This window comes from Leptinotarsa decemlineata, unplaced genomic scaffold, assembly GCF_025532065.1.
Source record: "Leptinotarsa decemlineata unplaced genomic scaffold, Ldec_3_MD MMD2_P_RNA_scaffold_5, whole genome shotgun sequence".
NCBI lineage: Eukaryota > Metazoa > Arthropoda > Insecta > Coleoptera > Chrysomelidae > Leptinotarsa > Leptinotarsa decemlineata.
Window position 1 is genome coordinate 9,574,992 of NW_027412532.1, and position 479,372 is coordinate 10,054,363.

Below are 479,372 nucleotides of genomic sequence, written 5' to 3' on the forward strand. Positions count from 1 at the left end.
TTCCTCGACTGAATGGACTGCCAAATGGAAGGCAGCTGCAAATCTCTGCGTATGGCTTCATTCCGCACGAACCAAGGAGCATTCACAATCATCCTAATCAACTTGTTTTGTAATATTTCCAAGATGGAGATGTTGGACGGAGCCGCTTGTCCCCAGACGCCTGAAGCATACATGATGACAGGCTTGAACATCGTATTGTAGTGGTAATTTTGTTTTTCAAACTCAATTTGGATCTTCTATTGATCAGAGGGTACAGACTAGCTATCCGACCCTCGATCTTTGATTTAACGCACATGATGTGCGGGTTCCAAGTGAGCCTACGGTCTATTAGAAGGCCGAGGTACTCAACTCGCGCTTGCTAGTCAATCTCCCTTTCAGAGATTCTCACTACCTCTTGTTTGTCTTTTTTTGCGGGCCGAACGCCTTTATGCAGGTACTTAAGGTATTTGTAATATTCTTTGTGTTGGATCGTCTCTAGGTTAACTTTTTCAAGGAGTGTGTATTGTTTTGTTTAATATATTGATTCTTAGGTCTTTTTGTGTTTTGATTTGTAATTGTTCCTCGATAAGTGAATCATGACTGTTGAATTCATTGATGTTTAAGATTTCCCAGATGTCCATACGGTTTCCCTTATCGAATTGTTTCATGAGTTTTATGTTCTCTGGTGGGGGAAATTATGTTTGTTTTGTATGGCATGATGTTGGACGGAGCCGCTTGTCCCCAGACGCCTGAAGCATACATGAAGACAGGCTTGAACATCGTATTGTAGTGGTAATTTTGTTTTTCAAACTCAATTTGGATCTTCTATTGATCAGAGGGTACAGACTAGCTATCCGACCCTCGATCTTTGATTTAACGCACATGATGTGCGGGTTCCAAGTGAGCATACAGTCTATTAGAAGGCCGAGGTACTTTACCTGCGCTTGCCAGTCAATATTCCTTCCAGAGATTCTCACTACCTCTTGTTTGTCTTTTTTGCGGGCCGAACGCCTTTATGCAGGTACTTAAGGTATTTGTAATATTCTTTGTGCTGGATCGTCTCTATAGGTTAACTTTTTCAAGGAGTGTGTATTGTTTTGTTTTAATATATTGAATGTTAGGTCTTTTTGTGTTTTGATTTGTGAATCATGACTGTTAAATTCATGGATGTTCAAGATTTCCCAGATGTCCATACGGTTTCCCTTATCGACTTGTTTCATGAGTTTTATGTTCTCTGGTGGGGGGAAATTGTGTTTGTTTTGAATGGCATGTGTTGCGAGGTTTGATTTATATATTATTGGGTTTATGTATGCCTTTTTGTGCTCGTCGTAACTTTGGATCAGTTTTTTCTTGGTTTGGCCGATTTAGAATTTGTTGCAGTTCGAGCATTGTATGCTGTACACCCCGTTTAGGTTTTTGTGTTCTTCTTTTTCATAGCTGTTTATGTTTGGTGTTATTTGCATGTTTGGCTTATAAATGATGTTGATGTTCGGGGGTTTGAAGATGTTTGCTAGTTTTTTGGTTTGGTGACCTACGTACGTAAATGCTGTCCATCGTTGTGTTGTTTTATCTGTTTTATTGGTTTGATACCTGTTCTGTAGTTTTTGTTTGATTCTGTTTTCTAATTTATCGATTGTCTTTTGGGTGTATCCATTCTCGTTCGCTATTTGGTATATGATTTTTCGTTCCTTGTTCCTGGCTTCCAGCTTCACCTACCATTTGTCTTACATAATATTCTACAAAATTCATACTGAATAGGTGAATTTTTTTCTTCCATGTTGGGTCAATGCTGGAACCCCCAGTATACCTTTTCAGTTGAATGTTCACCTTGAAATTCAAATTATAAACATTGTCGGTTTAGTTCCGAGAGGTGGAACTAGGTTTAAGTAAAGATTATGCTCTTCATCTTCTTTCCAGATTTCAGATATCTCAAATAGATTTTGAGATATTTGGTCTTGGAACTCAGATTATCAATTGTGAACCCGACTATTTATATTCTGAGCAAATGAAAAGACAACAAGAGACAGCATAACATGTCCAACGCTCAAACCATACATGTTCTCGGCTAGTTTGTCTGTTACATCAACAATCCATCCTTCATTAAACATTCTGATCTCCTCCCGAAGCTCTGCGCCAATCTCGCTCGTCTCCAGCGATACCTTTAATTATCCAATTACAACAAATTACTTAACGCACTCCGAATATAAACAAATACAAGTAAATACGCGTTCCCGTTATCGACATACTGCAAGTCAATTCACCGTGCCGCCAACAAGGAAACCGCGCCGAATAAACGAAGCCAACAGAAACGGAGAATCGGTTGGGTGGGAGTTCATACCTGTAGAGTTCACAGACAGCTTATTCCACAGCCGACTGCGAATGGACATATCGTAGAAGCCGCGCTTTTGAACCGTACGCGAGTTGATCAAAATGCGCGAATATAGTGAATATAGCAGGGCACTCTTCTGAGGATTTTTCGAGGAGTTGGTGACTGATGTCAACTTTGTCTTGTAGTGATTAGTGAAGTGGAAGTTACGAACTTCATTTTTGATAGGAGTTCTAGGAAGTTCCCGTTTTTTGAACCAGTTTTTGACAGACTCTCAACATGTATAAAGAAAGGTCAGTGTTAGATGGTTTGATCCCGAATTCAATTTTGCTAAACAAATAACTTGAGTTTGAAAGCAAAATTGGGAAAATTATAGGATTGCATGTTTCTTGATCGATTGTCTTTGGTGTATGAGAGAAATATTTTGAGATTATTTTTAGAAAAAAGAATTGAGAATATGAATTCAAAAATCCAAATTTTAAGATTTATGTTGAATACTCGTTGAAATACAGTACATTTCTTTAATGTCCCCCCTTTTATTTTTTGAACGGGTCAACTCAAAAAATTGAAATTTGAGATAATGAAATTAATGCATGAATACTTTATTTTGAAGTGAAATTCACAGACGAATCTTTCAATATGGCGACTGGGCGCCATCTGGGAAAAAAAATTAATGGAAAGGGGGGTCATGTGACACGTCTTTTTGAAGCTCCCGACGAATACTTCAAAACCATAGAAAATGAAGTCAATATCTTCACCTACTACAAAATGGCAAAACATTTCCTGAAGACAAACACATTAATATTGATATTTCTAGAAATATTTCTTTTTATCTGCCATATGGCAATTTCAACAACCCTGTAAGGTTTCTTAAGTTATTTTTTGTTTGCCGCTATTGGAGTGACACCAACCCTCACGTTTTCCGGGAAACACATACCCAATATCCAGACAAAATTAACGTTTGGGCAGGAATATTGAGAAACCATATTGTATTTCAACAAGATGAAGCACCACCACATTATTCCAGACGAGTAAGAAACTATTTGGCTACTACTTTTTCTGGTCGTTGGATTGGCCGTCGAGGTCCTACAGAATGGCCAGCCCGCTCGCCAGATTTGACACCGTTGGACATTTTTATAGGGTTATTTGAAGCAAAAGGTGTACGAAACTAAACCTGATATTGGATGTGCGGCAGAGAATAATAAATATTTGTAGAGATATTGACGTTACTGTGTTCGAAAATGTTCGGCGTGAAATATCGGATAGGCTGTTCATATGTCAAGAAGTTCAAAGCAACCATTTCGAGCATCTTTTGAACTGACCTCAAGCTTATTACCCATATTATGTAGTTAAATGTCAATGTATTCAGGCAATTAATAAAAGTCCCGTCATTTTGTAGTAGTTGAATATATTGACATTATATTCTAGGTTTGTGAAGCATTTGTCAGGAGCTCCGAAAATATGTGTCACAAAACCCCTTTTCCATTTAATTTTTTTCCCACATGGCGCCCAGTCGCCATCTTGAAAGTTTCACCTGTCAATTTCACTTCAAAATGAAGTATTCATGCATTAATTTCATTATCCCAAATTTCAATTTTTTAAGTTGACCCGTTCAAAAAATAAAAGGGTAGGGGACATTAAAAAAATTCACTGTATGTCAGAGTCATTGAATTACGAAAACTAGACTTAACTGACAAAAATATTGATGTTGACACCGATTCCATTTTAATCGGTTGAATACCGACCCTTCTAAAAACTCTGATCCTTCTAAAAACTCTGTAAAAGCTGTCCAGTCTTCAACTTTTTTCCGTTTTAATAATGATATTGTTCAACAAAAATGTTGAATACATGAATACTCTTCGAAAATCTGTAAATTCATTAACAAGTTTCAATTCAGATATAGAATTAATATAGATGAGAAATATTACCGGACCAATAATGAAGCTTTGAGCAGCATTAAAACTCATTTTTATTCTCATTGTCGTTTCGAGGTACATCAACTCGTACATCAACATCATGAAAAATGAGAATTAAATTTTATGTGTTTATAGTACTTGTATTTGAAACTAACGTTACCGTAGTTTCGTCCCACAAATACATTTTCAAAAGAAAACAATTTTGAAAATGTCCTTGTAGGATGAAACTCCAGTAACGTTAGTTACAAATACAAGTGGTATAAAAACATGATATCTTACCAAGTAGTTATGACTACATGCATCATTTTACTTAGATACTCAGTCATCAATATTGCTTGAATTCAATCGATCAAACTCACAGGAAGCTACACACTCTTTAAAATATTATCGATCGTTTTTAAAGAAATATATACCACGTTTGGAACATGTTCCTTCTTTGTCTTCCTACTTCTCCATTGAAACTTATATTGAAGATGAGCAATTTCAAAATGAAGACAAACATAAAATATATCAATGAAAATTCTTCAGGAAAACTAATACGGATATTGAATTTATCAAAAACACTTTTTTATCCCAACTATGTACGATGACAACTGTATATATGAAGATTTCTTCATCTACTTTGTAAATTATGTCAATTTTGTATTATGTGGATTTGGGAGCAATTTCAAAACTTCTAGGAAGTTTCTGCTTTTCAAACCAGTCTTGAAACAGATTCCTGATATGTATGAAGGAAGATCGGTGTTACATTTGTTGAACATCTACTCCTGTCATCTATAAAATTATTGTGTTCAATCAAGGATCAACATTTGATATATGACTTGAAAATTATGAATCGTTCACGTTGTTCATTGTTATGATAATTTGGTCACATACACGGGTATATTTTTCTTCTATTGATTGAGAAATAATCCACTTTGTCGAGGTAAATATTGTGTTGAATCACTTGCGGAAATTACCAGCTGTTCACCCTACCACAGATAAATAGTTGAAAAGCCAAATGTCCAGGTGTTTGTTTGTATACATTTTATTACTTAGCAACATCACCCACATTGATGTGAATGACCTCTCAAGTGAGTGGGCTAGTTGCGACATTTGCTGCCGTAAATGAATATGTTTCGATAGTTTGATCATTCTATGATAAAAGCAATACACCCTTTCCCGCAATTTTATGACACAAGTGATATTTGGAAAAGTTCAATTCGATACATATGAAATGAATAGTGGTTAACACCGGGGCTAGTACCATCAGAAATTGTAATAAAATTGTTGAGGGTTTCCCAGCCGAGGTTAACAGTGTCACTACTTTTCGGGTTTGAAGGCACCGTCGAAGAATATGTTGACCAGAGCATCTAGAGAAAGAACTGGAACATCTTCAAGTGACCTTGAGATCGAAAGGATACAATGTACCCGAAATCAACAAGTTCTGCATGGTTGAAACCGGAGAGGAGGCACAAATGATTGCACTTTCGTGTCTACTAGACATTCCTAGGGTCACAGACAGAATTGGAAAACTCTATCCCAAAAGATCCATGGAAACAAGGCTGAAGGAGCATAAAAGAAACCGCAGACTATGCCAAACACACATAGCAGAGAAGCCTACGATGCAAAATGGGGATTTACTCGAGCGTCATTGAGACTTATCAGGTTGCGAATCTTAGATGATAAGAAGAATAAAATGTTATGTAATATATACTTTTTCATCGGTGGGGGAAGCGGCTATAGATTTTTGAATATGTAAAAAAATACTGTTGCATGGACATACTCGAGCGCGTCAGATATTGATAGCATCAATGTACTACGTATTTTTAATAATGTTGGTATGTTAATCTGATCGTTTGCATGATGCGGGTGGTTATGAGTAAGGATCAAAAGTGAAAAGAAAAAAATTTATTCTAAGGGGGTGTTAAGTGCAACAAAAAAAGCTCTTATTCAACAATCTGACGATTTCGATCTGACGCAAACTCGCGGTCATTATTATAATGTGCAAAAATAATTCGCCATTTTGAAATACTCAAGCGCGTCAGATTGAGATATATATGGTTCATCTTTATGTTTTAGACATTCTGTATCATAATCTGACGATTATCTAGAGGGATTCGCTTAATATTACAAAAACAATATAAAAAAAAAATTCAATTCATTGAAATTAATTAATTGAAAAGCTCAGGAAATAGCATACAAATGAATAAGTGTATGTTTTTTACGTAGTATACTTGTATTTATAAGAAAATAATTTCAAAAAAATCCTCAAAAAATTATTTTTCATAATCAATTGATTAATTGATGAAGAAAAGAGAAATTAAACTTTCTATGTTTCTACCACTTTTATTTGTAAATAACGTTACTGCAGTTTCGTCCTATAAGGACATTTTCAAACATATATATTGTATAAGTTTGAAAATGTCCCAATATATTGTATAAGTTTGAAAATATCCTTATAGGACGAAACTGAAGTAACGTTAGTTACAAATAAAAGTGGTAAAAAACATAGAAAGTTTAATTTCTCTTTTCTTCATTATGATTTCCTACCACGCAGTAACGGCTACATCCATCAATTAATTGATTAATTGATCATCATCTTCATCTTCATCACGAACGAGTCTTTGTGATCAGCTGTGGCAACAGAATTCAGAGTGGGGACGGAGTCAGAGAGTAAGTGAGAGAAGAAGTGAATAGAGAATAGAGGAATAGAAACTCGAAGAGGGAAATATAGGTATCACACAGCTGCACGCATTAAACTTTATCGACGAATTTTTGTTATTTCGGCTTGCGAAAATCGTCAGATTATATATTTTTCGTTATCTTTGAATTTTGTCCTTCAAAATAAAAAAAATTAGCTACGCTCGAGAATGTCGAAATGACGTGATTTTTTTACAACTTTGCTGCCCTCCCCTTTCTTAACGTCACTCTCAAATTGTTAGATTACTGGAATATACACTTTTTAGCAGGTAATTAACTCACTCTACCGTATTCTGACGCGCTCGAGAATTTCTGATGATCATTTTTTTTTACTAATCTGATCCTTTATCCTTCACAGGCGGCCGTATATATTGGGCTCATATTTGGTGGAGGTACAGGTATAAGTACAGGTATAAGTACACCAAACCATCTGCGTCAACATAAATACGCATTACGCAACCGTAATTTCCAGTCATCGGAGATTAATTCAGGATGTATAAATCTGGTGGCACTGAATTCATTGGAAAACATTAGAAAAATGTTTGAAAAAATCAAACGTTGTTCACACTATGTAATAATTGTGATTCAAATTATATTGGAACAACTTCCAGAACATTAGAAGGCAGAATAACTTCACAGAAAAGTGATATGAGATTAATCAAAATTTCATGTGCACAAGCTCAACATTCTATTGAAATAGGACACAAAATCAAATTTGATCAAGCAAAAGCTTTATATTCAAAAAAATATGTCTAGAAGGCTTTTTCACGAAATGGTCCTGATCAACAAAAATCCTAACAATTATCAATTGTGGGTATTGTCCATTTTTTTCAGTTCTTATCTATTTTATTTCATATAAGCGACCTGACGAAGTCTATTTCCATAGTACAGTTCAATCAACTCAACCCTCTCTGCAGTTGTGTAAACCATTATTTCTTTAGCAACACTTTACGGCACTCACTACTAGTAATAATGTAGATATCACTTTCAACATACAAATGAGAAATAGAAACAGTATCTTTAACCATTTCTCAATTGTAATAGTCCTCTTATTATAGAAGAACTAAAAAATTCACAAGAAAGTAGCGTAAGAAACAAATGAAAGAGTTTCAAATACATTCCAATTGAGCAGTGGCGTAAAACAATTTGTTGCTGTTAACATTATTGAAAGAGTTGATTATCGGTCCAAGTTTAAAAAAATGCACACCATTGCTTAGAGAATTCCAAGATCTTTCAAACGATCTGTGAGTCCCTCCCAGCCCCCCCCCAAGTTCCCAGTTCATCCCTCTGCTCCGGGGTTGAAGTGACGACGCTGTAAGTGAGAAAAAAACTGTCTTCCTCTCAATAAAAATCGACCCGTCTGAGCGTTTTTTAGGATTTGCAAGATTAGTACCCAAAACCTCCATGTCAAGTTTTCGATGGCCCACCCTGTATATAGATGGACCACACGACCTCAGTCGTGTGGTCCAGTGTATTAATGGATTAAATTGGATTAAAAGTTGTTTTCTTAACTAATGGATCAAACACAGAATAAAACAAATGAAACTTTTCCAATTTGCACATCGAAAATTCGCACGACCAAAACTTCGAAAAATGCAGTAAATTTCGTTATTATCAAATCGCTTTGTATTCTGAACGGACTTTCTCTCTAGTATACTCTGGGGTAGGAATGGATGCGCCAAAAGTTTTCATACCTAAACCTACGAGATATGGGACGGGGAAAGCGAATTCTCAGAGATTGGCGCTCAAATGTTCTCTTAATTCCCAAAAGGCGACTTTGGAAACCGTTGGTAATGCAGGGTTGAGACCCGGGAAGAATAGTTAATAATGCTATACCGTTGCGTGAAAATTGAAGGTGGTTAACAATGTTTCGTCGTGCATTTCCTTAGTGGGGACTTCCATTGTCTAATATGATATGAATTGATTTTAAATCCCTGAAAGAATCTGTAACAAATAGATAGGCTGAAAAATAACAATTATATTAAGGAAGAATAAACCGAAATCACAATGAAATATAATGCAAGCAACAACCAAAACAAAAGTAAAAAAATTTAACTATTAACACGAGATGAAAATTCAAAAATTATCAACAAGAAACAAAAAATCAAAAGATTCCAAATCAAGTTACTTCAAGACGTTTCGATTGTTAGTGTCCAGTTATCACCCGAAGACGATTGTGGATACTAACAATCGAAACGTCGTGAAATTTTCAATTTTCATTTCTTGTTAGTTATTTTTTAATTTCCATCTCGTGTTATTAGTTCAATTTTTTTTGGTTGTTGCTTGTATTTTATTTCATTGAAATTTCAGTTTTTTTTGCTTGATATAATTGTTATTTTTCAGCTAATCTTTTTCAATTTGTTAAGGATTTTTTCAGGATTTCAAATCAATTCATATCATATTAGACAATGGAAGTCCGAATTAATGAAATGCATCTCTGACGTTAATACCTACTCACTGCGCTGGGATACAAATGAATTTATCTATAAGAAAACCAATAGCCAAAATTTTCACTCGTACGAGAAGTTTCAGGAGACTTTTATATTAGGTTGTTTACAAAGTTTTATCCATTTTCATGTGTCTAATTCTAACTATAATATCCCAGCGAATACCAATTCAATTCAATCGAAATAATCCGTTATCATTGCTCAGTGTGCTCGGGATTCGATGACGTCAAGAAAGGCCGTTTTGCCTGGTCTTGATTGGCGAAAGTTCTACCGGCAAAAATTTATCAAAGTGTTTGAAAAGATGGTAGTTGGTTGGCGAAAGATCTGGTAAGTATGGTGGGTGTGGCAGTTCTACTCCCAATTCTTTTTTTTTTTCGGAAGGTAATTTATGAAATGTGCGGATGGACGTTCTCGTGGAGCAGGATCCAACCTCTTCTGTTAACCATTGCCGGCTGCTGCTGACGTAATTTCATCAATTTCATAAGGACTCTGCTGTGATGGTTTAGCCCGGTTGCACAAATATATGGCGAATTTATTTATTTATACACTGTTCAGGTTACACCCAACTAAAGAACAGGGATATTAGTCAAATCACAATACAATACAATTACAATAAGTTGTAAGGCAAAACCAATACATATTGAATTAGCTGAAGTGAAAAGACCTAATCTCAGAGATGGAACAGTAAAAAATGTCGACTGACAACTTGCTGACTTCCATTTGATAAACATGTTATGCAGAGGTGAACGTTTCAGAATATTTGTACGTGGTGTTGGCAGATTAAAAGGATTAACCACTCGTGAGGTTTTTTTTTGTACCTTGGGAGCTGTCTGACTTGTCCATTTAGTCCAAGTCTCCAGAAAACACTGCAGCCTCTTGGGCTTATTGCGTTTATTATCCCATCTCCTCATGACACCCATTCTATCAGTCTCGTTACCTGTACTAGTTTGTACAGGTTCCGTGTTGGATGTTCGTCATATCCTTCTGGGCGTAATTTTGTACGTCCATATATTGCCTGCCTCCTGTGATTCAGTGCCTCACATTCGCATAATAATGATTTCAAGAACGAAGTTTTAATGATGAACGAGAACGGGCATGTTTCCTACTTATTCATCAAACTCAACCACCTGTTCATGCAGCTGCAGTTTCGTAAGAAGGTATCATCTTTCCCTCCAACCGATTTCCTGGAGAACGAGAGGATTGTTCCGAATTCTTGGGGTTCTTGTTGAATACTCTTCGTGAGCAAAACAATAGCAAAATCAATACTCCTGACCGCTCTGGACTGAATGATTCCGTACAACCCATCTCGTCTTGTGGTTGTAAACGTTTTGCTGGAAAAATCCTCACTTGTTTACTTTGTGGTAAATGTTCAAGAAGTACCGAAAACTTATGTGAATTTCTGGAACTTCATCTAGCTTTTCCTAATACGACTAATAACCAGTCCGTGCAAAGCTTATTGTTAAATCATCTGAAAATGGAACTTTTAACAGGTGATGATCGACTGTATTGTCAAACATGCGCCAAACTAATTGACTGTTATAAGGAAACAAGTATAGCTGAGGCTCCACTCAATCTAATAATAACACTGATGATTTTCAAACAAGACTCAACCTCTAACGGAAGCAAGAAACTCTTTGGAAGGTTCGAAATAGATGAACATTGCAACCTAGCAGACCACTATTATAATATTCATGCAGTGATTGTTCACTGTGGTTCCGGCGTTGAATTTGGTCATTATTACGCCTTGGTCAAAGAAGAAACGGACTGATTTAAGTTTGACGATAGTCGTGTCACGAACTGTACTGGCGATGCATTGAATTTATTGGAGCCTCTGGAGACACCCTACATTTTGTTTTATAAGAGAGGGGACATTGTTGAATCAAGATCTTCAGATGATGTGGAGCTGCAGGTTTTTCCGGGTTTTCTGCAGCTGAAAAAGCAAATGCGCCACTTGAATCAATGAAGTCGCCCCGGAGCGCCAATTAACTTTTATTGTTGTTTTTATTTTATTTTTATCGTTGTTTTAATAATAATGTATATCTTCAAACGGACAACATCTGTTCGTTACATCTGAGTATGAAACAGATTATATGATTATGTTAATTATTTTAGGATTCGCTGTATTTTTTTTTGTTGTCTGAATGTAAATTTGTGGCAGTAGTATTCTCAGTGGGCTAATAAGACGTGAGTCAGAAGAAAAATATCGAAAAACACGAAGTTTGTGAGTTTGAATCCTGCTTCTACCAGAACTTTTTCTCGCTATTTGAAGATGGATTTAATGAATGACGAAACAATGAATAGTCATAGTCTCGGTGAGTTGCCCAGAACACGAGGCCGATGACTCTATCAGTAACCGATACCGTTGACCTTGACCTTGAAGAAAACCTATCTTGGGAATATACAGGAAACACAGAAAAACGTATGTGAATGTCTAAGAGAAAACCGAAGAAATGCTTCAATAGAGCTGGGATTGGCTTCTAATGAGCACAAGATTGAAGCACATTTGAAAAAAATAGAACATTATAACTAAAAACTTAGCTGCAGATAAAGCAACAGGTGAAAAGCAATTTATGAACTATCAAAAGTAAGCCCAGAAACAATGTAATCGTTCAACGAAGTACCTGTTGAAACTAGTATAGGGAACAATGTGACATTAAAAGATGGGAGAAAAAAATTCAATAGGCCCATAAGGCTGTGAACGAAATGAGCAAGTAAGACGGCTCCCAAGAAGGGGGGAAAAAAGTGATATGACGTGATTCGGCAAAACAGACTGAATAAGTGAAAACTAATTTGACAGATGTGATTCAACAAGATGGCCGTTATCAACTGTTATCAGAGTTCCGAAGTCCCTGTTGGACGACCCTATATAGAACGTTCCAACGAAAATTTACCCCCCCCCCTTTGAGTCAGAAACATGTAATGTGTAATCGCATATTACAGCAGCTTTAGCACATTCACTATTTCAAGAAAAGGTTGCAACAATTCCTATTCTTTCTTCAGTAGAATGAACCATGTTGGAACACAGTGAACAAGGATGACTGAATAATAATTTGGCCAACTATCTACTTTTTGTTTAACAAAAACTACCAGCGCAAAAAAACTAACAGGGTCGTCCATTTCAAAACGTTTACTGCTTCTGAATTCTATAAATCCTACGACAGTGAATTGTTCGGGAATGCCGATTTCTGACTCCGGATATCTTTAATAAGGCAAGGAACGCTTTCGAAAGTGGACTGTATTATTGTATGGAACTAGATGGAGGTCATTTTCAACACTTTATCCGTTGACTGTGTTGCCATTGATTATATGTTGATTTCATGTTGATTTTCTCAATGAAATGAGCGACAGCGAGTTTTCTGTTTTTTCTTAAATTAAATTTCGGAAAAAATTACAGAAGTAATAGAAGGGCCTTTTGAATGATGTATCACTCGACTCCCCATGCCACTGAACAAAATAGGGGGGGGTAGTTGCTGGCCGCAGGGGGTGAAGTTTCGGGTAAGATTTCCATATCCCTCCCCCTAGAAATAAAAATTTACGTGTTTTTTGAAATTTTCGATTACACGTCCGTTTCTGAATTACAAGGGGGTCTAGTTTTTGTTGGAAAGCCCTGTATAAGTTTCTATTACATGGACAATGAACAACACTGATAGTTATCTGCAAGGCATGGCATTGCGTGTTTTTTCATAAAATATGTAATAACAATTATTGGAGTTTTCACTAGCAAAAAATCATAGAAATTTACATAGACGCCAACTACACAGCTTTGTCTGTGCGCGAACAATATTTCGTTTCGTAAATTCATCGACATATAATAATTTAAAATCCATCAGGATGCTCTTGGCATATTATTAATTCGTCAAACGCACATACTCGAATGTAATTTTGAAGCAAGAACAGCAATTATATTTGTAATTACATGCATTGCCTTTCTCTGAAATATGAAAATAATGACGAGCCACGAATAGTGAAAATTTTAATGAAAATATTCCATAGGTCGAATTTAATATAGAAAATTGGCGAGGGAACCTGATTTTTATGTGACTGACATCCACAATGTTTCATCATAGATTCGAATCTACCATTATCATGAAATTTATTCTAGAATGTTGTTCTTAAGTGTTAATTCATATGCATAATTTTGTTTTATACAGAAATATTTCCTCATCATTTTATAATTTTTTACATTCGATGTTCGTGAACCAATGTCTCGAATATCATAGCGAAACACATAAAATATTGATAATTTCCAATGGTATTATGGAAACACTTGTAGTGAAATTTCGGCAAATTTTTTGATATTCCATGTTCTGACAATTCTCTCAGGTTTACTTTTGATTCAACTATTTTCTTCAACTGTTGATTTCAGTAGAATTCACAAAAACACTGGGAGTTGGGCCATTCAATTTTATACCTTTCATCGTATTTTCTCTAAATTGTTGCCTCATCTGTTCTAAACCGTAACAATATTCTGTTCATTGAGTTAGTTTTCAATTTTGTCAGCAATTTTTCATTATTTGGTAAGATTGAACACATTGAATTATTTCTCGGCAAACATAGTGCCACTGTAGAATTTATGAATGTAGTTATTATTTAGGTTATCGATTATATCAACTTATTTTTTCTGTAACGGGAAAAAAGTTTGACATTTTATCTCTGATGACCGGTTACAAAATGTCACTTTTTATGAAATATATATATATATATATATATATATATATATATATATATATATATATATATATATATATATATATATATATATATATAGATAATCGCATTGCCGACTCTTCAGCCAAGGAAGCGGCTGGACTAAGAATTTTAGGACCCAGAGACACCTACGGCCTGATGACTTTGATAATTGCGGAACTAGACAAACGTCACACCTATGTTCAATCCCTAAAGAGATGGGATGGAATCAAAGGAAGCAGTCTTGGCAGGATCACCCTGGGCGACCCTAGGAAGCTGGGGCCGAAGAAATATCTGGGATGACCAGAAAAAACCTACGCTTAACACTAGGATTTCTGACTGGCCACTGTCAACTAAGGAAACACCTTCATATTATGGGACTAGTGGACACACCTCTATGCAGGATACATGAACAGGAAGATGAAACTGTCAGGCATGTCTTATGCGAGTGTCCGGAGTTATCGTCAATAAGATAGTGTGTGTTCGACGAGTCTTGGCCTACACGTGCCGATATAAAGGAGATGTCTCCTAGTAACCTGTCCATCTCCCTGAAAGGACAGAAAGGACGATTACCTAGGAGGAAAACTCCTCGGGAGGATGTACAATGGGTCACATGTGGCCTAAGTGCTGTGGGCTCACACTCATCCTCCCCACTATACAGATATAGATACCTATACATAACTTACATATCTTTGTTGAAATTAATTACCATAGTTATTTTCGTCCTTCTTTCTTTCTTTTTGTAAGTTTCCCACATTTTTTGTTCAGCCAGAAGACCTTTAATATCGTATTAGTGTAGCACGAAGTCTGGCCATACTAACATGGCCAGTGTTGCCTGTTCTTTTCATATTCAGCAGTAGATTTTGTGCCATGAAAACAATAGGTCGATACAAAAAACCGTTGAAAATATATTTCATAAATACATACCACATACCTGGTAGGTTCCACCATTCACACTCATTCAATAATAATTATTATAGAGCTTGAACTGAGTCAAATACTGGAACAGTAGTTCGGCAGATCTAATGTATAAACAGTCAACCTGGCAACACTGATCACGGCGCTCCTCACGTGCGATTTTTTTTCCGTCTGCGGCAGATTGATTCGCAATATTCTGCATTCTTATGCTTTATGGCTTTGCTGTGAAAAATCTGATTTCGTCGATCGCGGTATTGTAAATAACACTATGGAAAATATTGCTGATTTTGCTTTTAACAATCATTCATGCGCCCACAATGATAAATGTCATAACCTTAATTGTCTTTGCGCACCATGACTGTCATAACCCAAACGAAACATCGCCAAAGCGCTAAAAATTATTTTCTTCCGGAACTTCCTACTGGAATCACCATGTGTATGACAATTTTATGTTGAAATTTACTCACCAAGGGTGAATCCGAACGAATTATGAGAGATGTGCTTTCGAGGAAATCGACCTGTCGGAAATCCGCAGAGCCACGTAATAACATCAATTCATCAATGTTCACAAGTGAATGGTCAGCATTTCAAGCACCTGTCATGTCAGTATCAAATGTCAAATAATTGCGATGCTAGTTTCACAATATCATTTCTTGTTTTTTAGTGTAAAATTATTTTTGTTATCAATTTAATTTCATTCATGTATTGCATTTAATCTTCCTGAACTAATATAAAGTTATTATTCATCATTCGATGTGTTCAATAATACATTTTTCACCGAATTTTGTATTTGAAATGTTATATTTGTATCTCATAAACGGTCAGAGATAGGTATAGGACATAGTTGATCAAAGTTGTTCACATTAGTTGGCTGAATTATCAAATTGACTAACATACAGGGTGTTCCTTTTGAAAAAAATAGTTATGGTCGTTTATCAAAGATACAAATTGAGACTTATTTTTCAGACACTCTGTATAAAATAAGATTTGAGTTTTGTTCTTAAATAACAACCACCATACCTTATCTCAATGTTGCTGAAATTTGATTTCGGTGTATCAGTTAATTCGTGCGATATTAAATATTTAAAATATCATGTTTTCGCCAAAAAAAAATTACAAAATAATCAATATTTTAAAATCATTGAGAGATAGGTATAAAACATGGTTCATAAAAGTAATTTGGATTTTGATACAGAATTCAAAAATGATATAATATATAGGGTGTTCAATTTGAAATTTCCAATTCATGTCTGTTACATATAAATGTGGCAACAATACGATGATGAAAATACTTTCAAACGATAGATCACTGCCATCTACATCGGTAACCAAAATTTGAAACTATCATCTTTTTTCGTTCTCTAGATACGTCTAATAGACCATCGAATATGGAATACCCTGTATATTTAACATACGGCAGTTCCACCGATAATACAACTAAAATAATTCACCATTACCTTGCCAATTGCTTCTGAAAGGTATTGAAGGAACTTTCATTAACAGATATCCTTCAGTTTCAATTAAAATTTGTAAAACTACTATTCATCACTAAAGTTTCTGTCAGGTGCAATTTGCAGGTGATGGCAGTTACCGAGCTTCGATGTAGCAAAAGTTTTCCTGTTTCCGAATCGATTTTCCGCCTAATAGTGCCATCGGGAATTGACTGTAGAATTGATCTCGAACTTTCACGTTGCCCAATTCAAGTTGATATATCCATAAGTTTCACTATTTAAAGACTAATATAACAGTTTTTCGAAACGATTGGCTCATTCGTTCAGTATATTATTCTTCTGAGAATGAATATTACTGAGTTTTTTCCCAACATCAAACCGTTATTTCAACACCTCGACACGTGTTTCGAACATCAAGTGATCATCTTCAAGAAGAAGATAAAAGTGATCTTCGGTCAGGAGACATTTATCTTTTTAAAGAAAACCAATGCCTGGGTTTTTGTAGCATTGAATTGAATTTGGTTACTTTCACCCCAATTAGAAATCACCTCTAGATCCTCATTGAGATATGCAACCTTCTGCTGACGGTGAAGATGTGCAGTCCAAATGGAATGACGAGACAAGTGTGCTGTCATCAGCAAAGCAATATATTGGATTCTTGGTTTTTCCAATAAGTCGTTGATATACAAATAAATGAGAGATTTCTGACTTTTTTGATAATTAAGCAATGCATTTTGCAAAAATAAAACTTTTTTTAAAGAAATGAAATGAAATACGTGATAAATATCTATGATATTCATGAATGATGAAACTTGATGGTGGTATTTTTTTAAGAGATTCAAGATTTTCAAAATTCAAGAATTATTGATAGTTCATCATTTTTAAAGTTTACAGTTTGATTACCCTCAGTGTGAGGATGAATGCACCTCAATAACTAAAGTACTTGTATTGCGCTTTCCATCTATCACTCAGGGTATTCAATCACAACACAACAAAGTTTTTGTTTCGGGGTTGAAATTAGATGATTTTAATGTATTTCCACGTGTTAAAACCGAAAGTGACCATAAAAATTATATATTAGCTCTTGTTTTCAAGATATAGTATCTTTATATTATATATATATATATATATATATATATATATATATATATATATATATATATATATATATATATATATATATATATGTATATTGAGTTTTCAACAAATGAAATATTTCATCACCAACAGTTGGTACACATGTTTGTTTATATAACACCCCTCTCATCAGCTGTTCTTAAGTAGTAAACATAACCTATGTGAGTTTGTCAATTGTACGCACGTGGTTGCTATTGAAATTATCGTGTGAAGTTGATTTTTAAATTAATTTAAGTGCTGATCTGAAATGCCTCGAAAGTGTGTGAATTCTGTCGATAGCTTTTGCTATATATGTGGTGAAATAACATTTAAGGCTCAGAAACGTAAAATGACACCTATCGTTAAGACAGCCTATGAACATTATTTTGGTGTGAAAGTTGGGGACCAAGATAAATCATGGGCTCCTCATATATGTTGTAATTCTTGTTCCGTCATATTGCGAGAGTGGCTGAAAAATAAAAACCGGGCAATGGCTTTTGCAGTACCTATGGTTTGGCGTGAGCCTACCAATCATACAGACGACTGTTATTTCTGCTTAACTCCTCCCATTAAGCAAGGTTTATCTATGAAGAAAAGAGGAACGGTTAAATACCCTAATCTCCCATCTGCTCTTCGGCCTGTACCACACTCAGACAATTTGCCAGTCCCTTCTCCACCCCAAAACTATGAAATTTTAGAGGAAGGTGATGAAGACTATTTAGAAGGAGCAACCCATCCTTCTACATCCTATAACCCTGATTTTGAGGTAAGCGATAGGTCTAGTGATCCGCACAGAATTAGTCAAGCAGAGTTGAGTGACCTTATAAGAGATCTTCGCTTATCTAAGGAAAAGGCTGAGCTGTTAGGTTCAAGACTACAACAGTGGAATCTTCTAAAACATGATGTGAAAATATCTCAGTACAGACAGCGTCAAAAAGATTTGCTTCCTTAATTGAAATTTGGTGGTACAAACTTCTTTTATTTGTCAAAACACTAAGAATAATGTTTTTTTTTATTAATTTTGTACCTAAAATATTCTAAAAGAAACATAACAATATTGTTTTATGTACTTTCACTTTTCACTTATAGTATAACTACTCTTCAAGATTAAGTACTGTGTATCTCAAAAACCAGAGCTAATAAAAATTTTTCATTGTTATTTTCGTTTTTATCCAAAATTAGTAGAAATTAACTAATTTAGTGTAGGAAACATTCAAAAAATATTTTTTTGTTGTGTTGTGATATGTCGTTAGCTATCTTATATCTATATACATACATTTCGATTAATTAATTTAAAGAATTGATGAATATTGGGAATGCTGAAGAGCTTGCTGAACATCTTTTATGTTTAGCCGAATAAATCGGTATTGAACATAATGAATGTGTTGATTGATTTTTTGAATGTTTCGAGACAATAATTGTTTTCTATGCTAACTGGCAGAAGATTGAATAATTTTGGACCATGATGAAAAATACATCTCTGTGTGTGAATTTTATTAAATGTTTGTATGTTCATGGATGAACTAGTAACGAATCTTGTTTGTTTTTCTTTTTTTTATGACTTATGATGCACTGTTTGGAACCTTTGGTGTAGTAATGAATATTACTGGAGTTTTTTCCCAACACCAAATCGTTTCTTTTTTTCAGTTTTAATCTTCCTCTTTGAAGATGATCACTTGGTGAACGAAACACGTGTCGAGGTGTTAAAAATAATGATTTGGCGTTGGGGAAAAAACTCCAGTAATATTTATCGTTTTTCTTTGTTTGTTGATTGAAGTGTAAATTAATTTGTGTACAGGACACAGTTCTTCAGGTGTGTAATATATATACATTTGGTTGTTTAATACAAGTGATAAAGAAGAAACAGTTATATCGTGAAATGTTTTGAGAAGATATAAATGCAAAATTAATCTCTATTTTCTCTAAATTTACTCTTATTCTTTATCACTGATAACAAGTAATGTACCTACAATTACATAGTAAAATAGTTTGAAATATATTATTGTAACTTCTCTATAGCAGAAGTTGATTCCAATTACATGTTTAATTCAGCTTACGTTACGGTTGATATACGGTATATATAGTGTCAACACTATAAATACAAAAACAAACTCACGGCTCAAGCTGAAATATAATATTCTTAACTCCTTATCGTGATCCTTACTGTGGAGATAAACTTTGTGATAGTCTGGGGAGCACTACGAGTGATTCATGTTTACAGTTATGTTTATTCGTTTTCGAAGAGGGGAAAATACCGATGATTCAAATAGCAATAACAAGAAGAATAGCAACAAGAAAAGGGAATATGTCGAATTCAATATTCTCGAAAGTTGCTGGCTATTTTCTAATTGCTATCATGAAATTAATGAAATTGTCATATATGAATTGACAATATAGTTAGGTTAGTTCAAATTCATCATTTCGTATTATGCCTATTTGGCTAGTTTTTTCTCAGCATTTTTACGGACCATTATTAAAATATTGATGATGAGAAACAAATCAATTCTGTCATAAAATAGTAGAGAGGGATAAGGCAGAAAATTACTTGAAAATCAAAATTGAATTGTGTATAGTCATACATTCAAAATGAAGGAAAGAGTTGAGCAACTAATGGGTACAATCCTGAAAAGTCTAAATGATGAAATATCCTCATCGATAGGATACATAATTGATTTGATTATGAATTGAGATATTCCGTTGAAATCAGCCTTAATGTTCCTGGAACTGTAATAATCCAGATAACATTTCGTTGTGAGATTTCTTCAATACACACCTATAATAATAATAATAATAGAAATTTATTTCCTTAAGACAGTTACACACCATATGGAAAAAGTCAGTTTATAAAAACACTGTTCTGTCAAAAATGATTTTAAATTATGTTTGAATGATTGTTTTGTTATGCAGTTTCTCACATTTGAAGGAAGATAATTGTATATTTTAGGAGCCATATGACAGGGAGATTGGTGAGTTATTTTGAATTTTCTGAATGGAATTGAAAAATCATTCTTTTGTCTTGCATTGAAACTATGATTTTGTTTGTTCCTCACATAAATTTCATCATTATTGTCGAATACTAGCATACTCAGCTCTGATATGACTAGACATGGTAATGTTAATATTTTCAGTCTCTTGAATATATCTTTGCATGAATCAGTCTGTGAAAGCCCCGTCATTGATCGTAAAATTCGTTTCTGTGCCACGAAGATATCTTCTGCTAGGGTAGATAAACCCCAAAATATCATATATTATAAATAATTTTCATCAAGTCTCCTTCAATTCCATTAAATAAATTAGATGAATCAAATTACTTAGCAACTCGGTTTATTTCTTGTTATCAAATCTAATTGACATTAACAGAAAAACAAAAAAGTTTTCAATCATCATTATAATTCATTTCTGTCAAGACAAATATCAATATCATTTGCTAAACAGTCCGTGCAAGACAACTTACTATCAATATTTTTCGTACCGAATGCTTTCTTCAAAGTAAATATATTATTATGACACTTTCAACCTTTCAGGTGGATACAGTTTACCTCAAGAGTTCTACGATACTACAAAATAATAACAAGGTTGTCCGTGTTTGTTTTTATTCATCAACACTATCTTTTGCTTATCTGGTCCTTCTATTGGGTTTACAAACTAAGCAAATATCTGTCCTGGTGTGAATTTGATGAACGCATTTCATTTCATATCATGATAAAAGATTTCTGTGATCGAATGAAGTAAAATGAAAGAAGTTGAAGTCAGTATGATTAGTCGTACTATGCACCAAGGGAACCACAACTGCTGAGCTTGCAGCATATTCACAAAGAACCTATTATTATCATATTCCGATATGTCACTGTCAAATTAAATGATTTAGTATATTTTCGTTTTGTTTGGTCAAAAGGTAGCCTATTGGTCAAAAGGTAGCCTATTGGTCAGTGTGGGTTGTACTCATTTAATCAAACGGTACGTTAGTACGATTCCAACTGTGGGATTTTCAATTTTCACTGCGTATTGAAATCACTCGTCAAAAAGTGAGATCTCTTTAATCCTCAGTTTGCACAAGTTTCGGCTTCTGAGCAAGTGACTGCTTAGAAACATTTTTTCTCTGAAGGAGGTTCCTTCCGTTACGTATGTTGTATTTGAAACAAATATACAATGTGTCCAAGATAGAGAGGGTCAGCAAGCAGCAAGTAAGAATCAAAAATCGTGAGAGGTACAAAGTTGCTATTTCTAGAGCCTATTCAAGTAATGTTCTGAAATCTAGAAAATACCGATTATAAATGTCTTCGTCGCGTAAATGGTTGATTAAAAAACCGTTTGATATTTTTTTTCGGTTCATACAAAAAATGAATTTGATGATGGGTTCTGAGAGGCAAAACTTTGAATTGAAAATTGGTAAATGCTACTTGAAAAATTGCAGTTAAAAACTAGCCCGGATTTTGCTCTGTTCAATAGTCAAAAACTTTTTTAGTTTTCTTATATTTTCTTAAATTACGTTAGAAAACAATCAAAACGAATTTGGCGAATTTTGTTTCATCGGCACTCATTGGAAAATTTCTTGAATTCTGAAACATCTTTTAGATAACCTAAAATAGATAGATATTCCCATGCTGGCCTTCTTATCATGGACACAATGTATAGTTCAAATGAAATTAATAAAAAACACTTTCGTCTAAATACCACTGGTAAATTTTATTTATACGACCGGTTTCGGGTTTGACCCCATTATCAAATATAAAACTGAAATCTGAATTTTGAAACATCGATTTTATTTGAATTTTCAGGTATGCTGCAAGGACAGGTATTTGAGAGACAGGATGCCAACTTAAAATACCACCCTGAAAATTCTAGGGGATTTTGAACTCATAAATTCAAGAGAGGAGACCTGCATAAATCAAGTTGCTCGTTTAGGGGTATATGTTTCTGGTTTTTAATTGATGTGTTAATTTCCATGGCCTCTGACAGATTCATTTTTCTCCCTTCATTACGTAAATGTAGGATTTTGAGGTTATCTTCATTTATCTTGTGATTTGATTCTTGAAGATGTTCGTACATAGCAGATTTTTTGTCCAAACAGATATGTTCACGCAGTCTTATTTCAAAATTTCTACCGGTTTGGCCTGTATATACTGAAAGGCATTCACTACACTCTATTCTATATATACCTGATTTTTTCATTCTATCCCGTTTGGGTTTTGCATTTCTACCTAAATTATTATCACTTGTGACAGCTGTTGAAATTTTGTATTTAGAGAAATAATTTTTAATATTTTCTGAAAGTTTACCTGAGTAATGGGGAATGTTCCTCCTGACGTAAATTAAGTAGTTTTCATTGAAGAGCTCTGAAACAACGCATTTTAAACTTATCATTTCAACCTTTTTCTTTAGAAAATTATTTAAATACTAAAAAAAGAGGAATGAAAGAATGCATTCAACATTTAAAGGGATTCGTTTCTATTTCACCATTTGGCAACATTGGTTATAGCTAATAAAGGACAATGAATCTGTTACTTGCAAGAGACAAACAAAGATGACATATTTCAGAGGCGTGCTGTTCTGTTCACTTATGTTCCGAGTTCCGAGACATTCTGTGACATATGACATTTCGTGCACCTTACCTATTTTTCTCTATATAAATAAATAACAAAACAACTGTTGTTCATGTGGCTTGTGGAGGTGGTATTGAACTATAATTTATATTTTGCCTCAATTGTTGATTTATAAAGATAATTTTCCTTTCTTAAAGTAGAATATCTATGTACGTATAAATTATTTCAACTTGAAATAGGCGCTGTTGCCAATATGTGAATTAGAAACAAATCCCTTTAAAAATTAAAACCCAACATTTGAAACATCAATTTGAATACTTTTCGAAGTGAATTCGAAAAACTCTTGAATCAACCTCAACTTTATTTTGTTCAAACTTGCATTTGCTGTAATAACCCAAATTGAGGAATATTCCCCATTGATGCTACTGTACTTGACTATATTGTGTTCTCGGCAGTTTGTGTATAATTTACTCATAAGGGTTTTGTGAGTTTCACCTGATATTATTTTTTCTATTAGGGAAATTGGTAACTAATTGTTCACTGCAATTCGCCTAATTATTTTTAATTCATCTTGGAAATTCTTTTCCGGTAATGGTATTTTGATTTAGAACGAATTTGACGAGAAGGATAATCCAGGAAAAGGTGGAGCAAGTCAAATTCAACACTAAGTTTGATTAGATGAGTAGATCAATCAATTAGATGATTGAAATTCTGAAATTGTCAAAATTTGTCACTCACTCGGTATATAATAGTCTGCTTTAGGTCGGTCGCGGTAACCAGTCGGTTCGACGTGAGTGCTTTGTTCACCTACTCAATTGATCGCCATGTTAGTCGGTGGTTCAAACCGCAAGCTGAACGATCTATTTTCATATGCTATCCAACCCGTGTTAGGAATCACACGTTTAAAGGTAAGGCCTCGTTAGTTTCGCACAAAATTCTACTTCTGAGGGTTGTCCTTCGTAGGGGTCTGACAGCTGATTAATGTACTTTACTGACCCAAATTATGAAGAAATTTTGTTATGAGTCGGATATAGATGAATGAAGCCAACGATCAGTCTTTCTGGTGGATAGTGAACGTTTCAAAGATTGTTCACGAGCTTTCTGTTAGACGGTTTCAAACTGGTTCAGTTCAGAACATTAGCAAGCGTAAAATAAATTTAGTTATGAAAAGTTGTTGATTGGCCGTGTGCGACACTCATCGAAGAATTTTTGTGTTTTTTCTCTCATAACAGATATTTAATATTCAATACTACAAAAATCAAACATGCCAGTTACTGCCGAAAAGTATGATCATTTGTCTCCGCAATAAGATTTATGTTCAAAGCTATACATAAAATCCTTTCCGTGTAATGGTATGATTTGAAACTAGCGGTTTATTCAATTTTTTTCTTCGTCATATCACGGCACGATTTACCTACATTTTTAATTGATGGCGGCAACGGAACTGGGTTCTGATCGTTTTTAAGGATTAGGTTCTTACCGTAACGTTAGACGTCAACTCGAACTGTAATTACCACACTCATTTAAAAAATCACGTACATGCAACAAGCAAGGATTTGCTGAATGCAATTGCAGCTCTGTTTTTCAAACGAAAATAGAAAATTAAAGTGGAGCGGAATGATCCACATTTGAAATGAAATGTTCTGTATTTGAGAAACTGGATCTTACCAAAAAATCTGACTTGTTAGGTTTTATTCTGCGGTTGTTGATGCCTTCAATGTATGTGCCATCTTCTCTGAAATGATACAGTTTGGTGTATTCTGTCGATTACGAAACAGGCACATCATGATTTCATTTTACTCAATAGGAACATTGTCTAAGTAATTCCCTTGGAGATTCCTCCAAATTGTCTGGTTTCATTCAAAGTGGTCTGTTGAAGCTTATTCCACAGTTGAGTAGAACTTCAGATCTTTAGTTTGCCGTGTACTTCTGACCTTCATCTTTTTCGGTGGAATCAAGTGGGCTAAGTGTGTCGAACAAGTCTGCAAATTTTCTTCGATGATCCAGGCTTTCACGATTGCTTCTGATGGTTTGATTCTGGTAGAATTCATCAGCGTCGGAGTATGCTCAGAAGTCAGTTACTTGAAGTTATTGGAAATCTGTTTCTGGTATCCTATTAACATGATTGTAATCCCCAGCGAATCAGTCGATGTACTGACATTGTGGTTGGTTCTCCTAAAGTTACTTTCTGACTTCTACCCAATATTCCCATTTCTGTTCCAGATTTTCATTGACTCATTATGTTTCTTATTGGTGAAAGAATGCATTGACAACTTATCTTTGGACATCTATATGGAAAAATGTTTCTGGTGTTCTCCAAAAGGTCATCAATGTATAATACAAAATATTGGGGACAATACGCTTCACTGGAGACTACCACATTCATAGTGATGTTTCCAATAGAAGACTACCTGTAAGGAACGGTATATGAGAAAAAGCTTAGGAGTCATGACAACAGCAACAGTTGAAGACTGTTTTTTTCTCAGCTGCATAATGTAATGATGGCTGTCATGTGAAAGAATATTGGTTGCTGATCTTTGCCTGTTAGAAGTAGATGATCACTCAATAAAATCGAATTCCTATCTTTCAGTTAACTATTTTCCTTTCATTAATTTATTATTGCTCATTATGTTGATTTCCCAGAATGAAATCCAATGGTCACAAAAATCTTACGGACATAAATCAGATGACCTCTGAGAAACTGCTTTGTTCCTCTCCGACAGATCCATTTAACCTGCAAAAAATCATTCAAATACGGACAAAAAGCAAGTGCTCTTCTTGTTGAAATATAATCTGATCATCATTGTAACGGTCATTATAAGTATGGTCCGAAACTAACGAAATACTAACCGATACTGAACATGAATTTTGAAAGCGGTTACCTGAAAAAATATGGGTTAGTGGATATTTTTGGAACATATTCGATTATTAGATTAAATTAGATTGTCGGGGACCTGGCCCTGACCTGACTCACTGCTACATTTTTAAATCTATTGTGATGCCGTGACAGTGACCCCTTCATATAGCTAGCAACCTCTGGTTTCTCTTCCCCGCATCTTGCATGATTGTGAAATTTGTTTGAGACTTGTACTGCGGAACTGTGTTATCCATGGGCATTCCTAGCATTGGATCTGCCTTCAGTTCATTGTACAGTTTCAACTATTCTGCACCGTGTGACTGGTTGATTGGGGTTTGCCCCTGCATTAGCCTCTGTATCACCAGTCGAGCTTCTCTTTGTATGTAGATGTGCAATGGTGGAAATCCGAGTAGGAATTCAAGTGCTGCAGTTGGGGTCATTTTCATGGCTCTCGCAACACACATCTATAGAATTATTTGATTTATCATTTCTGCTCACTGAGTTTCATCTGCGAATGAATAGGGAATTTTCTGAAATGACATATCAGTCACTGTACTCTTTGTGCCACATTAAATTATTAACTCTTATTATATTCAATAAGACGATATTGCCGATTGGCATTTGACGACTGTACAACATAATGTCGTTGACTTGCTTGATATGTAGTTCACCGAATTTCAGAAAACCATGTTTCGAATGTAACCACTTTTTCATTAACATGGGGGGTTAATTTTGTGTCGCATCACCAGGATTTTGGTTAGTTTCGGATCACACTCAACGTTAAAGAGAGATCTGAATACAAGGTGATTCTATATGTGAAGGTTCATCATTCGATTCATCAAATATCTGTGATTGGGTGTCAAATTGCTAGAAAATGTGTGATTATTTTCAATCTACTGAATGACTATTAACAAACATACTTATCGGAATTCCAATATACTCTGATTTCCACGAGTTTCCAATATTCCGAAATAAATTTATTTCAAACCACCATATTTTTTTGTTGATGAGATCACTATAAATATGGTGAAAGATAAGGAAAATTGTCAACATTACTTTCTGGAATTAGATTAAAACGTTGCTCAAGTATCTAACTTATAATGAGTCAATTATGAATAACAAACTATGTAATATCACAAGGGAGGAGGTATATTACTGAAGTTTTTTCCCAAAATCAAACCGTTATTTCAACACCTCGACACGTGTTTCGATCACCAAGAGATCATCTTCCAGAGAAAGATCTAACTAATCATACTTACAAAGCTTTCCTTATTTATACCATACAAACCTGTTCTAGGAGCTGTGTTGGTGTTTTAAAATAAATTTACAATTTGCCTTATCTACTTGTCTTAAATCAATTTTACGATGTGTCGTTATCTAATAATCGAAATATTATAAGCTATATTAAATTAAATCCACATATTGGCTTATCTACTAGTCCTAAATTAATTTTACAATGTGTCCCTATGTAATATTTAGGTGAATCTTATGATTGAAATATTATCAGCTATATTAAATTTATTCCACATATTGCCTTATCTACTGGTCTTGAATTGATTTTACAATGTGTCCTCATGTAACAGGTGAATCTAATGATTGAGCTGTATAAAATTAATTTCTCATATTGCCTTATCTACTAGTCTTAAATTAATTTCACATTGTGTCCTTGTTAGGTGAATCTAATAATTAAAATATTATGAGCTATATAAAATTGATTCCACAATATTGCCCTAACTACTTGTCTCAAATTGATTTTACAATGTGTTCTTATGTAATAGTCAGGCAAATCTAATAAATAAAATATTATTTTAACAAGCTATAATGTATACTATAAGGTATTGGTCCACCATTTTTATTCATAATATTAATATGTTTACTTATTTCTACACTCTTATAGGTATTTAGATGCCTGTTGTTGTTGTCTAACTAATCTTAATGAAGTGAAGTCTATGAAATGGTTTTGTTGCATAATATGATGGGCGACTGCTGATTTTTCAGGTCTTCCATATTTCAAGTGTATTGAGTGTTCCTTATTTTTTATTTTAATAGATCTTTTTGTAATAGATCTAAGGCCGTCATACCTAGTTCCTTGAAAGTCTTTCCAAAGTTCTTCGTCTATTAGTGGTATGGAATTGAGATATATTTATCTTGGTTTCTGTACTTTCTGAAAGTCGAGATTTCATTTATTCTCAATCTAAACTTTTTCTCCCTTATTATGTCATCTACAATACCCCTTGAGAAACCGTTGGTGGCTGCTATTTCCTGTATTGTACGTTTTTCTTTTGAGAACCTCTCATGTGTTAGAGGAAAAGTCAAAAGACGATGCACTAGAAAATTCAACCCACCACGTTTGTGCTGTGTTGTGTTGTGGACTGTTAGGAATATACCTGTACGTGCTTGTTTCTTTTTTAAATACATCGTATTCTAAAGTTTTATAATACTCTTCCCAAAGAGTTTTGAAACTTCTCTTTATATAATTTTGAAAATAAATTGAAAATCTCACTTCAGTCACAAATAAGGTGAAAATATCTTCGGCAAATTCAGAAACCAATTAAATTTTTATACTTTTAAACTTCATAACTACACTAGTATACATTGTTCTGAAATAAGTAGATTACGTATTTTTATGTATTTTTGATTCTATATACGCTAATTCTCAAATTATGCTTCTATCGTTTTCTCTGATTTTTTTTGCAAGGTTAAGTTGAAAAGCAGCCTAGGTTGATACTTCACCTTTTCTTCGACACTAAATTATTGTTAAGAATTTTTGTATTTTATTCTCATTATGTTGATGAATGAAGACGAGTCTTATAAAAGTACAGCCTTCATATTCTTTGAGAAAAGTATAACCAGATAAATTTTAATGCAAACACAAATCATCTGCTACTGCGGGATCTGATTTGAAAAAATAGGTTTCTCGAAATATTTCGCCTAATTTTATCTTTTTTAATGGATTGTTAATGTGAAGTACAAAAAGGGTTGGACAACGTTTGGATCACAAATACTCGTATACTCATCTTGCATCTTGAATTTCCATCCAGCACAAGCGAAACAATAGGCTTGTTCAAAATTCATGTTCCTCTCTCCACGAACGCTGATGGCATCTTCAAGAAATTGAACCAGGCTGTTAATTCGTCTCTCCAAATCCGTTGTGTTCCTAATCAAATAAGATACATAAATTCTAAACGGAATCAATTCTTGTCACAGAGCCTTGGAACGTGTTTGAACTAGAATGAGTATGTTGTCTGAATGAATAAACACCCAGGATGACTAGGTAATGGTGAAGTAACATAATTCTTGAACAGTACGTATAGACTTCCGTCATTTAACGAGGCAGTTAGGCATACGTTTTTCGATATGAAACGTTAAAATACTTTAAATTCGTCAGTTTTTGCTGTTGAAGGGAAAACTTCAGCACAGTGCAACTTATAAAGTTCAACAGTTTTGTATTGTCAGAGAAAAATTAAATAATACAGTTGGGACGATGAAGGAATGCACATGCTTCATGAATTTGGGCATTCGATGTGAGTCTACAAAGTGACCTCAACCTCTTAACGTAGAATTGCTTCCATTCTTGAATTCACTAATGGCAAAAAGCCGCTTGTTACGATTTTTGGTCAATTTCATAAGGGTCGTCGACACTATATTGATTTTTCCGTATGAACATACTTTATATTCGAAATTTTTCTGACTTGATGAAGTAGACTTGTAACCTCTGGCGTAAAATGAATACACTATATGGACTGAAAAGTCTCGGGTCTAACAAATAGATGGCGCTTGTCTTATTGTATTCACCGCTTTTACAGTTAGTACTGACCTTCAGAAGAAAGCTATTGAAATTTTTTGATATCATACTCATAAATTTGTGAGTAATTGTGCTGAGAGTGACACTACTTTTGTTATTTTCAAAACGATGGAAAAAATACCGTTCAAGCGAACAATGCAGAACGCAGTGGACAACCAAATGGGACAGTAACACCAGAAAACATGAAAAAAAAACACAAAATCGTTTTGTATGATCGAAAAGTGAAATTGCGTGAGTAAGCTAACATCATAAATATATCAAAAGAACGTCTTTGCCTTATATGACATGAGCATTTGACTATTAAAAAGCTCTGTTCGAAGTGGGTACCACGTGAGCTCACTGTTGACCAAAAACAAAAACATTTTGATTATTCTGAGTAGTTTTGGCCATGTTTAAACATGAAAACCGGAATTTTTGCGTCGATATGTGACGGCTGAAAAATATATGGCCTTGGTATTTTGGGATGTGCGTTGTGTAGTTTTCAACGACTTTCAAAGAGAAAAATATCATCAACAGTGAATATTATAATATAGAAATGAATATTACATGGAAATGACATCTGACTTTATGCCTTCAACTGTCAACTACGAACTGCCTAATAAAGATCTATTCCCGAGTAGAGAGGACTAGATTCTCCGGGAAAAGGAAATATTAAGAGCAGCTAGTTGTTGGTTCACAGATGGATCAAAAACACCTTCCGGTTCTGGTGCAGGTGTTTCTAGTCGCAGACCCAGGACAGGGATATCTACCTGCTTAGGAACTTATGCGACTGTATTTCAAGCTATTGAATTGTGTGCGGAGAGATTGGATGAATCCAACCTCATACACAAGTCAATAAAAATATTCTCAGACAGTCAAGCTGCGTTGGCTCCTACCAAGTAATGTCTAAATTGGTAGCAAATTGCCAAAAATGACTCTCCTCGATAGGAAGACTCAACAAATTGTCTCTGGGCTGGATTTCTGGCCATACTGGCCTGGAAGGCAATGAGGCTGCTGCAAGCTGCTTCATCGGACTCTGTCATTGGCATCGCTTTAGTCTTTGAAAAGCAAACATTGAACTCATAGATAGCAAGAAGATTTGTGGACTTCTGGCAGAATCTTTCAGGATTGGCTCACTCCAAGGCGTTTATTCACCCTTCAAAGCTTGATACCAAATGGTTGTTGGATTACACTAGGGATGAACTACAATGTCTAACAGGCCTTCTTACAAGTCACTGCCATTTGAATCATCATATGCAGAGACTTATACTGTCGGAAGACAGTGTGTGTCGTCTATGTTTGGAAAATGATGAAACAACAGAGCATATACTTTGTGCCTGCCCCGCTGTGCCTGCCCCGCCCCACTGAATCAGGTTTTCAGAGTTCGGTAGAGCCGTACTCCTACCTTATGACCTGAAAGACCACTCACCATACAAACTAATCGGCTTCGTTAGATCAACTCACTTTAGACCTAACCTAACCTTCATAGCGTTATTGAAGCGTTTGAAGGCCGAAATTGCAAAGAAAGGACAATAGCAAAACAATGGCAAAACAAAATGAATTAAATTTCGAATTGCTCTCACATCCACCGTATTCGCCAAATTTAGCTCCCAGCGACTACTGACTGGTTGCAGACCTCAAAGGAATGCTCACCGGTGAGAAATTTTGCTCGAATGAAGAGATTATTTCTGAAACTGAGGCCTATTTTGAGGCAGAAGATAAATCGTTCTACAAAAGTGGTATTGAAGTGTTAGAGCAGCGCTGGAAGGATTATGTGACTCTTGATGGAGATTACGTTGATGAATAAAGGCAATTTTGAATAGAAAAACGCGTTTTCTTTCTTAGGCCCGGGTCTTTTCAGACCATGTGTTATTGAAAAAAAATTACTCACCAGAACAAAAACACCGTCTCTTGACGAGTGTTTCGCTAACCAAGTTAGCATCATCAGGAGATGAACGAAACCGATCAAGTTAACTTGGTTAGCAAAAACACATTGAGAGACAGCAGTTTTGTTCTAACAAGAGAACATTTCACGGTTGAAATTTATAAATACATTATGAAATTTACTCAAGATATGTTTCAAAAATAACCACGTTTTCACCGTTAACAACAGTAATTTTTTACAGCGGTTACCTGAAAAGCAGTTACTGTTGGTTACTTTTGAAATAAAATAGATGTAGCTGTTGTCAAACGTGTAATTGATACGCCAATAGCTAAATTTTTTTTCAAATCAAATATTAGGGGAGCCCAAACGGGGATTTCGGGATTTACTAAAGCGCGGCAGATCAATATACAGGGGGATACCTTGTATCCGGTTAAGTACCTGCACCAAATATGTGCCCCATATATAAGGCCGCCTGTGAGGGATAAATGATCAGATTAGCAAAGAAAAATTGATCATCAGAAATTCTCGAGCGTGTCAGATTAAAAAAGGGTGAGTTAATTACATGCTAAAAAGTGTATATTCCAGTAATCTGACAATTTGAGAGTGACGTAAAGAAAGGGGAGGGCAGCAAAGTTGTATAAAAATAACGTCATTTCGACATTCTCGAGCATAGCTAATTTTTTTTATTTTAAAGGAAATAATTCGAGGATAACAAAAAATATATAATCTGACGATTTCCGCAAGCCGAAATAACAAAAATTCGTCGATAAAGTTTAATGCGTGCAGCTGTGTGATACCTATATTTCCCTCTCCGAGTTTCTATTCCTCTATTTTTTATTCAACTTGTCTCTATATATTACTCTCTCACTCCGTCCCCACTCTGAATTCTGTTGCCATGACGCCATCACAGCTGACAGAGACTCGTTCATGATGAAGATGAAGATGATTAATTAATCAATTAATGAATGGATGTAGCCGTTGCTACGTGGTAGGAAATCATAATGAAGAAAAAATTATAGAATATATACGTTTGAAAATGTCCTTATAGGACGAAACTGCAGTAACGTTAGTTACAAATAAAAGTGATAAAAACATAGAAAGTTTCATTTCTCTTTTCTTTATTAATTAGTCAATTGATTATAATAAATTAAATTTTTTTGAGCATTTTAAAAATTTATTTTCTTATAAATACAAGTATTTTTCTTAAAAAGCATACACTCATTTATTTGCATGCTATTTCCTTAGCTTTCCAATTGATTGAGTTCAATGAATTAAAAAACAATTGTTGCTGTCAGATTGAGCGAATCCCTCCAGATAATCGTCAGATTATGAGACAGCACGTCTAAAACATAAAGATGAACCATATATATTTTAATATGACGCGCTTGAGTATTTCAAAATGTCGAATTTTTTTGCACATAATAAAAATGGCCGCGAGTTTGCGTCAGATCGAAATCGTCAAATTATAGAATGAGAGCTTTTTGTTGCATTTAACACCTCCTTAGAAAATATGACGCGCTCGAATAATTTTTTTTTATTTTCACTTTCAACCCTTACGTACAATCACCCACATCATGCAAACGATCAGATTAACATACCAACATTATTAAAAATACGTAGGACATTGATGCTATCAATATCTGACGCGCTCGAGTATGTCCATGCAACAGTATTTTTTTACATATTTAAAAATCTATAGCCGCCTCCCGCACCTATGAAAAGGTGTATATTATACCTTTTCTTTTTATCATCTAAGCTTTGCAACCTAATATGTCTTAATGACGCCCCATTCTGCATCGTGGGCTCCCCTGATAAAATAATCTCACAGTTAACTGCTTCTATCCAAGAGTTATTTTTGAGAATGAATGAGAAAAAATGAGACGGCTAGCAATGAAGAATTTCATAAACCAACCATAATTTTTTCAATATTCTCAGCTTCATTCGATAAAACGAATGAATGGCTGATTATGAAAAATGTCCCAAGTTATGTTCTCAGTTAAGTATACAATTTTGTGCTGTCATAGGATAGATGCATATTTCAGTGTTGAAAGTGCTTCATTGTAAGTATGTGTTTTCACAATTTTTTTAATGAAAGGGAAAAGGAATTTGGGCCTATTGGCCCATGATAGATAAAACTCAAGCTGAAGAGGAAAACTTAATTTAACAGTAACAAGTCTTCTTTTCAATGTAGTTGATTCCGAAATGTTTGTGTTGGTTTCACTAGATTTTTATGTCTTTCTTGACAATTGTCCAAACAAACCTATTTCAACATAAGTAGTTCATTATTTTCTTTAACCAAAATGAGCTAATTGATGATTACTTTCTAGTGTAACGTTGAAATGTATATATCTATAATCGTTGACAGTATACAAAGTTTCATTGAACATAAAGGATATCCGTTGAAATATCTGTAATTTTGAATAATATTCTTAAAGTAGACGTCGAATTCAAGGTCCCTCAAGATATATCTTGATGATCATATAATAAAAATTTCATTTTCTCCTGATACAGTTGAAAATATAACCTATAAGATAGAAGAGCTCCGTACTCCACTGCCTGAAAATATTCAGAAATTCGGAATCCAACAGTAAGGAAGTAATTCGATACGCGAATTATTCAATCAAAGGTAATTGATTCATGAAATTGTTTATTCAGTTATTCGTATACTTTCACTTGAAGTTTGAATTATCAATATTCATGAATTTTTGTATTTGAAATACCTGCCAACATTCACGAGAAATAAAATACTAATGATCAATAAGAACAAAAAAATGTCAGAAGATCTGAGGACAGAAGATATTAATAAGCAAGAATTAGAATCGATAATAAATCAAATTTTATTTTGATAATACCGACTCTTACACAATCCGTCAAAAGCAAAAACAATTTGCGTCCTACTCCACAGTCGACTTTTTTGAAAAAGGCTCCACCCACTATTCCCACACTAGAATCCACAATGCCGAAAATGATGGAGTGCTCGTCATCGTACCTAAAAAGTGCGCAATAAACTCGCACCAGTGTTTTCCAGACTTTTCAACATGTCTTATAAGAAAGGGGTTTCTCCTTCTTGGTGGAAGATTGCTCGCGTTCAGCCTATTCCCAAAAATCTTTCAAGTAACTATAGATCAGTCGCTTTGCTATCAGTGATATCAAAAATCATGGAGAAAGTCGTAAACCACCATATAATAATAATAATAATGATAATAATAATAATTTTTATTTGCATTCAATCACATGGTTCAATATAAACATAAAAATATTTCAGAAAGGATGACATAACAAAAAAAGTATATATATATATATATATATATATATATATATATATATATATATATATATATACTGTTATGAAAAGACTCGAAATACAACAGTGTATAGGAATTTTAAAAACATCACGAAGGAATTCAGATACCAAAATACAGCAAGGACACCCTGTACATATATCGAAACCCACAGCTTTGCCGGAAAACAAGCAAATAAGAGTGGGAAATTCAAATATAAAGATTCTTACATCAAAACGCATCGAAATACGAAACACTGATAACCGATATAGGTTAGAAAGAAATGTCAGATGAAATTAAAGTAACATCTGTGATGAAAAAGCGAAAAAGGGATGATAAAATAATTGTTATTATTTAGGAATGATGTAAAATTCAAAATGTTTATCAACAACGGGATTCTTCTTGAGGCAACGAAAGAGACGACATGCTAAATTTTTCTCTCCTTAAAATTTGAAATATATATTATATAAATTAAGAAGTAAACAGAATAGTAGTCAATACTGATTTGTAATAATAAATTCAGTGAAGAAACCTACCTGTCCAGCCAAGTCGAGTAAGATATCCATGATTTCCAGCTTCGCAACACACCAGCGTTGGAGGAAAGTAAGGTATTTACCTATCCCATTTCTAAATAATATATGCATATATTAATGAAAATACCCAAGAACTCAACACGACCATATAAATAGAAGTTTGAACCAAGTATATAAGTCTGCCGAATTACAGTGATCTGCAATTATAAACTGACATTAACCAAATTTGTTCAGTGTATTCACTTTGAATAGTTCGTTGTTCGTTGTAGATTTAAGACATTCTTAGAATTAAGGAATTTTCTTTTTTGACAATTGATAAATTTATATATTTTTTGAATTCCACATATTTTTACTCTTATAATTAAAACTATTATATATTTTTTAAGATCAATTGTGTCTTTTTCCAAAATTTTCACAGGTGAAATCTAATAGAAAAATCAAAGTTTGGTAAGTAATTGCCTGAATCCACCTGAGAGATTGAGAAAAATCTCTATACACTGGGATTTGAACTCAGCATAAGAGTCTTGCCGATTAAAATTTTCATAAAAAATAATAATAATAATAAAAATTGAAATTTTTTTAGATTTTTCAAAACCCAAATCAAATTTAAATCATTTAACAACAACATCATCATCTTATAATGATACATACATATATACATATAAAAATAATGAGAACAGGAATGCAAAATGGAGTTGAAACAATTTGAAAAAGTTCTAATTCAACCCCAGTTTATAAGTATGATATACTTATTATTATTCGTATGGAAATAATTTTTATTTTCATTTTAAAAATGTTGAAGTATAAATAAATATTGAATAAATATTATCTGTGGAAACATTGAGTTATTCATTCTTGGCCAAGAGACTGTCTCTCATTTTGTCCTCAAATATTTGGAATGCTTCAACATCTTGAGCGATCATCAATATGGCTTGCGAAAACAAATATCAACAGGAGACCATCTATCGTATGTCACCCATATTTGGAATAACGCAATCGAGAAACATGGAGAATCAAGAGCTGTTGCGCTTGATATTTCTAAGGCCTTTGACCGTGTGTGGCATGAGGGTTTTCTGGCCAAACTTTGGTGCTATGGATTGTCGGATCATTTTTGTGTATGTCTTTTCAGCTTTCTAAAAGCTGCTGCTTGTTGATGCAGCTTTCCTGCAGCTTTCGAAGCAGCTTTCCTGCAAGTGGCCGTCGATGGATATCTCTCGAATACTTTCACCATCAACGCTGGTGTTCCCCAGGGATCCATATTGTCTTCAACCCTCTTTTTATTGTCAATCAACGATTTATTGGAAAAAGAAAAATTCAATATAGTGCTTTGCTGAGGACAGCACACTTGTATAGTCATTCCATTTGGATTCCAGGCTACGGAGGCATATCTTCACCGGCAGCAGGAGGTTGCATATCTTAATGAGGATTGGGGTGAAAGTTACCAGGTTCAATTCAATGCCACAAAAACCCAGAAATCGGTTTTCTCCAAGAAGATGAATGTCTCCGAACCGGATATAATAATGTCAGGTCAGACAAAATGAATACCAATATGACTTTGCAAAATCATGTCGCTGGAATTGCAAAGGCTGCTTCACAAAACCTTGGAACAGTGTTACGAACCAGAAAACTGTACACACCTCAGCAACTTTTGCTGCTTTATAAAGCTCAGATCAGACCTTTGGAGTATTTTTCCTATGTATGGAGCTCTGCATCTAAACAGACTCTAAAGTTGCTGGATTCAATCCAGAAAAGAGTCATCCGTCTGATTGGAGACGCGAACATCACGTGCAATAGCCTGGAACATTTAAGAAGGGTTGGGGATTTGTCACTATTCCATACTTACTTCCACGGAAAGTGTTCAAGTAACTTGGCACATTTAATTCCACCAAGAGCGGTATATATCAGAAATACGCGACGGACTGTTGCTGCTCACCGTTTTGAGGTTCAACTCAGTACACCTCGAACTTCACTGTTTGAGAACTCTTTCATCTGGAGAACTGCGTTTATGTGGAATAAACTTCCTGAGAACGTTTTTCCAAATGGATTTAATCTCCAGCGATCAAATCCAATGTAAATCGCTACTTTCGCACAGGCACGGTTCTGAGAACACCTTCAGGATTTTCCTGTAGTGCTTGTGTTTTGTCCTTAAAAAACTTCGAGAAGTCAAGGAAAAGACAAACAATTATTATTGAAATACTCAGAAAAATGTTCGTACTGAAATGATAATTCCTAAATTGTAAAGAAAGATCAGAAGCAGAAAACTATCTGTGAATTTCCATTACGGAAGTTTCAAATTAAACATCCTTGAGGCTGAAGTTATTCGAAACAGGTATTTCAAAGTGCTAAATTAGTTCAAAACGCAATTATGCGGATCATGAAATTGAAGTTAATTTCCGCAACGGTATGATCAAAAGTAGATAGCCTGATTATATGTTTCGTGAAACTTTCATATACATATTCCAAAAAGAGGAATATTCTCGTTCATTATTTGCTTTTGTTTCACAGAATGCACATGTTGAAAATGTTCGTTGTGGTAAATTTTGTGTTATGTTTGATAGGCCCTCGTTTCAGCGTTGTAATGGAACTGATCACATTCAAAGTTATATATATGGAAGGAGTATTTGTATTAAGTGAGTTCTTTAACGTACGGAGTCTTTGTACTCCTGAAGAAACAATTCACTTGTACTAGCGAAACGTTGAAAAGATAACTGATGACAACCTGGAATAACCATCAACACAATGGAACTTGATCGAAAAATATTTCCAAAGTTTATCTGGAAATAACTTTCAAACAGAATTTGAAGGGAATTATTCTCTCAGAATGCATTAGTTACTCAAATGACACATGATAATTACAGGATTTTCAATTATTTATAACATTGGTTGTTACGCTTTCTTTTCAGGAAAAGGAAAAAAGTTGATAACATAGGAAACGGAACCAGTTTTGTCCCCGACGCCTTTTGGTCTTGTGGGCCTTCGAGTCAAAGAAAACGGGCGACCATGATGAGGAAATGGATGTTATATCTTTTGAGAATTGGTTTAGGAACCTAGTTCCGAAACTAGAAGAGAATTGTGTAATTGTTTCAGACAACGCTCCTGATGTTTTGAAAATATCCAAAGTGGTGCCCATACATAAAAAAAATCCTACACAGAGCCATCAAATTACAGAATAATCTCGATTATTCCAATTTTTGCCAGATTATTCAAAGTCATCTTAAAAATCCAAATGACATCTCATTTTGAATCAGAAAATCTCTTTGTTCAAAAACAATTCGGTTTCAGGAAAAATCATTCAACCACATCGGCTATTGATATAGACTGACAGAAATAGTGAACAAAGGTTTCCAAAACAATGATTTCATTTATTAATATTACCTGAACCTGACAAAGGTGAGTGACTGCGTTTTACATGATATTTTTCTCAAAAAACTTCAATTTCACAATACTCAAGAAGAAATTATCAACTTGATAAAATATTTGCTAGAGAACAGAGTCCAGTTCGTTTTTTTCCAAAATGAAGAATCATCTCTATCCACTATCAAAGTTTATACTTTTTGCTGATGACAGCATTCAGAAAAAAATTTAAGCCACCTGATTTTCATAGTTGCAACTGAAAAAAATGAATTAGAACGATGGTTCCTATCAAAAACAAAGAGTCAATAAATCGAAAACAGAAGATATGCTTTTCAGTATGAGAAATACTGGAGATATCAGACTCACATCCAAGTATACCAAATATTTAGAAGTTTACATTGACGAAAAACTGACCTGACAAAAACACTGAATTTTTAGGTAAGAGACTATCGATCTTTACTTTCTTACTACGAAGTTTTTCGAAAATCATGAGCTTGAGTACCTTACTCACAGCCTATCACGGCCTCATACAGTCTTCCATATCCTATGCTATTTTAGTATGGGGACATTTTAGCCATTGCTGGCAAATCTTCAGTATACAGAGGAGAGCATTAAGAGTTGTTTATGATCTAAAATACGGAGACGAATGTAGAGACAAATTCAAACAACATAAAGTATCAACGTTATACATAAAAGAAAACTTGCATGAATATATGAAGTGATCCCAAATTCATGATTTGAAACTGTCAAAAACACGCGATAGAATCTCCCATTTTATAGCACCCAAGCTATAAAATGCCCTTCCTGTGGAATCCAAGGAACTAGAACTCAATAATTTCAAATTAAAACTCAAACATTTTCTTTTACAATATGTCTTTTATGATGTCAGTGAGTTTTTCAATGATATTCTTACATTTCAGAACAACGCAATTATACAAATTTTGACCTAATTTTAATGCCCGTCAGAATTTTAATGCGACTTTTCATCTCCCTTTCTGAACTCTTTCGTGCCTACTATTTTTGTAATTGTTTTATGTATAACTTGAAATGACTTGTGTAAACACTCTTGTGTCCTAGCAGCAATAAAGAATTTGAATTTTGAATTTGAATGCCATTCCAGAAAAGCTGAAAAATGTCCTACTACAGCCACAGAAAAAACCGGAGTTAAAGACTAGAGTTTGAAAGGTATATTATTCGAAGATAACATGGTGAAAGCAAAACTTTTAGGGATAGTGAATGAAAATAAACCAAATATAATAAATACATTGTTGACGAAATTGCTAAAGCATATGATAGAATAGTATTCCGTCTTTGTCCTCACTACTGCGAGCTCAACCCAATAGAGTTTATTTGAGCGGACATAAAAAACTGTGTTGCCAAAAAAAATACTTCTGAATTTTGTGATCTTAAAACTACTTTATTATAATTTTTTCAATTTCTACGCTGAAACACTGAAATCAAAAACTGTACGTCCTATCCTGCTAAAATGAAATGACCTCATTTTTTGTAGTTCATATACTGTTAAATACAATAAATTGTTTTCTTGTTCGTCATGAGTTAAACTTTGAAAGATTTTCCCATACCCAGCCGCATATTATTAAAAAATAAATGAAATATTATTCGTCGTTCCTAAGTACGACTCTTTACAAGCAGCATCGTCTGTGAGATCACGTGCATTATACATGATAATGTTTCGGAGCACTCCGTTGCTTGGATGGACAGGATGGATGGTCATTTTCATCATTTTATTATATTCGTTTGATTCTATTTTCATTTCACGTTTCATCTCTTTTATGTAATTGATATGCCAGCTATTTATTCTGATTTTATTTGTTCTTTGAAAGATTTCGAATCATATGGAAGTCCGAATTAGTAAAATTCAATAATGATAATAATAAAACTGGTTTATATGAAATTTTTTTTCTTCATTGATATAGCCAAGAACGAATCATAACCAGCTCAAGCACTGACCTTGCACTGAAATTGGAGTAGCGTGTTATCTGAAGTTGTGGGAGGACCGCTTTTTAAACTTCCCATGGCAAAACAAAATAGCGAACTGCGAGATGATAAAAGTCTGATGGTTCTGGCAATCATCCAGAAAATCCCGGGAATTCGGGACTTGAGTGTTATCTACGGCTCTCCGCAACAATTCAGGGTGATAAACCGTCCAACTACGAAAGTAAACTCTTGAGAATGTGAAAACTGTTGCATGGAGATGGAAAATTAGAAATGTAAACAACTGAGCCAGATTTATTCCAACTTTCAAGTGAGGAAGTGAAACATTGCCAAAAGTTGGCTTACTGTCAGAGTAGACATTCGTGTTTCAGGAAAATCAATAATACATTTGAAATACAAACAATAAACAAAGAAACCTAAAATTTTACAGTAATCATCATATCTGTCTTGTGCGGTCTTGTGAGAGTTCGAAATATTGAGAAAACAAAAATAATGTTTACTTATCACCAAATTTATATAGCAAAATATTACGTAAAAATACTTCATTTGGCGAAAAAATAGCAGAAGATTACTAAAATTGAAGTCTCCAATTTTTTTTAAGAAAAAATTGTGTAGCTCTATGTTTTATTCGACGAGATAACTCCAAATTATTCATCGTTCATCATAAAATAGTGGAAGAACACTAAAATAATAAACATATTTCAATCTGAAATATTTTCCCAATCTAATGTCTGGAGTTTTTCAACTAGAACTAGTTAAGAAGAGTCCAAGTGTAAACTCCAGACACCACAAGAAGATGGCGAATGAGACTTTGCCGAAACGTTGTGGAAATAATCCTTGTGAGAATCAAAAACACAGAAAATGGAGTGAATCTCCTTTTCCAATCATTACCAAATTGATCTCAACTCAAGAGCCACCAGTAGTCAGCTGTTTCAGCTTATTGAGCATCATCAGTATCAGGCAGGCGGCCCGCGATTGAAGACAAAATGTGGAAAAACCTAGAAGGGTACTTACCTGTTTGCCTTCATTAATCTGCATGTGTTTTTTTCGGCCGTTACTTAATATAATAATAATAATAAAGATGAAACATCCAAATTCGACAAATCAGAACTATATAAAATGAAGTGTGGAACGTGTCCTAAGGTATACATTGGTCAAACTAGCAGTACATTCAGGAATCAAATCCAGGAACATCATTTGAGCTATGTAAATAAAAAAACAACTTCAACATATTCATGTTATCTTTCAGAAGAAAATCATATCTTCAACAAAGAGTTCCAAATTTCACATATAGAAAATAAAGGTTTGAAACTGAGTCATTTGGAAGCAATGGAAATTAATAAACTTCAAAATTCAAACATCCTAATGAATGACAAACTGGATTTGAATAGATCACCATTGTTGAACTTGTTTTCTCAAAAACCCAGAAATAATTATTATTGATGTAGAAGTAAGGTGATATGCTTCAAGTAATCATGATTGAAGAAGGTAGAGGTTCAGGTAATTTGTTGAAGGTAGTCTCAATTATGGTTAGCTATAGTATATAAATATTAGTGCAAGAAGCAACTTGAAGTATTCAAATCACTGTTGATAAAGCTATATGTCGTGATTTATTTTTCAAATGAAGTTTGTGGAGATTAAATCGTGAGGGTTAGTTAATGAAACCTTTGTGTGTTCTTAAATTAGTAGTTTACTCGATTACTCGAATTATTTAAAAACCAATTTTAAAATACTTATATATAATACTGAAAAAGTTCAGTAATAACAATAAATGTTATTGTCTGAACATTTCATAAAAAACAAACAAATTTTATCGAATTGCTGGATTTTATAGATCTTTCTGTATAGGAATCCTCATAAAAGGAAGTAACTTTATAGGATGAGAACGAGTAAAATTTCACGAACCAGCTCAATTGAAGTTTATATCCAATGACGTTCGTATTTTATAAAAATCTGAACATGAATTCACAGAAATTATATAGAAAATAGAATGTATTTATATTCATTTTATTTTTTCAGGTAAGACCAATGCTGTTGACCGAGTCGTTAAAAGGTAACTGAACAAATATTCACATTATGTATATATTTCAATAAGCTGCTACCCGCGATTTCGTCTCAGATGACTATACCATCATTTTAATTAGGAATATGGGTGTCGAAAAACAATATAGACGTTGTGATTCTGCTTCATCTAATGCAACGCAAAACTGCAAATATTTTTCCTTATTACAATATAAAGGGTGGAGTAGTTTATCCCTTCAGTTTTTTATTATTCACACATTTTTATTACTCCTTCCGAAGTCCTCGAATACAATTTTATTGTTAGTATATTATAATAATTGATATATTATGATGATAATTTGCAAAAGTGTTGAATAATAATAAAAAAAATATGTTCAAGTAACTACTGCCAGAATTCAAATGTGAATTTCAGTAAACAGTAAATATTTTCGATGAAGTGAAGTATAATAACTGGCAATAAGAATTCTGCGGGTCAATCAAATGAATATTTCAAAGCTATCCTCATTCAAAGAATGCATTGAAATAAGAACTATCATTTGAAAAAGCCAATATCTGAACAACTATTCAGGATAAGGATAGGGAATCCCAAAATGGAATGAAAGATAATTGTATTTTATACTGTTCAGACCAAAAAATAACAAAGATATCTTTGTCTGAAATTATAAAGGAGTGACGATGATTTTTGATCATTCTCTTCAATACTTGTGATGCACTGTTTGGAATCTTTGGTGTAGTAATGAATTACTGGAGTTTTTTCCCAACAACAAACCGTTATTTTAACACATCGACACGTGTTTCAATCACCAAGTGATCATCTTCAAGAGGAAGATCAAACTCTTCTCCTTCCTCTTGGAATTGAACCCTTCCTCTTGAGGAAGATCAAACTCTTCTCCTTCCTCTTGGAATTGATCACTTCCTCTTGAAGATGATCATTCAGTGATCGAAACATGTGTGGTAAAATAACGATTCGCTGTTGGAAAAAAACTCCAGTAATATTCATTCTGTTTAAATTGAGAAACGAAATCAATATTCCTTTTATGTTTGTTCAAAATTCGAAGGGATGAATTTCATGTTATTTAGTTTCCAATTGTACCTAGTATTTCCATAAAAATATCAATAACTCGAGAACGGTTATAATTAGGTACATAGTACCTTCCACGAGATTATATTATTCCTGACCTTTTCAAAAGTCTAACGAAACACAGTGTTTTCCATTTAAAAAAATACAATTTTAATATGTCGCAATTTTTTGAGCCACCCAGTAGGCACCAAAATAGTTTCCTCCCTAATCAATATGAATATATTGAAATGGACAAATTTCCGTGTCGTATAAGGTGTCCCACCCTGTATACGTAAATAATTTCCATTCTATCTATTTGATATTCATATTAGTAATATTGTTACTTTATATACTTCGATCCTACACATTTTGGTACCTATGTTTTGTTTTTCATTCAAAAAACCATTATTCCTCTTAGCTTTGTCAATAAGATCAACTCTTTACACAATAAAGCACATTCATTAATATTATTTAACTTCAGATGCTAAATTAGAATTTCACTTCATTTTATTATTCAACCATATATCATATAACAAAATAATCATATTAGTTCAACTTCTCTCTTGCTTGGATCCCTCACCAACATGATGATGATGAGGGAGGGTGTTGGCATCTGTATTCTATTTGTCACAGAAATTTGATTCTCTATCTGGTGCTGGTCATATGAACAAGCCCTATAATTTTATCGGTTAGATCTAATTGAAATCAGTCGATTTTCCCACAGTTAATGGGGAACCTCAACAATCAAGATATACGAGTATTAATTTCTAGCTGACTCAGAATGAATCTCGAATAATAATATGGCTCTTATAAGAATTGTTCCTGTTATTACAGTTCATCGAAATGGTTGATAGAATTCCAATTTAATAATATAAGTATGAGTAGAAATATACTTCAGGAGAAAAACTGTTCTTTCTTTCTATGAGTTTGGCATAGATAAAAGTCAACTGTTGTCGATACTAGTATTTAAGTAAATTTTTCAATTTCTACAAATAGATAAAATAGATGGAAATATTGGCACGTATAGAACGAATGAGAAGTTGGAATAAGCCTAATAAATTGAAACTATTTCTGGAAATCTGACGTGACATGTCGATTAAAAGTCGAAAGGTTTTTTTTAATGAAAATTCTCATTCAGCGCAATTCCAAATGCCTGAATATCATAAAATATCTGAATTACCAAAGCTTGCGATCTTTTTGAAATACCCCCGATTCTCATGTAAAATTCACCAAAGAAGCAGCAACTGTTCAGAAAGCTCCTCAAAAAGCGTAAGATGAAATTTCTTACATGGAATAGACATAGTTGTTTTACGAGTACAGCCAGTTTTATAAAACAATATAGAAAAAACTGTAAATTAACTTAAACTTGAATATTTAGAATCATGATATGGAGAGATTCACTCTGGATCAACATCTCCAAGATGGTTACTTGTGATTTTCGAAATTCCATATATTTTTCCTGCGAAAAGCCATCGCTAGCCCTTTTTCCAACTGGTGTTACAAAAAAATCTATCCATAGCGTACTACTCTTTCATCTTGAGTGCCAAACATCTGCGGTGAGAATACAACATGCTTGGCGTTCTGTTCCTACTACTCTACTCTTCTCAATTATTCAAGTGGACTAAGAAAAATTGTGCCAACTCAACGTAAAGACCCGTAAAATGATGCACACTCATAGAAGTTTGCATCTCATATTGTCCGTTCAATGGTGTTACATTCCACAACATCTGGGAGGTCATGGACTCTTGAGTTTGGGACGTCTTCATAACAGAATAGCTTTGAGCTGGAGCCTGTAGGGTCATCCGAAGTTCTGATCCTCTTCTATACATGGATCCGTGACCATAAAAAAATCAGTGATTGTAACAATTTTTCTTGAGCTGCCCAATCGACCTTTGAACTCAGCTTAGTTTTCGACAGTGGATGAAAGGAAGTTGGAAATCATTAACTGCAGAAATCAATCTGCTCCTGGGGCTTCATAAGGATGAATCATTGTATTGGGTGTCTTTAGCAACATTGAAGATCTCGGTTTATCAAAGCACTACACATTTGTTTTCTTTAAGCGGGTTGAAGTTGGAAAGACAGAGGTCCAACACAGCCTGACAGGGCGCTGTCACTAACTCCTCAGATGCAGGGCAAACCGCGACCCATCTGAGAACCTAATGCGCTTGATGTCCAGCATATAAAGTCTCAGTCTATATCTATCGACATTATGTGGTCTTAATTACCACCTACGCCAATTCAAAGATGACATGACACTAATGTTACCTCATGCGCCGGCGATATTGAAAACCTACGTGGGGAAAGAGAAGTGCGGATCTTCTCAGGTTGATACATGCAGATAAGACCCATACAGATTCGATCATGAGAGTAAGAAGATATTCTTAGTGAATTTTTTAGCCCCGAGTAAGACGAATATTGGCCAAAAAGTGGAAGAAAAACAGATGAAATATCAAAAGTTTCTCTTCAAACTCTACAGGCCATCCAGACGACTCTGTTAGGATGATTATTCTTATTATTGAAGCTCGAGGCATAAAAGCAGAAGTCTCAGCTGCAAGGTTGCAGAAGGTCGTCATTCTTGGATTGAATACTGGGACACATGATTATCGGTCCCAATGACTCACCTCACGGCGAATGGTTGGTCATTGGCTATTTTTGATGCTGGTGTGGCCTCCGTAGTATCAAAGTTTTGGAGAAATAATGGTAGTAATTCTGAATGAATTAACTATAATTGAATCACAAAGTGAGTTCAGGAGTGGCATTGAATAACTTTGATATTCAATTTGATATTCGATTCAGAAAATCTGAGGTGTTGAAAAGTCTTTGAACCTGATATTGACGTTGTGTGACTGAATGTAAATTTCTGTTAGGGTGATAAGGGATTTCATGTAATAGAATATTATGACAAAGATAAGCAGCATCCTATTATCTATGTTCAACCATTCAACTTCTTCGAGAGAGGTTTTCGAAAGGTTGTTTTCGTAAATTTGGTTTCTTGAATCACCTGTAACAGGAGTGAAGGCACCGAAGTAACTGGAAATCAAAACAATGAATACATAGTCTTGTGGTATGTTGGTATGTAGCAGAGAATTCGCACTTTAGCTCCAGACAAATTTCAAAAAATATAATTTCTATCATTTCAGCTTCATTAGAATTCTATTCATAGGCAAGTGAACGAGAAAGAGAATTGTTTTTTTTATTATGTACTAATGACAGATAAATTCAATAGATGTATTGCTAGGGGAAGCATTCATAACTGGCCAACAAAGTTACCAAATTTACCCAACATATATTTTTTCGTGGGGTAATGTGAAAACTGTGGTATATATTTCAGTCCACTTTCTCAGGATATGTAAAAAAAATGTGAACAGTTTCTAAACAATTACTCCGTCCAGTGATATTAGAAGATCATTCGAAAGCAGAGGGACAGATTACTTATATCTACAGAGGAAAATGGCGGTAATTTTTTTGAACATTTATTAGAGTTTTGGTATCCAATCATTGAAAATTAAGTAACGAATGAAATCGTTAGTTATTTGGATTTATTTCAAGGTGAATTAGTCAACTTATTCAAAAAACACTTTGTGAGATTTTCACTAAAAAATTTTACAAAAAAGCATTACGTTTTTCGCTACACAATGGCTTCTTCGGGCGTATCTTTACTAACTATATTCTACATATTCAATGCTCAATAGATCTAATTTTACAATTTGTGGTACCTACATTTCAAGTACCTGATTTTTACTTAAGTTTGTAATGAAATAAATTACCTGAGCTTATGTCCCAGGTTCCACATTTGACATAGTAACGGGGAGTTATACAATTTCAATTGATCATTCCTAATTCCAGAAACTATTGATTTCAAAACATTATAGAAGATTGAACCACTTCTCTTCTAAATGTAACACGTCGTATTCATGATTGATATCATTACCTTTTGCTGAAAGGTAATTTGCAAACGTGGAATCGGTCTTTCTAATTATGAAACTACTGCTATGCTCTTTAATTCTTTGGGAATATGTTCTTCCTGTTTAGCCAATATACAGTTTAGGACAAGAGCTCATATACTCCTGAATTAGTCATTTTCTCACTGTGACAAACCATCAATCTAATGAATTTATTACAATAAAACTGAAATATTTTGGAATCGACTGCATTCATGTATGGATAATCTTGATGAAAGTTCTTTTAGAGTTCATTGTAGAATTCAGAAATTGAGTAGAAAAGTAGGTGTTCCATCGAAAAAAAAATTATACCTAATTTTTCAGGGACAACCTATATAATTGGAAAGAATTGTAAAACATGGCTATCAGAGACTTTTTCGTTACTCGTAACTCACCAGGTTTGAGAATCATTGTAATGTTATGAGACTATTGATCCATCGATGGAAATTCCGAACAATAATAGAATAACGCATTCACCGATTTGCCTATTCCCCATTTCTATGGTGAAAGCTGAATTCTAATTTGTTTATGGCATTTGAAACAATTAACCGGGTTCTGACAGCGACGGACTCTGAATTATTTATAGGTTTCGGTAGCCATGTTCGGTGAAACTGAGTTATTTGTATATTGCGGTTGTCGCACAGTTTAATAATCAGAAACATTCTACATCTTCACTAATGTTTTGTGAAATATTTTCCGATTTTTCCGAGCTGTAACATTTCCATGCATGAAATTCGCATACATGTTAATTACAGAAAGTACATTCAATCAACTCATCCGGACGACGGTACTTTTTTCTTTGTCCAACGTGCGTTAAATGTTCAGATGTCTATGTGTTTATGAGAACATAGGTTTTTACAGTCGAAGTCGTGATTAAAGAAAACAAAATCCAGACTGATAGACCATGGTCGAATAAAACCTGAAACACTAAACGTTTCGTCTGCTACCTCGGCAGACATCCTACAAGGATGCAGGTCATACCTTACAGTCTTAGCAATGAGTTTGAGGAGTGCCAGATGATGACAGTACTACCAATTGTCGAAAGCGCTCGCAGATAATTAATAGAAGATATAAAGCTTCAAATCCTTTTTGTAGAATTTAATATTGAAATACTCAAAATAAAGGAAAATCAGTTGCATCAATCATATATATATATATATATATATATATATATATATATATATATATATATATATATATATATATATATATATATATATATATATTTTCAAATGACATTTTATGACATTTTATGTTATAAAAAAAATGTTTCTTTTGATAAACTCTCTTTAGTTGCAGCGCACGCATGCCGTGACAGCCGCGCGGAACCCTATTTTCAACGTCAAATTAAAATTATTAATAATGGAGATAAGAGTTTCCGGAGTCAAAACTTTTTTATCGGAAATGTCCTCCCCTTTAACGAGCTTTTTTCAAAATTGCTTAAATATCAATATTTTTTTAGTTATTAACGAAAAACTAAATACCATTTTTTTAAAATCTTATTTTGTTAATAACAATTGCAATTTTTCACCTGCACCAAAATCCTTCAAAAACATTTTTCTAGAAGTGATTCCGAATCGAATGAGCTATCGCTCATATTTTTAGGACCTTCATCTCTATTTTTCATGTTTTTGAACTTGTTGATTAGACTAACATAATTTTTTTTCATAATGAATGTCAATTAGGGTTGTACTCAATTTTAAATATTGATAGACTGACAGATCATAATCAACTCTACAAATACAATACTCCAGCAATATTCCAACAAACGTAGTATCATCCCCGCTAAAGATAGCAAGCAGTGGTTTGCTTTCGTCGTAAAATATGGCTTGCGGTAGAATCCTACCCGAGAAAGCGTATTTTCACTCTCAAATAGCAGATATTTTGCATAATGAGATTAAAACATAACTTATATGATGTGGTTTCTTTTGTAGAACATGCGAAACTTTGCACCACCGTAACTTTAGATTGAATAATGTAATCCTATTATATATGTACTTTTTCTAAAACATCGACTTCAGCTCATATAATCGTGAAATGAAACGTGCTGTGGTATTAACGGAAGTTAGGAATTGTTCGTGGCTGAAGTATGAGAAAAAACTTTCATGGTAGTTGGAATTTTAATCAGAGCGCTTGAAAAGAACTTTTGTCACTCAACAATGAACGTTTTCGTTACCTTCAACCATTATATCCCAAATACAGAATGACTGTATAGTTTGATTGAATGTATTCATCAAATTGAAAGCAAATTGTTTGCGTTTTTTACTGCAAAAACATTTTAATGGACAGGTATGGAACAAACTCATGTTATTGATCAAATATACTCTATGGGCGGAAAAGTCATTAGTGTGAAGTTACCCACAACTTTTCATCCACAGTTTATGACGAGGGACAATCGAACAGGGTTTAGAATGAGATTTGCGAACAGTGTTGCCAGATTGCAAATATTAAGAATTTTACCTGTATTTCGATGTTGAAAACACGATATATTATTGAAACATGTCGAATAAATGAGTCAGCATTCTACATAAACTCATTATATAAGCCAACTATCCCTATACAAGCATTAATACCGAAAAAAATGTAAAATAAGTGTATAATATTATTCAGGAAAAATTTATTTGTACCGAAATAGGTAGCGTATGGGAACTGGAAAATTGGTTTCTTGTAAGAAGTATGTCATTTGAAATATCATGCGTTGAACAATACCGAATGCCCAGGAAAGACTCATCCACAAAATAACAAATTTCTCACTTATCAAAAATAGTTTGTCGATGAAAATTTCAGAATATATTCTTCGAAAGTATATCTATCGACGTGTCTGAACAGATTTGCGTACCATACGTTCCTTCGGTGCGAAAAAAAATTGTTCCGTATATTCGGAACTGAATTACCCAAAAAAGTCAAATTTGTGACTATCAAAAATAGTTTGTCGATGAAAATTTCAGAATATATTCTTCGAAGGTATATCTATCGACGTGCCCAAACAGATTTGCGTACCATACGTTCCTTCGTTGATAAAAAAAAATAGTTCCGTATATTCGGAACTGAATTACTCAAAAAAGTCAAATTTGTGACTAACAAAAATAGTTTGTCGATGAAAACTTCAGAATATATTCTTCGAAAGTATATCTATCGACGTGCCCAAACAGATTTGCGTACCATACGTTCCTTCGTTGATAAAAAAAAATAGGTCCGTATATTCGGGATTGAATTACTCAAAAAAGTCAAATTTCTGACTTATGTACTCGGCGGTATTGGAAATTTTAATTTTCTGGTTCGATTGTCCCTCGTCATAAACTGTGGATGAAAAGTTGTGGGTAACTTCACACTAATGAAAAAGTCTCGGGTCTAACACACTGATGATGCTAGTCTACCTGCATTTACCGCTTTTTCAATTAGTACTAACCTTTAAAAGAATGCTGTTGAAATTTCATGATATTCTACTCATGAATTTGTGAGTTAGTGTGCTAAGAGTGACACTTCTTTTGGTATTTTCCAAACAATGGATCAAAAACAATGTCGTGTTTTAATTTATTTTACAGTGTTTCTTGATGGAATAAAATACCGTTCAAGCAAAGCGATGGCTTGAAAAGTGTTATAAGGATTCCGCCTCATCAAAAACAACAATTGAATGTTGGTCGTAGTCATAGAAACACCGATGATGCAAAATGCAGTGGACGTCCAAATGAGGCAGTAAACCAGAAAATATAAAAATCCACAAAATCATTTTGAATGATCGAAAAGTGAAGTTGCTCGAGTTAGCTGACATTGTAAAGATACCAAAAAAAGGTTGGCTTCATATTGCATGAGCAGTCCACCCTGAGAAAGCTCTGTTCAAAGTGAGTGCCGCGTGAGCTCACTGTTGACCAAAAACAAGAACGTCTTGATGATTCTGAGTAGTTTTTTACCATGTTTGAACATAACAAACCAAAATTTTTGCCTCAATATATGACAATGGATAAAACGTGGAATCATCACTTCATCCCGGAATCAAAAAGATCGTCATCTGAGTCGAGAGCAACTGGTGAATCTCGTCCAAGCGCTTGACAGCACAGCAGTTGACTGGAAAGGTTATGTCCTCGGTATTTTGGGATATGCGTGTTGTCATATCCATCGATTATCTTGAGAAGGGCAAAACCATCAACAGTATATGTTATATAGCGTTATTGGAGCGTTTGAAGGCCGAAATTGCGAAAAAACCACCACACTTGTAGAAAAAGAAAGTGCTGCTTCATCAAGACAATTCACAGTGTCACAAATCAATGAAAACGATGGCGAAATTGCATGAAATAGGCTTCAAATTGCTCACATATGTACGCCAGATTTAGCTCCCAGTGACTACTGGCTGTTCCTTGAGCCCAGAATTTTTTAGCAAAGGTGATAAATAAACTTCACTCTAATTTGCATTTGCTAATAAATTGCCAAATTGTTTTTCTGTCATTGACTGACAATATCTCAAACAAAACTTTCACTAGTTTAAACATTTCTAATAATGTCATACTTACTTTTTCAATAACAATCAGAAGTGATCTGAAAAGGTAGATCCGGAGACACAAGTAGTCAGTCGAAATTTCTCCTTCCATTGCTCAATTTAACTGAAACTGCTATCAAAAACATTGATACTGTATTATCTATCCAATGATTTTATAATTCAATATAACTTCAATCCGAAAGATAATTTAAAAACTAATACAGTACCTACCCTTGCTAAAACCATAGAAAAACTTATTGAACAAAGAATTTTGATGTTTGTGAAAAAGCATAATATTATTAGTAGCAATCACTTTGGGTTTCAGAGTTCGAAAAACACGGAAGATGCTATGTTTCATCTACTGGAAAACTTGTAACTCAATTTAAATAATCGGCAGTTTTATGCGATCTTTCAAAAGCTTTCGATTGCGTGGATCATGAAATTCTGCTGAAAAAACTAGAAGTGTATGGCTTTAGTAATATATCTTTGAAATGGTTCAGATCATACCTGTCAGAACGTACTCAGAAAGTCAAACTCCCGGACAACATATCCCATCTCCAGAAAGTTACTTGTGGTGTTCCACAAGGATCGATTCTAGGCCCAATTCTCTTCTTGTTATATATTAACGATCTAGCCAACATTAATATAACCGCAGAAATAACCCAATTCGCTGATGACACTACATTATTTTGGCATTGCAAGAATGAAAGGGAACTGCATAATTTGATCAGCATGGACATTACAAAAATAAAAGACTGGTGTGATGCTAATCTCTTGTCATTTAATATCTCAAAAACTAGCATCATCACCCTCAAGTGCTCCACACTAGATATCTACCTGGGTACTCAATTAATAGAAAACAAAATGTCAGCAAAATTTCTGGGATTACAAATTGATAAAAATTTGGATTTTGAAGGTCACATGAATAACTTATGTAAAAAAATTTCATTAGGATGCTTTGCAGTCAGAGTATCAGCAAATGAATTGGGCACTGATATGTCAAAAATGTGTACTTTACTCTCATCGATTTCCATCTGGGATACGGTATCTGTTTTTGGGGAACGTGTTGCCAATACATGTTTGATAGGGTGTTTGTACTACAAAAAAGAGGAATTAGAAATATGTGTAGAGTTGGATTCAGGGATTCCTGTCGACCTTTATTCAGAAAGCATAAAATTTTGACCTTGCCTTCCATACTTAGGTACCTATATTGGAAATGTTATGTCTGGTGCAAAAAAAATACAGCACGGAAATTTTCATTTCACCACGAAGAAATACCAGAAATAAGCTCAATATAGGCTTACCGATTCCAATATCATCAAAAATTGAGAGGTCTTTCATATATAATGAAAAAAAAAATTTTTAACCATTTGCCAATTGGGATCAAAGGCATAACATGTAGCACTAAATTTAGAAAGTCTGTAAAAAAGCTTCTGATTTCAGAGGCTTTTTATTCTTTAGACGAATTCTATTCAGACAGAAATTTAAATTATATAAACAATTAATTTTAATTATTGTGTTTCAGTACCTACTGGTATTTAAACTATGTGACTTTTTTAACTTTACATTTAGCTCTGAACATTTAGCTCTTGCATGAGAATATTCATTATAATTATTATTTATTTCAATATGTAGCATATATATTATTACTTTCTGACTACTTTTTCACCCCAAAATGCTGAAATTACCAAATATTCAAATATTACTTTCAATTTGTATAACTTATATTCTTTATAATAATAACAGTTTTGACAATAATATTTTATCTTCGACAATATCTTTTAAGTTGTGTATCTTATATTTCTTAGAATAGTAACACTTTGTCAATGAGATTTCATCTTCGACAATGAAGTACATTTTGATTTGATTTGATTTGATCCAGTTTGAATATGCGCACAGTATCGAAACAAATTTTTCTCTGTCAATTTATAATTAGATTAATGGCGATATTTTTGTGAACCCAGCTTTTCATGTTCGTGAAAATTCCCAAAAAATGTTTGCTTGGGTTCCAAGTTAACGAGCAATTTTTCAGCAGATATAGCACTAGTCCTGAAAAATCAGATTTTTTTCCAAAGTGAAATCGGATATGGACATTAAATACTGGATAAAGGGCGGCAAGTCTCAAAATAGTAATTTCAATATTTCCATCAGTACCAAGAAGTTTATTAATTTTCCTTTTTGTTTTGAAGGTTCTGAAATTCCCGATATTTTATTCAATTTTTCTTTAACCATGACCATAACTCACACCTTTGAACCAATCACTGTTGATCGGATTCACAACTCACTATCTCGAGGCCAATCGCAGATGAGTAAATTCATAACTTCACACCAGTGTTACAGGGTCAGTTTCAATTATTTTCATCTGAAGTTACATCTTGAAAATATCCTTCTTCAAAATATGTTCTAAAAACCTCAAACTTATTCATTGCAGTGACATTTTGTTTTAAAATATATAGTTTCTAACGAAATTAAAAATTGAAATCAAAAATGTAAAAACTAGTTTATGAAAAATTGTTTTTTTTTTCAAAAGTGCCTCGTTTATAACCAAATGAGAGAAATTGAAATTTCGAACCGCATTATATCACACTAACTTGTCAGCTCCTTCCTGAAGTGATTGTTAGAGTAATAGAGTTGACTGCCAGTGGTCCTATTTTCAAAATCGGGCCCGAGTCATTTCTAATTTTTTTCACTCAATTTTCAAAGTATTTGAAATTAAATAACAAAATTGAAAAATATTTTCAAGTGCTATTTCAAGTTGCATTCCTGTAAATGCTTACAATTAAATATTGCTTAATATTTCTATCAGTCTCACGCTATAAAATAACTATGTTTATAATTGAAAAAAATTACAGAAGAAAAATCAACCGTTGAAAATGAAATGAAGTGAAAATACTTTAGCGAAGTTATATGAACCAGTCTTTGACTTTAAAGTTCGACCATTTATATCCGCAGTTATCGACGTTTATCGATATCACGTACAAGGAAAGTGAATCAGTTTGTTACTAGGAAAGTGTTACACAATTGAATTCTTGTATCGACTTACCGCTGCAGCTTTCCAAATGAACACGCTGCATTCGGTGATCTGGAAAGTCGTGGTGTGACGGAAGATTATTTAATTAGGAAAGTAGTTACGTATTATACCAACGACAATACCTGTGAAATAAAATGCGAAATCAATCCCCAAATGTCTAAATGTCGACCAGTAGCCTCCAAGGGTAATAGAAGCATTGCGTTCGATCGATGCAAGGGTTTGAAAAAGGTATTACTGTGGACGAAACTTGTACGTTTTCACGATCCATAAACAAAGCAGCAACTGATGGAAAGTTCTCCAAAGCCTCAGAATCTTTGTTGTTCAAAAATATCATAAAATGTTTTGCAGTTTTTTGTGATTTCCAAGAAGTAATCATTATAGATTTTCAGGCAGAAAATGGAACAGAAAATTCAAAGGTTTTTATTCTGCATCTGCTATCTGTAGAATAGGGCCACACACTTAGGCCACATGTGACCCATTGTACATCCTCCCGAGTAGTTGTCCTCCTAAGTTATCGTCCAACCACCTGCGTAGGTTTTTCTTGGTCATCGCCAGATATTTCTTCGGGCGCCAGCTTCTCAGGGCTGCAGTCTTGCCAGGGTGATCCTGGCAAGACTGAATCCTTTGATTCCATCCCATCTCTTTAGAGATTGAGCATGGGTGTGACGCTTGTTTAGTTCCGCAATTCTAGAGGTCATTGTAGAGGTCACTGTGTCCTAAAATGCCTAGTCCAGCCGCTTCCTTGGCTAAAGAGTCGGCAATGCGATTACCTTCACTCCTCTCATGCCCTTTAACCTACCTCAGGATAATTTTATTATCTACCGAGGCTTTGGATGAATCTTGGTGGCACTCTAGTACTAGCCCCGAGGTAACACGTTGTCAGTTCAAGGCTAATAGAGCTTGTCTATTATCAGTGCAGATTGTTATGTTTTTGCCAGAAATTTCATTCCTGGTTATTTCCCTTGTGGCGATTGAGATACTAGCCAGTTCTGTTTGAACCACGCTGGTATTTTTCCCATTCCCCACTTAATCCTTAGGCTTAGTTACCTGGAGTAAACTTCACATCCTGAGCCTTCTATGGTTTTTTAGCTGTCTGCATATATGCTTATTGCATTTGTAGCATCTGAGTCTGTGTTCTGTTTTATTTGTATTCTGCAGTGTTCAGTAAACACAAACCAGGGCTCCAATGCATCACTGGCTGCCTGCAGCTGAGGTTGCGAAGTAAGCGCTTCTCGTCATAGGCTTAGCCTCAATTGGCCCATTAGTACTTCGAGGTTTAAACCAGCCGTGCAAAATCGTAACATGGCCATTAACGCAACCTCCTTAACATACAGGTCCAGAGTGGCAGACCAGTAATTAATTCCATTGCCGCGGTTGGTGTTCTCATGGCACCTGTGATGTTTAAACAAGCCAATCGCTAAAAGGTTTATATCAAGCAGTTACTTTTCGTTGGGAACTTTTCAATTTGACATTCATTTCACCCGTACAGATTATCTGTTAATTTATATTCATTAATATTTTGGATTTTGGAAGGTTAAGAATCCAAATACATCTAGGAACCATATAATATGTTCATATTTCGATGTAAGGTCTAACACCAATGTTCATAAAACAAATGATGTTTGTCCTACATACCATTTAGAATATTTCAGTTAGCTATCCCAACTGTTCTTGAATCAAAATAAAAAATGTTCAATGAAGGTTCAATTATTATCACAAAGACATTATTATAGAATGGAAATTTCTATGAAACAGAACAGGATAAATTAGGTTAGGTTCTCATTCAAAACTAGTTTTAAAAATATTACTTTCATGTATCCACTAATATAGAGTAATTTTGTTTAATATATAATACAATAATTAGTAGTTTTGCATATTTCCTGACAGGATATCGAAGTCCTTTGAAAAATGTTATGCACATTCTTGCACTCGAGAAAAATTATCCCCACCAGAATCGAATTCATGCAATCGTTTTTATGCCTCGTTTTATTCTAATAAGTGGACCAAAGTGAAAGTAATCCTGCAATGGTACCGCATTGAATACTGCCACACTGGAAATATCATTAAATCACAATGCAAGTTTCTGATATATTCACTTCCATTGTTTATAAATGTTGGGTAATGACTAGACTTGTTCTTGATTTTTGAAACATACTTGATTTGTTCTGGAGCTACGGTTAACCGGTCATTATGTAACTATTGTGTTGTTTGCTTGTTCCAATTAGGTTCAATATGATTTTATCCGTATTTGGCGATTGATTTTTTCAAATTCGTTGTATGATATGAATAATTTATGTATGAATTTAACAACAGTACGTTTCTTTTCAATTACACACGCAGATACAAGTCATAATTTCTCAGGGGAGGGTTAAAGCATCGGGGGGATGCTGAAAATATATCTAGATTATTAGAGATATTTGAGACCTTTTGAATGTATTGAATATGGTGTTGAACTTTCCACTTTTCACAGATTTATGAATGATTATCAAACACTTTTCAAAAAGTTCTTTCTAGAAACTGAAAAATGTTACTTTTCAATTAACACGCTTTTATTAGCTTCACCTGTATGTATGTATGTATGTTTGTTTGTAACTCTCAAGCTCGGGATCAGTATTTGACAGAATTATCGACATTATTGTTTGATCAATTCGCGGGCAGATGGCACTGTACGTAACCTCCTTGATATAATTCGAACTCACTTTACATGTATTTCTTCATTTGAAAGAAGTATTTATTTTTTTATTGAAACGCGCGCCTGCTGCCTTATTTGTATCCCTCCTTTGCGCGCCTGCTGCCTGGGGCTTGGGGGCTGATTTTAAGGCTCCCCATCCGAAATCGGAAAATTTTAATGGTCACTTTTCTAAACAATATATGGCTGATTGATCCCAAAGTTTAGATGAAATAAATATAGTTTGAAAAGACTAAAAAACACGCTTTTATATCATACGAAACTGAAAAATGAAAAATAAATATAGTTTAAAAAATACGCTTTTAAAGAACATCGAAATGAAAGTTAGAATTTTTTTTTAAATGGGCGCTTCTTGCCATGTTTTTTGTATAATCAAGCATCCGTCGCTTTTTTCACAATGATACTAGTATTTTTCGTTCGTTATTGTTTTGAGCTCATTTAAAAAAATTATTCTCAACTTTTTAGTTCGATGTTCTTTAAAAGCGTGTTTTTCATATTTATCAATACGTTTTTACTAGATTCACTTGTATGTTTGTTTGTAACCGACTCCTTTGTACTCAATTTTGACTAACTTTAAATGGATAGATGTATTTTAAACTTTGTACACTTACCGAGAATAATTTCATATGTTCATCTCATTATCCTGATTAGGATCGCCAGGATTGAATAATTTCCTCACACAGTCTTTGTGTGAGAGCAAGTGAGAAAACTACACTGTCTGGGTATATAATATAATTGTGTTCAACATTAATAATAAGTCCTATAGTTTGACGTAACTAATGATTTTTGGTTAGTCTGAAAACAGAATAAATCTATTTACAAAAAAAACAATTTTGTTGTTAAAAATCGTGGGATGCTAAATATCCATTGTTATAAATAATTGGTAGTTGTTTGCCAGATTTGAGCCATAATAAAAATATAATTTGAAGCATCCTACGCTTTTTTATAAAGAAATAAATTTTTTTCTAGATAGATTTATTCTGATTTCAGACTTATTGAAAATCATCAGTTACATCAAGTCATAGGACTTGTTGAACACAATATAATATTAGTTTAGTTTATGTTGCTATTTAAGAGTGTTTTTTTGGTTTTGTAAATTATTATTTATTATTATTAGAATAACGGCTATATAATAATTAAAATTACAGTAACAGGAATTGAAATTTTGAAAATCAATAGTAAATATCTGGAATTGAAACAAAACAAGTTCACGTAATTCGTAGTTTTTTATCAGACTTTCGTTTAATAAATAACGTAGTTACAAATAATCAACTCTGTTATATATTCGATTCTAGGGTCTTCCTTCCTGGATCTCATGTGGATAGGTATCATCCCAAATTTGTCAATTTTGTTTGTTCACGTACCCATTTATTCAGAAACGGTCCTCTTCGCTGAAAATGATATTTCGATGGAAATTGGGGTCAGTTGCCAACTGCTCCAGAGCCCATTCAGCGAGCACATGTCGTTTGTCTATGGTCGTTTACCTTCAGTTCCTGGGCCAATTGAATTTTGTACGGGTGCAGGCCTAAATTACGACGCAAAATGCGCCAAGCTGTGGTCTGCGGAAGGCCGAGTTCTTTTGAGCGACGCTAAATCGACTGCCTCGGATTTTGCTGCACACTCTCACAGACATCGGCAATGTTTTCGACAGATTTTACGTTGCGTCGACGTACGGGTGTTGGTTGATCGTGAACTCAAATTTATCCATCGCATTGCGAATAGATAGATAAAGATATAGATATAGACATAGATATAGATGTAGATATAGATACTTTAACACTTTAGCACTTTAACATATACAGGGCTTTTCATGATGAGCGTTAATTAGCCGTTTCTGACAAACTATCTAACGAATCAACCTGAAAATTTCACAGTATGCATGAATCAATATGACCTACACGCCTGAAATATTTCAAACGAAGCGGCGTTGTCGCTTCTACTATAAAGTAGCGGCTTCTTTGGTTTTTCAAATGGAACACCCCGTATATAATATCATATTATGATTCATTATCAGTTTGTCAACGAATTCATATACTATTTCCCTATACCTATCCATTACCGTTTAGAAGATATAATTTCGATATTTTTTTTACCAAACATGAACTTTTATAAATGCTGATAATCTTGAACTCTCTTGCACTAAAACGATCAAATTTGAAATGGAGTGGAGTGATACTATGAGGATCTTCACTCCGAGTCATAATTTTCATTTGCCTCATACAGAGTCTTCAAAAAATGCAGATACTTTGATCTCATGAAAAAATGAGTGGAACTCAATTTTTTCAAATGGAACATATTTCAATATTTTTGAGCTCTACATCCAATTTCAGATTAACTTTGTTCAAATAATACTATTTCTATTTTGAACCATTTTCGAGATAAACTGTTTCAAACGGAAACTGACGTGGTTTTCTTGCTCGTTTTTTTGAATTCATCACTTATTTTGGATATTCAACATTTTTTTATAGTTAGTAATATGTCTTTTTGATCCAGTTTTTTAACTGTCTCAGATCAGACAATTCGAAATTGGTATGTACCTACCTTAGAAAAAGTTACAATTTGTATACATTGAGGTATTGGTCTCTAACGTACAACAGTACACATTGATATTTTTCGATATTGTGCTTTGGAAAAATAAAAAAACCAATTATTCAACGTCAGACTTTCGTTGGTGGTTTTGACTGATTGTGATAGCTACCAATTATAATAGAATAATGTCAAGATTAGGTTACAGTAATGAAGATTTCTTGAATTTATTAATAATTTATGGTGAGTGCAATAGAATTGTAAGTAGAACATGCCGGGTATTTCATGAAAGATATCCACAACTTCCGAAGCTGAATAATAATGTGATAAATCGACTACTAAAATACTGTAGGTTGAATGGAACCTTCCGTCCAAAAATCATTCGTAAGAAGACTAAAGTGGATGATGATGACAATGGTATAACAGTTTTGGGATACTTTCATGAATTTCCAAATGCTTCTCTGCACGAGGCTAAAAGGGAGATAAGTATACCCTACGTGACAATTTGTCGAATTCTTAATAAGCATAAATGGCATCCCTATGAGTTCTACTGTGTCCAACATTTGAAAGAGACTGATTTACCTCGTAGAGTGGAATTCTTTGAATGGTTACTTGTCAAGACTCAAGAGAATGAACATTTCCTTGACAATATCATATGGACAGATGAGGCCAAGTTCACAAAAATTGGAGTTTTCAATAGACACAACAGTCATTATTGGGCGCCAGAAAATTCCCATGTTGTTCGCCAAAGGGGTTTTCAAGAAAGATGGCAATTCAATATATTTTGTGCCATAAAGAATGAGTCAATTTTTTATATCGAGTTTTATGATGATAATTTTAATGCATCAAAATATGAAGATTTACTGAGGAATGGAATTCAAATGATTTTAAATAATAGACCAGGAATAGAACGTGTATGTTACCAAATGGATGGTGCTTCACCCCATAATTCCCATTCAGTCAGCGAAAGTTTAACCGAAATCTTCGAAGACAGATGGATTGGTAAAAATGGACCTTTTCGTTGGCCTTCAGAACACCAGATGGCAATCCATTAGATTATTTCGTGTGGGGTTTCATTAAAAATATGGTTTTCTCTACTCCAATAACAACAATGGAAGATATGAAATCGAGAGTTACAACTGCTTTCAATATATGATGGGATCGGCCGATACTTGATGAAAATCCATAACTAACGTATTCCAAAAACACTTTATTGTGAGATTTTCTTTCAATAGTTTGACTAAAGACTTGATCAGAAGCGCTACACATTACAATCATTTGAAAAGATTACATGTTTGTTTAAGTAGAGGAGGAGATGTGTTTGAACATATTCTGATATACACTGACGATTAAATTAACTCATTAATTTATGGGTTTATTATTTTCAGTTCGTGTTTCAGCGTTAATAAAACTATTGTTTGAAGAGAAGTTTCATTCGATGGTTGGTGAGTATTTTAATAATTATTATTTCATTGTATTATCTGTGACTAATTGAGAAACATCAAACGAAATTGTTTTACAAAAATGAGTGATGAACAAAGAAACCATGTCAATTTCTGTTTGAAACAGTTTATCTCGAAAACGGTTCAAAATAGAAATAGTATTATCTGAACAAAGTTAATCTAAAATTGGATGTAGAGCTCAAAAATGTTGAAATATATAGGGTGTTCCATTTGAAAAAATTGAGTTCCACTCATTTTTTCATGAGATCAAAGTATCTACATTTTTTGAAGACCCTGTATGGGACAAATGAAAATATGACTCGTAGTGAAGATCCTCATAGTATCACTCCACTCCATTTCAAATTTGATCGTTTTAGTGCAAGAGAGGTCAAGATTATCAGCATTTATAAAAGTTCATGTTTGGTAAAAAAAATATCGAAATTAATTTATATCTTCTAAACGGTAATAGATAGGTATAGGGAAATAGTATATGAATTTGTTGACAAAGTGATAATGAATCATAATATGATAATATATACGGGGAGTTCCATTTGAAAAATCAAAGAAGCCGCTACTTTATAATAGAAGCGACAACGCCGCTTCGTCTAAAATATTTTAGACGTGTAGGTCATATTGACTTATGCATACTGTGGAATTTTCAGGTTGATCCGTTGAATAGTTTGCCAGAAACGGCTAATTAACGCTCATCATGAAAAGACCTGTATACATATACATATACACACATATTTTGCACATTTAAGAACATTTAAGAATTTAAACAAAACGACTCTGTTGAAAAAAAATTAGTGAACTCATCAATATTGTATGTACTTATATCTAACATAAGCACCTTGATATTATATTAAAAATCTTTCAACTTGATAAATCTTTTATTTTCATTAGGTAATATATTATACAGCCTAAGGTATTTGGTATGATTTTTGACACCATGCTGTACGATTTCTTGGAATATGTAGATCATTTTCTATTCTTGTATTGTAACGATGTACCGATTCATTCTTCATAAACTTGTCTAAATTTTTGTCTATATACCTACATCAATAGTTCAACGAAAAATAAACCATAAACCGTGAGAATATTATACTCTCGGTAGGACGATTATGACGACGGTAAAATGGGCGAAACGCGCGGTACGTTGCTCGAACAGAACACCCATTTTCATAAAAAAAAAACCATTATTTGCACGTGTTGTTCAATGCTATATCCGCTTATGTTGGTTTGGCAAAACAGACTGAATAAATGACAACTAATTTGTCAGATGTAGCTTCAACAAGATGGCCACAATCAATTGTCAAAGTTTAGAAGTCCCAGTCGCAAGACCCTTAATTTCTTCTATACTGTCTGGCCATAAATCAGAAGTGACAACAAACTACTTCAATTTTGAAAACAAACAAACTCAAACTTTCAACGCGTTTGTTGACGTTCATGATTTAGGGTATGTAGCAGGAAAGTTAAATTTCTTTCTTGAGGTAGTACGATGAAATAAACATCAACAGAGGGCAAGCACGATAAGCAAATATCTGGTCCACTTGAGGAATGTGGAATTCCTCCTTTCTGAGTTAAACAATCACAGGGATCTTCCCCAGTTGATTTCAATTAGCTTTGCGCTCAACTGTTCACACACGGTTCCGTACGATTATGAAAATCATGGCAGTGATTGATGCGTTTTCCCGTGAGGCAATTTCCATCAAATAACAGCCCAGTCAGACAAGACCTCATGACACACACATACACACGAGCCGGTTCATTTAATCCATAACTCGATACATCGTTGCACAAAGCCCCTGAGAGCCTTTATTGCCAATTAGTGAAGCGACCTTCATTTACCTTGCGCGGGACAAACAACCGAACAACATATGTCGAAACACAAATAAATGTTGAATTGATGATTCGGTTGGATTATTGAATATTGCCTCCTCTGATTCTTGTTGTTTTCAAAGTTTGGAATATATAATTCAAAGTTTAATTATTGAACTAATTCTGCTATACTGGCATCTGGAAAACAGAAAGTTGGCCAAATTATTTCCTTTTCGCTATACTGAAATCTAATAATAGTAAAAAAATATTCGTCAACAAACCAATACTTATAATTTCTGAAGAGAAAAACATTATTAACAACATTAAGATAGCAATAAAGGAAAGAAAATAGTGTACCTACTCATTACGGAAAAAGTAGTTTTTCATATCGACCTTTGTTGGGTATTCTTCCACAATCTGAAGAATATGAAATATTATGTGAAGTGAAATTCAACAACATCCAACTCAACAATTACTGACACATACACACATGAAAAACTCAACAAAACAGAAAAAAGACAAAAATTTCCAACTAGGTGATACCTTGTTCTTGTGGCATACTTGAAAACTGGCTGTAAATAAAATTAACTAAGAAAACAATTCGTTTACGCCAGTCCCAATCACCTACACTATAAGTTATTGACTATCACCTATCAGAAAACAACTACTCCCCAGGCTATTACCACGAAGGGCGTTGGATTATATCCGACAGGTGTCAGTACAGGATTCTTCACAGAAGTAATTCCTGCATAAGCTGCTGGCGAAATCGATTTTCAATTATTGGAAGACACTTGGAGACCGGTTTCGGGCTATTTGGCCACTCGTTAGTGCAAGTCATTGTTCATCATCAACATGAAGCAGATGATTTCCCATAATTGAGAATCCAATTTCTTTCAGAGTATCATTCCTCGAACTAGGGTGAAGTGAACGACAAACAACATATTCGTCATCGCTCCATCTGCCCGTGAACGAGGCAACCAACCGCATATCCGAATCGCTCAATTCCTCGTAGAAGGAAAAATACTTCAAATCTCTCTTTCTTCGGTGGTTTCCCATATTTTTCGAATGAATATGGAAAAGTTGAAAGCTTGAAACTTTTTTCAAAAACTAATCTCTCTTAAAAAAGTCATTATCTTTCAATTTGAAATACCCATGTTGTGAAAAGAGTTTTCTGTTTTGAAATTTACAATGGTGATTTTTTGTTGAATTATCTACTTTCAGATGGTGCAAAAGAATATTACGATTTGGATTACGAATTGAAATCCTTGAGAAGTATAACATGTAATGTTACAATATAGAATGAAGTAATCTTAAATCGTTGTAATATGAGATTTTGCAAACATCATGCAAAAATAATTAATTTTTGCATTTAAATTTCTGGAATCGATTGGAAAAAAATATATGAATTTGGATTCATTTTGAATTGAGAAAAAAATAAAGAAAGTAAGCTAGACAAACATCTTTATTCAAAAAATTTAACTGAAAAGTTTTTAATTGAATTCAATACTTTTGAAAATTATTAAATATCAAAGTTCCAAAGAATTCTCCCCCATTAACGTCTGACAAATTTTAACCTTTCCCTATTTTATCAAGTCCAAATTTTGAAAAACCCAAAGGAAGTGAATAAACAAGTTCAGAAAATATATAAATTGGAAATTTTCCAATTCGGGAAAATATTTTTCGTCGAGTTTTCCGTAATAATGTGAAATAATATTTCATTACACGTACGCGCTAAAGAGTAAAAATAAAATCAAGTAATTTATTTTTTGAAGAAACAAAACTTTTCTTTAGACCAGCCAACACTGTGTTTTCAAAGATCAAAAAGATATTGACATAACGCGCTTTCATCTTGCAAAATATTTGTGCATAGAATGGAACTATACAGTGGGGCAATTGAGATTTCAATCACTAAAAATTTATTAACTGAAACTGATATTTTGTACTACACAAGGAAAATTTTATGATCCCATTTCTGATTTTTGATTGGTTCAAATATTTCTCTTCTACTGAATTGGAAGTTGCCGAATAGGTTAGGTTAGGTTCGAAATGGGTGGGTCTATTCGCGCCTCCACCGCAACCCGCAAGGGTTTATTGTCGCTGACACCCATTCACATTTTACCAAATAAACCCAGCTTCTTAGCGAAGCCGATTAGTTTGTATGGTGAGTGGTGTTTCAGGACAGATGGTAAGATTACGGCTCTTCCGAACTCTAAAAACCTGATTCGGTCCCCAGCGGGGCAGGCACAAAGTATGTGCTCTGCTGTTTCATAATTTTCCAGAGGCGACAAACACTGTCTTAAGACAGTCCTCCGAGTCTCTGCATATGATGATTCAAATGACAGTGACCTGTGAGAAGGCCTGTCAGACATCGTAGTTAATCCTTACTGTGGTCCAACAACTGTTTGGTATCAAGCTTCGAAAGGCTTTGGAGTGTGCATATCCTGGAATATTGTGCCAGAAGTCCATAAATCTCCTTGCCATCCAGGTGTTCAATATTTGTTTGGCAAAACCGAAAGCGATGCCAATGAAAGGTTCTGGTCCGATGAAGCTACTTGCAGCACCCTCTTCTGCAAGGGAGTCAGCAGTCTCATTAACCTTCAGGCCAGTATGGCCAGGAATCCAGAGCAGAGACAATCTGTTAAGTTTTCCTATCGAGGAGAGTCGTTTTTGGCAATTTGCAACCACTTTAGACGTTGCTCGATAAGAGCCAAGAGCTTTCAACGCCGCTTGACTGTCCTAGAATTTTTTTACTGACTCGTCTATGAGGTTGGATTCTTCCAATCTCTCTGCACACAATTCAATAGCGTAAATTTCCGCTTGAAATACAGTCGCATAGGTTTCTAGGCAGGTTGATATCTCTGTTCTGGGTCTGCGACTGAAAACACCTGCACCAGAACCGGAAGGTGTTTTTGGTCCATCTATGAACCAACAACTATCTGCTCTTAATATCTTCTTCTCCCGGAGGATCCAGTCCTCTCTACTCGGGCAGTTCGTAGTTGACAGTTGGAGGCATAAAATCAGAGGTCATTTCCAGAATGCTTTGACTTCCAGAATCAGGAACAGTCTGTTACATTCTGCATTAAGATGATTTGTGCAACTGGCAATGTGCACAAGTCTATATGCAGTTCATTTAGCCCCTCCAGAAAAATGTGGAAAGAAGATAGATCTAGAAGTATCTCCATGACAGCTGACGGTGTGGTACTGATGGCACCACTCTTAGCCAGACAAGCCTGTCTCTGTAAGCCAGAGAGCTACGCCTGTGCCGTTTGGGACCTAAACCCCAAGTTTCACCATAAATCCTTTGACATGTCCATAGGGACAGTCTGGCTTTGTGCCGAATAGAAGACTAGATTGATTTTTTCAAATTATATTCAAGTGTTGATCGATGCCACACCTACCACCAATGAAATGAAACTAGAAACTCAAACTTTGCTTTGGGACAAATAGACCACTTCGTCCATCATATCATCTCCTTGGATAATGTGTACTTTAGTGCTAGATCACAGTAGCAGACCGCAGTAGTAGACGAAACGTAGGGCATAAAAAACTGCAGGGCATAGACAACGAACCAGGAAATAGCTCAGACACTGTATATTCGAATGTGTTATGAATCTGAATATGTTTGGTAATCAACATTTCTGCATTGCTCAACTCCAGTGACGCCTGTACCAACATCAATGTTCAACAAAATATAATAATATCAAAGTCTCTGTGAATTTTTAACAAAGCTTTCATATCTATTTCCATTACATTTCGAAGTAATACGTACAGATCAAAGCCAAGCCCAACAAATATATATTCCCATCCAAATAATTTCAGCCATGGCTTCGCCAACATAATTTCATAAGCGTACTTTCAAATTTCCGTTCAATCTACTGAAGGAAATTTGTTAAAACTTCCAAGCGAACGACTGAATGGGATATTAAATTATTTCTCTACACCGTAATTTTACTCTTGTTATTCGTAACGATAAACGAGGCGAAAACCAAATACGAGTACGTACTTTACTCGTCAAAAATGAAATATGTCTCTGGAAAATATTGAATGAAAAGAAATGTCGATGCTGTGAATTACCTATTGACTTCGTACTTACGATTCTCAAAATATAGCTAACTGAAGACAAATTTCGTCAGTTCGGACTTCCATTGTCTAATATATATAAATTTGAAATCTCTGAAAGAATCTGTAAGAAATTAAAAAAAGGTTAACCGAAAAATAACAATTCTATTATACAAAAAACTGAAATAATAACAAAGAAATAACATATAAAAAACAACCAAAACATTTCAAAAAAATAATACAAGCTAAAAATTGAAAATATAATTAACAAGAAATGAAAATTAAAAGATTCCAAACCAAGTTACGTCACGACGTTGTGGATACTAACAATCGGCTTCGGGTTATACCCTTTTTTTTGGTATTCTCTGTGCCTACTGTTAACAACTAAAAAATTAGAAGTTGAAATTATTTCTAGTAAAGTAAAGGGCGCCAATTAGTTTGAGCTCATACGTGAAAATTTAGACTACATATATACTTAATTAACTAATAAATCAATTATGATTAGAAATAGATGGAGTATCAAGAAAAGAAAGAATATTGTTGAGACTTATAATATCTTCAAATAAACATTTTACATATATACAATAAAAAAATTGTATCATGAATGATTTGCAAAGTATTACCAATTATAGTATTAATTTTTTACATATATAAATACACCTCAGAATAAATCAATAATAAGTAATTTCCATAGCACTCGCATACGTATGTTCAGGCTTTACACCATAAATACAGGGTGTCCCTGGACTTCCTCTTTTCCTCTCGGGAATGTATAGATGGGGTCAAAATATCACCAGTACTTCATATAACTTTTTTTCCTAAAATCCTTCGTTACCAAGTAACGGGCCCTCGAAGTTACAAAATGAAAAATGTTTTTCTTTGATAACTTTTCAAGTGAATATTCAAAATCATCCAAATTTTGGTAATTGACTAAACAAATGAATTCCGTCGATGAGCTTTCATGCAGGAGTCAGTTGTTTTGCTACAAAGTCAGAAACGGACTACCCCCGATGGTCCACACCCCAAAACTTTGAAATGACAGATATTTTTTAATATTCTTCAACAAAATAAGGTTACTTGGACAATTTTATGAATAAAAGTACTCGTGTGGAAAGTCGATCGGAGCAACGAGTCTTGATAAAAATGTAGTTCTACTCGACGACATCAAACCCGCTCGTCCACCATTATTTGAAATGAATAATTATCAAAGCAGAAATAATAATGATAACGTTAATTCAACAACATTCATAGATTCGTGGTGTTTTTAAACTAAGAAGCTACTCTACTATGAAATATCGAATTCATTCCATATTTTGTATGTACATAATACGTGTGGAATAATCACGTTTCGTGTTGATCAGTTATCTGAATCTCATGAAACTCAACATTCGAATGTTTCAAATTCTTCTTCACAGCTAAACTGTTGAGGAGTTTCACTGATAATTATAATTTTATGGGAGAAATTCTTTAACCCGAATCTAAATTTAGCTGAAAAAACGCACATCGGAAAAAATATTTACTATACTAATAAAAAGCAAACGAATGAACTACAAAAACGGCTGCACATGATCAGGTGAAAAATATCCAGGGAATAATTATGTTCCATTTCTTTCACAGATGTTGACAAAAAAAACTTTTAGAAAGTTTTGATAAAAAATGAGAAACTGGAATGCGATTTTGTTTTGTTGAGTGGTGCGTTGTCATATGACTATCATTGTATTGTCAATATTCTATAGGATATTTTGAATTTTTTTGATATGGCCGAACAGTTTACATTCAATGAATATGCAGATATGCATGTATTTTATGGACGAGCATTTTGTAATGCTGCAGAAGCTCGTCGTCTGTATTCCGAGCATTTTCCCAATCGAACGGTACCGTCAAGAGAAACATTCGAGCATGTCGATCGCAGCTTGAGGGAGACAGGTATGTAATAATTGATAATTAATTTGAGCACGTTGTTTTATTTCGATATTTTGTAGGTACAGTTTTGCCAAAACGAGGTGGTGAGGGCGCTCCTAGGACTGTACGTACCGTTGTATTGGAGGAAAATATTTTGGAAACCGTCGCTGATGATCCTTCAATGAGCATCAGAAATCTATCAGAACAGTTCCATACATCCAAGTCCACTATTCATAGAATAATTAGGGAACAACTGCTCCACCCATTTCACATCCAGAAGGTACATGCCATGACACCTCAAGATTTTCCAGCACGACTGGAATATGCCAATTGGTTCATGGATAAGCAAAGAGAGGATATGACTTTTATTAATCGAGTTTTATTCACTGATGAAGCAGGTTTCAGTTATCAACTCTCATAATCTCCATATATGGGCCGAAGAAAATCCCCATGGGATATTGCAAACCAAACACCAACGGAAATTCAACGTGAATGTTTGGGCTGGTATCATAGGAAACCATCTTATAGGACCATTCGTTCTACAGGCCCGATTGAATGGAGAACGTTATTTGGAGTTCATTCAGAACGATTTGAATGGACTTTTGGAACATGTTCCATTGCAAACCCGAAGAGATATGTGGTTTATGCATGATGGCGCTCCTCCTCATTTTAGTTTGATTGTGCGTGACTATCTGAACCATATTTTCCACAATAGATGGATTGGTAGAGGTGGGCCATATTCATGGCCATCGCGGTCTCCGGATTTAAATCCATTGGATTTCTTTCTGTGGGGGCATCTAAAAAGCCTTGTTTACGCTACACCTATTCACACAAGAGATGCATTGTTGAATAGAATAACATTACATTGTGAAGCCATACGAAACGACCCTGGAATGCTATTTCAAGTACAGAGAGGGTGTCTTCGCAGACTAAGAAAATGTATAGAGAGAGAAGGTGGTCATATCGAGCAGTTTCTGTAGCGGATTTTTCATTTCTGTTTGCTCTTGAGGCTCTTGAGTTTCGTTAGATAAACGTGTTTGCATTATAAAAATTCGTTATGAACATTTTACCTATCATTTCCATTTTCCTTAAAAACTAATATTTTCGAATAATGGTAGACATCTCAGGATAAATGTTGTTGAATTAACTTTATCATTATTATTTCTGCTTTGATAATTATTCATTTCAAATAATGGTGGACGAGCGGGTTTGATGTCGTCGAGTGAAACTACATTTTTATCAAGACTCGTTGCTCCGATCGACTTTCCACACGAGTACTTTTATTCATAAAATTGTCCAAGTAACCTTAATTTGTTGAAAAATATTGAAAAATATCTGTCATTTCAAAGTTTTGGGGTGTGGACCATCGGGGATAGTCCGTTCCTGACTTTGTAGCAAAACAACTGACTCCTGCATGAAAGCTCATCGAAGGAATTCATTTGTTTAGTCAATTACCAAAATTTGGATGATTTTGAATATTCACTTGAAAAGTTATCAAAGAAAAACTTTTTTCATTTTGTAACTTCGAGGGCCCGTTACTTGGTAACGAAGGATTTTAGGAAAAAAAGTTATATGAAGTACTGGTGATATTTTGACCCCATCTATACATTCCCGAGAGGAAAAGAGGAAGTCCAGGGACACCCTGTATATATATTTTAATGATAAATTATATATGGTCTTTTAGGCTTTGAATGTAACTTTTCAAGAAAATGGAAAACGAATGTCACACCTTGACAAAATCTTCTGCAACCCTGATAGTTGAAAAATTGAGGATTCCATCCATAAACCATGTCCTAGATATTGGTACTTCAACTTGGTGGTCCCAATAACTTTGATTACATAAATAATTTTTAACGGATCAATTCTCTATCCCAATATTTTCCACGAAGAATGTTGTGTGAAATAGGAACACAAGAAAAAGGGAAAAAAAAAGAGACCTGGAAGTGAAACGAGGATTCATAACAGATTGCTTTGAGTGAAACAAGGAAAGCTTATCTTGGATTTTGTGTGGCCTCAAAGTGAGATTTAATGTTTAACTTCCAAAATTGATCTGTTGAGAAACTTTGCATTTAACAAAACTCGTTGTTTTAATTTTTTCTCAAATCCATAAAATTTGTATCAAATTCAACAACTTGAAATCTCTTGTAAGCACTCAACAGTTTTTGATAATTCCTTCTTCGAATCTCGGAAAAAATTCTCCAGCAGAAACAATAGGTATGCAAAAACGCTATGGGTTTAAATAAAAAAAGATATACCAGTGAACCTTAATAGTTTGAATTGAATCATTACAAGGGTGGGTTATGATTAACTGAATTATTTTATTATTTGTCAAATGATTCGAAGAGATAGAGACTTCTGTTATGTGAAAAGTGGAAATGTGTCGCATAGTGAATATTCCTATCATCTATTGTTGATTTTGCTAAATGTAAAATTTTATAAACATCAAAACATTTCAATAGTCTCTGTATAAAGGAGTTATTCTAAATACGATGCTCACTTAGTGTCATACAGGCTGTCCTATTTGATCTTATTTTAATTATATCTTCAAGTAATTAACTGTAACAAATTGTTACAGGGTGATAACTGGACTATTTATAGGTCATTCGAGTGCTTTCACCTATCTCCTCTACCCTCTCTCCGCTTCATTGGTTTTATCGGGAGATGACCGTTTGGCGGGAGTTGGTCATTTTCCGCTTGAGTAGAGCGTATCTCTACGCTAGCTTGGCTAAATGCGTTATTGGACAACATATACGCGGCTTCTGAATTTTCTCCTAAACCAGTGTTCCTCCTTGTGGATGATTTCAGCTTGAGCCCACTTGATGTTATGTTGATGAGTCCAAACAAGCACTGCTATTTCGGGTTTGCTATTCCGGATTTGTCCAAATGGATTTATTCTTCAGCGATTCAAAGCTCCTCCAGGATTTTTCTGTAGTGCTTGTGGTTTGTCCTTAAAAAAAAGCTATCAAAACATTGTAAGACCGCTATAATAGTTGTATCACATACTCAGAAAACTGTGCGATTGCAAGCTTAGTTTGGGATCCCTGCATATAACCAACTCTGATTGTTTATTTCGTTTTCGAGTAACTTCTGAAAAAATCTTACTGAAAGTGACTAGCTGAGTACTAGAGCCCAAACACAACGCATATCCATTAACAAAATTGTTTTTCAATATGTATAAAGTAGACGTTCCTATCCTCTCGAAAATGTGCATTGGGTTTCTAGGAAGTTTGACTGTTGTTGAACTCGATTCAACGCATTCAGGGGGTAAAATAGAGAATGATTTGTCGTCTGATGAAGAAAACGGGATTGAGAACAGATTCAATTGTGGCAAAGTTGGTTGTTTCGGGGTAATATTGAATAATATTCAAAAATTAACTTTCTTTAGATCTGGAGATTTGAGGGAGAAGCAAAATTAATTGAGAATTTGTTCTTGGCTTGTATTTTTTTTAAATTGCAGAGATATGGGAAATCTTTGCTCCAGAAATTTTCAGTGAGGTATTGCACTTTCATATAATTTCTTTACAGGATGTCTTCCAACTTGGATCACCCTCAATACTTTTTGAAATTTCAAATATATTTTTGAGACAGTAATTTGATAGATGAATTGATGTTTTTTTCTTACGGCAATATAAGCAATACTAACGACTCTTTATATAACATATCTGATTGAAGGACAAATTTATATCACAATTCTTCGATATTTCTAGTGAGCTTCACCAAGTCTTAAATCCTTCAGAAGCTCAAAAAAGTGATGCTTCACATTCCCACATGTTGAGTTTCCTTGTTAATGAGAAAACGTAAAACCTGTTTCCAAAATGACCATGTCTAATTTTAGGTTTCCCTCATTTCGTAAATATTATTTTTAAATAAATGGTTTTACGTTCGAATCTATTTTTCAAATTGAAAGGGTTATATTTTTAGAAGAGAATAATTTTTGAGAAATAAAGTTTCTGCCTTTCTACTTCTCCTTCTTGATACAGAAAATTGTGGGAATTTTCATAGAAATTGAGGAAGCAATCAACTTCAAAAAAAGTAACCTCATACAAAGATGTGTAGATACATCATGCAAAGAATTAATTTTCAGACAGGAAATGGATGAAAAAACCTTTTCGAAACAAATACTTTCATATAAACATTGAATTACACGAAACTTTTATACAAAATACTTTTATATGAACACTGAATTAAACAAAAAACACTTTTCCCTATTCAGTTTGTATTTTGAACATTCGTTTTGGAATTGAATCAGATATCATTTACAGGACATTGTGTAAGTATCCTGTGAATGATATCTAATTCAATTCCATAATGAAAATTTGGAATACAAACTGAGTAGAAAAAAGTTTTTTTTTTCGTAATTCACTGCTTATATAAAACTATTTGTTTATATGAAAGTAGGTGTTTCGAGTGTCTATTTCGAGTTTGTGTCTGGAATTTACTTCTTTGCATGATCTACTCATCTTTGTGTAGAGGTACTTTCTTTCAAAATGATTGCTTTTTTCCTTTCTTCAAAAAATTTCCCGCATTTTTTGTATCAAGATGGAGAAGCAAAAAGCCAAAAACTTTCTTTCTCAAAAATCTATTTTTCATTTGGTCTCACGATGCCGGTGGTCTGAACACCTATGAATCTGAAATTTAACAATTTTTTTTAGGTTTTATTGATTTTCTAAATTTTGACAATTCGAAAAATATATTAATGTTTTCTTAAAATTCATTATTGCTCCACTGGGGATTTTTGTTCGATTAAAGTAATTAAGAGTCGAGTCTGATGACCTCTCAATACTGATTTTCATCACTCATTTTCCTGGTCTATAATGGAAATAACTCGAGAACTCGTCGAACCGTCCTTCAATTTTCCACAAAGCGCCGTAGACATAAAGAAACTTGAAAGGGATTTCGAAAGAGGAACATAAGCACTTTCGGAAAATTCGTGTCCCGGGGTTATGTACACAAAGAGCCGTAACGAAATGAGAATAATCTGTACAGAAGAATGTAACATTAATTGCGAAACATTTCGCAGATATAGCGGAATTGAATACATATTTTGTTGATTGTCACAAGTGTTTAACCGGTAGGTTGATATAATTAATTATCGTTAATATTACGTGAGTTAAAAAGTTCTTAGGGTAACACAGAGATGGCGCCACAAGAAATAAACCATATGATTATTAGTTAACCTTCAAAAGACACGTGTATCGCTGGTTGACACGCGAACTCACAATTGATCAAAATCAACAAAGAATTGATGATTATGATCTGTATTTGAAGCGGTTCCACTACAAAAAACCCGAATTTATGCATCGATTTGTGACAATGGATGAAACATGGCTCTATCATTTTACAATAGAATGAAAACGATCCTCTTATGGATATTCTGAATGGAAGAAAATCAAAATACATCCTGCATTAAAATGAATTTCCAGAATCATAAATGTGCGCCTGTCTCTTCATCTTATCAGTGGCTTTCCTCGAGACGTACCTAAACAATTCATCAAATTGCTAGCACCAGTTGTCCCATCAGACATCATTAATGTTTCATTCATAACACAATTGCAGACGGATTTCACTCAGATTCTACATAATTATTATTCCAACCGGCCATTATCCGATTAGAATCTGTATAGCTGTGAAGGCTTCAAAAGCATAATGGACAGCATAACCGAAAGACGAAGATAAATGGTGTGAGGCTCTAAAGCCTAGACCCTATGAACTCAAACTGACTTTGGCATCTTGATATCTGATTAACAAGGTCAAGTTGAGATTTGATGAGGATTGATAAAATATGTCTAGTAATTGGGACGATAGAAACATTAAAATTATGAGATCCTGGAGTTTTTCATTTTATTTTCCTGAAATTTGAATAATAAATTGTTGAATAGAGTACATGTGACAAGATCTCTCAGACACAATGGAAATATAAAACATCTTGAATTCGATTTCAATGCATTGACAGAACAGGTGTTAACACTGTTTTATCAATAATTTCAGAAAACATAAGTCATACCCAACCAGCAAAGTTGTTTTATAATTTCATAGTGCTGCAACAGTTTAATTTTATTGGTATTTTATAATTACTTCCAAAATGCTAATTGATTATATTAGACAAGCTGTGAACACAAGACAGTTGAAGACAATAAAAGTGTTTTATCAATTTGTCGTAGAAACGTTTATGAAATAAAATTGAAAAACCATCATGAAATAGTCACGAAATTATCACAGCAACGTTTTTACAACTGACTTATAAAACTTATTTTCTTATAAAAGTAAATTATTTTCTACCAGTTTCACAGCACTTTTCTGAGAGATTTTTATGATAGTTATAAAACTATTTCAAGCTCATTTTATGAATGTTTCCTGTAGCTCTAATGAGATTATTTTATCACAATGCTTTCAAACACCATTTTATTTTCATATTGTCACTTTAATTTCCCAACCATTTTATAGTATGGTATTTTTACTACAATTCGAAAACACTAATATAACTGTTATAAAATAAAATTGCTTTCGCGAATATATATTTGCTGTCGCCAAGAATAAAATGCAGTATTTAAGAACAACCAGCTGACATTGACGTTAGATGTCGTGTAATGAAAGTATATTAATTCATCAGTTTTATTTGATCAGCGTGTCAATAACTATCTCTATTAATGATGTGTAATATTGGTCATTGGAAAAAAATTAAGAAAAGTGGTTCGTTTAGACGAAGACTGAAAATATATTACGAAAATATGTTGTGCAGTGGTAGGGTTGATGTTCAAAAAGAATCAAAAAACAATATTGAGTTAAATCCAACGACAATAGGTGAAAGTACTTCTACTATGGCAAGTACCAGTTTATTATAATCTGAAAAAGAAACAGAAAAGGACAGATGCTAGATGTATAAGTAAAAATGAATAATAACTAAATGGTGGCCATTTTGAACATTCATTGGGGGATATAATAGCTTTAGACTCAGTTCGAGATGGGTCAAATAATATACGAAGAAATGACTGAGTATTCAATAAAAAAACTTTTTGGAAGCTTTTTGAGTCGTTCTGTATATTAGGAATACTAAAAAAATACTTTAAACTATCCCACGCCGTAACCTAGCAGTGCTTTAATTATTTCTTGAGAAAAACAAGAAAAGGTTATTATAATGGTTAAAACCCGTCGATAAACCTTTATAATCTGAAAGAAGCTTTTTTCTTAACAGTTTTATAGGGGTAGCATAGTAGGTAAACAACGAACGTTGAAATGGTTGCTACTGATACCAATTTATTTTACAGAACGACGCCATTTTGAATGATAGCAATCCGGAATGCTGAAATTATAGTCTATTTCAAAAGAGTGTAGAGTAATAAAATCTCATTAAGTATTCAAAAGCGCTACAGGGTGATCCGTCAATAAATTCTGTCACTTCCCTAGTCCGCATTGCAAAATTATGTCGTTTCATAAAGAGCAGGTAGGTATCACCCTGTTTTAAGGGATTTGTCCATTGTTATCGACGGATAAATACTGAGCCAGAGGCGCGCTAGTGGGATAATTGCCAAAAGAATATGCATTCATAAAAATTATATTAAAGGAAATAAAAATTTAATACAGCAGAACAGTGTTATTAAAAAAATATAAAATGTAACAATAAAATATATACGAACCGAAATCGGGAAATACTCACAAACACACACGAACGAACTTTACGTATTGAAACACTTGTGGGGACTTTAAATCAATTTATTCACAAAAACGACAAGAACTTTACTGGATACGTTATTACAATTTGACACTTGAACAATACTAAAACTGTGAACTTCCCTTAACGTTTAACAACACTCTATTTATACCCTAATTGAATGTTCTAGAGATTACTAGGTACAATTTTCGAGAACCTTCCGAGAAAATAATTATTCAGACTACCCTTAATTCTAAACCCTAACCTAAGCAAAAGTGTCACTGTCACTGATACACTGGTCTCTGTCCAGATTGCTTATCCCGCTACAGTATATTTACAATTCAATTAAATTATTCTACATCAGTATAGTCTTCATCCGAAGAACTGTCATCATCCCCTGGTGTTATAATTATAGGGTCAACCACCTGATCGACCAAGTTGTCCAGTTCCCACATTTTATCTTCCTCTTTTAAAACATGCTGGATTGCTTTTTGCCAGTTTTCTGATGTGATTTCCATAATGGCTTGATCAAACAATACCTTGACATCTTTCATTTTAAATGTGGTATTGTGCCTTGCAACATATCCTTTAACTTGTGCCCATATAAGTTCTATAGGATTTAATTCGCAATGATATGGCGGTAGGCGCAGCACAGTTACTTTATACTTTTCTGCTACATCTTCTACGGCATATTTCATGAAGCGAGATTTATGTTGTTTCACTATGGCTAGTAGTTCCTTCTTTACTGAATTCGTCACAAACTGAATACCTTTATTTGACAGCCAGTTAATAATTTCTTGCTTTCTCCAAGCTGAAGTTGGTACCTTCTCTAAGCGCCTTGAATGGTAGCTTGCATTATCCATAACCACGACCGAATCAGCTGAAAGAAATTTTAACATTTCCCCGAAGTAGTCTTCGAAAACATCCGAATTCATGTCCTCATGATAATCTCCCGTCCGGCACGACTCAAAGCTTAACAAACCTTCTTTTAAAAATCCGTCTTCGCTTCCAATGTGAGCAATTATAAGCCTCTTCCCTTTTCCCGAAGGCACTTTAATACCCGTCGAAAGGCCTTCTATGAAAGCTTGGCGAGAACTTGTTATATTTTTATCTTGCCACATTTTTTTGACTATATAACCTTCGTTTATCCACGTCTCATCAAGATAAAAAATTTTCTTTTGCTCTCTGCGGTACTGCTTTATAGTTGTCAAATATTTTCGTCTCCAGCAAACAATTTCATCACTTTCCAGTAATAGTGCCTTTCGATTGTGCTTTTCCCAGGCAAAATTCATACTTTTTAAAGTTTTCCATAAAAGTTTTCTGGATATCAAAGGAATATCGTTATCTTGGCTTATCTCGATAAATATTTTTTCAAGAGTGGGTATTTCCTTTTTAAAATAAAACGAATGAACTTTTCTTCGAATGTCACATTTGGTGTCTTCATCTAAGATTTTTATTGATCTTCCTGATTTTCTCTTGCATGGACTTACCTGGCCTGATATCTTTCTTTCTCGCAATAATTTAAAAATCGTGGACTGTCCAATTCCAGTCATTCGGGCACATCGCTCAACACTTTCTTGCACAGACAAACTAGGGTGATCGTGTTTTATGCAATCATATACATTTAAAATTATAACTTTTTCGCAAACAGATAGCGGATAATTTTTTACACTTCTTTTCTTTGGAGTAAATGTCCCCATTTTATAACTTTTTCACTATTTCTATATCACAATATCACTGTACGTTTAATTGGTGTAGTAACAATTACTATTATAACTCGAATGTTTAAGACACCATTACAATATATTTAAACCCTTTTTCTTAATTACCTGGGTTTAATAGGTATTGCATGATTGGTGGGCAGGGTCAAAAAGGGATTATTATAATGACATGGCACCTCGGAACTAAGTGTTAACCCTTTTTTGAGAAATCATGCTCAAGTATATGAACCCAAATTGCATATTAAATAAGTTTACAAGAACCACTAAAATTAATCTTAATCTTTTTTTAAGAAATTTTACTTACCTAAATACATGTAGGTACTTAGTTTTAGACCAAATTACTTCCCAAAAATGGCCTTTTATTATTATCTATGTCTGTAATTTTTAATTTACTTTAATTATTAAGTTTAATAATCCTAAGATTTGCCTACGCCCATGGACGACAACGAAATTCAGGCAAATTTTATGACACTTCATGATTTATTACTCTACACTCTTTTGAAATAGACTATAGATGAGTTTAAATTATGAAATACCGCACATATATTGATATTTACAGCTGAATAGTACATAGATATTAAAACATTACATTATTTAGAACAAATTGAGTTGAATTTGCGACTAGAAAATGAATACGTCGACAGAGTGGATTTTTGTTTAATGGATAATTTTTTCAAAAACATTAATAAATGAGTGGCGAGCTCAAATTTTGCTAATAATAGGCTATATATTTGTCAATTAAATTTCATTCGCAGTAAAAATATCATTTTTTGATGCACGAACAATGTCTCTAACGGTTTTAAAAATACAAAAGTGATACTATTAAAATGGCTTCAACCTTTCAATTTGTTAGTTTTCAGTTGGTGACATATCTATTATATTTTCCTATTGTCCAATACGAAATTACTTCTTGCGCCATCAAAAACACATTTTCAACACTTTTTTATTTTATTGTTATCGTTTTCGACTGTATTATATTTCATAACGCTTACTTGGAACTACTAAAAAACTCTTATGAAATTGTCTTCTGATTATTTTATAACTATCGCATTAATATATTGCAAAACTGTAGTAAGAGAAGTCTTCACAAAACTAATTTTTAAGAGTGGTAGAAAAAGTTTATAGTAACTGCCAAAATGTCTATAAAACTGTTTTATAGTGTTTGTAAAAAAGCTTACAAAATACTAATAAAGACTATAATGTTTTATAAAACGGTGCCAATTTCCTATTTATAGTTGTTTTATAAACACATTGAAAAAATTTCTGAGAGGAATACAGTTTTATATTGTTTCTCCGAAATGTTTTCGCAACTATTATAAAATACAAAATTGCTAGTTGGGTATAATTTGTTCGAAAGTAATAAATCTCAATTATGTATAGGTAACCTCCACAAATCAAAATAATTTGATAATATTATATCCTTCTACAAAAGTTGTGTGTATTAATAGTCAGGACATGTAGTAGCTAGTTCACTAAGAGGTTCTATAGTAGTAGGGATACTTCCTCCTGAGAACATTCGTCTCCAGTTTTTGTGTACTCCCCGATATTTGTTTTCAAATTATTTATTGAGAACCTTTCAATAGTTTGTTCAATTTCCTGGCATTCCATTCTCCTCCCCTTTTCCTTTCCTTGAACCCCCTCAGAGCTTTGTTGTATTCAGTCAGAAACCTGTTCGATCCTGGTTGACAATTGGACAATGTCTGCTCAGTTTGTTTTCAAAATGTTCGATGGAGGTATGAGACCCTTCGATTTCAACTTGATAATCTGAACAACTTTCCTCATCAGATATATTCCATTTCTGATGGTAGCTCCATCGCCTACAATCAAAATAACTAAGTGAATTGTTTGCCATAATGAATCATAATGAATGCTCACCTCCTTCATTACTGTCAATGCTTCCTCCATCTATGAGCTATTAGCTCGTCCACATATCTGGTTGAGGCGGTTCCTGACTATCGTAAAGGATAAACATTGATCCAGTGATAATTTCTTCATATCTTCAATTACTCAACGGCAAATGAGTAACCTTTCAAATAACGAGGCTTATTCTTGAGGTTTCATTGTAAATTAACACCCACCTCCGAATTTTCTCAATCCTATTATATCTTGCCTTCAGTCCCAGTTTCCTGGGACAGTTTCATAAGGAAGCATCATCGAACTTTTTCGTAACCTTCTCAGGGACCACCTAAGCCCCCTGATTTGGTTAGGTTAGAGGAATTGTTGCAAGGCTGAATACTCTGAAAGGTTGTCTGGTCGTTGGTAATACCTGATAAGGACCAGGCACCCTTGATCCTTCAGCTCGGGTCGCATAACTCCACTGGATTTAGCCCATTTTTTAGTTGCCTCTCGCAGAATGCGGACTTATTCTAACCCTTGGTGCCGCAGGGAGAGGTATCCTTCTTCGTCTGATTTTTTTCCCTCGACTCATCCAGCTTAAGAGGCACTACCAATAGTTGAGCTTTCATTGGTATGGCTCTCGGGTCCATAAAAGTAGGCAATCCTCACCAAAATGACAAAGTGGGGGTACGGTCTACTGGGATACTCAATTTTTTTCAATTTTTCATTTAGTTTGACCATTTTGGAAAATGAGCATCTGGTTCACTTTCATTAAAGCCAACAAGTTCAGAGGGAAAATGTTCAGGTAATTTCGGCATTAAACTAAAATCGATATAGCAAACAAGTTTCGAAAATGTAATGTTTCACACCACAGTGGGACGAAATCTCAATAGGTCGAGAGTATTAGAATAAAGTCATACAGAAGTATTTATTGTGTAACTCCATAACATTCAATGTTTTCTATCTGCTAAGAAATTGATTGTCTAGAGTTTCTCTTAATTCTACGACCATTTCAGTATGAACCACTGCATAAATTCATACCGAACAATCATATCACTAAAGGAAGTAATTTAAACTACATCAACAGAAGTCTTGGTGGTGAAACTATTGCAGTAACCATATTTACATTTTCTTTCAATGGAAAAGTTTGAACTAAACCAACTCAAACTAGAAGATTCATCGAACTATAAAATGTCTAGAATGTAGTGTGAGGGTAGAAATATATCTGCAATATAGACAATAAACATCTTCCTTTTAGATAATGCTGTATGGAATCCTGGAATGTGAAGAAACATTGATTTAGGACCTGAACAAATTGAAGGTATCAATATTTCTACAGATGGCTGGAAATGATATAAAAAACTGATAGAATAGGCGGGCAGAAACTGATCGTCACTATACAGGGTGTAACTAAATAAGTGTAAAACATGTAGGGAGGTGATTCCTCATCGAAAAAAAGATAGGATCTTTCATATAAAGAAATTGTTAAGATACAGCTCCTTGAAAGGGGTACATAAAATTTATATAACAATTTTTTTCACAAGCACTAACAATATTGAAATTAACCTGACGTTTTGTACTACCAAAAAGATACTTAGCCAGAAATTTATTTGGTTTATCCCATGGTTGTAAGGAAAACGCAACCCCTAAAATTTATTTTCAATGTAACTTTGCGTCTTGCGTAGTTGTTCGTAAAATAATTTTTTGCTGCGAACTGGTTTATTTTGGGCAAAAAACCCAAGAGACATTTTTTGTTTAGAATGAAACAAGCTATCGGAAATAATTTTTTAAATGGTAAACGAATAATAATAAGTTACATTGGAAATGAATTTTTGGGGTTGCGTTTTCCACCCCTTACAACCATGGGGTGAACCAAATGAATTTCTGGCTAAGTGTCTTTTTGGTAGTGTAAAACGTCAGGTTAATTTCAATATTGTAACTTCTTTAGTGCTTGTGAAAAAAATGTTATACAAATTTTATGTACCCCCTTTAAGGGGCTGTATCTTAACAAGGAATGCTTCAATGAAGTTTCTTTAAGATCTTTTTTTCGATGTGGAATCACCTCCTTAAATGTTTTACACTTATTCAGTTACACCCTGTATAAGGTGCTAGTACTGTTCGAAATCATAGGCAACTCAGGCAATGTGCCAGAAATCATCAGGTCTATATATAGGTCCAGAACTAGCAGTGGAGTACCAGGTCATTGGAACACGAGTTGATTTGAAAATTAATCAGTAGGAAACATAAAAAGCAACAGTTTGTCATGCTTCACACTTATGTGAAGCACTAAATAACAAGAAGAAAGATATACATAAACAACCAAAATTGAGTCATAAAAATTGTGACTCAAATCCATATATGGGCCTAGGACTAGCTGTGGGCTACCAAAAACATAGGTATTCCACCAAAACAGAAAATAAATCAATGGAAAACATACATAATACTGGAATAATATACCCACTGGACACTCTGTATTTGAATGCCAGTTGAATAAACAATTTATGTTTTAGCTGCAGACAATGCATCAACAGAAACAGCTCGTCTCACGCTAATGTGATGCAATATATCATAGAAGGAATCATGGACAACCAAAATTAAGGCAAGAAAACTGTGAAAAATATCTAACAGAAGGTTTGTAGAAGCTGCAAAAGACTGCATGGATTTCATGAAAACTGGAAAGAAACGAACAAGTCAAGCAGTTTTCAAGCATCAAAATAAAAGGACAGAAAACCTAACTCTCTGTGGTTTCTGAGTAGTATCTGACATCTCATATCCGTCTCTACATCCAGTTGTTTGTGGATTTTCTTCAAATGAGCATGGAGAGTCACGTACTTGATTTAATTCCACTAAACCTTAGTTCACTGCATGGCCCTGGCTAGGAGCAACTCGCTGTTATCTCGCAACCGATGTGCATCGGCCCACAAACCCATTTAGCGATATAGAGTATACTATAATTATTGTGTAGCATCATCAAAATTGAATTTCTCGACCATAATCAATTTGAATGTGAAACCGAACCGAAATTCCAACGCTTTTTGGAGCCCGACAATATATCACGTGCCTGCTTGAATATCCGCTGGGACACGTCGGATGAGATGAATTCGAAACAAACGAGATTATCCTCGATGCTGCGGAGTTCAATCAAACTTCGCACATGTTATGGTGTTGGGAGATCACACCAAAGGCCAGATATCGTTGATTCATCACCAAGCGGGAGTTGGTTTACAAAAAGGATGGAAATTCACACCGTACAGTGGAATCAAACAAAGAAATAATACAGGACAGGATTTTTGAATAATCTAATATTGAACAATACTGAACTAGGTATATTAAAGAGTCTGTTTGATTCATTTTCTCATCAACCATTCGAGGGCACTGTTTTCCTGGTTTGAAGGCCGCGAATTTTTGGCATTTTTTCTGATGTTTCATTGGTGCGAGCGACTAGCTTCTTCAGAAGTTTATATATTCTGAGTTAATATCCAATGACTGAATATTACGTCTTCGAAACGTGTATTTATGTTGACTGGGATAGTTTGGAGTGCTAGTACCTTTACCTGGATTAGGTAAATTTCGTAAAGCGTGTTTATGTTGACCCAAGTAGTCTGGTGTGATAGTACCTGTACCTGTAGTAGGTGAATTGTCAACTACTAGTTCACCCTAACAAAGGTAAACTAGTAGCTAAAACAAAAACGTATCAAATCAATTCGACCAGTGGTGTCAGAAAAACAATTTATTAATAAACTACTCGAAGACTGTTGCTATTCAATTTCACATATCGATTACGGGAAGAGTCATCAGTGAAAACCTGGATATAAACAGTTCATCAATCACATTTCAAAGTAGCTCCAAGTTTCACCTTCAATAAGCCCTTATTTGCATTGAGAAATTTAAAGAGCTGTTCAAATGAAGAAGGTCTCATGAGCGTTTACTATGCATTGGTATATTCTTCTATTAGTCATAATATTATAGTTTACGGTCCCGTTACTGGCAACAGCAGAGTCTTCATTGAACAGAAAAGAATCATACGATTGATATTTCACTTGGGTTTTCGAGAATCTTGCAGAGATGTTTTCAAAGAAAAGAGAATATTGATATTCACGAGTACCTATTCGTATAAATTATCAATATTTGCCTACATGTATAAAACCCATTTTATTCAGAATGTGGATGTCCACCACTACCCAACCCGTCAGATAAACCCATTCAGATTGGAAATTGTCAACTACTTTCGATTGAGGTTCACAACTTTTTCTTTTCTGTTGAAATTATCTATGTGTTTGTGGCTTTCTGTTGCCTCCCTTACCAGTCTGCTATGGTATCCTTGGTGAGTTCTGTGTTTTCAATGTGAATGCTGTGGTTTCCTTCATTGAGTGCATGTTACTGCCACAGCCTACTTTTCCGTTTGGCCTAGTCTCCAGTTTCTTTCATGATCCTTCAGTTGTGTTCTTATGAATCTGTTGATGATTCCGATGTATACCTTTCCACAAGTGCTAAGTATGCGATATACTCCTGCTGCTGATAGTGAGTCCCTTTTGTATTTAGACCTGAGGCTTTGTTGTATCACCTTGGTAGGTTTGAAAACCTTTTTCAATGTTGTGTTTTCTCAGGAGTTTTTCAATTCCGTCTGTAACCCTAGCGATATATGGTAGATACGCGCGTGCAACCATTCGAGCCTTCTACATGTTTTGCACCGTAGAACTCTTCAGTTTCATGGCTTTGTATATCTCGAATACACTGTATCTATTTGATCTCAAGGTCACTTGAAGATATCCCAGTTCTTTTTCTAGATACTCTAGTTCACACATTCTTTGAGCCCGTTCCGTTACACTGGAGATGACTCCTCCCTTTTGACAAGGATGGTGGTCGATCGTGCGTGCAGGTACCGTGTGAAAAGAATCAGCGGATAGCATTCCTAGATGTACTAATTGAAGGATTAGCGCTAGACTAACACCACAAAGTGTACCGAAAATGTAAAACCCCAGATTCATGGCTGTGTATGGTTTGGTATGGAGTCGGTTGTGTCTCAACAGAAACCGTCATATCACAGCCATTTCATAAACCTGTGGAGATCTACAATTCTAGCTTGGCCTTCATGATCTGTGTCTGTCTAAGTCTGGTGCACAGTGATTCTTTTCGCACTTCCTTCTACGCATCTCAGAGGCTAAGCTGAAATTTTCGATATTTTTTGTTTCATCATTGAAAAAAAAGTGTTTTCAAAGATAAACCGGATTGATAATTCAAAATTGAATGACCAAACCGTCAAGTAGGTAGTAAAAATATCGCATATGTACCTGCACGGTTGCTAGCAAATGATGAAATTGATAGTGTCACTATTCTGAGGGTTCGAAGGCCATGGATTTTCGGAATTTCTTCCTGACGTTTCGCTGGCACAAGTGGCTAGCATCCTCAGAGCTTTATGCATCCTGAGTTAATATCTCAGATGACTGGATATAACGGCTGCGTAACGCATATTTATGTTGGATCCTCAGGTAGTTCGGTGTATTAATACTTGCTCTCGATGTAACAATAATTTACCTGACTTTCTGTCAGTTCGGTTTTTCTCAGAAAACACAATATCAAGAACGTATTTTGTCAGTTTGTAATATCAATATGCTGTATATACCACATAAACATTCACTTTTCCAATGCTCTGACATACATTTCTCGGTGTGGGAGTTCGGGCAACTCGAAGCCTGAGAATATCAAGTTTCACAATGTACCCTTCATGACGTAATGGTAAACAATTGCATCCAATTTGGTTTATTGTCACAATAATATCTCACACGAGCAATTGTCTTAAAATATTTGAATTTCCCATCCGAATTGGCAAATCAACCGGTTACATAATACCGGTCAGTGTTGGCGAACAAGAGAAAAAAATGAAATCTCGCGACCTCTGACCTGTTTGTTCCTCAATGTCTTCGAAGAGCGACACTATGCCGTCAAAGAGAAAGTCGATCAAATATTTATTGTTGTTATTCGTTTCTAACAAAAGGTCGACATAGACGGAATTCATTTTTACAACCGAAGTGGGATGACGTCAGGAAGAACAATTCATTCTGAACGGAATGGGTGAGTTGGGATCCTTGAAGAAGAGTCATCCATTGAAAATAGTTCTGAAAACATCTGAGGTTTTTTTAGATAACTAAAACTACACAGACGATATACATAAAACGAATATCCAAATTGTATAATGATTATTTTCTTCATTCCAATAAAATGAAAATGTTAAAGACAAGGCCACCAAAACAGTTTCAAAACGATAACAATGTTTTCCCAACAGCCACAAAATATCTAGTTGCATCATTCGTGAATCATACGTGTCTCTTGAAGCTTAGTTATGTTCTCACAATTTCGATCACTGTCATTGTTCTTATCAAAATGAACCAATGGAGTTAAAGCATTTTGGCGCGTTAAGTGAGTCAAGGCACGATAGATTTCAACAATGAAATTCTGTTAATCAAAAATATAAGTGAAGTTATTCAGATACTCCGTTCACAATAATTGTACTTTCAAACAAGTGTTCTTTTTGAGATATATCGTTATCCAGGTAATGAAACTGATTGCATTTGAGAATTAATATCTTGTTCTCATATCCATGCATTCAGCTGGAATTAATCTTCACGAATACCATTCGATCTAAAAATGTTTCCAGATGAATGTCAGTTTTTCCAACTCAAACTTTGTTCGACCAACCAACAAAATATAAAACCACTCGTTCTACGGACTCGTGGTTTTATCGTACTAGTTTCTCTCATGGTTTCGATAATTACAAATGTTCTCGTTGAAAAATTGAAATGTATCATTGAAATTTTGAGATTTCGTGGTATGAATTGAAAGATCATTCAGATCGATCATCAAAGCAATACTTCAGTATAACCTTTTTTAGTTATGTGTTCAAATCAATTCAGTTTTCCACCTACTTGAGCAACCGATATCTAAGTTTCCAAAAATGATCTGGTTGGATATTTTCACTATCTGGTTTGGTAATCATATAGGTAAACTCTATAAAAAGTTCTAATAGAGTTGCTAGCAACAAACTTGAAAATAGTGTTCCCCAAGGCTTCACTTTCGGCCCACATCTTTTCACAACTTACCGAAGTTATATTACTAACCACGTAAAGAGTAACGAGTCTTCCTACTGTGATGAGATATAAATTTACTTTGAACTGTAATCACACCTCACTGGCTGCCCTGAACTCGTTTTCTCATTATTGCAGTGGTTTTTTTCTCTTTTTGAATACAGAGGAATGCGTCGTTCACACATCAGCAGAAATAATTCATGCCTTTTCTACCTAATTCAAGATAATCAATTTTATCGCGAGTCAACTTGGGAATTATCTGTATAAACATGCTAACTCTCTGATCTATCTCATTCGCAGAACTTTTCTACATACCTGTTTGAAAAATGAAATTGACTGCTCAAAAACATTTGAAATTTTGACAGTGGCATACGGTGATTGTACTCTGAGACAAAAAACAATTTACAAGTGGTACAAGCTTCTCAAGAATGTCGAGATGTGAGTGACGACTCTCGCCATGGACGCTCCAACGGAAAATTGTCGAATCTCTATTTGAGAAGTTGCTGAGAATGTCAGCATATCGATTGGCTCATGCCATGCTATTTTTCATGAATTTTGACCGAAAAAACCTTCGCATGAACAACTACGAACTGTTTTATAGAGTACTGTTCTTGAGTAGAGAGTACTGGATCCTGCGGGAAAAGGAAATATTAAGAGCAGAACGTTGTTGGTTCACAGATGGATCAAAAACACCAGAGATATGAACCTGCCTAGGAACCTCTGCGACTGTATTTTAAGTGGAAATTTACGTCAATAAAATATTCTCGGACAGTCAAGTGGCGTTGGAAGCTCTTGGCCCCTACCGAGCAACGTCTAAATTGGTAGCAAATTGCCAAAAACGACTCTCCTCGATAGGAAGACTTCCGTTCTGGATTCTTGGTCATAGTGGCCTAGAAGGCAATGAGGGTGCTGACTCCCTTGCAAAGGAGGGTGCTATAAACAGCTTCATCGGACCAGAACCTCTCATTGGCATCGCTTCAGGCTTTGCTAAACAAAGATTGAACACCTGGATGGCAAAAAGATTTATAAACTTCTGGCAGAATCTTCCAGGATTGGCTCATTCCAAGGCGTTCATTCACCCTTTGAAGCTTGATACCAAACTGTTGTTGGACTACAGTAGGGATCAACTACGATGTCTAACAGGCCTTCTTACAGATCATTGTCATTTGAATCATCATATGCAGAGATTCGGATTGTCAGAAGACATTGTGTATCGCCTCTGTTTGGAAAACGATAGAACAGCAAAGTACATACTTTGTGACTGCCCCGCTGGAGACCCAAACAGGTTTTCAGAGTTAGGCAGAGCCGTACTCTTACCATCTGACCTGAAAAACCACTCACCAAACAAACTTATCGGCTTAGTTAAGAACCTGGGTTCATTTGGTCTAGAGTAAATAGATGTAAGCCACAGTAAACCCTTGCGGTTGCGGTGGACCTAACCTTACCTAACTTAATCGGTCTCCACGTTACAGATATATCTGAGTACCCAACTTGCTCTGTGAATTACTCATAGTTATTGATGTAGAAGTACCGATCGTTTTTGCAGCAATCATGTGTTGATTTCTTCGAATTGTAAGGATTTTCTCTTATGTTCCATAGAAAAATATGAATTAATAGGCCTCACCACCAAATAATCCCATTATATTATTTCTCAAATCCCTGTCGACCCATCAATTATATCAACGAGATGCAGGGAACCAAAAGAATTGAAATATTTCAAAACAACTAGAGCACAAAGAGTGAGCTTTCCCAGAGGCTTTATTGATGCAAAAACCTCGAAACAGATTCGCTTTCCCACAGTAAATAACGAGCGTTTGTTGTCGCTGGATTAAAGGACATCGCTGAAGGCGAATTGGGTAAAAAAGGGTTTCCAGTTTTTCTTTTTATTTGAATTGGTGGATATCAATGTTATTTGTTGCTGGTTTCGTTGAAATAATTCTCTCTATATATAAAATATATAGTGCGGCCATTAAGCGGCGGTTACTATTATCACTAGTCATTATGATAATCCAGCAACTGAACGCGTACTGAAATTATCATTATACGAGGACGGACAGAGTCTTGGGCGAGAAGAACAGAAGAATCTGCGAGTTAACTTCAGTTGAGCAAAAGGGATTCCGTTCTGCTGTAGCAGAACACGCGTTCAGTGAAGGAGATCATACGATACTGTTTGAAGATGTGAAACTACTTGCACTCGATCATGGTTAACACAGTCGGCTTGTACGGGAAGCCATAGAAATCCATGAACATACGGAAAACTACAACAGAAAAGGAGGCGATCACACTTAACCGGATTTGGAATCCCATACTAAACGATGCTAAGGTGGCAACAGTGCAATGCAATGTAACGTCATCAACAGGATTGCACTTCGGCCAATAGCAACGCATCAACAAGAAAGACGGGCTACTTGAGTGAACAAAAATACAACTTACAAACTAGAAATCACGAGTCATCGGTGAACCATCAAGATGAATAAACCTCTGAGAAGGCCAGCCACTGGCGAAACGTTAGGATACAGTTCCAAACCACGACGGCATCCAAACCCGAATGAAGAAAATACTAATAATAATAATAATATTTATTTGCCATTCAATTTGAAATACACAATAATCTTAGTTAACGACAAATAAATATAGTTCCCACAGAAGGATAAACCTGTGCAATAGATTATAATGAATGAAATAAAAAATAAAGTTTCTTTCGGTATGAACAAAAAAAGTACTAGAAAAAGTGAATACAGATATTACATCGAAATCATATATAGTCAATATAAATAGAAACATTTAGCATGAACAAAAAAGCCCTAGAAAAATTTATATACAGATATCACATCAAAATTACATATAGTTAATATAAATAAAACATTCAGGTTATACCTATAATGAAACAATCGCAATAGGTAAACTACATCAAACATCACTCACACATCAATCAAACAAATACCCTATTTTTTTAAATGAAAAAAAAAACAAAAAAACCATGGAAAAGTTGACCTACAGATACATACATCTTCTACAGACATTTATACATTGTAGTAATATGTATTTTGCACATCAACATATTGGTATATCTGTACTCTAGGCAAACCTGAGATCCAAGCTTTAAGCTTATTTTTGAACATATTAATGGAAAGGGGGGTCTTGTGACACATCATTTTGAAGCTCCTAACGAATACTTCACAACCCTAGAATATAAAGTTAATATCTTCCACCTGCTACAAAATGACGGAACATTTAATAATTTCCTGAAGACAAACACATTAATATCGATATTTCTAGAAATATTCCTTTTTATTTGCCATATGGCAAATCCAACAATACGATTAGGTTTGTTAAGTTTTTTTTTTGTTTATAAAAACGTCAAAAAATGTCAGTACGAGAATAAACATCATCATTCAGTTAGAGTATTGTCATTTAGAAAGGTACCACGCCAACCATCTCTAAAATGGTCAATTCTCGTCCATTAGAAAAATAAATTGAAGCGATTTTTATTTCCGGTACGACGCGTAACTTTCTCGAGACCGAAAGGATTTTCAATGAACATTTTTCGAATTTTTCGTAGAAAATATTTGAGGTAGCTTGTATCCAAATTCACAACTTCCGATAGTAATAATAATAATTATGTTCATTCAGATTCAAATCACAAAAAGAAATAACTAAAGTAATACATACAACTGGAAAAAAATTGTGAAAACCACAGAAGCATCAGATGTTGCTTGTATGTGGTGAAAGGAAGCTCCAGAGAAAAAAAATGAATATATCAAAGTAAATATCAAAGTATGAGAATGAATTATATATAAAGGGGATTTGCATATGAAAATAAGAGTTATTTATGTATCAAGGGAATTAGGAGGGCCTTAATTACCGATGGCAAAGTTTGCGTCCCGAGGGCCTCTGGCCCGAGGGACAGCAATTGCCTGAGGTTATTAAGGCTCATTAATTCCCGTGGTACATAGATAATTTTATTTCTGACCGATTTCAATAAAATTTTGTTCATTTTTGAAACGGAAAAATGTACCAATTCATTACCTTTCCGGTATATTTGAATCAGGTACCGTTGATTATAGTAGAGTTTTCTTGTTGCTAGGTTGTTGCTATGTTACTTGTTTATAAACAGAACTTTGTTATCAAGCTGTGTTTGCGGTGAAAACGTGTTTTCTACCCCAAATATAATGGAGGATATTTTGAAAAAAGCTGAACAAGCAAGAGAATCATTAATTCCATCGAAAAGTGAAGCCGTATACCAAAAAGAATACAAGATATATCTGGACTGGCTGACACGGAAAAATGTTATGCCAAAAGATGTCACTGAAACTGTATTTCTGGCATATTTTCAAGAACTGGTAAGGAATTTTCTATGTTTTTCGGTAGATTTGGTAGTAATTGTGTTTATTCGTTTCAGTCAGAAACGTATAGTCCGAATTCTTTATGGACTAAATGGTCAATGCTAAAATCGATGGTGACTATACATGAGAAACGAGATATCACCAAGTTCAATGAACTACAGGCTTTTTTGAAACAAAAGAGTAAGAGTTATAAGCCGAAAAAGTCTGCTGTTTTATCTCCTAAAGATGTTATCAGATTCCTAAAGGACGCTCCTAATGATATTCATTTATTGCATAAGGTAATTTTTTTCTTATTTTCCTTTTTGTGTGTATTTATTTCCTTTTTTTGTTATAGGTTGTTTTGATTTTGGGTTATTTTGGAGGATGCAGAAGTCAGGAACTTTTGAATATGAAGATATTGGATATAGAGGACCGGGATTCCGTTATGGTAGTGAACGTACCGGAAAGTAAAACTGGTGTATCGAAGAAATTTACAGTTGTGGCTTTATTAAGACTTTATATGTCTTTGCGTCCTAAAGGTATTGAACGATTTTTTTTGAGCTTCCGACAAAATAAATGTACATCTCAGCCAATTGGAAAAAACATGTTTGGGAAAATCCCCAGCAAAATCGCAATGTATTTAGGATTGCCAAACTCATCTTCCTATACGGGACATTGCCTTCGTCGCACTTCTGCTACTGCTCTAGCCAATGCAGGAGCAACTATGACTAACTTAAAAAGACACGGAGGTTGGAAAAGTTCCACGGTGGCGGAGGGGTATTTGGAGGATAGCATCGAATTGAGAAATAAAACGGCGCGTATGTTGTCTACTTTGTCATCAGAAGAGGCAGGTACCTCGACTGTAGTGAACAGAAGCTCCAGCCATACAAAAGAAGAAATTGTTTCCAGTGGCTCGAAGTAATTTTCAGGGAACATTTCAAAATTGTACATTTATTATTTGTAAGGACGTGAATAAATAAAATATGGTTCAGTTTTCATTTCTATTTATTTTTACTTGTGAAAGGTAGAGGGAATTATAAAATCTATAATGTCCCAAGGGAGTTATGACCCTCTTTATTGATAGCGTAACTATGACGATATAAGCTTATAATATCCCGGTCAGAAATAAACTACTTAATATATGAAATTAAAAACACATTAGATAATATAAAATCACAAATATAAGTATAAATATAAAAAGTTGTCAGGTTTGACATATGATATTATTTGAATATAAAATCATACAAACATAAAACTAAATTGACAGCTGGGTATAAAATCACAATTGTAAAATACGCGTACTAGTAATAATATATAAAAACATGTTGAAAACGATATGGATATTGTTGTAAATGGATGTGATATATATTTACAAAACGATAGTGCCCATAAATACACATATATACATACATATATGAACACATATGAATTACAGAATTATAAGTGGACAATATAGTAAAGGTACGTATGGTTTTTTTTTCATCTACACAAATAGACGTAGAAGTTCAAGTCTCTGACTTTGAAGAATACGCTCTTTCAACTCTTTTTTGAAGCAATTGATATTTGAGATAGATTTTATTTTTTCAGGAATTCGGTTGTAGAGTTTGAGCCCAAAGTAATAAATGATCTTTGTGTAACGACCCTGACCATTAGGGGTGTAGTATACTGATCTCTTTGGCGGGTGTGATACTAATGTGAAGAAAGCGATGCCGTATGTCTATTTGTATGATATTTAATGCTAGAGCATAAAAAATACATTTGTCGTATGTCTAACAGACGAGTCTCGATATTCAATGCTCCTCCCCAAACTACTATTCCATGTTTTGAGATATTTTAGAGGTAGGAGTTCTTTAAGTTTCCTAAATTTGAATAGAATGGTCCTCAATTTATTGACGGTATATTTAATATGGAGGTCCCATTTCAAATTGGTGTCTAGAATTATTCCTAGGTATTTTATTTTCTTTTCAGGAAAGATGTATAAAGGAGTATCAGTTTTTATTGTTAATTGGTCGAACGGGGGTGCTCCAGCGACATTACAACAGAATGGTAGGTAATGCGTTTTGACAATATTCACCGTCAGTAGTTTCTTATCCAGCCAATATTTTATGGGGGAGAATTCTAATTCAAATTTTATTTTAATGGAATTCCACTATGTTTCAGTTGCCTAATGCGAAAACTCCGTTAATATATATTAAATAGTATTGGTCCCAGCACGGAACCTTGAGGTACTCCACAGTCGATCACCTTATCACTTCTCAATATATCATCGATTCTTACTGCTTGGCTCCTTCCTGTTAAATAACTTTCAAATAATTTCAATGAGTTACCCCGTATTCCGATATCTTCTAAAGACTGAAGAAATAGATGGTGACTGACGGTGTCAAATGCTTTCGAAAGGTCAATGAAGACAAACAAGACTGGTTTTGCTTTCATTCAAGGCCTCAGTTACTTTTGAAGTCAGAGTGAGTATAGCATATTGGGTTGACATTTTTTCTCTAAATCCGAATTAATTGTTGGGAATCAGATTGTTTTTATCAGGGAAAGAGATGAGCCTTTTTTTGATAATCTTTTATGTACATAAAAAAAGCCCCCAGATCATCCGTCCATCCATCGCGAATGTTTGTGATGTGTCTCCTTCTACTGTGTGGATACTTTTGAAGAGGAATAGGTTTCATCCATACAAAATTAAAATGGTACACCAATTAACTGAAGATGACCCTGATCGAAGAACAGAATTCTACGAAATCATGACGTTAACCATTGCAAGGCATCCTACCTATCTCCCCAATATTTGTTCTAGTGACGAATGTATATTTGTTCACAGACAAAATTGCCGTTATTGTAGTGACACCACCACCACGTTTTTCGGGAAATACATACCCAATATCTAGACAAAAATTAACTTTTGGACAGGAATATTAGGAAACCATATTGTGAGACCTCTATTTATTGATCAAAATTCAACAGGAGAACTGTATTTGAATATGCTGTAAACTACTGTTGTCGCTCTCATCACTGAAATCGTCGAAGCGAATCCTAATGAATTCGATATGGATATTGTATTCTAACAACATGGAGCACCACCACATTACTTCAGACAAGTGAGAAACTATTTGGGTACTACTTTTCCCTGTCGTTGGATTGGCCGTCGAGGTCTTACAGAATGGCCAGCCCGCCCGCCAGATTTGACACCTTTGGACTTTTTTATGGGGCTATCTGAAGCAAAAGGTGTACGAAACTGAGCCTGCTTCAATATCGGATATACGGCAGAGAATCATAAATATTTGTAGAGAAATTGACGGTACTCTGTTCGAAAATGTTCGGCGTGAAATGTCGGATAGGCTGTTTATATGTCAAGAAGTTCAAGGCAACCATTTCGAGCATCTTCTGAACTGACCTCGAGCTTATTACCTCATATCATGTAGTTAAATGTCAATATATTCAGGCAATTATTAAAAGTTCCGCCATTTTGTAGTAGTTGAAGATATTGACATTATATTCTAGGGTTGCAAAGCATTTGTCAGGAGCTTCAGAAAGATGTGTCACAGGACCCCCCTTTCCATTTAATTTTTTTAAGGCGCCCAGTCGCCATCTTGAAAGTTCCATCTGTCAATTTCACTTCAAAATAAAGTATTCATGCATTAATTTCATTATCTCAAATTTCAACTTTTTGAGTTGACCCGTTCAGAAAATAAAATGGGGGGGGCTTAAAGAAATGCACTATATATTTCCGAAACTGATATAACATCAGGCTTATTCAATTTACATTCCCCCGATGAATTTTCTCGTGCGAACAGATATTGCAAACCGGATTTAATTACTGCAACTGTTACATTTCAACAAGCGGACGAAATATCATCCACATCCCGATTTTTATTGCTCATTCGACCATTTATTAACTGCAATATATTTTTTCTTGGGAACAGGTGTCAAAACCATCTGTCGTCTAGTTTATGTAATCCCGCCGTAATACGTTATATCATACTGTTACCGACGCTACGTTATTTTTTCCAGACGAAACAATGGCTGACGATGTCGTGTTAGCGTGGTGTTTTTTGTTCGTAATTTCGCAGCACGAAGATGCACACACAACGGTCTGGTGGCTTTACAGTTTGATGAATGCATTATGCACGTTACGTCTAATGTAGAGGTATCACAAAATTTATAGACAGACGTAAATAAACTAGTGAAATCAACGTAGATGGTCCATCATTCTTTCATTTTATTCTGTATCGTCTTTTTTATGATGTTTCAATTTTTTTAAACTTTTTCTCTGGGGCCCTATGACTATTATATAGGACAACATATTGATAGACATGAATTAAGGAAAATAGAACACCTTTATGAAACTCGACACAAATATAATTCATATGTTTCGAGTTCAAGGAACAACATTTTTCGATTATATAATTTCGTCCTACATCATTTAAAAAATATCAGGAGTAACAATTCATTTAAAAATAAAGTCAAAACCTGAATCTTAGACTTGCCAAAGATACACCAGTACTTTGATATGAAAAATGTGTACTATCACAGTGACATGCGCAGAAACTGATTCACATGTTCATACAGAAAGTTTTAGGATATAACTAACTTAATATGTTTTGTATTTCATCAGTTCGGACTTTCTTTGTCTTATATAATATACATTGATTCGAAAACCCTGAAAAAACAATTTAAAAATCAATAAGATTAACCGAAAATAACAATTTTATTAAACAAAAAACTGAAATTACAAAGAAATAGCATACAAGCAACAACCAACCAAATAAAAAAATTGAAATATTAATAAAAGATGGTATGACTGAATAGGTATTTTCAATACCTTTCCAACGAGCTGTCACTTGCCATAGGGTCCCATTTAAAATTTTTGGTCACAATGGCCTTGTGACGTCATTTATGACTATTGCGTCACCTGTTATGACCAGTTAAGAAGCCTACATCCGTTTATTTCCACCCTCCAAATTTCATTATTATAAGTATACCCGTTCCAAAGATACGAGGGGGGGAGGGGACTTTTGACTAGCACTGTAGAATTTCTATATTCATTCGAAAATTGCCTGGTACAACTTGTGACAATGAAATATGTATATTTGCCAATAATTATTATTATTATTATAGTATATTACGTACCGAGTAGCACAAGAAGCCATTTACTCACGAGCGAAAAATTGTAAACACGAGGCGTTAGCCGAGTGCGATAATTTGCGAATGGACGTAATTGGCCTCATCTTCGAGGTGCTTACTGAACTTTTTCTACGATGGTTGCTAATTCTTCTGAATAAACTGAAAGAATGTTGTTGGAAAACGAAGTTATGCTTTTCTTCTCTCTCCGACCCATAACATTTGCGAAATTATACTCGTATTTTGCTGTCAGCAAATTATTCATCGCAATATTTTTCTGCTCGGTAATATCTGGTGAGGTAGCACAAATTTCTTGATCGTCATCACTCATTTTGAATGTCCACGAGATGCTGAATGATAGCTCATAATGTTTTAATTATATATTATATAATATATATAATATAACTATATTATATAACTATATATAACTATATTCATTACCAACCTACAAACTGTTGAACCATAAATCACCTGAAATTATGATTTTTATTTCGATTTTACAGAGAATATGGAGAGAAAAATTCACTGATTTTTGCTTTTAGACAATTTAATATATTCACGAGATCATATTTATCGTAGTGAATGGTACATATCTCATCATTTTTTCAAATTCCTTACGGAACTGGCCGCCATCAATTTAGAATACACGTGTATTCTACATGACCGTTACCTACCTGCTTTCAAACACGTAATGATTAGTTCAAAATAGATGGAGTAGAAAAAATGAATAAGAAAAGTCAAGGCATAAAATGGAGTCTGATCCCAAGTTCACAATCATCAATGACAACAGCATCTTGATCATTTGTGTGCTACTGATGATGAAGGGTTTACAAAACTTCGAGATCTATTAGTTGAAAATAGATCATTGCGTTCATAGAAATGAATTTCTAATGGTAAACACAAGTATTAGCTTTCGGAAATACAGCTTTTCCAACATCCAAAAGATTGAAATGCCGATTTTTTTTTCAGGGATTTAGTTGGGGCGATATAAACATTACTAAAATGCCCCTTTTTTTAACGATTGCATGCTACCGTTTGTATTCATCTAGTTCAAGTATTTTTATCAGTACAAAACTGAAATTTCATCGAAATAATGATAATAAACGTTATTATTGTTACTATTAACAACAATAACAAATATACAAAAATTCAGTAACAAATACCACAGTTCCCTTTTCTAGGTTATGAAAACGATAGAATAGCGCTTTTCCACGTAATTATATGTATAATGGGACCAGTTGCAGAATTAAGTCCCAAGAGATAAAAACAATGGAACATAAATAACATCACTGTGACACGAATGAATAAAACTTTATAATTGACACATGACAATAAAAATTCAACAAATGAAGTTGTCTTAAAGAACTACGTAAATTGTTTAGGGAACCTCAAGTCTGTATCTAGTCACAAGCCTAAATTTTTGGATTCATTTGTCAAATGAATTATATTGTCATTGATATGGATCGCTAAGGACACACAAACCTCATTTCTTTTACTTTCGCGACCAAATAACAAAACCTGAGAGTTTTTTGGATCGATGGTTGAGTTTTGTGCGTAAGATGCGTCATACAGTGAATGAAGACTTCTATCAATATCATCATTAACTTCTATGAGGTCTCTGAAATTGAATGAACAATACAGTTGTGTATCATCGGCTTAATGATGTGTTTCACTGTGATAGATAAATTTATGGAAGTTACTGATATACACTGCAAAAAGAGAGGCCTGAGAACAGAACCTTGCGGTACAACGAAATTTAAAAAAATTGAAGTTGAGAGGTTACCATTAGTTTGGGTCCTTTCGGTAAGATAGCTTTCCATCAGTGATAACGCTCTATGGTTGAAACCAACCCTTTCAAATTTCTTACACAGTATGGATGGATCCAAAGTGTCGAATGCTAGTAATGCAAGCATAGTGAGGCAAGTGAAATGGTCTGTTCTTTGATGAATAATTCAATGGCGTTCGAGATGTCAGGAACAATACTTATAGTGGTAAAAATCATCAGTCATCAGTAGAAAGAAGTAGTCAGAACCATTGGACAGAAGGCCTTTGACATTTTTTTGAGTGTTAAAGTGATGAATACTTCAGTTCATCAGCAAAAGTTAATTATTTTTGCGAAATCATAGAAAAAGCGGGAACGACACTGAAAAGTTTTCATGAATACAGATTGTGTCTGCCTTTCAACGCCCTTAATTTTTCGGGCGCTTGTCCACAGACAACTAAAGCTTTCTTCACAATATGAGATACATGCTTGGAAAAGCTGAGGGAAACATGGTAAATCTTTGGCTTCAGGGAAATTGATGGATAACTTCAAGTCTTGCAAGTCTTGCTGTTAGTTAGGAAAGCTATAGACTATGCTGTAGACGGCTCCTTCCGATATAGAAGGCCCCGACACTCTGTCAAATAAGGCCCTCATGTCCCCCATTAACAGATGAACAATATTTTCATCCAAAACACCCCAGCCAGGCAGGGGTTCACTGTGAAGGGCGCTACTGATGTCTGAGGACATTCATGCCGCCATCCCATGATCAGTTATGACCCATTTGTCCTTCTGACAAACGCCAGCCGTGAGGGTAAGGGAGCCAAGCTTCAACCTGTTCAAAATCAAGATAGAGTTGGTGATGTTACGTGTTTCATGTGCTTACAAATAACCTTTCTTGGTTGAGTACATATTCTAAAAACCAATCATTAATTCCCAATGCGTCAAAGTAATTCGCTTCATAGATATTAGAAATGACTTGAAAAATTTAAGTTATGTTACAAGAGATGTTTTTCTCATTGTCCAATATCTTCTACGTGTCCTCGTGGATGTGTAGTTAAAACATTTCACAAAAAAATTACAGTCTATATTAACCTAGGAGAAGGATGATTGTCTAACTGATTTTTACCCTCCTCGTCTTTTACTTCACAAGCAATTATTATATATCGTCGCCATTTATCGAAATGAAATTACTGAAAACGGCAACACTTATTATGTTCAACAATATATTTCAGCTCCCTATAAAAATTACTATTCCAATTATGATCATTTTCCATACTCAAATGATTTGTTTATCTATTCATCAATCTTTTGAAAACTTTCGACATTGTCAGTATCATTCCTCCCAATATCTTCTATTTTATTATAGGGTCAGATCTATTTTTCATTTTCTGTTATTTTATACATTACCAAATGTTTCTTCTTCTATCATATATTGGACTATTCCCACCTGATTGTGTAACTTTTAGATTCCTTCGAACTGAAATTACCACTTCAAATTTATTTCAGTTTCTTGAGACTACTAGTTTTTTCTCAATATTGACTTTGCTATAAATTGAGTTGAGGAGTTCTTTGGCTAGCTCATTCTTTAAACATTGAATTCCTTAATAGGATTACTTTCATTGCCGCTTCCAAACTTTCTGCCAGTTCAAAACTTCATTCTTTCGTGTCTGCCAGAAATGGCAAGGCAAAAACCTTGACCCATGCCTGCACAGAGAAATGACAGAATAAAAAAGACACGACAGGATATTTTAAAAATATTTAGTCAGAAGTCATTGAAAATTGTTAACGCTTCATTTCTCATTTAGGACCAATAAATTGAGCCTATTTTCATCCTAACCATGCTGAATTTCAATTGAGTTGCTCAATCTAATGCTTGCTCGTATTTAGACAATTATTATTCAAGGAAGAATATCTAATATCGATCTATTTGAAAACGTTTGAGGAAGGACAAAACAAGATCAAGTTAGTTGAAAATGAAACCAGTTACAGAATTGTGGAAAGTATTCAATCTGGTCGTTTAAGACATAATTCATTCAATGTTATAAACGCTCATTCATCAAGTAGATGTTTGAATTGTTTCCTGAGAATTTTAATCAGTCACACTCCTGTCTAGAAAGCTGCTTCACTTATCGAGGGTGAAGTATTTGTAAATTCGATAGTCACAAAAAGAATTCACACAAAGTGGTGTATCTGTAGAGTAGGGAGGGTGAGTGTTGACCCACAGCTCTTTGGCCACATGTGACCCATTCTACATCCTCCCGAGGAGTGGTCCTCCTAGGTCATCGTCCATTATGTCCTTCCAGGAAGGTGGACAGATCACTACGAGACATCCCCTTTATATCGGCAGGTAAAGACCAAGACTCGCCGAACATACATTCTCTTTGGCAACCTTGAGGTGTCTCACGGCGGCCTTCGTGAAGGTTTTGTAAGGTACAGCATCATTACCGTCGTTGCGCGGCTTCTTCAACCTTCTTGGAGTTCCCTCCAAGTAGTTGCTTGAGTAAGGGCGCTTTCCTGCAGGGGCAGCCGGTTCCTTGCCTTCATTCAAGGCGGAGCTTTTTACGCCCGTTGCAGAAAGTGCCATAGCTGTTGGAGGTGGAGTGGGGGAAGAGGAGGGTGCACTGCTGCCACTTCTGCCTCTATCGCTCTTTTCTCTTTTTGGTCTCAGCGCTGCAAATGCGCCTTGGCCTTTGTATTATATCATGAGGTGATCTACCATGTCCAGCCTTATTCCGAGCGGCAAATAAGCGGTGGACATTTCTGTTCATCCCCAGGCACTGCCATAGATTGAGGTGAGCATTTCTATCTAGCATCGGGATTGGGACCACCCGGTTCCCCAAAGGCGATCGTTCGTAATCGCATATCACGATTCCTTACAACTTAGCTTGGGTAGGCTGGTCCACGGTGGCATTTTTCGAAAAGACTTTTGGGGAGTTTTGGTTTCCCTCACCTTACTCATTTCTGCCACTGACCAGGAGCCCGGCGACCCCCTCCGTAAGGTAACATTGGCTTCCTGGACAGAGCTTCCAGTCCCATTGCCGTTCCCCTATCCGCCACCTGGGGACGCGCCCGATAGATAGCCCAACCCTCAGGACAAAGTAGTGTATTAATAAACTTACTACCAATAAATTTGTCAGAAATTCATGCATACATAATTATTGCAATATTTTTCCACATATCATTTCATGTAAAAGTCAATGATGATGTAATTTTTCGTCTTTGAGAGATGTTCAAGTTGTCCATTGTTTCCTGTTCTAGTTTGTACAGATCACTCACTGAAAGTTTCTCATATTCTGATAGACATATTTTGGGGTTTCCATAAATTGTTCGCTTCCTGTAAGTCAATGCCTCATATTCTCATGAAATGTAACTAGGTATCTTGTTGCATTATCTTCAACTGAGGTGTCAGTTGTAACACCCTATACCGTTCAGGTGTTCTTTCAATATATAATATCTGGACTGAAGAGTCCCGGGGATGAGAAAGAGAAAGCATTTTTTTGTAGAACGATTTATATTTTGCCTCAAAATATTCCTCGTTTCAACAATGACCTCTCCATTCGAACGGAATTTCTTACCGTTGTGCATTTTTTTGAGGTCTGCGAATAGCCAGTAGTCTCCGGGATCCAAATCTGGCAAATATTTTATATGCGGGTGTAATTTGAAGCCCATTTCACGCAATTCTGCCATCATTCATTTGTAACACTGTGCAGCATTTTCTTATGAGGTATTTTTTCCGCAATTTTGTCCTTCAAAAGCTCCAATAAAGCTATATAATATTCACTGTTGATGATATTTTCCTTCCCAAGATAATCAATGAATATTACATAACGCACATCCCAAAATACTAAGGCCATATTTTTCCAGTCGAGTGTTGTGCTTACTTGCGTTTTGGACGAGATTCATCAGTTGCTTCCCACTGAGATGACGATCTTTTTGATCCCGAAGTGTAGAGATGGATCTATGTTTCATCCATTGTCACATATCGACGCAAAAATTCCGGTTTCTTATGTTTCAACATGGCCAAATACTGCTCAGAATCATCAAGACGTTCTTGTTTTTGGTCAACAGTCAGCTTTCTCAGCGTCAAATGCTCATGCAATATGGAGCCAACACGTTCTTTTGATATCTTACAATATCAGCTAACTCTGGCAACTTCACTTTTTTATCATTCTAATCGATTTTGTGGATTTTTTAATGTTTTCTGGTGTAACTGCTCCATCCATGGACGTCCATGGATGGAGCGGAGTCCTTATGATAGTTTCAAGCCATCGCTTCGCTTTCGCATCAAGAAGTAGTGTGAAATCATAACACGAAATTGTTTATGATTCATTGTTTTGAAAATAACAAAAATAGTGTCATTCTTAGCATAAAAACTCACAAACTTATGAGTAGAATATCATGAAATTTCAACAGCTTTTTTTTGAAGGTTAGTACTAGCTGATAAACAGTGAAAGCAATAAGAATAGCGCCATCTATGTGTTAGGCCCGAGACTGTCGCCTGAGACTATGGTGCTCGTTCATTCACATTTGAAGTGAACAATCTGAACTGATCCTTCCTTGCTACCACCAACTATCATCACAAGAGATTCGAAATTGTGTCCAATACAGCTTCTGGTGTAGTTCCAGAACAGAACAGTTTCCATTGCTATCGTTATTGAACAACATTCATGTTTTTGGACGCCGCTTGATTTGTTTATAGCAGTCTATTGTTTCATTTTTGACCACCAGACTATAGATGTAAGTTATCATGGGTCTGGTTAGCCTCAAAGCTTTGATTTTCTTTCTACTCTTCAGAAATGTTGGTTTCAGGTGAACCTGGGATTGAGTATCACTCTCAGATATTTGAGCTCTATATATTTGAGCAATAGATGTGTTTCTACTTCGAAGTTCTAGAGGCTTTTTTGCTCTGTATTCAGCCCCTCTTTATAGGTCCATTTTGTTATAATATTAAGGGTTTGCTATATGCGTCTTTTGAATATATAGAAACCGATGATGGAGTCGACTGCACAGCTCATTACTTTGTCTTCATTATGGTCCAGGAGACATAGTAACTCGTCCATTACAACAGTGTGGACTAAGACCTTCCCCTAAGAACGACTTGCCACTCGTGTGTTGAAAAGGAATCGTCAACAGAAGCTGCAGGAAGGCAGGCTGCATACTCAGAGAAAGATTGGTATACATGAATATTGTGGGAGAAACAGTGAACTTTCATACTCGTTTATTCAGCCCCTCCACCTGAAATGAACGGTCACACAAATTATTAACTGCTTTTTTATTATTCAACAGCGTTTCCTTGCAGTATAAGTTTAAAATATTTTGTGACCATTCAGATTTCTTCAAAACTTTTTGGCTTATTCATTTCAAACTTGCTCTACGTTTCTGACGTGCGCTTTTTCCAATACCTTGCACCTAAAAATTGTTAAAAGCGAAATAATTTCCAAAAATTCAAGGGCATGTCTCTGACAGGAATGAACGTCGTTAACTTTGTTTTTTTTTCTTTCATTATTTCAATACTTAATTGCAACAATGGTGCCCGAGAAGCAGAAAAGCGAGTTAGAGTGTAGCTGTAAAGTCTCTCAATTCACACCAGTTCCATCTATAAATATCTCGTTTATCATTCCAATTAAAGATCAAACACCTTCATTACGTCCGATTACATAATGCAGTCTGAACCGAGTCGTTCACATCCTGTTAACGATTCTCATGTTAAGTCATCCAGTCGTCTACGGAATTCATCTTATTCTACTAATTGGATATAATAAAGGGAAGAAATTGTCTGCTGGATGAGCAAATACGGTGTTTTATTACTGAACATGATCCAACTGCGTTTTAAGTGTTTGAATTGTTTTAATGACTGTTCTTTGACTGGGAATAAAATTCGAATGGAAGACGTTTCGAAATTCCCCAATAAAAGAAAATTTATGTATATTCTATTTATTCGTATTATACCAACTGAAACAGAAATGACGTCAACGAATATTCCATTGTTACAGATAGTGGTTAATAATCGAGGCAATGTTTGATGTTGAAAAAGGTTACTAGAAACATATTGCATTTGGAGCATATTGTTTACTCAAAGTGAACAAAATTTCCAGAACAACATTTTTCACAGTGATGTTTCATTACGCAATATTTCAGTCATATATCATATTGGACAGAGGATTGAAACTTTTCGTAATAATGAGCCCTTTGATTTCACTACTCGTTTGAAATTCAGGAAATATAATAACAATTTTTGAAAATGTCTCTTTGAAAAATAAAATAATTGACGTCATTTGATTGTTCATATCATTTAAATATTAGATGTATTACAAAAAAAAATTCTAAAAATTCTCCTCAGAAAACCAACACAATTCTCATCGGGACCACTTTTCAAAGAATCAAAATTCAACTTAATTCCTAGGAACTGCTGTGGAACAACACAAAAAACGAACCAAACTGAACTATGTAGATCACAAGCATAATACAAGACTTAAAACCAATTGGCAAATGAACACGACATGCTCAACGAAAACAATCGTTCGGAGAAACTATATTCATCTTGCAAACCGGCTCTACTATTACTTACCTCTGAAAACCAGACTTGCACCGACAACTATTTTATTCAAAAAAGATGTCAAATGTCTCATTTCAGAAACAGATGGAATTTCTATACATCGATTAAATTGATCCCTCGAATGCATGAAATGCGACCATTTGCCTTACTATACATACCCAGAGAAAATTGGTCCATTTTCATATTCCTTATATTTCTGTATTTTTTTTCTTATGCTCCTTTAACCGCACACATTACTTAAGTGTTCCTTAAATGCTGCAAAAATGTGTATATGTCTCTGAGTCAAATACACTATTCAATGTCTAATGTCAGTACTCCACTCATTTTTTTTGATATTATACCTATAATTGTTCAATAACTATACACAACAGGCAAGGTAAGTATTCCTAAGTCCGCCAGGACTATACACATCCGTCTTTCAGGCGGAAGTGTATGCTATCTTGCAGTGTGAAAGGCTTTTTGAATTGAGACCTCAAAGAAATGAGCGGATCAATATTTTCACAGACAGCAAGAGCGCACTAGGGGCTCTGACAAACCCGAAGGTGACATCAAAACTGGTCTGGGAATGCCATGAAGAACTCAAAGAACTTGCTAACAGGAACAAATTGACTTTGTACTGGGTGCCAGGGCATTCAGGAATCACAGGTAATGATAAAGCTGATAAATGCGCTAGACGCGAATCATTAATTTCATATATAGGTCCTCTGGGGGTTCAAAAATCATTGGTACGAAACTAGAGCCGGACATGGACCAATAAGAAGCACAAAGAGTACGGGACAAAAGTACCTGGTAACAAACACAATAGAACCGTCATTAGGGAACCGTCCGAGAAAAGAACCGAAGAAATACTTCAATATAGTAGGGATCGGCTCAGAATAATTACAGGGTAACTAACCGGTCATTATCTTCTTAGAGAACACCTGTATAAAATGGGGCTGTACAACGGAGACCTCAGTTGCAGATTATGCAACGAAGGGATAGAAACAGCTCTACACATCTTATGCGAATGTGAAGCACTGAATCACAGGAGGCAGGCAATATAAGGATGTACAAGATTACGCCCAGAAGAATATGACGAACATCCAACATGGAACCTCTACAAACTAGTACAGGAACGATACTGATGGAATGGGTGTCATGAGAAGATGGGAGAATAAACACAACAAGCCCAAGAGGCTGTAGTGTTTTCTGGAGACTTAGACTGAAGGACATGTCAGGCAGCTCCCAAGGTACAAAAAAAATGTTACTCCATCACTGATATTATTTATATCACGTAAGAACACTGTTGAAACTACCTACTAAAATGGGAACTAGTAAAGTGGAGCATTTATTAGCCAAATATTAGTATACAATTCTTTCCATCATTATTATTGTAAAATCATGGGGAATAAGGGCACATTCTCACATCTTTACATTTTCATAACTTGAATTGTCAAATTCATTTTACTCTCACTGCTCTGATCTATTTGTGAATAATGTGAATAAAACAGTAAACAGTAACACCCATGCACAGGATGTCCTTTGTGGGTTTCCTGAATTTGTTCAGATCGTTCAAATTGTTATTGACTGATTCTTGTATTGAAAATTGAATAAATTCAATTAGGTGAATATGTTTTCCACTGTGTTGCGGAATATGCTGATTGATAGAGAATTTTGTACTCTGTACAATGATGCTGTTCATTTTTTCAAACTTTTATTTTTTTCCCCTTTTCAGCTCATTAGTATATGATATAGTTGAGCGAATTCAAATTGAACCAAAACTCCGCCGAAACATCCCGAAAAATTAACTAGGCATTTGGCAATGATAGTGCCGGAGATTTTAGCCTCGAATATGAGTCCCGAAGCGGTCGACCTACAATAATGCAAGACTGAGATTTGAGGTCCCATTGTGGAGACTGACCCATCACACGGTGTGTGGGATGGTGGTAGAACTGGGCGTCAGATCCCATGCAGTTTTTGATGGTTTAAAACGTATTGGAAACGTCAAAATGCTTGAAATGTGGGTGCTCAACGATATGAACTATCGACAAAAATTGTCAGGTTTCAGGGTATATTCTTTTTTGCTTGGTTACGTAATTGTCGGGGCTGGACGTGGGTAAGGAAAATATGTTTTTTTACAGTCGGAATAGATGGAATAAAAAAGTAAGCCCTGGGGCGCCAGTTGAACGGATTCAACAGGGAAGGGGATGGAGAAATAGCCAAAAAGTCAACAACGAAGCTCCAAGGTTGAAATTTATATCAATTTGATATATAGAATGAAATATTTACAAACTTCATTACCAACTGTGTAATAACTCAAAATTTGATTTTCATGTGTTATTTGCAACGAACTAATGAAAACATCAGGCAAATATATATAGATCAAGTTTAAAGAACCGATACTTAATACGAGAACAAACGTTTCCAGTAAAGATATCAATACGCCGCTATAGGCCGTTTTGATAACGATATTACTACTGGGGAACTCTTACCACGGAACAATATCGAAACTAAAGATTCGAGTATTGAACTGACACAGATAGATCATGACATACATTGAAAGAGAGGGAACAAATGAGTAATTAAAAGTTACTGCCTGAATCTTAATTTATCCAGAATCTATTTTTCGATCAATTACAATCAAACTCGATAATTATTACCCCCGTCAACAGCTGTCTTACTGCTCTCCGTTGGTACTTTCTAGAATGTCTCCTCATATCTCAAAGAACGACGTGTATGATGCAACTATAGCTTTTTCCAAGAATTTCTCCAATTACCAGATAAATATGCCTTGAAAGCTTTTTTTTCACCACAAAAAAAATGAATAAAAGGTCTGATAGTGCTCGACGTGAATCTTTCATAGGTGATCTTATTATTCTTGTCCAAAAAACCTGAAAACATGTATTATGAAATTCTCTACCAATATTCCACGAATATTAAATGGAATTATTGAATTGATTGATTTGACTGACCTTAGATGTTTTTAGGTTTTGGACAGTCCCTAGCTAGAGCCTTGCTTTCGTGTCATGGCTTTACGATAGATACTAATCTGAATCGTTTTTAAATCCTGACCGTGAAAATCTCCGCGGTCCTGCTCAATAGACAACCCACCTTCCCAGTAATATTATGATAAAATAACGAACCTACAGCGCCGCTCTACTGATTTTTCTGAATTCAGAAATTCACGTTACACGCAATCAAAACGATCCATTTTTCAGATCGGATCGTCACATGTGATGAAAAGTGCATCCTCTATAATAACAGGAGACCCACTAAAAGATGAGCCCCGAAGTGGTCGAGGATTTCAGGACTCTGGTGAAGACTGACCAAACGGATCGTGGAATGGTCGAAGGATTGAACGTCAGCTACCATGCTGGTTCAAAACGTTGAAGCTTGAAGAGTGGGTGTGTCTCACGATTTTACATGCAGGACAATGATAGGGCTCCGAAGAGCCACCAAGGACCTTTCTAAAGAAGGAAACCTAGCAAAAAAAGATCATGGTCACTGCATGGTGGTCAGCGCCCGGTGTTTTTCAGTATAACTTTCTGCATCCGGGCCAAACTATAACAGCAGGGCCATATTGTGAGAAAATCGACAAAATGTCGATAACTCTCTTACCGGTATAACCTTCGCCATTCATGACCAGGCGAAAACGGCCTTCGTCGACTTCATCGAATCCCAAGCATACGATATTTATGCTGACCAAATTATTTGACTAGTGTCAGGTTGCTAAAAGTGGCACATATATTAACTTACACTTATGAAAACGGACAAAACGAAACAACCTATTTGAAGCTGTACTTGATTTTTAACGAATGTGTGTCTCAACTTAACACGAATCTTCAGACTGTTTTGACTTCTGTAATAATTGTTATGGGGCTTTATGAACGTGATGAAGCTGATTCCACTTTATTCTCGAATGATGGTTGCTAATTGGTGGTGGAGCGTTGTTATTAATTTCCAAAAAAAATTGTCGGGTAACATAATCAATTGATTTGGAAAATAAAAACTATTAACGTGCCAACGTTTCGATTTCAAGTAAATTCGTCTTCAGAGCTCTGTAACAATGAATTCCCATAACATACCTTCACAAACTTCATAACTATCTGTAGTTTTGATCTCACATTGAAGTGTTACTTGGTTATGAGTTTTCATGAAGTATATAGATACATAATAAAATACTGTATTAACAAAGTATTCGAGACCAACAAACGCAAATGATTTGAAACAAACGAATGTCTCCATCTAATATTTTGATGAAGTGAAGCATATCTTTTTAATGATTCAATAAAGAACGCTGTTAGGAAGTTATTTCGGTATTTTATTGATTGAATTCAAAGTTTCAGTATTAATTCCTTAGGTATCCCTTCCAGTGTTGGCACTATCGTATTTGAGGACATCTATAATATCGCTCAAAAGTCTTTTGAATGAATTTGGTTGGACCTCCGACTATTCAAAATGAAAAATGTGTCTATGCTCTCTTTCATGTTCAAGTAGGTCTATGAGGTCCTCAATATTTAGTTTCTTAGAACACAAGTATTTCATTATCAACTCCAGGTGCATTTGAAATAGATGGTACATTATCAGAACACTGAATAATGTCCCTATATCATACGTATCATATGTCAAATATCAGTGTTACTAGTGTTCCAAAGACAGGAAGAAAGCCATCAAAACAGAGTAATACCTAATAGACTCCAAAAAGTTCTTCGTTTAACAAATTGTTCAGTTGGAATGGATGCCTTAACTTTTTTCATGACATTTTCAGTGAAAGTTGTGAATGGCATTCATTCGGAAACACATAAAGGCAATGCTGGCTTTAGGGAGTGAGCATGGGTGTGAAGTTAGGCTAGTTCCGCAATTGTCGAAGTCATCAAGCCGTAGGTGCTAGTGAGTCCTAAAATTCTTAGTCCAGCCGCTTCAACCCACCTTGGCTAAAGAGTCGACAATGCGATAACCTTGACTCCTGTCGTGGCCTTTAATCCACCTCAGGATAATGTTATTATCTACCGAGGCTTTGGCTAAATCTTGGTGGCACTCTAGTACTAGCCCTGAGGTAACACGTTGTCTGTTCAAGGCTAATAGGGCTTGTCAGTTATCAGTGCAGATTGTTATGTTTTTGTCAGAAATTCCTTTCCTGGTTATTTCTTTTGTGGCCATTGAGATACCAGCCAGATCTGTTTGCACCACTCTAGTCTCTCCGACGCTATATTCACTCTACACCAGCGACCTGCCTAGGTCCGAGCGAGTGAAGATATCCCTGTACGCCGATGACACGGCTCTTCTCTCATCCTCCATGGGTCGAGAGCTCGGCGTCGTCTACATGCAACGTGCATTGGACGACCTCGAGCGATGGTACCTCGATTGGAAGATCCGAGTAAACCCGGAAAAGACTCAGGCGATAACCATGGGAAGATTACTATCTTCTCCGGCCAGAAAAGTGAAAATCTTTGGAAGGGAGATTGACTGGCAAGCGCGGGTAAAGTACCTCGGCCTTCTAATAGACCGTAGGCTCACTTGGAACCCGCACATCATGTATGTTAAGTCTAAGATCGAGGGTCGGATAGCCAGTCTGTACCCTCTGATCAACAGAAAATCAAAAATGAGCACGAAGAACAAAATCATGATCTACAACACGATGTTCAAGCGTGTCATCATGTATGCTTCAGGCGTCTGGGGACAAGCGGCTCCGTCCAACATTTCCATTTTGGAAAGGTTGCAAAATAAGTTAATTAGGATGATTGTGAATACTCCTTGGTTCGTGCGGAATGAAGGCATCCGTAGAGATTTGCAGCTGCCTTCCATTCGGCAGTCCATCCAGTCGAGGAATGAGAGAGATTTTTAAAAAACGGAAACTCATAAAAACCCGTTAGTTAGGGAAGCCACAGATTATGCTGTAGACGACCCCTTCCGATATAGAAGGCCCCGACACTCTGTCGAATGAGGCTCCCATGTCCCCCGTCAACGGATGGGTTCTCATCTATCCCACCCCAGCCAGGTAGGGGTATCCCGTAAAGGGCGGCACTGATGTCTAAGGACTTCATGCCGTCATCAATCAGTCATGAACCCATTGGTCCTCCTCGAGACCAACAATCAGTCGAAAGGGTAGGGGAGCTGGTCTCCAAACCTGAAAGAATTCAAGATGACATTCTGGCATCACTCTAGTATTTATTCCCATTCCCCACTTAATCCTTATGCTTAGTGATCTGGAGTATACTCCACATCCTGAGCCTTTTTTGGTTTTTTTGAGCCTTCTGTGTATATGCGTATCACATTTGTACCATCTGACTCTGTTTTCTGTTTTATTTGTATTTTGTAGGGTTTATTAAACACAAACCTGGGTTCATTTGCATTACTGGTTGCCTGAGCAGATGTTGTATAGTAAGCGCTTCTCGCCATGGGCTCAGCCTCAATTGACCCATTCCTACTTCGAGGTTTACATCAGCCGGCAGCCGTGCGCAATTGTAACATGGCCACTAACGCAACCTCCTCAAAATATAGGTCCAAAGGGGTCAGACCATTGTTGAACGACATCTTTGGGTTATCAATGAATCGAAGCATCAACTCACTATCAACTAGAAATACAGAACTTGATTAAGGAAATTAGCATCAAAATAATTAAAAAATGTATTAGCACCAAAGTCTGTTTACCTAAAATGTTTAACAACAAATTATAAATTACTGATATTTTTAGAAGAAAGATAAATTGAGAATTAATTATTTATTCTAGAAAACCGAAAGAGCTGCCTGATACTATAAATTCTTCCAAAGAAAACAATTGTTATAAATGATATCGATTTGATTCAGAGGATAACTACTGAGAATTTTGTTTAATACCCATCAAACAATCAATTCTCGTGGGATCACTGTTTATAAACATAAGGAAACATATCAGTCTGAAACGAAATAGGTAGTTTTTCTAGTAGCTAGTAGCAATTTCAGAATGAAATGGTTAATAAATGTAGCAATTACTTATAAACACGGAGTATTGCAGGGGGGTATACAAATAATATTACTTTTTAATCTTGGCTTTCGATACGTATTTGGTAACTAGAAAAAATTATTATTTCTCATGGAAATCTGGTTTATGGTTTCTGTAACACATTTGAAAGAACATTTTCTAGAATTATTTATTTATTTTTTTCGAATTCTCATTGCATGTTTCTCAAATATGTTATCAAATAACTTTGTCATCATGGGTTTTCTTCAGAAGTATGACAATATATTAAGTAGGTTGTATCATAAGTTTTGTCCGTTTTTATGAGTCTACTTTGAACTGCAATGTCTCAGCGAATATCTATTTAATTGAATCGAAATAAGATACATTTGAATCAATGCACTTTCGCCAACGTAACACAAGTCGATCGATTCCGTCAGTATAAAAATTGCGTGCTCGGGAATCGATGAAGTTGACGAAGGCCGTTTTCACCTGGTCCTCAATTGCGCAGGTTCTACCGGTAAGAAAGTTTTGATTGGCGAATGTTCTACCGGTGAGAAAGTTATTGACGTGCTTGCCACGTTGGTAGTCGGTTGGCAAGAGGTCTGGGGAATATGGTGGGTGAGGCAGTTGCAGAAAGGTATAGTGAATCAAACCAGATGCTAACCATCATAGAGTAACTAACCATTTTTTATGGGTTTTCGCCGTTGAGAAGTACCTAAGTGGTTAATCGGTACCAACCATTGTCTTGAACGTCTCCTATTGTAGTTGAGGATCGACTTTTCTTCACACGTGACGATCCGATCCAAACAAGGATCGTTTTGGTTACGCATGAGCAATGAAGAACAGACTTCGAAATGTGACTATTTCTGTCGATCATTTAGATTGTGGGGTACCCACTTTTCGAGCTTGTTGACTTTTCCAACACATTTTCAACCATTTAAACACGTGAGAGCTGACGCTCAATTCATTCACCATCCCATCGCCATCTTCGAGGCTAAATCTACGGAACGAAATTTCGCAAAACAATTTCGAACAGTGTATTGAAAAACGAAACTTCAGATTACAAATTTGAATGTGTGTAATACTTCCATCGCCAATTCTGATTACAGTATTCAGGAAACGAACAGAAGAAATGAAAAATTTATGTGAGGAGCCAATTTTCTTCGTAAAAACGAGTTTTTGGAACGTCTTGATTGCACAAACAATCTTGCCATTGTTGAAAAGGAATGTGGAAAAAGGTGCCGAGAGAAATGAAAGAATGATTTAGGATTCTCCCGGGGGATAGAATCGATAATACATTTGTTTTCATCGTTCAAGGTAACGTTGGATCCGAAAACAAATATTTTTGTTTTTCGAAGTGGAATTCTATATCGAATGATTGAATAATGTACAAGTGATACAGGAAAGTTTCTCATTCGATGTGGTTCAGTCTGAAAAAGATTATAAATAGTATGAGGTTTTTTTCAGCAACATAAAAATTACATTCACCTACAATTGAAATTAACAAATATTGTGGGTTTGTAGCGACCTGGACTATCTGAAATATTCAAGAAAAATAGGGAATTTCTACTAGTTTCAGGAGATATCAAATATTACAATATTCACATTCGAACATAGGAAACATGAATTATTTGAGGCCAATTGGTTATTTTAGGAAGTGTTTGGCATGTTTTCAGTCTTGTTTTTGATTAGACAAAGTTTGACAGGGAATTTATATTTTCAGAGTAATACGTTTCCGAAGAAATTTTGTATGACTTGATAAGTAGAAAAAAGTTCCGCCACCAAATTTGCTTTGTGATATTTTTGTCACAAATGCAAATGACGTCTCTGGCTTATACCACGACGAACGATGAATTATATCTGACAGATATTTGTGGAACTTCTCTCACCAAGAAATTATTTTTTTTTGAGGACAAACCACAAGCACATGCGCCACAGATAGCACTGCCGTCTTGGTTATATCTGTCCTGCAGCGATGAGGAATAATACTGTGGATCCGGTCTGTGGGTGACCACTCGATTTTAGCGAGATCCTTCCGCTGAATCTTCTGAAATATCGTTAAATACTTTATGTATTGTATATCTCTTTCAATGTTTTTGGCATTTCAAAAGTGTCTAGAAAAAATAATGAAAGATATTTTTCATGATCGAAATGGTTATTGAGGTTAATAGCTAATATGGAAGTATTCATCTGGTAATTTGAATTTAATTAAGAAGTACAAGCGAATCACTAAAATTTTCAATAGCTATTGAATATACATGAACTAAGTACATACATTTTCACACTTTTATTGAATGAATTTGGTTTCAAAAACATCACAAAAAAACTTTTTCTAAGGAGAATAAATTTTGAAGAATATAATCGTGTTTCGAACAACACTTCAGAGTCTGGACATGGGATATAACAATGAGTAGAATTAGAGGAATCACAAATCACTGAGCATGATTCATTTCGTTAAAACCATAACGTCCGAGTGCCTGCTGCTCTCATAGACAGGGTCGGACTTTCGAGTAACTCTACGATCTTGTATCATACACCCTCATAGAAATATAAATTTGAATACCTCAAATCAAGAATTTGATGCATCAGAGTTCGCACAGTTGACGCACAGAAGTATTATTTGGATTCCTTTAGTGAACGAATACCATTCGACTACAGAATACGTGGAATATGTTTGAAAATGTTATAAGATTCAGTTTTTTTCGTCAACCAATCATGCAACTTGGTTAGCGAAACGCTTGTCAAGAGACAGCATTTCTGATGTGTTGTGAAAGAAGTATTCGACTCATCGATGGAATTCGTGAATTTGAACGCAAATCAGTTACGGGAAAACTCAAAAAATTTAAATGGCTCGCTTTGTGTAAAAGACAACATCATATGGCTTGCATGTTCCAACTACAATACATTCATGTTCCTCCCTGTTCAAAAACCAAATTCAGGACTGATGTACACAATCTGAACATTTGTCAACAAACAATGTCTAACATGGCATCCTATTAGAAAAGCTCCATAAATACAGGATACGTGGACCAGCTCTTCGACTCATTGAAACATTCATTAGGGTCAGACAACAATACATATTCTACAATAATGTGACCTCCAGGACCATACAATCAAACATGGTGTACCTCAGGGTTCAATCCTGAGGCCACTGTTGTTTATAATCTATATGAATGATCTGCCAACCTTCATAGACATCGCAGATGTATTTATGTGCGCAGATGACTCAACTTTTTTGATCAGAAGCAGGAATTTAGAAGAGATCGATAGAATGCCAAGTGAGACACTGTCACACAGTGAAGCTTACTTCAACGCAAATATTTTATCTTTGAATAAAAACAAAACTAAAGAAATAACTTTCTCAAAAAATACAGCAAATGATTCATCAGTCAAAATACTAGGATTTCACATAGATTCCAACCTGAACTGGAAAGAACACATTCAGGAATTGCAAAAAAAGTTGCCCAGAAGTCAATTTTTATTTAGAAACCTTAGAGAAATAGTATCAATTGAAGTGCTGAAACCTGTATATAACGGTATGGTTCACTGCCACTTTAAGGCTGGAACAAGGGAACATGCCAAACCATTGTTCATCAAAATGCAAATTTTAACACTTCCATGTATTTATATTACAGAAGCCATCTTGTGGATACACCAAAACAAAAATGCGAACACTACGGGGAGTGAAATTCATAGGTACAATACCCGCAATAAAGAACTGAATAGACTACCTCGAGTGAACTACACTAAACCAATGAAACATACTGACTATTTACCAATTAAACTCTATAACCTTATACTGGTGGATTGGAAGACATTCACTACAAAAAAATAAAACACTACTTGAAACAATCACTTCTTGTTAATCCACTTCATAATATTGAAGATGCCCATATATGGACTTAATATTTAGTACTGTCTATTCAAGGTACTACCTTACATAAAGCTTAGTTTCTAGGGTTATCTAATTTTTACAGTATTCACTACTTCTATTTCTACATAGCTTTACAAATTTTTTATACATTTTTATATCTACACGTCAGTCTTGACGTACCTACACAATTATGTTGTGAATTTATCTCTTAAACATTTTTGTAATTTTTAAACGTCAATAAATATCTCATCTTATCTTGTATCGATTATGTCTATAAATTTGACAGTTCACTTCAAAATTTCCCCAGATAAGCATTCAACCATAAATGCAAGGAATATTTTTGAGCATTCAATATATCCAACTTAGCCCCCGAAAGACTTTTTATTTTCATATTTTTCTCTGATTTGTTTCCATCTTTTGACTATTTACCACTATTCTTCTGTTCTATTGCTTCCTATTCCAATAAAATCTGTTCAGCTGAATTGTTTGTTATTCACAACTTTCTTGGAACCGGTGGAATAACAGAAACAGTGCACATCTGTTATCTGAACCGGATTGCCATTTATTTATCATGAACATTTTATGAATTATCTCATGTATCATCACCTTATATTATTTCCTCAGTTACAGCATTTGTGCAACATTCGTGATTTATGGTAAATAATAAAAAGGAGCATTATCAACCAACGACCACTCCCCACAACGTAGGGTAAGTGATCGTTGGGTACGTGAATCATGTGCCCTGAGCAAGCGCAGTGAGCCAAGTTCAACAACCTTCTGCATTTGTCAGGCTAAGATTTTTGCCTTAGTGCAACAAACCGGTATTATTTTGGGATTCGAGAGTGGAGAAAGCATCATTCCACCAAGAACTCCAATGATCAAAACAACCATCTTGACAACATTCTCTTTTTTGACGATATTCGTCTAGCGAGAAGCTGAAAACTCCTCAACAAATATGGTCTTGCACTGATGGTCGAGAAGGACTAGATCAGGCTTACTAACTTGTATGAGCCTGAGGCCGTGGAATAAAATGTTCTAATAAATATGACACATATCGTTCTTCACAACGGATTCAATATCCCCTGGAAGATAGGGCAACATCGGTGCCTCGTCAATATCGTAAAAGTGTCCTAGGTGGTAATAAAACACTCTTAGGGCCGCGTTTTGTTGATGGATATAGGCCGAGACCGCATATGCTGGACATGCTGCCAGCAAATGCATTAGAGTCTCAGAAGCCTCGCTGCAGGTCCTGCACCTTGTGTTAGGAATCCATCACACGACTGCCGTAGACTAAAGTGTTGAAGAAACCATCCTGGCAGGCCATGAAGAACCCCTCAGTTTCCGACTTCAACCTACTCGACCTGAGAAGAGTGAAGGTCAGGTGCTTCGATATGCCAATGTCCTCACTGTTGTTGAAAAAGACACCATGCATTGGCTTATCTTTGTGTTGCCGCAGGAGTGAAGAAATCTCTGCAGCATTTATATAAGCCTTTTGCTGAATGGGTTCCAAATCGGTGACAGAGTTGTGATCACTTCGTTCAGTGTCGAAAAGTAAACCGAATTCAACAGCTGTTCGGGCAGCTGCCCTGAAGAGGAATGATCCAATTTCTGCCCTCTCATTATCGCGGACCATCCAGAGAAGGAAATCCGATGTCCTGACAACTTTACAGGTTCCGTCCAGTATCATTCTGTCAAGTAGATACTCCAAACTCAAGAGTCCAAGGCCTCCCTATAGTCGGGGGAAGTACAACAGTGGAAGAGACGATTTGGGATGCAAACTCTCTGGTGGTGCATCATTTTTCGGGTCATTACGTCGCGTCGAGTAAAGCCGGAATTATATTATTGTGTCGTGGTGTGATGTGATGCTCTCTGACGTGACGGCGAGTGTGCAGACTATTCTGTCGTGTCGGGACGCGTTCTGACATTATTTCGAGTCAATACAGTGGTGGCCTTTGGAGTAAACGCATGCGAGCATCTACAATGTATTCTTTCGATTCGGATAGTGATATTGAAGAAAACGTTGCGTGTCTGCAAATGTAAAGTTTACTTGAAAAGAGGAGAGGAAACATTGGGTTCATCCAGTAAATTATCTGAGAGGTAGTCGAAGCTAATATCATTTACTAGTGATGAAGAAAAATTTCATCAATATTTCAGGATGTCAAAAAATCAATTTGAGATATTACATTCTATGGTAGAAAATGATATTTAAAAAAATGCAAACCCGTATTTTCTAACAAGTTAAATAAGTTCGTTCGACATCTTGTGCACAAATAAATGCAAACGACTATTCTATAGATAGTTAACGCGTCAGATTACGAACATACTAGTGTGGAGTGTTCTGTCGCGTCATAACCCCACCATAGTTCTGACGCCGATCGGGAATCGACCGATTGCTGTCACGACAGATCGCGTCCCGACACACTGCACCTTAGTAATATAATTCTAAACACAATAAATGTATTGATACGATATACTTGTGGCGCGTCGCGACACACCACGACACAATAATATAATTCCGGCTTAAGATTGGAACGGCAAGCATATTTGTTGCGGCAACTTTGTTCTTCCCCGACAGTTTCGATGACCAGATCTGTCAGAGTTTGTGCTGATACTTGCCTCTTGTGAGTGGTGTTGTTCCAACTCTTCCATCTACGAGCTGCACATCCTCTCCGTAGTCCCCGCATCGTCCTCTTCTGAGATGGACCATTGCACATTTGTCTATCCCGAATTTCATACCGATAGGATGCGTGTACTCTTCCACCACCCTCAAAAGTGGACAAATTCACACTTCCAAATCTAAATTTCCTCATAGTAGAAGATTTGTTCTCCATAATCAACGTATTATTTTCTGTTGTGATGAATAAGTGGAGAAAATGTATTTTTTCAAAAGTGTAGGTATTTATCCATCTTGAAAAAATCCATTCAATTAGCTAGGTAATAATTTTTTTTTGAATTGTCACTCTCCAGAAAACGAAGAAGAAAACAAATGAAAATATTCATCATATTTTATAATGGCAGATTTGTATATCATATTATGATAAATCACCGCGCAACTATTCAAAATTGACAATTTTTTGACAAGTACTCGTAATGTACTGTTTTTTTTTTAGATTGAACTTCAATTCAAAGCGTTAATTCACATGTTAGGGTTTGGTTTCAATGCTTTCTTCAATCGAATTGCCAATTCATGAATTCAATTTGTTATTCTTCAATTCAATCTATAAAATTGGTGAACTTATCTAAATCAGAGTTTGTTATACTAGCTTTCACATCTTTCTATATTGTGCAATGAAGTTATTGCTAATTCTAAAGAAATAAACTTTACAAGCCAGTCTCGAATATACCACAGTAGGTTAAATGGACTGACGCCTATCAGAAAACAACTACTTCCCTGGCTAATACCACGAAGGGCGTTGGATTATATCCGACAGGCGTCAGATCAGGAATCTTTACAGAAAATTTCCTACATATACAATTGGCAATACAACTGAAAGAGTCGACCCTCAATTTTGGAACGGGCACACTTGCAGACCAGTTTCGGGCTCATTAGCCACTCATCAGTGCAAGATAGTGACCATCTTCGACCTAAAGTCAATGATATTCCATAATTGAAAATCGGAATTCTTTCAGAGTATTTCATTTCTCTTCCTAAGTTGGAGTGAAACAACAAAATGTCACTCCATCTTGTGAGCGAGGTACTAATCAACTGCATATCCGTAATTTGCCCGATTCCTCTGAATAAGGGAGAAAAACTTTCTTATTAGTCAGTGGGCTATGCTTGAACGTTTAAAGTTCATTTATTTAGATTTGTTTATTGCCAGTCTTCAAGCTTAGCCCACTGACTAATAAGAAAGTTATTGTTATTGAAATGGTTCGAAATTGTAACAAGGATCCTGCACGATCCTGCACGAACACCGTGAGTCAAACACACAATAACAACGAGATGGTATTATGCAAGTTTCTAAATATCGTTTCATGCATCCTGAAACACAAAGGTCATTTATTGTCTAAAGTTCTCTCACGACGAGTCCACTCCGTAGCATAGAGCTGTGGGCTTCAAACCTTAACGGTATAACGAACGAGTTGAAATAAAGTTAATTTGAAGCTCAAACCTCATTAGTCTCGACTGCAACGGGCTGTAACACATCGAAATGTGGAAAGCATTTAATAGTCTAGTCAAAATACACCTTTTTGTTGAAAATCGGACCGCCTTCACCAAGAATTAGTTTCAAGGTGTTATTCAGTTGGAAATGAAAGTGAAACATTTTCAAATTTATAAACAATTCCTTAAAGAAAGATCCAATTTGTTGCGAATATATTGAAATGTTTCACAGTTATGAAAATTTTAAACAAATACTTGGAGAGAAGCAAATTTTCTCCAAAAAATGGGTGATTCGCTTGATCCGCTCCCATATATGAAATTTCATTTTCAGTCCGTTAAATATGTGTCCGTTGTGACACATCTTTTTGAAGCCCCCGACGAATACTTCACAACCCTAGAATATGAAGTCAATATCTTCACCTACTACAAAATGGCGGAACTTTTAATAATTGCCTGAATACATTAACATTTAACTACATAAAATGAGGTAATAAGCTTGAGGTCAGTTGAGAAAATGCTCGAAATGGTTGCCTTGAATTTCTTGACATATGAACAGCCTATCCGATATTTCACGCCGAACATTTTCGAACACAGTAACGTCAATATCTCTACAAATATTTATTATTCTCTGCCATATATCCAATAATGAAGCAGCTTTAGTTCCATACACCTTTTGCTTCGAATAGTCCTACAAAACAGTCCAAAAGTGTCAAATCTGGTGAACGGGCTGGCCATTTTGTAGGACCTCGACGGCCAATCCATCGACCGGGAAAAGTAGTATCCAAATAGTTTCTTACTTGTCTGGAGTAATGTGGTGGTGCTTCATCTTCTTGGAATACAATATCTATAACGAATTCATTAGTATTCGCTTCGATGATTTCAATCATGAGAGGGTCAACAATAGTTTCCAGCATATTCAAATACAGTTCCCGTGTTAAATTTTGATCAATAAATAGAGGTCCCACAATATGGTTTCCCAATATTGATAGATTATTGACGTCGTACCTTTCTACTAGTTAAATCGAAAACTTAATGAGAATATCCTAACTAAACAATGATGTTCATTGTCGTACTGACATTTTTTGTTGTTTTCATAAAATAAAAATGACATAACAAACCTTTTCGGGTTGTTGGAATTGCCATATGGCAAATAAAAAGGAATATGTTTAGAAATATCGATATTAATGTGTTTGTCTTCAGGAAATTATTAAATGTTCCTTCATTTTGTAGTAGGTGAAGATATTGACTTCATATTCTAGTGTTGTGAAGTATTCATCAGGAGCTTCAAAATGATGAGACCCCCCTTTCCAGATGGCGCCCAGTGGATATCTTGAAAGTTTCGTCTGTCAATTTCACTTCTAAATGAAGTAACCATGCATTAATTTCATTATCCCAAATTTCAATTTTTTGAGTTGACCCGTTCAAAAAATAAAAGAGGGGGGACATTGAAGAAATGCACTGTATACCTATTTTGAATTGTACATCTTTTATGAATCAGTTAACAATTTTTTGTAGCACAGAAACCATTTTTGTTTTATTATATCATATTAATTTTTTGTATCAAAGAAATACAGTATGAATATCCATTTTTATAAATTGTTCATCGAACGGAAAATGGGTAAAAGAATAATTTCCTTGTGTAAAAAAGGAATAGAAATGAAGTTTTCATTTTGAAAAATATCTTTTTTGAATTTTTCATACAGAAGAAACACCATCTACAAAATTGAGGTATACAAAAAAAAATATTTAAAACCCAAGTAGAATTGGAATCTCTGGCTTAGAAGCTGAAACTCATTAGGTGATGATCTAAAATCGAGCTCCTTTTTATGAGAACTTTTTTTTCATTTGATAAAAATATTCAGTAAATTCAGGTATTATTCAAAAACATAAATGAACAATCTTTATTTCTTTCTCTATTCATTCATGTAATTTTCATAATAAATCTGATAGAAATAATAATAAATAGAAGGTATAACATATATGATGATTATTTTTATTTGACTTTTTTATTAAAAAAAAATACATGACTATTCATTTGTTTCAATTATTCATCAAATTGAGAAACAATCAATCAAGAAATAATTTCCTGATATGGGAGGGAATAAGAAGTGACTTTTTGAATTGAAAAAAGACATATTTCAAATGATTTCTCCAACAGTTTTGAAAAATTTTGAGAAAAATGTAACAGTTGTATTGTTAATTCGTTTCTCTTGAATATATTATTACTGTTACAAAGTTGTTATAGTGATTTTGTTTGCATTTGAAAAATACGCAAAATTGTTTGTGAACAGCCGTAAATATTAAAAATTTTGTAGGCTGATGTGTTCACTTCAAAAAATCATTCATTTTTACTTTATTTTATGATCATTTCTTTTTTTTTTTTCGTTTTTTCATTGTACTTCAACTGGAAGTTCACCAAAATTTTTGTTTCAGGTAAAGCTGCACAATTCAAAAGGTGGTATGTATACAATGAAATCTGAACATTTGAAATAGAATATTCAAGATGTATGTTGTAGGCCAATCAATCTAGACATTAATTTTTGTAAAATTGATGATAATTGTAGAAGTTGTAAAACTGTAGTGATGCAAACGTTACTTTATGAGATTTTGGAATCATTTAACAGATAAAGAAGATCTACATACCGTAGAGGTTGAAGAAGGTAGCAACTGAAATTCCGCAATGAATTTGCAGTCATGTGAATAACATGCTGATTTTTGATTTATTAAAACTGGGCTTTTTGTTTGAACTTGTTCGCTTCTAGAAATACGTTTCTGAAATTTCACAAAGTTCTTTGTTGTGAATATAAATGTTTCTGCTGGGAATACCAGCAACTCATTACATCGATTAGGGCGGTATGATTAACTGCTTATAGTCTAACCAACAAGTTCAAAAACATGAAAAATAGAGATAAAGGTCCTAAACATATGAGCGATAGCTCATTCGATTCGGAATCACTTCTAGAATAATGTTTTTGAAAGATTTTGGTGCAGGTGAAAAACTGCAATTGTTATTGAAAAAATAAGATTAAAAAAAAATGTTATTTAGTTTTTCATTAATAACTCAAAAATTATTGATATTTGAGCAATTTTGAAAAATATCGTTAAAGAGGAGGAAATTTCCGATAAAATAGTCCCGACTCCAGAAACTCTATCTCCATTATTTATAATTTAAATTTGACGTTGAAAATAGGGTTCCGCGCGGCTGTTACGGCATGCGTGCGCTGCCGCTGAAGAGAGTTTATCAAAAGAAATAATGTTTTCATAACATAAAATGTCATTTTCAAATTTGAAAAGAATTTAGTATCTCCTTCACACTTGAATGAATCGAGTCCCGTAGAGAAAAAAAAATTATCACCATTTCTCAAAAAGTTATTCAATTGTTAACTAACAAATTTTTTCCCAATCTCCGTTGGCATAAATAATGGGATAAAAGGTATAAATAATTGGCCTATAAATTTTAAACTTCGTGGGGCCCTTTTGATATACACACATCGGAAAAGTCTAGGGATATTTTTATAACATGCATGAGGTCGTTTAATTTCGACCACTCGACCACTCTGTAGATTTCTATGGGTTGAACAAAGCCTGCAAAAACGGTAACTAATCTTTTATCAAGTTATTTACAAACTGTAGGTTTTCGGCTAAAATGAATAATCTGAAAGTGTCGAGTTTGTACATTCTATGCAGTTCTTGCTCAGCAATTAAACTGGAAATATTGTGCTTCAACATGGAACGCCATCACTTACCATTGGCTGAGATGAATAGAGCTGTAGGGCTTCTTGAAGGTAGCATGCGACAAAATGATGTAGATCTTCGTTTGGGGGTCTCCCAAAGTGTTATTAGTTGAATGTGGCGGCGTTTCCGTGAAACTGGCAGTCCAGCCGAACAACATCCAGGGCGAGAACGCGCTACAACTGCAGTTCAAGACCGCGATTTTTGGTCTCAACCGCAAGAAGACAACCGACAATCACAGCACCTGAGTTGGTTAACGTGTTGCAGCAGACGCACCAGGTAACCATTGGTCGTGATACTGTTAGAAATCGACTGCATGAAGCAGATCTCCACAACAGAAGGCCACTTAGATGTCCACCTTTGTCGAGAGGCAATCGCGGTAGAAGATTAGAGTGGTGTCAAGAACATCAAAACTGGGATGCAAATGATTGGGCCACAGTTTTGATTACAGACGAATCGAGATTTGGATTTCATCCAGATTCTCGTCGAGTAAGACTGTGGAGACGACCTGGTAAAGTAATGCTATGGGGCGGAATCATGATCGGCGGCAGAACCGATCTCGTTTTTCCAAATCGCTCCCTCACAGCTCGACAGTACCTCGACACCATTCTTCTACCTATCGTCCGTCCGTTTGCTGGTGCTGTTGGTGAAAATTTCTACCTAATGCACGATAATGCTCGTCCACATGTCGCGCGTCTAGTGACTGACTGGCTCACCAACGAAGGAGTTGATGTATTGCCATGGCCAGCACAATCACCCGACCTGAATCCCATCGAGAATGTGTGGGACATGCTTCGACGAAGAATTACTCCGCATATGGGGAACATTCACACAACGTTTCAATTGAGAGAGCTTTTAATCGCTGAATGGGCAAATGTACCTCAACAAGATATTGACAATCTCATTTTGTCGAAGCACGATAGATGAAGGGGCCGTAATAAACCAGCGTGGAGGCCATACTTTGTACTGATTCCCATTTTTTTTGTATTATGATTTTTTTTCGGGGTGCCAAAGAAGAGCCATATTTTTTTTTAGTTTTGCTTATATGCGCACTCAGTATTTTTGACCATTTAATAAATTTTGTTGTGAGTTACATTCGTTTTATAATCACCCGTCAACACAATTGGTCTCATCAGTGCTGTCATGAATGCATTGCTGGAGTCGAGTATTTGTAAAACAAACCTGAGTGAGTACAGGCGATGATATCTTCATATACGAACACGCCATATAGGGGATCGACAGATAACTCAATACTTGAATATCAAAAATGAACGAGGCTCCCGAAGGCGGCCCATTGTACCAAATCTTCATTGAGTAATTATATCTATCAGCAAAACTCTTCAATTTTCTGCGAAATCTATCTTTAGGAATTCTGCAATGCTGAGAGATTTGAAAAAAGTCTCAGTTATTAGACTCAGTTTATGATATAGAATTAGTAGAATTTTTTTTTTGCAAAGCTTCAGTAACTGTTATTGCTGGACTCAACTGTATTCGAAGGATAAGTCTCAGTTCACGACTATTAAAAATGAGTGAGGCTGTAAAGCTCTGTTGATTTGTTAATGTCAATTAGCAAAAAATTCTGATTAGATATAAACTAGTCTGTGAATTAGAAAATCTGTTGCCCTATTTCACTAGAGGATCGCTTTTATTTCCTGTGAAATATATCTCCCATGACATCAAAAATTTTTCAAAGCTTAGACATTTGAAAAAGTGCCCCTGTTTAGGGGTCATCTGTACATCTCAGTTTACGAAATATTGAATTAGGAGAGGTTTCTTTTAGAGCACTTTATCTTCCCAGATTGATTTTCTCTCGGAAATTATAAGTGATGCCATCATTTATTCACGTCTTCTACTCTTTTTTCTTTCCTTTGATAAGCTCTTGACGAATTTATGTGAATTTATACTCGAGGAAATGGAGTTCTTATCTTCGATCGTAATTTGAGTGCCATTTTGACGAATGAAGAGTTTTTAGGATGAAATTTCGGTTTATCAGTAGAGTTGATAAGAATTCGGACGATCTGAGAATGACGAGAAATTAGATTACATATTTCCCTGAAATGAAAATAAAATTGATTCTTTGAGATTCAATTCAATTTAATTCAATTCAATTTATTTTTCAAAACCATTTTACATACAATTTTACATTCATATCAAACACAATCAATAATGTGGAAATAAATAAAATAATGGGTACTGGATAGTTGTATGAGTTTTTTCAAATGACTCACTGAAGTAGACTCACGCTAGGCAAATGTAGCCTGTTTTGTGATGTCTAAATCAGCATAGCATTCGTACAATTGTATATCTTATGTAATTGTATTCAAATGAAGCTTTCTTACATCTTTTATGACTATATGACTTCCATAGTATATCTTTGTGAGACGTAAGTTAAATTTCCTTATAGTTTCACATACATTTAATAATAATAATAATAAATTCTTGATTTTAGTAGGGCATTTGACACTATAAACTATGACGTACTAATGTCAATTTTGCATCATATAGGAATATCTGCAGATAGTGTTGAATTCTTCAATAATTATTTGAGGGGAATATATCAGAGTGTGAAAGTAGCAGCCAATAAGTCTAATTTTCTAGAATTGAAGTCGGAAGTGCCACAAGGTTCAATCCTAGGTCCACTACTCTTTTCTATTTATACAAGCCAGCTCGTTAACTCCTTTGGACATTGTTCTTCTCATTTACACGCAGACGACACACAGATCCATATCTCTTTCAAACCTGAAGACGTAGATAAGGCTTGTGCACAAGTTAATAAAGACATCAATAATTTTGTTGAAACTGCAACTGATCATTGTCTAGTTAACAATCCAAAAAATTTAAATGTTTTGATATTTGGGCCAAAAAATGTCAGGGAGGAGATTGAAGACAAAATAAAAATAAAAATACTTGACAAGGACCTGTCCATTGTAGATCAAGCGAAAAGTCTGAGATTTATTCTAGAAAGTAATTTAAGATTCGAAACACACGTGAAAAAACTTATTCAAAAGGCTTATGGACCTCTCAAGATTATTTATGGAAACAGAAAATTTCTTACAAAAGCAACAAAAATAATGTTATGTAAGTTTAGTTTTGTCTACCCTGAATTTTGCTGATTCAGTGAACGGTCCCTGCTTAATGAAAGCATATGAGCAAAAACTCCAAAAGATTCAGAATTCATGTTTACGTCTCATTCATGGAGTTCGAAGGCGAGAAAGTATTTCCAATCAATTGGTTGAAACGGGTTGGTTGAATATGGCAATGCGTAGGCATTTGCATGCAGCGTGCTTATCTCACAGAATAATCATAACGAAGATTCCGATTTACTTATATGAAAAAATTTCATTTCGAACCGATGTTCATACAATCAATATTCGATTTAAAGGTATTTTAACATCACCAATTCACCATCATGAATTCTTTAAACGGTCCTTCAGTTACCAAATTGGCTACGTGTACAACTGTATTCCAAACGAAATCAAAACAATGAATGTGATTAGTTTTAAGTACAAATAATACATTTCAGATCCCTAAGTTGTTAAGAGTCCCTATTATGTTTTTTTTCAAATTCTGTATTATAGGCATATTCCATAATGTTAAGCTTGTGTGAGGAAGAACAAATTAGTAATTTTGAATTATTGATTTAAACTTCGCCTTTGACGTCAGCCCTAGGATCATTAATGTTCCAAATGTTGAAAAATCTATATGCATCCTAGATCGACAGAATAAAGACACATTATTATTATTATTATAAAGGCTGTTACAAAAATTAATGTGTATAAAAGTTTTATTGAAAATCAATGAATATATTCAGAATAAATAATCATGAATTCATGCCTTAAGAAAACGATGTTTCGATCTATCGAAGATCTCATCGGAAGTACTCAACTGGACTATGAATGAAACTTCTGAAGGCATTTGCTCAAATACGAGATGACGTATTATAAGTTTTTTTTTTCAACCAGGCAAGTGGATGGTATTATTTTATTGAGAAAACCTCCAGCATCATGGAGGTTTTCTCAATAAAATAATCCATCTCAAATCTTTCTACTGCTTGTTCCAAGTGGAGCAGAGCATAATCCTTCTCAAGAAACAAGAAACAATTTATTTGACATTCATTCAGAAAAATCAAATGTCTGTGGTAAAAAATAAATAATGGGGACTATCGAATATATTGCTTATCTTGTCATTCCATTTGGATACCAGGATGGACATCTTCACCGGCAGCAGGAGGTTGCATATATATTAATGTGGATCTAGAAGTGATTTCGAATTGGGGTGAAATTCAATGCCACAAAAACCCAGGTATCGCTTTTCTCAAAAAGATAAATTTCTCCGAACCGGAAATAATAATGTCAGGACAGAAAATTCCGCTTTCTCTTTCGATAAATGTGTTGGGGTTCAAATATGTCTTAGCATAATTGAATTGCAAAGGCTGCTTCTCAAAAACATGGAACATTGTTCTGAACCAGAAAACTGTACACACCTCAGCAACTTTTGATGCTTTATAAAGCTCAGATCGGACCTTCTTTGGAGTAATGTTCACATGTATGGAGCTCCGCCCCTAAGTCTACTTTGAAGCTGCTGGATTGCATCGAGAAAAGAGCCATTTGCCCATTTGGAGACGCGAACATCACGTGCAACCTTGACAATCTGGAACATCGGAGAAAAGTTGGGTATTTGTCCCTCTTTTATAGATACTTTCACGGGGGGTGTTCAAGTAACTTGGCACATTTGATTCCACCAAGAGCAATACATATCAGAAATACGCGATGGATTGTGACTGCTCATCGTTATGAGGTTCAACTCAGTACACCTCAAACTTTTCTGTTTCAGAACTGTTCCGTTTGGAGAACTGCGTTTATGTGGAATATAAAACCTTCCAGAGAATGTTTTTCCGAATGGATCTCCAGCGATTCAAATAAAAAGTGAATCGCTATTTTCGCACAGGCACCGCTTTTGGAGCGCTTTGAGGGTTTTCCTGTAGTACTTGTGTTTTGTCCTTGGAAAAACAAAGAAGCTAACAAGAAAAAGTGTAGGCATATGTTCGCCACCCGTGCAAAATCGTGTCAGGGGGCTATTCGAATATTATTATTGAAAAAATTGTACTTTCAGCGATATTACATGCAACTTGTCAAATATGGAAAGAGGTCTCTAAATTAACCCACTAGATGTGCATTCATTTCCATGTGGTGGGATGGTGGTTCGAACCTCGAAGCTGGACGATCGGTTTTCACTGCCTATCGACCAACCCGTACCAGGAATCGCACGTTTAAATATGAGGCCTCGGTAAGCCATAGCATGCATAAGTTTGATTCAACTTCTGAGGGTTTTGGTTCGTAGGGGAGCGACAGATTTTTAACTAAAAACATATTTTGAATAGATTTTTTCCCAATAAACTCGTAGGGTGGAGAACGAAATTTGTAGGGACTCTGAAGTATTTTCCTAGATTTGACAAGCTGTACATACGTGTGCAATTGAAAATACTTCTTTTGAAATATCTGTAACTTAATTCATTGAATTTGAATAATAATAAATAATTATAATAATTCATTTCAGAATATCAATACATATAATGAAACAAAATCACTATACCTATATAATGAAATAAATATGGTTGAACTCCACGAGGGTTTCCCCTGTATGTGGAGAAATTTCCACAAAATCAAATGAATACGAAAGTTTTGTACCACACACTGCATTTATTGGTTTGTTTATTGTTTATTCAACGTCAATAATGAAAGCATTATCAATCATAGGTTAGTAGTTGGCAATTACTGAAGTTAATTACGATGGATATGGGGTGTCAGTCCAAATCAAAATATAATATCGTTTTTCTACACCCGTACTCTAACAATACACTTATATGACCATAATCCGTTTCATAATGATATCCATTGTGATACAGATTTTTCATAACGATACAGATTATCAACCAATAGAAACCCATAATTTTTCAATCAAGAATCCTGTTCCTTTGTTTGTCCTAGATTCTAACCTAAGTAACGAATTGCTTTATTTGTCAAAATCAGTTTTCATATTACCTACCTATATTATCAAAATGTCTGAAAACAGCGATATAGAAGGAATACCATCGACTCCAATATTTTTAAAAGATCAGATTAATTATAGTTGTTATATTCAATATAAATATAATTAGAATCTTTATAGTTTTCATATATCCATGATAATACCATTAAGTTTGTGTTTTTTTTTAAATATGAGTTAATAACTGTAAATGTGTTCAATACAAATATAATATTTATAGTTTTTCATTATTTATCGGGTTTAGAAAAAATAGCGTATGCAACTCTCATGTAATGGTTATTAATACACTCGCATATACCATACAAAACTCGCCTTCGACTCGTTTCGTATCCCAGTTAATGCTCGTGTCTTAATAACCATCATTACATGATCGTTGCATAATATACTATTATAGTATCATTATTACTTTCCTGAAAAATGTATGAAGAATGTAGGTGTAAGTTAACTCCTATGGGTGATAGTTCAATTTAGCATTTTTTGTACGAACTTGGGCACATTATTAATAAGTTTCATGTGCTATTTTATTTCCGATTTGAATGTGTTTCAACAAAAAACTCAGCCTCAATATTCCAATTTTATCAATTTATTCAAGTACTGAATTCTTTGTTAGATTTTTACTAGACAGTTAACACAACCACAACCCGTGTTTCGCTATACAATAGATTCCTCAGGTATATTTTTTATTAACTATTAGTATGGAAGGCAAAAACTGCATTTCACTCGAAAGACAAAAAGGCCTCACTCGATTGTGTTTCTTCAATTTCTTCAATCTTGGAGACTGTAATAAATCCGATAACAAAAAGTGACCGGTGTTATCCATTTACAGGGGTCTGGCGGTACATATTTTCATTCAAAAAATAAATAATAACGTTCCCAGAATTTCAAACTCTGAGACAATTGAGTGTATTTTTCTTTGAACGAATTTTCAAACGATCATTATTTTTTATCAATGCATCAGTATCGATGTGGAAGAAATGGGCTTTTTTGCAATCAACTTCACGTTTTTTATGTGAAATTAGAAATGTTCTGAAAACGCTATTGGGAATCCGATATGTATGGGAGCTGATCGAATTTTAATAACCACGGTCGAGTATTTTTCGGGTCTTGTCAGTTTTCAGTATTTCCTGTTTCCTGTAAAATCGACTGCTCTTGTCACGGAAATGTAGCCCCATAAATTCGAACGAACAATAATTTCAACAGATTAACCCGGAATCATGGTAATTCAATCGTATACCAATGGGAGTAATTAATGAACCAGTTAGGTTATTTTTTCGTTTCGTATAGTAATTTTAAAGGAGCTGTGCAAAAAAGATGTTCAATCCACACAGCAGGTATTTCAATTTCCGAATATTTCTCGAAATATTGGGGAAACCTTCAATTCTGAAAAATCTTTTCATGTTTTCCTGGCTTGTGATGAAATATTCCGAAATGATTCGCACTTTTGAATTGCTTTTTTTTCGCTATATGATGGTACCATACTACGTTTCGTCAATCTCCACCATTAATAACCATATTTTCACTTATGATCACCATATCTGATTTTTACAGTTTTCAAAGGACTTTTTCCGTGAATTGAAGGGGTTATATTTTTAGGAGTGATTAATTTTTGGGAAATAAAGTTTTTGGCTTTCTACTACTCCATCTTGATACAAAAAAAGGATGAGGGAATCTTACAAAGAAAGGAAGTAATCAATTTGAAAATAAGTAACTCTATACATGGATGTGTAGATCATACAAAGAAGTAACTTTCAGACACAAACTGAAAAAAGTCCTCCTGAAACAGCTACTTTCATATGAACATTGAATTACACGAAAGAAAAAATCTTTCGAAACAAATACTTATCTTCTGTATAATTTAGTGTTCATATAGAAGTATTTGTTTCGAAAGAATTTTTTCTTTCGTGTAATTCAATGTTTATATGAAAGTAGCTGTTTCAGGAGGTCTTTCTTTCAGTTTGTATCTGAAAGTTACTTCTTTGTATGATCTACAGATCCGTGTATAGAGTTACCTATTTTCAAATTGATTACTTCCTTTCTTTGGAAGATTTCCTCATCCTTTTTTTGTATCAAGATGGAGTAGTAAAAAGCCAAAAAGCTTCTTTCCCAAAAATTAATCACTCCTGAAAATATAACCCCTTCAATTCAAATAAGATTCCTCTTGGCTGGGATTGAATCAAATAGGTGAATGAATGTAATTACGATGTCATCGATGACATAAGCAGATCAAGCTTATTCCGTGACATTCAAAATCGTAATTCATGAATGAATTGTGTGTATTTTCTATAATGTTATCCAATTTGGTACTGAAGAGCCTCAGGGCAAGTGTCTTAAGGCGAAACATCGATGTATATCAGAGAGGATGACAGTGTTCCGTGTAAGTGCAATTTGTTACCATTCATTTAAAGTAGAACTCATGTGAATGATATCTGATTTTTATTCTACAACGAATGTTCGAAATACAAACTGAGTAGAGAACAGTATCTTCTGTATAATTCAGTGTTCCTATAGAATTATTTGTTACGAAAGAATTTTTTCTTTCGTGTAATTCAATGTTTATATGAAAGTAGCTGTTTCAGGAGACTTTCTTTCAGTTTGTGTCTGAAAGTTACTTCTTTGTATGATCTACACATCCATGTATGGAGTTACTTATTTTCAAATTGATTATTTCCTTTCTTTGGAAGATTCCCTCATCCTTTTTTTGAATCAAGATGGAGTAGTAGAAAGCCAAAAACTTTCTTTCCCAACCTTTTTTTATATTTAACAAATACATTGTGAGATTTTCACTGAACTGTTTTTCAAAAACGCAACACGTGTTTAATAATAATAATAATCGGCTTTATTCATCGAATAATTACAAATTAAACACAGTGAAACAATCGATGAAAGGCGAAGTTCAGCTTATGCTGTTTTTCAACCTAGGTTAAGTTATGAAATTAAAGAAAAAACCTATGAAATAGCAAATAATATTAACAACTAACCATCAAATAATAAGCAAATCCAACAAACATACACATAACCATAAACACATAATCTAGCTCACATATACCTATACATATATAAACATATATATATATATATATATATATATATATATATATATATATATATATATATATATATAAATCGATTTAATTCGTGAGGTTGCAGTCACTAGCCGGGCTGTAAAGTAAAGTAAAAGCTCCAATTTTAAATAAACAAAAATCCAATTTAGTATACAAAATTTCTTGTATGGATTGTTCTAAAACATATATAGGACAAACATCTAGACCGACCTCTAAGTAGTCGCATCACTTCCCATAAGAGCGACTGTAGACGAAATGTTAATTCTTGTGCATAAACAGAACATGTTAATTCGAAGGATCATAAAATGAATTTTGAAAATCCAAATATTTTAGATAGAGAAACCAATACAACGAAAAGAATATTTTTGGAAATGATACATATTAATAACGAAGAACATTCAATGAATAAACGAACTGATATTGATAGTCTCAGCAAAATTTACACGTACCTACTGAAATATGATAAAGAAAATAAAAAATCTAGTAATTCGAGTATCATTCAGAATTTTCCCACTTGACATTGTCAGCCAAAATTTTTATTAACTGTCATTTATTAATGTTTTTCTATCTGTTTTTGAACCATTTTATATTTTATTCTCACGTTAGTAAGTTCTCCATATTTATATATTTTTTACAAGATATATAATCTTATTATTGTAGTTGTCCTGACGAAGGTGTGAAATATACCGAAAGCTTGACATATAACAAAGAGTTTTCTTTGTAACAGCCCAGCTATTGACTGCAACCTCACGAATTAAATCGATTTATAGTTAATCCAATCACTAATTATTCTGTTATATATATATATATATATATATATATATATATATATATATATATATATATATATATATATATATATATACATATATATATATATATATATATATATATATATATATATATATATTTTTATATATATGTATATATATACACATATATACAGGCTGAAATGTGTTTAGGGATGATGAATGTATCCCGATTTCTCGTTCTTGATTGACGGCACCCAAATGTGCTGTACCTTTTGAAAATATACGATGGTTTTTTCTCGGATAGGAATTTATGCGTAGCAATAAGGATATGAAGTTGCCAGATTTTATCGAGTTTAAGCCAACCTGATTCTTCGAATTTCAGTGAAATATGGTCAAATTTCCTCACGCCATATGACAATCGTATACAGTTATTTTGAATTTTCTGCAGGCGTTTCGCGTCAGATAGTTTCGCTATACATTGCCTTCGTGTGTGTCTTGAATAGACACGCCGGAAGAAACATACCGTTTTTCATATAGTTCAATACTCAGATTTTCAAAAGTATTGAAACGAAGTTGATTATTGAAATGTATTTCTCCTTGAGATTATGGAAGATGAAAATTACCAGAATATTCAATTGAAAAATTTAAAGTAATTGTTTCAAATGGACATTCTCTTCCAGTTTGTATCTGAAAAAAACTGTGGTGCATGAGCTTCACATTTTTGTAAGTATTTCATTCTGAACTTGATAAGTTCATTTCTTTCCGAAATTTGAATGAATAAGTTCATTTCTTTCTTTGAAAATTTCTACTTTTGTGTATGAAGATATGGAGGTGGAAAGCTGAAAAGATTTTCCCAGAAACTAATCTTTCTGTTGAAAAATACTTCCTTTCCAAATTAAACAAAATTTCTTTGACTGGGATTTACTCAATCAACGGGGTTAATGTTTTTTCGAACTGTCATTGTGACAAGAGTAGAACCATCTTATCTCTTGACATGTTTTGTCATAAGGGTTATTCCAAAAGTGCCTATGAAAAGTTCTTTCAAAGACAAAAGTGTTTTTGGACTGAAACTTCTAGAGGTATAGTACAAGAAAATGATATTTTGCACTCTTGAAGTTGGCGGCACTCTCAAAGGCCAAAAAACCAATACATAGAAATGAACCGGCAGCAAACTAGTCCACGTGTACTGTGGACTTGGCGGTTCGTATTGGATAATTTTTACTAACCGAGTTTTATGATTGGCTGAAGAATCATAAAATTGAATATTTGAAGTCATGTTACGGTGACCAATAGAAATCGGAAAATGTGGGGACGGTTATTGCCGTCGTGTTCAGCTCAGGAACTGATCGCTATTTGAGTGTTGAAATTCGATATTGGTGCAGTTATAATTACTCAAATTTTTTATTATCTGTTCAAAATGTGGCGTCCTTGGACAAGTAATAATAGTAATAACGAGTGTGATAACAACGCAGACTTTTTCCAGTGTAGTGATTTCAATAGCGAAAAAGAGATACCAGTGAATAAGACTCGGATGCATTTGAATACTGAAACACAGAGAGTATGTTTCAATATAAACTACTCAAAATGAATATAGAGACATGTCCTTAAAATGCGATAAGTGAAAAAATATGTATTATTTTGTCAATCATTTAAATTTATGAAATATTTCTCTGTTCGGTAATACGATTAAAAAGGAATACAAAAGAGTGTCAACTACAAATAAAATTTATTTCAGAAAAAAATTAATAAAATTGTACATTAATAGTGAGTACGTCCACCCCTGGCTCTAAGAAGTTCGGCACAACGACGAGGCATGTTTTGGTAACTGCTCGTAAATCGTCAAAAGAGCATCTGCAACTTGGTTCATATTTTGGAAGGGTTGATGATCCTTCAAACATCTTTCCAGTTCATCCCAGAGCTGCTCAATAGGATTTGAATCCGGGCTATTAGCTGACCATCTCATGACATTAATATTATGCTCCTGTAGGAAATTTCTCACCAATGAACCAAGCGCCCATATTTTGGGCAAATGGGACAACATGAGGTTCCAATATCTCCTCTATGTAATGGACAGCCGTTAAAATCCCTTCCCAAAATATCACAATGTCCGTGTGTCCTGCCAAAGTTATACCAGCCCATACCATTATGGATCCACCTCCAAATGGAACAATTTCTTGCACACAGTCATCCAAATAGCATTCACCTGGACGTCTCCATACCCGAACACGTCCGTTATTGTGGAATAACATGAATTTTTTCATCTGTAAACATTACATTGGCCCACTGCTCTAAATTCCAATTACGATACTCTTGATAAAAGTTACTGCGATTTCCTCGATGAGCTGGAGTTAATCTAGTCGATTTCGTATCGTTTGGTTCGAAATTCGCGTTCCCGTAGCTTCTATAAGGCGATTTTGCAGTGTTCTAGCAGAATCGGTGTGACTTCTAATTGCCCAAAGTCGTAACAAACGATCTTCGTTGCGGGTTGTTGCCCGCATTATTGCGAAAAGTACAAAAAGAAGTAAAAAAAAGTAAGAAAAGTAAACAACAACCGAAATTCCTTTCTCAACAGTACGTAAAATCTTCAGATGTTCATCTAATGAAATCATAGAAAAAAACAATATACGACTGCTACAAAAAAAACTGAACAACTGAAATCATAAGGAAGAAATTGAACACTTTCGGCCAAAACGTGAGCTGTTGTGACAAAACTTCTCAAAATTAGATAAAGAAACTAGGATTTACATTTAAAATAATAAAAAAATGTCAAGCAGTTATGGAAAGCACAAGAATAGTGGAATTGTGTAACAAATACTTAGAACAAATAACTAAATATAGACAAGAACAACGGCAAATTTTCTATTTGAACGAAACTTGGTACGACACACAGTCACGAAATGGTGGGGGCTGATGGTGGGCTGATGGTTCGAGCATGTGTTCGCCTAACATGCCTGCCAACAAAGGATCCCGACTAATCATTTAGCATTGCGGAGGAAGTAAAGGATGGGTTCCGAATTCTTTGAAATTATATGTGGAAAAGTTATTTTAGTAGAAAAGGACTATATGGAGATTGGACACTTCCATATTAATGGTGGAAGTAAATTCATTATTGATTTAAATGATGGCAGTGATGTTGAAACAAATAATATGAAAGAGGAATTATCAGAAGCTTTCGAAGAAAGTTAGTGAAGTGTTTTTGAAGCGATCGATTGTATATATTTGTGAGTGAGTAGTATTCAGATTTCAGATTTATTCATCTTCAAAAACATTAACATCACAATTTCAATACAATATTACCTTTTCAAAGCAGAAATAGTCACCTAAGCGCAGTATGGCTTGTTTTGTGCTCTATTCCTACTTCGTCATGGTATACATATTAGTTTTTATATAAGTTTTCCGACAGATCACAACAATACATTTGTGTTAGTATTTAAACAATTGATGATTAGTGTCTACAGGTTGACATATATTATTGGAGATTGGATATTTCGTTAGTAGTTATTTGTTTCGAAAAACTGAAGGGAAGACAAGTATTTACATGTTTTGCAATGAGTATATCATTAAGGAACTATTTGTTTCAATAAATTTCTTAACGAGAATTTTGTAATTTCTAAAAATTCGTGTTTGCTTTATATCTAGAGGTATTGCATTATATAGCTTGGGTCCAAAGTAGAAAAGTGTTCTTTGGGTATAGCTTTCTCTGAATAGAGGTATATTAATATTATGATTATCAACATTTCTTGCGTTTTTGTCTTATTGATGCTGAATGAAGACAGGTTGGAATACAGGTTCAGAAGTATTTTCAATTATCACTCTGTAATTTGAGTATATGTGCTTCTTATATAATCAGAAATGATTATTGAATAACGAAATTAGTCATTTTTATAATTATTTAACATCTTCAAAAAAACTTTCTTTTGAAGTTATCAGTTTTCTTCGTTTGGAAGTTCACACATTCTTTTATAATCCTGGAGAAATAGAAAGCCAAAAACCTATTTGCTGAATAATCAATTTTACATTCATTTTGTAAGTCGATTTCCACTCACATACAGAGAGTACAACACAGGACACAAAATAGAGCCCTGTGGAACCCTATATTCAATTTAACATGTTCCTGACATCTTCGACCACTAGTGGGCGATGGAAAATTTTATTTATCCGAATATTCACTGAAACACAACATTAACAAGAACACATCTCTTGTTTTGATCTTAAGTAGTTCGATGCTGAATTTCCGTTCAACTGTCACCACGATACAACATCCAAATTTCGCTTATAGCAATGCAAAACATCGTTATCTCATAAATCACATGAATGAAACACCTTTTTTCCTCCGAAACTTTCTCATTTCACGAGTTCGATTTGACATGTTTCCCCACATACAAAAAGCACAGACCGCGTTAGAAAACCCATTACTCAAGAGAGATGTTTTCTTTTACGATATGTCGGGAATTCTTTTTCCTATGCAAATTTCGAAAAAACCGGCTGAAATCGACAACTATATAATGTTGTTCGGATGTAAACTAGCCTGTTTCCGATGCAGATGTCTTTATTTGTGTATCATGTTTTATTTATTCAGGACATTTTTTTCACCTGAGAGCAGTTTCTTGTTCTCTCGACTTTATTTGGCTGCTTTTCTGTCTGGTTTGTTTGTAATGGTTTAAACACAGTTGTGTACTTTGAACAGAACCAACATTTCGGAGCGAAAATTTAATTACAGAGTTCGAGTTATTTAGTAGTTCGAATATTACTTTGTAGTTTTGTACGTTCAGGTAATGGCATACAAAAAAATCTCAAAAATCAAATCACGATTGTGGGACGAAAAAGCCAAACATTTTTTGTTCTAAATGTTTCGGAAATAGATCAGACTCAATGAATTCACTTTTCCAAACATGAATTTGTTTCAAATTGTTGACTACGAATTCGAAATAAAACAAATTTGAAATGATTCATAATTCATTCGACTCTAAGAGAACTAAATATTTTGCTTTTTCGTGCCGTAAACCTCGTAAAAAAAGAATCCAGCGTAGCCCGCGTTATGTAGGAGAAACAGTACAGAAGTTATCTGTCGTTCAGAAACAAAGAGTCTAGTGATATCCAAATTCCTTTCAACCTACCCATCACGCTTTTGTTGTTGATCCTACCTGTAATTATTTGGCGTGTAAGAAATTTGTAATCTTGTGAGAAATTCAAATTTTGTTTCAACAATGTCTAGTTGACTCCAGGTCCGGATCTAAGGGGGAAAGGCAAGCCGAGGCCTACGCCCCGGGCGGCAAGTTCGGAGGGCAGCCAAATTCACACTTCACAGAAGAATGGACTACTCTTTATTTCTCCATACGTGCAATAAGGGAAGAGAGATGAATATGTTGGAATCATTGGAAATAAATAAATTGTATAAATACTCCAATTTCAAAACCCTCAATGATCAACTAGAACTAGATATTGGACAATGTCTTGGCCAATCTTATAATGAGTCTAATATGGCCGGCACCTATGAAGGAGTACAAGCTAGCATTTTGCCTCATTATGCCAGGACGCTATTAACTTACTTGGACTGATTCAAAAACTATATTTATTTTTTTGTTCTCTCTTCTACTAGGTGGGACATTATGAAAAACTATGTTAAAACTGATTTAGAAGGAAGTGGTTACACTTCGGGTGGAGATCCAAGTCACGACGCAAAATTTGCCAAGTTGTAGTCGGCGAAATCAACTGCCTAGGATTCTCCTGCACACTCTCACAGACAGCGGCGATGTTTTTCGGAAGATCTTGCGTTTCCTTGACCTTCAGGTGTTGGTGGAGAGTTTACTGAACGAATGGATTCAAATTTATCCACCACCACCATTTATCCGTGTTAGGAATCACACGTTAAAAAGTAAGACCTCGTTAATCCTTAGCTCGCACAAGTTTCGACTTCTGAGGGTTGTCGTTCGTAGGGGTGCGACAGCTGGTTAACGGAAAAACAGATTTTGAACAGGTTTTAAACATTGTGAATAATCCTCTCGGTAGGACGGTAGGTATATATTATGCCGATCGTAAAATGGACGAAGCGCGCGGTACGTTGCCTGAACAGAACATCCATTTTGATAAAACAATATTATTATTAGCACGTGTTGTTGAATGCTATATCCATCATTGCTGATTTGGCTAAACAATCTGAATGAATGAGATTCAATTTGGCAGATGTAGCTCAAAGAAGATGGCCATTACCAATTGTTTAAATTCGGAAGTTCCCGTTGGAAGACTTGTTAGTTTGGAATCGAACAAAAACTTATTCAATTTTTTCTCAAGTTGTTCATCGTTATTATGTCAAAAATTACAGGGTTGTATTAATAACTGAGAGACCTTTCAACAAAACTCTCACTCTACTATTATTATCATTCGAAATTACTGATATGAGTGTTGTTGTGGGGAAGGTGTGGTTGAAAAGGTGTTGCTTTTTAGATAAAAATGTGTTCTGCAAATCGAAGTTGTCGTGTTTCACGATTTTTTCATAGTCTCAATATCAAATGATTCATTCAAGGCGGTAAGTTGTAACTGAAATGAACTGTATTTTTGTATCACTGAATTATAATTGTAAATAAGAGAGACGATATTTGCGTAAGTTGATAGACTCCGTTTCAATTGCAAGGATTTAACACGTTCAGCCCCGGGTTGCATCAATGTGATGTCTCACTAAACCGTACTCTTGGAACAGTGAGTCATCACTATAAGGCCACACTACAGTTTTGTATAAGGGACACCGTGGCATCAACTATAGCACACACAGCTATATAAATTACATTGTGAGTGGGACAGGGTGGTCCAATGAGCAAAATAATATTTCCTGATGTGAGACGGTTTTTACGAAAGATATGGAAATTATAAAACTTCATGAAAAAATGAATAATTTCATTCAGAATATGAAAAAATAATTATAATAATATAATATAATACCTCATTACTTTGAAACAGCATTATGTGTTGAGAAAAAACAAGAAACACAAAGTTTTTGCAGTCATTGTACAAAAATTTAGATCAAGAATACTTGTATTAAGCTTCTTTCCCCCCATTCATTTTTCATTCTGACATAGCAAACCTGCTACAAGCTCATAACTGACATTGGTGGAGATTTGTTTCAATAGCGCACATTTCACTCAGTAGTTCTCTAGCGTTTAGTATGTGTAACATGTGTATATACAATATGAGCATTCATCAAGGCACTACCAAACAATAATTCTGTGGCTAATTTCCTGTACTCTTCATTCCCTCGTCTCAATCAATATGAATACGCTATTTTCTGATCCCAGATATTAATAAAAGATTTTGAATCATTGTAATCAACAATAATTTTCGGCTTTTTAATTTCTTTGCCTTTACGTAGACGTTTCGACATTTCATCTCCGTGCCTTGTACTATCATTAAGCTATCCTTTTTGTCACACCATTTTAACATTACAACTCCGGAACTACTTTGTCGGGCAATTTTTTCTTTTTTTTTCAGTTGTTCCTTAACAACCTCGGGACAATTCATTTTTTTGTTTGGACGAACAGTGCCGACAAGGTGAGTTGTACAGATGAGCAGAGTGTGAGCAAGACGACCATCTAACAATCCTTCCATAAGTGATAGAACAACAGCTAAAGAGGCATCTTGACCACTCTGACTATCTTTTCTACATGTCATAAGTGTTGCTGTTTCCTAAGCAAAGCTTATATAATTTGATGCCAAATTACATGTTTTTTATTTTTGGTATATTGCTTGAATTTCAAGCGACCATGTTAAGGTACCATCGTCTCGTCAATAAAGACATTTTATCCTGGAGTAACAATTTGCTGAAATCTAGAAATAAGAATTTGAACCAACCAATTTGCTCAAAACGGTTTCTAGATATGTTTTGTCTCATATTGGTGAAAAATAGATAATTTCTGCTTCAACAATCGCGTAATTCTGTTGCTTTTAGCAATCCCATCCATATAGTTACCCCAAAGAATAATTCCGTTTCTTTTCTAGTAGTTGGTATCCGACGATTACATTTACATTTGGCTACAACAGGTCGGCCATTTATCTGTTGATCTGCGTATATTAATGATTTAGGACCCAGTGACACCTACGGCATGATGCCTTCCATAATTGCGGAAATAGCCAAACGTCACACCCGCTCAATTCCTAAAGAGATGGGATGAAATCAAAGGATGAAAGCTGGCGCCGAAGAAATATCCGGCGAAGACCAGGAAAAATCTACGCTTAACAGTAGGATTTCTGACTTACAACTAATGAAACACCTCCACAATATGGGGCTAATGGACACAATTCTATACAGGATATGTGAACAGGAAGATGAAACTGTCGGGCATGTCCTATGCGAATGTCCTAATGTCGTCAATAAGAGAGTATGTGTTCGGCGAATCTTGGCCTACACCTGTCGATATAAAGGAGATGTCTCCCATATACCTGTCCCCTTCATGGAAAGGACAGGATTGACGATGACCTAGGTGGACAACTTCTTGGGAGGATGTACAATAGGTCACATGTGGCCTAAGTGCTGTGGGCCTACAGTCACCCTCCCTACTCTGCAGATACAGATGAATAATTTAGTATATAACCTCAAATACTTCGGTGGCTTCATACAAGAATCAACAAGTTCGAGGCATCACGTAAATGCCACCCTGTCCAGACCTCAGAGTAACAAAAGACAATAGAGAGGCCTTTTGTATATTCAACTTGAAGGCAGCATTATTTGTTTGTCGGTTTGGTGTCTGTTTGTTTATATATTGTTGTGTTCATTTGTGATATTCAGAATTATCAAAATCCATTCTTTTTCCAAAGAAATAAGACTTCAAGCATAAGTGATAAGTGAAATTAGTGATATCTGAATTGGTTGAAATTTGTGAGGTTTGTGTACTCAAACAGCCCCCGGGATGTGACAACATTCCATAGGTAAGTTAGAACCATAACACATTCTGTTCCAACCCTAGTCGTCACAAGGATTTTTTGTAATGCTGTTTGAGTATGTTGATGAAGATACAAAGTCCCAGTTTTCTTCTAATATATGAATAATGGTCAATGAATATAGGTTTATGCAAAAATTTACTACCATCCAATATATTGGGCATTTCAGAAATTTAATATAAACACCAGACGTTGGACTTTTTTACGCCGAGAGTCAAACTAAACGAATCATGATAAATTATTGTTTTCCATAGAATTCCATCCAATGTGGTTGTTGCAGAAACGTGGTGTAATGCACTCATAATAAATAGGAACAACTTGAATGAAAAGTTTATGCTGCTTCTCGTATAATGCACCCAAATATTATTATCAACTACCCTGCGAATTTCGATCATACACCATCGTAAACTTTGAAAAAAGACTCAAGACTTATTTATCTCATTAGCCTCTTGCCCGTTCCCGACCTTGGCATTTCTAAAATGAATTTTCTAGAGTAAAGCAATAACTAAAATTTTTTGATATTGTTAACTCGACTTGTGTTCATATTATTTATCTATAGTTTCTCCCAGGTTGAGTTGAAAAACAGCCTTGGCTGATACTCCGCCTATTCACCATATACTGGAAGTTTTTTTTCTTGGTTTTTGTTATTGTTCCTGTATTCTGTTTTATTTTATTTTTGTCTATTCCATTTGTATTTTTATGGTGAATAAAGACGTATTATTATCATTATTTGTTTCTCCCATTTCTAGCTTTTGTCACTCTGAGGTCCAGACTAACAAATTTAGAGTGCTCGGACAGCGAGGCATCGATGCCTCAAAAATTTTGTGCGATAACTCGATTGTCAATTGTTTTTGAAAATATATCAGAAATGCATAAAAGCTTCCCTGACTCCCGTCTTATTTACAAAAAAAAATCTGACTAACAAGAAAAAACTATAACACCGGGTCTGAACGTGTTAAAATATCGAAGCATATTTATGAATGTGTTCAACCAGTGACACGTTCATGTCCCAACATTCATGAATAATCCAAGTCCAATTTTCCCCAAACATTTCTCACCCATATCCAAAGTAAGTGAAGTATTCCTCTAACCGGAGAATTAAGTATTCATTGCATACCTTGAGAACGGGAAACAAGCCGGGTTAATTGCCGCTCCGGGTGTCCAATAAAGCACGATTAAGCGCTTCCTTCCCGTCTCATTATCCTGTAAACCACGTGGAGTGAGCATCGGAGCAATATAAGGTGAAATATTGAGAAACCATTCGCCTTTTTCAGTTTTATAAGTGGTTCCGTGTTAAGATTCTATATATCACGCGGCGGGGTCTCGAACATGGTTTCAGCGAGGAATTCAAGACAAGGAAACATCAGTCGAACAGGGTTATTGATGAGTTCGATAAATATTGTAGATTTTATAGATTGTGTGAGAACACAGAATTTGAGGTATATCAGTAATTTCGAGTACACCCGAATTGAACTGAAGAAATAGATGGAATGATACTGATAATAATAATAATAACTAGACCACTCTGTTAGACTGGTTGTTCTATTTATTGGAGTCTGTTCCGTCTTCACCTCTCCTTTGAATCTAATCCATTATTTTTATTATTTCAATTTTTATCCACCAAGTGTTTTCTTGAACCATTTTTGTTTGTACTCGATGTTTCTGTATCTCTGAATCTGTAGAGTGAGGAGGGTGAGTGTAGGCCAGTGGTCGCCAACCTGTCGATCGCGAGCTACCGGTAGCTCGCGGAGGCAATTCTGGTATTCTGAAGTCCGAGGGTTAAATAGAGGACTTTGGCGAAGACATCGCTGCAACAGAAATGGAAGTCATTGAGTTTCAAAATGATTTAGCCTTAAAATCGTTAGTCTCAAGTACTGAATGTATCTGGCCTATTGTAAGTAAAGACAAATATTCAGTTCTATGCCGTGTTGCCTTGAAAGTGAAAGCATTATTCAGTTCAACCTATTTGTGTGAATCTTCTTCTTCCAATATGAAGTTTATTAAGAACAAATATCGCAATCGACTTACAGATGAACATTTGGATAATTGTATTCGAATGGCTGCATCAAATTATACTGCAAACATTAAAAAAAATATCGATGAGTCTGAGTGTCAGCCTTCTCATTGAACGTGCTTTTTTATTTTTCAATGTTTATATTCATGATAGTGCGTTACTTTTTTGTTGTTATTATTAACTATTTTTAAATCATACGTGACATGCCGTTGTGGCTGGATAAAAGTGTCCACTAACTCCATATTGTGGAGGTGTTTCCTCAGTTGACAGTCAGAAATCCTACTGTCAAGCGTAGATTTTTCCTGGTCATCGGCGCCAGCTTTCCAAGGTCGCCAAGGATCACCCTTGGTGTCCTAAAATTCTTAGTCCAGCCGCTTCTTCGACTAAAGATTTGGCAATGCGATTACCTTTACTCCTGTCGTGCCCTTTAACGTACCTCAGGATAATGTTACTATCTACCGAGGCTTTGGCTAAATCTAAATAGGGCTTGTCTGCTATCAGTGCAGATTGTTATATTTTTGCCAGAAATTTCTTTCCTGGTTATTTGAGATACCAGCCAGTTCTGTTTGAACCACGCTGGAATTTTCTCCCATTCCCCACTTAATCCTTAGGCTTAGTGATCTGGAGTACACTCCTCATCCTGAATCTTCTTCGGTTTTTGAGCCCCGTCTGTATATATGCGTATTTCATTTGTAGCATCTAACTCTGTGCTGTTTCATTTTTATTTTTGTAGGGTTTATCATACACAAACCTGGGTTCAATTGCATCACTGGTTGCCTACAGCAGAGGTTGCACAGTAAGCGCTTCTCGCCATAGGATCAGCCTCAATTGACCCATTCCTACTTCGAGGTTTACACCAGCCGTGCCCAATCGTAACATAGCCATTAAGGCAACCTTCTCAACGTACAGGTCCAGAGGGGTCAGACCAGTAATCAATTCCATTGCCGCGGTTGGAGTTGTTCTTATAGCTCCTGTGACGTATTCGATATAATTTTTGGATGGCCATTGCTTGTAGAACTTTCGGTCCCCATGCAATAACTCCATCCGATAATATAGGTCTTATTATTGCACTGTAGATCCAGATGACCACACGGGGTGAAGGAACTCATGCGCGTCCGTACTCGATGTTTATTATTCATACCGCGATATTACTGTGCTTGCTTGTGGCTATATCGCGCACACTACGTAAAGCATATTTCGTCAAAAATGGCTCCAATGCTGGACAAGCTGCCCAAGTGAGAGGATTGGTGTTGCTATGAAAACCTACATGATTCGAGACAAGTCGCTGAAATTATCAAGATCAGCACAGTTCGATTCAATTCAAAATATGTGCTCTCTCTATCAAAATTACGAAAAAGTACAACATTCAAATTCATATCACAGGAAATACAGTCCATCTCATTGATACTCAAAGTGGAATAGATGCCCTCTCCACTCTCGAATCACAAAATCATACCAGTTTTGACGGCAGAAATCTTGACCGGACAATGCAGAAGGCTATCAATCTTCGCTCATTGTGTCTGTTCAGAGCGGACCAATGATCACTCACCCCACGGTGTGGAAAGTGGTCACTGGTTGATACTGCTGGCTCGCTCTCACAAACTTGTTGTAGCTTTGGGAACAAGGCCCGACCAATTTACTCTTCGGAGAAAAAAAAATAACAATAATATCAATACAACCATTCTGATGTCGAAGAAAAAATTGAAGGAAGAGCGACAAATTCAGAAATAATTTTTTGACCGGCGAACTGTTCTCATCTCCAAAAACAGAGATTTGCCTATTCCAGAGAATTACAAACCGTATAAGGGTAACTGCATTATGGTCTGAATCGATTACCACAAGGCATTCAATACAAAGCACATGAACTCTTCTTGAAGTCGCTCAGATGCACTACGGTACCCAATGAAATAGTGAGGTGGGTGAAACAAGTGATACAACTTTGGATTACTTATTTCACGCTAGCAGCCAATCCTGTACTTTTCTGGATCTCACTATTGTCAATACTCGTTGTGCTCACAAAAACTCGAAAATATGACTGTGGTAGTCCCTGAAACCTACTAAGTTCATTATTTGTCACGACCGGTTTCGTTTTATTGGACCATTCAAAATGGTCCGAAACCGGTCGTAACAAACCGGTCGTGATAAATAATAAACTCAGTAGAAATTGGACAAAAGTCATTTTCCATATTCTATATCCATAAGGTAACCAATTCGTTTTATATGGATGGATACCCTTGAATGTTATGCCTCTCCATCCTTTTTGAGGTTGCTGGAAGAATATACGCATGCTATCGGTATGGAAGAATCCTGCTCCATATGTATGCCAGGAGGACGCATATTCGTCTCTGGGTTGAACAACACCACTTACAAGCGGTCATCTCTGTGAAAAACCCTCTCTCCGGTTGATATCAGCACAGGCAGTGGACGATATGATGATCGGAACTATTTGGGTTTTTCAAAAGATACCTGCTAGTTCATGCAGTCGTATCTATCACTTTGCGGGAGTTTCAATTGTGAAAGCTTATGACTTGCTGATAGTTATTTTCCGAAATCAATGACTTGAGTGAATATTACTGGAGTTTTTCCCAACACCAAACCGTTATTTTAACACCTCGACACGTGTTTCGATCACCAAGTGATCATCTATAAGAGGAAGATCAATCTTTTTTAAAATTTGCGAAACGTATTTCACAGAAAGTTTCAGAATTCCTGAAGTCGTATGGTTTTATTGGTCAGCTCCATTTAGAAACTCTGAAAGTATTGAATCTATGCACGTCCCAATTGGAATATGCTGTACAGTTCATTTTTCTACTTTTCATTTTATACTGTTCACGATGCAATCTGAATACAAATTTCAACTGATAGAAGACCCGGGAAAATTTTGCGGTGATTCAACAAATAGCCGAATCTCCATCTTTTGCACTCCAGGAGGTCCCACCAGTTTGTAGATCCAGACTGTTATGGGATGGACATGTTTCTATCTACATACATGATTGACGGTAGGGCAGTGAACTTGCAGCCAAAAGGTCTGCTTAATCAAAACATTCACTGTTATTTCAACACGATTTTGCAAGCCCTGATCGCATGTCCACCACACTACAACTTACTGAACAGTCTCAGTAAAAACATCTCTTCGAACGAGAGAATGTCATCTACCCCGGTTATTTTCGGAATGTGTCGTTTTGTGGAACAGTTTGTTCACCTACCTTCCTACATTTTGACGAAAGACGGGAGAGCAGATAGAAATTCCAAGAATGATCAAGAAGTTTACATCAACACTGGCGTCCCATTCGGTAAGACGTGGATTTATAAAATGTTGCATAACATGCGGACTGACTGGATCGATGGTAGACAACAAGATGCGGAAGAGTTCCTAGGTTTTCTTTTGAATGGACTCAATGTTCGAGCTGAATGAGTAGGTTGAATATTATATTGAAGATGAAAAACTTCTCGTTGACTCTGCTTTGAGCAATCGAAAAATAAGGGACATCCAACCAGAAGGAACGACTTCACCAGTACACCGATAAGTGACATCTTCGGGGGTCAACTAAAGTCGAGCATTCATCGCAATGGAGACATTATTGAGAATATCCAGTCTTTCCTCACCCTGCCACTCAACATTGAAAAAGTGAAAACCGTCAGAGCTGCGCTTAAGGTACTCGTCTCCAAGAACAGTTCAGAGGGGCTAACTTTTTTGAAAATAAACAAGAAGATCGAAGCGAGGGAGCAAATTATGTTCTGCAAGCTTCCCGTTACCCTCATCTTGCATCTGAAGTTTTTCGGATACAGCCACGATCGTTGTACGAAGATTATCAAGGCTTTGGATTTTGAATTCGACTTGAAGATTGATTCGAGTTTGGTATTGTCGGAAACACAGTGTCCAACAGAGCAGTAATACAAACTATTCGCCGTCGTTTACCACGAAGGCAAAAATGACAACATTGGACACTACGTGGCCGATGCCTTCCACGTCGGCTACAACTGCTGGATAAGGTACGGTACGATAAGGTTCAGGAAGAATACGTAGTGAAACCCCAGGAAACGCCAATCCCTTATTTGCTGTTCTACAGGAAAAGCGATATGATCCGATCTAAATAACTCCCCTCCTATGAGGTTGCTGGTTTTACGTAAAGTTCGGCGTCTGGAATCTTACGGAATTTCTTTTTTTAGTTTTTATTGAATATTTTGATATTGTTTTGATTTTAATGAATTTTTTATTCTTTCATTTTGTTGTAGTTCATGACATGATGCGATAATTGAATTTGTAAGTTTTTTATAATCTCACTTGTAGCTTGTGACATTCCAAATATTTGAATTTCTATATTCTCTGATCTGGAATTCTTCTAAGCAGTCTGCAGCAGTGCCTACTCCAAATAAATCACAATCAGAATGCTGACACCTATTAAAAGCCCATATTGTTTGTTTTGATCATTTTTATACATGTTACGGTTGAGTACTCAAATTGATATCAACAAGTACTCTCAGGACCGTCGCCATGGGGAAGGGGGATGAGGGGGAGCCTCCCCCCCTGCTTTTTTGACTTGGGAAAAAGTTGGGAAATTTCAGGCCGTGAAGATAGAAAAAAATAATAGTAAAAAAATGAAAAAAAAATTAGAGAAAAGAAAGGGAGAGGTGATAAGAAAAGGGAAAGAACCAGGAGAAGGTTGGGATTTCCCAACATGCAAAACTTGGAGTACCCATACTTTGAAAACTTCAAAAAAGTTCAATGTCTCCCAAGTAAGAGAAGAGTCGTGAAACGACCAAAATTTTTGAAGTGACAATTTTACAAAATTTCCATTTTTTCGCTGTTTTTTCGACTTGGAGTAGTCGGGCCGTGATTCCCCCCCCTGGTTTATCTTTTCGCTACGGCCCTGAGTACTCTTCTTCTTTTGTTCAGTCATAGACTTGTTTTTCACAGTAATTAAAGAAGAGTGAGAAGTGTGGTATGGACAGATATATCCAGTTTTAGTAATGCCATACTCAGAATCGGTGGGCGCCCGACAGGACCGTAATTTAAAATTGTTGTCACTGATGATAGTGGTTCTTTCAAATGAAACGCTATAAAAATATCAAATGTAATATACTCTTGGATTTTGAATTTATATCTTTATCAATATCTGTAATAAAAAAGACAGGTTTGTTTTTAAAAAAATAGTTGATGGTGGCCATGTCGCCACGAAACGTTTCATCCAATATTTATTATTTCATCGTCATAATACACTTTGAATACTATAACAATTTCCTTTTCCATTTTTTGATTTCTGAAATAACGATTCCATATTCGAAGAAAACAAAAACAGCATTTTTGGTTTTCCCCGTATAACTCAGGAAGGGCGAGAGTCTCCGTAATTTTTTTTCGGCCATTGTATTGTTCCCGATGACAGTAACCTTTTTTTCCCCTTAAGTCGTCTTCGTATCTGTTACGGTTTAGAATATAACAATGTTACCACATGATAAAAGAAACGACCTGTATAAAACCTCTTACCTGTCGAAATGTGAGCACAACTGTAATATTCCAGCTGTAAACCCCCAGTTATGCGTGAAGATCATCAGCAAATAATGAACTCGCAATTAGCAGAATAACGGCGACAAACGGCCCGTGGAGAATGCAATAACTCCCGGAACAATGGAAATAGTATGTGTCAAACCTTTTGCCTCAACCACGTATCAGACCAGGTGTAAATCAACGTCTGAGAGCAATTAGTCGGTTGCTGCATCTCGCATTCTCGTATCTAGTAGGCGAGATATATTTACTGTCTAGGGAAGAATGAAATGTGTTGGGTGGTGTACGGAGAGATTAAAACGGAATTTCCCTAATGAGAATTGCTAGTGTGATAAGGAAAGAGAATGGATGTAGTAGCGGCTAGGTTTCGTCAGTTTACAATACTCAATGTTATCGGATGTATCTTCCTTTTGTGTTGATTGTAACATTTCATTTTTCCACTTTTCATTTCATACTGTTTGAAGGCAACCTGAACACAAAGAATTATCAATAATTTCTTTTCGCAGATCTGGACTACTTCTAAGCAGTCTGCAGCGGTACTCCAAATGAATCACAATCAAAATGCTAACACCTATTCAATGTCCATATTGTTTCTTCCGATTATTTCAATTCACAGTTAGGTATACAAATAGATGTCAAAAAGAACTCTTCTTCTATCGTTCAGTCATAGAGTTGTTTCCCACAGTGAGTAACGTAGAGTAAAAAGTGTCTTACAGACATATACCTACTTTTATTAATGCGATACTCAAAATTGGTGGAAGCCATCTGTATATCTGTTTAAAGGGACTGATGGAACAGGTGGTTACATTGCTTGGGTTCAAAGCTGACACCGTTTCTATGTGTGAAAAAAAATCCTGACTTTACATGAAGAGCACATAGAGTTGATTCAATTAGGAATTGTGAGAACCATCCATCAGTATGAATTTCAACCTTTAAGGTACCAATAGATAAACATTTGAAAGCGGATTGTATAAAATAATATTTTGAATTTGTTGATTTCAACTAATCATAGAGTCGTCAGGATATTTCACAATAGTTTTTTCAAATTAAAGTTCTGCCGAGTGAAAGCATAAGAACTAGTATGATTATAAGGATCAGTATAATCATAAGAACTAGTAAAAGTATAAGAACCACTGAAAGCATAAAACCTGAATAAATTCAATAAATTGGACACAAAGAGGAGATCGCCCTTGGATGTGTCTGGTTGCACTGTAAAACCTAAGTCTTACGTGGTTACTGCGGGAGTTCTGGATCTCAAGAATCAGTGGTGTCTGATTGGAGTTTACATCAAAAGCCTTGAGTTTCCTTGATGTTTTCTGGCTGTGAGGTTTAGTGCATCAAACCCTAGGATAAGACCCTGTATTTCGTTACTCTTCCTATTGAACCAAATTGTGGAAAGTTTAAAACATTTCACGACTTTGACACTCAGGTTTTTTGATACAGCAATGGTTAAATTCATATCGAGTATTAGTTTTTTTTTCCTTCGTATATTTATACATTAGGGATACAAACCCTATTGAAACACTATATTTTTATTGGTATATTCGAAGTGTCTACTATCCCAGTGTAACTAAGTTGTTCTTCATTGACAAGATGGCGTTCGAATAACATCTTTTGATTTGATAATCATTCGCAGCATTTTTAATTGAATTTCTATAAAAAATTATGAACTGACATGCACCCTTGCCTACGCAAATCAAGATTTGAAGACTGGCTTCAATATAAATCGATTCTTATTCAATTGCAACTCCAACAATGAGTCGATTTTTGGGGTTGCAATGAAATAATCACGTTTGTGTATAAAACGTTTGTGTTAAGTCCAAAAGAGGGTTGACATTGAAATTCATCCATCATAAAATACAAATATAACAAAAACAGTTCACCCTGAAACAGACAATTAAGTAATTGAGGTACAGTATCTCACAAAGTTCAGAGTTATGTTTATTAGTTGAATAGTTTTTTTCTTCTGGAATCAAATTACTGAAAAAATCCAAGGTTTTTTGGTTAAGTCAATATTTGCAATTTTTGTCTTAACAAGTAGATGTATCTTCAGCATGAATTTCATATTCAAGAGGTAGAAGTTAAAAGAATATGTCTTTAATGAAAATTGTCAATGTGAAGGGCTCCAGTTTAGGTCTTTGTGATGCACCATTATCAATAGACTCTGAATTGAACGTTCCATTCCCTCTCAGATCGACATATCACTTTCAATATTGTAAAAATGATGTGATAAAGTAGAGAGCTATAAATACAAGATGGTGGAAAATGCCCTACTATCATTACTCGTGCAGTGACCCAAAATGATTTTACTAATTCTAAATATATGAAAAATTTGGACTTGGAAGTGATTCGAAGAGTACATAATGATTTGAGTGGAATTTTGGGAAACGATAAAGCCAAACTCCAGACAGATCGGGAGTATATCAGTGAATCTGTGGTGCTTGTCTCAAACTTTATATTGATCAAAAGAGCGGAAATCTTCCCAAAGGAAAAAAGTAGAAACAGTTCCTTTATGTGAGAATAAATCCCACATTTGCAAACTATCTTCTGCTATGAAGTCAATCATGACTAGGATATTTCAAATTTCAAAGAGTTCGGGTTGAAACTCTAGTCTGTTGAAATGTTCACAAAGCAATAGATTCGTAAATTTGGTATATACTCAATGACCATATAGTATTGGATGATCATTTTCTATTGAATTAATGGTAACGGAATGACGATTTTAAGTAGTGGTACGGGAACTCAGATACTTTTTGTTATATGTTCATTAAAAATTTTTTTGATTAGTGTTTCATGAAAATCTCACAACAAACTGTATCAAATACGTTCATAATGGATTTTTAACGAGTATCGACCATTTTTGCACACATCCTTCGATTTTTTTAATATACAGTGCATTCCATTTTAAACGAGCCACCTTGAATAACTTTTGAATACATTGATTTGCTGAAAAAATAAAAAAACAGGTCAACAATTATACAGGAGGCCACATTTTTGAATATTCGTTCAAGAGACAAATATGGAAGCAATAAATCAGAAAAAAAAATTGTTAATTCTTGACTGGACAATGAGAAAAAAAAAGTTCTATAGTGAATATTCAAAAACTTTTTCACAAACCTCCATACAATGGTACAAATGATTGAGAATCTCGTGAGTTATTTCTCTGCAATGCCTCATGATATTCTCTGTCAAATCTTCTAATGTTGATTCTATCTCATACACTTTAGACTCCAAATGATTCCATAGAGAGAAATATACAGGAGTGAGATCCGGAAACCTTGGTGGCCATTCTATAGGATCTCTTCTGCCAATCCAGCGACCAGGAAAATGATCATCCAAAAATTGTCGCACTTAAGCTGCATAATGAGAAGGTGCACCCTCCTGCTGAAAAACTATTTCGTTTTCGAATACATTTATATCCTCCTCAATTGCCCTATTGATGCGCGGTATTATTCAATTCCTAAACATATCCAAATATTCATCACTAGTCAAATTATCATCGATAAAAAAAGGTCATATGATGGTATAAATGAGGATTCGTATCACTACAATAGCGACAATTTTGTCGATTCACCTCTTCATTGAAACTAAACGTACATTCATCCAAAAAACAAATTTCATACAAGAAATTCTGATGCAAGTTGATCCGTTCAGTAAGATTTTCACAAAACTCAATACATCTATCGGAATCATTTTCGTTCAATTCATGAACTAGTCTAATCTTATATAAATGAAATTCGTACTCATGAAGGATCCTGAAAACATTTGTACGACTGATTCCTGATTCTCGAGATAACTTAGTAAGAGCTGCAGTACGAATAGCTTCATCGTTGACAACTCCTGAACGGTTATACTTTTCACTGTTAACAAATTTAGTTTCCATAAATTTGTTCAATAATTCCGAAACGTATTTGTGTCGTACATTTCTTCCTGGGGCAGAAGCTCTAGCACTGTTCTGGTAGTACAAACTCACTATTTCAATCCGTTCTCGAAGCGTATAAACCATTGCTTCTCAAGAATTCACAGAAACAGAAACACCAATTGTAACTTCACCTGGTAGGTAATCGTTATTGTAGAATGAGACAAATACAACATGAAGAGAATATCGAATTCAAACTTAAATAGGCAACATAAGACTTTTTTGCAGTATAGTTCACAAAAATACCTATTAAACCTAGGTAACAGATTGTAAAGAAGTTCATTCAGGGTGGCTCTATTTCAACTCAAATAGTTTTTCCAAACTATGAGCTTCAGATCATAATGTATTTTACTTTGTTGAAATCTGTCCATCATGGAACATCTGAAAATGCAAAAAAACAGATCCATTTGAAATAAAAACGTGCGATAGGGAAAGTTAGATCAAATGTAAATATTTCAAAATGTGTCTCCCTTTATACTATTGTTGAGGTGTTTTTATTTTCCTGAAATAGGATTATTTTCCGTTTTCAACTCAAATAATACGTAGCTCCCGAACCATAAGCTTCAGACCATATGTTTTATACTTTGTTGACATCTGCTCATCATAGACCATCTGATAATGCGAAACGATATAGGGTGATCCATTAAAAAAATTGGTGACATGCTCTGGGGGTGCGATAGGGAAAGAACCATCAAATGTGAATACGACAAAATGTGTCCCCCTGTATACTATGGTTGACGTATTTTTTTATTTCTCCTCCAAAAGTTATTCAGGGTGGCTTGTTTTAAATGGAATGCACTGTATATTATAAATGTCTTTCATGTAGTTATTCATTAACGTGTATTCATAATTCAGACTGTATGAAAATCAGAATCTCAAACACAAAAGTTTCTGAGCAATCAAATCTGTAAAAAGTTTTCAAGTTTTTGACATCTCAAACTATTCAATCATGTATCATCGTCATCACTCTCATAGAAAAGTCTTGACAAATTATAATCGGACTGAGCCATATACGATAATATTCTCCGTAATTATTTCAGGTCATTAGCTAGTGAATCCTAGATGTTTCACACAATTCTCACATTATTATATTCATTAAACTTGAGTTTAACGATTAGGGACATGAAATCAATCATTGCCGATTCAGTGAAAGTAACCGAAAGAGATTCTCATAGTGAATAAGGCGGTTGTGTTTCCATTTTCATGAATAAAGTTCGAAAACCGTGCATTCATTATCCCGCTAAAGTCAATTATTCACACGATGTTCTCTTTCTGGAAGTGAAATCGTTACTTCTTTCTCTTATGTGATCAGTAGTTGCACTACAGCGTGGTATTGTTGTTTGGTATTCATTTTGCTACTTATTAAGCACCATTCCATTTTTTTTCAAATTCAACGTCAGTAAACAACAGTCCTGGTCTGAAGATTCTATGAATGATAACCCGAAACAATGTGTGGACAAAATCTCTGCAGATAATAAACATCCAACTTATGAACATACATTTTCGAAAGTTTTTGATAGAAATCCCCAACATAATAAAAGTACTAGAGATTCATTCAATGTAAGAGTCAAAAAACATGGGTTCACTTTCTCTAACACTCTATCAGCTCAAGAAGAAAGCCCACCACCCTGGCTTGTGCAAATTCCTTCCTGTAATACTTCCCTCACAACCTTTCCTAAGTCCACCACCTCCAACCCCGAACTCCGTCAAAAATATTTCGAGATAGAAACTAACTACAGTTGGTTCAACATTCTCTACACTGATGCATCTAAGACACATAAAGATGAACGAGTTGGTGTATCAGTTATATTAAGGGCCAACATCTATGCCTCCAGAATGCTCAGTTTATACGGGAGAACTACATGACATAGCGAAAGCGATTAAACGCTCTACAAACCTCAACGCTAAAGATTCGGTAATATTCACTGCCCTTGCAGAGCATTACACAGCCCTGCCCAAAACATTCCATACTAAAGAATATCAAGACATAGTTATACGAGATGAGACTCCAAGGGAAAAATATCGAACTAGTGTGGATCCCCTCCCATATAGGCATTCCTGCTAGTCAGATATGGCTGCAACAGATGCCAGTGCAGATCCATCTGCCAAAATTACATAAAAACACCATATATAGACATGAAGGTTGTTGAAAAAACATATATATATATATATATATATATATATATATATATATATATATATATATATATATATATATATATATATATATATATATATATATATATATATATATATATATATATATATATATATATATATATATATATATATATATGTTTTTTCAACAACCTTCATGTCTATATATATAGACATGAAGGTTGTTGAAAAAACATATATATATATATATATATATATATATATATATATATATATATATATATATATGGAATAGTTGGCATGATAGATGGCTGTTGCGAATGAACCCGAATCTGAATCCCATCCAATACATTGGGTTGTGTAGAAGGTACCAAGGTACCACCAAGGTATCAAGGTACCACCAGACTCCGCACTGGTCATACCAGGCTAACATATCATCACCTCCTTCAACATCAAACAAACCTTGATGTAAACCACATTCTTTTGAATTGTCCTTCCTACCAAATACAGAGACGTGCATTCGGCCTTCCCGGTGACCTACGAGCAATCCTCACCCCACAGAACATTGATAGACTGGTTACTTTCCTGATGTGTGTTCCTATTGTGTGACATATAAAATTTATCGAACCCCGCTAATAACCCATATGGTTGATGCGGGTAAAATTGAGATAAAAAAAAAGTGTGGACAAAGAAGACAGAGGTTGAAATTAATATCAATCCAAAAATTGATTCATACAGATGCGAAAAACTGTTGAGCTTTCTACTTCTCAACCTTCTCAGCAAAAATGTGGGAAACCTCCGAAAGAAGAAAGAAAGCAATTAAGTTGAAAATAATATCTTCATGAAGATGTGCATAGATACTTTCAGATACAAACTGAATTTACACAAAAAAAGTACTTTCGAAACAAATACTTTCTAATCAACATTTAATTATACGAAACTCTTTTCACTGGTAGAGATATCATTAAATTTTTTATTTGTTTACGAGACCTATTGATGTCATTATGTGTGGAATATATCATCGTTCAAATGTCCGCCACATCAGATTCTCTGGGTGGAACGCATCCGAAACGTCGTTTTCCATGACTCTGGCGCATAAATCAGGTTGAATTTAACCGATGGCATGAGTTATGTTGGCTTTCAGTAACGCTGTGCTTTATGGCTTATTCGCATACACCTGCAACTTGAGAGGAAACCCCACAAGAAGAAGTCCAACAGGTTCAAACTACATGATCTATGGCCAGTTCACATCACCTCATCGTTGGATGACCATTTCATCAAATCGCTTGTGCAGACTATCCAATGTGGCATGAGCTGTGTGGCACGTAGCGTTGACACCACATATCTGATTCGGTACCCAGCGGGACAGGCACAAAGTATGTGCTCTGCTGTTTCATCGTTAATGAGGTAGTCGCATAGTCAAGGTGCAAGATTCCCACCCACCTTGATATCCGCGACATGCTTTCCATATGAGGGTTTTTGCACGTCAGCTACACTTGACGATGCTTTATATTCAACCGTGCAGGGCTTTTTCCCCCCTGGTTTTGGTGAATCATCACTTGAGCGCAAACATTTGCTAACTTGCTCATGGGGGGTTTGTTCCTCCACCTGAGGCAGATTATGCGTATGCCGCTCAAGAATTTGGCGAAAGACGGTTTTATAAGGTACTCCGCTTTCGAGGAGACTACTCAGTTGTTTCCTGGCTGCACCTCCAAACCTTTTGTTTAGGTTCAGTCATTGGATCAGGAGTTGGAGGAGGAGGAGTTTCTATCGTTCTATCTCAAAAAGAATTTCTGAGCATCTGTTTGAAATATCTTACTACCATATCCATTGTACTATTCTTTCAAATAAATCTATAATGTATTACGAAGTGAAATGCGAGTAACAAAACACACCATCGAGCCAATAGATTTACAATTTTATTGATGGAAGTAAACTGCGCCCATATTTGTGGGTGAAGAGCTAATAAATGTTTACTTCGAATCACATAAAAGGGAATGTTTTATGAATGAAGTGGATATATATTTTACCCGAACTGACATCAGCCTCCAACATAAAGTTGAGATTGGCTATGAAATTTCAAATGTGGACAGGATCGACATCTGTAGCATCATATATAAAACTTGTACGAATAGAGAACAGGAAAGTTCTGTAAAATTCAACAGTGCTTCATTTTCGAAAAGGTGACACTTCAAATGTTTGTTTGAAAGTGACTTGACAATTTTTCATGATGAATATCATTAGTTCAGACTTCCATTGTTTGATATTATATGAAATAATTTGAAATCCCTGAAAAAACTAATGAAAAAGGAAGAATTAAAAATGAATAGCTGAAAATAACAATAACATTAAGCAAAACAACCTGAAATGAAATAATACTGGAATGAAATGAAAGTAAAAATAGAACAATTGGGAAATAAAAAATAAAAAGTTAAGAGATTCCAAGTCAAGTTACTTCACTAGGTTTCGATTCGTGGATTCACGAATCCAACCACATCAATTGACTGAAAGAGGAATTATCAAGATTCTATTAGACCCTGCTTTCGGGCTCTGTAATACGAAGGAAGGTCTCGAGAAGGAACAAGACATCATCAAAAATTATATTCTTTAACGGAATAGCTACCTCATAGCGATGTTGGAATAGACTTTGGCTAAAAGACAGCAGGAGCCTCGCAAGGGAGAGAAGCCGTCACAATCAGTTCTTGTACTTTCCTACATCAGAGGATTATCGGAAGGGATAAGAAGGATTGGGTCCAAGTACAACATCAGGACCTGCTTCAGATCTGGGAACAATATCCGTAGCAGCCTCGCGAAAACCAGGCCAACAAACGCGAACTGCGATTCCAAGAATTGCATTTACCGGATACTCTGTGAGTGCGGAAAATCCTATATCGGTGAAACTAAGAGGTCATTGAATGTTCGCATTGCCGAGCACAAGAAACACACACAGCGAGGGGGAAACCAGCAAATCAGGAATAGCAGAGCAGAGCAGAGCTTGTTTGGACCCTTCAACATAACATCGAGTGGTCCCAAGCTGAGATCATACACAGGAAGGAATATTGGTTTAGGAGGAAATTCAAAGAAGCCGCATACAATGTGTCCAACAATGTACCCAGCTAGCGTAGAGAAACGCAATATGTGAAAACCCATAATCAAGCGAAAAATGGCCAACTCCCGCCAAACGGTCATCTCCCACTAAACCGGTGAAGCGGGAAAAGGAAAGCGGGGATAAGTGCAAGTTCTCGAATGAGCCAAAAATGGTCATCTCTCGGAGGAATTGGTTGATTCACCATCCGAAAACGATTGTGAATACTATCTGAAATGTCTTAAGTTTTTATTTTTCATTTCAATTTTGTGTTCAATTGTTCTATTTTTACTTGTATTTTATTTCACTCTTATTTCATTTCAGGTTGTTTTGCTTGAGATAATTTTTATTTTCATCAGCTTTGCATTTTCAATTCATCTTTTTCATTAGTGTTTTCAGGGAGATCAAATCATTTTATATGATATCAGACAATGGAAGTCCGAACTAATGAAATTCACTTCAAATATTATTATATCTTGTATTGGACACGTTAAGTAACTGGTTCAACTGGAAGATTCAACAGTTCAATCTTCCTCTTGAAGATGATTACTTGGTGATCAAAACACGTGTAGATGTGTTAAAATAACGGTTAGGTGTTGGAAAAAAACTCCAGTGAAATTCATCGTTATACATAATTATACGAAACACTTTCTCCTATTCAGTTTGTATTCCAAACATTCGTAATGGAATCGAATCAGATATCATTCAAAGGGTTGCTACAGAATATGGGATGGAAAGAGGTGAAATTTCACTTGCATGGAACATTTCCATCCTCAATGACGGACGTCCGATGTTTCAACCGTACTGATCTCTATTTTTTGAACTACAGGAGGTACGGTACAGGTAGAATTTAGGAAGGATTTGGGAAAATAAATTAATCTTTTCAGTGAACTTGATAAATTGGTATTTATCGTGGCATTTTTTGATGTTTCACGACTCATATCAATATTGAAAATTGAAAAAGCTTGCAATATACGTTAACTTTGCAGTCAAAAATATCAAAAGTTTATATTTTTTTAGCAACTGCAATTGATGAACGTTTAACTAAGCAGAAACATTAATTAGCTTCCTCTAATTTTGATAAAGGTCTAAAAACAGTTCAGAGGCAAAGATGAAGTTTCCAGTTTGACAGAAAAACAAATGAAAAATGATTTTATTTTCAAATAAATTACACTATTATAATAACTAACAGAGTATATCACTATATTGTTCTTTAAGCCAAAAGTGAAATAAACAGAAAATGTTGAAGACACTCTTTGTGTCTTCAACAGACACAAAGATAGACAGGTCGATTATTATTGAAAGAGGAAATTTTTTTCCCATTTCCCTCGGAGCAGAGGGGTGAACAACCCTTGGAATTTTAATAGGGAATAGAAGGCGAGTCGCACATCGTTTGAAAGATCTTGGAATTCTCTAAACATTTTTTTGAATTTGGACGTATTGAAAAGAGTTCTTTCCGATAATTAACTTTCTCAATATTGTTGTACGCCACTGCTCAGTTGGAATGTATTTGAAACTCTTTCATTAGTTTTTTACGCTACTTTTTTGTTAATTTTTTAGTTCTTTTCTGATAAGAGGACTATTACAATTGAGAAATGGTTAAAAATGCTATTTCTATGTCTCATTTTTTTGTTGAAAGTGATATCCACATTATTAGTAGTAGTAAGTGCCGTAAAGTGTTGCTAATGAAACAATTGTTCACACAACTACAGAGAGGGTTGAGTTGATGGAACTGTACTATGGAAATAGACGTTGTGCTGCGAGAGCCGCTGAACTGTTCAATCAACAACATGGAAAGAATGTGTCGCGACAGTATGTTTTCGATTCAATTGTAAAATTTCGCGCAACTGGATCTGTAGCAAATAGAAAACGGCAAATCGAACCACCAGTAACAAATGTGGTGACACAAGTGGCAATTCTGGGCTATGTTGAGCTTGACCATACTTTGAGCACAAAAAAGTTAGCATTTGTATAAATTAAAAAATGAGATTAAATTAACGCAAGAACTGAATGAAGGTGATTTCGATCGACGCTTGCAATTTTGCCAGTCGGTTAGTGAACGAGCGGTGGAAAATCCACATTTTGTTTTCAACATTTGCTTCAGTGATAAATGTTCTTTTTTTTTCTAAATGGCACAGTTAATCGCCATAATTGTCGCTATTGGGATGATTGAAATCCTCACATTTTTCTTGAAGTGCATATTCAACGTCCACAAAAATTAAATGATTGAATGTATGGGCTGGAATTTTTGGTGACCATATTGTTGACCCATTCTTTTTAGAAGGCAATTTAACCGGACAAATGTATCTGGAGCATCTGGAAGATACTATTAATCTCCTTCTCACTGATATTATTGAAAATGGCCAAAATAGTCGGGAGGATCTGTTAATATTTCAACAAACAAGATGGGGCTCCTCCGCACTACGCTCTGCCTGTTCGGCAGTATTTAGATCAGACTTTTCCGGATCACTGAATTGGGAATGGGGACACTATCGAATGGCCACCACGACCTTTCGCCGTTAGATTTCTTTCTGTGGGGTAATTTGAAAAGCAGAATTTACTGTACATACTCCTTCTGCATCACTCCAAGATTTACGGCAATGAATCACAAATGAATGTCACCAAATCACTCCAGAAATGCTCCACAATGTTTGAGAACGTTTCCAGCAGAATCTCAATTATTGCATGGAAGCTGGAGGTGTCCATTTTGAGCATATGCTAACATGAGAATGAAGTAAATAACTTCAACTCCAAATTCAATATGGTTCGTCCAAATAAAAAAAAATTTACACCGTTGTTTAAAAAATTCCAAGAACTTTTAAACGATGTGCGACTCGCTCTCAGTTCCCTATTGAAATTCCAAGGGTTGTTCACCCCTCTGCTCCGGGGTTGAAGTGACGACGCTGTAAATGGAGATAAAAACTGTATCCCTCTCAATAAAAATCGACCTGTCAGAGAGTTTTTCAGGATTTGCAAGATATGTACCCAAAACCTCCATGTCAAGTTTTCGATGGCCCACCCTGTATAATATCAAATACATGTGAATGTTATGAATTTAGACTCTCATTGTGCTTTGAAATATATGGAGGAACAAATAAAATGAAAATGTAAATGTTGAATTTTTTTATAATTCTAAAACAACAGTGTCAAACAAAACATCATCCATTTCAAATTCTCTACCAATATCTCCTACCACAGATTTTACACTCAACTTAATTTTTTCCAATGACAAGAAAAGTTTATTGATCATAGAAGCCAAGTGCGTCAATAAGAACCAAAAAATTTTATCACAACGAAATGTTGGGTTCATAATAAATGCAACGAAAAATAAACAATTCGATCCAGCAAATGATCGAAATTGAAATATCCCTCCTCAGATCATAATTAAGGGATATAGTCAATTAGATGAAAGAACGTCCTCTTAGAAAATCTGATATATATATATATATATATTTATACAATTTTGTTCTTCATCATGAAATGACTACCGAAAGTCTCAATAGTACTCATTTCATGGAGAACAAGCAACACTGGGTGCGTTCATTAATTTTATGAGCTTATAAAGTTTTTTTTCTAGATTAATCATGAATTTTGCATACTGTGTACCGTTCAAAATTCAACCGAAATTACGGTTAAAGAGCTGCAATCAGGTACAATGAAAAAAAATGCCTTCGCAGGCTTTTCCATCTTGGGATCAAAGTGTTGTGTTATAATCCCATTCCTTTTTCCAGTGACACATTTATATCCTCCAGTGTAATAACGCAAACTCTTCGAGATTAAATGATGTGAAGTTTGTATGGAGCGTCGGCGTCGGTATCCCGGCTTTATTTAATTTAACATTTTTCATGCGGCCTCGGCGAAGACGCTTTTGCGTTCTTTATTCTTCGGCTGCTTTGAATTATCTAAGGGACTCTTCCGGGAGAACGTTACCGATTTTCTGGGAAATTTTTAATGAATTCTCCTTTCAAGAAATATGATACTTTAATTATCCGGTTCAAAGGATGGTTATATACTGTGAAAGTTTTCTATTGGATTTTCGGCACCTACCTGAAAAATGCTAAAAATACTTTTTCTATACTCTGTTCCTTGACAGTATACAGCGTGACTCACGGTCGATGGTAGGTTAGACGTTTCTGGAAAACGCAAAGCATGATTTTTCTGAAAATTACACCTCTCACATTTCCTTACCTGTTCTATCGATCCAAAATATTTTCAGCGTTGCGGCGTTGCCACTTCTATCAAAAAGTCCTATCAATTATATTTTTTTTAAATGGAACACCCCGTATATTAATACATTTTTGGAATCACTCTAGTATTTTAATACCTTTTTGTCAATAATGTCCTATACTTATTCCTATCTGTTTTCGAGATAAAAAATAAATTGTGCTAAATATGGTCCAAAACATAGCCTTAATTGAAATTAAGTACATCAGTACTCTCAATTCATGAAAAGTTGATATTTTGATGATAGTTTGGAAAAACTCGAAATATTCAAATAACACCAAGAAATCGACTCCATATCATACAGGGCGTGCTAAAATTACTATTATTTCCATTGTGCATGAAAGTAGTGCATAAGTAGTTATTTTTTTCAAATGAAACCCCCTGTATATTACTCGATAAATTGAAAGGTGGTGAAAAATGCTTCAAGATGATATACATGTCCCCATACCTAAATCGTCAAGTTTTCTTAATAAAGTCGTTTTTGTGGAAAAATAGTTATTCACGTTTTACCTACAAGTGTTGAAAGTGACATTTTATTTTGTGAGTGGGGATTATTGCAAAACGAGCGTCAGCAAGTGGAGCAAACTCACGAGCAAAATAAAATCACTTTTAACAAATGTAGCATACAATTTTTTTTGTATAACGTTACTGCTGATAATAAAAAAAATTATAGGGTCCATGGGATTTGAACACACGATCTTTGGATTACAAGGCATATGTTACAACTACATACGCCAACTCACGTTATTTTAAGGAGGATTATTGGTTAGTCATGAAGAACTTTCTACAGTTGGACTGAATACTACTTCGTCATCGTCAGTAACTTCACAGGGATTTAATATTACCAATAGCACGAACTGCATGTGTGAACTTTTCTAAATGAGTTTTTGGTAGGTGTTCTGATTGAAGTATTTCTATCAAAGAGATTTTCAATAACAGTTGTACAAAAAATAATTTTTAAAGAATTTGATTTCTAAGTAGCCGTGGAAATATCAAGCTTATGACAGTTTGGTGACTTTTATAAGTAATTGATAAATGGTTATTGACGGTGTTTCAAAAAATCGCCAAAAATGAATGCAAATATTGATTATTCTAACGAAGTTCTTATGAAACTATTTATTATACACGGACAGTGTGATCAAATCATTGCCAGAACTTGTAGAAAATTCAACCAAATGTATCCTGAATTAACACCAATGAACGAGAGGCAGTTTGTAAGATAACAAAATAATTTCCTTAACTACGGCTCCTTGTTAAAAGCGCCTTCAACATTACCAAAACCTGTTACTTCAAATGAGGACAATACTGTTAACGTTTTGGCTCTGAAAGCAGAAGACTTCGAACGTAGAATGCATTTTTGTGAATCCCTTTTGATTCATACACAGGAAGATCGGGAATTTTTGTCAAAAATAATTTGGAGCGACGAATCAAAACTTACGAGGGACGGTATTTCCAATAGAAGGAATAAACATTTTTGGGCTGATTATAATCCTCATGTTACAAAAGAAATGGGTTTTCAAGAAAAATTTGACCTGAATGTTTTCTGTATTCTGAAGAACAATAAAGTTAGTTAGATATCTCCAAATATTAAGGACGACTGTAACCGATTTTCTTGAAAATTTGCCTTTAGAGGAATATAGGAATTCGTGGTTTCAACTGGACGGAGCGCCAGCTCATTCCACATAGGAAGTTTCCAGGAAACTTGACGAACTCTTCGACGATCGTTGGTTTATGCGTTTAGGGCCGTGGGATTGGCCACCGAGATCACCCGATCTCACGCCACTTGACTTTTTTCATGAGGTGTTTTAAAAGAAAGGGTATACAGTACTTCAGTACCAAAGAAGAATTGCGACGGCGAATAGTGCGGAGTATTGAAGATCTGGATCCCCAGGATATTGAAAAAGCAACCACGAGTCGCGTACAAAAAAACACTTTGAAGTGTTTAGAATGTAATGGACAACATTTTCAGCATTTATTGTGAAAATGTGATATTTTGTTTACAATTTTGTTATTTTGAATCATCCTATTCTGTTATTGTCTGTACTTTCACATGTTTTAGCCCACAAAATCTTACTTTTTACCTAGAAATGACTGAATTTTGGTACAGTGGTTCCCTGGAAACTTTGAGCCATAGTTGAAGAAATTATTTTGTAACCGTACAAACTTCCTCTCGTTCACTGGTGTTATTTCAGGATACATTTGGTTGAATTTTTTACACGTTCTGACAATGATTTGATCACTTTGTTCATGTATATAATAAATAATTTCATAAGAACTTCGTTTGAATAATCGATATTTGCATTCACTTTGGAAGATGATTCGAAACACCGTCGATAACCCTTTGTAAATTACTTATAAAAGTAACCGAACTGCAATAAGCTTGATAATTTTACTGCTACCTAAATCCAAATTTTAAAAAAAAATAATGTGTCTATTTTTTTTTTTAGAAGAAGCGACTTTATTGAGAAAACTTGATGATTTAAGTATAGGGACATGATATATCATCTTGAAGTATTTTTCACCATCTTTCAATTCACCGGGTAATATACAGGGAGTTCCATTTGAAAAAAATGAACTTTTGACTATTTTTATGCACAATGGAAATAATAGTAATTTTAGCACGATTTCTTGGTGTTATTTAAATATGTCGAGTTTGTCAAAACTATCATCAAAATATCAACTTTTCATGTACTGATGTACTTAATTTCAATTAAGGCTATGTTTTGGACCATATTTAGCATAATTTATTTTTTATCTCGCAAACAGATAGAGATAGGTATAGGACATTATCAACAAAAAAGTATTGAAATACCAGAACGATTCAAAAAATGTATTAATATACGGGGTGTTCCATTTAAAAAAAATAAAGTTGCTAGGAATTTTTGATGGAAGTGGCAACGCCGCAATGCTGAAAATATTTTAGATCGATAGAACAGGTAAGGAAATGTGAGAGGTGAAATTTTCCTACCTTCGACCGTGAGTCACGCTGTATATCACGCCAGGAGTAAAGGTAATCGCATTGCCAACTCTTTAGCAATGGAAGCGGCTGGACTAAGAATTTTACGACCTAATGACACCTACGGCCTGATGACTTCCAACAATTGCGGAACTGGCCAAACGTCACACACATGCTCAATCCCTAAAGAGATGGGATGAAATCAAAGGATGCAGTCTTGCCAGGATCACCCTTGGCGACCCTGGGAAGCTGGCGCCGAAGAAATATCTGGCGATGACTAGGAAGAACCTACGTTTAACAGTAGAATTTCTGACTGGCCATTGCCAACTAAGGAAACACCGCCATACAGCCATTACAGCAAAGTGAATAGTGCCATAATCTCCTTCTACAACTGTCAGCCATTTGCCAATAGGATCAAAGATGTTAATTGGGCTGGAAATTTGACCCCAAAATACTTCATAATCTAATATCCACTGTTTAACATTTTTATTAATAATGTGTGTTGCTTCTTGGCTAACTGCAACTACTTCTAAACTGAGCCTAGTATTGTATGCACTTTTTAAACTGTTCAAAATTGAAGACCAACGAGTTTTTACGGACAATTGTATAGCACCTGCATTTGGCTCTACATTTTTGCTTTCTGTTTGTTTTATCCGCAAAAGTTCATACAAAACTTGTTTATTCTTAATCTCTTTTGCAATATCTGTAACTTTATCAATCAGAGTCGATATAGTAATAATTTTAAGCAAATCATTACATAACAAATTAAGACCATGGGAAAAACAACCATTTGGAATAATTCCATATTTTTCCTTTAGTTTAATTCCAGCAAGTTGCATATTTTTTGCATTATCTGGTACGTATCCTAAGAATTTGTTTGATCCGTATTTTTCAATTATCTTACCCATTTCTTCAGCTATATACTATGCAGTATGTCTTTACAACTAGGTTGCAAACTAATGAATCTTTCATATTTGAAAATTCTTCTATTGTGAGTCTATGGCTTAATAAACATCAAATCCGAATTGTTTGTGACAAAAATTTAAAATTTCATTAAAATTTTTCAATGTTTCCAATATTTCCAAGGTACGTTCATAAATTTCCAATATTTCCGTTTCCATGGAAATATTTCCAACCTCACCACCATCTATTGCATATCTTTGATAAAAGATTCACTCCATTCTTATGGAAATTCATGACAGAGGCAGTAATATTATTTTCATAGGAATTTCACTTATTGCCTTCACTTTCTTAACCAGGTTATTATAGTCTATTTCAAAAGAGTGTAGAGTAATAAAATCTCATTAAGTATTCAAAAGCGCTACAGGGTGATCCGTCAATAAATTCTGTCACTTCCCTAGTCCGCATTGCAAAATTATGTCGTTTCATAAAGAGCAGGTAGGTATCACCCTGTTTTAAGGGATTTGTCCATTGTTATCGACGGATAAATACTGAGCCAGAGGCGCGCTAGTGGGATAATTGCCAAAATAATATGCATTCATAAAAATTATATTAAAGGAAATAAAAATTTAATACAGCAGAACAGTGTTATTAAAAAAATATAAAATGTAACAATAAAATATATACGAACCGAAATCGGGAAATACTCACAAACACACACGAACGAACTTTACGTATTGAAACACTTGTGGGGACTTTAAATCAATTTATTCACAAAAACGACAAGAACTTTACTGGATACGTTATTACAATTTGACACTTGAACAATACTAAAACTGTGAACTTCCCTTAACGTTTAACAACACTCTATTTATACCCTAATTGAATGTTCTAGAGATTACTAGGTACAATTTTCGAGAACCTTCCGAGAAAATAATTATTCAGACTACCCTTAATTCTAAACCCTAACCTAAGCAAAAGTGTCACTGTCACTGATACACTGGTCTCTGTCCAGATTGCTTATCCCGCTACAGTATATTTACAATTCAATTAAATTATTCTACATCAGTATAGTCTTCATCCGAAGAACTGTCATCATCCCCTGGTGTTATAATTATAGGGTCAACCACCTGATCGACCAAGTTGTCCAGTTCCCACATTTTATCTTCCTCTTTTAAAACATGCTGGATTGCTTTTTGCCAGTTTTCTGATGTGATTTCCATAATGGCTTGATCAAACAATACCGTGACATCTTTCATTTTAAATGTGGTATTGTGCCTTGCAACATATCCTTTAACTTGTGCCCATATAAGTTCTATAGGATTTAATTCGCAATGATATGGCGGTAGGCGCAGCACAGTTACTTTATACTTTTCTGCTACATCTTCTACGGCATATTTCATGAAGCGAGATTTATGTTGTTTTACTATGGCTAGTAGTTCCTTCTTTACTGAATTCGTCTCAAACTGAATACCTTTATTTGACAGCCAGTTGATAATTTCTTGCTTTCTCCAAGCTGAAGTTGGTACCTTCTCTAAGCGCCTTGAATGGTAGCTTGCATTATCCATAACCACGACCGAATCAGCTGAAAGAAATTTTAACATTTCCCCGAAGTAGTCTTCGAAGACATCCGAATTCATGTCCTCATGATAATCTCCCGTCCGGCACGACTCAAAGCTTAACAAACCTTCTTTTAAAAATCCGTCTTCGCTTCCAATGTGAGCAATTATAAGCCTCTTCCCTTTTCCCGAAGGCACTTTAATACCCGTCGAAAGGCCTTCTATGAAAGCTTGGCGAGAACTTGTTATATTTTTATCTTGCCACATTTTTTTGACTATATAACCTTCGTTTATCCACGTCTCATCAAGATAAAAAATTTTCTTTTGCTCTCTGCGGTACTGCTTTATAGTTGTCAAATATTTTCGTCTCCAGCAAACAATTTCATCACTTTCCAGTAATAGTGCCTTTCGATTGTGCTTTTCCCAGGCAAAATTCATACTTTTTAAAGTTTTCCATAAAAGTTTTCTGGATATCAAAGGAATATCGTTATCTTGGCTTATCTCGATAAATATTTTTTCAAGAGTGGGTATTTCCTTTTTAAAATAAAACGAATGAACTTTTCTTCGAATGTTACATTTGGTGTCTTCATCTAAGATTTTTATTGGTCTTCCTGATTTTCTCTTGCATGGACTTACCTGGCCTGATATCTTTCTTTCTCGCAATAATTTAAAAATCGTGGACTGTCCAATTCCAGTCATTCGGGCACATCGCTCAACACTTTCTTGCACAGACAAACTAGGGTGATCGTGTTTTATGCAATCATATACATTTAAAATTATAACTTTTTCGCAAACAGATAGCGGAGAATTTTTTTACACTTCTTTTCTTTGGAGTAAATGTCCCCATTTTATAACTTTTTCACTATTTCTATATCACAATATCACTGTACGTTTAATTGGTGTAGTAACAATTACTATTATAACTCGAATGTTTAAGACACCATTACAATATATTTAAACCCTTTTTCTTAATTACCTGGGTTTAATAGGTATTGCATGATTGGTGGACAGGGTCAAAAAGGGATTATTATATTGACATGGCACCTCGGAACTAAGTGTTAACCCTTTTTTGAGAAATCATGCTCAAGTATATGAACCCAAATTGCATATTAAATAAGTTTACAAGAACCACTAAAATTAATCTTAATCTTTTTTTAAGAAATTTTACTTACCTAAATACATGTAGGTACTTAGTTTTAGACCAAATTACTTCCCAAAAATGGCCTTTTATTATTATCTATGTCTGTAATTTTTAATTTACTTTAATTATTAAGTTTAATAATCCTAAGATTTGCCTACGCCCATGGACGACAACGAAATTCAGGCAAATTTTATGACACTTCATGATTTATTACTCTACACTCTTTTGAAATAGACTATAGTTCAGTTTTTGTTTTATCGAAACAAACGTACATACAATTTCAATGCACATCTGAAATAACATATTCCTCAATTCTCTGTAACAAAATTAAAACACTTTTATCGATAGCCATAAAAAATGTTGATATTGGTGAACTGCTATTTATGCCATATTATAAACCTCTGACGTAATTTCTCGGCCTATAAATCAACGAAAGCTCCGAACCAGGTGTCAATACAATATTGCGAAAAGTAATAGCCCGTATCACCCACTCTCAATTGAAACTTCATCGAAACGTTCCGCTCACTTGCTTATCGAGAAATACAAAAACCGGCCTGCAAAATTAATAGACTTATGTAATGGTCGAGTGGAAAACAATTACTCCATCCGGGCGCCATTGCAGACTATGACCAAATACTACAGTGAATTCGGGCTGAAAAAAGCCGACCAATCTTTTTGTATCGGGATTTATTCATTTATAAAACACGTCACTATAATTTCAGGTTCGAGTTTTCGGGGTCGGAGGTAGTGTTCCTTGGTCGTCATCTTCATATATAATACAATATTGTATTGTATAGTATGTACTGTACCTATATGTATTGTATGATGGGAACTGTTTATATTGCAGGGACTGGCAACACTAATGTCAATAGGTAAAATGTGGCAACATAATAATAAAATTTGACATTTTTTAGCAGAAATATTCTGACATCGTTTTGATGTATAAGTGCTATTTGTGTCGTTCACAGTGAGTTAAGAAAATAAATTTAACTGAAAAAAATTGATATTTCAAGAGAAAGTCTTCGTTGGATTATTTTTTACAACTTGGGATTATCCCAACAAGAATGTGTCGATGAACTTAGTTCTTTGTATGGCGATAAAGCACCATCAAAAAGCACAGTATATCGCTGGTATAGTGAATTCAATCGTAGTCGTAGTTCGGTCGCCGACGAATTCCGTGAAGGTCGTCCAAAATCGGTTGTTGTGCCAGATGTGTGATAATGCAAGATCATCTTGTAACAAATTGTAAGATAGAGAACGCACGGGTATTTTGTAAACTTTTTCTTTAAACATTCACCACAAATAAAAATCTAGTGGATTAAGATCGGGTGATCTCGCTGGCTAATTCCATGGTCCCAAGCGCCTCATCCACCGATCGTCAAATAGTCTATCCAGTTCCGCGCTCACTTCTCTTGTGCAATGTGCAGGAGCTCCGTCTAGTTGGTACCAACAGTTTCGATAATCTTCGTGTGGCAGATTATCCACGAAACTGTCTACAGTATTCTCCAAAATATTCAGGTAGCTTCTGGATGTTAATGACTCCTCGTATATCACGTACCTCAATTTGTTGTCCATCAACATGCAGAAGACATTAAAACTAAATTTTTCTTGAAATCCGGCTTCTTTTGTGACGTGAGGATTTTCACTGGACCAATAATGACGATTTTTTCTATTGAAAATCCCTTCTCTCGAAAATTTCGATTCATCAGTCCAAATAATTTTATTTAAAAAAGTGGATCTTCTTGAATGCGTGTCAACAACATTTCACAAAATTCTACTCTCTGTTGAGGATCTTGAGGCTTCATTGCTTGAATTTTGGTGAATTTATAATCATGCATTTTATGTCTTCGCAAGATTCTTTGAACCGATGAATATTTTATACCCAAATCTTCTTCAACACTTCTTATCGATGACTCGGGAAATGCGTGAAAATATGCTAAGACATTAATCTGGTTGTCTTCGAAAGTTACGGGTCGAGGCAAGTTTCTTGGTGCTTTAAAAGTTGATCCAAATGCATTGAAATTGTTCTGAATTCGTATAAATTTCTTGAGGTTCATTGACGGTAGATTCGGATACATTTCATTGAACTTTCTACATGTTCTGCTGATAATTTTGTCACACTGTCCAAAAATAATAAACAAATTCATAAGAACTTCGTTTGAATGATTTTGTTTCATCGTTTTGAAGGTATTTGCAACTTCTGAAGTGACGAAAATGTCGATATTATTAGGAGAATGTCACAACGCTACTGTCAAATAGTAATCATGGCCTGCTTACCAAATACCGAATGGAAATACCATTCTGAAGGGACATTTTCACAAATAAATGTTCATAAGTCCGAAACTTGACTAGTTAGGTATAGGTATGATATACATAGAAAGAAAGCAAATTTCAGCAGCTTTCCGAATTTTCAATAATATACAGGGTGTTCCATTTAAAATCATCAAATTTCAGCAACTTTTTCAAGCAAACGAAAAAACTGTATTTTTTTACCACCCTGTATTGAAGTAACGAAGATTAGGCTGACGTGTGGGAAGTGTCCAAGTATCACCTAACTCCAAACCAAATTTCGATATCATAGTACTTCTTAACTAAAAGATATCGTCATGATTTTCGAAGAAAAAAATTGAAATTAATTTTTATTTCGAAAACGGTAACAGATAGGTATAGGGAAATATCAAAAAAAGTTGTGGGGCAATTGTTGGAGATTCCAAAAATAATATTATATACAGAGTGTTCCATTTGAAAAATCAAAGTTGCTACTGCTTTCTAATAGAAGCGGCAACACCGCATTGTCGAAAATATTTTAGTTGGCTAGAGAATGTCTGAATATGCCCCTCATTAAATTTTCAAAGTGATCCGTTGTCTGGTTCACCAGAAACGTCTAATGTGCCATCCACCGCGAATCAGCCTGTATATCCTGCTGCAGGGTGCAGAAAGGTATGGTCAAAATTGATTATTAGATACGGTGTTGCACTCAAAATACGAAAATTGGTATTGGACACTGTTACATGACACTCCCAGCATAAAATGTTTTCAATAAATGAATTGGCAGCTAAAAATATCAATCTGAATATTCAAGCGAACAGTTATGATGCGGAACGATTGAAAAAATTACTTTCCATAGTAAATAGAGACTTTTGTAATAAACGCTATTCGTCGCTTGAATAGAAATCAGATTGAATTGATTTGATGGGGCATTTAATTGAAAGTTCCACGTAATATTTCCGCTTTTTATATAAATCGAATGGCATCATTCTCAAGGAGAATGACATTTCTAAAGCCTATGTAGAATATTAAGTATGAAAAAGCGATTCTTGATGGTAAGGCGATAATGATGCAGGAAATGTTACGGTCGAAAGAGTTCCTTAGTACAGGATGTACTCGCTATCATTTTCATTGTATTAACCATCGAAAACATACGATGGATTCTGAGACATAGTGGCGGATTAGGCTTCCATGAGGCCCGAAACTAAATCTATCAGGTGTCACAGAAAACTACAAATGGAGAAAACGAAAAAATTAAGTCCATAAGTTTCATTGTAAACCCAGTATATGAATGGGTATGTTTGAAAAAATATTGAACTTATTTCACATGTCTGTATTCCAGAAGTCTAAACCGAAAGGATATAAGATACTGAGTCCATTTAGCATCAAAAACAGAACCTTCAAGATACCGGGTTTCTTTCCGTGGTAAGCTTTGTCAAGATAATGCGAAACAAGCCCTATGTATCATGAAATGACCAAAAGTCAACTTATTGACCCTAGGTGTTCTCAGAAAAGAGGGATCCACAAATAATCACAGAGAAGATGGACGCCAAATAGCCGACGTTAATTGTCCTTCCTGCATTAAAGGATAACCTTCTCCACTAGTTGACAGGGAAAGACCTCAATTTTGTAATTGTTGCTAGGGGTCGAAGACTTGGGACCCAGAAGATAATCCAACGGTTCCTGCTCTCTTAGTACCTCAATGAGACTATCCAAAACATGTTGTACCAACGTTTGAATTGATTCCGAGATCTGGGCATTCTAACTCTCCACTCTTTCAGAAAATGAAATCAGCAAGAAATCAAGGCATTGAATTGTAGTAGGGTTTTTCAATAAATGGAGAAAACTCTAAATAGATCGTATCGAAGGGTAATTAATTTTTTTCAATCTATGAATCTTTATCACGTTCATGATCTTTCTCGTTAAAGCTGCATCTGTAAAATTAGTTGTCATCTATTCAGTCTTTTGTTTGAAGGTGATCGACAATGTTTCATGATGAATTTCACAAGTTCGGACTTCCATTGTCTACTATATAAAATGATTTGAAATCCCTGAAACAACCAAAAAAGAAGAATTAAAAATGAATAGCTGAAAATAACAATTATATTAGGCAAAATAAACCTGAAATTAAATAATAGTGAAATAAAATACAAGTAAAATAGAACAATTGAACAAAAATAAAGAAATGAAAAAAGAAGATAAAAATAAAAAGTTGAGGGATTCCAAGGCACGTTAAAAGAGGAAATATCAAGACTCTATTAGACCGTGCTTTCGGGCTCTTTAACACGAAGGAAGGTCTCGAAAAGGAACTAGACATCATCAAAAATTGTCTTCAACGGAATGGCTACTCCAAAGCGATGGTAGAAAAGACATTGGCTAAAAGACAGCAGGAGCCTCGCAAGGAAGAGAAGCCGTCACAACCAGTGCTTGCACTTCCCTACATCAGAGGATTATCGGAGAGGATAAGAAGAATTGGTTCCAAGTACAACATCAGAACCTGCTTCGTAGCAGCCTCACGAAAACCAGGCCACCAAACGCGGACTGCGATTCCAAGAATTGCATTTACCGGATACCCTGTGAGTGCGGAGAATCCTATATTGGTGAAACTAAGAGGCCATTGAATGTTCCCATTGCCGAGCACAAGAAACACACACAGCGAGGGGAAACCAGCAAATCAAGAATAGCAGACCATGTTTGGAACCATCAACACAACATTGAGTGGTCCCAAGCTGAGTCCTGCACAGAGAGGAACATTGGTTTAGGAGAAAATTCAAGGAAGCCGCTCACATGTTGTCCAACAACGTATTCAGCCAAGCCAGCGTAGAAATACGCAACATGGAAACCCATCATTAAGCGAAAAATGGCCAACTCCCTCCAAACGGTCATCTCCAACGGAACCGGTGAACCGGAAAATGAAAAGCGGGGATGAGTGAAAGTTCTCGAACGACCTATAAATAGTCATCTCTCGGGGAATCAGGTCATCACCCGAAGACGATTGTAGATACTAACAATCGAAACGTCGTGATCTAACGTGCCTTGGAATCTCTCAACTTTTTATTTTAATTTTCTTTTTTCATTCCTTCATTTTTATTTATTTTTGTTCAATTGTTCTATTTTACTAGTATTTTATTTCATTTCAGGTTTATTTTGCTTAATATAATTGTTATTTTCAGCTATTCATTTTTAATTATTCTTTTTTAGTTGTTTCAGGGATTTCAAATCATTTTATATAGTAGATAATGGAAGTCTGAACTAGTGAAATTCATCATGAAACATTGTCAATCACCTTCAAACAAACATTTAAATGATGTATTTCAAACGAATGAAAGTTTTCCATGATATGTCACACACACTTCGTTTTATTTAAAATCAAAAATAGAAATCACTCAATAGAAAATCCTATATATATGAAATGTTGAGTGTATCACAAAATCGGTTTTTGATGTCTTGTGTTTCCACATCAGGAGGTGAGAACAGTTTTTGAGGTTAGTGTCTTCAACAAATTGGCCCACTGACACCTCTTATATCTTTTAAATTTGCAACTTTCAAGGCTTACATCCTATTCACCATTTGAATTGAAAAGCATCCTCAACCAAAATTAAGAAATGCATCTGCATAATCATTGAGTCAGTCCTATAATTTCGACGAGTCCACAGTTGAATGATATAACGATTGAAAGAATAAAAAAATTATCATCACTATGTTGAATAAATAATGACAGATTTCAAAAAATACAACCCGGAAACATTTATATTATTGATTACCAGACTCATCTCAGAATAAAGAGACACATACTGATTCTGGTGACTGATCATTTGTTACAGAGTACTTTCATTTGTTATTGTCGCTAGTGAAAGATCAATCTACAGAAACCATCGGTTAACTGTTATTCAATAAATCTTACCTAACGATAGGTTCACTTCATGTGTTATTCTCCCGACATGGACTGCCCATTAACACTGATTAATATCCATTATGTCTTTTAAACGTATCGTCCATATTTCATTATTTTTATCGAGCGCCGGGATCAAAAATGACAGACACTATAAGTATGAACATTCGAACTACTCGAAATCATTCACTGTTTGCTGAAACAAAACACGGAATTGCACTTCATCATAACAATTAAGGTCAATTCGAATGAGATGTAGAAATCTTTTTCAGTCGTTTGCTTTCATATATATGATTTCGTTTTTTTCAGGTTCTTTTTGAAAATATAAGAATATAAAAATAAGTAATACAAATCATGGAATTATGGAACAACAAAAATTATTTGGCGCTCCGGGGCGACTTCATTGATTCCAGTGGCGCATTTGCTTTTCCAGCTGCAGGAAAATCTGGAAAAACCTACAGCACCACATCATCTGAAGATCTTGATCTAACAATGTCCTCTCTTCCGTGAAATAAAATGTAGGGTGTCTCCAGAGGCTCCAAATATCGCCAGAACACTTCGTGACACGACTATCGTCAAACTTAAACCAGTCCGTTTCTTTTTTGACCAATGCGTAACAATGACCAGATTCAACGACAGAACCACAGTGAACAATGACTGCATGAAGATAATAATAGTGGTCTGCTAGATTGAAGTGTTCATCTATTTTGAACCTCCGTGAGAGTTTGGTGCATCTGTCAGAGGTTGAGTAATGTTTGAAGATCATCAATATCATTATTAGATTGACTGGTGCCACAGTTTTATTTGTTTTTTTATAATAGTCAGTTACTTTGGCGCATGTTTGGCATGGTCAGTTAGTTTGGCGCCTGTTGAAAGTTCCAGTTTCAGATGATTTGACAATAAGCTTTGCACGGACTGGTTATCAGTCATATTAGAGAAGGCCAGTTGAAGTACCAGAGAATCACATACGTTTTTCTAAAGCAAATGAACTTCAAACATTCAAGTCAGTCTCGATATACCTACCACAGTAGGTTTAATGGACTGACGCCTGTTGGAAAACAACTACTCCTCTAGCTAACAGTCCCGATATACCTACTGTGTAGGTATACTGTACTGTACTGTAGGTATACTGTATATACTCGATATACCTACTGTGTAGGTATATCGTATGTATGTATGTATGTTTACAAAGTAAACAAGTGAGGATTTTTACAACAAAAGATCTACAAATACAAGACGAGATAGACTGTACGGAATCATTCAATCCAGAGCGATCAGGAGTATTGATCCTGCAATGTTTTTGCTCACGAAGAGTATTCAACAAGAACCCCAAGAATGCTGAGCAATCCTCTTGATGTCCTAAAATTTCGCACATTCTAAATTCTGAAAAAATTAAAAATTGTAAAACTCTATAAAGGTGTACTCGTAGTTCACCTCTATAACTTGCTGCGTAAATTGAATTGTCAGTAACTTGAATTTTATAATTTTGCCTATCAAGATATGATCTAAAAATTTCACAGATACAGCTTAACAAAAACAGGAAGATCTTCCCAAATTCGTCAGAATTCCCAAGCCTCTTCCTAGATTTGTCACGCTATTTTCATCTCAACAATTTGGAGGCCAAAATCTGCCTGTGCTTGGAACGAATTCCCGGCCATTAGAAATAGAATTTGCCAGTCATTTCTGTAACAATAATTCGATGTTATGTGTCAAACAACGATTTGAAACATTCTTCAAAACAAAGAGTCACCGATTCCCATTTGATTATTAAGTGAAGTGATATCACTATCAACTACTGTTTGAATGTAGCAGTCTCTTTGGATGTATATTCGATATATATTGCAGAAAAAATACAAAGAGATCTCAATGTGTTCGTAGAACTAATTCGCGATAATCTACGGAAATAATTCCAAAGAAAAAACCATTGCCCATGTTTCTCAAGGGAATTTCTTATCAAACAATGATTATCACAACTGCTTTTCTGGGTACTTCTTTCGTTGTTGAGTACATCGACTGACACCACACCAGTGGTATTTTTTCAACACCTTCATCAGAACCAGAGCAGTTTTTTATGACATAATGACATCAAATGACATTTCAAAATTTGAATTTGTTCAGCTGTTTGAATGTTCAAACTGGCCTTGAACAGACAACGTGCTACCTCAGGGCTAGTACTAGAGTGCCACCAAGATTCAGCAAAAGCCTCGGTAGATAATAACATTATCCTGAGGTAGGTTGAAGGGCACGACAGGAGAAAAGGTAATCGCTTTGCCGACTCTCAGCCAAGGAAGCGGCTGGACAAAGAAGTTTAGGACCCCGTGGCACCTAAGGCCTGATAACTTCGACAATTGCGGAACTAGCCAAACGTCACATCCATGCTCAATCCCCAAAGAGATGGGATGAAATCAAAGGAAGCAGTCTTGCCAGGATCACCCTGGGCGACCCTGAGAAGCTGGCGCCGAATATATATCTGCGATGATCAGGAAAAATCTACGCTGAACAGTAGGATTTCTGACTGGCCACTGTCAACTGAGGAAACACCTCCATAATATGGGGCTAGTGGACACACCTCTATGCATGATGTGTGAACAGGAAGATGAAACTGTCAGGAATGTTCTATGCAAGTGTCCGGAGTTATCGCTAATAAGAGAGTGTGTGTTCGGCCAGTCTTGGCCTACGCCTGCCGATATAAAGGAGATGTCTCCCAGTGACCCATTCAAGTATTTCAAGTATTGCATGTACAAAAAAAAATATTACAATTTTTTTACAAAATGGGGTTAGATTTGCTCTCTGAGTAAAACATATCTAAGCATAATTGCCTGTGTGTGTGTTTTATCCAGGGCTTCTCTAAAAAAAAACTGTTAGTATTGTACATAAAACATTCTTAAACATTTTGGCGGGCAAAGATTTACAAGATAAAAAAAATATAAATAAGGAAGGTAATTAACTCTTATGTAAAGCATAACTTCAAAACACCTGTATATTTAATGTGTGCACGTATTTTTACCAAAATTCTGAAAGATATTCGACAATTTGTGTAGGACAGGGATCTGTCTGTCTGTCTGTTTTTCCGTTAATCAGCTGTCACCCCCATACGAATGACAACTCTCAGAAGTTGAGAAACTTGTACGAGCTAAGGACTAACGAGGTCTTACCTTTTACCCTGTGATTCCTAACACGAGATAGCAGCAAATGGTGGGTGTATTCACTATCGTTGTATTTTATAAAAAGTTTCCTTGTTTTTCAGGATATAGTTCTTCATTTCAGTTTTGAAATTTCTTAGTTTGTCAATTTTTTTTAAATGTACTGGTATTTCATTGTAAAATTTTGGACCGAAAAATAGAAACTTTCTCTGGGTTATAGCTTTTCTAAATGTATGTATTGCTAATTCTTCATTACTAGTTTGTCTGGTTGGTTGGACAGATCTGCTTCGAAGTGAGTATTTAGTTGTGTGAACTCGAATTATACATTGATGAACATACAAAAGACTGATAGGTAGAATTTTTGTTTTTTCATATAGTAATTTTGTGGAATACTGTTTCTTTTTTCTGAATATGATTTTTATGATGGAATTTTGTATGATATATAGAGGACGTAAGTTGTTAACGAAGGCTCCTCCCCATATCATAATACTGTATCTTATAATGGATTCTACTAGAGAAGTATAAAGCATTAGTAGGTTTTTGCGTGAGAGGATATCTCTTAAAGTGTAAAATCTGTGCAGTAATGCTCTCAGTCGTTTATTTAAATTTGAGATGTGCTCGATCCAGCGAATGTGCTGATCCAGAGTCACTTCTAGGTATTTTATTGATGATACTCGATGTATTTCTGGACAGGTACATGTATTTGTGTCCGTGCCAGATGTTTTGTGAAGGTTTATAGAATAATCTGTAGTGGGTTGTGTATTAACCGTAGGTGTAAAAGGTATGAATTTAGTTTTAGAGACGTTTAGGGTGAGTAGGTTATGGTCCAGCCAAATTTGCAATTTTCTTAGATCTGCTTCTGCGGTTGATCTTCCACCTTCCTGGAAAGGACAGGATGGACGATGACCTAGTAGGACATCTCTTCGGGGGGATGCACAATGGGTCACATGTGGCCTAAGTGCTGTGGGCCTACACTAACCCGTTCTACTCTACAGATATAGATATTCAAACTGGCGACCAACCGTATCCATACAATAATGAAGTTTGTCTTCGAAAAGTACTCGCTTTTGTTGAGAATTCTTCCAAAGACGCTAATTTTATTTTATACATTTGACTTTTCAGATGCCCTACAAAAAAAAAGTTGCGATGAATATAGTATGATGCTTCTTCTTTCAATCCTGTGATGCCCAAATCTTGGCCTGAGATAGTATGACGACATTTTCAATGTTCCAACTGGACAGCGCTTTTACGTATTATTCCCTAATTTTTCAGACGGTATTCAGTAGCAATGTTTATCGAAACATATAGATAATATATTTAATTCATCTGTGAATTGAAAACGTATAGATTACGCATTGCTAGATGATTTATATTTGGCCACTGCAAAGTTTAAAACAAGAGTCAGGAATACTCTGCACTGTGAAAAAATTACTGTGACACAAGTTTAAAATATACAGATTTAGGATCACTGACCAAGTTAATATTTTTTTGGAACAACGAATAACAATACTGAGACACAAATTGTTGACCGGTAACGCTTCGATGAAGATCAAAGTCTCTAGGCCGTGACTACAAAAATAGGCAATAAACAATCCGAACATTGTTGAACTAGATGTCTGCTTATCGTTGCAAAAATAAATAAAAAGATTTAATTACTATATTTGCCTACAGCCGCAACATCCGCTGGAATTGAAAATAAACCACGAATGTTTCATTTGCAGCATTCACCTATATTACGATTAAGGAAATTCTTCAGATACAATCAGCGAACTGATTGAAATTTTTCAACCTACATCGATTGAGTGACGTGAAATAGTTTCTCATTTATGTAATAATTACTTGATAGTAATGACGCTGAACAAAAGCTCTTCAAATTAATATATTCTGGATCAATTTTCAATTAAATTCCTAGTTTTTTCTCTTTTTCAATTTACTCAGGCTAGAGCGAGAGGCTGACATATTTCTCTTCAGTTAATGAGGAGTACAGCAGCAACATACTCAGCCTTACGAAGAGGAGTATCAATATGAGTTATTTCTCTACGTGAGCCTTTAGAAAGCACCAATCTGAATAACATCACCAGATGGATCACTCAATTCATTCGTTAAATTACGACTTCATCTCACGAATGAGTTTTGTGAAAAACCTTGGGGTCATTTCAACTCATGATATTTTTCCTGAACTTTGGGAAAGAGCCGTTGTTAAAATATTGCCTGAACAGTCAAATCCAATTGAATTCAAAGTTTTGCATCCAACAAGTATCCTGCGAACTTCATACTCAAATAGGCTATAGAAATACAATTGAAGAAATATATTAATCAGTATCCATTATTACCTATAACGCAATCTGGATTTCGAAAAAAGTATATCTGTACAACGGCACTTCTCCATATTACTGACGGTCTTACTAGATTTTAGCAAAGCTTTTGACACTATCAACCATAATCTATTGCTCGAAATTCTACATTACATAGGACTGTCGAATAATGCAAGGAATTTCATGGTATCATACCTTCGAGGTCGAAAACGAATAGTTTCAGTTGATGAGCAAACCTTCAATTATATGAATTTGAAATGTGTAGTACCCCAGGGTTCGATTTTGGGACCATTGCTTATTGCTATATATACTCCCTGCCCAGTGGAAACTCGTCAGTTTTGTAATGTACACTTGTACATTGTCTTTGTATCAATTGCAGTAAATGTTATTCTAATGTTATTCTTTTTGACAACAAAAACAAAGGAGATGAGATATCTGATAGTGTGAGTATAGTAATGAAAAATGAAGTAATTCAAAACGTAAGTGAAGTCGAAAGATTAGGTATAATATCGGACTCTATTTTCAAAATTTGTGTGAGTCTGTAATACTGTTCATATTCAATTATGAAGATGTACTCTATAGTCCATTCTTGTCCAGCCAATATCAAATAAAAAACAAAAAACAGAATCATGCTTACGAGAAATAACCAGGAAAGGAATTTCTGACAAAAACATTTATCCCTATTATTCTTGAAAAGACAACGTGTTACCTCAGGGCTAGTACTAGCATGCCACCAAGATTTAGCTTCGGTAGATAATAGCATTATCCTGAAGTGGGTTAAAGAGCACGACAGGAGTAGAACATTGAATTACACATATTTTGTTCAATGACGCAGAAGTAGAAAGTCAAATAGTAAAAAAGTAGTTTTAGTCATCTCCTGATAAGGCTTACTTGTATAGCGCGTCGAGAGACAGTATTTTGTTCTGGTGTGGCAATAAACTAAAGAACAGGAATGAGAGGACAACAAAATGTTGGGGGAATGTTGTTCAAAAATTAAAAAAGAATCGTTCCGTGTAATAGAAAATTGAAAACTAATATTAATTTGTGGTCGAAGTGGTACCTAATTAATCTACCCTATGAAGTACCTATTCTTCCACTACCAAGACACTCTCAAGACAAATAATAAAATTGAATAACGTGCTCTGGACTGTTGGATAATGATGTTTCTATGAAGATGTGTTGCAATTTTTTGGCTCACTGATCAAGCGTGCCGGACTCAATATTGATGTTTTTAAGCGCAGAAATAACCACCGAAGCGACTAAGTGACAACAACTTTATCTTCTACTTTGGTGCACTCCAGATATTTCCACTTTCTCGTTTATCAGAGCAAAATATCTACATAACGTTCCATTGTTTCAAGTGGAGGAGTTAATGATGTACGTCTGATTCAGTGATTTTTTTATCGTCCTTTCGTTCTACTCATCCGTTTTTAATTCCTCAATTAAACCGGACGTCACAAAGTTATACATTTGAAGTTTATTATTCAGATTATATTGTCATTTGATAAAAGCAATTTCTGCTCGAAGGAATCCTTAATGATGGCAACAAGTATTATCATGGTGACTTCATAGTGAAGAGAAAGTGGCAAAATGAATATAATATACTGTAACTTCACCTTCTGAGTACTATGGAAATTAATCATCGCAAGAAGTATTACTCATCTACAAAGAAAGAATATATTCTTGTAAAAAATTTGGTGTTTTGAAAAAGTATTTTGTGAAAACGTTTTCTTGGTATTCATCATTACAAAAATTCCAACGCTTTAGATGATCTAGTTTCAGTTACAAACCGAACAATGTCCAACAGGCCTTCTAACAGGTCACTGTCATTTGAATCATCATATGCAGATAATCGGACTATCGGAAGACAGTGTGTGTCGCCTCTGTTTGGAAAATGATGAAACAGCAGAGCACATACTTTGTGCCTGCTCCGCTGGGGACCGAATCAGGTTTTTAGAGTTCGGCACCATCTGACCTGAAAGACTACTTACCATACAAACTAATCGGGTTCGTTAAAAAGCTGGGTTTATTTGGTCGAGTGTGAATAGGTGTGAGTTACAATAAACCCTTGCGGGTTGCGGTGTAGGGTCGAATAGACCCACCTACTTTGGACCTAACCTAACCCACAAACCAAATGAGACAGTCAATCTAGAACAACTATCAGCCTCATGAGTGATGGTAATAAGAAGTTTTTGTTATGTATGTTTGGTGAAGAAAAGGAAGGTGTTCAAAAGTACTGTTTCAGAATTGATATTCAAGAATGTCAGTGTGCACAGGGTAGCATTCAAATGTTCTGAGTTGAATCCTGCTGAGCAGCTTTTGAGTTTTTCCAAAACTTATCTTTATGAAGGTTTTCCCGTGTACTTTCCTAGATGTATTTTCCAATATTCTTTTTGTAGTGTGGCCACTTTTTTGATGTGAATGTATGAGTCATTTTTTAACTGAAAGGGAAAGAAATTAAATTGAATGGGAAAATAAGTGCAGTTTTCCTAAGTCTGTCTACTTATTCAATGATATCAGGACCATTTCCGAAAGCATTAGGTAAAAACAAAATTCTAATAATTTCATTTATTGATTCTCATGTTACTTTTTGAAGAAAATTTCAATTGTTTCAAATATTTCGCATACAAAAATATATTTTCTTCAATTTTGCCATATTTTCATTCCAACATTTTGTATTATTTGGACCATCATCTGGTTTTTTAAAATACATTCCTCAATTTCGAGCATTTTCATTTACTGAATTCATTTATGTATGATGCAATAACATATTTCGTGAAATTTTGCAGTATCTTTAGGAAAATGACGATTTGCGTCTCTATTGAATTATATCTAGTCATATTCAATTTATCAGAAAAATCAACTAATCTCTGAAATAAATGCTAAAACAAACAAATATTTCTATCCAATATAAAAATGTTCAGCCAAGGAAAGGAAACAGTCGAAATTGTTTTTGGAATGTTATTGTAAATTATTTGAGCTTCAAGCAAATGTTTGAAATGTCCACCATTATGTCACTCTAGAAATAATTTCAGTTCAATGATTCGATAGAAGTCGATGAAATCAGTACGATGGAAAATTAAGATACTAAGTTGAAATAATTTTTTTTTATTTCCTTCAAATTTGTCGTATTTTGATCTACACAATACTGTTAAGAAAATTGCCTGACATTGAATGCAGAAAAGACAAGATATATGCGATTCCTACCAAAAAATATGACATTTGATTCCAATCCTCATTTACATATTGAGAACAAATCTATTGAAGTCGCTGATAAAATGAAATTCCTGGGGGTAACATTAGATCCAAAGCTCACTTGGGAAACGCACGTGATCACAGTAACCACAAAACTAAGTTCTCTGTGTTATGTAATCCGAAATATAAGAGACACAGTATCACCCCATGTATTAAAGCTTGTGTATTATGGATTGGTGTAGTCAACTATTCAATATTGCTTAATATTTTGGGGTTCATCAACACATATCGATAGAGTTTTTACAGTCCAGAAACGAATATTACGAGCCATGCACAAAATGACCCCAACATCATCGTCTAAAGAGGTTTTTAAAAAAGAAAATATTCTAACACTACCAAGTTTATATATTCTGCAACTTATAATGTATATCAAAGAAAATAATCAAACATCAAAAAAAAAAACGCGGATTTATCCTTTTATAATACACGAAACAAATTAAACATTCACCAACCTTTTTCACGCTTAGAAATTGCACAACATGCTCCCAAACACATAGGAGTTAAATGCTATAACAAGTTCGGAGACATATTGGATACAGACAAAACTCTAGAGTCAAAAAACATTTTAAACTTTAAGAACAAACAAAGCAAGTCATGCTTTTTATGACATAAATGATTTTTTAAATCTTAGATGTAATGTGGATTGAATGTATTAGTGTAAGTAAAGTGTAAGTCTCGAATTATCTTAAAGTGCATCCTTTGTATTTCAAACTGTTTGACTAGTCTGATAAATTTATATAATTTTAATTATGTGGATTTCACGATGAATAAAATTAATGTTTAAAGATGATAAAGTAGAGAGCCAACATCTTCTTTTTTCAGATCTCATGAAGCAAAACAAATATATTTCAATGACCTCACTCACTTTCCACACATATAATGCTTTTGAAAGGTGCGTATTTGGAAGACCCACTATCTTACTGTCCTCAGATATAATTATTATGATCCTCTCCAGTAAACTTGTTCTGGCTATTCCACTCCGTATAAGTGTGACCACATACAAAGTGGAACAATTAAGCGATAGCTTATGTTTCCGGAGTTGAAAGCATAAGTTTAACTTACAAGACATGTGGATTCAGTTTTATTATTCGTGAATTTGCAAATGCATGTTATAGAAGTACCTAATCTGAATGAGTACAGTTACATAGGGTCATATTGAATAATTTTTTTTTCCTGAAATATGTTTATGATTCGAAGCGAGAACATGAAGATATATCTCAGAATTGGAAACGCCTTCAATAAAATAATAATTCGTTTCCATTGTTCAGAAACGCACTCTAAATAGTATCAATATGAAACGTATGCATGGCAACGTTAGGAAATATTTCGCAACCAACCATACAAAAAACAGGTCAAGACCTAATCTGAACTCTTCTCTCTCCTGCCTTCCATAATAAGAAACACTTCCACATTCTTATTTTCATCAGGTCTCATCTTTTCAAACATGGATGAAAACTCACATCTTTTGCTGATATTAACTTTTTCTTTCTTCTTCAAGTCTTTCGCGTTTCGTCGCGAATAATGAACCATAAAAAAATAATCCAGTAGTACGTGAAGTTTTGATGAAAAATCGATGCTCGACTCAATCGAGCTTACATTTTCCACTAGAAGTTTTCAATTGAACTAGAAATGTTTTTTCAGCTTGAAATGATACCCAACGCAAGTTACAACTTGGTTTCTAGTGTAGTCATACTTTCATACTTTCAATCTAAAGACTATCGATTTCTGCTTGTTTCTCAACAAACAGGTATGATTCAGAAATATTTTGCATTTTTTCCAAAGCTTTTATAGCACAAATAAAAAGTATTGATTGATTGATTGATTACCCGACAAGCCTTAGAAAATTGCATAATGGTTTCATGTCATACCAATGTAGCTCAATAACTGGTTTTATGATTGGAAAGAATAATTGAAAGACCAGTAATGACCCCAAATTCAACGGAAACTTTAAAGCATATCCAGCTTGGTGCTATAGCTTTCCAAAAATATTTGTTGAGATGACTGTCGATTATTGTTCTTCTGAAATAATTTCCAATAAGTATTGATGCTGTAACTGGAAGAAAAAGCCCTTCTGAAACAGCAACTTTCATATAAACATCGAATTATACGAAAGAAAAATTATATGAACACTGAATTATATAAAATACATGTTTTTTTACTCAGTTTGTATTCCAAACATTCGTTATGGAATTGAATCAGATATCATTCACAGGATTTCTACACAATATACTGAATGGAAGGTGAAAATTTCACTTACATGGAACACTGTCATCCTCACTGGAAGACAAAGTTACTTCTTTGCATGATCTACTCACACATCCATGTATAAAGTTACTTTTATGAATTTGGTTTCTTTTTTTGGAAGATTTCCACATTTTTTTTCATTAATATAGAGTAGTAGAAAACCAAAAACTTTCTTTCCCATAAATTAATCACTTATAAATATATGACCCTTTCAATTCTAACTTTATTGGTAGATTGTCACTGAACGGTTTGAAAAACTATAACACTTGTTTTCCGTATACAGTCCTGTTCAATATTTTTCTTATTGACAGTGAATAGCCCACTCAAATGCCAATATTCATGTATATATACCGTATAAACAAAGATTGTTCTAATATGAAGAACTTTCTCTGGTTAAACTAGGATGTGGTTTAATATAAAATTTTGTAGAATGTTTCGTTGAATCCATCCGCTTTCCTTTCAAATGCAATAGATACCCACCTACGGTGCAATCTAATCGAAGCAGAATGCAATTGGAGAGCTGCGGTAAAAGCCCCTTCATGGAAATAAATCCACAGCCTACACGTGTATCTTCGCAAATCTAGTAGCCACAATTCGTTATTCGAGAACGCTGTACAAACAACGAACCAATTTTTGTGTTGCTATCAAAAGGAATAAATAGCCAAGTTAGGTCATAACAAGGCAACCACCACCACCACTTTCGCAACGTGAGATTTACGTGTATATTTGACTTTGTGTGCCAACCGCTGAATAGAATATTTAACATGTTTGAATACATAACTCTCAGTTCAACTCTCCAAAATTTTGTTCAACTTCAATCAGAAAAAGTTCGGGATAGCCTCTTAATAGTAGAAGGGAGGTTCTGTTGATGAATATTACATTTCAGATGTCTTATAAAAATATTTTGGCGACAATGAGTCTGATAATTGTGTGAGCCAACCATAAATGAAGAGAAAGATATGTCCAGCAAAAACACATCTAGCCTAAAAATTATCTTCAGACTAATAACGACTATTCTGATTAGCGAGTGTTCCAATGAAAAAAAGATTCCTCACCCAAAAAAACGATTTCAAATAAAAAGTTCAAAGTATGATCAATTTGCAAAAGTCAGGGCAGTAACAATGCCCGTTCAATTCCAGCACTGACATTTGGTATGCAGCTAATTCAATTTCAGATAGTAGTGAAGGTCTATTGCCTATAGACAGAAATTTGGCTCAACATTCATCCATATGCATACATAACCTAAAATAGAATCCACAACACTGTACCGTTACATTTGAACAGCAACAATGAGGGTATCTGATGTTATTTTGACATCCAGTCCAAATGAAATAAAGTGAGCCATATTGGTCCATGGATTTGCATGACAATTCTACAGCGTAAAGACATCTCATGTAGATCCAAGTATGACGAATACTCACAGCCACAACAATTTATCGAGTCCCAAGGACACCACTGTTTGGGTCGGATCTTTCCTGCCCTGATGTTCGTGATCCACTCGACTGACTTCAGCATGGTCATGCTGCTGGATGAACGAGAAACATATACAAGAGATATCTTGCATAAATGCATGGTATTAGCCGGGAAAGAAGTTGCTTACTGGCAGCCATTTACCAGAACTTGAATTGTTACGGTTACATGTAGCATTTCAACATAGAATAACAACACACGGTATATTCATTTCAATATTCCAAAAAATATATATATATATATATATATATATATATATATATATATATATATATATATATATATATATATATATATATATATATCACCATTCAATACTGGTAATAAGTACAATTCCTCTGTACAATAAATTCATAGCAACCACCCTGTATAATTATTTCATTCCTTCTGTTGAAACAAATATTTATCTATTTGATTCCTTCAATTGATCAACTCTTGTTGTCAAATTCCATATTCTTTAGGGTAAGCTCGAGCTTGGAACAAAAATCCTAACCTTCAAGAGAAAAGAGTTCACTTTTCATTCTCATCAAGCAGAAGTTTTGGGTATCTTTTCCTGAGCAGATGTTTCAGCTCTACACATTCGTGGATTCTAGAAACCAAATTGGAAAACACGAGTTAATATTATTAATTATTATCTGAAGGTATAATATACCCACTGTCTTGGCAATGTTTGTAATATATCTCGTACATCCTGTCATGCCATCATTGTTGGAAGGCTGTCATTTCTGCTACTCGAAAAGCAAGCTATCTTAGGGAACTAGTGCTACTGTTAAATATTCAAAATTCACCTACCCGGTGACTGAACACGTCGAATGTAGGACGAAATATGGATCGGAAGCTATGGAAGTACTCAACAAACTCAAATATATTCAAGAAGAATGTTCATTACTATTGACTTATCAATCATATATCAATGACAGTTACTTGACAACTTCTTGTTAGAGAAAATCCAATGTGTACAAAAAAAGTTTAACAAATTCAGAAAATGAACTATCTGCGACATACTCTCACCTTGAGTTGTGGAACCTTGTTCACCAACAACTCAAATTGCTATGAAGAAAATCTTTGAACAGGTTTATTTTTTCTACCATATCTAGTGGTTATCGGAAGCACAATTCATCTCTAAAGGCCTGAGTACTATTCCCTTCATTGTCTTATGTTTAATCAGACGTGTTTTATTATCCTTCCCAGGTATCAGTACTTACATACGCCAAATGCCATTGCATCCTTCTGGTATTGTCGGTTCCTATCAGAATGACTTCACCAAATTATACACTTTAATACAAAAACCTCTTCGATTCATTAATCCACCAATTTTGATTTCTCTCTGTTTTCGTTTTTCCGATGACAATTTCAGCTGACCTCGATATTCATTTCTAAATTTTCTACGAAGATCATCTTTCAGCTTCATCCTGTATCTCAGAAATTTTCTCAGATCTGAACTCCGCACTCTGAAATATCCTTGAGGAACATAGCAGGAGTCAAAGGAACAAGATCTTTGCTATCTTCGGAGATATAAGTGAGGGGTCTCGAATTCAGTACTGATTCACAATCGCAAAATATCGGGAATAACTCCTCGTATGTCAGACTGGCTTTTCCAACTTTTCTCAGTAGATTAGCCTCTCCCACCAACCACACCACCAGGCAGGTGTTGGAGGATTAAATTTCCACTCTATCTTCTCGGTAGTACTGTAAGCGGTTATCATTTTCCAATCTAATTTTAAAAAGGCATTTTCAGCACCAACAAAATTTGTGCCATTGTCGCTGTATACAGTCGATGGTCTTCCTCTTCAGGCCACAAATCTTCTGAATGATTGTAGCATCGGTAGACAGTGATGAGAGAAGTTCTAAATGAACAGCTCTATAAATGACACGTGTATATCCAAGCCTTTTCTTCAGTTCGAAGATTTTCTTTATAGCAATTTGAGTTGTTGGTGGACAAGGTTCCAAAACTCAAGGTGGTGTCGCAGGTAAATCATTTTCTGAATTAGTTAAACTTTTTTTGTACACATTGTATTATCTCTAACGAGTGGTCAAAATAACTTTCATTGATATATGATTGATAAGTCAATCGTATTGAACTTTTTTTTGAATATACAGGGTGTTTCTTAAACACATGCTGATATTTAAGAAGGTAATTCTTAGACCCATTTTAAGGAAAAAACGTCCTATGGACGTATGTCCTAAACGCCTTAACTTTTGAGATACAGGGTGGCAAAGTTTTCAAAAATAATCAGTTTTTTAATAATAACTGAGATAATTTTGTAGACATCTTTGACATATTTGGTACATCTGTTCCATGCCTCAAGGCGCATTTTCTGATGTACAATTTTCTTAATTTTCTCTGCCAGTGGCGTACGTACGAGTTATGAAATGTATATTTTTGCCGAAAAAAATACTACGACACTGCTTTATCTTAAATTAAAAATTATTTTTTAAATCTCCATACATTTTTGAGCACATTTGATTTGCTGGGTTTTCTTTGTCCGACGAATGGTTTTCGCTCAAATAATTAAAAATCGCTTTACTTAAAGATAAATTCCTTAAAAGTCTGATGCGGTATCGTGCATCGACTGAAAGCAAACTAAGAGATCAGATTTGTTGCAAAATAATTGAGGATCTAAAAAGTATTTGTTTGTTGTCAGATGCACTGTTCTCAATTAAAATTACGTCATAACGCAGCACCGCTTAATAATTTTTGAAAACATAAATTTAGTTATCCTGGAATAAATGACGTGTAGCAGAATCTATTTTCTGCACCTCTTGGAAATATGGAGTTTGTCGATATGTGATTTCTTTTAAAGATTAAAAGCAGAAAAAACAGCGTATGTACAAACGTCAGTAGCTAATATTGATGTTGGTTTAAAGTAAGGTGTTGGTGTTAAAAACTGTCACAGCGCGTTTTGATTGATTTTGAAGTGTTATTGAAGTTATTTTGGTAGTCCGCTGTTTTTCTGAATATCAGTAAATATGGTAAATTATACGAATGCGGAAATGGCGCAATTGCATTACGTATATGGCCTTGCCGATGGTAATGCAACAGAAACCAGGCGCATTTATCATGAAATATATCCTAATCGTGCCTTACCAGATAGCCGAACCTTTTCAAATATTCATCGTCGACTTTGCCACCCTGTATCTCAAAAGTTGAGGCGTTTAGGACATACGTCCATAGGAAGTTTTTTTCTTGAAATGGGTCTAAGAATTACCTCCTTAAATATTAGCATGTGTTTAAGGAACACTCTATATTTGAGTTTGTCAAGTGCTTTCATAGTTTCTAATCCATATTTCATCCTACATTCAACATATTCAGTCACCGGGTAGGTGAATTTCGAATATTTAACAGCTACTCTTTGGCAGAACCTCTTACTAAGGACCTATAACGCATTGCTGGCAGCTTGACTTAGTTATTCGTACACTCCATGACAAGCAAGATCTTTCTTCAAATATCAGTACCAGAAATAGAAACCAGGAAACAAACTAAATCTGTCAATGGCTGGGGGTTAAACTGCGATTAATTCATAAGTGTGCTACTAATGAAGATTACCTATCTTATCGCTGTAAACCGAAAATAAACTTCTGGGCCACAAACTTGTAGTGATCACCTTCACATGTGTCTACATTGTCGAAGGAAATATATTTTTCAATTCTCAGTTGGAAATTCTTTCACCCAGCAACTCTCTCCGATGAGCTCCTGCATTCGAATTCCAGCTTCAAGAATGTAAGACCCTTCTTCACTAAGATCGAGGCCTGTTACAACGGTGTAGGTACTTTGGGAAACATTATTGTTATTATTTCGAGATATTTATTTTCTTCAATCTTCCAACGTATTCTAATTTTTATTAAAAGTATAGCTTCATGAGATGTTTTCTCCAGCTTGGAGCCTTGTTCACGAAATGAAACTGTTACTAGTTAACAACCTTTCTCTCCGTCAAGGGTTTCATGCATGTAGTCTAGCTGCGTTGAAATCAGTCGAGTCCCAAGCACATAGCTCTTTGGGTCAGATCTGTCTCGCACTGATAAGAGGTAATACCTCTCAACCGGTCTGTAGGTGATCCACTCGACTGATTTCAGGATGGTCATGCTGTTGGATAAACTAGAAACATCTGCAAGACTAACCTCTGAAGTATCTTGGATGAATGTCTGTGGAATATAATCCAATGTCCAGCGTGGTATCAGCCGGGGAAGTAGTTGTTTTCCGGGTATTTACCAGAACCTACGTTGTAGGTACTTTGGGAAAGATGAATGCTCCTTAGATGGAATGAACAATAAACTCTTTTGTGATGCACTGTTTGGAACCTTGTTTGTGGTTATGAATATAACTGGAGGTTTTTCCCGTTATTTTAACACTTCGACACGTGTTTCGATCACCAAGTGATCATCTCCAAGAGGAAGATCAACAAACTGATCTGGAAGATCAAATTGATCTTCCTCTTGAAGCTGATCACTTGGTGATCGATACACGTGTCGATGTGTTCAAATAACAATTTGGTGTTGGGAAAAAACTCCAGTAATATTCAATGAACTCATTATTATGTGATAGAAGAAAAATGAAATTAATATCAAATTCATTCAATAATACGAAATATATTCAACGCAGTATTGAAAATATATTGCGGTTAATTGTAATGCTAGTAGAATCGCTACATTAATGGCAGAATAAATATAGGAATCGTGTCTAATAAAACCCTTGGAAGTGTACACCTAGCAATTTGTGGAGGCCTCCGAGACTTATTAAAAGTTGAAGGAGGAGTGCGGCGTATACTTCATGGGGGATCCTCGAACGATTCCCCAGCGATAGAGCCCGTATATGCGGAGAATATTTCATGGAATCGTGCCTTCATGTTATATATCGAATCGATTCCTTACAGGGATGTCGTGTTCTGCCAATTTCGAATGATTGGTTGAAGATATTGAAGATACGGGAAATGGCACTGATTTGGTGGGCAGCGGAAAAATATTTTCGTTTCCATCTGGTTGAAAATGTACGAATTGGATTCGTGAGATCCGTATCAGCTGATCGGTGGCGAACAAGAAAAGATCATATAACTGATATTTCAGTATGTTCAATTCATTTCTTGTTTTCTTATTGTGCCCAATTCTTTTGTATAAACTTTGTACATCTTACGTATTATCTAGCGAATAAATCTTGGTGGTTGAGACACGAACAAAATAAAATTGACATAGAAGGGACAGATTAGTTGTTGCAATGCTTTGTTGACGGTATTTCTACGTGCTTCCCATAAGAAACTTTTGCTGACAGTGACTGTATTATGGAAAATGATCTAAAAATCCACAAACCATATTTTATTTTCTGATATCCATCCCAAACATGTAAATTGTCAAAAAATACGGAGTAAAAACACACATGCCACGCACAAACAGTGCGTGGGTGCACGCACGCATAATAATGATAATAATAAGACCTTGGCTTATCAAAGCGCCTGACTTTTGTTTTCTTCGGGTCGAGGGGCCTAAAGTCGGAAACTGAAGGATTCACCATGGTATCCAGGATAGCGTCTTCAACACCTTAGTTTACCGCAGTCGCGTGATGGGTATAGAGATTGACACAAGGTGCAGGGCCTGACGTGATGCGTCCGAGACCCGAATGCACTTGCTGTTAGCATGTCCAGCATAAGCGGTCATGGCCTATATCCATTGATTCAACGCTGCCCTAAGAGTGCTTTATTTCTACCTGCGGCACTCTTACGGTATTGGCGAGACACCGGTGTTGCCTTACGCTCCGGGGGATATTGAATCCGTTGTGGAGAAAGAGAAGTGCCAAATTTCTTCTCAACCCTCAGGCTCAAACAAGCTAATAAGCCTGATATAGTCCTTCTCGAACACCAGAGCAAGGCTATATTTGTCGTGGAGTTGTCAGCTCCTGGTGAGACGAATATCGTCCGGATAAAGTATCGAGATTTTCTCTTTGAACTCCGCAGACTTTATCCAGACCACTCTCGAATCTCAAAATCATACCGATTTGCCGCACTAAGGCTGAAATCTTAGCCGGACAGATGCAGAAGGCTGTCTTTCTTGGCTCACTGCGTATAGGGAGTAGTCGTTGGGTGATAATGCTGAAACGCCTTTACAAATGTATCAGGGCTTCGGAAGATAGGACCTGAATAGCGTAAACTTCGGTGGAAAAATGATAATAATAATATACCATATCACTCCATACTATATTACTAACCTTACCCCTGTTTTTATGACGTTAATTGTAGGTTTGCTTTCCTTGGAGATGGACAGACTACCGTAATCGTTATTCACTTCAAAGAACAAGTATAACAAAGAAATTTGTGAACAACAAAACACGATACACAACACAAAACACGATTCACAACGACAAAATTGACCACCAGTCGGTATACGAGCGACGATACATTTTTATCGGAACCTCAGATAATCTAGACTTCACTTCACCAAATAAGATGATTTCGAAAACAAAAAAAAATGAATAGAACAATATAAAACAGAATTGTTTGATATCCACACCAAACATTATAATTAAAACCCAAACACATAATTTTTTTTTCAATTGAAACTTTTTTGAATCTGCCTTCGCTCGAAATATCAGAATAAGTATTGAAAAAAACTGGCAGGGTTGCAAGGTTTACTTTTTTCACACTAGATCCCCTTTTTAGCTTTCGCGCTAGTAATCTACTGTTTGAGAATTAAAATCTACTGATGACTTAGTTTATTCCCTATAATAATTGTCATATGACTGTAAATACTGGAAATCATCATGTATGTAAAATGTATCTATAAAATATATTCCTCACAGTCATTTATTTCAATCTACTATTTTTCGGACACAAAATCTACAGCTGAGCATGAAAATGATCTAGCAACACTGGCCGTGTTATTATGGCCCCACTTCGTTTCTGTCAATTAGTTCTAAGAAGATACAAATAGTAGGCAATATTATTCATGTGCTAATTGTTGATTTTTGAAAATCATTTCAGATAATATAGTAAATTGAGTTGAAAAAACTCGTGATATAATGATCATCGACTGGTCGAGCAGATAAAGAAATTATTTTTTCCCACAATAGCTTACAGACCACAAGATTCGATGGATTATTCCATATAAATGATTAAAAATTACTTTCCGCTACCTTTTTGTTATTTGAAAATATATTACAAAACCCATTACTATCTGAAATATTCTCTGGAAATGAGAACTATAATGCATATTCACGATGACAATAGACTATTTAGATATGCTGATGTTTGGTAAGCACTGGGACTGAGTCGACCTTTATCTGAGATTACTACTAAATATTAAACGCACCAAATTGTAAACAATGCACTCACGGAGCTTCATTACTTCCCAGCACCACGTTTCCCATTGTCCAGGTAATGAACACATGATACCCTGAAAGTTCATTTCCTGACGACCTCCGAGAGGTTTCGCGATGTAAAATGTTCAAGCCTTTGGATAACATCGGATATAGGCTGTGGAATATACAGAGTGACATAATGAGGATATCTTCACAAACCTATTGATTCAAATTGACTCAAATTGATTTCGGGAATTGAAAAGCTTCAAACGCTTCGAAAGAAAATATTGTAACGGAACAATATACATCTCGGCATCATTTATAATCTATCAACAATTATTATAGAACTCTAACCAGAATTGGAAGGGTTGCGCCTCTCGCCTATAGATGTCAGTAGGAGAATCAAAAGGTACGAAAATCTTCAGTTTTGATATATATAAAAAGCCACCAACTCTGAAAAAACCGTGTGCTTCGATCAGGAACGAGATTAGGAATTCTTGTGATTCATAATATTTCGTGTTAGAAGCCTTAGAGTGTGTAAACCTAGATATATTTTTTTAAATAATTACGTTGTTACCTGGTTCTAGGTGAGTCTAGTCGGTTTAATTATTGTTCGATTATATTAACTAAAAATTCGATTGTTCTAGCACTGTTATATTCAAGCAACCAAGAAATAAACTTTGTTTTGTGAACCTCTCAACTCTGTTATCTCTCTGTGAACCCACCTAGAACCAGCGGGACTAAAAGAAGAGCCTTCTTTTAAAATTCCTCTACAACTTGGCGCCCAACGTGGGGCCGAGAGACTTGAGAAAGTACTGTGTTTTCAAGGACCCTTCAGCACACACCGCAATGGCAGAACGAGAACAGCAGAAAGAAGGCATGGTTAGAAACTACCCTTTGAGAAATAGAATGCAATCAGTGCAAACAATTAACAAAATTACACAAAGTGTTAGTAAAAGTAATCCAGAGAATGATATGAAAACCACAGGAACCATTCCAAAAACTAGTCAGGCAGGTGGTAATGCAAAAAAACACCACTTACTTCAAAACCCGAAAAAAACAAAGTTACCAAGTCGACCACAAAAAAATTGATTCGATACTTTCTCAAGGAAGGAAGATCAATCTGTTTGATCTTCCTCTTGAAGATGATCAATTGGTGATCGAAACAGGTGTCGAGGTGTTAAAATAACAGTTTGGTGTTGGGAAAAATAACTCTAGTAATGTCCATTACTACACCAAAGGTTCCATACAGTGCATCATAAGTCTACTTGTTCAAAACTGTGGAAACAGCAACTCTTTTTACTGACCCTTTGCACTCGTATACTACACTCTAATTTCTGGATACCTTCCTATTTGTAACTTGTGTATACTAAGTACCTCTCAAAGTATCTTCATGAAAACATTTGATTTAGGCTGAATGGGATCTGAATCTTCAAAAAAAGTTCATAGTAGATACGCTTAGAAGTCACCTGTTTCACTTTTCGAGCTGCCTCTTTCCCTCCTTTGGAGAATTTGTTATCCTGAAAGGGCAAAACAACTCAACATATACTTGCAATGCATGATAACAGTATCACCATGTACTGATTCTTAAGCATACTTCATACATATTATTAACCGCCTATCGGTATTTCACATAGAGATTGTACTAACATCGTGATTTCATCCAAGACTAATCACGCATCATAAAAGTGATAGATGACTCTTTTATGCCGCTGCATTTGTCCCTCCACCATTCATAATAATCACAGAGTGAATTGATGTGGGAGTTTCGCGGAAGGTTTTGTAATATAAATGGAAATTCGTGCAACAGTTGAAATTGATATTCTCAGAGGATTCGAATGAAATATATCTATCCGATCACGAAAATATTTCATTGTTTGCGGACATAACTGTTTCGGTGTCAACATATACGATTGGTGTTTTCATTTTCCCTGGAGACTTTCATCTTCATTAAACTAATACATTGTTAAGTAATGAAATAATATTCGTCATGGAGTTATTGTTAAGGAATATACTGAGATTCAGAAGATTGATATTTTTGATCATTTGCTTCGAAGTCCTTTCCACACTGAAGTGTCATAGGAGACAACTTATCCCTCCTTCTCAATATTATCGTATAATTGTGTAGCAAAAAGTGAAAATATCAAACTCTATGCTGAATATTCCTGAATGAAGAGTGAGTGTATATTTAATTTCAATTGAATTCAGATCAAATAATTGAAAAAACAGCATTATTCATTCCACTAATGATCTTATGAAAAGAGCTCTAGCCACTGCAGAGGTTCCTTCAGTTCTGGAACCCCTTGATGTTAGTCGAGATGATGGAAAGCGTACAGATGGAATGAGTCTAATTCCTTGGAAATTTGGAAAACCTATAGTTTGGGTTTTCACCTGAGTGGATACAATTGCAGCTTCACACGGCCACGTCTAATTTCACTGGTGCAGCTGCTGTGATTGCAGAAAAATCAGAATTTCGAAAATACTCCACTTTGCTAAGTTCCTACTGTTTCTTTCCTATTGCTAGTGAAACCTTTGTTGTTTTTGAATCTCATGCTTCTGAATTGTTGAAAGAAATTGGTAGAAGAATGGTAAATTCTACCAATGACAACCAAGCCTATTCATTTTTTATTCAAAGAATCAGTATCGCCATTCGCTACATGATATTGGGTACTGATCCGTTTACTCGAAAATTAGATGAAATATTTCTGAACCCACAAATCAAATCAACATTTCCAATGAACATCGCAAAATGAGAAAAGCAGATTGATCATTTCTCAATCGTCCCAGAAGATACAGAGAAAAATAAACAAATTTAGGAATTATCTTTCTCTCAGAAATTCGAAAAAACCACCATGAATATATCTGATTCAGTTTCGAAAAATTTAACTTCAAATTCCTCATTACGTTGGTCCAATCATCGCATCCGTGATTACTGGAAAGAAAATAGCGGTGGCGAACGTATCACCAACAGCTACTAAATAGTTAGATCAGATACATTCCTCAGTCAAAACCGTTGAGCAGTTTAATCCAATGTTTATCAAATACGAGATAGTTACTGGAATATTTGGAAAAGGATGAGTACATGAAAGATATCAATACTAATATTTCTAGTACGGAGGGTGCTTTAATCAAAGCTGTCGCAGAAGTTATCAAGAAATTACGGTCAGAAGATTCATTTGATAAAGCAGTGAAAACAGTCTCCCTAAAAAGTCAGAGTTTTGCCCCTCGATTTATGGGTCATGCGCATCAAGACGCCCAGGAGTTCCTTCGTTATCTTTTAGAAGGTTTACATGATGACGTTAATAGAATTATTGAGAAACCTAAACCGATCTCAACGGAGATTAACGAAAATTTAAACTCAAGAGTCATGGCTGATTTATTTGAGTACATATAACTCTAAGATTGTAGATAATTCAGTTGGTCTATTAAAATCCACGATGAAGTGCACATATTGTGGACACTCATCTGTAACATTGGATCCTTTCTGGGATTTGTCACTCCCCATACCACAAAGAACTGGCCAATTGAGTGTATCATAGTGCTTGGATTTCTTCACAAGAGAGAATACTTTGTATAAAAAACCGACGTGTTCAAGTTGCAAGGAAAGAAAAAAATGCACAAAGTCTCCATCGATTCATAAGTTTCCCCGTATTTTAGTCATTCACTTTGAAAGATTTTCTCAAACAGAAAGATTTAGAGGCAAGATAAATGTTGCCATCGAATTTCCTCTAGATGGATTAGATACGAACAATTATGCAGCAGACAATTTGACTCCTTGCCGTTATAATCTATATGCACTTTCGAATCACAGTGGGTCTACCTGCAGCGGAAAGTATACAGCATTCTGCAGACATCATTATACTGGCACTTAGCACGAATACAATGATTCACACGTGTCACCAATTTCACCAAAATCGCTTGTGAGTGGAGATGCATACATCCTCTTTTATGAAAAGGAGGAAACGAGTTCGCACCTTTGAGCGTTTGAAAAAGTTATTTTTGAACTGTCGATTTCAATGTTATAATGAATTATATGTTATTGTACATATTATGAAGAGTTATTATGATGGAATTATAATATATATATATATATATATATATATATATATATATATATATATATATATATATATATATATATATATATATATATATATATATATATATATATATATTTAAAAATTATAATTAGTCGTCAATACTACGATCAAATCGAATAAAAATCATTCATGACTCTGTTGAATAACTCATTCTGAAATTTGTGATGCACTGTTTGGAATCTTTGATGTAGTAATGAATATTACTGGAGTCCAGTAATATTCATTTTGAAGTTATTCGTAAAAAACTTGCCAGTTTCTGTTTTCTCAAATATTCACAAAACTTTTCGAATAGTCCAAAAACCACATTGATTTCTACCTAATATTTTATATCTAGAGCCATATCGGTAAGTAAGAGTGAGAATCAAATAAAAATGGATGTTGATTTTTTTTTTCTCAATTTTTTCCTTAACTATTGAGTTTCTTCTTCGGTTTCATTGAAATGGTTTGAGTCTTATTTCATTTGCAGACATTTCGAATATATTTTCAAATCCTTTATCATTTTCAGTTTGTCAAAATATCGAAAGTATTGAAATTCCTAATAAAAACATCGTCTGAAAGGAATGGTTCGATATTTCAATTTGTTTGCTGAAATTCGACAGGTTCCCCATTTCTCAATTATATTTTCAAGCAAGAAGGCCTAGTAATAAAATGAACTATTGAGAATTGTTAAATTGAGAATTAGAATTAATTCGAATCCTATAGAGAATTTGGGTCCAATTTGGCCTGAAGGTCAAGATAAAATTATATAAAAAAAAGAGCTGAGAAATTGTTAACTAAAACGAAATAATTTATTTTTATTGTGGAATGAAACGAGAATTCCGTGTCGAAAAAAATAAAGAATGATTGTGCATTCAAATGGAAAAAGATTAATTGAGCTCTACTCTTTAGGATCAAGAACAGAGGCAATTTTCGCAGAGATCATAATACGTTATACGGTGATGATATTGTGACATGTTTCAAGTGTAATCTGTAAATTATATTCTACAACGTATTCAACTCTGAACTTCGCCTTTTATTTTCATCTGGATGATTGCAGTATTTTTCATTATCTTTTATGTGAAATTGTAGCATCATTATTTTCAACCCAAGTTTGCGCTGGTCAGGCCCTATCCTTCGAAGCCCCGATACATTCGGGAGGGCGCGCCAGAATTATCACCCAACGACCACCCCCCACACCGTCGGGGGTAAGTGATCATTGGTTCTGAGAATAATACGCTCTGAGTGAGCGAAGTGAGCCAAGAAATACAGCCATCTTATTAGTCCGACTAAGATTTCTGCCTTGGTGCGGCAAACCAACATCATTTTGACATTCGAGAGAAGAGAGGGCATCATTCTACCAAGGACTCCAATAATTAAAACCATCATCTTGACAGAGAGGTCTGGATATTATTGTTATTTTTCCCAAAGGGTGAACTGGTCTTGCCCTGTCCCCGAAGCCCCGACACAGTCAGGGGTTGGCCAGTATTATCCACCAATGATCACTACCCACAACGTGGGTAGTGCCAGAGGCACAAAGTTTAAGAATGGTAATATAAAATAAATGGGTGACCTTATGTATCGGGTTTCGGCGCCACAGTTTCCACTCATATTCATACTGGTAGGAGGTTGTCCATGAAAATGCTCACTCTTGATTGGTCCGCACATATGTTAGGTCGTTCTGATTGGCCAACGTTGGTGATAGGTGTATTGTTGGAGATGTGTCGATGGTTCTATTTCTGGCCTTCTTGAGTACTGGATAACACTTTCTACTAACTCTTATACCTTCTTATTTTCTGTTGAGAGCATTGGAATGCTTATAGATCTCATTCGCTTCCATATAGAATGGTTTTATTGGGCAGGGCAGTAGTATTCTTACGAGCGCAACTGATAACGGCAGTAGAGAAATGCAGAAAAGAATGTTAGTTGGAGAGTTATCCTGAAACACACCTATTCTGACAGTAACCCACTCTGTTTGGACTCTAGCCTGACCAGATGTTATGGTGAAGCGAGTCCTTCATCAGGCATTTGAGCAAATACAAGATGAGCTCATGTGATGTCGTATCAAATGCCTTGCGGTAATCGATTCAGACCATAGACAGGTTACGCTTATACTGTATCGAGTCCTGCGGTACACATCTATCGATGGGCAGGTTCTCTTTACATCCAGCGACTACTCTCTTCGACCATCTTTGCTCATATTTCCGTTGAAATAGTCTGTCGACTGCGATGAGTATTCCTGTGTATAAGATGCATGTGAACAACTTATAACACGAATTTAAGCATGTAATTGGTTATTATTGAATAATTAAATAGAATTGCTGTAGATGTAATGTTGGTGTAGATGTTGGTGATGATGTAGATGTAGATGTTGGTGTAATAATATGAACTAAAATAATCTACCAAATCTGCCCATACATTTTTTTGTTACCATGTTACAATACAAGATGAACAACACGTCTACCGAACAGTAGATTTGAGAAAACCAGAACTGTAAAAATGGTTGAAAACAGATAATGAGACAAGTATCATAAACTTGTTTCATGGCTACCGGAATTTCTCATGTGAAAAATTTAAATTTTTTCGTTCACACGAGGAAAGGAATGTTGCTGAATTCCAAGAATTCATCACGGGAATCAAAGCAAGGATGAAAAGAAAGAGACTATCTGAACTGGCTGTTATTTTTTATATTCAATATCAAGAGAGATTTCATGGAATTTCTGAAGAATAAGTGACGGTATATAAGTTGGGCAGAATGAATTAAATACTCTTATATGCTTCCATTTTGGTAGTGAATTTACAATTCGGTTTCATTAATTTCAAATCTCAAACTTGCATCTTTAATATGGTACGAAAACTGGATACATTTGAAATTTTAAATAGTTACGGGGCCGTCAATTAATGAATGAAAGTAAATACTTCCACATTCTATCAAAAATATTCTTTTCGAAATTCCACCTGAAACCTCCACCTAGAACTAGTGGTATAATATCATTTAGCCATGTAATGAAAGTGTAACTGATCGCTGTCTGCCTGTCTGTACATTTGTACAGATAATTTCGAAATCGACTGAACCGATTTGGGTGCGATTTGGGTTCATGAACTGAAAAATTATGTTAATTTAGAGACTGACGTAAATCATTCGTTGAAAAAATAGTGTAATGGGGTTAAATTGATTATGTCGAAACGCTTGACGTGAAGTCAAAGCGAACGAAGGAAAACTGTTGAAAGTTACGGCTACCTAAGCAAGTTTGTATTGTAGCCAGCAAACAAAATAGTGAATCTAATCTAATTTAACCAGGCATACTAATTTTGCAGGGTGGAGAAAGAAAGAGATAGAAAAAACAAGAGAGAAGACGCTCTCTGGATGGTACCTCTAATAATGGTTATTCCGTATTCAAGTATCAGCAGAATGCACATCATAATTAATGTCAACAAATATTTTCAACTCCTTTTTGAATTTCAGTTTATTTTTCATGCCTTTCAATGGTTCAGGTAGAGTTTTGTGAAGTTTAGGTCCAAAACACGTTATATATTTTTGATTATGCGTGAGTCTGCATCCTGGAATATTCATGGCCGTAACTGAACTTTCAATCAGTTCCATATTAACTAGCGATGTCGTGAAGGTACCACCCCATACTATCATACAGTATCGTATTATGGAGTTAGCCCAGGCAGCATATACCTCAAGTATCATTTTCCTGTTTATTTTATTCCTGAGCTGATTGAATTTATATATTAATTTACGTAGACTAGTTACTGTCTAATCAATGTGTTCACTCCATCGAAGAGATTGGTCCACTAATACCTCTAGGTATTTTATTGTATCCGCTTTATGTATAGGAGTACAGCTAGCATAGGGAACATTTGCATAAGATGTTTTGTGGATTTTTATAATGTTTTCAGCCGGTTGGTTGCTAGTTGTTGGAGTAAATGCAGTACATTTGTTTTCTTTTGACATTGACACTAATTCAGCCTGAATTCATACTTCTTTCTACGTTTTTTCAACAAAAGTGATGGCTGTGTCATCAGCAATTGAAGTTATTTCCAGCAATTGAAGTTATTTAAAAATTTTGAAGATATATATATATATATATATATATATATATATATATATATATATAGAGGAAATAAGATAGGACTCAATACAGTTCCTTGCGGTGTGCTCCGAGTAACTAGTATGAATTCTTGCTGTCTTCTGTTTACTAAGAACATCCACAGACAATGAGTGGATAAACAATTATTTTCATCTGTTCTCACTTTAAACGAAATACACTTTTTCTGTTAGCTCGCAACTGATCAAATTAACGAAATATTTTTTTCTGAGGTGTTCAGAAACAGTTCTAGTACAGGATCCCGCTACAAAATCACTACGTCCATAGCGTAGTTAATCAAACTCAAATTTATACATACATTCATGACAGGTTGCCAGTCAAAAATTGGTCGCGAATATTTTTATTTGAAAAAAATCATAATTTATGTTTTTTTATATGAATACTGTCAAATATGGAAAATAGTCATAAAATAATTCAAATTCATTCAACCAAATACATGAATTGAAATATGTTTCAACTCCAACTTCAATATTCTAAAACAAAAACACTCAGTATTCACAATTCCATCTTTTATTATTCCAAGTTCATAGACATAAAAATTGATACGATTACAGGATATGGAAATATAAAACAATCTCCAAATATGCGAAGTTGCACGGATGCGTATTGAGCATTTTACCTTAGTAAGGTGACTAGAGGAAAGTTGCAACCTCAGCATATGAATCTTTATAAATATTGAGAAAGGTCAAGATCAACAGAAAGTATTGAGAAATTCATTCAGTATTCACTGATCACTCTTCAGAAACGGTTCCATTTTTAGAATGCAGCACATCTTCTTTTCATCGTTTCTGCTGGGTAGCAATATTATTTAAGTTTTTTGGTGATTCTTTGTATCTTTCTCAACTATTTTATTAACTACCCATTTCATTATAATATATAACTATTTTATATTATATATGGCTTATATAGCCATTATAAGTACATACAAATATATATATATATATATATATATATATATATATATATATATATATATATATATATATATATATGAATATATCAAACTGATAGCCATTATGAGTACATATATATATATATATATATATATATATATATATATATATATATATATATATATATATATATATATATATATATATATATACATATATAAATCAAAAGGGGGAAATTCGTAGACAGAACACTCAAAAAATTAGGGCAGAAACGAAACACGTCTTCGCGATTTGCCCCTATTTTTTGAGTGTTCTGTCCACGAATTTCCCCCTTTTGATTTATATCATACACACTCGTTAATATTTATATCTCTGTATTTATATCTTGGACCCGGAAGTCACGCAGGTACCAAAAAGGGGGGCGAACCGCGGACACGTGTTTCTGGCTATTGGCCTCATCAGCGCGGTGCAGCCAAGTGTAAAGATGGGCAACACTCCAAAAAGGGGGGCAAACCGCGGACATATGTTTCTGGCTATTGGCCTCATCAGCGAAAGGAGTGTTATGTCCACTAATTGTTTCATTTTTGATTTGTACATCATACAAACTCGATCAAATCTTTGTCTGTATTTATATCCTGGACCCGGATGTCACGCAGGTAGCTATAGCTGCCTACGTGGTCATGTTAGATGCAGCCTGGGAATTCTAGGTCTTCTAACTGGAACCACGAATGTGCGGTTGGCTCCTGTTGTTGATTCCGTGCATATGTGTTGTTTCTTGCTTTCGGCAAACAAGTGTTGCCCATCTTTACACTTGGCTGCACCGCGCTGATGAGGCCAATAGCCAGAAACACGTGTCCGCGGTTTGCCCCCTTTTTGGAGTGTTATGTCCACTAATTGTTTCATTTTTGATTTATATATATATATATATATATATATATATATATATATATATATATATATATAATATAATATAATATATATATATATATATATATATATAATATATATATATATATATATATATATATATATATATATATATATATATATATATATATATATATTGCGGCCACATTTTGACTGGCATCAAATCTGAGTTTGGTTAACTACGCTATGGACGTAGTGTTTCTGCAGCGGGATCCTAGACTATTCCTATTTTAATGATTCATCATTATACATTTCACACATGCGTATAAATACAACCGAAGCTGAATTTTCAGAATAGCAGAAATAAAAATAGATTCAGCAGTAGTCTTTGATGAAATATTCTCATAGCAGTCTCATAAAACACGTTAACGATGTTGAACATATTCAAAAATATATTGTTAGAATGCAAATTTTATAAACTCTTATATAATTATAAAAACTGTTTTCTACAAAGACAAAAATGTCACAATCAGGCACATTTAATAATAAAATATAGAATTTGTTTGTAAAAGTTCATAACGAGTTTTACTGTTAGAATTTGTTATTGGGGTTTGGCACTTCTGTTGGGCTACCATGTATACTCAACGAAACATTTACGGCAAGGTTTTTTAGGGCCTATAACAAATCTATTTCGTATCGTAAAATCGCCAACACTTCGAACACACCAAAACGTTGAAGCAATGCCACACGCAACATTTGCGATAAAAACGAAGTCATAAACTCCAACCGCTCCTCTGGTGACATCAATGAAAATTGAGCGTCATAAAGTCGCATTTTACGCTCAAAAACGCCTTTGCTTCGAGCGGATGTAATCCTGCAGGTTTTATATCCGAAGTGTAAATATAGTACGGGAAGCTACAGGCGATTCCGGGAAGGAAATAAAAGGAATATTTGAGGCGACTTGAAGGAGTCAAGTAGTACCTCTTCTTTTAACGAAAATGGCCGATGATACTTGAATAGAAATGAAGTGATGAATTATTTAGGTGAAACAGCATTGTTGTGAAGCCGATCCTGGCGGCTGGAAGAGATGGTATGCTATCAAGTTTCGAAAACGTGTTGGAGACAATAATGAATCGCAGGAATTAACGATTATCACATGAGATTTTTCCACTGCTGTATATATTTGGAAAATCTGATTGATAAATTCTGAATTGAAGAGAAAGATCAGTTTTTTTGGAGAAAACACCACTTATCCATCATTGGAGAAGTAGATAGTAGAAAACCAAAAAGCTTTCCCCCCCAAAAAAAATTGATAACCTTTTCAATTCAGCTCCACTTCGGATTATCCAGGAAATTGGCAACAACTTCCTTGTGAATGACATTTCTGGGATACTAGATGCTTCTCTGTGTTTTTTATATTTTTAATGTGATTCCCTATATTTGAAATGAACACTTGAAAAATTCTCAATAATATATATGTATATTTCTTTATTTAGCTGAGAAACTAATTCATTTACAATAGTAAATACATTGTCACCTTATAAATAAAATAATATCAACTTAAAAAAATACAAACATTCTGATTAAAAATACATATGTATAAATTAAATGTTACATAAGAAAGTCATGCATAATAATATACTATATTTTCATTAAGAAATCCTTAATTGTCATTTGAATATATTTATCGAACCACTATTTTTAATTTCTTGTGGGAGTTCATTAAAACAATCTACTCCTTTATACAATAAAGAATTAAGTGTACTATTTTTTTATATTCTTCAACTTTTATATTACTTCTGTTTCTAGTATTATGCCCATGTATTGGTCATCGAAGAGTTTCTTCATTGGGAGCCATTGAAGGGTTTGCAACATATTTGCTATGGGTGTTATCCTCGAACATCGTAAGATTATTCGCATAGCACGATTCTGCATCTTTTGTAGTCTGTTTAATTCATTTTGATTGAGAAAAAACAGAATGGTAGAACAATAGTTCAGATGTGGAAGGGTTATGGAGTTGTAAACTAATAATTTAGATAACTGGCTCATATATGGGGAACATCTTCTCAAATAGTTGATTTTGTAAGCTATTGTTTTGATAACTTGATTAACATATTCCTTGAATTTCAAGTTGCTGTCAAGAGTTACACCCAAGTACACGAATTTGTTTACCTTCTCTATATTATTGTCATTCAATCGTAGAAGTAGGTTTTCATTATTATGATCTCTGTTTTCCTAATAACATCCATTCTGTTTTATTTACGTTCACCTTTAGCAGATTTGCAGAGCAATATCTATACACCCTTTCAAGACTAGCGTTTATAGTATCAACTCACTCATGTACATCTTCACTACTAAAGTACAGAAGGGTATCGTCGGCAAATAAGTGAATTCTACATTATTCGGCTATGGTTATAATGTCATTCAAATATATTAGAAATAACAATGGCCCCAAAATAGACCCTATATTATATTATTTTGTATTTTATCCGAATAAACTTCCTCTAGTTTCAACCTTTGCTGGCTATTGCTCAGATAATTCACGGTCCAGTTTAGTGTTATTCCATCAGTACCTACGCTTTCAATCTTTCTAATCAGTCTGCATCTATTTACAGTTTCAAATGCCCTTTGAAAGTCAAGAAATACTGCAATAATATACCAATCCATTTCCGCATCTTTCTTCCAATCTGTTAAAACACATTGTAACGCAGTTTCACAACTATGTTTGCTCCGAAAACCCGATTGATACTCACAAAGGACCCTATTTCTCTCCAAATAATTCACTATATGTTCATATACAGCCCTTTTCAATACTTTAGCTTAGCATTATTCATGTTTATTGGTCTTAATTGAATAGCTTGGTTTGTATTTGGTCCTATTGGTATAGGTATGGTACTAGATAATTTTAGTTCAGTTGGTACTTCACCTTTCTATAAAGAACTGTTGTTAATAATGTTCAACAATGGATTACAAATGGCACTGAAACACTTTTTCAGAAGTTCCACACAAATTTCATCGGGACTACTTTTATTTTTCGAAGAACCAACAGTTCTTTCTAGATCTACCATATCGATAAGACTAAAGTCGGACAATTTATTATCAGTTATTATTTCAGTTACAGGAAAACTATGAGAAAACTTGTTGTCAATTGCATCAGTTATATTTATTATACTTTTGATATAAAATGTGTTCAGGCCATTCGGTATCAAAGTCCTACTAGAAATTATTTCACCATTGCCTAAATTAATAGTTGTAAGATTGTATTCTTTGTCATTATTCGGTATTGATGTCTTCAGTGTATTCCACATTCCAGTAGAATTGTTTTTAGTTGATTCAATCTTTATTTCTAAATAGTTTTTTTTTCCTGTCTAATTATTTTCACTGCTATATTTCTTTTTTGTTGATACTTCTCCCAGTTATCCGTTGTTTTATTAATTGTATACCGTTTGTAACTCATATCCCTTTCTTTTGTAGCTTCCCTCACCTTCTCATTCCAGAATCCCTTATAATGTTGATAGATCTTGACCGTTTTTTTTGGAGCGACTTCATACAATATCGACAATACTTTGTCCACAAATTGTTCATATCTATGATTTAAATCCCTTGATGTGTAGTTCCACTTCAATACAAAGTGGGTTATCGGAATTGCAAGGCGTAACTGCCAGGAAAAAAAAATTCAAAAACAGGAGGACAAGAAAGTGCTTTTTTCTGCCTTATTCGACGTAAAGAGTGCATTTGATACGTCCCTAGAATCAATCATCCAGGTGTTGGTGAGAAGAGGGATCGACGACATAAGCTGCAAGAGGATAGACTGCATGCTTTGAGAGTGATGGGTATACAGAATTGGGTAAAAACAGTAGTGGCCCAAGTAGCCCTCTCGGAAGGGGGCAGGTTGTCTCCACTGTAATAAACGACAACTACGCCTTCTGAACTATATTTGATACAAAGTACTGGACCATGCAGACCACTCAGTCGCTCTAGACCAGGACAGATAATATATGTGAATGCTTCATTCCCGAAAGGATCAGAACAGAGGATCTAGACCCTCTGGAACATTTAGGTGAGGTAAATCTGTCGGGGAAGGTCAAACATTTGAAAGTAATTCAAGGCCCCAAGCTGCCTGGAACCAACACTGCTATACACCATGATGGTTAAACCCATGATTGAATATGCACCTATGGTCTGGTAGGTAGGAATGAAACAAACAACCGCTATTAGCAAACTAGACGAGATGCACAAACTTGCATTTTTGGGACTGATGAGAGCAATGGAAACACAGCAATGGACACCACGGCAGTAACACCTGGTAAACAGACGGGTCGAAAAATGAACAAACGACGGAGACTTGAGCTGTACAGGGCAAAATCTTCATTTTATTCACCCACACATCAGTACGGTACACATCCGTCTTCCAAGCTGCAACCTTTCAATTTGCAAAGAGCAATAAATTGAAGCCTCAATAAAATGAGCGGATCAATATTCTTCCAGACGACCAGGCTGCACTTAGGGCACTGATGGACCCGAACGTTAATTCGACACTTGTCTGGGAATGTTGTGAAGAACTGACAAAGCTGGAATGAATTCACTATATACTGGGTGCCAAGACACTCATTTATCACAGGCAACAAAAGAGCTAGCTCATGGGTTTGACAGACACAGTTCAATAATTTCATATATAACCCCTGAACTAGCTCCAGAGGTACTAGAGTATTTGGATCCGGACCAGGTTGGAAAAAAGCCTCGCCACTTACTCTGACAGCCAGGCGACTAGAAAGGCCATGATGGGTTCAGAACCCTTCCATTCGCTGGCGATGACAAGCACAAATACATCTAGGTGATTCAAAAAATACTTCATTATGAGACTTCCACTGAACAGTTTTACAATAACGCAACATGTGTTTCGCTATACAATAGCTTTCTCTGGTATGTCTATAAAGATATATAATCAGTGGATGCAAGCCAAATCTCTAAATAGGTAGAACAAGCTTCCAGGAATGAGGCGAAAGAGTTCATGGAGAAACCCTCGATCAAATTCCCGGAAGACCTACTGAACCACAACCGCAAGATTATTAGGGTAGTGGTAGGTCTACTAACAGAGTATTCTTGGCTCATAAAACACATGAGTATGATAGGACTAGTGGAAAAAACTACATGAAGAGAAAAAACCGCATTACATGTGCTATGTGAATGCTTCAGCAAGATGTGGCAGTGAAAAACCAGAGGTTCTGAGCTATATGAAGGAGTTAATATCAAAGCTTGTTAGTCTTATCAAAGAGATCAATCTAGATCAGGAGCTCTGATAACCTAGGAGCATCACAATAGATCTGCAAAGGTCGCAGTGAAACAGGTCCCTATCAATTTATTCTGATTCAATCTAAGTTTGTCAGAAGACAAAGTTAGGAAAGGAATAAGGGCAATATGATTCTGTATTTCAACACTTCCGAATCAATAGAGTTGATAGATAAAGGGTTGATAGATAACGGGTTGGATTTTCAGAATTACTCAACCTGAATTTTCATTATCAGAAAACTTGGCGCTTATTATCATTGAATAGGGATTTTGACCACTTGAAAGTCATCTGACTAGTCATTTTCTTGGAAAAGTACTGAAGTTAATACCGTTTTCTTCCATCTTTCCATAACATCCTTCCCAATGATTCTATTGAACAGGTCCACCGTTGAATTTCTGTTATATATCTCTGAACATGATTTGGATTGTCCATAAATTATTCGAATCCTGTGGTCCATTATCTAACATTTCTGTTCCTTTGTTACATTGCCCGCAGATGAGGTCTCCGTTAAACAGCCCTATTTTGTTCATAATTTCTCTGAATAGACATCATCATATTGAAGCATATCTTCGTTTTTTTCTCAGACGGCCACTTTCTAAAAATTCTGCATTGTCCCAGATATATTTTTCTTCTTCTTGACCTAATTTTTGATTTTGATCTGTGCCAGAGAATTTGGTCTCCCTGAACAATTGGTCAAGGTTCGACAGCCTCATCAGCTTTTTCATTGCCTGTGATTCCAGAGTATCCCCACCAGGGCCGGATTTGGAAAAAGTTAAATTTTCAATTTTTCGCTAAAAAAATTAATAATTATCAAAAAAGGGGAAGCGGGCAAAAATCAACGCGTTCAATAAATAGTGATTCAAGTGATTCCGTCAAAAAGAAAATATTATCAAAAAAAAATGTCTCCATCAGAGAACTCCAGTCAAACTGCGTGGAGTGTCCAATAAAATTGAATTGTCCAATGAAAATGTCCAATGAATTGTCCAATAAAATTAGATCGAAAACCAACAATATAGAAATTAAGGACAATAACAATATTTTGCTAAATCAACCTGACAACATGGCTAATTTATTCTGCACTTTTTTTGCAGACACCTAGAGAGATTTCATCACAAATTCCAAAAGGGTTCTATTTTGGGTCCTGTGTTATTTCCTCTGTATGTGAACGAAATAGGTTCATTAACACCTAACGCTCTCATTACACAATATGCCGATGACACATCTGCAATTATATCAGATGGACTGGCAATCGACTTGGAAAACGAATGTAATAGGGTAGTTTCCCAAAACTTACTTCCTACTTCTTAATCCAACCAAAACCAACATTGTATGTTTTCATAACAAACAATAAGCTGAAAAGATAATCAACATTTATCTTGAAAATGCTCAGGTAGAACAAAAAAATAATGTTAAATTTTTAAGTATTGAGGTTGATAAGCATCTCGATTGGAAACTCCATTGCTCTGGAATTGTCTCTAAGTTGAACTCTATTTGTTATATATCTATATATTTGTTTCATAATCTGAAATCGATTATGAATGTAGGTCAGAAGATAAATTTATACTTTGCTCAGGTCTACTCAAGGCTGCGATATGATATTTGTGTATGGGGAAATTCTACTTCCACTCCGAAAATATTAAAATCGCAAAAAAGAGTACTGAAATGTAGTATTGGTCTCCCAAAACCGACATCTTGCCGCGAATATTTAAAAAAATGTAAAATTTCAACTGTTTTGTCGTTGTATGTTTATGAACTGTACCTGTATGTTTTAAAAAACTGAAATGAATTCATCCGTGTTAGTGAATATAACTTTTTTAATACAAGACAAACTAAAAACTATGTCATACCATTTGCAAAAACTAAATATTTAATGCTCTTCCAATTCACGTTAGTGACTGTAATAATTTAAATATTTAAAAAAAAATTAATTACATTTCTATTGTAATAAAGGACGACTGCTATACCGATTATTGTCAGTCTCTTGAAGCTCGAAGAAGCGAGAAATTGTAAGAGTGACCTGCAGGGTCAACCGTTTTTCGGATTATTTTTCACTTATTTCATTTCTCTTCAACTTATGGTTGAAAATTACAAATTACACATTGAAAAAGTATTATCACTGAGAAGCTCAATCAAATCAAAATTTGATAGTTAATGGAAACTTGCAATCAGTGCTTTATGATATGTTGATAACTATATTATTATGTTCGTGCAAGTATTCTTAGTAATGATGCAAAAAAATCGTTGTGAAAATAAGATATTGAGTCGTCAAAATTTGGACACTATTTCATTTTTGATGTGGGGGCGGCTCCTCTTTTGTGGAAGCCCCGGGGCAGTAGCTCAGCCTGCCCTACCAGCGTCAAAGTTGGTTTGTTTGTTAGGTTATTTGTCTAAAATACCCACGATGAATGAAATTAGCGAAATTTTTTGTATTTGTCATGCTAATGTTAATGAAAATCTGTCAATGGGCCATTTTTGTTCGGAAGTAATTTTGTTTTTATATTATCATTGAAAATTTTTCCTTTCATTTTTGAGACTGTGCCACTTTTATTTCTCATCGTTTTCATTCTAACCGAATATTCTCGAAGAAACGCTTCAGTATTATATTTTTTTATATTATGACCAGTTGTTGCCCGCGGCTTCGCCTGCGTAGAATTTTATTTGACACATTACGTCCCGCGACAGACCATTTTGAACAAATTTATATTTTTCACTTCAAAAATACAGTAACTAAAAAAATATACCAACCGCAAGTGGTAAGGAATAGCTTCAAAAATCGAATTATGTTATCCATGAAGAAATTCACAAAACTAACACAACCCTCAAAAACGTCTGCCTTCTCGCGTCTGCCCGCGTTCGTGTCGCGTTCTCGGCGATGCCGCTTCATTGCGTAAATCAACAATCTTATGATAGATGATCTTCATGTAACTCTAACGGTATAAGAAGCGCACTTCAAGATGAAAAATAGAGATAAAGGTCCTAAAAACATGAGCAATAGCTCATTCGATTCGGAATCACCTCTAGAAAAATGTTTTTGAAGGATTTTGGTGCAGGTTAAAAATTGCAATTGTTATTAACAAAATAAGATTAAAAAAAAAATGGTATTCAGTTTTTCGTTATCAATTTTTAAGAAATTTTAAAAAAAAGCTCGTTAAAGAAGAGGAAATTTCCGATAAAAAAGTCCCGACTCCCGAAACTCTATCTCTATTATTTATAATTTTGATTTTACGTTGAAAATAGAGTTCCGCGCGGCTGTTACGGTATGCACGCGCTGCTGCTAAAGAGAATTTATCAAAAAAAATAACATAAAATTTCATTTTAGAAATTGAAAAAAAATCTAGTATCTTCTTAACATTTGAATGAATCGAGTCCCGTAGAAAAAAAAGTTTTGACACCATTTTTCAAAAAATTATTCAATTGTTAACAAACAAATTTTTTACCAATCTCCGTTGGCATAAATAATGCCAACGGAGATTGCAAAATGAAATATCTAAAAATTGTTGATAAAATTTGTTTTCAACTGATATGTTTTCACATTAAACAATGGCAGTTATCAACATAGGATATGAATTTTTTACATTATTTATTCATTAAATTGTTTTAAACAAATAGAGAAATTCAATATTAAAAAAAAATGCTATTTTGTTGTCTGAGATGATTATGGTTTTAAAAAAATTTTTCCTAATTTCAGTTTTTAATTGTTTAAAATCGATTTTCTTATATTTCGATTGTTCAAATAATTAGTTAAGAGAAAAGTTTGCTTTTAAATATCATAATTCACAATTTTGAATAGTTCGGCGAAAAAAAATTTTTTTCATTATTTAACTGTTTATTAGTTTAACAATTTGTTATAAATAAATATTGACCAACGTTTTTTTTTTCTGAAGCAGAAAAAAAAATATAAAAACAGCTACATATAAAAAAGTGTCATGAATTTTTTTTTTCGTCACCGTATCGTATGATATTAGAAAGTATCGTATGATATTAGGAAGTAATATAATAAATAAAAAAAAAATGTTTTTATGGCACTTTTTTATATACAGCTGTTTTTATAATTTTTTTCTGCTTCAGAAGAAAAATATAACGTTGGTCAAAATTTATTCAAAACAAATAGTTAAACTAATAAACAATTAAATAATCAATGAAAAACTATTCAAAAGTCTAAATTATGATTTTTATAAGCAAAATTATTTCTTAACTAATTACTTAAACAATCGAAATAATAAAAAAATCGATTTCAAACAATTGAAAATTAAAATTAGGAAAATAATTTTTTTTCAAAAATCAAAGTTATCTCTAGACAACAAAATAGAAAAAAAATATCAAAAATATTGAATTTCTCTATTTGTTTACAACAATTTAATTAACAAATTACGTAAAAAATTCATATCCTATGTTAATAACTGCCATTGTTCAATGTGAAAACAGACATAGCTATATATCAATTAAAAAAAAATATTTATCCACAATTTTTAGATATTTCATTTTGCAATAGTTATAAAAAATCATAATTAACAAATTAATAAATTTTTATGAACTTTCATTACAGGATCGTATGAAGTATATATATATATATTAAAAGGGCTCGACGAAGTTTAAAATTTATAGGCCAATTATTTATACCTTTTAGCCCAATTGTTAGTTAACAATTGAACAACTTTTTGAAAAATATTGATAAAACTTTTTTTTCGCGGGACTCGATTCATTCAAGTGTTAAGAAGATACTAGATTTCTCTCAAATTTTCATATTGACATTTATTTTATGTTATAAAAAAATATTTCTTTTGATAAACTCTCTTTAGCGGCAGCGCGCGCATGCCGTAACAGCCGCGCGGCTGTTACGGCATGATAGAGTTTCGGGAGTTGGGACTTATTTATCGGAAATTTCTTTCTCTTCAACGAGCTCATTTCAAAATTGCCTAAATATCAATATTTTTTGAGTTATTAACGAAAAACTAAATACCATTTTTTTTATCTTATTTTGTTAATAACAATTTTTTACCTGCACCAAAATCCTTTAAAAACGTTTTTCTAGAGGGGATTCCGAATCGAGTGAGCTATCGCTCATATTTTTAGGACCTTTATCTCTATTTTTCATGTTTTTGAACTTGTTGATTAGACTAATAGCTCTCAGGGAGCAAGAATTTTTTCGACCTACTTAATACCTATCGTTATATTATGACCAAAATCACACCAAACCTTTGTAATTGTATGAGCTGTATTTATGTGAAGTTTCATCTAAATCCATTCAGTCATTTAGGCGTGAAAGAGCCACAAACATACATACTCACATACATTCATCCATCTTTAGGAACTTTCACATTTATAAAATCAGTATACATGTATAGACTATGAGAATCTATATCCATTCAACAGGACACGTTGTTTTCAATTTTAAATAACAGTAGATACGTATGTTAGTTTGATCAAAATAGATTTGATATAATGAGTATTTTTACAATTCTCTCCAAAATATTGTACCAATAATATTTTTTCTGTTCTATTTTTCGAAACAAGCATTTCTTATACCATAATGCAAACAGACGGGAATGAAATTCCCGTACACGCGCGAAAACTCCAAAGTAAATCCAATTTGATGAATACAAGACCTGACAGCAATTTCTGCAATTTATTTCTGAAGGTAAATATTGAAGGAGCGTATCCACTGATGTATATGGTTTCTGTAAAGAGGAAATATCAATAAACTAATGAATGAGAAATAGACTTTGTGAGACAGTTGTAAATTAATCGAAATACTTAAAATTTCTTCGCTCATAAACAGTGAAGGTAAATTGGTATCCCGTGTTTGTTGATTCCCACTTGAAATATTTCTGGTCAATTCTGTTTTTGAACTTCTATCATAGATATGAGGGTTGATTAGGAAATGATGATAAAAACTCTCATTTTCTTGAAATCTCCATACTTTTTTGAAGTAACCCACCCGTACCCCTTTTCCTATTCGAATGTCAGACTGTCCTCCTCGAGCTCCTAGAAGCGCACCACCAAAGCCCCGATAAACCCCTGATCTAAGCAGAAGTTTTACAGAAGTAGGTTTTAAAGGCCAAATCCTTATTGTACATTCGAGTAAGGGAGATTGAGTCACCACGCAAAATTCAATTTGTGCTGAATTTTTTAGGAACAACATGAATGATTTCAATTCGATGTTCATTAGAGACGATAATGATAGTTCTTTACGTTACAACCTCAACCTCTTTGGACTCAAAACCTTCATACAATATGTAAAAAGTCACCTGTTTCATGCTAATGCCCCCCATATATCGTGTTAACACGTGGTTAACCTTTTTGTGCTTCTACAGTTTAACCAACACTTCTACGTTACAACTCTGGTGGAAGTTTCATTTATGTTGGACACCAAAGTATTTCATTATCAGTTGTGATGACAATCCTGAAGAATTCCTTTGGCAAAGTACACTTCGATATTTAAAATCACCTCAAATGATATGTTATACCTAGGAACCGTGGGACTTTACGGTTTTCTCAAGTCTCCAAAAAACAAGGCAGCCTCACGAGCCTTGTATTTCTTCCCCATCAGTTTCAGGACACCATTACAACAGTTTTGTTTCCTGTACTAGTTTTTACAGGTCTTTGCTAGATCTGCCATAATATTCTAGCCCAGTGTCTCGAGTTGTCTCCGACTCTTTGTTGCATTGTCTACAGCTGAGGTCTCTGTTGTAAAGCCCTGATTTTTTTCAAGTGTAGTCTTAACGGACAGTGTCCAGTGGCCAACCATTTAAATGTGCTGAAACGATTTCTACTTTTTTAAAGCAGTTCTTCACTTCCCGTGTGTGTTCCCAGCTATATCATCAGCAAGCACAAGTTCATAGGATTCAATGACATTTATCTTAAATGTCATCAGTTATCTCACAGGCCGATCACAGAGGGTCAAACTGGATGATTATTCATGGTCATCCCTAAAAGAAACAATCTCAGGTGTATAGCAAGGAAGTTTTTTTGGATCCTTAATGTTTTCAGTGTTTATTTTTGATTACCCCACTTTCTTATCATATTGTCGAGTACATCTATACACAGATGATATACAGTTATATTTGTCTTCTCCTAACACCGATACAGAAAGCTGCATGGCCAATATAAACACAGATTTGTACGAAACATTCCTATACTCGGAGAATCATAGACTGAAAATCAATCCAAATAAAACTTTATCCTTTTGCATAGGGTTTCGAAGATAAATAGTAGAAACTCAGTGTAACTTCAGGCTTACTTTCGATAACGCAGACATTGACTGGATAGACCATTGATAGCTCTTTGTATTTCCATGAACATGTGACAAACATTCTTCAAACTCAAATCGCTATACCGGGTGTCAACGAATCTATTAGACAAGTCATAACTTCTAGACTATTAGATGTATCAAAACGAGATTTGGTACAGATAAATGGTATGTGGAGAGGAGAGTTTTCACATATTTTTCACTTTCCGGTCACTTCCGGTTTCAGCGGAAATGGCTCCGGTTCTGAATTTTTAAATGGAACACCCTGTATATTGTAACATTTTTGGATTTCTGAGACAATTCTGGATCAGAAACTGACATTTCCGGAAGTTTTTCAGCCTACTTGATTTTTTCAGAGTCACTTTTAAAATTGCATCTAGGTGGCCATGATCGGACGTAACCTAATCTAGGTATGGACCTCAGGTGATATCAGAAAATTGCAATAGCGGAATTTTAGTGACTAGTGTGTTGAATATGAATGAGACAAGTTTACAAAATAACATTTTCGTGTCTAACTATTATTTTTCAAATGGCGACCATTTTTTGACAAGCACTTTCCGAAAAAAGGATTTTTTGACAAATCTAACGATACTAATTCATTTGCGATTGAATTACAAATAAGAACATAAATTAAATATTACTGAGGAAAATACTCGATACAAATTCATTTACTTTTGTCAAGGGTGCCATGGATAGGAATGATACATAATATTTTGCGGTTATTTCCATCAAGTCCACTTTGGAGAACAAAACGCTCACCTAGGTTATGACAGTGACATAAGCTTTATGAGCAGAAAGTAGAAGTTTCTCTTGATATTCGTTAATTTTAGTTTAATTTTTCCTCGAAATAATGTATACTCAAAGTGAAAAAGTGGATATGTTGTTATTGTTTGGAGAATGCCACAGAAATTCAAGGAAAGCTGCTGAGTTGTATGCTCAGAGATATCCCAATCGGCAACACCCATCTCATCAGTATTTTCCCTATGTTGAGAGTCGTTTTAGGCAAGAGGGAAATCGAGACGCAGAACAGAAGTTTGTCATAAATGAGGAGACTGAAATTAACGTTCTTGCTATGGTAGAAGTTGACAAAACGGTTTCTTTAAGAGAAATTAGTAGAGAAATGCAGATAAGTCACGAATCAGCAAGAAAAATACTGAAAAAGCACGGATATTGAGCATTTAAATATCAGTTACATCAACATTTGTATGCTGACGACGGCAATAGAAGAGTAGTATTTTGTGATTGGTTGCTTCAAAATCATAGAGTTAACCCAAATTTTATCAACTTCATTCTATTTTCCGACGAATCACGGTTTACAAATAATGGCATGTTTAATAAGCAGAATTGTCGGTACTGGGCCCAACAAAATCAACATGCAATGAGAGAGGGCAATTTTCAAGAAAGGTTTGGCGTCAATGTCTGGGCTGGTATCGTTGGAAACAGAATAATTGGTCCAATATTGTTTCAAGGTCAGTTAACAGGGGTTAGATACTTGGGTTTTCTTCAAAATGAAATCGAGGATCATTTTAATGATATGCTTCTAGAAGTTTTACGGCAAATTTACTTCCAGCAAGATGGAGCACCACCCCATAATAGCAGAGACGTACTTGATTTTTTAATAGAGCATTTTAATAATAGAGTTATTGCAACCAACGGTCCAGTACGGTGGCCTGCCCGCTCACCGGATCTGACTGTGTTAGATTTCTTCATTTGGGGTTATGTAAAAGAAAGGGTCTACTATGCAACAGCCCCAGCCACTCTCGAAATCTTAGAAGAAAGGATTCAACAGGCATTTAGAAGTATATCGCCTCAAATGTTACAAAACGTGTTGAGAGAAACAATTGAACGAGCTGAAATGTTTCTTGAACAAGGAGGGATGCACTTTGAAAATTTACTATAGTGGAATTTTCAAGAACTTAGGATATTGCAAAAAATCTAAGTGCATCGCTGAAATTATTAGTTAAATTTGTTAAATTTGTTGATCCAATCGCAAATAAATTAGTAACGTTAGATTCGTCAAAAAATCCTTTTTTCGGAAATTGCTTGTCAAAAAATGGTCGCCATTTGAAAAATAATAGTTAGACACGAAAATGTTATTTTGTAAACTTGTCTCATTCATATTCAACACACTAGTCACTAAAACTCCGCTATTGCAATTTTCTGACATCACCTGAGGTCCATAGATTAGTTTACGTCCGATCATGGCCACCTAGATGCAATTTTAAAAGTGACTCTGAAAAAATCAAGTAGGCTGAAAAACTTCCGGAAATGTCAGTTTCTGATCCAGAATTGTCTCAGAAATCCAAAAATGTTACAATATACAGGGTGTTCCATTCAAAAATTCAGAACCGGAGCCATTTCCGCTGAAACCGGAAGTGACCGGAAAGTGAAAAATATGTGAAAACATTCCTCTCCGCATACTATTCAACTATACCAAATCTCATTTCAATTCTCCTAATAGTCTAGAAATTATGACTTGTCTAATAGATTCGTTGACACCCGGTATAAATTCAAGTATCAGTTATCAGAAGAAATGAAAGTCAGGTTAGTCAAAACTCTTATTTACCCCCATATCGAGTATTGTTGTTCAGTGTATTACAATTTTTTGCCGCAATATAACAAGCAGAGGTTACAACGTAAACAAAATGCTTGCATGCGATTCGTATACCATATGGTGAACATGTCACACCATTTTTGTTAAAAATGAAGAAACGGAATGTGAGGTACAGAGTCCAATGTTTGCTAAAAATTGTTTTGTTTAAGTTGCTTCAAACTGAAACACCTAGTTATTTATATAGTTTATCAAGCAGGCATTCTGACATACATATGGTCAATTTGATAATTACCTCATTCAACATACCTAGGCACCGTACTTCCAAATTTCAAGGATGTTTTTCTCATATAGCTGCTTCTTATCCTTTTAAATTATAATATTCATCAATTCAAGAAAGAAAGAAAATCTTACTGCTCCGTGCTAATTCAAAAATTTAAAATTCAATGTATGGTAGTGCAATGAAATTGTTAAATTGACTAAAATAATGTTAAGAATATTGAGAGTTATTAGCAACTATATCATCTATCATTATTATGATAGTGAATAAGTATTTTTATAATTATTTTCTTACACTCAATGTATAACTTTTGGGAGGGGTGGAAGATAGTCTTTGGCTAACCCTTTTCCTTTTATGTAAGAATGTATTTCATGCATAATAAACGATATCATTATCATTATTATTATTCCTGTCATATGTTTCCAGTACTCTTCATGTTTCTTACAGACCCACTTCCCAATCTGGTTCCATACCAAAGATTTTGGTACTAACACAGCTGGTTCAGAACCTATATATTATGAAGTTGAAAATAAGTGTCTGGCACACTCATCAGATATTTCATCGCGACATTCCCAGACCAGACTCGAAGTTACTTTTGGGTTCATCAGTGCCCCAAGTGCAACGTTGCTGCCTGTGACAGTATTTACCCGCTCATTTGGTGGAGGTTTTAAACCAATGTTCCTTGCACATTACATTGCCAGATCATATGCACTTCCGTCTGAAATAATGATGTGTACTGGCCGCACAATAAATCCTATCTTCCATCCCATTTTAGCTCCCGGAAACCAGGTGGTTTTGCCGATCATGTTTTCGGAATTACTATTCGTTATCTACTCTTTGTGGTTTGCGATTAAGTTTGTGTAGAACTTGTATTTCAACCTCATGCGGTTCGACACTTTGTTTGATGTACGTACATATCCCGAAATATCTGTTCTGTCCGACCAGTGAGTTTTCCATTCTGGTTTAGACTAACCTTGCTTTCCCCATTTTCACAAGACGTGAAGGAAGCATATTCAAAAGTGTTTCCAAAGCAGATGTTTTCATAGCTTCCATAATTCCCAAAAAATGCAAGTTTTGGTACCCTTTTGAATTTGTTTTGAGCTATCGTTTGTTTCATCTTTGACCACCAGGTCATAGATGCAAATGATATAATGGGTTTGACCGACATGGTGTAGAGCCAATGCATCGTATCAGCTTTCTATAGATGCGTCTGTCAATCATCAATGCTACCTTCGCCACTTTTTTTCAGTATATCTAGCGATGTTGATTCTAGGTCAGCCTGGGATCTAGTACCACTTCCAGGTATCTGACCAACCCCGACTGATGTATCACTTCACCTCTAAGTTCTAGAGGTCCTAGGTCCTGGTTGATTTCGTTGGGCTTCAACCCTTCTTTAACTGTGTTTCTTCAATAAAAAATTAAGAAAAATATCACACCGACAACGTATTGTTTGCATGTCATTGGCACTTCACTTAATGTTCAGCTCATTTCTTGAAATCATTTCCATGTCAAGTTACAACAATTTGCTTTCTTATCTTCAATTTTCACATTTTCAACTAACTCGTCTGTATATTTGGTTATTTTCATTATTTTCAATAATTTTGTTATATCACTCTATGGATTTCAAGTCTGCCAATTCCTTTTTGAGATAATGAAATATCTATTTCAATTAAATTGATCACTAACAGTTACTTTCCTCTTATCAATACCTTTGAATAGTTCATCGGGGATCACCCTGTATAATCCAATCCCTTGTTTACTAGAAATAATTTTAGAGGTGTCTCATTGCTTTTTTTTTTAATTGAAGTAAGTAACGTTTCAGTAGTACGCTTATCGTTTTCTCTTACTAAAGCAAAAAATATTCTAAAAAAAATTGTGACTTCTATCATTTCCATCAAATTCTTTAATAATCCTGGCGGATTATCCGGCGGATTGTCCATTATCTTGTCTTATCCACCCATTTTTTTCTAAGAACAAAATTAGTGGGTCTCTAGAAAACTATTCAAAACTCATAAAGGAAAAAAAAAGAATAATATTTAATTCAGGGAGATAAAGTTTCTATCTCAATAACGAACCGGAGTACGAAGTAATATAATTTAATTAACAAATTATTGAGTATATCTAAAAGCGAAGTTCAAAACTTTTGACGTTTTATCTCCGATTCAGCATGAAATGAACTATTCCCTTGAAATGGACATGGTCTCCAGAGAAGTTTTCAATTAGTGAAGCTAAACGAAAGCAACTAAAAATAAAAATACGTGTACCATACCATAGAGATTGCATTTCTTTGATGTCGCTTTGTTATATCTTATACTCACTTCACATGACAGCAAGAAACAAAAAGAAACACGAAATCGAAACCAAATACCTTACGAACGTTTGTCTCTTGTTTTCAGTTCCGAAAGTTGAAAGTAATTAATTTAATCGGGAGTACTTACTTTTGATTAAATGTCTCGATTCTGCTACTCTTTTGCTGGATTGGGGTGGAGTAAATGAATTCAGACTCACCTGGAAAACAGTAATAGTTTAGAATTAAATGAGAGAGTTTATTTAAAATTTGTCGAAAAAATCCAATTATATTATTCACAAAATATTCTCTAAATTTCATTCAAATCCGTAGAATATCTTCTCGAAAGTATATAAGCTATACAAATTCTGGTACTAAATCCCGTGTTTTTCTTATGGTGCTTTATTTTAGTCAATTCAACCATTTCAAGGTCATTCGAACTGGTCGGCGAGAAAGGACCTTGGTCATCAGGATAAATAAAATTGAACTCAGGTATGAGAGTTGACTAATAATAATGATGATAATAATAATACTGATAAAACAGAAGTACGTCGAAGGTGATATAGTCACTGTAGAAAGTGGAGGCGTGCTAGAAAATGTGTGATGATTTTTGAAAATGAATGAGTTGTAACAAGAATGGCGCAACATCTCAGGAGGGCACTCAGCCACATCTTCGTTAATAATAGTCAGATCGTGCCGTACAGCACGTCTAATGAAGGGGAAAGGAGTGCAGAATGTATTGACGAAGAAATCATTACACATTTTCGACCACGCCATCACCTTCTACAGTGACTATGTCACCCCCAACGTTTTTTTTTTTTCATCATTATTATCCCTGAGTTCCATTTTATCTAATACGACCACAATGACGATATTTACTCACTTTATCCTGATGGGTCGATGACTTTTCTCGCCGACCAGTTCGAGTGACCTTGAAATGGTTGAAAATGACTAAAATGAATCGCTATTAGGAAAAGCACGGAATTTTGGGCCAGAATCTGTATAGCTTATATACTCTCAAATGCGCTTACTTAACTCTATGCCAGATTCAATCATTATTTTCAATAACGAGTCTTTATAATTTCCCATCATCTGCACAACTGATGTATATGAAGAATAACCGACTGAATCATACAATTTCACAATAAATGTTATTCACGGTACACGCTAGATAGCTTCAACAGTTGTACTTGTGAGCTATTTCTTCATATTCAGCTGTTCATGCTGAATTGAATAAATTTCAGTTCTTTAAAGAGCACTCGTTAAAAAAGACATAGCTTTGAATTTACTGTCGTATATTATGTGACGAGAGGTATTGGGTGGTTTCAGTAGTTTTGTCCGTTTTTTTGAGTCCACTTCAAATTGTAATATCTCGGTGAATACATCTCTCTCTCTTTCTCTATTTTGGATGGTCTTTGCTTCCTATATTCAGGCGCATACGACCAATGCTCCTCCTGTTGGAGGAGCATTGCCACCCATTTTTGGTCGATTTTTTTCAACATAAAAACAATTAGATTTTTTTGTCTTCTGCTTGGGAGAACTTTTGTTTTTTTTTTTCACAAATACAGCCCCCTTTACGTGGTTATCCGAATCACCCCGACCTGGACACCGGCGTGAATAAAGGGTGTCATTTATTCATCACTTTTTTAGACACTCACACATTTGAATATTTAACACTACACAACACAAAACTGAGTTCCACGATAGCACATGACATCCGCGTACCTTCTTTGTGGACCACAGCCACCATGGAACTCCCGGTGAATACATATTCAATTCAATCGAAATAAGCGCCATTTGAATCAGGACACTTTTGCCAACGTAACACAAGTCGATTAATTTCGTCTGCATGGAAATTGAATGTTCGGAATTCGATGAAATTGACGAAGCCGTTTTTGCTTGGTCCTGATTGGACCAGACAAAATGTTTCAAAAAATTGTACTCGGTTGCCGAGTATAGTGGGTGAAGCAGGACGTCAACGCTCTCGTATAATAAATCACACCAGCCGCTGACCACCATACAGTAAACATGTTTTTTTTGAGTGTGTATTTGCCATTGGGAAGTGCCTGGGTGGCTCATCGGTGTCCAACCACTGTCTTGAATGTCTCCTGTTGTAGCGGATCCACTTCTCATCACACATGATCATCCGATCCAAAAAGAATCGTTTTGGTTACGGAAAAGTAAAGAAGAACTAACCTCAGCTTAAAATTTCAGTGATTACAGCGGTGTATAAAAATGGCGACAAACTAGATTGTAACAATTATAGACCTATATCACTGATATCTAATCTTGGAAAAATACTTGAAAGTATAATCAAAGGAAGAATATCGAAATTTATCCAGAAATATAAGATTATTTCCCCGTACCAATATGGGTTCCAGGAGTCTAGATCCACTGATGATGCAATTGAATCATTGACTACAAAAATATATCAAACGCTCGCAAAAAGTCACCCCTCTTTGTGCATATTCGTAGATCCAGCAAAAGATTTTAATAGTGTGTCACCAGAAACTCCTGAAAACCAAAACCATTGAAAGAGCAGGGTTGAGAGGCAAAATTTATAAACTGATGAAATGTTTTCTAGAAAGAAGAAAGCATTGCGTAAAAATTGACGGCAGACTCAGTCACTTTGAAACTGTGGAATTTGGAGTCCCACAAGGTAATGTATTGGGCCCCATGTTATTCAACATATACCTAAATGATTCATACAATGTTGATACAGAAGGCCACATAATCTGCTTCGCGGATGACACCGCAATCTTCTATTCTGGTGAAAATTGGCAACAGTTGTTTGGCAGAGTCTAAAAAGATTTTCTCAGAATAAAACAATGGTTCGACTTCAAATTACTCACGAATAATTTCGATAAGATAAAATGTTTTCCGTTTTAAATCACCAAAACCAATTTTTCGGTTAATTCACATCTATCAATCACCGACAATAGTAACACCTTCACTATAGCCATAATCAAAAACAAAATACTTGGGAGTCCACTTAGATAGTCATATTGAATAGGACACTCACATTGAGAAGCCTCATAGCAAAGTTTAAACATATCAAGAAATTTCTTGATACTTCGCACTGGTGGAATCACAATTGAAGTACGGAATAATAGCTTGTGGAGGTGCCTACAATAATCATATGAACAGACTCGACGTACTCCAGAAATGGATACTAAAGATAATATACTCGAAAGATCGATTATATTCCAGTGATGGAATTTATCAACTAGCAGAAGTTTTAGATACTAAGCGACTATTTTTGAACGTCTCGATAGTGATACTATGTTCACATATATAATACTCGGAAAGAAGATAACCACCTCGCAGTGCCCTTTGTTTCTAAAACAATATTCCAAACCCAGAGTATACAATGCAGTTCCCAGTGAACTGAAAACAATCAACTCGCTAAGCCTATTCAAGAAAGGACTAAAAAAATGTATTTCAAACCTTCATAGATAATTCACCCATCAACTGATCGATATAGAGAATAATTTCTGAAATAATACAATATGACCGAAACACTGTTCTACAGAGGTCTTCGTTTTCATTGTAGACTAAGTTTTCTTCAATGAAAAAGTATACTATAAATCACAAATAGCTTCATCTATATATGTATCTGTTTGTATATGCATGTATGTATATATATATATATATATATATATATATATATATATATATATATATATATATATATATATATATATATACGTTAAGTGATCTTTCATTAGCAATCTTGTTCCACGACAAGCATATGTTTTTGTGGATTATCACTCATATTTATTCATCCTTATTTCATTTCATGATATAATACTATGTAAATTATGTAAAAAAAACATTTTACTTCCTGCTTAAATTATTATGTAGTACCTATATAATCAACTCTGTCATTTGTTGAATAAATATATTATGATTTATGATTGTTATTATTTTTCACTGGGAGGGCGCGCCAGCATTATCAACCAATGACCACTCCCCACACCGTGGGGTAAGTGATCATTGGGTCCGAGAATCATGTGCCCTGAGCAGTGAGTCAAAAATGGCAGCCTTCTGCATCTTTGCGGCTAAGATTTCTGCTTTAGTGCTGCAAGCCGGTATTATTTTAAGATTCGAGAGTAGAGAGGACATCATTCCACCAAGGACTCCAATAATCATAACAACCATCTTGACAGAGTGATCTGGATAGATTCTGCAGAGTTCGAAGAGAAAATCTCGATATTTTATCCGTTTTTCCTCCTCTTTCCTGACGATATTCGTTTTGCCAGGAGCTGAAAACTCCACGACAAATATCGTTTGCTTTGGTGGTCGAGAAGGACTACATCAGGCTTATTAGCTTGTATGAGCCTGAGGGTGGGGAACGATTAGTTCCAATAAATTCGGCACTTCTCGTTCCCCACAACGGATTCAATATCCCCCGGAGCGTAGGGTAACACCGGTGTCTCGTCAATACCGTAAGAGTGCTGTAGATGGTAATATAGCACTCTTATTTTTATTATTATTAATATTATCATTATTATTATTTCAACTCGTAGAGGAAAATCGGCCAAATATCGCTTAGCAACAACTAATAAGCTGAAGAGGCGAAACATCAAAATTTGGAAAAAATTAACGTCGAACAGTTTATACCACGACACAGTAAAATAAATATCAATTAAAATATGGAACTACAAAAACACATGACATTCAAACAGAGAAAACTTTTGAAACTTTCCAAACACTGTTTGGAAATTTTGGTATAGTAATGAATATTACTGGAGTTCAGTCCCAACACCAAACCGTTATTTCTAATATATCGACACGTGTTTCGATCACCAAGTGATCATCCTCAAGATGAAGATCAAACAGTTTAATCTTCCTCTTGAAGAGATCATCCTCAAGATGAAGATTAAACAGTTTAATCTTCCTCTTGAAGATGATCACGTGGTGATCGAAACACGTGTCGAGGTGTTAAAATAACGGTTTGGTGTTGGGACCAAACTTGTTTTACGAATCATGCATTCTGTTTGTCGTTATATTTTTGATTCCTCTAATTTATTGAGTTTTCTATTGTTTTTTTGTTAACTTTCTTCGTTATGAAATCACTATTTTTGTACACCGAATATTGTCTCTTAAATATATTGTGTTGATTTGGTATTCAATAGTCATTAAATATTATCTTTATTTGTTTAGTTAGCTTTTTTTTAATTCGATGAGTTTGGGATTCTCCATTGTTCCTCATTTATTTTCCACAGTGAAAAGTTATCATTCCAAAAATACATTTTTTGCGGCTATTACCTTTCCACACATGTTTTGATTTTTCAGAAATAGAAAAACTCAACGAATTTCACGGGCTACGGCACGAAAGTTTTATTTCAATTCAAGTCAGCAACTGACTCTCTGGTCACTTTTTATGTCGGGTCCCAGATGTTCGTCCTTCGTTCCCAGACCTTTGCGTCTGTCGTCATATTTCCAAGTGTAATTCGTGTACAAGTGCTTCAAAGGGCTTTTTTGCGTGACAATTTGCAGAGGGACCCTTTTTGTTATCGAACACGGACGGGCGCGATAAAAAGTTTAGATGTCAAGAATATCATTTCTAACTATAACTTTCTGTTCATGGTGTTCTGCGGAAATGAATAATGGATTTTCATCGCCGGAGTTCGGAGACTCATGAATAGTTCAAATATGAGCCAACCAGGAATCGAGTTGTTTAATACAGTCTCTTTTCTTCCTGAATGAGATGGTCGTCGACTGTTTTTGTTTCCTATAGGGTCTTTCATTAAGTGCTTCCTATCTTCAAATCTGAATAAAGTGTATGTGAGATATCATCGACGTTTTTTTTATTCATTCAATCAAAATATGCTTCAATATCAAAGAATAACATCTTCTTGACAAAGCGTGTATATCGAGTGGTCCAACGAAAAGTATGCACCTTGCTTTTCTCCTTTTTTTGTAACTTAACGCAAAAATGCTCGAACAGGTCAATTTTGCTTTTGAGGGGGACACATTTAAGATGAATTTTTCTACCTGTGCCTTCAACCCTCTAGCGAGGGTGAGTAACAACTCTAAAATTTTAAACAGAAAGTGGGGTCGAGTGATATATTATTTGAAAGGGCACAAAATTCTCTTTCCAATGATACCTAATTTGTTGTATTTACTTGAATAGTTATAAAAAAAGCAAGAACATTTACTCGATATTTTTGTTGTTAATGAAAATGCGGAAAAACGGCATTTTTATCACTACTACATTCCTCATTTTCTGTCGTGCGTTTTTTGGTTCAAATAACAACAGCAGATAAGTGTACAAAAAGAATTTAGGCAAACGTTCATTGATTCAGTTCGGTGGCTTTTGAAATTATTTCAACTTTACTGTAAAAATGGTTTATTCCATTCCTGAACGAGTTGAAATTGTTAAACTTTATTATCAAACATAATAGTTTTGCTAGACTTACTGCTCGCCTATCTCGCTCGCCAGTCATCCCGGGAAAAATGTGAATGATTCGTACGTTCCAAGTTAGTCCAAAAGTTTGTCGATACCAGATCTGTCTGTAATGTGAAACACCAGCCACGGAAACCGATCAGAAATGAAGCAGTGGAAGTCGCTGTTTTGGGACATGTTGAATTGGATCATACTCAAAATACCCGTCAGCTTGCTGCAGCTTCAGGTGTCTCCCGTTCGTCCATAAAACGGATATTAAAAGCCTATAAATTTCATCCGTACAAAATTAAATTAGTACAGGAACTCTATGAAGATAATCCTGATAAAAGGCTGCAATTTTGTGAACAACTGAGCCAGCTACTAATTGATGATCCGCACCTATCATTCAACACGTGCTTTTCCGATGAGAGTATTTTTTTTTTGAATGGAGCTGTGAATAGGCATAATTGCCGTTACCGGGATGACAGTAACCCACACTTATTCCGAGAGATCCATACCCAGTACCCTCAAAAAAGCAATGTCCGGTGTGGCATATTAGGTAGTCATATCGTAGGGCCACTTTTTATTCTTGGGAATTTAACTGGTGAGGTCTACCTGAACATGCTTGAAGATACAATTGATCCTTTCATAACAGAAATAATTGAAAATGACCAAAATCATAATGATGATCGGCCTCATTTCCAGCAAGATGGAGCACCTCCTCACTATGTTGCTCCGGTAAGAGAGTTTTTAGATGACCGGTTTCCTGGACGGTGGATTGGAAGGAGAGGCCCCATCGAATGGCCTACCAGGTCACCTGATTTATCGCCTTTAGACTTTTTCCTTTGGGGACACTTGAAAAATGAATGTTTTGCTACGCAGCCCGAGTCCATAGAAGATTTTCGCCAACGAATTACAGCAGAATGCAGAAGTATGACACCTGATATGCTATAGAATGTTAGGATTAGATTTGAACAAAATCTGTTTTATTGTATGGAAGCAAATAGGTCACATTTTCAGCACTTGCTGAAGTAGGATTCTACTAAGTCAATTACACATTTCAAAGTATTGGGTTGTAGTTGTTTTTCTTCATAATACCTACATGTTTGAGACAAATAATTAGATATCATTGGAAAGATAATTTTGTGCCCTTTCAAATGATATATCACTCGACCCCACTTTCCATTTAAAATTTTAGGGTTGTTACTCACCCTCGCTAGGGGGTTGAAGGCACAGGTAGAAAAATACATCTAAAATGTGTCCCCCTCAAAAGCAAAATTGACCTGTCCGAGCATTTTTGCCTTAAGGTACAAAAAAAGGAAAAAAGCAAGGTGCATACTTTTCGTTGGACCACTCTGTATATAAATGTAAATGTAATTGAATTATTAACGTATTTCATCAGTTCGGACTTTCATTGTCTAATATAATATAAATTGAATTGAAATCCTTGAGAAAAAATTAAAAAGATCAACCAAAAATTACAATTTTATTAAACAAGAAACCTGAAATTACAAAGAAATAACATACTAGCAACAGCCATAAAAATAAAAAAATTTAAATAATAATAAAAGCTGAAAGTTAAAAATATTAATAACAAAAAATGAAAAATTAAAATTGAAAGATCCCAAACCAAGTTACGTCAAGACGTTCCAATTGTTAGTATCCACAATCGTCTTCGGATGATAACTGGACTTATTCCTCCGATATCTGACTATTTATAGGTCATTCGAATGCTTTCACCTATCCCGTCTTCCCTCTCTCCGCTTCATTTTTTCAGGGATTTCCAATCAATTCATATTATATTAGACAATGGAAGTCCGAACTGATGAAATACACCACGAAACATTGTCAAGCACCTTCAAACATAAATCAATAACATTTGATAAAAGTATAAAAATAGTCACTCCCATATAAAATTGAATAAAAGAAATAAACACAATCAGTTACTTATTTGAAATTCAAAATATAACAAACAAAAGAAGATGTACAGAAAGTGTATACTTGTGGTCTACTTATTATTCTATTCTATCCACATAATATTCTTCCAAACTATAATAGGTCGTTGAAAGACCTATTGATGCCATTATGTCTGGAATATAACGTCATTCAAATGTCCGACACGACTTCTCTGGGTGAAGCGCATCCGAAACGTCCAGTTTTCCATGACTCTGGCGCATAAATCAGGCTGAATTTCACCGATGGCATGAGTTATGTTGGCTTTGAGTACCGTTGTGGTGTGCGGCTCATTCGCATATGCCTCCGAAAAAGTATATCGGGGTCAAATTCCACAATCTTGGGGTCTTGTTCACATCACCTTCGCGTGAGATGACCATACCCTTAAATCGCTCATGCAGAATATCCAATGTTGCTTGAGCTGTGTGGCATATAGCGCTGTCCTATTGAAACCACATGTCGTTGGTGTCCAGGTCATCCAATTCAGGCCAAAACAAGTTGGTAATCATCGACCTATAGTGCTTGCTGTTGACAGTGATGACCTGATCAAAGAAATATGGACCGATGACACCGCCAGCCTATAATTCACAACAAACAGTTACTTCTTCGGGTTGCATTGGACGCTCTTGAATCTTATGAGGATTGGGATCGTTCGAAATTCGACAATTTTGTTCAAGTACCCCTTCATCCTGAAATGGGCTTCATCGCTGCCAATTCTCCAGTATCCATTCAGCAAACAAACGTCGTTGTCTATGGTCGTTTACCTTCAGTTTCTGGGTCAGTTGAATTCTGTAGGGGTGCAAGCCCAAGTCACGACGCAAAATTCGCAAAATTGTGGTCTGCGAAAGGCTGAGTCTTGCAAGTGACGCGAAATCGACTGCAAATGATTCTCCTGCGCACTCTCACAGACAGCGTCAAATCTTGCGTTTCGTCGATGTACGTCCGTTAGTCGATTGTTTACTGAACCAATGGACTCAAATTTATCCACCACGTTGCCAATATACCTCTCGGTAGGACGATTATGGCGACCGTAAAATGGATGAAGCGCGGTACGTTGCAAGAACAAAACACCCATAAAACAATTATATTATTTGCACGTGTTGTTGAATGCTGCATCCGTCCATGGTGATTTGGCAAAACAGAATGAATAGATGATAACTAACTTGACAATTGTAGCTTCAACATGATAGCCGTTATCAATTGTCAAAGTTCGAGGGTCCCTGTTGAAAGACCAAATAATATCAATTCGCATTGTGATTTGAATCTATCCAACACACACGGAGTGTATCAAAGATTAAAATATGTTTGTTTATGCGGTTACTGAAAGAAATAGTGAATGTTATGAAAAATAATAACAAAGTTGCTGGCATAAGCTTTTTTGTCATTCTGATTTCACTCCACTCTGAAGTGAACTCGAGAAAAAATTACTGCAACTCAAAATGAAAAATGATGCACCTTCATGTATGTTAGTATCATACATCGTCCGTTCCTCTATTATATCCGTCACGACAACTAGAAGATTGACTTAATCTTTTCAATCTTCCTCTTGCCAAGGAAGCGTCTGGACTGAAGGACCTAGTGACACCTACGGTCTGATAACTTCGGCAATTGCGGAACTAACCAAACGTCACACACATGCTCAATCCCTAACGAGAGGGATGAAATCAAGGGATGCAATCTTGCCAGGATTACCCTGGGCGACCCTGGGAAGCTGGCACCGAAGAAATATCTGGCGATGACAAGAAAAAATATACGCTCAACAATAGGATTTCTGACTAGCCACTGTCAACTAAGCATCTCCATATTATGGGGCTACTGGACACACCTCTATGCAGAATGTGTGAACAGGAAAATGAAACTGTCAGGCATGTCTTATGCGAGTGTCTCGAGTTATCGTCGATAAGAGAGTGGGTGTTCGGCGAGTCTTGGCCTACACCTGCCGATATAAAGGAGATGTCTCCTAGTGACCTGTCCACCTTCCTGGAAAAGACAGGATGGACGATGACCTAGGAGGACAACTCCTTGGAAAGATGTACAATGGGCCTAAGTGCTGTGGGCCTACATTCACTCTCCCTACTCTACAGATACAGATCTTCCTCTTGAAGATGATCACTTGGTGATTGAAACACGTGTCGAAGTGTTGAAAATAACGCTCAGCTATTGGGATAGAACTCTGGTAATATCCAGTAATATACCAATGGTTTCGAACAGTGCATCACAAAAAATATTCTTTTTGATTAGAGTGTCTACATAACACAGCGGTTTTGGCTGGAGACTGTTAAGTCATCAGATAATCGGACCCTAGCATCTACATGGTTCATGACCTTAAAAAATAATTATTGGACAGTCGATGAACTTGGCTTGGGTGTCGTATAATGTATACGAGATAAATAGAACTCAGTCACCGAGTTGCAACCCGTTGAGCATGAAACATGGAGGCCGCAGAATTCATTTCTTTCCTGCGGCTTTATGAAGATAACGTTTTCGTTGATCACATTGATGAGTTTGGATCATTCGAAAACTTCGCCTTTCTCAGGTCAGGTAGGCTAGAGTCGCAAACCAAATATTTTTTTAAAGTTATGTTTCAAATACCTTGGTCTACCGTATTCGCCTGATGGATATAGAGATTGTCAACACCTGATGCGAAGCATGTCAACATGTCCAGCATATGTGGTCAAGACAACTGAGTTGCCTTACACTCCAGGGGTTCTATTTTGGGTTGCTGCCAAATTCATTGGAACTACCTTTTCCCCACCTTTACGCAGATACAAATGAAGAGACCCAATGTGGTCCTCCTCTATCAAAAAATTAGGCTTTCTCACTCTGAATAGAGCGAATGTCTTTCTTGAAATGAAGGGAAAGCGAATGGAATATCAAGATTTAGTCTTCGAATCGCAGATTCTACTCAAACCACTTTGTTGAAATGGTTGGTCTGATTATAGAAAATGAGATGATGCATCCACTAGTTTCCAGTCTCACGACTATACAGGTTCTTCTCAAAATAGAGGATATCTTAGCAAGACAAATGCTGCGAGTTGCTACAATAGAATAAACTTTGTGAACACAGTTGATTAATCATGTCTACAAACATAATAATAACGCACCCGATCGTATATTGAAATTGAAAAATTCCTGACAATTATCCTGATGATAATAAAAAGCATATGTCTTTCATGTTGTAATTATCTAACTCCATCATCCCGAGTATCCCACCGATCCCTTTTCAATGACACTAAAACAATGTGTGAATATTATGAAGGATCAATAGTCGGGATTAATTTTTATCACAACCGGGTTCCTGCATTACTGAAATGAAAATAAGAAATACGTTTTTGTTAAAAAAAACAAGCTTTTTCGCAATAACCAGAAAAGCAATACTCTTCTCGATGCGCGCTTGACAAACCAAGTTGACTTCTTCATTTTATACTTTTTATATACAGAATATAATCTAATCTTTTTTTCCGTTAATCAGCTGTTGCCCCCATACGAACAACAACTCTCAGAAGTTGAGAAACTTGTGCGAGCTAAGGACTAACGAGGTCTTACCTTTTAACGTCTGATTCCTAACACGGTTGCAGAATCATCCCAGCTTCAACCAGATAAATTCTCTCGAGAAAAATATCTGGTCGAGGTAGGAATCGAACCCACGACCTTCCGATCGTGAGTCGGGCGCACTATCACCGCGGCCAATTCCACAACCACACAATATACCAATCAAAAGACCTTTTGCGTGATGGGTTGTTGGGAAAAATATAAATATTCGAAATTCAAACCAATATTCGTGTTGCGCACGATTCAATTAGAGTATATTTTCTGAACGTAACATCGTTTGCAGTCTATACAAAGTCTAAATGAAAGACTAATGTACCGGGTCTGATTTTACTACTTACTATCATATAAAACCTCCCACATAATGAAAATAATGATTAGACCTCGTATCACATCACGTCACCCATACTATACAAAGAAACTGCCGACGTTCGGTAACTATTTAGTTTTTATGCCATTCGAATTGACTTCGTATATAGTATACAGTATTTAATATTTTTATTTCCACAAAATTTCAATATTCATTGTTGACATTTATTGTTCTTGCAAGCCATACAATTTTCATTTCAAAACAGTATCTAAAGAAACATTTTCTACAGATATTTCAATTGCTTTGAAAAGTTTTGCAGATTTAATTCAATTTAAGATGCACGAGACGTGAACAACTTCGATTCGCCAGAGGGTATCACTTATTTTTCTATCGCTTTAAGGTATGCTTTCACGCACTTCTTTGAATTTTTATTCACAGAAGCGAAATTTTATGTATTCATCTTGATTTTTTCATAAGGACTTCCGAAAAAAAGACCTCGTTGATTCAACTATAATTCGTTCCGTCTGATGTTGATTTCAACGTATCACTCCAGATATCTTCTATCATATCAAATTGCAACCAACAGTCGGATATTTTTTTGCTGGCTCATACCACTATAGAGACGAAAGCCATCAAATTTCACGAAAACAAAGTACTACATTTGCATTCTCCCGATGTATGTAATAGCTATTCCAGTATCAGCTTGCAAAGAGCTTATGCTAAAAACGGAAAAGTAATAAAAGGAAAGAAAAAGCATTCACGAAACATGCCGTACATGAGTACGAACAGCCGGAAATATGCACTGTTATTAGGTTTTCGTATCAATATTTCATGAAGGAGATAGAGGAAACGGTGAAACGAATTGAAATATTTTGTTTCTCAACACTGTGCGCAGATCATCATTGAATATTGAATTGTGTGAGTTCTCAGAAAAGTCACTCTTTCAAACGACGAGTTTCCAGATGGGATTTCCAATTTCCCATTTTGTATTATAATCAATTATGATGTGTGTTTTGGCTAATTGACATTGTAGACATTAGCAAACCAGCAGTTTTTTAAGGTACAAATAACCTATATTGATAGTAAAGTACTACGAAGAACTGATTCAAACGAAAAAATTTGGTGATCATAATATAAAAATATTGATAATGTAGAAAAATTTGTAAATACAGGGGTACACAAAAGTACGGAATAAAATTAATATCTTTGTAACCAGTATTTTAGGAAAAAAACGCTGAAATACGTCAGTTGATTTTATGTTGTATACATTTTTTGTCAATAAAATGAAAATTTTTTTTAACCCCTTAGCTGCAACCCTCCACAACTTTTTTTCAAATGCAAACCTATGTCGTGTATGGGCTCATTGAAAATCTCGTAAAAAATGAAATCTGACCATACCCTTTATTTTTTTTTACTCATGCGGTTACCACGAAATGAGAAAAAACTCTTTTAAAACCAAAAAATTTAGAAATACCTACTTAGTGCTATCTACGGGTGAATTGACGTTGCAAAAAACAAATAAGTGGTGCTCAACAATTGCTAAGGATCACCAGTACCTACTTTCTAAAAGTTTACAGAACAGAACAGACCAACCGGGCACCAGAACAAATTTTATTGATTTATGTGTAAAACTAATAACGTAATGTAGCATCAACATTCTATGGATTTTATTTTTTCACCAAAAACTTACTCATAAAATTAGTTCCATCCCAAGTAATTGTTGACCAGTATACCAAAATGAATGCCCTGATAAGAAATATTGTCTTGACTCAGTTTTAAAATTGTGGCATTTTTGGGTGGAATTGAAAAAATGTATGTTTAGTTTATAATTTGGGTACCTTCAAAGTGTTCTTTTTCAATTTGCTAAACAAAAATGGTATTGTCAGAGAGGCAGCGTATTGAAGTCTTGATATTGTTGGAATGTGGGGAAAGAATGCGGAGTCAAAGTGAGGTGTGTACTTTATTTAATGCAAAATATCCGAAAAATCACATTTCCCAGACTACTGTGAGTAAGATCTTACACAAATTGGAAGAACATGGTACAGTGAAGGACTTGCCCAGAAGTGGCCGGCCACATGTTTTAGACGAAGATCAAAAATTGGACATTGCCGTATCTCTGCAGGAAGCTCCACATTTGTCAACGGTTTCATTAGCCCAAAACAATCCTGCGGCTAAACGTACTATTGGGAGGTTTTTGTAAACAGAAAAATACCACCCATATAAGGAATGTTTTGTCCAAGAGCTCTTGGAAGATGACCATGATAGGCGTTTGCAATTTTGTGAGGAAATAATGAGGCGATGTGACGAGAATAATGGGTTTCCACTCAACATACTCTTTTCGGACGAAGCTACTTTTTATTTACATGGAGTAGTTAACAGGCACAACTATCGATTCTGGAGTCAGGAAAACCCACACTGGATATGCGAAGCTCATACGCAGCGTCCTCAGAAAGTAAATGTATGGGCAGGCATCATCAACAACATAATATCAGGGCCATACTTTTTTGAGGGAAACCTTACAGCTGCACGCTACTTAGACTTTTTACGCTTTGAATTAGTCCCTGCTTTAGCTGTTATGTTTCCCAATGAAGCAGATCCAGATATCTCCACTGAAATACTTTGGTTCCAACAGGACGGCGCTCTCCCACATTTTGGTATTGATGTCAGAGAATATCTCGATGACATATTTGCAGGACGCTGGATTGGACGACGTGTTACAATTGATTGGCCGCCAAGATCCCCAGACTTAACGTCATTAGATTATTTCCATTGGGGATATACGAAAGACAAGGTTTATCAAAATAGGGCGGCTAATATTGAAGATCTAAAAAGCAGAATTAGAGTGGAATCACATAACATACCGGCTGAGGCCATTCGGAATTCCATAGACGGGTTTTACCATCGCCTAGGAGCCTGCCAAGTAGAGGGTGGAGGCCAATTTCAGCATCTGTTACGTTAATTCACCCGTAGTTAGGTATTCGTAACTTTTCAAAAGAGTTTTTTCTCATTTCGTTGTAACCACAAAAAAAATAAAGGGTATGGTCAGAATTTATTTTTACGAGCTTTTCAATGAGCCCATACACGACATAGGTCTGCATTTGAAAAAAAAAGTTCGGGAGGGTTGCAGCTAAGTGGTTGAAAAAAAAATTTCATTTTATTGCCAAAAAATGCGTACAACGTGAAATCAACTGACGTGTTTCAGCGTTTTTTCCTAATATACTGGTTAAAAAGATATTAATTGTATTCCGGACTTTTGCGTACCCCTGTATTTCAAAGAACCATGTAATATTCATTTAAAAATAATCATGTCATACTTGTTTTTTAATTGATTCGGCCGTTACTTGATGAAGATCCATAGTAATTTGAAAAACTACACCTCACGATTTGATCTCCACAAACTTTATTTGAAAAATATAATCACATGTTTCGCTAGCACAGTAGCTTTCTCAAGTGTATGATATGTAGTTTATGTAGTATGAGGTGTAGTTTTTGAAAAAAAATGTCATACTTGTACTTACAAAATTAGAGATACTGATTAAATTTCTATGTATGAGCAAAGTAAATGTCGTTCGGTAATCACAACCTCCTAAAAGTAATATTAGTTTAAGAAAAATCACTTCTCAGTTTTCGCAAATTCAATTGGAATAATATCAAAGAATATTTGAACTACTGGATCATTTTTTTAAATATACTTTCTAAAAATTATTTTAGAAAATTAGAAATGGGTTAATTGGCCTTCATTTCACACTGAAATTTCAAAGCCTTTTATCGAGGTATTGCAATTGTATTCACTTTAGAAAGTATCATATTTCTTCATACAATCGTTCAGAAAGCAAACCATTTATGTGAATCATTTGAGCTAATACCTTGAACTACCACTCTAAAATTTGAAATTTCTCAACTGAACTTTTGCATTGAATGTAATTTTCCAAACCGTCTCACATTCTCTGTTGGTATCAAGTGTTTTTGTTTATATGTTCCGTAATTTCTTGACAGGGGCCATTTCTGAACATGCTCATATAGATTGTTTGTCTGATAAAGTCACTCTTCCTTTTAAGTCACGATAAATACTATATAATTTCATAACAGTTTCACTTCATAAAAGGTAATTCTCGAATCAAGTTAATAACTGTCTCTCACATTAAAAAAAACGACGGCAGAACTACCTTTTATGGATTCATACTCGTAATGAAGTGTCACGTTATTCTCAAACTCGTCATTTCTCGAGAATCAATGTACTAGTCTGTTCAAAAAATGTGGTGTATCTTAATTTTCCTCAAAATATATTGGTACAGGAAAAAGTCGCAAAGGTAAGCAAATTCGCTTGATTTCGTTGAAAATTATATTTACAAAATCATTCGAGAAATGTTCGGCCTCCCACCTCAACATTTTTTTTGAATTTAAAATTATCAAGATAAATTACAACATAAAAAAACTGTCACTATGCTTGACTGGAAGAAAGCATTTGCCACTTTCTGCCACCAGAAACTTCCAGTCAGTCAGAAACTCAGAATAGCAACTGGTTTTGCTTTAAAAAGTCAAATTAGACTTTCGTTGGGATATAAAGCCAACCTTTCAATTGGAGATCCTAGCATGTCAAGCAAATTTTTCAAAAGACAAAAACACTACAGGAAAATTCTTTAAGAGCGTGTAGTTCGAGGTGTACTGAGTTGAACCTCAAAAAGATGAGCAGCCACTGTCCGTCGCTTATTTCTGATATTATCTCTTGATGAAATCAAATGTGACAAGTGACTTGAACACCCCCCGGGAAAGTATCTATAAAAGAGAGACAAATCTCTAACCTTTCTTGGATGTTTCAGACTATCAAGAACTGTCATCTCCCTATCAGAGGGATGACTCTTTTCTGAATAGAATCCAGCAGCTTCAGGGTATGCTTAGGGGCGGAACTCCAAAGAAGATCTAATCTGTGCTTTATAAAGCATCAGAAATGCTGAGGTGTGTACAGTTTTCTGGTTCGAAACAGTGTTCCAAGCTTTTGGGAAGCAGCCTTTGCAATTCCAGCGACATGAGTTGAACCTCAAAAAGATGAGCAGCCACTGTCCGTCGCTTATTTCTGATATTATCTCTTGATGAAATCAAATGTGACAAGTGACTTGAACACCCCCCGGGAAAGTATCTATAAAAGAGAGACAAATCTCTAACCTTTCTTCGATGTTTCAGACTATCAAGAACTGTCATCTCCCTATCAGGGGGATGACTCTTTTCTGAATAGAATCCAGCAGCTTCAGGGTATGCTTAGGAGCGGAACTCCAAAGAAGGTCTAATCTGTGCTTTATTAAGCATCAAAAGTGCTGAGATGTGTACAGTTTACTAGTTCGATACAGTGTTCCAAGCTTTTGGGAAGCAGCCTTTGCAATTCCAGCGATATGATTGTGCCAAGACATATTCGTGTCCATTTTAACCCTCAACAAACTCATCGTAGCAGAAAGCGGAATTATCTGCCCTGACATTATTATATCCGGTCCGGATCCTTTAGATCATCATTGAGATGAGCAACCTCCTGCTGCCGGTGAAGATGTGCATCCGCAGCCAATGTCCTGCATGTAGGGTAAGATACTATATGGATTTTTGAGAAACAACAGCGTTGATGGTAATAGTATTCGAGAGATATCCTGTGACGGCCACTTGTAGGAAACGTTAATTCAGGAAGCTGTAGAGCCATACACAAAAATGATATAACAATGCCATAGCATCGAAGTTTTGCCAAAAAACCCTCATGCTACACATGGTCAGAAGCCTGAAATATCCAGCGCAACAGCTCTTGACCCTCGACGTTCCTCTATTGCGATATTCCAAATATGGATGACATACGATAGAAGATCGCCTGTTGACCTTTGTTTCCGAAAGCCATATTGTTGATCGCTCAAGATGTCGAAGCCTCCCAAATATTCAAGCATATGGTGGTTTATGACTTTCTCCATGATTTTTGATATCACTAATAGCAAAGTGACTGGTCGAAGCATACCCAGAAAAAAGTAATTCGCTTGATTCGCAAGCGCCCCAATTCGCAAGCACGAGTGGCTAGCTTCCTCAGAGGTTTATACTCCAATGACATGGGAGATATTAACTCAGAATGTATGACTCTCTGAGGAAGATAGAAAGCTGTTTCAGGAAAAAATTCCAAAAATTCACGGCTCTCAAACCCGGAAAATAGTGAAAGCCTTAACCATTTCATCTTCATTGCCTGAAACATCGAAGTTGGGGACTTCAGTTTCTATTGATACTTGTACCATTCTCTCAACATAACCAGATTGATTACACCAAGAGTGAAATATGTTAGGAGTACACGACAAATTCCGCCTAATATTGCCCCCAAATGTATCAAGTACTTTTCTGCACTTGACTACGTGAAAACTTTGTTCACAGAACTACAAACGTTTATCGCTCTGAGGGCTAATGATTGTCCCAACACACCCAACATGCGTGGAATTCGCCTGAACCTCCTTCAAACTTCCAAATTAATTCCTATCTATTATTCGGAGCAGCAGAAGTTCTCCCACAATTATCTCCGACCGCGATTGCAAATTGTTGGTCGTTCCCGTGAACAATTTATGTAAAGCCGGCAAGCTGTATCCACATCTGAAATTCAGAAATTTGAAGCACACCCCAAAATACGTAGAGAAAATACAGGAGACTCACTCAGGCGGAGGAAGTGATCTATATTGCATCAATATTTTTGAATTTTGATGCAATGACGGCGGTAAATAATTTGAGGCCTTTTCTTCCAAAAATATCTTTTTCGAAAATGTCACTCACATGTAGGAGAAGTATGTAATGGAGTAAGTCCATCACCTATCAAAATAAAATTCACTTGAACTTACCCCAAGTAATTCAATCACATTTCTGATTCCTTTTTGAATCAAGAAAATTACACCTGCGTTTGTTGACCAATCCCAGATAGAAATACAGATGAAAAATGTCTTTTGGAATAAGCCCATCGCAATGTGATTGTTAGTTTGGGTTTCTATTTTTGTCTATTCCCAAAATATTGGTGCCTAACCTAGTTACGGGAACAGAAGGTATAACGGACCAATTAAGGAAAAATCAGTGTGACATAAAAAATAAAATATTTATTCTTCTTTCTTTGTTATTATATAATTGAGCATTTATTAATCACTTGAATCAAATCACAGATATAGAAGATATTGGATGGTTTCCAAAGCCCTCGGTTTGGTCCATTCTGCCTACACGTGAAGGCAAAATGGACCTATGGCAACATAACTACGAAAAAAAAATCTCTGCTATTCATTCAACTGCACACCTTTTGCAAACAAATCTAACATCTTCATCATTATCTTCCACACCGGCACAACTACAGTGTGCCCATAAAGAACATGCGGGGCACTGTACCCACCTTTCTGTTGATTCAAAAAATGAATGAGAGCAATAGAAACATCGTACGTATTCTTCATCTTCGCAAGATGAGTTTTTGCTTTTTTTTAGATTTCTCCTTAAATTTAATTTTTGTGTGTTTGTTTGTTTCCCTATCCCCTTCTTTCCAGTAAAAAGATTCTGTTTTACCTTCTTTGCGTTTTCTTTTGTTTCCTGTGCTTTTTCAGTAGCTTCAAATTCTTCGCAATAGGGTGATGATGTTATTTCGACTGTCTGTCCTCACTTAATATTAGGTCTAGTCCGTTTAGGGATGACCATGATATCTTTTGGAGCAATAGAAAAGGATGAACTCGTACTCGGAAGCATAATTTTTTTAACATCATTATAATATCTGAGATGCCAAAAATTGTCTTGTAAATTTCGAAGACATTTCTTCCGTTCCGAAACATATCACGAAACGATTTAATGTTAGCTTGCCTTCCCATAGACTTTCAAATTTCTCCTGTAATATATGATAGACGACCATGCAATAATTCTTTGTTACAACGCTGAAAAAACAACAACTGCAATGTTTAATCACACTGCTGCGCTTTTGCAGAGCGATGTCCGCACCACTGTTCCATTTGGAACGGAGGTGAAATAGCTTGGCATTGTCATTGATAAAAAACTCACCTGGAACGCTCACTTTGGAAAAAGTTTTACACAAAGCCAGACTGTCCCTATGGACATGTCGAAGGATTTGTGGTAAAACTTAAGGTTTAGGTCCCGAACAAATCCATTGGATTTATGTGATGATTGTCTGACCAATGATCACTTATGGTACAATTGCCTGTTGGCCGAAGGCTTTACAGAAAACGGCCCAGGTGAAGCTCTCTAGCTCATAGACAGGCTTATCTTGTCATCAGTGGTGCCATCAGTACTACACCATCAGCGGCCATAAAGATCCTTCTAGATCTACCTCATCTCCACATTTTTCTGGAGAGAACTGCCAGATGGACTGCATATAGATTTGTGCACATTGCCAATTGCACAAAACAATTCAATGCAGAGTGCAACAGACTGTTGGCTGACACTGGAAGTCACAGCATTCTGGAAATGACATCTGACTTTATGCCTCCAACTGTCAACAACGAACTGCCTTATAAAATACTGGATCCTCCGGGAGAAGGAAATATAAAGAGCAGATAGCTGTTGATTCAGAGATGGATCAAAATCAGCTTCCGGTTCTGGTACAACCTACACAAGTCAATTAAAATATTCTCGGATAGTCAAGCGGCGTTGGTAGCTCTTGGCTCCTACCGAGTAACGTCTAAATTGGTAGCAAATTGCCAAAAACGACTCTCCTCGATAGGAAGACTCAACAGATTGTCTCTGGTCTGGATTTCTGGCCATACTGGCCTGGAAGGCAATGAAGCAAGCAGCTTCATCGGATCAGAACCTGTCATTGGCACCGCTTTAAGCTTTGCCATACAAAGATTGAACACCTGGATGGCAAGAAAATTTAAGGACTTCCGCAGAATCTTCCAGGATTAGCTCACTCCAAGGCATTTATTCACACTTCGAAGCTTGTTAACCAAACAGTTGTTGAACTACAGTAGGGATGAACTACGATGTCTAACAGACCTTCTTACAGGTCACTGTCATTTGAATTATCATATTCAGAGACTGGGACTGTCGAAAGACAGTGTGTGTCGCCTCTGTTTGGAAAATTATGAAACAGCAGAGCACATACTTTGTGCTTGCCTCGCTGGTGCCGAATCAGGTTTCAATGTCAAACTTATTTTTTCAATAATAAAAAATCAGATTAAAATAAACATGTGGCATTTCCAAAGAAATGAAATGAAAATAAAAAAAAAATCATGGTTATTTTCAATTATATTTCAATCATAAAAATGTGTGAAAATTCATTCGTTAATCAAATGAACAAATGAGGAATCATAAAAATAATATACTTTTTCAGGGGACGGAGAGTAGTAAAAATAGTGAATTTCCAATATGAGGTTTCCCAATATTGATTTCCACATACAAAAAATAATTAATCAAGGAATGCAGTTTCATGCAAAAATATTTTGGGAACAATTTTTATAGTCATGACTGTCAGATTCATAAAGAAATCAATTATAACATTCATTAACATAAACATGAAAATTGAAAAAAACATTAATAATGTTTTCAGAAAAAATCTCATCGAAATATTTGAAAAAAAATTTCAATGTCTGATTCTCTGATTGTTAATAAATAAATTTGAAATTGATTTTTTTTTGTTTTTCCAGCAAGGATTTTTTCCAAGGTCTTCAAACATTGGCTCTGAGAGAAAAATTTCAGGCATCAATTTCAAGGCAATTTGATGTAAAGTACCTTGAAAACTTGGAAAAAATTGTTGATTGATAAAAGCATTATTGAGCATTATGATTTATTTTCGCAGCTCATTGTTCATTCAACTATCCACTATCTATCAATTTTTTTATCCGTCAATACTCATATTGCTACAGTTTTGGGAGGTGGTATTGTTCGTTTATTGAATTTTCTGTTCTTCAATGATTTTTTCAATACCTGAAATAGCTTCCAAGATATTTGAGAAAAACGATCACCACAATCGTAATCATCGATGAAAGCGAACTGAAATTATGTAAAATGGTATTTGTTAACTAGACTATAAGAGCCAAAATCGATTCTGTGACAAACGGCATACAAACTGCCGTCTTACGAGGCCCCGGAGTCACATTCCGGATAACTGAGATCAAGTATTTCTGATCCAGGTTCCGGCGATGTGACGTGTGTAACGAGTTCGATGTCATTCAATTCACGAGCAACTTGAATTTATAGATATTTCAAAAAAAAAACAATTGCCAAATGGTAATTCGAATTGACTTTGAGCAATCAATCTGAATCTAAAAGCAAAATGTCAAAAGGTAGAAAGATATTGAGTAAAAAGTGAACGAAATTCACTGGGAAAATTGAAAAAGGCTTATAAAACAGCAATACAGATTTTTCTCATTTATATTCCATATTTTACAAAGTGACCCCATATTATACAAAAGGAAAAGAATCAATCTTATTCATTTCCTTATAATGCTAATTTGATTAGTGAAACGCCCGTTGAGAGACAGTTTATTTTTATTCTGGTGTAGAAAAACAGTTATTTTTCTCAACATATCTTATCATTTCATATCAAATTCTACTCATCAACTTCACTTTCCTGTTTGACAATTTTGTGAAAGAATTTGAATAGTCAGTAAAACTTTAAAGGAACAAAAAACAAACATACATGTCAAATCAATGCTGTAAAACGAATTCAACACTAAATATATTTTTATTCTTGCTTTGAACTCAATTTATACTTTGTTTTCCTTCATTTCGGTTGGTGAAACATTAAACGAATGGGGAACTGCAAAATTGGAACCTTTGAAAGTAACTGATTCCTACACTAACAGATATGGTGCTAATTGTATCAGTCGATGATCTTACTTACATTTTTTAACCATAATATACAAGCTTATTATACGGCTTATTTCTCACTTGTTGAGTCACATTTAAGGTATGGAATTCTTGTCTGGATAATATGTTGCAAAACTCAAATGCATGTGTAATGTCAAAAGTCGAAACTCCTGCAAACCCCTATTTGAATTACATAAAATCTAGATAGTTTTTGGAATCTTCATTTCAGAAACAGTATGTTCAATTAACAAACATAAATTGATATTTAGCGGTTACTCCAATTATTATGCCCTTCGTCAATCTAACGACCTAAGATTACCAGCCTCTACTCTAGTCAAAGACTCTATATATTATAATGGTCTCAACCATGGCGTTTATAACAAATCGCGGTTAATAACGGTTATAAGGTATATATTATAAACGCCATTCTTTCCAAAAAACTACAAAAGCAAGCCATAGACCTGGTCTACCCATATTCAAGATGCGATATCGTCAGTTATAGGACATTGGCATATTTGGATGAACCAATCAGGAATATTGCCGGTTTTTTGATTTAAGAAGGCGTAAACGTAGCTTACAGAACGAATAATGATCTAAGTAAATTTATAAAAAACAATAAAGACAAAACTTCGGTGTCGGATAGATCAGGGGTATATAAGCTGACTTGTGGCTCTTGTCCAAAACTGTATATTGGCCAAACAGAAAGACCAATTACACATTTGCAAACCAACTTTTGCAGAAGGACATCAGTTCAATCATGAATACGATGTGTTACATTTAGTAGAAAAGAGTTTGAAACTCAATCTTCTAGAATGTTCAGAAATCAATCGATTCAGGAATTCAGGTAATTTACTGAATGATCAATTAGAATTGAATAACTCTCCGTTACTAAATATGTTTTCAAATGTGGAAAATGGAACATAAGCTCAGGTAATTTAATTCATTACAAACTTAGGTAAAAAAACAGGTACTTGAAATTCAGGTACTTCAAATTGTAGAGGTACAGGTATATATATATATATATATATATATATATATATATATATATATATATATATATATATATATAGCATCGAATGGGTAGAATTAGTTATTAAGACACGCCCGAGGAAGCCATTGTATGGCGAAACACGTGTTGCATTTTTGTAAAACTGACTAGTGAAAATCACACAATAAAGTGTTTTTAGAATACGATAATTTGACTAGTGATAAATATTTGGATATGTTGGAGAATCGAATAATAACGTGCATCCATAAGGCAATTGAGGAGGATTCAATTTTTTTTCGAAAACGAAATAGTGTTTCAGCTGGATGGTGCACCTCCTCGGTATGCAGCTCCAGTGCGACAATTTCTCTCTATGAGGTCATTTGGAATCTAAAGTGTATGGAATAGAATCAACAACATTAGAAGATTTCAGAGAGAATATCTTTGAACTTACAAATCAAAATTTATGGAAAAAAAACGATCATATGTTTTGTCCAATATTGCTTACAATTTATTACAATGAATTATAACAGTAGGCACTACAAAATCACAAAAAGCATTATTTGAAGCTGATGAGAAAATTCAATCGATGTCTCTACGTTTTACCAGATCAATAAATTTTCGTTATATTGACGAAATTAGTTTGGACTACGTAAACATGTAAGGTCTTGTATGTCACACTATCACTAACTATTCTAGTCATTACATATAATGAATTTCCCAACTCAGCATACTTCAATCAACTGCTCAATGCATATCATACCCCGTGCCTATGCTAGCGCCATTCTGGAGGGTTTTTGTACTGTGGGTTTGTGAACTGCTGAAAATTAGACAATTTTTCAAGCTTCCTCCCATATGAGACGGTTTTTCTTACCTCTACCGTCCATAATATATGAGGGTGAACATTGTTAATAATTATTTTCAGTTCGTTGTTTCACTTGAAAATGTACTTTCAGGATGAAACTGCTGTAACGTTAGTTATAAACACAAGGAAGTTTCAATTCTTATTTTTCATAAAGAACACCTACCACGTAATAACGGCTACATCCATCAATTTATTGAAAAATAATACTATTCAAAGAAAATTCCACATATACTTCAACAATAATAGAGCAGATTTTTGTATCAGACACGTCCTTTTTAGCAATGCTTTCAGGAATATCCTTACTTTATAATCATTAGCGACTCAAAACGTTCACAATATCTCCAATTCAACAGTAAATTAAATATGACTGTTGTATGGCTTACCTAAAATCAAACAAGAATATAATACTTCATTTGTAATAACCGTTTTGGTTCAATTCAAAAATTTCGTACTGTTTCAATAATTTTTTTGTTTCGTTTCAGATCTGCATGAAATTATATACTGTAGAAGTATACATACACTATGAAATACGATGAATAGAAAATTATTTGCCAAAACATCTCAATTAAAAACGTGTAAATCGAGCCTCGCACGACTAATCAAGACTGCAAAGATGTTGACACAATGTGCGGTCTTTATGTCCAGAAGAATGACTATCGTATATGCTACCTACCTAAATATGTAAATGAATATCCAGTTGGCTTATCTTGTACAAGATCAAGGTTGCTGGAGTGTGCGTCATTCCTCTGATCAACACCATTAATTAATGCATAACCGTTCTTATGAACTGCAGCTCAGCAACTCTACCGCGGCAAGTAACATATGGTGAACAGCTAAAAATTTGGGTACGCGGTACTCTATTGGTACAACCAAAATTCGTTTTTCAAGTTTTCAAAAATAAAACCTCCTTGAACTAGTGTTTTAAGAAAACATAATCTACCGGTGAAAGAAATGTCACCAATCATTTGAATGAATAAATCAATACACTTTTTGTTCAACCACGGCATAGAACAAGAATAACATTGAATTGAAAAGGGTATATTTTTAGGAGAGACTTTTAATTGTCGATTCAGTCATAAATTCGAAATGTTATTAATGCAATAGTGGTTAATATTGCAATGTTATTTATGTATTTATTCATTTACTTATTTGTAAAACAATATTCTACAGGAGATAGCCCAATTACAGAGCAGGAAATAACAGAGTATAATAAATAAATCACAAATAAGCGACTGTAAAATCTACAAACACTACAAACAAGTAACTATAAAGACTACACATTTTATATTTATTATAGGTGAAAAAACAATTATTTTAGGAAGTGAAATTTCATATCTGACAATTTGCAACTAAATATGTCTAAATTATCGCTAACAGAGATTGTCACTTTACACATGGCATGGATCGGAAAATTCTCCGGAACATTTGTGCGAGATGTTTTTATATAGAAAGTACTCGGGTGTCTGGAACAAATTCTAGGAATGCAAATATTAAACTTTCCCAGTAATGTTGGGCAGTCAACTATGCTTTTGATAATTTTATAGGTTAGTACAACACTATAATATTCACGCATTTTTTCGAGACTGAAAAAGTTATGCTTTTGTAGCAATTCAGAGTGGGTTGTTTCTATTGGAGGATAAATGCCATCTGTTTTTAGGCTTAGAAGTTTCAAAAATCGTCATTGAATTGTTTCTATTCCATCAATATGATAAAGGGGGCTCCACACAACTGATGCGAATTCTAACTTTGATCTTATGAAAGCATAGAATAAAGTTTTTAAGGTCAAAGTTTCTTTGAAATCACTATTGTTACGTGCAATTAATCCATACAAACGATAGGAGGAGGTTATAACATAATCGATAGGCCTATTAAATGATAGTGCGGTGTCAAATGTGACGCTAAGATCAGTGAATGTTTCTGGTTTCACCAGAGAAACGTTTTCTATTGAATAATCAAAGATCAGGATGTTCGTTTTTAAACTGTAGGACATGACCTTACATTTATCCGGGTTCAACGACAGGTTATTTCGATAACACCATTCTTCAACCACCCCTACGTTTGCTGAGAGGTTCACACAATCATCTCAACGAGGCAGTATAGTTTCAGATCATCGGCATACAGAAGGAAATACACGTCTATAACATCTGCAATAGCATTAATGAAGATATTGAAGAGCAACGGTCCCAGATTTGCCCCTTGTGGAACACCGGAAGAAGCACTATATTCGGTAGATTTGCAACCATTGAGCTGATCATATTGTTTTCGATCCCGTAGATAGGACTGAAAGCCTGCTTTTCAGAGTGCAGGTTCAGCAATATGTTAGTTTACACTCAGAAGATTGGTGACCGTTGATCGATTTTTCATGAAACCGTGTTGGTTTGTACTTATATTGCAACTTACATGCCGAAATATAACTCGCTCCAGCAGAATCTCAAAAACCTTTGCAAAGTTGGAAATAATAGAGATAGGCCGAAAATTTGAAATATCTCGTCCATCTCCTTTCTTGAAAATGGGACAGACTTTTGATGATTTCCAGATCCTTGGTATTGTAGCCGATCTTAAGCAGATATTAATTAGTATAGATAGAGGACGAGTAAGCACAAGTGCACAATCTTTTAGAATGAAAGCTGGAATGTCATCTGAACCAATGGTCTTTTTAAGCTTGAGCGATCTTAGTTCCTCGTATACTTCGTTTTCACTGAAGCTTGATATATCAAGAAAGTGATTATTATCAATATAAGAGTTTGGTTGAAAAAGGGAAGAAACGGTATACGATTGTTTGAAAAGATTGGCAAAACCGTTTACGAAATTAGAGGGGCCCTCCAGCAATTGACCTTCAAAGTTCAGTACTTGTGATATTTTGGAGCTACCTCGTTTATTATTTATAAATGACCAAACTCTTTTGGGATTGATATGTATTTCTTCCTCAGTTTCACCTAAGAATTTTTTGTATGCCATCCAGAATGATGCTGATGACAAGTGTCATAATCCGAAACTTCGAAGTCTGCCATTGAGGATGATAGTGTTCCATATAAGGGAAACGTTATATCGTAACTTTTTTATGAATTATATTGTGTGACGTTCCCATATTTGATTCAGTTCTGTAATTAATGTTTGTAGCATAATTTGAGAAAAAATTATTTTTTTGATTGAGAAAAAATTATTTTCGTTTAATTCAATGTTCACATGGAAGTAGTTATTCGGAAAATGTGCATCATCTATCTACACATCTTTGTGAAGAGTATTTTTTCAACATCATTGCTTTCTTTCTTCCTCCAGTGATTTTTTACATGTTTGTGTGAAAATGAAGACAGAAAGCCAAAAACCTTTCTTTTCAGAAAAAGATAGCATACACCTAAGAAAGTTTGTTCAGACGTATAGGGTCTTTCATAAGAAAACCCCACAAAGAAAAGTCTAACGGTTTCAAATCGCACTATCTCAGTGGCTAGTTCCACATGTCGTTGGAATCCAGATCATCCAATTCAGGCCAAAAAAAGTTGATAATCATCGACCTCTAGTGCTCGCTGTTGACAGTGATGGCCTGACCAATGTCGTTGTAAAAGGAATATGAATCGATAACGCCGCCAGCCCTATATCCACAACAAATAGATGCATTGAACGCACTTGGATCTCATGTAGATTGGTATCGTTTCAAATCCGACAATTTAGTTTGTTCACGTACCCATTCATCCTTAAATGGGCCTCATCGCTGAAGATGATTTTTCGATAAAAACTAGGGTCAGTTCCCAACTGCCTCAAAGCCCATTCCGCCAACACCGGTCGTTGTCAATGGTGGTTCACCTTCAGTTCCTGGATCAGTAGAATTTTGTACTGATGCAGGCCCAAGTTGTGATCTGCGAAAGGTCATGTTCTTATGAGCGAAGCGAAATCGACTGCTTCGAATCCTTCCCCACACTCTCACAGACAGCGGTGATGTTTTTGTCAGACTTTGCATTTCGTAGACGTATGAATGTTGGTCGATCGTTTACTGAAACAGTGGACTCAAATTTATCCACCGCATTGCGAATAGTCTTCCTGATAGGACGATTATGGCGACCGTTAAATGGGCGAAGCGCACGGTACTTTGTCCAAACAAAACACCCATTTTGATAAAACAATTTTATTATCTGCACGTATTGTTGAACGCTATATTAGGCCATGGTGATTTGGCAATAAATGACAATCAATTTGATGGATGTAGATTCAATCAATTGTCAAAGTTCAGAAGTCCCTGTTGCAAGACCTTCAGTTGACTAAAATCTATTACATGACATTCTTCCATTGTGCAGAAAATTTCCAGAACTGAATAGGTAAAAAAATATAATGTAGCTTTGTGTACCTTCGAATTCAACAAAAATTATATAAGTCATAGCCTAGTCATAGTATATGATATTCAACAAAAAAGTCAAATGAGCCGTAAAATGAAACAATGTCCACGAATTTTTCATATACAACAGACAAGACATTATTTTCCAGTGGAATATTAATATCCCGAAGCTAAAAAACGTTTCTCTTGGACATTTTCAGGAAAGGTAATATTTTTGAACTGTGACTTCAAAGAGAAAGTCAACCTTTTGCAATCATTGTGTTTTTCATGCCATGTAATGATTCCATATGCTGTTTCTTTCTTTATGTCGAAACAATGTGATATATGAAAGAGTATTGATATTGTTACGTTTTTCCCCCTTGGTTGACCAATAATTTACTACACTGAACAATAATCAAACTTACCTTCCTTTCACTTCAAATACATCAAACACTTCAACTAACACTCTAACTGTTATGCAAATGTCTATCGCTTATTAGATCGCTTCGCGTACCGCACTATAACTTCCAGTTGACTGTCCCGATATGCTCGTGGCTGGCGTTTATATATCGTAATAGAAGACGGTGGAAAATTCGCCGGAATTCTATCGAAGCGGGTAGCATTATTCTCGCCACGTCTAAAACGCCGACGAACATCGAGGAACCGCGAAATGTCGGTCGAACTGAGCGCGCTCTTCGCCACGTCACAGTGCATTATTTACAGGGCATTATTTACAATAATATAGAATAACACTTACGTGGAACACAATCATCCTCAATGGTCTACTTCGAAGTTTTGAAACAAGACACTTGTCTCTTCACCTTATCAAAGCATTGAAACTCTATTTCACGGTGACAGTACATATACCTACACATTCACATGATTACCTCACCTCAGCTATGTATATTATAGAAAAGTAGTCGTTTCAAATAGGTTTTCTTTCATCCTGAAAGAAAATTTCATATATGCATAATTGCATACATATCTCTATAAAGAGTGTTACAGAGCAGTTTTTTCTTCATTTCATTGAAAAAATTCCAAATTTTTCGTTCAATGATGGAACAGAAAGCCAAAAATCTCTTGAAGCAGCTGCTACCTTTCTTCCAACAACGCAGTAAAACTGAATATCCATTTATATCCATTTTAATACGTTTTTCGTGAAACTTTTCCCTCAATATACACTATAATAAATCTGAGAAGTCTAGAACACGCATATGAGACAAACATAAAAGGTTTTACTCACTTTCATTCCCTAAGTGATGTAATAAATGTGTCTATTCTTTTCCACGGAGAGGCAAATTCCATTCCAGTTTTTCCTTCGACTTAGTCCGAAAACAAAGGATATTTTTCGAAGGGGTAAGCTAATATAAAGAAGACGGATCGGAAAAAATGCTCACTTACTAGTATGCGCCTTTTTGTTTTCTGTGAAGGCGTCGAGATATACTTTCGTCCATTATTGATTAGAGAAAGATATTGATGGATAAAGGGTGAGGATTTCTCGCACAACCGTTTTTTTTTTTTTCGTTTTAAAAAACAATCACTTCAAATTATATAGATGACTATATAGAGAACCGATATGTTTTTGTTACAGTAGCAGAACGTACATGCCTACATTTTTTCTGTCAAAGTGTCATATCAACTACTCCATGAAAGCTGAAAGTTGTACCTTCTAGATTTAGATAGTTCCAGAATCATATGCCTTGAGCAAGCGCAGTGAGCCAAGAATTACAGCCTTCTGCATCTGTCCGGCTAAGATTTCTGCCTTAGTGAGGAAAGCGAAAGTCAGGCGTCTCCAATGTTGTTGAAGAAGACCCCATGCATTGGCTTATCCTTGTGTTTCCGCAAAAAAGAGGTGATCTCTGTGGCTTTTATATGAGCTTTTTGCTGAACTTGTTCCAACTCGGTGACAGAGTTGTGGTCACCTCGTTCAGTGTCAAAAACTAAACCGAGTTCATCAGCTGCTAAAGAGAAAGAGAAATTCTAAAGAGAAATTCTTCAATTCCTGCTCTCCTGGTCACGGACCATGCAGAGAAGGGGATTCGAACTCTTGACGACTTTACAGTCTATATCCAGTACCACTCTGTCATGTAGACACTCCAAACTCAAAAGTCCATGCCCTTCCTGTTGTCGGGGGAAGTACAACCGTGGAACAGACGATTTGGGATGAAAACTCTTATAGAGATGCATGACTTTTCGGGTCTTTACGTCGAGTTGATACAGCTCCCACTACTCCAAACAAGTAGAGGAAGATTGGAACGGCAAGCATATTTGTTGCAGCAACTTTGTTCGTCTCCGACAGTTCCGATCACCAGATCTGTCAAAGTTTGTGTTGATACTTGCCGCGGAAAGAGTTCTTCACTGCTGTTACCTCTTGTGAGTGGCGTTGTTCCACCCCGAGGTAAGTATATGTCTCTCCGGCATCCAAATAGTGTAGGATGCTTCCATCTACGAGCTTCACATCCTCTCCGTAGTTCCCTCATCGTCCTCTTCTGAGATGAACCATTGCACATTTATCTATCCCGAATTTCATACCGATAGCATGCGTGTACTCTTCCACCACCCTCAAGGACTGATGGATATCCTTCTCTCCAGAGGCATAAAGTTTAAAATCATCCATATAATACAAATGGATGACCTTGTGCCTCCGGTTTCCAGGGGTGCCACACTTATACCCTCGAGTATTTCTGAGCGCAACGAATAATGGCAATAGTGAGATGCAGAAGAGAAGGTGACTGAGGGTATTGTCCTGAAATACATCCCTTCTGAAAGTGACCCACCCTGTTTGGACTCTGGCTTGACCAGATGTTATGATAAAGCGAGTTCGCCAAAGTGGTATCAGTTGTTCAATGCATTTCACTATTTTTTCGGGTACCGCAAGGCATCTGAGCAAATGCAAGATTATTTTTATCATTATTATTATTACTATTAACTTTCATGCCGCTCACCAACAGACTGAATATGCTTAACAGCTGAAACAGAGACGGTTGTAGCAACATAAAAAAATCGCTAATCGTATATACTTAGCCCGCGAAATTTGAAAATTTACCTCATTTTTATAACTAGCAGAACTAGCAGAGTTTTCAATAGTCTTCGTTCTATTAATTTCAATCAATCAAATGGTTCTCGAGGAAAAGATTGATCAAATATAAAATTGTAACCTTACCTTTGAAGATGATTTTCAAATTCATTAATTCTAAAATGTATTTTCATATCGTAATTAATATTTGTGAGTACGAACTGAATTAGAAAAAAATTGGATGGTTTCGAAGAGATTTCAGACACAATCACTTGAAAAAATGTATTGTATGCCTTTCAATAATCGTATTCATATTTACATGATGAAATATTCAAACTATTCAATATATTGATTCAAAATATTCAAATTTGCAATTAAAATCCACAAACAACAATTGCGTTTGAAAATTTGAAATTTTCACATTACCAAATAATGAATGAATGAAATGATTGCAAATGATGCCAACGGGCATTATAACCTTCCCAATACTAAGGAGAAGAATTGCCTTCTCCTTAATAATACATTTATTACAGCCAACCTGACAAGGCTATGAGTCAATGTCACCAACATTAGTAACAAATCGAGTTGTGTGCAAAACCCTGTAAATGTTGCTGTCAACAGCAGGAGAACTCCCAATTTATAACGGCATTATTTGAACAGAACGAACCGTGTTTTATTTGTCGGAAACAAAGAGTTCACCTCTCGTTACGAACAATTACAAAGATGTCGGAAGTGGAGACTTGTCCAAATGGTTTTTTCGTGACCGGGACTAAGCGAATCTCTTTTCGCTTTGTCTGGAGCCTTACTGGAATAAAACAACTATAATGAATCAATGCGTTGGTAGATGAGCAACGTTTCAATTAATTATAGATTCTGAGATCAGTCGTTCGGAAAATGAGGCATAGGCGGCTGAGAATATAAAAATAGTGGGGAAAGGAAGTTGATATTGATGTACAGGATGTAACAACTCAGTGGGAGTTTTGGAGGTACTATCAGGCATAGTGGTTCGCACTTGATTTGATTTTTTCATCGTTATTCACATATAGTTCGCTAATTACGAATGTAAATTCGAAGTTTGAATCAATAGATTGTTCATAGGTCACCCTGTTTGCAGTAAAAACTAGTAAAGTATATACATCCAGCCTGGTTACTGGCATAGGGGGCCGCCAGTCCTCCTAAAATGTCTTTCACTTCAATATTCATTCAAACTTGTCTTTATTTTTTTAAAAAACGGCCCCACTTTTGGACTCCCTGAAGTAAGCTAGTCAACATTTTAGTTGTTCACAAAAAGTTAGCAACAGAGTGAAAGTAAAGAAATCTACGTATGTTTACGTGAGAACTGGCAACTGTATTCACGATATTTTTGCAATGCACATTTTAGAATATCTGTGAAATTCTTAGAAAAATTGATACAATTGTCGTTTTAACCCTTTATCGGGCGACTCCCTGAATATTTTTGTTGTTCAATGGTCAACGTAACCATATGGTCACGTCAACTTCAAAACCCTCCCAAATCATATCCATGCCGTTTGACGTGTCGCGGGCTACGTTACCATATAGTTACGTTGTTTTTGTGGAGGAAAAAGAGCCGGTTGGTTTTCGCGCCAATCGAAATGTGTGTTTTAACGAGGTTATGCCTGTTGGTAGTGCTGCATCGTTACAGGTTATGTGTGACATTCGTATAAAAGTTTCAATTCCTACTAAAACCATAGTAATTTTATGTCTATAGTGTCTCTGCAGTTTTGTGAAAGAATCGGGTAATTGTTTCCGATCCAATTTACACGAATATAAAAGCAATGTTGACTTTGAAATATGCGTATCCATATGGTTACATTGCCCATACTGAGAAAGTGTTTCATTTAGGTTTCGAAATATATATTCATGGAAAATCTTGAAACAATTCCCTCATGTTCATTTTATGAGAGAAAGAAATTCAAACTTTCACCTTTGCCTGATATTTCCGATGGTTCTGGAAGTTCCAATGATGGGGAAAATATGACTCTGAGTCAAATTCAAAACAAAATTAGGCAAACGGTAACTGCAACTTTAGGAACTGATAGTTCCGACGACGAGAAAAATCTAACATTGTTCTAAATTCAAACCAAAATGAAGCAAGTTATGGATCTCACTTCAGGTAACCATCATAATATAAGGAAGTGGGGAGATGATAATCGATTTTTTTTCAGCATACAATGAATCAGATGAGGAAGATATATCTGGAATTGAACAAAATTTTGACGAAGAGGCCGCAGAGATAGAGAAAAAGGGAGAAAGAAAGGGGGAGAAGAAAAAAAAGGACCAACTTTCAGCTGGACAAAGGAAGATATATGTGGAATGAACAACGCATATTTCGTTCCGGACACAAATGAAGAGATGCCAGCTCCAATCGAGTATTTCACCAAACTCTTCTCATTTGAAATAATGAATGATATAATCGACCAGACTAACCTGTATATACACAACTAACTGGTAAATCCATAGACACCAATGCCACGGAAATAACCAATTTTTTATCCATATTATTGTTGATGGGAATAATAGATCTTCCGTCTTTCGAAGACTATTGGGCAAATCACACCCGAATTGAGCAGATAGCAAGTTTGATGTCAGCCAAACGTTTCAAGAAATTGAGACGTAATATTCACTTCAACAATAATGAAAATCTATCTGGTAACACAACGGACAGGTATTTCAAAACCACCCTTTGATGGAAAAACACAAGTCTAATTTTCGAAAATTCCACACTGAAAATCAGTACTCTTTAGACGAAACGATAGTCGCTTATAAGGGTACTCGTGCGGGAAATCTCCGTCAGTATATGAAAAATAAACCCCATAAATGGGGGTATAAATTTTTTGTTATTGCTGGTGTAAGCGGATATATATTAGATTTTATTCCCTACCAAGGTTCGAGTACCTTTGATGTTTTGAAGGGAGCTACGAATGAAATTACTGTGAACGAGTTTGACTTGGGTGTTGGAGCTGCAACTGTAATTGCTTTAGCAGAATCATTGCATGATCCAAGCAAATCGACTCTATTTTTTTATAACTATTTCGCTAGTCTGCCACTCTTCTTGTATCTCAAGGATGAAATGAAAATAAGTAGCCTGGGAACACTACGAGCCAATAGAATTGATGGTTGCCCAATAGAAACTGACAAAGTTCTACAGAAACAAGGGAGAGGATGTTATGACTACAAAACCGATAAAGACAAAGGCATTATTGTAGTGAAATGGGTTGATAACAGGGCTGTTTTATTAGGCTGTACTCTATATGGCATAGAGCCCATAGACACTGTGAAGAGATACAATAAAAATACAAGGACAAAAACAGATATCAAGTGTTCAGCAATCGTCAAACATTATAATAAACATATGGGTGGTGTTGATACAGCTAATGGGTCTTTATAAAACACCTCACAAAGCAAAAAAATGTATTTCCCCATATTTACATATCTTTTTGATGTGACTGTTGTGAATTTATAGAATGGATTGTGCAGCTTTGAACCAAAAATATATACCTCTCAAACGGTTTAGATTGGAGGTTGCGATGGGTTTGTGTCGTTGCGGAAAGGAAGCCAGAAGAGGTCGACCCAGCTTTGACATTGAAGTACCAATTATACATCGTCCGGTTTCTGACAGACCGGATTCTGCATCAAGGACTGATTCATATGCTCATTGGCCAATACCCACAAGCAAGGGAAGATGCAGGCACTGTGTAAACGGTACAAGCCACCTGAAGTGCGAAAAATGTGATGCTAGATTATGTCTAACTGGGATGAAGAGATGTTTTAAAATATTTCATACAAAAAAATAAAATTATTATATTATGTTAAAATGTGTGAAAAATAAATTCTATGAATATGTATTTCAATCTACTGAAAATCTTAAGCTGTCATGTGCAGAAATGCATACTTGCCAATTTAATTGTAACCATATGGTTACAACCTTCAATCGGATAACTACTATCATTATGGATATACTGACACTTTCAAGGAAGTCAATGAGTTATTTTGAATAATTTTCTGCGATTTGAACATTTTAATAAGCTTCTCTACTGTCTTGCCCATTGAGGGATTAAAAAAATATTGTAACCATATGGTGTCAAAAACCGATAAAGGGTTAAGTATTCAATATAGATAACATTTGTCTTTTACACTACGAAATTTGGACGAATTGTTTTAAAGTTATCACTATAAGATTGACTTGACGCAACGCAGTAAGCCATAATGCGTCGCGTCTACTGTAAGACGACGGTGAACTATGCGCGGGGGTAGGGATGCGGTCTAAGCAATGAAGCGTCATCGCCGAGAACGCGACCCGAACGCCGGCAGACGCATGAGGGCAAACGTTGTTGACGGTTGTGTTAATTTTGCAAATTTCTTTATAGGTAACATAATAATATTCTCGAAGCTTTTCAATACTTAGTGCAGTTGACATATTTTTTCAATTACTGTATTTTTGAAGTAAAAATATAAATAACTAGCTGTTGTTCTTTCTTATATTAACGTACAACCAAAGCTACTGAACCTAGAATCTTGAAATATGCAGGTAGGTTATTTGTATAGCGTAAATGAGCATCAAGAAATGGAATCAGGAATAGGAGTTCAACAATTGTATAGAATTTCGTCAATTTTGAAGTTAGAAACCTGAAGCTATGGGTTGATAAAAAAATATTATAATTATTTATTCAAAAATGGTCTGTCACGAAACAACTATCTAATATAAAGATGCAGTTCCACACACACGTCAGATTAAAGGCAAATTATATTCAACTGAATAAAGCTCCAACATGACAATATCGGCAGATATTTCAGGAATTTCAAGAAGTGTGATGTTTAAGAAGACTGAGAATCGCTGTGATAGGCAATTAATCATATGATTCATAAGAGAGTACCCAAAACTGAAGTTGACGAAGTACACCATGATTTGAGTTGAGAGGACTAGGCGTATTTTGCTATAAAGTCAAGTCCTTGTTCAAAAAATTGAATTGGAAATAATATGAGACAAACACACCGTCAGCATATCTAATATTTCTAGTTGCACTACAGTATTAATTGACCTTTTGTCCAACAGATTTCCTACCAAACGAAATCAATTTGGCATTACCCGAAAGAGTGATATATTGAATTTAATTGATTCCATTGAGTGAATTTGAACTGAAAATCATCAGAGCATCCAATTTTTTTCTGTGTTGAGCACTTTGTATGTAATACTATCAACTTTAGTTCTATAACCGAGTCCAAAGTTTGAAATTCAACTTTGTTGTTGTTGCTATTTGTTCTCCATCTCCTGAATAGTACTTTCCACAAACCGAGGAAGGATATTCATTTTGCTCTGATCAGAATCCCAAGCGATGAAAGTTTATTGACATGATACAGCAGAAACCATTGCCACCCTGTAGATTAGAGGCGGGAGGTTCTTACGCGTCCATTCAATTACTTATTCATGAACCTGAAGAATATGGATCCTGCAACACCCGTGATCCCTGTTTTGCCTTCTACCGGCGATATATGTCTTTCTAAAAGCTTTTTATGTCCTTCGGTTCTCGTGAAGTAGTTACCAACTTCATTACAGCTGAGACTACTTAGGCGAAATTCTTCTTAGGGCCCACAAAAGGCCAAGCCGTGTTCTGGAATATGTTATCATGCTCAACAAACTTGTATAATCCAATAGACAAACTTGTATAATCCAATAGAAAATCGAATAAAAGTTCCGAGCAGATGAAGATGGAATGGAATCAAAAAGAACGGTTGGGCGGAATTCGGCATTTCATCAAATAAAGCTAATGGGAAAAATTGATGGCTAGTATAAATCAAGTAAGTCGTTCAATCATCCCACTGATTATATAAAAAACCGACGCAATTCGGATGACATCAAGGTGATATCCTACAAAATTGAAATTATTATAATCATTACATTATAATGGTCATTTTCACCAATTTAGATTCATTCCTGACATACAAATATGATGATCTTCCTCGTTACACTTTTGTTAACTACATTTAAACCTCACTTTCATGCGTGACAACACGTTTCATTATCAACTAATTAAGTAATAATTGTTGCGTTTCTGATGAAGAGACTATAAATGCCTCGAAAGCTCGAACATAAAAAATAGTTTTACAATCTTGTTGTTTCTGATGTACCCCCATTCAACTTCCCCAGGTTATAACGTTGACCTTTTCTTCGTTATGCAAAATGCACCAACCATGATTTAAATGAAGGATGAGCTGCCAAGTTCAGCCTTTAGAGTTATTTCTGACGACTCTAAAAGCAAACACCCCATGTATTCTACTAATAATCGAATTTTTAAAATGTTTGGCCTATATGAAATACGACTTGGCAAAACTAGCTGTGACTCTGAATATTGAGTGCGCAGGGGATCTGCCGGCGGAGTGGGGCGAGAGCTCTGTAACATCAAGGAGTTCGTGTAGCTAACATCGTTATACTACAGGAAATGGAGAAATCATTTTGTGTAGTGAATTGTTAGTCGTTTGTTTTCTTTGAAAATGCCGTGGAACAGTGATTTAAAAAAAAGGTTCTCAGTTGACGAATTAGAGAATATGTGAACAACGTGTTAGGATTTAAGCAAGCGAAAGCAAAGACAGATGAAATGAGAATTCTTCTTGCGGAGGTCAGAAGTAGTACTAGTAATAAGTAAAATCCTCACTAATATTGTGTTTTAATTGTTTTGCGTGCGAACTGTAAGAAGAATCAAATCGAAGATGAAAAAAAATTTAAAATGATGTTTGAAAAACAATTTCAACTCCGAAATTGTGGTGAATGATGCTTATTCGGCAATTTTACGCAGATGCATAAATAATTTCCAAATCAAAGAAAAACGAGTTCCTACGCTTAGGGAAATTCATGAAACTATCATTCGAGATATCGATTATAGGGGTAACATGAAGTATTTGCGAAAAGAAATCCATTAACTTGGAAATCCATGGAGAAAGGTGAAAAATAACAGGAAAATATTGATGGACAACCAGCATATTCGACAACTTAGGATAGAATTCTTGAAGAAAATGTGGACCTATGGAGAACAATGAAACATAATATTTTAGCTACACACACGCACCAAAAAAGTTGAAGTTATCATAACATAGAAGGTCTGAAAAAACTTGTTAGTAAAGGACAACGTCTCATCATAATACACGCGGTGGTGAAAATTGATTTGCTAATGCCTACATTAGATGGAAATCAAATTGTAATACAGGTGAATATCACAAGAAGATGAATTTTGATGATTATAAAAAAACGGGTGTCGGAACAGTTGGTTTCAAATTTTCCATTAGAAGGCATTTTGGTGATCGCATAATGAACAAATCGACAAAATGACAACGACATCGACCAGAAAAACGATATGCAATCATGGTCATCAGAGAGGAATATTCCATTTAGAAAAAGTATGCTGTAACCTGAATTATAGGCTGTCATAAACAACTATAAGTCGAAATTCAAGCGGTATGAAATAGATCAGCTCTTTCTAGCAGCAAATCACAACGTTGTACGATTACCGCCATATCATCCGGATTAGATTCCAATTGAGATGGTTTGGGCTGGACTGAAAGATTAAATGACAAAAAATCTAACTTTCGATTTCAATGATGTCATGCAATATTGTGAAGATTTTATTGGACAATTTTCTTCCGAGTAATGGAATTTTGAGGTCAATTTCATGTCAAATGAACCCATGACAGACAGCATGACATAACCGACATAGTTGAAGTCATTAACATCAACTGTTTGATATATGCGGATGACCTGAAATTATATTGTGAGATCAATGGATCGAGGACTGTCTTCATCTCTTCCTCAATCTGAAACGTGTTGAGCAATGGTGTTTTCACAATAATTTTCCTTTAAACGTGAGTAGATGTAATGTAATGACGTAAACACTAAAAAATCGTTCATTTTCATATCAATATCTGATAACAATATTCCACTTCAATGCCTCTCACATTCACCGATCTAGGTGTTACCTTCGACACAAAACTTTCCTTCGTACCAGACATTGAATCCATTCTATTTGCTGTAAACAGAATGTATGGATTTATTGCCCGAATCTCCAGAGATTTCTTGGATCCATCTACATCGAAAACCTTATACTATGCTTTCGTCAGATCAAAATTAGAATATGCATCCATAATCTGGAATCCATCTCATTAGTTGTATACAGAGAAAGTTGAATCAGTTGAATCCATTGGGATTTCCCCATGATGCATTGTTAGCTAGACATGCTATGAATAGCTTGAGTTGCCGTCGTGATTGTCACTCCAAAATTTTTCTTTTTAAATTGATCAATAATTTAATTATTGACCCACATCTTCTGCAAAAACTACCTGATGGGTTCCATAATCATATCTAGTATCCATTTTATCTTAATTCATTTATCCCTAATGAGAATGAACGTTTCTATTATTTGCAATTATATATCATTCATTATCTTTTGATTATTTTTCACCTACATAAAAGGAAGAATTGAGGTTTCTGTTAGTATGTGTAGTTGTCAACAATTTATTCAAGCCAAAATTCTTAGAAATATCATTGCATTAAAACGAGAACATTGTTGTCAAGGTTGCGATTCTGTATAGTTTATCGTCGTTTTTTCTCATCTGTTTAGTATAATTTCCGTACGCCACTGCAAAAGACAGATTAAGGCAAAATTGTCAGTCATTTCTGAGAATTAACTGCCTACTATTTTGGAATTACAGCAGGTATAGTGAACAGTTATCATCTCTCTTTATCGTTCGCGCATCTCAGATGCAAAGCTAGATTTGACTAGATGTATTATATTTGCAATAAACCCCCGAATAAAATGTTTGTATACGTATAAACAGTTTGCAAACACCAACTATTGTAATATGAACATCTCCAGAATCATTTCACTTGCATCACTACATTGCAGTTATAAATAAAGTAAGAAACTAATCCATTTATTTGTACGTCAAGCTTAACCCAGAGGTGCTATGGTAAAACCACACACCAGCAAATTCCCGGAACCCAGCAATTAGACTGAACAAATGGGAAACAACAAGACATAAACTTACCTGTATCATCTCACGGCTTAAACGGGCTTGGTTTCCATCAAGAGCGTTACCCATTTTGTTGTCACTGCAAACAAAACTCACCACTTAAAAACTGGCTTAAAAGTGCATAATTCAACAAACATTAAACATTCAGAAAACGGAATCTCCGCACTAGCTATTAACGTTGGACAACTCGAAAGAAACACAGACATGATTGTGTGATGAACGGCAGTTACAAAAAAGAGCGTTTTTTTGTTTCCAAGCCAACTGATGTGTCCCGATTATTATTTATTTTTATGTATTGTAATCGTTCAAGATTTTCGAATAGACTACTCTACTTGTAGAATTGTTTATGAAGTTTCATCACTCATCTCTTAATTCGTAAATATATAAATCAGTTTTTTGGATAAACCTATCGAAATTCGATTAATTTAATGATTATGTGAGACCCAGTTACTGATTTAAATTCTTGATTTATATATAATATTCTTATTTATTTCGTAAGGTGACTTCATGATGTTTTTAACGTTTCTCCATTCATTCAAATTGTTTTTGAATCTGATAAATTAAACAATACTTCAATCCATCATAAAAAATTTCAGGCTGAATTATTTTTCTTCAGTAACAGGATTTTATATATTGTAATTTTCACCACATTTTATCGTATTATTTTTTCTCATCATTTTCATAATTAGATCCACTCATTGGAAGTTCAATTTTGGCGTTTCTTTGATGATTTCCATTCTTGTAATGAGTCTCAAGTTCGAGAGAATCATTTATTTGTACCCAAATTTTGTAAGTAATGGAATCAATAAAGAAAATGGATAGTGATGACAATTTCATAGATCCCACATCGAATCAAAGGTTTACTAGTGAAAATACGGTGTGAACATGAAGTCTGGATTTGGAAGTGTTTTCAATGATTTCAACTGAAAAAAATAAGGCATTCAAGTCAATAGAACGTAGTATACGGTTTCAAGAAGGCCAGTAATGGACTAGAATACAACTCTGTACTACACCCCACCAGCAAACACGTATCAACAACGTAGACCAATCAGAACAATCTAGCAGAAGTGTACACTAATCAAGAGTGAACAATCTCACACACCACATATTCACCACCTCCCTAGTAGTATAAACGTAGGTGAAGACAGAGCTTCACAGCCAGTTGTTGCTGAGACTTCAAGATTTTATCTTCGTTCTTGCAGTCAACGCATACACACTGAAAATGTATGTCGCAGTAGCAGACGAAACGTTTGTAACATAAGTGAAAGCCTGTGTTGTTTTATTGTTGTTCATTTCACCTCTATATGAAAGGCTACTAATGTGTTCCCACAGGGTCATGAGTCAAGTGTTTTGGATCGAGAAATGAAAAAGTGAAAAAAGGAATTTGACTATATGTGGTTTAGTGAAAATTAAAAAGATTATCTAACTCACCAGTTGAAGAGGTTAGTCAATAAATATTGTTACTCAGAAGTCTCAGGTTCTGTTGAACATAGTTTTCCAAACTTCACCATTTCCTGGGATAACTCATATATGAGCTATCCATAATCATTATGTCAATTGAATTTTCACCAACAAAAATCCCAGAGTGAAATAAATAATTCGGCAGTGAATAAGATCTCTATGTTAGCATCAGTTGATTCATAATAACCAATATTATGTTTTCCCCTTTTTACCTAACTTAATAGAAGAATGGAAAGCAAGAGTGATGATACCGTGGATATAGTGAGTGGGACGACACGAAATAGTTTCCAGAGGACCAGCTTAGACTTTTTTGTCTGTCTGAAGTTCTTGAGTCATCCAATCTGAAGATGTTTCTGGATTATTATTTGAAGCCTCCGTTTTTGACTGGTGACAATGGAAAATGTAATGAACTGGTGGAATGCGAATTGAAAACCAGGATCATGATTCCATTTATGGAAACTATCCACTCTTGGTCGCAATATTTTTTCTTGTGGTTAATGGCAACATCAGTTACTGGTGTTATCAGTAACCACCAGAAACTGATGAAACTACCGTGTAGCGAAACGCGTTTGTAACTTGAATTTATTGTGAGAGTTCTATATTTATCATCAACTCTATAGATGAGATTTGACTTTACATTCATCAAAAAATGCATATATTTTTAGGAATATGATAATATACAAATATTTCACTGATATTATTGTCTGAATGATTTCCAGTTGTTCGAAAGACCACTGCTCGAGATAATAATGACTTTACTACAAGACATTGAAGTCGACTGAAGGAAATTGCGTGACAAATTGTTTGTTCTATGCTTTTCCTCAGGAATCTTTGTTATTACAATAATTCCATTGTTCTCAAAAGCTCTCACTTGCTGTAAAATCCAAACAGTTTCACGCATACCCGGTTACAACGAAATCTTTGAACATGACAACTTGGCTTCTTTCAATTGTTTGTAAGGTTGGAAATTGTTGTTACCGAAGTCTAAATTTTGAACAATTGCATGACATTTTTGATTCGTTTAAACCCAAGTGAGGAAGAAGATACATTACTTTCGCCTTTCGCCTAGACTTAACATTTCCATTTCCTTCTAATATTAAAAACACAAGTAACGATTCGGTAGCGCAGATGTCATTTTTCAAAATTTAAGATGGTGCCATTGATGTAGCTTTTGAAAAAAAATTAATGAAATCGCCAACAATTTCGTTAAAATGAATTGAGATGTATTTTAGTTTCTGTTAAAAAAAGTTATAACGTGTTTAAATTCATGTCATGAAAATGAAAACACATCCTACCGTTTATTCTGAACTTATTCTACTTTTTTGTATAATAAATATCTCCCCTTTCAATATAATTGATTCGATTATGGATGTTGGAAAATAATTTCCACCAATATCAAATTTTCCAAAAATGTTCAATTTGATCATAAAACAATAATTATGAACACAATTCAATATTTAATGGAATATAGAACTGAACAGGACGAGCGGGACTCTACGGATGACTCCTCTGACTTCTATAGAGAGGACTGGATCCTCCGAGAGGAGAAAATATTAAGAGCAGATAGTTGTTAGTTCACAGATGGATCAAAAACACCTTCAGGTTCCGGTGCAGGTGTTTTCAGTCGCAAACTCAGGACAGAGATGTCAACCACACTCGAGAGATATGCATTTCAAGTGGAAATTCATGCTATTGAACAGTCAAGTGTCGTTGAAAGTTCTTGGCTCCTACCGAGCAACGTCTCAATTGGTAGCATATTGCCAAAAACGACTCAAATCAATAGAGAGACTGTTTGGATTCCTGGCCATACTGGCATGGAAGGTAATGAGGCTGCAAAGAAGGGTGAAGCAAGCAGCTTCATCGGACCAGAACTTGTCATTTGCATCGCTTTAGGCTTTGCCAAACAAAGGTTGAACACCTGGATGGCAAGAAGATTTATGGACTTCTGGCAGAATCTTCCAGGATTGGCGTTTATTCACCCTTCGAAGCTTGATACCAAACAGTTGGTGGACTATAGTAGGGGTGATCTACAATGTCTAACAGGTATTCTCACAGGTCATTCTCTCAGGTCACTCTCATTTGACTCATCATATGCAGTGTGTGTCGCCTCTGTTTGGAAAGTGATGAAACAGCAGAGCACATACTTTGTGCCTGCCCCGCTGGGGGCACAAGACCACTCACCATACAAACTAATCGGCTCCGTTAAGAAGCTGGTGTATTTAGTCGAGGATGAATAGTTGTGAGCCACAATAAACCCTTGCGGTTTGCGGTGGAGGGTCGAATAGACCCACTCACTTTGGACCTAATCGAACCTAACCTAACCTCTGACTTGCAATGAGAGTCAACAAGTTAATAAGTTTCTACTTTCTATACAGACTTCATCGGTCTCTACTTTGGTTATAAGTTAGCGTTTTATTACTCTACAAGATCCCTGGGTTGGAGAAAGGCATTTTGGCTTTCCAATTTTTTTTCTACCTCTTTCTTTACTTTTCTTTTCATTATTTGTTAAATGATAAAAGATGGAAATCCAAAAAATTTGTCTCCAAAAAAATGTATCTCTTCTAAAAATATTTGTTCTCAATTCAAATAAAAATCTCTGGGTTCATGTATAACTATCCGGAAAGGATTAAATGAATGTTCTTGACCTACTGTGTACCAATGACTTGACTGCAGACAAATCAAGATCTTTCTCAGCATATCTCCGTCAAAATAGTCTGAAACAACAACTAACTGGGGATATTGAAGAACTAGTGGGACCTGCGAGCAAAAAGTTTATAATTATTTATCATCGCCCATATACATCACCTAACCAGTACTGACACTCTGTATGCTGAATCTTACATTATTATACCTAGCCACTTTCTCAGTACAATGCTTCTTCCAAGCGGAAGTTTGTGAAGTCCTATAATTTACAAGGAATAGCAATATTAGGTATCAACGGGATGAAAGAATCAATACTTTTACGGCAGCCAGTCTGCAGGAAATAGCAATAATGTGATCAAAAGTGATATTAAGACTGGTCTGGGAAAGTCATGAAGAAGTGGAAGGACTGACGGACTGAAGTATATTCTTTCATGATGCTAAGGAACCACAGGTGATGAAAATGCTGGTAAGTACACCAGACATAGATCATCAACTTCACTCATTAGCACTGAAATAGCTGTGTGGGTATCACAGTACAGTACCAAATCAGATCAGAATAGAAAGAATACTAGAAAAATTTACCTGAACTGCCATGGGTGCCAAAGGCCGGCCACACACGTAACGGTATACATGACAGGTAAACCTGCGCAGGTTTACCTGTCATGTATACCTGTGCAAACTAGAGTCCACACACGTAACGGTATACCGTACGTTTAGCTCAGTTGAGAGATGGCGAGCCAAGATGAAGATGATATGATAGCTTTAGTCGGATTGTGTGTAGTTTTAAACAAGAAGAAGAAGTGTAAACGTAAAATGTGGAGTAAAAAGTGGCTTACTAAAAGAAATGAATACACTCATACAAGATTATTGAAAGACTTAGTTGGTGAGCCTTCAGACTTCCGTAATTATTTGCGGATGGATGGAGACGCCTATAAACAGCTGTTGTTACTCGTGACTCCATTAATTGAAAAGAAAGACACGGTTATGAGGAAACAAAAGACACTCTCTTCACGGAAGAAGCCCGAACTAAACAAAACTACTGCGCAGGCGACCAGACGTACTCACACACACGCTCAGGTCTAGGGTATAACTGACGACTGCGCAGGTACAAGATACCAAATCTCCGTTCCTGTCAGGTGACCGGCGCAGGTCGCTTCGCCTGTGCACTTTCGCCTGCAGCGACTGGCACACACGCTCCGGTTTGCCTGCGCAGGTGACCTGTACAGGTTTACCTGTCATGTATACCGTTACGTGTGTGGCCGGCCAAACACTGTCTATTTAGAAGACGCATGTTCCAAATATGGCTGTATGTCGGAGACGTCAGCTGCTGTCAATGCTAAAAAGGATCAGAGATATCCAACAAATTTTCCGTAACACAGGTAACAAGATTGTTTGAATGTGGGTCCTCATGAGGAAAAGTGCTAGGAATCGCACGTAAAAGAGTGAAACCTAGTTAATCGGCAGCTCGCACATGTTTCGCCTCTTGAGGGTTTTTAGGGGGTGAAAACACGTTAATGAAAAAACAGATTTCGAACAGATGAGTGTATTGCTTTTGGTCTCTGGCATAACCTTCTGAAATACTAACGGACGATAGGGGCAAAGATACAAAAACTTCAAAGCTAACAAAAATATTATTTTACGTTCCTAATAATAGCGTTTTTGTGTCCCATTATGTGATGAAATAAACGTTCAATTGATTCAACGGCCTTTTCTACAGAAAAGTAATTCCATCCGATTCCTTTAGCGTCCGGTTGTTTTGTCCTTCATATCTCTTTCAAGGTTTTCATACTCTCACAAACTTTGTAGGAGATATCCTTTGAGGAAGCTCAACAATTGTACAAAGCCAGATCATAAAAATATAGTATTACATTTCTCAGTCAGTGTTATATTACCTTCCTCTGTGTATTTGAAGGTGGTTGACAATGTTTCGTGATGCATTCTTCGGACTTCCATTGTCTAATATGATATAAATTGATTCGAAATTCCTACTGAATCTGTAAAATAATTAAAGAGATCAGCTGAAAAATTGATTGAACCAAAAAAATTTAACTATTAGCATGAGCTGAAAAATTAAAAAATGATTAACAAGAAATGAAAATTAAAAATATAAAATTAAAAGATTCCAAACCAAGTTACTTCACGATGTTTCGATTGTTAGTATCGGGTCATAACAGTACGTGATCTACTTTACGTAGTATCATCGATGACAGTACGTAATGACATTCATTCGATTATTTATACAGGATGTAACTAAATAATAAGTGTAAAACATTCAAGGAGGTGATCCCTCATCGAAAAAAAGATAGGATCTTTCATATAAAGAAATTTCATTGGAGCATCCCTTGTTAAGATCCAGCCCCTTAAAGGGGGTACATAAAATTTGTATAACAATTTTTTTCACAAGCACTAAAAAAGTTACAATATTGAAATCAACCTGACGTTTTGTACTACCAAAAAGACACTTAGCCATAAATTTATTTGGTTTACCCCATGGTTGTAAGGGGCAGAAAACGCAACCCCTAAAATTTATTTCCAATGTAACTTTGTGTCTTATTATTTGTTTACCATTCAAAAATTTATTTCCTATAGCCTGTTCGCAGCAAAAAATTATTTTACGAACAACTACAGAGATACATCGTCATAAATGCGAAAATACGAAACTAATCTATCTAGTAGGTCGCTATTAGCGATAGTGACAATTAAATTGCTATGATGCTGTCAGTTTGTGAATTTTCGAAATTGAATTAATACTAATTGTGTGTTGTTGTTCTGTTCTTAATTTGTTACTTCAATAATTCACTTGTTATTAAAATGGCATACACAAATGAGGAAATGGCTGATATGCATTACGTTTACGGTCTGTCGCAGGGGAATGTGTTAGAAGCTTCCAGAAGATATGCTGAAATGTATCCTCAACGGCAGCATCCTTCACATAGAATATTTGCTCGACTTCATCAACAATTACGAGAATATGGTTCATTCGACAAAAGAACGCAGAATTGTGGTCGCCATCGAGAAATACGAACGCCACAGCTTGAGGAAGCAGTACTTAATTTGATTGAAGAACAACCTACTTTCAGTATTACAAAGATAGCTTTTCAGCTAAATTTCGAATTTTAAAGGAACAACTCTTATACCCTTACCATCTGCAACGAGTACAGGCACTGTTACCGCTATATAGACTCTCCGAACCGTCTTGAATTTTGCAATTGGATGCTGGAAATGATTAGAAGAAATTGTGACTGAAGACGATAGAATTCACAGACGAATGTAGTTTTTCTCGGAACAAAATTATTGATTTTCATAATTACCACATAATATGGGCTGATAAAAACCCTCACGCTATTGTCTAAAGTACCCATCAAGAACAGTTTTCTCTTAACGTGTGGCTCGGAGTTAATGGGGATGATTCAATTGGGCCTCATTTTCTACCTCCTCGATTAAATGGTAAGGCATACGTTCAATTTTTAAGAGAAGTGCATCCAGTAATGCTGGAGGAAGTTCCTTTGGGCGTCAGAATGGATATATTTTTATGCATGATGGGGACCCGCCCATTTTAGTCAAGTAGCACGTCAGCATTTAACTGAAACATATGCAAATCAGTGGATAGGTCGAGGAGGACCACAGAACTGGACCGCTCGATCCCCGGATCTCAATCCTCTCGATTTTTCTATTTGGGGCTATTCACAGCATTTGGTTTATTGTACTCCTGTTCGCGATGTAGAAGACTTAAGAAACCGCATCATCGATGCGTGCAGGGTAATCAGATAGACTCCAGGAATATTTGAGCGAATACGTGGCTCAATGCGCCTATATCTAGACGCATGCGTAATGTCTGAAGGTAGACATATTGAACATTTACTATGATTTCTGCATGTTGTGTGTTTTGTTATTAATAAATTAGTTTTGTTTATTACCCTTCAATCGTTTAATGCAGGTACTAACTACAAATTCACAATAAATCCAGTTCGCATTTATGATGATGTATTTCTGTAGTTGTTCGTAAAATAATTTTTTTTGCGAACTGGTTTACTTTGGGCAAAAAACCCAAGAGACATTTTTTGTTTAGAATGAAACAGGCTATCGAAAATGAATTTTTAAATGGTAAACAAATAATAAGACAAAAAGTTACATTGGAAATAAATTTTAGGGGTTGCGTTTTCCACCTCTTACAACCATGGGGTAAACCAAATAAATTACTGGCTAAGTGTCTTTTTGGTAGTACAAAACGTCAGGTTGATTTCAATATTATAACTTTTTCAGTGCTCGTGAAAAAAATTGTTATACAAATTTTATGTACCCCCTTTAAGGGGCTGTATCTTAATAAGAGATACTCTAATGAAGTTTCTTTATATGAAAGATCCTATCTTTTTTCAATGAGGAATCACCTCCTTGAATGTTTTACACTTATTCAGTTACACCCTGTATTTTGCCAAGATTTTACGTTGGAACTACATGTTGATAGTTTTTGAGTTCTTAGCGAGAAACTAATAAAATATACGTCATTTTGAATCCAATGAGCTTTTATCGCTCATATTTTTAGAAGCTTCATATCTCTTTGACACGATTTTCAAGTTGTGAACTAGACTATGAGACCATGTGGTCATGTGAACAACCCGTACAAAAGAAACCGTAATCTTTTCCTAGAGAACTAGCAATGCCGAAGCATGAAAAGTAAGATTACAACATTGAGTTTCGGAGAGCGTCTACATAATTCATCTCGAGATGGTTGACGTTTATAGTGGAGCTAATCCCTCGACATAGGGCAATTACACATAATTCCCCATTGTATAGGACTGCCATGTCTATTCCGTAATATCAAGCAATTATTTCGTGTATAAAATTGCCGTATAAAGGTCAGGGAACAGCAGAGTGTGAACTTGTATGGGAGAACTGAGTTTTATTGGAATCGCAGGAAAGAAATTGCTTTCGAGAAGTAATGTTAGTGTGATGATGTGTTGTCCTGGTAATTACCAGAATCGTGTGTACTTAAAGGTTCTTCTTGGTCACTTTCTAACAAATTTTATTTTGGGTGATTACCGGGTAATCGAACTCACGATAGGGTAAACATCCTGGCATTATTTTCTATAATGACATTGACTCGTGATTTTAGTTGAAAAATATTATACGGAGATTGGACACTTCCATATTAATGCTGGAAATAAATTCATTAATGATTTAAATGTCGACAGTGATAGTGAAACAGAGAATATGGAAGAGGAAGTATCAGACTATTAATTATCTGCGAGCGCTTTCGACAGTTGGTAGTACTGTCATCTTCTAGGCACTCCTCAAACTGAGTCAGTTCTACCAACTGTCGAAAGCGCTCGCAGATAATTAATAGAAGATATAAAGCTTCAAATTCTTTTTGTAGAATTTAATATTGAAATACTCAAAATAAAGGAAAATTAGTTGCATCAATCACAATATATATATATATATATATATATATATATATATATATATATATATATATATATATATATATATATATATATATGCTAAACTGGTTTTCCGGGTATTTGATCCGTGTATGTGATATTATCTCTAATTTCACCGACGTTTCGACAAAATCTCATTTGTCATTATCTACGTGTTCAGAAGTTTTGTTGACCTTGCTCAACTCACTTCTTACTATACTGGTAAAACGGTATTCGTTACGTGTTCAGATATAGAGGGTCCATAAACACTCTACTACTTAAATGTTGTTGAGTTTTACCTGAGTTCTTCTTCTTCTTGGTTGACCTCATCTCCCCGTTAAGGTATCGAATATGAAATCTGAAGTTTTCAGTTGTTGAGTTTTACCTGAGTTCTTCTTCTTCTTGGTTGACCTCATCTCCCCGTTAAGGTATCGAATATGAAATCTGAAGTTTTCACGGATAGGAATATGCTAAACTGGTTTTCCAGTTTAGCATATTCCTTCAGATGAAGGAAACTTCAGATTTCATATATATATATATATATATATATATATATATATATATATATATATATATATATATATAGTGTGTCTCACTTCTCATGGAAACACCACCGTATCTTCCGTAATATTCCAGGTAGAACGATGAAACTCTCAGGACTGATGTAAATACTCAAAATGCACCTACCATCTGAATGGGGTTGGTTAAAGTGATATACACTGTCCGCCACTCGCGATGGAACACCCCATTTTTACGGTTAAACATATTAGGGGGCAAAATATCCTTGTTTTTTTTAAAATAATGGGAAAATGAGAATATGAACTAACATTAACCATCCTAAAACCTCACTGATTACATGTTTCCGTTCCTCTTTCCTGACAACAAAATAAGAAATAAATTATTTATGTGAAAACAAAAGTCGAGTTTCTCTTAAACAATTTCGTTCATGTTTTGATGTCAAAACCAAAAAAAAAAAATCTACTTCAATTATTACGGAAGATACGGTGGTGTTTCCATGAGAAGTGAAACAAATTCGGATTTTTCAGGACTGAAATTTTTTCAGGAAAAAAGTGTAAACGTAGTAAGTTGGTAGTCCTGATCACGAATCTGAAGGCATTTTGAGCCTATTTTGCCCCCTCATATGTTTTACCGTAAAAATGGGGTTTTCATCACGAGTGGCGAACAGTGTATATCACTTTGGCCAACCCCATACAGGTGGTAGGTGCATTTTGAGCATTTCCATCAGTCCTGAGAGTTTCATCGTTCCACCTCGAATATTACGGAAAATACGGGGGTGTTTCCATAAGAAGTGAGACAAATTCGGATTTTTCAGGACTGAAATTTTTTCAGGAAAGAAGTGTAATCGTAGTAAGTTGGTAGTTCTGATCACGAATATGAAGGAATTTTGAGCCTATTTTGCCCTCATATATGTTTTACCGTAAAAATGGGGTGTTCCTTCGCGAGTGGCGGACAGTGTATATCACTTTGGCCAACCCCATTCAGGTGGTAGGTGCATTTTGAGCATTTCCATCATTCCAGATAGTTTCATCGTTCTACCTCGAATATTACGGAAGATACGGGGGTGTTTCCATGAGAAGTGAGAACCACTGTATATCTGTTCAAAAAAAAATCAAAATCTGTTTTTCCGTTAATCAGCTGTCGCCATCATACGAATGACAACTCTCAGAAATTGAGAAACTTGTGCTAAGGACTAACGAGGTCTTACCTTTAAACGTGTGATTCCTAACACGGTTGCAGAATCATCCCAGCTTCAACCAGATGAATTATCTCAAGAAAAATATCTGGTCGAGGCGGGAATCGAACCCACGACCTTCCGATCGTGACTCGGGCGCCCTACCACCGCGGCAATGAACCTTTTTCCTGAAGTACGAAAAATCACTCACTAGCAGCGCTAGTAGTTCGGTAGGGACAAACACTGCCTAATCCTCATATAAACATATGGTAGAGAACAATTAAAACGTAATGTTTTTCATAGAAGAAAATGTTTCTGGAGCAAAACTAAAATTTGCAACTGTAAAGGATAACAACGTTGTAACATTAAAACGTTGGCTTGCATGCCGTAATTTAAAAGTAACTGGAAAAAAGTGAATTAATAGACAGGTTAGTATACAGACTCTAGTAAAAGAGTAGCGGTAGATTCAAACTGCAATAAAAGAAATTTAAAATAATTATGAATTTCAGATTTTGTTCCGAGAGAAATATGAATTAAATATAGATGGTAATGAAATAAATTTAATCAAATAAAATAAATGAATATAATTCAATAAACGATTGAGATTATATCTCATTCTAATCAATGGTAATTAACTATGAAAAATGTACTATTGATTTCATCTTCATGAATATTTATTTATTTTTTGCACTGTTAAATCCACTCTCCTCGAAGCTTGTATCCATTTCTTACATCTAACCTCATCGATATGAGGTTTTATAAATGGTACAAAAAACACGTTTTCTTCCGGATATCGATTATCCGACGTACAATTCGCAAAACAGCAATGCTTTGTTGGCATTATACTAGCACATATTTATATTTTTAAATAATGAAATTAATATTACGTAGGTACCTAAATAACACTGTTTATTACCGATCACCGATGAGCAGGTGTGCAAGTTCCCGTTGCCACATGTAGTTCACTATTGGAATTTGGACGACCGGTATAAAATCGGCCGTCCACAATCGGTTTGTTTGCAATTAGCCTTTGTGTTAGGGCAAGCGCACAGTACAGACTTTTTATCGGCCGATACTTCATTTGGATGCTTATTAGTATAGAATTGTAATGTGAGTCCGCACATCTAAGCGATTCCAGTCGGCCGACTGAATAACCAGAAACAAGTTGGATAGGCTTCCCAATTCTGATTCAATTACAAAGTTGGACAACTATCGGCTGGGTTCTATTCAGACTGTGTGTTTATGAGAGTGCGCAGACTCACCAACTGAACAGTCGGTGCCTGCAGACTCCCCACTCTACATTCCATTATTGAGAATATTATCTAGTACCCACTTTGTCTTTGAATATATTTACGTTTTCATTACATTTTTTTTAATAATTATGTCGAGTATTGCCGAATGTTCAGTAGAAAATTTAATTGCTGAATTGCTCATTCTATAGTAAGCGAAGAACATTTTTGGATATTCCTGCAGTTTAGGATGGAGCGTGTAGAACATTCCACGAACTAACCTATCACTTAAAATTGGGTGCATCCACCATTCTCGGTTTCTTTCGCTTGTTTTCTTCATATTTCTTCTTCGTGCAATGATAATTGCAATAATAGCTTTCCTCGATAACATTCTTCAATACTTTCAATAAAACCCGTCAAAATATTATATACATCAACAACTGTTCAGACTTTTCAGTTGGTAGTCTGCGCACCCGCACCAAACCGAACAGTTTTGTTTAAGTAGTGTGCCCCCATCCAACCCAACCAGACTAAACTATCGGCCGGTAAAAAGTCTGTATTGTGCGCTTGCCCTTACGGATTATTTTGCCTACTCACCCAACAGGAATCGGTCATTTAATTGAACGTTTTTTCAACACTCGATTTGCTAAATCAAAAATAATGTTGCAAATCCAGTGTATGGGAGAAGTATCTTTTTCTTGGTTCATTCTGAGCTTGAGGTCCCAGTTCTAGCTCTCACGAGATGTGAAATGTTCACAGAATAACTGTGTGAAGAATCCTGTATGAATAGTATCGAGTAATATTTTCTAGACGCACGTTTGTTGATTCGAAATTACCACACACATGAACATGTCTCATTCTCCCACTCTCTCATCTAATCACCTACGCATCCATACATCCCGAGTGGGAAAGATATATCAAATTAGCACACTAAATGGTACTTGAGCCAGCGTATTTCGAATCCATTTAGCAGGCGAGCATTTAGCAACGACGTTTTTATGCAAATGCAGATTAAGTTTCACACATAAACATATAAAAAGCGGAAAAGAGCAGCAGTGATGTCTCAACGTTTTCCAGCTATTTAATCAGAATGCAGAACAATTTTTCCTCTCACAAAACAAGCGTTGAGCAATTCTGTTGTTCTGAAGTTCATTTGCACAAAGACAAATTGAAGAATTTTCAGTGGGTTCATTGCATATTTGATTAAAATTCATGAAATATTTTATTTATCAGGAACAGTTACAGGAGTACAACATTCTTCGGCATACAGGAAATATCCAACCCAGACACGACAGACACTGTATCGCAAAATTGCATCTTATGATTTCCGAAGTCCATGTCCAGTTAAAATGAAACCAAAAAAATTTCAGACTTACCTATAATGAATATATGAATTTTGTACGAAATGATGATGCTGTAGTTTCCCTTCTTTGGGTTAAGATATCTAAAAAAAGAGTTGATGTTTATAAAATTGTTTTCTCTGATTGAAAAAATATGTCTGAAGTATATTTCAAAAATGTATTTTCATATATTTTTTTGTTTCAGGTAATGCCAACTTTCGGAGACAAAAAATCTACTAGATCAATGACACTAAGTAATGAGGAAGAGGTAATATTATAGTGATTAGACTTTTGACAGATCCGAATTATATTTTCAGGGCACATTCTTGGTATCTGGTAATATGAGAACTCACAAGGGCCTGAAGGATTCATTTTTTGAACGATGAGTGTAAATTACTAGTTTCGACTTACCTGTTCATACCTGCAATTCCAGTAGTTTATATATTCTATACGCTTCATACTTTTGTGAACTTAAGTACACATATGACACTGAACTTCCACTTCAACATCCTTATATTTTAATATTATTTCAAACAGAAATTGATTAGGTTATGTTAGGTTACGTTAGGTTAGGTTAGGTCCAAAGTGAGTAGATCTATTCGACCCTCCACCGTAACCCGGAAGAGTTTACTGTGGTCACACCTATTCACACTCGACCAAATAAACCCAGCTTCTTAACGAAGCCGATTAGTTTTTATGGTGAGTGGTATTTCAGGTCAGATGGTAAGAGTACGGTTCTGCCAAACTCTGAACACCTGATTAGGTCCCCAGCAGGACAAACACAAAGTATGTGCTCTGCTGTTTCATCATTTTCCAAACAGAGGTGACACACACTGTTTTCCGAGAGTCCAAGTCTCTGCATATGATGGTTCAAATGAGTGACCTGTAAGAAGGCCTGTTAGACATCGAAGTTCATCACCTGTAGTCCAACAACTGTTTAGTATCAAGCTTCGAAGGGTCCGTAAATCTTCTTACCATCCAGGTGTTCAATCTTTGTTTGGCCTAAAGCGATGACAGGTTCTGGTCCGATGAAGCTGCTCACAACACTCTCCTTTGCAAAAGAGTCGTCAGCAGGCTCATTGCTTTCCAGGCCAGTATGGCCAGGAATTAAGACCAGAGATAATCTGTTAGTCTTTCTATCGAGGAGACGTTTTAGGCAGTTTGCTACCAATTTGTACATTGGCAAGAGCTTCCAACGCCGCTTGACTGTCCGAGAATATTTTTATTGACTTGTCTATGAGGTTGGATTCGTCCAATCTCTCCACACACAATTCAATAGCGTAAATTTCCGCTTGAAATACAGTCACATTAGTTCCTAGACAGGTTTATATCTTTGTCCTGGGTCTACGACTGAAAACACCTGCACCAGAACTGGAACAGCAGTTGACTATATTCAACCAACTGTACTCTATCGAGGAACAAATATCAATGAATGAATAATCATTCCTATTTCCCTATCGCTACTACTAATACCTTACATAACTCATTAATCTCAATCTATCAAAACAATGTGTAATCGAATTTCTTTCCACAGCCATCATTTGCCTCCATGGACTCCGTTGACAATAATGCCAGTTCACACTTTCAATTGGTATTAAATTTGTTCATTAGCGTGATGTGAGTTTTTAGTTACCCACAGCCTGACCAGGATATTTGCATTCAACACACTCGCAATTAATTTTGTAACATAATAAATTTCATATAAAATAACTTTCGTCGATTAAACAGATGGATGAAAAATGTTTCTAATTCGGATCTTAGATTTATCAGATTTATGAAAATTCTGACTCATGTTACTGTGCTATCAGTAATGATTCTCGTCAAACCCCTCATACTGAAACAGAATTAAATTCATACCAGGCAAGGACCCTCGAAAAATGTATACGTGGAACTCGCACCACCAGAAATGAAAATGCCCTTCGCTTAACCACGTCCGGGGTAAAGATAAAACTGAATTTGTATCTAAAAAGGCTTTATTGTCGACAAGTACTATCTTAGCTTTTTCGTCTTCGTCGACGAAGACGTGAGGTGAATCGCCAAGAAGCTATTTTCAGTAGTCCTCCGTATTCGCCGTGTTCATTTTCACCCCCAATAAACGCTTAAGCCTTGCTCTTGGGGAAAATTATCACGGGAGATGATTTTTGAGTATTCAATTCGAGTGTCTGCAAGATATTCTCTAGTGGTGTACTGATGAGCTCCTTATTCATAAAAAGGGACAAAGAGGGTTCATTTGTACTTTTCAACAGGGAACTGTAATTTGAATAAACCCAATGTTGAATATATATTCAATATAACGAAGTTTGATATTAACTTCACCAAAGCAAAAGGCGCATAATTTTTGTGTTTTTGTATTTAGATTTCAACATGATGCTATTTGGTGGAGATCCTCGTTTAAAATCCATGTCTTTCGCCAAAAAATAGAAAGAAGTCGCAGAGGGCTAGATATGGTGAAAATGGTGGGTAGTCGACCGACATGAGTTTTTTCTTCGATAGAAACAATCCAATTCAACAGCGTAGTGATTACTCTTACTTAGCGTTATTGGACTTGAGTGAAGAATTGTTAGAAAATCCCTAAGAACTATCAGCAAAAGTTCTGCTATCGTTTTGTGTTCAAAATCAAAGCTTAGAAAATCCACATCATCCACATAGTCGACCAGGTGATTCATTATGTAAAAAGAGAATAATATTGCACGCAAGTTATATATATATATATATATATATATATATATATATATATATATATATATATATATATATACAACAAGTAACGAAGACTTTACATTTTAAAGAATATTGTTCTTATTTGTATTGATGAATCTCACATACCGTTTTTCCTCCGAGTAGAAACGATTGTTTCAACTTAACATCGGTATTAGCAATACTGTTTTAATTCATTTTTGAGAATTTGATGATTGACACAGGTGAAAGTTGGCCGGATATCGCAGAAGATTTCAATAACTACGACATTCGTGTGTTACTACTTTATGTTTGGAATTGTAATATCAATATCAAGAAATAATGATTGTGGTTTCGTTATTTTAAACATACGAGTATATCAGTTATCGGCTTTCATTTGGTATTACCACTGAAAAAAAAATAAGAATCAAATACATTATTCAAATTATTAAATAGAAGTTGTTCGATAACAAGAAAGAGTGGACTGTACCTACTATTTTGAAACGGTTCTTTCATTTATTGATGAATGTTATTCAATTTGCATCAAGAAAGTATGGTTCGAACTGTGGTTTCCCTCGCCGTCGCCGTCATTTGAAGTAAACTTGTTATCTGCATCCGTGGTTGAACCAGTGCCGGATTTAAGCATAGGCAACATAGGCAGTTGCCTATAGGCCGCCACCACAAGGGGGCTGCCATCACACCACAAAAAAATTAAATTAAATCGATAAAAGCTCAGTAGAAACAAAAAATACTGAGTTTTGTTACAAATAGTTAGACGAAAAACTCCCTTGCAACGAGGAACTATTCGATAAAAATTCAGCCACGCAATTTTTCACAAAGTCTGGAAAAACAAATATATATACAAGAAAATGTAAGAAAAGGTGAGGCTAAAAAACGCTGGTGGTTATGTTTTTCTCCATGCAAAGTTTACACATGAGGGCTTTTGAGATTGGATAAATGTCGCAAAATTGATTGAACATGAAACCTCGAAAAATCATTCAAAGGCTTCAACCGATTATAGTGGGCGATCCCAACTAATTGGTCGCATAGATCGAGAGATGTCGTAGCAAATGAAAAAAAGTTTTAAATATTTGCGAGAAGTTCTTAAAAGAGTATTGCTAGTCATATCTTTTCTTAGCGAAAGGGATTAGCATTTAGAGAGGATAACGAAATTTTCAGATCTCCTAGACATTTTAGGAAAAGCCGTTTAAAAAAAAATATTGATCGAGTGAAAACTGCAAAATATTTTTCGGTTTCTCTGGACTCGACTCCTGACGAAGGCCATGTTGACCAATTGACGTTAGTGGTTCGGTTTATTCAGGGGCACGCTCCTTTTGAGCGTTTTCTTATGTTTATGCCTAACTAGGAGTATAAGGCAAAGGATATGTATGAGGGCTCGATTAATTTTCTAGAACAAAACGAGCTGGATCTGAAGAACATTCGTGAGCAGTCGTACGACAATAATTCTGCAATGAGTGGCAGATATAATAGCCTACAAGCATTAATACAAGAAAAAATTGCCTAGCAGCTTGGGTGGTGTGTGTTGGGCATTCACTTAATTTTGTCATACAATCGGCAGCCAGTTGTTGTCTCAGAGCAATACGTTTCTTTGTCGATGTTTAAGAGAAGCAAAAACTGACCAACCTATTCATGTGCCGAAAAGAACGACAACAACTCGCTGGTCTTGTCAAGTTGAAGCCACTAAATCACTCTTGCAATGCTATAAAGGTTTTATAAATGCCTTCGATGAAATTATTGAGTACGAAGAAGACATGATGGTATGACAAAGTTAGAAACAGCTATATATATATAGTGTTTTGGGATATTTTGGGATATATAGATAAACAAAGTCAGCGAAAGCCTACAAAATCCAAGGTTAGACTTGAACACTGCTGCAGCACTGCTTACTTCATTAAAATCAACCATTGAAAATAAAAGAGACAATTTTAATGAATATGAAGTGAAAGCTTTCGAGCTATTTGACTGTCGAAACTACGGAGAAGAAAAAAGGAGAAAAACAAAAACGTCCGATTGTCCACTTTAGATTGCCCGCAAGCTTCGGAAGTTCAGTTGTCACCCTCGGACAAATTTAGAACTCAAAGCTACCTCCCAGTTGTCGATCCTTTTCGAAACTGAAACTTATAAAAAGTGAACTACGAAGTTCCATGATCGAGGACAGATTAAATATTTAGATGTTTTATTGAGAGTGATGTTTTGAGGGAAACAGACATCGACGATATCATCGATACGTTCATCAATGTGAAAATCAGACGAAAAATAATTTTGCTTGTACTTAGGTACCTCTAGTTTAATTTTGAATAAATTTTATGTCAGTCAATTTATTCAAATGCTCCCTTCTTTAACTTGACCTCAATAGAAACTTTCAACAGTTGACCACAAATGATTTGAGGGCCTCCACCACATGCTCTCCCTATGGGCCACCGAAGTCTAAATCCTGCGCTGGGTTGGACATTGGAAAATGAACTGATAGAGCAGCTGGTTCGGTTGTTATGAATTTATGCATGTTAGGGCTGTGGGATATGAAAATAGAGTCAAATATCTCTCAAAAGAATAGAAGCATTTCCCAACTATACCATATTTAAATTCAGTTAATGTCAACCATACGCTTATTGGATTATAGAACCTTTGATATATGCTATTATATGCTTAGGTAATCACTTTGTTCTCTTGTGCTTTATTGAAGTACCTACTTATGCTTAACAGTATCACCACGCTTAGTTATTCTTCCATGTATCAAATATTAATATAAGAATATATTGAAAACAAATTTTACACACCAGAATGAAACTACTGAAGTCTCTACGCACGTTTCGCTCACCGAATTAGCACCATCAGAAAATGAGTGTGAAGTTGATGCTCTGTGTTTTATCGAAACTCAAAATTAAACTGTTATTTTCAATTCAGATCATCAGCCTAACCAGGTGCAAATGAATTTTTAGTTGTTCAGACAAAATGAAGAAATTATTAACGTAGGCTATAAAAAGCACGGGACAATAAGTGAACCCTGCGGGGCTCCATGTTCTGTAACAACGAACTCTGGACGAGTGTCTTATCATTCAACCCTAATTTTTTTATTCGAGAGGTACGATTTGAATAAATCTCATCGTCTCTCCGTAATGAATTATTATTCAATGTAATTATCCGCATTTAATCCTTTTCGCACACTCGCTGCATCATCGTTTATTACCAGATTACCACGGCTCTCATCAAACACGTTACAATAAATACATCTGCTCATAAAAGCTCCGGAATGTAAACAATTAGTACGGTATGATGTACGCGGATCGTTGTTGTTCCGGATGTAGATAGCAAACAGATATTATATTTGTGTTTCAACCGGTTTGCTGGGAAGTTCTGGAAACAGTGTATCGAACTCAAGTCCCAAGACAAAGGATTTTCACCTGTATGTATACAACGACCATCAAATAGTATACAGGAGCATCTACAGGGAGGTTCTTCTCTATTTCAGAAGAACATTATTCTTGACAATCGAAATTTGGTAGACGAAACCCACTGAAAATATTTCAAAACTCGGATATTTTCAAAACAATTATTTATAACTATATTGATGGCAGTGGTTGTGTTTTCATGTAACGTTAATAGGTGGAAAATGCATAGGTTTGGTGATTTGTTCCGTTCAAAATGAAACTACTGCTGTGATACTTCGACAAACTCTTCTCATGTATTAGAAAAAAAAATCAAGAAAACCTTTTTTCTATCATTATTCAATAAAATATTTCAATTATTCCATAATTATAGCACTCATTCCACTTGTTTACCGCTTGACTTGAACAGTTTGATCTCCTTTGTAACTAAGGTAAGATTTTCTTTGTTTGCAGTACCTACCTATGTGTTTCGTACTTTCCATCCGTTGGGAGGTAAGGTAAATTTTTCCTGAAGGAGTCAATGTTTTGATTGATTTCTTCAAAATACTCTTATAAATAATTGTACATTTTCACACCATTATATTAAAAAGATGCTTCAGTTTGGTTAGAGGTGGGTAAATGTAGTTATCAATTATTTTTATAGTTAGTTATATAGCGACTGCAGTAATAAGGAGTGTTCCAAAAGTTCAATATATGTTTTATCATAAGACAGTTTCCAAGATGGAAAGAACTACAACTGTCAATATTTTTCTTTGTATTCAAAAACCTGTTTGCATGAATCACATGGATTCTTCTCATGCATTTATTTAAAAGCTCTTTTGTAATCTGAGAGCTACCTAACTCCAAAAAGTTATTTTATTCTTCAAGAATAACTTTATTACAGCGTGATATGCAGTCTTTGATATAGAATTACTAACTTTCTGGAAATGACTCTTATTGCATAGCATCCCGAAGACACTCTGTTTTTCAAACGTTACGTGGTTCTCATATTTTAATCCTTTATTGCCAATAAAATGTCCTAGAAACTTGACACAATCTGTATTATCAATGATATCATTCTGCAAAGACAAATCAATAAGAATGCATTTAAAAAAAATCATATTCGTTTTAAAGATACTGAATGCTATATAGGACTTGACTGGGAAATATGAAATAGAAAATTCAGACATTTATCGCATTTTCTATCTTTTGAACTCAAGTACAAAGTTACTCTGATGACTATCAACATTTTAAACCATCCTGTACGTATGTTTGAACTTCATATTTTCATTATGTGTTTTGTAATTACCTATGTAGTGGATGATATACGATCTCGCATACAAATTTGCTGCATGTTGCGTTGCCTGGTTGAAATGGAAAGTTATGTATATACATTTCGTTGATGTTAAATGCTGTCGACATGAGCCATGAATACCTAAATTTCTGTGGTCATTGTGGCAAAACAATTTATCAAAATATTCCAGTGGAAAATGCAGTGTCATAGTCAAACAAAAATAATCTGTAACATATGCATCAACCATAATGAAATATCTCTTTATTTTCAGCTGATATTTTTACTGAAATGTTGAAAAACCTTATGAAGTATATTGTATATTGTCGATTGTTGCTCAGTTGGTTAATAAGTTTAAGTTATGAGATATGTTGGACGCAAGTTAGGTTCAATAAGGCTAGAACTTTATGAGTGTTTCGGTTGTGTGGCATATTCTAAGCTAATATGTGGTGTGGGTTGCTCGTAATAAAATACTTGTGTTCATTGTTGATCGACTGTCCCGTGCTAGGAATCGCACGTTGAAAGGCAACACCTTTTTAATCCGTAACACCATAGAGTGACATGTTGATCAACAGAAATGCTCATTTTCAAAGTAACTTATATAAACTTCTATGGAAGTATAGTAAATCGAAAGACCGTGCTCAAAAATTCAATATCCGTTGTTGTATTAACTAGGAAAGTAGTTGTTTTCCGACTGGCATTTGTCAGAACGTTGGGAAATGTGAAAGTTGTTTTTTTTTATTAAAATTATTTATTTTCTTGATTTATAAATTCTGTTACGTTTTTGATTGAATTAAATAAGTTGCACTCAATAATTAATAACCTTATTTGGTGCCTCAAAAATAAAAGTCATTTCCAGTAAGTATAAATTCTGATATTATTTGAAACATTTACATGTTTTATGCGGCTCATCATAAAAAAATCAAATAGAAAGATAGGTCACAATCCCCACTTTCAAAAAATGTTATGTTGAGCAAGATATCATTTTCGAAGGTTGGATAAAGGTCTTGCCAAATTATTAATATTCAATGATAGGCTTAAACACAATTTCTATATTCACCATTTCATTATCTGTTTAAAGAAATTTGAGGTAGCTTCTAATGAGCTTATCAAAAAATAACTCATTTTAACTCATTTTAACCCCACTATTTGATAACTTAGTATTTTCATATAGTTGAATGAAAAAGAGGTAATCTCAAAACTACTAGCAGAAGTTTGATTAAAATTTCCAAAGAATCTTTAATGAGCGGATAATTATCATTTACCAGGGTGAAATTGACTTGAAGGGGATTTACAAAAATACAAACATAATATGTTTATATGATTTTCAAACTGAACTGAACTGAAAAATAATTGTAATGTACCACAAACAAAATATTACCATTCGATAAGCACAAATGAACTACCATTGAAATTTTTTCTAACCATCTACTGAAAGGAGACAGCACAATGTTTTTTATTAGGGGTATTTTGAAATGATGTACCACTTGGCTCATTACCATTTTATATTTTTAAGGGTAAACATCTTTCAACCTCAGGGTAGGGGGTTAAACTGCAAAAACAAATATAACTCATATGCCTCTCTTTTATTCATTCATTTTCATTAAGACTTGGAAGGAAAATATTAAGCATACCCCCTTTCTTTTCATCTATAAATATTTATGTTCTGATGGTATCGTACGAGTAATGTGTTGTTTTTGACTTGTGGAACTTTTCCAATCATTTCTTTACAATTGAAAAAATAAATATTCTTATTTGACTATAGATTTGAATGTTTATGGCCAAATAAAACAATTATGAAATCAATTCTCAAATTTTTAATGACTCAATCTCAATATTTTACAAACAAAAGTCAAAAGTATAGGTATAAAATAAACTTACAAAAAATTTGACAAAATTGTGTGAAAGTTTGCGTTTCTTTCATATACAGTTTTGCTGCATATTCAAGTCATAGACTAGATTAGTCTACCATGTTTTATTATTGATAAAAATTTGAAAAACCATACTGCTCAAGATAGAGCAGAAAGCACAATACTTCAGGTTCAAGATACCAATAAAAATGTGGCTTCCAGTAACACTTCAGTCAGCTGAACTATCATACTGACTCCTTAACTGACAAGAAATCTCAATTGGATTCTTTTATCAAATTGAATCTTACCAAGTCAATGTTTGATGAGCAATATTTTCCTTTTTTTAAAGGTTTCCATTTATTGTAACATCTTTGTTATCAGTTCACAACTCAAAACAGTTCAAAACGGGCACTGTTCCTAAACAGGATATATAACATTCTTCTTGAAGCGCATTTCCAAGTTGGCATATTCTGCACTTTTAAAAAAAAATCAATTAGACTTATTTATTTTTATCTGCTGGAGAGTAATATTTTCTTCTGTTGATTGTGATTTCATCATATTCTTTCTTAACAATATGCTTTTTTCGAAAATTACTGCACAATCTTTCATTGAAAAAAAAAATAACTTGATTTTAATTACGGGCTACCATATTACGTGGAAAAGTATCAACTACTGAAAGCTGTATCTGAAAGTTGTATCTGAAAATAACTTCTTCACATGAGTTACAAACCTTCGTTAAGAGTTAATTTTGAATTCAATTGCTTTCACATGAGTAGATTTGTTTCGTCGGTACATAAAGTTGTAACGTTATGAATGAACTAAGTGATGCATCTTTAATGTTATCTAGAAATGTGCTTATAAGGTAATAAGTGTCTTACTAAAAATTTTCAAGTCTGCCATTGAGATGATAGTGTTCCATGTAACTGAAATTTTTCACATTTCATACTGTTTCCATATTCCATAATGAATGTTTGGAGGACAGAGTGAATAGGAAAAAGTATACTGAATGTTCATGTGAAAATAGTTATTTTGGGATGGCTTTTTTTTCCAGTTTGTATCAGAAAGTTACTTCTATGCATGATCTACACATTATGGCACCTTTTTTTTTGTAATTTAGTTCGCTATTTATGTAGTGGTTCATTTACGAGTATAAATATCCATGGCATGTGATCGTGAAAAAAGGTATCATTTTACAAGTGACTGCATATCCAAAAGTAGACTGGAGCGCCAAGTTGTTATTTAGATTCGTGATTTGCAGATAAAAATATGTAAGTCTTATTAAAAAAAATTTAATACCTTAAAACAAAAATTTACCGGTCAATTATCAAAATATGTGAACTTCTAGCAAACTGAAATGAAGTCAAATATGTCTGCACTTAGATATCACAGAACAGAAACCAGAATCACTATAAAATCTACATTCTCAAAGCTTCCTGCAATTTCTTCCTGGCAAGGGCCACCCTATCCTCTTGTCTCTTGATATCTTCCTCCGACACATTAACAGCATGTACCAATGGCTGCTTCGGGTCTAAAAACACTCCAGGGTTCTTCTCTAGTAATGTTTTCGTGCCAGTCTGACCTGTTACTGGCTGCGAAGAAACATGCAACGCTGTTGCTACACTTTGTATAATAGTATCCTCGTTAACGTTAGGGCCCACAGCTTTCAGGCCCTTGGGAAGTTCCATAGCATCAAACTCGAAGCCATCGATGTCACAAGCTCTCAACCCTTCGAGTCGTTTCTCCCACATAAGCTGTTTGGGTTTCTCTTGGTTTCCATTTTTGTAGTCACTCTTTACTTTACCTTCTTGGGTTTTATATACTGTCACTGGTTGTTTGAATATGCTGGCCGTTTGTCTGATGGGGGGCACTAATGAGCCATCATTTCTGACACCACGGTTGTAGTACAAGTCCACTTTTCCCACAGTTAAACCAGTTTTACGTAGGACATCTTCTCTTTGCCAACGTTTAGGAAGCTGTGCACACTCGTATTTCGTTTTCTCTATAGTTATACTAGCCATTGTTTACAAGTATCTGTTTACTTTTTCACAGTGAAGTTTTTAACAGTGTCAACTGTCACGTAACAATTCATGTATCGAGTATCAACTAAAATAGACAGCAACGCCCACTGTTTGCCGGAGAACGAAAACAAGACTCGTGTGTCGATCGGTAATTTCGAACACTGCGCACTCGTATCGCTTTCCTAGTGGCTTCTAGTCGGTCGATAAACTGAATGTGGTACAAACACAAGTGCGTTCTTTTAGCATTATACTTGTTGTACAACCGTTGACAGCACGTATAGTTGTGATCTGTGATTGACTACCTGAATACTCGGGATAGATCATAATTTGCATAAGATTCTTAAGATTTCTATTATAATTAGAAATTAGGAGATATACCTACATTTAGAGAAGCAGGTTGTGAAGGTATTAAAGAAATATTTTCACTGACTCTGAATTGAATTGAACATGTACCTATTGTTCAATTTACTTAAAGTTTTCTGGGTTTTTCCCGCGAAATATAGGATTTGAAATAGATATTGGGTATTCTCTTCAACCAACATTTATGTATATCTAGTTTTTTGTACAGTAGTCTTGTTAGCGTTGTTGGAGAATAGTAATGAATATGTGTCTCTCCCATTTTACGAAAATAAAGTAGTTAGTAGGAAAAAACTTTTTCAACTAACTTCTTTAATGATTTACAGTGTTTCACATTAGCTTGATTTTATTTCAAATTGTAGATTTACAAAAATATATATATATATATATATATATATATATAAATATATTGGACTTGAACCACTTAATTTCTCAATTTGAATAATTTCTGTATCTACAGAGTGATCAAAAAAATGTAATTTACTTTTGTACATTTGAAAAAGTCAATAAAAACGAGACCTTCTGAATCATGGGTTTCCCCCAAAATTCAAATGGTGAGCGAACAATTTTTTTTATTCGTGGACTTCTAATAAAAATGTCTACTTCGTTCGAAAATCATTATTCCTATTTTCAAATTGGAAAAAAGTTTTCACTTTTTATTTTATTCTTTTTTTTACACAAAATGTGGGAATCTTCGGAAAGAAAAAAAATTAAATTAATTTTTAAATGAACTCTGGAAGAAACGTACCTCTTTAAACAACTGCTTTCATATACCTGAATATTGAATTACATGAAAGAAAACATATTTTCGAAACAACTTCTCTTATATGAACAAAAAATACTTTTTCCTATTCTATTTGTAATCCAAACATGCTACACAATATAGTATATGAAAGAGGCAAATTTTCACTTGCAAATAACACTGTCATTCACGATAGCGGACATCGATGTTTCGTAAAGAGACACTTGCCTTATTGCCAGCACGAATCTGGATAACACTGCATGATGAGGCACTTATTTCATTTATAACATTACGACTCCATGCCACTTAAATCATGATGACATTCATTCTCTCATTTTTAGGTGAATCAGAAGATGAATTTCAATACAAAATAAAAAGGGACGGGCAATGAAACCAAAAAAAATCTGAGTTCTGATAGTTTGCGTCGCACACAACGATTTATTTCTCCATCATTGAACAAAAAACGTGAGAGAAAATAAAGTAACTACAATAAGAACTTTTTATAAAGATATGTAGAGCATTCTAAGAAGTTTTTTTAGAAAACTGTTCTCTCCTGAAAATATTCCGTTTTCCATTTTTTCAATTCAGAGAAAATATTTTATGAATATTTTCAAATTACCTATGCACTTCCACTCTTATGGTTTGGTGACATCTAACGGTTAAATCTTCAAAAGGTTCCAAGAGATACTTAGAAAGATTATCGATATCTATTTTCAACGATTTCTAAATTTGTTGATAGAGATAGATATGAGGATGAAACTGTTTCCAAAAAAATCTTACAAAAACAAACACTGTAATGAAAGTTTCTTTGACTTAGACCACGTCAGTATTGATTCTACGTTGAGTAGAAAGCAATTATCTACAATATTAGGCAAAACATTCGAATAATTTCAAAATAACAATAATTACTGTGAAGAAAGATAACAGGATCAATTTATTCTTGAAAAATCAATTGTTTTATTGCCGACGTTTCGAATTAAATTAAATTCTTCTTCAGGGTTCGAAAAGTAATAGTATAATTATCAACATGGAGAAATTACTTTTCGAGCCCCGAAGAAGAATTCAATTGAATTCGAAACGTCGAAAAGAAATTGTTTTTTCTAAGAAAAAATTAATCCTATTTCCCAACCAAATTTTCTCTAGAAAAATTTTTGGATCACTAAACTAGTTAACTGAACATTAATTACACTCGTATGAAATTCATCTTGCACACAAATCTAATGAAAATAACTTTGACAGATTTGTAATTTTTTTATTTGGTGAATGGATAATAAATAAACGGAACACCTGTTTCTCAGTTGGGTGTTCGTTTTAACTGTTACGGATCTGTCAATCGTCAACATTATCGGTGTTGGTCTGATCAAAACCCACTTTTTTGGTACATGAAATTCACACATTAGAATTAGTGGATATTTCAACAAAATGAGACACCGCATCGTTATACTTTTAACCTGTGTTATATATACTATACACACTGTGGAGTGGCTTACAGAGTCACCCAATTTAACTCCGTTAGATTTTTTATAGGGGAACATAAAGACAACAATATATAAAAATATAAAAGGTGATTTGAAAGTTGAAACATTACTTCTGAACCGTTTATTTGAGTAGATTCGAAATATATTTCTACTATTCTACAGAAAAATTCTTTCCTACCACGTGTTTGTAAGAATTCTACAATGTGTGTATGTGAGTGTGTGTGTCTGTTCTGTAACATACATAAAAATACTCAAAAACAGAATACATTGAATAATTCCAAGCTAAAATAATCTTTTTCATGTCATGAGTTCAAAATGTAATTATTTATCAATTTATTCATTCATTTTTTCAGTTTCACTTCAGTTATAAATAAAAGAATCAAATTGAATTATACTCATCAATTGAATTGAAAGTGGTATATTTTCAGAAAAAGAAGGTTTTGGCTTTCTACTTTTCCACATTCATACAAAAAAATGTGGAAATCCTCCAAAAAAGGTAATCGATTTCAAAACATTAACTGTATACATGGAAAAGTAGAAACCCAAAACCTTTGTTTCCCAAAAACTTTTCAATTATTTTGAAAATTTTTGATTTTTCACTCTAAAACTAATAACCCAACTCTTTTTTGTATTTCAACCAAATACAAACGATGAAACCGTTCTTTGTCCTTTCAGTTCGATGTGTCTGAATTCATGATAGCTTCGCTCAACGTACATGTAACAATTCAACAATTGTCGATATTATTGCTTCTAAGAACTCACACCTTGTACCATTACCAGCGCTACATTATTATTATGAATTATTGATCAGTCTAGCTGCTACAAATACCACATTCAAATTATGGTATGTAATATATCACTCTAACTTTCTACCCAAATACGGCGCTCATTATTCAAATAGACTTTAGTAGATCGTAAATAGAGTACCCAACGTTTACAGGGTATTACTGGCGTCTTACTTCGGTGTATTCGGAGAACTGAATATTTTTTGTCTAACAACGAAATGATTCATTGTTCCAAAATGAAACATAACCACTTTTATGTCGAGAAAAACATTTTTTATTCTACCACCTACTCTTAACAATTTGTTCATCTCCATGTATTTTTTTATAGAACAATAACGTTTGTAGTGGTTCGAAGCATGGGTGTTCCGCATGGAACTATATTGCGACCGCTTTCATTTACAATTTATATTAACATAATGAATGAAAAAAGAAATAACTCTCCTAATAGAAAACCATAAACATTTTTCCAAGGGATGATAATATTATCACCTTTTATCTCAATTTTTTTGAGAAATTTGATGTTTTCAAGTATCTTACATTTCAAACTATGAAAATGAAAAAAAAACACTGTATTCATCTTCATAATTTAAACTTCTTCTCAAGAGCACTCAATAGCATTTGAATAATTACATGATATGCATATGCTAGTCGTTAGTTAATTCTATCTATATACTGATATAATTAATTTCAATTCATCTTATCTGTACTGACATTCACATCAATCTCAAATTTTACATTCTCATCACCTGTTTTTGTTTCTGAAAGAAAAACTATCTCAGCTCTTCTTGAAAAATATTTCTCCTCAATCGATAAACGTAATTTATTCCATAGGTGTATCTCGGGGTCTAGTTGTGCATCATTCCTACAGTTTCAATCACTGTCACTGTCCTAATCAAATCGATCCAATGGAATAAAATATTCAAATATAATTGTGAGTGAATATTAAAACTTTGCATGATTGCTTGTACAGAAATTTACAGGTGTAATTTTATATTATGATTATGACAGTGACTTGGCCCTAATTCTACTGAAATAACTCATGATTTTGCTGAATAACAACATATTATTTTGAAAAATGGGGCGTTAAAGATCGATAATAGTTTTTTGCCGAACTAGTATCCGTTTTGATTTGTGTATCTTACGGCCACTTTTACTTACTATAAAATAGTCTGGTAATGTTCTTTTTTTTTTGGCAGAAGCTATTTCTTCTAACCGCACCTTTTTTAAAGCATAGTTCACGTGACATCCCAGAAAAGGCGGCTTGTACAGAGTCGCAATAGATGCAAATGTGCGTGGTGATCATACTTTGTTTGTTGAATGGGCAAAGTTTAGGAACAACTCATAGGAATGGAGAATAATGAATAACAATTTTCACCTGAGCCTACTTTCAAGATTTATCTTAATTACCAATTTCCTCATTGCAAACCAAATTGAACAAAGGGAAGGATTGAAATCTATTTGAGTTTTGAACCTTTCTCTTCCAAATGCAGTCCGTCATAATCATGATTCAACTCGTGCTCCTTTGTCAAAAGATGATTCGCAAATGTTGAATTGGTATTTCCATCCAAAAAACTACCTCAGCTATTCTCTTTTATTATATTGGAAAAAGTTCTTCCGCTTTGTCCGATATAAAATTTAGGACAACAACCACAAGTCAACTTGATACTTCCGGTCTATACGACAATGAAGTTTTATCATTATTATTTTCAATGAATTTACTCAAATTATTATTTTTTCTGTGGGCCTTCGTCCAATTCTTTGACTTTTATTTCATTATCCGATATTCCTGTATAATCATAATTGAATTAAATAGGAAGTCCCCTCTATCAATCGCCTACTACTATTTGTAGATAATTACCGAAATGTCAAGAGCGCAAGAGCTATAAAACTGTAAAAACTCTTTTTCAAACCGCCTCAAGTTCCATATGAGCATTTGAGAAAGGTTCGATGATCCCTTGAGAGACATTAAAAATTTCACGGGCATAAAAATGAAGGTAAATGATTAACAGCAGCAGAAATTGTATCCGGGACAAAATTGCCAAGGGCGTATCGTTGGCAATGGGCTGGGTGTACGACAAGAATTCATTTGTAATACTTTCTTTGATTTTGAACATGTTTTATTACATTATTTCGTACTGTATTATTTTTCATTTCATATAAAAAATTATAGTTGTTAACGTATTCCAAAAACACTTTATTGTGAGATTTTCACTAAATTGTTTTACAAAAACGCAACACGTGTTTCGCCATACAATGGCTTCATCTGGCGTGTCTTTCGGAGTTGAAAGACACGGAATAAAAGTTACTTTCATATGAACATTGAATTACACGGAAGAAAAATTCTAAATTATACAAAAAAAACTTTTCTCTTCTCAGTTTGTATTCCAAACATTCGTTATGGAACTGAATCAGATATCATTCACAGGAATCCTTCACAATATACTAAATGTAAGGGAAAAATTTCACTTATATGGAACACTGCCATCCTCACTAGTAGACATCAATGTTTCACCGTAAGACACTTGCTTTAGACTCTCCAATACCAATCTAATAACATTATAGAAAAACACACATTTCATTCATAAATTACGACTTCATGTCACAGAATGAAATTGATCTATTCATGTCATCCATAACATCGTTATGACATTCATCAGCTTATTGATTGACTCCCAGCCGAAGGAATCTGTTTAAATTGAAAGGGTTATATTTTTAGGAGTGATATCCCTTTACTAAAATTTTTACTAATGTAATTTCTAAGAACAATAATCAACAAAATAAAAATAACACTCAAAATTAATAAAAAATATCATGTATAGGTCGCCGTATTCAAACCCAAGTCAAAGTCACTGACACTGCGGCTATTTACTCAATTTATTACAATTATAGAAACAAATATTTTCTTTTTGCCTAACCAAATGTCCATTTTCTCCCTTTGTCTCTACTCTCTCAGTGCCTAATCCTGACATGATTGATGAATTATGAAGAATGCACCAACATTGTATCCGTCACCTGTTAAAATAATAATAATAACATTTTTTCTCAAGTATAATTTAGTTATTAAAACTGGACTAATTCGTTTGAATATGAATTGAATCAATATAATGCATTACAATATTCATTGTATTGATGTTTCATAAACATAATTCAATGTGCATAATAAAAAAAAGGTTTATTCTAGCGGAACAAATGGAAGATATGAAACAAATAATAGACATAACTTTGAATCATGCATTGTTTTGCAAAAAAACACTATAAAAAATATGATTGTGAGTATAATAAATACTCCTTACCTCGTTTTTGGTAAATGAAATAAACAGAGATGCTATTTTTTCCACGACACAAACAGAATTTTTACTTACGTATTCGTTTTAAAACTATCACACCAAATACTTTTATTAGAAAATATAATAGGTTAGGTTAGGTTAGGTCCAAAGTGAGTGGGTCTATTCGACCCTCCACCGCAACCCGCAATGGTTTATTGTGGCTCACACCTAGTCACACTCGACCAAATAAACCCAGCTTCTCCACGAAGCCGATTAGTTTGTATGGTAAGTGGTCTTTCAGGTCAGATGGTAAGAGCACGGCTCTGCCGAACTCTAAAAACCTGATTCGGTCCCCAACGGGGCAGGCACAAAGTATATGCTCTGTTATTGAGGTAGTCGGATAATCAAGGTGCAAGATTCCCACGTTGATACCCTCGACAACCTTCCCATGTGAGGGTTTTTGCACGTCAGCTACACCTGACGATGCCTTAGATTAAAACGTTTGCTAACCTGCTCATGGGTGGTTTGTTCCTCCACCTGAGACAGATTCTGCGTACGCCGCAGAATTTGGTGCAAGGCGGTTTTATAAGGTACCCCACTCTTGAGAAGACGACTCAGTCGTTTCCTGGCTGCGCCACTAAACCTTTTTTTAGGTGCAGTTATTGGATCAGGAGTTGGGGAGTTGAGAAGCTCTCGCAGCTGAACTCAATTTACAGGGAGGTCAGTTGGAGTCGTAAACTCGACATCCATCTCCTCTGTATACTTGCTCCTGAAATAAATTTACAGGAAGTCAGTTAGAGTCGTGAACTCGACATCCATCTCCTCTGTAGACTCGCTCCTGATCTAAATTTACAGGGAGGTCAATTGGAGTCATAAGCTCCTCTATAGACTCAGCGTCAGAAATAATTTTTAAGTTTACTCTGTCCATGAAAGTCACACGAGTATCTAGGGAGGGCGCCCGGTATCTCGAAGGTTCCGTAGAGACAGCTGATAGGCTCAGTGTCATTCATCCTCTTGGCATGGATATACACACCTCAGGATTAAGCTATCGTTGGGATGCCATTCAGTTAGGGAATAACAGAACCACAAGTGATTCTGTCATTCCCTTATCCAGCGGGGCTACGTGAAAGCAGGCATCCGATGGCCGGTTTGCTCAACCCCCACATCCCAAGCCAAAAACAGCATGCACAGTGGTTCAGACTGTGAAAGATGAACAAGAACAGCCTATATAATATAGGAACATGAAGCAAGACTGCATCTGCATGCGATACTTGATTGGCTTTCTTGGGAAGTCTCATTAGTGTAAAGTTACCCACAACTTTTCATCCACAGTTTATGACGAAGGACAATCGAACAGGGTTTAGAATGAGATTTGCGAACAGTGTTGCCAGATTGCAAATATTAATAATTTTACCTGTATTTTGATGTTATCATTTCAAAAACACGATATATTATTGAAACATGTCGAATAAATGAGTCAGCATTCTACATAAACTCATTATATAAGCCAACTGTCCGTATACAAGCAGTAATACCGAAAAAAATGTGAAATAAGAGTGAAATATTATTCAGGAAAAATTCATTTGTACCGAAACATGTAGCGAATGAGAACTGGAAAAATGGTTTCTCGGTAAAAATTTTATGACTTGTAAAAAGTATGTCATTTGAAATATCCTGCGTTAAACAATACCGAATGCCCAGGAAAGACTCATCCACAAAATATCAAATTTCTCACTGATCAAAAATAGTTTGTTGACGAAAATTTCAGAATTAATTCAGCGAAAGTATATCTATCGACGTGCTGAAACAGATTTGCGTACCATACGTTCCTTCGATGCAAAAAAAAAGTTCCGTATATTCGGAACTGAATTACTCATGAAAGTCAAATTTCTCACTTATCAAAAATAGTTTGTCGATGAAAATTTCAGAATATATTCTTCCAAAGTATATCTATCGACGTGCTGAAACAGATTTGTGTACCATACGTTCCTTGGGTGTGAAAAAAAATAGTTTCATATATTCGGAACTGAATAACTCAAAAAAAGTAAAATTTCTCACTTATCAAAGATAGTTTGTCGATGAAAATTTCACAATATATTCTTCTGAAGTATATCTATCGACGTGCAAAAAAGATTTGCGTACCATACGTTCCTTGGGTGCGAAAAAAAATAGTTCCATATATTCGGACCTGAATTACACAAAAAAAGTCAAATTTCTCATTTATCAAAAATAGTTTGTCGATGAAAATTTCAGAATGTATTCTTTGAAAGTATATTCATCGACGTGCCAGAACATATTTGCGTACCATACGTTCCTTCGGTGCGAAAGAAAAAGTTCCGTATATTCGGAACTGGATTACTCATAAAAGTATAATTTCTCACTTATCAAGAATAGTTTGTCGATGAAAATTTCAGAATATATTCTTCTGAAGTACATCTATCGACGTGCTGAAACAGATTTGCGTACCATACATTCCTTGGGTGCGAAAAAAAATAGTTCCGTATATTCGGACCTGAATTTCTCAAAAAAAGTCAAATTTCTCATTTATCAAAAATAGTTTGTCGATGAAAATTTCAGAAAGTATTCTTTGAAAGTATATTCATCGACGAGTCAGAACATATTTGCGTACCATACGTTCCTTCGGTGCGAAAGAAAACGTTCCATATATTCGGAACTGAATTACTCATAATAGTCAAATTTCTCACTTATCAAGAATAGTTTGTCGATGAAAATTTCAGAATGTATTCTTCTAAAGTATATCTATCGACGTGCCCAAACAGATTTGCGTATCATACGTTCCTTGGGTGCGAAAAAAAATACTACCATATATTCGGAACTGAATAACTCAAGAAAGTCAAATTTCTCACTTATCAAAAATACTTTGTCGATGAAAGTATCAGAATATATCCTTCCAAAGTATATCTATCGACATGCCCAAACAGATTTGCGTACCATACGTTCCTTGGGTGCGAAAAAAAATACTTCCATATATTCGGAACTGAATTACTCAAAAAAGTCAAATTTCTCACTTATCAAAAATAGTTTGTCGATGAAAGTTTCAGAATATATCCTTCTAAGGTATATCTATCGACATGATCAAACAGATTTGCGTACCATACGTTCCTTCGGTGCGAAAAAAAAAGTTCCATATATTCGGAACTGAATTACTCATAAAAGTCAAATTTCTCACTTATCAAAAATAGTTTGTCGATGAAAATTTCAGAATATATTCTTCTAAAGTATATCTATCGACGTGCTGAAACAGATTTGTGTACCATACGTTCCTTGGGTGTGAAAAAAAATAGTTTCATATATTCGGAACTGAATAACTCAAAAAAAGTAAAATTTCTCACTTATCAAAGATAGTTTGTCGATGAAAATTTCACAATATATTCTTCTGAAGTATATCTATCGACGTGCAAAAGAGATTTGCGTACCATACGTTCCTTGGGTGCGAAAAAAAAGATTCGTATATTCGAAACTGAATTACTCAAAATAAGTCAAATTTCTCACTTATCAAAAATAGTTTGTCGATGAAAATTTCAGGATATATTCTTCCAAAGTATATCTATCGACATGCCCAAACAGATTTGCGTACCATACGTTCCTTGGGTGCGAAAAAAAATACTTCCATATATTCGGAACTGAATTACTCAAAAAAGTCAAATTTCTCACTTATCAAAAATAGTTTGTCGATGAAAGTTTCAGAATATATCCTTCTAAGGTATATCTATCGACATGATCAAACAGATTTGCGTACCATACGTTCCTTGGGTGCGAAAAAAAATACTTTCATATATTCGGAACTGAATTACTCAAAAAAGTCAAATTTTTCACTCATCAAAAATAGTTTGTCGATGAAAGTTTCAGAAAATATCCTTCTGAGGTATATCTATCGACGTGATCAAACATATTTGCGTACCATACGTTCCTTCGGTGCGAAAGAAAAAGTTCCGTATATTCGGAATTGAATTACTCATTTTTGATAAGTGAGAAATTTTACTTTTTTTGAGTTATTCAGTTCACAATATATGGAACTATTTTTTTTCGCACTGAAGGAACGTATGGTACGCAAATCTGTTTTGGCACGTCGATAAATATACTTTCAAAAAATATATTTTGAAATTTCAATCGACAAACTATTTTTGTTAAGTGAGAAATTTGAATTCAATGGGTAATTCAGTTCCGAATATAAGGAACTTTTTTTTTCGCACCGAAGGAAGGTATGGTACGCAAATCTGTTTCAGCACGTCGATAGATATACTTTAGAAGGATATGTTCTGAAACTTTCATCGACAAACTATTTTTGATAAGTGAGAAATTTGACTTTTTTAGTAATTCAGTTCCGAATATATGGAAGTTTTTTTTTCGCACCCAAGGAACGTATGGTACGCAAATCTGTTCAGGCACGTCGATAGATATACTATGGAAGAATATTTCCTGAAATTTTCATCGACAAACTATTTTTGATAAGTGAGAAATTTGACTTTTTTTGAATAATTCAGTTACGAATATATGGAACTATTTTTTTTCGCACCCAAGGAACGTATGGTACGCAAATCTGTTTGGGTGAGTCGATAGATATACTTTGGAAGAATATATTCTGAAATTTTCATCGATAAACTATTTTTGATAAGTGAGAAATTTGACTTTTATGAATAATTCAATTCCGAATATACGAAACTTTTTTTCTCATCGATGGAAAGTATGGTTTGCAAATCTGTTTAGGCACGTCGATAGATATACTTCAGAAGAATATATTCTGAAATTTTCATCGACAAACTATTTTTGATAAGTGAGAAATTTGACTTTCATGAGTAATTCAGTTCCGAATATACGGAACTTTTTTTTGCACCGAAGGAACGTATGGTACGCAAATCTGTTTCAGCACGTCGATACATATACTTTCGCTGAATTAATTCTGAAATTTTGGACAACAAACTATTTTTGATCAGTGAGAAATTTGACTTTTATGAGTAATTCAGTTCCGAATATACGGAACTTTTTTTTTTTGCACCGAAGGAACGTATGGTACGCAAATCTGTTCGGACACGTCGATAGATATACTACAGAAGTATATATTCTGAAATTGTCATCGACAAACTATTTTTGATAAGTGAGAAATTTGACTTTTTTGAGTAATTCAGTTCCGAATATATGGAAGTATTTTTTTTCGCACCGAAGGAACGTATGGTACGCAAATCTGTTTGGGTAAGTCGATAGATATACTTTAGAAGAATATATTCTGAAATTTTCATCGATAAACTATTTTTGATAAGTGAGAAATTTGACTTTTATGAATAATTCAATTCCGAATATACGAAACTTTTTTTCTCATTGATGGAAAGTATGGTTTGCAAATCTGTTTAGGCACGTCGATAGATATACTTCAGAAGAATATATTCTGGAATTTTCATCGACAAACTATTTTTGATAAGTGAGAAATTTGACTTTCATGAGTAATTCAGTTCCGAATATACGGAACTTTTTTTTGCACCGAAGGAACGTATGGTACGCAAATCTGTCTCAGCACGTCGATACATATACTTTCGCTGAATTAATTCTGAAATTATGGACAACAAACTATTTTTGATCAGTGAGAAATTTGACTTTTATGAGTAATTCAGTTCCGAATATACGGAACTTTTTTTTTGCACCGAAGGAACGTATGGTACGCAAATCTGTTCGGACACGTCGATAGATATACTACAGAAGTATATATTCTGAAATTTTCATCGACAAACTATTTTTGATAAGTGAGAAATTTGACTTTTTTGAGTAATTCAGTTCCGAATATATGGAAGTATTTTTTTTTTCGCACCGAAGGAACGTATGGTACGCAAATCTGTTTGGGTAAGTCGATAGATATACTTTAGAAGAATATATTCTGAAATTTTCATCGACAAACTATTTTTGATAAGTGAGAAATTTGACTTATATGAGTAATTCAGTTCCGAATATATGGAACTTTTTTTTTCGCACCGAAGGAACGTATGGTACGCAAATCTGTTTGGGCACGTCGATAGATATACTTCAGAAGGATATATTCTGAAACTTTCATCGACAAACTATTTTTGATAAGTGAGAAATTTGACTTTTTTGAGTAATTCAGTTCCGAATATATGGAAGCATTTTTTTTCGCACCCAAGGAACGTATGGTACGCAAATCGTTTCCAGCACGTCGATAGATATACTTCAGAAGAATATATTCTGAAATTTCCATCGACAAACTATTCTTGATAAGTGAGAAATTTGATTTTTATGAGTAGTTCAGTTCCGAATATACGGAACTTTTTCTTTCGCACCGAAGGAACGTATGGTACGCAAATATGTTCCGGCACGTCGATGAATATACTTTCAAAGAATACATTCTGAAATTTTCATCGACAAACTATTTTTGATAAATGAGAAATTTGACTTTTTTTGAGTAATTCAGGTCCGAATATACGGAACTATTTTTTTTCGCATCCAAGGAACGTATGGTACGCAAATCTGTTTGGGCACGTCGATAGATATTTCTCAGAAGAATATATTGTGAAATTTTCATCGACAAACTATTTTTGATAAGTGAGAAATTTTACTTTTTTTGAGTTATTCAGTTCCGAATATATGGAACTATTTTTTTCGCACCCAAGGAACGTATGGTACACAAATCTGTTTCAGCACGTCGATAGATATACTTCAGAAGAATATATCCTGAAATTTTCATCGACAAACTATTTTTGATAAGTGAGAAATTTGACTTTCATGAGTAATTCAGTTCCGAATATACGGAACTTTTTTTTTGCACCGAAGGAACGTATGGTACGCAAATCTGTTTCAGCACGTCGATAGATATACTTTAGAAGAATATATTCTGAAATTTTCATCGACAAACTATTTCTGATGAGTGAGAAATTTGACTTTTTTTGAATAATTCAGTTCCGAATATATGGAACTATTTTCTTTAGCACCCAAGAAACGAATGGTACGCAAATCTGTTTTAGCACGTCGATAGATATACTTTCGCTGAATTAATTCTGAAATTTTCCTGGGCATTCGGTATTGTTTAACGCAGGATATTTCAAATGACATACTTTTTACAAGTCATAAAATTTTTACCGAGAAACTATTTTTCCAGTTCTCATTCGCTACCTGTTTCGGTACAAATGAATCTTTCCTGAATAATATTTTACTCTTATTTTACATTTTTTTCGGTATTACTGCTTGTATACGGACAGTTGGCTGATATAATGAGTTTATGTAGAATGCTGACTCATTTATTCGACATGTTTCAATAATATATCGTGTTTTTGAAATGATAACATCAAAATACAGGTAAAATTAATAATATTTGCAATCTGGCAACACTGTTCGCAAATCTCATTCTAAACCCTGTTCGATTGTCCTTCGTCATAAACTGTGGATGAAGAGTTGTGGGTAACTTCACACTAATGGAAGTCTCGAGGTCTCTGGCCGGGGAATCCCCGCGATAGCAGCCTAGCGTCAAGTTAAGTTGCCAGGGTAAATAAAAACGAATGATCAGAAACAACAAACATGAAATGAACAATAAGCAAGCCTGCTATACGACTTACATGTATAAGACTTACATGATTTATTTATTTGTTCAGCAGGATATAGTATTACTAAGAAATAGGTGCGTTCTCAGATGAATACTTGTATTTAATAGACTCTATCCTGGAACCTATCTCTCTCGAGAGTTTTTTTCGACTTTGTCTTTGAACTTTGTGTAACTTTCATTACAATATGTTTACTGCTATTATGGGAATATATTTATACCATTCACATTTTTATTCGAACTAGAGTATAGTTTGACTAGTGAGCCAGTTTGATTTAGTGAATTAGCTCTGAGCGAGGTGTAACCTGGTTTCATAGCTCACCATATTTCACTTTTGACACAGCACAACGAAAGAAAACAGTCACTGTAAATAATTTCGAGTAGTAAAGAAAATTAGAAGAAACTAGCGTCAAGTATCACTGTTGTATTATAAAAGATGTATTATACTCTAACGTGATGTAATTTGCTCTGATTGGTGTCCAAGATATCACGGCGGCCGTATTTTGTAATTTTATCTTATCAAAATATTATTAAACTCGTTTAAAATAATACAATAAATGCCTGCTTTGTAATCCATTAATAGGGTTTCATGAAGTAAATAGTGATTTAAGTGACTTTTCCTGCCATCATACCCATTGAGTAATCAATGGATAGTTTTCCAATGTTTCGGAGATATAGTGTCCTTGTATTTCTCAGCTGGAAAGTCCTCAATAATTCAAAACTCATTCGAGGAGCGACCCATAAACGTTTGATGAAACTAACAATAGATTCACGATCGGTGTTTATCTTCAATGTTTCGTAACAGAGAATGGTGCATTCTCTCCTTCACCTTCCTCAATTATCACAGCATCGACTGCAATGGATTCAGTATACCTGAAACACTGCCTTAAATAATTAATGACACAAAGTTGCGACAGATAATTCACTGCAATCTCATATAATCGAGATATTAATAATTATGCGTACGTTGAATATGAACTGGCGTTTTCTTGTTAAAAAGTAAATTTTGCAACATACATGGAGTCGAATAAATGGTGCTGAAAGCGACTGTAACACAAAACTTGGCAGGTTATGATTATAGATTTTATCTTAGTTGAATTACTAAATGCACGTATGAATGAAAATACGGGTAGATATTATCATATATAATGCACATAACGCTACATCAAAGTGGTATTTTCATCTAAGAGAATTCCATGTTGCAGCTGCTTTTTAGAGTTATGTTAGTACCATCCGCACTACCCAGATATTCTCATCTTACTAATAAGAACTCCATTACCCAAACAGCATAATAAAGGTCTAGGGAATTTATGTTTACTAGCGATGATAGTTCAAATCATCACTTGTATGTATTTAAGAATGCTGGTAAGCTATAAAAACGGTAAATCATCAATTACTACTTGAAAACCTACAAGATATCGGAGTCAAAAATAGTAGCTTGAAATTATTCAAATCCCATCTTCAACACAGACACCAATTTGTGAAGGTAGACGACAGCTACAGCAATCCCAGCACTATTGAGTATGGAGTACCTCAGGGAATAATTTCGGAACCACTTCTCTTTGATATTTACGTAAAACGGAATGTTTTCGCTGAAGATTAGGGAAGATATCCTGGGTTTCGCTGATGATACAGGCATTTTTCACAGAGGTAATTCGTGGGAAGAGCTTAGGAACTTATTTATATCAGACTTTCATATAATCTAAAAATGAGTGGATCATAAACTATTCACAATCAATGTTGACAAAACATACTTCCTACCATTTTGCTGCAATAGAACAATTTTCTCGGGCTTTGATACGATTCATATTAACACTCCGACAGAACAAATTATTCAAAATATCTGGTAGTACACATAGATATGCATCTGAAGTGGAACATTCATATTCAATCTCTATGCCAAAAGCTGAGATCCATTCTCCGTAAGTTTGAAGTCCTGACATCCACACTACATAAGCGGTTTTTAAAATTATCTCAGGAGGTCCTCGATTGATGGAGAAATGTGAATAACCAAGAAAAGTACTTAATAGAAATAATGGCGTTAACGCAAGCGAGACATAAGTGGAACCACCTAGTGGTGTGACACCCAAGTCAACTTGCCAAATTTTTATGTCAATGTTCAGGACAGTGGTTGGACACCGATGAGCCACCCAGGCACTTCCAAAAGGTGGAAACCCACCCAAAAAAAGACCACCCAGACACTTCCTAACGGGTGTTGAGGTTCACCATAACTTTCTGGAACCGGGCCAAACCATCACAGCAAAGTCCTATTGCGAGGATATTGACAAAATGTACCGAAAATTGCGATGGCAATTTCTTCAAGAGTTTTTTGGTCTTCATCTTCTTTGCTTCAGAGAATTGTCTACTTATTATATTGGAATGAAAATTTCAAAGTTGAAATTCTCAAGTTTTTATCTTTTGAACCATTCTGGTATTTCTATTGACAGTAGTTTTCATTCATATTAAGATAGAAAAATAGATACAAAGTACCTTACTTCTTCCCCCAATTTCTTGTTATGTTTCATAGATTAACAAAAACTAATACAATTCAGAACAAATATACATTCAGACAATTATCAAGTTATCCTTCTTTCATGTATTGAAGTTGGATGGAATTCTGGAACCCACTTCCTAAAATACTAAAAACCCTTACATCGCTGACTCCTCATCATTTCTTCATGAATAAACTTCCCAATTACCACGTAACGAATACCTTGACAGTTCAATGAGCAGAATTTCATTCCCGAGGAATTATTGCATCATTTCGTATGCAGGAACATGTCTGAGGTCAAAACCATGTGTATCGAATCCCGTTCTGAAATGAGCTTATGATAAATTGTTCCTGCTGACCCAAAATTCGAAATATAATATAATGCAGGATATAACGAGAGCGACTAGGGATTTTCAATGTAGTTTCTTAGTCGTGTTAATTATCAGTAGATTTGGAATAATAACAGTATCTATTCATTTATTTATATTTGGGACAGTTCTAGTATGATTCCATCATATGAAGTAAGTAGGTAGGCCTATTGAAATATTCAAATCTCGAAAAGTCGTTGTATCTAAATATGTTTTTTATTTGGAAAGATATTTTCACTTGGAACCGATATATACTGACTTGTAGGTACTGTCTATATTCGGCACGTCATTTTTTCCACAGCGGATTCAATTATAGTACCCTAGACTAGATGATAATGTAGTGCAAAAGTTGAAAATCCCAACGGGTCCAGATCCTCCTGATCGGTAGCTAAAGGTGTTAATCGAAACTTTACAAAATCCACCACTAACATAAGCGAATGGTTCAATTGCAACAACATCATTAGAAAACTCAAATCTACTAGATGAACAATTTGCGTCCCACTCGACAGTCGATTATCTGGGAAAGACACCACCCTCTATTCTCACACTAGAATCCACAATACCGGAAATTACTTTTCGACAACGTCTAGTCAGGCGAATTCTGAAACAGCTCAATATCAACAAGGCGTCTGGTCTGATAAAGAGCCCATCATCGTACTTGAAAAGTGCGCAAATGAACTCACACCAGTATTTTGCAGACTTCTCAACCTGTGTTACAAGGAAGGTGCTTTTCTATATTGTTGGAAGATTGTTCGCGTTAAGTATTTTCCCAAAAAGGGCAAGAAAAATCTTCCGAATAATTATAGACCAGTCGCTTTATTATCAGTGATATATCAAAAATCATGGAGAAAGCCGTTAATCTCCTTATCCCTAAATATTTGGAAGGCTTTAATATCTTGAGCGATCATCGATATGGCTTTCGGAAACAAAGATAAACAGGCGACCTTCTATCTTATGCCACCCATATTTGGAATAACGTAATCAAGAAACATGGACAAGCAAGAGCTGTTGCCCTTGATATTTCCAAGGCCTTTGATCGTGTGATCGTGGGTTTGCTGGCCAAACTTTGATGCTATGACTTATCGGATGATTTCGAATTGGGGTGAAAGTAACCGGATGCAATTCAATGCCACAAAAATATCTCCGAACCGGATATAATAATGTCAGGACAGACAATTCCGCTTTCTGCTTCGATAAGTTTGTTAGGGGTTGAAATGGACGTCAATATGTCTTAGTTATGATGCACTGTTTGGTACCTTTAGTGTAGTAATGAATATTACTGGAGTTTTTTCCCAACACCAAATCGTTATTTTTAACACTTCGACACGTGTTTCGATCACCAAGTGATCATCTTCAAAGAGGAAGATTAAAACTGTCTTAATCTTTCTCACTTCAGCCAGATTGACCTCTTTTGGTTGAAAGCCAGCCTTTAGGTGCTATTCTTTCGCGATCGGTTAAAGTGTTTTGTCGTGATTATTCCTAACTGAAGTTTTGCATAGGGACCCCCAAAAACTAACCGGCGGCTATTGTTGTTAACGTCGAGCATTCCTCAGTGAATCTAAGGATAATTGAATCGTGGTCGAGTTGTTCAGCGGTGAACCTGCTGAAAAAGAATTTATCTGGTTATTGTGCTTACCTGAGTCGCCTGACGGCGACTCGTGGGGGTGGTCGTTGGTTTTGTTTTGTTGGCCTCGGGTGTTTATTCCTTTCTCTGAATCTGGGGTCATCCATGTTGTATCGTAGCAACATCCATATTCAACGCATCGTGTAGATCGAGTAGCGCTGAGTTGTCGTGCGATCTGATTCTATCGAACACGCTTTCTGCGTGTTCTTTCAAATACACGTCCACATATTGCGTGTCCAGGTCTAAGTCTCTGTATATAAATCTGTTGGGGATGTAGTACGGTGCGTTTACGGCGGCCCTTATGCTCGCATTCATGAACGACTGTATCTTCTTCCTGTATGTCTGTGCGCACTGGCCCCAGGCAGTGCAGACATACAGTATTATGGGCATGAGAACTTTTTTGATCATCAGCAACTTCACTTCCAACCCCATGTTGCTTCTGCGTCCTATGATAGATGCCAGGCGTTGTCTGACGTGTCTAGCTATTCCAATTCTCTGCCGTACATGAGACTGAAATGTTAATCTCCTGTCTAAGATGGCCCCCAAGTATGTCGCTTTGATGGTCCACGGAATCTCTTGTTCGTTGAAGGTGACGTTGCCTTCCGATTGTACGAACCTGCGGGTGTCAGGATTTATACTGATCTTCCACAGGTTGGCCCACTCCTCTCATCTGTCTGCCTGTTGCTGCAAGTACCTCGTGACATGCGCTTGGCTTGTTGATCTCGCCAGCAGGGCCATGTCGTCTGCGTAGAGCGCCAAGTTCTCTGGTTTGGGCACGTCCGCTGAGTATACGGAGAAGAGGTGTGGCGAAAGGAATGCTCCTTGCAGGACCAGTAGTCGAATTGTTGATAGTTCGTCTCCTACTCTGCAACGGCATCGCCTGTCAGCTAGAAAAGACTGAATTAATCTTACCATTGGTTTTGAATATCCGAAATCGCTCATTTTGGTCAATAGTCCGTTATGTCAAACTCTGTCGAACGCCTTGGAGACGTCTAAGAAGATAGCTCCGGTGTTGTATCCTTTGCCGAGGTTGAAGCCTTCGGTCGCGAAGTCTACTACCCTCAGGACTTGTAGCTCTGTCGAGTGTTCCGATCTAAAACCGAATTGCTCATCCAAGAGGATTCCTAGCTCTCTGGTTTAGTATTCGAGTCTCTTCAAGATGCCACGCTCCGCCACTTTGCTTTGAATAAATTACAACTACTTTGACAGCTGTAGCTTCAGCAAAATGGCCGTTATCAAATGTCAAAGTTCGGAAGTCCCTGTTGGAAGACCCTAGAGAGTTGTTACAGATACAAAATTTTGTACGTTCCTAATCAACAATCCGGCTATCAAAATTTATCGAAACCAACAACGTGACATGCATTTACATACTCCCATATCAGTCAAACGGTGCATTGGCACTTCTTATTCGACAAAACAGTAGTATAGACACGCACACATGCTCAATATTTCCAAACAGTACAATTGAAAATCAAAAACATTCTTGCACGTATCTGAAGGTCTCACAATACATTATTACATATTACTGGTGCCGTTGGCTATGAATTTTAAAAAGCATTTTTACGAGATATATTAGTCGAATGAGGAGAGTACCGTTAAGGCAACGTAATATGGCGAAACCGTCTATGAGATTATATTAATAATGAGAAGAGATTAAAAAAGGTGGGATGTTAATTGGATAAATATTTTTATTACATTCTTCCATCAGTTCTGGCGACTTCCGAATTTAGAATCGTTATTCAGAACAGGAATGTGCAATTTCTCCAATCTTTGTTAAACTGACATCTGGAGTCTTGAAATTTTTGGTATCACTTTGTAAGTTTTGTCGTGCTTGGATTTTTGAAGAAATTGAACAAAGCTATGTCCAATGTCATTTAAAGTCTGAAGAAAACAGTGTATATTGACGGGCGCTTTGCTAACCAAGTAAGCATCATCAGGAGAAGTTTATCGTTAGCGAATTGCGCGTCGATAATTAGTAATTTTGTTCTAGTGTGGAAAAAACGTTTCTTTCATAGATGCATTTCACGCCTGAGGTTGCAATTCTACCTATAAAATTGTTCAAAAACCAATTTAAAAAAATCTGTTTTTCCCTTAATCAGCTGTCGCCCCCATACCAACGACAACTCTCAGAAGTTGAGGAACTTGTGCGAGCTAAGGACTAACGAGATCTTACCATTTAACGTGTGATTCCTAACACGGCTAATGAGCTAATAAGAACGATTTCTCCTAATGAAAAAACGTCACTATAAGGTAACAATTAGTTCTCACCATCGATCGACTCAATCCACTTCCAAACTTTGACATTATTATTTGTTATTTATTGAGTCTGTTTTGCCTAATCACCATTCAACAACACAGCTATTTATGATATGAGTGTTAAAAGTAAGGTTTTATTTTGTGAGTGAAAAAGTTTGAGAAACGAGCTTAGCGAGTTGAGCAAATTCACGAACAAAATAAAACTTACTTTTAAGACAAATATCATACAAAGTTTTTTGTACAACTCTCCTGTTTTCATATAATACATTTTGACATCTCTTGTCAGTTAACTATTTTCATGTTATCGCATTTGCTGTGAAGTGGCCATGTCACGTGACGCCGAATTACCTGGTTAGCAACAAACAGTATTGTTTACAGCTCACGCGTTTTATTTAAAGTCACATGTAAAGTTTTTGATGGTGATTAATGTCTTGCATAATGAAGAAAAATAGTGAGGAATTGTGTGTTCCTGACCATATTGAAGAGGCTGCAAGAAGAGCTTCAATTGAATTGTTAACAAAAAAATCGGCTCAGCAGTACGACATCGTACCTATATTCTAATTTTCTTAGCTGGTGTATACTCAAAAACGCCGCAGGAAATTTCATCGAAACCGTCTTCTTAGCCTATCTAGAAGAGAAATCAAAAATATGGAACTCGTCAACTTTGTCGAGTGCGCTTGTTAGAAATGGTGTTAATACAAGCAAATGTTTCAAAGTAATAAAATTCTTATAGCGGAAAATGAAAGTTATAGGCCCGATCAATCTATTTCTTATAAAAAGGCTATTACTGAAAGAATAATCCCAACAGCTAGCTCCAGCGTTACATCATCGTTCTCTTCACTTAAAAAGATTTTTAACACGCTACTTTGTAAACATCATCTTTCAATGATCTTGACAACCATTAAAAATGTAACTTTTAATGACAGTTGTACAAAATATTCTTTTATCAAACCCATTTTACTACCAAGAGGGCTATTCGCAATGTGGTGGATAAATTTAGTCTACTGGTTCAGTAAACGATCGACCAACACCCGTACGTCGACGAAACGCAAGATCTGCCGAAAACATCGCTGCTGTCTGTGAGAGTGTGCAGGAGAATCCGAGGCAGTCGATTTCGCGTCGCCTTTCGCAGGCCATAACTTGGGAATTTTAGGTCGTGACTTGGACCTTCAATTGATCCAGAAACTGAAGATAAACGACCATAGACAGCGACGTGTTTTCACTGAATGGGCTCTGGAGCACTTGGCAACTGACCCTAATTTTCATCAAAAGCTCATCTTCAGCGAATTGTCGAATTTGGAACGATACCAATCCTCATGAGATACAAGAGCATCCAATGCATCCTAAAAAAGTCACTCTTTGGTGTGGATTTTGGGCTGGCGTCGGCATCGGTTCATATTTATTTGAGAACCACGTTCCGGACACACGTGGTTTCCACAGGACAGCGCTACGTGCCACACAGCTCATGCTTCGTTGGATATTCTGCACGAGTACGAGCAGTTTGAGGACATGATAATCTCACGTAGAGTTAACGTAAACTGGAGGGATTTTTTCAAGTCACAGGTGTATGTCAATAAGCCACAAACCATGCGATCGGTCAAATTCAGTCTGATTTATGCGCCAGCTCTGGGCTCTGATTTTTATTAATAGCCATCCAAATGATTTATTTTACTAATGACGTTCAAAGGGTCGTTCAAAGAATTATGAAGTGCCAAAGTTTGGGTGACTTCCTGTATTTCTCTCTTCCACAAACGGTTCACCTACGCGTTTTATAATATTCAGGTATTTGAAAGTATAGAATATTTACAAGTATGATTCATCAGGAAACATGTTTTTTGGTCGCTTGTGACACTTTTCATTATGTAAGAAAATAATTAACATTGTAAAAACATATTTAGATTGTTAAATGCAAATTCCTGGCATTCATTATCTTCAATAGCCATGAATAGCTTCGCATTCATTCCAAACTCAAAAAGTTCTGATATTGAAAAACAGAGAATAATACACTTCAGATTCCAATTTCTTCAGATAAAATCATTCTATTGGAAAGTGTACTCTTTATTATAATGCGTTTTGTTATCAACCATAGCAATACCTCGTGGAAAGTGTACCAGTTTTGAATAATGATAAGTGACAACCATTTAATATAGTGATATTAAGTGGAACGAAAAAATTCAAAAAGTCATATATAGCACAGAGTACCGCTGGCGCAACCCGGTGAACTGTAAATGATATTCATTCAATGATATATTAATTCATTATTCTACCTCAGAGTATAATTTTTTATTATAAAATATAACTTCCTATCTACACTTCTGGCATAGAAACTAGTCGAACTAATCTGGGTGATAATAATGTAGCAAACGGTCAACGGTTCTTCAGGAATGATTACTTTTACTGAAATAACTTACGAATGTTTATACGTATCGATGAAACAGTTGTTTTTTCAAGTATTTGTGCAGATTATTCCTCTTCAACCTAGTGTAATGTAATAAAATATTAACAATAAAACAAAGCCTTGACAAAAAACACTGAAAGGGGCCCGAGGAAATATTTGACTCATAATATAACTCAAGAGTTATGAAATACACCGTCGATGAATTGATGAAAAGAAGGAGCACATTATCTGAAACCACTGATAAAGGAATTATACAGGTGCTACAGGAAAATCCTTGAACGGCCTTGAGATATGTGCTTGTATTTGCAAAAATTCGCAATAAACTTTAGGTTGCATGAGTTAATCGTTAAGTATTCCGTGTCATAAGTGGAACATTTGGGCAGATCAGTACCAAAAATTCAAATTGAAGGTTAAGAACGTTCTGAAGAAGTAAATATAAGAGAAAAAATTAGGAGCACATGAGTTTGTTTTTATTTTTGCTGAATTCACATGAATATGCTTCATTTTTCTTGTTCCATAACCATGAATATCTGAATTGCGAGTAAAAATTTTCTTATTTTTAAAAACATTGACACACATTTCGAAAATAAAGAGACATGGAAGCATCAAAACCACAAATGTTTTGAAAAGAGCCTCTACACGATACTTTGTTTGAAACTCTCGCGATATATTTCAAAGTTCGTTTTTGTGCAATGACAACTACTTTTGCACTTGGTGTATTGCCCCACAGAAAAATGCTATATCTGAGTCTCGATTCGACTTGGGCACAATAAACATGCATCATCTATTTCACTTCTAAAACAGATCGTAAATTGATAAAGAGAAATTACAAAGAATTTAGTTTGGAAGATAACTGTTGGCAATGGAATTTCCAAAAGAGATGTTCATCCAGAGATACTCCTAAAAACCTAACCTCCACATGTGAATAATGCATAGTAATTTCACCAAATTTACTTTCGATATGATCAATGTTTTGGCGAGAGTTTTTTTAATGTTGAAACATAGGTTCCTGCTCTTCAATATTCATTATCCGTAGAGGACAGAAAAAATGAAAAGTCGTCTGCATACGAAGTATAATCAGCAGTACCAATAATTGCATCAAGATGGTTTACATATAAAATTAATAGAATTGGACCCAAGATCGATCCCTGTGGAACTTCAGTTTCGATGTCTCCACTATTCGAGCCTATGGATTTAATTTGGCTATCGTGTTGAAACTGAAGCGTTACAATTTGTTTTCTCTCTGTTAGAAAGGATGAAGTCCAGTTTAATGGTATACCTTTTTGATCATATACAAAAGTTTCTTTCAATAATAAACTGAAACTTCAAAGTATAATCACGAAGGAAGTAATCATTAGAAGGAAATGCAGTAAAATTAAGTTCAATTTTACATATTCATTAATTTAGTTGCATTTCATGAGTTCGGACTCTCATTGTCTAATATGATATAAATTGATTGGAAATCGCTGAAAGAATCAATCAAAATTAAAAAGATTAGCTGAGAAATTACAATTATATCAAGTAAAAAACTGAAATTTCAATGAAATAAAATACTAGCAACAACCAAAAAAATAAAAAAATTGAACTAGTTGCACGAGATGAAAATAAAAAAAAAATTATTAGCAAAAAATGAGAATTAAACATCAAAATATTCCAAGGGAAGTTACTTCACGACGTTTCGATTGTTAGTATCCAAAATCGTCTTCGGATGATGACTGGACTTATTCCTCCAAGATCTGACTATATGTCATTCGAGTACTTTCACCTATCTCCTCCTCCCACTCTCCGCTTCATCGGTTTTAGCGGGAGCTGAGTTGGTCATGATCCTCTTGATTAGAGGTTTCCATATGGTACGTATCTCTACGCTAGCTTGGCTAATTGCGTTGTTGGACAACATATATGCGGCTTCTTTGAATTTTATCCTAAACCAGTGTTCCTCACTGTAGATTATTTCAGCTTGAGACCACTTGATGTTATGTTGATGAGTTCAAACATGCTCTGCTATTTCTGATTTGCTGGTTTCTTCTCGCTGTGTGTATTTCTTGTGCTCGGCAATGCGAACTTTCAATGGTCTCTTAGTTTCATCGATGTATGATTCTCCGGTTTCGCAGGGTATCCGGTAAATGTAATTCTTGGTATCGCAGTGCGCGTTTGGTGGCCTGGTTTTTGTGAGGCTGCTACAGATAGTGTTTCCAGGTGTGAAGCAGGTTCAGATCCTATAGGTACTTGGACCCAAATCTTCTTCTCCTTTCCGACAATCCTCTGATGTAGGGAAGTACAAGTACTGGTTGTGGCGGATTCTCTTCCTTGTGAGGCTCTTGGTGTCTTCTAGCTAAAGTCTGTTCCATCATCACTTTGAAGTAACCATTCCGTTGAAAGTAATTTTTGATGATGCGTAATTCCTTGTCGAGACCTTCATTTGTATTACAGAGCCCGAAAGCACGGTCTACTGGAGTGTTGATAATCCCTCTCTCAGTCGATTGATGGTGGTTGGATTCGTTGTTCAGATACTGTCCCGTATAAGTGAATTTTCGGTATACAGATGTTTCCCATTCAGTGTCGGTCTTCTTCACCAATACGTCTAAGAATGGCAATTCGTTGTGGATTTCCTCCTCTATTGTAAAATTAATGGAAGGACTTACGTTGTTGATGTGCTTCAGGAAGGTGTCTAGTTCTGCATTCCCATGGTTCCATATTATGAAGGTGTCCACGTATCTCAACCAGACTCGTAGCTTTTTGTGAGCTCCTTCAACCACCTTCAAACAAACATCAATATAGTTGTTTGACCAAATACCATAAAATGAAAGATAATCTAGTTTTGCTTTTGAGACTTGGTAACTGGGAAAGAAGTAATATGGAACAGACTAGGATAGGAAAGAATAAAAATTGAAGTGTACCTTTTCTTTCAACACAACAGCACCTTCAATACTGAATTACATGGGGACAATATTTGTTCTGGTCCCTAGTGTAGCACCAGTGAGAACTTATCCAATCGTAATTGACTTATACGCAAGTCAATTTCGATTGAAAAGTAGAACTGAAACTTCTGGTGTAGAATCAATCCAAAACAAGTATTGTTCCCGAACAGCAGAACTGCAACAATCTTCTCGACGCGGGTTTCAGCAACCAAATTAACTGAGTTGATGTGGACTGCCAGTCTACTTCATCTTCTGAAGACGCCTACTTGCAGAAACACGCGTCGAGAAGATTATTGCAGTTCTAGTGTTTGTGAACAGTTCTTGCTTTGGATCAATCTGTTTTTTTAACGTGCCTTTATTAGCTTCATCTGTATGTATGTATGTTTGTTTGTAACTCTCAAGCTCGGGATTTGTATTTGACAGAATTATCGACAGTATTGCTTGATCTATTCGCGGGCTTGGTAGCTGATTTTCAGTCTCCCACTCCGGAATCGGAAAATATCAATGTTTATTTTTCTAAACAATATACGGCTGATTGATCCCAAAGTTTAGATAAAAAAAAAATATAGTTTAAAAAGACTAAAAAACACGCTTTTATAGCATACGAAACTAAAAAATTAAAGCTCATTTAAAAAAATATATATTTTTGACTTTTTAGTTCGATGTTCTTTGAAAGCGTGTTTTTAGTTTTCTAAACTATATTTATTTTTTTTTGAAGATTCTTTTTGGAACTGATGGGCTACTCATTTGATAGACACAGTCTATTTCAAAGTGTAGGTATATAAGGAAATGTGAATATTTTTCATGTAACTATATCTTGAAAATCCATCATTCATTGAATAGAACTGGCCGACACATGATGAAAATCCATATTAAAACTCATTATTGAGCTGATTAGTTTTGTCCAAAATCGCGAATATGCCATATTAAAATATGTCTAAACTATATTCGAATAAAAGAATTGAGCTATCCATTTGAAAGAACTGCTTTATCTCGGTTATATAATCCATACAACCTTTTTTTATTTCGTTGCACGAAAAATCTAAATTAATAATACATCTTAATGCATACACTTCAACCTTGAAGATTTTTTACACGGACCTATTTCATCATAACGATTTTCATATGAGTTTTTTGTGCAGATTACCTCACAGTATTTCTTCGAAAAACAGCACTAATCAATTTGATCATTCCGTCGCATTTTTCGCATATCTTTGGATTCTGATGCATTTGTGAGTTTTGAAACTGATACACTTTGTATTGCCCATGTTTTCGGTGGGAAATCGATATATTTTTATTCGCATAACAATTCAAAAACTATTCGATGGATTTTTCATACAGTTTTCACTAATGGTCAGAGTGATTCAAGAGGAACGGTCATGTATATAATTACTTACTGTTTTGTGTAAAATGGTTGCAATATGACGAAGTTATCTGTGTGAAGTCGGGTCGGCAGTGGGACCCGTGCAAAGACGGGAAAGTTTCATCGAAACCACTGCACAATTCTTTTGAGGTGTAACAAACAATTTGCTTGATTTCGTTCTTCTTTTACAGGTCTACAATGTTTGAAAAATGGTTACATATAATGTGATAATTGAAAAACCATTCTGACGAATATGATATTAATTATTCTCAAATCAAAAAACTTTAGTCACCATAAGCATATCAAGCACATTATAATTGCCTTTTACACGATACAAGTTGAAATAATAGCTTAATATTTATCGCACAATTGAAACTATCGCCCAACAAAATGAATTCAAGCAGTCTCACATACCGGTGGTACTGCTTGAATTTATTTTGTTGTGGTATCCTTGATGAGGAAATATACAAAGAATTTAAAAAAGAAATTGCCGACGTTCGGTAAATATTTAGTTTTGATGCCATTCGAATCGACTTCGTATATAAGTATTATACAATACCCCATTTAGTCACCTTCATAATAGTACCAAACATTCGAAAAGTATACAAGAAATAGAGCTGACCAAGCCCTTAGTTCTAGCTCAGTATCTTTCGTTCTAGCTCGGTATCTTTCGTAAGTTGTCTAATTTGCAGGCCATTAAAAATATCGGATTTAATATTTTCCCAGTCCCCATCTTCATCTAATGATTTAACAAATTGCATCATGATGGCCAGTTTTATGTTTAATGGCGAAAGGATAATTTTTTCACGATCTACTAATGAATTCTGAACTGTATTGTGCTTTTCAGGCGTCATATTTTCTCTCAAGGGCCACTTTCTTCTTAACCAATGTTCTTGTTTAGCTCTACTGTTCCAAAGACATATAAAACAGTGTAACCATTTTGTACAGTGGTCAATAGGCACCCCAGCATATTTTTTCCGTTGTGTGAAAGAATACATTTTAGGCTACGTTTTGAGCTGTCAATTAATAAACGCCAGTCGTTTGGTTCGTATTGTATCGACCCCTTTTTTATCAACAAGTTTTTAACGTCTGTACAAAATGCAATACAGTTTTCGTCAGATATAACGGCGTAATTCATTTTCTCTATCACTATAAACAGTTATTTTAGTGCCTGAAGAGAGCAAATTCTTTTCTTTCAGTCTTGATGCCAACAATTCTGAAGCTTGTTCAGAGAGATTTAAATCTCTTAAAAGATCGTCTAACTCATTTTGGGAAAAACACTTTGGCTCATTTGACATACCTTCAAAATCAGCAGCATTCCGTGATGAACTTAGTCGTTCATTGTCTTGTTCTAAGGGTTCAAATATATTTTTAGGCACTGAAAGATCAGGTAAACGCGACACTGGAAGCTGAACACAACTAGTACCTACTTGGGTACTGCCATTTAGCTCGATTTTTAGTGTTCAAACCGTTTATGTTCACACAACAAAAGTAACAGTCATCGGTATGATTTTTTTGTTCTCGCCAAATAGTTGCTGTTTCAAATTTAAAGGCGCCTCTTTTACCACTTTTCCATAATCTTGAATATTCCACACAAGATTTACAAATACAATCAGGATCCCAAGACTCCTCATGTTTATCCATCGACATCCCAAAATACTCAACACCAACTCTGATATAACTTTTCTACATTTGTTCAACACATATTCTCCGCATATATAGCAAAAATTATTTGGATTATTGAAACAACGTCTCTTGGAACTACTCATATCCAAAAAACTTTAGATACTAATCTGAGCACAGTAAAATACGCAGGTTATCGATAAAGAAATACGCTTTAATGGTTAAAATCGAGAACAAAGTAACTGGAGCTGCACAAATACTTTTGAGGGTCGGTTTGCCAAAAATGAGTCATAAGTAAATACTATCGACCATTAAATTCGCGGTAACAGACAAAAAGGTGAATTTTGTAAACTTTTGTGTTATCAAATGAGGAGTATAAAAAAATAAAATCATCCGAAAAACTGGGTCCAGAATGAAAGTGTTTTTCGAAAATGGAATTCAAATATCAATAAATACTCTTCAATTTATTACATTGTGCAGGGGTCCGGATTTCCATTTAATGATATATCTGTTTAGTTTGGTTGTCCAATTAAAACAGAAAAAGTATTCTTCGAGAAGTTCAATATTTGAAGGAAAAAATTGTTCAAAATGGATACCTTGTCATATTGTCGAAGGAACATCTGCGGATAATGGTTTCATCGAATTTTCTTTCATTTTTGTTTCTAGGAGTACCTAATTTTTTATGTAATAATGGAGAATTAACATACAAAATATCTTTTCCTGTATTTAATCAAAGCAGAAACTTTAAATGCAAATATTCATTTCACGACACTGATTAACAGACTAGATTTTTGTAGGAAATTACCCAGCATACTTCTGCAAAGAAAAAACACTACAACACAAAAAAATGTTCAGTTGTCTTCAATAACGAAATCCTGAATTTCCGCCAGATATACACCTCATTAATTATTAACGACATTAAATTATACGATCTAGAAAACACTCATTAGGTATCTCCGTCCAGATCTTGTATATCAATCAGACCACTTTTTCATCGAAATGCTATTGTTTTTATGTAAAACGCCTACTGAAAAATTATAGGAATTTTAATGTCCGCTCTCAGCAAGAGCAACAATAGGAGATGTTGAAGGAGATATTATAGAAGCTGAGACGCCAGAGAGCGACAAGATCCTGATTCGAACCCAAAGAAGTGAATGTTTTGTCTTTTGCCGGTCACCTTTCAGCGCACCATTGGCGTACGAAGATTAGCGAGAATAAATATTTCAGAGGTTGTTGCTCGCGATACAGAAAACCTATTATATTTTCTGAAATACCTAAATTTTTGTTATTCCTCTCCTCGTTTTTTCTAATTCTCAACACCAGAGATGTATCATCAACAATTGAATTTCGACACACGTTTCTTTGTTTTGCGTGTGGATGAAAGTGTGATGTGAATTTGGAGTTGCAAATTCATTCATGGACAAATAATATATTTGTTTGCACGTCGTGGCAACAATGTTCAGCTTGGCAAATCTAGATTACTAGATTACTGTGAATATTGGATACACAGTATATCAGCCGGTAGAGTGGGGCGGGAGTTCAATAACATCGATGAACTCGTGTAGAAACATCGTGTTAGTACAGTAAGTGGAGAAATTATTCTGTGTGGTAAACTGTTATTTATTTGTGGTCTTTGAAAATACTTTCGAACAGTGAACTGAAATAGAAGGTTATTAGTGGACAAAGCAGAGAAATTCAGAACAACGTATTAAGATTTATGCAAACTTTAGCAAATGCAGATGGAATAAGAATTCCTCTTGCGAAGTAACATCGTAAGCAATATCGTATTTTAACTTTGGAAGTTCGAGAAGAGTAGCTGAGGCCACAGGAGTTGGCGTGGGAACTGTACGAAAAATAGACTCAGAGATGAAGAAAATAGAAATTGTTGAGTAGAAAACATTTTTACTCCAAATGAAAAGAGATCTATAAAAAATTGTGATGGAAGTGATGTGATGGTTTGGCTATTTTTCGGAGATGCATAATCAATTTCCATATAAAAGAGAAACAAATTCCTACTCTTAGAGACATTCATACAACTATCATCCGAGATATTGACTATCAGGGTAACAGGGAGTCTTTGCGAAAAAAATTCATAATTAAAAAGAAGCTCAGCGAAATTTCTGTTTTTTCTTAAATAAAACGTTCCATTTAATTCCTCAATAACGAATGAACCAATTTCGAAAAAAATTACAGGGGTAATGAAGGGACAAAAGACCTTTCAAATGATGTATCACTTGACCCCACATGCCATTGAAAAAAATAGGGGGGTAGTTGCTGATCGCAGGGGGGTGACATTTCGGGTATAATTTCCATATCAGAATTAGTCCCCGTAGAAATAAAAATCTACGTGTTCTTTGAAATTTTCGATTATACGTCCGATTCTGACTCACAGGGAAGGTCAAGTTTTCCTTGGAACGCCCTGTATATTTTGTTGTTGTAGGGATTTTGTAAGACAAACAGTGAATAAAACAGTGAAACTTCTTGAAGAACCTCCCCGATGACGGGTTTTCGCAAGCCAAGGTCCACAGCTTTTTGAAGGAATCACTCTGACCATGGTTGTTCATTTGGAAACCATAAAAAACTATTATTAATTTCAGACATAATCAGAGATAATTGTTGATAGAATTTACATAATTTTTTGGTAAAAATTACGCCTTTGCTAATGACCATTGCTTTTTTCCCAAATCATGGGATCGCATTCAGAGATGAGAACATCTGCGGAAGGCCAGCCACCGACAAAATTCAATACATGTTCCCATGCCTACTCCACCACTGACGACCTTGCATTATTACCGCAAGGCCGTTGCCCACAAACTCTTCTTACCTACCTTACCGTAGTAAAACTGATTTACTTGCCGATTTACCGTGTTTATATTTTGTTTAGTAGTTTAATCGTGGCCGGACCGTCGCAGCTGCTTAGAGAAAACTCGCGGAGTGTTCGGACTGTTCTAATCCGTTGTTTTAGCTGGCTTACCGGCGCTTTGTGATATTGCTAGGGCTTTGAGTTTCGTTAGTGTCGAGGCTTTGTCATTGTTTTTTAATTTTGATAGAAGTGAAAGTGGTGCATTTGAAGGATAGCTCGGATGTAATCGAGTTGGTGACAAAAATGGTTGAAATTGTAACAAACCAGTAAGTTTTAAATGATCTGAATAGTTATAAAAACCGTACAAATTATTTTCGATTTGAGTACAACAAAAACATATACCGAGGTATCAAATGAAACTAAGTCGTATACCACTTGATAAACATCAATGATTTAATAAACTACTCCTCACGATCTCCACAAACTTTATTTAAAAACTATATCACGACATGTTTCGCTAACACAGTAGCTTCTTCAACAGTGATTTGAATACTATAAGTTGATTCTCACGCAAATATTTATATACCACAGATAACTACAATTAGGACTACCTCCATCAAATTCCCTGAACCTCTACAATTTTTATATACCTGAGGTACCTCTTCAATTATACTCACTCATGAAACTGCACAAACAGATTTATCCAATTAGACCAGTGGTTTCCTTTGTCACTGCACCATCAGTGAAATTATTAGAAAGGCTAATCAGTATTTACTTGAACCATTGTAACTTTCAACTAAAATTCAGTCTACTGAATTCATATGACCTGATCAATAAAATGATGGACATAACTCTACCAGACAACGCAAAATTACTATCTTTTAATGTGCAGAATCTATTTCCCAGCATACCTCCCGTTGATAATATTACTTTAGTAATAGAATTATTAGAGTGAACCCAGTTATAAAACAAGAAATCATTGACCTTCTGTCGTTATGTCTCAAACAAAATTATATTCAATTCAACAACATTTTTTTATTCCTCTTCAAAAGATTTAATTATGGGAAATCCGTTAAGCCCTTTACTTGCGGAAATTTTCATGGATAACCTAGAGGGGTCGATTTTTAAACATCCTTTGATTAAGAATTTCTTGTATTGGTATAGATGACGTTTTGGTATGTTTTACAGGTACTAAGAGACAATTGGATACTTTTCATAGAGAGATAGATAGATAGATGGATAGATAGATTTTATTTAACTACTTTACAATATGTTTGTAGCACGTCAAAAAAGAAAGTCCGATAAAATAGAAAGTCCAAAAACATTTTTTTACATAAAATTTGACAGCAAATACAGTAAGAACAGGAATTTAATAATTGAGTTAAAATATGTTATTAAACTATCACAGCAGAAATGCGGCAATGCGGTTGACTCGGCAATGCGCAATGTAATCCTCAACAGTGTAAAAACAATATTTAAGGAGATACTTTTTTAAATATTTTTTAAAGGCAGTAATACTCATTTTTTTACATTTGATGGCGATGTGTTAAAAAGCTCATAGTTCAGTGAGTTCGACTGTGAAATATTTAGTCGAAAACGGCTGCTTCGGATAAGGTGAGCATTGCGAGTGTTGTAGTTGTGTACATCCGAATTTCTTGGCAATACCGACTGAATTTCAATTGAAGTGTGAAATAAAAACAAAAATGGTAAAGGCATAATTTTTAATTTTTTAAAAAACTCTTGACAGTGATCTCTAAAACCTACTTCGGCAAGTACCCTTATTGCCTTCTTGTGCATTTAAAAAATTTTCATCACATGGGAGGAATTACCCCAGAGAGTAATGCTATAGCTAATGTGAGAGTGAAACAGTGAAAAATACTTAGTTTTAAGAGTTGTAAAATTAGTTATTGTTTTCAATAAATAAGGAACTAGAGTTTTTTAACTAATTGATCAATATGTGTCTGCCAGTCTGTGGTCCAGTTTTGCGCTTTTTGTTTCTTGATTAACAGTTGATTGGTTATTTGCTGATATTTGCATTATTTGTGTTTTATTACTATTTAATTTTAATATTAGGAATATTAACAAACATTACGATTCTACCCATCCATATCAACACAACGTTTCAGCTTATAATAGCATGATTCACAGATTACTCAATGTTCCTCTTTCAATGGATAATCTCAATGAAGAACTTAACATCATCAAGCAAATTGCAGTAAACAATGGGTTTAAAGCCGAATTAATAAACAGAATACGTTCCAAAAAAGTCTACGCAAAAGCGATTCGAAACGTTTTTCCTATTGATGTGCTAAATAATCAAAATCAAAATTATAGAGCTTCACGTATTTTGGACAAACAACGGAAAAAGTTGCGTGATATTAAAATTGCATATAGAACAAGTAATAGGTTGGGAAAGTTAGTTAAAAATAATAAAGACAAAACAACCAAATTCGAAAAATCAGGAGTTATAAATTAAAGAGTGGAACGTGTCCTAAGGTATATATTGGTCAAACTGACAGTACATTTAGGAATCGAATCTAGGAACATCATATGAACTATGTAAATAAGAAAACAAGTTCAACACATTCATATCATCTTTTAGAAGAAAATCAAAAGAGTTCGAAATTTTACACATAGAAAATAAAGGTTTGAAGCTGAATCATTTGGAAGCAATGGAAATTAATAAACTCAAAAATTCAAACATTCTAAAGAATGACCAACTGGATTTGAATGTATCACCATTATTGAACTTGATTTCTTAAAAAACAGAGGAAGTATTATTATTGATGTAGAAGTGAGGTAATATGCTTCAGGTTATCATAATTGAAGAAGTACCTCAGGTATATAAGAATTGTAGAGGTTTAGGTAATTTGATGGAGAAAGCCCCAATTGTAGTTAGCTGTGGTATATAAATATTACCATAAAAAGTATCTTGTAGTATTCAAATCACTGTTGAAGAAGCTAGTATGTTACCGAAACATGTTGTGATATATTTCTCAAATAAACTTTGTAGAGATCAAATCGTGAGGTGTAGTTTATTAAATTACTATAGATCTTCATCAAGTAACGGCCGAATCAATTAGAAAAAAATCCATGATACCATATTCAAGTACCTATCACACTACTGCGAGATTTTAAATAATCAATTTGTGAATTCCACCAACACATTGGAAAAAGAGCGTAATCATAACATTAACACAAAAATTAATTCTGCATTCGAATACATATGTTCTGGGAGATTCTTCGAGTTCGAATAAATATGTGGCAGCAAATACAGTGCCGACTTTTGAACGGTACAATACATCAAAATTGGACAAAAGTCACGTGAGAAGGCATCATTTTTACTACTGTTTGATAATAATATTCCATTGCTCGTCGTCGAGAGGGTAGAGGGTGCTACCAACTTGTCATTTTCAAGGGGGTCTTGTGATACCTCGTTTGAAAGGTAATTCAATTCTGTATCCAGCACTGTTCTACTCTTGAAAATCGGTTCGGCCATGCGTGAGTAATGAGCAGTTTTTATATTAGTTTCAATGGTCTACGAAAGAAAAATGACAATATTGGAACTTCTAGAAAAAAATTGATGGAGTCTTGAAAAATGTATGTTTTGCATCATGAAATGTTCCCGGGGCAATTTCCTTGGAAGTACCTCTTTTCCTATTGCCATAAAATGGACCAATGTTTGCATATCGTTCACGTCACAATCCATGTATCCCCTCAAAAATATCTAGAGGTGTCTTATGACATGATCTAGTAAACTTTCTTTAGGAAGTAAGGAATAATTATAATCTAGACACTTTCAAACCAGCATTTCCTAATGCAACGCGGCTCTTCAGAATGGCCAACTGAATCACCTGATATGTCGTTTTTAGATGTTTTTGAGATACGTAAAATCTGTAATTTACGATATACAACCACAGTCAGAAAATAGATGATACACATTTCAGATACAAACACTTTTCCCAATCACCAGAAATGCAATACTCTTTATGACGCGCATTTCACCAGTCAAGTTGGTGTCTTCGGGATATGAAAAAACTGTTACCATCCCAATTTTGTCTGAGTTATAACTCTTTATAATTAGTATTTTGAATCCGTTCATGTAACATTCATTTCATAGGAGTGTATTGAAAAATAGTCTGACATCTTTGGGAGGCCGTCATAGTGGATATACGAGGTCTTTTCAAAAAATGTTCATTCATCAATTTTTATTTTGTCCCCTTTAAAATAGCCCCCCTCAGATATATTATAGTTGTGCTAGCGTTTTTTCCAATATATCCTTGAGCTGGAACAGGAACAAGAAAAAGTCGCAAGGGTTCAAATCTGCTAAATACTGTGGCTGAAGCATGATTACGGTATTGTTTTTGGGTGTCTCGTAAAAATTATGAACGTGAATGACGAGTGAGCGGGTGCATCATCATGATGCACGCGGCGAATAACTAGTAGTGCCCATAAGAAAAAAATGAAGTTGATGATGGTGTCCGGAAGACGAAACGTCGGATAGCAAATCTGAAAACATCATAATGCAGCAGGGAAAAAGTGGCAGTGTGGAAGTGCAATTTATTTTCGAATCCTTCGAAAAAAATATAACCATTTTCCGAAATTTCTGTTTTTTCCGGATATCTCCGGATATATTCGGGATTTCAGAACTTTCTCAACGGCATATTGTTAGTCAAGTAAATGAGCAATTTGGCCCCAATTTAACCATCTTCGGATCTCTCATAGTTTCCGAGATCTTAATGGTGAGGATCGAATTTGAAACACCCTGTATCTATCACTTGTAAAGAGTACAATCATCGTATACCACTTTCAACATTTCAATTGTTTTCGAACACTTAATTCCATTTTTCACATAGAATTTGATGCAAATTCTTTTTTCCAAGCTAAATGTGTATACAAAATTTCATCTTAATCGGCTGAGGATGAATGTTTTAAAACTCAATGTCAAATAAACATACATTGCAAGTTAATAAACTCGTTATCAAATAAAAAAAATTGTAAGTGATGAAATAATGTTGAGAAGTTTTGGATTACAAAACTCTTTCGATTTGGCATTTCTGTTTACCTCACGTTTCACGGAAGTTTGCATTTCGCCAACATGAAATGAGTCATAATCCCCAATATTTGTTACTATCTGAATCAATTTCATGGTTCTACGATAGACGTATTAAGGTCAGATGCAACGAATTACTATCAAAGATCCATTCAGTCGCACCTCCTTCAATGTTGAAACCTTTCTCGAAACCTTGCGAGTCGGTAATTTCAGCCAGCAGTATATCTTCTTACATTATTTTTAGGAAACGAACGCATGGAATAGGCTATAAACTAAGAAAAACAAAAAATCCAGATAAACGGTTATAGCGAGTTTATCTAAGTGTGTGGGTGAAATCTATTCATCTGCCAATCTACCCCACCCAATTTCCACAAAAGGCTAGAACCGAAAGAAGTAAAAACGAGACAGGATAACACCGCGTTAAGAACATGGCATTTCCAAGAAGTTGTTTAATATTTTTCGATTCTTTTTGTAGGAGTCTTATGTTCATTATTGTTTCAAGATGAAAAGTTCTTAAGATATGTGAAATGAAAATATTTTTCTGTGTTTAAATTATCGATTTTTTCTCGCACTTTACCGAACTATATTTGATTCATTTATTGACTTTTTGGATTCTCATTAACTTTTTGTCCTGATTATTCATCTCACCTTTCACAATGCAAATCATTAGATTTTTTGGAGCTTCTGCTTACCTCTGGCATAGAATATATCAAAAACAAGCACCAGAAATGCAATACTCTTCTTGACGCGCGTTTAACCAAACAAATGGCGTCATCAGAAGATGAAGAAAAATTCGTCATGATTTTTTTCTGGTTTAAAATACCGAAAATTTGAAAGGAGCGACATGATCCACAAAAACTTCCAAATGATATTTTCTATATGTTCAAAAGTTTGGGCAGTCTGGCAAATTTTTATATTCAATATTAAAAATTTAGGAAACTGAAAGAGTTGTCAAAAATGTTCATTATATAAAAAAAGGTAATCGATGTTATAAGACATGTTATAATTTCGTGTTAGGAATCACACGTTTAAAGGTAAGACCTCGTTAGTCCTTAGCTCGCACAAACTTTTCGCCTTCTGAGAGTTGTCGTTCGTATGGGGGCGACAGCTGATTAAAGGAAAACAGATTTTAAACAGAAGATTTTTTCAAACAGGTATTTTAAAAAAGTTATATTGAAGGAAGTATTAGCACTTTTGACGGTTCTTGGCGGACACCAGGAACCTTTGAGAGCTTAGAGAAATTTGAGATAGACTTTAAATAACAACTAATTCATGCACTATAAATAATTGTAACCTTACCTAATATAAACTGGAGCCTCATATAACTGTTTGAATTATTGTTTGATACTCGTATGTATCTGAAACTTTTCCTTCTCTGCAGGATATAACCAAAGCGCTAGATTCCAGAATATTTTATATGTATAATTTTTACTGCAATCGAAATACGTTTGTAATATTTCTTTCATCAACACTGGAAGTGAGAAAATATTCGATACTCACGTTATTACGAGATGTCTGTCAACCCCAGCAAAACTGCGATAATTCCCTTCACCAGGAGGAGAAATTTAGACGATCTAACGCCACTTTCCCTCAATGATGAGTTCATTCCATTTGGAACGGAGGTAAAATATCTTGGCATTGTCCGTGATAAAAAACTCACCTGGAAAGCTCACTTGGAAAAAGTTTTACACAAAGCCAGATTGTCCCTATCGACATGTCGAAGGATTTGTGATGAAACTTGGGGTTTAGGTCCCAAACAAATCCATTGGATTTATGTGATGATTGTCAAACGGCCCAGGCGAAGCTCTCTGGCTTACAGAGACAGCCTTGTCTGGCCATCAGTGGTGCCATCAGACCACACCGTCAGCGACCATGGAGATCCTTCTAGATCTACCTACTCTCCACATTTTTCTGGAGAGAGAGGCTATATGGACTGCATTGCCAATTGCACAAAGCCATTTAATGCAGAGTGCAACATTCTGTTGGTTGACACCGGAAGTCGCAGCATTCTGGAAATGACCTTTGACTTTATGCCTCCAACTGTCAACTACGAACTGCCTCATGAAGTACTGTTCCCGAGTACAGAGGACTGGATCATCCGGGAGAAGGAAATATTAAGAGCAGATAGTTGTAGGTTCACAGATGGATCAAAAACATCTTCCGGTTCTGATGCAGGTGTTTTCAACCGCAGACCCAGGACATAGATATCAACCTGTCTAGGAACCTATGCGACTGTATTTCAAGCGGAAATTTATGCTATTGAATTGTGTGCGGAAAGATTGGAAGAATCCAACCGCATACACAAGTCAATAAAAATATTCTCGGACAGTCAAGCGGCGTTGGACGCTCTTGGCTCCTGCCGAGTAACGTCTGAATTGGTAGCAAATTGCCAAAAACGACTATCTTCGATAGGAAGACTTAACAGATTGTCTCTGGTCTGGATTCCTGTCCTGGAAGGCAATGAGGCTGCTGACTCCCTTGCAAAGGAGGGTGCTGCAAGCAGCTTCATCGGACCAGAACCTGGCAGACTTCTGGCAGAATCTTCCAGAATTGACTCACTCCAAGGCGTTCATTCGCCCTTCGAAGCTTGAAACCAAACATTTGTTAGACTACAGTAGGGATGAACTACAATGTCTAACAGGCCTTCTTAAAGGTCATTGTCATTTGAATCATCATATGCAAAGTTTCGGAGGACTGTCGGAAGACAGTTTATGTCGCCTCTGTTTGGAAAATGATGAAACAGCGGAGCACATACTTTGTGCTTGCCCCGCTGGGGACCGAATCAGGTTTTTAAAATTCCGCAGAGCCGTACTCCTACCATCTGACCTGAAAGACCACTCACCATACAAACTAATCGGTTTTGTTAGTGAGCTGGGTTTATTTAGTCGAGTATGAATAGGTGTGACCCACAATACATCCTTGCGGGTTGCGGTGGAGGGTCGACTAAACTCACTCACTTTGGACCTAACCTAACATAACCTAACCTATTACGAGGGTGGTTTGAAAATTTTCCGACCCAACAAAGGTACAAGACATTTTTTCAGATTTCTTTTATATTTTTCAACATAATCTTCTTTTAACTATACACACTTCACCCAGCAATGCTTCCATCTCTGTAACCCATCCAAATAGTACTCGGTGTTTTTCTCTGAAATATAATTGTTCACAAAGGTGATCGCCTCTTCATTTGACGAAAATCTTTGTTCTCTAGGCGCAATTTTCAGATGAGGGAACGAAAAGAAATCGCTTGGGGCTAAATCTGGTGAGTAAGGAGGACGGTCGAGCAGTACAAACCGTAATTCGTGGATTTTCGTCATGACAACCGCTGAGGTGTGAGACGATGCGTTGTCTTGGTGGAACAGAATTTGCTTCTTCCGCAAATGTGGCCGTTTTTCCGCAAGTTCTGCCTTCAGCTTGTCAAGTAATGAAGCGTAGAATGCTCCTGCAATGATTTTTCTTTTTTGATGATAATCGATTGAAATGAAAATAGTCGCCATCACTTTCCCAGCCGAAAAAACAGTGTTTGCTTTTTTTGGAGCCGGTTTCCCCTTTGCGGTCCTTTGCTTGGACTGTATTTTTGTTTCTAGCGTATAATGGTATATCCAATCTCATCTACAGTGTTTAATCGGCGCCAAAACTTGGATTTATTGCGCCTAAACTGCCCCAACAGAGCCTTGGGAATGTTCATTCGAACACGTTTTGGGCTAACATGAGCAAACGAGGCACTCCACGCACGTACAGCTTTATCATGTCTAAATGTTGATTCAATATGTGACAAACACGTTCTTTCAACATGTTCATAACCTCTACTATCTCTCTTACTTTAATTCGGCGGTCGTCAAGCACCATTTAATGAACTAAAACGATGTTTGTGTCGGTAGTTTCGTCAATTTTCATAAAAACACTCACATTAACTCACTCAAACGACTGTTACATAATAACTGCACGTCCAAAATGGCTGAAACTTTGTGAGTCAACAGATGAACAACGAAATTCACTAGTTTTTACTTACGAATACTGCTATCTTCATGTTGAGTTTGGAAAATTCTCAGACGAACCTCGTATTCCTTGTCATTTTATTCACTAGCTGTGTAGATCCAGTTCAACAAAGCAGTTCGAAAATTGGATTTCCTCATCATTCTTACTTCTTTTGACGATCCCTTTCAAATCGTGCAACTCGCGTCTTTCGCTTCTTCTACGGCAAATTTCTAACAAAACGAACAAGGAGTGTCCCTACAAGTCCTACGGAATCTTGTCTTTACTATTTTACTCTCTCGGTTACCAGACAGCTCAGAACCAAACATTTAAAACGCAGAGTATAAATCTTGTTCGTAATTTTTTCTGTCTGGCTCTCTGATCAAGTTTATGTAGCTGGTTGTTTATATCCAGGCCTCCTATGCAGTAAAACAGTAGATAATTTGATATGCACAGACTACGAGACGGCTAGATGCGGTAGAAGTGCGTTGGCATCGCGCAAAAACTCCCTTCAATTGAATTGAGGTATGAAATCGGTCGGGAAAAATAATTGATGGATTGACGGGTTTCATCTTCAATAGATCCGTAGTGTGGAATACAAGTTGATTTTTCCCAAGAATAACAACCATGTACATTCGATAGGAATTTCAAAATTATCCAACTCATTAGTCTTTTCGAGAAAGTCGCTATAAAAGAACTTTGGAGCAGACGAGGCAATAAATGGATACCTACTTGAAGAATTTCTGTTATTTTCTCTTACCACTTCCCGAAGATGTAATAAAATTTTGTGAGTTGTAACTTGAGTCGATATTGTATATCGAGTCAAGTTTCTCTTAATGCGAGAGGTTTTCGTAATTTTTTTCGATTTATTCTGTTTTAAAATCTGTTTTTCCGTTAATCAGCTGTCGCCCCCATACGAACGACAAATCTCAGGAGTTGAGAAACTTGTGCGAGCTAAGGACTAACGAGGTCTTACCTTTTAACGTGTGATTCCTAACACGGTTGCAGAATCATCCCAGCTCCAACCAGATGAATTCTCTCGAGAAAAATATCTGGTCGAGGCAGGAATCGAACCCACGGTCTTCTATGAAAAAACTTAATTTCTTAAAAGTTCATCGACGTCCAGTTCACTCAAAATGTATGGAAAATTTAAATTGAAACTTCCTATATTTTATACCAAGTGTATTTGTAACTGACGTTACTGCAGTTTCCCTTTTAGACATTTTCAATCGAATACAATAAAACTCTTGCCGTTGTAGGACGAAACTGCAGTAACGTTAGTTACGAATACAAATGATATAAACGCTCAAACTTGCATTTTTCATGACGATCTACCACGTAGTAATGGCTACATCCATCAATTTATCTCAAAAAGTACATTTTCATTTAAAGGTTATGTTTAGTTTGTCCTGTTTGATCCCCTATCTGCTGACAGATTGATCTGATACTTGGTACACCCATTTAGTTTTGATGACACAATTCGATAAATTCTGTATCATTGTAAACCCAAAATAGCCGGAGCTACAAAATGGCGGATTATACAGTGCATTTTTTTAATGTCCCCTCCCCTTTTATTTTTTGAACGGGTCAACTCAAAAAATAAAATTTGAGATAATGAAATCAATGCATAATTACTTTATTTTGTAGTGAAATTGACAGATAAAACTTTCAAGATGGTGACTGGGCGTCATCTGGGAAAAAAACCAAGTGGAAAGCCGGGTCCTGTGACACATCATTTTGAAGCTGACGAATACTTCACAACCCTAGAATATGAAGTCAATATCTTCACCTACTACAAAATGGCGGAACATTTGATAATTTCCTGAAGACAAACACATTAATATCGACACATTATCTGCCATATGGCAATTCCAACAACCCGATAAGGTTTGTTGAGTTATTTTTTGTTTATAAAAACGACAAAAAATGTCAGTACGACAATGAATATCATTGTTCAATTAGAATATTCTCATTTAGTTTTCGGTTTTACTAGTAGGTACCACGTCAACAACAATATTGGGAAACCATATTGTAGGACCTCTATTTATTGATCAAAATTTAACAGAGGAACTGTATGTGAATATGCTGAAAACTACTGTTTATCTTCTCATCACTGAAATCGTCGGAGCGAATCCTAATGAATTCGATTTGGATATTGTATTCCAACAAGATGGAGCACCACCACATTACTCCAGACAAGTAAGAAACTATTTGGATACTACTTTTCCCAGTGGTTGGATTGGCCGTCGAGGTCCTACAGAATGGCCAGCCCACTCGCCAGATTTGACACCTTTGGACTTTTTCATGGGGCTATTTGAAGCAAAAGTTGTACGAATCTGAATCTGCTTCAATATTGGATATTTGGCAGAGTATAATAAATGTTTGTAGAGATATTGACGTTACTGCGTTTGAAAATTTTTGGCGTGAAATATCGGATAGGATGTTCATATGTCAAGAAGTTCAAGGCAACCATTTCGAGCATCTTCTGAACTGACCTCAAGCTTATTACCTCATATTATGTAGTTAAATGTCAATGTATATTCAGGCAATTATTAAAAGTTCCGCCATTTTGTAGTAGTTGAAGATATTGTCATTTTATTCTAGAGTAGTGAAGCATTTGTCAGGAACTTTGAAAGGATGCATCGCAAGAACCCCCTTTCCATTTAATTTTTCTTTCCCTGATGGCGCCCAGTCGCCATCTTGAAAGTTTCATCATCTGTCAATTTCACTGCAAAATAAAGTATTCATGCATTAATTTCATTATCCCTTTCAATTTTTTGAGTTGACCCGTTCAAAAAATAAAAGGGGGGGGACATTAAAAAAATGCACTACAGTGTGGGTATATTGTTTCACAACTACACCAATATGGGTATCAAATTGACTAGTAAAACAGTAGCACACTTTGAAAATTATGCAAATTCAAGATAGCCGCAGCTACAAAATGGCGGATTACATATTTTTTCACAACTACCTCAATATGGGCATCAAATGACAGGACTTGACTAATAGAATAGTAGTACACTTTGATAAAGATGCAAATTCAATATGGCTGCCGCTGTAGATTGGAGGATTACATATTTTGTTCCACAACTACCTGAAAAAAAATAATGATGTAGATACTGTACTGAAAACTGAAAAATAATTGGGAAGGTCCAAGGTAGCAGTCATCACAATCACTCTCCGCAGCAATCTATGGTATTGATCAGATAAAAAATATCAAAAATGATTTTACCTAGAACCCACCGAATCATTTTTTAGTTTTCAGTACATTATCTACATCATTATTCTCCTTTTTTTTTAATAAAACCGTTCAACTTTTTTTTTGTGTTGATAAAACAGATATTGCGGATTCGCTTGTTTAAGGTGGGATATTTATCTTGTTTGATTGATGACCTATTCATTTTGTGGAAATTCATAGTAAATATAGGATAGAGAAAATAATTTTTGTCTAATTAGACAAAAGTTATTTTGTCTATCCTATATGAAATATTTATATTTGTATTATCTTTTCTAATGCGCAATTATAGTTGGCCTGTTCCGAAGTAGATTTCTTCTAGCAAACAGTTTTTTTAATATTTTGAAAGAAACTAACAAAAAATGCAATTTGTGTTTAAGCTCAGAATCGTAAATAGTAGTACATAAATAAATAGTAAATATACATATAACGTGTACATTCCTGTTAAGTTAGCAGCACTTCAAATTTTTATAATTATTGTTAAGCCATAATTTAGGATAACTTTGTATTCTATTACAGACTTTTTTCCTCTTCATTGACCGGAGATATTGTGGGTTGTGCTAGTTAGAATCAGACTACGTTATAATTTTCGTCTTCCCAGTGAAAGTTTTTTTTAATCTATGGCTATCTGTTTAGCTACCGTTTATCTGGCAGAATAAAAATTTGAACTTGCAATAATTTTAGACTCATTTTAGGCTTCGTTATTGCGATATTGAATATTGTTTCGCCCGTCATTCAAATTGATTATTTGGGTGACTACCTAGTGGCGAATTTTTTTTTGGATGATTCTTCGGGTGTGGGAGAGATAGAAATAAATTGATTTTTTTTTAATAATTCAAGGCTTCTGTCACTCTCATCGCCTACATGCCATGAGTTGTTTTTAACAAATCAGTCGGTTCTGCTAGCTTTACCGCTAACTTCGAAATAGGTGTGTGTTTCTGCTCTAGATATATACTGTGCCCAACAATAAATAAACCTAATATTACATTTCACATCAAATAAGAATTGAGTTGTTTCATAATATATTTCAATATAACTGTTCCCTATGTTTTTGCTAAGTGAATGTTAAGGTCGTTGTTTAACGCCAATTAACTTACGCAAGGAATAAATGAATAATTATTGTTAAAATATTCAATGGTAATGATTTTCTACGCGGGTGTGAGAAAGATATACATTTTCTTCCGTTATGCAAGTCACGTGTATTTCTCAAAATCACTTGCACGTTTTCAATACAGAACATAGCACTTAGCGTTAAAATTTCTAATGGAACTTAGGAGGTTTAGTGTTGACGTTAAAGTAGAAATTTTGAGTTTGAATGTCTCCTCAAAATTTCTAGGATAAACTAGAGCATTCTATAATAAAATAGAAATTTCGAGATTGAAGTCGGTATTTTGAGGTGAGAGTCGAAATAATGTAAAAATTTCGAGATTACAGTCAAAATTTACGAGTTCATATTGAAAATGTTGAGTTTGAAGTTGAAAATTCAAGATTGAAAAATAGTTTTTGAGATAGAAGTCGATATTTTGACATCAAAGTCGAAATTTCGGGATTAAAATGGAAATTTCGAGAAACACGAAATTTAGAGAATAAAGTCAAGATTCCGAGATTAAAGTCTAAATTTCGAGACTAATTTAATTTTGAGTTCAAACTCGAAATTTTGAGTTTGAATTCGAAATTTTGATATTAAAGTCGAAATAAAAAAAATATATATATATAATCTCAATTTCGAGATTGATGTCGAAATTTGCAGTATAAAATCGAAATTCCCAGATTAATGCTGTAATTTTGAGTTTAAACTGAAAATTTTGAGTTTAAAGTTGAAAATTCGAGATTGAAGTAGAAATTTTGAGACGGAAGTCGAAATTTAGGCTTAAAAGTCGTACTTTTGAGATTAAAATGGAAATTTTGAGAGTTGTCACAGAATTTAGAAATTGAAGTCGAAATTCCCAGATAAAAGTCGAAATTTTGAGGCTAATGTTGTAATTTTGAAATTAAACTCGAAATTTTAAGTTTGAAGTTGAAATTTCGAGATTGAAGTAGAAATTTTGAGATTGAAGTCGAAATTTCGAAATTCCGAGATTGATGTTGAAATTTACACTTTGAAGTCAAAATTTATAGTATTATCCAGAAATTTTGACTTTAACCATGAAATTTCGACTTTAATTTTAAAATTTTCAGTTTAATGTCGAAATTTCGACTTTTATATTCAAACTCCAACTTCAATTTCGAAATTTAGAGAATGAACTTGACATTTGGACTTCAATCCCAAAATTTCAATTTTATTCTCGAAATTTCGACGACTTCAATGTCTAAGTTTAGTCTCGAAATTCCAATAATAAAATAAAAATTTTTAAGAAACAAATATTTAAAAAGTGCCATCCTTCTGAATTTCGCCTCGAAATTCTAAAAACCATAACTTTTTCAATTTCAACTATTTGCATTTAGTATACAATTATATAAAAATATATGAACCACGAGTTTCTGTAAAAAAAAGTTCGTAATATTTTTCGGGAAATCTAATTAGTTGGGTATAGAGACTCTCTAAAAAATAAATAGATATCGAAAGAGGGTCCAAATAAGACAATTGCTCTTAATGATTATACCTCTTCAGTTATTCATACACTAAAGTACTTTTTTTCCAGGTCTGGCAGTTTGGGCTCGGCAAAACCAGTTCTGGACATAGAACAAGGCCCGTCTGCTGCACACAGTTGTGGCGATATGTCGACGGGTTCAGACGTGGACAGTTTGGAGGACGCTAGGAGGTTGGTGAAAGATCTCAGACAGAAGACTAGGGCACAAGCACAACAAATAATGGCTTGGAGAAGAGCGTACAAAATGCAGGTAATGTGATAAATAAGAATCATGAACATATCTATTGACTGACCTAGGAATTCTCTGAAAAATTTTGAGCTGAAAGTTCGTTTTCTATATTTCGTACAAAATGGTCCAAATGTCATTAACTGCATGACTAAGATGGACAATTTTTCACTTGGAAAGTGATATGGCAAATGAATTTTCCAACCTGCATATATAAGAATACAACGAACGTTATAGATTGATTGTGATGTGCCGTAGATACAAAAAAAAAGTTGTAATTGTTTTCAACTATTGGGGTTTTTAAATGTAAAAGTAAATACTTTTTCTTTGAATAATATTATGAGTGTCATAATAACAAAATTCTTTTTTATCTCATAATTATTTTTAATTGAATTTTACGTCATTTTGTAATGATTGCAAACTCATAGTCCCATTGGTTGCAAGTCTCTAGGTACTTGACGACAAGTTCCCGACTGTATTTTTCCTAAAGAATAACTCCACACAATTTTGATTTTATTCGGATTAAAAAAACCTGTTAAAAATATGTTGTTTTGTTTGCGTTTTATTTAAAAAGTATCTAACTGATAATTCATTTTCTTTGGAATGAAAAATGATCACATTCATTTGTTTATATCAACTTTTCAACGAAAATACTCACGATTTGTTCTAGATAGTTCGTGCTGATATTTTATCAAATACGTCATTTCTATAGTATTTGACTTTCTACTGGATACAAACTGGAACAAACACCCATTTGATGAAGGTACTACTTTCAAACAGATAAACATTAAATTTTATGAAAATCACCTTTTCTATTTGTGTTCCAAACATTCGTTATAGAATTGAAACAGATCATTCACAGGAACACTAGAAAACGTAATATAAGAAAAGAGTACCTACATGAAAAATGAGAAATGATACTTTCTGTTTTTTACCACTAATACGATAAAACTTCAGTTTTATTGTATTAGTTTGAAAATGACGATATAGGACGAAACTGCAGTAACGATTGTTACAAATAAAAGTGGTGAAAAACGGGAGTTTCATTTTTCATGATGATATCCTGCCACGTAGTTAACGGCTACATAAATCAATGTATTGAAAGAATACATTCTTATGAAAATTCACTTGTATGATAATATATCATATTCTTGTCGAAGTTTCAGATCGAAACAATTGTTTTCAACTCCTCATCAAGACCGTTTTGAACTTTAGCATAGAAAAACACGTATTTCTCCCACATGATTACGACTTATTCTCAGTTAAAGAGACGATTCTATTTTCACGATAACGGTTCATAAAAACTTTCATATTATTGTGTCAAAAGCTTTTTTCCTTTTTTTTTTGGCTGTGCTCCCAAAAAAAACCGGACAGCTTTGACACAGTCATCAGCGGCTGTGAGAGTTTACATTTTTTGGTTGATATAATTATTCGATTTGATTCCAGCCATAGTAATTTCGTCAGAGTTTCTCACAAAAATTAAATCTATTCTTGAAAAATCCCATTTTTATTCAAAATTCGAAAGGAAATAACCGTTTTAAGAATTGAACGTTGAAAGATAAGACCTCGTTAGCCCTTAGTTCGCACAAGTTTCGACTTCTGAGAATTGTCGTTAGTAGGGGTGCGACAGGTGGTTAACGGAACAACAGATTTTAACAGATAAACACAATGTTAAAACGATCTGTCATCATGACAAGAGCAGAATTGTCTCATGGTGACATGATTAAATGTTAATCTTGTGCGAGAAATGCGAGTTTTTTTCTACTAAAGGTCATAAAAGAGCTAAGAAGGAGTTGAAGACAAGTGCACCATAAGAATGATATATTTCCATATAACTTAAGTTTCATATCAATACTCTCCAAACATTTCTTTGTGGAGTGTTCCTGTGAATGATATTTGTTTCAATTCTATAATTGAAGTTTGGAGTACAAACTGAACAGGAGAAAGTAATTTTTGAGTAATTCAATGATCATATGTTTAAATGGGTTGTTCTTTCTCTTCCAAAATTTATCTGAAAGAAACTTATGTGCATGATCTACATATTTTTGTAAATAGTTCAATTTGAACCTCATTACTTTCATTCTTTTGTTGTGAATATTCCACCTTTTCTTAATAATGAAAGATTGCTGCTGAAGGGAGAAGTAAAGTTTTGAATTTCGTATCAATATTGTACCTGCTAGGATTCAAAAATGATCTGTGGACAACAATCTTCTGAATACCTTTCACTAATTATTTTGTTTTTGTTTCAGGAGCTCCTCATTTCCCGCCTGCAACGCGAAAAATGCGATCAGCTCAAAGCCCTCAGTTCCAAGCTGCTCCTCTTTGAGTCGCGACTGATCCGAAAACAGAAAGACATCTCCACAATGCTCAACATCCGAGAAAACATCATCAGCAGACAGCAAAGAATAATCGAAACGCTCTCAAACAGACTCAGCGATAACGGCCTAGAAATTCCTCAGTTAGAAATCAGCGAATTGGAAACGAACTTGCCAGATTTAGATTCCCTAAATGACTCAGATAGCGCGGTAGTCCTAGAAGACGTAGACTCCGATAGCACGTACCATGTTCCCAAGTTCCGAACAAACACAGACGGTGTGACCGTCATGCGGTCCATATCTGACGCCATCGACCCGAACTTGAAATACACCTCGGTGAGAAGAAACAATGGTTTTCTACGCAGACCGGAGATCCTGGAAACAGTCTACAGCGTGGAAGAAGATGCAGACAACGATATAGACAGTAAGACTGAGGCAAACAGAAAACGGGAGTCTTTCGCCAATCGAGGTAAATCAAACTGTAACGTCGAAAGCGGAAGCATAAGAGAAAAATCACTCGAAGAGAAAATAGCTGAGCTTCCCAGTTGGCCCTATACCAACGGTGAAAAGAATATCGAAGAACCCACTGAGGAAAGTCCGAAAAACCAGGTAAAAACTTACAACCGGGTTATGTCAAATCACAGATCCGTGACGAAACCAAAAGACGTGAAATACAAGAGAATAAACAAGGCCAAATCGAAGAGTCTAGAAGAGTTGAGGGGAAGACTGAAGAATTGGGTAGAACAAGGAAATAAGTTGAATGGACTCTCGCTGGAACACAGTCAGAGTTATGCCTAATATTCGATGAATTCCAGATTTGAGTTGTACTGCAAAATGTGTACTTTGATTATTTTCGCATCACTAATATTTTGGTTATTTGTGGCTGTTCAATTTTTTGATGTTTGATGGAAAATTTTCTTTTTTTCCGATTCGCAAAACAATGATAACTGGCAACTGCAAAATTTGTTTTTAATGTCGGCCTTTTAAGACTAATTCAACCTTAAGAGTTCCATCTGCTGATGAAGTTGCACCCAGCAATATTTTTTACTGGACCTTCATATTATACTGGAAAGCAACCCCTAAAAGTCATAATAAATCCGAGAAAAAGCTGTTTTAGTCAATGTCAAAATACCTCAAGTTGGAATATTTGGAATACCAATAGTTGGAATATTTAAAAATTCTTACTTATTACACACTAAATCATGAAACGAACCTACATACAAAATTTCAGCCTCCGAAACTATAGCGGTGCAGAGAAACAGGGATGAATAGGTAACTTAATTTTATGAATGCCCCTTTTCTCCCGCAGCTGGTGTTTTTGGAATATTTGAAAATCATTTCCTATTGTACATCTACAATATAGAAAGAACATACATACAAAATTTCAGCCTCCGGAAATATAGCAGTACGGAGAAAGGGATGAAAAGGTAATGTTCATATGTAAATGCGCCCCTTTTTCCCCCACGGGGGACGCCCCAGTTAGAATATTTCAAAATTTTCTCTGTGTGCGCGTCTAGACCTATAAAGCACCTGTATACCAAATTTTAGCTTCCTAGGACTCGCCAGTACGAAGAAACAGATATGTAACCTTTTTTATTAAGTTCTTTAGAAATAGGGATCGACACTTAGTTCTTGGAAGTGCCACGATTTAAAAAAAATACGTGTAGATGCATATTATTCCAAAACATCTATTTCTTCAACGTCACCAAAGGTGTGAAGTACTTAAGGTGTTCTTGTCATGTGATGTCTACAATAAGACTAGAAGAAAAACCTGTTTTCAAGTTGGTTTAGGTTTTATTCTGATACTCATTGTAGTTTCCCAAAAATGTTATAGGATCAGACTTTCTACAAGCAACGGCAATCCAAAAATTATATCAAATACAGCGACTGGCTTGAGGAGCCATGAAATAACACCAACCGCGGCAATGGAATTAATTACTGGTCTGATCCCTCTGCACCTGTACGTTAAGGAGGTTGCGTTAATGGTCATGTTACGATTGCACACGGCTGGTGTAAACCTCGAAGTAAGAATGGGTCAATTGAGGCTGAGTCTATGGCGAGAAGCGCTTACTCCGCAACCTCTGCTGCAGGTAACCAGTGATGCAATTGAACCCATGTTTGTGTTTAATAAACCCTACAAAATGCAAATGAAGCAGAACACGGAGTCAGATGCTACAAATGCAACACACATATAAACAGATGACTCAAAAACCAAAGAAGGCTCAGGATATGGAGTGTACTCCAGATAACTAAGCCTAAGGATTAAGTGGGGAATGGGAAAAAAACCCGCGTGGTTCAAACAGAACCTGCTCGTATCCCAATCGCCACAAAAGAAATAACCAGGAAAAATCTACGCTTAAAAGTAGGATTTCTGACTGGCCACTGTCAACTAAGGAAACACCTCCATAATATGGGGCTAGTGGACACACCTCTATGCAGGATGTGTGAACAGGAAGATGAAACTGTCAGGCATGTCATATGCGAGTGCCCGGAGTTATCGTCAATAAGAGAGTGTGTGTTCGGCGAGTCTTGGCCTACACCTGCCGATATAAAGGAGATGCCTCCTAGTGACCTGTCCACCTTCCTGGAAAGGAAAGGATGGACGATGTGAAAAATGTAAAATTACCGAAATAATGCTTTATTGTACTATTGATAGACCTGTATATATTAAGAAAAACTATTTGTTTGATCTTCTACACAGAATAAAAAAGATCTACGATTTTTCAGTAATTGCTATTCACAATAGAATAGAAGTTATAGAATTCAGCAGGCTGCAATTTCATCAACAGCAGAAGTCTATTAATACCGTATTATCATCAAATTATTGAAGTGGAACCGTGAGTCATATTTTGAAATATATAACGGTTTCATAACTTACAGTTGCCAGTTTTTCAACAAATACAAGACATGACATTCCTGGTTTGTAGTTGCCGACTATGGATTAGTGAACTATTCATTGATATATTTCGTATATGGGGTGGTAGGAAATTTTGTGGATGAAAGAAAATATCCTGCTTGGTCAACTCTGAACACGAAAAAAATTACCAGTGCCAGTGTAGCTTCTAAGAGCAATCAAAAATTCACTTTATTTTTTCTATTTTGCATTATACTATCCTTTATGTTTACAATTGTTTTGTCTATAATGAATCTTGATCAATCTAGTGTTTTGCTGGTAATTTATGTGGATGAACTTGCAGTTTGTTAACCTCTATCTGTGAAAAATTCTCCACTACAGTTTTCATTTGTAGACTCCGACAGATGAATCTAACGAAACAAGGTTAAAAAAGGTTTCTAATACGTTTTTTCTCGTTTAACTTCAACGAATTTCATCGTCTGTCCACACACTATTTGTTCCAATGTTATACATATAATCCCTTATTGTTATTACTGCGCTTTGAATCTCAAAATTTTGTGTCGACAAATCTGGAATATGTGGATAAATGAAAATAAGAAATGAAGTCATGCCTGTAAGGCAGATGATTAGTGTAACTATTGTCAACTAAAGTTGTGGCACCAAAATGATAATGATTTTCAAAATAAATCCTTTTAGTGCTTTAACTAATATGTGATCAGAATGTATAAAAGTAACAAGAACGTCTATTTATTGGTGTAGAGTTGAAATGTTCATTTAGGAAATAGCTTGTAAAGTTATAAGAAAGTGTGATATTGTTTTAAACTATTTTCCTTCCTATGAAGTACAGAATTTCGATAATGTTGCCTATTTCATTTGACTCGGCATTCAAAACATCGCCAGAAGTTCAGATTACGTGATAAATCGTTACCAGTCGAGCGGGGCAACTTTTGAAATATCTTGTTACTTTAACGATCTTTCATCAATTATAGAATTGATGTAAAATCTATTTTAGTTTTGTACATATTTTGATCTGTAAATATGAGCACTGAAAATTTTGAGTTCCTTACTATGTAAGTATATATGCTGTAAATACATCTAGCTTTTATATTCCTCAACGAACATATCCTTCACAAGAGTTCAAGTGTTTTTAATGAGGCTTTGTCGATCGACGATATATCCTTTGCCATATACACATTTTGATTATTCGGTTTGATTTTCATTTGCTTTCCTTCTATTGGACACTAGTTTTGTTTTAAAAATACATGTTATTCCTCAAACTTAGAACACCTTTCAATTTAATAAGACATTTAGTTTTCACTACTGTAATATGATGGTAATGCAATAAAAAATAATTTTGCGTTAATGTGTTTTCTCATTTACCTGATTTACCATTTTTCTAGGACTGTTAAAAAAAAATGTCAACTATTTTTGTTGAGAGAGTAAGCAAACTAATCCGGAACTCTTTCATACCTTATTTGAACTAACAACAGTTAACTAGGTTAATGATTCCGTTGCTTTCAATTCCAAGCAGACCTTGAGAATTCCTACTTCAAAATATGTTCTCAAATTTCCCTCCAATACGTTCCAAGAAAAAGATGGGGTTATGAATTTGAAATTTAGTTGATAACAATTTTGTGAATCGGAGGGTCCCAGCATGTGAAATTCTGATGTACATACTCGAGCAGTCAATGTCATCCTTCAGCTTGTGTTGAGTATTTATAGTTTTTCAACTCAATTTTATGAGTAACGTGTCTTAGTATGTCAGGTGAGAATGTGTTTTTATGTTAAACTAAATGAAAATAAGCCATTATAAATGCCCGTAACTCCGTACGTGTTGTTAATGATGTTTTATTGAATGAAATACTGTATGGCTTTCCAGGCTAACCACAAGGCATTGAATTATCAACGACCCAGAAGAATCCCTAATTATGAAAGGTCCAGAAGATGATGTGCATAGATAGCCTTTTTGACATAGAATCAATGAATTTAGATATGCTGGATGACGAGCAATTCGAACAAGTTTGTCGGCGTGATATTGATGCATCACCTACCATAGCCAAAGAAACTGATGGATGGAACACAGAAGGTGAAATGTCTCTATCACAATTACAACTTCAACTATGGAGACTGACCACTGACCCAGCTATGCCACATTCTGTACATTCTCCATTTATACAGGAAACAGAACCAATCATTCCATTACGAATATTTTGATTGAAAAAATTGTTTTTCAAACAAACCTCTATGCCTTACAGAAAAGCGGTCGCAATTCTCGAGCTTTTCTTGCGACAATCTCATCGGAAATAAAGATTTATCTCATATTGAATATTCTCATGGGACTAAAATCCATGCCCAGCTTTGGAGATCACTGGTCATCGTGAATTGAGCTGAGATACCCTTACATAACCAATGCTATGGGAAGAGACCGTTTTGGATGGTTGCTTAGTAACTTACACATGAATGATAATGCAATTCGGCCAAAATATCAAGACCCACAGTTTGATAAACTTTACAAAGTTCGGCCGCTTATTGATACACTGTCAGAATCGTATCAGAAATCGTTCGCGCCTAATGAACATCAAGCCATTGATGAATCAATAAAACGCTACAAAGGAAGAAACAGCTTACGCCAGTATATACCTAGACAACCTATAAAAAGGGGCTGCAAAGTCTGGGTACGTAGTGAGAACCACACCACGTTTGGAAGTGTTCTAAGTGCAATGTGGGATTATGCCTCAAAGACAATAAAAATTGTTTTTATGGCTTTCATCGGAACTAGATGATGCCTAGTGGTCACTTGAAATAACCATATCATATTTTTTTCTTTTGTCACGATGCTACGTTTTTTTTTTGTTTTACTTTGTGAATAAATAAACCAATCAACACATTTTTCCATGAAAGTTTGCTTTTTTCCAAGAAGAATCAAAAGGTTAACACTTTCCCAACAAATAATTTCAAGAACTGTTTTTCAGTCACTTGTAGCTTGGGTGAGTTCGTATTGTGCAGCCTTCTGAGTGAAGAGACGGGAAGTCGGAGGTACTACTACTACTACTAAAAGCGTATGGAGGTGGCTAGCTTATGTTATCAAGTGAATTCTTTTTGAGATTCAAAAGTGATATTTTGATAGTTGTTTGGGAATCTCAGTGAGATATGTATCTTGAATATATCTATATATATATATATATATATATATATATATATATATATATATATATATATATAAATCAAAAATTAAACAATTTGTGGACACAACACTCAAAAAAGGGGGCAAACCGCGGACACGTGTTTCTGGCTATTGGCCTCATCAGCGCGGTGCAGCCAAGTGTAAAGATGGGAAACACTTGTTTGCCGAAATCAGGAAACAACATAAACGCACGGAGTCAACAACAGGAGCCAACCGCACATTTGTGGTTCCAGTTAGAAGACCTAGAATTCCCAGGCTACATATAACATGACCACGGAGGCAGCTATAGCTACCTGCGTGACATCCGGGTCCAGGATAAAAACAAATATAGATTTTATCGAGTGTGCATGATATAAATCAAAAATTAAACAATTTGTGGACACAACACTCAAAAAAGGGGGCAAACCGCGGACACGTGTTTCTGGCTATTGGCCAGAAACATATATATATATATATATATATATATATATATATATATATATATATATATATATATATATATATATATATATATATATATATATATATATATAATATTTCTTTATATTAGGTTATGAATGAATGTGTAACCTATAAGGAATGTACAATGTTTCAAATATCACTCTTCAAACCCACTTCAAAACACATAAAGTTACTAGCGTTGACCGAAACATTTGGTGAAGACCTATATAATAATAATAACAGTTTATTTACCCAAGAAACATACCATGTTTATAGCAGGGAAAAAAATAATTCAAAAAACTAACTATAACATAACTAAGTATGATGTCGTCAAGCGATTTTCACCAATTTTTCTCTACGAATTCAAATTGAACAAAAGCGCTGCCGAAACAAACCGAAAAATCAACCAGGCATTTGGCATAATTTAGCCTCGAAGATGAGCTCCGAAGTGGTCGACCTACAGTAATTAATCCACCACGAAAATTTGAGGACTCTGGTGGAGACTGATCCATTGGAAAGTGGTTGCCTAATGATTTGCACGATCGACATAAATTGTCACGTTTCGTGGTATGTTTTTCTTTGCTTTTGCGCAACCAAAATGATTATTTTTTTAATTGGATCGTCACGTGTGATGAAAAGTGAATCCTCTATGACAACTGGAGACGTTCAGGACAGTGGTCGAACACCGATGAGCCAGCCTGTCTCTTCCCAAAGGCGAAAATCCACCAAAAAGACCATGGTTACTGTATGCTGGTTAGCGGGTCAAACCATCACAGCAGCAGAATCCTGTTGTGAGGAAATCGACGAAATGTACCGAAAATAGCGCCAGCAACAGCTGGCATAGGTCAACAGAAAAAGTCCAATCCTGCTCCACGACAACGCCCGGCCGCGCATTTTCCAAATCACGGGCTACAATAACACTGCAAATAATGAATCGATGATACAGAACCAAGGCTGACCAGTTTCACTATACAATATTGCCAGTTTGATCAACATAGCTACTTACTGAACACATCAACACTGGATTCCATGTGATTGGTATCTAACCGGTCAATGAAAACTTTTTCAGTGAGGAGTAAATTCATTTACCCATGTAACAGATCGCCCACTTGAACAGACCACCTCAAAACCTACTTTAATATGGACAAAAAAATGAACCCATTGTTACTCCAGGTCCCAGCAATAAAAGGGAACATATCTGATGACATTGATATTGGACCTGAAAAACTTCAGAAAATAGTTCACTCCTGAAGCGATTAGGTCCTTTTGGAATTCTCCATCAAGAAAAAGTGAAGGTGGAAGAAAAAAAGGCAAGAATAGGATATCAACAGACACTTGTGAAAAAACTAAATCAGAAGCATACAAAGTACAGAGAGCAAGAAAAGAAAGCGCTGACAAAAAGACAGAGATGACTGCAAAAATACACGTGAAACGAAAAATAGCTGCTGATATTTCAGATGATGATCATGTTGAATTTGACAATATTTTGGAGGACATGAGTGATGATGATTTAGGCAATATGACGGAGTTTTATGAGAGAGAGGATGATGAAGATTTATTGTTACTGTCCTTTCCAGGAAGGTGGACAGGTCTCTGGGAGACATCTCCTTTATATCGGCAGGTGTAGGCCAAGACTCGCCCAACACACACTCTCTCATTGACGATAACTCCAAACATTCGCATAGGACATGCCTGACAGTTTCATCTTCCTGTTCACACATCCTGCATAGAGGTGTGTCCACTAGTCCCATATTGTGGAGGTGTTTCCCTAGTTGACAGTGGCAAGTCAGAAATCCTACTGCTAAGCGTAGATTTTTCCTGGTCATCGCCAGATATTTTTTCGGCACCAGCTTCCCAGGGTCGCCTAGGGTGATCCTGACAAGATTGCATCCTTTCATTCCATTCCATCTCTTTAGAGATTGATCATAGGTATGACGTTTGGCTAGTTCCGCAATTGTGCCACTGGGTCCTAAAATTCTTCCTTGGCTAAAGAGTCGTCGGCAATGCGACTGACTACCTTTACTCCTGTCGTGTCCTTTAACCCACCTCAGAATAATGTCATTATCTACCGAGGCTTTGGCTAAATCTTGGTGACACTCTAGTACTAGCCCTGAGGTAACACGTTGTATGTTCAAGGCTAATAGGGCTTGTCTGCTATCAGTGCAGATTGTTATGTTTTTGCCAGAAATTCCTTTTCTGGTTATTTCTTTTGTGGCGATTGAGATACCAGCCAGTTCTGTTTGGACCACGCTAGTATTTTTTTCCATTCCCCACTTAATCCTTAGGTTTAGTGATCTGGAGTACACTCTACATCCTGAACCTTCTTTGGTTTTTGAGCCGTCTGCATATATGCGTTTCGCATTTGTAGCATCTGACTCAGAGTTCTGTTTTATTTGTATTTTGTAGGGTTTATTAAACACAAACCTAAGATTTGTTGTTTTAACAATGTTTAGAAATGCAAACTGAAAAAGAAGATTATGTTTTGCTTCAGATTATGGAGAAAGGGGCGGAGAATTAAGCTATGTTGTGCAAATTTTTGAAATTCTTCTGAATTATACGTACCTTCAAATACTACTATATTCCCACAAGTAAGAATAACAAATCAATAGGTTGGAAGGAAAAACTTCATATCGAGCATGATTATTTAATTGCTGTATAAATAATATTTAATTTAATTAATAATAACAACAAAAATACACGGTTTTGTTAACAAGACAAGATTTCACTGAAATGGATTATTTCTAATTTGAAATAAACCAAAACTGCAGATGAAATAAAAATCAACAAGAAAGTAAAAATCAACAACATTTTTTGCCAGATATCGATTAGTTTCAAAATCATAAAGAAAACCTGTATTAAACCATAATTATTTTTAAAATTCCATGAAATTTTACTGTAACTGTTTTTCTTTAAATTCCAATTGGATAAAAAATAACAGGAATTTTTCGATCTGCCTAACAAAGTAACAAAATGTCGAATACTTGTAATGCACTGTTTGGAACCTTAGGAGTAGTAATGAATATTACTGGAGTTTTATCCCAACACCGAAAACTTATTTTAACATCTCGACTCGTGTTTCGACCACAAGTGTTTCGACCACTTGTTAAAAATAACGGACGTGTGTTGGGATAAAACTCCAGTCATATTAAAAATAACAAATAATAATAATAATGAAATACATCTTCAAAATATTACAAAACATTCAGGTTTTCATTCAATTCATCAAGAGATTTATTTTTTTCTAAATTTTCAACTAAGACTGATGTATATTATTTGATTTCCAATCATCTGACAGTCCTTTTCTTTAAATAAAAGTAATCTACAAACTAAACATATCATAAAGAGAAGGCCAACAGAAAAACAGCCTTGATGTAATTCATAGAATTTGAAAAATTATAAAAGCTTTCAACCTGAAGGTCAAATTACAACAATATACGTATATATTTATGAAGAGTGTGCAAATGTTTCAAACGAATGAAAAAATAATTATTGATATTGAAAACTAATATGACAGACACATAATTATTTTTTGAGGATTGAATGCAGCATTGTAAAAATAGACCACTTTAGCGGAGGCTGAAGTTCTATGGTTGGCATCCACGAAAGCGGAGTTTAACGGAGGTGTAGGCGGATGTGGATACAAAAAAAATCATTGATAACCATTCATTAAATAAAAAAAAATCTGTTGGTAATCTAAATTATCAAAAGCCAAATTATGTACTTTGATGTTTTCTGGGTTTTTAACCTTCCACAACGTGAAATAGCGTGCCCTTTCATAAACAAAAAGTGTTAAAATATGCTGAGGGGATTTTTTAATGTTTTTGTCTTTGAAATATTTCACTTGTTATAGAAAAGATGGTTTTTCAGTCCTGAAAGGAGAATGGTAGAAGAGAAAGCTCAAAAAATTTCAATTTTTTCCAATCTGTACTCACAGAAAAAAGAGAATCTAAGAAGTAGCATTATGCCATATAAAACCTAGATTGATTCAACACCAATAACTATTTTTTATCTTTAGTCTTATGTATGTGAAATTTTGCAATAGATTTTGAATATCGAAATGAAATTATGGCAATGACGGAGAGAGAAATTATGGTATTGTAGAAATTGATACTCACCATTGATATCACTTCACGCTTCAAAGTTGAAATTCATGGGTTTATTTCAAATCTGGTTTATGAGAACGTCATTTCAAAATCAATTGCAAAGTTTCTACCGAACAGACAAACAAATAAAAACGCGAAAAGAGATTTTTTACCATCAATTGAAAAAGTAACAAAAATTCTACTGCGCTAAAAAAAGCAATGAAAGTTCCATACCCAGTAAATGAAAAAAATATATCACTATTGATAAAGCTTCTTGTTAAATGTTAGAGTTTCGGAGTTCGTTATCTAGACAAGCAATAACTTATTTGAAATTGAAGAGAAGGTCGGTGAAGTACTTAAATTCTTTTTGGAACCGAAATATTCTGATAAGCTAATAAAAAAAAGGAAATAATAAAAAACATAAAAACTATGACTTGGGAAGTTTGAAGTATAAAAGCACTAATTTGAAAAGAAAAAATAAATTAGTTTGACCTGAGTTGGAAACCAATTCGAACAATATTGTTGAAATAATAAAAAATATAATCGAAATCAACAGAAATGATGATGTAAAAAAAGATTCAAAACCAAGCTACTTCATATTTCAATAGTTTTTGGGACAGAACGGTTTTGGATTTCTATTTCTCCATCCATACATCTTTTTATTTTGAAATTAATTGATCTGTTTTTCTTTGGAAGATTCCCAGAGTTTTTTACATAAAGATGAAGAAGTAGGAATCCAAAACCTTTCCTTCCTAAAAATTATTCTCTCTTAGAAATATACCCCTTGCAATTTCAATGTTTCAAATCTTTTTTCGTTATTCTCATCTACAAAAACACTGTGATATTTTCACTGAACAGTTTACCGCAACACTCGTTTATATATACAATAGCTTCCTCAGGCATGTTCATACTGACTAAATTTCACCTAATGCTTTATATAATATAACAATAAGAATCATATTACTTTCTACTAACTGAACGAGTAAATAATGTCACTAGAGTTTAGATATAAACTAATTAAAAAAACATTAAAATAATTTTAACAACATATTAAATGGACATGTAATGAACTAATTACCAATTTCCACATCAGAAAACAGATTTAACAAAGGGGAAGAATTCAATTATATTTAGCCATTCAGTAAATTTTCAGAATTATTGAATCTATCAATTTCCAAGCACTTCAAAAGATTCCAAATGTATCATGTCATAGTTGTGGTTGAACCCATGCCCCACTATCAAGAGATGGTTTGCAAATGTGGAATTGGTCTTCACATTCAAAAAATTACTGCTGTCTTTCATTCTTTGGAAAAAGTTCTCCCTGTTTGGCCAATACAAAATTTTGGGCATGAATCGCAAAGTAAGTTATATACTGTAGATCTATTGTTATATATTTGCTCAAATTATTAGTTGTTCCGTTTTTTTTTTTTTCAGAAAACAAGCGATGTACTTGGTGGGTTCACCAAAATGTAAATGTCCTATGAAGGTTATTATCTTTTATTGAAGTGGAATAGACCTGGTAAATGACTTGTTTTTGTTATTTTATGGAAACCATAAAGTCAATAATACAGACCTTGTAACTGCTGCTCATAGCAATTCAATTCTCTCTGAATATTACTTTGACAGTGGACTATTCAATGTATTTGCAAACTGTTCAGTGAAAAATGTCAATAAAGTGTTACTTGTTGAATTATATAGAGCACTAATTAGATACAATTTGGTCAGATGCTTTTGTGTAGTGAACATATATGAACACAATTATTTCATTCCTTTTTTTACAAAGCCATTCTTTTATTTTTTACATTTCATATCATTGCTTTTTCTCTTTCAGGAATTTATTCATTCACCTTATCTTCAAATCCGTTAACGCTTCTTTAGGTAATGCAAATTGAAATCCTAACATCCAACAACTCAAAACTAATTTATATGCAGATTATTGCATGAATGATTTTTGTCACACGCGTGCAACAATCTTCCTCTTTATTGATACAAAATCATTTCACATTTATTTACAATCAATTTTCAATGTTAAATAAGAAAATTTGAGCTGAAAAATTTTTTAGTACTGCAATTGTTATTCAATAGATACTTACAGTTTATATCAAATACATTTAATAAAATGTTACCACTATTTTCACAGGCAGATGAATATTATACTCAAAACAGACTTCCTAACTCTTCAAGGCACATTAACTATTGGGATATTTCAAAAAATGGAGCATGTGTATTCGTTATTGTCATTAAAATAACATTCACTTAAATAAATGCACAATAACAAATATTATGATTACCCAAAAGAGTTATCAAAACAACTGTTTCAATTTGGTTTAAACAAATTCATTTGCAACCAGTGAATCAATTACTGACTCAATTTTAATACAAAATTAAATTAAATGATGAAAAAGTAAATGTTTTCTAGAGTCCCAATTATTAGAAAAAAAGGAAACTATCCAACAAACGCGTTTGCTATTTATTATGTATCATGGAATAAAAATATCTTAACATATTTCCCTCTTTTGACTAGCCAGTGACAAATTTTGTATAAAAAATCTAAAGACCAATCGGCAGTAGGTTTTTCCAGAAATTTGTTTGAAATAAATGTATATCAAAATATCACAAAACAAGCTGTACTTATTATAAATTCTAAATCTATGCATAACCTACATGAATCAACGGGAATAAATAATGAGATAAAAATAATTTAGAAAATACCCGACTTGCGAAATTTCTCACTACAGTAGTTTCATCAAATGTACTATAACAAAAATATGTTTTGAATATCATTGAACACTTTTGATTGAGATGGATATACTCAGTTTCTGAATACGGAAATATCAACAAAAATTACCGCGACAAAAAGCTTCAACGGCTCGAGGCGTCCCGTAGTCTAACCCAGCTACATCCAAAATGTTGGGAGAACCATCACCGCATACGACATTTGGAGAAGATAGACAAAAATTAATCAACCTGAAAAAAATTCGACAGAAAATTAAAACAGTTGGAAAGGCGCTACATCTAATATATTATGTCACTGTGTTCCTGGATTACCTTACAACAGAAAACTTCTAAGTCAAGCACAACACACACATATATACAGGGCTACTCAAATTCGTTTCTGTACATGGGGATCTCGAAAACGATAAGAGATAGAGTATCGGTTGAATTATGACAAAGTTGCGTATTTTAGAGACCTATTCAATGATGTAAAGAAATCGAATATAGCTCTTTTGGTTATGGAGGTATACAGGAAAAACCAAAAAATCCCAAATTATTTTTTTGCCTTTATCTTTTTTATTCGCAGACATATTGAAAATCTGTCCACATTTTGCTATTTGCACTTGATGTGGACTCTCAGAATATATCCATGAATTTTTTATACAGGGTTTCATCTGACTTGGGCAACTCCCATTTTTGGATCATAGACGTTCACTTCATACTGAGAAATTGAATTCAATTTTATATTTCGTTACTTCTTGGTAATATTCGATTATGATTGTGTGATATATTCCCTTTTAAATTACGGCCCTGGAAATTGGTTGACTGAGTTGAATAAAAACACAATAGCAACTTTCACGTCTCCCTATGTACCGTAAAGTTTTTCAAGAGTTTTTTTTTCATTTTTAGGTACCTATTCATATTTTTTCCATTGCTCTGAGCGTTTTTTACAATGAACTTCGAATAAGAAAACTTTTTATGGTTATCTGAAACATATCTACAACAAAAATATATTATATGTGTTTTGATGAACAGAAAAAATAATGGTAGCAATAATAACATCCGAAACGAACACTATAATCATAATGAAAATTGAAATGAAGTAAGTAATTTATATACACAAAAAAATTAATTGTGCAATAAATGTTCGAATTGGAGTCCTTACATTTCGAGATAAATAATGGGACAATAAGATGGTCTGCAAGATCACCAGATCTTACTGTTTTGGACTATTTTCTATGGGGGACATTGAAAAATAGGATTTACGCTGGCAGAGAGATAGAAAATGTGGAAGACTCGAGATTGAGGATTTTGAATGATTTCGCAACAATGCAGCGAATAAGTGTATTAATGGCAATAAATAATATGAAAAACCGAGTTTAAAAATGTCTTGAAATAGAAGGACTCCAATTCGAACATTTATTGTGCCAATAATTTTTTTGGGTACCTATATAAATTACTTCATTATAGTGTTCGTTTCGGATGTTATTATTGCCATCATTTCTTTTTCTGCTTATTAAAACACATATCTTGTTCGATTGATGACTTATTTATTTTGTAGAAATTCATGTTGAATATAGAATGAAGAAAATACTTTTGTCTAGTTTCTTCTGTGTTTATTTATTCGTTTCGACTGGTTTCGGCTTATAATGCCATTTTCAAGTAACTACCACAAATTGTCAAGTTGCGTCTTAAATAGTGTGGATAGTGTGAAGAATAAAGGAAACATGAAAATTCTTCATGCATGTAACAAAAGAAGGGAAATGAATTTATAGGAAGCATTGGAAATAAATAAATTGTACGAGGACCCCAAGTTCATAACGCTAAACGACCAAATAGATCTATGCAGCTCGCCCCTTTTGAATTTAGGAATCTTAGGATCCATCCAATAGTTGGTAATCGTGACATATTGTAATATTGGTAACGTGTTAGGTCAGGTACCTAGAGCAGATACCTGTCCACACTATTTAAGACGCAACTTGACAATTTGTGGTAGTTACTTGAAAATGGCCTTATTAGCCGAAACCGGTCGTAACAAATAAAAAAACACATATAATATATTTTTGATGTAGATATGTTTCAAATAATCATAAAAAGTTTTCTTATTCGAAGTTCATTGTAGAAAACGCTCAGAGCAATGGAAAAAATATGAATAGGTACCTAAAAATTTAAAAAACTCTCGAAAAACTCTACGATACATAGGGAGACGTGAAAGTTGCTATTATGTTTTTATTCAACTCAGTCAACCGTTCTGAAGAGACCATGTCCGGTACTGATGATGGGGCAAGCATCCCGAAACAGGTCTATCAGTTGATCGTATCAACTAAACAAAATTAATTTCTTCTTTTCATAGTGGAAAATAACTTGCGACGAATCTTCCAAATCGAAGACGTGGCACAGGTGCCTGATGGCTAGAATTATAATTTGCTTTTTCGTTAAACTCAGAAAGTTCACACTGTTATGAAGAGATCATGCCTGGTACTGATGGTGGGGCAAGCACCCCGAATGAGAAACATCTGCGAGACTAACCTCTGTGAAGTATCTTGCATAAATGTCTGTCGGATATAATTCAATATCTCGCGTGGTATTAGCCAGGGAAGTAGTTGTTGGGAGAAATCAATTATTCAAGTTAAAATTATTAATATTTATTTTCTTTTATGAGTAGGTGTTAAAAACCAAGACCATGGAAATAATGATGTAGATCTTCAAAAATCAAATTGAATATGTAAGTTAATTTTCAGTAGATAGATAGATAGATAGATAGATACATTTATTTCAACAGAGTATTTTTGTCTGAGAAATACGTCAAAAGGAAAATTGTAAAGATATCAAATATGTGTACATATAAATCTAAAAATGAAGCATTCAAAATGAATTGCTTCAAGTTTCAAACACGATTACAAACATATTAAAATAAGCGTCATATTGCGCGTGATTACTGAAAGTAGAGATAATTTCTATAAATACATAGCGTAATTTTGAATAAAATTTTGTTTCATAAATTTCCACAGGCCAGAAAATATTCATCAGTATTGTAGGGCTCCAGATTACATAAGAATTTTCTTACAGATTTCAGAAATCTGTTAGCAACGAAGATTATTATAAAATTTCATTCCAGCGTAGATAGTGCTACGTTCATATAGGGATTTTGCATGGATGGGATATGAGAAGTCTTTTTTTTGTCTTGTTTCGTCTACAGAACACAAAAATAAATATGTTAAACCAACGAAAACACTTACTTTGAATTTTGTAGATTAACCTTCTTCCTGTATTTCTGGAGAGCATGCTCAGGTTTCGTCATTTTCTCTCTAACCTCTTTAGGAATGGCGGCATAAAAATCTTTGTGGTGAATGAATGTAAGGAAGATATCTACATGCTTCTTCTGAAATGTAGCCCACTCTATGGGAGCGGCCAACAATACATATTTACTTTTGTTTTCTCTGAGTTTCTGAACGTGTTCATACAGGTGCCCCTCTGCAAAAATAAAAACAGTTTCACTAAATTCCAGTAAACCAATCAATGGGCCTCACTTTTATCTAGCTGAACCACAGCTATCTCTTTTTCTTTGAAAACTGCAACGGTGACATCTTTCTCGACTCTCAACAGAAACCAAGCAAAAGCAACAGCTGCCTCTATTGCCGTTATATTTTTATTAAACAAACATGGCGTGTCCATATGATCAGTAGTATCAATTGTGATCAAATATCGCTTACCAAATGACTGTACATTACTGCAAGCTATATTCATGCATTTCTGCAGATTATTGAGAACCAAAGGACACTTTGCTTCTCTAGGGCTCTTCAATTTCTGAATTTCTTCTTCGGAGAGTTTTTTTTCTGCAATTAAATGCTCCAGAAGTTTTGGATCAAGAGGCCTGAAATGGATTTTTGAACCTTTATTTGTTTTCTTGTTACTATGTTACGTGTTAGGAATCACACGTTAAAAGGTAAGACCCCGTTAATCCTTAGCTCTCACAAGTTTCGACTTCTGAGGGTTGTCGTTCGTAGGGATGCGACAGCTGGTTAACGGAAAAACAGATTTTAAAAACAGGTTTTTTATGAGTGTTACTTGCTCTACTGATTTCATAACACATAACTGAAAAACTGATTTGTTAGATGAATATTTTACAAAAATTTTTACTGATTTCTTCAAAAAATAACAGATGACAGAAATAAATCAAGTGCAACTATGCTTACAAATTGGAAATGGACCAAATATCAATAATTTTTTTTAACTGGCTATTGACTTATTGCCTGAATCTGATGATGAAAGAAAACTGACCATTGACTATATACAAAGATGTGTAATTCATTCAAAGAAGTAACTTTCAGACACAAACTTGAAGAAAGAGCTGTCTCGAAACAACTACTTTATATAAATATTGAATTATACAAAAACACTTTTTCCTATTCAGTTTGTACTATAAACATTCATTATGGAATTGAATCAGATAACATTCACAGGATTGCTACATAATGAAAGAGGTAGAAATTTCACTTACATGGAACACTGTCATCCTCAATGGCGGACAACCAATGTTTCGGATGTCAAAAATAAAATCAAAATAAAAGAAAGGTCTATGAATTAGTCATAAGTATTCATTTCTATATATATTCAAAATGCCAGCTCTACTAACTTACTTTCCTCCTTTTTCAAAATTCTTCATATGAATGAAAACTTCAATGGGATGAATATGACTAGCTTTTATTTTTAACGAATTTGTTAAATTCTCATTGACTATTGTTTGTGTGGGTGCATCCTTCTTTAAAAATCCTAGCTTGTAAAGTTTTGGCAGTGCTTGTAATATGTCTGATATAGTCATATTAAGTAATACCGAATTCCAAACCTAAAAATTATAACCATCGATAAAGGGCGAGTTTAAATATAATACCAGTGTATTTATCAAGAGGAGTCATATGCAGGGTCAAATAAACAAGAGTGCTCTTAGACACTGTTTGGAATATCAGTATCAAATCTGAAATCGATTCATTCTCATCAATGTTGCTACACTTTCAGTCTCTCAGAAAAAAATTATGAAAAATGGGCTGCCCTACATATTATTTGTTCATTAGTTAAATCAATACACCCTTAATATCTACATACACTGTTGGTATTGTATTTTAGATTCACCATACAAACACTATTATTAATATCGTCGTGTGCTACAAAACTATAGGAAAGGAACTTATGAGGTCAATCAGTGAGCTGATGAGAATAATCAAATCGCCATTGCTAACAGTTGTGGCATTTGCAGTTTATCTTTTCTGATGTGATTTTCTTTTCTCTCATTTCGTAGGGTTACTTATAGTTATTTTTATTCTTCGCTTACTTATATTCTCTTTGATTTTAAATATAATAAAAATAATATACACGAGTTGTTGAAAAAATAAGATGAACATTCAAATTATGTGGGCTCACACATTCAATTAGCGATTTTTTTTTTTATTTTTTTATGTTGGTACACTCATCTCAAAAATTATGTATACAGTTTCAGCTATTTAGCATGTTTAGTTTGTTGGTGAGAGAACATAAAACTTAGAAGGTTTTGCATGTTCGGCGATTTTCTGTTATTGAAAAAAAATGGACCAAAAAATTTGCATAAAAACAAGAATTATATTCTTAAACGATAAACATATTAAATATTACTGGAGTTCTTTCGTGATTCATTTAGAATGAAAAAGATGGTTGAGTTTGACACCATTGCCAAGAACGATTACCTGTATTCAAGAATAATACATCTCATTTCGATAGGTCCATTTCAAATTTGGTACAAATATTCCAAACAATTTCTAATACACTGAAGGCATTCAGTTTACATGCCTCAGAGTGAACAAGTGAAGAACTATGAAGAACATTACATTGAATCATTTGGTACTTTCGATTGTAGGTCAATAAAATATTTAAATATGAATATAACACACTTCAGCAGATTTTCTTAAAGATGGTTCAACTTGATTAATAGTAGCTTTCAATTCGCTTATCAGTGGAACTGCAACCTTATGATCCTTGGTTTTCCTTAAAATTTCTGATTTCTGCATGATATCAATGATCTTTTTCTCATCTTCGGTATCTTTGTCATTGAGTTTTTTCAGTAATATGTAATTAATAACCATATTTTTCACTGAAACCAACAAAAAAAGTATACCAATTTTACTAATGATTCACAAAAAAATCAGATACTCACAAGGTGTGTCTGGTTTGATGTGTACTAATTTTATCAAATCCTTGTGGGTCCAACCATGCCAACTTTTACAAGCAACAAATGAATGGGCTAATTCCAAAGCACTTTTCTTTATATAATATCTAGCTATTAATTTTCTCACAGTCGTTGATAGTTTGCTTTTGTCCAACCTCACACTTGATGTAAACTTTATAAAATTGAAAAAATCTTCATCTGATTTACATATGTTTAAAACATAAGAACATATTTCATGTTTTATATCAGCTGTGGCTGCTTCCGCATTAAGAGCTGCACCCAACAAATTGAACAATTGTGAGCGATATGGCAATAATTTATCTTCACTGGCAGAAACTATTACTTTGAGAAAATCTTCATGATTGCTGGCTAGCATTTCGTTGATTAGTTCCATCTTTCGTTCCGTATCTGGATAATACTTTTCTGGGCCTCCACAAAAGTATTTTGGAGTTAAATTGCCAACATAAATGAGGCGTTTGAGCTTTTCTTGATTTGATAATCTAGATGCCGCCATCCTAATAAAAGGTTACAAAATTATATTTAGTGTAAAGAACTTCAAAATTCATACTTGTTAGAATACGAGAAGTGAATACTAAAAATATTTCTAAAATAGGTTCAGAATAACTGGACAAGAAGTCTCCATAGAATTTTGCATGTCAAATAACAGACAGACCTTGGACATTTTACTTTTATACTGTCTTTTCAAGAGAATGATACATGTCCAATTCTGGTCGGAATATCCTTGGACATAAAATGGACATCCATAATATATCCAAAGAAAATATGAACTTATTTCAAAAATTCATTCGTTTGTCTGAAGAGCTTGTTATTTTAAAATGAATATGCTTATCTTCATCAAGTTAAGCATTATATCAATATTAAAAATGAAAATAATCAGCTGGATATTCTTGGACATGAAATGGATATCCATAAAATATACCTCAATGAACATAGAACAAATATCCTTCCGTGGATATTCTATGGACATCCATAAGACATTAAAAAATATAAAAACAAATTTCAAAATTTCAATTAATTTTCTGAGGAACTGTGTTGTCTTTCTTTCAGATATTATTTTAATATCAAAAATGAAAATTAACCCTGGGATATTCTTGGATATCCTTCAGTGGATTTTCTATGGACCTCCATAAGACATTCAGAGAAAATATAAACAAATTTCAATATTTTTTCTGAAGAGCTGTTTGAATATTTAAAATAATATTTGAAATAAAGATGATCAGGGGAATATTCTTGAACATTCATGTCAAGAATTAAGTTAGAATTGAATTTTATCATTATTATGTTTTCAAAACATTAATTTAAAAAAATAGAAATTTTTACTGAAGTACATACTTATTTTAGTAAGAGATGTAGGAAACTGTAAATCATATTCAATATATAGAGGTGATTCATGTTTCAAATTCCTATTGAACTCAATATATGGTTACAGAAGTAAGAACCATTGATGTCAAAAAAAAGTTTTAATAGGGGAAATTCTGGATAAGATTTGGCTTTGTAAACGAAATGGTATCGAAAGATAAGTGAATGCATGAATAATCAATATATCTCACCTCTATTTGTTTTTCAAATTATCAAAATATCTTATTACAACAAACAAATTGAGCTATGTATGGGATATGACCTGTACTACAGAATAAACAGCTGTTGAACTGTCATGTGCTGTCATGTCATTATGTGTATATATACAAAAAAAAAAGAATAAGGCGAGTTCTTAGATTCAACAGAATATTTCAGATGAACCAAGAGAAACGTACTAACGTTTCGAATGGGCACGTAACAAACTATCCAATGAGTAGGATATGCCATATGCCGTACGAGTATGAACGCTATATAAGTGAATTATTTTGCGATTCGCAAAAAAATTCGAATATTTGAACTAGCCTTTATGCAGTTGTTGCGATTAGGGGATTTTTTCATCCACCATATTTGAAACGCGTTCTATAGTTCTAAGAATTAGTGTTTTGTGATTCCGACAAGGACACAGAGAGAGGAAGAAGGAATCAAAAAATACAAACTGTAAACCGAGAATACCTACTCTCGGCTGTAAATATGTCACAATTGTCAAATATTATTGGGATGTTTTAAGAAGTGTTATATTTATTTGGAAGAGTTCTCATGCTCCTAAAAAGTAATGGAGTAAATCAGATTATTGTGACACAAAAAACTCATTCATTGAAATTATAAGAACAATTGTTTTCTTCTGAAATAACCTCTAGCATATGGGACTTTGGAAGATATAATGAGAACATGTTTTCTGCGATCAAAAGATTTACCAGTAAGGGAGATGGGTCCCCAAATAACTCTGTTATCAGTGCTAGACCTCCAGGACACCAGGCAATGTCATCATCTCTACAAAAAAAATTTGCGAGAGGTGTACAGTATAACAGTAAGTGATATGATTTTGCATTCAAAGAAGTAATGTTCTAGATGGATGTTAATTTTGATTCGTCTTGCTCGTAATGATCGCAATATTCCCATCATTTAGTGAAATTGCCTTTCAATTTTTGACTGAACCCTGTTGATGATTTCTCTTATGTAGGTACCCAATATTCTGTTTATTACATGTTCAAGTAAAGAATTATTTCTTGATAAATATAAAATCAGTAAGGTTATTATTACAGTTTTCAAAGTAGGTGACCCATTTCTATTATTCCTATCTTTGGTAAAATTTACAAAATTATCAAAACTGGGTAATGTCTCAACTTCGTAAAAAACAATCTTTTAAATCCTGATCAGTATGGTTTTCATAAGTCTTGCTCCTCTGTACAAACAGTTGTACATATGGTGACATATAACAGCTTGACAGCTTTGAGAATGACAATATATGTGTTGTAGAGTACTGTGCTATAATGCGTGACTTGAGCAAGCATTTAATTGTGTTTCTCATCAATTACTAAATAAAATGAATGCATAAGCTGTGAAAGGTGTAGTAGCTCTCTCTATTGTCACATCATATTTGATAATCTGAGCCTCTCCTATTCATAATTTTCAAAAATGACCTTTTTCTTCAATTTTACCACCTTATCGTGTCATTTTTGCCGATGAAATGTCTATTGTTCAGACAAAAACTGCAAAAATTCAATAAAAATCTCATAACTTACTGAATGTTAATCTTCAAAATTGTTCAATTGTAATCATATAAAGCAGATGCTAAAATTTTCTCCCAATGTTTTGATTGCAGAAGGAAAAACTTCCCAACTTCTAGGTATAACTCTAGAAGAATGTCTAAACTGGACATGCCATATTGATGAATAAGATTAGAAACTATCCTAATATTTTTTTCTTTCGAGACAATTGTCTGTTTCTGAAAACATTCTTCTTGTAACCTACTATACCATTTTCTTATATTTACCATAAGACTCGTCTCTGTGTTAGGAATCACACGTTAAAAGTTAAGACCTCGTTAGTCCTTAGCTCGCACAAGTTTTTCAACTTCTGAGAGTTGTCGTTCGTATGGGGGCAACAGCTGATTAACGGAAAAACAGATTTTAAAAACAGACAGAAACTCGTCTCTGTTGAAATATGGGGCAATAAAACTTTTATATGAATTTTCATTTTTTAGTCTTTGCTGGATGTACGTACATAAACATGAAGGCAATCTCTTAATTAGTTTTCACTTTCGTAATTACGATACATCTGACAACGTAAGTCGAAAACTTTCATACATATTTTAAAAATGTATAGTATAGATGTATACAATATATCTCAGTAAGTTGGAACCAGATGGAAAACTTTTTTATTGTTAATTTTCAAAAAGAGTTAGAGTATTTTGATATGTCCTGATGATTCCAACACACTCATATTCATTTTATTTTCAGAGACTTGCTACTTGCACTGTAATGATGTACTTAATTGAAAGCCTTTGATAAATCACAAAATCGGCATCATTTTTCGAATGAGAAAAGGGATCATTGGTATTTTCACTGACTTGACAGCCAAACAGATTGCTCACCAGGATTTTATATTTCCACCCTTCTAATTTTCATCAGCTTTTTAATTATTTCAGATAGTGTGAGGTTCTGGTGATATTTGTGCCCTTTATAACTTGTGATAAGTAGATCAAGCGAGATAAAATAGATGGAAATGTCAGGTGGACAAATGTTATGAATTGATTTTCACTGATTTTCAATTTGTTTCAGTGAAAATAGTCATCAAAGGAGATAGAAATGTGGGAAAGACTTGTTTGTTCCAAAGACTGCAAGGCAAAAAGTTTGTTGAAGAGTATATCCCTACCGAAGAAATACAAGTAACTTCTATTCAATGGAGCTACAAGGCCACAGACGATATTGTCAAAGTGGAAGTGTGGGATGTGGTGGACCGAGGAAGGAAAAAGAAGCATTTTGAAGGATTGAAACTTGAAAATTCCCAGTTAGAAGTTGCTGAAGAGCATGCACTTGACGCTGAGTTCTTGGATGTATACAAGGGCACGAACGGGGTTATAATGATGATTGATCTGACAAAAACTTGGACATTTGATTATGTTCAAAGGGAACTTCCTAAAATCCCGGGTCACATTCCTGTTATTATATTGTCAAATCACTGTGATATGTCTCACCATAGGACTGTTACTCCAGATCATATTAGCTATTATATAGAATCTATAGCTGGGTAAGCATAAGTACAGAAGTCACAACAACAATATGCTTGAGTTCATTTTAATGATGGCGGAAATACAAGGCAATAGATATTTTTCATTTTTCAATTGTGTGATTTAATAATGTGCATTACATTTATAATAATAGAGAGTTCCCAGTTTTTACAAAACGGATACTATGTTGTTGGGGTGCGTAGAAAATTTTGCTTTTTTGTTATAAAGTCTGAATAGATAAGATTAAAATTACATTACATTATAAATATATTCACAGTCAAAACAACTGAAACTGGTCGAAAATACATAAAGTGAATTCTATGAATTCTTGAATACTATAGCAGTTTCCATATGAGACTTTAGAACTTTTTGAAACAAGACTCCATTTGGAGACAACACAGTAGAACAAATATTTATTCAGATATGAAGCTACAAAAACACTTGACATTCAAAGGGACAAAACTTTTGAAACACTAATATTTTTCTATGCCGGACATGTGCATTATGCATGATGTGCATGATGCATTATATAGATAATGCATCATGAAGACAAAATATCACAAAGCCAGATATTGAATTACAGTTGCAAGGTTAACAAAACAGACAGTTAAAGTTAGAACTATTTTTGAAAATTTCAAACATCAACCATAGAGAAACTCAAATAAATTTATCATTTTCTATTCTAGCACACGTTCAGCTCAAGTACGTCATTCCGAATCCTCAATGAGGAATGGATTTGGACTGAAGCTTCTTCATAAATTCTTCAATCTTCCTTTCCTTCAACTACAAAGAGAAACGTTACTGAGACAGTTGGAACGCAATGAAGTTGAAACCAATGCCACCATTCAAGAGTTGGATATGTTCTGTGTCTCAGACGAGGCGAACTACAGCAAATTTTTAGACACCCTCATCAAAAAACGGAGAGAGGTAGCGGACTCGAATGCCAACATACCTCCTCCCCTAGTGAAAGCACCCTCAGGCATGGGCCCCAATGAAATGAAAAGATCGCAGAGTGCTTCTATAGTTATTGGAGCTGGAAAACCTATACCTTATGGCAATTCTGTACTTGTATCCAAAACAAATACGGCACCACAACAAATGTCCAAAAGCTCCAGTATGAGTTCCGGATTCGTTTCTAAAATTGTTAATACTGGGGTGGCTGAAGGACTTCCTGACATAAAAAAACTCGACATCAGCCCTATAGTGTCTGTTGAAGAATTTTGTCCAGACGGTGGACAGCTTACTGGGTTCTTAGACGATGTTCAGTTGAGCGCCCAGAATAATACCAAGGAAGAAGAACACTCCGAGTCGTAAGTTGAAATATCTAGTATCACCTTATAGAATGAGTTATAAAATTTGTTTGAAAATGTTGAAGCTTCTTACTAAAATTCAAACAGGGATTTATGCAAAGTTTTCTCAATACTTCTCATAAATTTTGCATATATACTTCATTAACAGAAAATATACAGATTCCCAAGGAAAATATTCTTGCTTTTGATGACATTTTGGAAACTACTTTTATTTCGTAAATTCTTAATGAGAAGTTGAGAAACTTGAAAATTCTTTCCCTTATTGGTATAAATTATTTTTGAATGAAAATTATTGTAAAATTTAGTATTATGATTGTATCTTGTGGAATTATTTTTAAAACGAAAGATTACTTTTCCGAAACTCATATTTTCATCAATTTGTTTTTAAATTTTCAATCAAGGGTTGTATTCTGAGTGTGCCAAGTTTGATTAGATAAGATAAGATGAGATATTTATTCACCTTCAAAATTTTTCACAGAAAATATTATGTTACAATAGTCACACATCAGTTTTTTGTTTAGGCACATCACAATATTGTAGAGAGTATTCTCAAACTCAAAAAAATATTTCAGAATAAAAAAATATGTTAGAGTATCAAAAATTAGATATTTACATATATAAAACCAGTCACACTTATACATATATGAACAGTTTTAACTTTAGAGGCACACAGATGGAAAACACAGGAACATTAATTTCGAAATCTGTAGTCCACACTTTTGACAAGCAAAAATATAAGTACTTAGACCCACCAATAAAAAAAATCATTTGTATCATATAGTGTATTCACTAGCAATGATTGTTTTAGTTGGTATTTCAATTTCTTAGTTGCGTAATACTTCCATTCCACTATAATTTGGTTGTACAGTTTCATTGGCAAATATTCAGTTTGTATTTTTGTTTTTTTCATTACTTACCTTTGGCATCCTATATTGATTTTTATTTCGTGTATCATGTCCATAGAGATCTGTTCCCGAAATATATTTATCTTTATTTTGATGTATCAATAAAATTGCCTCCATTATATATATGCAAGATAGTGTCAATATTTTCATTTCAATAGAAATTGGCTTAGCGTGTGTTCTGTTGCCCAAATTGACCATAGTTTTTATAATTTCCTTTTGGCTCACCAATAGTTGATGACAAGCCGGGTTTGTTCCCCACAATAGAACCCCATATACAAGATGGCAATGTACCATGCCATAGTAAACAGTCTTCAATACTTCGCTAGATAGTACTTTCCTGAGATTTATCAAAACGAATAGAGCCGTGGATAGCTTTTTTTGAGTTTCATTTTTATGTACTTTTCAATTCAGTTGAGCATCAACATGAAAACCCAGTAGCTTAACTGTTGTTTCTTCGTCGAGCGCTTGCCGATTTTTTGTGAAAGTGATGATCTCTGCTTTATGTTTGTTTAGGGACTAAACGTTTGAATTTGAAAAGATTTCCATTTTCAATAATGTTTCCTCTAACTTACATTTTATCACGCTCAAGTTTTTATCCTGTACCAGAAGGGTAGAGTCATCTACATACATAAAAACATCAGCAGTATCAATAAATGATGGTAAGTCGTTTATGTAAATGATGAACAATGGGGGACTTAGGACTGAACCCTGAGGCACCCCATGTTTGACTTCTATAGTTTTCGATGTCTTGTTATTTAGTGATACATACTGCTGTCTGTCTTTTAGGTATGACTCGATATCTAATGCTGTTCCATGTATTCCATATTTGTGGAGTTTTTCAATAAAATATCATGAGAAACGCTATCAAATTTCTTTGACAGGTCACATAAGATTGCACGTGTATGTATCCCTACATCTTGATTTTTGACTATCGTGTGCACTATATCGGTGACAGCTTGAGAGGTTGATCTGAGAGAACGAAAACCATACTGATGATCACTTAGGAGTTTTCCCTTTTCTAAAATGTTGGTTAATCTGTCCTTGATAATAGCTTCTATTATTTTTGAGATTATAGGAGGTAATGTTATAAATAATAATAATAATAATAATCGTCTTTATTGTTTCCCAGCTGTAGTTACATACAAACATTTAAATAAATTACAGAGCTAGTTACTGATGTAACAAAAGGCGAAGTTCAACTCAGTTAGCACAAGATCTACTGAGTTGTTCTTCTGTAGTTGTCACAATTATTAGCATTGCCTTTCATCAGAATAGGGGTTGCTCTCCCCAGCTTTAAGTGTGATGAAAACTCTCACTTTACCAGGCAGATATTTATCAGATGTGTAAGAGGTTCTGCTAAAATTTCAGGGATGAGTTTTGTTATTTTCGAACTGATATTGTATGCATCCATACTACTACTATTTTTAAAGGTTCTCAAAAGTGTTAAAATTTCTTTCTCGTTTGTGGGTCTCAGGAATACCGAGGTTTTTACTTTCATTTTCAAAAGTTCCTAGGTTAACGGAAAAACATATTTTGAAACAGTTTTTTTTTTTAAATGTGTCATAATCTAATTTTTTAAATTTCGTTGAGTAAGTGACTCGGGTGTATAATAATTTGATAAAATCTAGGGACCTTGGTTGCCGTATTATAATAAATTGAATTAAATTAACATTTGTTTGAGAGGATAATTTTAAAATTATGTGAATGTGCACATTTTGATAAATTCAGCTTGATGTATGAGGTATATGTGTTGGGATTATTTCCAGAAAAAGGAAATAAACTGAAAAAACTTAGTTTCAGAACCAAAATCTAAGGATTTATGTGACGAGTCTCCATTCATGTTCATTTCAAATGGTTGAACAGGTTTATTGCTTTACTGTACACATTTTTCACCTGTTTTTGAGTATCAAGGGAAATAATACAGAGTCAAATTGATGGAAATGTTATAGAGTTCTAAAGATGGTTTTGAAAATATTACCTTTATTGTATTGTTTCCGTTTTTATTTTTCATCGCATGTAGACCAAATTGTGTTGAGGACCTTATATGGGAAAGAATATATATTCACCATTCATGCATGCATATAGGAGTTTGAATATTAATAAGGCTTAATGACTAGATGTTTATCTTCTTCATTGGTGACTATCTTTAAACGCTGTAACAATCTTAAGTGATAATTAATGTTTTTTCTGGGAATAATCTCAGGAATGAAAAAATGAATTTGAGAATTATCTTCCAGGGATACAGATACAGGAAACCCTCTGGTTTCTGAACTCCAGGAAGATTTCGAACCTGAAGAAATGTCTTTCTCGAAACTTCCAAAATACAATAAAAAGCAGGAAACTCCGTTCGTGGCGCCTACAAGAATGGTTCAGTCTGAGAGTAGTGAAATAGAAGTTGAAAGAATGGTGCACGAAGACTTTGATATGAAACAAACAAATGATGAATTCGACTGTACCATCAATTCTGAAATCTCAGAGTTAACATCAGACGCTTATGATGGATGGATGGCTGCTGACACAAAGTGGAGGAGATCTCCAGAAGGTTAAGTAACTTTTGCTTTTGATATTCCAAGTGTCCCAACATTGTCTCTGCTCGATGTATTGGTAATACTTATATACTGGATATCTCATAAGCCATGGTTCAAACTAAAGAAGATAGAGGAGGCCATTTCTGATAAAGTGTTCAAATAACATAGGGTCGATTCATTACCGTTTTTGAGTAATTTTTATTTTTGTGATTTTCACAAAAGAACTTGTTTTTGTCAAAAAAAAACTAAGAAAATCCCGAAAACATTTTTAATGATTTTGTTAGAAGTAAGTAGTAGGATTGTTGGATTTTCATTGGTAGAATGATTGTAAAAATTTAATTTTCCAGAAAATCTGAGAGGTTATTTTCTTTTTTACATTTCTGTTTTTCAAAAAGTTACAGTGGTTTGAAATGCGTTTAATTCTATCCCAAACAGTCAACAAAAATATCCCTTTTGGTAAAAAGTGCTGCTGACCAAAATAAGGCCTCATTTGTTCAAAAATTCCAAGTAAGTCAGTTGTTTTCTAAGGTAATGGGCACTTGTCCATATTAATCGAATTGTTAACAAATTGTTTCAAAAGAAGCACTTGTAATCTGCACATATATATTTGGTTTCAGCAAGATGGTCTTCACCACATTTTTCCCGCTGAGTATGAAAATTTTCAACAAAAAAGATGGATTGGAAGGGGTGAACGAGTCTCTTGCACGCTACAGTTCCCGTATATGAACCCTCTTGACTTTGTGTTAAGGGTTTCATGAAAGCGTGCTTATGAACGAGAATGTAATACTGAACAAGATTTGGGTGTGATCTTCCTTAATTTTTAAACGGTTGTATTCAGCTTGCCCTGTTTGTTTATTTATTTGTTTGGGTCAAATTCTATAATTGAAGTTTAACCCCATTCCTGTTGACAGATTGATTTGAAATTTGGTATACACATTTAGTTTCGATGACAATACAATTTAATAATAATAATAATATAATAATATTTATTTCACCTGTTGAACAGTATGAAAGCATTACAATAAACATTTATATACAGTAACAAGGAAGACGTCCATGTATAACTAAAAAAAAATATATATCAATATAAAACAACAAACATGACAGATACTGATTTGTACTATAACGGTAATTAACAATTTTTTTTAATCGAGAGTAACTATTAAAACTCGTCAACAGTATAGCAGTTTCTTTCAAAGAGATATTTTTTCAATTGTCTTTTGAATATGCAGATGTTCATTGAGTCCTCAATAGAAACATCTAGCTTTTTATATAGTTTGGGTCCATGCTATAGGTGACTCTTCTTATAGAGGGAGGTTCGGTGAGTATTCACTATCAACAACCCTCTAGCTCTAGTTGCGTATGGGTGGTCTTGCTGGTTTGCGCTAAATTTTTCTTTATTCTTATAAACGTAGAGACTCATCTCATGTATCATCTCAGACCAGCAACTGTATTTCCAGCTCTTTGAATGAGCTTCTGCATGAGTGTCGCCATCCTAAACTAGCAATTATTCTGACCGCGCGCTTTTGTAAAATAAATACTCTTTCAGCAGAGGAGCTCATACCCTAATTCAAGATTCCATAGCGCAAGTGACAGCCAATAGTTGCATAATATAGATTTAGGAGAACCTCTCTTCCACAATGATTTGACATAAATCTCAGTTCATAACAGTTCTTTCGTAGTTTTATCACATAGTGAATCTATATGAGGACCCCAATTGAGCTTATGATCTAGAATTAGACCTAGCATTTTTGTTTCTAGTTTGGATGTCACCTCTAGTTGGCTATCTTCATATAATTTGAGAGTTTCGGTGGTGTTCTGCATTGAGAATTTGACTAATGCTGTTTTGCTGATATTTAGTGCTAAATGATTTTTACCAGCCCATTTCATTATGTCCTCATATATGGATTCTGTTGTTTCTGCATGCTGCATCATTGTAAATCCAAGATGGTCGGGGCTACAAAATGGCGGATTACATATTGTTTCACAACTACCTCAATATGGATATCAAATGACAGGGCTTGACTAGTAGAATAGTAGATGTTACACTTTGAGAAAGATGCAAATTCAAGATGGCCGCAGCTACAAAATGATGGATTACATATTACCTTGTAATACTGAGGTACTAAATGAACTTAACAGAATGAGAAGAATTGAGTAACAAAATTAGAAAGTAAAAACTTGAAAATAAAATAAGTCAAAAAATATGTTAAACAATTTTAATGAAAAAAAAAATAATGATGTAGATAATGTACTAAAAACTAAAAAATATTTCGGAATGTCCTAGGTAGCAGTCATCAAACCACTCTCCTCAGCAATCTACGGTATTGATCAGATAAAGAAATAATAAAATCGTTTGGTGTAGTATTTACATATTTGATCAGGACCTTCCGAATTATTTTTTAGTTTTTAGTACATTATCTAAATCATTATTATCCTATTTTTTCAATATAATCGTTTAACATTAATTTTTTTTCTATATTCTATTCTATTTTATTCTATATCTAGAGTACTTTGAATTATACTTCAATTTTTGTTCACTTCTATTTAAATTTACGTGATTTTTCAAATGAAACACCCTGTATATTAGTTTTTATTTTCATTCTACATGAAATTATCTATCTGTTGATATTAACATGTTATTTGTTATTCCTAACAGTTCTTCAATCGTTTTTATTTTTTAAATTATTTACAGAAATTCAACATTATTTCAATATAATTTATGAATTTCTTCATGAAGTTTGGTCTCACTCGACTCTAATGAAAAGATATACTGAAATGCCTTCCTATTTTCATATTCCCCAGTGTAGTAGTGGCAGTACGATAAATCTCTGGTTTTACTTCCCCAATGAAAAAAATCTATTGATGTTAGGTCCGGCGACCGTGGCGGCTATTAGAACACCCGCTATGTCTATGGAATTTTTGTTCCGCTTCTATTTGATATGTGAATACTTGACTCGAAATAACTGAACAATATAAAAAAAATATCATAGGTTTTATAACGGCTGAATAATTTTAGGAGGCGAAGATAATTCTGTTGTGAGTCAAACATTGGACTACAGCAACAGTACCGCTTTTGACGACAGTAACAGCATGAACTCCTCCAACGTTCACATGGAACTTCTTTCCACCAAACAAGCTAATGGTTCAAACAATGCCAGTGTTCATAGTGACAGTGAAGATCTCCATACTTCTAGCTCTCTGAAAAAAGAAAGGAAGAAAAAAGATAAGGTAATTCAGGTGACTGAACTGAACAGTTCATCTTAAAATATTAGCAAGTCATTAAGGCGATAAACTTTGAGGTACGATGGTCTCAAAAGTTTTCGACCTAACAAAGATACAAGACATATAAGGTTATTCTGTTGTTTTGAAATACTGAAATAACTTAACCCTTCAGACCTACTTGAAATAAAATGTAAAATTTTGTAATGTGAAATGATGAAGACTGTTTTTCAGACTGAAAAGAAAGCTAAGAAGAAGTCTAAAGATAAAGATAGGGAAAAACATAAGGATACAACCAAAGCAGACAGGAAACACAAACGTCAATCTCGTGATGAAACCACTTCCCACAGAGACGAATTGGAAGAGTTTTTGAACGGTCCAGCTGGTTCCCCTATAGAAACCGGTTACGAGGCCATTTAGCATTTTACCTGGCGTCATTGAAAACGAGTATGAATTGAATTTTTAATGTGACGCTTGCATCTTCCAAAGCTTACTAAATTTCTACATAACCCAGTTACTTAATTCGAGGAAAGATGGAAATGAAAAGAGATTGGAGAAAATAGTTTTATTTGTCTGTTGGTGATTATACAGATTATGATTGTTGATGTTTTCCTGTGGTTTTTTTGAATCGTGAAGATAGTGTTAGGACCATTGATGTCTGAAGCAATTTTCCAAATATTTTTTACTAAAAAGTGATATTTTGAAATGATAAATGAAATTTTTCTTTGCTATGGTTTTGTACTAAATGATTCATGAGCTGTTTATGATGAAAAAAAAGTGTGCTGTAAAAATAAAGAGGAATTACGCTCTAGTTCTGGAACTTTTCTTATTGAAATTGAAATCTTTGGAATTTTGAAGCAAAAATATAGACAATATTCCTGATGTATTTTTGGGAAAGAAAGTTTTTGGCTTTCTGCTACTCTATCTTGATACAAAAAAATGTGGGAATCTTCCAAAGAAAGGAAGGAAGTAATTTGAAAATAAGTAACTATACATAGATGTGTAGATCATGCAAAGAAGTAACTTTCAGACACAAACTGGAAGAAAAGCTCTCTCGAATCAGGTACTTTCATATAAACATTGAATTACATGAAAGAAAAGAATTCTTTCAAAACAAATACTTTTATATGAACACTGAATTATACAGAAGATACTTTTCTCTCATCTTGATACTTTTGTATCAAGATGGAGTAGTAGAAAGCCAAAAACTTTCTTTCCCAAAAATTAATCACTCCTAAAAATATAACCCCTTCAATTCAAATTTCTGATGTACTTATGAAATATTCAAAATAAGCTCATTTCTATTATTTTCCAAACTAACAGAGGTAATGAAATATAAAATGTATATCAGGCGAGAAATTATTGTACATTGAGCCAACTGAATGGATGAATTTGAAAAAAAAAACTTGGTTCAAAAAATCAGTTTTTGTAATTTTTCAATTTTTATGAATTGCTTTTCAGGAACAACTACTAACTAAATTTTGGGAAAGAAAGGTTCTGGCTTTCTACTTTTCTCCATTTTCATAAAAAAAATGTGGGAATCTCCCAAAGAAAGCAAGAAAGCAATTTATTTCAAAATAAACTCTTTACAAATATGGGTCATGCAAAGAAGTAACTTTTAGACAAAAAACTGGAAAAAAAGCCCATTTGAAATAGCTATTTTCATATAAACATTGAATTACACAAAAGGAAAATTCTTTCGAAACAACTACTTGTTAATGAACATTGAATTATACAAAAAACTGTTTTTCCTTTTCAGTTTGTACTTCAAAAATTCGTTATGGAATTGATTCAGATATCATTCACATGATTGCTACACAATATAATATTTATGTCATCCTCAATGGCGAACATCTGAATAAGACACTTGTCTTGTTGCCTCTTCTGCACAAATCTAGTTAACATTACAATTCATTCATAAAATTATGACTTTATATTATCCAGATTGGTGCTGAAGAAGCAATAAGGAAAGTTTTTTATTCCATGACATCCAATGTCCATCATTGAGGATGACAGTGTTCCATGTAAGTGACATTTTACATCTTTCATATATTGTGTAGCAATCCTGTGAATGATATCTGATTCAAATCCATAACGAATGTTTGAAGTAGAAACTGAATAGGAAAAGGGTTTTTTGTGTAATGTTTTTATGATATTAGTTGTTTTCAAAGTTTTTTTTTCTTCTTGTAATTCAATATTTTTATGAAGTTGTCGTTTTGAGAGTGCTTTCTTTTCCAGTTCGTGTCTGAAAGTTACATTTCTGCACGATCTACACATGTTGTAAAGTATTTACTTTCGAAAATAATTGCCTGCTTTCTTCCCAAGGAAGATTTCCACATTTTTTTTTTGTATAAAGATGAAGAAGTAGAAAGCCAAAATTAATCTTTCCTAGAAATATACCCCTTTCAATTGTTACTACTAACTCCTTTTAAAATAGTTGATAGTTCATTACAAATTATTATCCCCATTACATAAAATTGATTTTCTCCATGATAGTAAAAGATCCAAATAAGAAATGACGTTTACTCATCTGTCTAATTCATGAAAAGTATTTTTTAAATTAATCACGAGTGGTTCCGCTGAAAAATCCTGGCCAGACTGAATAATTGAAAATTCAAAATTGATTTTTTTTTCCAACTTCACAGTCATTTATTTAGTGCACAAATTTTATACTAATTGAAAGTATGGAGCCTGTTGAAAATAGAAACTAGGTTAGTTATTTCTTCCTGTTATAACTATAGAGTTGACAGGTATACTGGTAATTTACACCCAGCTTTAAAAAAAATTAACGATGTCCATAATCATAATATCCGACAAATAAATTGTTACAATATGAACTTATTCAACAAAAAGCGGAATTTCAATGCACAGATGTGCATATGATAGATAAAGATGTGGCTTTGCAGCTGTATGAGGTCCCCTCTTCGGATGAAAGAGTGTTCATACTATTTACGTAATTGAGAAGGATAGCGATAGGCTTGTAGATATTGAGACCTTTTCATATTTGCCAACTCAATAGTTATACCAGAAAAAATAGCAAACCCAATATTCCTTTTAAAGGCTTCATGCTTTCACAATAAGTGAATACTTTGAAGAATTATAATATTTTATTTTTCATCGAATAGGTAGGTGAATAAATTAATGATTTTATTGTTGGTATAATCCTGCTATTTAATATCGCCTTCTTAAATTGTAATATTACAGATAACGTATATTTTATCACTTTTTCATTCTAAGAATGTTCATGAATATGTAATACAGGCATTTGTTCATCATATATTTTCATTATCAAATGCTTGTTAATTTCTCTGCATGATCTGTGTTTTAGTTGTAAGATAAATATAGATAAGGTTAAGTGTCTGTTATTTATTTACGTTTTATATTTTATATTTTGTTAATGAAGTGAGCATTAATCACAGATATTGTTTTTTGTTTTCAAATCCCTGGCATCTCCTGATCGAAGCAAAAGCTGACATGAATTTGAAATCGACTACCACATGGAGTTTCAAAAAGACGTTGTATACTGCTCCATTCGGTAGAACAAATCATTGTCTGATATAGATAATTTTTAACGGCGAGTACGGTTCATAAGTACTGTTGCATTTTATTCATTCCACTTTGACACACGTACTCGTGTGGTGAGAATTCATTTGTAATAAAAGTTTCGAACGTAACTAGGAACATGTTATGGTATAGCTAGTGAAGACAGAGTACCGTTACATTTTTATCCATACTACTTTTATACCTTTAACCATACGGGTCGAACCCCTTCGGATTGTTAGTTATCATAGTAACAACTTTTGACGAGTATCCATGTATCGCACATTTAAGCCTGCCGCATGCGGCATAGTTTCATGCCTTAAGAGTCATCTCGCAATGAACAAAACGTATAGAGAGAGAGAGAGAGAAAGTACTTTATTGTTTATGAATAACATCATGGTTACAAAGTTAAAAAATTAAAAAAAAATAAATAAAATATACATAGCACTGATACCAGAGAAAATATGTCAATAACAATTAAACTTGTTAATAAAAGGTAACATGTCACACTTAATACTATATAAATCTACACAACTATACATAATAAAAGATGAGCAACACTATGCGACATATGGAAATCAAATAAGGATTATTCTAGTGTTTCACTAAAGTATTCATTCAGACTGTAATAGGCTCTGTCTAATAATAGATTTTTTACTGCTCTTTTGAATTTATAGAAGGATCCAATGGTTTTTATTGCAAGTGGTAAGTGATTATATATTTTGCCACCTTTGTAGATAAAAGAGTCATATACAAGAGACGTGGTAGGCAGTGGGAGTTTGATGTCATTACTTTGCCGAGTTACGTAATGTGAAGAATTTGAACCAAATTTATTCAAATGTTTTTTTACAATAAGTACCGTTTCTAAAATATACAATGCTACTACAGTTAGAATTTTATGAGATTTAAATAGAGGTTTACAGTGGTCGTTAAATTTAGCTTTACACATGTACCTAATGGCACGTTTTTGTAAAATGAATATGTTAGTGAACAGAAAATTACAGCAACTGCCCCAAAATGGAATGCCATATCTTAAGTGTGATTCAAATAATGAATAATATACAATTTTAGCAGTTGGAAAACTTAATTCTTTAGAGATTAGTCTAACTGCATAGCAACCGGAAGATATTTTTTTTTAAGAACAGTCAAGTGATTATCAAATTTAAGTCTATCATCAATTAGTATTCCCAGTGTTTTCACAGTACCTATATTTCCAATATTCTTCGAGTTAATATTTAAGTAATCAAAATTACATTTGAAAGTCAACAAATTGGTTTTCTGTATATTGAATAAGAGACGATTCGATTCACACCAGATGAAGACTTTTGTTAAATCGTTCTCAACTTGTATTTTTAGAACATCAGTGTCTTCATTATGCCAAATAATAGAGATGTCATTGGCAAATAAAGTGAATTTGCCAGAGATTTTGATGTATGTTAAAATTTATGTAAAGTAGGAATGGATCAATGGAACATTAAAGTGGGCTCCTTAAAACCATATTTTACTTCTCAAAAAATCAAAGAGGAAATTTTTGCGTCACACGTACTTTTTGTGATACCGTTGGTAATCTCGAAAAACTACTCTCCTGTAGGGGAAAAACAGAAGAATTTGCGGAAAACTCGTAATTTGAAAGTCTGAAAATAGCAAATTGTGAATCACTCTGTTGAAATTAGCGGAAACTTTTACAAACACATTTCCCTCAAATATCTACCCAAAATAATTGAAGTTTCCGATTCACATTAGTTTTAGATATAAATAGAGCGCCATTTTAGAGTCGATAATTAGTTTTCTTTATCTCCTAAAGATACCAACTTGGTTGGTGAAACGCGCGTCGAGAGGAGTATTGCAGCTCTGGTCTTTGGGAAAAGTGCTTGTTTTGTATTCATTCGCCCTAGGATATATTCAAATTACCTCTCTCACTAAGGATCAATTTGAGACTTGTGAGAAACGGACTTCTAAGTAGTATTGGATGTTTCAAAAGTTTTGTTTGTTTCCATGTCATGTGGTTTTGTAGCTCCATATCTCAATAAATATTCATTCTACTGTGTCCTGGTATACACTGATTGATAGAGATGGAGATTTTGTACTCTATACATTGAAGCTGTTAATTTTTTTGCCTCTTCAGCTTATTCGATAACTTCATCGAAGTGAAAAACTCAGGAAAAAAACTATCATATTCAGAGATATGAAGACACACGACGGGTGCAAAACTTCCCAAGTATTACCGATTCAGAATTGCCAATACTTTATATACTTTTTTTAAAGGACAAAACAAAAGCACTACAGGAAAATCCTTAAGGCGCTCTCAGATCGGTGCCTGTGCGAAAGTAGCGATTCACATTGGATTTGAAACGCTGGAGAGTAAATCAATTTGGAAAACCAATCTCAGAAAGTTTATTATACATAAACGCAGTTCTCCAAATGAATAAGTTCTTAAACAGTGAAGTTCGAGGTGTACTGACTTGAATCGCAAAACGATGAGCAGCCATAGTCCGTCGGGTATTTCTGATATGTACAGCTCTTGATGGAATCAAATGTGTTAAGTCACACCTCCCGTGAAAGTATCTATAGGAGAGAGACAAATCTCCAACCTTTCTTCGATGTTCCAGGCTATCGAAGTGGCACGTGATGTTGTCGTCTCCAAACAGGTGGATGGCTCTTTTCTGGATGGAATCCAGCAACTTCAGGGCATGTTTGTGGGCAGCGCTCCATACATGAGAACAATACTCCATAGAAGCTTTATAAAGCATCAAAAGTTGCTGAGGTGTCTACAGTTCTCTGGTTCGGAATAGTGTTTCAAGCTTTTGAGAAGCAGCCTTTGCAATTTCAGCGACATGATTGTGCCAAGACATATTGGTGTCTATTTTAACCCCCAACAAACTTATGGAAGCAGAAAACGGGATTGTCTGACTTGACATTATTATATCTGGTTCGGAGACATTTATCTTCTTGGAGAAAACCGATGCCTGGGTTTTTTTTTGTGGCATTGAATTGAACCTGGTTACTTTCACCCCAATTCGCAATCACTTCTAGATCATTATTAAGATATGCAACCTCCTGCTGCCGGTGAAGATGTACATCCGCAGCCTATGTCCTGGAATCCAAATGGAATGACGAGACAAGTGTGCTGTCGTCAGCAAAGCAATAAATTGGTTTCTTGTTTTTTTTTAGAATGAGTCGTTGAAATAGAATAAAAAGAGGGTTGGAGATAATATGGATCCCTGGGGAACACCAGCGTTGATGGTGAAAGTATTCGAGAGATATCCATCGACAGCCAATTGCAGGAAACGTTCTTTCAGGAAATAATCTGACAAGCCATAACATCGAAGTTGGGCCAGCAAACCCTTTTTTTCTTTCCAAAATTCAACTTTAACTGCAGCTTCCTTCAGTGGCCATTCTATCTCACTACAATTATCTATTAAGAGAAAATAGACCTTCATTATTATGATATAATTACTATATTACTCGAAAAATTGACAAAATAGCTTCAATCGAACTAGATAGAACTAGTCAGTCTTATGTAGTTTTGGCATATTTTCTTCCAATGAAAGCCTTTACAAACACATGAAGGAAAACAGATAAAATGATAACAGTAGCGAATAGCATCATGTGATGACTAAAAGTTAGTTCAGTTTTCTTTTCCACTATTAAGCGAACAGTTCCAGCAAGTTCCTTCAGTTGCCAACAGCTGTAGACGTTCGAATCGGAACTTCTGGAATTTTTGATGTGGATTCTATCCGTTATGCTGATGAAGATCCTACCTTTAGATTCCTCGGACACAATTTCCGGAATGAGGTTTTTGTTTCCTATCTGCCACTGTATCGGGGCGTCCGTGTTCAAATTTCCCGGGCACGTCAAAACGATTGTTTTGCCTTTCACACCGTAGATTGTTTGACGTTCAACTGTCGGTTCTAAAGGGGGAAAAGGTTGCGCTATGGAATAAATTCCAGCCGAGTTGTTGACTTTTTCAATCACTTTTCCATCCTTATCCACCACTTCGAATATTTTATTCGCTTGACATTTCGTCTTGCAGTATCCAACCATTATCTCGTTTCGCCTGGATTTAACTTGAGGTAGTTCTTTGATAGATTTTGGTAATATGTGTGAAACGCAAGGGATTCCGAATTGGAACACGTCGAACAATTCCAAGTCTACATTCGTTATTTTTTGCGCGTTATCTGTCTCATTAGTTGAATTTGACGCCAACGTTAATTTGTGTTTTTCTTTGGAATAAACCGTGCAGTACCCCAGTTTGTTTTTTCTTCCGACTTTACCACAAGTACTACATTTGGACCATTCGGTCCATTCTGTGTCCACAATCAACTGGTAACCTTGGATTATTTCAAACTTTTTGGGATAAGGACCAAGCGGTGTCTCAGGATTGTGTACCTCAAAGAAATCACTGTCGCTCATATTGACCACTGTCAGGAAATATGGGGCGGTCAGTGACTCACCTAGACTGCAGACATACTGGCCAGAATGTTCGATTTGCAAATTGTACAGGTGCAAGGTTTTTTCTCCCGGAGATTCAAAAATATTCTCTGTAAACTCTACTGGCACCAAATTTTTACCGTCGATCGTTGCCCACTCCCAAATAACCAAATCTAATTGATGACGTTCTTCAGGACTTATACATATCTTGCAGTCGAATTTGACATTGCTTCCTTCAAAACCTAAAACTGCTTCAGGTATGGCTGATAAATATTTACCAAGTGTTTCATTCTGTGCTTTCAGGCATATGTAATATTCCTCCCATTTTTGTTCGTTCATTTCTAGGAGTTTCGGGTTTACACCGGGATATTCCGAATTGTCACCTCCAAGGTAATTCAGAGTCTTACCCCTTTGTTTATTGTAAATGCTGGAAGCTTTTTCCCTCAGTTTTTTGAAAGGGCTGTCAAATAGTGCCAGAATACCGGGTATAATTGTAATTAACATTATTTTGTCAGCCAGAGTAGGAGCTTTCATTTTGACGTTTCGAACCGGTAGAAGATTTGTTACATTTTCTGATGCACAAAAATGTTATGTACTGAAAAATTATTTCAGGGCTAATTATTGATGGGCGATGCTAGTTTTTGCTAGCTGATCACGGATTTGAAGCCAGAACTTGGCGCTCTGGTCTACTTTTTGAGGAATCAGAGATTGAAAATCTACTATATCAGGAAATAAATTCACTGAAATTCTTCAATGAACTCTGTCTGTAATTGAAGGAAGTACCTACCTCAATTAATACAAAATCTACACACAATATGTGTAAATTTAGAATGAAATACCCATATTGGTGCTGCTCAGATTCGTGAAACCCAACATCAATGCCATCATAAGACATCTCAATATTTGAATTTCGGTAGGTATAGTCTATCCATTCCCAATTGAAACGGCAATAAAAATAAGAGCACTACGAGGGGTGTTTTCATAATCACTGCTCGGCAAATGGGAAATGCATATACTACCAGTGCTTTTACGTTCAAAGCGTCCCTGGTACAGTCATAAACATTTCTGGCCTGTGGCCCCTAGTCGCCCAGATAGTTAGTAAACGTGCTATCAAATGTAGTTGAGGAATAAAGGCTCGGCTAGCTGGACTGGCTGAATACTAATTATTTGGCCGTTTCACAATATTTCATTATCAGTGTCGTGTGTTCGTGGGGTTAGGTGAGGTGGTGAGTGGTTTTGCAAACCGATTTTTGAAAACTTTTTCTAGAGATCAATTACCCTAACACCAAACTGATATTTTTGCACCCGACGCGCGTTTCGCTAACAAGGTTAGAATCTTCAGGAGAAGCAAATTGATACTGAATCTAAAGACAAGGGTTAGCTGTTTATATACCTAAAGTTTTTTGGTCCGATGTGGACTTTGTTTGTTAAATGATGATTATCCTAATTGATTTCACTACCTGAAAATTAATTTCTCCGCTTTTCAATCTATTGTTGACGAATTAATTTGCAGATAGTGGTTCCACTAGTTAATTACCGAAAAATCAATTAGGATAATCATCATTTGACAAACAAAGTCCACATCGGACCAAAAAACTTTAGGTATATAAACAGCTAACCCTTGTCTTTAGATTCAGTATCAATTCGCTTCTCCTGAAGATACTAACCTTGTTAGCGAAACGCGAGCGTAAAAATCTCAGATTGGTGTTAGGGTAATTGATATCTAGAAAAAGTTTTTAACTTTTACACCAAAGGTTCCAATCTTATCGTTTAAACCGATTTTTGTGAAAATCTTAGTGTTTTTGGGTACTCTCATCAATATACTTTATGGAGACCTTTTGAAACAATTGATAAAATTACGTGTGAGGAATCTGTGTCAATCGACAGGGATCCGGAATTTGAAAATAAGGATTTACATGTTCAAGTTCAGCGAGTAATTTTAAATATTCATGAATACTTGAAGAAGGAAAACTGTCACACTTTACAGAATGCTATTGTGAATAGAATATGCGAGTTAACGAAACTATCTCGTTCGACAGTTCCTCGTGTCATTAAAATAGGGGATGTCATTGACCATGCAATGAAACGAAAACAACGTTGATGGTGCTACAAAAGATGTGATTCGGCGAACAATTTATGGTATATACCAAAAAAATGAAGTACCAACCTTGGAAATGATATGGTATAAATTACTCGACTATCCCGATTACAATTACAAATCTTTAGAAACTCTACGAGCTGTCTTATTGTCTTTTGGTTTCGAATATAAAAAATTGAACAATCGGATGGTCATAATGGAATCGACACGCATTGTTCAACTCCGACAAGAATATTTGAGGCGAATGAAAAGTTACCGAGAATCCAGCAGACATATAATCTACCTCGACGAAACTTGGTTTGACACCCATGATGTCAAATATGGCTGGGTAAACGAAACCAAATATTGTGCTTTAAACACACCTTCTTCTAAGGGGAAAACGTATTATAATTTTGCGTGCCGGGAATGAAAGTGGCTTCTGTTGGCCAAAAATATAAAAGATTCGTCTGCTGATTACCACGAAGATATGACTGCGGCTTTATTCAAAATATGGTACAGTGAGCAGCTTCTTCCAAATATTCCTCCAAACTCGGTTATTGTTGTGGATAATGTGTCGTATCATTCTCGGTTATTGACTAAAATACCAAACAATAACACAAAAAAAGCAGATATTGTTGATTTCATGCGAAATCATGGCATGGAAATACCCGAAAAGATTTCAACGAAAAAGGTATTACTGGCGACCATAAAACAACGTAATTTCAAAAAAAAGTATATTATTGATTCGATGTGTGAAACACGTGGTCATATTCTCTTACGTTTGCCTCCATACTACTGTGTGTTTAATCCAATTGAAATGGTATGGGCCACAATGAAAGAAAGCTTGCAGAAATGTAATCAGTCACCGACTTTGAATGCTGTGGTGCTTGACAATATGAGGCGAGTGGTGAATGAAGTAGGCTATAGTGATGTGTGGAAGAAATGTGTGGCCCACGTTATAAAAAAAGAGAACAAATATTATGTGCAAAGTTCCATAAATCCGATCGTTATTTAACCCGATGATGATTCCACCTCATCCGAATATGGCGAAGAAGAATTTTGATTTTTCTAGCAATTTTATTGGCCTCTATTATTTTGTAAATATATGTTCGACGAGAATTCGGTGTGATTATTTGTGTTTTCATTGTATTTTAGAGTTTTCGACTCGGAAATCAACTACCTTGAATTTCAAAGTTTTTCATAATTACCCATGGTGGAAAAATTCAGTGGAGATAAATTTTTCATGGGGTGATCAATTGCTATGATTGTAAGAATAAGTAACTGAAAAACTACCACTGAAAAATAATATGCCGACGCCTATGTTGAGGCGGGAATTCCTTCTCTGTGCTGTTCCAATTGGTAAATACTATATACTAGTATAAGTATAAAAATACAGTGCATTCCATTTAAAACGAGCCACCCTGAATAACTTTTGGTACAATGATTTTCAGGAGAAATAAAAAAATACGTCATCGATAGTATTCACATTTGATGTTAGTTCCCATATCGCACCCACAGAGTATGTCATCAATTTTTTTTAAACGGATCACCCTATATTGTTTCGCATTTTCAGATGCTCCATGATGAGAATATTTCAACAAAGTATAAAACATGTGGTCTAAAGCTTATGGTTCGGGAGCTACAAATTATTTGAGTTGAAAACGAGGTTTCCATATGTTATGTATCTCTACGCTAGCTTGACTAAATGAAATGCGTTGTTGGACAATATATACGCGGCTTCTTTGAATTTTTCTCTTGAAACAATGTTCCTCTTTGTGGATGATTTCAGCTTAAGCTCACTTGATGTTATGTTGATGAGTCCAAACCTGCTTTGCTATTCCGGATTTGCTGGTTTCTCCTCGCTGTGTGTGTTTGTTGTGCTCAGCACAACAACTTTTAATGGCCTCTTGGTTATCACCCGAAGACAAACGTGGATACTAACAATCGAAACTTCGAGACGTAACTTGGATTGGAATCTTTTAATTTTTCATTTTAAATTTTTTGTTAATAATATTTTTTAATTTTTTTCAGCTTTTATTAATTTTTTTATTTTTTATTTTTTTGGTAGCTGCTTGTATGTTATTTTTTGTGATTATCAGTTTTTTGTTTAATAAAATTGGTATATTCAGTTGATCTTTTTTTCAGGGATTTCAAATCAATTAATATTATATTAGACAATGGAAGTCCGAACTGATGAAATACATCACGAAACATTGTCAACCACCTTCAAACAAAAGTTATAATACGTATAAGTGGCAAATATGTGGTGACCTGAAATTCATATGACTATTACTAGGTCTTCAAGGCGGATTTACGTAGTTTCGCTGTTTTCTTAACCTTTGGAACAGTAGGGCAACACAGATACATTATCAAGTAAAAGAATGGCCTCCGAGAGATAAATATATTCCACGTCAAGGTAACGTGAAGAATATACCTCTTGTTAATCCCAAAATCGTTTTGTTACCTCCATTACATATTAAACTGGAGTTAATGAAAAACTTTGTAAAATCATTAGACAAAGAAGGTGATGCGTTTAAATATCTTAAACACGTTTTTCCCAAATTAAGTGATCCAAAGCTCAAGGAAGGTATATTTGTTGGACCACAAATTAGAAAACTACTAAGTGATCAAAATTTAAGTAATGTTGAATTAGCTGCGTGGAGTTCTTCCAAAAGAATTGTTTCGAAGTTTTTAGGGAACAAGAGAGTAGAAAATTACGAAACACTTGTAAAAGAATTACTTGAAAACTACTGTAGAATGGGATGTCGCATGTCTCTCAAAATCCATTTCTTGCACTCCCATTTGAATTTTTTCCCAGAAAATTTGGGTGCTGTCAGTGACGAATAAGAAAAAAGGTTCCACCAAGACATACTGACAATGGAGCAACGTTACGAAGGCAGATTGGAAGCAGCAATGAGGGTGGAATATTGTTGGTCCCTCATGAGGGAAAAGGATGAAACATATAAACCAAAGTGAACATTTGCAAAAAGATTATACACAAAAGACTTCATTTGAATGTTTTTTCATGTGTGTTGTAAATAAAGTTTGTTAGCCTCAAAATATATTGTTCTTTTTTGTTTTGATCTTTAAATTTCCCTATAATATGTGAAAATTTTTGTATAAAATGAAGATAAATATAACTCAAAATATTTACCCGATGGAAATTTTTTGATGTTGAAGTCGCATTTTTTTTTTATTTTTTGGCTAGTGTTATTTATCACTGCTTCCAGTACATTGTCGAACCACGATAAGTATGTTGTACTTGGCGCCCTTGTTCACTCGTAATATATTCAAATAGGTCGCTGTGAGTTTTGTCTTTTCGATAAAAATCGGTCAATATCTTTGTAAATGTTCTATAGCATTTTGAGTAGAAAACGAAAATATTTTTGATATCTATATTTCACATTAATCAATCAGGCTTATCGGATTCTTGAAGTGTTTTTACCTAGTACCAGATAATAATATCGGCTGCACTTATATAAATACCCAATTATAAACGATGAAACACTCAGTTCTTCAGTGATATTCACGAAGAATGTATAGGTAAGTGTAACTTTTACGCAGAATGCTTCCATAAAAAATAACGTTCAATATTATTTCAGGGGTTTATTTTTTTTATCAGCTTTGGCTCTTGCCACTGCAGACCTGCCGGTAATAGATAAAAACGTTTTCAAAAATTGCTCAAGGATACCTTTTTGCTCGTAAGTACTATAATTAAAATATTGTTTACCTGTTTAATTCAAATTACCAGCTTTGAATTTTCTGTTCTTCACATAAAGACTATCACTCAAGAAATAGTTAATTGTTCAACTAGTTTCAGAACGCATGCTTTTCATACAAAATAAATAGTAAAATATCATTTAGGCTTTCGGGAGATGTCATGGCTAGCACCAGTCTCATTGGAACGTGCTAGCTCAGAATTTACGTTAGTATTTTACTACCAATAAAAGACGAAAATGCACGAAAAGTCCAGAAAATAATGCTTCAACTCGTAGAGGGATCAAACGCAAAGCTCATGCGTGGTGTTGAATTCCATTGAAAGCATATGCCCGGTGCAAAAAAGGAATTGAAAGCTGTCGTGATATTCCCTTCAGTTTCAATCGTTATCGGCTTCAGCTATCAATAATTATCAGTGAAACGATACAGCACGGCACTGGTCACATTTGAAAGTGTACAACATTTTAGAGTATTTTCTGAAAGAAGTGCAACACGTACAATACAACAGAAAATAGTGTTGCTCCATGTGGAGAATCCAATCGGACACGTTTGAACTCGCCAGTCGCTGGCTCATTAGAGCCGATTTACACAGAACGGACGTCGGCGTCGGAGGGAGGCGTGGTACGGACGTGGGGCAGACATTTGTTTCTTCCGACGTCTTTCCTCCGTGAACATAGAAACTACGTGTGTGCGACATCGTTTTCACGTCGCCTCATCGTTTCCATATCATTTACGTAGGAAATATGAAGCGGCGCTTATTCGTTAGTCGCCCAGCCCTACAAATCCCAGCCACAGTCTCATAAACACAAATCGTCGTCTGTCCCCACAAATCGTCGCCCAGTCCCACAAATCCCAGCCACAGTCTCAAAAACACAAATCGTCGCCTGTTCCCATAAATCGTTGCCCAGCCAACAAATCCCAGTACCAGTTCCACAAATCGTTATTGTAGCTCAGTCCCATAAGTAATAATAATAATCTTCATTATTACCCATTACATTCCTGGAAAACAATAAGATTTTGCATTATAGGCTTATGAAAGATGATGTTTTCCTGTTACAATCATCATTGCAATAGGAAAGTGACTATAGTTTAATTCCCTTCATATTGCCCGCCTGTCAAATTGTTCTCGTTGTCTCGGCATCGTTTCCACGTCGCCTCATCGTTTCCACAATATTTACGAAGGAAATATGAGAAAAAGACGTTCGTTCTGCGTGAATCGGTCCCACTAATCGTCGCCCAGTCCCACAAATCCCAGCCATAGTCCCACATACACAAATCGTCCCACAAACACAAATTGTCCCACAAATCGTCGCCCGGTTCCACAAGTCTATGCCCAGTCCCACTCATCCCAGTATCAGTTCCACAAATCGTTATTGTAGCTCAGTCCCATAAGTAATAATAATAGTCTTTATTATTACCCATTACATGCTTGGAAAACAGTAAGATTTTTGAATTATAGGCTTATAAGGATGATGTTTTTCTGTTACAATCGTCACTGTGATAGGAAAGTGACTATTTCTTATTGCCCTTCATATTGCCTGCCTGTCATATTGTTCTCGTTGTCAACACGGTTTGTACAATATTTGCCGGAAGCCGAAACTCCATGGTAAAATTCAGTGAATCACAAAATGAAAGTTCTATCCAATTTTTCATCGGTCATCAGATACTTCTTCTACTTGTTGAAACGAACTAATGGTATGTTGTACCATATTGCCATGAAATTGCCTAATATTTTCTAGGAAACGCGAAATATTTGAAAACGATTTGATTTTTCATAATACATCGTATAACTTCCAATATTGTGCGATGATATTGTACGGGTATATCTGCTATAGATCTCTCTATTTCAAAAATAATGAAAATTAATCAATATTGATAATAATTCGTCGTGAAGATTATATCAAGGAAAGATACTTACGTATAAGATAACGAATATTTCGAAACAAAACCATTCATCTTCCCAAACGTACCTACACAGTACGTTAGGAGAGATAATACCTTGGAAACCGGTTTGTAGTTTATCTATTTAATTGACTTTGTCATGATCCTGTTGCAGGCAATCATAAAAACCTACTCTGTAGATACTATGGTAGAATTCCACTTTGAAATATTTATTTTCTCATATTCTGTAGTTGAGTACATTATCTGGAATTAGTGCATTTTTGTTTCATTCAAAGATTTATCTTTCATTTATCTACAACTTTTACTTTATTAAATGTCACGTTATCAATAACATAAGCTCTTCATCTGAATGATTTATTTTTCACACAATATATCTGTTATATCTCACTTTTAACAACATATCACATATGCATTGATAAGGATCTTCGCACGCTCAGTATAATCAGGTTAAACACGTCATTCAAAAAATTCAACCTTGAAGCAAATCAATCACTATAGATTTAGTATTTTTCCTCTACATTATATATTTTTTTCGTTTTTATTTCTGACAAAAAGAATGTAAACATTAAATTTTCAGAAGTAACTCCAAGGTCCAAAGTTTAAAATCATTCATTTCTTTCCATGTCATTGAATGTATGTGTAATATGTATGAATGATCTACTTCGTCACTGTTTAGTAAAAATCCCACAAAGTGGGATGTTTACTAAAAATCCTACTTTGTGGGATTTTTACTAAATTCTACATATTCAATGCTTTATACACCCAATTTTTCGAATTGAAGTACCTAAATTTCAAGTACCTGAGTTTTATTTGGTCATTTATTGTTTTATGTGTATGTAATTTGGTAATGAATTAAATTACATGAGCTTATGTACCTACCAGTTTCCAAATTTCAACAAAATTTTAAGTAACGAAGAGTTATTTGATTCTATTTGGTCATTGAGTAAATTTGCTGAATTCTTAAATTTATTGATTTCTAAACATTCTAAAACATTGAGTTTCAAACTTTTCTCTTCTAAATGTAACACGTCGTATTCATGATTGAACTCATGTCCTTTTGTTAAAAAGTGTTTGCAAATGTAGAATTGATCTTTTCACTTCTTTCTTGCGCCATTGTATGACTAAACACGTGTTACGTTTTTTTAAGACCAAACACAAGCACTACAGGAAAATCCTAAAGGCGCACTTAGAGCGGTGCCTGTGCGGAAGTAGGGATTCACATTGGACTTGAATCGCTGGAGATTAAAGCCATTTCGAGAAAAGTTCTCAGGATGTTTATTCCACGTAAACACCGTTCTCCAAATGAAAGTGTTCTCAATCAGTGAAGTTCGAGGTGTACTGAGTTGAACCTCAAAACGATGAGCAGCCACAGTCCGTCGCGTATTTGTGATATGTACCGGTCTTGGTGGAATTAAATGTGCCAAGTCACTTGAACACTTCCCGTGAAAGTATCTATAGAAGAGAGACAAATCTCCAACCTTTCTTCGATCTTCTAGCTAGACTATCAAGGTTGCAAGTGATGTTCGCGTCTCCAATCAGGCGAATGGCTCTTTTCTGGATGGAATCCAGCAGTTTCAGGGTATAGTCTAAGAGCCAGTGAGCGGCTACCTGCATGTATTTGACCAGACTTAGGTTTTTGTACATTGAGGCCCCTATACCTACCGTACATGATATGGGACCTCACTAAGCCCAAAGTGGTGGACGCGGTGAGTGCGCAGGTAGGACAGGTATCAATTTTTTAGTAATTTTAAATGCATTTGACGACGTTTGCCGTTTTGATATTTTGAAATATATTATTATTGTGAACGGAAAATAATAATGGCTGAACATTACCTCGCGTTCAACATTGTGGCAGACATATTTAAAAATGTTAAAAATAAATGTTTTTTAAAGTAATTGACGAGATCTGCCATTGATACATTTCACTTATTATAGTTTCAAAAACTTATATTGATTAGGGCAGAAGTATTCAGTGCGTACAAGCATCAGAAAATAACAAAATCTGAGATACTATCCGGTCAGATGTCTATGTATTACGATAACTGTTTTACATCAAAATAATGTATTTTTTATGTAGTTCATACAATATTTAAAAATTTTGACGATAAAAAAAGACGATAAAATACGAGAAAATTTTAAATATCAAGGTATGTTAAGGTAACATACATATTTATAAGTATTCATTATTCTTCATTAATCATCATCCGGGTAATGTTCATCGTTGTGTAAATCATCTTCATCATCAATTGAGTCAGATTCTGTAAAAATTAAACGTAAATTGTGAAATATTAATAATTTATAAATAGATTTGAACATATTCGATAAAGAATTGATTTTTATCAACTTACCAGGAATATTGTCGAAAAAAACTCTGAAATCATTGGTGGTATTGAACATTCACCTTTAATTAGTTGTTGTTTAGTTGAATAATCAGGTAATTTTGTTTTAGTTATTCATTTCCTGTCTCAAAATAGCAGCAGCTGCTTGCAAGGTATCTTGGTCTTTTAGGTACGCAAATAATGAGTCATCAATAGTTGAAACGCCCTTATGAGCAACAACTTGTTTTGGTTTGACATCAAAATTTGAATGTTATCATTAAATTTCTTGTGAATTTTTTCTTGTAAATAATGCGCGGCAAATATTGATGCTGCATCGGAGCCTTCACTCAATTCTTTAAACATATCGAGATACTCTTTATGCAAATATGACAAAAAATAACAACGTCCCCGTTTTATGACATTCCCCTCAATTAAATTACAAATTTCTCTATAAACGGTTTCATGTGTCTCTGAGAGATATGCCATGAAGTACGGAAAGAACTTGTCACCAGTGACCGTTTGTGATTTCTAAAATTTTGTCGACAAACATCATGATAGTATACTTCATCAGAGGCAACACTTTGTATTTTTATCAAAGTTTCATTGTGAATTTCAGAATCTGGTTCCAACTTTGATAAGATATTTATTTGAAATTGATTTTTTTTTGAAGTACGTAATGGCTCATTCTTAGACTTATATTGTTTTTTTCTGTTATCACAAAAAGAGCACAAATTCAGGTTTGCTGAAGCCACAGTTTCAGGATTCTGAACAGTTAATGGTGCTGCTGAATCTTCCAATTGTATTTCCTCGAACGGCTGATCTACTGCGACTTCAATATTTTTTTCTACAACTTCATCTATCTCAGGAACGTTCACGTCATTCAAAACGGAATCATGTACCATTGCATCATCAATTATTGAACTATTAACTGATGTTGATGGTTGTTCAGTCGCAGACGACGACGTATTTTGTAATGAAATTTTTTTGTTGGCATCTGCCAAAAAATTTTTTTTTTAAAGCTGTAAACGTCTTATCACAACTACTATGATAGCCGGCATCAAAAATATCTTCCGGTAAAATTACATCGTTGTACTTTAATTTATGAAGTTTTCGTAACCTCAAAATATTTCGACATTTTACCATAGTCTCTTCCGAAAATATTAATAATTTTGTTTTTGATGTGTCACAAAAAACACATTGCATTTCATTCAACAATTAATAATCCAATGAACAAAATGAAATTAAGCAACACTATCATTTTTTTTAAATTCACGCAACAGGAGGCATCTATATGAAGGTTGACAAATATACTGAATACATCTGACGGAAACCATTAGATTTGGGATTATAATAGAGCCCTCTCAGGTATAAATCTTATATTATTTAACTGGCAGGTAGTAAATATCAGAAAAAATATTATAGGCTAGAATGGGTACAATAGTAATACTTTGAAGTGATTAAGTAAATCATAAATACATTATTTTGATGTAAAACAGTTATCGTAATATATAGACATCTGGCCGGGTAGTATCTCAGATTTTGTTATTTGCTGATGCTTGTACGCACTGAATACTTCTGCCCTAATTAATATAAGTTTTTGAAACTATAATAAGTGAAATGTATCAATGGCAGATCTCGTCAATTACTTTAAAAAACATTTATTTTTAATATTTTCAAATATGTCTGCCACAATGTTGAACGCGAGGTAATGTTCAGCCATTATTATTTTCCGTTCACAATAATAATATATTTCAAAATATCAAAACGGCAAACGTCGTCAAATGCATTTAAAATTACTAAAAAATTGATACTTACCTGTCCCACCTGCGCACTCACCGCGTCCACCACTTTGGGCTTAGTGAGGTCCCATATCATGTACGGTAGGTAAAGGGGCCTCAATGTACAAAAACCTAAGTCTGGTCAAATACATGCAGGTAGCCGCTCACTGGCTCTTAGACTAGTATGTTTGGGTCTGATCTGAGCTTTATAAAAGATCAAAAGTTGCTGAGATGTGTACAGTTTTCTGGTTGGGAGCAGTGTTCCAAGCTTTTGAGGAGCAGCCTTGGTTTTTTCCAATAAGCCGTTGATATACGATAAAAAAAGGTTGAAGACAATATGGATCCCTGTAGAACACCAGCGTTGATGGTGAAAGTATTCGAGAAATATCCATCGGCGGCCACTTGCAGGGAACGTTCTTCCAGGAAGCTGAAGAGCCTTACACAGAAGTGATCCGAAAAGCCACAGCATTATAGTTTGGCCAGCAAACCCTCATGCTACACATGGCCTCTGAAATATCAAGCGCAACAGCTCTTGACTCTCCATGTTTCTCGATTGCGTTATTCCAAATATGGGTGACATACCATAGAAGGTCGCCTATTGATCTTTGTTTCCGAAAGCCATATTGATGATCGCTCAAGATGTTGAAGCCTTCCAAATAATCAAGGATACTCTGGTTTGCTCCTTTCTCTATGATTTTTGATATCACTGATAGCAAAGCAACTGGTCTATAGTTATTTGGAAGAGTTTTCTTGCTCTTTCTGGGAATAGGCTGAACGCAAGCAATCTTCCAACAAGAAGAAAAAACCCCTTTCTTGCAAGACAGGTTGAAAAGTCTGCAAAATACTGGTACGCACTTTTTAAGCATTCAAAAAACAGAATAAAGTTATATAGTGATGAAATGATGATGAGCCAGAAAAATATACTTCTGATTCTGAAAAAAAATGATTCCACTAATAAATGTAATAGACGACTTTTCTGATTTTCAGCACTCTCCGACATCGAGTTTTAGAAGACGCCTTAAAATATACTGCAGATATCGGAGGATTTTCGATTCGTAACAATGTCGTTAACGTCCCGTTATATAATTATGATTCAGTTTTGAATATGCAATTATATCTTCTGGAAGGCAATAAAGCCAGAGTTAGAATAGCAGAATTGGAAAATACCCGATTTGAGCTGGAAGACATAGTAATCGTAGAAGAACTCAAAAAAAAGAAGTGAGTTATATACAACGAATTTGTTGAAGTACAAAATAGTTACTTACACTTGGGGCAACCAAAGGTTACACGTGCGTCATCATTTCGTGCATCCGAAATAAGTTGACAGAGTTATGAAAAAGAAACAATATTTTTGGTTCCGACATGTATTCGTTTCTTACTTGGAAAGGAAAACTATTTAAAAGTATTTTTTTTACTGCACATTTCATAGATGACGCATATGTAATCTTTCGTTGCACCAACTGTGCTTCAGAATATTGTAATTACTAAAATTAGTGCTCCATACAGTATTTTTTTATGGTTTTGTTTAATAAATTTGTTCTTTTTTTTAGACTGAAAGTAATATTGGAAACACAAAGTGTTTTATTCTACTCTGAAGACTCCCATCATAGTATTCGCGTCGCTAAGGGTCCTCCGTTTTTCGTGAGATTTATGTATAAAGGCGATATTCTCGTGGTTTTGGACGCAGAACGGATCTTCATGCAGAGCGTAAGTATATTTTCGATAAAAATGACACACGAGCATTCGATAATTGACATAATGTTGATATTTTCTTAACGGGTTGAGCAACCAATTGTCAATTGATTGAAAAACACATACTATATCGTGGTGATGAATACGAAATCAATAGTTTCGGGGGCATTTGTCGTTATTTTGTTAATTTTTTTTATTTTCTTTAATTTTTCTTTTATTATATCAATATTCATATGAAAATGAAAATTTTTCACAACGCACACCCATTGAGACCGCTGATAATTTTAGATTCTTATAGATCCACAAAAAGTACTTGAAGAAATCATAAAACTTTCATGTATTCGCACATTGTCATCACAATTCACATCTATCCCTCAATTTACATCATCAAGTTGTAGAATAGACAACACTGTACCATTACATAAACAGTGGTACTAACTGTATCTAACATTTTTTTAAGTGGCCCACGTGAATGAAATCGAGTAAGTCATATTAGTCAACATATGTAAATGAAAATTCTATATGTATGAGTCGCTATACCAGTGTATAGGCATCTTAGAGGTTGCCTTTGGATATATTTATCACCGAAGCTTCTTGCTGTTTCTTCATGATTCAACAACTGGATGTAATTGCATTTTCAAAGGTATATAACAAAAGTTTATTCGGTTTTCTGAAAGCGAGTTCATGTTCCTGATGTGGATATATTCTACAATATATTTTTCCGACAACTTGTAGTAGTTTGTACACTTCTTCACGAATAAAAAGAAATGGGATAATCAAATATCGACGAGGAACTTTTGCAGAAATGATCGGCTAAATTGAAGTATTTTGAATTTCAGACTAAGGAAAGTGAAGCATTCACTTTTGGGGTTGAATTCGACGGATCTGAAAGACTTTACGGTCTGTTCCACCATGCGTATCAACTTGCTTTGAAAGAAACGATGGACGATTCTTCTGATCCTTTTCGATTCAGAAATTCAGACTCTTGGGCCTATGAAGCGGACTCACCCATGGCTCTTTATGGGACTGTACCAGCAATATACGGTCATTCGTGAGTATGAGTTTTTCAAATGGGTTGAAGCTTGTTCCTGTATTCCCCACCAATAGTACCACTATCACTTCTATTGTGAGCGAAAATATTCAACTTTTTTGATTGTCTATCGATTTGATAGAAAAAAAAACATTTCCAATTGATGTGACTTTTAGCTTCAACTTCAGCCACTTCCTTAGCTCACAAAAGTTTCGACTTCTGAGGATTATCGTCCGTAGGGTAGAATTCATATTCTTTATATATAAGTCAATGGATATTCACCAGTTCTTTAATTTCAATTTCATTACAGAGCAAATGTAAGTTCTGGAATATTTCTTCACAATGCTGCAGAACAATGGATAGACATTACTTATAAAGATAGAAACCCTAAAGCATATTTTATGGTAGAGGGAGCAGCTTTTGATCTCTTTATTTTCCTTGGACCCACTCCGAAAGATCTTGTTAGACAGATTACGGCATTAACTGGAAAGGCACATATGCCACAGGTAAATATCACAGTTTTTCCATTCCTATATTTATGATTTCGTTTCTAAATTTTTCTATTTAATGAACCTAAATATAGATTGTTGGTTCTGATAGTGAAAATATGATTTCCTTCAATATAAAACTCACATACTGATAACTTTTATTTCTCTCTTTATACGTAAACAATTTTTCCTTGCAGTACGATGTAATGTCACATATCACGTGTGTGTATCTGAAAACACCTGTTGAAAATAGAATATTATATAAAATACAGTTTGTGTGAAAGGAAGGTTTTCGCCCTTAATCAATAAACATTGAATTAGTTTCCAGAAGTTTGTTATTGTTCCTTATGTTATTTGCCACCTGATTGGTATCTAATATTTACCTGTTTTCTACCAGCAATTACGTAAAGGTGTGAACAAAAGACTCTTAGGAATGAGATGGGGAAATCAGTACCTGGATCTTCAGTATGGAGAAATCAGTAGGTATCTGGATCTCCAGTATGAAGAAATTAGTACCTGGATCTCCATTGTGGAGAAATCAGGACCTGGATGTGCAAGTACTGAGGTGTCATCAAATTAATTTACTATCGATCCCATTTCATTCACCGCCATATTTCTGTTACAAGTGAACCGTTGAAATCAGATTCCATTTTATTCCATTCCTGACTGATTCCATAACTCTTGTATTCGATTGTCATTGTTTATAAGGAACAGATAGGGACTTTAACTGTCAGACATATTGAAATCAGACATAAGGTTGCGAGATGCTGAGATTTTAGTTTCTTTTACCATATCTTCGTTATTTCCAAGTATCCCCTTATCAAAAATGATCAAATATTCTACCAATCTTTTAGAAACAAATGAATTATGCGGTGAAGTAGTGAAAGAGTACATCCAGCTGACACAAATTTGCATGGGGCAGAATTGTTTCCAGTTCGCTAACTGTTTATAGCAGCATCTGTTCATGAGCGGTTTTGAATTGGAAGCAAGAGAACTGTTGGATGACTTTCCACGAACTCAGATCCCATACATGAATGATGTATTTGCCATTTTCGACAATGATAAAAGTGAGTCAGAGGATTTTGGAGCTTGTCTCAACAAGAAGTCCTGAAATATAAAACTCCCGGATAAAATTAATATAAGTTGCCATTCTTGGATGTTCTAGTCATAAGAAACATCGATATGGGTTGAGAATTGGTATCTGATCTTTACCTGCAACTACGTAAAGGTGTGAAAAAAAGGCTCTTAGGAATGACGTTCATAGGTCTCATTCTACATTTTTTGATTTTTCAACTTTCGAAGGCATCCAAAAACTGTTGTCATCTACCTCCCTAACAATCTCAAGCATCCTCATTTATTCTGTGGCCGTTCTCTATGGTACTTATATGGTCTATGCAACTGAATGTGTGGAATATGTTCTTTGTAGCGGACTTTCATAGTCCGCTCAGTTTGACCATCATACTTTATATCGCCATCCTCATGGTTGATTTCCTAAATCCTAGTTGTTTCCTTTTCACAGTTTTGACTTTCGGGTAAATATGAACAATTTTGAAAGCCACTTTCATATTGAATTTTTCATAAATATGGAACCGTATGTTGATGAATATTGGTTCGTATGGCAAACTATAAATTTCAAGTATTCGTATTTATGAAAAGTTGGCTAATCAGAAAGGAGACACTCCAAATGTTTACTTCCTGATTAGCTTATCGACTATGTTGGGAAGATACTCATTACTTTCAGCGATCTCCTAGATAACCTCTTTCTCACTGTTTGTTTGAAGGTGATTGACAATGTTTCATGATGAATTTCACTAGTTCGGACTTCCATTGTCTACCATATAAAAAATGATTTAAAATCCCTGAAACAAATAAAAAAGAAGAATTAAAAAATAATGGCTGAAAATAAGAATTATATTAACCAACATAAACCTGAAATGAAATAATAGTGAAATAAAATACAAGTAAAAATAGAACAATTGAATAAATAAAAATAAAGAAAAGAAAAAAAGAAAATAAAAATAAAAAGTGCAGAGATTCCAAGTCACGTTAGTTCACGACGTTTCGATTGTTAGTATCTACAATCGTCTTCGGGTGATGACTGGACTGATTCCTCCGAGAGATGACTATTTATAGGTCGTTCGAGTACTTTCACTTATCCCCGCTTTCCATTTTCCGCTTCACTGGTTCCGTGGGAGATGACCGTTTTGGCGGGAGTTGGCCATTTTTCGCTTGATGATGGGTTTCCATATGTTGCGTATTTCTACGCTGGCTTGGCTGAATTCGTTGTTAGACAACATGTATGCGGCTTTCTTGAATTTTCTTCTGAACCAATGTTCCTCTCTGTGCAAGATCTCAGCTTGGGACCACTCGATGTTGTGTTGATGGGTCCAAACATGGTCTGCTATTCCTGATTTGCTGGTTTCCACTCGCTGTGTGTGTTTCTTGTGCTCGGCAATGCGAACATGCAATGGCCTTTTAGTTTCACCAATATAGGATTTTCCGCACTCACAGGGTATCCGGTAAATGCAATTCTTGAAATCGTAGTCCGCGTTTGGTGGCCTGGTTTTCGTGAGGCTGCTACGGATAGTGTTACCGGATCTGAAGCAGGTTCTGATGTTGTCCTTGGAACCAATTCTTCTTATTCTCTCCGATAATCCTCTGATGTAGGGAAGTGCAAGTACTGGTTGTGACGGCTTCTCTTCCTTGCGAGGCTCCTGCTGTCTTCTAGCCAAAGTCTTTTCTACCATCGTTCTGGAGTAGCCATTCCGGTGAAGATCATTTTTGATGATGTCTAGTTCCTTCTCGAGACCTTCCTTCGTATTGCAAAGCCCAAAAGCACGGTCTAATAGAGTCTTGATGATTCCTCTTTTAGTCGACTGATGGTGGTTGGATTCGTGGTTCAGATACTGTCCCGTATGAGTGGGTTTTCGGTATACAGATGTTTCCCACTTAGTGTCGGTCCTCTTCACCAAAACGTCTAAGAATGGCAATTCGTTGTGGATTTCCTTCTCCATTGTGAAATTGTGAATTTTTTTTTCTTTATTTTCATTTATTCAATTGTTCTATTTTTACTTGTATTTTATTTCATTATTATTTCATTTCAGGTTTATGTTGGTTAATATAATTCTTATTTTCAGCCATTCTTTTTTAAATCTTCTTTTTTATTTGTTTCAGGGATTTCAAATCATTTTTTCATATAGTAGACAATGGAAGTCCGAACTAGTGAAACTCTTTCTCACTATCATACCGTTCTTTGCTCAAGGGAGTTTTATATTTCGGGACTTGTTGAGATAAGACTCAAAATCCTCTGCCTCACTTTTATTAGTGACGAAAGGCACAAACACATCATTCACGTATTGAATCAGAGTTCGTGGAAAATAATCCAACCCTTCTCTTGCTTCCAATTCAAAACCGCTCATGAACAGATGTTGCTAAAACCGTTAGCGAACTGGAAACAATTCTGTCCCTTGCAAATTTGTGTCAGCTGGATGTAGTCTTCCACTACTTCACCACATAATTAATTTGATTCTAAAAGATCCTTCAAATATATGATCATTTTTGATATGGGGATACTTGGAAATAACGAAGATATGGCAAAAAAACCAAAATCTCACAATCTGCCAACCTTATATCTGATTTTAATATGTCTGACAGTTCAAGGCCCTATTTATCCCTGATAAACAATGACTATTGAATACAAGAGTTATGGAATGAGTCAGGAATGGGATAAAATGGTTAGCTGATTTCAACGGTTGGATTCGATAGTAAATCAATTTGATGACCTGGAGATCCAGGTCCTGATTTCTCCATACTGGAGATCCAGGTACTGATTTCTCCACACTGGAGATTCAGGTACTGATTTCTCCACACTGGAGATCCAGATACTGATTTCTCCATACTGGAAATCCATTAATGATTTCTCCATACTGGATATTGTTCAACATCCTCGCACTTTAATGGTGTTCAACGACTTGATGTTAATTTGTGACATCCCTTCTCTGATACCTGTGAGATACCAGATGACAAGTCGATTTGCCTTGATCTTTTTATGTTTTTTTCATTCTTAGATATTGGTTGGAGACCTGAAGTAGGGCACTTTTTTATTCAGTTCGGAAATTGGAATTACTCTCGTGTGATATCAGTTCTGGATAAACCGTGGATGGAATGCATTTGGTTTTTTTGTTGGTATTGAGGCTTGAAATGATTCGATTCATTGTTTTCTGTGAATAGGCAATTTGTGGCATTCGGTTTCTCTAGATTCACACGATTGAAATGTTTACTTTGAAGGCCTGGGATACCGAAATGAAAAGTTATAATATGAAAGATTTTCTTTATTGAATTTATGTTTAAAAATAGAAAAAAATAATTATATGCAGAAAAGAAGAAACTGAAAAAAATCTGAAATAAAATGAAATATTCAGGAAGTTTTACTGTCATGACTATACACTTTCAATTGATTGAAACACCTGTTATCAAATTGTTATTTTGATCAACTTGAGTTACTGAAATAATGTACAGGAATTAAATTTTGCATTCATTTCTGAAATATTTTTTCCAGTTATGGACCCTCGGTTACCACCAATGTCGTTTCTCTTACAAATCTCAAGAGGATGTCAAAACAGTTGTAGCTCGGATGGACCAGAATAACTTTCCATTCGATGCTATTTGGTTAGATGGTGACCACACTGACGACTACAGATGGTTCAAGTGGAACCACACCACTTACACGGACCCAGTCGATTTACAGAGAAACGTATCTGCTACGGGAAGGAAATGTGTATCTATATCCGATCCACATATCGCTGTTGACAACAACTATTCGGTCTACTTGGGAGCAAAAGACAAATATTTCGTCAAGTGGGCTAATGGATCCAATTATGAAGGTAATCAAGATGATTGAAGAACATTTCACTCATTGAACAGAAATCATATACCAGAATATTATGTGGAAAGAATGATCATTTTTGCTATTTGCCAAATAAAATTTTTCATTTTTTAGCTGACTGCTGGCCAGGTTTATCGAGCTGGATAGACTTTATGATACCAGAAGCATCTGACTATTACTCAAGTTGGTTCGCTTTCGACAAGTTCAATGGCAGTACCGAAACATTAGCTGGTATCTGGAACGACATGAATGAACCAGCTGTATTTGACGATACCATAGAGAAAACCTTACCATTCGAGGTATTGCACGCTGGAGGAGTCAAACATGGAGATATTCACAACATCTATGGATTTATGCAAGTAGGATCCGAGTTTATTTTCATTGGTAGTTACAATAATTACACATATTCGGACAATATTTTTTTGTACATTAAGAAAAATAAGTATCAGAAAAAATTTTCACGATCTTTTCCGGACTAAAATCAGTCCAAAAGACCGTATACTACTTGATAAAACAGAAGGTTTTTGGTGTTGTATAAATGCCAACTCATTTAATAATATGGATAGGTATTTATATCTATTGGACATTATATTCAAAATTTCGCCATAAGTTGAGTAAGATTAGCCAATATTATAATATAAATTGCCTCTCATTTTTCAACTGTCAATGAATGAAAATTTTCTATTTTTTAGACAAGAGCCACCCACAAAGGACTCATGGATCGTGATCAACAAAAGAAAAGGCCTTTTATTTTGAGTCGATCAACCTTCGCTGGATCCCAAAGGTATGCCGCTATGTGGACAGGGGATAATTCTGCCACCTGGAACCATTTTGCTAACACCTACCCAGAATGTATGACGGCTAATTTAATGGGTATGGTATTTTGTGGTGCCGATATCGGAGGATTTTTAGGAGATCCTAGTGACGAACTGTTGCAGAGATGGTATCAAGTGAGTACATGATCAGCATCTATCATTCTCTCAATATGGGAAATGATGTATTCAAAGACTAACGATGCCCACGACTTTGAGAACTTTAGTTTTTCACTTTTTTTTAGGTATTATAACACCAAAAAGTCTAATGTGTTTTCCTATCTTTGGATTCATTAAAAACATCGTTCTACATACTATAAATACAGTTGACCAAAGATTCAGCACCCCCTCCTTATGCTCAGCATCTGATGCTCTAGAATCTCATAGAGAACTAGTGATAAAGTGAGATGGTAATCAGCCCAAGCAGCGTGTTGACCTTCTTTGTTTCCAAATTATTTTCAAAAAATGTAGAAATACCGTGGTAATTGTGCTGTAACTTTCGAACTTCATACGGTTACTGTGCCGGAGACAGTACCAATTACTGTGAAATTTTTATTCTAACTCGGTGAATATTCTAAAAAACAATCGAAATTTACACGATTACTGTGCCGGTAACTATGAAATTTCTATTTGGGATCAGAATTGGCTAGTTCTAGATCAATACCTTACTGAACAATTCAAACTTTACACTAGGAAATTTTCATTCGGGATCAGAATTGGTTATGTTAGGTTAGGTTAGGTTATACCTTACTGAAAGGTCAATACCTTACTGAAAAATTCTAACTTCACATGGTTACTGTGCCGGATACTGTACTAGTTACTATGAAAATCCAATTCTGGATCAGCATTGACTAATTCTAAGTGAATAATCTACAAAAAATTGAATTCTGCACGGTTACTGTGCCGGTTACTATAAAATTTCTATTTCGGATATGAATTGGCTAGCTCTAGGTTAATATTGCACCGTATACTATGTAACTTCTATTTGGGATCAGAATTGGCTAACTCTAGATCAATACATTACAGAAAAATTAAAACTTTTCACGGTCACTGTGTCGTTAAGTAGGATATTTTCATTTGAGATCGGAACTAGCTAGTTCTATGTCGAAACTTTACTGAAAAACTTGAACTTCATATAGTTACTGTGCCGGATACTGTACCTGTTACTGTGAAATTCCAATTCTGGATCAGGATTGACTAATTCTAGGTGAATATTATACAAAAATTGAATTCTGCAAGGTTACTGTGTCGGTTACTATGAAATTTCTATTTCGGATAAGAATTGGCTAGTTCTAGATCAATACCTCTCCAAAAAACGTGAACTTTTCACGGTTATTGTGCTGGATACTGTACCGTTTACTGTGGAACTTCTATATGGGATTTGAATTGGCTGATCCCAGTATACGGGATCAGAATTACTGAAAAATTCAAACTTCACACGGTCACTGTGTCGTTAACTGGGATACTTTCATTTGGGATGGAAACTAGCTAGTTCTAGGTCAATACTTTATTAAAAAACTCGAACTTTACATGGTTACTGTGCTGGATACTGTACCAGTTACTGTGAAATGTCAATTCTGGATTGAATACTTCTAGGTGAAAATCCTACAAAAAATTGAATTATACACGGTAACTGTGCCGCTAACTATGAAATTTCTATCTAGGATAGGAAATGGTTGGTTTATACGGTTATACGGTTATACTGAAATATTCTTTGTGATCGTCAAACTGTGAACTCATTTCAGTTCCCAGTGAAGTGCTGAACACGTATTAAACATTTTAGGTTCAGTACAACAAACCAGCTAGATCCATGAAAAAACTTTTAAAACTCTTTTCGAATTTGTCTGTGGCTAAACCAATCAATCAACACCCATCCAACAGTTTAATTGCAAAGAATCATTTTCGATATATGGTCCACATAATGCCTTTCAGTTCAACGGTATCGTAAAATGAATCTTTAAAAGACCCAACATCGACAGCTTCTATTTTTGACGAAATATTTGTTATTGTGCTATTGTTTTGTAGATTTTTGGAGTTTTTATACAAGAATAGGTTTTAATTCCTCTTCAAAGATCGGAATCATTCGGTTAGTATACAAAAAAATACTTTAATATATATTTCAAATCAGAAATACAATTAAGAATCATCATGTCCTTGACAAAAGAGACTTTTTGTTTGAGATGCCATCAAACTAGCAGATTTCAAAATTGAAAATTAACCATTAAATTGATTAATTTCATCAATTTATTTGTCAAGTTTCTCAGAGAAGTCAAACACAATTTCGAATAAGAGACTACATTAGAACTGTTCTCCTAATTGATGACTCAAAAGGATCCAACAGTTTTTCTCAACACATAGAATCTCTAGTGATTCAAATGCGATCTCAGAGATTTTCTACTACACAGTATAGTATTGTCTTGATGAGAATATATGTAGTTGAGTTTATCACTAGCGAAGATATTAATCATATTTTCTCATGAATATCAGTATTTTGTCTTTCGGCTCAACTGTTTTGAAAATTCATCATTCTTACATTTCAGGGTGCCGTTTGGACAACATTCTTCAGAGGCCATTCAAGCAGAGAATCGCAGCGACGCGAACCATTCTTGTTCTCTGAGGAAGTTCAAAACGTCATCAGAAATGCAATAAGATTACGATATCAACATATTCCAGTATTTTACAGATTATTCTTCGAACATACCAGGACAGGCGATCCAATTCTCAGGCCTCTATTCTATCAATACACTGACATCAACGAAAGAGATACTCAAATGCTCATAGGTGAGTATATACAGAAACATATTTTTCAGTTTTATAAAAATAAGTTCAACACATTAGGAGTTTGAAAAAACGCGATGACATCTCCTCTCTTGAAGATGTTCAAACCAAAACCCCAAAAGAACTAGTTGTCTTGCAATGAAAGGTCTGAAGAAAGACAGAGAACTGATTTCATTCGACGGTAGGAATTTTAGTTTGGCCTCGTTCAAGCTCCGTCACGCTGGAACCCGCTTTGAAAAGAATCTACCTTTTTTTAGCCTACTTTACCTACAAAAGATACTAATAAATGTAGTAATGTTCATTTGTTTGTAGTGTTATCGATTACTGAAAAAGCATTATCGATATCATTCTAATTACGAAGGACGAGTAACAATGTGCCAAAAAGTTCTGAAATAGGTTCTAAATGGATTGTAGTTTATTATAGTAACAACAAAATATTACTATATTTCATATTCTTTTGAAGTATAGTAAAAAAGCTACGATAACAAGACTTCAAATCATAAAATAACAATTGTCCTCAAACTACAAACGATGGAGTTGATTGTAGCTGAAATTAGATGTTTGTAGTTGCCATTAAACACATCAAAAATGAATGAAATAATACCAAGTATTTTTCAACTAATCTAACATAACATAACCTATCCTAACCAATTATGTAACCTGAAATCTGAAGTGAAACATTATTAACTACTAACATATTTTTTGAACGGGTCAACTCAAAAATTTGAAATTTGGGATAATGAAATTAATGCATGAATACTTTATTTTGAAGTGAAATTGATAGATGAAACTTTCAAGATGGCGACTGGGCGCCATCTGGGAAAAAATTAAATGGAAAGGGGGTCTCGTGACACATCTCTTTGAAGGTCTTGACGAATACTTCAAAACCCTAGAATATGAAGTCAATGTCTTCACCTACTACAAAATGGTGAAACTTTTAATAATTGCCTGAATACATTGACATTTAACTCCATAATATTTATGAGGTAATAAGCTTGAGGTCACTTCAGAAGATGCTGGAAATGGTTGCCTGGAACTTCTTGACATATTAACAGCCTATCCGATATTTAACGCCAAACATTTTCGAATACAGTAACGTCAATATCTCTACAAATATCTATTCTTCTCAGCCGTATATCCAACAATAAAGCAGGTTCAGTTCCGTACCCGTTTTGCTTCAAATATCCCCATAAAAAAGTCCAAAGGTTTCAAATCTGGCGAGCGGGCTGGCCATTCTGGAGGACCTCGACGGCCAATCCAACGACCGGGAAAAGTAGCGTCTAGAGTAATGGGGTGGAGCTTCATCTTGTTGAAATACAATATCCATATCGAATTCATTAGGATTCGCTTCGACGATTTCAGTGATGAGAGGGTCAACAGTATTTTCCAGCATATTCAAATACAGTTCCCCTGTTGAATTTTGTTTAATAAATAGAGGTCCTACATTATGGTTTCTCAATATTCCTGCCCCAACGTTGATTTTTTCTGGATATTGGGTATATGTTGCCCGGAAAACGTGAGGGTTGGTGTCACTCCAATAACGGTAATTTTGTCTGTGAACATTGGCGTTTAAAAAAGTGTACATTCGTCACCAAAAAAATATTGTGGAGATTGGTAGGATGCCTTGCAATGGTTTCCGGCATGATTTCGCAGAATTCTGTTCTTCCAACAGGGTCGTATTCAGTTAATTGGTGTACCATCTTAATTTTGTATGGATGATACCTATTCCTTTTCAAAAGTCTCCACACAGTAGGAGTTACCTCACAAATATTCGCGACGGAATAAGTAGATTGTTCAGGATTTACTACCATTTCACTAATTTTGCACTTGCCATTCTTCTGGTATGGACGGATAACCTGAGGGTTTTTTCTTAAGTACACTACCGGTAGTTGTGAATTTGGATACAAGTTCCCTCAAATATTTTCTACATATAGGACAATTCGGAAAACGTTCATTGAAAATCCTTTCAGTCTCTTGGAAGTTACGCGTCACACCGTAAATAAAAATCGCTTCAATTTTTTTTTCCAATGGACGAAATTTGACCATTTTATAGATTGTTAACGTGGTACCTTTCTACTAGTAAAACCGAAAACTTAATGAGAATATTCTTACTGAACAATGATGTTCATTGTCGTACTGACATTTTTAGTCGTTTTTATTAATAAAAAATAACTTAACATACCTTATCGGGTTTTTGGAATTGCCATATGGCAGATAAAAATGAATATTTCTAGAAATATCAATATTAATGTGTTTGTTTTCAGGAAACTATTAAATGTTCCGCCATTTTGTAGTAGGTGAAGATATTGACTCCATATCCTAGGGTTGTGAAGTATTCGTCAGGAGTTTCAAAATGTCACAAGAACTCCCTTTCCATTTAATTTTTTTTTCCAGATGACGCCAAGTCGCCATCTCGAAAGTTTCATCTGTCAATTTCACTTCAAAATAAAGTATTCATTTATTAATTTCATTATCCCAAATTTCAAATTTTTGAGTTGACCCGTTCAAAAAATAAAAGGGGGCGGCATTAAAAAAAACTGTATATATATATATAACATATATATATATATATATATATATATATATATATATATATATATATATATATATATATATATATATATATATAACATATATAACATATATATGCGACTTACTCAGTTACCATTTACCAGCTACCAGTGAACAATGCTGCATTTGTCCGGCTAAGATTTCTGCCTTGGTACGGCAAGCCGGCCTGATCTTGAGATTCGGGAATAGAGGAGGCATCATTTCACCAAGAACTCCAATAATCAAAACAACCATCTTTGACACGGTGGTCTGGATACAGTCTGTCAAGTTCGAAGAGAAAATCTCGATATTTTATCCGTATTTCTCCTCTTTTTGGACGATATTCTTTTCGCCAGGAGCTGTTGATCGTTGATGGTCGAGAAGAACTACATCCGGCTCACATATTCTTCATTTACTAACTTCTTTCTTCGTTTCAGGTACGGATATTATGTCTGTTGCAGTCACGAAACCAAATATAACTTCGGTGAATGTATTTATTCCTGGAGAATCTGAGTATTGGTATAGAGTAGATGAGGGATGGTCCGTACATGCTGGAGGGAAAGAAGTTAATGCTGAAATTAATATCGCTACCGTGAGTTCCTTCCTTTATCTTCATATTAGCTTCTCCCTACAGTCGGATAACACATGTCTATCAAAATTGGGTGTAGTTCAATAAAATCTGAAAATCAATAAATACAAAAAATGGTTGGTCCAGATTTGACTGTAAATTTTCACAGTTTGAACAATTTTGGTGTATCATAAATGAAAATCATATCCACTAACTTGTCCATGTATGTGTAAGTATGAATATTAATCATTCTGACACATAAGAGAAAGTTTAAGTTTTTGTGGAGGGTAGTCGTAAAATTTCAACAACAAAAACAAATAATCTATATTGAAGCTATATTCATGTATTTATTATATTATTCATCATAATTGCATTTTTTTCAGTCTCCGTATTATTATAGAGCGGGAAGTATCATAGTAAGGCAAGATACAATTGTAAAATCAACAACTGAAGCACTGAATGCCTCATACTCTATTTACGTCAATCTTGATCTGGTGAGTAATTATTAACTTAGTAACTATCGACTTTTAAAATGAAAATACATGCGTCGGAAGAGTCTGGGGATTTTTTTATAAATTAGCAATATTTTTACAAAAACTGATATCCTGAAATTATATTGTGAGGTCAATGGTATCAAAGACTGTCTTCAACTCTCCTTCAATCTGAAACCTGTTGAGCAATGATGTTTTTTGCAACAATCTTCCTTTAATGACGTACACACTAAAAATTTGTCCATTTTCATATCAACATATAATAAACCATTATCGACTTCAACGGCCTCTCACATTCACCAATATAGGTGTTACCTTCGACACAAAACTTTCCTTCATACCACATATTGAAGCCATTATGTCTGATGCAAACAGAATGTATGGATTTATTGCACGTATTTCCAAAGATTACTCGAATCAATCTACATCGATAACCTTATACTTTGCTTCCGTCAGATCAAAATTAGAATATGCATCAATAAGCTGGAATCCATCTCATCAGTTGTATGCAGAAAAAGTTCAATCCGTACAACGTCGTTTCCTAAAACTTCTCTCATGTAGATCAGACGATATCTATCCACCAATTGCATTTCCTCATGATGCATTGTTAGCTCAAACTATGCTACGAATAGTTTGAGTTGCTGTCGTGATTGTCACTCCACAATTTTTCTTTTTGAACTGATTAATAATCTAATTATTAACCCACATATTCTGCCAAAACCTAGACCAACCTCTAGAGTGGTTATTTCTTTTTATCTGCCAACAGCACGTACAAATATTCTGAAACGTTCACCTCTCTATAACATGTGTGTCAAATGCAATTCTGCAAGTTGTCTGCTAGACATTTTTCACTGTTCCATCTCTGAGATTAGTTTTTTTCACTTCAGCTAATTCTATATGGATTGTTTTCATCTTACAACTTATTGTAATTGCATTGTATTGTGATTCGACTTATATCCCTGTTCTGTAGTTCTTTATAACCTGTATACCGGTATAACAGTGTATAAATTAACAAATAAAAATCAATTTGGTTGGTTCTTCAAATTATAATACTGCTACAACTGCCTTATTTTTGTATATATTTTGCGGAACAAGAAATGCAAAAATGATAACAAATATTTCATAATAATCTCCAACATACTTTTAGAAGAAAAAAAAATGTTCAAAAACCTTAACATTCAATGAGTTTCCATCTTCAAAATTATCTAGCCTAAGTCTTCCAAGTAAAATATTCAATTGGATTTAATTATATATGAGTAAAATAAATATGAAGGCAGAACCAAAAAATATTAAACATGGTATGCCTCAGGGGTCGGTTCTAGGCCCTTTACTTTCTGCTACATATGAATGACTCACGTCAACATATAGTAGATAGGCACATTACAATATTTGCTGGTGACACCGCCATAACAATATCGAGACAAAATGTTGAGTAACTTATCTACAAATCAGAAACCATTGTCGACCATTTCAGTGCGTGCTGTCAGGAAAATAAACTCATTTTGAATACTTTCAAGTCAGTATCGATGGAATTGAATTTTAGGGCAAATACTTCAGATGATCCTGTCATGAGCGAGATTTAAAACTCTGTGGAAGTGAAATTTTTGGGTACCTACTTGGGTGCTAAACTCAACTGGGATAAACAAGTAGATCATACGTGTTTATTGAGGATCAATAAGATACACTATGTCATAAAGCAGCGGAAATCAAAATTAATGAGTCAGGATTACTCAGAATTCATTATGTAATGGCATATTCCAATATCATATCATCTATGGCTTCAATGCCATAAAATGTCACTAAATTTTCAGAAATCTTCATATATATTTGAATCAAAAAGGTCTGTATCAATTGATTAAAGGAATCCAAATACATTCCATAACGAAAATAATGAATACTCTTCTAGTGCTGAGTTTCTTGGTGTCATTCTAGATGAAAATGTATCTGTTTTAAAAAAATATTTTCTTGTGCTCTGTTTGTACTTGTTATAGTTAGTTTTGAATTACTGTTTTTTTCTGCCATAAACATTGTATGTTTCTTGGAGAAATGAATCATCATTAATGTAATGATTTGGAGTAATGTAGTAATGTCTCAATGAGCGTATTTATTGCCGGTTCATCACTATAGAGAAAAAACTTAACTTTCACAACTACAAATGCGTTGCAGGTTCAGTCTAGCACCACTGATGATACCTATGGCGGGTCGAAACAGTGCTGCCTAGTGCTGCATCATAAATGCGTTGTGTTTGGGTTCTGGTTTTCAACTATATAACAATCGCAATAAGTCTGTAAATGAAAGTTTCAAATATTAGGTGCATATGAATGATTTTCGATATTATGCTTGCAACACATTTTTTTCAGAACAACCAAGCAGAGGGTCGCTTTTATATGGATGATTTTATTAGCTTCGATTACACCAACAAGAACGAATATATATACTTTAGCATGCGGGCTATCAACCATAAGTTGATAATTACGTAAGTGTAGTTGTATGAATCAATTCTTTTAGATTATGCTTTTCATACACACCAGAACTGTAATGCTCTTCTCGACAGGTATTTCACAAAGGAAGTAAATTGGATAGTTGAAAATTTATGTGTTAAAATTCGATCGATTATAATATACATACACAAGATAATGTATCCAATTTAAGAGGAAAGAAAACCAGCAATCAACTAGAGCGACAAGTCAAATGCTGAAAGATACCATTGAGAATGATCGATCTTTTGAAAAAAGATCATAGGAAACCGTTATTTTAACACCTTCAAGAGGAAGATCTTTCTCTTAAAGATGATCACTTGGTGATCGAAACCCGTGTCGAGGTGTTAAAATAACGGTTTGGTGTTGGGAAAAATCCCAGTAATATTCATTACTACATCAAAGGTTCCAAACACTGCATCACAAGTATACACTCCTATCAGAGAATTTCTCACATTTCCACTGACATCATTGATTGATATCATTGCTACGTACAATTCTACATCTGCAGCTCTCTGATAGTAACTTCCTTCTAAAAGCCAGGCTGTACCAATCCAAAGTACAACGCTTCATGAGCAACACAGATCTGAAAATAACAATTCTCAACTTCACTAGTAATTCAAAAATGGAATCAACTGGTCCACAAATATGAAACAATTTCTCTTATGAATACACCACTATGGGATAGACAAAAAACAATGAATATCAATGGTGAATGAGAGTTCACAGGGCGGTCTGTCACGAAGTCAAGCTTCAACATTGACCTCAGAGAGAAAAATCGCTATCTGTTGCTTTCACTGCAAGTAGGCCAGTAGACGATACCAAAGTCCGAAAGTGTTGTATCTGGTATTGCGTCTGGTTTCGAACTATGAATGCATCCCTTTTGAATTAATTGCAAGCATTATTCAACTTTGTGAATCGAAGGGTTTAGTTGCTGCCTTTCCACTAACTTGCACTAACAAGCTGATCTATTTATTAATACAAACTATTTGGCAGTACACAATATTACTTGTTAGTTTTTGAGTGATCGGCAATAAAAAAAACATTTTTTTTTCAATTAAAGTCCAACTGAATACTATCGAACAATCAATAAGTAAATATTTTTATTTCAGGCCAATTGATGGAAATCATGGAGACTTGGTCGCCCACTTAAAAGAAGTTATAGTACATAGAATTGTTACTGAAAATGATGGTTAGTATATTTCAAGAAATTGTTGGAATTTTGTATCATTAGCAAAAAACTGTTTTTGAATATACCGAATGGCGAAAATTCAATAGCATACTATTGCTATCTTAGTAACGGTAGAAGATACAGGTTTGGTTAAATCAGAAAATATTACGGGCCATTATCGAAATATTAAAAAAAAAAGTGGAAACGCTTTGATTTCGATTTTTCCGTTCTGTTTCTTCATTTTACAGAATATTCAGATAAAGTTCGAAGGTTTTTGATTAAATAACATGAATACTACAATATTTACTGATTTCAATTTTCATACGACGTTTCGTTCATTTAGGGTCACCCTTATCGAATACGGGCCTGTATTTTTCAAAGCAACTTATGATGCCTCAATTCTGAATTGATCAATGCGTAGCAAATTACTTTATATCTTTTTCAATCTAAATGACATAAAAATAATTTTTTCGTATAGAAAAATGAAATTACGATATTATGATTTTTGTATTGATTTCTGATAGACTGAATAAAAATGAAAGCAATGGATAACTTGATCCACGTGATGATATTTTGTTTTGTAATGAACAAGTTACCACTTTCTCGAAATTTCAGTGTTGATTGAAAAATTTTCGGCATTTTTCCAAGCACAATTGATTTTTAAATATTTATAACAGGCTTCAAGTTCCTTTTTTCACTTTGTAGTAACAAATCAAGTACTCACCTAGATATTAACTTTGGGAGACAATCATGATTATCATAAGTGATAAACACAGGATTCAGAAAGGTATCATAACTTGTTAAAATAATACGGGTCTGTATTCTAAAAAAATTGACGAGGGAAGCCCTAAGTAAACGAACGAACGCAAATAATTACAAATGATTGCATATTGAAAACCCTGGATTTTTTTTTATATTCTGTAAAATAAAGATACCAGATCAGAAAAATAAAAATCAGCGATTTTCAGTTTTTTCGACTATTTCGAGAACGGCTCGCGATAGTCCGGATTTCCCAATATAAACTCCATTGCATTTTATAAAGTACTACGCAGACGTGGTTTATGGTCCGGGAATTTTGAAGAGTGACTATTTTAGGATCCAAAAGATCCAGAAGGCATACTTTAGGCTCATTACGGGTATGAGGAAACGAGAACACACTTCCCATCTGTTCGGGGATGTGGGTTTGTTGGATATGGAATCCAGACGAACATTTCATTCTGCAATTTTTTTTCTAAAACTCCTTAAAACAAGAAAACCCTCATATCTTTTCGAAAAAGTGTCCTTTAGAACTGAAATACACCATCATAACTTGAGAGTCAGGACCCATTTAACAATATCACAGCATAAAACTTCTCTACTTCGCAGATCTTTCACTTGCCATATTGCCTATTCATATAATCGGATATCTTTCAAACGAAAGATAAAAAAAATCTTCTTACAATAAATAGATCCAACTAATCGAATTATGTCGAAATCAATTAACCTTTCTCCAAGTTCGACAAAATATATATGTATTTCAACTTCTCTGTACATACTTGTTGCACTGTTCTTGATAGCGTAGTGTTTTTTTTGTTTTTCTCTATTGTTCTTTTGTTCGGTTGGAACGGTTGGATTGAAGAGCAATCTCTGCGATGATTTATCATGCGCAGATATTGAATCCTGCCATTTGATTTGTTGTATGGAACCATCAATAAAAGCCATTATTATTATTATTATTTGCCCAATTCAACCAAAATTGTATCTTCTACCTTTAACAAGATAGCAGTAGTGTGCGATTGAATTTTTACCACCCGGTATGGTACATCCTTCAGGAAATCAGGAAATCTAGTTCTGTGACATCTAGTAATGCCAAATGGAACTAATATATTGATCTTCTTTTCATATTTTTTCAAGGAAAATTGGGGTCCTCTGAAACCACATACATCAAAACAGCAGACGGCACACCTTTAGAATCTATTGATATTGGAAAAGAACTATTCACTGGAGAGGGACTGACCATTCACTTGTGATTTTATGCTATGTTTACATGAACTGAAATAAAAGAGTTAACAATGTAGTCATTTTTAATTCTTAAGAGCAAGAACATGTATCAACTGAATTCTATGTATAAATTTATACATATCTCAAAACAACCCTTGGGCTTAATGGGCTGAAAAATATTGGCAACACATGTTTCATGAACAGTGTAATCCACTGTTTATCAAATACGAAATGGTTACTGGAATATTTGAAAAAGGATAAGTACATTAAAGCTTTCGCAGGAGTTATCAAGGAATTGTGGTCATAAGATTTATCTCATAGAGCAGTGAACACAGTCTCCTTAAAAAGTCAGATTCAGAGTTTTGCCCCTCGATTCATGGGTCATGCGTATAAAGATACCCAGGTGTTCCTTCGTTATCTTTTGAAGGTTTACATGATGACGTTGATAAAATTATTGAGAAACCTAAACCGACCTTTACGGAGATGAACGAAAGTTAATACATATACATATACATATGACTCTAAGATTGTAGATAATTTCGTTTATCAATTGAAATCCACGATGAAGTGCACACACTGTGGATACGCATCTGTAACCTTTGATCATTTCTGGGATTTGTTACTCCCCATACCACAAAGAACTGGCCAATTGAGTTCATCACAGTGCTTGGATTTCTTCACAAGAGGGAAAACTTTGGATGGACATGAAAAACCGAAGTGTTCAAGTTGCAAGGAAAGAAGAAAATGCACAGTCCCTATCGATCCATAAGTTTCCCGGAATTTTAGTCCTGCATTATAAAATATTTTCTCTGACAGAAAGATTTAGAGGCGAGTGAAAGTTGCCATCGAATTTTCTCTAGATGGATTAGATATGAACAATTATGCAGCAGACAATTTCACTCCTTGTCGTTATAATCTAATAATCTCGTGTCACCAATTTCACCAAAATCGCTTGTGACTAGAGATGTAAACATCCTCTTTTATGAAAAGGAGAAAATGAGTTCGCACCTTTGACCTTATAAATGTCAAAGCTATTTTCCGGGTTTATTGGCCGTGGTCTGCAAGTTCTTATGCCCAAAATTTGGTCTACAATTGCGGTAGATATTAGCGATGAGGCAACGGACGCAGTGCTCTAAAGCACATAACTATGTCTGTGTTATTTCTGGATCATTAGAAAACATTGAATTTAATAGCTGTGTTGAAAATCCACGGTAGCACTGACATAGAGACTGATATCCATCTTCAAATGGTGTTCCTAGAACCTCAGGCTTTGCCTATGTACCGTCAATCAGTAATGGAATTTGATCGCTGGAGAGTCACAGATAAGTTTGACCGGAGCCTTCTTCTGGGGCATCACAGTGGCTCCAGAAGTTTTTTATGATAATTTCCTATCAAACGGCCCAAAGGTTAAATAAGACAAAGTGTGTAAGATATCATCAAAATTTTTTATTCGTTTGAAAGACCTATTGTGAAACATCCAAATTTCCATGATTTTGGCTCTTAAAACAGGCTGAATTTGATCGATGGCATGGGTTATGTTGGTTTTGAGGACCGCTTTGGTTTGTGGCACATTCCATACACCTGCGACTTGGAAAACCTCTCAGGGAAAAGTCTAACGGGGACAAATGGCATAATCTCGGTGGCCAGTTCATATCACTTCCACGTGAGATCTTTGATCTCTTTGATGAGATTCCATAGCCTTGACACTGACCCCTTGATATAGCTGGCAGCCTCTGGTTTCTCTTTCCCGAATCTTGCGTGTCTCAGCCTTGCTATTGCTTCGCATTCACAGATCACATTTAGTGCAGTTTCTTCCTCTTTTTGACAGAACCTGCATTGGGTTTCTTCCGAGAGACCCATGTTGCTCATGTTTTCTGAGTCGGTTGCCACTATCCTTACAACCTCACGATTGTGAGATCTTCCATGAATCTGGGCGATGGTTTCTTTATGAACTCTTTATGGATGCCTTCATACATGCTTTCGCTACCCCACCCCGCAGAAGGGTTCAGGGCCGATCATAGTCTTGGATGCGCCTTCACGGGCTAGAAAATCGGCCTCCTCATTGCCCCTGTGACCCTCATATCCGGGTACCCAAGCTAAAGTGACCCCATTTTGGGTACTTAGCTCCTCAGACAGCTCAGACAGCTTCCCACCAGTCTTGAGGAGACTTTAAATGAGCTGAGCGTCTTAATTACCGCCTAGATGACGGAGAAAATAGTAATGGTTTCATTTGTGACCGAACAGAACACCCATTTTGATAAAACAATTTTATTATTTGCACGTGTTGAATGCTATATCCATCCATAGTTCTTTGGCATAACAGACTGAATAAATGATAATTAATTTGTCAGATGTAGCCTCAACAAGATGGCCATTTTATGATGCCTCAATTCTGAATTGATCAATGCGTAGCAAATTACTTTATATCTTTTTCAATCTAAATGACATAAAAATAATTTTTTCGTATAGAAAAATGAAATTACGATATTATGATTTTTGTATTGATTTCTGATAGACTGAATAAAAATGAAAGCAATGGATAACTTGATCCACGTGATGATATTTTGTTTTGTAATGAACAAGTTACCACTTTCTCGAAATTTCAGTGTTGATTGAAAAATTTTCGGCATTTTTCCAAGCACAATTGATTTTTAAATATTTATAACAGGCTTCAAGTTCCTTTTTTCACTTTGTAGTAACAAATCAAGTACTCACCTAGATATTAACTTTGGGAGACAATCATGATTATCATAAGTGATAAACACAGGATTCAGAAAGGTATCATAACTTGTTAAAAAAATACGGGTCTGTATTCTAAAAAAATTGACGAGGGAAGCCCTAAGTAAACGAACGAACGCAAATAATTACAAATGATTGCATATTGAAAACCCTGGATTTTTTTTTATATCGGCCTCCTCATTGCCCCTGTGACCCTCATATCCGGGTACCCAAGCTAAAGTGACCCCATTTTGGGTACTTAGCTCCTCAGACAGCTCAGACAGCTTCCCACCAGTCTTGAGGAGACTTTAAATGAGCTGAGCGTCTTAATTACCGCCTAGATGACGGAGAAAATAGTAATGGTTTCATTTGTGACCGAACAGAACACCCATTTTGATAAAACAATTTTATTATTTGCACGTGTTGAATGCTATATCCATCCATAGTTCTTTGGCATAACAGACTGAATAAATGATAATTAATTTGTCAGATGTAGCCTCAACAAGATGGCCATTTTATATATATATATATATATATATATATATATATATATATATATATATATATACGATGAGTTGTTTTCTCGGGTTTCGCTCCGTGTTCGTGGGCACAATACTTCAAAAGGGGGGGGAGGGGCAAACCGCGGACACGTGTTTCTGGCTATTGACCTCATCAGCGCGGTGCAGCCAAGTGTAAAGATGGGCAACACTTGTTTGCCGAAAGCAGGAAACAACACAAACGCACGGAGTCAACAACAGGAGCTAACCGTACATTTGTGGTTCCAGTAAGAAGACTTAGAATTACCAGGCTACATCTAACACGACCACGTAGGCAGCTATAGCTACCTGCGTGACATCCGGGTCCAAGATATAAATACAAATAAAGATTTTATCGAGTAGGCATGATATAAATAAAAAATTATACAATTCGTGGACACAACACTCCAAAAGGGAGAAAATTACCAGGTTTGCCACTCTTTTTGCCTTTTTGGAGTGTTATGTCCACTAATTGTTTCGTTTTTGATTTGTATATCATACACACTCGACAAAATCTTCTGAGTCTATAGTATATATATATATATATATATATATATATATATATATATATATATATATATATATATATATATATATATATATATAGATGGCTATATAAGCAGATGTCTCATGATAGTTGATAGTTTTTTAACCAAATTGTACAATTGTTTATGTAAATATAAAGTGCGATACGAAGCTCATACTTGATCATTAGTTTCAATCAATTTGGAATTGAATTAATCGCTGGAGGTCAGCGATTTTTGGTGGTACTATGGGTTCACGTTTCTTTCAGAATTTGAAGCATACAGCAATTGAATCATCCTCACCAATTCTAAGACATTTTGTTTGATTAGTATTGAAAGTAAGCATAAAAATGTAAAAGGTGAAGTAAGGTCGGGTTAAGTTTTATGTCAATACATGTGTTTACTTAGCGTTCATGCTACTTTCTTATCACATATTCTTGACATATAAGGACTAGTTTCATTGGTAGAATAGAGCAATCTGGTATTTTTTCGAAATCTAACTCTAATTACAACAATATTGAATACACACACGAAATTCGTACTTCTACACTGAACTAACAAAAACCAGCTGCTTTCTTCGAAATCTCCCACGAAATGAGAGCGGTTTTTCATTTCTTCATTCAATCCATACAAACTTTTCTTCATTATACATGTCGCATCAGATCGTCAGCTACAACAAGAATATATTTTCAATTTTGCGATAACTCCTAACATGTTATTGCGACTTTTATGGTGTGAAAGTGAAATATGGAGTGCAAGAACTGCTGAAGTAAACTACAGAACGTATTCTAAAAACACTTTATTGTGTGATTTAATTATTATAGGGCGTATAATTATTAAGGCATGCCCGAGGAAGCCTTTGTAATGCGAAACACTTGTTGCGTTTTTGTAAAACTGTCTAGTGAAAATCACACAATACAGTGTTTTTAGAATACGTCAGTTATGGATTTTCATCAAGTATCGGCCGATTCCATCCAAATAAGGAATTCAGTTGATGAGGAATGATATTACATCCTTCTACATAGCTTTCCAATCATCACATTATTCGTGGCCATTATTTTAAACATTGAAATGTGAACAATCTTTGAAAAATAGACATATACTATCGTAGTTTTTCAAAACTAAAAAAGAAGAACTACATGTTTAGTTTGTCGAATCTAAAAGGAGACCACTCACAATCACATTTCCCATTACGAGATTATTATTGCAAATTAGAGCCTCACGTTCCCCATTAAGAGACTATTATTGCAAATTAGAGGGCACGTTTTCCATTAAGATATTATTATTGCCTATATTCGTACTTTCCGAAAAAAGAAGAAAAATGTTGATCCAGCCCATAGGCATTTTACTTCCACGGTGGCTGGAAGTCTATCAATGTCGCTGAAGGATATTTCGACAATTTACTTACAAACAAAATCAGAATTGCCAAAATCATTCAAAAATTATCAGACGAAAACACGCAATGTGAAATGGACACTTCAACTTTGTGTTCTGCTTCAACAAAAGGCATTTAAATATACCCAGCATTTGAAACAAACTGAATTCTTTCAACATCAGCAATTACTCGAATTTTCAAAGAAATATCAATGTGAGTAAGAATTGTAATTTTTCTGTTAGTTTGTTCTACAAAGAAATATAATGAAGAAATGTGTCTCATCAATTTATTATTCTACCTACACGGTTGCTGAAAAATTGAATACGCAACAAGTTCGAAAACAGTTTTTTTTGATTCGCAGTCTTTCAGAATTCGCTTACGGTTTGTCAAAAAAAATCAGTATTTTCCGGACTTGTTACGTGAATTATCATTTTCGATTTTTTTTATCAGGCTACAAAAGTCAAAAGGATGAGAAGTGACAGATCGAAAACTCTTTATTTCGTTGATGAATAGATGAATGAACAGAGGACAGAGGAGAAGATACAAATATCTATAAAAAATTTCGAATTTTTGCAACTACGGATCTGTTTCATCTCGTCAAATCAGACGGTAACTGGTTGGTTAGTGAAACCACTCTGTTGTTAATATTAATTCAATGACAATTCTGGATCGGTCAATGTTTGAGCTGCGTTTCGTGCTAGGAAAATCACTTTAAAGAGTTAAACCTCATTGGTGCTTTACTCGAACAAATCTTGACTTCAAAGGCTTATCGTTCGTTGGTTTACATACAATATTTATTTATTATACAAGGGAAAAAAGTATTAGATTTTAGCTCGAGGTTGTGTTGTCTCCCGATGCGAAGCGTGTCATTAGAGATAAAATGTCAAACTTTTTTCCCGTCTCAGAAAAAACATATTTTATCCCATTGAACCAATTCAAAATGGCGATTGTGATATTACAATTATTAGAAAGTTCATTTGAATATGTGAAATATTTCAACTTCTGTAAATTTTCAAGTGCACAGTGAATTGATGAGTCCAAGCAATTGGATTTCATTTAAATTTTTCAAAATTCTAGAAAACTCTCGATTCGTGATAAGGCTGAGATGTTATAAACAATAATCCGTGAAACTAATTTCATGTACAAAACACTTGAGAAAACTGAAAGGGATATATATTTAAGATAAGATATCATTCAATTACCATATTTTGACACGAGCGACGAATGAGATATTCTTTTTCACTTGACAACAGTGTTCTTTAATACACGGACTCTCGACGAAAATGATCACCCCAATGATCATCCATTGGTGAAATGAGAAAGTAAACTAATATAACCGATGCCTACATAATCAAGAAACCCGTTAAAAATTAATACCCAACTTGTATATTTCTTCCAAGTGTCCGGGTGATACTGCAACAACATAGGTTTATTATGCTTTTCCTTACATCATCTTATTACATCCATTACAAAAATTTTAGTTCTCTTCACATGTAGTCGATCATCTAAAAGAACAATTCGTTCACACCAGTCTCAACTCCCTACACTGTATGTTAATGGAGTCAGAAAACAACTACTCCCCTGGCTAATACTACGAAGGGCGTTGGATTATATCCGACAGGTTTCAGTGCAAGATTATTTACTATTATTCCTGCATATGCCATTGGCGGTACAACTAACGCAATAGATTTTCAATTATTGGAACACACTTGCAGACCGGTTTCGGGCTGCTTTGTCACTCGTCAGTGCAAGGTAGTGTCTATCATCAACATAAAGTCGATGATTTCCGATAATTGAAAATCGAATTCCTTCAGAGTATAATTCCTTGAACCAGGTTGAAGCAGATATGCGGGTGGTTACCTCGTTCACAGACAGTTGAGGCTATGACAAACCTGTTGTTTGCAACCAAAAATTGGAAAAAAATAAATAAGTTTGAAATAAATTGATTGCAATCCTTTCGGTAATATGAAAAGAAGAGTTATTTATGATAATATACACGTTGTTTAATCAGGAGACTCAGTCGTGGTAACGTGAACACAAAAAAATCATGAATATTATTGGAAATCATCATAGAGAACCAATCTACGAAATAGATAACTGAGTTCACTTGGAATCGATAATATTGAAAAGTTTCAAGCCTTTAGTTGGTAACCTAATAAAAATAAAAATAGGACACTTCATCATTGTCTTGAATGTGACCAGGTTTTTGTGATGGTGATCTCGATTACCCTCACTCCGTTTCTTCATTATATTTTCGAAATAAGTATGAAACTAATTTTTTGTAGCTATAATTCTCGAAATTGAATAATCAGTGTATGCAGATCTTTTTTTTATGAAATTTCTGTTGCAAGCCATGAAAACTTAAAAACCACATAATTTTGCTCAGTTCATATACAGGGCTATTCAAATTCGTTTCTGTACATGGGGATCTCGTTAACGGTAAGAGATAGAGTGTCGGTCGAACTGTGGTAAAGTTGTGTATTTTAGAGACCTATTCAATGATGAAAAAAAATCGAATATAGCTCTTTTGGTTCTGGAGATATACAGGAAAAACCAAATAATCTCAAATTATTTTTTTGCCTCTATCTTCTTTATTCGCAGACATATTGAAAATCTGTCAACATTTTGCTATTGGCACTTGATGTGGGCTATCAGAATATGTCCATGAATCTTTTATATAGGGTGTCATCTGGCCACCCCCATCTTTGAATTTTTAAATACGGACGTGTATTTTCTGTTGTAGTTTTTGGATCGTAGACGTTCACTTCAAACTGAAAAATTGAATTTTATTTTATATTTCGAAATGTTTCGGTAATATTTGATTATAATTGTGTGAATTATTCCCTTTTAAATTACGGCCCTCGAAATTGGTTGACAATAGCAACTTTCACGTCTCCCTACGTACCATAGAGTTTTTAGAGAGTTTTTTTTTATTTTTAGGTACCTACTCATATTTTTTCGTATGTCCATTGCTTTGACCGTTTTCTACAATGCACTACGAATAGGAAAACCTTTTATGATTATCTGTAACATATCTACAACAAAAATATATTATATGTGTTTTGATAAGCAGAAAAAGAAATGATAGCAATAATAACATCCAAAACCAACACTATAATTGCAATGAAAATTGAAATGAAGTAATTTATATACACAAAAAAATTAATGGCGCAATTAATGTTCAAATTGGATTTCTTCCATTTCGAGTCAAATACTGGGCCAATATAATGGCCTGCAAGATCACCAGATCTTACTATTTTGGACTATTTTCTAGGAGGGACATTAAAAAATCGGATTTACTCTGGAAGAGAGATAGAAAATGTGGAAGACTCCAGATTGAGGATTTTTTTGAATGATTTCGTAACAATACAGCAAATAAGTGTGTTAAGGGTAATGAATAATTTGAAAAACCGAGTTCAAAAATGTCTCGAAATGAAAGGACTCTAATTCCAACATTTATTACGCCATTCATTTCTTTGTGTACATAAATTACTTCATTTCAATTTTCATTACAATTATAGTGTTCGTTTCGGATGTTATTATTGCTATAATTTTTTTTCTACTTATAAAAACATATATAATATATTTTTGATGTTGGTATGTTTCAGATAATCATAAAAGGTTTTCCTATTCGAAGTTCATTGTAGAAAACGCTCAGAGCAATAAAAAATATGAATAGGTACCTAAAAATGAAAAAAAAACTCCCGAAAAACTCTACGGTACATAGGGAGATGTGAAAGTTGCTATTGTGTTTTTATTCAACTCAGTCAACCAATTTCAAGGTCTCTAATTCAAAAGGGAATAATTTACACAACTATAATCAAATACTACCCAAACATCCCGAAATATAAAATTTAATTTGATTTCTCAGTATAAAGTGGACGTCAACTATACAAAAAATACAGGTCCGTATTTAAAAATTCAAAGATGGGGGTGGCCCAAGTCAGATGATACCCTGTATAAAAAAATCATGGACATAGTCTGATAGCCCACATCAAGTGCCAATAGCAAAATATAGACACATTTTCAATATGTCTGCTAATAAAGGAGATATAGGCAAAAAAATAATTTGGGATTTTTTGGTTTTTCCTGTATCTCTCCAGAACCAAAAGAGCTATATTCGATTTTTTTTTCATCATTGAATAGGTCTCTAAAATACGCAACTTTGCCACAATTTAACCGACACTCTATCTCTTATCGTTTACGAGATCCCCATGTACAGAAACGAATTTGAATAGCCCTGTAAATGTCGGTGAGAACTATACTATAATTCCAAAATAGTACGTACTAAATTCTCAGAAATGACTCTGACGGTTATGCCTTAATCTGTTTCTTGTAGTGGCTTACTAAAATTATACTATGATTTTTGTGTGTATGATTTAAATAAAATATTGGGACATATGAAGAATCACAGCCTGACAACAATGTTTTCGTTTTGATGCAATAATATCTCTGGGAATTTAGTGCCTACTATTATGGAATTCTAGTATAGACCAAAGTTCATGAATCAGGGATCAGAGTATGCTTGAAAGATTTTCTCCAAAGTATATTTTTAACGTCAATTGTTTTGGTCCACTCTATATTGGCATTCTATGATCTTTATGAAAAATAATTTGAGAATACTGCCTATCACTAGTCGCGATACGGAGTTCTCTTTCAAAATAGTTACAAATCATAAATTTTATCGTTAATCTTGTTACAAAGTTTTTAGTGAAATATACTCTGTAGTTCCAAAAAAAACTTTCATGATCCTCATTTCAAATGTTTCTTCAAATATGATAATCTGATTCAATTCTCTGGAAGACATCCAAACAATTTATTTAAGGTCGAATTTCAACAGAATTCTAAAGAAATCGATAAATGTTGTGCCATTAGTTTTCTGTCTATATATAGACAATTCAAAAGATATAGGTAGATTTTGACTTTTATTCAATTGATGATGTACCCCGCGAACATGTTCATCATATCGCAGATTAAATCCTCCTAGGATTATGAGGGATTAGTTGGGGAAAATATAAAAAGAAGCATTCAAGTGTCGTTCATAGTGTCCTAGATAACTGACAATGAGGTATGTACAAGTTTCAAGAATATTATAACATCGTTGTTATTATTGATTTCACTATCACTTCAAGAACCGTGAATTGAAAAGGGAATATTTATAGGGGATCTCAGTTTTTTTGGAAAAAAAACTATGTTTATATGTATTAGTTGATTCTCCTGGCCATTTGACTATTCTCATTTTCATATTTTTCATTATAGTGAATTTTTTAGCGGTGATTTGACGTATAATACGCCCGATTCTTAAGTAAAGAAGAGGACAGTGTCTAGTGATTTTTCTACAATTGTTTAAAGTTAATTTATGTTCGATTGAAACAGCTTCTCGTTTTTTCAAATATGGTCCATTCAATAAAGATTTCTAGTTTGTGTTTCCAGCTATATTTTCCCAGTATTTTTCTTATTTTTGATTGACTCTGATCTGATTTCGTAGCAATGATTTTTATGTTCCCAAAACACATTTTAACGATCGTTCTTCCTGACCTTAAAATAATCCGTAATTGGTTGATTGTTGAGATTAACAATGCTAAAATATAGGTTCGGATGTCAACTAATTTGCAATACAGACTTCAATCAACTCTAATTACGTTTTTATTATGAAAATGTATACAAATATATCAATTTGTTTTATTTGTGTTGATATATAAGTAGTAATAATTGATTTTGCTGCTGATTAATTGTGTGGAGTACCGCATTATTCACTGAAACTGGAATGAGAATGTTGACCTAGTAACTATTAAGATAATGGAAGTACGTCAATGTATTCATAATGATCCAGTTTTCTTTTTGAGTCTTCAACTATTTGTGGTCATCACACGATTTCGAATTACTCACAGAATTAGTACTTTATTCAATGAAGCGTGAATTGTCCTGAAAAAATGAGGTATGTTAGATAAATTACAAAATAGTCCTGTAATGATTTTATGATGCAACAATTGTCTGAAAAGAATGCAATAATATACCTAATACTGACTGTGATAATTATACAAATCCGATATTCTGGTTTATATTATATGTTGATTGAGTTTCCTGAATTCATAATTAAATGATTACGAACCACACTCTCTAGGATCGATCTCGTTTTTTTCAATAATTATCTCCTTATGTTGAAAACAATGTTCGTGACGATGGGAACTGTAAAAGTTACGCTCTTCAAAAGTGACCTACTACTAATAAAATTTCGTAACATATGGACAACTATTCAATTTTCTTGTTTTTTTTTTGAGCCTGTTGTTACTCAACTAATTGTTAATAATAATAATAATATGTTTATTTTGAAGAAACTGGTAGCTACATTACATTTCAGATACTATAAACATAGAAACCTCATATTAACCAGGTTGGTTGTATGACTTGACATAGTTTTTGTTTTCAGAGTCTGAGCCGAATACAATGCAAAACAGAAAGAGAGGAAAACAAAATAATTAAGATAATAATTATAGCATTTACCTGTTATGTCAGGTGATCAACAATTTCATTATAGTATACCAAAACAATTCATTTATCACTTCTGAATCTGTGCTCAATAAAAAGGTTTTGAAACGTTTTTTGAGGAGACAGTAAGAATTTATGGAGTGAATGTATATTTTGTACATCTCTGGAATAAATTAAAAACCTTGAGTGATATTGTGTGAAACATCTCTGTCCCATTGATTTTTTGGTTTTGTTTATTTTGACATATTCGTTACACTTTGTTCTTGTGTCATAGTTATGATCGATTTTTGGTAATGTTTGTCTAATTTTATAGAGATATGCAATGATATTATATAAATACAATTTTCTAATGCTCAGTATATTTGCATCACGAAATAATTCTACAAACTAATTGTTTAAGAGGCCTTATTTACATTCAAAGTCAATCTTCGGATTATTTTTGGTACAACTGGTATACAGAGCAAGTGTATATTTTTTATAATTTATATTTTTGCTGTTCGTTACAGGTTCCTATTGTTGCTGACCTTCTTGTTGAGTGTTGCATTTAGTGCTGATCATGGACTCTTTAAAGATTGTTCCAGAGTTCCATTTTGCACGTAAGTTTCATCGATAAAAACTGTATAAATTGAAAAATACATGTTTTGAAAATAATAATAAAATCTCAAAACTTCCTGATGAGCCAATAAGTTACTGTAGAAACCATTGAAATTAATGATCGATTCATAAATTTTCTGTAAGGCATATTTCAGATTTATAAAATATAAATCCCCACCAGAACTTTGAAGAATAGTAGCAATTTTTTGAATGGAATCATTAAAATAGAAACCAAATATTTGATACAATAAAACACATTTTCCAACCTTGCTTTACTTACTCAAATTTTAGAATAAAACAATATAGAGAGTTGAATATTTTAAGGTGAGTATGAGTTATTAGTTTTATATTCAACTAACACAGATAATTGTTTTCAAAGGTATTGTATAGAAGATTGTTTGTTATATTTGATGGATATCATAGTAATGAGAAATTGATATAAATCATCTAAAATTTACTGGAATGAAAACTATCCTGTGTGTCATTCCAGGTGATAAGCTACAAACCAAATTCATTCAACAGTTTTTGTGAGATTGAGTAAACATACATATGAACTAGGTATCACCTTTTTAGTTTAAGAACGATATTGATGTTTCAGGAATTTTCGTCACCTACAACTAAATGAAAATGATCAATTCAAAGCTCAGATTTCTTCTCTCGCTCAAGACAATAATGTTGCCAAAATTGCTCTGACTGATGGTAAAAATCGACAACTTGAATTGCAAATAACGTTCCTTCAAGGCCGCAAACTGAGATTGAAAGTTCTGGAGAAAAACAATCCCCGATATGAACTTCAACACGTGCTTGAAAAAGATCCTCAGATAATCAGGTAAGTACGCATCAAACAAATACTTGGGCACAACAAAATCCTCATCTCATTGTGGAGCAGAGAAGTCAAAGAAAATTTGGATTCAGTATTTGGGCAGGTGTTTTCAGTGTTAGAATTATCGCCCTGTTCGTTTATGATGACACTATCACATTTCAGAGGTATTTATGAATTTTAAGGCAAAATATTAAACCCCATGTTGATGAATTGCCACTAATGGCGCTCAAAAAAAATATATTTTCAACAAAACAGGGTTTTGCCTCACAACACTGCAATTATCACCAATTTTTTGGCTGCAAATCTTGGTAATAATTGGATAGCTAATCAAGGACACAACCGTTGGCCGGACAGGTCATTGGACCTAATGCCTATGGACTTTTACCTCTGGGAAAGGTTCAAAGATATCCTTTTCAAATTGCTGACCATAGATCTCGTGCAACTAATTGCAGGAGTCGTTCTTGTGAGTTGCATTGCATCAGTGTGTGAGCTGCCTTAGAGTTAATGTTCTGAAATCAAGATATGAAAAATGCTCTTTCATCTCCTTCGATCGCTTTATTCACGTAGTTTCCTATGAAAAAAATGATCTTGAAAAAGTCTCTGTGAGATCTGCAATAGGTAGCATTTTTTTGTTCCAGCCACAACTCCCAATCACAATCTGAGGATGCTGTGACTCTTGTTGCGAGTAATGGAGACAGCTCCAAAGTTGTTATACGTAAAGGACCCCCAATGACTGTGGAGTTCTATAACAATGATGTTCTTGAAGTGATCTTCGATGCATCTCGCCTCGTTCTGGATAACGTGAGTAAATGATTGCATTAATTTAATGATGAGAGTTCATAATTTTGCAACCAACTTCAGACCGAACAAAGTCAAGCACTTTCATTTGACGTCTCATTCCCTGGTGCAAAACAACTATTTGGGCTCCACCACCACGCCACTAAAATAGCGCTACCCAATACAGCTGATGGCTCCATGGATCCATTCAAACTTAAGAATTCGGATACTGCTGGTTATGAAGTAGGCTCACCAATGGCACTCTATGGATCCAAACCAATTTTGTGCGGACAATCGTAAGTTCATCTCAGAAAATAATTGAAACCAGTGTTTTCTAAATGTATGAATTGATACACTCTTTGCTTCAGTACAACAAAAACAGCTTGTGCTTTCATACACAACGCAGCTCAGGCTTGGGTCGATATTGACTATTCCACTCAAGATAAGCCATCAGGACACTTCATGTTGGAAGGTGGATCACTCGACATATTCGTACTTCTTGGACCAACTACTAAAGAAGTTGTTAGACAAATCACTGACCTAACTGGAAAGGCTCATTTGCCACAGGTAAGGACTCAGTTATTTTAACACTTGTGCTCATGCAAACATATATTTTGTTTCATTTGAGTACAATTTCCACTCTCAAAAAGACGCCATAGATCACCAAGACATTCAGTTTGTTGAAATGCTTCGTACTGGAATGAAAAAAATTGATTGGAATGCATTTGAATCTGTAACAGGCAGTAAACTGTTTGAAGTTTTATTGTACGCATGTAGAATGAAACAAAATACTTTTTTATTGTACTGATTGAGAAATAATCAGTTACAACCAGTATCTCATGTACGGGTATAATTATCGATGTAAAAAAACTCAGTTGTTGATTAATGAAGCAAAATATATATGTCTAAAGAACAAACAAGATTATCAAAAAAAAAATCTGAATGGACAAAGGAACATGTGTATTAGCAGAAAAGTAATCGATAGTAGAACAGGAACAAATGAAAAGTTGCTTAAGGTCTGGACAAAGGATGGGCAATAAATAAAAATATAGTATAGAAATCAAAGGCAACTCATCACTAGAAAAAATCAAATTTTTATGAATATAATCATCAGTAATATAAAAAAAAATTTAAAACCGAAAAACCAAGGAAGAAAAAAGATGATTTGAAGGGGTTAAATTTTTAGGAGTGATTAATTTTTGGGAAAGAAAGTTTTTGGCTTTCTACTACTCCATCTAGATACAAAAAAAATGAGGGAATCTTCGAAAGAAAGGAAGGAAGTAATCGATTTGAAAATAAGTAACTCTATACATGGATGTGTAGATCATGCAAAGAAGTAACTTTCAGACACAAACTGAAAGAAAGTCCTCCTGAAACAGCTACTTTCATATAAACATTGCATTACACGAAAGAAATAATTCTTTCGAAACGAATACTTCTATATGAACACTGAATTATACAGACGATACTTTTCTTCACTCAGTTTGAATTTCAAACATTCGTTGTGGAATAAGATCAGATATCATTCACATGAGTTCTACTTTAAATGAATGGTGACAAATTGTACTCATGGAACACTGTCATCCTCACTGGTATACATCGATGTTTCGCCGTAAGACACTTGCCCTAAGGCTCTTCAGTACCAAATTGGATAACATTATAGAAAATACACACAATTCTTTCATCAATTACGATTTTTTATGTCACGGAATAAGCTTGATCTGCTTATGTCATCGATGACATCGTAATGACATTCATTCACCTATTTGATTTAATCCCAAGTAGTAGAAAGCCAAAAACTTCCTTTCCCAAAAATTAATCACTCCTAAAAATATAACCTCTTCAATTCAAATAAGATTTCTCTTGGCTGGGATTAAATCAAATAGATGAATGAATGTCATTACGATGTCATCGATGACATAAGCAGATCAAGCTTATTCCGTGACATGAAAAATCCTAATTAATGAAATAATTGTGTGTATTTTCTATAATGTTATCCAATTTGGTACTACACAACGAGTGTTTGAAATACAAACTGAGTAAAGAAAAGTATTTTCTGTATAATTCAGTGTTCATATAGAAGTATTTGTTTCAAAAGAATCTTTTCTTTCGTGTAATTCAATGTTTATATGAAAGTAGCTGTTTCAGGAGGACTTTCTTTCAGTTTGTGTCTGAAAGTTACTTCTTTGCATGATCTACACATCCATGTATAGAGTTACTTATTTTCGAATTGATTATTTCCTTCCACTCTTTGGAAGATTCCCTCATTTTTTTTTGTATCGAGATGGAGTAGCAGAAAGCCAAAAACTTTCTTTCCCAAAAAAAAGACGATGTTGACCAAATGAAAATTTGGTAAAACAACCATACTGCAAATGAGATTGAAAAAATATGGAACCACTTATTATCAAAAAATCTTTGAAACAAACTTAAGAAACTCGTCCATGATATAAATATAGAAGAACGGGTAAATTGAAATCTACATATTAAGATAGTGGCCGTCGATGGCTACCATTTACGCTGGTGTTCCCCAAGGATCCATATTAACCCTCTTTTTATTGTGTATCAACGACTTATTGAGAAAATCGAAGAATCCATTATATCGCTTCGCTGACGACAGCACACTTGTTTGGTCACTCCATTTGGATGCCAGGACAATTCTGCTATCTGTTTCTCCAGAAAATCTGGAAGACAAAGGGAAAGAGAAAAAAATGGAAGGACTCAAAATGAAGAAAAGGAATCAAGTAGATCTTGAAATTGACATTAAAACGTTTTAGACCAAAGTTGCAGATTGGTATGACTTTAGATACTTTAGGTATCCATAGCATTGCCATTCATAACAGTATTGAATAGAATAGAAGTGAATTATTAAGATAAAGCAAAAAAGTTGAGGAAATTATTTTTACACCATTTTATGAAAAAATTGTATAAACTGCAGTAATGGAAATTACCAAAAACATCACAAATCAAACAATACCTTATGAGAACTGCTGTAGCACAGACAAAATAAATGGGTGATGTTGAAAATAAGAAATATAAATATAAGTTAATGGTGAAAAATGTAAGATCTAACTCTGTCTTATCTAATTTATGATGGATAAGTATCTTCAATCAATCTGGATCAACTCCAGGTAAGTTTCACAACATTCTGAATAAAAGTTCAGGCTGAAGATAAAATCTGAATTGTATGATTCTCCCAACATATGTGGAAGCTTGTTCCTGAGTTGAGATGATATTTGAAACAAAAATGTCATTTGTATTCCGTTGTGACAAATGTGATGCACTAAGAAGATCATTAAAGACTTTGCTCATCACTTTCAGAACTTCCTGAATTTCTAAGCATGCGAACGTTTTTATCTATTATTTGAAGACTGTGTTTTCGACTGTTTGAAACAACGATGATTCTAAATATATTATGGAATACGAAATCACAAAGACTTTCTCTTATCTTGATTTTAATACACTTTTCAGCTTTGGGCCCTTGGATATCACCAGTCCAGATATTCTTACGCAACACAAAGCGAGGTACTAGAAGTAATATCGAGAATGGATCAAGAAGACTTCCCAATGGATGCTATTTGGCTGGATATCGACTACACAGATGGCAAAAGGTATTTCACTTGGAACCGCAACAATTTTCCAGATCCCGTACAGATGCAAAAAACAATCGCATCAACTAACAGAAAACTGGTATCAATTCAAGATCCTCACATAAAAGTTGACGACAATTATGCAGTATATACTGGAGCGAAAGATAGATACTTTATCAAGAATCCAAATGGCACCGATTTTCAAGGTGAGATAAAAACTACTAGCGAGTAATTATTTCAGCGTTATTACTCTCGTTTCTGACATGAATATAAAGTGATAGCGTAAGTTTTTTGAACCATGGCATTAAATTAAGAAGAAATGTTTTGTTAAAGGTGATTGCTGGCCGGGCAGATCAAGCTATATCGATTTTTTGAGTGATGCTGGTAGAGATTACTGGGCTAGTTGGTACGCGTATGACAAGTTTGTTGGTAGCACAGAAACCTTAGCTGGTACTTGGAACGACATGAACGAGCCTTCAGTATTCAATGCTTATGAAGATGAAAATTCTCTTCCGCATGATGTTCTTGAAAATGGAAACGTTAAACATAGAGATGTTATGAACTTGTATGGATTTTTGCAGGTAAATTCATTGATAATTTCTATAAGCTCATTGATTAGAGGGTTAGACGATGCTTGTATTCGATTTCTGTTTCTTTCAATATTGAACGAAAGTAATTTTTTGTATTTTTCTTATTAGTCAGTGGGTTGTGGTTGAAGACTGGCAGTAAACAACTTTACTTTAAACGTTCAAGCCAGTCTCGAATATACCTACACAGTAGGTTGAATGAACTGACGCCTATCAGAAAACAACTACACCCTGCATATGCAATTGGCAGTACAACTGAAAGAGTCGACGTTCAATTTAGGAACGGGCACACTTGCAGACCGGTTTCGGGCTCATTAGTCACTCATCAGTGGAAGATAGTGGCCATCATCGACTTAAAGTCAATGATATTTAATAATTGAAACTAACTGCATATCCAAATTTTGACCGATTCCTCTGAATAAGAAAGAAACATTTTCTTATTAGTCAGTTTGTATTACAGTACATATATTTGTACATTAGGATATTTAAGAACTATTAAAATAAAGCATATGTGATTCCTATAAGATGTTTCATTCACCGATCGATCAGCAATTCAAATAGCTAAATGAAAGACTAATGAACTAATGTACACTATACTACCACAAAATTAATCCGTTTTGTGCTTCGTCCGGTTAGTACGACATAGTATATCCGGTCCATTGAAGGTCGTTATATCCGGATTCTACTGTACAAGCATTTGTATAATTTGTTTCTTCCACAGAGCAAAGCGTCCCACCAAGGTCTCATGCAAAGGGACGAAGGTAAGAAACGTCCTTTCGTACTGAGTCGTTCACACTTTGTTGGATCGCAAAGGTACGCCGCCATATGGAGCGGTGATAACAGAGCAGAATGGCCTTATCTTACAACATCTTACTCCGAATGCATGCTGTCAAACCTCCTGGGACACGTTTTCTGCGGAGCGGACATTGGAGGATTCGACTGGAATACACCAGATAATCTTATGCTTAGGTGGTATCAGGTAAGTGGTGGAAGTTTTATTGTCGCCTTCGAACTTTCTTACACTTTTGAGCCAATACAGTTTCTGATTCCATTGGCTGTGATTTACAGGAATTATACGAGAAAGTCTCTGAACTAACAAAGATACAAGATGAATATTACTGGAGTTTTTTCCTAACACCAAATCGTTATTTTCAACACCACGACACGTGTTTCGATCACCAAGTGATCATCTTCAAAGAGGAAGTTTTAATCTTCCTCTTTGAAGATGATCACTTGGTGATGGAAACACGTGTCGAGGAAGTTTTAATCTTCCTCTTTGAAGATGATCACTTGGTGATCGAAACATGTCGAGGTGTTAAAAATAACGATTTGGTGTTGGGAAAAAATCCAGTAATATTCATTACTACACCAAAGGTTCCAAACAGTGCATCATAAGTAAAGATACAAGATATTTTTTCAGTTTTTTTTTATTTTTCAACATAGTCTCCTTTTAACTGCACACACTTCTCCCAGAGATGCCTATATATCTGTAACCCGTCCAGATAATATTCGGCGTTTTTCTCTGCAAAATAATCGTTCACAAAGGTGACTGCCTCTTCATTTGACGAAAATCTCTGTCTTCCGAGCGCAATATCTAGATGAGGAAACAAAAAGAAGTCACTTGGGGCTAGATCTGGTTAGTAAGGCGGATGTTCAAGCAGTTCAAACCGTAATTCGTGGATTTTCGCGTAATGATGCGTAATAATGGTGTATCCAGATTTCATCTACTCTACAGTGATTAATCGTCACCGGAACTTAGATTTATTGCGCCTAAACTGCGCCAAAAGAGTGTTGAAAATGTTTATTCAAACACGTTTTTGGTCTAAGGCAACGGTCGGCAACAGGCGGACCGTGGTCCGTTTGCAGACCGCGAAAGGTCGAACCTTGGACCGCCAAATATTGTAATGTGCATACCAAGTATAAATTAATACGTAGATAAGGTATACCATACCTTTATTAATTGAAGTGATAATGAGGCTCGTAAAGAAAAACGCTATGCATATCTCAGTTCTTACAAAAAAGCACTAAATTATTACTTTGTTGCATGAGCGAGCAAGAAAAATCCACAGAAGCAGCGTTGCGTGTGTACTGGACGCTTAATAAACACCAGAAACCATTTTCAGATTCTGAGATGATGAAGGAACGTATGTTGGAAGTATTCACGGCACTTTTTGGAGAAAAAAAAAGATGTTGTCGCTGCATTTTAAAGTATTCATTCCATTATCAGCGAGAAGTAACACACGAAAAATGGAAATTTTAGCTGCTGATATTGAAAACACTCTTCTTGAACTTCTGCAAAAGGCACCTTGCTACGTCATACCACTTGATGAATCATGTGACATCGTTGATGAAGAACAAATGTCAATTTTCGTAAGATTTCTTGATATTGAGTGTCAGATTTTTAGGAAAGAGTTGCTAGCAATATCACTGTTGAAAGGTAACACTCGAGGAGAAGATTTATTCAAGGTCATTGATGAATTTATTACTAAATCTAACATTAGTTATATAAAATGACGGGGCCCCAGCAATGATTGGCAAAGGAAAAGGTGTAGTAAACCGAATCAGAGATAACAACTCAGGTCTACTTAGTGCTACACTGAAAGAAGTGATGAACAGCTTGGTCAAGTTGATTAATTTTATGAGATCTCATTTTGCTCTCCTTCATGCAAAATTGAGATACGGAGGGAGCCAAAAAGCACTATAATTTTATAAAATTTTATAACAAACAAGCGTAATATGGTGGTCGTAGCTTTTCTGAAAGATATTTTGAAATATTTAAATGCGCTCAACACAGAATTACAAGGAAATTGAAAATTAATATGCAATCTGATACAAAGCGTGTCTGCTTTTTGTCGCAAGCTGGATATCTTTGAAAAAGATATTGCAAGACAAGAATATATTCAGTTTTCGACAATTCTTGAACATAAAAATAACCCTGGAGAAGACATTGCAGTGTTTGTCGCCATTTGAAGTTGATGTAGCAGCAAAATGGATAGATGTGGCTGCTAAATTGTTTAATCTGTCATAGGCATCACTTGAAATAGAGATAATTGATTCGCAACATATCCCAGAAAAATATGAAAATTGCAACGAGCTATAAATTTGGCCTCTATGTGTGGCTCGACATATGTATGTGAAACATATTTCTCAAAGATGAAATTTTTGAAAAACAAATATCGTTCGAGATTGACGAATACACACCTAGAAGACATTTCGAATTTGCTGTTTCTCTCGAGAACCAAACTGGCTCAAGACCGTCGGTGTAATTTCTCACATTAATATGTGTTTTATAATTCAGAATTTGATTTGAAACCAAAATAATACATAAGTAGCACTTAATTTTTATCAGTTGTTTTTTTCTGGACCTTTTCAAAATTTTCCCACAGTCTCCGGACCCCACCTAAAACTACTTGCCGACCACTGGTCTAAGATGAACAAACGCGGCACCATGCGCATACGGCTTTCTTATGTCTGAATGTTGATTTAATATGTGAAAAACATGTTTTTTGACATCTCTATAATCTCTCTCATTTCAATTCAGCGGTCGTCTAGTTTGGTAAACTTTTGGATCCGATTGGATTACATCGATGGTGGGCATGGCTCCGTTTCCATTGGTTGAGTTAAAAGGCCTGATTCGTGTATTGTTGAGTGACTAGCTGTCAATATCCTTTTTCTGTTGAATTATATCTTCTACAATCTTGCATAGTTTTCAGTTCAATAAATCTCTTCGAACGCGACAATGTGAGTACTTTCTCTGAGTGCATGTACTGAGTATACCAAATATGACAACATCTCTTGTATTCAGAGAGCTGCATTCTTGAAACTCTTCTCGTAGTTCCAATTAAGACCAATCTACAAAATAACTTAAAAAATCTAACCTTAGCTTACCTCCGATTCTTAATAAGTATATTTAAACCAATGAAAATCATTCCATTCAACTGATGATGTAAATGCCAATAGATCCCCTTACGAAAACACCTTCTATGAGGTCGATCTTCTATCAAACATAAACAGGGATCCCCAACGAGGTCTTTTGTGTACTATTAAAAAAAAATTAATAGGGAATATAATTGGGAATCAGAAATCGTCCACCAACCAATCGTTGATCCACTATGTATAGGACGGTGATAGACATTGAAAAACAACCGAAAGTAGAAGGAAGTTAACGCACTCTCTAGGAATGAAGCCAAGCTCACCACCAATGAAACAGAAACTGTGTTTTCGATAATATTTACCGCAGTTGTAGACGAAACATCATACCAACAAACCACAAAAATAAATTTTACACAGTTACAGCCGACCGTGAAAGTTAACATTTCTCAAAACATTTGGATTTCAGGCTGCAGTTTGGTTACCATTCTTCAGGAGTCATTCCAATAACAACGTTAACAGACGAGAACCGTACATGTTCTATGATGAAATGAAAGTGGTTGCCAGAAAAGCAATGAAAACTCGCTATAGATACATACCTGTATTTTACACTCTCTTTTATTTGCACACCAAGTACGGAGATCCAGTGGTCAGACCACTGTTCTACGATTATCCTGAAAGAATCGACGATGACCAGTATATTTTAGTGGGTAAGAAACAAAGAATTGTACTGAAAAAAAAAACATTTCACTTGCCTCAAAAGATTGTTGGGAAGATATTCCGTGTATGCTGATTCAAATTGAACAAATTAACGATTTGGATTTTACACTTTACAATTGGATGTTTCAAATATCTCAAATAAAAACGTCTCACTTCAAAAGTCGAAATCGTTAAAAAACATTTTTTCGGAATTGAAACTATCTTGTCAAATCACAATAATTTTACTTAGCTTTACTCTAAAGAATATTTGCCTTCAACAGAATAGATGTCAGTACTTTATATTTATTCAAATTCATAAAAAATTACAAAAACTGGGTTGCAACCTTAGCTAACAAAAGCTAGCTGGAACTAGTGCAGCTAGAAATTAAAACCAAAACGTAACTCATAGTGCAAATTCATTGAAAACATGTTTTTTCGAATTCTAGTAGCATTAGTTGAATTTGGATTTGGTTATAGTTCAGATTTTGAATCATCAACAATTAATTATGCTCTCGATAAATTTGCAACAAATGTTACTGCTTGACATCTGTAGTACCAAGTGTAAAGGTGGCTTTCATTATTTTTTCAATATTCATAAAAATGTGAGATCTGTTTCTACCTTAATTTTGTTACATTGCCGAAAGAATCAACGAAAGAATCCATTGAAGAATGAAGAGTAGTTTACTGGAACCAGGTTGGATTCAATGCCAGGAAAATCAAAGCATCGGTTTTTTCAAAAAGATAAATGACTCCGAACCGGATATGATTATGTCAGGACAGACAATTCTGCTTTCTACTCCGATAAGTTTGTTGGGAGTTGGAATGGACACCACCATGTCTTGGCAAAATAATGTCGCAGGAATTTCAGAGGCTGCTTGGAAGACTGCTGAGAACCAAAAAACTGTTCACACTTCAGCAACTTTTGATGCTTTATAAAGCTCAGATCAGATCTTCTATGTAGTATTGTTCTCATGTATGGAGCTCCACTCCTGAACATACCCTGAAGCTGCTAGGTTCTATCCAAAAAGAGCCAACCGCCTGATTGGAGACACAAACATCACTTGCAATCGGGTCGGACCCCTCTGGATCTGTACGTTAAAGAGGTTGCGTTAATGGCAATGTTACGATTGCGCACGGCTGGTGTATACCTCGAAGTAGGAATGGGTCAATTGAGGCTGAGCCTATGGCGAGAAGCGCTAACTGTGCAACCTCTGCTGTAGGCAACCAGTGATGCACTTGAACCCAGGTTTGTGTTTAATAAACCCTACAAAATACAAATAAAACAGAACACAGAGTCAGATGCTACAAATGCAATACGCATTTATATATATACAGACGGCTCAAAAATCAAAGAAGGCGCAGGATGTGGAGTGTACTCCAAATCACTAAGCCTGAAGATTGAGTGGGGAATGGGAAAAAATACCAGCGTGGACCAAACAGAACTGGCTGGTATCTCAATCGCCACAAAAGAAATAACCAGGAAAGGAATTTCTGGCAAAAACATAACAATCTACACTGACAGCAGACAAGGCCTATTAGCTTTGAACAGACAACGTGTTACCTCAGGGCTAGTACTAGAGTGCCATCAAGATTCAGCCAAAGCCTCGGTAGATAATTTCATTATCCTGAGGTGGTCTAAAGGGTCCGACAGGAGTACAGGTAATCGCATTGTCAACTCTTTAGCCAAGGAAGCGGCTGGACTAAGAATTTTAGCACCCAGTGGCACCTACGGCCTGATGACTTCGACAATTGCCGTACTAGCCAAATGTTACACCCATGCCCCAATCCTTAAAGAGATGGGATGGAATCAAAGGATACAGTCTTGCCAGGATCATCCTGGGCGACTCTGGGAAGCTGGCGCCGAAGAAATATCTGGCGATGACCAAGGAAAATCTATGCTCAACAGAAGGATTTCTGACTGGCCACTCTCAACTAAGGAAACACCTCCATGATATGAGGCTAGTAGACGCACCTCTATGTAGGATGTGTGAACAGAAAGATGAAACTGTCAGGCATGTCCTATGCGACTGTCCGGAGTTATCGTCAATAAAAGAGTGTGTGTTCGGCGAGTCTTGGCCTACACCTGCCGATATTAAGGAGATGTCTCACAGTGACCTGTCCACCTCCCTGGAAAGGACACGATGGACGATGACCTAAAAGGACAACTCCTCGGGAGGGTGTACAACGGGTCACATGTGGCCTAAGTTCTGTGGGCTTACACTCACTCCCCCTACTCTACAGATACAAAGATGCAGATTTGAACAGATTTTCTAAACAGAAAAGATACAGATCACTTGCAATTTCGATAGTCTGGAACATCAAAGAAAGTTTGGAGATTTGTTACTCGTTTATAGATACTTTCTCGGGACGTGTTCAAGTGACTAGGCACATTTGATTCCATCAAGAGCCATACATATCAGAAATACGCGACGTACTGTGACTGCTCATTGATTTGAGGTTCAACTCAGTACACCTCGAACTTCACTGTTATGAACTCTTCCATTTTGAAAACTGCCTTTATGTGGAATAAACTTTCTGAGGAGGTTTTTCCAAATAAATTTATTTTCCAGCGATTCAAATCCGACGTGGATCGCTACTTTCACACATGCACCGGTCTTAGAGCGCTTTGAGGATATTCCTTCAGTGCTTGTGTTTTGTCCTTAAAAAAAATGAACGTTTTGTATGTGCAAATAAATGGAAGTAACAAGTGAATAAAGATTTTCAGCATGCTATCATAAAAATGATATGTTATTTGCCATGTTGTCATTGCCAAAAGTGAAATAGTCGTTATTGCTTTCTGATCATATCTCTTGAAGAAGACCAAATCGTTTTAACTTTAGATTTAAGAATAGCACACGAAACTATGTCATATTACTATAAAGATGCACTATAAAATCTCAATTTATCCGTTTCCGTAGGATCTGATATTCTGGCAACACCCGTATTCCAAGTAGATTTTTCAAGCGTAGATGTTCATTTTCCTGGTGATAATAATGTTCGTTGGTATAGAGCGGATCAAGACTGGGCAGTGTATTATGGAGGTGACACTAGAGAAATTTCTGCCCCATATGATATTGTGAGTATGAAAAATATCATGTAAAATGTTTGTTGCACATACTTTCATTTCCGTTTTCTTTGCAGTCTCCTGTATTCCATAAGGGAGGTAGTATAATACCTCTAAAGGACGATGTCAAGCGTTCTACAACAGATATGATCGACACATCATACACTCTTTATGTCAATCTTGATTCGGTGAGTATATATATATTGAAGAGATTTTTTGAATTTCTAATTCACGTCAAGAACTCATCAAAAATGTTCCAAAAGGTAACAATACATTATTCAGTATTTTGATGTACAATAAGGAGGAGAACCAAAAAGTTTTTTTATAGAAAATTGTTTCTTGCAAAGTTTTCCGTGCAAAATGTATCTCAAAGCATGAAATAAAACAGACAGTAAATTAAATGAAACTAATCCAAAAATAAGTCAAGTTTTTTTGTAGGCATCAAACGATAAGATCTGAAAACCATTGTAAAACGTGCAATCTTCACCATCGACCAATTTTTTTTAATAGGAACTGGTACAAGATATCTTAATGAAGAGAGTTTTGGATTCTTCATACATTGCAGCATTTCGAAAACTGGTTCACTTGTTTTAAAGATGGGGCACTTTGAAATAATAACAAATTGAAAATAATGAATCACTTTTTTATAACTCATTCAATAATAATGTATCTCAACAGAATTACTTTGAAATAAAAACAGAGAAAAGAGTACCGAACCTAACTTATCATAACTTGAATTTCAAGCACTATTTATTACTTTCCAATACCATTGTGGGAAAGACGAAAAGAGCTATAACAAAAATATTCGATCAGTGTAACAATTTCCACCAGACTGCATTTTTAAGGTATCCTGTTCATTCGTCTGGTTGATTTCAGAATGGACACGCTGAAGGTTTATTATACGGGGACGATTTCACGAGCTTTGAATACTCCAACAACAACAAGTTTTATCTTCTCAAGTTCACGTACAACGACAACAATCTGAAGATTGAGTGAGTTTTTTCATACAATACTTTTCAAACCATGACTATATTTGACTTTTTTTTCAGGAAAATTGACGGTGATCTTGATTACAATGGTTCCTTCAATAATGTTGTAGTTCACAGGGCATCATTATCTGGTATGTATATGAATCAAACCTGAGTTGAAGTTCCATTTTACAGTAAATATATTAAGACAGTATCAACTGTTCAAACTCAATTTAAACAAACTCCTGGAAAAAGATCATACTTTCTATTGGATAATTGAGTACTTTTTCAACTTCCAACTTCTGCTTCTGATGAATGGAATGAATTAGATATAATATTCTATGAGATACAAACGTGAAAAAACACCCTTTTCAAAGGAAAACAATACTAGATGAGGCATTATAATAATTTCACCTATGATTTCTTTCTCATTTTTATCATTAATGTTGATTCTGATTCTTTTTTTCAGATCCATCTGAAGTTGTAAGAACTGTTCATAATTCAACAATCGATGGTACATCTCTGAAGGATCTCAATTTTGGACTACTCTTCTCTAATGCCACAAGTCTAACGCTAAACTTATAAGAACTGTAGTAACATTTATGAATAAATTCATTCAAGTATCTGTCCATTTTTTAGAATGAAAGTAAGAGCACATTTTTTCCAGTGAAAATCTGAAATTCCATTCACAGAAAAAAACTCAACGAAACAAAAAATAGGTGAAAAATGAGAAAAAATACTCTTCCATGTTATTGTACCACTTTAATCTGTAACTAATATTGTTACTGCAGTATCGTCCTGAAGTCCGATTACAATTAATTACTGTGATTGTTTGAAAATGTCCTTATAAGAAGAAACTGTGGTAACAACATTAATTACGAATAAAAGTGGTAAAAAACATGGAAAGTTTATTCCTCATTTTTCATGAAGATCTCCTACCACGTAGTAACGACTACATCCATCAATTTATTAAAAAGTAGGTTTTTCCATTCACCGTCTGTCATTTTTATGCGATCGACAATTCTCATACACTGAAACTAATACTAGTACTAGTACATGTTGATGTGGAATAAATTTCTTGAGAATGTTTTCCCAAATGGATTTAATCTCCAGCGATTCAAATTCATTATGAATCGCTACTTTCGCACAGGCACCGCTCTAAGACCGCCTCAAGGATTTTCCAGTGGAGTTTGTATTTTGTCCTTGAAAAACCTCTAAGGAAAACATGTTTGTTCACCGACAAAAAACTGTGAACGTTGTATATAAAGACATTCTGTAATATGTTTAGCATCAGCATTGCACCCGTGCGGAGCCTAGGAGGTTCGCTAGTCAACAATCAAATTCAAGTCAAATATTAACAATCATGAAGAACTGAAATTCTACAATGATATCTTATGAGTGATATAATAGAACGTAGTATTTTACTAAGAAATTCGCGATGAATTATTGAGAAATTAATTTCGAAATTATTTTCGAATATTACCATGATCAGCAATTCATTGACATTGTTGGTTGGTGATGAGTAGTCTTCATTTGGAAGTGATTATTTCGTACTTCAATAACAACAAATTATCCGGTAAACTTTTGAACTTTGCGATAATGGATTAGGTAAATTCAGGGTCGAACTCACACAGCATCAGTAGCATGTCAAAGTGAATTTTGGATAGTTTCCATATAATCAAGTTGGATATTGTGAGATCAACTTCCATTCATTATCTACATCTGAGTATTACCGACTTAACAAGTACCATACTACTCCATATGCTATCTGTGTTGCTAATGCCTAATAACACTTGAGAACCTGACCTTCAGTTACCTTCAATTTGGTGATAAACTGTGAGTAATTCTGATAAAAACTCTCAAAATCGTTTATACAAGACCTAACAATCTTTTGGTGGCCCGTTCACAGTCTGAATATTAATGCAAACGAAGCATTCTCCTTCATTTTCGGTTTGTGAGCAGTTGAATAAAAAGGTGGATATTGTATTTTGTGGGGCATAAGTGGTCCCATGTTTCAATTACTGAAATTCGATTCACGGGCCTTATAGTGATAGAGGTGATTTAGGGGAAAGACCTCTTGTGGCGGACACCTGAGGTTTTCAGAAAATAAAATAAAAATTACTTCGAGAAATGAAACTTTATTTATATGCTATAGTAGGGGAGCCCACGATGCAAAATAGGGATTTACTCGAGCGTCATAGAGATATATTAGGTTGCAAAGCTTAGATGATAAGAAGAGAAAAATGTTATATAATATATAACTTTTCAGCGGTGGGGGAAGCAGATTTTCTAAGGGGGTGTTAAGTGCAACAAAAAAAAGCTCTCATTCAATGATCTGACGATTTCGATCTGACGCAAACTCGCGGCCATTATTATAATGTACAAAAAAAATTCGCCATTTTGAAATACTCAAGCGCATCAGATTAGGATATATATGGTTCATCTTTATGTTCTAGATGGGCTGTCTCATAATTTGACGATTATCTAGAGGGATTCGCCTGATCTGACCAAAAAAAAATTTTTTTTTTCAATCATCGAACTTAAATAATTGAAAAGCTCGAGAAATAGCATGCAAATAAATAAGTGTATGTTTTTTAAGTAGAATACTTGTATTTATGAGAACATCATTTAAAAAAATGCTCAAAAAATTTAATTTTCTATAATCAATTGATTAATTAATCATCATATTCATCTTTATCACGAATGAGTCTCTGTAATCAGCTGTGATGGCGTCATGGCAACAGAATTCAGAATGGGGACGGAATGAGAGAGTAATATATAGAGAAAAAGTGAAAGAGGATTAGAAACTTGGAGAGGGAAATATAGGTATCACACAGCTGCACGCATTAAACATCATCGACGAATTTTTTCGGCTTGCGGAAATCGTCAGATTATATATTTTTCGTTATCCTTAAATTATTTCCTTCAGATAAAAAAATAGCTACGCTCGAGAATGTAGAAATGACGTTATTTTTTTACAACTTTGCTGGCCTCCCCTTTCTTTTCGTCACTCTCAAATTGTCAGATTACTGGAATATACACTTTTTAGCGTGTAATTAACTCACCCTACCTTAATCTGATGCGCTCGAGAATTTCTGATGATCATTTTTTTTTGCTAATCTGATCCCATATTTTTCACGGGCGGCCTTATATATGGGGTTCATATTTGGTGGAGGTACTTAACCGGGTACAAGGTATCCCTCTGTATAGTAATCTGCCGCGCTTTAGTATATTCCGATATCCCCGCTTGGGCTCCCCTGTTATTCAACCAATTATAAAATTAAAATCAACCAACAAAAATACAACTTTTGCTTAAATATATTTAGGAACTTCAATTAAGCTTTGGTAAAAAAAATTAGCATTGGCACCTAGTACCGGACGGACTCGACTTCGCCGTGCATTGGTCGCATATATACACATATTTACATTCAGGAATGTCGGTACATGCTTCATGAGCCCACTCTTGACAACTAGAGCATTGTATACAGTCTTCGTCATGGTCCTCTAAGAACACTACGCAAGTAGTTTTTCCGATGTAACATATTTGAGTTAATGGTTCCTTTTTCTTCGTTTCATGTCGAGATTTTCCTTTGGCCTTCACACCTTTGTTTCGTTTCTCCTTCTCTTCTATTTCTGTTTTGAACTTGGATCCAATTCTTTTCTTTTTTTCCTTAAGGTTTTTTCCATTCTCTTTTTCTTCAGCAGCAATTTTGATGAGGTTAGAATTTCGCTCCTTTCACTTCTTCTCTTCCGAACCGCTGATCTTTTTATGGCGGCATCCGGCAATGCTGACAATTTATGGACAATCTGAACAACATCTGAATAAAAGCTCGTCGACAGCTTGGGACTGCTGATTATTGGTTCGTTGATAGATTCTCTAGGAGTCACTGTCGATTCTTCTAAGACCAAATCGTTGGACAGTTGTGCATCGCAGGACGTCACGGAAACTTCCCCGCTGCAACTTGGTAAGTTCAAGGAAGTTTCTGGCTCTTCTAGTGGGATATTGGTCATATCTGCAGCCGAATAATGTACGTAAGGAAATAAATGCCTATCAAATGGGTAAATTCCTGTGCATTTGAACCCAGATACCGCAATATCCAGCCGAGCTACTTTAGTAAACGCTTCTTTGACCTGACCAGCAATATTGTAGTCGGTTATCCGAGATCCGGCGTTTGCTCTCATTCACATGTCGCATCGTTGGTTATAAGCATCTATGAATGGCTTCATGAATGTTCTGTCCAGCGGTTGGAGCTTATAGGTGGTGTGTGGTGGTGAGCTCATCACATGAACGTTGTTTCCTCGGCAAAAGTTGATAACTGCCAGTGTCTTGTGGCTGCAATGGCCATCCAGTAGGAGCAGCATAGGGCTCTCTTTTGTCGGGTGTGAGTATTTAACGAATATTTGCAACCATTGTACGAAAAAATCACAGTTCATCGAGCCGTTTGGCTGAGCCACGCCAAAGCTTTCGGGTGGAGCATTGATCATGAGACTATCATTCTTCAGTTGCCTAGGAAAGAAAAAAGGATGAAGTGGCCGTTGACATTCATACAAAACAAAACTGTTATATTTTTGTCCCTTTCAGCAGAAGTGAGATTTGCCACTTGACGGACAGCCTTCGGAGCGAGAACTTTTTGGTGTTTGTGCACGCAGCTGACTTTGGTTTCATCACAGTTATAAATGATGAAAGGTGGAAGTCTGTACTGTATTATTAGTTTTTTCATGTTGTCATAAACTTGCGGTTTATCAAACCCTACGGCTTGCATCATGCATGTTGATTCTGGTGCTCTCAATGAACTGTTCGAATGTATCTGCATGAGATCATAATAAAATTGCTTCCCGGCAATGGAGAATCTTCATTGCTTCAGCCAAGTCGAAAGTTAACTCCAGAAACTTCTTCGTCATCAGCGGCAGACATCTATTGAATGAATCTTTTACGTGGTCCACTAAAACTTGTTTGTACTTGGGTGAGAAGGTATTTGTGGATCTACCGAGCTTTGGCTGCAGCATCACTTCTTCTCCACGGTTGAATGCCGATGTTTTATCATGTAGAGTGCTTTTTGGGATATTGTAGCGTAGTGAAGCTTCCCTCAAACAACATCATTAGAGAAAACCTCATCTATCGCAGTTTGTAAACTTTTTGATCCCATTTTCCTTCAATTTCCGTCTCTTTCATTTCGATTTATATCCGTTCTTCTGTCCTCTGAAACAACTTATAATAATTATGAGAATAAATATAAATGTTTAGTAGAAAAAACAACTTGTAAACTGCCCGGTGTTAAGGGACGTCTTTGTGTTCGTTACTAGGGGGACACAGGATCCCCAACATTACGTGTTTTATACTTCCTACACCGCGTACCTGGATAAATATTAAACGCTCCACAGACCACAGAATTTATTGCCTCATAATTTCAATCTTGGTTGGTCCAAATGCAACGTAGTTCAACTAGTCATAGGTACGACATTGTTTAGTCCATTGGAAGTGAAGCATGAATAAAGATCATTGGCCATACGATAAGTTGCTCATGATTGATGGTCTTCATATAAATGAATTGATGTTATTCATTTTTGAATCATTCGTTGCCCGTTGGTGAAATTTATAGATTATTTTGTGCCTGATTGGTTGAGTATCAACCATTTATTACTTTTTCAGAAACGCTTGGTGCTACGACGAACAATATACTGAACGATTCTTTACTGTTTTTCAACCTTTTCCAGTTTCAAAACCCTAAAAAATCAGTTGTGGACTACTCGATCTCAAACAGCTATATTTTGTTTGACAGACGCCAAAAAATGAAATGTCCAGATATCATATTCGATAAACTATATGAATATGAATATACATACATGATCCAGAGAACTGTATTTTTTCATATACTTTTTTTGATTTATTTTCAAACGAATATAAAGTTATCTATATAGTTTGCCAGTCCGGACCTATTCAATTGTCAGTTATACTTCTGATGATATATCACACATTCACTTGAGAATCCATGAATAACAATCCTTTTCATAGTTGAAAAAATTATGAATAGCTCTTCAGTCTAATGTTGAAAGTAGAACATGAACAAAAATTGTTTAGCTCATTGAAAAAACGTTATGATATAATCAGCAACTCCATATCAACCATCAATATATATCTAAGGTGATAAGTTACAATTATTTACTTGGCAAAATTGAACGAAATAGACATAAATATTAATTTCGATTCACAGGTGTAGTGATGAAGTTGTGCTGATTATGATGAGGTAGGTACCAACTTGCATTAGAAAAGAATTAGGTTTTATGCCCTGGAAAAGTACAAATCTGTTATGAAATATGATTGTTAATAATGAGTAATTGTTAAGAATGAGTTCAAATTGATTGGGGGAACCCATATGATGGCAGGGTTCTCAGAATTTTCTGCGAAAAAATATTAGAATAACGCACTGGCATATAGATATTCAAAATCAATGACATATTACATGCTACACCACAACATGAATTTCTCAAATATTTCATACCATTTCAGATGTATTTCTGGATAAATCGCTCGTTTTCAACTGTAGATAAACTAATTATCATTTCAATTTCCAGATTCCTGTTTATTATTGCCATTTTGGCAACGACTCGTGGAGCAGATCACAACGTATTCAGAAATTGTTCCAGGATACCTTTTTGCAAGTAAGTTTTGACCATCCAAGAAAATATTGGTAATTGAGCTTTATATGTATTCGGGAGTAGAAGTAACGTTCCTTTAATGACCAAAAATCCATCAAAACTAGATAGAAATATAAGCAGATTCATAATATCAGTTTAGGTGGATACAGCACTTAGCCACATGTGACCCATTGTAGATCCTCCCGAGGAGTTGTCCTCCTCCACCCTGTCCTTTCCAGGAAGGTGGACAGGCCACTAGGAGACATCTCCTTTATACCGGCAGGTGTAGGCCAAGACTCACCGAACACACACTCCCTCATTGACGGACTCCGAACACTCGCTTAGGACATGCCTGACAGTTTCATCTTCCTGTTCACACATCCTGCATAGAGGTGTGTCCACTAGTCCCATATTATGGAGGTGTTTCCTTAGTTGACAGTGACCAGTCAGAAATCCTACTCTTAAGCGTAGATGTTTCTTGGTCATCGCCAGATATTTCTTCGGCGCCAGCTTCTCAGGGTCGCCCAGGGTGATCCTGACAAGATTGCATCCTTTGATTTCATCCCATCTCTTAAGGGATTGAGCGTGGGTGTGACATTTGGCTGGTTCCGTAATTGTCGAAGTCAGCAGGCCGTAGATGCCGTTCGGCTTATTTGAATGAGGGCGGAATCAGAATTTTGCCAGGGGGCGCATTTTCAAATATTCCCCTGTACATTTTTTAATGACGAATGTATTTCGACGTAATTTCGACATCAAACATTCCAAATGGCCATATCTAAAAAAATGTCTTTTCCGTTCTCAACATAAAATAATAAATGTTTGCCCTGAACACGAAGACTTCTAGAATTGATGATTTCAATCGGTTGTGAAGTATATGTTTTATGAGAGTGCTTCTATTTTATGTGAATCACACTGTGTAAATTGTGATGGAGAAAAGTTTACTTTAATTTGATTAGGAAAAAAACAAGTTTTTTTTTAGTTTTAATGAAATTCAACTTTTTGACACTCGCAGTGCACATCGTTATGAATGTGGAGTAAAATGAGCCCCGGCAAACTATTGTTCGTCATACAAGTTCTAGCCAAGTTTTTATTCTTTCAAATTCCGAAAAACTTTGCTTACTTGAAGCTGAATAGGTTATGTCAGAAGTATTTTTAACAAAATCTTGCAATTTGCCGAAAAATCCATATCATAGAAATTATAATTAATAACGATGAAAGTAACACAAATCATGGAACAACAAAAATTAATTGGCGCTCCGGGGCGATTTCATTGATTTCAGTGGCACATTTGCTTTCTCAGATGCAGGAAAACCCGGAAAAACCTGCAGCACCACATCATCTCTAGATGTTGATATGCCAATGTCTTCTCTTTTATAAAACAAAATGTAGAGTGTCTCCAGAGGCTCCAATAAATTCAGACCATCACCAGAATACTTCGTGACACGACTATCGTCAAACTTAAATCAGTCCGTTTCGTCTTTGACCAATGCGTAATAATGACCTGATTCAACGCCAGAACCACATTGAAAAATGACTGCATGAATACTATGATAGTGGTCTGCTAGATTGAAGTGTTCATCTATTTCGAACTTTCGTAAGAGTTTGGTGCCTCCGTCAGAGGTTGAGTCATGTTTGAAGATCATCAGTGTCATTATTAGATTGACTGGTAACTCAGCTATACTTATTTTCTTATAATAGTCAGTTAGTTTGGCGCATGTTTGGCAATACAGTTGATCATCACCCGTTAAAAGTTCCATTTTCAGATGATTTGACAATAAGCTTGGCACGAACTGGTTATCGGTCATATTAGGAAACGCTAGTTGAAGTTCCAGAAAATCACATACGTTTTAGCTACCTCTTGAACATTTACTACAAAGTAAACAAGTGAGGATTTTCCATCAAAAGATCTACAAACACAAGATGAGATCATCCTTCGATCCAGAGCGGTCAGGAGTATTGATTCTGCTATTTGTTTGTTATAGAAGAGTATTCAACAAGAACCCCAAGAATTCAGAACAATCCCCTTGTTGTCCTAAGGAGTATCTACTGGACTTCTAAAGACTCCAGGAAATCGGTTGGTGGGAAGGATGATACATTTTTTCGAAACTGCATGAACAATTTTTGGTGAATAAGTTCTCGTTCATCGTTAAAACCTCATTCTTGGAATTCTTCGTCGTGAACAACACTTGTAAAATGCTATTCATGTAGCAAGTGTTTCCTGAATTTTCCTTTCAAATTTTTCAGGACAACTGTCTACTGATTCGTGAGGAAGAACATGTTTCACAGAATTTGTATCAGAACCATTTCTCGAGCTGCAATCGATCCTTCCAAGTGATGAAGAGTTTCGTAGAGGGATCAATTCGGCTCTTGCTTCATCAAGCTCTTCCGCTGAAACGTAACCAGAACCACGGCTGCTCATATTTGGGGGGCAAGAATGACCTAAGTCCATTGACCGCATTGAAAAAGAAGAAGGTGGATCAATCACTTGTGAATTAACCTTGATGGGAGACTGATGAATATACAGATATCTCGGCTTATTTCGAAGAGATTTCAGTTCCTTACTGAAATGAGGACAATGCATGATCTCATCAAAATTATGTGAAGGAGGAATAGTTCCAAGGACCAAAGCAGCATTACCACGTTGAATAGCAACACTGATTCTTTCTATCAAAAAAGAAGTGGAACGGCGATCTTTCGTTGCTGGGCAAATTCTCCTTCCGAGTTCACGAACGAATTACAGAGACACATAATTTATGTATCGAAATAACATAATTTTTGCCTTTCCTTTCACTTCCTCGGGTCTTGTTATTAAATAACTTTATGTTATGAAATAAACAGTTTTTTCAAGCTGTGTATTTCATATCTCGCTTAATTTTTTGTTTTGCACAACATCATTGACTGCGTCATTGCAAAAGAAGGTGTATTTTCTAATTTCGCCGGCTACGTACATTCTATTAGCGATTTTTTAAATTTTGATACACTCATCAAGAACATATGTTCACAATTTCAGTTGATGAGCATGTCTAGTTTTTTAGTGAGAGGCATAACAGATGGATCAATGAATGTGCATAACATTTTTTGTAAAAAATGGAAATGAATGCTCAGAAACACTTCAAATGTTGACAGTGGCATACGGTGATTTTACTCTGAGTCAGAAAAATGTTTACAAGTGTTACAAGCTTTTCACAGAAGGTCGAGAAGGTCAAATATTGAGAAAGTGGAGAAAATTGTTAAGGAGAATCACTATTACAGATGCCGAGGATCTCGGCATGTCGGTTGGCTCATACCATGCAATTTTTTTTGGAAATTTTGGGCATGAATCGTGTGCTGAATTGTTGCTGAATTGTTGAATAAATAAATATTGTTTTGGAAAAAATGAAAATTCACTTCATTTTAACAGGCTTTTATTCTTAGCTTCACCTGTATGTATGTATGTATGTTTGTTTGTAACTCCGGAATTATCGACATTATTGCTTGATCTATTCGCGAGCAGATGGCGCTATACGTAACCTCCTTGATATAATTCGAACTCATTTTACATGTATTTCTTCATTGGAAAAAAGTATATCATCGATTAACACGCTTTTACTAGCTTAACCTGTATGTAAGTTTGTTTGTTTGTTTGTAGCTCTCAAGCTCGGGATCTGTATTTGACAGAATTATCGACATTATTGCTTGATCTATTCGCGGGCAGATGGCGCTGTACGTCACCTCCTTGATATATCGACATTATTTCTTAATATAATCGCGGAAAGATGGCGGTGTACGTAATCGTCTCGATATAATTCGAACTCACTTTACATGTATTTCTTCATTGGAAAAAGTATATTATAGATTAACACGCTTTTATCAGCTTCACTTGTATGTATGTTTGCTTGTTTGTAACTCTCAAGCTCGTGATCTGTATTTGACAGAATCATCGACATTATTGCTTGATCTATTCGCGGGCAGATGGCGCTATACGTAACCTCCTTGATATATCGACAGTATTGCTTGTTCTATTCGCGAACCGATGGCGCTGTACGTAACCTCCTTGATATATCGACATTATTGCTTGATATAATCGCGGGCAGATGGCGCTGTACATAACCGCCTTGATATAACTCGAACTCACTTGAGATGTATTTTTTCATTTGAAGAAAGTATTTTTTTTTTCATTAACACGCGCGCCTGCTGCCTTATTTGTAACCCTCCTTTGCACGCCTGCTGCCTTGGGCTTGGTAGCTGATTTTCGGGCTCCCTCTCCGGAGTCGGAAAATATCACTGGTGATTTTTCTGAATAATATAAGGCTGATTGATTCCAAAGTTTAGATGAACTAAATATAGTTAAAAAAGAATAAAAACACGCTTTCATAGCATACGAAACTAAAAAATGAAAAATAAATACAGTTTAAAAAATAAAAAACACACTTTTAAAGAACATCGAACTGAAAAGTTAGACATAATTTTTTCAATGAGCTTAAACTATAACGAATGAAAAATACTAGTATAATTGTGAAAAAAGCATGGGCGCTGTAAATAAAAAATAATTTTTAACTACGATTTTCTATAAAAGCATGTTTTTTAGTTTTATAAACTATATTTATTTTTTCAACAGACAACGTATAATAATTTTATAGAAATTCAGCACATTTATGTTCACCAGTCAATTTTTTTTCTGTACGTACACTTTCAACGACTTCACTGGCATTCCACCTAACGATATAAATAAGAAATTCAAATTATCTACCTTATCGGTGAAATTGATAACTTGGATGATTTAGAGTTTTGTTATCATTCATTTACATTTATTATCAATATAACGACGAACTTCTTAACTGCTTTCCAATAATGATATAGTTGTGTTTGAAACCAGGGGGGTGTTGCCCCCATGACCCCCCTTGTATTCGCCCTTGAATTCAGACGTATAATAGACACATACATGAAATGATATGTATATAAAGAATCTGTAGAAATGTTTATTTTTGTAAATGTACATTTTTGATATATATTTTAGTGAGTTGAGAAATATTATTCTTCCCGGGGATTCCTTATTCAAGGCTGATCTATCTTCATGGAGTTCTTCGGAAAATATGCTGAAAATCCTTCTGACCAACAAAAAAAATGACGCTCGTATCCTAGAATTATCTTTTCTGGGAGAAAATAAATTGAGGATCAAGATTGCTGAAGAGAATTCCAAACGATATGAGTTATCTGATGTTCTATTATCAGATCCTCCAGCAATACCGTAAGTAAATGACGTTCATCTGGGAAAAGTGTATGCGATGAACAAAAAAATTAGATGGACTCACAACAATAACTCTCTCACTTTTTTTTGTTGACAGTTCTTCCAATGTTAACGATATCAGATATGAAATATCCACAAATATAATCATTCGCCATCTGATTTTGTAAACTGAAAGATAATTTTTTTGTATTCAATAATTTGAAACTTCATACAATGTATATTTCTGGAGAAGTTTTTCATTGAAATTCTATCAGATTTCTGGAAATTCAAAAATGTTCAAACGATCTATTTACTTTTGAATTTCAATTATTATAAATTCCCATTAATACAAAATAAATGATATCCACACAGTATTTACACCTTTCCTAAATTTTGAACGAACATTCCAGCTTGGGCCATATTTATATGAAAAGCACCATTTTAGTTGTGCCTGCCCCGCTGGAGACCGAATCAGGTTTTTAGAGTTCGGCAGAGCCGTACTCTTACCATTCGACCTGAAAGACCACTCACCATACAAACTAATCGGCTTCGTTTAGAAGCTGGGTTTATTTGTTCGAGTGTGAATAGGGGTGAGCCACAATAAACCCTTGCGGGTTGCGGTGGAGGGTCGAATAGACACACTCAGTTTAGACCTAACCTAACCTAACCTAGCCATTTTAGTTACTTTTTGTAAAAAACGACGGTATCACTCGCCGCCTAAAGAACGCTATCTATTCGTTTTAATTGAAAAAGGGGGTCTTGTGATATTGTTTGATATATCTTTACAGTATCTATCCAAAAGTGGTTCACTTTTGGAAACTGATTAGCTGTTCCTGAGTTATTAGCATTTTTGTTGTAGGATTATACTTGAAACTGTGGATCGTAGTGAAATAGCAAAGTTGAAGTAGAACTTTAATAAAATTGAGAAATACTAAATTACACGTGAAGAATGATTGAGGAACTAAAGCTGTCAATAACAACACTTAGCAACCACATGAGACTACACAGGGTGAATATAAGTTGCAATTCAGTTCATGTTTCAACAAGTTTCACATTATTTTTGTGAATCTATAAACCAAAGATGAGTTTGTTGATAATTTCAATAAAACATTGGTCATAATTCTCTCCAGTTCATGCCAATTTCCAAAGAAACATTCACCTTGAAATTATTTTTTATTAAAAAAACTAAAATGTTACGTTCTCACATAAACTCAGTCAGACCTTGATATTTTGTCCCATGAGATGGGGTAACTTCCCCCCTCCTCTCATTGGGGGGTCCGTAAAATGACGGAACTTGAGAGATGTGTAATTGAAATTTCATGACAAATAGTTTGGTTATTCTCATTTTTAATTTTTTTCAGATTCAATCATTCAAAGGAGGATAGTTCATCTCTCAACTTCTATCCAACCAGTACTAGCCCAAACATAAGGGTGAAAATAACAGAAGGTCCACCATTCAGGGTTGAAATTTACAACGAGAACAACTTATTGGAGGTTGTTTTGGACGGTACCAGATTTTTCATGGACAATGTAAGTTATTTGTTAATTGACACATATATTGTAAAACTGGTGGGGATGGTTTCAGCTTCATTTGTTTATTTTTCCAACATATTTTGGTATACTGCAGCTTCATGGTCATATCGCGTTTTTCTCCAACTTTGCATTACACCCTTTCCAACAATCTTGTGTCCTGTATTATTTTGTTCAGATCCCTGGAAGCATGTCATATTCTGCTGAACCTGATTCAGGTAGTCTATAGTAAAATATAATGAACCGCCCTATTTTGTTCAGTTGCCCTCTCAATGGAAGTTGTCCACAAGTAGCCCTGTGATTATTCTGAGACGATCCCTGCTCTGTTGAACCATACCTTCAGCACTCTTCTCGGACGGTCTCTTAGAGGAGGTTTTACCGTATGTGTTTCTTGGTACTCTTTATATTTTTTACAGACCCTCTTTCCAATCTGATTCCAACATATTATTATTTTAAAATAAATCTGTTTTTCCGTTAACCACTCTGTCGCTCCCCTACAAACGACCACTCTCATAAGTAGAAACTCCTGCGAGGTAAGGACTAACGAGGTCTGTTAACGTGTGACGGGTTGGACAATAGAGATTTAAAATTGAACGTCCGGTCTCACAGCTTGAACCACCGGCTCACACAGCGGTCGAGCGGTGGAGCAAACCACCCACGTCTACCCGATCGGCTACCATCCTTCATTGAAATTCCTCTCAGATTTAGCATAAAATATTACTTAGACATATTATTTGTGAATGAAAATATATGGTCCCTTCTTCGCTAGGACATCACCCATTGTTCTTATTCCGTTATAATAGGCATTGACACCAAGTTTAATTAGCTTCTCTCTACCTGATAATTATCGCAAGTCCGGTCAGAGATACAAGTAAGTATATGATCAAAAACTTTTAATGTCATTGGAGTACCTAGTTCTCAGATCACAACTCAAGAATCTATGTCTTGAAGCATTTCTGATCACAACTCTATAGCATGTATGACAGATAGTGGAAAATTTCACAAAATTTATAGAGATCACGTCCCAAGCATGCACCATCATCGAAACACCAAATGAAAGCTTTTTCACCAAGCTGTGGCTTATACAGTATTCTTTGTTTGACGGTTGCTCATAACCACTTCAAATTTTACCTTATCTTACCTGACTAAACCTAACCTCACCTATCTTAATCCAACCAAACTAATTAGTGATAGATTATTCACCACCACCAAACTATTGTTTATTTCCCGGTACATTCATCATGCTGACTGCTGATGACTAGGTCATCAACATAACCTCACCTGTAAACTATGCTCATGGAGCTTTAGTATCAGTTGTAAGTGTATTGAGAAATTCTACATAAATCATTTGATTATTGCAGCAAAAAGAACGCCAAACATTTGCCTTCTCGGTAGGATTTGATGACGCCAAAAGACTTTATGGACTACCTAGTCACGCAGTGGATTTGGAGTTACCCCAAACAGCTAATACTTCAATGGATCCCTTCAGATTGAGAAATTCTGACACTGCAGGTTATGAAGTTGGCTCTCCCATGGCCCTTTACGGATCAGTACCAGTTGTATATGGACATTCGTAAGTTTCATACTTGATATACGTTTTACTTTACGGGAAATACCTGTTCAGGTACAAAATATGCAGTGTCAACAAATTATGGACAATGTGAATACTAATATCATTGTTATCAATTGAAAAGTCATTCATGGAAATCCGTGATCACGTTAGATTCTGCATTAAACTTGTCGCCCACTTGTCAGGCACAGCACAGCACGGCCCGTCCCGTATAGGATTGGAACAATGAAAATGAATGGATAACTTGCCTGATATGAATTACTGAGAAGTCCAATTAGTCAGTAACTTGTCGTTTCGTGAATTTTGCCTACAGATTGAAAAAAAAATCAATTGAAGAAATTTAATATCAATTTTCAAGATAGCTAAGTAATGATATTCAATATTTTCAGTATAACCTATAAATTACTAACAAATCATTTTTCATATATGAATCAATGTATAGGTTGAAGGTGCAAAGTAATATACACATCTCGGTGTTGAATAGTAAATCTAATTAGCTAATGTCAATTGTTTTTCTTTAGATCCAAATCCACATCTGGTATATTTCTACACAACGCTGCTGAACAATGGGTCGACATATCCTACACGGGTACTCGACCATCAGCATATTTTATGGTTGATAGTGGAACCCTGGATCTGTTCGTTCTGCTAGGTCCTACTCTTAAGGAAGTTGTTCGGCAGTTCACAGATTTAACAGGAGTCACAAACTTGCCACAGGTATTTCAACACAATTATTTCGAAAAGAAAAACATACTTCAGTCATTGTAATATGAATGTAGGCATACATGTTTTAAATTCTCATTGCTATTAATAAATGGTATTGTCGTCTATAATGTGTCAATAGTCACAAACGTTTTTTAAAGGGTAGATTGTAGGTAATCTGAACTATGGTTGAACCATCCAAGAGTATTTGACTTACCTTTCTGATAAAATTGCAACCCGTTTTCAATGTATCTTTCAATATTTTCACCAAATAATAACCAGAGGTTTCTCGTTTCATTTGCAAAGTTTGATATCGATATGAGTGAAATTTCAAAATGGAGTAATATTGAATATTGAATATTGTTTCATTTCGTTTTGAATTTTAGGGCTCGAATATATAGCGTTTCCTCGACAACGTTCCAGAAAGATTCAACAAGTTTTCGTCCCCACACTTTATTCTCAAGGAGGCTTTGAAGTTGCGATCATTTATCACTGGCTCAGGGTCATCGACCCTGAATCAGCAAGACTCTTTCAATTAGTGAACGGTGTCCTTAAGAAATGAACTTCCTGAGAGGTTTTTTCCAAATAAATATAATCTGCAACGATTTAATCGGTACTTTCGCTCAGAAACCTCTCAAATTTTTCTATAGTATTTGTGCTCTCTCATGAAGAATAAACCAGTTTTCACCTCTCTGAAAATGGTAACCATCAAACCAAACGAAACGAGCAGAATAATAATAAGGTCTTATTTTTCAACAAAAGATTTCCAGCATATCACACTTCCCGAGTTATCTTAATTATTGTACAACATATCAATATCGCTGTTCTTCATATGCGTAGTTCTGTGAATTGTTCGTGCGAACAGTGCCTTGATTTCTGAAATCTTTAGGTTCGTAAATGTAAAAAGCAGAAATTCAAATGCTAGTCTCACTCCATTCGTTCTGCGAGTAACAATTGAATCGCAGAAGTTTCCAGGAATCGTTCTAGAATAGTCGCCCAGGAGATTATAATATATCGTGTAATAGATCGTATGGAAGTCGTATAATAGATTATGTAACAGAATAGCCGCCCTGTGTAAAAGTTCGTATAATATATATGTATAATAGAATAGACCTGTAATAGAGTAGCCGCCCTGTATAAAAGATCATATAATAGTCGTATAAAAAAAAGTGTAATAGAATAGTCACCCTGTGAAATATCGTATGATAGTCGCATTATATCGTGTAAAGAATAGCCGCCCTGTATAATAGATCGTATAATAGTAATATAATAGATCATGTTGTAGAAACGCCGCTCTATAATAGAATAGATGTGTAATAGAATATATGTGTTAAAGGATAGCCGTCATGTAATAAAACAGACGTGTAATGAAATAGTCGCCCCGTATGATAGATCGTGTGATAGAATTGCAACCCTGTATAACTCATCGTATGTTTGTCATATAATGGGCCATGTAACAGAATAGCCGCCCTGTAATAACAAAGACGTGTAATAGAATACCCGCCATATATAATAGATCACTGATGTATCTGCTGCTGAATAAAGATGATGATTATTATTATTATTATTATTATATAATAGTCGTATAGAAAAGTGTAGTAGAATAGAAGTATTGTAGGATAGCCGCCATGTATAGAATAGCCGCCCTGTAATAGAAAAGACGTGTAATATAATAGTATGAACTAATATATGAAAATGGATGTTTGTTGGTTGGTTGGTAAGTGATAAACATCTACAGCGCTCAACCGATCGTGATGAAACTTGACATGTATAAGTGATTTTTTATAGAGAAGGTTTATCGGCTATCAATTTTTCTGTAACTCGCCACTAGATGGCGCTGTAGAACAATTTTTTTGAAAGCACTGTTCTATAACGCTGCGCACGCCTGAGTTCATTGATTCTGATTCTGTCAAAACATTGGAACAGCAGCGATACAGCAACATAGTACTAGCTGTACAGTACAGGGCATAACAAAAGTGTAATATGATAGAGGTGTAATAGAATAGACGTGTTATAACATAGCTGCCATTTAATAGAATAGACGTGTAATAAAATAGTCGCCCTGTATAAGATATCGTGTAAATGAATAGCCGCCATGTATAATAGATAATTTGATAGTCATATAAAAAAGCGTAATGGAATAGCCACCCTGTATAAACGATCGTATAATAGTCATATAATATAATATAGTCATATATATAATATAATATAGTAGATCATGTTATAGAATAGCCGCTCTGTAATAAAATAGACGTGTAATAGAATAGACGTGTAATGAAATAGCCGCCCTACATAATATATCGTGTAATAGAATTGCCGTCCTGTATAACTCTTCGTATGATAGTCGTACAATGGGTCATGTAATGGAGTAGTCGCTTCGTAGAGTAGTCGTATAATAAATCGTTAGTAGATCGTGTAAAAGACGTTTAGTGTGAATAACCGTTTGGGTCTCAATTTAGCCTCACGAAACAAATAAATCATCCTCTTCAATTGTTTGGTAAACTTTTCTGAAAGTATAAAAACTTTATCGTTCTATAATAAAAAACTCATATTTTTTTTGATAGTTGTAGAGTTAAAAGTATTGCCTTCTAATGAAAAAGGCCCGTTCGTATTTGTTCGTATTTGTTCGTATTTGTTCGTATTTGTTCGTATTTTGTAGTTGTGGACCTTGGGCTATCATCAGTGCCGGTGGTCTTACTATACCCAAGAGCAAGTCAAAGAAGTTGTAGCCCTCATGGACACCCACAATTTCCCGATGGACGCAATATGGTTAGACATTGATCACACAGATGGGAAAAGGTACTTCACTTGGAATCCTCAAAACTTCAGTGATCCCGAGGAAATGCAAAGGAATTTATCGTCAACAAACAGAAAACTAGTCACTATCTCAGATCCCCATATAAAAGTTGATATGAACTATAGCGTATACGCTGGTGCTAAAGAGAAATTTTTCGTGAAATGGGAAAACGGAAGTGATTTTGAAGGTGGGTGAAGTAAATATTTCTGTCAGTGAAAGCATTTTTATAGATCAGACTTAAAAGTTGTTTAACATTGGTAGGGTGTGAAGTTGTACGCATCGACAAAGCTCACTGAGAGAAAACAATTAGGTTATTTCATACTATCCATGATGGAAATTATATAATTTTCACAATACATTTTATACGAGGTGTGTTTCGCTGTTTCGTATTTCATACAACAGTGGATAATTGCAAAACTCAATTAGATAAATGATGCTACAAATGCAATAGGTATATATAAAGACGGCTCAAAAACCAAAGAAGGCTCAGGATGTAGGGTGTACTCCAAATTACTAAGCCTGACGATTAAGTGGGGAATGGGAAAAATATCAGCGTGGTTCAAACCAAGCTGGCTAGTATCTCAATCGCCACAAAAAATAACCAGGAAAGGAATTTCTGGCAAAAACATAACAATCTGCACTGATAGTAGACAAGTCCTATAAGCCTTGAACAGACAACGTGTTACCTCAGGGCTAGTACTAGAGTGCCACCAAGATTTAGATGAAGCCTCGGTAGATGGTAACATCATCCTGAAGTGGGTTGAAGGGCACGAAAGGGGTAAAGGTAATCGCATTGCCCTCTCTTTAGAGAAAATAAACGGCTGCACTAAGAGTTTTAGGACCCAGTGACACCTACGGCCTGATAACTTCGACAATTGCGGAACTAGCCAAACGTCACACCCATACTCAATCCATGAAGAGATGGTATGGAATCAAAGGATGCAATCTTGCCAGGATCACCCTAGGCGACCCTGGGAAGTTGGCGCCGAAGAAATATCTGGCGATGACCAGGAAAAATATACGCTTAACAGTAGGATTTCTGACTGGCCACTGTCAATTAAGGAAACACCTACATAATATGGGGCTAGCAGATACACCTCTATGCAGGATGTGTGAACAGGAAGATATCCTATGCGAGTGTACGGAGTTATCGTCAATAAGAAAGTGTGTGTTCGGCGAGTCTTGGCCTACACCTGTCGATATAAAGGAGATGTCTCCTAGTGATCTGTTCACCTTCCTAGAAAGCACAGGATGGACGATGATCTACGAGGACAACTCCTTAGTGCTGTGGGCTTACACTCATCCTCCCTACTCTACAGATACAGATAGATAAATGATTAATTCTGATAGAACACATAGAAACCTAATGATGTCTCCTTCAAGACAGCATCATAAGTTTGCTAATAATTCACTCTCAGCAGATCTGAGAAACGAAAATCGTGAAAGAACTCATCCATATCCTGACAGATACATTTTCATCTCTTGAAATCACTGAATCTCTCAATATCTTTTGAATACTCTTCCTACTCCAGAATCATATATGATTAGTTTTTGAATTCCAATGATATCACTGTATTGTTTGAATCATTACCGTAACGTAAAATTTCATTGAGGAATTATTTTCGTTCGTACGCATAACTTTTATTAGTTTCGTTGTTAAAATGAATTCAATTCAACTCCTGAGTAAATGAAACATTACTGCCACTATATTCTTGAATTTTAGGAAGTTGCTGGCCGGGATTGTCAAGCTATATAGATTTCCTCAATCCGGAGGCTAGAAAATTCTATTCAACTTGGTACTCTTACGATAAGTACAATGGAAGTACAGATGTTTTAGCTGGCATTTGGAACGATATGAACGAACCTTCTGTATTCGATGATTCCCTTGAGAAAACCATGCCATTCGAGTTGGTGCATCATGGCAATGTAAAACACCGAGACATCCATAATATCTACGGGTTTCTTCAGGTACTGACAACTATTTCAGGTTTTCTGTTTTTTCAATATTCAAAATGTAATATGATAAAATCTTATACGTTATTCGTGGTCGCACCCCCCCGAAACGGCTCGACCGATAAATATTGAGCTGTCTGTGTATATTTGGTGGGAATGAGAAGAAGCCGGATTTTTTCATTTGGCATCAAATTCCATACCCCATGATTTATAATGCAGAACGTTTGCCGGATCAGCTAGTAAATCGGTACGACCGATAAGCCTTACATCCTTCCTGTTGGAAAGATTTGAAAAGATACTGGACGGACACATCAGGAGGGTGGCATTATATGCATCCCCCCTCAATAACCACCAATATCAAATCGGCAAATCGACAGATTTAGCATTAACCAACCTTGTAGGGAAAATCTCCCAATCCCTTGACAACAAGAAGATTGCAATATGGAAGGAGCATTTGACAATGCACTACCTAAATCTATAGGATCGTATCTGGCTAGGAACAGTAAAGAATCAACCATAACTGGCTGGATCTATGCCATGCTGGTAAACAGAATTGCAACTACGACTCATCAAGACGAGGCCATTAGGGTCAGGATCACCAAGGGCTGCCCTCAAAGTGGGGTACTATCTCTTCTTCTGTGGTGGATCCTGATCTGCTTGATGCCCTCGATAGAAGAAAAGTAGATCTGCAAGCTTATGCAGATGACCTTGTCATCTTGGCAAGGTCAACGTCGGGCAGGGTAGCTTGTAATATCCTCCAAAGCACGTTAGACTTTGTTTAGAGTTGGTGCCTGAGGGAGCAGAGCAAAACTGTGATAATTGTCTTCACCAGGAGGAGAAAATTGAAAGATCTAACGCCATTTTTCCTCACTGGTGTGGTCATTCCATTTGGAACGGAGGTGAAATATCTTGGCATTGTCCTTGACAACAAAGTCACCTGGAACGCTCACTTAGAAAAAGTTTTACACAAAGCCAGACTATTCCTATGGACATGTCAAAGGATTGATAAAACTTGGGGTTTAGGTCCCAAACAAATCCATTGGATTCATGTGATGATTGTCAGACCACTTATGGTGCAATTGCCTGGTGGCTGAAGGCTTCACAGAAAACGTCCCAGACAAAGCTCTCTGGCTTACAGAGACAGGCTTGTCTCGCCATCAGTACCACACCGTCAGCGGCCATGGAGATTTTTCCAGATCTACCTCCTCTCCACATTTTTTTGGAAAAAGAGGCTAGATAGACTGCGTATAGGCTTATGCACATTGCCAATTGCACAAATCAATTTGATGCAGAGTGCAACAGACTGTTGGTTGACACTGGAAGTCACAGCATTCTGTAAATGACCTCCGACTTTATGACTCCAATTGTCAACTACGAACTGCCTTATAAAGTACTCTTCCCGAGTAGAGAGGACTAGATCCTCCGGGAGAAGGAAATATTAAGAGCAGATAGTTGTTGGTTCACAGATGGATCAAAAACACCTTCCGGTTCTGGTGCAGGTGTTTTCAGTCACATACCCAGGACAGAGATATCAACCTGCCTAGGAACCTATGAGACTGCCTTTCAAGCGGAAATTTGCGCTATTGAATTGTGTGCGGAGAGATTGGAAGAATCCAACCTCATACACAAGTCAATAAAAATATTCTTGGACAGTCGAGCGGCGTTGGAAGCTCTTGGCTCCTGTTCGCTCGCAGTTTGTGAATACAGGTACAAATTATACAGTTCGGCAAAGTGAGTGGGTCTATTCGACTCTCCACCGCAATCCGCAAGTGTTTATTGTGGCTCACACCTATTCACACTCCACCAAATAAACCCAGTTTCTTAATGAAGCCGATTAGTTTGTATGGTGAGTGGTCTTTCAGGTCAGATGGTAAAAGTACGGCTCTGCAGAATTCTAAAAACCTAATTTGGTCCCCAGCGGGGCAGGCACAAAGTATATGCTCTACTGTTTCATCATTTTCCAAAAAGAGGCAACACACTCTGTCTTTCGGCAGTCGGTGTCTCTGCATATAATGATTCAAATGACTTGTAAGAAGGCTTGTAAGACATCGTAGTTCATTCCTACTGTGGTCCAACAACTGTTTGGTATCAAACTTCGAAGGGTGAATAAATGCCTTGGAGTGAGCCAATCCTGGAAGATTCTGCTAGAAGTCCATGAATCTTCTTGCCATTCAGGTGTTCAATGTTTGTTCGGCAGAGCCTAAAGCGATGTCAATGACAGGTTCCGGTCTGATGGAGGTGCTTTACAGCACCCTCCTTTGCAAGGGAGTCAGCAGCCTCAATGCCTTCGAGGCTAGTATGTTCAAGAATCCAGACTAGAGACAATCTGTTAAGTCTTCCTATCGAGGAGATTCGTTTTTGGCAATTTGATACCAATTTAAACGTTGCTTGGTAGAAGCCAAAAGCTTCCAACGCTAGCTGATTCCACTTGATCGCTACCGAGAGTGGTAACAACCCTTTTTTGTATCGGGGCGGCTTGAGAATTATTTACCAGTTCACTATTCCGGGCTAGTAGGCCATAGTCGAATGGAACTGGTAGTATCAAAAGTTTTGTTTCCCACTACGAAGCTGGAATGTATTGGATCGGTTGAAAAATGCATTTTTGCTACACGCTTCATTTTCCAGGTGGAATTATATGCAATACTGAAACGTGCAGAATACAGTTTTCTCACAGGCCACTAGGCCACACTTAATTTATCGATGGATTTTCATCCCAACAGCAAACCGCTATTTTCAATATTTCGACACGTGTTTCAATCACGAAGTGATCATCTTCAAGAGGAAGATTAAATTGAATTACATATAATATTTTCCTTATTTATACCATAGATATCTCTGCTAGGTACCTGTGTCTTAATTGACTCAAATTGATTTTACATGTTGCTTTATCTACTAGTTTCAAATTAATTTCTAACAGTCAGGTAAATCTGAAATATAAAATATTATTTCAACAAGCTCTATAGTATACCATTAGGTATTGGTCCACCATCGTTATTGAAGTACGATGGTGAACTAATACCTAATAGTATACTAGATAAGGCAATATTGCCGATAAGGCAACATGTAAAATTATTTAAAGACACTTAAGGCGCAGGTACTTAGCAGAGGTATCTGTGGTATAAATAAGGACAATATTACATGTAATTTAGTTTAATCTTCCCCTTGAAGATGATAACCTGGTGATTGAAACACGTGTCGAAGTGTTAAAATTAACGGTTTGTTGTTGGGATAAAACTCCAGTAATATTCATTATTACACCAAAGGTTCCATAACATGGTCTCGGAATGTTGTGAAAAAGAACTGGTAGACAGGAATAAAAAAAATCTGGTTAAAATCTGTTTTTCCGTTAACCAGCTGTCGCACCCCTATGAACGACAACCCTCAGAAGTCTAAACTTCTGCGAGCTAAGGATTAACGAGGTCTTACCTTTTAACGTGTGATTACTAACACGGGTTAGACGATAGCAAGTGAAAATCGATCGTTCAGACTAGGGCTTGAACCACCGACCAACACGGCAGTCAATTCGAGTGAGTGAACAAAGCACCCACGCCGAACCGCTTGGCTACCGACCGAATAGATTGATGATTTTGGAATCATTGGTGAATATGGGTCCTGAACGCTGTAGGGTTAGGTAATGTTAGATTAGGTCCAAAGTAAGTGGGTCTATTTGAGCCTCCACCGCAACCCGCAAGGGTTTATTGTGGCTTACACCTAATCACACTCGACCAAGTAAAACCAGCTTCTTAACGAAGCTGATTAGTTTGTATGGTGAGTGGTCTTCCAGGTCAGATGGTATGAGTACTGCTCTGCTGAACTCTAAAAACCCGATTCAGTCCCCAGCGGGGCAAGCACAAAGTATACGCTCTGCTGTTTCATCATTGATGAGGTAGTCAAGTCAAGATACAAGATTCCCACCTTGATACTCGCGACATCCTTTCCATATGAGGGTATTTGCACGCTAGTTACACCCGACGATACCTTAGATTCAACTGTGCAGGGCTTTTTCGCTTCTGGTTTTGGTGAATCATCTGTTGAGTGTATACGTTTGCTAACCTGCTCATGGGGGGTTTGTTTCTCCACCTGAGACAGATTCTGCGTACGCCGCTCAAGAATTTGGTGCAAGGTGGTTTCATAAGGTACCCCGCTCTTGAGGAGACGACTCAGTCGTTTCCTGTCGTTACTATGCTACACCATTCATCGACTTTTCTTGCTTAGGTTTGCCCTTCAAGGACAGTTGAGATCAGACTTATAGTGCTTTGGGTTCTGATTTCAATATGCTTCTTATATTTTTAGACAAAAGCCTCCTATCAGGGTCTCCTGGACAGAGACAACGGAAAGAAAAGACCTTTCGTGCTGACACGTTCTCACTTTGCTGGCAGCCAGAGATATGCAGCGGTGTGGACTGGGGATAATACCGCAGATTGGCCTTATCTAAGAGTCAGTTACTCTGAATGTCTCCTACTGAACCTTGTTGGGATTGCGTTTTGTGGATCCGATGTCGGAGGGTTCGCCAACAGCCCTGATGTGGAACTGTTGCAAAGATGGTATCAGGTAAGTCTTTCGATCACTTATATATAGATTGTTACGGATTATTCACGGAATCAATAACATAAAATTATACTATTTCATTTATAAAAGAGTTCTTCAAAATTACCAATGATATAATGGTAGCTTACTGATTGATGAACATAAAATTATTCATATGCACATGAATACAAACCTCACTTGAAAGCTATAGAATGTCGATTAAGATGACCGTCATTTCTCAAATCATAAACGTATTCACGAAGAAAACAAAAAATATTGATGAAAAAGTATAAAATGACATAAAGCAGCTTCCAACAATTTTATATAGAGTAAAATTCCGTTTTGTTGTTGTTCCTGATACCCTGATATTTTTGAACATTCCAAATTGTATATTCAAAAAAACCAATAAAAGAACTTAATGAATGAATTCGATTATTGGAATGATGTTATCAAAACATTTGTCAGTCTTTGTTTTCAAAGACTACTTCAGAAGATTAAAAAATACTCTGGCTTAAAAAATCAGTAATTCCTAGTAAAACTCAGATTATACCAAAAAATCTAAGAGAAATGGGTAATTTCACTAGTGTTTTCCAATGTACTCAATCAATTTTCGAAAAAAATGCTTCCTGCATAAAGGAAAAATTTCTGAAAAAATATTGAAACCTCAACTGAATAAGTAAATTCATATATTCAATCAGTAGTCAGGTATCCTACGTATAATCTTATATGTTGTAACAATCTCAGATATGATAAGGTGATACAGGTAAATGATAAAATTCTACTGAGGCTTTGAAGTCATTTTTACAAATTATTTTAAATTATTTTCAAATTCGAAAACAATACGTAGTAATAAATAATGGTGAAATGAATGAAGCAGTTTGAAATTTTGGTGTCCCTCAAGGTTCCAGTTTTTTTATTTACTGTTTGTTGATACTATCAAAAATAAGGATTCAACTAGAAACTGGAACTCCTTGAAGATATAATGATAATATGAAAATGATTGAGGAATAAATAAATAACCTTGACTGAGAAATAATTTCAGAAAAGTCAGTTGACATGACCTTTCAACAAAAAAATATGAATGATATTAAGTGTTGAAATGAATTGTAGACTATTTAACCATGCATTTGAATGGATATAAAGGTCTGATAATTCACAGATTTTCGATTTTGAAAGTCATTCATATAAAATTTAATGAGTTACGAATTTTTCAGATATTCATGAACAAATTGAAATCCATAATGCTCAAAAGTGTGCCAAATCAGTAAAAATATGACGTTGAATATTTTTTTAAAGGTGGTTGACAATGTTTCATTGTGAATTTCATTAGTTCGGAACTACATTGCTTATAAAATGATTTGAAATTCTTGAAAGAATCAATACAATTGAAATGAATGGCTGAAAATAACAATCATATTAAACGAAAAAACCCCTGAAATGAAATTACTATAAAATAAAATACAAGCAACAATTGAAAATTGAACAATAAAGAAGAACTAAAAATGAAAAATATTAATTTTAATTTCATTGATTCCTTAAAGGATTTCAAATAACTTTATATCATTTTGGATAATGAGAGTTTGACCCATTGAAATGACGTTGAATAGTTAATTACTTTTTGAGAAACAAAAATCAATTCATGAATTATTGAAAAATCACCTAAAAACTAGTAATCAATTAATGAAAAATTCTAAATTGCATGATTGTATACAAAATGCTGAAATATTTTTCCTTTTGAAATAACACATACTAATGAAGGAAAAAACGATCTGTTTACAAATTTCCAATAGATTTTAAGGGAGAGATAAAAAAATCTTGAGCAATCAATATGTTTACTGAAATCACAAAAGAAAGTTTCTTAGTTCCATAATGGCTATTAAATTGTAATTATTCAAATATGTGTTAGTGCTGTCACGACCTCGGGTGACAAACAAGGGTGTTTTTAAGCAAAAACCCCTCAAGGACAGACTTGAAATAAAAAAAAAGAAAAATGTACTATTTAGCTTGGCATCGAGATGATTACTTATGTTTGTATTATGCTATAACTTCACCCTGGTGAAGTGATGTGAATTTCAATTGGTTTATTGAAAAATGAATAAAATGAGTGAAACATAGAAACGTAGGGCAATACACAAAAAAATCAGTGACAAATAAAAACAAGTGATTGAATTACTTCAAAATTAAATGTTCGTCTCTAAAACATTTCTGGACTAACTGGTTCATTGAAAAAAATGAATCAAAAACATTTCTCATATCATTAGAAATAGTTGACATTGTTGACAGTATTTTCGTTTAATCAAGTAGTTGTTCTTTCTGAAAGTTTCAATGTGATTATTAATGAGTAGAAGCAGATCAAAATCAGAGATACATCATCACCACGACGAAGAGTATTTCTTCTTCTGTTCACTTGATGTCAATTTGAAGAGATGTACTGTCTACCTCATCAATCGGTATTTGCCGGTAAATATTCATATTATTATATTTCATTCATAGAAAAGTACTTCTTCATTGCAAATAAACTTAAACTGAAATCAAAACCTGGTTTTTCTAGGCAGGAGTTTGGTTGACTTTTTACAGAGAGCATGCAGAAGAAACAACAAAAATGCGAGAACCCTACCTGTTTGATAAGGAAGTACAAGACGTTATTAGAAGAGCATTGAGACTCCGTTATAAACACATCCCAGTATTTTATACACTATTCCATGAACATACAATCAGTGGAGATCCTATTAATAGACCATTATTTTATGATTATCCTGGAATGGTTGACATCAATGACCATATTTTACTAGGTGAGTAAGAAGTGAAGAAATACTTAGACTCCGCGCCTCAAGTTTTCATTTCCATTTTCATTTGGAATTCTTTCGAATTCAGGTGTGATATCTTCCTGGAGAATAACTTCTATTCTACGTTTTTTTTTCTCCATATTTGATTTCTGATTGAGAACTGAAAACATTCAGGACTTTTTTCATATTTGTGTCCTTTCACATGTTCTTTGAAATTCAATGTTAGAACTTCAACTAGGTGCATGGAAAAAATCTCTGAGAAAAGAAACAAATATATACATCACCTCCACCTCAAAACAACCACAGACATAGACAATTATGACGTTACCACAGTATACTTATATACAGTAGTCCCACTTAGCGTCGGCCCCTTTGATGTTGGTGTTCAGGAGTTTCATTTTTTACAATGCTGACGTATTTGACACTGATCACATTTCTCCTTACTACAAACGATAATTTTGCATTTGTTTAATATTCAAGTAACCCAGATCATTTGGACAATGATGAACTATGTTTCAAGTAGATTTTAACATTCATGGGATTGGCAGATGTTCATATTCGGATGTGACAAAATATATTTTCATTTCACCAAAAAAAAGACAAGATGAAGAATGAGTTTTGTTATTCATGAACCATGGTACGAATACATAGCGAATATAGCGAATAAAGCATATTAATTCATTGATTTGAGAATTCAATATGGCAGACGAGTTTGCCGATTCGATTATATTAAGGGCCAATTATTAAAAATATTCCTAATCGAATTCATCACTCAAGATTTAAGAATCTGTAGAGCATATTCTTTTTGAATTATGTAGTACTATTTAGGACTTGAAGAAGTAAAAAAGTAATTGTGTATTGTTCAACAAACACATTTTTCAGTAAGTTGGGTGAAACCCAAGAAATTCGACAACTATGGAAGGGTTGCGTGCCTGCCTTGAACTCGTCGTTTGCGCAGACTTGAGACTGCAACTCCTGGGTCTGCGTGTAGAAAATTCAAACCAAAAATCACCCGAAGTGGGTTTAGACAAGAAAGCGTAGTCGGCAACAAGGATAGACCGTAACGCCAAGTTAAATGGCCAAAAAAAAAGTTTCAGTTCTGTGACATCTACTCCTACAGCGATTTTTGTGCTGAAACTGATTCACATAGTATTTTTCTTTTCTTCATTAATCTTCTGACTCGGGTGCATTCGGCCAGGCTCCTTCTGTCAATAGTCGGGCGCTACAGAGGTCTACTACCCTGCTACCCTGAATTTTTTTCGTACATTTCTTCAATATGAAAGCACTTAAGTTCGCCTTCTCCTCGAGAGACCTATAGGTTTTTCATTTCATATACATGGCTCCCTTTACGTGGGTACCGGCGTGAATAAAGGAGGCCCCTCACTTCACTTTTTCAACAAACTTTCACTCATTGTGAATACAATCCAAGAAAAGCCTCACGATAGGGCATGGCATCTGCATGCCGTCTTTGTAGACGGTTCGTCTACACGTCCGAGCAGCTTCCATGGAAGTATGTCGAAGAATAAAAAAAATCTGGAAAAATGTCTTGTATCTCTGTTAGTTCGGAAACTTTTCAGATTACTTTTGTATGCAACCGAATGAAATATTGAAATCATACTTAGAAACAATATAAAATTGTAAATAGTCGATTTGGGTATAATTATTTCCAAATTCAAGAAAAATGTTCGAGAGTGATTTTTGTGGAAGACGATACATCGATAAAATAAACCAACTCAAGCTCTTTGACTGCAAATTTGATTAGGCCAATAATAAATACTACAAGCAATCTCAGTCAATTCGATAGTATCATGTACATATGTCAACCTTGGATCATTCAATTCACTACATTCTTATAGGTCCCAATATTTTGGCACGACCAGTGCTGGAGCAAGGTGTAAATGCTATCACCGTGCATTTTCCTGGGGATAACTCTACTATTTGGTATAGAATGGACCAACAACAAACTTCTACTGTTCATTACGGTGGGTCATCTGAAAAACTGGATGTCAACATCTCAATAGTAAGTTTTAAATGAATTTAACGATATCGAAAAAACCTTAGTTTTATTTCTGAAACATTTGATTTGGAAGATTTCCCAACTATTTGTAACCTTAGCGCAGAACGTTGGGAGAGATGAATGTATTGAATTCTGTTTTGGAGAATGTAGACATCAGGCTGATTTTAATCAATTAAGCAGCAGTATTTTTGAATGCATTGGGTCGCCTCCCAATGGGGTCACCGTTGAGTCCTTTGCTAGCAGATAGTTTTATGAACAACTTAGAAAACACATGTATTCTAAATAATGCTTTATCACAGAAACACATTTCATTCTGATTCAGATATGTGGATGGTATGCTCATGGGTTTTGGCGGCTCGATGAGACTAATAAATTAGTTACTGAATCGATTTTACTAGCACATAAGTTAATAATAAATTTCAGTTTTACATATATAGGAAAAACACTTTTACGGAATGTACAATCCCCATGGATTCTTTCGGTCCATTGTCACATAAATTATCTGCATTCAGAGATCATTGATACAATGAAGGCTTTCCAAGAAGAAATGAAGGTCATAAAGAAGATAGCATCTAATAACCATATTCCAGTCAACTCAATTGAGAAAATAATCTTCAATATGAACCGATAATTGTTCAGGAATGACCTATATCCAAATCATGCAGAACCTAAAGAAGCTAAGAAATGGGCTAGCATAAGCTATTCGGGAAAGCTATTTCTGTTTAATCTGTTTAAAATCTGTTTTTCCGTTAACCAGCTGTCGCACCCCTACGAACGACAACCCTCAGAAGTCGAAACTTGTGCGAGCTAAGGATTAACGAGGTCTTACCTTTTAACGTGTGATTCCTAACACGGGAAACATAAAAACTATTTTACATAATTCAACATAATCACGTCATTCACTAGTTACAATAATTTAGGGAAACATGTTATTCAACGCAAAACCAAAAAAAGATAAGTGAAAAAATTCGGGCATATATAGACCAGAATGTGGTGACTGTTCAGCAGTTTATACAGGCCAGAAAGGCAGAAATTTCAACATAAGATATCGTGAGCATGTGTTATCAGATAGAAAATCAGCTATAAATGGACATCTACAAGAAACAAACTACACAATATATGAAGAAAACATGAAAATTCTCCATACGTGCAGTAAAGGAAGGGAGATGAATTTGTTGGCAGCATTGAAAATAAATAAATAGAAACCCCAATTTCAAAACACTCAGTGACCAAATACAACTATGCAGCTCTCCTCGTTTGGATTTATGAACTTTGAAAACTAGTTTCGGATGCATTGGTATTTGGAGCAAACCACAAGTAGTGTTTTTTGGATCCATACTTAATAATTTTGATATGTTATGGAAGACAAATAATTATTGTTTTGGTATTTCAGATGAGGTATTGATGATTCCGGTAATATTTTTGTTATTGGCATCGCTTTAGGCTTTGCCAAAGGAAGATTGAACACATGGATGGCGAGAAGATTTATGAACTTCTGGCAAAATCTTCCAGGAGTGGCCACTCTAAGGCGTTTATTTACCCTTCGAAACTTGATACCAAACAGTTGTTGGACTATAGAAGGGATGAACTACGATGTCTAACAGGCCTTCTTACAGGTCACTGTCATTTGAATCAGAGACTCGGACTGTCGGAAGACAGTGTGTCCCCTTTGTTTGGAAAATGATGCAACAGCAGAGCACATACTTTGTGCCTGCCCCGCTGGGGACCGAATCAGGTTTTTAGAGTTCGACAGAGTTGTCCTCTTAGCATCTGACCTCAAAAACCACTCACCATACAAACTAATCGGCTTCGTTAAGAAGCTGGGTTTATTTGGTCGGGTGTGAATAGGTGTGAGCCACAATAAAGTCTTTCGGGTTGCGGTGGAGGGTCGAATAGACTCAATTACTTTGGAACTAACCTTATCTAATATTTTTTATTTCAGGTACCTATTGCAGGTACCAAAAGGACATTGACTACATCATTGTATATTTAAGGCTTTGCTTGTCAAAATGCGTCAGTTTACTTGAGAATTGTTATATAAACCGAAAGTGGTTGTGACAAATGAAAATGTTAGTAGACCAGAGTTGTTTTCTCTATCCTATGTACTAAAATTTCCGATTTGATTCCGATTGATTTCCGCTTTGAAGATTGATTTCCATATTCAACAAATTCAATATTATTTCAGTCGCCGTTTTTCTATAAAGGAGGGAGTATTGTAGCAAGGAAAGATATCGAGAGACCTTCCACCACAGATATGCTTGATGATCCTTACACGCTGTATGTCAATTTAAACAATGTAAGCCTACTAAACAATATCTCTTTTTTAATATAAATAAAATACCTTCGTGATTTTCAGAACAAAAGAGCTGTGGGTACACTATATATAGACGATTTTTCAAGTTTCAATTACAGTATAAATAATCGTTACAACTATATTCGTTTCACCTATGACCACAGCAACGGAGAAGTACATACAGAGTGAGTAAATATTAATTTAGTAAATCTTATAAAATCTGAGAAAGCAAGAAATTGTATGTTTCACAGTTCAAGTGGATCGTCATCCATATATCTTATTAGTTAACTCCTGTCACTGCTCAATAGTAATAATTGTTAACCTGAAAGAACTGTCAAAGGAGAAACTCCAGAAAACCCTATGACAAAACGTCAAAGGTAAACGAAAGTACAGCCCATTCAGCTCAGAACAGAATCAAATGTCTAAAAAAGTAACGACAGAGTTGAAGTTTTTCGAACGAGCAGAAGATTTAACATTTTTCGACTTAAATATTTTGTGAAGCAAATTTTGTTTCGAATGTTTCTACAGTATTCTACAAGTATTCAAATGAGATTTCGCAGAGAAGTCGGACTGGTTTATTGAGATTTTCGACTATTTCTCATAATTTATCAGGAATATTATGAATATTCAAATAATTCAACTATGATTAAAAACATTTCAAGAAAATAATCCCTGGCCTTCAACTGTAGATCAGTTTCAGAACTTTCGTGACCTCTAAAATGATTATTTTTCAATTGAAGTAAAAAGTCACTTCGTGTTGTGTTTGTGATTCTTTTTGGTATATTCATCAAAACGAGAAAAAAACATAAATCAATATCATATATTTGCTCTCTCGATATAAATTTTATTACAGAACCATCGGTGGTGACCCTAAAGGTTTCGATGTCCATGTTGACAAGATAATCCTCAGTGAACCGGCGGTTTCAGGTAATCAGGAATTTAATAATCAAGTTTGCTTCTGATTGATTTATCATTGCAGGTAGTCAAATCTACAGGAAAGAAATTTTCGTCAAGGAGACTGAACATCGCGGAGAAGTTAAGGTTTTCAAACTGAAATAATTATTTGGAAGTAGGTATAATATCTTCTGGAATCTGATGTCAATCAATAAAGCTGTTAACTAATTTCGTGGAAGAATTTTGGATTTTTTTTCGTTTCCTTCTTCACTTTTGATTTATCATTCTTATTCCATCTAGTTATTTATTGAGTTCAATTCTTTATATTCGTATTCTGTATTATTGTCCTAATGTTCTCTGATAAAAACTTTGAGGTTTAATATACCTATATAGACCTGTGTTGAAAAATCTATATGGATTTTTTCTTTAGCTGCAGAAAGCTGTCATTTTTGGCTCACTGATGATTCTTGGGCCCAATGATCACTCACCCCTCAGTGTGGGGAGTGGTCGTCGGTTGATAATGCTGGCGCGCCCCTTCCCTAGGGCCTGATCAGCGCATACTACGGTAAAAAAAAGGATTTTATTAGAGATATAAAACTAAAATAATAATATTGCCAGAGACCTTCCAGAGTTAGCACCAGTTTGCAACCGAAGAGGGGTGAAACAAGTGCTCTCTTTCACACAACCAACTGAACAAAATTATTACAGGGTGTGACAACTCATCCTATTGCAAGCAAACGAACAGATTTACGTGTTATAGAAGACTATCGATTATCGCTAAGGTTTTGACATAGCATAACTTCCAATTTCTGGTTACAACTAAGTAAAATTCATAGTGATAACTCATCTGATATGTTTTCAGTTGGAATTTGAAAGAAAAAATCAACATATTTTAAAAAATCAGTGTGTAAAAAAGAAATTTTTAGAGTCTCAGAAAATATTTATAGGAGTTGATTTATCGAATAGATAGAAAAAGTCACGAGGAAAGTTATTCACATCATGCACAATCCTCATCGCAAAATTCAAAAAACCTGTTAACATCTCTACATTCTTCCTTCAAGCTCCTCATCCTTGTTTTGTGTAATGAATGTACATATTCAATTCTTGGTATGTCATTTTTCACGAGCTGAGTTGGAAAAAATCGACTTTACAAACATTCTCACATGTCAGTGATTTTCAGAAATGAAAATCTGAATTCCGCAATTTCTATTGAGAAAACCTGTAAGGCCTAAGGGAGTCTCTCTACTTACGTATTCCGTTTCGGTTATTTTCTTGAAGTATTCAAAATACTACAAAATTAAGAAGACAAAAAGGTTTCCCAAATATCTTCTTTAGTTTTTAAAAAATCATAGGGTAGAATCTGGCTTTGATGAATTTCTTTAAGCTTTCACAAATTATAATCTTGTGCAAAAATCACTATCAGAGAATTATTGACAATATATAGATGATTTTCTTGGTACCGACTGTTTTGATATCCTGGAACAATACTACTAGTTCATATAACAGAAACAGTGTCACTCATTCAAGGTTGATTTTGAATAAATTTAAAGAGTGAATGTACGTGAAACTTGAATAAATGTTGATGTTTATTTCAATTCATTGGCACAAATGAATTGTTGATGTGTTAATAAAACTGTTTTTATATCTGCAATCTGCTTCCTTGTGAATAATTTCAGAAAATAAATCGTGCAACCTCAACGACATGAATACAATGAAAAATATTGTGAACTCCGTACTGTCAATATACGGTGAAGCAAAAAACATCTATTGTAGATTGTAAATGAAGGTACTGAGGACCCAAGTGAAGTTTTTTATCTTTTTGGATACTATTGTTATGCATTCAAGGACTTGGAGCGTATGCGGAACTCATAATCTGTCATGCACTTGTAGAAGAGGCGTTCGATAGATTCAGTAATTTATCCACAGTGACAGTAATGTCAACTATCAGAGCTGCTTTTTTTCTCCATTGGTGTCTCAGCTCAGCTTAAATTTTATTCAACTCCAAAAGATTTTCACTGTTTTTGAGTAACGCCTCAGGGAATACTTTTATCTTCTCTACCAATGCCACTTCCCTGTGGCATTTGATGTCCTTATCATCCACCAAAAGTTCATCTTTAGATTGGCAAGATTTTGGTTCTCCCTGATATGGGAGTACTTACAATACCAACTTCTTCTCTGAAACTTAAACTCGAAAGCAGTTTGACCTCGGTATCGATCCTGAACTGATATCACATTCCAACTTGATTATAGTTTTTCGTGCGGTCAGGATTTCTTTCAGAGAGCCACACGAACCACATTTTGCGGTTGGATCGACAACAAATTGTAGTCGTGTTCCAGCAAACTCAAGTCGCCCATAAGAAATACTGTACTACACGTACACGGGCGTTCACAACAGTCAAAACGGGCGTCTGTAGTCAACTTGCTGTTGATCTCCGCCGAGTGGTCATCGCGGCATCCACCGTACACTAACCACAAACTTGCAGTCGTACCCAACTGCGTACACCGTCGTACCCAAATTCATCACATACCCAGATCACGTGATATAATTTCTCTAATCACTAACCTCAACGTTATAGCAAGTCTTTCTTCAGCGGGAATACTTTTTCTCATAGCGTTCAATTTTTTATTTAAAAATTCTAATTAATTCATCAAAAGAACTAATGGACATTATGAAGTAATTAAAAAAATTTTTTTCGTCTTGCGGAGTTTACCGAATAAAATATTAAAATTTCCTTCCTGTAGTCGCGCAACCATAGTGGATGTACCCAAAGCGATCGTACTTTCCTACGTACTTCCCTTCTCCTCAAAATAAGAAGTAGTGGTGCTTCTTCTTCGAAATCCATATTGAAACTGGCACTAAACTCTGACGCCACAAAATATAGATGTCAATTTCTTTCACTGCAAGTGCGGTTTATATGACCGCAAGTCGACCACAAAAATGTGGTTGGGTCAACCGCGAAGTGGAGTCAACGTGGCCACAATGTTGTGGTTGCTTCAACTGCAAATATGTGGTTCGTGTACGGCCGGACTTAGATTAGTTTATCCTCAATTTCAGGTTGCCATCATTTCTGGATCATTTTGGAAAATATTTCGCGACATATTTTTTTTTTGGGTTTGAATGAATATTATGCCATTTATCGTAAACGATCCCACTCGGGGTTAAGTAGAGAGTGGTGGGTGAAACAGTTTTTTCAAAGGCCAAAACACAAGCACTATAGGTATATTGTTAAGGCGAACTAAGATCGGTGCCTGTGCGAAAGTAGCGATTCACGATGGATTTAAATTTCAGGAGATTGAATTCATTGGTGGATTCAAATGTGCCAAGTCACTTTAAATGAGAGACAAATCTCTAACCCTTCTTCGATGTTCCAAACTGTGATGTGATGTTCGTGTCTCTAGTTAGGCAGATGTCTTTTTTCTGGATGGAATCCAGCAGCTTCAGGGTATGCTTAGAAGGAAGCTCCATAGATGAGAACAATACTCCAAAAAAGGTCTGATCTGAGCCTTATGAAGCATCAAAAATTGCTGAGGTGTGTACAATTTTCTGGTTCGGAACAATGTTCCAAGCTTTCGAGAATCAGCCTTTGCAATTCCTACTTGGGTTGAAAAGTGTTACATCTTTTGCAGAATATTATTATGTGTTTCAAGAGACAGGTGTCCCAAATAAACTACTCAGATCAGATTTGGGTGTCTTTAATATTGGGAAACCATTATTGAAATGTCAAGTTTTCGAAATACAGGAAAATATGACGATTCATGAATTTCATTTGTTTGGACCATTGTCTGATATTATATGGAATGATTTGAAATCCGTGAAATAACTAGATTTTTACTCCTCATAATACAACCATTACAAGGAAAAACATCGTCTTTTGTGAAGAATTTGAGGCCCTTTGTCGAACTACTAGGGTAATTGAAGTTACACAGGAAGATCAACTAATCAGTTTCGACGTGGAAAGCCTTTATACCAACGCTCCGGTCGAAGAAATACTCCAAATCATACAGAGGAAGCTGTCCGAAGACAAGGACCTGAAAGATAAAACGAACTTACCTATAGAAGTAATTATGGAATTACTAGGATGCTGTGTACGAAACTGTTATTTCTAACTGAAGGAGGAATTCTTTACACAAGATGAGGGACTGTCAATGGGATCGTCATTTTCACCAGTCATAGCCAACATATTATATGGAGTGATTTGGAACTTTGGCCATTGAAGAAGGCCACAAGAAACCTCGTGTTGACATCTTCATAATATGGAACTATGGGAATACTGAACTAGACACCTTCCTGAAACACATCAACAGCGCGAGACCTTCCATCACTTTCACAATGTAGAAGGAAGCCCACAACGAATTGCCTTTATTAAACGTATTGGTGAAGAGGACCGACACTAAGTGGGAAACATCTGTATACTGAAAACCCACTCACACGGGACAGTTCCTCGAAAGGAAGAGAAGCCGTCACAATCAGTGTTCGCACTTCCCTACATCAGAGGATTATCGGAAAATATACGAAGAATTGGATCCAAGTACAACATCAGAACCTGCTTCAGATCCGGAAACACTATTCGTAGCAGCCTCACGAAAACCAGGCCACCAAACGAGAACTGCGATTCCAAGAATTACATTTACCGGATACCCTGTGAGTGCGGAAAATCCTATATCGGTGAAACTAAAAGGCCATTGAATGTTCGCATTGCCGAGCATAAATAACACACACAGCGAGGGGAAACCATCAAATCAGGAATAGCAGAGCATATTTGGATTCATCAACATAACATCGAATGGTCCCAAGCTGAGATCATACACAAAGAGGAACATTGGTTTAGAAGGAAATTCAAAGTTATTTCAAGGATTTCAAATCATTTTATATAATATCAGACAATGGAAGTCCGAAGTAATGAAATTCATCATGAAACATTGTCAATCACCTTCAAACAAATGACAATTCATCCTGAACTGGGATTTTGTGATCAATGCAATTTCTACTTCTATTGAAAACGAATATACACATATATGCAAATCCAATTCATTAGCAATGCATAACTGTTGATGGTGCTGTGTATTTTCAATGACAGTATTTTATTATGCTATAAATCAAATGCGCGAAAACAAACACTAACATTCTTGAGAATGAAAAGATTATATCCTCAATTCATCTACCACTCATGGGGTGGAAATTATAATTATTGTATTGAACACATGAAATTAAAATCTTAGGACTTCAGCTTCAGCTTCAGCTAGCTTTTTGATGTTTATTCTGATCGTCTGTTATAATTTTGGATTTCGAATCTTCAAATTGTATTTTATTATAATAATTATTATTGTCGTTCAGATGAAAGACGATATTGTAATATTGAATATAAAAAAAGTTATGTTTTACGCCTAAGCATTGGAAAAAATAATTTTCAATGCCTTGTCATAGAAAATATCATTACTACGATCGATAAATTTCACTAAAATTGAGGTTCAATGCCAATCCAAGAACAAAACAATCAGATCACTAATATTTTTTATTCATAGTCAGTAAGTTTTTTCATTTACATTTAGTCTCCACCAATTAAATGATTTTCACCTGGTTATTTTTCTAGAATGAATGACGAATTATCGCAAAGAAAATGACCTATCTGAAATTAATGTATCATTCTGGTGTCATTGGCTTAGACGTAGACATTTTTTAGAGTTGAAAGACACTTTTGAAGAAATGTTTTGTTTTTAGAACGGATTTATTTTGAAACTAACATCCTGAGGCGGTTTTTCTAGATGTATATACTCTACAGCGATTTGAACTCAACATATAATCAGTGGGCATACTTGAAGCCAGTCTTCAAGTATGCCCATATGTGAAGTTTTTTCCTTACATGAGGAATTGGGCAAATTTCGGATATGCGGTTGGTTACCTCGTTCACGGGCAGATGGGGCGATGACAAATCTGTTGTTTGTTGTCCACTTCAGCTTAGTTCGAGGAATGATACTCTATAGGAATTTGATTTTCAATTATCAGAAATCATCGACTTCATGTTGATGATAGACACTACCTTGCACTGACGAGTGACCAAACAGCCCGAAACCGGTCTGCAAGTGTGTTCCAATAATTGAAAATCTATTGCGGCAGTTGAATCGCCAACATCATATGCAGGATTAACTTCAGTGAAGAATCTTGCACTGACACCTGTCGGATATAATCCATCGCCCTTCGTGGTATTAGGCAGGGAAGTAGTTGTTTTCTGATAGGTGTCAGTCAATTAACCTGTAATGTAGGGAGTTGAGACTGGCCTGAACAAATTGTTTCTTGAGATGATTTGATATTAGGATCTCCTTGCAGTGCCCGTGCATCTCCATGGAGAAAAAGAGGAGTTTCTAGAAAAGGTATCTGCTTGAAAGATATGAGCACACAATCATTTCTATAGAAGTTGTCGACCATAGTATAATACATGGGGTTGAAGAGCCACCTTGAAGAGGAATTACTTCTTGACGTTTCGCTAATACTCGTGGCTACCTCCTTCAAAAGTACTTTCTTCTTGAATCTTGAAAGAAGTGTCCTCTGTCAAGATCAATTTCAATACGGGATTCCTGATTCATCACAATACGCAGGTCTGCTTCGAAATATAAAGTCACAAAAACTCCTAACCTTGACTAAAACTAAAGCAAAAATGTCTGACCGTGAAAATACCTATGACTTAAGGTTTGCATTTCATTTTGACATTTTCACTTGAGGCAGACGAAATCGAACACCTCATTTGATGCGTGATCTTTCAAGTCAGCTGTCAAGAGTTGAACTTTGGCAAGCGCTGAAAACTCAATCCGTTCTGCAGCGGGAAAGATAGAGAGTATCTGTTTTGGTACCAAGGAAAGAAATCTCCTCGTCAAGAATAATAGGAAAGACCGGGGCTGGTTGGTACGCTTTTCTAATTGAAGCATCCTCAAGGATGCAAGTGTACCAAGCAACCCAGTATTTGGGGATTGTTGGGGTTGGTTGGTCAAGGCAAAAATTAATCCGATTCATAATTATGACAAACGTAGAACAAGCCCGCATCTGCGCATTTTTCATGTGCCCACAATTTGCATTGGGTGCACTGTTTCCATTTCTCGTTAGGCAAACTATTTGACCACGGTTCAACGCAAAGCAGGCAGAAGGTTTCTTCATCCCTGCTTGAATCGTCTTTAATTTTTTAATTCTTCGCATTCGCTTGTTTTTTTGTGTTCTTTTTGGTTTTGCCAAAGACCTGTTTTTTATCGATCTCGTTTCATTTTCCTTTTTTCTTCTTCTAATGCATCTTTAATATGCGTATCTGTAAAAATTTCAGATTTTATTTTTGTGCGATCCCGTTATACTTTCCTTTCTGCGACTTTTGGAAACGGCTTCAAATTTTCAAGATCTGTAAAACTACATGTTGCTACCTTGTTAGATGACTGGAGACACTGAGAATTCTGGGGCGT

General features: G+C 35.0%; 9 protein-coding genes across 12 annotated transcripts; 6 read left to right on the plus strand and 3 right to left on the minus strand.

Moving 5' to 3' along the window:
• Positions 1 to 2,343: 2,343 nt before the first annotated feature.
• Positions 2,344 to 343,896, plus strand: LOC111503033 (uncharacterized). 3 transcript variants are annotated; one of them, XM_074169507.1, is made up of 3 exons: positions 2,344 to 2,598; positions 337,190 to 337,388; positions 339,614 to 343,896. In XM_074169507.1, exons 1-3 carry the CDS (start codon positions 2,585 to 2,587, stop codon positions 340,475 to 340,477), a joined length of 1,077 nt encoding a protein of 358 aa, XP_074025608.1. In that variant the 5' UTR covers positions 2,344 to 2,584; the 3' UTR covers positions 340,478 to 343,896. The 3 variants fall into 3 exon arrangements, with proteins under 3 accessions (XP_074025608.1, XP_074025607.1, XP_074025609.1); XM_074169506.1 differs by lacking the exon at positions 2,344 to 2,598 and adding an exon at positions 322,341 to 322,610; XM_074169508.1 differs by lacking the exon at positions 2,344 to 2,598 and adding an exon at positions 323,813 to 323,898.
• On the plus strand, positions 91,794 to 95,283 carry LOC141487606 (uncharacterized). Its single transcript, XM_074186759.1, has 4 exons — positions 91,794 to 92,308; positions 92,368 to 92,589; positions 92,646 to 92,829; positions 95,258 to 95,283. Exons 1-4 carry the CDS (start codon positions 92,138 to 92,140, stop codon positions 95,281 to 95,283), a joined length of 603 nt encoding a protein of 200 aa, XP_074042860.1. The 5' UTR covers positions 91,794 to 92,137.
• MBD-like (methyl-CpG-binding domain protein 2) lies at positions 289,510 to 290,371 on the minus strand. Its single transcript, XM_023157227.2, has one exon. It carries the CDS (start codon positions 290,252 to 290,254, stop codon positions 289,652 to 289,654), a length of 603 nt encoding a protein of 200 aa, XP_023012995.1. The 5' UTR covers positions 290,255 to 290,371; the 3' UTR covers positions 289,510 to 289,651.
• Positions 343,897 to 348,788: 4,892 nt separating the features above from the next.
• Positions 348,789 to 360,856, minus strand: LOC111503031 (RNA-binding protein RO60). The gene is made up of 7 exons (XM_023157228.2): positions 360,723 to 360,856; positions 359,140 to 359,666; positions 358,877 to 359,076; positions 357,596 to 357,801; positions 356,486 to 356,829; positions 356,195 to 356,429; positions 348,789 to 353,207 (listed from the first exon to the last, which is right to left on the minus strand). Exons 2-7 carry the CDS (start codon positions 359,663 to 359,665, stop codon positions 353,075 to 353,077), a joined length of 1,644 nt encoding a protein of 547 aa, XP_023012996.2. The 5' UTR covers position 359,666; positions 360,723 to 360,856; the 3' UTR covers positions 348,789 to 353,074.
• A 294-nt stretch (positions 360,857 to 361,150) lies between these two features.
• On the plus strand, positions 361,151 to 375,143 carry LOC111503025 (uncharacterized). Its single transcript, XM_074169509.1, has 6 exons — positions 361,151 to 361,558; positions 363,312 to 363,780; positions 364,447 to 365,070; positions 368,213 to 368,517; positions 371,523 to 371,734; positions 371,960 to 375,143. Exons 1-6 carry the CDS (start codon positions 361,420 to 361,422, stop codon positions 372,143 to 372,145), a joined length of 1,935 nt encoding a protein of 644 aa, XP_074025610.1. The 5' UTR covers positions 361,151 to 361,419; the 3' UTR covers positions 372,146 to 375,143.
• Positions 375,144 to 378,696: 3,553 nt separating this feature from the next.
• Positions 378,697 to 380,253, minus strand: LOC141479957 (uncharacterized). Its single transcript, XM_074169510.1, has one exon. It carries the CDS (start codon positions 380,228 to 380,230, stop codon positions 378,782 to 378,784), a length of 1,449 nt encoding a protein of 482 aa, XP_074025611.1. The 5' UTR covers positions 380,231 to 380,253; the 3' UTR covers positions 378,697 to 378,781.
• A 4,914-nt stretch (positions 380,254 to 385,167) lies between these two features.
• Positions 385,168 to 412,486, plus strand: LOC111503027 (neutral alpha-glucosidase C). Its single transcript, XM_074169512.1, has 15 exons — positions 385,168 to 385,316; positions 385,376 to 385,474; positions 392,476 to 392,706; positions 393,039 to 393,195; positions 394,020 to 394,231; positions 394,521 to 394,716; positions 399,257 to 399,581; positions 399,698 to 399,942; positions 400,276 to 400,533; positions 402,936 to 403,176; positions 406,161 to 406,315; positions 406,675 to 406,785; positions 409,143 to 409,258; positions 410,372 to 410,451; positions 412,324 to 412,486. The coding sequence occupies exons 1-15, from the start codon at positions 385,309 to 385,311 to the stop codon at positions 412,437 to 412,439; spliced, it is 2,550 nt and encodes an 849-aa protein (XP_074025613.1). The 5' UTR covers positions 385,168 to 385,308; the 3' UTR covers positions 412,440 to 412,486.
• Positions 412,487 to 422,494: 10,008 nt separating this feature from the next.
• On the plus strand, positions 422,495 to 439,646 carry LOC111503028 (neutral alpha-glucosidase C). 2 transcript variants are annotated; one of them, XM_074169513.1, is made up of 15 exons: positions 422,495 to 422,631; positions 424,559 to 424,648; positions 425,245 to 425,475; positions 426,108 to 426,270; positions 426,331 to 426,542; positions 426,615 to 426,813; positions 429,715 to 430,039; positions 430,167 to 430,414; positions 431,142 to 431,399; positions 434,760 to 435,000; positions 437,908 to 438,065; positions 438,131 to 438,241; positions 438,930 to 439,045; positions 439,103 to 439,173; positions 439,491 to 439,646. In XM_074169513.1, exons 1-15 carry the CDS (start codon positions 422,627 to 422,629, stop codon positions 439,604 to 439,606), a joined length of 2,544 nt encoding a protein of 847 aa, XP_074025614.1. In that variant the 5' UTR covers positions 422,495 to 422,626; the 3' UTR covers positions 439,607 to 439,646. The 2 variants fall into 2 exon arrangements, with proteins under 2 accessions (XP_074025614.1, XP_074025615.1); XM_074169514.1 differs by lacking the exon at positions 422,495 to 422,631 and adding an exon at positions 423,366 to 423,501.
• A 5,364-nt stretch (positions 439,647 to 445,010) lies between these two features.
• Positions 445,011 to 472,173, plus strand: LOC111503032 (neutral alpha-glucosidase C). Its single transcript, XM_074169515.1, has 15 exons — positions 445,011 to 445,266; positions 445,595 to 445,681; positions 450,654 to 450,884; positions 452,225 to 452,393; positions 453,755 to 453,966; positions 454,485 to 454,680; positions 457,325 to 457,649; positions 459,186 to 459,430; positions 463,709 to 463,966; positions 466,494 to 466,734; positions 468,585 to 468,748; positions 470,931 to 471,041; positions 471,102 to 471,223; positions 471,892 to 471,965; positions 472,018 to 472,173. The coding sequence occupies exons 1-15, from the start codon at positions 445,259 to 445,261 to the stop codon at positions 472,095 to 472,097; spliced, it is 2,523 nt and encodes an 840-aa protein (XP_074025616.1). The 5' UTR covers positions 445,011 to 445,258; the 3' UTR covers positions 472,098 to 472,173.
• The last annotated feature ends 7,199 nt before the right edge of the window (positions 472,174 to 479,372 follow it).

Coding starts and splice junctions, on each gene's coding strand:
- LOC141487606 (XM_074186759.1), top strand. CDS start 92,138: ATGGAGGATATTTTGAAAAAAGCTGAACAAGCAAGAGAATCATTAATT. Junction 92,590..92,645: donor ATATTCATTTATTGCATAAG/GTAATTTTTTTC, acceptor TTTTTGTTATAG/GTTGTTTTGATTTTGGGTTA. Junction 92,830..95,257: donor TATGTCTTTGCGTCCTAAAG/GTATTGAACGAT, acceptor AAAATTCAACAG/GAGAACTGTATTTGAATATG.
- MBD-like (XM_023157227.2), bottom strand. CDS start 290,254: ATGGCTAGTATAACTATAGAGAAAACGAAATACGAGTGTGCACAGCTT.
- LOC111503033 (XM_074169506.1), top strand. CDS start 322,588: ATGGTTGAAATTGTAACAAACCA. Junction 322,611..337,189: donor GTTGAAATTGTAACAAACCA/GTAAGTTTTAAA, acceptor CTTTTTTTCCAG/GTCTGGCAGTTTGGGCTCGG. Junction 337,389..339,613: donor GAAGAGCGTACAAAATGCAG/GTAATGTGATAA, acceptor TTTTTGTTTCAG/GAGCTCCTCATTTCCCGCCT.
- LOC111503031 (XM_023157228.2), bottom strand. CDS start 359,665: ATGGCGGCATCTAGATTATCAAATCAAGAAAAGCTCAAACGCCTCATT. Junction 356,830..357,595: donor AATTTTGAAAAAGGAGGAAA/GTAAGTTAGTAG, acceptor AATCCATTTCAG/GCCTCTTGATCCAAAACTTC. Junction 356,430..356,485: donor TGTGGTTCAGCTAGATAAAA/GTGAGGCCCATT, acceptor TTATTTTTGCAG/AGGGGCACCTGTATGAACAC.
- LOC111503025 (XM_074169509.1), top strand. CDS start 361,420: ATGTTTTCTGCGATCAAAAGATTTACCAGTAAGGGAGATGGGTCCCCA. Junction 361,559..363,311: donor GAGAGGTGTACAGTATAACA/GTAAGTGATATG, acceptor AATTTGTTTCAG/TGAAAATAGTCATCAAAGGA. Junction 363,781..364,446: donor TATATAGAATCTATAGCTGG/GTAAGCATAAGT, acceptor TTTCTATTCTAG/CACACGTTCAGCTCAAGTAC.
- LOC141479957 (XM_074169510.1), bottom strand. CDS start 380,230: ATGAAAGCTCCTACTCTGGCTGACAAAATAATGTTAATTACAATTATA.
- LOC111503027 (XM_074169512.1), top strand. Junction 406,316..406,674: donor CTGAAATTAATATCGCTACC/GTGAGTTCCTTC, acceptor CATTTTTTTCAG/TCTCCGTATTATTATAGAGC. Junction 406,786..409,142: donor TTTACGTCAATCTTGATCTG/GTGAGTAATTAT, acceptor CATTTTTTTCAG/AACAACCAAGCAGAGGGTCG.
- LOC111503028 (XM_074169513.1), top strand. Junction 439,046..439,102: donor GACAACAATCTGAAGATTGA/GTGAGTTTTTTC, acceptor CTTTTTTTTCAG/GAAAATTGACGGTGATCTTG. Junction 439,174..439,490: donor TCACAGGGCATCATTATCTG/GTATGTATATGA, acceptor TCTTTTTTTCAG/ATCCATCTGAAGTTGTAAGA.
- LOC111503032 (XM_074169515.1), top strand. Junction 459,431..463,708: donor ATATCTACGGGTTTCTTCAG/GTACTGACAACT, acceptor TTATATTTTTAG/ACAAAAGCCTCCTATCAGGG. Junction 471,042..471,101: donor TGTATGTCAATTTAAACAAT/GTAAGCCTACTA, acceptor CGTGATTTTCAG/AACAAAAGAGCTGTGGGTAC.